We start from the raw sequence: 576,716 nt of genomic DNA, 5'->3' as shown, positions 1-576,716 counted from the left end.
TCAGTGCCTGCACCAGAAATAAGAGCGGGCTGGACAGGGGGATGCGTTCCACTGCAGTGAGAGAGAGTTTTATCAGGATCTATAAAATAAGACTGTGTGCTTGAGTCTTGATATCTGTAAATAACTTTTCATCCTACTTGTGAGAGTTACATTTCTCCAGGGAATACTGTGATGGGTGAGGATCTTAAAAATTGTATTGAATGACCTTTCTACTTGTAAAGAAAACTAGGGGAAGAAGGGAAAAGAAAACCTCCAATTGTCAGTAAAGACCACAATGCTTAGTAACAGCTAACTCACTATATCTCTCAAGTTGAAATACATAGTTTATAGAGCTTCCAAAGACTTCTAGAGAATTAGAAAGCTAAATCCTAAAGTTTTAGTTTTAAGAGGGACAAACAATATCTAAATTTTGTTTTATTTTACAGAATGCACTGTTTTTGCTAACAGTCTCAGCAAGGACATAGAGTTAGATGCACTTTACAGGGTTTGGTTTATTTAGACATACAAACTGGATTCAGCCAAGTTAATATTTTGTTGTTATATCATAATTTTGTTGTTACATCACAATGCTTACTGGGAGAGATACAGATTTGTTAAGTGCTCAAACACTTATTGAGACACAAGTGTGTAGTAGGTACTATTAGAAGCCTGAATATAAAGCACTTTACCTTCTAGAGGAGGCAGCACAAACTGTGCCCCCATAGCACTGTGCACAAGCTTATTTTAGGGTGCACTGATCATAAATATTGTCAGAAACTATCTGTGTGTCTGTTGCACACAATAAACTCTACTTCTTAAGGCAAAGTGCTAAGCTTTTCTCATTGTTGTTTCCCAGAAATTGACATAAAAGAGCTAATTAGTAAATTTTTGGTGAGTATTGAGCCGTTGACTGATAGGAACAAAGAGGGTTAAAAAGTCTGCATACAGACTTTGGCTTCTATCTAAAATGAAGTAACAAGGATCAGACTTACCCTCCCATATGGAGCAACTAAAAGGAGAGACAAAATACATGAAGCAATAGTGCTCAAGACGTTGGGCATCAGACATTGAAGGATAGTGATCCCTGAGAGATAAGAAGCACAGTTTCTTATCTAATTAGATGAGTCTTAGGATGGCCCTGCGCTGCACAGGGAGATAGGACCTCGGTAGACTCTGTAGTCTGAGTTGAAGAGGGATCCCGGACAATAGGAGACCAAACCATCTCCTTGTAGCTGTGGACTTCCAGAGTCCAGGCCACAATGCAGAAGAGAGAGCTGCATGGGAAGCAGGCCCAGGCCGTCTGCAGAAGACCCACCTTGAGAATTTGGCAGAATTCTGATTAGTGTTCTGGATAAGGAAGTAACCTGGGAATACAGCAAGAATGACCCAGAAGGATTAGAGGAAAAAGTATCTTCTTTGCACACAGGTTCTGGAATAGTACCTCTTTCTACCACTCAGAGTGGAACACATAACTGATGGTGCGTCAGGTGGAGAACTCATAAAAGTCTTAACTCAGAGGATCCTAAATTAAATGATGCTCTGTTTCCTCCATACAAGGCTTGAATGCAAGACCCAAAAGAATCAAACTATTTCCAGCAATTAACCTCATCTCAGTTATAGCTTACGACAAAATTCACACTGTCTGGTGAGGTGGACAGACCCTATGGGACCTCCTCCTCCATGAATATCTGCCTTGTAGTGTTCACTCCTTTGTGAAATCCCCTCCCATCAATCATACAACTAACTATAAGGAAGGGAGTTCTTTCTACATTCTGGGAATTCTGGGAATCCTTTCTGGGAATCCTTTCTGGCCCAGCCCCCAAAAGGAATGCAGTTCAGGTGAACCTTTAATATAGTGTTGGGAAATTCTGAGCAGAGTACCCAGCTGTGCCTAGGTTCCTAACCTACAGAAACAAAGAATAAATTTGTGCTGCCTTATGTGGCTAAGTCTGTGGTTAATTTCTTTTTTTTTTTTTAATTTTTTTTTTTTTATTTATGATAGGCACACAGTGAGAGAGAGAGAGGCAGAGACACAGGAAGAGGGAGAAGCAGGCTCCATGCACCGGGAGCCCGATGTGGGATTCGATCCCGGGTCTCCAGGATCGCGCTCTGGGCCAAAGGCAGGCGCCAAACCGCTGCGCCACCCAGGGATCCCCTGTGGTTAATTTCTTATGCAGCAAAGCAAACTCATCTTTTTGACATTCAAATATCATGACCAGAGGAGGAAAACATATATAATTCCCCTAATGAGAAGAAAAATCACCCATCACTGACCAAGGAATGACAGAGATGACAGAATTAATAGACAAGGGTTAAAACAGAAATATGGACATAGTCTCTGTATTTAAGGAACTATAGGAAAGATTGAACATGGTAAATATAGATATAGGAGATATAAAAATGACCAATATTTAATTTCTAGAGATAGAAACCACAGTGTATTAGGTCAAGTACATGGGGTTCACAGATTAGATATTGTAGAAGACAAGATTAGTGGGTTTGAAGATACTCATAAGGATCAGAACAGAAACTTCATAATGAAACACACAAAGGAAAGGAAGGTGGAGAAATAAAATGACCATAGCATTAGGAGGCTGTGGGATGACTTCAAGTTGTCTAGCATATGTATAATCTGAGTCCCTGATGGATATTTCTTTTCACCAGTGGTGGCAAGAGTAGCTAATTTGTAGGCTGCTCTCTGTACAGGTGTCAGAGAATCTTATATGAATTTGTACAGATCACTACTTCTGCATCCGGATCTCAGTCAGTTGGTTTTATTTAAAATAAAGCTGTAGCAGTTCTGAATGATTTACAACATCATGTTGATAGACTATGAGTATCCTTGACATAATTTCTGTCTCATTGTGATCAAAATTCTGTTACTTAGTTTCCATCATGCTCAGAACTGCTTCAATATTTGTTGTTGTTGTTGTCCTCTACACCCATTCCTCCTGTCTGGCAGAGTGCCTTTGGGAAATTGCCTCTTTCCTACTTTCAGTCTATGTGGACTTGGTGGAGTGAATCCCACCCTTACTTCACAGGAAGTGTGTGAATTATTCTACTCCCTGGCTAGAGTGGTGGATTTGAAACAGGCATTTTCATCTTTAGGCTCATAAGGATCTTAGGCTAAGACTTTGACTTCACTATTTGGGAGAGAATGGCTTTCTCACTAGATATGGATCTGGGTTAGAGGTGAGCAGCTGCCACTGCTGTTCTGTGACCAGAACTTGGTGACATGACACCTCACATGAGGATGATCCTCTGGAGTCAAGAGAGTGGAATAAGTTGGAGGAGAGGAAGGAGGAGGACCACCATCACCAATAAAATCCTTTTAATTTTAGCCAGTTGATGTCAGGTTTTCTTTATCTCATAACTGAAGGAATGCTGAGAGGCATAGCTTTATTCACTATGCCATGGTTTTGTAATTTATAAGTCTTTTCAGAGAAAAGGATGACACTGGGTCCCACAATCTAGAGAAGCACTCACTGACTTATAGATATTTTTGCTAGTTTTCTTTAGATGTATGCACAGACATAAAAAATATTTAGAAAATTTTTGTATTTATTTAAAATCAGGCATTGATAGGATGATACATATTAGGGCATTTGGAAAGTGAGGGGGTGTCTTTACTAATTTTATGGATACAAACAATTCCTTTTGGGTGTTGATTCCAAGGAAGAGAATATCCTGTTAAACTGGTTTAGTATGCATGTGAGCAGTACGTCTGGGTCTCCCATCCCAACTTTATCTAAGAAGACCTTATTTTAGTTGATGGGACATATGACTCTTGATCTTAGGATCATGAATTCAAGCCCTACATTGGATGTGGATGTTAATTTTAAAAATCTTAAAAAATATTTTAAAAATTGAGATCATTCGTTTCAAAGACTATATAAATACAAAATGTTATATGTAGATTTTTCCTTTTATATTGCTAAATAACTTAACTTTTAAAACCTTTTTTTAACACCCTGAAGCATCAGTGGATACTGGATCTCAGACTCTTTTCCTAGAAAATGAAAAGGTAATCCTGTGGCTTAGAATACATAATGAGTAGTGAGTGGAAGAACCCACAGCTGAGTTGAGGTGCATTTTCTGTAAATATTGGCAGTTCATCATTGCTCCCATATTAGTGTCTTATAAACTGCTTAACTCCATCCATTTACAGACCTCCATAGACCAATAGTTATTGGTTTAGAGTGCACTTTATAATCTTGGATATCCAGATTGTTGAATTGCATCTATATATTATCTCTTTTTTCTCTTGTCTCTCACCTATTTGTATCTGTGTACCAACAAGTATAGCACTACAATGTGCTAACAAGTTTATATCAATTGCTATTGTGCTTCTTTTTCTATTTAAACTCCACATTTTAAGTGTTTGTAATTATCATGGGAAAATACCTTCCCAATATAAACTATGAAATTCAGAGAAGAAAAAAAAATTGATGCCACAGGATGAGTGTTACTTAAGATTTACAAACTTTGGCTATTACTTTTAGGCTTATTTTTAGATACATTTATGGCTGGCAGTGCTTTTGTAAGTATATGGCTATATTTTTAAATCTACCAGTAGAGGCGCTGTCTTTTGCTGGTGTATGCATTGCTGATATTTTCAAACAGTGGAAAAAGCAAGTGAAACAAATAAGAGCAAGCAGTTGCAAACACTAGTTCTTTATTACGTGACACCAAATATACAGATTTTAATAAAACATGAAGCTCTCTAAGGTGTAGATTGTATTGAGTAAAAACATTTCCAGGTAAGGAGTTCTTCTATACATGAATGGACTGGACTGTGAAGTATTTAACACAGTGATTTGAATATAGCAGCCATGTTTCTTACTCTTAGCTTTAGAAGCAAAACCAATATTAGTTATTACTAACAATATTTTACATACTAACAAAAATGAATTATAGATTTGCAATTAAAAATTAATTTCTTAAAAAAGCAATTTCAAAACTGTTTTTATTTCCTGGGGTGCTTGGGTGGCTCAGTCTGTTGAGTGCCTGCCTTCAGTTCTGGTCATGATCTCAGGGTCCTGGAATCAAGCCCCGTATCAGGCCCCCTACTCACCAGAGAGCCTACTTTTCCCTCTCTCTGCTGCTCCCCCTCCTCATGCTCTCTCTCTCTCTCTCAAGGAAATAAATAAATATTTTTAAAAACCCATTTTTATTTTCGACCAGAACAGTATCTCTTTCACTAAGTAAACAAAACATAAATAAGTAAATAAATGAAAGTAGATACCTGATTATGAATAAAATTTAACCATTTTTTCCAAAACATTTATCTCATTATTTTTCTTTTTTTCCAATTATTTTTCTTGAATAGATACTATCTAAGTTGTAGTATTTACACTGAATTTGGAATATTTAGAAAATTACCTTCATGATTCCCTTCTTCGCATAATCTGAGTTGACTTAATATGAAATTTGCATGTTTCCCATACATTGAACAATCCAATATCAATAGTAGCTGTGAAGAGGAATGAGTTGTAATCATATCCAAAGCTAACATCAATACTTTTAGAAACTTCTTATAGAGAAAAAAATGTATTTGGTTATTAAATTACCTACCTTAGTTCTGCTCTTCCAAATGTTTGCATTACACCTATGGGAATGAATGATCTGGTTAAGAAAATTTGTACATAGGAAATCTGCAGTCAGGAGTAAATGCAAAGGCAAACTTGGGATCAGACGGTCATTGGTTGTGGTCAGATGCAACGTGGTGGCAGCTGATCTGTGGTGAGAGTCATAGACTTATTCTCTGGAAGAGTCCTGAAACCTATCAGTCCCTGCTGTGAAGAAAATTGAGTGCCTCATGAAATGCAAATATGGGAGAAAAGGTGAATGGAAGGATTTTTAAATTTTGATTTTACTTTTGTTTCTAAGGATCTCATATTTTAATGATTAAGCCTCAACCATTGACTTTAGTTTTTAGAGTGGAAAGTCATTTCTTTTTTTTTTCTTTTTTTTAAAATTATTTATTTATTTATTCATAGAGACACACACAGAGAGAGGCAGAGACACAGGCAGAGGGAGAAGCAGGCTCCATGCAGAGAGCCCGACGCGGGACTCGATTTAGGGTCTCCAGGATCAGGCCCTGGGCTGCAGGCAGCGCTAAACCGCTGAGCCACCGGGGCTACCCTGGAAAGTCATTTCTAAGTCTTTTTCCGACCTGAATAAGTTCAGTGCAAATTTACTGAACACCTCCACTATGTTAGATACATTTTACACTGGTTACAGGAGGGATGCATTCAGTGGATCTAAGAAGATAACTGAGAAGTGTTTCTTGGGCACATTCGATAGAATTTAAAAATTATGCTAAGGTAATGGGGCTACAGTTTTATGCTAGGAAAATGCATATTCCCTCAAAACAGGATTCTGGTTGCACCTTAACACTCATTTTCATTTAGAGTTCTCAATAACTGCTATGTGTATGTGCAGGAGAGCTTTGGAACTGGATGATGTAAAATACCTAGGTTTACATATTTGTAGACAGGAAGTCCTTCTATATAGGCATCTGCAGCAGAGATAGTGACACCCCATAGTGTTCTTTCAGAAATTGAAGAATCCTGTGTGCAAATCCCTGAGCTTTTCATTGGTGTGCAAAATGTTTCCGTGGTTAAATGCACATGTCAGATAATAACTCATGATGGAGTTTCTGAAGGTACTTAGAACATATATGATACTAAAAGTAATACATTTCAAACATGTGAAAAAATAAATGCCGTATTTTATGGGAAATATATTGTACTAATGGCCCTATTAGAAAACATAAAAACTGGAAATGAATGAACTAATGACTTATTTTTGATTGGAGTGAAATTCGTATTACATGGACATAATCATTTTGAAGTGAGAAGTGCAGTAGTGCTAAGCACCTCCACGGTGTTGCCAGACCCCCTACTCTCAAGTTGCTCCTCGTTCTCATGTCTCCTGAGAAAACCCTGTTCCTGTGATTTAGTCACTGGTCATTGTCCCCTCCACCCAGGCCCTGGCAGCCACTCACGGACTTTCCCTCTATCCATGGAGTCACCCATTCTAGGTGTTTCATATAAATGTCATTATAAAATATAACCTCTTTTCTGCCTGTCAAATAAGTCATTTTAATAAGAATAACATAGTATAATAAACTCAGAGAAATTAGGACAGGATAATAAAGTTAAAGATTGAAATCTGTGAAATTGAAATCAATGTTACATTAAAAAAAAAGTCAAAGTTTTTTAAATGAATCAAAGTATGTGGGGAGAGAGAAAAAGAGACAAGAAAAGAATATTAGCAATAATTACTGTTGTAATAGAAATTAAAGAGTTAAGACTATAAAGTTTTTATGGTAAGCCCATGAGACATAAATGACAAGACGCTGAACTTGATTGCTACACACAGAAATAAGATGAAGACCCCTGCAAGGAGCCACTCAGTTAGCAAAAATAAAGCACCTGACTTTGTTAGTCACTGTGGAAACTTGCTTGCCTAATTCACAAAACACTTGGGCATTATTTTTGTGAAATTGAACACACATGTGACTCTCTGGTCATTCCTTTACAGAAATGCACTTTAAGTTTACTATCACATTTATGTCCTGGAAAATGTGCCAAAATGTTCATGGCATTACTGAATGTAAATGAATATAGAAAAATAAAGGAAATATCCCTTAGTACATACACACATTATAGCACACAGCAAGTAAATGAGACATATATGTGAGCTACTTGTGGGAACTTCATCTTAAGTGAAAGGCAGGTCACAGAAGATGGCACCCGGCATGCTAGCATACAAAATTAAATCCAGCGTTTAAGGATACACACGTGTGTTTCAAAGATTACATTGTGATGATCAACCCTGAATTTCATGGTAATGATCATCTGGGATTCAAGGTCAAGGGAGGAGCACAACAGTGGATTAAATGTTATTTGAAGGATTCTTTTTCTAAGGTTTTGAGTTCTAAGTAACAAATGTTACTTTCATTATTATAATTCATAACTTACTTAAAAGGTATATGTGTAATTATTATATATATATATTTTTAAGTGATGATATTTATAGAAATTCCTGAGGACTAACATAATGGGGGAAATTATTTTATACTGTCATATAGTTTGTCCAGTAAATGTTAGCTGTTATTGTCACTATTCTCTCAGAGGTCTCAAAGTTTTTAACCATATCCGTAAAAGCCTCTTTTACACAGTCCTAACATATATAATCTTTAAATTATGTTAGTACCACTACTCTAAAAATTATATTGTACTAATAAATTACATGTATATTACATATTATATAAATATATGATATTTATATGTATTTACACAACATAATTATAAATTTATAAGAGTGTTTAGATATTTATAGTTTTCATTTCATAGTGTGGGTTGACAAAAAAAAACTCATTTTAGGACAAAAAGAAGCATCAGCTCTTACCTGCTTTCATATGCATTATCAGGAATTATTTTTAATGTACAATTTCTTTACAAAGTTATTGTAAATCTAATTGTCCATTTTTAGAGGGTTAATTTAATGAAATCTGACAAAAGAATCCATAAATCTGTATAATGGTTAACAATGTGTAGCAGTGTGCTGAAAACATGTGAAAGTGTGAGGTCACCCACACCTTTAGAAATGACCACTCCTCCTGAAATTGATGGCATGTGCTCACTTAGAATACAAAAAGAGAATTCATGTTTCAATCAGAATATTAAATGTCAGAAAACTTTTGTTCTTAAATTTCAGATGAAAAAATTTAAGTTCTAGTACTTTCTTCCTGCACCAAGTGATTGCTTTGTTTGTCTTCACTTTGAGTTCTTTAATTTAATAAGTGAAGAAGCCTGGCTGACCCAGTATCTGGGTCTCAGTAGTGGTAGCTTTTACTTTAGAGAATCACTTCATACTTCAAAATTTCAATAACCTGGTATATTATATAGAATCCATTTGGTTAAAGTATTTATTCACTCAAATATTTATCAAACCAACTGTGTTTCAGGCAATCTGTTGGGATGTAAAGCATCAGACATAATCCCTGGCCTCAAAATGCTTTCAGCCTGGTGGGAAGAGCAGGTAAGTAACGCAATATAATGTCATTTGCTAAGCACTATTTTGAAGATACTTCTATGATGCTCTGAAGTCCATTTATCTTCACAACATTGGGAGGTCAGTAGGGTGCCTACTTTTACTTCTTTATTTAGGTAAAAACACTGAGAAGGTATGGGATTTACATAGGCCCCAGTACTGTCAAAGAACTACCCTAACCCTAAAGTCCCCATCTCCTGGTCTCCAGCATGGTGTTCCTTCCACAGCTTGGCATTTGCTATATTGATTTCCTAAACCTGAGCCCATCTGAGAGAAATGCTATGCCTTTTTTTTTTCAAAGTCCTGTTGATTCTTTTCTTTATGATGATTTAAATGTGGAATTTCATATTTTAAAAAATCTAAAAAACTTAAAAAATTAAAAATTATTGTTTTAAATCCTTAATATTTCTTTAAAAGGATTTTTCACCACAACCAAGTGGAATTTCCTCCTGGATGCAAGGGTAGCTCAATATTCACAAATCAGTCAGTGTGATAGATCACATTAATAAAAGAAAAGAAATGAACCATATGATCTCAATTGATGCAGAAAAGAGCATTTGATAAAATAACATCATCCTTTCTTGATTAGTACTCTTTACAGTGTAGAGATAGAGGGATCATACCTCAATATCATAAAAGCCATCTATGAAAAGCCCACAGCGAATATCATTCTCTCTCTCTCTCTTTTTAGGATTTTATTTATTCATTCATGAGACACAGAGAGAGAGGCAGAGAGAGAAGCAGGCTACTCACAGGGAGCCCAGTGCAGGACTTGATCCGGGGACTGGAATCACTCCACAAGCCGAAGGCATGCGCTCAACCGCTGAGCCACCCAAAATATCATTCTCAATGGGGAAAAACTAAAAGCTTTTCCCCTAAGGTCAGGAACACGACAGGGATGTCCACTCTCACCACTGTTATTGAACATAATACTAGAAGTCCTAGCCTCAGCAATCAGACAACAAAAAGAAATAAAAGGCATTTAAAATGGCAAAGAAGAAGTCAAACTCTCCCTCTTTGCAGATGACATGATACTGTACTTAGAAAACCCAAAAGACTCCATCCCAAGATTGCTAGAACTCATACAGCAATTCAGCAATGTGGCAGGATACAAAATCAATGTCCAGAAATCAGTGGCATTTCTATACACTAACAATGAGACTGCAGAAAGAGAAATTAAGGAGTCAATCCCATTTACAATTGTACCAAAAAGCATAAGATACCTAGGAATAAACCTAACCAAAGAGATAAAGTACCTATACCCTAAAAACTACAGAACACTTCTGAAAGAAATTGAGCAAGACACAAAGAGATGGAAAAATATTCCATGCTCATGGATTGGAAGAATTAATATTGTGAACATGTCTATGCTACCCAGGGCAATTTACACATTCAATGCAATCCCTATCAAAGTATCATTGACATTTTCGCAGAGCTGGAACAAATAATCTTAAGATTTGTATGGAACCAGAAAAGACCCTGAATAGTTGAGGAATATTGAAAGAGAAAACCAAAGCTGGGGGACATCACATCCCTTGGCTTCAAGCTGTATTACAAATTTGTGATCATCAAGACAGTGTGGTACTGGCACAAAAACAGACACATAGATCAATAGAACAGAATAGAGAACCCAAAAATGGGGCCTCAGCCATATGGTCCACACTGGACCATTTTCTTACAGCATACATAAACTCAAAATGGGTGCAAGGCCTAAATGTGAGATAGGAATCCATCAAAATCCTAGAGGAGAACACAGGCAGCAACCTCTTTGACCTTGGCCATAGCAACTTCTTGCTAGACACATCTCTGAAGGGAAGGGAAACAAAAGTAAAAATGAATTATTGGGACTCCATCAAGATAAGAAGCTTCTGGTGATCCCTGGGTGACTCAGCAGTTTAGCAACTGCCTTCAGCCTGCGGGGTGATCCTGTAAGTCCTGGGATCGAGTCCCACATTGGGCTCCCTGCATGGAGCCTGCTTCTCCCTCTGCCTGTGTCTCTGCCTCTCTCTCTCTCTCTGTCTTTCATGAATAAATAAATAAAATCTTAAAAAAAAAAAAGATAAGAAGCTTCTGCACAGCAAAGGAAACAGTCAACAAACTAAAAGGCAACCTACAGAATGGGAGAGGGTATTTGCGAATTACCTATCAGATAAAGGGCTAGCATCCAAGATCTATAAAGAACTTATCAAACTCAACACCCAAAAAACAAATGATCTGATTAAGAAGACATGAACAGACATTTCTCCAAAGAAGACATACAAATGGCCAATGGACATGTGAAAAAATCCTCCATGTCAACTGTCATCTGGGAAATACAAGTCAGAACCACAATGAGATACCACTTTATAACAGTGAGAATGGCTAAAATTAACAAGATAGGAAACAACAAATGTTGATGAGGATGAGGACAAGGGGGAACTCTCTTACAGTGTTGGTGGAAATGCAAACTGGTGCAGCCACTCTGGAAAACAATATGGAAGTACCTCAAGAAGCAAAAAAATAAAAAATAAATAAAAATAAAGAAACTAAAAAATAGAGCTACCCTACGACCCAGCAATTGCACTACTGGATATTTACCCCAAAGATACAGATGTAGTGAAACGCCGGGACACCTGCACCTCAGTGTTCACAGCAGCAATGTCCACAATAGCCAAAGTGAGGAAGGAGCCAAGATGTCCTTTGGCAGATAAATGGATAAAGAAGATGTGGTCTAAATATATAATGGAATATTACTCAGCCATCAGAAAGGATGAATGCCTACCATTTACATTGACGTGGATGGAACTGGAGGATACTATGCTGAGTTAAATAAGTCAGTCAGAGAAAGGCAGTTATCATATGATGTCACTCATATGAGAAATAAAAGAAATAGTGCAGAGGAGCATAGAGGAAGGGAGGGAAAACTGAATGGGAAGAAATCAGAGAAGACAAACCATGAGAGACTCCTAACTCTGGGAAACAAACTTGAGGGTTGCTGGAGGGAGGGAGTGGGATGATGGGGAAACTGGGGGATGCTCATGAAAGAGGGCACATGATGTGATGAGAACTGGGTATTATAAGCAATTGATGAATTATTGAATTCCACATCTGAAACTAATAATGTACTGTATGTTGGCTAATTGAATTTAAATTTTAAAAAAAATCCTGATATTGTAAGGAAAGAACACATTAATAATCTACAAGATGGATATATGAGGGCTCATGAGGAAATCATTACTTGTTATATACAAGACATTTCTATAACAAAATGTTTTAGATTATCATCTTGAGCTAAGTAAGCTTCAGGACCTCTTTTCAAAATGTAGGCAGGTCATCATAAAGAACTAAGTTCAAATATTAAGATACCATTAGAAATTTGTCTTGCACCAGCCGGGAAAAAAAAGAAAAAAAAACAACAACGAGTTGTTTGGTCATTTTATTTTTTATTTTTTAAAAGATTTTATTTATTTATTCAGGAGAGACACAGAGAAGGAGGCGAGACACAGAAAGAGGAAGAAGCAGGCTCCTCACTGAGAGCCCAATGTGGGACTTGATCCCAGGACTCTGGGATCACGACCTGAGCCAAAGACAGACGCTCAACAACTGAGCAACCCAGGTGTCCCTTGTTAGGTCATTTTAACCGTGACTTTTGTGATGGTGCTATGGGTATTGTCCATATTTTCCACTATTGCACTGCATAGTAGTCAGGACAATATAACCATATTTTCAGAAGCACTCAAGGTAGCCAGAATTTTGAAAAAGAACTGTTAATCACCTGAAAGAAATTGCAATCATTAATTAGCAAAGAAAGATCATAGTAATGAAATTACCATAAAGTTTGAAGAGCATGAAAAGCATTTCAAAACATATTTTATATATTAATTTGAAGTGCAGTAATGATTTCCTATTAAAACCTAAAGCTCTCTCAATTTGAATATAATCCCTTTTCACGAGCTATAGCTTTTCAGTCTGTATAAGAGAGATTTTCAGGAGAGAATATTTCATCGAAAGTGTTTTAGCATCGAAATTTCCAAACCATCAATCTCTTCTTCATTTTCTCACATCATTTGGTTACATTCATAAATCATCTGAAATGTTAAGCTTAGGTTATTATGATCTAATGTGAAATAAATCACCAATGAAATATTTTTTTCCAAAATTTCATGAGTTTTTACTGAAATAAAGGTTGTGTAATAAGGAAAAATCCAAATACCATCTTGCATTGGGTTGATTAGGATTTAAATAAAACATTAGGCCTCTGTTTCTTCCCCTACACTGACTAGAAAGGAAGTTAGGAACTAAAAGGTCATTGAAGTCAATGAGGTGAACATAAAAATGTAGCCAGATCTGTGATGCACATTGGTACTTAGCCTGTTGCAGCTAAATTTTTCTTATGTGGTTGTTACTTATCCTTTTCAGCCAGAGGATAAAACGTGTGTTTCATCAAAATTTCCTGCCTGCCAACTCTGATCCTCGGACCAAACACACAAAGAAGTATCTAGGTGCTCATAGTGTCACGAAGTCAGAGTAGAGAACCCTTAGAAACAACCTCTTTCAGATGCATTCTATATCAGATTAAAGAAGTTACCCCAACAAGTGACTTGCTGCAAAGTCCCACTGATACTTGAAGGAAGAATTGGAATTAGAATCCAGGACCCTCTTAACTCAGAGCAGTTTCTCTTCTGTTTTATTCCTTTCACTGGTCTTCCTTTTTCACTGTGGAGGAAATGTTAAGAGTGTGTGTTTGTGAAAAGGACCAACTCTACAAATATTTAATTTTGATTCTTTCAAGTCTTCTGCATCTTTGCTTTGATGTCATAAGTAGATGTGCTTTGACATGTTACTCTTGGCAAGCACTTTGAGAAATGGATGTTCATCCAGCTTAATGGTTAGTTTAACCGTTAAACTAACACAGTTAACACACTCCACAGTGAAGTTTTCTTCCACATCACATCCTATTCCTAAACACACACACACACACACAAACACACACACACACACACACACACACACACACACGTGTTTCAGTTATGATTCCACCATAACTGAAACTCTACATTGTCAATAAACAATCTATTGCTTGAAGGAATGAGACTATGAAGTAGAGGCAGACACAAGAGAGGACCATGATCACATTAGAGAACTATGAACAGCTATGTTTATGTTAGATGCTCAGCGATCCAGTGTATGAATGAACAGGCCTGCCAAGAGCAGCAGAGCAGAAGTGTCTTCTGCTCGACCACTTACTGAACTCATACATCTTTAATCTCCCACTGAAGATCCACACCTCTTGGCAGCTTCATGTTCTTGTGAGGTCTTATCACTGATTTTCTGTGTCATTCTCATTAAACCTGTACTGAGTGGCTACTACCATCTGTGACTTACACTCTGCCCTTGACAGGTGCGTGGAACCCTGCCTAATGGGGGAGACACTGAACTGTGAACAACTGTGCATCAAAACCCATCTCACACTTCAACAGCTGTGACATACTTACAAAGTCATAATAAAACCATTATAAATGTAATTTTTACAGGACGTTTTGTTTTTTATTTAACTCTATTCATCTCTCAACTTTATATTCCATTATTGGCTTACTTTTCAAGAAAACTAAGTAGCACCCTTTGGTCCAGCAGTCATTTTTTAAAATAATAATTTAATTCTGATTCTTTCCATTACAAAGCTAATAACACACATTTCATGATGTGAAGTCCTTTTAAAATATCAGCATGCAGAAAATGTTCTTTACCACTTTAATTAATGCACCTGTCATATTCTGAATATCCTGAAATACATCCAGCGGTTTAGCGCTGGATGTAAAGTATTAGATACATAAATAAATAAAATTATTCATTGTTGCATTTCATTAGCACTTAGGCAATGAATAAAAAAGGAAATTTCCATAAATTGATGTATTGAATTTTCAGGTCATTCATTTTACTGAAGCCTGCAATTTTCCATCTTGAGTATTCCTTTGATCAAATAATTTACCTATTTCTTAGTAAGGCCCTTGTAGAAACATTGAGAACTACAGGAACTGGTAAGGGACAAGTAGGTGTGTGTGTGTGTGTGTGTGTGTGTGTGTGTGTGTGTGTGTGTGTGGATTTGGAAATAACCTTCATCCAGGATGAGATGCTCTCTTTATGGATTTATGGTAGAGATGATGGCATGGCTGGTGCTCAGCCCATGATCAGTGGGATGAACATGCTGGTATGATGACAACAGAGGTGCCCTGTAGAGCAGCTGCTTCTACCAACAGATGGGAAGATGGAGAGATGCAGGATTCACCTCCAAGCGGGAAGCATGTTCCCTCTGCTCTCCTCTTCCCTCTACCTTTCACATTTTTGCCACTTCCTTGTGTTGGCAGAAATTAAGGAGAAAGCCAGCTGGCATGGGCCTGGGAGTCCCAGTTCCAGAACTGCAAAGTGGAGTGAAGAAGTGTTATGTCAGGTCTGTGAAGGATTAGGAAGGTGGCTCGCTCAGAGATGCTGACCCAAGTACAGGAGGGGAAAATATACTTATTCACATCATTGTTGTTTCCAGTAATGAAACACTGGAAGCAACTTAAATGTTCAACAAAATGATGAAGAAATACAGAAAAACATGAGTAGGTTAGTGCTTCATGTGTCCAGTGGATAAACATAAAAATATAAAGTTGAAAAATCCAAATTGCTAAAGAATGCTGTAAGTGAGGTTCAGTTTTGTAATGTCATGGAACACAACAGATATTCATGAAACAGGCAAGAACAGATAGAGAAGGGGACCTGCTTTTAGGTAAGATGGTAATGAATATAATACAGGTAAAATTCAGAGAGGTTTTTACCTGTGTATATTATGTGTTTGTTTCTTAAAAAAATATAATTGAGTCAAACATAGCAAAACTTTGGGGTTTGTTATTGATGATTGACCAGTGCGTTAGTGATTATATTATTGTCTGTTATTTTTAGATGTTTGAGTTATGTCATAGTTTAAAAAAATACACAAAAAAGTCAGGCATCGCTTAATCTCATTGCTTTCCAACAGTTACAGTTTGGGTACTCACCCGTTATCGCCGCCACGACTTCTCTTACCATTAAGCCCTCAGAGTCCTTATAAAAACTATAGATAATGGATATAAGTGCCTGTCACTGGAAGGCCATAGACAATGGTGATGCTCTGTTATTATTATTAATAATATTTTGCCCACATACACATTTGTTAAAGGAAAATCAGTATTATCATGCAGTTGGAAATATATTTTTCTGATTTTTCATATGAAGTTTGTATTTCACAAATGCTTCAAAACTTATTTCACTTTTTATGGATAAGAAAACTGAGGCTCAGATCAATGAGACTTGTTTGGGGCCACCCATTCTTGTCAGTACAAGACATAACTGACTAGGTCCTTCTGCCTCTAATACTGTGCCTCCCATGAATGGGGAAGCTCAGTGAACATGACAGCAACAGATATACAGAATGCAGATTAATAGTGGAAGAGCACACATCTCTGTTTGAAAAGGACATACTAATTTTATTCCTGTCATCCCAGCATAATTATAAACCCATCTCTCAATCTTAAAAGTGTCACAGTTTGATATATAAATGATATGTTTGCCTTAGACTCAGGAGAGCAATAGGCTAGCTCTTAGTTTATGCTACTCAACATGCTAAGTATTGTCCTAATTTAGTGGCAATATTTTAAGAGGTATCTTAGGGCAGCCCCTGTGGCCCAGCGGTTTAGCGCCGCCTGCAGCCCAGGGTGTGGTCCTGGAGACCTGGGATCAAGTCCCGCCTCGGGCTCCTTGCATGGAGCCTGCTTCTCCCTCTGCCTGTGTCTCAGCCTCTCTCTCTCTCTCTGTGTTTCTCATAAATAAATAAATAAATAAATAAATAAATAAATAAATAAATAAGAGGTATCTTAACCAAATACTCCGTCAAAAAGAAAAAAAATTAAAGAGAAGAAGACATAACCATTTAAGGACAATTTAAAAGATTCAGGCATCCTTAAAAGAGAACTGAGGAATGGTGAGTGTGTGTGTGTGTGTTTACTCTAGTTTTTAAAAAACCTGTTATGTAAAAGAAGACTCAGACTTATTCTGTGTGGCTTCACAGAGCAATGTGAATACTTCTGTTGGTTGTTAAGGAGACACATTTTTTTCTCGATTTAAAGAGTTTGCTAACAATTAGAATGGACATTCATTTCTCTGTCTGACAAATCTATTGGGTTTTCCAGGTATAGGATCTGTAACACCTGCAAGTAGACCTAGTTTTACAACTTCACTTCCTCTCTAGTGAAAGTGCTTTGTGTTCTCTTGACTGATGGGTTTGGCTAAAATCTTTAATAAAATATCTAAAAAATGGTAGTGTTACCAGACATTTTTCTCTTATTTCTCATTTTAGCAGAAGTTCTGTCTGTGTAAGCATTAAGTAAGGAGATCTGTTTATTTTTATTCAGGAATGGATGTTGAATTTGTTCAATGACCTTTGACTATGGTAATCATATTGTTTTTAACTTTAGAAGAGTATCTGACTTTGTTGATATTCCCCCATCCTTGTAATCCTAGTAATCCTTGTAAGCCCCATCAAATCAAGTTGTATTATTTTGTAATGTAATATTACACACTGGATTCTGTTTGCTCATATTTTATTTAAAACTTTACATGTTTTTATCATGACACAGGCTTTTACAGTTTGGACTGGCCTTTCAATTTTCTGGTATTTGTATTTAACAATATTTATCAGGTTTAAGTGTTGTTCCAATTAGTTACCAACAAGTCTTTTGCAAAATTTCTTTTTCTTTGGTTGGAAGAGTTTAAAGAACATTGGAATTATCTGGTCATTGATTTCATAGAATTCTGCTGTAGAATTCTGTGGACTAGTGTAGATTTTTAGAAAATTCTCTTTTTTTTCCCCTATATAAATTAGTCTCTTCATACTTTCCTTCTATACTTAGGTCAGATCTGGGAAACTATACTTTTCTATAATGTTATCTATTTCATCTAGGTTTTCAAGTACATTTGAATAGATTGAGTGCAATATAGACTTTTAAATCTTCTCTTTCAATGGTTATTTTCCTTGTCATTTTTGTTTATGACAGTTGAATCTTTTCCATTTATCTTTAATGAGGTGTTACCTGTTTTTCTCGTTCAGTGACTTCTTCAGTGAAACAGCTTTGTGGTTTAATTATTTTATTGATTTTTTTTTGTTTCTAACTCATTTGTTTTTTATTTTATCTTTTTATTTTTCCTCTTATACTTTCTTCCTTTGTTCTTATTCAAAAAGATAGAACTTATTTTTATTTCTTCCTAATTTCTCTTGATTTGAGTATTTTAAATTATGAATTTAAAATTATGAATCTTGTATATCACTGCTTTAATTTTATTCCATAGATTATGATTTATGCATTACTTTATTATTATTTTCTAGAAAGGCTGCATGTAAGTTTTTATACTTCTATTAACTCAAGCTAATATACACACATGCATAACACATAGACACATATAAATTTCTAAGAAAGATGGTTTCTTGTTTTTTGTTTCTTATTATTTTGAATGAGATTTCTATAATTTTTAATTTATGGTAATTATTGAGGCTTTTAAATAACCCTAATAAATGTTAAAATTTTAAAATAATTAGTATGGATTTGAAAGTTACAATTTATCATAGGGATGCAAAGTGTGATATATGTTCATAATATCTGTTTTGCTTGTTATATGCTTCAAGACTTCTATATGTTTTTACTGTTTTTATCCTTGTGATGTGTCTTGGACTGAGTGGCAGGTTAGTATAGTTATTGGTGCAGCATAGTAGCTGGGTGTCTGTTTACACAGTTCTTGGTCAGGGTACCATTATGAGAAGGGATAAGTTAGCCATTGCGTTTCCATGAACTGTTTTCTGCCATACAAAATTTCAATTTTGAGAATCATGGAAAAACGACAAATGCAAAATAGTCCCATTTTGGTCTTGTTTATTTAAATTATTTGTCTAAACCAGTCATGCGAAGTAGCTGATTATGTTTTGTACTGAGCAGATGTAACTTCAGAGAAAATAATAATTTTATCTTCCAAAATTTTAGTCAGAACGAGACTGCAACATAGGAAGAGCTGAAATCAGATTAGCCCTTGCCAGAATCAAATGTACATTAGAAATATAGGGACTGTTTTGCTGATAAGGGTTTAGAAGAGGAGTAAAAAATAAGTTTTAGCTTAGGCTAATACAAAATAGATCAAATGATCAGAGAGCACACTGTTTTCCCCTCACCTGGTTCCCTGTGGATTTTCTTTGTGAGCAAGCCAGGTGGGTAGGAAGTAGGTGCACAGAAGTGAAATGAGCTCTGGCAGCCCTGTCAGGCTGTGTTCTACAGCTTCCTTTCTGGTCTGCCATCTCAGTTGGCCTAGCCAAATATAGTTTTCTTAGGCTTTATCTGCAGAGAATTAAAGAAAGGTGACCTCTTTTGAAGAAAAATGCTGCCTAGAAAGTGAATTTTCCCTTTATACCAACCTATTTGCAAACTACATAAACCCTAGATAGAGCTTTACAAGGGCAACTCAGTATGAACACAGCATTCTAGTGTTTGAACACTTGGAAACTTTTGACCACAAAAGTTTGGAAAGTAAAAAAAAAAAAAAAGGATGCAATATTTTTTCTTAAGGATGGTTCATATAATGCTAAAATTGCCATTTTTATAAAGAAGTAGTCTTAGCAGAAAGTTTTATTTTTAATTCTTAAAAGTTCTCTTCATTTGTTTTAAGCACAAAAGCTGAGATACACTCATGTGGTATCTTTATTTACAAAATGTTTAAACCTACAATAGTATTAGAAATACTATACTTTGAAAACACCATAATAGAGTGTTTTTTAACCCTGAATTCAGTTTTGTAAACTAGAACAGAGCTCCCTGTGTAAACCAGGAATAATAGTACCTACATCACAGATGGTTATGAGCAGTAAGGGAGCTGGCTCATGTAGAATACTTACAGGACTGCCTTGTATGCAATAAGACAGTATTGACAATTATTAATTATATTTTAAGGGATGCCTGGGTGGCTCAGTGGTTGGACAGCTGCCTTCAGCTCAGGTTGTGATCCCGGATCCGGGATCAAGTCCTACATCAGGCTCCTGTGAAGAGCCTGCCTCTCCCTCTGCCTATGTCTCTGCCTCTGTGTGTGTGTGTGTCTCCATGAGTAAATAAATCTTTAAATAAATTGTATTTTAAAGAGTCATTTGAGAGCATAACCTGAACAGGTGAGAACAGGATAGAGAAAGGAATGTCTTAATTTTGGAATATGGGACGCGACTCTGAGAGGAATAATCTTTAGTATGGTAGTAATTGTCCCTAAACCACTAGCAATGCGGGAGCCACAAATAGAGCACTAGACCCACACTAGGATCATTATATTCCATTTCTCAATTTGCCTGGGCCCACTTTTGTCTTTTGCTGTCTGCAAGTTTGCTCAGCAAGGATGAAAGAAAATTATTAAAGTCAAATTAATATTCTATTGATTACATTTCAAATGAAGATGTCCTTTGTGTTGAAATAAGCATTTTTATAATTAGATAGCAAAATAAAAATGGATTTGAAGATAAGTGAAAAACAATTTTAAATGATGGGATCAAATAGGCAGTCATCTTCCTTTCAGAGAAGGCTGAAGGCAGGTACTCATTCAAGAATGATATTAAAAAACTATGATTGAAGACCCTGTGAATTCTACTAAGGAGAGGATGATAGCAGCACTATTGAATACTTGAGTAGAATGTGTGCCTATGCACTTTTAAATAAAATATATCTTTATGTGAAAAATATATTATTTCAGATCCTTAAATTGAATAACAAAATATGATAAAAATTTGCATTCTTCTGGTTTGCAGAGGGTTTCTGGAGATATAGTTTGACATAACAAGTACAGAAATTTTTAGACCCTTTCAATTTTTTATGTGTAAGGGGAAATATGGTGGATGATAAAATTTAGGGCATCCATGTTGTCCTGGACGATAAAAGGCATGTGGCCTATGAATTACTGATACTTCCACATAATGGGAACAGTATTTTTGTTTAACTGTAGATCAATCCAGTTTTACGAAAATGTTATGATTCTTATTTATGTTTCAACTGTGGGTTTGAATCAGATATAGCTTCCCTACTTTTCTCAGTTTTAAACTACAAATGATTCAGTTTTCAGGAGTTCTCTGTGGAATATTATCTTATACAGTAATAGCTAATACTTCCACCAAGGGTGCCCTTTGTTATATGATCTCTGGGAGGGGTTTATATGATACAGCTCATCAGAGGGAAGTATGTTTCTTTCTTGACCTAGATACAATATTGTCTGGTAGACTTTCATTAAAATTTCATCCCATGCCTGACAATGACAGTTAAATTCATAAATGTGCCACCTGATGCTGTAATACCCATAGCTTTAGAGGCACTTATACACAGACTATGTTAGAAAATTATCTAAGCTGGAAAAAAATCCAGTTAATTGGATTAAGAAAAATTTGTTAAAAACCCACATAACTATGGTTTATTAATGTATGACAAAATTCCTCTTAGGGCCTAGATATTTGCCATGATTCTTTAGTAATTCCTACTAATGACTGCCAGTTTACATATGGTTAGTAGTTGCAAATAACAGAAACCAATTCTGGTTTACACAAAAAATAAAACAAGTATTGGGATGCTACAGAACCAGATTGGGGGAGTTCCTAAGAGAGGAAAGGCATACATGAAATCCTATCACAGAAATAGTCTGCTTAGGATGCCACCATTAAACTCTTACTTATGAGATTATTGAAGTCTGTAATATAAATCTACTAATTTGCTAAATCTACTATACTTATATACACAACTATAAACTTTTTCTTATTATTTTAATGGATGGGTTATCTGTTCTTTCAAATGAGCATTGGATCCCAGAGTCTTGCTTACTCAAGAACTTTGATCCTTAAGTTATTTTCTATCTTTTCTGCATTATTATTATTTATCTTGAATTGAACAATGCACATCACTGTATAGATATATTCTAATATCAAGGAGAGAAATTAAACAAAAACATGTTGGCCAAATATCCAATTGAACTACTTTGCCTTTTTTTAAAAATCTCCTTGCAAATCTGCCAGTACACTTATTGTATCCACTTTATCTTGTCATTTATCTTTTAAATCCAGTCCAATGAGCCTTTCCTCTACATCACTCTATAAAACTACCTTTTTTTGGGGGGGGGTGGTAATCCCTAATGACCTATGTAGTATCTAATCAATCACCAATATTCCATCTTTGTCTCACTAAAGTCATCCATAGCATTTGACATAGTTGATCAATTGTTGATTCATTTTCTTCTTTTAGCTTTGATTTTTTTCCCCTCCTCATTGGCCATTCTTTGTCTTCCCCATTCTTCTTATCTTTCTAGCCTCTAAATATTTTTTAAGGATTTTATTTATTTATTTGAGAGAGAGAGAGAGAGAGAGAGAGAGAGAGAATGAAAGAGCAGGAGGTGGAGGGCTGCAGAGGGAGGACAAGCAGACTCCCTGTTGAGCTGGGACCCTGATGCTGGGCTCCATCCCAGGACCTTGGGATCATGACCTGAGCCAAAGGCAGACGCTTCACTTACTGAGCTATCATGGTGCCCCACCAGTGTGTAAACATTGTAATAGTCCAACACCAGTCCTTGGATATCCTGTCTTCTCTATCTTCTCTCACCTCTTGAGAGATCTTATCTAGCCTCAAAGATTTCCCTATCAGAGCTGCGCTGATGACTTTCATCTACTCCTAATTCTAGTCCTATACTCTTCTTCTTATAACTCTTATTTTAGTAACATCTGCCCCATTCTCAAAACCGTTTTAGTTGTTATTGACTTCCATTTTTCATTCACAGTCTAAACTCAAACCATCAAGGAAAAGAATATTTGACTGTATTCAGCATCTTACCATTTCTAACCACCTCCATCATTGCCACCTCTGACCAAGCCATCTTCATCTCTCAACCTAGAGGTTCCAATAGTCTTCTAAAATGATCCCCATGCTTCTATCCTTGCCCCAATACAGAATATACTCCACACAGAAGTATGAGAGATCTTTGAAGCTCTAACCTAGCTCATGCTACTCCTTAGTTCAGAATCTTCCAGTGGCTGCTTATATCACTCAGAATGAATTAAAGATCCTCACCAGATCTGTACTACCCAAAGCAGTCTGGGTCCTATTAGCATTCTGGTCTTTTTATTTCTCCATTTTCCTCCCCATCTCCCATTGCATTCTAGCGACAGTGGCCTCCATTCTGTGTCACATTTATATCAATCCCACTTCCACAACAAAGTCATTGCATGGCTCTTATCTCTTACCTCTGGTTTCTCCTACCCTTGTTCTAACCTTATTCATAGTATCTACATGTTTTTCTCCCTCCTTCCCTCCCTCCTTCCTTCCTTCTTTCTTCCTTCCTTTATTCCAGTGCCATCTTACCATATGACCTTTCCCCTATGAATCTGTCCAAAGTGCACCCCCTCATGCCTCAACTCTGGCACTTTTTGTCCTCTGTTCTTGTAAGAGGCCCTTTCCCGACACATAAAAAAGGGCCTCCATGAGCTCACTAGCTTTGTATCTTTTTTTTCTTTGCTGCTGCATTTTCTTTAGCAGCCAGCACCTAGAATAGTAGATAGAGAAATGTTTCTTAAATGAATGATACTGGCAGTCCAATCAATACATGTCATCTATATCTAATGTAGTGTGAAAAAAATTCTTTCCTTATGAATTGTTTTCAACTAAACAAATACTGTAAGTAGCTGGGAACTCAGAACTGTACTCATGTAATAAAGGAAGATTTTGAATTTCAATGTCACATTCAAGCTATGGAGCATTTTTAGGCCCCACACTCTCAGGAATAAAGATTTTTTGCATATTACATTTAAATACTGGTTATCTGTTTTAATCTTATGCTGTGAGCTTTATTGAACCAGGACCACACCTGTATTCATGGTACAGAAGCAGATGTTTCATTGTAATGTCATATGATTCAATAACCAGTCCCCAAAATTAATACGCTCTTTGGGCTTTCTACTTGTTTGTTTTTAGCAACACTGAAGCAAATTTAAAAAACTTGAAGTTATAGATTCTAAAATGAGACAACTTAGGCAGTAGGAAGAAAGCGAATCTTGAATGGCGTTGTTAATCACAAGCATGGGGGCCACACAGTACACCAGCTATTGGAGGATCACCTGCTTAAATAAACATTGTTGCACACCTAGTAGTTTATCCTACTGAATACTGAAAAAGGACTTTAAGTGACTAATTTGCTGAGAATTCCTGGGAAGTTAGAAGGATGTGGGAACATGCTAAATGCTAAGATGATTAAACATGAAACAAAACACATTTCTCAACTTTTTGAAACCTATATAGACTAAGATTAAGATAATCTTTGTTTTTAAATGAGTTTACATATGAGTGAAAGACAGATACATACATATATATATACTTACATGTATATATGGTTCTATATGGTTATATACTTACATATATATACTTGCATCTAATATAGATTGTGATGAGAAGAATAACAGTTAAAGACCAAGGGATTCACAGGAGGGTGAGGTCAGCTCTGAGCGCGTGTTAAGAGAAGCCTTCATAGGGAAGTGTCACTTATGTCTACTTTCGAAAAGAACATGTTGGAATTTCATAGGTTAAGATAGAGATACTGGAATCAAGTAGGGAAAAAAATTCTAAGTATGCTTTTCAGGAACATTAAAGATTAGAGAGCTTGTGACAAAGACCATTCTACGGTGGAGGAAGCCATTATCAGTAATACCCAGTTTATTTAATTTTCATTAAAAGTATATATGTCTGTATGTGTTTGTAATAGAGTGTACATACTCATATTATTACGTACCATTCTCAGTTTTTCAGGAAATACAATAGGGATTTGTATTAATCTTGTCAATGTGCTAGCATTGACTTGGTATTAATTACCAATTAATCAATAATTAACCACTATCTAATCAGTAATATAATTAACATTAGTAATTAGCTACTTACTAATACTGCCTTAATAGTCAGTGAGACACAATGCAATTCACCTAAGAATATTGTGTTGTTGTTAAATAAGAAAGTACACCGATCTTATTTATTTAAGTATGCTCCACATCCAGCATGGAGCCCAATGCAGGACTTGAACTCATGACACTGAGATCAAGATCTAAGCTGATATCAAGAGTCAGATGCTTAATTGACTGAGGCACCCAGGTACTCCACCCAGCTTAATTTGTAATACCATATGCTAACTGAAATTTTTATTTGGTTTTGTTTTGTTTTAAAGATTTTATTTATTTATTCATGAGAGAGAGAGAGAAAGAGAGAGAGAGAGAGGCACAGGCACAGGCAGAAGGAGAAGCAGGCCCCATGCAGGGAGCCCGATGTGGAACTGGATTCCCCGGGTCTCCAGGATCATGCCCCAGACCTAAGGCGGCGCTAAACCGCTGAGCCACCCGGGCTGCCTGAAATTTTTGTTTTAATTGTTGTTATTTTAACATGTAGAAAGTTGGATTTCTGTTCTCAGGGTTATCAAATATACATGAACTCCTTAGTTTTACAAGGGAAAACATATGTCTTGTATATCCTATTATTTTATTTATTTATTCAGTAATAACTTACTAAATGTCTGTCAAGATAGAACAAAATGTCCTTTAAAATGACTGTAATGCTTGAAAATTGATTCCCCAAAATGCTTCTTGAATAAATGAAGAAATTAACTGATAAGCATGACTCTTGAGAAGTTAAGAAAGACATATCAAGTAACAGTGATGTGGCATATTTTACCCGTTATACTGGAGAAAAAAGTCATATCTAAATCTGGCAAAAGTATATGGAAATTAGCCTTATCACAAATAATATATGGGAGTATAAAGTCCCACTGAAATTTTGGAAAAGAATTTGTATATAATCAAACCTAAGATGTATGTAACCTTTGAAACATTTTATGAAATCTTGAGATAATGGATTTTTGGTATAAAGTATTAGTATTATGGGATATTATGTAGTTATAATAAAGAAGGTATTTAATTCTAGATTAAGAATTTACATTTTAAAATTTTTTTTTCAACAAAATAATTCAAAATAAATTATTAGCACCATAAGTTGACTTCACATAGCACTATGAAAAAGCTCCTGTCCCTGGGATGCCTGGGTGGCTCAGCAATTAAGCCTCTGCCTTCCACTCAGAGTGTGAATTCCGAGTCCTGGGATCAAGTGCCTCATAGGGCTCCCCGCAGGGAGCCTGCTTCCTCCCTCTGCCTGTATCTCTGCCTCTCTCTCTCTCTCTCTCTCTCTCTCTCTCTCTCTCTGTCTCTCGTGTTTAAATAAATTAAATCTTAAAAAATAATAATAATTTTTAAAAAGTTCCTATCTCCCAAAACTTGATTCATTCTTTTCCCAACTAATTTTCTGCTCAATCTAGTGTTTTTCCTTGCCAACTGAATTCTTGATTCAGTGCCATCTCTTTGTAATGGACCGGTTTTGTTAGTAAGATTTATCAAGGAAACCTCATGACTCACCCAGGCTGAGTACTGATAGATAATAGGCTTTAACTTTGCAAAGCTAATTGACAGGAGTACTAATTATGATTGCAAAGTCTTTGTTAGAACAAATGACAAGACAATACGCTATTCTTGTTTAATTACTTCTTACTGAACAACCTCAGAGGTAAATATTTTAGGATTTAAGAGGGTGGAAGACCAAGCCATCTGTTGCTATTTGCTCTCTTGACCGTGAATTTTGGATGCTGCCAAGATAATAGGGAGCCAAAGAGCTTCAAAGTATGTCTGTGTTTTCCCTTATTGGTGTGATCTCTCTTGCTAGGAATCAAACACTTGATTTGCTTTTCAATGAAATTTTGAATTTCTAAGCTTTTTGCTAGTCATTTCCTCTTCAAAATTATTTTTCCTATCAAAATGCCATTCCTATCAATGATAGTAACATTACTGTATTTGTCTTTGTGTAATGCATGATAATATTTTAAAATCCTGTAACATTGGAAATATTTGTGGTACAGGATAAAACAATGAGGTTTACAGTGTAAACCAAAAAGTATAACTAAGTTAATTTTTTGAACACTTAAGTGGCTTATCTAAAGTAGGGAAGTAGACCAAGCTGCCTTTCCGAAACTTCTCCAGGGCTATAAAGTATTCCTCCTAGTGGGACTAGGATTCCTAGCATCTTCAAGCTTTTTCCCACTTTAGTATTGTTAAATTTCTTTATTGTCCCAGGTGCCACACAATTAATGATGCCCATAAGAAAGAACCATGACAAGTGAGGAAATAGTGATGGAGACTTTATTCATTTGGCTCGCATGGTATTTGTGAAAATGGTATTTGTGAAAATGAGAACATGTATACATTTCTGACTTACCTAGCTGATTGCTCATCTTATTGGAGAAATAGGAGCAATAGAAAATTTGGAGAAAAGAAACTCGCAAATGGAGAGACAAAAAAAAAAAAAAAGATAAAGGAAAAGAAAAAAAAGCAAATGAATTTAATCTGATATTTATGTACTTCATTAAATTGAAGTTTCTTGTGCATTAGTGGGAAGTGACAGGAAAGCCTAGTTTACTTTAGGGCTGGACTGATGTGTTGAGAAACTGCTCAGGGGTTGTGGTACACGGTAAGATCTGGAAGGCCTGTGGGAGGGGCTAGGTGGCAAAGGGCAACATTTATTGAATGGAAGGTGTTTCTTCTATGTCTCTGAATCATCCCAATAGTGAGAGAGGAAGATGCTGATGTGTCTGTCGGGAATGGAGAAGCTAAGACTCAGAGAAGCTCTATGAATGTTCAGGTCACCCCAGTAGGAGCTGTTGATGCCACATCCTAAACATTAAGGCCTGACACTGGATCCTTCACTTCCAACTACAAATATCTGCCTGTATGTTTCACAGACTTTACTGCAACCATACATGTAAGTTAGAAGTGCCCAGGCAGCACCTTTCAACAGGTGGCTTGCATGACATGCTCCGACTTCCTCCTTTCTGTGGATGGTAATCTGAGGCATGCACGTGTTTTGCACCGTTACCCAGAGCTTTCTTTCTGGATTGGTGTATACCAACCACCCACTATGCAAGCTGATTTAGTAATTCACTCTTCTATCTGGTGTCCCCTATTCCTCTTACACTTCTTCCTCTTCATTGCATTACCAGGGTTCCCAGTACCTCACAGAGAAACTGCATCCATGTTCCTATTTTAGAGTCTGCTTCTGAAGGAGCTGTCACGCGTAGATATGGCCAGCATTAGAACTCATGCCTGTCTCTGAAACCAGTGGCTTCTTCACAATACCATGTCATTTTTGTCTAGATAAATGGCTCCTAATGCTCCTTTATTCTGTAATAAAATTGTATGATTCTGTGCCTGACATGATCATATTTATGATTTTCAGCTTCTCTAACCAATAAAGTAAGAGGCGCACTGTGATGTTTTGTTCTCACTCTTCTGAGAATAGTCTGATGTATATTATTATTAACATCACCAGTGTGCTTAACTAGCAGTCCTATGTGAGCTGGTTTTAAAACAAAGAACTTCTGAAAGGTTGGCAGAGCTATTTCTTGTCTTATTCAGTCTACCATATTTAATATTCAGGGGAAATTGTTTACTTGTAAATTGCCTTTATTACCCATCACTGCTGGAATATCATTTAGACACCATTAACATGTTTGTGCAATTATTTTCATTTTTGTCTCAAAGGCATTTATGATTTCATATGCTTGAAAACCCAATAATTCTCTCTCTCTCTCTCTCTCTCTCTCTCAATCTTGTCTGTATTTATCTAATATGCCTAAGCTTTCTAAACTGGGTTTCAAGTGGATCACTTAAGCTCTTTTTTAAGTAAATGCAGTAAAATTTGTCTTGATTGAATAAAACAGAAAACTGTGGGCATGATTTATTGTATCCTAGGTTATGTCAAGTAAAGCACAGCCAGAACTAAATGACATTTGTCAGTAGAGGATTTAACAAGACGTTTTCTATTGGAAAATTCTGAGACCATAGAAACAAAACTTCAGAGTGCTTCCCAGTTTGGCAAATTTCCAAAGAGTGGGAAAAAGGTGCTACTGTCATTTTCATCATAGTTTATTCTATGATCCTATTGCCTCTGAGAATTGTAAATCCCTCCATGGGAACAGACCCCATGTCTCTTCTATAAATCTTAAAAAACTGGCCAACTGTCAAGGAGGGAACGCACCATCTTAAGACAGTGACCTGTTCTTTTGGGGACATTTGTATTTCCTGGAATTTCTTTCTTATGATCATATGACTTACTTGTCACCAGTTGTGTCCTCTTTTTACCCCAGGAATCATACAGGAAAAAAAAAAAAGCATAATCCTGAGAATTGATGTCTTTGGTCTGTCATGAAGGATGGCTTTTATATGTAAGTCTGCCTGTCCTCCCGGTTAAATACTGTAATCATGACAGGCAAGGCAAGTACGCCAGGAACAGTGTGTTGAGGATTATGTCTTGCCATCCCTTCTCATCCGGGACTACAGGGTTACTGTGTTGGGGAAGGAGCAACGGAAAATAAGAATGGACTATGAAATAGAATGGAAATGAATGATTTACCTATTTCAAGGAATAGAAACAGAGACTATTGAACAGAGACTATTGGGTTATGCCACGTAAGAAAATATTTATAGGTAATAATACATACTGATGTTCTGTGGCCTGGCATTCAGTAACATGGAAGTCCTTTTTAATTTACACTATAAATCATACTGTAGTAATTTCTACTGCTTCAGTTGCATTTTCCAGGGGAATATGTTAGAATGACCCTGGGGAACTGCTTTCTCAGAATAATACAAATCAGAATGGCTTTCTAAGTCCGCGTTTTTAATAGACATCATATACCATTTTACTGTGACAAAAACTATGTACCTATGAATGGAATGTTCTGGTCAAAGGACTGGGAGTTTACTTGCATGCATGGTTTGAGGTCCCTACATAGAAAAGTAGATCATTGGGCTAATTCAAGCTTTACTCCAAAATACATTGGTTTTACTCCCTCTTGCTTCTCAGTCATAGGTGAGGTCCAGGCTTTCCACACATAATACCTTTAAGGAAATCAAAAGAGAAACATATGAGGAGAGGATGTGACAGATTCAGTGTTTTCATACAGTGTTTTCAGTTGTGATCATACATTCTATTACCTCCTAGTGTAGAGATCCTTCCCACCTATAGAACTGTTTTTAGGATCCCCTATTCTTCATATCTTCCTAGTTGAATACACTGAGTAGTTGGTAGAATGAGGGTTTTGATTCCATGTTCATCTCATCAGAATGATCTATTATCACCTTTTCCACATCCTTACTTTCTCTTCTCCATCTGCAATTATCAGGGTTTTGTCCTCACACTTACATTCACATTTTTGTTTTGTTTTGTTTTGTTTTTGTTTGTTTGTTTGTTTGTTTTGTTTTTTAATGCCATGTTTGGCTTCCAAATTGATAAAGTTGGTTGTATTTGGCTCCCTTCTTGCTCATTCCTTCTCTATAATGAAGTGAGTGCTTAAATGTCACCTTCTGGGGGGGTGGCTTTTATCTAAAAGGGATCCTAGTCCCATCACTCTGCCTTAGTATATAATATTTCATATATTTGAGATTATATTATTTCCATCCTTCCTTGCATTACTTGTCTGTTTATATATGATAGACACATATGTATATATGCATGCACATAATTTCATCTCTCTTCCTTTGGCAAGTAAATTTTAGAGAGGGGGAAAGATCTGTTTACTTTTTCATGGCTATGTGTTCATTGCTTGCATCACGATGTGAACATAGTAGGTCCTTAGGTCCTTAGTAGATATATGTGGATGAGTAAACATCGAATTGGATGTCATGGACACATTCATGCTATGAATTTCATGTCAGGTACTCCTTCCCTGATTCAGTTTTTAAAAGGTTTCTTAATTTGTTTATTCATGAGAGACACAGAGACAGAGAGGCAGAGACATAGGCAGGGGGAGAAGCAGGCTCCCTGCGAGGAGCCGGATGTGGCACTCAATCCCTTGACTCCAGGATCACGGCCTGAGCCGAAGGCAGGCGTTCAACCACTGAGCCACTCAGGCATCCTCCTGATTCATTTTACATAAAAGTGCAGGTTTAAAAGAAGAGTTCTTAATTGACATGATTAGAAATTTATATACAATAAGGAATTATAATAATGTCATATATATAATATCATATTAATATATAAACAATCAGTGAGAAGGTTTTGTTAGGTAATCCTATAGATTTTCTTTGAAGATGACTATATTTTGATATCACTTTCTTGGAATAAATCATACCCAGACTGTAACATCAATAATCCTCAGTTTAAATTTATATAAAAGAGAACAAACACAAAAAAAACCTGAAAATCAGTATTTATGCAGATATATCTAGATTTATGTTCTTTTTCTACACCAATTCATTACTATTATTTGTTACTGGGTTGCATGGTCTTTCCCCTGGATTCAACATAATTCTCAAGGAAACAACAGCTTTTGTATTGTATATCACCTTTTAGGTACATTTAAAGTATATACTTAAACTGACAAATACATCAGGACTTGCAAGCAAACATCACATTCTTGGTGAGACTCAGCCATGGAACCAAAGTGTTGATTGTGCATAGGCAACAGAGTCTATGTTTCTGGGGGTACAGAGAAGCTTTGTGAGGAGCGGTTTAGTTCAGTAGAGATCTGGTAAGAAAGCATCTTATGTACTACTTTTAAAGATATTTTTTATTAATTTATATTTACTCAGATACAAAGAATATACTAGTTTGGACATATAAATCAATCTTTTAACAAATTAGGCTTAGGTAATTATATAAAATGTAAATGGAAAATATTTGCAGGTAGGAATGCTTTTGTAAACTTATTTTAACCAGTTGTCCACTGGTTCATATGATTTAATGTATTTATTCAGCAAATACTATATACCATTCTGGTCAGGAGGAATACAATGACAAACAAAACACAGATGTCTCATTCCTTGTAAAGGTGTGCTGAGTATCTCCTTTGCCTGTCTGTGTCTGCTCTCTACCCCTTTCCACTTGACTGTCCCTTGTAGGAGCTGACCCCTGTAGCCTTTATCCATGGGCTCCTGTGCTTTCTGGCTGCTAGTTCGCTTCTCTGAGGATCTGAAGCTGACTGCCTCTTAACACACAGGCTTCTCCAGGAGGCCTATTCCATGTGACTTTCTTTTTCCTAGTCCCTATAACTTTCCCTTCCCTCATCCTTTGAAACCTGGAGGTGGGAAATGATCCTTTGCTGCTAGTCCTGGAGATCCTTAACTATCCTATGAGGTTCCTCTACCCCCTACTCTGAACCCTCTAGGAAGTCCTTTATAAGTAAATGTTTTATAAATTATCCTAATTTAAGTGTGCCATCTGTTTTCCATTGGGAATCTTAAGGTAATAAAATTCTTGGAGAATTATCGTAAGTGTCTTTTGAGTCATCAAGAAAGGTTGAAATATTTTGGTAAGTTTTAATACTCATTTTATCCTAAGATAGTTTTGATTATGCTTTGAAAGCTTGACAACCAAATGGACTGTTAACTTGGTTAACTTAATTACCAAGAATGTCTGCAATAATTCTTAGAGTTAAAATCAAACTTGCAGAAATTTAAAGGGCTCATTGGAGCATTTAGAGTGTGTGGAGCCTAGAAATATTATTTAATGGCTTAGCCAAGGACAAAGAACTATAGACCAGACTCACACATGAGTATAGATCCATAGTATTAAGTAAAATATTAGCAAATTGTATGTAGATTGTATAGTGCTTTAAATATTAACAAATTATGGCTAATTATGTTTCATCAGATGAATGCAAAGATGATTCAACATTAAGGAATCTATTAATATGATTTATTGCATTAAATTACAAAGAAAATCCATATGAACACACACATGCTCAAAAAACAATTGAAAACTCAAACCCCAAACTATTTTTTTAAAGATTTTGTTTATTTATTTATTCATGAGAGACACAGAAAGAAAGAGAGGCAGAGACACAGGCAGAGAGAGAAGCAGGCTCCATGCAGGGCCCAACGTGAGACTCTATCCCGGGTCTCCAGAATCAGGCCCTGGGCTGAAGGCGGCGCTAAACCGCTGAGCCACCCGGGCTGCCCTCAAACCCCAAACTATTTTTAAGCTCTAAAGAGTAGAAATAGCCTATCTTTTGTAAATATATAAATCTGCCATTAGTTTTATATTTGGTAATTACATGTTAGAAGCATGCTTGATAATATTATCAACAAAACAACAGTGTCCAAACCAGCACTGCTGTTGTCTAACTCTATAATGGAGGTATAGCTATTGTAATAGATCAAGAAAAATAAACAAGAATTATAAATATTTGAAAAGGAAAGATAAATTTATTTCCAAATATTATAATCTCAGAAACCTATAAAACATAGAAAATACTTTTTTAGAATTAATTTAAAAATTGATTAACTTTGATTGAAATGATATCGCATAAAAATCAAGTTTTTTTTCATTCTATCGCTAGGAATAACTAGTTGAGATCTATATGACAAAACTACCATTTATAATAACAACTAAGAATATCATATAACAAAGAATAAACATAAACTATGCAGAAATAATAGAAGAAATTAAAAAATTTACTAAAGGTTATACATACAAATTAGTGAAGATATCTAATATTATGATCCATTTCTCCTAAATTATTCTATATATTGAATGCAAACCCAGCCACACTAAATCTCTAGATCATGTAGGAGAAAATGGGAGAGACTAGCCAAATAACAAACAAAAAACAACAAATAGCAAGAAAGCATATTGTAATATGCCAATACTTAGGTATATTACAAAATTAAAATAATGGAATATCATGGCAATAACAAAAGGGACTAAACAATGAGAACAGATTCAGGTCTCTTAAATCATGTCCAAGGCATGGAGTTCCTGACATGTCTTCAGAGACAATGCAATTTCAAACTAATGGAAAAAGAATGGATTGTGAGGGGGCAAGTCCTGATCTAATAGAATGAGACAAATTTCTTATTCATACAATATTTAAAAATGAATACCAATTTAAAAACTAACTGCAATAAAATAACTAGAAGGGTATTTTCCACAATATTGGGTATTAGAGGACTTTTGCAGTAAGTTACAAAACTGAGAGCCATAAGGATATACATTTACAAAATCATGGTTGTAAATATAATTTTAAACACTTTTTTAGGAAGAGAGATACCCTGAAGTAAAACAACCAACCAACCAACCAACCAACCAACCAAGCCCTATCTTGTAGAAAAAGATGGTGATTTAAGATAACTCTTTAGAGAGTTTCCTTAAACCAAAAGGGAAATATAAACCACCCAACAACAGAAAAGACAGGCAATGACTGTAACTATTCATAGAAAAATAAAAGTTGAGAAAACTGACATATAGTTAAAGATACAATAATTGTAATAGCATCAAGATTTTATTTAATCAACATGTTTTCAAAAGCTAGAAAATACCTGGTAAGTTTCAACTGAGACAAAAAGAAAAGTTAATAGTAACTACGAATATTGATTGGATCTAATATTTAGAAAGGAATTAAGAAATTTTTTTATTAAAATAAAAAATGAGAATTTTCTTTCTCCCTATCTATAAAATAATTACATTATTTTGGTCCCCAAATGTCTAATCACAGCAGTTCTTCTAATAGGAAAAATTGGAAATTACCTGAGTACCCATCTATAAAGAATGTTTAAATAGTGATTTTTTTAAAGACTTTAATAATATAATCAGAAGCCAGTGGGGGGAAAATGGGAAGGTAAATGTCTTTACCCATTTACTTATGACAACAAAATCCCCTCAATTCATGTACTTGTGTATGAATTGTAGGTAAATCAATAAACATGCTGAAAACATATGCAAAATAATTTTGGATATTTGGATCTTTTTCTATATATTTCCTTGCCTGTGGAGAACCTCTTCTTCTCATGCTTTTTAAATTCATGCCAAAAGTTTATGTCAATATTTTTTTAAATGAAGGAAAAGATCTTCTTTACTAATTCTAGCTACCAGTGTGTGGTAAGTAGAGTTGTTATAATCATACCACTTAGCGAACATATAGAATATGCCAACTGCTGTATTTTTCCCATTTTTCGTTTTGTATATGAGAAAACTGTAAGAGATATGAAAATTTTCTAAGGTAACAGAGCTGGTAATATGTGAGAAATACTAAGGTAGGCACTATTAATAGTTTATTTTCTTCAAAAATATTTAAAATTTATCTTATTTAAAGCACTTTAAATGTATTGCAAATAGAAAATATGATACCGTGATAGACAAACCAAAAAATATTGGAGAGATAAATAAGCTCTGTTCCTTCCCATGAAAATTTTAAAGCTTTTATCAACCCGAGTACTCAGAATCATCCACTATGAAAATGGGGACAGTTGCCTTAGTGAACATGGCATGACATCAACTGTACTGGCCTAGATGACACTTTATTCTAGGCTGCTCGAGTTCAGGGATGGTTTTATATATCCATAAAATATCTCAGGTTCCACCGTAATATGCTGACTACAACTGTATGCATTCAGGAAACACAGCCTAAAGATGGATTTTGAAGTACAAGAGATTCACTGGGGATAAGGTTTGTGAACGATGCAAGGCAGGGTCGGGGAGCAGGAGTAGGCTGGGAAAACACCGCGGACCACGATGCTGGTCTGGCGCCTGTGACTGGCGGAGGCCCGGGGGTGAAAAGCTGCAGACCATGGAGCAGTCTGGACAGTCAGCCCAGCACCGACTCAGGGCTGCGTTGGCCTGTAGATGAGAGGACTCCCAGGAACAAGGCCAGGGCCGCGGCGGTCCTCACAGGGGACCCAGACCCGCAGGGAGCTGCGGGGGAGTGTGGGCTGCGGTGGAAGTCTGGAGCGGTACTAGAGCAGGTGCTGGAGCAGGCGCCGGAGCAGGTGCCGGAGCAGGTGCCGGAGCAGGGGCTGGAGCAGGTGCCGGAGCAGGTGCCGGAGCAGGGGCTGGACCAGGGGCTGGAGCAGGGGCTGGACCAGGGGCTGGACCAGGGGCTGGACCAGGTGCCGGAGCAGGTGCCGGAGCAGGGGCTGGAGCAGGGGCTGGAGCAGGTGCCGGAGCAGGTGCCGGAGCAGGTGCCGGAGCAGGGGCTGGACCAGGGGCTGGAGCAGGGGCTGGACCAGGTGCCGGAGCAGGTGCCGGAGCAGGGGCTGGAGCAGGGGCTGGAGCAGGGGCTGGAGCAGGGGCTGGACCAGGTGCCGGAGCAGGTGCCGGAGCAGGGGCTGGAGCAGGTGCCGGAGCAGGTGCCGGAGCAGGTGCCGGAGCAGGGGCTGGACCAGGGGCTGGAGCAGGGGCTGGACCAGGGGCTGGACCAGGTGCCGGAGCAGGTGCCGGAGCAGGGGCTGGAGCAGGTGCCGGAGCAGGTGCCGGAGCAGGTGCCGGAGCAGGGGCTGGACCAGGGGCTGGAGGGGCTTTCCTGTGGCAGGTTCACACAGGTGAGGAGCACAGTTGTCCGGCTGCAGCACCACGTCACAGCCCTGGGGAAGACCTTAGTCACTATGCCCCTGTGACTGTTCCGTCCTCTTGGGTCACTGGCTCCACAGTGTGCTGGGACTGGGACTGGCCTGTATTGTATCATAGCTGTTACCTAAGATACTGGTGGAAAATCATGAATTGGAGTGTGAACAATTAACGAGAGAGATTCATCTCAGCGAGCCCCCTTGTCTTCAGACCCTGAGAGGAGGAAGCCATGTCACTTGTCACTAACATGCTCACAGCGTCTGGATCAATAAGCCATGGAGCATGTGAGCGGGTTGAGAGAAATTTGCTATATGAATTTAATTGTTTTCCTAATTAAAAAAAATACGTGTTGGAGAAAAATGTGTTAGATTGCTGTTGTGCTATTCCATAGCGAATGGACCTATTTCTTCATATGTGTGAGAATGTTTTTTAATCGTCAAATTCTATGACTGATTGGTTTAGAGATGGTTAATATTTTAGCGCCACCAAATCTCTTTTTTAACAAATAATTTCGGTGCCTATATAAATAAAGCTGAAAACTGTAAATCACTTATTTTTAGCCAAAAATCATTCCAAAATCACAGTAAGTAATCTAAACATAAAAGCTGAGTTAATAATTTTTTTACTTAATTTTGCTGGTAGATTTCAGAATTACTTTATATTTATTCTTTAAATATCTATTTGTAGGTACTATTGCTACTATAGCCTACATCCCCAAATTCATATGTTGAAATTCCATCCCCCAAGGTGATGTTTTTAGGTATTTTGGAAGTGAGGCAGTCATGAAGGGCAGAGCCCTTATGGATGTGATTAGTGTATTTAAAAAAGAGGCCCCAGACTGTGCCCCTGCCCATTGTGCCATGTGAGGGAATACAGAAAAACAGCTGTATTTCCACTAGAATGCAGCCCTTCACTAGACACTGGACCTCTTGAATTTCCTGGACTCCAGAATTGTGGGAAATAAATTTCTGGCTCTTTTAAGCCACTCAGTCTAGGTATTTTGTTATAGCAGCCCAAAGGGACTAAGACAACTATTTAAATATATTTCAAAATATATTTGTCCCTGTTTCTACCTCAGTGTCTAGGACATTGCCTTGTACAGAGAATGATCAAAAAATATTTCTTAAATGAGTAGTTACCTACTTCAAATACATAATGTCCTCATAACAACTTTTCAATGCCTCAGATAGCAAAGGGATGTTAGAGGTGAATTTGCTTCCAAGGTTTCTTTGCCAGAATCCAATAACATAACTATATTATTAATTTCATGATAAAAATAAAAATATTTAGATATGTGATTTATATCTATTTCTTATATTTGTCATTGGGAATAATAGAACATTGGTGTTTCACATGCCTGTGTTTTGAAAATTGAATATCTTTTGGTGAGGAAACAATCAGCACTTAGCAATGGTCTTGAAGGTAAAATTATCTATAAGGATTTGTAAGGAATCCTGCAAATGACATTTCTTTCATCTTTTCTATAAATGTTGCTATTAGGGCCACTAGTTAAGATTTTGCACAGAGGTATTAGCACCTTTCTGAAAGTGAATTCTCATGTGCGGTTTGGCATTTAGATAATTGAATGGAATGAAATGGTGTGGTAAGAGGACCCCATATGTCAGTGTTGTCCTTGTTTTATATCTGCTTACCAAAAGATAATTACCTTTTTGTCTTATTCTTTCCATACCCTGTGTTGCTAATGTAAGAATCGCACACAATTTACCAAATGTTTAATTGGAATTTATCAGCTAACAATTGCATATCCATATTGATAAATTTTGACATAATGAAACATAGTTACTATGACATATGTTAAATCTTTATTCTATAATAATATATAAAATATAAATAAAATATATATTAGAAATATAATCAATGAAATGTATATATTTCCTCCTTCTCAACCACAGAACTTTCACCCAACAACAGAAAAAGAAAGTTATAGAAGCTGCTAGATATCTCCTTGGGTTCTTCTCCTATTTCCTTCATTCTGCATTCCCTCTGCAGTCAGTATGTGGCTGTAAACTTTCGCTTGCCCTGGAACCTAGCTCTCATTCTTTTTGGCTCTCTGGAGTTTGGCTCATGGCCACAGACTTGGATTTGTCTTCTGGTTTGCTTTTAGTTCTAACCCTTGGAAGCCAGTTCAAATGCTGGTCTGTGGACAAAGTCTCCTAACAGGTCTTTTTAGCTCCATTCTCAGAGGAATACATATAGACAAACAAATTAGGTGGTTATTACCACCATTTTGTGAAAAGAGAAGTCTTCATGAGAATGAGACTAAGGTAGGTCTCCTTCACATGGATTATACTGAATTGGCATAAAGATCTCTCCCTGGACTCAATATCCTTAGCCCTTTCCAGTAAAATATGCTTTTTCAAGACGTGTCAGTTTCATATTATTCTTGGACTCTAGATTTCTTGTCTTTTAGCTTCACTGTGATTTTACTTCTTGTCATTTTGTTTTTGAATATTGGGTCCCTGGTTATAAACTCTGGTTATCTGCAGGAAGGTAAATATTTTTCACTTAAGAAGGTCAGTGACTGATTCAAATACTTGAAATCTATCAAGAGATGATTCAGGCCCCTCTGTTTGATACTGGTTAGAACTAAGTTCCACAGAGATGTTCTGCCAAAGATTTCTTCTGGCCCCTTTCCTGGAAGCCTGCGGAGAAAGGTCAGCTGGCTTGTGAGCTCTGGACTGGGACAGTAGATACTGAGTTCTGCTCTGCGTACTCTAAGAGTCTTACCTTAAGCGAGTCACAATGCTTTTCTGTGTCTAGGTTTCCTTATCTGTAATATTGGTAGATGGCGAGAGGATTTTAATGCTCTTGATCCTGGGATCTAGGCTTGGGAAGGTTGGGTTTGTTCTGGAATTTGGGAGTTGACTTGTACCTCTGAACTCAGGATCTTACCTTCACCCTTAAATGCATCCCTTCTCTATTTCTGGTGCCTGGGTCCATCTGTTAAGATCCTCCAGGCCACATGGAGACAGTGAAATCAAAGCAAATCTTATGTCCTAGAATATGTCTTGTGACCCCAGAGAACAACATGGTTCCAGGCTAAAGGAGAAAGGAATGTGGCTGTAAATGTAGTATAGGCACATAAGTGCCTTTGTAGTTTGGAATCCTGTTTAGTGGCCTTGGTCACTGCCACTAAAGCTATTGCAGATCAGCTCTACCCATCTGAACTGTCTTCCCCCTGAGAAAATGGGAACGTTCATTTATGACCTGTGACTGTGGGTGTGCAGTTGGAGCATTAATGTTTCTCTTCTTGCTCTGTATTTGTTTTGATCCTTCCTCTCCTCCAGTCTCAGTCGAGGCATTCAGTGCTACTACAGGGCACTTTTCTCGTTGACCTTCCTATCATATTCCAGTAGTCTTCCCCCAATTTTCTTCTTTCCCTTCTTCCTCGACTACTTTCCCTCTCAGCTCCTTATTAGAGGGGAAGCTCACTTTAAGCTCATTTCTATTCTAAGTAAAGGGCTCAGACTTTCTTACAATAACTCAATTTTTGGAGTATCTGCATTAAAAAGGAACTGACACATCACAAGGAGAAATGAGGAATTTCTGACTTTGTAACACTCCAGATATTCAAAGTAGAAAAACATATTTTTAATAGAACAGTTTTTCCAGAGTATCATAAATCATACCATGGGAAGCCTAGTACATTTGCTTACCTTTATACTTATACACAGTATAGTAATAACATTTAAATTTTTTTTAAATCTCTCAATTTTACTATTTTTTTCTACTAAGGCCAATTGCCAATCCTTTTGTATACTTTCATATTTAATTCATTTTATTTAACCCATTACTTTTGTCTCCACAGTGCAAGCTTTGTCTTTAAATCCAGGAATTTTAATGATATTCTGCTGTTTTTGGAATGACTACATTTTCAAGGCTTTAGTATTTTGCAAAACTTGAAAACTATATTAAATCAAAATTTGAAATATCTACTAAGCACCTCTTTATGAAATTCCATTTTAAAAAATTCTTAATATCAGCTATTGGGATGATTTTCCACTGAGGCCAAGACAGTCTTTAAAAGCCTTCAGCGCAAGTGTTTTTTCTTATTACCAAGAATGCTAACGATGATGATACCTTGACTATCTAGAACTGTGTGGAGTTATGTTTTTAAAAACAGTTCCAAGTTAACTTATCCTGTCTTCTTCATTTTTTTCTACTTATCCTGGCAGAAGAAATTGCTGTTCCTACCAAAGGAACCATTTCAGTTGGAAATGAAAATTTCATTAGAGATGGGTCACTGTGGCCGTGACAAAATGTGTCTCTGAACTCCATGTAGAAAACACAGTGAGAACTCTGCTCTTTGTTGACAGCACAACCTTTCTCTCTGCCCGCAGAACTGCCACTGACTGCAGAAGCCAAGGAGATCAGCTGTGTCGGGGTGGGTTTAATAAGACCCTGTCGCTTTTCAACAAGACTCATCACTGTCCTTCCACACTCCAATCAGTTCATGCAATCCACCGTTCCATTCTGTAATATTTATTTTTAATTTTCTCTCTTCATCCTTTATCATTTTCCCATTTCCTTATGCCAAGCCTCTCTGAGCCAAGAGGTATGATCAACGCTTAAGTGGTCTGTTTATTTTGATCTTAAGTTTCTGGTTTATAGTATTCTTGAGCCCTTGGGGGTTTTTTAATATTTAATTTTTTTAAAAAAATAGTATTTATTTGATGCACAAACGGCAGGGCAGGGCAGCAGGAGAAGTAGATTCTCTGCTGAGCAGGGAGCCTGACAGGGGTGCTTGATCCCAGGACCCTGAGATCATGACCTAAGCAGAAATCAAGAGTGGGATGCTTAACTCACTGAGCCACCCAAGTGCCCCTGGAATCCGTTTGAGAATGAGTAAATAAATGAGAAATGATATGAATGAAGAAGTAGAATAAATAAAGTAGTGGATTTAAGTATTTTATTTTATTTTATTACTTTATTTTATTTTATTTTATTTTACTTTATTTTATATTATTTTAGAAAGAGAGTGCACGAGCAGGGACACATCACAGAGGGAGAAGCAGACTCCCTGCTGAGCAGGGAAACCAAGTGGGGCTTGACCCCAGGACCCTGAGACCATGACCTGAGCCCGAGGCAGAGGCTTAAAGGACAGAGCCACCCCAATGCCCCCCTTAGGTATCTTTTAAAATTTTTCTCAGATCCCTATGAAATAGGTGCTATTAAGAGAGAGAAGACTCAAATTAATAAAATCATGAATGAGAAAGGAGAGATCACTACCAACACCAAGGAAATACAAACGATTTTAAAAACATATTATGAACAGCTATACGCCAATAAATTAGGCAATCTAGAAGAAATGGACGTATTTCTGGAAAGCCACAAAACACCAAAACTGGAACAGGAAGAAATAGAAAGCCTGAACAGGCCAATAACCAGGGAGGAAATTGAAGCAGTCATCAAAAACCTCCCAAGACACAAAAGTCCAGGGCCAGATAGCTTCCCAGGGGAATTCTATCAAACGTTTAAAGAAGAAACCATACCTATTCTCCTAGAGCTGTTTGGAAAGATAGAAAGAGATGGAGTACTTCCAAATTCGTTCTATGAGGCCAGCATCACCTTAATTCCAAAACCAGACAAAGACCCCACCAAAAAGGAGAATTACAGACCAATAACCCTGATGAACATGGATGGAAAAATTCTCAACAAGATACTAGCCAATAGGATCCAACAATACATTAAGAAAATTATTCACCATGACCAAGTAGGATTTATCCTCAGGACACGAGGCTGGTTCAACACTCACAAAACAATCAATGTGATTCATCATATCAGCAAGAGAAAAACCAAGAACCATATGATCCTCTCATTAGATGCAGAGAAAGCATTTGACAAAATACAGCGTCCATTCCTGATCAAAACTCTTCAGAGTGTAGGGATAGAGGGAACATTCCTCAACATCTTAAAAGCCATCTACGAAAAGCCCACAGCAAATATCATTCTCAATGGGGAAGCACTGGGAGCCTTTCCCCTAAGATCAGGAACAAGACAGGGATGTCCACTCTCACCACTGCTATTCAACATAGTACTGGAAGTCCTAGCCTCAGCAATAGACAACAAAAAGACATTAAAGACATTCAAATTGGAAAAGAAGAAGTCAAACTCTCCCTCTTCGCCGATGACAGATACTCTACATAGAAAACCCAAAGGCCTCCACCCCAAGATTGCTAGAGCTCATACAGCAATTTGGCAGCGTGGCAAGATACAAAATCAATGCCCAGAAGTCAGTGGCATTTCTATACACTAACAATGAGACTGAAGAAAGAGAAATTAAGGAGTCAATCCCATTTACAATTGCACTCAAAAGCATAAGATACCTAGGAATAAACCTAACCAAAGACGTAAAGGATCTATACCCTAAAAACTACAGAACCTTTCTGAAAGAAATTGAGGATGACACAAAGAGATGGGAAAATATTCCATGCTCATGGATTGGCAGAATTAATATTGTGAAAATGTCAATGTTACCCAGGGCAATATACACGTTTAATGCAATCCCTATCAAAATACCATGGACTTTCTTCAGAGAGTTAGAACAAATTATTTTAAGATTTGTGTGGAATCAGAAAAGACCCCGAATAGCCAGGGGAATTTTAAAAAAGAAATCCATAGGTGGGGGCATCACAATGCCAGATTTCAGGTTGTACTACAAAGCTGTGGTCATCAAGACAGTGTGGTACTGGCACAAAAACAGACACATAGATCAATGGAACAGAATAGAGAACCTAGAAGTGGACCCTCAACTTTATGGTCAACTAATATTCGATAAAGGAGGAAAGAGGGATCCCTGGGTGGTGCAGCGATCCCATGTCAGGCTTCCTGTGCATGGAGCCTGCTTCTCCCTCTGCCTATGTCTCTGCCTCTCTCTCTCTCTCTGTGTGACTACCATAAATAAATAAATTAAAAAAAATAAAGGAGGAAAGACTATCCACTGGAAGAAAGACAGTCTCTTCAATAAATGGTGCTGGGAAAATTGGACATCCACATGCAGAAGAATGAAAGTAGACCACTCTCTTGCACCAGACACAAAGATAAACTCAAAATGGATGAAAGATCTAAATGTGAGACAAGATTCCATCAAAATCCTAGAGGAAAACACAGGCAACACCCTTTTTGAACTCGGCCACAGTAGCTTCTTGCAAGATACATCAACGAAGGCAAAAAAAAACAAAAGCAAAAATGAACTATTGGGACTTCATCAAGATAAGAAGCTTTTGCACAGCAAAGGATACAGTCAACAAAACTAAAAGACAACCTACAGAATGGGAGAAGATATTTGCAAATGACCTATCAGATAAAGGGCTAGTTTCCAAGATCTATAAAGAACTTACTAAACTCAACAGCCAAGAAACAAACAATCCAATCATGAAATGGGCAAAAGACATGAACAGAAATCTCACAGAGGAAGACATTGACATGGTCAACATGCACATGAGAAAATGCGCTGCATCACTTGCCATCAGGGAAATACAAATCAAAACCACAATGAGATACCACCTCACACCAGTGAGAATGGGGAAAATTAACAAGACAGGAAACAACAAATGTTGGAGAGGATATGGAGAAAAGGGAACCCTCCTGCACTGTTGGTGGGAATGTGAACTGGTGCAGCCACTCTGGAAAACTGTGTGGAGGTTCCTCAAAGAGTTAAAAATAGACCTGCCCTACGACCCAGCAATTGCACTGTTGGGGATTTGCCCCAAAGATACAGATGCAATGAAACGCCAGGACACCTGCACCCCAATGTTTCTAGCAGCAATGCCCACAATAGCCAAACTGTGAAAGGAGCCTCGGTGTCCATCGAAAGATGGATGGATAAAGAAGATGTGGTTTATGTATACAATGGAATATTACTCAGCCATTAGAAACGACAAATACCCACCATTTGCTTCAACGTGGATGGAACTGGAGGGTATTATGCTGAGTGAAGTAAGTCAATCGGAGAAGGACAAACAGTGTATGTTCTCATTCATTTGGGGAATATAAATAATAGCGAAAGGGAATAGAAGGGAAGGGAGAAGAATTGGGTAGGAAATATCAGAAAGGGAAACAGAACATAAAGACTCCTAACTCTGGGAAACGAACGAGGGGTGGTGGAAGGGGAGGACGGTGGGAGGTGGGGGTGAATGGGTGACGGGCACTGAGGGGGGCACTTGACGGGATGAGCACTGGGTGTTATTCTGTATGTTGGCAAATTGAACACCAATAAAAAATAAATTCAGTATTTAATAAAATAAAAAAATCATACATCAATTATAAAAAAATAGGTGCTATTATTGTTCCAGTTCCATAATAAAGATTGAGACTCAGAATGTTAAGTGTGTTTAAGCTCACAAGATTAAAGAGTTTCTGATCTGACATCTGTGGTCTTAACAATTAGAGTGTTCTTTGCGTGTGGTGACGTGACAGGTACCAGCAAGGGAGAGGGGTGACTTAATCTTCTTTATCTAGATAGAGATAATAGAATCTTTGAGGTTGGAATCTAAGCTTCAACCCTCCACATTTATAAAGCTGCTTTTATCTTTCAAAAAGACCATTCCCTTTCTGTCCTGTGAAGGATGGTGTCCTATCTTTAAGGTACTAAGAACAAGGATTTGAGGAGAGGGTGTTATGTTTGGGAGCCAGTTTTCAGTTGACAGTAAATGATAGCTCCAAAGGGTGGGCATGAGATCTCCTTGTCCTGTGCTGAGCCATGAGCACAGGGCACATTGTAGAATGGGAGAGGGGGCACAAGTTACGGGAAACAACAGTAAAAAGAAGGTCGGGCACCTGTGTGTTCTCAGCATCAGGATTCAGACAGCAACATGGCCAGACTTAGGAGTGCATTACTAAATTCTGAATATTTTTCTGAGCTTTACTTGGATGGAAATAAATACACATATACACCTTATAAAAACATAATCATTAAAAGAAAATACTAATTACTTGAGTGGTTGTTAGAATAGCCAGAAAATGGAAGTGATGGTCATGTGGACAGTGATGAGCCACTGTACGAATATCTAAGTTATACCCTAAGGTAAAGATAGTATGGCTCAGCCTTTAATAGTATTAAAAACTAATTAAGAATGATTATATCTTTAATATTCAGGTTTTACCAAATATAAAAGCAATCTAGGAAAATAGAAAAGGTTAATGTTAAATTTGTTTTTGTTTCTCCTCCTCCAGCTTTTACCACCTCTGCCATTCACTGATTTTTGGCCTCTTTGCTCTTCTAAAACCTTGCTTGACATTGTCCCTTGACTATAATTTTTTTCCCTAAGCAATTAGCCATTTGAGAATTACAGTTAGCAAATAATTATCCCCAGAACTCATGGAAATAAAGTCCCCAGTGTTTCTTTAGTTGTCAAACCATTAGTGGTGCCAAATTATTTTAGACTTGTGATCAGATAATAATTTATTTTTCAAATTAATCAGACAAATTCCAATTCTGGCTAAAAAAAAGTAAAAAAATGTACTTTCATTTTTAACATAGTTTTTTTAAAGCAGTTTTAGATTCACAGCAACATTGAGGGGCAGGTACAGAGACTTATAACATACCCACTCTCCCACACATGCACGGACTGCTCTATTATCAACACCCCCCACTAGAACATTAATTTTATTACAGATGAATCTACACTAACATGTCATAGTCACCCAAAGTCCATAGTCTACTGTAAGGCTTCTTCTTGGTGTTGTATGTTCTGTGGGTTTGGACAAGTGTATAAATGACAAGTGTGCTTCATTATGGTATCATACGGAGTAATTCTACTAACCTCAGACTCCTCTGCTCCTCCTGTTCATCCCCTCAATCCCCCTGGCAACCACTCACCTTCTTACTGTCTCCATGGTTTTCCCTTTTGCATAAGGTCACACAGTTGGAAGCAGGCAGCGTGTAGCCTTTTCAGATGGGCTCCTTTCTCTTGGTAACATGCATTTAATCTTCTTCCATGTCTTTATGGCTTTGAGCTCCTCTCTTTTTAGTGCAGAATAATATTCCATCATCTGGATGCATCACACACTTACTGAAGGACATCTTGCCAGGGTTTGGCATTCGTGAATAAAGCTGCTCTAAACATCCATGTGTAGGTTTTTGTAGGAACATCAGTTTTCAGTTCCTCTGGGCGAATACCAAGAAGCAGGGTTGTTGAGCCAGTTTGTGAGGACATCTTTAGTTTTGTAAGAAACTGCTAACCTGTCTTCCAAAGTTTCTGCACCATGTTGCCTGTTGCTCCACACCCTCCCCAGCCTTGGTACTTTCAGTGTTCTAGATTTGGGTTGTTCTATTATGTATGTGGTGGGCTCTTATTGTTGTTTCAATTTTCATTTCCTTGGTGACAGATTATGTGGAACATCTTTTCTTATGCTTATTTCTCATCTGTATGTCCTTTTGGCCAGATGTCTGTTGCAATAGGTTTTTGGCCTATTATTTAACTGGATTATTTGCTTTCTTATTGTTGAACTTCAAGAGATCTTTGATTATTTCAGATGAGTCCTTTTTCCAATGTGTGTTATGATTTTTTCTCCCAGTCTCTGGCTCATCTTCTCATTCTCTTGACATTGCCTTTCTCAAAGCAGAAGTTTCTAATTTTAATGAAGTCTATCTTATCAGTAATTTATTCCATGGATCATACCTTTGCTGTTGTATCTAATAAAAGTCATTGCTATACCAAGGTCATCTAGGTTTTCTCTCCATTTTTATTTAAAGATAATTAAATATTAAGAGAAATTATCTTTTATAAAATCTTCAAGGTCACATTTGAATCCTTTTTCTTAAAGCAAAAGATAAAAAGAAGACAACATATCTTTAATATTTCATACCATGATACAGTGATATAAGGAATATATGCAACACAATTTGTCACCTATGAAAGTGAGATGGTCTGTTTCATTCTCCAAGTGTTAGAAGAGAGAATAAAAAGGAATTAATATTACTTATTTTTTATCATATTAAAATTTTGATAAGCAAAATGCATAGTAGAGGTATTATTCATGTACTGATAATGATCACCGTGCTAAAATTAAAGAGACTTAAAGTTCCCCTTTATGCTTTTTAAACATTTGTTCACTTTATTTAGCTTGATCAACAGTGATGTGATGTAGGTATTTTTATGTCCATTTTAAAGATGAGAGTATTGGGTTTCACAGAGATTAACTGACACTCCAAGGAGAAAGGACTACAAAGTAGTGATTAGTGGTTATTGAAGTCAGTGGTGTGACTGTCAGCAGTAGAAGATATATTTTTGCTTAAATGGCCATAAGGGGTTCAGTTTTCTCAGAGAAGATACAGTATAGATGTGGATCATTGCTGGCATTGTGACGGCGGTTTGAGAATAACAGGGCCGACCGACTTCCCTGCGACTCTGTTCCTTTCCCTCTTGGAGACAAAGCGGCAGTGCAGCTCCAGCCATTATGCTTGTCTTCCTGGCAGCATAAAAATGAAATGAAGGAGTAGAGGAAAAAGTAGTGCCAGTATCAGGAAAGTCAAGTCTTTCTCTGAACTCTCCAGCACACTTCTGTGGAGACCTAGCTGACCATGATTGACTTAGCCACATTGCAGTCTCTAGGCTCAGATGATCCTGAGAAAGTTAGTGCTTACCTGTCAGGGTCCACTAAAAAGGACAGCAATGAAAAGGTCATTGTTAATGGGGACACAAAAGCCAAACTAATATCGTCCATAGTGGTAAATTCAGGTCCTGAATTCTGGTGTGAAGGGTCTAGCTGTCTTTCTTTTAACATTTAATGGCCTTTCAAAAATACACATTGTGTCCTCAAATGCTAAAATTAAAATAATAAAGCAAAACATAATTTCATTATCCAAAAGAATTCTTGTTTTCCCCTTATACAAGTACTTATCTTCTGTACATTAGATATAAACATGATTTAATTACTGCATTTGAATGTCTTAAGATACTAGGCATAATTTTTTTTAATGAGGTATAATTGACATACAATATCCTATTAGTTTCGAGTATAGATCACAATGATTTGATATTTTTAGACATTATGAAATGATCCTTTGGTAAGTCTGGTTACGACTGTCACCATATAAAAGTTGTTAGTATATTGTTGACTATATTTTTCATCCCCATGACTTATTTTATAACTGTAACTTGTACCTCAAAATGCCCTGGTTCCATCTTGGGATGGGACCTGGTTCACCCATCCCTGCCCACCTTCTCTGTCTCATAACCAACAGTCCTGTTGGTTTCCTGTATCTATGAGTCTGTGTCTGTTTTGTTTTGTGTATTTTGTTTCTTTTTCAGATCCCACATATATGTGAAATCACACAGTGTTTGTCTTTCTCTGTCTCATTTAGTGCACTTAGCATAATACCCTCTTGGTCTTGTTGCAAATGGCACAATCCAATTCTTTTTGATGGCTGAGTGACGATAAATTATTATCAGAGGGTTATTTTTAGAGAAGGGTGTGTGGTATGTTGTGTGGCTGAATCTGCTAATTGATCACAGCTACTAGTCCCGTAACCAGATTCCTTTATTCAGCTTCCCCCCACCCTTAGTTGCGGCCGTATGAACATGTTCCAGCTGGTGAAGTTGCCCAGTCGTGATGAGTGCCACGTTTCATGTTGAACCCTATGAGCATTTCATAGGCTGACCTAATGAATAATGAATAATACCTCTACCATGCATTTTGCTTATCAAAATTTTAATATGATAAAAAATAAGTAATATTAATTCCTTTTTATTCTCTCTTCTAAAACTTGGAGAATGAAACAGACCATCTCACCTTCATAGGTGACTATTAAATTGTGTTGCATATATTCCTGTATCATGGTATGAAATATTAAAGATATGTTGTCTTCTTTTTATCTTTTGCTTTAAGAAAAAGGATTCAAATGTGACCTTGAACATATTGCCGACCCCTCCACCCCAACATTTGGGGTGGACTCCGTGCTTCCAGGAAGTGATAGAGCCACAAGATAGGAGAACCTTTTGCAGATGAGAAACACTGACGCTGGTGTCTCAAGTGAGCAAGGCATTAGCATTGTTGTGTTAGACTGAAATGTGGAGGTTTTCCAGTGAGAACATTTTTTTAGCACCACAGAAATGGATGTTTTGGATAAGTACAGAAGGTAAGAAGAACTTGCTTACTGTTTGCATTTTAGCCATGAACCAGCCTTCTGGAGAATCACAGAGAGTAGCCATCTAAGTTGGGGCTGGTGGTGTCCACTCAAGACGGAATGGATCTTTGAATATCCCTGCTTAGCTGAGAACAGCAGCTCAGCTCAGGACAGAGCTTTCAAGTCTGTCCCACAGAAGCTTGCTTTAAACATCAGCTCATGCTCACAGCTATTTAAGTAAATTACCATGCAGTGGTAGTTCAGTTGGATTTCCCAGGCCAAGGAGCTAGACAATTAAAATCTGTGAATAGATAAAAGTATATACTTTTTTATCACTTTTATCAGATGATTTTATTGATCTCTTTTATCATATAGATGTTTGCAAGAATCTGTTGGAAAAATTATTTTGTATAGAGTATATGTTTCGTGAGCTTTCATGCCCCAGGTGTTATGAATCTGCATTTCCTCTAAGAATTACGTAAGGTCTGGACATTTAGGAACCACTAGATATCAAATTAAGTGCCATCATGACAACAATACTTGTGTCAATGTCCTTCTTAAGAAGGCTGCCTCAAATCTGTCTGGTGGATATGTTGTTCCTGCCTTTGGTACCTGTATCTCCCCAGTGGACCGCTAGCTTCCTGAGGACAGGAGCCTTGAGTTATTCATCCTTTTATTCTAAAGGATAAAAGGCAGCAGCAGTACCCACAGAAGATGTTCAGCAAATATCAGGTGATTCGATGAGTAAATGACACAGGAATGGATATAAACTATTGCAATCCGGTTTGTGATCTCTTGGTTCGTTTTTAAAACATTCAGTTTCTTAAAAGAGACCGACTGAATTCATTAGTGAGATATTTGGTGATGACATCATGAATAATAGCACTGAACATTTAACTTAATGTGACCATAAAGAGAACGTGGTCTGAAAGGAAAAAAAAAAAAATGATGAGTTGGATAAGGATGCTCACCAGGACAGGCAGTGAAGGTACCGAGAATAATAGCATCACACCTGTCAGGTGTGATGGCCTGTGATGCCCGTGTGTGCTCCAGGATTCCACGTGGGTCTGCTTGCCTCCCTTGCTTCTGACTTGGCTTTCTTGATCTGGTCTTGCATGAGGAACATGAAGATGAACGTGGGAAAAGAGCGCCCAGGAGATCCAGAAGTCACCTGTCCTGACTCTGCCCTACTCTGCAGCCTGTGTCTTTCCAGGTTGTCTGCCATTGCCCACTCCTCCCAGAACAACAGTCCAGTTTTTCAGAGCTCTGTGTAGTTTCTTAGACTGGTCCAATACTCAGCATCTATGGGAACTTCCCTGCTTGAATGCCCATCAGAGGACTGAGCTGATGAACCCCTCCCGACTATGGAGAGGATGGTACCACATCCCGGCGCCCTTCCAGACTTGCCCCACTTCAGTGAGTCGCTGCTTACTGAGCCCCATGATCTTGATGACATCTCTTCCTCTCTGTTTACAATTATGTGCTTATAGATGAGTGTCTTGTATCTAACATTTGGTCCCTGACTGCTGGGGTGGTCTTGTGCTCAGTATGGCCCCATAGATAGAAAGGTAGCTCCATAAATGGCCAAGTGAGGGGATTCTAACACCGTTCTGGGGTAAGACAGACTAGAATGTGTCTACGATGTCCTCGAGGGCACCCCCTACGTAGAGACGGCAGTAACCAGGGACTAAATCAAGAAGTATATATTGTGAACTCCAGAAAGAGATTTACTATTAATAGTTCATGGAAATTCACAAATATTTTTAGGTTTTCTAAAAATCCATCGAACAAAACCGCTCGGCATCTCCCCAGAAGTCTGCTCATTTTGTGAATAAGAGCAATTCAGAAATAATACTATGCATCATAGGATTATTGTGATAAGCATTAGTTTTATTTTTTTAAAGTTCCCTCTTGCTTGTTCTTCCCTTGGAGTTCCTGAAAGCAGGCGTTGGCGGCGGGGGAGGGACGGGGCTGACCAGAGGGGTTGCTGCCCTTGCCCAGTGGCTGCTCTTCCCTCCAGCCTAGTTGTGCCGTGAACCAGACAGGAGCCGACTGCAGCCGTGGGAGCCGCCGCAGGTGCAGCTGCGATGTTGGCCACGGTTTGAGTGGAGCGTACCTTCAGGGAAGCAGCGACTCCCGACGATCAGGTGGTTGTCTGTACCTTTAGAGAAGGTGCTTTGAAATGTGGCTCTTCTGATATTTGACAGGGAAATGGGATGTACAGAGTGTTGAGGATTTATTTTTCAGTAAGTTGGTCTTATGAGCAGAATGGAACTAAAAGGACAAGACGCTTGTGTACAGACAAAGCGCTCTTTGAATTCAGTGTCTTTGTAGACATCTTCTTTTAAAGAGGTTTATTGCATATGTTTCATGTTCTTTAAAGTGCCCGTATGTGTGTGCAAACACACGATTTTATAAAGAACTGACTGTATCGTTCTTTATAAAAGAGAATGCAGATAGATAAAAATCATGAAGGCAAGGCAAATGGGAAGTGGAAAACAGATTTCTGGGTCAAAGTTAATTTTCCAGTGTTATACTGGGCATGCCTGTGCTCTTGTTTTCCTTCATAGTCAGCCCATGGCCACGACTGGTCTGCGTGGGGGAGGAGAAGCTTCTGCAGGAGCCTTTGGAGGAGAGGCAAATGAAGTGGCTGTAATGACTCATCTGGCCCAGCTGCTTTTCTTACTTGATATGGGAGCCTTGCCCCAGGATGGAAATAGGAGCATGGTTTCCCTGCCCATTTCGTCTTCATTCTCCTCTAGGGTGTATCTGTGTGGTGTGTGTGCAGGTCTGAGTGTCTGTCCTTGGTGCTCAGGGCCTCTGCAGTCAGGACACAGACGTTTTCTCAGTTGGGAGCCATAGAAGTGATTTACTCAGCATCTGATAAAGCCTCTGCTGAAAAAGAAAGTAATCCACCATGCCTCTCACATGTTTCCCAGGCTTCACGAAGGGGAGATTGCCACCCCCACCCTGTTCTTCTTTGCCATGAAGAACCTCGTTTATTTTTGTGCCTCACTTATTTTTGTAAAATAGTGCAAATTCCAGGTACCTCATGGGTGGGCATTTCTCCATTGCTTTGCTGTACAGAAAGCTTTAATACCCAGGGTTATGTGTACTAGCTGTCTCGTCTCTCCGTCTGATGGTTTCATTCTTTGTCTGATTTCATGTTTGAATTCTCACCATATCATAGACTCATGATCACATTTATAAAATAGAAAATCACAAGTCATCTCGATGTTAATTATTTTCTTTTGGTTTGTATGCATGTGTTTCGCTATGTACGCATATTACATGAATCCACATAAGTTTTATGCTTTTATTTTTGATATTTTCAGATGGTTGCGTTGATTTGGCATTAATAAACATTTACGGTTATCCTAGGTTAGCAAGCAAATTTTCTTTTTATAATAGGAAAACCCATCCATGATTTCACATCACCCACAGAGTCAAGTATGGGTTCTTTTTAGGACGGCACAGTTAATACCTCCCAGCTTTTCCTCAGATGGTGACGTCATCCCCACTGTGCTATAGCACTACTTCCTAACCTGTTTCATTGCCCTGTATGTATTTATATGCTGGTCCTCTCCTAAGCTCTACCTTCCGAGGGTGGCCTGTGTCTTGATGTTTCCATTCCCACTAGCATGATGGCTGGCACATGGAAAGCGCTCAAACAAGGCTCCTAAAACTCTTCTATACATTCCTCCTGTTGATTAAAACACAGATGAAAAAAAAAAACAATGATATGAGAACTTTTCAAGTTTTCTTTTAGGTGCTAGTAATTAGAAAGGAAGCTTTCTGACAACTGGCAGGCAGCAAGATCACTGTGGAGCAGGACTTTCAGGATGGACGCCCTGGTCCCTGGGAAGAGAGGCGACGCAGAGCTGCCTGGCCCTGTGTGTGAAATGTCAGTTCTTGTTCTGGAGCAAGGATGTTGCTCTGACCATTTCAGGGCAATGTCTCAAGCAGAAAAAGCTGAATGGCCTCCTTCTGGAGCCAAATCAACAAATGTGGGTAGAAGGGAAGTGAGAGGATAGAGAAGCAGAAGGAAAAAAAAAAAAAAAAAACATTGCAACTGTATTTTTTTGTGTGAAATATGAAGTTGTTCATTTCATTTTGAATTAAAATGTGGAATGGTCTTGAACAGCCTATGATACCAGGCAGGATGGTTCCAGACAGTGGTGCCATCCTGGTTTTGCCCCCACAGGAAGATGCCAGAGATGAGGCTCCTCTCACAGGCCTCTTACCCTCCCGGACCCAGGCCACAGCCCAGACTCCCTGCACTTTGACCTCCATTTCCTTTCATAGCCAATAGACAAAAAAGCACTGAAAGTACAGATTGTCTCCAGCAATGGCTTTTTTCATGTGCTCATTTGTTTTTATTATTCTCTCAATCCAGATGTCTCATTTTCGGCTACAACTGCTTCCAGCTGTATTTCTGCAAATGGAAGTAGGATGCTGGCAATAAACACTGTAAAATATGTAGGTTCCTACCTAATGTCCAGAGCCCTGCAGTTCTGCACACATCCTCTGAGGAAGGCAGTCCCTCCAAGATGTAATAATTATGGGCAATACCTGAGCACATTCTTTGTTCTGGGCAGAGCTTTGAATACTATGCACCAAGTACCCAGTTTCATCATCAGGAGGTTGCTGAGATGAGGGCGCCACAGCTGCCTCCATGCCACCCATAGGGAACGAGGGCACAGAACAGTCAGGGGAGATGTCTGATGTGAAAGAGGACGAAGGATCATGGATTCAAAACCAGACAAAGCTAATACCAGGAGGCAAACTCCTAACACTCTGCTGTGCTGTTTCCTGGGGAAGAATGCACAGTATGCAAGGATGGGACCTTTAGACAGTGCTCCCTCTCTCTCTTTCTCCTCCCTCATCCCCTCCTAACCCCTCCCTCACTCGCCCCTCCTGCCCCTCCCCTCTTCCTTCTGGCTCCCCTTCTTCTCCCTCCCTTTTTCTCTTCCCCCCTCTCTCTCTCCCTCCCTTGTCCTCCTTCCCCCCCACCTTCCCTCCTTTCCTTCTCCATTTTTTCTCCCTCCCCCTCTCCATCCTTCCATTTCTCTTCATCCCTCTCTTCCTGGCCCCCTTTCTTTATATCTTCCTTTTAAAAAATCTCTTACATTTTCTTCTTTTATATAAAGGAATACATTTAAAAACTGTGAATCATATAAAAGGAGAACAACATATTTTTGAGTGCCTCAAAGTACGTCAGACACTTTGGCTCTTTTCCTGGTGGGTCCTCATCCACATTTTTACAGACTGCTTGGGTCTGGTTTATAGGCCACAACCTGAAACACAATGGGCCCTCTGTCCTGTGTTGGGTGATGCGTCCTATGGTGCGTTGTTACATAGTCACTTTAGGCAAGGGAGTGCCATCAGGCCATGCATGTGGCAAAAATACTGTGAACTTTAGATTCTATTCTTCTACAGAACAGTTGAGGCCGTAAGAATGGAGCACTGGAGACAGATCAGCAGAAGTATGAAGGAGAAGACAGAAATGATTCATAGTTTCTCCAACTTAAAACATTTTCTAGACATGCCTTTTGACATTTATCTTGTAGTTCTTAGAGGTCCTTAGGCACAAACAATGAACATTTCTTGACCCATTAAAATAGCTCTGTGGTTAGCTCATTATATGCTAAGAAAAAGCACATTCACTGGATCCATCTCTTTAATTTACAATTGATGCAAATTCTAGTCCTTATTTCACTGTGTTCATATCAAAAAATAAATTCTAGCCTGAAGGGAAGAGGGAATGATTATCAGTGGGATACTTGACCCCCGTCTACAGATGATGCATTAAAATAAGACATAACACAGAAGTCAGGAACAAGCAGAAGTCTAACAGTGAAAAGCTTTTATTGCAAGAATATATTGAGAGCCCACTTGCATGCTGCCAACAGATCAATAAAACCCTGTTGGGTACACTATTAAGTTGTATAGTCAAGTTTGTTTTAGAATTAATTAGAATTAATCCAGATATGAATCTAATACCACGATTTCCATTTCTTTATCATTCAGTAATTATGATCCTGTTCTGTCATTGTAAAGCTGGATGGTTCAGTTTGGTAGCTAATAGCCACTGGTGACTATTGAGCAATTGACAGGTGGCTTTTTGAATTGAGAAACTCTGTAAATGTGAAATATACCCTGGATTTTGAGGATTTGTTATGAAATAGAAATTTAAAACTTCTCATTAGTAATGTTTTGTATTTATAATACAAAATAATAATTTTATCATGAAAATTATACTATGAAATTATAATATTTTGGATATGTCAGATTCAATAAAATATATTATTAAAATAATTTTTCTTTCTTTCACTTTTTAGATGGCTACCAGAAAATTTAAAATCACATGTGTGATGCACATATGTGACTCATATTTCTGTTGGACAACACTGCTCTAGGTTTTCTTCTTGTTTCCATCCACCTAAATACAAATATTTTGAGTAATAGGTAGAGGAGTATGAGATGGTATGGATCAGAGGGCCACTACAACTTTATTTGGCTCATGGAAAAAAATAGCTCAAAAAATTGATCTATTAATAGATGGAGTGTTTGCTCTTTGTAAAAAACAAAATGCAGACATTTCAACAAATGTCTTTATATTTTGTTTTTAAATTTTTTAAATTGGAGTTTAGTTGACATACATACATATTAGTTTCAGGTGTACAACATGGTGAAATCAACATTTACATACATTATGAAACACAACAATAAGTGTATTTACCATCTGTCACCATACAAATTTATTGGTTATACATTCTATGCTGTACTTTTAACTCCATGATTTATTTTATTATTTTTATTTTTAAATATTTTATTTATTTATTCATGAGAGACACACACAGAGAGAGAGAGGCAGAGACACAGGCAGAGGGAGAAGCAGGCTCCATGCAGGGAGCCCGACGTGCGACTCGATCCGGGTCTCCAGGACCACACCCTGGGCTGCAGGCAGCGCTACACCACTGCGCCACCGGGGCTGCCCGATTTATTTATTTTAAAGCTAGAAGTTTGTACTGGTTAATCCCTTTCACCGATTTAACCCATACCCCTCCCATCCCCTCTGGTAACTACCAGTTTGTACCTTATATAATACTTTTCTATATTTATGAGTCTGTTTCTACTTTGTTTGTTCATTTGTTTCATTTTTTAGATTCCACATATAAGTGGAATTATATGGTATTTGTCATTCTCTGACTTATTTCACTTAGTATAATATCCTCTAGCTCCACCCACCATGTTATTACAAATGGCAATATTTTGTTTTTTTTATAGCCATTGTGTATAAATACCGTATCATCTATATCCATTCATTAGTCCATGGACATTTGAGCTCTTTCCATGATTTGTCTATTGTTGATAATGCTGCTGTACACATCAGGGTGCACGTATACCTTCCGATCTGCATTTTTGTATCCTTTGGGTAAATACCTAGTAGTGAAATTGCTGGGTCATAGGGTAGCTCTATTTTTAACTTTTTGAGGACTCTACAAACTGTTTTCTAGAGTGGCTCTAGAGTGTAAGATGTTTCCCCTTTTTCTGCATCCTCATCAACACCACTTGTTGCCTGACTTGTTAATTTTAGCCATTCTAAGGGATGTGAGGTAGTATCTCATAGTGGTTTTGATTTGTATTTCCCTGATGATGAGTGATATATCTGATATATCTGTTCTCTTCATATATCTGTTCGTCATTTGGATGTATTCTTTGACAAAATGTCTATTCATGTCTTCTGCCCATTTCTTAACTGGATTATTTGTTTTTTGGGCGTTGAGTTTAGTAAGTTCTTTATAGATTTTAGTTGTTAACCCTTTATCAGATATGCCATTTGCAAATACCTTCTCCCATTCCAAAGGCTGCCTTTTAGTTTTGTTGATTGTTTCCTTTGCTGTACAGAAGCTTTTTATATTGATGAAGTCCCAATAGTTCATTTTTGCTTTGTTTCCCTTACTAGACAGAGACATGTCTAGTAAGAGGTTGCTACTAGCCCAGGTCAAAGAGATCAAAGAGGTGCTGCCTGTGTTTTCCTCCAAGATTTTGATGTTACCCTGTCTCACATTTAGATCTTTCATCCATTTTAAATTTATTTTTGTGTATAGTGTAAGAAAATTGTCAAATTTCATTCTTCTACAAGTTGTCCAGTTTTCTCAATACCATTTGTTGAAGAGGCTGTCTTTTTTTCCATTGGATATTCTCCCCTGCTTTGCCAAAGATTAGTTGATTATAAGTTTTTTGGATACTAGTCCTTTATCAGATATGTCATTTGCAAATATCTTTTACCATTGATAGTTTGCCTTTCAGTTTTGTTGATTGTTACTTCACTGTGCAGAAGCTTTTAATTTTTATGTAGTCTCAATAATTCCTTTTTGCTTTTATTTCCCTTGCCTCAGGAGACATAACAAGAAAGATGTTGCTATGACCAATGCCAGAGAACTCACTACTTGTGTTATCTCCTAGGATTTTTTGGTTTCCCATCTCACATTTAGGTCCTTAATCCATTTGAGTTTATTTTTGTGTATGGTGTGAAAAAGTGGTCCAGTTTCATTCTTTTGCATGTAGCTGTCCAGTTTTCCTAACACCTTTTGTTGAAGAGATTTTTCCAATTGCATATTCTCCTGCTTTATCAAGATCAATTATCCATATAGTTGTGGATTTATTCCTGGGTTTTATATTCTGTTCCATTGACTTATATGTCTATTTTTATGCTAGTACCATACTGTTTTGATTACTATAGCTTTATAATATAACTTGAAATCTGGAATTCTGATAAATTCAGTTTTGTTTTTCTTTTTCTAGCTTGCTTTGACCCCATACAATTTTTAGAACTGCTTCTTCTAGTTCTATGAAAAATGCAGTTGGTATTTTGATAGAGATTCATTAAATTTGTAGATTACTTTTGGTAGTATGGACACTTTAACAATATTTTTTCTCCCAATCCATGAACATGGAATGTCTTTCTATTTCTTTGCGTTGTCTTGAATTTCTTTCAGCAATGCTTTATAGTTTCAGAGCACATCTTTCACCTTTTTGGTCAGGTTTGCTTCCAGGTATTTGTTTATTTTTGCAATTGTAAATGAGATGCTTTTCTTAATTTCTCTTTATGTTGGTTCATTATTATTAGTGTTAGAAATTCAATGGATTTCTGTTCCTTGATTTTGTACTCTGTGAGTTTTATTAATTTTGTTGGTTTCTTCAAAGAACCAGCTCCTATTTCATTGTCTATTCAATTGGGTTTTTTGTTTGTTTGTTTTTTGGTTTTTTTTTTTTTTTTTTTTTAGTGTCTGTATAATTTATTTCTGCTCTAATCTTTCTTATTTTCTTCATTCTGTTGATTTTAGGTTTTGTTTGTTCTTTTTATAGCTCCCTTAGATGTAAGGCTAGGCTGCTTATTGAGATTGTTTTTGCTTTTTGAGGTAAGCCTATATTGCTATAAACCCCTCTTAGAACCACTTTTGCTGCATCCAAAAAGATTTTGAATTACTGTGTTTCATTTTCATTTCTCTTCATATAAGTTTCGATTTCTCCTTTGATTTCTCTGTTGATCAATTGACTGTTTAATAGCATGTTATTTAACTTTTATGTGTTTGTGCTTTTCTCAGATTTTTTTCTTGTGGTTGATACCTAGTTTCTTAGTGTTGTGGTTAGAAAGGATAGTTGGTATGACTTTCATCTTTTTGAATATGTTGAGACTTGTTTTGTGGCCTAATATGTGATCTATTTTGAAGAATGTTCCATGCACACTTGAAAAGAATGTGTATTCTGCTGTTTTAGGATGAAATGTTCTGAACATATCTGTTCAATATATACGGCCCAGTATGTCATTCAAAGCTATTGTTCCTTGTTCATTTTCTGCTTAGATTATCTGTCCATTGATATAAATAGGGTGTTAAGGTCCCCTGCTATTAATGTATTAGTATCAATTAATTCCTTTAAGTTTGTCCTTAACTGTTTTATGTATTTAGGTGCTCTTCTATTGGGACCATAAATATTACAATTGTTATATTTTTTTATTAGATTGTCCTCCTTATTATTTTATAGCATTCTTCTTTATCTCTTGTAACATTCCTCTAAAAAATACTTATTTATTACTTTTTTTTAGAGAGAGAGAGAGCATGGGGGGAGGGGCAGAAGGAGAGGGAGAGAGAGAACTACAACAAACTCCCTGCTGAGTGCAGAGCCTGGTGAGGGGCTCCGTCACATGACCCCAAGGCCATGACTTGAAATCAAGAGTTGAATGCTTAACCCAGGTGTCCCTAAATCCTTGTTTTAAAGTCTATTTTGTCCAATATGAATGTTGCTACTCCAGCTTTCTTTTGACATCCATTGGTGTGATAGAAGTTTTTCTATACTCTCACTTTTCAACCTGAAGGTGTCTTTAAGTCTGAAATGAGTCTTTGTAGCCAACATACAGATGGGTCTTGCTCTTTTATCAATTCTATCTCCCTATGTCTTTTGACTGGAGAATTTAGTCCACTCATATTAAAAACAATTATTGGAGGATCTTTCTTTTAATTTTTGCTATTTTGTTACTTGTTTGTGATTGTTTTTGTAGTTTTTCTCTGATCCTTTCCTTGGTCCCTTTCATGGTTCGCTGGATTTCTTAGTTAATATACTTGGATTCCTTTTCTCCTTTTCATATCTATTACTGTGTTTTGATTTATGGTTACCATTAGGTTTGGATATAACATCTTGTGTATAGCAGTCTGTTTTAGGTTGGTGGTCACATAAGCTTGAACGCATTCTTATTCCTCTCTATACCACATTTTAGGTATATGGTGTCATATTTTACATCCTCTTATTTTGTGAATCCCTTCACTGATTTTTACAGATATATTCATTTTTAGGGCTTTTATGTTTCCTCTTTATGGTCTTTTCTTTCTATTTAGAGAGTCCCCTTTAACATTTCTTGTAGGGCTGGTACAGGCATCGTGAGCTCCTTTAGTTTTTGTCGGTCTGGGAAACTATTTCTCCTTCTGTTCTGAATGATAGCCTTACTGGATAGAGCATTCTTGGCTGCAGATTTTTACAAGCCAGCACTTTTTAAAAAGATTTTATTTATTTATTTGAGAGAGAGTGGGTGCACAGGTGGGGGGAGTGGCATAGGAAGAACAAAGAGCAGACTTCCCACTGAGCAGGGAGCCCAACTTGGGGCTCAGTCCCAAGACCTTGAGATCATGACCTGAGCCAAAGGCAGAGCTTCACCAGCTGAGCCATCCAGGCATCGTAAGTTAGCACTTTGAATATATTCTGCCTCTCCATTCTGGGGGCAAACTTTCTCTTGAAAAATCTGCCTTATGGGGTTTCTTTTGCATGTAACTGTCTCTGTTTCTCTTGCTATTGTTAAAATTATTTCTTTAAAAGTACTTTGTCATTATAATTACTGTGTGTGTTGGTGTGAACCTCCTTGGATTGATTTTATTGAGGGATCTTTCTTCCTCCTGGATTTCAATTTCTTTTTCCTTCCCCAGATTTGGGAAGTTTTCAGCTATTATTTTTTTCAAAAAATAATTTTTCCCCCCTCTTCTCTCTCTTCTTCTTCTGGGATCCATATTATATGCATGTTATTACACTTGATGGAGTTGCTGAGTTCCCTGTATTTATTTTCATCTTGCATGATTTTTTTGTCACTCCTGCTCAGCTTGAATAGTTTCCATTATTCCATCTTCCAGGTCATTAATTCATTCCTCTGCTTCTTCCAGCCTGTGACTTATTCCATTTACTGTATTTTTAAATTTTATTTATTGTGCTCTTCATCTCTGACTGGTTAGTATATTTATCTTTTTGTTAAGCATCTCACTTATGCCCTGCAGTCTCTTCTTAAGTCCAGTGTGTGTGGGGGGATCCCTGGATAGCTCAGTGGTTTAGTGCCTGCCTTCGGCCCAGGGCATGGTCCTGGAGTCCTGGGATTGAGTCCCACATAGGGCTCCTTGCATGGAGCCTGCTTCTCTCTCTGCCTATGTCTCTGCCTCATTCTCTCTCTATCTCTCTCATGAATAAATAGAATCTTAAAAAACGTCCAGTGGGTTTCTTTATGATCATTTTAGATTCTCTATAAGACATATTATTTATCTCCATTTTGCTTCATTCTTTTGTTGTGGTTTCGTCCTGTTCTTTCATTAGGGGCATATTCCTCTGTCTCATTTTGTCTAACTCCCTGAGCCTGTTTGTGTATGTTAGGAGAGTCAGGTACTTCTTTTGTTCTTGAAAGCAATGGCCTTATAAAGAAGAGGTCCTGTAGTGCTTTGTTGTGCAGTGTCCACTCTTTCTAGACCCTGACATTTTAGGGAGTGTCTCTCTGTGTGTTTTGTTTGTCTTGCTGCTGTGTCCTGACTGCTTTCTCCTTTAGTCCAGTTGTCTATGGAGGCCATGTTTATCTGCTGGGGGCAGTGTTAGGTCCCCAGCCATGGTAAGGGTGTCCAATTTTAAAAAGTTGTGCACTGATCTGCTTGCAAACTGATAGCCATAGCTGCCTGTCAGCGACTGGGGCTTTGTGGTCAAGGTGCACAGTTTTAACAAGGTGTACATACCTCAGGCTTCTGCAGGGTCCCCCACAGCTGCCTCTAGGACTGAGGCCCACAAAGTGCACTGGTCAGGATATGCAGGTTGGCAACCTTTGCACTGGTCTTCTGGGGGAGGGGACCCGTGGCTCTAGACTGAAGCAAGGCTGACTGAGAAGGGTAGATTGGCTGAAGTACCAGGGCTGTGTGGGCAGAGGGTTTGGTGTCAGCAAGTGAGGTTGTGAATGTCAGGGCTACCCTGGTTTCCACAGGTGGCCATGTGTGTTTATGCTGGAGGCAGGGGAGGGAGATGGTTCCTATCAGCTCTTTTTTTTTTTCCTGGAGGAGTCTTCCCATGATCTGCCTTTCCATATGTCTGTTAGTTATCTAGTTGTCTTTTTTGGAGAAATGTCTATTCAAGCCCTCTGCCTATTTTTTAGGGGGATTGTTTGCTGTTGAGTTGTATGTGTTCTTTAAATATTTTGGATATTAACCTTTTATTGGATGTATCATTTGCAAAGAAGTGGTTGGTTCTTTTGCATATTTTCTGTCTTTTTGTTGAAGTTTATCTACTCTTTTCAAATCAGGTAAGCATCTATCTTTATGACTATTACTTTGCATTCTCTGCAGGTAGATTGCTTTTCTGTATTTCATCTATTCCTTTTCCTAAGATTTTTCCTTTTGTTTGGAACATACTCCTCTGTCTCCTCATGTGTCTGACTCTCATTGTTTGTTTCTATGTGTTACATAGGTCAGCTATGTGTCCATCTTGAAAGTAGTGGCCTTGTGTAGGAGCCATCCTGTGGGCCCCAGTAATGTTGTCACCAGAGAACCAGGTGCTTTATCTCCTTCCTGTTGTGACTGGGAATGACTGCTGTTGGCACACTGGGTATGGGCATGCTGGGTAAAGGTATACTGGGTGTGGGCTCTCTGGGCGGGACACATTAGCCCCCGACATGCCTGAGCAGTGAAGCTACAGCTGCTGCAGTCATGCTGATGTCTGGCGTTAGTCTTCAACACAACATCTGTTGGCTCGGACACCTGGCTGTACACCTGTTGTGGGTATGCTGTGGGTGGGGCTACATGCTAAGTGTGGTAGGACCATATCTTTGAGGAGATGCTGATCCCCACTGAGGCTGCCTGCTGGGTGGGGCAGAATGGGAGCCACTTGGGAGGGGTGCCTGCAAGGACAGGTCTGCAGGGAAATGCCAGGGCAGGGACATCTTCACTAGCTAAGTAGATAAAGAATCTCAGAGTTGGCCCTTGCCACCACTGGGCCACGTTGGGTGAAGAAGGGCAAACAAAATGGTGCCCATCAGCCCTTCCATTCTATAGATCTTTGTGCCTCTGAAACATGCTCTAGAACTAATTTATCTTCTTCACATATAATAACATGGTAGCTTTTCAAACTGCTGCCTCTCTCTTGGGTATCTGAGTGAATGATAGAGTTTCCTATCCCTTTGACAACAGTCTCTGTTTATAGCTGTCTGGATCTCTTAGAGTTCAACTCCTCTGATTTTCAAATCCCTTGGAGTTAATTTCTGCTGATTTTAAAAGCTGGGTATCATGAGACTCATCTTCCTGTTCTAGATCCCCAGGGCAGAGAATACTGCATCTTTCTCTCCTACCCTTTTCAGCATGGCTTTTTCTTTATATCTTTAGCCATGGGATAATTACTCTCATAGTCTTCAGGTTTTTTTTTTTTTTTAACAATGATTTGCATTATATGTAGTTCCAGCCTTAATGTGTCTGTCTGTGGCAGGAGGTGAACTGATGATTGTCCTATGCATTTCCCAAGGTTTTAGACAAGGGTTTTTAATTTGACCTTTAATGTGACTGAATCTGTATTTAAACAGTGACTTTTAATAGCCATATTTAAGCATACTGCCATGTTTAAATAAGACATGACACAGTTGTTTTAAAAAAATTCTATAATATTTCAGATTGATAATGGACATTGAAATTATGCACAAAATGTTTACTGAAATGTATTATCAAGGGACTTCCCAAGGAGCCAGGCTTTTTGCACGTTTCACTCTGCCATCCCTGAAGTGTCAGCTTAATCCTTAATTTCCTGGCATTGTAGGGTGCCTGCAGTATTCAAGGAAATGTTTTTACCTAGGAAAGGAGAGAGGACATTGAAGGAAAAGGAGCTAGATCCTTGTATTATTATTATTATTATTATTACTATTACTATTACTATTATTACTATTATTTTGTTGTTGTTTTTAATAGCAATTAAATATTTAGCAAAAACCATGTGATAGACTTTCCTATTTAATTACTTGGAAGTATATCAAATGCTCACAAGTAAAGCAGTCACTCTTAAGTGGGTTGGGATAATTACGGAGGTTTAAAAATGTTGGGACCCACCATCAGAGGATCAGTCCACTTGGAAGCACATCCCCTTGTGGAGGAGGGAAGATAACTGGACAGCTCAGAGTTTTGAAAGGAAGGAGGAAGGAGAAAGAAGCAGGAGAAGGAATGTTGGGTAGATAACCACTAGTGACTGGGAAACAGCCACTGGAGCTTTTTTTTTTCCTGGTAAATATTTTGAGTTTTAAATTCTGAATGCCATCCTTCATAGCAAATTAATTTCTGCCTAAAACATTCTTATTTTTTTAACTAATGAAACATAATTTTTAAGGAACTTGAAATCCTTGGTTTTTATCAAAATGAGATAGTTACATACTGACATATTTTAGTAATTTTAAAGTCAACCGTTAAATATTATTGACAAATTTTACAGGGTCATATCCTTAAATTTTAAACTGATGCAATTCAAACAAACAAGCAAAAAACTCTGAGCCCTTGATTCCCTGCTTTTATTTCTTATGGTTTGTGTAGTAGTGTACTTCTCAGGGATCATGCACCCCACCAAACAGTTCCAGTCTTGTTTTCTTGAAGATTTTCACTTTGCTTTACATCTCTGTTTTGCTCAGTGTTTTGCAAACTATATCATATAACTAAATAAATAGGTTCAGAAATTCAAGTAATTTAAGAACTCTAGAATAGTTCATACATGATCAAGTCCAGATCCATCCACTGTACAGGGGACAAAACAGAGGTTCAGTGATCATGCACACATTCAATAGTATCCACTCATATTATTCAATCAGCTGATATCCAGGGGTCCCTACATTGTTTGCACTGGAGTGTCAGCATGAAGAAGATGACAAATATTGTGATTTGTGTTGGCAGGTGGGTGGTGAGGATAGACAGACAATATGCAGGAAGCAAACGTTAGATAATTTCCAAGTAAACAAGATAAAGAAAACAGAAATAAAGTAGATAGGGAGTGAGTCTCTTAAAACTCAAGGAAGAAAAATGCCAGACCGTGGGAAGGGAATGAAAGAGAACATTCTTGGCAGAGGGACCAAGATCAAAGTCCCAGAGGCCAGAAAAAGCTTGGTTGTATAAGGAGATCATGGAATTCAGTACAACTGAAGAAGTAGAGTGGTCAAGGTGAAGAATCATCTAAATATGTAGGATATACATTTCAGAGCATGAGACGCCTTTTTAAAATTTTTATTTTAAGGATAACCTAGAGTAGAGAGTTCAGGCAGACACCTGACTGACATTTTGCAAAGATTACTCCAGCCTGGCTGTTATGCTGAAAAAAGTTTCAAAAGTAGCATCAGTGGAAATGCGATCATTTCGGAACCTCTCACAGTCATGTAACTTGTAAAAAGAAAATGAATTTGCATTCAGGATATTCTTAAAAGGGAGAACCTACAGGATTTACTGATGGAAATAAGAAGTAAAGGATAGATTCTAGTGTTCTGTAATTATGGAGATGGGCAAGATGATGTAGTATTGAGGTACATGGAAGCCTTCTGGATATGGAGAAGCCCATAGCAGAGCCAAGTGGAGATGGCAGGTGGGCAGTGGATGTTTGAGTCTTTGTACTGACAGAAGGGAGGGGCCTCAGGTCAAAACCCTGGGGCATGTGACATTAAAGATCCAGTGCAGAGGAGGCCAGGAAAGGAGACTAAGAAGAAGCCAAGGATGTAGAAGATTTTAGGAAAGTATGATACCCATGGAGCCTAGACAGAGTTATTTCAATAGGTGGGGATATTGATGGGATAATATCCAGATTCATTCTGACATCTCACAAATCGAATTCAGTAGATTAGGAAGACAGAAACTGGGTTACAGTGGGTAGGAGGGTGAGGCTACAGAGACATTATATGAAGACAGTATTTTTCAAGAAGTGGGGCATGGAAGGGGTGCCTGGACACCTCTATCAGTGGAGCATGCAACTCTTGATCTTGGAGTTGTGAGTTCAAGTCCCATGTTGGGTGTAGAGCTTACTTAGAAATAAAATCTTAAAAAAAAGAAAGGAAAAGAAAGAATGTGACATTGAACTGCAGTCCTAATTGGAATAATTCTGAATGAAGAATGAGAGAAACATACTTTATATATCCAGTTCAGTCCTGATTCTGTTACACCCCAAGGCTTCAGGAATAATCTTCACTTTATAGTTCTTGAATAATGCAAATAGTTTCTTATTCTCAGCTTCCCAATATATAAATGGAAGAATCATATATCTCCAGTATCTGAGAACCTGTTATATGCTGGATCACAGATCTGTACACAAGTACAACAATGAAGAGGATAGTGACCATCCTCAAAAAGCTAGAATAGTGAGAAAAAGAAGTAAGAGAAGAGATGGTATGAATATTGTGTTTACATGGTCAAGTACAGAAGAGTACTGTGATCTCTGAGAGGTGGCCACAATACTTGGTTGCTGAGAGTACCTTCCTAATCCTACCAAAGAAAAGCAGTCAAAAACAAGAAGAATTAGGAGACATTAACCAGGGAAAGATGACTGTAGGAGAGGACAAGTGAAAGGGAAGGTAACCATTCAGAGAACAGCAACAGCTTGGAACGTGGTTTGAAGGGAGCGGTGGGGTTGGATGAGTCCTGGCTTACCAGCAGGGCTGGAGCACAAACTGGAAGCAGAGAGATGGTGAGAACTGTGATGGCCTAGAGAAGCTGTGCTCCTGAGCATGGTTGTGTCTGTGCTGAGAATGCTGAGGGGGCTGTGACTGCGGCCATGCAGAGGATGGGAAGGAGACAAGGGCCAGTGGGGAACAGGACATACATGCTGCCATTATTAAAGGGTTTGGGCGTTACACAAAAATCCTTTAAAATACTGTTAAAATAACACCAGGCCTACCTTTCTTTGTAAGATGTTTTGAAGTAACTTTGTAAGGGTAAACCCCACTACATTAATGCTGATGATGACAAAAGACAAAGTGGGAAAAACGTGTGTCAGATGTTGACATCAGAGACTCCCTTAAACATTCTTTTCTATCTGGCTCAACATTTAAAAGTGGAGAAATATTGTTAAGAGATACTTATAAAAATGTAAGTTTTCATCATTGTTAATCATTTTACTATTCTGTTTAGAAATGTATATCACCAAAAATATATCCTACCGTACACCTATCAAATATCAGCTTAGAACATTATAGTTTTCTCTGTTTTCCTCTGGTGAAAGCAAAACTACAAAAAGCATTTATCTTATGGACATGATATGCTAATAAGATTTGAGCTAATATGTGACATGTTCTTTCTTGTGTAACTATTTCCTAAAAGTACAGCATTCCACTTAACCCAGGCCAAAGTCAATTAAACAAATTAGATAATAATGAATTAAAATATTTCCAACTAATAGGTATCCTTATTTCTAGCATATGGTTTTTACATTTATGTATTTCCATTAATGCCAGATCTTCAAAACAAAGCATAAAAAGAGTTTTAGTGGCAGATTTCTCTGCCTGGAAAAATCAGAGAAATAAAAATGAAACCATTAATCTATTCCTAATTTCAGTCCATGTAATATAAAAATTATCACCTGAGCTAACAAGTCAGTAATGGGTTTTCATCTCTTACAGTAAATGCATTCAAAGAACATAAACTCTGAAACCTGAAAATCTTGAGTTGTTTTTTTCCTATGAAAAATAGAACTTACCTTGTATTAGTTAGGCTATAGTAAGCTGATTTTAAAAGTCATTAGAATTCAAAAATATTCCAGAAGAGTTTAGTAAAAGCTTTGGTTGGTTTGCATAATGAATACCAAGCTTTTGAAATAAACGTGGGAAAGTTTTTATATGTAGCAGTTATGAAGTCTCTGTTCTTATTTCTCTTGTTGAAAGAAACATTTATATGCTAATGAATCCTACTTCAATAGAATTCCATATTTTCCAGACATCTCTTTGTATTACTAACGTGTAAGTTGTTCAGGCATCAAACAATATTCTTTTCCAAACAATAAATTAGAGGCCTTGTCATGAATTGAAATGAAAACCAGTTACATTTTATAGATAATTAAAGATAATATCTTAGGTTGATATTTACTATTTAGAAGACAGTTCAGGGATGCTTGGGTGGCTCAGTGGTTGAGCACCTGCTTTAGGCCTAGGGCGTGATCCTGGAGTCCTAGGATCGAGTTCCGCATTGGGCTCTCTGGCAGGGAGCCTGTTTCTCCCTCCTATGTCTCTGCCCCTCTCTCTCTCTCTCTCTCTGTGCCTTTCATGAATAAATAAATAAAATCTTTAAAAAAATAGAAGACAATTCTATGTTTTGTGCATACACACACATAGGCACATACACCTATAAGCATCATGTATACACACTTTGTCTTTATTCTTCAGGGTCACTCTATGCTGTAGAGACTGTTATTACTTACTTGTTACAGATGAAGAAACTGACCCAGAGAGCTTCAGTTACTTGTCAATCCTGCACAGCGGTGACTGCTGTAGTAACAGTTGCTTGATGAAGTATGCAACAATCAGGTAAATTTGAATTTCAGATAAGTAACAATTTTTATATAAATGTGTTCTAAATATTCCGTTGGATATAATTATATTTCAAAATATTAATTGGTTGTCTGAAACTCAACTTGAGCTGAGTACCCTGTATTTTTATTTGCTAAATCTAGAAACTCTAAGTGGAACGGAGATTTCTGTTTGGTCTGGCTTCAGATGTTGTGCTCCTGTCCATGACCCTGAGTCATGACCCTGGGTGTCAGATAAGAAACTTGAATCACAGAATTAGGGGCAAGGGTATGTGAAATCACATACTGGGCATGGATGGATAGCCTGGAAACCAGAAGTCCAGCACAAATTTCCTCTTCATTCACATGTTCATTATCATAATCCTTGTCATGAGTGCAACCCTCACTCTATTTAGTAGCTTCCTATATGCCAGGCACTATGCTTCTCACTCTGTCTATATGAACTCACTAATTACAAATATTATTACGTGCAAGCTCTTACATTACATACATGTGTTCATCTCCAGTACATAACCCATCTGTGGGAGGGTGGTGGTCCTGCCTGCCTGTTCAGCTGGTCTCATGCAGTGCCTGCCACTTAGGAAGCACTGAGTATTTACTAAATGAATTAATGAGGAGGGCGGGGGGTGGGAGTGAATGGGTGACGGGCACTGGGGGTTATTCTGTATGTTAGTAAATTGAACACCAATAAAAAATAAATTAAAAAAAATGAATTAATGAATAAATCCCTTTCTAGATTTCTGTTTTACAAGTTTATATCTCTGTATTCTGTGTAGTTTTAGAGCTTTGCAGTGAAAAATGCCATGTATTGTCTGTGTTAGGTGACTCTGTGTAATTTCTGTTTCCTAGGAGCTGCATTATTAAGTTTTGGTTTTTCTTTGAATGACTCAATTATTTCTCAGCTTTAAAAAAAAATATTGCTTAATTAGTGGATAGGTTGAACTGGAGCTTTTATTTGCCAGTGAAATTTTCATCAACTTCACTAATCAAAGAGAATACAAAAAAAATTATCTTCCAGGCATAAATCTTTTGAAAAATTCAAATGGAAAGAGGAAATGAGCAATACGTTATATGCATTTTTGCCTTAGGCATATGAATAGTTGCAGAGACTAGGATTTTTTTAAAAATTTTTTTCAGAGACTAGGTTTTATTTCACCATATTTTTTATGTTAATTAATTGAAAAATTAAAAATAAACCCCGAATAGAGAAACAGATATGTTCTGGAAATAAACAAAAAACAGTGTTCATGTAAAAATACTTGAGAATAAATGAACTCAAGGTCTTTTTCAGTGAGACAATCAGATGCCCCCAGTAACAGTTACAAGCCTATTCAGTAAGTTTTGATATCTGGATATGTTGCTCTACACATATATTTACAATGACATGTTCTTCCCTTTGACATTCAGCTTCCTCTTTGTTGATATTACCCACGAAACTTTGAGGCTTATGTATCCTCTGTCGTGTTCATTCTGATGCCCTTGCTCATGGTAAATCCTTTTAAGTATTTTTATTTTATTTTTTATTTTTTTTCTTTTAAGTATTTTTAACACTAGCTTGAAGAATGGAAGAAAAATTTAGGGGATTGAGATTTATTTCTATGTTTGCAGTATCGAAATGCGAGCCTGTGATATGCGATTGTATTTTACTTAATTAGTTGTGTTGGTAAGGTTCAATCAGAGAGACAGAACTAGTAGGAGATATATATTGAAAGACTGGTTACAAGGAATTAGCTTAGCTGATCACTAGGGTCAGGTAGGGATGTCTGAATCCATAGGGCAGGCTATCAGGAAGAGCAGGCTGGAATTGGGCCACAAGCTTGAGCTGCCATTCCATGGGCTACATTTCTTCTTCTTCAGGGAAGCCTGAGATAACTCATTGAATCTGGCCCACTCCCATTATCCAGGATAATATTCTTTACTTAAAGTGAACTTTAATAACATCTACAAAATATCTCACAGGAACACCTTTTTTTTTTTGTATTTTTTAAAATTTTTATTGGTGTTCAATTTACTAACATACAGAATAACCCCCAGTGCCCGTCACCCATTCACTCCCACCCCCCACCCTCCTCCCCTTCTACCACCCCTAGTTCGTTTCCCAGAGTTAGCAGTCTTTACGTTCTGTCTCCCTTTCTGATATTTCACCTTGATTGAATTATTGGAGAGAACAGCACAGCCAAATTGAGAAATTAAACTGTCACACTAGTATTCTTGTCAGAATTAAGATAATTATACTGTCCATAAAATTAAATAGAAAAAAAATTTTCAACTATAGAAGTGAAGTACTTGGAAAAAATATTCTTCAAATTCCCTTTCAGTTCCACATGATGAAAAAAGAGAATTTCTCCAACAGAAATACCAAGATTTCTCTCCCAAAGTACAGGGTTGCTGGATAAAAGAAAGATGGTGATTCAGAATTGAGATGATAAGAGTTTCAAGGACTATGGGAACAAAACATTATTTTAGACATGTTCATAAATCTCCATAGTGAAATATCAAAACCTTGCTGAACAGAAAAACACAAAGAATATGTGTGAAGTGGATGTTTTTAACCATATCCTTATAAAAATGTTCGGTTTTGGTCTAAATATTTCAACACCAAACATTCAGTAGCCTGTGAATTTGTAAGTATTTTCATGAGTGTAAATCTAAACAATTGGGAAACCTGCAGAAGAAGAGGCAGGGAGGGAGAAAAGGATAGGGTGAGAAGAGGTAAAAAGCTTCTTGGAGAAAGATGGCAAGTTGCTTTATTCTTTCTGTGTAGACAGATTTATTCTTTTTGTGTGTGTTTTTTCTTTTTTTTTTTTCTTTTTGTGTGTTTTTGTTAAGATTTGGGAGGTATTCAGTGTGTTTAAAGTAGAATTCACTATATCACATTACACACAGGTGCTATTTACACAAAGGAGGAGTTAAAAGATGTTCCTGGATAATTCTGCAAAATAGATGGTTGATCTACTTGAGAGTTTCTGATTTTCTTCTTCATCCCCTGTTCTGACCTAACTTGATACCTTGCCCAATAGGAAGTGGATACATACATTAATGTATTGACTATTACCTTGTGACTTCTTTATTCTGCCTTTTTGTCAGTATTTTATGGATATGTTTGATGTTTTGATAGTTCAATTTTCTTGAGTCCAAATAATGAAAATATTTTTAAAAGACTATTTTATGTAGTTGAAAATGTGATGATGTGAATACTCAGGTATGGTATTTTGTTATGTGCTTCTAGTCATAGAAAATTAGAGAAAAAAAAGGGTAGATTTCTATCAGCTTCAACGTTTATGACTTCATCTTCCCCTCAAATTTTTTATCATATACCACTGTCAGAAAAAATTGTATGTATGAAAGAAATAAGGGGATATGTTGGATGATGTAGATTTTTCCAGTGCCATACAGAGGTGAAGACTATCTAAGAATTTTCTAGGTGAATAGCTTTAGGTCCTCACTGTTCATTATAATTAAAGATGTCAGACATAGAGAAGTTACATGCTAATTTACAGATTTTTTTGGTAGTGATGCAAATAAAGCCTTTTTCAGTAAAGCAGATACCCCAGTGATTCTGATTCATGGCCCTGGATATTTTCTTTTTCTAACCCAGCAATTTTATCTTAGCATTTATCTCTTTCTGCTTAATTCACTCCTTTCTCAATTAATTTTGGAAATGGAAAATAGTATGTGAAACCATATTTAGTAGGTGAGTACAATAGTGAATAACTGCTGGTGTCATTTTATATTTTGTGTGGATGTTTTTCAGTTACGAAAACCTTTACAATTAAATATCAGAATAAACTAAGCTTAAAGCTAGACCTTCAAAGTAATGTGTACAAAGTTTTATAAAATAATACTTTCAAAACCAGTGGAGTATTTTCATGTTTTTCCCATAGCAACAGTATTGCTTATAAATGAAATTAAAAGTACTTAAAGTGTAATTTAGTTCATCTGTTTCTAATCAGTTATCTTCCAGGAGACATTTAGGTAATCTCTACAGGACAGTAGCATCACTTAGAGCCTCTATATGCCTTTATACACTAAACACTATATCCAGGACTTTCAATTCCTGATTAAAACAGGATAAAATGAGCAAACATTAAAAGGGGGAAAAAGACAATAAAATAAGAACCATAAATGAGCCAGATATTGTAGCTACCAGAGAGAGATTTTAAAATAACTGTGATAAACATGTTTTTAAAGAGATGAAAATTTTTACCACTAAGATCCATAAAAATGGAACCAGATGGAAATTCTAGAACTGAAAATAACTGAAATTTAAGATTAAAATTTAGGCTAAATAGCAAGTAAGACATCACAGAATAGAAAATTACTGAAATGGGAGATAAATCAATAGAAAATATCGGATAGAAAAATGAAGAGAGAAAAGGATAGAAAAAAACACAAAAGATCATAAGACATATAATACACACTTAGATAATCTAAAAAAATATTCAGTGAGAGTTCCAGATGGAGAAGAAAAAGAAGATGCATCAGAGTAATATTTGAAGAGTTGTGAAAGACTGACAATTTTTCACAATTAGGAAATACATTAAATCACAGATTCAAGAAATTATAAACACCAAGCAGGATGAATATAAAGAACCATACTATACACATTATAACCAAATGCTTAAAGGCAAGACAGAAAGAAAATAAATTTAAATAAGAAAATGAGAGATGGTGCATTACCTTTAAAAAGCATTAACAGGGCAGCCCGGGTGGCTCAGCGGTTTAGCGCCACCTTCAGCCCAGGGCGTGACCCTGGAGCCCAGGGATGGAGTCCCATGTCCTCTCTCTCTCTCTCTTTCTCTCTTTTTAAGATTTTATTTTTTTACTCATGATAGACATAGAGAGAGAGGCAGAGACACAGGCAGAGGGAGAAGCAGGCTCCATGCCAGAGCCCAACGCGGGACTTGATCCGAGGACCCCAGGATCCCACTCTGGGCCAAAGGCAGGTGCCAAACTGCTGAGCCACCCAGGGATCACCCCTCTCACTCTTTCTCTCTGTCTTTCATGAATAAATAAATAAATAAAATCTTTTTAAAAAATTAAAAAGCAATAACATTCTCATACGTATGTCTATAGAAATTATGGAAACTATATTGGAATGATAGGTTTAGATCCCTGAAATAAGATAACCGCCAGCCTGAAGTCTATATCTTTTGAAAATAAATTAAAATATAAAAATGAAACAAGGACATTTAAGGAAAAACTGGGGTAACTCCTTGACAGCAAACAAGTATGAATATGAAAGGCAGTGTATGAAACAGCAGGAAATAAATTCCTGATGGAAATCAGAAAAGCAGAGAGACTAAAGAATTTACTAAAAATAAATACATGTATAAATTTAAAGGCTGGTTGGCCATAAAAACAAAAATATTTGCTGGTTTAAAATGTATGTATGTATGGGATCCCTGGGTGGCGCAGTGGTTTAGTGCCTGCCTTTGGCCCAGGGCACGATCCTGGAGATCCAGGATCGAATCCCACAGCGGGCTTCCGGTGCATGGAGCCTGCTTCTCCCTCTGCCTGTGTCTCTGCCTCTCTCTCTCACTGTGTGCCTATCATAAAAAAAAAAAAAAATGTATGTATGTAGAATTAAATCATATGCAAATAATGGCACAAAAGTCAGGAGGTTAAAAAGTTGAGTTATTAAAGGTAAACAAGGAAATAAAGCAATGATCTTGATCGTCTGGGATGTGATGAGTTCTAATTTCGAATATCTCTGATAAGTTGTTAGAAAGTGAAAGTCTCTACAGTGAAAATCTGTAGAGAAACTACTTAAAAGTGGAAGATATTTATAGTAAACACGTTTAACTAAAAATCTAATAGAGGTGAAGAGTGGAAAATAAGAATAGTAATAATAATAATAGCAATTATTGTATTGTAATAGTAATCTTGATAATCCAAAAGAAATTAAGAAAGAATAAGAAAGGATTAGAGTAGCCAGAACAAATAGGAAATTAATAACAAAATGGAAGATTTAAATCTAAATGTGAATGAACTAAATATTCTTACTAAATCATGAATATTATCAGCCAAATTTTAAAAATTAAAATCCAACCCTATGTTGCTTATAAGAGGCACATCTTAGGTGTAATGACATAGAAAGTCGAAAGTAAAATAATCAAAATACATTTTTTATTTACAACCTGCTCCTTGCTTCCTCTCTACCCCTGAAGATAAGAAGAAAATAGAAATGGAAAATATTGTGTGTGTCAAGGATATTACACATTCTATGGATTTTAAATACATAATAAAAGTTATTTGAATACATTTCGTCAATAAATTTGAAAATATAGATCAAATAACCATCAGAAGAAATAGAAAATCTAAAATATTCTATAACCTGTTAACTTCTTCTACTGAATTCTACAGAGTACACTCCACACTGAGGTTCTTTCACTGGTGAATTTCAGAGTCTAATACAAAAACTCTTTCAGATAAAATATATATCTACTCATTTTATAAAGCAAGACTAACCAAAATTTTACACAAGCATGCCATTCTATCTCATGAAAACTGGCACAGAAATTCTAAGTGGGGGATTAGCAGAACAAATACCATTGTTCCAATTATCTGTTGCTTGAAAAACAGAACAACAACAAACAACCCCCCCAGTTGGTAGTTTAAAATAACAATCTATTATTATCTTCCAGAGGTCTGTGTGTTGAATAACTTCAGTTAGCAAGTGTTTTCTTGAGGTCTTTCATACAAGTATAGTCAGACGTGAGTTCTGACAGGAGCCCTTTGAAGGCTTCTCCCTTCTCATGGCTACTGTCTCTGCTGGAGGGCTGACACAACTGGGTGTTGGTTGGACATGTCTACTCTCTATATGGCCTTTCCACGTTTTTAATCCAAACTTCCTCAGTGTATGGCCATACCAGTGCTACTTACATGTCAGCGGGCTTTCCCTAGAGAGAGTTATTCCTGGAGGGGTCTGAAAAGGTTCTTATGGTCTTGTCTCAGAATTCATGTACTGTCTCTACCGTCATATACTAGCAGTCAAAAGCAGGTCAAGTCTCAAAGCTAGCCTCAAATTAAGGAAATGGAACTACATAAGAGAATAAATAATAAGAGGTGTGGTTCATTTGTTGGGGCCATATCAGTAGTTTTTAAAAGGGACATTATACAACAAGCCATGATGTTTGTTCCAGGTATGCAATGTTTTGTTTTATTTTTTTAACATTTAAAATTCAATCAATGTAATTCATCATAATAACAGAAAAATAGAAGAGGAATATATGATCTTAATAGGAAAGTAAAAAAGTATTCATAAAAATCTATACTCATTTATAATTTTAAAAACTCAGAAAACGCATGCCTAGGTGGTTCATTTGGTTGAGGGTCTGACTTGTGGTTTCGGCTCAGGTCATGATCTCAAGGCCATGGAATTGAACCCTGAATCAGACTCTACACTGAGCATGGAGCATACCTACTTGGGATTTTCTTCCTCCTTCTCCCCCTTCCCCTCTTCCCATAACTCTCTCTTAAAAAACAACAACCTCCTCCCAAAAAACAAAACAAAAAAACTCCCAAAAAAACCAAAACCCCCAAAACTTCCAATGTGTTGAATTGGTAAGTACTGAAAACTTTCTTCCTGAGATTTGAGATTTGGATAGGATAAGGAAGCAAACCATCACCAGGGATACTTAAGACTATATCAGAGATCATAACCAGTTTAATAAACTAAGAAAAATAGAGATTAAAATAAAGTAAAAATAAAATAAATTATTATATATAAATAGAATGTTTGTGTATGGAAGAATTTCAAAAGCATCACAAATAAGCTATTAAATAATTTATGTTGAGCCAAGTATATGTCCATACAAAAAAAATTACTTTTGTTCCAACCTTACAATAAAAGCAAAAATCAATTCAGGTGAGATTATCGACCTAAATAATTAGATTAAATAATAAGTATTTTGGAAGATTATGCAAAAAAAAATCATCATAGGGTTATGATGGGTGAGGTCATGACTTCTTAACCAGGTCACCGAACAAGTAACAATAAAGAAAATGGTTTACAAACTGGAATCCATTAAAATTAAGACATTCTCTATTTTTAATGATGCCATTAAGAGAGGAAGAAATGCAATTCCTAGGAGGGAAGAATATGTTAGTTACCAACATATATACTTGGTAAAGTACTTGTTTCTCAGATATGTTTGTGCATATTTTTTAAAGATTTTTTTTATCTCTTCATCTGACAGTGAGAGAGAGAGAGAGAACATTAGCAGCAGGGAGAAGCAGAGGGAGAAGCAGACTCCCCACTAAGCAGAGAGCAGGGCTGGATCCCGGGACTCTGGGATCATGACCTGAGTGGAAGGCAGACATTTCACCATTTGAGCCACCCAGGCACTCTGTTTGTGCATATATACTGTCATATTTCAATATGAAGAAAGACAGTAAAATAATAGAAAATCTGGAAGCCAACAAATGTGAAAATACTGTATTATTATTACTGGGGAAATGCAAATTAAAATAATGATGTGATAACATTCACTCACCGTAATAAGAAGATATTTAAAAGGACAAAAGTCTACATTGGAGAGCTTGTGGAACAACTAATACTCTCATGCCTTGATTGTAAAATTATAAATTATTGCAGCTACATCAGAAAACTCTTTGGCAGTCTCATAAGTTCAATTTATATATATGCTGAACTAGCAATCCCATACTGAAGTCCTGACTCAACAGGAATACATGCACCAAAATGCGTGTGTCTGAGTGTTCATACCATCCAAATTGGCAGTAGCCAAAAATACAAGAGGAACTAGTTGTCTATCTAAAGTATAAATAAGATGAGTAATAAATTGAGTTATACTTACAGAATAGAAAAATACACAACAAAGGCATAATAGATTCATGGGACAGGAAGAATAAAACCTACCCATATACACATGCAATACACTATTTCACTTATGTGAAATGTGAGACAGAAGTCTGTTGACCCAGACTGTATAAGTCAGGCTAGTGGGTTCCTTGGGTGGGGGTTTATGACCATGAGAAGGCATGATGATTCCATGTCATTGAGTGTTTACTGTGGGATAGAAAGTTCACAAAGATTATTTGACTTTATTATTCTTTGAATAATGTTATGAGAGAGAGACGGATAGGAAGGAGGAGGAGGAAGAGGACGATTATTCTCATATTTCAAATAAGACAGAAAATAAAAAGAATATTAATGTGAAAAAAAAAAAAAGAAAAAAAAAAAAAAGAATATTAATGTGGGTCTTTCTAACTACTGAACACCCTCATTTCTCTACACCAGGTACTGAATTTCATTGTGTTTTTAGAGCATATGCCATTTTTATTCATTTCAGTCTCATAAAATCCTTAGGTTTCTTTTTTATTATTATAATTGATTGACATGTGTTCATACAGTCTAGATAAATTGTAGACGTGAAGCTAATCATCCATGTTTATGTTTTAAGCTCTATAGAAACTATATTTTATGTAATGCTTATAATTCAAAATGACAAGAGAATTCAATATACATGTTGAATGTTATTCCAGACGGAATAATGCCAATTCTCCCCCATCCCTGATCCCAAACCAAAAGATGCTCCTGTCTTAAACCCTGAAACCTGGAAGTATATAACTTTACATTGTAAAAGGTTCTTTGTAGATGTGATTATGTACAGGATGCTGAGATGGGGAATTCTCTCGGATTATCTGTGTGGGCCCAGTACAATCATAGGGTCCTTATAAGAATGAGGCAAGAGCATCAGCTTCAGAGAAGGAAATATGGCAACAGAAGCAGAGACCAGGGTGACATGGGAAAGGGCCCAAGGGCCAGGCAATATGGTGGGCTCTAGCCGCTAGCAAAGGCCAGGGAGTGAGGAACACAACTCCACCATCCCATTTTAGGCTTCTCACATCCAGAAATGTAAGATAATAAATATCCATGTTGTTTTAAGCCACTTAGTTTGTGGGAATTTGTTATAACAGCAATGGGACACTAATGCATATCATACTATACTTCTTTGGATCTTTGGCCTTCCAGAAATTGCAAGATTTGTACTCCTGATGGTATAACAGTTTCAAAGTTAGGACTTGTCATTATTTATTTATTTGATTATTTACTTTTAATATTGTAATGATAGACTCCAAAACCAGTTTATACTATGGTACTACAACTGAGAGATCTGCTTCCCTTTGAAAATCATAAGACAATGTAAGCATCTCAGTAGGCATGGTGATGGCAGGCACACACACACACACACACACACACACACAATGGAATGTTACTCAGCCATCAGAAAGGATGAAATCTTACCATTTACATCCATGTGGATGGAACTGGAGAGTATTATGCTGAGTGAAATAGGTCAATTAGATAAGATAATTAAATGGTGTCACTCATATGTGTAATATAAAATAACAGAGGATCATTGGGGGAGGGAGATAAATATAAAGAAAATCAGAAAGAGAGACAAACTATAAGAGACCCTTAACTCTGGGAAACAAACTGAGGGTCGCTGGAGGGGAGGTAGGTGGAGGGATGGGGTGATGGGCCTTAAGGAGGGCACATGATGTGATGAGTGCTGGGTGTTATATGAAACTGATGAATAACTGACTCTACATCTGAAACTAATGATACCCTGTATGTTAACTAATTGAATTTAAATAAAATAAGTTTTAAAAAATAACAAAATTATAAACATAGCCTCATGACTTCGCATGATCTGGTTGATACCTTTCTCACTGGCCCCATTTCAGACCCTTTATCGCTAACCTGTGTGGTTTTCTCTCCCTGGGGCTTTGTACATACTATCCATCTGCCTGCATTGAGGTGTTCTGCAACCTGCACATTGACCCCCACCTCCAATCACCTAGTTAATTTTTACTCATCTGTCTAACTCAACTCAAAAGGCATTTCTTTGGGGAAGCATTTTTTTTTTTTATTTTAACCCATATTAGGCTAGTCTTTCTTTTTATAATCTTCGAGAACACCTTGAACTTTATTTCACAGGATTTAACAAATCATAATTATGTAACTAATTATAGAGTCTGTTGCTTTAATTTTGTCTTCCCTGCTAGAACATAAGCTCCATTAGTTCAGACTCTATCTTCTATACTGCTCTGTTTTCTTAGAACACAATATTCCACACATGTGCATATTCCATTCATACTTGTTTCAATTCAAATATATGAATGAAAAGGTTTTAAGCCAGATAACCTTAAATTCAGGCCCCAGTTCTAGCCACTTGTATGTTTTTACCCTTTTCACATTGTGTATTTTCTTTGTGGACTTTATTTTGTATTATCTGTAGAGTAGGGGAAATGGCATCTTCCTCAGGCAGTCTTTATGAGTGTTGAACATAATATGAGTAAAGTTCCTTGCACATAGCAGGTGCTCAGTAATAAGCATTAGTACTCAGAAAAACAAAATTCCATCATTGATTATCTTAGCCAACAGCTGTCTTAAGCCCCCAGACTCAGGGTAGTCTCACTGAACCAGAATCTGAGTTTGAACAGGATCCCCTAGATGATTGTCCCATGTGGTGATGAGCACTGAGTGTTATATGGAACTATTGAATCATAGTATTGTATACCTGCAACTAACATTACACTGTATGTTAACTAAGAGTTTAAGAACTTAAAAAATAAATTTGAGAACCCCTGTGTCTAGATTTCACTTGTTTCAGTTTTCTTGATTTTGAGAGATATCTCAGAATTGTTTTATTTATTTTGTCATCTGATCTAATTTGATTAAATGGAAAAAAAAAAAGCTGATGATCCTTTCATTATTAATGAGTCTTTTGTCTTTAACCTGCCATTCTTTATTAGAAATTGCCTGTGTTTGGAATCGATTTGTGTGTGACAGAGTAACTTGTGGTCCTGTTGTTAGCTCCCTGGTTGAGGAACATTAACTTTCTAAGAAATATTTGTATTTAGCCTTTCTTTGAAAGAAGTAAAAGACCTTCACCTTAGTGTCTATAAAGTTAATGCCAGGAAACGCAGCTCAAGCAAACTTCACTCGCCAAGCCCTTTGTGGGATGAATGCCCAAATCAATAGTGTAGGTAACACAATTACCGCTTAACAAATTGTATCCAAGTTTCCCTGAGATGAAATAACCCACATTTCATTGTTGTGATAGAAATAATATTGTAAAAGAATGAGACCCAAGTGTCGGAAGATTAAGGGAGATTGTCAGAGAAATTTGTAGAGTGTAGGGATGGAACACATTTTTCTTATTATTCAACTAAATGGCGTGTCGTAATTTGTTTCCAGTTTTCATCTCAGAGGCATTGGCCTGCATCTTGTCTTGTTTAATATCCCTGCAGAGCTGAATCAAGAACTAAAGGGTACCTTGGAAGCTAACAGGAGCCCTGTGCTCAGATTAGCCCTGCAGGATTTGTGCAGTAAAGCAAGAAGCAGGACTTTATTTATCTTGGTGTTTGTGTGATCCCAGGGGAAACAGCTGCTGCTCAGAATGGATGGTACAGCAGCAAAGATATCTGGAGTTTTAGGTCGGCTTCAGTTTTCTCTTTCTTAGCCATTTACTCTGTGCCAGCAACATATTCTTAGAGTTTGAGTGCCTGCCTGAATTGAAAGAGCATTGGACAAATGTCCAGGAGACTTGCAGGGCCGTCCCAGCCCTGGTGAGTCACTGGCAGAGTGTCACCTGTGCAGGGAAAATCACCGCCTATCTCCAGGCTCTAAGGAAACCAGACTGGATAACCTCTAAAGTCTTCTCCAGAGGAAATTTCTGGGGTTCAACATAGTAATTGAAAAGGAACTCCCGGGCAGCCTGGGTGGCTCAGCGGTTTGGTGCCGCCTTCCGCCCGGGGTGTGACCCTGGAGTCCTGGGATCGAGCCCCGCGTCGAGCTCCCTGCATGGGGCCTGCTTCTCCCTCTGCCTGTGTCTCTGCCTCTCTCTCTCTCTCTCTCTCTGTGTGTGTTTCTCATGAATAAATAAAAAATAATAATAATAAAAAGAAAAAAAGAAAAGAAAAGGAACTCCCTTAAAAGGAAAGGTGTCAAGAGAAATCTTCTTACTATGGTCCACAGATGGCACACACAGCGGCCATGAAATAATCTGTAGTTGCATATGAATAGTTTGTGTGTGTTTATATGCACTCACAGAGAGGGGCCAAGGCCACACTGGGTGCTTGGAAGGGTTTGCAACCCTACGGTGCAGGGAGATTGCGTCTAAGCTTGCAGAGGACTTGAGACCACCTGTTTGCAAGAAAGTTTAACATGATTGCCAAAGATGCAATATTTCTAAATAAAAATGTTGAACATATTTCTAAAATTTTAATAATGACTTCTTTAACTTCTGATGACAACACTAATGTACATGCTGCATCCACCTCCATACACACACAGACACACATTAACTGCATATACATACTCACTACATACACACACACTACACACACACTCACTACACACAGACTCATTACATACACACTCACTACATATGCACACACACCTGGGATAATTTATCCTGTGCTTGGCTAATCCAATGAATTGCTTTTTATTTATACCAACTATAGACTAAATTGAATAGTGTTAAAATACTACTTCAGGGGCAACTGAAAAGTCATGGAAAATAAGAAAAATATTTAAAATAGTTTAACCAGCTTCTACAAGAGAAACCTGTGTAAGTTTTAAAGAATAGTGCTGCTCTACCAGAAAACAATTTTTAAAGCTGTAATTTTGTATAACTGAAGGATCTTGGCAACTGTTTGAGATTTATTTCTTTCATATTCTTCCAAAATTAAATTCTATCAAACGCCATACATATTCTTGAAGAAATATGATTTGCTACAGTGAAGTCTTCTTTTGTTTATCCTGTCATTTGAGAGGGAATATTTGAGTACAAACACGCCTATGCAAGTTAATTTGATTTTCATGTCCTCCTAGATACTACTATCTGAGATAAGATTGGGCTCTATGAACATATTTTAGGCCATTAATTATTTTGAAGGTGTTAGGCACATTTAAAATAAAATTTTTGCAAATAAAGTGACACTGGCATTGTGTAAAATCCTATCTTTCTAAGCTTGTTGTTTTAATCTGTATTTTATATACTCAGGTGATAAGCAGAGTGATTTTGTGCTTTCAATAAAAATTGCCCGATGGTTTTATTTTAAAAATTACATCTTTAAATCAAGATGGAACAGATGGAAACTTCATTGTTTACACAAACAACTACAGTTTACTTCAGGGTAGGGACTCAGAATCAGAGTCCTGATAAAGAACTGGAAAATAATCCAGAAAATCTTAATTTTTTTAAAGATTTATTTATTTTTTCATGAGAATCACAGAACGACAGGCAGAGACACAGGCAGAGGGAAAAGCAGGCTCCATGCAGGAAGCCCGATGAGGGACTCAATCCTGGGGCTTGGGATCACGACCTGAGCCAAAAGCAGACGTTCAACCATTGAGCCACCCAGGTGTCCTTGTAACATACTTTTTACATATGAAAGTATATCCTCTTTCAAAGATATTCCTCCTCTTAAGTACTTATTTGATTAGCTGGTTAAAGATTTTGATACCTATTTGATGAATTGATGGATTTGAAATAGTTTTCAGGAGACTTGACTCCTGTTTTCTGGCTGTGTGCTTATTGTCAGGAATGGAAGGAGGTAGGAAAGGCCCTAAAACCATTGGGTTAAAAAAAAAACACATTGAATTTGTTGTTCTTGGGCTTTTAGTTTGTTTTTGAATGAGCTGGGCAGGGTAAGAGCAGAAAAGAGGCGCCACACACCTGACGACAGGCACTGTCAGGTGTGCTCCTCCTGGGCTGCTTCTCCCTCGTGTCCCGTTTTCCTGCTCTGAAAGCCGGTTGCTCCCCCAGCTTCTGCTCCACGTTCCAGCCTCAGCAGCGTCTTTGCCTGCCCTCAATACCACTGTCCTATGCTTCATGCGGTCCACATTGTCTTTCTCAGCATTAACATAGGAGTATTTTCATCGTTATTTGTGTGGGCTTTCGTATCTATATTATTCCACATTATAAATTCTGTAAGTGTAGGAACTTAGCCCCTCTGTCCTTCCTCGCCCTGTACTGTGTCTGGAAAATAGTAATACGGGCATGTCTTGTTCTATTGTGCTTCACAGATGCTTCACTCCTATAAAGTGAAGGTTTGTGGCAATTCTCTGTTGAGAAAGTCAGTTGGTGCCATTTTTTTCCCAATGGCATTTGCTCACTTTATGTCTCTGTGTCACATTTTGGTGATTCTCTCGATATTTTGGACTTCTTCATTATTATTATATTTGTTACAGTGATCTGTGATCAGTGATTATAGCTTATTCAAAGCTCAGATGATGGTTAGAACTTATGCAAAGAATACAAAAATACTGATTTGAAGGGGCACCTCCCCAATGTTCATAGAAGCAATGTCCACAGTTGCCAAACTGTGGAAAGAGCCCAGATGTCTATTGACAGATGAGTGGATAAAGAAGATGTGGTCTCCATATATACAATGGAATAATAGCCATCAGAAAAGATGAAGTTTTGCCATTACAATGATATGGGTGGAGTAGAGAGCATTATGCTAAGTGAACTAAGTCAGAGAAAGACAAATACCATATGATAGCAATAAAGTATTTTAAAATTAAGGTACGGAAATTGGTTTTTAGGCATAATACTACTGCACATTTAAATGACTATAGTACTGTGCAAACACACATTTATGTGCACTGAGAAACCAGAAGAGGCCCCTGGACTCATCTTATCATGATATTCTCTTACTGCAGTGGTCTGGAGCCACACCTGCAGTCTCTCCAAGGTACGCCTATATTATTAAAAAGCTTACAATTCACATACCATGTGTAGGGCAGTATTTTATACTCAAACTCAATTTTTAACCCCTAAGCCCTCTTTGAAGTAAGTACCAGAGTATTTTTCACTTTATAGATGAAGACCCTGAGGTAGAGAGACCCTACCTCGCTTGTCCAAGCTTCTGCAGCTGCCATGGGCTAAGCCTGGGTGTGAACCCAGGCCTTCCAGCTTCAGAGTCTGTGCTTCTGATGGTATGTTAAGGTGTTGTTATAACAAGTCTTTATCAAGTGGGGAAAAAAAGGAACTAGCACCAGAATGCCTCCAGCACCCTAACAGTCATGTATGGCCTTTTGAAGAAGTGAGAGATGAACTGACCTGGCGGTGTGAGTAGAAGTGAAATGCACCCCAGGAGACACAGGGTAGGGTGTTGGGGTGCGGAGGGAGGTGTGGGATGGCATGCTCCAGGTAAGACAGGCCTGCTGGCTGTGAGAGATCGCTTACTTGGAAGTGAGGGTGTCCATCGAGGCAGGGCTGAAGTCACTGAAGACTTTGTAAGTATTTTAAAGGAGACTTTATGGGAGTCAACGGAAAGGAGAAAGAGCAGTGATTTGCAGTTTGAGAAAACGGTCTATAGGAGAATCTGTCAGGGGAACTGTCACAGTGATGTAGTTGATGGACTTGCTGGCCTGGGCTGGAGGATGGTTTGCATGTAACTTACCTTGAGGACTTAGAGACAGCAGGGTTAGGTGACTGGATACAGGAACAGAAGGAAGGGAGAGAGATGAGTTACATGTTTCCGCTTATTCAGATGGGAGGCAGGAAAGGGATCAGTGCAGACTTCAAAGTGCCAAGGTGGTGTGCCAGTGGCCATGAGCACAACAGTTGTGGATGCTTCTCTTGAGCTTAACAGATGTGTGTGGGCCAGGGATATGAACGTGAGGTAATGGACATAGTACCTGAAGCCCCACAGCCCAAGGCAGGAGCACAGAACAGCTAAGCATGTGGCCCCCACTGGCCCAGGTGGACAGCACGGGCGGGAGTGTTTCTGAGTCCTGGCTCCCCTGCTGTGACAGGCCATGCACCGGGTGTACCCCACCTGTTATGGAGTGCCTGTGGAGGCCTCTGGCACAAGGGAAACATCCATTACAGTTAGGTTCTTCCCTTTGCTTCTCTATATTTAATATATTTTCTTAAAGATAACTCAAAAATTAAAGCTAACAATAGGAGACTTTAAAGTCTGAAATATGAATACCAGATTAGCTATGTCTAACCAACAGTTTATTACACCTACTGCATTTTTAATTTAGTTGTCTATATGTACTTTATTTCTAAAATTCTGCTGAGTGAAGTAAGTCAGTCGGAGAAGGACAAACATTATATGTTCTCATTCATTTGGGGAATATAAATAATAGTGAAAGGGAATATAAGGGAAGGGAGAAGAAATGTGTGGGAAATATCAGAAAGGGAGACAGAACGTAAAGACTGGGGAAACGAACTAGGGGTGGTAGAAGGGGAGGAGGGCGGGGGGTGGGAGTGAATGGGTGATGGGCACTGGGGGTTATTCTGTATGTTAGTAAATTGAACACCAATAAAAAATAAATTTAAAAAAATAAAATAAAATAAAATTCTGTGTATTCAGTTTTCAAGTTGGCTCTTATTATTTGTTTTCTTTGGTTCTTTTATTTTCCTTTAATCAGTATAAACAATTTATAATTGAGTCTCCATCACAGAGTGGATGCTCAACTTCCAAGAATTATCATAGGAGTTGGTAGGAAAAAGACAGGATTCTATTTCCTAATTAAATATAGATTCTTATTTAAACTAAGAAAAAGAGAGAGAGAATAAAATTTAAAAACAAAAACCAAAAAAATACTAAAAACTCATTTAAGGCTGACTCTCAGATTTCCTTTTGACGGGTTTTGTTTAGACAGACCTACACTGTTTGCATTCTTCTTGTTTGGCAGTGATGTAGAGATAGAATCCATACATTATATGATTAAAGATCAAAAGTTAGTGCAGTAATAGAAAGGAAAGCATCTTTTCTGAATATAAAGATTAAGATTCAGAGTTGATAAACTGGATGCTAGATTTTTTTAAAAAGGGGGTGGGGTGGGGATATTTTTTACTAAGTTCTTTAAGATAATATCTTCAAATAAGCTATTGAATATGGGGCTTAGAATGAGCTGTAGATAATTACAAAGATGCATTTATCCCAAATCCAGGGCTTGGGTATTTAATGTTGCCTATCCCTTTATAAGGATTCAGTGAGCTTTCTGATTAGATAAACACACTAAATTATCTCCCCGCAAGGTTCAAGGGAAAAAGATAACACAGGGAGTGCATTAATGTTTTCTACACACATACACAGAGACCCCAGATTGTTCCTTCCTAATTTATCTGGGGACTTGCTTCATGCTAGCTCAAGCCCAAGAGTTGGATCAGTAGTTAAAATGAAATTATCACAGACACTGTGGTTGTAATTCATATGCTTCTGGTTTGGTAAAAGTTTTCATCATTCTAAAGTGCCTGACCATAATGGAAAATGACTGCATAACTTTTTTTTTTTTTTAATCTCTCCTCAGTTCATTGCACACATCGAGCTTTATCCTTCCAATGCCCATTTTGGAGTAGTTCTGAAAAAGTCACAGAAATTTCATATCAAATTGGAAAATGTCAAGTACATTTAATTTTACGTTTGACAGTTGATGGGTAGTTTCCTTCATTCGATTTCTCCATTTTACTTCTTAAGATGGGAAGACTTCTCAGATTAATATGCAGACGCCCATTAAACAGACCAGCTTTGAGACTTCTTTGAAATAAAGGTACATTTTGGGCTCTAAATTCTCTCTTCCCTTTGAGTCCCCTGACAATTATTTCCTGTCCTGTATTTGTCACAGCCCATAACAGCTTTCCTCTAGCAGCTTCTGCTTTAGAGGTCAGGATCCTAAAGGCACATCTCAAAGGATTCTGATTCTGTCCATTCCCCCACCTTCTACCTCTGTTTCTCTTGTCTACTAGATTGTTCTAGAAAGCACTTTACTGTCCTCAATAAGCTCACGGTCTGGCCAAGTAAGATATAAATAAATATATCTACACGGAGTATAGCTATCACACATTTATATTATGTATTTGTATGTAGATACAACTAACTGTCATAGAGATAGCTACGTTAGTGGCATAAAACCGCGCTTTCATATCAAGTAGCATGAATTGTTTGATTTTAACCAGGATTTCGGGATGTCTTTATGGATATCTGAGCTGGGCCTCAATGTTACATGTCAATTATACCTAAAAACAAAAGGGACAAACAAGTAAAAACCTCCAAAAATAATTAGAATTCAAAATGGATCACTAGTGTCCAAATCCCTGCATACTAAGGTCCTGGGAACAGATGAGAGAGGTTTATATAGACGTGCCCTCGGTTTTCTTTGTGATAATAAGACGAGAATGACTTATTCCTACAGGTGTTCCTGCTTTGTCCTCTCCCGTTATGCCAAATCCCTCAATTTTAGCAGGTGTCTTCTCATATTTCACTGAAAAGATCAAGTCGTACCTGAATTTTTTGTGCACTTCCTCAGCTTTTGCATTCTATTACAATATCTCTGGATTTTATGGATTCCCTCCACCCTTGTTTTTATCATGATAGGACTTATCTCTCTTCTCAACTAAGGCCAGTCCTTGGCCGTGGCCTTCATGCCCTCCCTGTGCATCTGCGCTGAGACCTCTTGCTCCATCTGTTTCTCCTACTTTCTTATCCCATTATCTGTTTCGCCTCCTCTCACATGTGCTTATCTATGGACACATTTTTTTTAATTTTTTTTAAATTTTTATTTATTTATGATAGTCACAGAGAGAGAGAGAGAGAGGCAGAGTTACAGGCAGAGGGAGAAGCAGGCTCCATGCACCGGGAGCCCGACGTGGGATTCGATCCCGGGTCTCCAGGATCACGCCCTGGGCCAAAGGCAGGCGCCAAAAGGCTGCACCACCCAGGGATCCCCTATGGACACATTTTTAACTCAAAAACAATATCTTTTTCTCAGCAACCACCACAAGTTTCTATATTCTTCTTTCGTTGACCACAAGTACCTTGACAGTAACTACTGTACAAGGTATACAGTAATTACTGATGGTAATCAATGATTTCTCAGTCATTTAATCCACATACTGGTGTCGAATCTTCTCCCTTCCTGATCTTTCCACATAATTTGATGTTCTTGGCCCACTGGTCTTGTTGGATCCCTCTCATCCTTTGACTTCTGTGTTCTTGTATCTATTGCTTTGCTTTGGTTTCTTTCTTGTCATAGTTTATTTAGGATGGAACATAACCATTTCCTAAAGTGTTTCCTGTTGCTATCTTACTACTTTTCTGTAATCTCACTTGTGTGTGTGTGCGCACGTGTCTGTGTGTGTGTGTGTGTGTATGACTATAAGTATTGTCTTCACTTGGGTGACTTTTAAATCTCAAATTTTTGTTGGGTATCATCATTGGTATGTTATGCAGGCATCTCAGACTCACTCCATATAAATCCTAGCATCATCCCAAACTTCATTTTCCACTCCCTAATCCTGACTGAGCTCTTTCTGACTTCTGTTTCTATGAGGAGTTTTGCTAATAACTTGTTCTCCAAGTTACTTGGGTTTAAAATCTGGGTATGACTTAGCCTCTTCTCACTACTTCAGTAACTATTTCTAAATGTTTCCATGCCTCTAGATCTACTCTCAGTAGAATCTTTCACATCTTTTCTCTCCTTTAAATATCATGGCTACCACTCTATTTCACACCCCATGCGCTGTCTCATATAATTGAGAAAGGTGTTTATTGACCAATGTTAACGGTGCCACCACATAGAGTATAACAGGAAGAGTCTCCCTAGGGCTCTGGACTAGACAGTCTGTAGATATGCATCACCTTCCCAGCATCCCCAGACCATGAACCACACTGTCAACAGACTCTAGGCCAGTCTTCTAACCCCTTCTCTTTAAACTCAAGCACTCCACAAATCATCTTCCATAAAGTTTGGTGCCAATCATAACATCATCCTATTAGAGAGCTTCAGTGGCTCTGTTATATCTTACTGAAGGAAGTGTTATCCCCTTAATATTGTAACAAAGGTCTTTGTCAAAATGCGCCTAGTTTCCAAATGTGTTCTGTGCTCTTATGAAACATAACAATTTTTTAAAAAATATTGCCATGAATGAAGACCTGTTTTCTATTTCAGATACAAACTGGTTGCTATTTCAAATATAAATTGGAACTAATTTAGCACAAACAGATTCTCTCGGGTATCTGAGTAAGTGTAACAATAACACAATACCAAAAAAAAAAAATCTTATCAAGTTTGGGAAGCAGTTCAGTTTTCAGACTCTCACTATCAGGAATTCACAATGCTTGTTTATATATATATTCAAGAAAAAATATATATACTCACATACATATGTATTCATGTTAAAAAAAATTATCCAAAAAAAAAAAAAAGAATTATCCACGGCCCTTGCTAAAGATGTGAAGGCAGATTCTACTCTAGGGGACTCCTATGATGGGGTTTTGCAGTACTGGAGATGGACCAGGCTCAACTCTGAACACAACAGAAATTAGTGGAGGTTTGTAGCCAAGGTGGTCAAGGGGTCAGTGGATGGAAGTTACCTATAGGAAACACGAAGGCCAGGGCATTTTGGCTAGACCATCGGGTTCTTGCTGAGGCCAGAGTGGTAATATACTCACGTTGTGGATGAGGGACTCAAGCCAATATCAAGGTTGGGGGATTTTCGCTAGTGATCCAACAGAGTTCTTGTTAAAACTGAACTGATCTGGCCCAGGGCAGAGTCTTAGGTCATGGCCATTATGGTGGAGAGGACTCTGAGGGAGTCAGGCCAAGGAGAGAGTCTTTGTAGCCCTCTGGACTGCTGACTCTGAACTCAGCTCCCAGCAGCTCCCAGTGTCTCTGTGTCCCAGGTAAAAACACAACAGTCTGAGAGGACAGGGTCTCTCTGCTCCACGTAACAATGGCTCTTATGCTCTCCAGTATTTAGGCCACTTCACAGTCATTTCCTTCACTAAAATTTTCCTTGATTCCTTAAGAGACTGTGTGCTCTTTCCTCTGAATCCCCTGGAATATGAACATATTTTGTCAGAACCAGTATTTATTTTTACATAGCATACTGGATCAACAGAACGCATCCCCATAGACTCATTCACTCTTTCAGGGAACCTTCTGTTGCCTTACTTGACTTTGTCTTATTCCTGTCACACAGCAGGCACAGTAATACCTGCTTTAGAATCAGTCCTCTGTAAATAACTGTTAGAGCAAAATGCATTGAGATCGTTAGATCTTGAGTTACTGTATCCCCAGTCCCTTCAAATTACAGAAGAAGAAAGCCATCCTGGTCTTCAAGATCATTCTCTGCTACTCCACGTGGCCATTCTTCCTCCTATCCCTGGCTGCCTCCCACTTGGAACACTTGATGCAGTCCCATGATGCTGCATTGGGAGCTGCTCTGCAGACACAGGGTCATTTAATCAGGCACCCTTTAATTTGTCAGTCTGGATTTCCTCCTTAAGTATGTGCTTCCACATTTTCAATCCAGTGTGATTCTGAGAGTACACTCTGTACATTATTGATGTCTAGAGTCTGGAGTGTAGCATTTTGAGTTAAAACCAGCTACTTAATTACACTGCTTGATGACTGATTATCCTAGATAGTGATTTGTATTTCTATGGGATTGATCATTTTTGGAAGCCTAAGGTGCAATATTCCCACCTGCTGTCTCTGTCTCATGGGCAGATTTACATATTTGACTAAATGCCGTTCACACTTTGATGAAATTTAAATTAATTATACCTACTTAAGGTTTATGTAAAAATGCCCAATTGCTGGGGACTCTGGAAGAATCTCCACTAAATCTCTAAGTTCAATCCAGATGACAAAAAAAGAATGAACCTTAAGTATCCTTCCAAAACAGATTTAGTGATGTAACCCAACCAAATTTGCCAGAGTTATCCAGACAGTCAATGACATGCATCACTGAGATTGGGCTACATGATAATTTGGTAAAAAGAGTAAGCATTTAAGGTTGGTTATGATAAATAATATGGTTTGGGGGCACCTGAGTGGCTCAGTGTGTTAAGCATCTGCCTTGGGCTCAAGGCATGATCCTGGGGTCCTGGGATGGAGTCCCACATCAGGCTCCCTGCTCGTGGGGAGTCTGCTTCTCCCTCTGCCTCTGTGCTTGCTCTTTCTCTCTCTCTCTCTCTCCCTCCCTCTCTCTAGCTCCCCCTCTGCCCCTCCCAGCCCCCATGCTCGCTCGCTCTCTCTCAAATAAATAAATAAAATCTTTACAATAAATACATGACATGGTTTTCCTACCCCAAATTAAATTATCTGAGACTAGCTTAGGGAAAATTAAGAAAAAAGCCACCCTAAGACTGGTTGTGCTTACCACTGCATTGCTGGCCTCCCAACTGAAACCTAAGGAGAAAATCCAAAGGAAAAGAGGGGCTGATATGTCATAGGGATCCAGATCGTAGTGTGGCAGGAGTCTGTCCTCGTGTTAAAGAGCTTTGGAAAGTGATCTGCAGCAGCCCTGAGCTGCGGAGGGGGACTTCCACCCGCATCACTCTGTGGGAGAACGCCCGCCAACGATCGCTCTGCGGTCCTGCTCTCGTGCTGTTGGAACGCACAAATAAATGCTGAATTAGGATAAAATACCCTGGGAAGTAGTTCACTCTCTGTGTATAAAGTAAATTTTTTTATTAAGCGTTTTGACATTAGCTTAATATCATCTGTAAAGTTCATGGAGACCTGGAGTTGCTATGGAAACGGATGCTGGGGGAGCCATGGGGGTGGGGGGAGAGCCCCATAATACACACCCTGAGATTCCCTTCTTCACCTTCTTGCTTTCTTGGGTTTAGTCTGTCAGTGTTTTTGTGAGTGAAATTTCGAAAGTGCTTTGCAGGGCTTATTTTTCTATCACTACTCCGGCAATTGAAAATTGAGTAAACACCATCAGGCCCCATTCACTTATGCGGGGCCTCGTGATGCTAATTGCCGCTCCCTAAGTAGTACATATTGTTGGCACAGAATTGCGTTGCTGTGCCTTCAGAGCATCAGTTCGGTGACAGCTGCAGTCAGTCCTCCTCTCGCTATTGAGGCTCAGGTGCGTTCTCCCTGCTTTCCTGTCTCCCTTTGTGAGGCTGATTGATGATCTCCGTTTTCTGTGCCTCCCATTGATGCTGCAGTGCTGGCCTTCCAAGAAGCTGGGGTGCCGGGGGTCACCTGGATTCCCGCTGCCGAGCTCGTACCCTGAGTTCTCTCCTGTATTATCGCCTTTCCTCTCCACTGTCACCACTTCATGCCCCCAAATAAGAGGAAGCCAGGCTCTGTTGACTAAGTGAAAGTTGCATGAATACATTTAGTTGAATAACAGAATATTTTAGTAAATTCATCTCTTGGTTCACTTAGAGCAGCTTTTATTGTGGTTAGTTAATGATTCCAAAATACTTCAAGGTGTCTTGCACCTCCAGATCACACTAGAGTTGAGAGGCTAAATAAAGCATGCACCCTACAACAATGTCCAGGGATGGCAAACGGAAGACTCCAGAGAATAGGGCAGTGATGGGAACGCCATGGACAGCGCCGTCTTATGGAGACCAGGTCACAGAGATAACATCCGTCCTGGGTCTTCTGGTCACAAGTGTAGGATCCTGGATTAGCTAGCACAAGGCAGAGTGAAATATATTAAAATGCTAGAAGGATTCTTGCTCTGGACCCTCTTTATTCTTACTCTCTGCACCTGAGCTAGCTTTCCTTTTGATTATACGTGCTACCAAATAGTTGTGCCAGGTGTGAAACTAAAATCATGACCTTGCTGCAGGATATCCAAGTTAATGAGTAAGATTGCAATCTTTCCATGGATTGACCAACATTAGCTGAATAAGCATCTTGGTCCAGTCAGCTGTGGTCAGGAGGTCAGAATGAGTTATTCATTCATTCAATACAATTGCATTAACATTAGTTACTATTAATTTATTTTATTCCATACTATGAGCTGGGCACTATAGCATAAACATGATGGTTGTAGGAACACCTGTGCATATCCTATATCTCAACCAAAGGAGAGCATTGGTTGAGCAAACACCCCAAAGGATCAGAGGATAAAACTCACAGGTGCATTTTACAGAATGTTTTGTGTATGTATATGTGTGCATGTGTTTAATTTAGCTGTATGACGTTGAGGAATCTGCAGAAGTAGCTTCCATATTTAAAAAAAATCATTTTAGAAGAATGAGAATTTAGATCTAAAATGGACAAGCAGAAACAGATTCAAAAGCTTGTTAAACAAATTTGGCAAAAATAATGTCATGTTTCTTTTAAGTTAATTGCTTTGGGTATTTCTTTTATGACTTTGTATTATTAAAATGGGGCTTGACTATATGCTATCAAGCTTGTCCCAAAGACTCTGAATTATGAAGTGGGAAAAATACGTGTGTGTGTGTGTGTGTGTGTGTGTGTGTGATTATGGGATCATGAGAAAAGAGTTACTGCATTTTCAGAAATGTTTTCAAACTGGTCTTACAAAGAATTTCTCGAAACACAGATTTCATTTAAAACAATAACAAAAACAGTTTTTTTCAAGAGCTACAACAGGTTATTTTTAACTAAGATTAAATAGCTTTCTCAGAGTCAGAAACTGTTTAGACATTTTAAGTATCTTCATCATCTAACTCTGACCTCAAAGCAGAATAGAAATCAGAAAGGGAGACAGAACGTAAAGACTGCTAACTCTGGGAAACGAACTAGGGGTGGTAGAAGGGGAGGAGGGCAGGGGGTGGGAGTGAATGGGTGACGGGCACTGGGGGTTATTCTGTATGTTAGTAAATTGAACACCAATAAAAAATTTAAAAAAAAAAAGAAATGAGAATAGCCTTTAGCATTAACAAAATTAGTATTTCTGGATGAAGCATGTATCACTTTATCAAGCATATGGATTTACAGATTTTACAATAAATAACCATAAAAGGTGGAACAGGATACACCTTTCTGAGTTAGCAGAGGAAAGGAAGAGACAAGAGGGACCAGTCAGGCAAGGACACACACAAACAAGCTGGAAGTGCCTGAGAACAGCAGCAAACACACTTCTTGGGGATTTGCAATAAATAAACCACTCAGCCTGAGATCACATCCCAACAATTACCCTACTTCTTTCTTTTCAAAGCATTTCCTGCATTTCCTTTATACTTTTTTTCCCAGGGCTAGACTGAACCATTAACTACAGCAAACAGAGCAGTGAAAACACCAGGATAAAGTAATCTTAACCATGGTGGGGGTGCTCACTATGGCCATGGAGTCACTGCTAAGGATCCAGGATTTCATTTTTTTTAATTTTTATTTATTTATGATAGTCACAGAGAGAGAGAGAGACAGGCAGAGGGAGAAGCAGGCTCCATGCACCGGGAGCCCGACGTGGGATTTGGTCCTGGGTCTCCAGGATCACACCCTGGGCCAAAGGCAGGCGCTAAACCGCTGCGCCACCCAGGGATCCCGGATCCAGGATTTCAGAAAACAGTCCTAACACTTAGGAAACAAGAGCAACAGCGAGAGTGTCGTTATGAGTGTCCACCACGTGTCACGCAGTGTAATGACCATTTAAAATCTTTATCTTAATTCCTGTTAGTACTAAAAGAAAAAAAGCATTTTCATCTCATTTTTGCATTTGGTAAAATTAAATATCAGAGAATTTTTAAAATGTCTAAACTCCATTATGTAAATCTGAACTTGCTAATGGAGTTGCCATTAGCCATGAGTGACTATTTAAATTTAAAAACAAATTAGATAAAGTTATAAATTTAGATCCTTAATCATATTCACATTTCATGAATTCAGTAATTGCATGTGCTTGGTGGCTAAGGTATCAGATAGTCCAGACTGAACATCTCCAGCATTTCAGGAAATCTACTCTGTGGTAGAAAAGCCTAGATTCTAAACGTGCATTGCCACAGAGTCTGTGCTCTGTCCTCTTCCGTAATGCATGGATCATCCTTATACTGATTCAGTTAAAGTTCATACCCCAAGGTATTGCTCTATTTAATTATCCTATTTCTATTCTTTTAGAAACTAATGAACATAAAAATAAATCCATTTTGAATATTTCTCTGACTACTGGTTATATATGATTACAAAAGTATTAGTTTTTCTTTTTTGCATTAAAGAGCTTAGAATGAATTTTTAAAACCCACTTAAGGGAAAAATATTCACAAATAGGGTCCTCATCAAAATCATTGCTGCCTTCTGCACGTGTTTATGTGCAGACAAGCTCCTGTCCCCTGAAGGTATGGCGGTTACCAGAACACACGGTGATTCCCTGTCCTGAATAGGTTTCATTTTGGGAGACAAGTTTACAATTATTTGTAGTAGGTTAGAAAGTAATTGATTCAGAAATATAAGAAGGAGGTATAGTGGAGATTGCAATTTGAAATTGGGTTTCAGATACTACAGAGCAGTACAGATGACGTCTGAGTACAGACGTGAGGTCACTGATACCCAGCCAGTTCAGTAAATGGTACCCATCATGGCAGGGAGAAGAACAAGGACGGAGGCTCCAAGGCAATCCAGAGGCATGTCTGATGAGTCCAGAGCATCAGGAGAGGCCAGAGCATGGTGCTTGATGGGCAAGGGGGAAGAGAAGGGACCCCTGCCAGTTACTTTGGGCCGTAGTGTTAGTTTACTTTGTCAACAGGGCTGGGCCAGAGTGTATCCGGATAGATGGATGTGTGCATGCAGGTGTTTCCAGATGATGTTGGCATGTGAATGCAGACTGGGTGAAGCAGATCACCCTTGCTAGTACTGGTGTGCCCCACTTGTTCCGTCCAGGGCCTGTGTGTGACAGATGGCAGAGGAAGCATAGACTCGCTCTCTGCTTGAGCTGGAGCTTTCATTCTCTCCACCCTTGGAACTGGGTGCTCCTGGGTCTGGGGCTGTCAGGCTCATGTCAGGACTTGCATCATCATCCCCCAGCTCTCAGGCCTCAGTGCTTGAACTGGAACCAGAGCACCGGCTCCCCTGGGCCTTTAGCTTGCAAACAGCAGGTCAGGACTTCTCAGCCCCTGTGATCACACAGGCCAGCCCCTGATAATGCATCTCTGTCTGTTTATCTGTGTCCTGCTAGTTCTGTTTTTCGGGAAACCTGTGGCTGATACAGCCACGTAGGTCACTTAAAAAATACTTGGTGTTTGCTGAGAGAGATGAGGAGGCCCCAGAAGTAAACCCTTTCACATACAGAATGTGCTAAGAAGAGTTCTATCAGAACCACGTATTTTGACAAGTACGTGAAGTCCTCATTAGTGAGTCTGACAATCTCTGTGTAAGCATATATCTGCATTTAGATTAAGTTACTATTCTTTAGTTATCCATTATATTTAAAACAAACTGTACGACCATACTTCAATCAGTAAGTGCCTGCTAAGAACACTAAGGATCCTCATTTGGCAGATGGTGTTCTAAGTACTTTAAATCAGATTTTATCGAATGCTTCCCAAGAGCTTGAGTGACTTGCAAGATGATTTGGCCCCTTTGCCCTGGACGGGGAGTGGAATCAGTTGTGCTCTGTGATCCCAAAAGTTTATAGTCTGGTGGGAAGAAGCATGCATGCAGACAAGTAGTACTTCCCGCTCCTCACAAACCTAGTGGAGACATCTATGATATGCCATGCATTAATATGTATCTTAATAGTTCCATACATTATCTAAGGAAATTCAGCTAGAGACAAGGACTTTATACACATTCTCTCTCTTTCAGAAACAGAAGCAGATATGGTAATTATGAGTTCTCAGTGTTTTTTCCCTTGATTTCCCACTTGGAAGGCACAGTAGTTGTTCAGTGCAGCTAAAAGACATACAAACGCGCCTACCACTAATACCACTAATGTATGGGAGTACTTAGAAGCCCTTTCTCTAAAATCAGATTTATGCCATCACCAGGGCTTGCAGGTGTGCTCTTGAAGGAATGGTACTGAAGATCACTGCATATCAGTGCAGTGTGCCCGGTCCTGCAAATTAACTTCCTGTGACCTGAGGATACATATGAGCATTGTGGCTTTTGAAACCTTTACAGTTTATAGGATACTCATCCAACCTCCAGATATTGGATTGCATCCTTGAGAGCTTTGTCTTATCCTGTCATGCATTTCATTCAACACATATAGTCTCTTACCGCTCCTTCTGATTCTCTGTAAGAAGGAATCATGTAGTAAAGGAAAGCTTAAATCCATAGGCATTTTGTTTAAATCAGTGGCAGCTCAATATTCTAGAGATGAATATATGTTTAACTACTTATTACATGGACTTTGTATTGCTTGGAATAATCAGTACATTTTATAATGAATCGGGATTACCAGCTCCAAACCATTTCCAAATAGATACAACACTGGATTTATTCACCAGATTTCCATAGATGAATTACTGAGGCTAAGTGATGTAGCTATTTATAAAGTGGGATATTTGTTTCTTACACAGAGTATGAGGATAGTAACAAGAAATGGGAATAGTAAATCCTTTCATCCAAGTTCAGCTGACTTAAAAACAAACTTACTTACCTTCAATTAGTTACCTGAAAACATTTTGCCAAAATGTCCACATGATAATTAATGTTCCTCATGATTAAGTCACTTAAAATTTAACCAAAATTGAGAGGGTGTTAATATTTTGTAACAATTTTTATGTATTAGTGATTATATAAATTTGATAATTTTTTCTCAAACACTTGCTAACGTATGTATGTCAAACTATTTCATGTAATCACAGTGCTGTATGACTGCTAGGGCTTATAGGAATGTTTTTCAGCATCCTCTTGGAAATGGACTTTATATCCTAACATCTTGAGAACTTCTGATAAGAATATGACTTTGATAAAGAGTTTGTATCAATCAGGGTAGCCTAGGTTATACTGTGGTGATGATTCAATATCTTATTGTCTTCAGATAGCAAAGGTATATTTTTAATCATGCTGCAGGCATGCCACAGGTCTCTGGGGATTCTGTCCCATGTTGTCCTCATCTGGGGACCCTAAGTGCAGGGAGCCCCCCCACCTGGGTTTGCTAGTGGTCACTGCTGCACAAGAAGATGGGGGATTGTGCACCAGCTCTTAAAGGCGTCTGCCTGAAAGAGGTGCTCACTTTTTGCACACATTTCATTGGACAACACAAATCACATGATAATGTTGAACTTCCAGGAAGAGGGAATTAATTGTATGCACTTGTATTGTGTGTCCAGAATGAAGAGAACCAGAAATGTTAGCTGTATGTAACAATGTCTGTTTCAAGGTTCATATAGAAGGGACCAAAAGGAGAAAGGGAAGGAGAGAGGAAGTCAGAGGAAAGAAAGAAAGGGAGAAGGGAAGGAGAGAGAGAAAAGAAAAACAGAAAAGGAAAGAAAAGCTACTTAAGATACTAAACTCATACATCTGTGTGTGTGTGTGTGTGTGTGTGTGTGTGTGTCTTTTCACAGCAAACCATAGAAACATTAGTTTATACCTACAGTTTGTAAGGTGGGTCAGGAAAGGCTTCTGAGATGAGGTGATATGAGCATGAGAGCAGAAGAGAAATAGGAATTTACCCAGCAGAAAGAGAGGTGAAAGGGACTCTAAGTCTGAGATGAGCATATTTGAAAATATAGAATCAACAAATACCATGATTCAGCAACTAGAGCCACTTTTTGTTTATTTAGTTTTTAAATGTCTGGGCGTGATGGCTTGGATTCTTGGTCATCAGCTATTTATTCCCCTTCCTATCATGTGTAGGACGAACATATATTTCTGCCCCACTGATTTATTTTAGGCATGACCATGTGACTTCTCTGGCCATCAGAATGTAGGTTTAATTGAAAGGGTGCAAATTCTGAGCTTTGACATTAAAAGGTGCCATGTATTTCTGTTTGCCTCCTGGCAGCATGAACATGCCCAGGTAGTTTTCTATCCAGTCTGGGCTGGTGAGTGAGGCGTGGGAAGTATCATTCAAATAGCAAACCTCCCAGTCTATACACGGGGTAATAGATGCTTTTTATTATATTACTGAATCTTGTGGTGGTCATTTTGTTACACAGCATTATTGTATTTGTAGCTGACATAACCATAGAAAACTTACCAGTATTTTAAGTTTTTTAAGACAAAGATGAGTGCTATTGGTTTTTAAGTTTGAATATTCCAAAGAATTTTAAAGTCAAATATTTTGAAGAAGAAAACTAGTATGTAGTATCTGTTTTACTTATATGGGAAGGGCAGGGGCGCATGTCTTTGACTTCTTGAAGAAAAAAGTTCTAGACAGAGTAGATTTCTGTTTGGAGTTGGAGTTCTGTCCAGCTTCCACCGGATGGAGTAACCAAGACAAGGAAGACTTTGACTGTGCTAGCACTCTGCTTCCCATGGCCATCAGCCTGTATAGCCTATGCAGAGGTTATTAACAGGTTAGTGAAAGTTGGCAGTTCTTTATGCTTTAAATCAAACCTGACCTGAATTACTTCTAGAAGAAATTTCTCATATGTAGATACCACATTCCTTGTTTTCAGTACAGACTTGGACCTGGAATGTGATGGTTAAAAACGTGGATCCTAGGGCACCTGAGTGGCTCAGTCAGTGAAGCGTCTGCCTTTGGTTCAGGTCATGATCTCAGGATCCTGGGATCAAGCCCCATGTCTGACTCCTTGCTCAGTGGGAAGTCTGCTTCCCCCCCTTCCTCTGCATCCGTTCTCCTTCTCTCTCTCTCTCTCTCTCAAATAAATAAATAAAATCTTTAAAAAAAAAAAAAAAGAAACTTGGATCTGGAGGAAAACAGAGCTGGGAACTTGACCCTGATACTTATTAGCTGTGTTGCCTGAGATAAATTATTGAAATATATAAACCGGAGGTTAGTCGTATAAATAATGAGGGGAATAGTATCACCTATTGCGCCTATTACCTATTGTGCCATATAAATAATGAGGATAATAATATTACCTATTGCACTTGGTTATTCTAAGCTAATATATGTAAGTATATTTGGCATAGTGCTTGGCACAAAGGAAGAGCTCACCCAGTATGTGCCAATGACCGAAACACTGAGGATGATGATGATGATGACTTTCTGCTGGTCACCTTCTGTGATTATTTGAAGACAGAAGAGCAAATAACTGTTCATGTTGTCACCTAACAGATTCTATTGACTTTTTAGTGTTTGGTATTTGGTTAGCCTAAAGGAAAAACTGTTATATGGAAAGTTTGTTCAGGTGCTTGTTATTCTAATACAGCACACACAAAAAAAGAGCATTTAACCTGTTTTAATCTATAATATTTCCAGTGTATAATCACCTTTTTGGCAAAAGTACAGAATTAAAAGTATTTTTAATGAAAATGTGAGGTTAGAATAACTGAAAATTTCCTTGTACAGTGATGTTTTATTTATTTTTTTAAGTTTTTTTTTTAAAGATTTATTTATTCATTCATTCATTCATTCATTCATTCATTCATTCAGAGAGAGCGAGAGAGAGGCAGAGACACAGGCAGAGGGAGAAGCAGGCTCCATGCAGGAGGCCGACGTGGGACTCGATCCCGGGTCTCCAGGATCACACCCCAGGCTGCAAGCGGCGCTAAACCGCTGCGCCACCAGGGCTACCCCATATTTTTTTAAGTTTTTAATTATGCTTTATTTTAAAAATTAATTCCACTGTAGTTAACATACAGTGTTATATCCGTTTCAGGTGCCATGTTTAAAAATATGAATACAGAGACACCTGGGTGGCTCAGCAGTTAAGAGTCTACCTTCAGCCCAGGGTATGGTCCTGGAGTCCTGGGATCGAGTTCCACATCTGGCTCCTGCATGGAGCCAGCTTCTCTCTCTGCCTACATCTCTCTCTCTCTCTCTCTCTCTTTCTCTCTCTCTTTTTCTCTGCTCTGTCTCTCATGAATAAATAAATAAAATAAAATAAAAATAAACATATGAATACATTGTATTATCTAGTATGCCCCAGTTTAAATCAAATGGATAGAAATTTTCATTCTTTCAGAACTTAATCCTCAGTTGTTCTCTGCTCTTCACCCACATGAAGACCTCATCACCTATGTTACTAGACAGATAAACAGACTGTTAAAACTATTTTCATATTTTTGTGTGAGCTCATATAACAGTAAACTTTCATGATGCAAGATACATCATCATTTGAAACATTACCTTAGTGATAACATCAGAGAATATCTAAAATCATGTAATTAGTTTTAGAAATGAAGACTGAGTGTCAGTGACCACATTTTGACAGGTTAAAAACAATGATGGAAAAAAGGCTTGTTCAGGACCCAGGCTCCATTCATCATGTACATGGATGATATGGTCATAGTCCTTCTCTGTTCCCATTTTCCTTTGTGTCCTTTGACACAAGACACAAGGTGCTGTGTGCAGGGTGCTATTCTGGGTGGCAGAAGGTGTATGAAGGCTACACTTAAGAATAAGACATGGATTTCTCAAAGTGCTTTAAACAAAAGCAAGAGAAAAAATAACTTTTATTGGACAGGGTTCTCTTGGTTGCCAGTACAACCTGCCTCTCACTACCTTCATCAAAAAAGGAAATGTGTAGACCATGGGAATGAAGGCTCTCATAAATAGTGAATGCTAGATTCAGACACAGCTGGTTACAACCATGGGACGTTTCAAGATTGATCTCTCTCTGTCATTCAGGTCTGCTCTTCTTCATGAGGGCTTCATTTTCCTGAATACTCGGTGGGCACTGCAGCTCCTGGCAGCTCCAAGCCATCATTTGCCTTTTCATTAGCAAGCTTTAATATATTTACATCTGAATAGACTATTCATATTTTTCACATTCCTTTATGTGCTATTCTTTTTTTTTTAATGTTTTATGTTTTTTTATTCATGAGAGACAGAGAGAAAGAGGCAGAGACATAGGCAGAGGGAAAAACAGGCTCCCTGCAGGGAGTCTGATGCAGGACTGGATCCCCGGCCCTCTGGATCATGCCCTGAGCTGAAGGCAGATGCTAAACCATTGAGCCACCCAGGTGCCCCTTAATGTGCTATCCCTGATCCCTAACATGCCCTCTCCTCTTTGTTTAACTGGTCAATTATTAATATTTATTCAAATATTAGTTTAGATTTTGCCTCCTTCAGGGAGCCTTCCCTGGTTATGTGAGATTTTATCTCTTAATTGTGTGCTAATTATACCATCTGTTCAGCCCTTCCTGGCATTTATTACATGATTGAAAATGCCTGGTTTTATTTCTCTATCTTCAATCTGAAACATGATGCCTGTCAGAAAGTAGATGCTCAGTAGCAATATGCTTTCCAAAACATCTCAATTCCTGTTTTCATGGAAAAATATCTTCCTGTTAAAAGTAACTATCTAAAAAAAGAAAAACAAAACAAAACAGTAATCTGTCTTTGATCTTTGTAGGCATTTCTCTTCTGATGAAAAATGGGATGAAAGTATTTATCTTTTAATAATTTGCAAGATGCCTCTCCTACCCTCTTCCTCTTTCTGAACTCCCTACCCCATACCTCTTGATATTAGCATGCAGACAGTTTGCTCCCATCAAAAGAGTCAGTCTGATGTGGGGACAATGATTCATTTTAGCAGATTGCATCTGTCTGGAAAGAGATAGTGGCTTTCCTCTAAAATTGTATATCAGGTGAGATTTCTCAGAGAAAACCAATTGAATAAAAAAGAAGCAAAGACTATTCTGTAATAGGTACTACATATTTATATTATTATTTTTTTTTTTTATTGGTGTTCAATTTACTAACATACAGAATAATACCCAGTGCCCGTCACCCATTCACTCCCACCCCCCGCCCTCCTCCCCTTCTACCACCCCTAGTTCGTTTCCCAGAGTTAGCAGTCTTTACGTTCTGTCTCCCTTTCTGATATTTCCCACACATTTCTTCTCCCTTCCCTTATTTTCCCTTTCACTATTATTTATATTCCCCAAATGAATGAGAACATATAATGTTTGTCCTTCTCCGACTGACTTACTTCACTCAGCATAATACCCTCCAGTTCCATCCACGTTGAAGCAAATGGTGGGTATTTGTCATTTCTAATAGCTGAGTAATATTCCATTGTATACATAAACCACATCTTCTTTATCCATTCATCTTTCGTTGGACACCGAGGCTCCTTCCACAGTTTGGCTATAGTGGCCATTGCTGCTAGAAACATCGGGGTGCAGGTGTCCCGGCGTTTCATTGCATTTGTATCTTTGGGGTAAATCCCCAACAGTGCAATTGCTGGGTCGTAGGGCAGGTCTATTTTTAACTGTTTGAGGAACCTCCACACAGTTTTCCAGAGTGGCTGCACCAGTTCACATTCCCACCAACAGTGTAAGAGGGTTCCCTTTTCTCCGCATCCTCTCCAACATTTGTTGTTTCCTGCCTTGTTAATTTTCCCCATTCTCACTGGTGTGAGGTGGTATATCATTGTAGTTTTGATTTGTATTTCCCTGATGGCAAGTGATGCAGAGCATTTTCTCATATGCATGTTGGCCATGTCTATGTCTTCCTCTGTGAGATTTCTGTTCATGTCTTTTGCCCATTTCATGATTGGATTGTTTCTTTCTTTGGTGTTGAGTTTAATAAGTTCTTTATAGATCTTGGAAACTAGCCCTTTATCTGATATGTCATTTGCAAATATCTTCTCCCATTCTGTAGGTTGTCTTTGAGTTTTGTTGACTGTATCCTTTGCTGTGCAAAAGCTTCTTATCTTGATGAAGTCCCAATAGTTCATTTTTGCTTTTGTTTCTTTTGCCTTTGTGGATGTATCTTGCAAGAAGTTACTATGGCCGAGTTCAAAAAGGGTGTTGCCTGTGTTCTTCTCTAGGATTTTGATGGAATCTTGTCTCACATTTAGATCTTTCATCCATTTTGAGTTTATCTTTGTGTATGGTGAAAGAGAGTGGTCTAGTTTCATTCTTCTGCATGTGGATGTCCAATTTTCCCAGCACCATTTATTGAAGAGACTGTCTTTCTTCCAATGGATAGTCTTTCCTCCTTTATCGAATATTAGTTGCCCATAAAGTTCAGGGTCCACTTCTGGATTCTCTATTCTGTTCCACTGATCTATGTGTCTGTTTTTGTGCCAGTACCACACTGTCTTGATGACCACAGCTTTGTAGTACAACCTGAAATCTGGCATTGTGATGCCCCCAGATATGGTTTTCTTTTTTAAAATTCCCCTGGCTATTCGGGGTCTTTTCTGATTCCACACAAATCTTAAAATAATTTGTTCTAACTCTCTGAAGAAAGTCCATGGTATTTTGATAGGGATTGCATTAAACGTGTATATTGCCCTGGGTAACATTGACATTTTCACAATATTAATTCTGCCAATCCATGAGCATGGAATATTTTTCCATCTCTTTGTGTCTTCCTCAATTTCTTTCAGAAGTGTTCTATAGTTTTGAGGGTATAGATCCTTTACATCTTTGGTGAGGTTTATTCCTAGGTATCTTATGCTTTTGGGTGCAATTGTAAATGGGATTGACTCCTTAATTTCTCTTTCTTCAGTCTCATTGTTAGTGTATAGAAATGCCACTGACTTCTGGGCATTGATTTTGTATCCTGCCACGCTACCGAATTGCTGTATGAGTTCTAGCAATCTTGGGGTGGAGACTTTTGGGTTTTCTATGTAGAGTATCATGTCATCGGCGAAGAGAGAGAGTTTGACTTCTTCTTTGCCAATTTGAATGCCTTTAATGTCTTTTTGTTGTCTGATTGCTGAGGCTAGGACTTCCAGTACTATGTTGAATAGCAGTGGTGAGAGTGGACATCCCTGTCTTGTTCCTGATCTTAGGGGAAAGGCTCCCAGTGCTTCCCCATTGAGAATGATATTTGCTGTGGGCTTTTCATAGATGGCTTTTAAGATGTCGAGGAATGTTCCCTCTATCCCTACACTCTGAAGAGTTTTAATCAGGAATGGATGCTGTATTTTGTCAAATGCTTTCTCTGCATCCAATGAGAGGATCATATGGTTCTTGGTTTTTCTCTTGCTGATATGATGAATCACATTGATTGTTTTACGGGTGTTGAACCAGCCTTGTGTCCCAGGGATAAATCCTACTTGGTCATGGTGAATAATTTTCTTAATGTACTGTTGGATCCTATTGGCCAGTATCTTGTTGAGAATTTTTGCATCCATGTTCATCAGGGATATTGGTCTGTAATTCTCCTTTTTGGCGGGGTCTTTGTCTGGCTTTGGAATTAAGGTGATGCTGGCTTCATAGAACGAATTTGGAAGTACTCCATCTCTTTCTATCTTTCCAAACAGCTTTAGGAGAATAGGTATGATTTCTTCTTTAAACGTTTGATAAAATTCTCCTGGGAAGCCATCTGGCCCTGGACTCTTGTGTCTTGGGAGGTTTTTGATGACTGCTTCCATTTCCTCCCTGGTTATTGGCCTGTTCAGGTTTTCTATTTCTTCCTGTTCCAGTTTTGGTAGTTTGTGGCTTTCCAGGAATGCGTCCATTTCTTCTAGATTGCCTAATTTATTGGCATATAGCTGTTCATAATATGTTTTTAAAATCGTTTGTATTTCCTTGGTGTTGGTAGTGATCTCTCCTTTCTCATTCATGATTTTATTAATTTGAGTCTTCTCTCTCTTCTTTTTAATAAGGCTGGCTAATGGTTTATCTATCTTATTAATTCTTTCAAAGAACCAACTCCTGGTTCTGTTGATCTGTTCCACAGTTCTTCTGGTCTCGATTTCGTTGAGTTCTGCTCGAATCTTTATTAACTCCCTTCTTCTCTTGGGTGTAGGATCTATTTGCTGTTTTTTCTCTAGCTCCTTTATGTGTAAGGTTAGCTTTTGTATTTGAGTTCTTTCCAGTTTTTGAATGGATGCTTGTATTGTGATGTATTTCCCCCTTAGGACTGCTTTTGCTGCATCCCAAAGATTTTGAACGGTTGTATCTTCATTCTCATTAGTTTCCATGAATCTTTTTAATTCTTCCTTAATTTCCTGGTTGACCCTTTTATCTTTTAGCAGGATGGTCCTTAACCTCCACGTGTTTGAGGTCCTTCCAAACTTCTTGTTGTGATTTAGTTCTAATTTCAAGGCATTATGGTCCGAGAATATGCAGGGGACAATCCCAATCTTTTGGTATCGGTTCAGACCCGATTTGTGACCCAATATGTGGTCTATTCTGGAGAAAGTTCCATGTGCGCTTGAGAAGAATGTGTATTCAGTTGAGTTTGGATGTAAAGTTCTGTAGATATCTGTGAAATCCATCTGGTCCAGTGTATCATTTAAAGCTCTCGTTTCTTTGGAGATGTTTTGCTTAGAAGACCTATCGAGTATAGAAAGAGCTAGATTGAAGTCACCAAGTATAAGTGTATTATTATCTAAGTATTTCTTCACTTTGGTTAATAATTGATTTATATATTTGGCAGCTCCCACATTCGGAGCATATATATTGAGGATTGTTAAGTCCTCTTGTTGAATAGATCCTTTAAGTATGATATAGTGTCCCTCTTCATCTCTCACTACAGTCTTTGGGGTAAATTTTAGTTTATCTGATATAAGGATGGCTACCCCTGCTTTCTTTTGAGGACCATTCGAATGGTAAATGGTTCTCCAACCTTTTATTTTCAGGCTGTAGGTGTCCTTCTGTCTAAAATGAGTCTCTTGTAGACAGCAAATAGATGGGTCCTGCTTTTTTATCCAGTCTGAAACCCTGCGCCTTTTGATGGGGTCATTAAGCCCGTTCACATTCAGAGTTACTATTGAGAGATATGAGTTTAGTGTCATCATGATATCTATTCAGTCTTTGTTTTTGTGGACTGTTCCACTGAACTTCTTCTTAAAGGGGAATTTTAAGAGGCCCCCTTAAAATTTCTTGCAGAGCTGGTTTGGAGGTCACATATTCTTTTAGTTGCTGCCTGTCTTGGAAGCTCTTTATCTCTCCTTCCATTTTGAATGAGAGCCTTGCTGGATAAAGTATTCTTGGTTGCATGTTCTTCTCATTTAGGACCCTGAATATATCCTGCCAGCCCTTTCTGGCCTGCCAGGTCTCTGTGGAGAGGTCTGCTGTTACCCTAATACTCCTCCCCATAAAAGTCAGGGATTTCTTGTCTCTTGCTGCTTTAAGGATCTTCTCCTTATCTTTGGAATTTGCAAGCTTCACAATTAAATGTCGAGGTGTTGAACGTTTTTTATTGATTTTAGGGGGGGATCTCTCTATTTCCTGGATCTGAATGCCTGTTTCCCTTCCCAGATTAGGAAAGTTTTCAGCTAGAATTTGTTCAAATACATATTCTGGCCCTCTGTCCCTTTCGGCGCCCTCGGGAACCCCAATTAAACGTAGGTTTTTCTTCCTCAGGCTGTCGTTTATTTCCCTTAATCTATCTTCATGGTCTTTTAATTGTTTGTCTCTTTTTTCCTCAGTTTCCCTCTTTGCTATCAACTTGTCTTCTAGGTCACTCACTCGTTCTTCCACCTCGTTAACCCTCGTCGTTAGGACTTCTAGTTTGGATTGCATCTCATTCAATTGATTTTTAATTTCTGCCTGATTAGCTCTAAATTCTGCAGTCATGAAGTCTCTTGAGTCCTTTATACTTTTTTCTAGAGCCACCAGTAGCTGTATAATAGTGCTTCTGAATTGGCTTTCTGACATTGAATTGTAATCCAGATTTTGTAACTCTGTGGGAGAGAGGACTGTTTCTGATTCTTTCTTTTGAGGTGAGGTTTTCCTTCTAGTCATTTTGCTCAGTGCAGAGTGGCCAAAAGCAAGTTGTATTGGGAAAAAGAGAAAAAGAGAGGAGAGAAAGAAGGAAAGAAAAGAGAAAGAGAAAAAAAAAAGGGAAGAAAAAGAAAAAAAAAAACGAAAAAAAAAAAAAAAGAAGAAAAAGAGAAAGAAAAAGAAAGGAGAAAAAAAAGGGGGTGGGGGAAGGAAACCAATCAAAAAGCAAAACAAAACAAAAACAAAAACAAAAACAAAAACAAACAAACAAAAAAAGAACCACCGGGGAGTATCTTCTGATTCTGTGTACTTTAAGTCCCTTGGCTTCTCCTGGAACTTGTCCGTCCAGCTGGTGTTCTGGGGGAGGGGCCTGTTGTGCTGATTTTCAGGTGTTAGCAGTTGGGGGAGCTGCTGTGCCCCTGCCTGGTGCAGGGCCCAGTGGGGGTTGTTTACCCCGTGAGGCCGCAGGAGGAACAGCCCCAGTGGCGGGGCAGCTCTGGAAACCTGGATTCAGCTCCGGCAGGAACTCCGTCTGCAGGGCCTGGAGGCTCCGGGGCGGGGCCGCTGATCTGCTCAGCTGGGGCAGGAGCGTCCTCGCTGTCCTGGGCCCTCCCGGCCTCTGCCTGTCCCGGGGGAGGCGGGATCCTGGGCTGTGTCCCGGCGCCCTGTGCTCCGGAGCCTGCGCTGGTGGATTCGCGCTCCCGGGCCGCGCAACCCCCTCCGCGGAGCCGCCGCCCGAGCCCCTCCGAGCTGCTCCTGGAACCGCGCAGCCCCCTCCGCACGGAGCCTCTTCCTCTGCCCGAGCCCCTCCGAGCTGCTCCCGGGGCCGCGCAGCCCCCTCCGCGGAGCCGCCGCCCGAGCCCCTTCAGCTGCTCCGGGTCCCGCCGGGTCCCGCCGTGCGCGCTGCAGCCCTTAGGGAGCTCGGCGCACTCTCCCGGGGCGCAGGTGTCTGTTAGTGTCCCCGGGAGCCCAAGGGCATCCCCGCCCTCCTGGGTCCTGCTCCACCTCCCTGCGAGCCCCTTTCCGCCCGGGAAGGTCGGTGCAGCTCCTGCTCCTCCGGGACGGGGCTCTCCTGTCCTGGGGACACTCGCCCCGGCCTCAGCCCGGCTCCTCGCGGGGCCCCTCCCCCTCGGAGGCCTTTGTGTCTTTACTTCTTTTTCCCCGTCTTCCTACCTTAATAGAAGCGCGAACTCTTCTCACTGTTGCATTCCAGCTGGTCTCTCTTTAAATCTCAGGCCGAATTCATAGATTTTCAGGATAATTTGAAGGTTTTCTAGGTAGTTTGGTGGAGACAGGTGATTTGGAGACCCTGCTCTTCCGCCATCTTGCTCCTCCCCCACATATTTATATTATTATAAGCAATAACTTATTTTCTTCCCTTCCCTTCCCTTCTCCCTCCTCTTTTTATATTCTTCCTTTGTCTCCTTCCTCACTTCCATTTCTTCTTCCTTCACGTACCATTGGTTGTCTTCTACCACTATCACTAACACCACCATCACCATCACCATCACCATCACCACCACCTCATGATCAGGATCATCATCACTATCAACTACAGTTGGATAACTGGGGTTTCAAATTCAAGCACTTGAACAGGACCGGCTGGGAATGTATGTGCATAATATCAGTTTATACGTGATGTAAGGTTATAGGTGCCACACTTCTTGGTGAGATTCTAAACATTAACACCTGTTTTCTCAAACCCCTGAGCAGATTAAAACAAACAAATGCTTAAAAATAGAAAAAAAGAATAGTCGATCAGATGAATATGTCAAGATGTGTTCTGCCCCGATTGTCAGTTTGCTATCTCTACTTTATGGTGTATATGCCAGGTATAGGTTAAATGAACTACATGGCAGAAAGTTCAAGACCTAACCACTAACTTCCCATGGACTGCTGTGTCACAGGATATGATCTAATACAATGGTTGAAAGCACAGGCATTGGGACTAGAGAGCATCAATATTGTCCCATGCCCCTGACTATGTGACTGTGGTCAGATCACGTGACTTCTCTTCGTCTGTTTTGTCATAAGACATAGTAAGAATTACATAGTAATAAATATAAAATACTAGGATTGTGTCAGGTGTGAAGTAATATATGTCTCTATATTATGTTTTACTTCTTTAGCTAAAATAAATGGACCTATGGGCAAGTGATGCGGAGCATTTTCTCATGTGCTTGTTGGCCATATCTATGTCTTCCTCTGTGAGATTTCTCTTCATTTCTTTTGCCCATTTCGTGATTGGATTGTTTGTTTCTTTGGTGTTGAGTTTAATAAGTTCTTTATAGATCTTGGATACTAGTCCTTTATCTGATACGTCATTTGCAAATATCTTCTCCCATTCTGTAGGTTGTCTTTTAGTTTTGTTGACTGTATCCTTTACTGTGCAAAAGCTTCTTATCTTGATGAAGTCCCAATAGTTCATTTTTGCTTTTGTTTCTTTTGCCTTCATGGATGAATCTTGCAAGAAGTTACTGTGGCCAAGTTCAAAAAGGGTGTTGCCTGTGTTTTCCTCTAGGATTTTGATGGAATCTTGTCTCACATTTAGATCTTTCATCCATTTTGAGTTTATCTTTGTGTCTGGTGCAAGAGAGTGGTCTAGTTTCATTCTTCTGCATGTGGATGTCCAATTTTCCCAGCACCATTTATTGAAGAGACTGTCTTTTTTTCCAGTCGATAGTCTTTCCTCCTTTGTCGAATATTAGTTGACCATAAAGTTAAGGGTCCACTTCTGGGTTCTCTATTCTGTTCCACTGATCTATGTGTCTGTTTGGGTGCCAGTACCACACTGTCTTGATGACCACAGCTTTGTAGTACAACCTGAAATCTGGCATTGTGATGCCCTCAGCTATGGTTTTCTTTTTTAAAATTCCCCTGGCTATTCGGGGGTCTTTTCTGATTCCACACAAATCTTAAGATAATTCTTAATATCTTAAGAAGTAAGATAATTCTTAATAATTCTTAATTAAGATAATCTTAATCCAATTCTCTGAAGAAAGTCCATGGTATTTTTATAGGGATTGCATTAAATGTGTAAATTGCCCTGGGTAGCACTGACATTTTCAAAATATTAATTCTTCCAATCCATGAGCATGGAATATTTGTCCATCTCTTTGTGTCTTCCTCAATTTCTTTCAGAAGTGTTCTATAGTTTTAGGGTATAGATCCTTTACCTCTTTGGTTAGGTTTATTCCTAGGTATCTTATGCTTTGGCACTCAAAAGTGCCACTGTAAATGGGATTGACTCCTTAATTTCTCTTTCTTCAGTCTCATTGTTAGTGTATAGAAATGCCACTGACTTCAGGGCATTGATTTTGTATCCTGCCACGCTGCCAAATTGCTGTATGAGTTCTAGCAATCTTGGGGTGGAGTCTTTTGGTTCTATGACCTAGCAATTGCACTGCTAGGGATTTACTCCAAAGATACAGATGCAGTGAAATGCCCGGACACCTGCACCCTGATGTTTATAGCAACAATGTCCACAATAGCCAAACTGGGGAAGGAGCCTAGGTTCCATCGAAAGATGAATGGATAAAGAAGATGTGGTCTATGTATACAATGGAATATTACTCAGTCATTAGAAACGACAAATACCCACCATTTGCTTCGACATGGATGGAACTGGAGGGTATTATGCTGAGTGAAATAAGTCAATCGGAGAAGGACAAACATCATATGGTCTCATTCATTTGGGGAACTTAAAAAATAGTGAAAAGGAATAAAGGGGAAAGGAGGAAAAATGAGTGGGAAATATCAGAAAGGGAGACAGAACATGAGAGGCTCCTAACTCTGGGAAACGAACAAGGGGTGGTGGAAAGGGAGGTGGGTGGGGTGTGGGGTGACTGGGTGATGGGCACTGATGGGGGCACTTAATTGGATGAGCACTGGGTGTTATGCCATATGTTGGCAAATTGAATTCCAATAAAAAATAACAATAAAAAATAAAATAAAATAAAATAATAAAATAAAATAAAATAAAATAAAATAAAATAAAATAAATGGACTTAGATAGTTTCTAAGATATATTTTGGCTCTGATTCTTTATGCCCCATCAAGTTTTCATTCATATTGGCTTTAAAAAATTATTTTGAGAAAGCTTGAAATGCTAATAGTTAATAATAGTTAATAGTTTCAGTTACAAAGAAGGTGATTGAGTCTTATCAATGTTAAAATTATTGACCTGTATACACTTGGCCAATATGTATGAAGTTGAATTCTCATCTTTTTATAGTGGGTGCTGTGTTTTGTAAGCATGATGCCTCATTAGCTTCAAGCTTAGGCATTCATTCTCCCAGTTTCTGGAAATACTCGCAGAGAATAGGCCTCAGCTAAGTCTTTCTCCAGGATTGCCATCCCTGAAAGAGTCCCCGCACCCAGAATCCTGCCCTGTTCTGTAGTAGCCTACACCCAATATCTTGGACCATGTGGAGGTGGAAGGCCCAGCTCTCCTTCCTGGCTCTAGAGATTTCCATGGACTCAAAGAAGGCCACTGTTGTGAGTACATATCCATTCAACTCCTGTTTCTGTACTGCTCCAAAGCTTCAATCAACCTCCTGCACGGAAATCTCCATCTCAAAGATTTTTTTCTTCAGAAATCTGACCTATAACATTTTGGAATCCTTGTAAATTTCTTTTTGTAAAGAATAAACATGAGAAACCAGATACACAAATAGAGCAAAGCAGGGATAACTTTACATTTAATATTGTTGTATTCTCATCAAAGTAAAGTCTCATTTTAGGACCATACTTTTAAATTTATATTTATAATAATAAAATTCACTAAATTTTCAATCTTAAAAAATAGTAACTCATTTTTATAGAGATAAGATGAATTGAAGTCCACTGGATTTTAAAATTTTATATATTTTTTAAAGATTTTATTTATTTATTCATGATAGAGAGAGAGAGAGAGGCAGAGACACAGGCAGAGGGAGAAGCAGGCTCTATGCAGGGAGCACGACATGGGACTTGATCCCGGGACTCCAGGATCAGGCCCTAGGCTGAAGGAAGCGCTAAACCGCTGAGCCACTCGGGCTGCCCAAGACTTTATATTTTCAGTTACTACTAATTCAGGTGTTGCTTATACCAAGAATGGACCAATCTGGGTGTCAACCCCAATAGTGGTTATATTTTGCTTCTGCTTAAATTAGAGCTGACATTTTGAGTATTTATACAAATCCTCAGAGCATCAGTTGGAGCCTTGAGAAGAGAAAAAAAAAATCTCTGTACATTCCTAATCTATACAATGACTAGAAAAATCACTCTTTATTTCAGGAAGAAAGTGGACCATCAGTCAGACAATTTCTGCTCTGTCTAGTCTAGGTTTTGAATAATCCCAAGAAAGAAGTATCAGATTCTTGCTAAGCATTTGTGGCAGTTTAGGGACATTTATATTCAAAGAAGTGTAAAGGACTGAAGTGATTTCATTATTGCTTTTAACAGAAAAGGAATTAAATATAATACCAAGCAAAATTTCATGATGTGGAATCAAAGTGGTAAATACATTTCTATTTAACTTTAGATGCTGAGTTTCAGGGTCATGTTTGGATGTAAGTTTTAGTTGTTTATATTATTTAGTTATTCTTTGAAAAGCATGATGTATGCCCACCAAATTAAAGGTTACTTTTCTTCAGTGTTGACAACCGTATGTTGTCATATTGATATTTATATATAGGTATGTGAACATTTGAGTAAAAGAAACTGGGAAAGTTTTTTTATAGGACCTCTGAAAAAATATTTGAAGGAGAGAAAGTTCAGTGAAGTCTGACTTGACTAGGAAGCCTGCTGCAGGGAAGGGATCTCATTGAGGACGAGGTAAGTGCAGAAAGATGAGAGCTGGAAGGGACAGTTCAGGAGCAGAGATGGTGTCACCAACGACGCGGACTTGCGCGTGATGAAGAGAGAGGAGCGCATCCATCCAGCGTGAGAAGGTCACTGACAGTTTCCTGCGCTAGGACAGTATAATCAGATGATGCAAGTGGCAGCAGAGTGCCAAGGAGTTTGCAGAGGGTGAGACCAGAGGTCCACCGGGAATGTTAATGAACTAAGTCAGACACTGTGCTGTTGAAGTCAGCCGCTGGGGCTGCAGCCGAGCCAACAGTACTGATGCTGAGGTTACCAGAAGGACGTGCTGAACCAGCACTTGCTTTTCAGTGTGAAGGACTCGTAGGATAGTCTAAGATGACTGTAGAAGAGCTCAAACATTTACATAGGGATTTTTTTTTAATAAAGCTTGTTTTGGAGGGTGGTTGAGTTAACTTTTAAATATCTAAAAGGGCCACAGCTTACCCCGGTGAAAATACCTGGTACATGGTTAGCAAATGGAGATCCGACACAGCAGGGCACGGACACCGGAGATGCACAGGGGAAGTGAGGAGAGGTGAGGAGGTCAGAGGTCCCAGGGCAGCTGGGTGTGGAGGGCACTGTGTGATAGGAAACATGCCAAACTGGAGTCCTCAGAAGGAGCATGATGCAACTGGATGATGAGGCCCTAGAAGCAGTCCTATTGGTGCAGGGAATAAGGCACATGGATGGTTAGTGGATGAAGGACGTCAACATTGGCAAAGGGTCATTGATATAAATATTGAAATTATCAACAGGTAATTTGATAAAAGTAAAGGTTAGAGCCAAACCCTGAATTCTGTGTAGAAAGGGCAGGTGGATCTTGCTCACAACAGGGGTAACAGCAGCAATGTTTGAAAACAGAAATCCCAAATAACATAGATTTCTCCTGGCAAGACAACAGATGTCATGGACCACTGGCCACGTTCATTTTGTGGGTGCACACAGCTCCAATAGTAGTAACACTAGCATGCTTGCAACAACATATGTACATTGTGCCTGTGAATTATGAAAGCACGTATGTTTCCTCTTCTATCAAGATTATGATTCTTTGGGAAAGCTCCTCATTGCATTTCTTCCAAGAAATTAGTAAAGTTTCTTGCACATAGTAGTTGTAAGCATGAGCTTTCTTAAATATTAAGTGTTTGAAAACTGTAACTAAACCAGTATTTAATTAGATCTGCTGTGAAAGCATGAATACACACACATATAAGCATGTATGTGCATAAGTGAATACAAATGTATTTAGAATAGAATATTAGATCTAGGAGGTGATAAAGAGGTTATCTGAGCAGCTCTCTTATTTTGCTATGATTCAACAAATTCATAGTTTAAATATCATGTATAATGTAGTATTTAAATAGATTAATATAGTAAAGCCATTAGAATAGTTCATGGTGGGATGCCTGGGTGGCTCAGTGGTTTAGCGACTGCCTTCAGCCTGGGGCATGATCCTAGAGCCCTGGGAACGAGTCCCATGTCAGACTCCCTACACGGAGCCTGCTTCTCCCTCTGCCTGTGTCTTTGCCTCTCTCTCTGTGTCTCTCATGAATAAATAAATACAATCTTAAAAAAAAAAGAATAGTTCATGGCACAAAGGAAGTGCTCAATCAATATTGGCTAGCATTAATATTTTAATTACTATCACATCCATATTCCTTTATATTCAAAGATCTGTAGGGAAATGAGTAGGAAAGCCCAAAATAACCAAGTACCCATACAAATATTTCTATATAATTGTGTATCTCCAGGAATATTTTGAATAGTAATAAGAAATTGAAACACTTTCAAAAACTCAGATTTATGAAAATAAGTCTTTTCAAAGGTAGCATTTGCTTTATTTCATACTTAAAGAATGTGTATATTATACACTATAAAGTTGAGTAAATACCAAGAAATATCACCATTATTATGTATTTTACCATTATAGTTTTTGTGAGTACTATTATTTACGTGGAAGTTTGAGATTAATGCACCTATGAACAACTCTAATTTTATTTATGATAACACATTATTAATATTTTGCCCACCCTCAAAATCAATGACTTCCTTAATATCCTACAATGTATAAGAACCCACATGTGGTTCCCAGAAAAAATCTGGATGTATGAGGAAGTTTGCATGCACCTGAGAGATTCTCCTTTTTTTAAAGATCTTATTTATTTTTTCGAGAGCAAGAAAGAGCAGGAGGTGGAGGAAAGGCAGAAGGAGAAGCAGACTTCCTGCTGAGCAGGAAGCCAGATCTGGGGCTCCATCCCAGGACCCTGGGATCCCGACCTGAGCTTAACCAACTGAGCCACTCAGGCACCCTAAGATTCTTCTTAAATAGCTAATTGATAATATATTAGGGGCTGAGGCCTGGAATATTCTCTTCGGCCCAGACAAGCCACCTGAACCCATTGAGGCTGCTATTACTCATCTTTCTTCAGGTGCTCAGAATCTTCCAATTTTTATGGGAAGGTATTAGAATGAGTTTTATACACACTAGAGGAATTATATATGTAATGTGCTGAAGAACTATATGTGTGATGCACTAGAACTGAGGCAGCTATTTTATCCCACAACTGGGCACACCACTCCATACAGCACCGTAGATTTTACCGTCTCTGATCAGCAAGTTACATCAGGAACATATGGCAAGTTGCTAAGTGTGTGAATGAGCCAAGTATTCAATTTTATCATTAATGTTCATATTATTAAAACATTCAAAGATTTCAATAGGTCAAGTGTTTGGGATTTTTTTTTTTTTTTGCTATATTTAGGTAATTTCCTAAAGAAAGCTAGTTTAGGAGTTGGTATCACTAGATAATATCACACAAATCTGGCTATCAGTGAACAAGTCAGGCTGCTTGGGGACTTGCCAGGTGTCCTTCTGACTTGTTGCCAACCTCCAACAGAATGAGGCAGGTTATATAAGAGATTAGTTCTGTTCAACCTATTTTATGCCACAGTGCTTACAGAAAGAACATACAATGAAGAAAAGTTTGGCTGTTCTTTCCAAAATCAGTCAATAAACATTAGCACATTTTAGAAGTCACTTATTCCATGCAGCTGACCTTGACCCAGTGCATATATATAAGATGACACATTTGGCAGAGCACCAGGTTGGACCAGCTGGCATCAGGGAGGCCTTGCACTGTCATACACAACTGCGTTTGGCTGTGGCATTTGGCTTTCCTGTTTAATGAATCATCAAACAGAAACAGGAAATAAAGGACACGAACAGTTTATTTACAGCACCTCACTACACATTGTGAACGTCTACTTGGAAGTGATGTATGTGTGGAAATGGAACAGATGCCACTAGTATCCTGCAGCTTGGCATGCACTGGTGGACCCTTCACCCAAAAGAAGAAATCTGTCTATGAACATTAGCAAGGTACTTCTTTGGCTCACAGGGAAATGTACTGCGTGTGTGTGTGTAGATATAACTGTTCCTGAACAGGAAGGTACTTTGGTTCCTTTTAGGAAAGAGCTTCTGGAAGGGGAAAAAAAAGAAAATTGGCAGCTTTAGCTCCTGTTTGTTCAGGGTAAGAAGTAAGCAATAGTGATTCCTCAACCATCCTTAACACGAGATGCACCCCTGCATTGTATGAGGTTGTGTTAATTGATTTTCAATATTAAGATAAGATCGCCCCAAAATGAAGTCTCAGACATGCCATTTACCTGGAATTGACATGGAAGGCCTCAGAGTACCTCACCGTTCTCTTCCATGGAATTTTCACAAGCCACTTTCCAGAGCACGGTGTCGTCCAGCTCTCACAGCCCCTCTGTGAACGCCCAGCTGCACAAAAAGCAGCACAGACCCTCCCGTAGTCAGATGCAGGCAGCAGTGGGGCCAGCCACAGCCAGGAATCTGCATCCGGCAGGTGGTTGGGGCTCCCTCTCTCCTCCCACATGTCTCTTCTGAACAGGATGCAAACAAGGAAAGTACGATCGATCGCTAAAACTAAAATGAGTTATTGAATGCTCTAATGGGACGTGAAGTAGGGAAGAGAATGAGTTGTATCTGAACTACAGGAAGAATGAAAATCACTAATACTAAGAGAACTGAAGACCTGGACCTATTTGAATGGAAGCACCAGGGTAACACTTACGGTAGGGTCTGCGTTAATGAGGAAATAGCAATCATTTTAAGGATGTTAATTTCTAGACTGAATACATGTATTTATTAATATTTAAAAGATTGAACTTTGGAGGAATCCATCAGGTCAGATCCAAATTGGTGAACTATTTCCGTCACCACGGGTCTGGTGTGATCACTGTATGTTCTAGATGGAAAATGTTTTCAGAAGCAAATAAATACCTCTGTGAGTGAATCATCTAGTGCTAAAATCACTTGCTCTGAATCTTGGAGTTCTTCAGTGTTTGTAAATGCATCCTAAATGAAAGAGGCGAATTGCTTACTGGCATTTCCAGTAAGCAATACTGTGTGCTTTCTCGTCACATCTTCTAGAAAATGCCCCCTGGTGGAATCATACTTTGCCGCCACGACTCTGCCAGGACATTCCAGCTTCCATCTGTCTTGGGGCAGCCAATCTTGAAGCCTGTGGTAGAGGAAACACACAGTTAAGCCACGTTATCAGCCTCAGAGTGATTCTGTTTAACACAGATTCATTTTTAGTTAACAAACTGCTACGCTTGTCATTTGTGCTGAGAACATGGGTTCCTTAGTCATACAGTCCACTTAAAAATATTATCCTCCTCTATTTTATAATTAGAACTACAGCCCTTCTTTCTGTGACCTTGAGGGGACCACTGGGACCTATGTGTATTTGACACCTGTTATGGGCTGAACTGTGCCCCCACACCCTCCAGATTCCTACGTTGAAGCCCTGACCTTAGTACCTCAGAAGGTTAACTGTACAGGAGAAGGCGGTGATGAAGGCAAAACCAGCTAGCAGCGTGAGCTCTAATGCAGTCTGACTGGTGTCTCTATAAGAAAAGAAATTTGGACGAGAGAGACTGCAAGGGTGTCACACAGAGGGCCAGTTGTGAAGCGGCAGCAAGAGGGGGGCAATCTGTGAGCAACAGAGAGAGTTGGGAACTGGTCTTTGCATTATGGCCCCTGAGAGAAGCAGCCCTGTCAGCATCTTCATCTTGGACATCTGGGATCCAGAACTGTGAGAAGGTAAATCTCTGTTGCTTAGGCCTCTCAGCTGGTGATGCTTTGTTGTAGCAGCTCTAGTGCATCACATATATGATTCCTCAGAACATCGCATATATGATACTTCTAGTGCGTTATTATAATTCCTCAGCGCCCAGCACCGTGCCTGACACATGGTTGATGATCGTGGCTTAAGATAGATGAAAATCTTCCAGAGGAAACAGCCTCCTCTTTGTCCTCTCCAAAGCAAGTGAACACATTCCTGCACAGCCTCCCTGTCTCCTTCCCACAGAAAAACCTGGTGGAGTTTAAGGAACAGTCGGAGTAGCACATGGACTGCTAGATACTGGAATTAATGTACAGAATTCCTATTCCCTTCTTTGCCATTTACATTAAAGAACTTTCAGGAAAGTTCTGTCTTCAGATATTATTTTTTCCTCAAAATGTTTTTAGTATGATGTCCACACCAGGAAAAGAACTGCAGAGATTGTTCAAAGTAATGGGAATGTGACAAGCATAATAATTTTTTCCCCTTTGGTTTTATTTTTCTATTTTGTGTCTCAGAATTTGGAAAGGATTTGGGAAAAAAAGAGAGTTTTGGCTCTCAAACATGTTCCTCAGGAAAAAATAGTTTCAGCCTTCACTGTTAAGCTTGTGGTACATTCCCAAGAGAGAACATTCTTGTGTCCTACAGAGTGAGCTCTTGAGGTGGTTTCTGGAGAGTAAACACCTCTATCTGGCATCTAATATCACAAATCATTCAACTCACTTGAGAAAACCGGCAGCTTGACATTTAAAATGGTGGCTTGAAATTTATATTTTACAGACCACATTGATCTTTAAGACAAACTGGTGAGGGTTTTTATAAATCTGAAAAAACATAATTATCTTAGTATGTTTCTTTATGATTGTGTTTCTAGCAATTGTAACAGGAAGAGCAAAGGCCACACATGAAAAAACAATTGTCCTACTTTTTTAGAAATTTGGCTACCAATGCTACTTAGAGTTGACTAAGATCTTAAAATATTTCTGCAGTGTTTACCCTCAGAGGCAAAAGGTTACCCTATTTTTTGTTCAAAAAAGTCAGAGCACAAGTTCAGATGAAAATAAACTTAGTGCTAAATCTTCCTCAGGAAAGACAGGTAGATAATACTATTTATAATTCACATATCCTACCCATGATAGCATAGGTCCTCAACACATCCAACATAGTTAAAATGCATGCAATTGGGGGCACCTGGGTGGCTCAGTGGTTGAGTGTCTGCCTTTGGCTCAGGTCATGATCCCGGGGTCGTGGGATCAACTCCTACATCAGGCTCCCCACAGGGAGTCTGCTTCTCCCTCTGCCTATGTCTATGCCTCTCTCTATCTGTATCTCAGGAATAAATAAATTAAATTTTTTACAAAAAAAAATGCATGCAATTGTTGTTTTCTATTACAGTGGAGGAAAATACCATGTCTGATATGGTCTAGCATAATATAGGATTATTGCAAAGGTATAAAACAATATGGAGTTTGGGAGGTACATAATTCCAACATACCTATATTATTCTAATATATATTGCTCCTTGTATAGGATCCAGGAGTTAGCCTGTTAATCTAGAAAGTTGTTAAAGAAAATATCATAAAATATCATACATAGAGTTAAAAGCTATTTATCTTAAACTATTTATATGTATGAAAAGTTGCTAATCTTTTAGTGTGGAGATATGGCTTATGCATAAAGTACATACTCTTTGGTAAAATCAGCATTATTGGCTTTGGATTAATTCCAAATAAAATGTGTGTTCTACAGTTTCCCTACCTGTGTAATCTTAGGAATACCACAGAATTTTTAGTTATCTCCTCTCCAATTTTAACACTTGTTTCACCCAGATACAATTTAGCAGCAATTTTTTTTAGCATCATGTTTTTATTGAACCATTCGATGGCAGGCTCCTTGATATTCATAGAAATAATAACTGTCTTCCATTTTGCCTTTGTGTTTTATTGTTTACTCACAAGTACAAATCACCTGATGTTAGCCAGTAAAAAAAAAAGAGCTAATCAGAAGAGACACAAGTAGGTAGAAGTCTGCTAGAGGTTCAGCTAATAGCTGTGAGCTCTCAGGACATTTGGGCCTCTGTGTTTGTATTTTATGAAAGAAATGGAGAGCTTTGGGTAATTCAGATGTGAGTAAATGGAGGTCAGTTAAAGGTTATCTGTGAAGAGTTCGAACTGCCGAAGACATCCTGATGCAGCCCACGTTCACGGTACTCGGGATGCAGATGGGGTCAGAGTCAGCTGTTGCCAAAATTACAACCATATATCTATTGAAGTTGCTCAAACACAAATGAAAATAAGTCTTAGAAATAGCTAACTGTTAATGGTACTCTAGATTAAAAACTTCCTTGCTTTTGTATGTGCTATTTAAAAATTAATAGCCTGTATTAAACTGAATATGCTCAATTTGAAATATTTTTCTACACTTAAAATCCCTACTTACGAAAGTCAAGCAAAACGCTCTTCCCCTCATTTTCTCAATCTCAGAAGTCATAAATATGTGCAGTTCAGTTTGGTTGCTGTAGGCTCCTTGCTGCTTTAAACATTCTTTTCTTTCCATCTTGGGCTTAGGGCAAAGGAAACACAAAGGAGTCACCGGGTGCAGACTACCTGCTGGCTTCTGGCTAACAGTTATGTCATACCTTTCTCTGATCTCTAATTACTTCTCAACTCCATCTTTATTAATTATTAAACATAAGCTACAAAATAAGAAATGAGCATAAGTGAGAATTCAATAGCACATTCATTCACATTAAGCTGTTCTGTTGGTGGATAAAGAAAATCTCCTTTTGTCAATCAAACTGTAATGAAAACAGTTTTTTTAAAAAACTGGTGTAGAAATGGGAGGTAATTGAAGATAACATAATTCACAAGATTCTTTATAAGTGTTCTGGTAGTGATTGTGGTTGTCAGAATAATGGCCCCCAAAGATGTTCACGTCCTCATTCCTGAAACCTGTGAATCTGTTCCAGTCCCTGGCAAAGGGGAGTGAGATTGCATTAAGAATTGAGGTTGCTAAAAAGCTGACCTTAGCATAAGCAAGCCTCCTTGATTGCCTCAGTGGGCCCCACATATTTACAACAGTTCTGTGTGAACCATGATGTTTCCTGGTAGTTTTTTTTTTTTTTTTTTCATTCAAGAGAACATCTTCCTTTTTTATTTTTGGTATTTTCCTCAACAACTTCATATAATATACTTCTCTAAGTTATTCAGCAGCTCTTTATGGGACTCATACTAAGGGTTAGTACTATGTTCTTATATAGAGGCACAAACTGTGAATTCATTTCTGTGTTAGGTGCTAAAATAGCAACAAGCACAAGGCATCGAATGATAGAGGCATGTGGGACATATGTATGTTTGGGATGTGTGCCTGTGTGTCCAAAATGTAGTCCTTGAGGAGTCATTAGAGGATGAGACATGAGTCCTGAAAGACCAAAAGGTAAAATGAGACAGAATGACAAATGAGAGTGATTACTCTTGGGGGGAAATGAACATATATTCACAGGGAAAGAAGGGAAATGCCATGTATAAAGAATCTGGAAGAAGCATTCTGATCATTGCAAATAGTTCAGTTTGACTGGAATGATAGGGGTAATAGGAAGAAGCAGTGGAAGTCAAGTGTGAAGAGACTTCTAGACCAACTGAGAGACCTTTGGTCTATATCGTAAGCCCACACCTGCTCAGAGGTCCAGAAAGTTGGGATTCTCACCAGTCTGAGGAAGAGTGTCAACCTATTAGGAGTCCCTCATTTGAGATGTTGCTAAGCAAAAGTCCTTAGACCCAGGAAACTCCTACTTTAATTTTAATTTGGATAAATACTCTGATTTCCAAATGTAATATGGTTAATGTTTTTATTTATTCTTAAATTTTCTAGTTATTGTTTAAAAATATATTAAATTTGCTCTGGTTAATCTAAAAAGCACCTTTGATTCACATGTGGATGGGATAATGGAGTGTGGTGGTGGAAACAGGTACATAGCTAGCAAACTGGGGAAAGGCAAGTAGATACAGGCTAGTTGGTAGTAACTTAGGGGAGCTTCTGAATGCAGTTTGGTGGTCACTGGGAGTGTCTCCCTCTTACCACTGAGTTACAGTAAAAGCAATTAGTTCCTTTTACTTAAACATTTTTATAGTTTGTAGCCATGAAAAGTAATTATGACAGTAATTTCCATGAAAAAGATTAGTGAGTGGACCATGAGGAAGAAGATAAGATGGCATTTTGCCATGTAGTTTAGTTGTTAAACTTTGACCACTGAGGAATGCATTCTTATGTTGTAATGATGGTCATAGTTTTGTAAATTCCACCTGGCAGCTCTAGGAAGGGCATATCACTCTGAAAGACCAGTGTTAGAAGGTGAAGTTTTTTGTAACCATATGGGAAGAAGATAGATATGTGAACCGTATGGGAAGAAATTGATAGGGTTGTAGTCAACCTTTTCCTGTAGTCAACAGGAAAGATGAGCAGATGTAGAAAAGCCTGCAAAAAACAGCATTCATGATAGTGATTTAGGCTAATAGTTCACGGTCACAGCTGAATCTGCAAATTGCAATGCACAGTTATTGAAAGCGATCTTCAAGGACTTCAACAATAGTTTCTACTAAAGTAGAAGAGTTTTTAAGACCAAAATGTTTCCTAGCGTTGGCTCCTGAGTTCCTTTTTCTGTTCTGCCAAAATCTATATTGGGTGAATTTATAAAAACGTAATCTCTTAGCTATGTTTGACTTTTTCTATTAATAAAAATGTAAATAATTTTAATTAATTAATTTAATCACCATATATTAGAATTACATAGCTCCTTAGAACTCTAGACTATTTCATACATTGCCAATAATCTTATCTTGTGCTAGACTATACCAGATATGACCTTTTTTTCCCCATATAGTACAGAAGTTTGCATCTTATCACTGTGCAATATGTGTTGAGGACTTGTGTTTCTAAGAAAAAGCTTTATGCTCCTTAGTGCATATCCTGAAGATTGTTCTTGTTCTTTAGTTTGGGTTTGTGCGAGTCATTGAAACTTCTTTGCAAGTGAATCAAGCAGTAGATTGTTTATTGTTTACAGTCAGTATTCTAAAACTGGGTACATTCTAGAGCTGAAATAGACCTTCTGGATCTTCATTAGGAGTTAAAATGCTAAGTGCAATGAGGGTGCATATTGTAGTGAGTAAGGGCATGAATTTAAGGCCTGACTTCCTCCCGTTGAGTTCTGACATAGCCTGGCTATATGAACATGAGCAAGTTCTTAACTTACATTGACCTCAGTTTCCATATTGAGATAAAGAAAAAAAAACTAGGACCTATCTTGATTGTTGTGAGGTTGGAACAAACCAGTGCGTACAGGCTGACGGTGTGTGGTGTGCACTTTGACTTACAGTGAAATGACTTTCCTGAGGTCCTTCATATTGTTAGTGGTTGAGTAAAAATAGAGCATAGCTCTCAGTTATGAAAATTAATAAACTAAGCTACTATTTGTAGTATCAGCTCATAACCGATCTTGAGTAAATATAACTATTACCATGAGCTGTCTTACATTTCTAACTTTGTTATAGAATATTATGTTATTTTAAGAAACACAGGTTAGGAAGTAGAGCTAGAAATGGGGAGTGGTGAGAAACATATGAAATTGTTCACCTTTCCCTGGAAAGAGAGAACCAAAACTATAGGTTTTCTAGTTTTGAGCAATAGTTCAGGAAGCCCTTCTCTTCAAATGCATGGGGCCAGGCTCAGAACCCTTAAAATTAAAGACCATTCCTGTCTTCAAGGAGCTTGCAGGTAGTAAAAATAAAAGTAAACAAAAATATACATGCACTGCACATATATTCACACACATACACAAATGGGAGGTATAGATGAATTCCAAAGGGAAGATTATCTCTTTTTAGACCTAAAAGAGATCTAAAAGATCTATTTCTAAAAGGTCATTCCATTTATGGTGTGTGTGTATGTGTTTGCTGAATAAGTAGCTTTGAAACTTGGACACAAAATCCAGAAGTTAACATGCTCTGTAACCAGTCAAGTGCAGTAGTGATTCTTGCTGTATATAAAGGGACACAGAAATATTTTCTCACTCAGTGATCCATATTTGACAGAAAATAGGTTATGACCATGTCATCAAGTAATTGATGTGTCAAGGATTGTTATGTAACTCATTTATAATTAAAAACTCATAGGGGATCCCTGGGTGGCTCAGCGGTTTAGCGCCTGCCTTTGACCCAGGGCATGATCCTGGAGTTCTGGGATCGAGTCCCACATCAGGCTCCCTGCATGGAGCCTGCTTCACTCTCTGCCTGTGTCTCTGCCTCTCTCTCTCTCTCTCTCATGAATAAATAAATAAAATCTTTAAAAAAAACTCATAGTATTTTATTTTTCCCCAACTAGTTCAAACATATTTTATTCTTCTATAGCTGTAAAGTAGTTGCAACAGGAGGTTCCTCCCTCTTTAATGAACAATCTGTGGCCATTTCAATATAAATGTCATAGAATGTCTTTCAGAGAGTCAGGAAAATGTGACCTGCCAGGGAGCTGTAGTGAGTGCCTAAGCATCTGCTAACTAAGTGAAAGGTAGAATTTTGTTCAGTTAGAGTTTGTCAGAAAATTCTGCTGTGAAGAGTACTTAGTGTTGTTTTCAGGGTCTTGGGTCACTATGAGCCAGGCATTCTTACTCTGCTTACCGCAAGTGGTCGGGACATCTAGCAAAACTTTCCATTTAGTGATGAAAACAAGTGATGGCAAACACAGGCGCCTTAGTGTGAATTCCTGGATGTTCTGGGCCACATTTCTTGGAGCTTGTGCAATAACTCTTCCTTAGTTGGCTTTGAGGGGACTGTAGAATGTGGCTTTCCTGGATTGCCTCCCACTGACTTAGGCCTTTGTGAGAACGCTGTTCTATAAGCCAAGAGTAACCAAATGAACCATTGGGAATGTTCACACTAGGTTCCCTTAAATATCAGCCTACATTTTGCAATTACCTTTCATAACTCTCCCATCAGGGAATGCATTATTTTTCAATAAATAAAATGAATTAATCAGTGAATACATAAACTTCTTCTCTAAAGGCTTCATTCTGAGGGACAGATGTTGGGGCAAATTTTTTTAGTGTCTAATTGTCAAAAATGTGCATTTTCATTGGATTTGTTCCTCAATGCACAACAGTGCTGTCTGCCCACCACAAAGACTGTTATGCTGCCTCTGTGTGAGTTTTCATAACAAAGTTCTGTCAGATAACATGTGATTATTATAGATAAATAAGGGAGTGATAATAAAACATTACTATAGTCTGTGAGCCTCAGTTCCTAGTCCAGGCAATTACTACTCATCATATTTAATCTTCACAACAATCCTCAATATTGATACTTTTAGGTTTTTTTTTTCCAAAAATGACACACTGAATTTTAGAAAAAAAAAAAAAACTCTTAAATTACATGCTACTAGATAGCTGTGGTATATTTTATGACTGTGCAGATTCAATGTTTCTCCTAGAAGTGCTGCTCAGTGGTGGAGAGCCTTGCATGGCCCTGTAGAGCTCAGGCATGACTGTGTGACATGCTTTGGCCAGTGAAATATGAGCAGAATTAATGTATGTCATTTCTAAGCAGAAGCTTTAAAAGCCAGCATGCAGTTCACCATTTTGCTCTGTCATGAGAATTAGCAATGTTCAAAATAGAACCTGCTCCATCAGCCAGGGCTCAGTGGTGAAGTGATATGGAACAGAGTTGCAGGCAACTCAATATAGACATGTGATGTATACTAGAAATAAACCTTCATTGTCAGCCACTGACATATCCGGGTCATTTGTTACTGTAGCATAACCTTTCCTGACTGACACAGAACCAAAGACAAGATATTCACTCTACTTAATGTCAAGGTTCCAGTTTGTACTGTTGCCTTTTTCTTAAAAGGAATAACCCTCCTAGCATAGAGGAGTTCATCATCAACATTTTCTTTGTGACCATATATTCTATACTTGTGCATTTAGATTTCTCTTAACTTACACACTTAGATTTCTGTTGTTTCTTATGTTTTGCTTTATTTATTACCATAAACAAATGAACAACAAATAGAGAATCCTGTTCATTTCTCTTTCTTTTTTATCCAAAAATTTTTTACAGTGCTTAACGCTTGGCTTGGCTTATACTTTCCTTGTTCTACAGCATACTTCTTGACTAACTGCATAGCTTGCAGTGAGTGAATACAGGGAGAACGGTTACACCTATTCTTGTATTCAGACTTAGTTACCATGGTCTCACAATTCATGGGGCTCTTATGTCACTAATGTGCTTTAAATGCATTTTGACTCTTTATCCATGAATGCAAAAAGCTCATATTCAGTGGGACCAGAGTGTTTTTCTTACCACATGCAGGATATAATATAAGCCCTTACAGATCTCCCAAAGGAAGTCATGTTCCATGAAATATTGTTCAACAACACCTACTGTTTTCTAAAAAGTCCAGAATTGCCAACTTCATCATGTGATGATGGTCTTGTAATTTTGATGTTTGGCAATGGCTGGGTGAAATCTTTGTCAAAAAGCAGCGGAGGGACTTTGAATACAAACTGGTCTTCATCAGTGGTCTAAGTGTGCAGGCATTTCCCTTGTAGGAAATATTTTCACTCAAAAATAAATAATTAGAACATCCTTCGGGATGAAAACAGCAGCAGAAAAAATGCTGGCTCAGTTCTTGGTCAAGATTGTTATATAGTCCCAAAAGTCAAATAAAAGTCATAATAGTTTTAAAAATTCTTTTTAGTTTAATATCCAGTTTCAGTGATGTTTTTATTTTGTTTTCTGTATTACCTGTGTGGGGGAAATTTTTTAAAGATTTTATTTTTATTTATTTGGGCAAGAGTAGGAGAGATCACAGAGAGAGAGAGAGATAAAGAGAGAGAGACAGATTCCCCATTGAGCAGAGAGCCCAATGTGGGGCTGGACTCCAGGATCCTGAGATCATGATCTGAGCTGAAGGCAGACGTTTCTCTGACTGAGCCACCCAGGGGCCCTGTATGTGTGATTTTTTATTTTATTTTATTTTTTAAAAGATTTTATTTATTCATTCATGAGAGACACACACACACAGAGAGGTAGAGACACAGGCAGAGGGAGAAGCAGGCTCCACTCAGGTAGCCCGACATGGGACTCGATTCCGGGTTTCCAGGATCATGCCCTGGGCCAAAGGCAGTGCTAAACCACTGAGCCACCCAGGCTGCCCTGTGATTTTTTTTTAAGTAATATTATGTTAAGGAATATATTAACAGTGGCATTTATTTATAGAGTAAGCATATCTGCTTCTCTTCCAATTCTTGAAAGATTCTAGCTTTCTTTAATTTTTTTTTAATTTTTATTTTATTTATGATAGTCACACAGAGAGAGAGAGAGGCAGAGACATAGGCAGAGGGAGAAGCAGGCTCCATGCACCGGGAGCCCGACGTGGGATTCAATCCCGGGTCTTCAGGATCGCTCCCTGGGCCAAAGGGAGGCGCCAAAAGGCTGCGCCACCCAGGGATCCCAGATTCTAGCTTTTTTTTTTTTTTTTTTTTTTAATTTTTATTTATTTATGATAGTCACACACAGAGAGAGTGAGGCAGAGACATAGGCAGAAGGAGAAGCAGGCTCCATGCACCGGGAGCCCGATGTGGGATTCGATCCCGGGTCTCCAGGATCGCGCCCTGGGCCAAAGGCAGGCGCTAAACCGCTGCGCCACCCAGGGATCCCTCTAGCTTTCTTTTTGAAGAGTGATGTTTTAAGATTTATATAACACTAAGTTAAAAGATAATTTACTCTTAGGAATTTACATCAAAGGTTCAAATATGGTGATCCAATATAACTATAAACTGCACCCCAATGTTTATAACAGCAATACCCATAGTAGCCAAACTATGGAAAGAGCCCAGATATCCATCAACTGATGAATGGATAAAGAATATGTGGTATTTATATACAATGGAATACTACTAGCCATCAAAAAATGAAATTTCTTGGGACACCTGGGTGGCTCAGCAGTTGAGCATCTGCCTTTGGCTCAGGTTGTGATCCCAAGGTCCAGGATCAAGTCCTGTATCGGGCTCCCCAAGGGGAGCCTTCTTCTCCCTCTGCCTTCTCCCTCTCCCTCTGTGTGTCTCTCATGAATAAATAAATAAAATCTTTAAAAAAAGAAATCTCACCATTTGCAATGATGTGGATAGAACTAGAGGGTATTATGCTAAGCAAAATAAGTCAATCAGAGAAAGATAATTATATGATTTTACTCATATGCAGAATTTAAGAAAACAGGATCATAAGCGAAGGGAGGGAAAAATAAAACAGGACAAAATCAGAGAGGAAGAAGATCTTGAGAGACTCTGAACTCTAAGAAAACATATTGAGGGTTGCTGGAGGGGAGGTGATGGGGGAGGGGTTCACTGGGTGATGGACATTAAGGAGGGTATGATATAATGAGCACTTGGTGTTATATAAGACTGATGAATCATTTTTTTTAGACTGATGAATCATTGAACTCTACGTCTGAAGCCCCAATAATATATTATATGTTAATTAGTTGAATTTAAATAAAAAAGATAATTTATCATAGTATCATAATTATAGGGCAAATAAAGATGGAAATGTTCATTTCAAATTCAAATGACTCAAAATCAATATAATCACTGCTTATATAATGATGATTTTGTTCTTATAATTGTCTGATGGTGCTGTTTTCTTTCTAGGATTTAAGCAAACCTGGTATACATGCCTGTGGAGGCAAAAGGAGGAATACATCTTATTATTAGTGTCAGTCTTAGCCAATAATTTTATCATTAGTTTTACTCTATAACAATGTCCCAAATCCATTGTTTGTTTATATTCATGATATTAATCCCAGATAAATTTAAAACTCCCAAGTTCTTGCTGAGAAACTTATGAAAAGATCTCAACTGAGATACATGACTGTTAAAATGTGATTCACTTCATTTCTTTCCAATTCATTTCTTTATATGCTTGGACTCTATTCTTACTATCTGATTAATTAGCACAACATCCTTAATATAAATTTCCAGATATGGTGAAGTAGCTCCAGTTGAACCAAACTCCTTACAGAAAACAATCCCAAAATCTGGGGGAAATACTGTATGTTTAAAAGGTCCTAAGGGCAGCCCAGATGGCTCAGCAGTTTAGTGCCACCTTCAGCCCAGGGAGTGATCCTGGAGACCCGGGATAGAGTCCCAGGTCGGGCTCCCTGCATGGAGCCTGCTTCTCCCTCTGCCTGTGTCTCTGCCTCTCTGTGTGTGTGTGTGTGTGTGTGTGTGTGTGTGTGTGTGTCTCATGAATAAATAAATAAAATTTTAAAAAATTAAAAAAAATATAAGTTCCTAAGAAAGCAAGTTTTCATCAGGAGGCAAAAATATTGTAACTATGTATGGTGATTCATGTTAACTTATTGTAGTACTCACTTTGCAGTGTGACCATGTATCAATTCATTACCTTTTACACTTAAATTTAATACAGTGTTATATATCAATTATATCTCAGGTGTTAAAAATCTGGGGGAAAATATACATGTAAAAAGACAACTATCCAAAGCCACAGGTGAGTATACAAATGTAGATAGAAACTGAAGTTAGCGTTTGAAAGAATAGAAGAGAATAAGGGAGCTTACTCCTTATACAGCTTTTAGTCTGAAGGGTACATTCCAATTAGCACCAACAAGACAACATGGAAATCTTTAGTATTCTTTGCTTGGAGAACCAGAGGGTAAGTTCTGAGACAACCACAGTGACTGAAATTTTAGAGTTAACCCTAGAAAGGATACCACTGGAGGGGAATACTCCAAATTCTATGTGGGAACTTTTCCCTGAACCATGAATTCTGCATATGCTGTGCAGATTGTAAGTAGATAAACTAAGGCAAAAAGAATTAATACGGTATGTAAGCTGCCACCCACCATGGATGCCAGCTTTTGCAGTCTCAAACTGGCCCCATTAGCTGCCTGCTTAAAACAATAATGGCACTCTTTGGGGAAACAAAAAAATTCAGAGTTTTCAACAACAAGTAATTCACTACGTCCATGGTATAATTCAAAATTATCTGCCATATGAACAAATAAGAAAATATATTTTCTCTAAAGGAAATACAAATAATAGAAATTTTGAGATAGTCTAGCAATTAGAATTGGCAAATATTTTAAAGCAGTTATTTTACTTATATTCAAGGATTTTTTAAATCAAAGATAAAATTGGATTTTTCTTAATAAAAATAGGGTCAGTATGCTTGGAAAACACATCACTACTCATAATCTTAATGTCCACACACATCAGGTCCACAAATGACCTCTGGCTCAGGCTGTGCGCAAATATTCCAGTAGTTTATTTCCCAATGGATAAGAAATATGTGGCAATGCAAATTCCTGTAGTTATGTTGATAGGAAACATTCTAGAGTAGTCATCCTCTTGTTTTCTGCCAGAGAACATTCTCACAGCAGGTCAAATGTTCTGTGCCTTCTTCAAATATTATGAAGTGGTGGGGAGGTGTCCCTCCAATGAATAGAGCCTTCCATCAACTGCTCAGCCCAGACATACTGTCATAGAATTTTATAGCAAATTCTTGTAACAAAGGTTATTTGAATGAAGAACTTTTGCAACAATTATAGAAGGAAACCTTAAGAAATGAAGATGCACTTCATTAAATTGGTGTAATCTCCTGCATAGATACATTTATTTTTTAAGATTTATTTATTTATTCATGATAGAGAGAGAGAGAGAGAGAGATAAAGGCAGAGACACGGGCAGAGGGAGAAGCAGGCCCCATGCAGGGAGCCCGACGCGGAACTCGATTCCAGGTCTCCAGGATCACGCCCTGGGCCAAAGGCAGACGCTAAACCACTGAGCCACCCAGGGATCCCGCATAGATACATTTAAATGCTGAGATCATACATCAGAGAAAAGCAGGGTATTTCGCATCTAATGTTGTCACTTAGTATTGCAAATTTTCCATTCTGTATTTAGATTTAGATATTGAAGAGAATAATGAGAAAATCTGTTTGCTCTCTTTCAAGGAAGACTATCCAGAAACTTAAATAAATACATAATTATCATAATGGAAGATCACAATTATCTGAAATTCCACAGGCTTTCTCTAGGTACTTATTTTCTGAACAAAGAGCAAGAGGAAGGAGAAAAACAATGAAGGTTGAGGACATTCAGGTGCACTGCTTTTTCTGTAAGGTCTAGATCTTTTTTCATGCAGTGTAGTGCTCAAGAAAGCTCCAAGCTAAAGCCCTTTCCTAGAGGGAGCTTTTACAATTTACTGCTACTTCTCCCAGGCAACCTATGTCAGAATTACTGGGTGAGGGGTATTGAACACTGATAGTTTCCAGGAGTATGCCACGTGATCCCACCTTGGTGTCATTTTGAACCACTGCTCTAGAAATCCTGTGAGCATATACTCAGTTTTATTTTGGCTGTAGGTATATGAGTTTAGGTAACATTGGATTTCAGTCTTGTTCTCTTTCTGTAAAATTTACATCACTATTTTGTTTGTTTTTAATAGCCACCACAAGTAGCAGGCACTCCCACATGTTGAGTGGGAGTTCAGATACCATTAAAAGAGCACTGTACTTCAAGTAGGTGAATGTGGCATGATAATTCACAGCTGTTCTCCTGTCTTCAAAAGAAAAGCCGTAGGCTGAGTTGAGAAGCCTTCAATACTGCTGCCCCCAGAATCTTGCCCTGTATTGTAGTTTCAGATTAATCATAGATTAATTTAGATTAATCAGGTTAATTTTTCTGCCATCTACTCACTCTCACCAAATTCTTTTTTCATATTTGGGTTGGTCATTTTTCCACATGCCACAAAGAGGAAATTCTTGATTAACATTCATTTTATCATTCCCAAAATAAGTAAATGCAAATGCCACAAACCTCTAAATGAATGATAGCTAAATATTTGCCATCTTAATCAAAGTGCTATCAGAGAATGTTTAAGTCTCCAGTCTCCCTCTTCCTCATCGCCAGGCAACTTGGCTATAACAGATTCTTGTAATCTGTAGAATCTGTTGGCAAAACTTCTGAAATGAAGTTCCTAATGCTGTAGAATGAACTCTGAAATAGTGTGACATATTTCAGCCTGTGTGAGAAGAGCTGTTAAATCTAAACCCTACCTAAACTCGACCTTTATAATTCAGACCCCCAAACGTGAGACTCTAGCTGTAGCATTTCTCTGTTGTGCAATTTTAGAGTTTAAAGGTGTTAACAGTTGAGTTCTTTCTTGATTTATTGTGATTTGTAGAGCATAGAACAGAAAATGCTGACTAAAATTTTGCTGTGTGCCACTTGCCCATTAGACGCTTTGACTTTTTAATAACTTATGCAGATGCACACTTGGGCTGAATGAGCTCTCATAAACACCATTTTGATGAAAATTTATTCGTTTTATGCTTCTCTGAGTAAAGCTTCCCACAGTGATCCATTAGACCGCTTAAAGGTTTAGCCTTTTGTAGAACATAAGAAAATGTTTTGCCTTCAAAATGAGGTGCATTTCTTTTGTGTGTACTATGGGAGCCAAACAGATTTCTGGATTAATTATTTACAAGCCATTTATGAGTTGGGATATTCAAACTTCAAAGCAAAGACTTAGAAAATGTAATTGTATCAATTACTTTATGTTATTTGATGTTTTCACAAGAGGAACGTTATCACTCAAAGCATGTTGTTTTCCTATTTATGATATTCTCCAATACCATGAAAGATGATGTCAGCTCACTGTAAAGAAGTAATTGCAACTTTATTTCCTTTCAATGGGAGCACCAGGGTTCTTTTAATATCAGCTTATTATTTTGTACAACTAACAAAAGTTTGACTGGGTATAGTATTCTGTTGAGAAAGAAATATGGTTTTTGGAATGCTATTGCTCAATATTTTTGAGCTAAAAAATATGTTTTTAATTTGGTAAAAGCCAAATGATTCAACTTTAGTGATTATTTTCATTCCATATATTGTAAAGTCTTCAGCATGATTATTTTTTTCCAATTTATAAGTGAAACTTGAGACAATTTATTTTCATGCCTTGTGTGATTTGAACAAAGCTTTTAAGCCATTTAGAAATCACTGATAAATCTATAAATAGATCGTTGCTGTCACCTGCATTTATTAAAAGCAACGGCTTTGAATTCTTGGGAGTTCTGATATCTTTTTATTAATAGAGAGAAAGCCTGTTTATAGACATAATCACCTCTATTTAATGAAAATAATAAGTCACTTCATATGGGATTTAATACTCTCCATGGGAAGGAAGGTGCCAGTGAAGCACTCTCATCAGTGTTTATGGGTGTTGAGTAGATTGCTCTTCTGTTAAGTCTACAGTAGAATGAGGGCACAGAGCAGCAGGTGAAAACACCATACAGCTTACACTTTCAAGGGAAAGGTGTGAAGGAAAAGGAAAAATGCTTTTCTTGGTTGAATTGTATCTTCCTCTGACTTTGGAAGATATTTCTTCCTTAACCATATGGAATTATTTCCATATGGAAATATTTCTTCCTTAACCATATGCCTGTAAAGTGCCTGGCCCAGTGATAAGTTATTATAATGAAGACATGATAGAAGTATGGTCCTAGGAATCAACTCGAAAAGAAGCTTGGTCCTGAATGGTGACCAGTTTTCAGTTGGCATAGCACCATTTCAATTTATCAGCACCAGAGGATAGATTTGGGAATAAGAATGCTGCTGGTATCTTTTTGTTCACTAGAAAGTGACTGTTCTGTTCCATATTGCCAATGGAAAGAATAGGCTGTAGAGTTCTTGCCAAGGGATAATTTTACGCATTATTTCATGCATATAAAATTATGCAAGTTTTAGTTGTTAAGTTAACCAAGGTGAATACACCAGTGGGAAGTGAACATATATGCATATATATATACATACATATGAAAAGTACACATGAATATTAATAAAATGAACACTTTGCTTTCAAATATCAAGCTCAAGTACTAGGAACTAGAGTTTAAATACTGCCGCTGTAATGTAACTATTACAATGTAGAACGCTACAGAGTGAATAGGTGGTGTTCATTCATTAGGGAATCCTTCCCTGCTCAGCAGGGAGTCTGCTTCATCCTGTCCCTCTGCCTCTCCGCCTGCTTGTGCACGCTTTTGCTGTCAAATAAATAAATATACATATATTTTAAAAAGTACATATGAAAATGAATTGAAACTTATAAAAAGAAAACATTAATCAACATTGGATTTAAATCAGAATATAATTCAAGGGTAATGTTAAATTTTGGTAGTAGGGTTTAGGTAGGAAGAAATAATGCAAGAAACCTCTCTCTCTCTCTATCTCCCTCTCCCACCTTCTCTCTCTCTTTGTTCAAGAGTAAAGTGTGAAACCTTAGGCTCACGTTACAAACAGACTCCACTGTAACCACCTACCCAATTTCCTGGAACCAGTTTCCTCTATAAATAAGAGCTCACCCATTGACCCTATTTTAGGGAACGGAAAAGAGAATAGCCAAGTCTATTTATTCCAGGCAGCTATAGACTTCCAGAAAACATGCCTAACAAATGTCTTTCCCCAGAGGATTCAGTCCTCCAGCCTAGTGTCCAGGCTCTCTAGATTTCATTCTCTCCCTCCCCCCACCCTTACTCTCTCGTCCTCTCTGCACAAACCACTGTAAGTGTATGTGTGTCCACACATAAATATGTCCTGTATTGCATTTATTTGATGATGATTCTTTATCCATCATTGCTGTGATGAAACTCTCAGGATAACATTCTCAACTGTCATTCACATACATATTTCCAAGTTTCTATATGTGATTTCACAAACTGACAAACTGAAGAACAAAAAAGCGAAAGAGAGAGGGAGGTGGAGGGAGGGTAAAAAAAAGTGGTTAAGAGAGTAAGATGAGAGAATTAACCCAAATCGTGATCAGCACGTTGGTGATGGATGTATTGTTATATGTTCCGTGCACATCTGTATGTCCTTTTAAAACTCACTATCAAACTAAATTCCTGGCTTGGAGATTATATTACATGCTGGTGAAACCCTAAATAGCAAATGCCATTTCAATGGAAATTCTTGTTTAATAAAACTAGTTTTAAGTCCCAGTAGGAGGCCAACTTATTTCAATGATATTTGCTGCAACACAGGCCTAGTGCAATGAGAGAATTTAACCATGTTCTTGAATATATTATGCCCATTTCTTTGCTTAGAAAACTCAGGTTCTTTTCAGCACACAATATAAGTTTAAAAATGGGATAAAAATATGTAACTTTTAATTAATATGTTAGTAGAATATAATGTTCCTCTTGTGGTGGTGGAAGATGTTTTCTTCTGATTCAAAAATTATTTTCCCAATGCCTGGGTATTGGCAAGGTTAAGACTGTGAGCCGTGGTGTCAGGATGATCTGAGATTATAGTTTGCTCTGTGATCTTCAGCAGATTTCCTAATCATACTACACTTCACACTCATTTGTAAAATGGGGATCATAATTGTACATAGCACATTGGCTTGTAATAAGAATTACTATTATGTAAGTTAGCATCATTTAGCTGAGCAATTACAATAGATTTGCAAGGTTTTATCCTTGCAAAAGTTCTATTAGGTCATATTTTTTCACTCCTGTGTTACAATTTAAGTTGAAACTTAAAAAGATTCTGTGACTTTTCTGAGGGCACAAAGCTAATAAATATGGACTTGTGATTTAGACTCACAGAATCTCACCGTGGGGTTGATTTTCTCTCACCTGCTGTGATGAACTCCATCACAAATGGAGATCATGCATGTGTGGACAGGGCTTGGTATTTGGTAAGTGCTCAATAAATGCTAGCTGTAAGTCTTTGAAGCTGTTTGTTCACCATTTTCAGGTGTCTATTATTACTAACAAGAAGTGAACTTTCATTTTTTTTGTTAATTCATTCAGTAAGTCTATTTTGAATGCCAACTATATGCCAAGTAGTTGTCTTGATTCAGCCAACACAGAAGCACACAAAGCAGAGAGAACCCCACATGAAGGAGCTTGCATGACACTCTAGTGTACAGGGGAATATACACAAAAAGACGGTACATTGCATGTATAGTATAGTGGATGGTGAAATATAATAAAGGAGATGTAAGTGATATAAATAATAAGAAAAGTAATACAGGATAATGGAATAGTGTCAGGTTGTCTAATTTCACATGACCTATGAAATGCTTTTCATTGTTGGCATGAGTTCTTATGTAACTTTATTTATCTGTTCAGGATAGGAATAGTAATATTTACCCTGACAATTTTAACAAATTATGTAAGAATCTATTTTTAGATAAGAATATACTTCAGAGGGATGCCTGGGTGGCTCAGTAATTGAGTGCCTGCCTTTGGCCCAGGGCGTAACCTGGAGTCCCAGCATCAAGTCCCGCATCGGGCTCCCTGCATGGAGCCTACTTCTCTCTCGTGTCTCTGCCTCTCTCTCTCTGTGTCTCTCATGAATAAATAAATAAAATCTTCAAAAAGAAATAATATACTTCAGAAATTGTATGATGCTTCTAAAACTCTTCAGTGCCTCAGCACTTCAAAACACCTGCATATTAATCATGCATGCTTTTGAAAAATACCTATGACATATCAAATGTTGAATAAGTGTTGCACTGAGTATTTAATTTGGAATTAAATTTGGGAAAAGCAACCCTAGGGAAACCAGAAGCTTTAGGAAAAGCTAAATACAATGGACATAGAAAGAAGTACATAAGAGCAATGCTTGAGTAGAAGCTGATACCCTGCCTTGCATATATGTTCAGCAAAATTGTGTAATTTAACGAGTAAGATAGTATAATATATACCCATGGATGACTCTGATGATATTACTGGGCCAAATCAAACTTCTGAGTTTCATGACTTTCTACAGTTTATAGTAGCACTTTTATTAATGTAACTTGGAATGTATTCCCCTAGGGGCGTCAGACTTCTCTCTCAACTCATACCATGACTTCCACAGATAATTTCTCTTAGAGGTAGTAGATTTCCCTTTATCTAAAATTGTCTGTTAGGAAAGAAGAAGTAGAGCTGAATACTTCCATGGGGAATGTGAAAAGTGAGGTTGAAAGTGAGTCACCCAGAAGAAATCATAGCTCCAACAACCAATGTTATTGTGTCCATATTCCTATTCTTTCCTACTCTCTAGTTTCAGCCTCTGCAAACAACAGGTGTCATAGTAGAAATGAGGGGTGGGGTGCAAATAAGTTTAGTGGGTGCCTATCTGTTCAGATGGTCTCTGTGTGGGTAAGCATGTGGACAGATGTTCATTAGTTCAGATCAGGGAAGGAGGCACAAACATAGAGTTCACAGATGCAGAGAAAGCAGAAAACAAAATATCAGGAAATTCACAGAAGCGAAAAGATTGGGGCGTAGCACGAGGGTCAGGAATCCATATTTGCAGCAGGAGGATGCTAGTTGGCTGTTTAGGGCACAGCCACCAGGGATTGACATGGAAAATGGATGTTTTAATCAAGACAGTTGTCTTCCCAAGCCTACAAGTTGTTTATGTTTTCTCTTTGATAGGGAGAACCAAATCTTCTGTAGCTCCAGCTTACATGACTGGAGCATGCCTGCTGATAGTCTATCTAGGGCTGTCACAGCACCATGTATTCTTATGCTTAGTAAATTTCTACAACCCTGCTCCTCAGAGCTTCAGCAGTCACTGGTAGATGAAATAGAAGAAATGGGTGAATAGAGGATAGTGATGACCTTCTTTCTCCAACTTTGAAGGGAAAAAAGTACTTTGAAAATAACTTTCCAACATGCTCATGACTTGCTCCTCTAGCTATTCAGCAGCACTGGGACCGAGGCCAGGGGCCAGTTGCTTACTTCTACTGACATACAATACACTGAGCACATGTGACGTAGAGAAGAGAATGAAATAGATTCCTTCTGTAGGAGTTCAGAGTTCCATGTTTAATCCAGATTTTGCAAGCTACTCAGCAGGTTCATATACAGATGTCATTCTCACATGAGCTCAGTGTTTCTTATACAAAAACGCAAACTCACTGTTAGCTTTCTTATGTCTCTTCTGCCTCCCCCCTGCACTTTGCTCATGCTCCCTTTCTTTTTTTTTTTTAAGATTTTATTTATTTATTCATGATAGACAGAGAGAGAGACACAGAGAGAGAGAGAGAGAGAGAGAGAGAGAGAGAGGCAGAGACACAGGCAGAGGCAGAAACAGGCTCCATGCCGGGAGCCCAACGCGGCACTCAATCCCTGGACTCTGGGATTGCGCCCTGGGCCAAAGGCAGGCGCTAAACAGCTGAGCCACCCAGAGATCCCCCATGCTCCCTTTCTTTATTGGAACATCTAACCATTCTGTTTGAGATAAGCTTAGGCATTATCTTAGACCATTTCTAGCTTTATACAACTGATAAAGTACTAATTCCTATCATTTCCACCCTTGTAGAGTTCTACCACCAGGGCTCTGGTTCAGGCTTTTTTGCATCTTTTCATTGGAATATGACTCTTGATGGCTGTGGGGTTTCCTTTCTAGGGTCTTTCACTTCCTAATCCACTTCCTTCAGTGGATTTCCTGAATAGCAAATCAAGTATGCAATTTCCTATGGAAACTATTAAATATTTCAATACCCCATAATACCTACAGAATAAAATCCAAACTCATTGATAAGGTTCCAGCCAGCTACCTAGGGTTTCCCAAACACACTGCTTTAATTTGTACAAGTGATGTCTTCTGGATCTCATATGTTTTTTGCCTAATGGCCAATTACTTACCATTCAAGACCTTAAGTATAATCTCTCTGTTTCTCCCATCTTGAAGTTGGTTACTTCGTCATTGACTTGCCACCCTATTTTGTACTGAGCTTCTAGTTTGGAATCACTATGCTCTATTACAATTCCTATTTATGTCTCCCCTTTTAGATGATATGTGGATGACTTGAGAGCAGAGACCATGACTAAATGGTAAACATTCTCTAGAATCCTGTATGTAAAGCTTGGCTTACAGTAGGTTTGTAGTGATTATGTAAGGAATGTTGAAAGGCATAACTCTAGATTTCTTATTAAAGACAACTTATATCACCCAAAACATATCTTTCTTACTCTAATATGTGTTTTACCAACCATACTATGAATAATTTTCTGTTTCAAATGAGTAAAGACATTCCTCATATTCAAATATTGAAAATAATTTTGAAGGTTCAGAGTACTTACTTCATAACATATATATGTTTATGTGATGTGTGTATACTGAAATAAAAGTGTTTCATTTCCTATAGAAAAGAAAAAAAGAGCAGGGAGGTGTTTAGTCAGTTGAGGGTCCAACTCTGGATTTCAGCTCAGGTCATGATCTCAGGGTCATGAGATTGATCTCCACACAGAGCTCTGGACTCAGTGTGGGTCTGCTTGAGATTCTCTCTCTCCTTCTCCCTCTGCTCCTTCTCCAACTCTAAAAACAACAACAAGAAAAAGAAAGACAAAACAAGACAAAACAAAACAAAAATACAACTAGTGCTTCTAAAAACTTTCAAGGTCACCAAAAACAAGAAAAATCTGGAAAAAAAAAAAAAAAGTCACAGCCAAGAAGAACCTATGGAAACATAACAAAATGCAGTGTGGTGTCCTGGAATGAATCTTGAGAACAGAAAAGAACATCAGGTTAAAAGCTAAGGAAAAATGAGCAAACTATGGACTTTCTCTAATAATATTTTATCAACATTGGTTCATTAATTATAACAGATATACTACACTAATATAAGACATTAATAAGGAGAAACTAGAATATATGAGAACTCTTTGTAATATTTTTGCAATTTTTCTATAAATATGAAAGTGTTCTAAAACTAAAGTCTATTATTTAGAAATAGGGGTAAAATAAATAATTTTTGAAGCAAATGGATACAATTATCAGCAGACTTGCATAAAGGACATGTTAAAGATGGTCTTCAGGCAGAAGGAATATGATACCAGACAGATATTTAGATCCATACAAAGAATAAAGTTTTCCAAAAATGTTTAAATATATGTATGACATCTTCTCTATTCCTAACTACTCTAAATTACATTTAATTGTTGGTTGAGGGTTTAAAGTGTTTAAAGTGTAAATAGTAACAAAATAATCTGTATTTTAATGTGTAAAAAAATAAATGATGTGGCAGCAAATGAAGATGGGAAGACAGAAACAGGTAATGTTTCCTAAATTGTTAATAAGGCAGTAACATTTTTAAAAAATTGAATAGTAATGAACCAAAACCAAAGATGTGTGTTGTAAGCCTTAATGCAACAACCAAAAAAAAAAAAAAAAAAGACTGTGGTATAACTAATAAGCCACTATTGGAGATAAAATGGAGCCATGAAGTAAAAATCAATTAATTAAAAGTGAAGCAGAAAAAAAAAAAAAATAGTACAGGGCAGCCCCAGTGGCCCAGCGGTTTAGCACCACCTTCAGCCCGGAGTGTGATCCTGGAAACACGGGATCAAGTCCCACGTCAGGCTCCTGGCAGGAAGCCTGCTTCTCCCTCTGCCTGTCTCTGCCTCTCTCTCTCTCTCTCTCTCTGTGTCTGTCATGAATAAATAAATAAAATTAAAAAAAATAGTACAAAGAACACCAAGCGGAAGTAGAAAATGACTAGAAAAAATGGTGAATATACTTTCAAACATATCAACAAGGTTTAAAACATTTCAGTTAAGAAGTAAGGATTGTCAGATTGGAGGAAAAAACTATGAAATTACTATATACCGTCTCTAAGAAACTGAATTTTAAATATATAGATGTTAAGAAGTGAGAAACCTAAGGATGGAAACACAAACCGTGCAGATACTGAATGAAGAGGAGGCTAAAGAGGCCATAATCATGTTGGTTGGGAGAAATTTAAGAACAGGGAATAAATAGATCAACTTATTGACAAGATGAACTAATGGGAGCTGTATTCACCCTCTCCTCAACCATACACAAACACACAAACACACAGCAACGGTTTCCAGACAGGACACCTGACAATCCAGGGCCTTGACCTGGTGGCTGGGCAAGAATGAAGTGAGTCTGGTGAGTCCTGCATCCTTGAGAGAGTTTTCAGGTATGGTTGCATGGTGTGGAGCATTCACAGCCTCGGGAGTGGGCAAGAATCATCCCTGCAAAGGGCAGCATTCAGTGGCAAGATTCTCACCTTGACTCACACAAAGGTCACCAGGCTCCACTGAGCCCCCTCCCTGACCAGGCTTCATTCAACCTTAGCCCCTAAAGGCATGAAGGAAATACTCACATGGCTTCCAACAACCTCAAGGCCCCATCTCCATCTTGAAGGGCCTATGTAGGAACGCTCAAGACTACTCAGTTTACTGCCTGTTCCAACCAGCCTTGGTGGGAGGGTAGGAGCCAGTTAGCAGACCCAGTTGGGTTTCACATGGGCCCACCTGTTCTTCATGCTCCTTGTAATATTTCACTTTCCTGACTCCTCTGAAGCCTGCTCACCTCCTTTTCCCTCAGCCTCCCTTTAAAATCCCCAGTCACCTCTGTACAAATGGAAATTGAGTTCAGCTCACACAGGATGCCTTCCCTGGGGCCAGAGTCTATAGATTGAAACCTGTCCTTTGGCTTTAAGTAGTGTCAAGCTTCCTTGATCTTTGACCATGGTTCAGCCTGATGTGGAGCAGAGATGTGAAGGAGCAAAGGTTGGAGCATGCTGCTCTCTGGGGAAACCATTCCAGGCAAGAGGGAGAGAGCCTGGCCACAGGACAAGTCAGGTTGGAGAAGCCTGGAGCCACCAGGGAGCAGGAGAGGCCAAACTCGTGTTTGTGCATTGGCTTTAACGGAATGGACTCTGGAGCCATCTGAGGCCTTTAAGTAAATCAGCAACAACATTTGACTAAATTTTAAAGGAACTTAACTTTTATGACTGACTTGAAAGTAGAACATAGCAGGTAGGGGATGGGTATGGAAGTAGAGTGAGGCAAATCTTGAAAGTCCTGGAGGATGATGATGCCATTTCAGAGTTGGTGTGTAGACATAGAGGAGGTAAGAATAGTTTGGATCTTAGATGTATTTTTATTTTTTTCAAAGATTTATTTATTTGTTTTAGAGAGAGAGAGAGAAGGTAAGAATGAGACTGCTGGGGGCAGGGAGGAGGGCAGAGGGAGAGGGAGAATCCCAAGCAGGCTCCCTGTTGAGCATAGAACCCGATGTAGGGCTCCGTCTCACAATCCTGAGATCATGACCTGAGCCAAAATCGAGAGTCAGATGCTCAACTGACTGGGCCACCCAGGCACTCATAGATAAAATTTTAAAGGCAGATATTCCTCATATATTTGATGTGGTGTTCAAGAGAACTTTTGGGGTCAAGGATGTTTCCAGGGTACTCATCTGAGCAAAGAGGTCATCATTTCCTGAGAGTGGGGAGACAGTTGGAGTGCTTCACGAGGGGATTAATGGGATAGATGGCAGACGCTGACTACAGACAGAAGTTTGAGGCTTCTACTAGATGTGAAAGTAGAGATGTTAAATACAACGGTGGCATTCAGGGGTGGATTTCTGAATTTGAGAGTCCTCAGCACATACACATGTGTGTGCGTAGTGTGTAAAACTTTAAGAGTAAGTAAAATCAAGACAGTACATATAGAAAATGAGCAAATAGGAGGCCTGAGAATGAGATATGATTCATCTTAAATTTAGTTAGAAAAATAAGGAAGATTCAGCCAGAGGATTGAAGAAAAGTCAGGAGGCTGTGAAGGCCTAGAATCTACATGATGAAAGTGTTTCATAAAAGAGGGTGTGAGCAGCCGTGTCCTGTGCTGCTGCTTGTACAGGAATATGACACTTGACAACTCGACAGTGCATTTGGTAAAGTGGAGGTTATTGTTGTACAGACAACAGCATTTTTAGTGGAGTGGCAAGGCAGGTAGCCTGATGCAAGGGGGTTAACGAGAAGATGGGAAGACAGAAAGTGTGCAGCAAATGTGTTGTTTGTCCTATCTATAAAAGGAAATAAAACCCTTAGCATGGGGGCTTGCCTATCATAAATGATCTCACTTCACTCTCAGGACGTATAATTGTCAATCAAAATGAAATATATTTTACTATATTATGAGCTGATCCAACCCCTGGACTGCTGACATGTTCTAATACTTGGCGCCTTGCATAAGACCTTGCATTTAATGGATGATCAATTAGGCATTATCAAATGAATAATTTAAAAAAATATTTGACAGCTTAAGATAAATCGTTGTGTGAGCTCTGGGACAGATGCAGCTAAACTTATAAGTGAATGCAAGAAATGTCCCCACACATGTGGAGAATGAGCCTCTATTTGTGTCCACATATGTAACATGACTTGGAGGGAATTAAAGGGCCCAATGAGATCATTTAGGTATACTCTGCTGGCATATATAGTTTGAGTCATTTTGGATGTCCAATACAGTCATATCTTAATCTAAAGAAATGTTAAGTTTTAGACAAAATTATGCTAGAACTAAGATAATGGAGTTGACCAGTTGTGTTTTTATGATGGAAGCTATCGTTTATAGTAGTTAAAATCAGCTGCACTAGGCATTTTCTGGGTGTTAATAATACAAGTTTAAATGAAAGTAATTTTAAAATGTCTTTGACATCAAACCCAAATTCCCCTGCGTTAATTCTCATGTTTTTCAAATAAATGACTTTCGCAAGTTTTGCAAACTCATTGAGAATAATTGAATCCTATTTGCATGGATACCAAGGCAGGGTGTCCTTGATCCTTTTTTTGACAAATTACTAACACTGATCCGACAGGAGGAAGTAGATAATTAACCAGAAAATAAAATGCCTATTTCCTTAGGAGACACAATGCATGCTCTGCAAAATAAAGCACTTAATTTAGGGAATAATAATTAACTTTTAAAATGTTGGTTGTTAGTGTTAAACTCAGCTAAAATTTAAACCCTTTAGAGTATATTAGTACCAAACACTGTGAATCTGACTGAAAACATTTTACTTGTTATTTATATTCATTGGTGTTGGGGAAAGTGAAAGCCCTTTGCAAATAGACCTTCGCCACCTTTATAATATTGTTGAAAAGCCTTATTGTTTATAGCAGCAATGTCCACAATAACCAAACTGTGGAAGGAGCCTCAGTGTCCATCAAAAGATGAATGGATAAAGAAGATGTGGTTTATGTATACAATGGAATATTACTCAGCCATTAGAAATGACAAATACCCACCATTTGCTTCAACGTGGATGGAACTGGAGGGTATTATGCTGAGTGAAGTAAGTCAGTCGGAGAAGGACAAACATTATATGGTCTCATTCATTTGCGGAATATAAAAATTAGTGAAAGGGAATAAAGAGAAAGCAGAAAAAATAAGTGAAAATATCAGTGAGGGTGACAAAACATGAGAGACACCTAACTCTGGGAAATGAACAAGGGGTAGTGGAAGGGGAGGTGAGTGGGGTTTCGGGTGACTGGGTGATGGGCACTGAGGGGGGCACTTGGTGGGATGAGCACTGGGTGTTATGCTATATGTTGGCAAATTGAACTCCAATAAAAAAATTTTTTTTAAGTCTTATTGACAGAGAATCCCTGTTTTTACTGTTTACTAAATCCATTTCTTTGTAGACAGAGTGAAACAAAGACTTCTCTTTAGAGAATATATTTTCTTGAATTAATCCTAATGTGTTAGAAACTGTATTTTGTTCAACAAACACACCACTTCACACCCCTAAAAGACCAATGTTTTCGAGGCATACTTTTGTTCTTCCATCTCGAGCTAAATCAAAAGACATACTTCAAACTCGAACTGCCCATCTCTGATCCTCTACACTTTAGTAGTTGCTCAATTAATCTTGAATGTGGAACCCTCCCACTATAAAAGTGACAAGAATAGGGACTTTGTTTAATTGTATCCTCAGCTCCTAGTATCATCCTGTACTTAATAGATGCTAAAATAATATTTAGTACATGGATAACCTGATTAAAATTTAAAATAGCCATAATGTGAAATGCATAATATCAGCATAGCTCAAGCCCAAGCTTGTTATACTATGCCTACATCTCAGAGTCGTCTGGTCCATCTCTGGTTCCTTCCCTCCTCTCTTGCATTCCTTTTTCCTTCTTCCTACATCCACCTGCATAGTCTGCCAGATTCCTACAGTGAAGGTGTTTAAAACTGAATTTCTAACTACCTGTTTTAAATTTCTTTCCTGACAAAGAGATCTCAATTCCCTTGATCATCTGTGATTTACTGAGTCCTTTGACCTCCTCTTCCTCACCACAGCACTTCCCATGCTCCTCCTAGCGAGGCCAGTGAAGATGTGCCCACACTCCCACTTCTGACTTTTCCCTTTCCTCCCAGAAATGCATGTTTGAGTTTGCATAATCTCTTATCCTGGACCTCTGTGTGCATTTCTGTCTAGTGACATTTTCCTGGACCTGCTGTGGGAACCTTGTACCTGGTCTCTCTGCTCCAAGTTCCTCAACTGTCGTCTCCCGGTTGCATCTGTTCTACACATACATCCATGCCCTGGATTTCCCATCTCTCTCTTGCTGAAGAGCAATGCTACAGAAGTGACCATGAAGAAGTCCATCTCCTCAGGGCATGCAGAGTTTTCAGTGTCAAGACCCAACCTATTTTTACATTCTTTCTCCTCCCTTTGCTTTGTTATTATTATAATTATATTCCAGCCAAACTAAACAGAACCCCTCTGCTCACACATTTTGCAAATATTTGCTTTGTTCCTGCTGTGCCTGAAATAACTCTTTTCATCCCTTTCTATTGAAACCCTGCTTATTTCACTAAGATTCTTCTCAAATGCTACTCCCTGGGTGCATGCACACAGGGACTCAGGGACAGGATTTCCTGCTTCTCCTACTGCTTCTCCTACAGGATTTGCCTGCTGTCATCACTGGTCCAGAGGAGGCCCCTCTGTCATCACATCCTGCTCTTTATCCTGCTGACACTTCCTCCTTCTTACAGCTTACAGTTCCCCTGCAGGTGGTCAAGAGCAACCATTGTAAAAAAAAAAAAAAAAAAAAAAAAAAAGGAGCAACCATTGTAGGGGTTCACTACACATCCTTCTGTTTGTGTGTGCTCTGGTCAGGTCATTCTTATAAGGCTGGCATCGCACTATGGGACAAACTGCCTCCTCTGTTTTGTGTGGTTCTGTGGTGTTTGGAGCCATATCTTTCAGTATCTGTTTCCAGGCCATTGCTTCTAACTGCTGCATCTTTTCCTGCCAGTCTGCTAGATCCACGTCAGCCCCAGTAACCTTTGAAAATACAAATCTGACCATGTCATTCAGTTGCTTAACAGCCTTCAGAGATCTTTCATTTCATTTAGAATAAAGAATTCTTAAAATGTCTGCACAACTTGCATGACTTTGCAGGAGGCAGGCTGTATGCAGCTCTGCGCTCTACCCACTGCCCTTATCCCTTCCATCTGCACCTCCAGCACACTGACCTTGCGGTCCTCAAACTTGGAACAGTCCCCGTTTGGCTCTTTGAAAACGATGCTCTCTCTTCTGTGGGGTACCAGCTGGAATTTCACTTTCTCAGATAAGCCTTCTAGGACTAGCAGAATAAATCAGGGGCCAGAGTGTTGAATATTCATTCACATCAGGTTTTTTAAATTATACTTTGCACAATCTTGCACAGTATTTATCCCTGGCTTCACTTCCTTACTGTGTGTCTGACCTACTGTGACATCAGCTCTGTGAAGGCTGTCCTTCCTCATGGGAGGACATGGGCAGCCCACAGTAAAAAAAAAAAGTGCTAAGTGAATGGATGACAGGAAAGGTGACTTACTCAAGGTTGGCAAACTAATTAAAGTCAAGGTCAGGACAAGAAAGTAGTGCCTTTCTCCTTCCTGAATTTGATGGTCTTTGAATGTAGTGCAATGGTGTCTTCTTATGACTACTTCTAGGTCAATGCCTTGTACAAAATCGATGTTCAATGACTGCAGGAATAGGTATAAATAGCAAGAGATGGGACTGTTGAATATGTGGCTTTATATTTACAAATTTCTATGAAATCTGCAATTCTTAGAAACGAGTGGCAAAAAATAATTGTCACTGCCATTCTCTTAAGCTCATAAGGAGACACTACATTTTAAGCTTTTATCAGGTTGAAACTGCTTTCTTTCTTTCTTCCTTTTTTTCTTTCTTTCTCTTTCTTTTTCTTCTTTTTTTACAGTCATAAGGTCAGAGCAACATTCTGAAAGTGTTGACAGGAGATTCTGACTCAGAAAATGTCTGTTAAAATGAGTGGAAGCTGTTTCAGACTCCTGGTGAATAGAGAGAATCAATTTATGAATGTTCAAATTGTGCTCATTTTAATAAAGGAAAAAGACTAATGACCTCTGTTTAAAAGAGGATGGATGGATTCAACTTTCTAAGGATATTTCCTTTACTTCTAGAGAACTAGAATAATAAACTGTCATTCTCTGCAACTTGGTTTCTGCCTGAGCAGGTTTATCAATGGGCCTGTCACAATGCTGAAATTGGGAGCTCTTGCTATGTTGTTTTATAAATCTAATTATCTTGAATCCTTGCATTATCAGCAAAAAAAAAAAAAAAAAAGAAAGAAAGAAAGAAAGAAAGAAAGAAAGAAAGAAGAAGAAGAAAAAGAAACTCTTAAAAAGGATCCAAAATAGGCTTTTTCCTTATTTAAGTCTTAGCACTATCAGAGAAATTTCTATTTCTTCACCAATTGTTGTATTTATATTACTTACTGAATCCAGACCTTGAAAACCAAGAATGTTATTTTTTCCTGCTATCCTCAAAAAGTTAAATTACTTGGAAAGTAGTACTGTTTTAACTTTCGGTAGTGCTGATAGGTAAATAAATAGAAAATATGGCTCTTACGTAGTGTGACCAGGCAGGGGTGGGGTGAGTGGGTAAAAGAGTCCCTGGTCCCACTAGCCTGTCTCAGCATTTCATGTTCTATTATCTAGACCTATTCCTTTGGATTAAGGTGCTATGTTTATAGGATTCTGTTTTAAAAAATTATGTGTAAAAAATAAAAAAAATAAAAAAATTATGTGTAAGAGAGATAGGGAGAGAGGGAGCACAAGCCCCTGTGCATGCAATTGGGGGAGGGGCAGAAGAAGAGACTCAAACAGACTCCTCACTGAGCTTGGGAGTTCCAGGCAGGGCTCTATGTGAGGCTACATCTCAGCACCCTGAGACCACAACCAGAGCTGAAACCAAAAGTTGGACACTCAACTTACTGAACCACCCGGGTACCTCTGTAGGATTTTTATTTACTAAGTTCTGTCTAATTTTCAGAGTTTATCTATTCATTAATTATTTCATATTCACAGCTATGATATAACCAGATGAGTTATTAATACCCAATAATAGAAAAGGAAACTGAAATTCAACACGGCTAATTTATTTGTCCGTAGACTTGGAGCAGACATTCAGGCCTTCTGATGGAAGTACTTCATGAATGTCACAAAGTGCTAATGATTATTTACTCTAAGTGCTTTGACTGAGGCTTTTATGAGTCCTTTTTCATAGCCTCAGCTCTTCTTCCTTTCTGATAGTCTCTCATTTGACAACCATTTGCTTACCTTGCTTTAGGAAAGTCTATCCTACCAGGAGTTGGCTTTTTCCAACAAGTTTTACTTCTTTCTGGTGCCATCATGGCCTCTCAGGGCTCTCAGAGGTTCCCATTGTTGGATTCTAAAGCTCTTAACAGCTTACCTGGTGGGATTCAGAAATACACACAAGAATGAAATTAAGGAAGGAAAAAGAGTATGCTAAGTTGATGACTCTGGCCTCAGGAGACGGTTAAAAGAGGAGTCCAGGGATAAAGTTGCATTTATGGACATGAAGCAGGTTTTCAAAAAGGTGACAGAGGGACTAAACCCTGGCTGAGAAATGGCTGTTGCATTAGTCAGAATTCTTGAATCGTAAGTGATGGTACTCCCGTATATTAGTCTAAGTTAAAACAAGAAATTAATTAGGTCACATCACCAGGTGGAAGAACAGAGTATGGTAATGTGGATGGAAGCTAGCATCGGGGACGGCTGTAATCAGGGATCCGAGCTATCAAGCTGGCAGCCACTACTCTCCTCTATGCAGTTTCTCCTTTTTGAGGGATGTGGAGGATGGGGTACTGGAATATAGATAGACCTCCATTTTCTACTCAAGTTCTTTAACTCTATAATCAGAGATAAAAGATGTTCTTTTCCTAGCTGGAGTTAGAAATATTTAGGTGAGTGGGGACCTTGGTGGCTCAGCCAATTGAGCATCAAACTCATGATTTCAGCTCAGGTCATGATGTCCAGGTCCTGGGATTGAGCCCCACATTGGGCTCTACATTCAGCATGGAGTCTGATTTTCCCTCTCCCTCTCCTCCTCATTCTCTCTCTCTCTCTCTCTCAAATAAACAAAGAAAGAAATGAAATATATTTCTTAAAAGGAAATATTTAGGAGATAAATCTGATAAACCCACTTTGGGTCATATGCCAATTTCTTTGCCAATCAATATGGATGGGCACAAGTTTTATGACAGCCCAGGTTGGGTCATGTGCCCACAGCTATAGCCGAGAAGGTGGTTGCCAAAAGAAAGTGCAATTGTGCATTTATTGCCTTCCAGACCCAGGGATAGATCATGGAAAGCCTAAAAATATGGAGTTTGTCTGCTATGCATAGCTTATCCTTACAGGACTTAAAGTAAGAAAAAACATAAGTTTTACACTTCAGGAAAATAATTCTGGTAGTAACGTAAAGGGTAAAATAGAGTCCCCACCCCCAGCTTGATTGAGGTATAATATTTTCCAGCTTTATTGATATATAATTGACATATTACATTGTGTAAATTTAAGACATAAAGCATGGTGATTTAGTATGTGTATACATTGTGAAATTATTATCAAAACAAGGTTAGTTACCACATCCATCACCTCACATAGTCACTTGTGTGTGTGTGTAGTGAGAACATTTAAGATCTACTTTCTTAACAAATGTCCAATATCAATACAGTCTTGTTATCTGTAGTCCATGCCATGCATTAGATTCCCAGAACTTAAAAAAACAACAACAACAAAAAAAAAACAAAAAAAAAAAAAAAACCAAAAACAAAAACAAACAAAACAAAACAAAAAAAGATTCCCAGAACTTACTCATTTTACAATCAGTACCCTTTGTCCAACATCTCCCCACAGTTCCTGGTACCCATTCTACATACAAAAGAGATCATACAGGTTTTGTCTTTCTCTAATTTCATTTGGCCCAATGCCCTCATGGTTCATCATGTTGTTGTAAATGGTGCTCGTTCTCTCTTTTTAATGGCAGAGTAATACTCCATTGCAAATATTTTATATATATATATATACATATATATATATATCGTATTTGTCTTTACATACATTTATACATTTTCCTTATACATTTGTCTGTCAGGGACATGTAGGTTGTTAGCCTGTCTTAGCTTTTGTGAACAATGCTGCAATAAACATGAGGGTAAAGATACCTCTTGAGATAGTGATTTCATCTTTTTCAGTAAATACCGAGAGGTGGAATTTCTAGATCCTGTGGGAGTTCTTTTTTAATTTCTTGGGGGAGTCTCCATGCTATTTTCCATAGTGGCTTAACCAGTTTACACTTCCACTATCATGCACAAGTGTTTCCTTTTCTTTATATCCTGCCATGACTTACTATCTCTTGTCTTTTTGATAATAGCTATTCTAACAGGTGTATGGTAATATCTCATTGTAGTTTTGATTTCCATGAAATAGGGGCAGCCTGGATAGCTCAGCCATTTAGCGCCGCCTTCAGCCCAGGGCCTGATCCTAGGGACCCGGGATCAAGTCCCATGTCGGGCTCCCTGCATAGAGCCTGCTTCTGTCTTTACCTTTCTCTCTCTCTCTCTCTCTCTCTGTGTGTGTCTCATGAATGAATAAATAAAATCTAAGAAAAAAAGAAAGATTTCCATGAAATAGAATATATGGAAGGTAAGTGTCCTAGAAGGCTGTTCTACACGTCTAAGATGCAATTTATGGCCATGAGGAAGGCACTAGCAGTGAGTATAAAGAAGTGGGGTTATGCTTTAGAATTGGTATGAAGATAGAATCTATAGGATTGTCGAGGCTTAGTAGTGGAGAATGGAAGAAGATGAGATGTGTCTAGCTAATGTGATTGCATAAATGATGGTATAATTCACAATGTATAGAAAACATAAGGAAAAGCAGATTTTCCAATAATCTTTTTTATAAAATCTGCCCAATTTTCATCTCTGGGTTACTAGGCAGTGACTGTGAGCTTTAGTATGTCCAGAAAAATAATGACTATTATTCTTAATTTCCTTTGTCTTTGATGTAAACTCTTTACTCAAAGAGTAACTAAAAACCTGCTAGAAGTATCTTGATCAGAGCCAAAAAGGAGAAGACCTTGGCAAGTGGCTTTTTCTCTCCTCACTCACTGAATCTCAAATCTGCATCTTCTCTGGTACTTTTGTGCACAGAGATGTTAATTCCTCAAATGGTACATTTTTTTTCTTTTTACCTATATGTATGTGTATGGATAGGGTGTATGCATTAGACATGACTGCACACTACTTCCTAAGTCTTCCATAAATGTTGGAGCAAGGAATAGCAACAGTGGACATGATACATGTGTCTGTAAGGACCTCAATAACAAGCTCAGAGATTATCCATGATCACACATTTAAGTGTCTGAAACTATCTCTAATTCAATTAATATCTTCCTATGTAGATGATTTTTCAAGAAGTCCTGCTCATGCTGCCATAGAACTCAAGCTTACCGACTGTATTGTCTTGACTTCATTAAAAGCTCTCATTCTTGATTGGACATTACTACCTCAAGCTATAGAATGAATTGTTTGTTTTCTTGTGTTTAGATCCATAAATAACAAGAAGAATGTTAGCATATACTTTCTCAGTAATCACTTTGACAAGCTATCTAGTATTATCTTTAAGGTTCCAGTATTAAACAGTTTCAGTTAATTTTATCATAAGTATTCATATTTCTGAATCTCTGTATTCTAGACCAGGATTTCACACTACAGGCTGATTGCCAGTTTGGGGGGTTTTATTGGAACCCAGATATTCCCATTTGTTAAATATTTTTGTGGCTGCTTTTGTGATAAAATGCCAGAATGGAATAGTTGTAATAGAAACCAACTACCCTTCATAGCCTAAAGTATTTATTATCTCACTCTTTATAGAAGAGTTTTGCCAACCTCCATTGTAAACTATAATTTCTTGATAAGAGGAGACCCTAATTACAACTAACATTCTCATTAAAGGCATTCAAGAACAGGGTGGGGAAATACTCTTAAAAATATTTCCCTCTTTTCCTCTGTCAGCTGCTTTCTCTTTATGTGGTTTGTTCTTCCATGTATTTAAACTTGAGTGGATTTGCTGCAATGTCCCCACATACGATAGTACAAGCTGACCTACACCACCAGTATATGTGCATTTTAGAGGTTGATTTCTTGGGTCAAACTGGAAAAAAATAAATAAGTCATAAACATTTTCTGCTACCGTTGTGCTGTTCTCCCTACAGTGGAGAATCATTTTTCATTCAGATTATTTTTGAGAGAAGCTAACAAAATTAAAACATTTATGTTCAAGAGGTAACTCTTCATTGCCATTCTCTGCACCTTTTAATATCAGTTTATTTCCAGAGAAACAGAGATGTCACAGTTATGTCACCCTAACAAACTGAATCTTTATGGTTTCTCTGTGTCTGGCTATATATGATTCATAAGATCTATGGACTGGACACACATTTAGTGAAATGACTTCTGCAGTCTCTCATACGATGCTAACCTTTTTTGTCATTTGGGTCTTCCCTTAGGCAAAATGACGACTCTTTCTAAAGGAAACAAAAGTTAAAAGATAAATGTAAAGATGAAACAAACAAAAAACCATATCCCTTTGCTGAAATAGAAAAGAGAGAATGCAGTGGTTAGAGTCCCACCACAGGGGAGGCAGTTTCACATAGTGTTCTGGGATTAGTCTGAATCTCTACGCTATGGTTTAGCAGCAATGTGACCTATCTGAGATCCATTTCTTATCTGTAATGTGAGATAATAATAGATCCTATTTCATGGACTTGTAAAGGGGATTAAAAGAGTAATTGCACATAAAGCACTTAGCATGGAGCCTGATATTTAACAAATGTTCAACAAATGTTAGCTCTATTAATAGGGGCCATAATGCCTCCTTATAAGACTTACTGTCTTAGCTAGGTCTGCTGTAACAAAATACCATAAACTGGGTAACTTATCAACAACAGACATTTATTTTTCAGAATTCTGGGGTGTGGAAATCTGAGGTCATGATGTCAGCATAGTTAAGTTATAGTTAGGAAAACATCACCCAGGTTGCAAATGGCTGCTTTTCCCTGTGTCCTCACATGGCTAAAAGAGAGCCAGTTCAGTGTGTGACTTCTTGTAAGTACACTAAATCCATTCATGAGAGCTTATCCTCATGATCTAATACAATCACACTGGAGGTTGAATTTCCAACATAGGAATTTGGGTAGGACACAAACATTCAAATCATAGCATCCACTCTTATGTTCCAAGAGACTCTGGAGCAACATCTACATGAAGACATCTGCTCAGTGGGAGGTCACAATGTAATAGTCCAAGAGAAATGAGCGGTTACACAGAAGGCTGACAGACACTGCGCCTGGCCTGAAGAGGGGGTTTAGGCAAGACCAGGTATAGGAAGAAGGGAAGGGAGTCTCACGAGTCTTTACATCCACTTAATTAATCACATGCACTCTCTTCAGTAAGAAATAATGTTATTGTGCAATTAGATTTAATTACTTAGAAGAGATTTTCAAAATGGCAATCACCTTATTTTAAAAATAAGGTGATTATTCATATTTTTATAAATATGAGATTAAGAACATTTTTTGTTGACATTAATTTTTAATAATGAATATATAGAGTATTGCTATTTAATTGCCACCTCTAATTCATCAACAATGACCAAAAAACCCACATGTATCTTCTAAATATTAAAAAAACTAGGACTGTGTTTTTTCCTACTTATGGAAGAAAAGGAAAGATTTCTCACTGAGGCCTGGAGAGGGCCTTCCTCTCTGTAAAATTAATGATTTTGCTAAACGATATCATGTTGACAATTATTCTCATTCCTTTAGCTGTAGTGAGCTAGTGGGAAAATGTGCAAGCTGGTCATCCTTCTTGTTTAGGTCTTGGCCTGAGAATACATATGGGATCTGATGATGCCTTAACTTACAAAAACAAAAACAGTAGTTTTATTATTACCAGATTTCAGTAAAAACATTCACCTGATATACAGCCTCAGGGATCTTAACAAGTTCCCCTGGGCTTCTTCTCTGATAAACTAGCTATAAAATTGATTATTTTTATTAGTAGGTAGTTAGGCTTTCTTTTGCTGCTCTTTTTTTTTTTAATCAGTTTTCTTTTAGCAATAAAAATATCAAGATCCATTAATATTTCAATTACCAGTGTTCTTCCTACTATAACTGATTGATAAGTATAATATTTTAAAAAGTTTTTCAAAAAGTTATTTTAAAAATCTGATTATAGAGAGTAGAGAAAGATAATCCAGATTTTATTAGAATAGTTACAGGAGAAAGTGCAAATTAGCTAAACTTATCTTCAAGAATAGAAAACATAGACACGCTTGCAAGACAGTAGTCATCTGGGTGATTCTTTTTTTTTTTTTTTTAAAGATTTTTTTATTTATTTATTCATGATAGTCACAGAGAGAGAGGCAGAGACACAGGCAGAGGGAGAAGCAGGCTCCATGCACCGGGAGCCCGATGTGGGATTCGATCCCGGGTCTCCAGGATCGCGCCCTGGGCCAAAGGCAGGCGCCAAACCGCTGCGCCACCCAGGGATCCCATCATCTGGGTGATTCTTTAGGACAATCGATACGCTAAGGTGTTCTTTGAATTGGGTTATAATATTTTCTGTAAGCTGTGGAAGTTTCCTTTTGAGAAAAAATGTGAAGCCAAATGTAAATGGAGTAAACTGTATAGTAAGTGGAAGTGGATTCCTTTTAAGAAATTATTTGCATGTTCATCTGTGAAATTTATGACCATTTTTAGTATTACTGTTTTAGGATATCACACCATTGGTTGGCACCTGGGTGGCTCATTGGTTTCAGGATGTGAAATTAAGCCCTGTGTCAGGCTCTGTTCTCAGTGGAAAGTTTGCTTCTCCCTTTCCCTCTGCCCCTCCCCCTGCTTGTCTTCTCTCTCTCTCTCTCTCTCTCTCTCTCTCTCTCTCAAATAAATAAAGAAATCCTTTTAAAAAATAGAGTATCATACCATAACTAATTAAATCTGCTTTATAAACAAGCCACAGCTAACAAAGAAAAACTACAGGAAAACATTTATCTGTTTAAGTCAAGAATTTGTCTTCCTGGAGAGCCTGAGTGTCTCAGTCAGTTGAGTGCCTGACTCTTGGTTTCAGCTAAGGTCATGATCTCAAGATCATGAGATTGAGCCCAGCTTCAGCCTCCCAACCATGCAAAGTCTGCTGCAGATTCTCTCTTTTTCTCCCCTTCCCTCCCCCTGCTCATGTACTCTCTCTCTGTGAAATAAATAAATGAAATCTTAAAAAAAAGAAAGAAGAATTTGCCTTCAGTTTGGATGTCAAGCTTTCTAAAAGTAACTTAAGTCCCTGAAATCACAAGTTAGTTGCTCTCTGACATATATATAAAGTTCAAAACTCTGCCTACTTTCCTGTGGAGGTCATCATCTAATCTAAATCCTCTGATTCACCAGCCTGTCTACTTGGCAGGAATCTGGAAAGCCAGATGCTGTCACATTTAGTTTTTGTATAATGAGTCCTGGTGAACCCCATCAACTTCATCTTACTCTCCCCTCACCTGTCATTACAAACATACGTGCAGACTAACATACAATCCACAAATGAGATTTTCTGAGTCCTTTTCCTAAATTCAGCCAATGTCTTGTGTGAATTTGAAAAGTTGGGAAAGATAAGATATTAAAGATATAAAAATATAGTCCAGTATTCTCACAGATTACAAATACTTGGGCTCTGAAAGCTAAACTTACTATTGACCAAAAGTTAGTGGCAAAACCAAGAATGGAGATCAGATTTATTCCTGTTTCAAGAATACAACTTTTATTTTCACTTAAAACATGTAAACACATTTTTTACAATATGTACTGAGATGGAAGGATTGTGTTTAAACTCATGTGCCTTCAGATTATTTTGGATAAATTCCTTCAATTTTTCCATTCAATTTCTTCCTTAGCCAGTAATAATTTGGAAAATTACATTAAATTATTTTTCCCATTTATTATTTTTCCATTAAATTTCCAACCATTGCCACAATTGTAAAATAATGATCTATTTTCTGATTATATGGCTGATAGTTACTTTATAAAACACTAGTAAAATAAGTTTATAGAAACTTAAATGTGAATACAAAAAAAATGTATAATCTCAACTCTTAAATAATCCACTATTTTGGAGCATTATCTTTTGTTTTTTATTTTGGATATCAAGCATTCATTAAATCTATCAATTAAATCTATCAACTTATTTTGGTGCATTTACAATTCTTAGAAGTTGGACATACATTTTAGACAAATACAACCCATTTAGTATTTCTACTTTCTATTTCTTCCAAAAGTTACAGTTAAATAATTTCAAAGTAATAAATTACAACCATAGTTACAAAGGAGAAAAACAGAGTGTCCTGAGTATATATAACAGAGGAAATTCAGTTGTAGAGATAGAGAGGCCAGACAAAGCTCCCCTAGGAAAGTGGCCTTCACATTGATCCTGAGTGATGAGTAAAATTTAGCTAGATAAGGAAAAAATAGAAGAGGTTAAGGCAAATGTATCACATGTCATACACCTCACTTTTAAATTCCACTTTTTATTTTGAACATTAAAAAAAAAGCAACTTAGCTGTCATTCTTTATGCCCTGACAAATAAAAATTATCCTTTCTAGTCTTCACCTTTTTTTAAAGAAATCTCTACACCCAATGTGGAGCTTGAACTAATAACTTCAAGATCAAGAGTTGCATGTTCTACCCACTGAACCAGCCAGGTAGTCCCCTAGTCCTCACACTTTTTTAAAAAATGAATATAAATATAACTTAATAAATGATGAAATTACAGGATGTTTTCAATACCCTTCATTATATATTTTGAATATCCATTATTTCAGTTTTATAAGTAAACTGTAATAAAAATTGTTTTTTTAAGATTTGTTTCTCTATTTGAGAGAGAGACAGACTAAGTATGAGTAGGAGGGGTGGAGGGAGAGGGAGAGAGAATCCCAAGCAAACTCTGCTGAATGTGGAGCTTGATGTGGGGATGGATTCAGCTCGATCATGACCTGAACTGAACCCAAGAGCCAGATGACTGATCTGCTGTGCCATCCAGGCACCCTGTAATGACTTTTTTTTACTTCTTTTGTTAAGTCAGTCAGAGAAAGACAAATACCATATGATCTCACTTGTATGTAGAATTTAAGAAACAAAACAGAAGGACATAGAGGGAAAGAAAAATAAAATAAGATAAAGAGAGAGAGGCAAATTATAGAAGACTCTTAACTCTAGAGAACAAATGGAGGGTTTCTGGAGGAAAGTAGGTAGAGGATGGGCTGGAGGAATGTCAAGTGTGAAGAAGGCACTTGTGATGAGCACTGGACATCATATGGAAGTGATGAATCACTGAATTCTACTCCTGAAACTAATAGTATATATTATATGTAAACTAGCTTGAATTTAAATAAAATCTTGAAAGAAAAAAAAAGATGCTTTCTAAAAAAAACAAAAGCAAAAAACTTTCTGAATCTATAGCTGTTTCCTGAACGCATATTCCAAAATGTGCAATAACTTGGCTAAATAAAAATAGTGATAATATTAATGACTCTCAATACATATTAATAAAATTATTTCAGGAAGTACATCAATTACTTATTCTAAGGACACTACAGGTGAGTTTTGATCTAATGTGCCTATAGTATATATATTTTTATATCCAACAGTAATAATTTTTGAATTTGAAATTTTTGAATATTTGAAATTCTTATTTTTATATTCTTTTTCTGCTTGTGATAATTTGCTATGATAAATTAGTATTTTGTGTGCTCTTGCTCTGTATTAATACAATTTATTATTGGTGTCTATTAATTTTATTATTTGTCTGAAATTTTTATATATTAGAAGTATTAATACATTAGACATTTTATTTGGCAAATACTTTATTTTTTATTATTTAGTTTTACTATTTAAAAATTTTATATAAAACATATTGACATTATCTTATGATAGATTTTTAAACTAGTCTATATCATAGATTGTATAGTGTATATAGGTAGATAATATAAGAAAAAGAACTCCAACCCCAGCATGATCCTCCATAGCCAACTTTGGTCAGCTATTTTATGTGAAGTCCTGAAGCTTTTGTTCTATATATTTCATACCTATACATTCATATAAGCTTTTCTACAAAATTGTTCTTCTATAAACATTGTTCTTCATGGTATTACTATGTCCTAGAAATTATTTCTTGTTGGTTAAATTTATTTCATGTTGATAAAAATAGCTCTGCCCCATTCCTGTAAATGCTTACATAGCGTTTCATAATGAGAAGTTAGAAATGAAAGCAGTGATATGCTAGGAAGAGTTTAACAACCATCTCAGTGGGAAAAATAAATAATTAAAGCCTCGATTTTTACCTTCACTGACTTATGAGGTGGAAATTATCTTATTCCTGCTGGTTTTCAACTGCCAGTAGTTTATCTACCAGATCACAAAATTTCTGAAATTAACCATTGGCTTTTTTGCCAGTTGCACAAAGCTGACCTTATAGGTTAGCTTCTCACACAGAGTGACTTCTTGCAGGAGCAATGATCTGGAGCACAGCGCTTGAAGGAAGGAAAGCCCCGAAGGCTGAGGCGGGGGCAGGCTGGAGGCCTCGGGTCGGCCGTGTCCTGCAGCTGTGATCACCGGCTTAGACCCTGGCGCCTGAGCGTGTCAGGGGAGTGCACACCCCTCCAAGCAGGAATGCAGAAACGGCAGAGCAGAGTAGAAACCAAGTGTCTGCCATGGCAGGTGGCTATAGTCCCTGATTCAGCCAAGGAGAAGCAAAATACTTCTATTCCTGTAGGTTGTAAGATGATGACCGGAGGCCTGCGTTTCTCCCTTTAGGCATCTGACATCGGGCCTTGAACCTGCCTTGAAATTCTGGATGCATTTTCTCCCGATGAGTTCTGTTTCAACATGGGAGCATTCTTTTTAACGAATCCTTTAGAGTGGCTCCCTAGCGCAGTGGACAGCGTGTTGGACTTCTAACTAATCCTTTGTGAGTAAATATTAGATTATTTCCAGTTTCTCATTTTTAAAAACAATGTTTCATAAGTGCCATTATATGTGCAAATATATGACATTCTGAATAATAGAAAACTGGAATTGGAATTCCTGGATTAAAATAAGTATCGGGCAGCCCGGGTGGCTCAGCGGTTTAGCACCACTTTCAGCCCAGGGCGTGATCCTGGAGAACCTGAATGAGTCCCACTTAGGGCTCCCGCCTGCTTCTCCCTCTGCCTGTGTCTCCGCCTACCACCCCCCCCTCACCCGTCTCTCATGAATAAATAAATAAAATCTTTAAAAAAATAAATAAAAAATAAATACCTTAAACATTCCATTAAAAATGCCAACATATCCTCCTAGATTTGACAATTTGGATCTTCACTTCCTGTCTTTTGTGGGTATTAGTTTCCCTTCAATGTCTTCAGTATTGTTTATTATTCATTGTTTATTGTTTATTATTTCTGGGTATATGTTTTTTCCCTAACAGTATATAGAAGATTGCTATATATTGTGGATATTAATTTTGATCTATTATAAATGGTTTCAAATTATCATTTACCCTTTAATTTTGGCCATGATGCTTTTCCTCCTACGGAAGTCTATGCCAATATTTCTTCCTTATAGCTTTTGATTTTAATATCTAACTTAGTAAGTCCTTCCTTTTTAATATATAAGAATATTTTCTGGGGCACCTGGGTGGCTCAGTGGTTGAGCATCTGCCTTTGGCTCAGGTAGTGTTCCCGGGGTCCTGGGATCAAGTCCCACATCAGGCTCCCTACAGGGAGCCTGCTTCTCCCTCTGCCTGTGTCTCTGTCTCTCTCTCTCTGTGTCTCGAATAAATAAAGAAAATCTTTTTAAAAATATATTTTCCTATATCGGTTATGCGTATCTCTAAAGATTGCTTTTCTTTCTAGTATAAAAGAGTAATATAAGTTCAGAAATATTGCTTATCTATTTCTTCCAATAATTTGTTGTTTCCCCACTGAGCTGAAAGGTTTCCTTTGTTTAAAAGCTTATGATTATAGACTCCTTATTTAATTTCATTGACTTATTTGTGTTCGCCTATAACAGTACTATAATTTTTATAGCTTTATCACTGTCCTTCATTTTGAAAAGTATCTTGTGCATTCTGGAGTGTTTTATTTTTCACATGAACTTGGGAATTTAGAAATTTCCATTGGGATTGTACTGAATTTATAGATGTATGTTTGGATGTTCCACTTCTCTTGTAATTTATTATTATTATTGAGCCTTCTTTACCTTCTTCAGTAAAGCTTTGACATTTTATTATATACATCATAACCATTTCTTGTTATATTTATCCCCAGGTGCTCCTATCAGTTAGGTTTCTAGGTTGCAAGTAACACAACTCTATGGACAGAAATAGGCAATACAGAGTTTTCCCAAAGATATTGGAGGCTCACATACATCATAAACATGAGAAGCTTTTCAGTAGGCAACATCCAGAGTTCTTCTGGAGTGCTAAGAAAATGGAAATACAATAACACTGAAGCAGCCAAGCACAGTCCAGTGTGGACTCTGCAGCTGCGTTAATCCAGTCCAATCATTCTTCCTGAAAACTTGAGTCATGAGCTAAACCTTGAAAGTTCTCGAAAATCCAGTGGCTCAGTTGAAATGGGATACCTGTCTACTCTTTGTTCCAGGGACCTGGGACAGAAAGATTTAGGTCCTTTCCACTTCCACAGATGGAGTTGGACTCTTGGGATTATTTCCCACAAAAAACACATTTCGTGGTGCAGTGCTTCCCTCAGAGGAAACAAGGGTGCAACAGGAAAAGGAGGTGGGTCAGGTCAGAAGAGCAGCTCCTAGAGCACTGTAGTATTCCATGGAATGTCAGGAAGCTACTCAGTCTCATCTGTTTCTCTTGTATTTGCTTACTTTAATGCTTCTGTTATTTCAAAGAATTATTCACTTGATTGGCATCGATTTTCTAGATAAGTATCCACATTATAAATACATATTATTATACATATTTATAAATGTAAATGCAAATCTTGTCTCTTCAGGTCCAGGGTTGCATTTTCATTTTTCTTATTTTATTGAAATTGGTTTGATCTCTAGAGGCTATTGTTTCTTTTTTCTTTTATAGTTATTATTTCCTAAGCAAAAATGCCGTATTGTTTATAATTATCAAATACTTCTCTAAGCCTCATAGTCAAAAAAAGATTTTCTGGGATCCCTGGGTGGCGCAGCGGTTTGGTGCCTGCCTTTGGCCCAGGGCGTGATCCTGGAGACCCGGGATCGAATCCCACGTTGGGCTCCTGGTGCATGGAGCCTGCTTCTCCCTCTGCCTGTGTCTCTGTCTCTGTCTCTGTCTCTCTCTCTCTCTGTGACTATCATAAATAAATTTTAAAAATTAAAAAAAAAGATTTTCTAAATTCCACCCTTACTTGTCTCCCAGCTTCTTTCACTTTGTAACAATACTCACTTTTGAATCTTTTATATGTTTTTTTTATATTTACATTCATATTTCTGGACAATATATATGTCTTCAGAACTTACTATTTTGTTTAAATTTTAATTGAAATTCCAGTGTAGTTAGCATACAGTGTTAATATTGTTTCAGGTGTACAATGCAGTGACTCAGCACTTCCCTACATCACCTGGTGCTCATCACAACAGGTGTGCTCCTTCATCCCCATCGCCTGTTTCACCCATCCCCCCACCACCTCCCCTCTGGTGACCAGCAGTCTGCTCTCTTTTTCTTGGTTTTCCTTTCTCTCACTCATTTCCTTTCCCATTTGCTCATTTTTGTTTTTTAAATTCCACATATGAGTGAAATCATATGGTATTTGTCTTTCTGTGACTTATTTTCTTTAGCACTATACTCTCTCGCTCCATCCACATCATTACGAAGGGCAAGATTGTATTATATTTTTTAAGATTTTATTTATTTGTTTGTTTGTTTGTTTGTTTATTTGTAGCTCTTGCCAGTGAGGAGAAAGGGCAAAGGAAGAGGAAGAGAGAGACTCTCCAGTAGACTCTGTGCTGATCACAGAGCCTGATGCAGGTCTCAAATCTCATGACCCAGAACCAAAATCAAGAGTCTGATGCTAAACAGTCTGAGTCACCCGGGCACTCCAAGTTTTCATTCTTTTTATGGCTGAATAATATTCCACTCATCAATCGTTGGACACTTGGGCTGTTTCCATAATATGACTAATGTAGGTAATGCTTCTATAAACATAGGGGTGTGTATATATATATATATATATATATATATATATATATATATATATATATCTTTGAGTTAGTGTTTTTGTATTCTTTGGGTAAATACCCAGTAGTAGGATAGCTGGATCATAGAGTAGTCCTATTTTTAACTTTCAGGGAACCTCCATACTGTTCTCCACAGGGGCTACACCAGTTTGCATTCCCACCCCACCAACAATGTAGTTTCCCTTTCTCCACATCCTTGCCAACACCACTTGTTTCTTGTGTTGTTGATTTTGTCGCATTCTGACAACTGTGAGGATATATCTCATTATAGTTTTGATTTATATTTCCCTGATGGTAAGTGATGATAAATGTCTTTTCATGTGTCTATTGACTGTCTGGATGTCTTCTTTGGAGAAATGTCTTTTCATATCATCTGCTCTTTTTAAAAATTGGATTATTTAGGGTTTGAGGGTTGACTTGTGTAAATTTGTTATATATTTTGGATACTTACCCTTTATCAGAAATGTCAAGATATATCTTCTCCCATTCTGTAGGTTGCCTTTTAGTTTTGTTGGTTGTTTCCTTTGCTGTATAGAAGCTTTGTATTTGTTTCATTAGCTTCAGAAGACATAGCTAGTAAGAAGTTGCTATGGCCAATGTCAAAGAAGTTACTGCCTGTGCTCTCTTCTAAGATTTTTATGGTTTCAGGTCTCACATTTAGGTCTTTAATTCATTTTTAATTTATTTTTGTGTATGATGTAAGAAAGCAGTCCAGTTTCATTCTTCCGCATGTGGCTGTCCAGTTTTCCTGACACCATTTGTTGAAGAGACTGTCCTTTACCTTTAGAACTTCTTCTGATTTTTTTACTTTAGGCAGACATTACTGGTTCCCCATTATAGTACCTGAGCCTTTAACTCCCTTATATAATTTCTTCCCTAATTCCCTACTTTTATTTTCCCAACATACTTACTGTATAACTAGTTAAATCAGTAGCAGGCTCTTACACTGTTCTATGTAGGTAAGTACATACATATATTTTTTCACTGACGAGGCCAAAAATATGAATTATGTATTCTTTACTCATATTATTTTCACTCAGACTTAACCATTGCCTCATTGCTTTTATTTACATAATTATCTATTTATCTTCCATTACTTCTCCCAAAAGTAATGTTTCACACAAGCCATAACATGCCAAGTCATATATCTGGCTTGCTTCTGTTGTTAAGTTCCTGATTCTCTTTCTCCTTCTTCTCTTTTCCTCTCTGCTGCAGTCTATACTGCTTACTCCTCACCTGCTACAGGACTGCCATCTTGGGACTTTCTTTATCCACTTTTCCACAGTGAGGCTTCCTTTCTGGATCCCATCCCTTCCTCTTGCTTCACTGCCCACAAGCACCTTTTCTACAACTTCTTAAGAAAGAATACTTGGAGGATCAACTGTTAAACCCTTGGTTGATTATTTGTTTATTTATTTATTTATTTATTTATTTATTTATTTATTTAATAGATTTTATGCATTAATTTATTAGAGGTGGTGGGGGAGGAGCAGAGAGAGAAAGATAAGCAGGCTTCACATCCAGCACAGAGTCCAATGTGGGGTTTGATCCCACGATCCCGAGATCATGACCTGAGCCAAAATCAAAAGCCAGACACCTAGCCAACAGAGCTATCCAGGGATCCCAATCCTTGATGAGTTTTAAATGTCCTTAATCTGCTTTACAATTTTATGTGTGAGCATGTCAGGTTAAAAAAAAATAATTTTCCTTGGAATTTAGAAGATGATGCTCCGTTTTACTATAAGGTCCAGAATTGCTACTGAGTAATCCAGTGTCATTTTGATTCCACTCCTGTAACATGCCGATTTCCTGATCCCACCCCCTGATGCTTTGAGGATTATCTTCTTACCCACAAGGTTTTTAATGTACAAATTGATGTACACCAATGAAGTTCTTTATTAGTTTTACTGGATATCCAGTAAACCTTTTCAGTATTGGCTTTTAATGTGTGCCTCTTCACTTCTAGGACATTTTCGTGCTTTAAAAAAGTATATCATATATATTATTTATATACACTAGTATATGGTTTTATCTATGCTTTTATCCTTGTTTTCCTTTGTTTGGGCTTCTTAGCTATGCTGGTATGTAATACCCAGCTATCCTCCCTCCCCGCTTTGCCCCACAACCACCTGTCACTAGATTGCCTTCTATTTTTGCTCCTAAGGTCCGAGCTTATCAGTTTTTATCAAAATTCTTTCTCTTTTTCAAAATAAAGAAAGCTGTCTTATGTGATAATGTGTACTCAGCAAATAGAAGCATACATCACTGCAAGCCTCTTATTAAACTTTGGATCTTACAGGCCAACGTGGATACAGGACAAAGAAGCTGTGATGGATCGTCATTTACAACATGTTTATCTCTTTCATGACGTGAGAAGTAATGTTATTGATTCTGAGATGACTCTTATAGTCTAGGAAATAATGAAAACCCATTGTCACATAGCCATTCACTCATTTATTAATTTTTTTTCAAGAAAATGGATATGTACTGTGGATTAGACATTAGGAGACACTGACTTTGATTAAATAAAAACTGAAACCCATTCACTGCATTGGAGGAGCTCTCAGTACATTAAAGGAGATAAGAATGTAAATGCAGTACAACACAATAGGTTAATAAATATAACAGCACAATGTTTTACTGTAGTCTAAAGGAGAGGACTATGTTTTTAAATTTTACAATGAACTCTAAGTCTGGAGGTTTCTGGAGGTCATTTTGTCCTAAAGAGAAACAACAACAAATGAGCACTTACTATGTAAGAATATCTTCAGGTAATTTCACTCAATCTTCAAATGAGTAGGATACCATATCAGATTTGCCAGTGAGAAAATACATGGAGGGTTGCACTCACTCATCTGTTATTTTTTTTATTTTTTAAAGATTTTATTTATTCATTAGAGACACAGAAAGAGAGAGAGAGAGAGAGAGGCAGAGAAACAGGCAGAGGGAGAAGCAGGCTCCATGCAAGGAGCCCAACGTGGGACTCGATCTAGAGGCAATCAGAAATAAGTCTCACTGACCTTGATTTCACGGTGCTTAGTCTGGTAGGTGTGAAATATATGTCAAGTGATCCCACACACAGAAAATAGGTAAATGTTTAAGATGCGTGTTACATGCTGTTGTCAGCGTGCACACTGGTGGAATCTTGTCATTCATGTAAGAGTGAGTTTAGGGCTTTGGCTCATTGCCAGGCATGGTCCTACTGCTAGAAATACCACACAGATAAGTCCAACACGCTTCTTACCCTCAAGAGAATTACAAACTGGTAGATGCCCAGAAAGGACAGAAAATATGTTAGAGGTTATATATTTAGGAAACAGGGATCCAAAATTTCAAAATTCACGCTTATTCTGATGCCAGGCCTGTCATCCCCTATAGCATGCAAGTTTCCCATTTAGTGAGCTTTTGTCTCTTTGCTTAGCTGCCCAACAAATGAATGACCTCCCCGTGTCGGAACATTCCCCACACAATAGGAGTCTGTGGATGTGGACACGGAGAAAACAGTCTTCTTTTCTAGGTCACTCACACAGAAACAGGTTGGGCGTGTGGTGTACCAGTAATGTATGCTCCCCTTCCATTTTAAGTGAAGGAGTGGACATTGGTGAGTGTATGGGCAGAGAGAACGTGGCCTTCAGGGGCTCGCCGAATGGAAGCGCAGTCTGTGGCTCTGATGCTCAGTGGTGGTAACAGGCATGGTCACAGGGTGCTGTGATTTTGACTCCAGTTGTCTCTTTTTCTTACTATTACTGAGTCTGGTTCTCCCTTCTTCTGGCAACTGATCAAATCATCTGGACTTAGTTTCTATTACTTGCATCTAAGAACCCAGGCTAATTCAGTTTGGGAATTTTCACAGCAAGCCCTGAACTTGCCTGCCCAATAGTGAATTGGATGATGGTGAAATGGAATTGTCAGGTGCTCATGCAGAATTCTGTGTAACTTCCAACTCCATCTCCTTCACTGTGAATGATCAACAATTAAAATACTGGCCATGCTTTCAGGACCATTGACTGGTGTCATGGCAAAGAGAATCCCCTTAAAATAATTTGGCTTATTGAAACCTCTACATTGATTCAGCCAAAATGAGTATCTACAGATATCCAGACTCTCATTGATAGTGCCTTCTACACAACTGAAATTGATAATAAACCTGAGATATTTTTCTTTTCTTGTAGGCTACTCCTACTAGTTGTTAACCTTTATACTCACTTTATAGCTTATTCTTTAGATTTTGCGTGAACATCCCCATCATTCTAAAATTTGAACTGAAATATCTGTCAAAATCTTTAACCTCGTGATCACCAAATAACTGAGTACTTGCGATTTTCTACTTTTCAACGAGTTGCTCTGATACCAGATACGCATGGTCTAAAGGGGCCATCAGGGAATTTGCTGATCCTCAAAGCTGTGGTGTCAGCCAGAGAAGTCTCCTTACCACCTCTGCATTTGTCAGTGGTCACTGGTTTACTCATTGGTGCCTATTCTTGTAATTCATGAGCAACCTCCATTTTTCTGAGTTTTCACTAACATTAATTTACATACATCTTCCTTTCTTTGTTGTTGAAGTTTCAAAGAGCTTTATTTTGCCACCAGCAAAGTTTATTAAATAAATATATATCTTGCTAAATAGAATTTTTTTCTGTGATATTTATTCATGATGGAAATGATTAAAGAATCTGTTGATTGAGCATGTTTAATTACAGGACTACATTAACAGTTCTGAAAAGAAAAATGATCTAGCTATCCACATTTTTCATTCTGTCAGCCTTTCACATCTTTCAAGAATATTAGATAGCTTGGCCACTGGGCATGTGGCTCTATCAATTCATATTAATACACGGTAACCAATACGTCTTCATCACCCACTTCATCTATATTCAGTAATTTGGATATTTCTAAATATCTGGATGTTTGGTAGGTGGACATCCAGGCAATGTAAAAAAAAAAAAATCCAGATGTTTATCTTTGAAGCCTACAATACTATAAACTGATGCCTTTAATGGCTTATCCAAAGTTCATTGAGAATAAGGAAAAGCACTATTATGTCAATATCAAATGAAAATAAAAATACAGCATAAAGGGACAAAAGTATACCTCAATATACCTAAATCTAAGCTATAATGAAATATCTCGGTGTAAAAGCAGATGCCAATAGATGCCTTGTATCAGTTCGCTTTTGCCTTATTTATTCTATTACTACCATCACTGTATTTCCAAGCACCTCAGTGTTAGCTTTTGTGTTTATTTGTTTTTGGTTAGTTTCCTTGGTAATAATATCTTTCAGATTGACTTAGTCTAATTTTAGCTATATTATTTATTTACATTTTCATTCTAGCTTAGTCTACCAAAATACGTTATATTGATCCCTAATCCTGAGTGACACTCTGTGCTACAGTTTATTTTAGAAGATAAAAGTTATTTATAGTTTTAATATTACCCAGGAGACGGTGAACTCTTTCTAATCCAGATTTAGGAGTGGGAACAAAAGTATTCTAGAATAGGAGGCCAATATGAATGACTAGTGTTTTCACTGACAACCTTCATCCAATCACTTCCCTCATTTTTCTTCTGGATCTATGAGTGACTGAAGGGCCTTTTGTTCTTATTTGTCATCAGGGGAGGTTTAGATTCATTGTCCTCCAGAATGGGAGGAACTCATGATGCTCTGCAATCTACCAAGTGTCAACTTCCCTTCATGTTTTACTGCAAGCATTACTACTGCTGTCATTATGTATCTGCTTGTGTCATTATATATTGCAATTACTTACACAGACTTTATCACTTTGTATGTCTAACACTTTCCAACAGAGTATCGGTTTTTGTCTTCATTCTGTGGATGACACTAAAAGGCCAAAAGTTGAGTAGCACATGCTGGCTTGTTACATGGATTCACTGCTGAGGAAAGCTACTTCCATAACCTATGAGTCCGAGTGGCCTTTCTAGGATGCTGCAGCATCTCCTGCTCAATTATTGTGCTTCTTTTAACCAACCCCTATTCTCTGGGTCCATGATAAAGCCCATGGCCACTTTTATTACAGGATGCCATAAAGCATCAAAAATATTGCTTTCTAGATATTAGAATGTAAGTAAGTGTAAGACAGAAGCATTTCTGTTGTATTATAATCCAAGAATCAAATTCACTTCTGTACCAGAGAATGAAATCTCTGAGATCTCTCAGCCTCAATACATGGCAAACAGACTCTGTAGTGTTATTTACTTACAGCCTTTCTCGGAGTTAGCTTCTTATGCATGGGGGCCGATTTTGGCTTTTCTCAATCATCTTAAGAATAAATATGGAACTACAGAATAACAGTGCTGTTGGGTGGAATTGCATTTTACCAGTTTTTAAAACTTGATCTGATAAGAATCCTGTGAAAGTGATGGAATAGATTTTATTTTTTAAAAATATCTTTTAAAAGTATTTATTTATTTATTTACTTATTTATTTAATTGAGAGAGAGAGAGAGAGAATACGACTAGGGGCAAAGGCCAGAGGGAGAGGGAGAAGCAGGTTCCCCACTAAGCAGGGAGCCTGCCTGACATGGGTCTCAATCCCAAGACCCCAAGATCATGACTTGAGCCTAAGGCAGATGTTTCACGGACACCCAGGTTTCTCTGGAGCAGATTTTATAAGTCTCATTTTAGAGGTAAAAAACTAGGATGAAAAGACTAGTTCAAGGACACAAAGATCCTGAACAGCAGATTTGGGGCTGGAACTCCCGTTTTCTTGGCAGGTCTGCATTTCTTCTACCCTTCTGCCCCCTGTGCCTGGGCTGCTGACTGCTGGCATTCTGCACTAGTGACAAGGGAGCAGCAGAGTGTTTTCAGTTCTGCTCAAGAGCTGATATACTGCCTGGACCCTTTCAGAGGCTTCCTTCATTTTGTCATCAGCTTGATGTAATCAAGCAATCAAAATTCTTCATAGTGAAAACTCAATCCCTAATTCCACAGTAATGCATGAAAGATGCGCTTCCTGGGAGATGCATGTTCATAAACGCAAGAGAACATTCATACTTGTCAGCCTAGGGAGCTGCTCTGTGCCCTGACTGGGTCACACCCTCATCCTGGGTTACATCCGCGCACCCGGTGTCAGCTTTGGGCTGTTCCAGTTAGTGTACTTGCCCTGAAACAAAAATATGGAAGCAGGAAAACATTGCTGACTGTCGCTCCATCCCAAAATAGTTTGTTCACGAGTGAATTGCCTACATGAGTTGACAGGCAGTGATTCCAGAGTCTCTTTTCCATGAAGCGGATGTGAGGTAGACAGAGCTGGCCTGTCTCCATAAAGGAAGAAGGATGTAGGAGAGGAGACTGGGATGCTGAGCTGGACCAGGAGCTGACAGTGCTGCACGGGGCCTAATGAGGATGAAGCAGGCTGCTGAGGACTCTTGAGAGACAAATGATGCCTCCACAGTGAATTTGGTGCCTGTTAAACTGCCTGTTAGCTAAACACCATGTGCTGGAGTGCGTGCAACATACTGCTCAAAGCAGGATGTGGTGTGGGTGTGTGTCGTCTGCAAGCTCTGGCATCTGAAGGCATGTGGCCATATTGTCGGATCAGCCTGGCCCCTCCTATCCATGCGTGGAGCTTCACTTAGCTCTCTTGTATCTGAAATGTTGACATGCCTATGCACATTTCCGCATATTTCCTTTTTTTAAAAAAAAAAAAAAGATTTTATTTACTTATTCATGAGAGACTCAGAGAGAGAGAGAGAGAGGCAGAGACACAGGCAGAGAGAGAAGCAGGCTCCATGCAGGGAGCCCAATGCTGTACTCAATCCCAAGACTCCAGGATCATGCCCTGGGCCGAAGGCAGGCACTTAACTGCTAAGCCACCCAGGGATCCCTTTCCCCGTATTTCTTAAGTGAAGAGTGAGCCGATGCTCTAAGAAGCTCTTGAAGGCATCTGAATCTTTAAGAATAATTCTAATCTAAAAAAGGTAACACACTATTCAGAAAATCAGTATACTCAGCACTAGAAAAACTCATCATTGGGTTCTGTTGTAGTGATCACAAGTTTCTTTTCAGCCATTTCAAATGTCATGTTGCCGTGTCACCTCGTTATCCAGTTACAGCTGTGTACCTCTTCTTGGCTGGACCCTGGTGGGCTCCATAATTTTACTCTGACCTGCTTTTCTTATCTAACTTCCCATTAATTTTTAATCCTTATTCCATGTCTTCTGTTCAAACATCTTTCTCTTCCCAGGCTTTCTGCTCTTCCCACTGCTTAAATGCCTTGTTCCCACTTTGGATTCCTACCTTCTATTCTTCCTTTAAGTTCCAACTCAAATGCATCCTCTCCCTTAAAATATTTTCTGCCTCCAAATAAGCATGGGGGTCACACATTTAACCCTGATTACAGACATCTGCAGGAGGTTAGAGCTAACAAGGGTCTTACTTCTTTATTTCTCACACCTTCCTGTGAAGCAGAATAGGCAATGACTCTAGGTACTGGTGACTACAGGGGCAGACATTTCATTGATCAGTGGTCATTTTATCTCGCTGAAAACAGCTAAGCTGAGAGTGCTTTCTTTGTACTTACTGAGTAATTTTTGAGAGCTCAAGTAGCAGTGAGTAAAGATTTAAAGAGGCAAGTTCTGTTTGTACTTACAGCACTCTGTCTCAGAAAGATGCAGAGTGACAGTCTATTTGCATTAGCAATATTTGTATTACTTTAATGATAACTGACTCACTAGGTTCCTTCTGTAAAATATTCAGGATTTCAGGATTCTTGTATTTGACCTTTGCTAGATGACAGTGTCCCCAATATGTAGTGATCCTCAGCACATGTTGCTCAGCTATCATGAGACATCCATTCTAATTGTTTTTCTTGGTTTGAATTCCAGACATTAGGAGTACACTTTAAAAGTTATTAAAAATCAGGACACCTGGGTGGCTCAGTCAGCTATGCAGCTGCCTTTGCCTCAGGTCATCATCTCAGGGTCCTGGGATTGAGTGCAGCATCGGGTTCCCTGCTCAGTGGGAGTCTGCTTCTCCCTCTCCCTCTGCCTCTCCCCCTACTTGTGCTCTGTCTCTGTCAAATAAATCAATAAAATCTTGAAAATAAAATAAATAAATGAATAAAGTTGTTAAAAAACATTAAAAATTACTGGAGCTATTTGGGTGTGTTTTTCTTTTTCTTTTTTTCTTTTTTTTTTTTTTGATTTGAGTATACTAGGACATATACACTTGTTTGGCAAATAAATATTAAGTATTCACTCTTTTCCTTAATACAGTATTCCCATAATACAGTATTGTGGACATATTGGTGGAGGTCTACTTAAAATTATATATTTTAGCCTTTCCACTGAGAAAGTCATATATTTTTAAGTAAAAATTATGATACCTTAATATAAAGTGATTTTTAATCTTATTAACACATTAAAAATTTCCAAGCCTTCTCCTAATATTTGGCCCAAAAGAGTTTGTCTTCTACCTACTGGAACTTTGCTTGCCTGCAAAATAAGAGGGAGTGGAAAGAAATATTGCAGCTATTATTGCTTTCTTTTCCAATAGACTTTTAGTGATCACTTACTCCTGTGTTTTAAGATTTAGATACAAAAAAGGGTAATGTCAGGTACTTCCCTCAAGAAGCACACAGTCTAGTGGGGCGAAGTATATTTTACATCGAATAATATCTTATCCGTGTATTTTACTTATTTGTTGCTAGTGTTATTTCATATATGAGCAATCAGATTTCACAAGTGAGGTTGTTTTCAACACTCATGCAATGGCCAAATGTACATTTAAACCAAGGTCTTGGAATGCCTGGGTGGCTCACTGGCTGAGCATGTTCCTTCATCTCAGGGTGTGATCCTGGGGTCCTGGGATCAAGTCCTGCATCGGGTTCCCTGCAGGAAGTCTGCTTCTCCCTCTGCCTGTGTCTCTGCCTCTCTCCCTGTGTCTCTCGTGAATAAATAAATAAAATCTAAAAAAAAAAAAAAAAAAGAAAAGTCTTGTGCCTGCAAATGGAGGCACCACCCACTATAGATTTGACCTTCTCTTAACAGACATTAAACCCCTGAGGAAATTTAAATCTGTCTTTTCTCAGATTCTTAAAATGGAGATACGTTTACTGCAACAATGGCAACTTCATTCTCAATAAAAATTTACTATCTTCAAATTTTTTCTTTATTCACCTTTCGATTTAATCTGTTGAGTGTTTCATGGCTTTTCAGGTGGAAGAGACACAGAATCAATGTTATGCTGCCCTGAAAACTGTAAAAACAGCAAGGAATTATGGAGAAGCACAAAGTTGATTATAGGGGTTCCAAAATTAGGTAACTAGGATTCATTAACTAAGACATAATCCTCTGTTTCCTGGAATGACTGTGGTTGAGTGGTAACCAACCTTTCTATCTGATACAAAAGAACTGCATGTTTTTTAGTGGGTTTGAGTCCCCTCAGTTTGCAGCATCAGGAACGCCATTGACCTCTCAGTGCAATGACCAACATTTAGAGACTGGCAGATTCCAGCTCACTGGAAGAAATGTTTCTAACAATCATAACTGACCACAACAGAATGAGCTAACTCTGCAGTGGTTCTTACAATTGTATGTTTCCACGAGAGCTATAGACATTTTCTTAGGTGGTAGCAGAGGCGCTCCTTTGAAATGGTAAGGGGCTGAACCATGATCTTGTTTTCCTTTGATCCCACTTTTCTGACTCTCCTAGGTTAATGCTTTTTGCTCTTTCCCCTTCCTTTCAAGTCTGATGATTTTGAAAAGTGTACATATGAGAGGCAGAAGGAGGATAAAAATATGATAGAAAGATAGAAAGGCACCTGGGTGGCTCTGTGGTTGAGCATCAGCCTTTGGCTCAGGTCATGATCCAGGGATCCTGGGATCGAGTCCTGTATTGGGCTCCCTGCAGGGAGCCTGCTTCCCCCTCTGCCTATGCCTCTGCTTCTCCTTCTGTGTCTCTCATGAATAAATAGATAAAATCTTAAAAAAAAAAAAAGGAAAAAAAAGAAAGATAGAAGGCAGATGTAGGGAAAGCAAGTAGGCAGTATGAGGAAGGGGATGCATTGTGGCACATCTAAGAGTCTTGTTTTTCTTTAGGTGAATGAAACAAGCCCATACAATGTTACCAACATCTAGGATATGTATCCCAGATGTGCTTATGTGGCATATGAACAGCCCATTCAGACCTCCGTGATGTTAGGGTACTTGGTAGGGCAATGATGCCAGGCTGACCCCGACACTTGGTCTGACCCTTTCCACATATAGTTTTGCTCCATAGCCTGCCCAGATAGTGGAGCAGCAGTGCTCCAGTATATATGGCTCATTCAGGAATGACGCTGTGGCATATTCTTGCCTACCTAGTTTCAAAGCTCCTGTGCTTTAGGCATCATCACTCATCCTCCTATTTTCTCCTGCTTTTTCCCATTTAATGCAATAATTTCCTTCTGATTTTAACCTGGCTTCTCTTCAGGAAAACTGTATCTTGTTTTGGCATTGTCTATAGAGGAAATTATCTAACACCCCCTTCATACTTGTGTGGCCCTTTCAACCCTTTCTGTGGTAAGATGTGGTCTCATGACCCATTCTTACTATTCTCCAAATCCACCCTCTTTGTCTTGCTTGTGGGGCTGGAGAAGTTTGCTGGTCCCTGCTTAAGGTCACTGGGCTCTGGTAGGGATGCACACCAGACTCTCCCAAAGCTTTCTTCAGGACCACAAAGGTGAACAACTCTTATCATTAAACACTGAAGAAACATCTTCTGTTTCTCTTGCAGTAAGAAAGACTATTTAGACTTAGAAGGCAGTGAGTGTGAGGGAGCTTAGGAAGGAATAGAAGAGCATCCACAGCTGCTGACTCTCCTGTGACATCCGTTTACTCATTTCTCATTCCAAACCATTGAACTTTGCATACTTGTACACACACGCTGACGCCATGCTCTGGGAATGGGCTCTGTAGTGTATCCTAAAGCTCACACAGGGTGCAGGAAGGCTTTTGTATCACAGCTAACACAGGGATTTTTTCCAAAAGTTTTCCTGAACTTGCTATATTTCTGCTTGTGATTTTCCTTTTAACCTTTCCTCATTGAGCAATAGCAGCTGAAGCTCTGCCTCCAGAGGGGTCATCAAATGGGAAACATTGCTCTGGGATGTTGCTGAAACCACAGACAAAACATATGGGCAGAGATAACATTGCTCACGATATCTCTGAATTTTGGAATTTTGATAACAAAACACAGAATTAGCAAATCTGTCTAGACTTCTAAGATATCAAATTGGAAGCAAACACTATTACAATTCATATCTTTAAAACCAGGGTTGGGGATTTTGCTTCTGTCTGTGAGGGAGAAATCCCTCCCGAAGGAAGTAAATGTAAAATCTGGATAGGAAACGAAAACAAAACAAAGCAAAGCAGCTGTGTGAATTTGTTAGTGAGCAATCACAACAGCCAAGATCTGTGGAGACCAGACCTAGGGAAGAGGAAATTGCATCTTGGTGAGCTCCACATTCATCTTTGTGGTCCCTGAACCCATTCATCTGCTGATTCTCAGTGATGGGGATGGAACCAAAAGAGGCCATCACAGCCTCATGTTGGGCTGATCTTGCGATGGGGAGAACACATTCAGAGTTCAAGGAAACCAAGGCAGCCACAACTGGAGAGGAAGTGATGCTGGAGGAGGTGCTGTGAACTGCACTGATAATAGCCTCACCTCCTGCATGCAGATTTGCCAGGAGCATCTGCAACCTCCTCAGCTGTATAGGTTTGGTGTGAGACACTGAGAAATAAGGCAGAGAATTCATCCGTTTCCTAGTACTACAGGAGCAATGTTAGAGGTCCCATCTCACAAAAAACAAGGAGATCAGGAAAATGCCCCAATGGAGAACCTCAAAGGGCTACCCTTAGCAATAAAAGCCACACCATAAAAATATTAGGAGCATGTTCAAACCACAGAGGCAAAGTATAAAACTTGAACTCCAGACTACACTACATGAAGAAGATCTGGTCATACTCTAGTGACTTGTAAGAATTACACTAAATTCTTTTTTTCAGGAAGATCATATTCTTCACTATCATTATAGTGTTTTTTATCACCAAAGTCAAGTTCAAAAAAAAAAAAATCTGTCACAGAAGGAAGTAGAACAAAATCTTTGAAAAAGAAAAAAAAAAGACAAAGACAATAGTAAAACACTTATAAAAGATTTGAATATCATAATTATCAGGTTCAACACTTCAATATAACCACAATTAATGTGTTTAAAAGCTAGAGAAAAAAAATGAAGAATTTAACCAGAGAACTGGAACCAATTGAAATAATACAAATTCTAGGAAAATATATAGTAACTGAAATTAAGAAAGTAACAAAAATTACAATAGTAATTTAGGCACCATAAACCAAGGATTAGTGAACTAGAAGGTGGTTCAGCAAGAAATTCTCAGATTGAAGCCCAAAGAATATAAAAAATGGAAAAAAAAAAGAAAAGAAAAGATTTTTAAGGGCTAGATACAACATAGTGAAAAGTCTGGAAGTTTGTGTAGTTAGAGTTTGGAAAAAGGGCAACAGAGAATTAAAAGAAACAATATTCAATGAAAATAAAAAGCCATGATTTTTACAAAGCTTAAAAAAAAGAATTATCAAGGCCCTGTTTCACATAGCTTTCAAAATATTTCAAATGAATTAAAGAACACATGCAGGCTCATTGTTGGTTTGGCTGGAAAGCTGAAAACAGGAAGATATGAAAAGCAGCTATATAAATAGTCATGTTTCCTTCAAGGGTGAAATAATAAGATAGCAAACTTTTCATCGGGAACATAGAAATTACAAGACAAAGAGATGTTATCCTAAAACACTTGAGAAAAAAGTAGTTCCACTTTAGAATTCTATTCCTTCCAAAGATAAAGAAAATAAATTCCTTTGTAAACAAAAATCAGATGTATCTTGTGGTGACCACACTAAAAGAATTATGAAAAAAATGTTATCAAGGAGGTCAAAAGAAAAGAATATTCAAATTTTAAAAACATAATAATGATGCGTTGTGGAGTTTAAAAAATATAGAGAAATCAAATACATGAAAATAAGGAAATTGAGTTCAGGTTGTGAATTCTTTGCATTGTCTAGGTAGTAGTAAAAGTATTAATTTGAAATAAATTCTAATAACTCAAGGATACATATAGGAATATTTAGATTAGCCACTGAAAAAAATAATTAAAAGCTCATAGAAGAAAATAAATTGAATGGTTTAAAAATATTCAAAATAAGAAAGGATTAAAAAGGAAAAAAGAACAGATAGTTTAAATAGGAAACTTTAAAACTTTAAGATGGTAGATTTAAAACTGAATATATCTATAATTACATAGATATATATGTATAGAAATCTCTAGTTAAAGACAAAAGTTTTTGAGTTGGAAAAATCTCAACTACTCTCATAGATGAGATAACATAATAAGTTATGTCCTGTTAAAGTCTGATGTAGCTGCATTAATATGAACATACAATTTGGATTAAGACAAGGGCTATTGAAAAGATTGTTTCATCAAAATAAAGTTTTCCATTAATTAGAAAGTTATAATAATTCTAAATTTGTATGCTGCTCATGTAATAACATAGACTAAAATAGTCTAATAGCACAGAATTAAAATACCATAAAACAGGGGCACCTGGTGTTTCAGTTGATTAAACTTCTGACTTTTGGTTTTGGCTCAGGTCGTGATATCAGGATCTTGATACCAAGCTTCTCTTCAGGCTCCAAATTGGGTATAGAGTCTGCTTAATATTCTTTTTCTCTCCTCTCTCCCTCTGCCTCTCCCTCTCAAAAAATACACTCTATCTCTCCCTCCCAAAAAAAAAAAGGTAAGTAAATCCTTAAAAACTACAAAAACTAATGAAACTGAGAAACAATGTGGAAAAGATAGAGTCATAGAACCTATGTAAATATTAGGAAAGGCAGAAAATAAATCATCAGGGTTAAAGAAGATCAACACTCATAATCATTGATGTTAGTGAAGTAAGTGTAAGACTGCATCAAACAAAAAAGTCACAATACATTTCATAGGATTGAAATCCTTCACAGTATGTTCTTTTCTTATAATGAAATTATGCAAGAAGATAATATAAAAAGATTACTAAAAAATTCAAGTATGTATACAATAAGCAAGAAACTTTTAAAATAACCCATGAGTCAAAGACAATATTAAGTTTTAAACCTGTGGGATGTGGTTAAATCTGTGATTAGTAGAAAGTTTATAAGTGTAAATATTTCTAAAAGACAAAAATAAAAACTTTAATATTAGTGACTTATGTGTTCCTCCAAGTAGATAAAAAGGGAACAGCAAATTAAATATAAGTAAATCGATAGAGAAGAATTAAAATAAGAGCAAAAGCCAGTGAAATAAACAATAGAGAAAATTAACAAAGCCAAAAGTTGGCTTTTGAAAAGACTGATGTAATGTGGTAGACCTGGAAACATGTAGAAAGAATTATCTTCAAAGGACTTTTCTGTCCAGGGGCACCTGGGTAGCTCAGTTGATAAAGCTCTTGATCTCTGAGTCATGAGTTTGAGTTCCATATTGGGTGTAGAAATTACTTAAAAATAAATTTAAAAAAAAAGAGGACTTTCTGTCCAGCTGTAGAGAGTGTGGTTAGTAAATCTATTCAGTTGTCATCTTCTTCGTGGTCTGCTTCATCTGTAGAGAGCTGTCTGTTCTAAATCATGACTTTCCTGGAGCAGTGCATATCTGAACAAGGCAGATGTATAAAATCTCTACAGTATCAACTTGACATGGGTTAATCCTGGGGAAATTCTTACTTAGTGCCCCCTGCCATTTTCATCAAGATTTTAGCAGGCTAGCATCATAGTGTTCATTCCTAATAAATTGTGATTATTGGCTGGGAGTAGTTGAAGAAGGCAGGTGAGAAGATAACTCATGTTTAAAGTTGGATCATCCACTATCTACCTAACAGTAAGAGTCTCGATGCTGGAAGTTGGTAGAGCACAGGTACACTTGCCATAAGGTCCAATTCCCACCCCGTTACTACTAGTGAACTAGGAGAGTGTGGTGGAGGAAGGGAATGCACTAGGTTTGAAATGTATACAGAAAACAGTGGCTGTGAACATACTTGGCTGGTTGTGGCCAAATACCATTGATGTTCCACAGAAAGGTAATGTAGCAGGGAGTACTAGGAATTGAAAGCCAAATGAGAAAGCCTCTCCTGCAGTGCATTGAAGAGAAATCTGAGGACGAAGTAAAAAACTTAACAGAGAGGCCAACTTCAAAGATGGTTAAATGCCCACCTAGGCTGCTCCGTTATGTCAAGGTCATTTTCCATGTTTAAAAAAACATACACCCTGGTACCTTGACACATGGATGAAGACCGCAGGGTGGATGCCATGTAACTTCTTGTCTTCTCACAAACCTTCTGAGTCTTTAAAAATAGCACTCCCATCAGGAGCCAGAATGCTCCATTCTCCAACTCTTATGTTGGAAGACAACTCAGAATCAGGGATGCCATTCAAGATCTGCTCCACCTTCTGTCATGGCCACTACTCCTATAATTAGGATTAAGTTGGTACATAACCTAGTTCTAGAGCCCACAAGAGCTACAAGATATAGATATCATACACCAATAGGTCCTGGGGGAGTATGGTTGGGACCATATTCTGAGAATACTAAATCAAGGGGCAAGAATATAAAATAGGTTATAGGATAGAGTTTATTGACTTGGAAATGCTCTCCGGGACTGTTAGATTTAACACGAAGGCAAAGATCCTAGAAGATGGGGCAGACTTGTTACTTGTTTCACATTAATGTCACTTGAGTGACATTAAAGGCTAGAACTGTCATAGCAAAAAGGGAAAAAAATGAAATCAAAATGCTCATGAAATGGGCGGGCATCTAGGATTGGACATAGTAAGTATTCCAGGTCTACCAGATAACTATGTTCCATGGGCAGGTGCACACTTACTATTTATAAGGGCTATGATGAGAGTGGTGTTTTACTCTATAAGCCAGGCTGTCAGTGAGAGAGACTATTATAAAATGCAGCTTGCTGAGAGTAATAGGCAGGATAGGACTCCCCCCAACATAGAAGACAGGTGGTGGAGTTAAACGCTAAATCTAATAGGCTACAATTATTCTATTACCTAGCAAGTTGGAGAGGAAGCCAAGGGATTTGACCTACAAAGGTTTTGAACATGGCACCCCTGAGGGCAAAACAGGCCGTTCACAAGGGTACGACTCAGCTCTTCCCAATAGAAGAAATCAAAGATTAATGACCAGAAGGCTGAGGGAAGTTACTTCAATAAAAAATTGTGATCCTTTTTTTTTTCAGCTCCCTAACTGGAGCCTGTTTTCATATCTCTAATACATTGGTCGGAGAGAAAACCAGGTCCCCAAGACAAACGACTCTGCAACATCACTGAAATTATATTCAGTAATCTTCTCAGGCTTTCCTCCAGGGAATTTACAGCCAGTTATACAGATGAAGCAACAGACTGAGATAATTGTATTATTCAAACATTTCAAGGACTGTTGGACACCTATCTGAATTGGCATTGATCCCTGGAGATTCTTTCAAAGTATCATCATGGTCCCCCAATAAATGTGTGGTCATTTGGGGCCAGATAATATAGAGAGTCTTGACAAAGTTCTAGCTTATAGTGTGTCTCTCGGATCAGTGGATTCACCCAGTGGTCATTTTTTTGTTTCCCAAATGAGTAATTAAAATACTTAGCAGTTGGTAAAACCTATACTGTGATTTCTTAGCCTTTGAGGTAAAAGCTATGAAATGGAGAAGACAAAGTCAAAGACTCTGAATCTACCTCCATCTCTTCAACCAGAATAGTTAGTAGGAAACAATGTCCTGCTCTGGAGATGTCAGAAATGAGGTGCCTGGAGAAAAATTTGCCCGCACCCTTTTCCTAATTTACCCTGCTTCCCCGGCTTCCTGTCTCTTTCAGCTTGCTCCCTGTAGGGGTTTTTGCATCAGTCGTTTTTTTTTGTTTGTTTGTTTTGTTTTGTTTTGTTTTGTTTTTTGCATCAGTCTTAACCCTCTTCACGATACAACTAGAGTGATCATTCTAACACAAATCTTATCCAGTCATTAGTCTTCTTCAAAACCCAAGCATGGTTTACTTCTGGATTAGGTCAGAACTATGTGACCTGGCACATTCCCACAGCATGCACTTCTGAGACCTCTCCACTCACACGTAGTTTGTACTGCATGGTGTACTCTTTCATATCTCTATAAAACTCGTCGTCATTGTGTACGGTAGCTTATCCATTCCCTCCGGCCTTCCTGCCCACACTACATGATACCCAGAGGCAAGGAGCTATGTCTTATTGACCTTTTTTCCGGTACCTTACCTAGTGACTGATACAAATCGAGGTGTTCAATACATGTATGAGCGAATCAATGTGAAAATACCCAGCACGCATTAGAAATAAGAGTCAACAATGACTAGTTAAATCTGTTAGTTGAGTGCTGCCAGGAGGCAGAGTTGAGGGAGCTACCAGAGTAATATTTGCTTCAGGGATGCGGGATTGGCTTGTTGTCTTTTTGCAGAATGTATTTGCTTTCATAATTAATTTTTAGCCTAGGCTAACATTAAAATTAGTTGTTATCCCTAAGGGCACAAAGAATGCCAGTAAATGATGTCAGAGTTTTCTCAGAGCAAAATCTACAATAATACTGCAGTTGATAATTCATATGCAGATACTGTAGAGCTGGCTGCCATAGCAATGCTGATCGATTATAAAAAGCATGTTAAGTTCTTTTGCTCTTCTGTGCAGATGATAGCTGCCCACAAATTCTTGCCAAGTCAGGATGCAGAGAACATGTTATAGCCCTACTCTAATTTCGAAGTCCAAAGGTTGGGAAATGACTACCCACCCCTCTGTTATGCAGTGGGATTTTCAGGACAGATAGATTGTTCTCAATCTATATCTGCAATCATAATTGAATTAATTCATATTTCTAGAGTCAAATGTTAGAAATGGAAGGTTTTTTAATATTATTCTCATTTTACCCTGTCATTGCATAGTCCAGTAAAGTTGGTCAACAGGTATTCTGTAACTCTACCCAGAAGCCTGCAACCAGGTAGTGTTCAGAGCCCTCAGGCATATTTTCCTTCACTGAATGATGCCACCGTGAGTGGTGTTGCCTTATAGGGTCTTCATGGGGTCTGATTTAGTAAAGCACAGATAGCCACAATGTTGTCAGAGTGGGTCACAGAGGTAAACTCCAACAAGTGGCCCAGTTCAAGTATGTTCGTTTGTGTGCCTCAATTCAGCCAGACATCATGTAAAACTAGACATTATAAATTGTTCTTTGGAACATTTTCCCCTTTAATTCTATAGTGTTTTTCTTTTCTTCCTGAGAGTAGAATCTGATGCTCCTTTACAGGGCTTGGTTATAAATTTTTAATCTGTTGAGATTTCAGGGAAAGATTATTCATTCTTCTAATATGCTTCTGTGGGTAAATGAAAGCAATTCCATTCCCAAAGTATACTAAAAATATCATTCAACGGCATGTTTTAATCTAGGGAAAGCAAAATAAGTTCAATTAGAATTATAAAATAATGATAAAATTTCAGTACTAAAAACCGGCTTCTTAGGGCACCAGGGTGGCTCAGTCTGTTAAGTATCTGCCTTCAGCTTGGGTCATGATCCCAGGGTCCTGGAATCAAGACCCCTGTTGGCCTTCCTGCTCAGTGGGGAATCTGCTTCTCCCTTGCCCTCCCCCCACTCCTGCTTATGGTCTCTCTCTCTCTCAAATAAATAAACAAAATCTTTAAAAATAATTTTTAAAATATGTAAAAACTGGTTTATTGTCAATGAGTATTTAAAGGTCCACTATATTTTTAATCTATAAATTAATATAAAGGATGTTTTAATTCCAGTAATATTCAGTTTACATAAAATTAATGAAATATCAAAGAAAATTTTATTAAAGAATTTGTAAAATAATCCTCTTATCTATGAATAAACAATTTGACAATTATAGTGTGAAATGGAGGACCTTAGAATTCATCTCCTCCAGCTTACATTCCCTCCTCTGTTACTTCTCTAGACATACTGATCTGAAATACAGCAACTACCAGGAACTACTCTCTCCATACAATTGCAAACAAGCAAAATTCTAAGAATGCTCTGATTCATTAAAATTTAATTTTCTCTCTCCATCTTCTATCTGAAACTGGCCAGAGCAGTGTGTTAGGTTTCTAGGTTTATTTCTAGGGAGACTCTAAAATTCTGGGAACTAGACAATATTTTGGAGGCCCAACACTTGTATTTTTCAAAGTTTGTCTTTCAAACATAGAGAATAATATCTTTATATATATATTGAAAAACTACTCTTCTTGCCCTCCAAACATTGTAGGACCCACATAGTCAACTATAGTCCATGGCATTTCATGTGAAAAAAAGATTCATAAATAAGAATATAAAATATCTATACCCTCAGGATTCTGGCTCCCTGCCCCTTCCCATTGTCATGGAAGACGGCAGCTTTACTGCCCAGAGAGCTTGAGGACACCAAGTGCAGCTGAGTGCAAGACAGATGTGCCTTACCAAGACAGGGCACCACCTCCAAGTTCATAGGTAAGACTGGAAAAGAGGGAAAATAGAATTTAAGGTCAGTTGTGCTGTTAATGAGCTACTGCACCAGCTACTTTCTGATTTCCCATACATCCAAAATCATTACATGTCTCCAATGCTCAGTCTCCTCTTTTCTTTCATTTCTGAACTTCCAGAAACACAGTCTAGCAGGTGTTTGTTACCCTAATCAGGACAATAAAGAACTGTTCTTTGGGAAATCCATTCAATAGAAAATTCATTGGTGCTCTGCCTCTCTACCTGCCCTCCCTCTCTGCACCCCCACCCAGTCCTGGCAACCACTGGTCTTTTTCCTTCTGTATAGTTTTACCTTTTCCAGAATGCCATGTAGCTGGAATCACAAAGTCTTGAGCCATTTCACATGGACTTATTTTACTTAATAATGTGCATTTAAGGCTCCTTCATGTTTTCCCATGGCTTGATAGCACATTTCTTTTTAGTGCAGAATAATATTCTGTTGTCTAGAGGCTTTACCTCTGGTGGAAGGGACTATAAAGTGGCAATGTTAAATGCATGGATGCAAGAAAGGGAATCACTGGACTATTTTCTTTCTAAAATTTCGAGCCAACCCAGTTAATATATCTTTGTCACTCATTGCTTTTCTTTTTTAAAGGTATGATTGACATACAATAAACTATTTAGAAAGTGTACAATTTTATAAGTTTAGACATATTTATATACTCACGAAACCATCATCACAATCAGGATATTGAATATGCCATCAGCTCCATAAGGTTCCTTTTGCCCCTTACAATCCTTCCTTCTTATATACCCCACACCCGTACCTTTTCCCAGGTAACATCTGACCCACTTTCTATCACTGTGGATTAGTTTGAATATTTTAGGATTTTATGTAATCATAAAACATGCATTCATTTGTCTCTTGCATATTTCACCAAGCATGGTTATTTTGAGACTCCTCCATGTTATTTTGTTTATCATCAGTTTATGGTTTTTGTTGTTGACCAGTAATTCATCCTACTACAGGTTGTTCATTCACTGGCCTGTTGATGGAAATCTGGGTTGTTTCCTGGTTTTGTCTGATATATATATAACATCACTATGAACAGCCTTTTCTGTGGGCATACTCTTTCGTTTACATTGTGTGAATACTTACAGGTGAAATGGATGACTCCATATCCTTCATAACATTTGGTTGAGTTTGGTGGGGTTTTTTTTTTTTCAATTTTAAATATTCTGACTGCCATGTGGACATATGTCATTGCAGTTTGCATTTCCCTAATGACTAGTAATCTGAGTACCTTTTCCTGTACTTTGTGTCCAAATACTTTTTTTTCCCTTATATAATAGAAATATCTTACCATTCTAGAGGCTGAGAAGTCCAAGATGAAGGTGATGGCAGGATAGGGCTCATTCTGAAAACTCTTCTCTGGACCTGTAGGTGCTTACCATCTCCCCATGTGCTTCACACAAGCTCTCTGTGTGTAAGGGGCAGAGGGAGTGAGCTCATTCATACATGTTTTGTAAAGAATCTATTCAAAATTTTTGCCCAAGATTCAGTGTGATTTTTGTTCTTTTTTAAAAAGATTTTATTTATTTATTCATGAGAGACACAGAGAGAGAGAGAGAGGCAGAGACAGAGACAGAAGGAGAAGCAGATTTCCAGCAAGGAACCCAATGTGGGACTCAATCCTGAACCCCAGGATCACACCCTGAGCGGAAGGCAGATGCTCAACCACTGAGCCACCCAGGCATACAGGGTTTTTGTTTCTTACTTTCTTTTTTTTATATAAATTTATTTTTTATTGGTGTTCAATTTGCCAACATATAGAATAACACCCAGGGCTCATCCCGTCAAGTGCCCACCTCAGTGCCCGTCACCCAGTCACTCCCACCCCCTGCCCACTTCCCCTTCCACTACCCCTACTTCGTTTCCCAGAGTTAGGAGTCTTTCATGTTCTGTCTCCCTTTCTGATATTTTCCACTCATTTTTTCTCCTTTCCCCTTTATTCCCTTTCACTATTTTTTATATTCCCCAAATGAATGAGAACATATAATGTTTGTCCTTCTCCGATTGACTTATTTCACTCAGCATAATACCCTCCAGGTCCATCCACGGTGAAGCAAATGGTGGGTATTTGTCGTTTCTAATGGCTGAGGAATATTCCATTGTATACATAAACCACATCTTCTTTATCCACTCATCTTTCGATGGACACCGAGGCTCCTTCCACAGTTTGGCTATTGTGGACATTGCTGCTAGAAACATCGGGGGGCAGGTGTCCCGGCGTTTCATTGCATCTGAATCTTTGGGGTAAATCCCCAATAGTGCAATTGCTGGGTTTCAATGTTCCTTATGTATTCTAAATACAAGTTTTTTTGGCAACTACGCATTGGAAATGTTTTCAACTGGTCTGTGATTTTCCTTTTCATTCTCTCCACAGAAAATTTTAAGAGCAAATGTACTTAATTTTGATGATATGGGATTCATCACTTTTTTCTTGTATACATTTGTGCTTTTAAATTTTACATAAGAAATCCTTCCTAACTCAAGATAACAAAGACTATCTCCATTTTCCGCTAGGAATTTAAGTGTGTTTTAAGTTTATACTTCCATCTATGATCCATTTTGAGTTAACTTCTGTACATGATATGAGGTATGGATTATAGTTCACCAATTTTTGCATATGTACATCCAATTGTTTCAGCATTTTATTTTGAAAAGACTATTCGTTTTTCACTGAATTGTCTTTGCATTTTTGCTAAAAATCAAGCCTTTTATTCTTTAATCTGTTCCATGAATTTGCCTAATTTGTTGCATTGATCTGCTTTGATGCCAACATTACAATCTTCACTACTGTAGCTTCTATAATCTGTATTGAAGTCAGGTTTTGTAATAATCACCCAACTATTTTTTTTTCAGGTTGTTTTAACTTTTCTAGATCCCTTGAATTTCCATATGAAAAATTAGAATTTTACTGCCAATTTTTGTATAACAGTCTGCTGTTTTGACAAAAATTGTTTTGACTAAAATTGAACTGTGGATCAATCTGTGAACAATTAACATCTTAACTCTATTGAGTCTTCTGATCTATGAACGTGGACTGACTTTATTTCCATTTATTTATCTTTTCTTTAATTTCTCTTATCAGTGCTTTGTAATTTTCAGTATTAAGGTCTTCATATCTTCCATCACATTTATTCATAAGCACTTTGTATTTTTTATATTATTACAAATGCTACTTTTTATTTCTGATTGTTCACTGCTAGTATGTAGAAATACAACATATTTATTCTGTATTGATCTTGCATCTTGCAAATTTCCTAAATTCACTTATTATTTCTAGTAGCTTTTTTGTTGTTCTTTAGATGCCAGTGAATTTTCTACATAAATGATCAATGTCATTTGCAATCAGAGTTCAACTTCTATCTTTCAATCTGAGTATAGGTTATTATTTTTCTTGCCTTAGTATATAGGCTAGAACCTCTGGGACAATGTTGAACAGATGTATTGAGATTTCCTTGTTCTTTAACTTAAGAGAAAAGCAATCAATATGTTACAACTGAAAGCATGATATTTTATAGTTCAGGTGGGTTTTTTTATATATATTTTTTTTAACAGGAATGGACGTTGGATTTCATCAAGTGTTTGTGGGGTTTTTTTTGTATTTATTGAGATTATCATATGGTTGTTCTTTTTTCATCTGTTACTATGGTAAATTATACTGGTGAATGTTCAGATGTTAAACCAGCCTTGCATTTGCTGGGATAATCTCTGTATAATAATGATGCACGGTTTCTTTTATACATATATTGGATTCCATTTATTTATTATACCTGTGTTCATGAAAATTATTGATCTCTAGTTTATTTTTTTAATAAAGTATTTTTTCTAGTTTTGTTGTTAGGGTAATGCTATCATATTGAGTATTTGGGAAGGGTTTCCTCCTCTTTAGTTTTTAGAAGTCTGTATAGAATTGACATTACTTCTTCCATCAATTATTTAGAGTAGGATGTTGAAATCTCCAAATATATTTGTAACTTTATCTATTTCCCTGGCAGTTATATCTTTTTTTATCTTTGTGTATTTTGAAGGTCTGGTACTGTATACAAAAATATTTAGGATTGCTGTATCTTCTTGATGAAGTGACCCTTCTGAATGGTGGGAATGGGCAGTATTCCAGGCTCTGTATGAACTATAAATATCTCCTTCATCCTTCCCAGTGGCCCTTTCTTCAGCTTCAGGAAAATTTCTCACACACATGTACAGGTCAGTCCTCTCCTGCAGAACCTGAGACAGACCTTCTACATATTGTCAGGGGTTCACCTTCTGGTACTGGCTAAGTGGACTTTGGCTGCTTTGGCCTCAGACCTCTCAACTGTCCTCAGCTCTACTGGAATGCCACACACTATACTTATTCTCACTCACCTAGGTTGGAAGCTAGAGCTGATTGCATAATGTTCTACTTAAATTATGCTATTTTGTACTAAGGTCTGAAATTTCATTTTGAATCATCCTTATAGTCTTTATTTAAGGAACAAGATGTCATAATTCTTTTTCAACAAATTATGTAAAATAGAAGGATAGAAAAACTAAAAAAAATGATAGAGAACATAGGAAATATGAGTAACACCATTGAACAAATTCACTTTTCTGGTGTCAGGGAGAAAAACTTTTCACAAGCACTTTTGCCATCTAACTGCTCTTCTTACAGTGTGATGTATTGTCACCATGTTATAAAGAGAAGCAAGTATGAATAATCATTTTGTGGAAGATTATTACAGATGCATGTGCCTTAAATAGAACAAGGCTAAAGAACATTTTGTTCTTGTTACTGCTTCTCCAAAAGTCTGGTGGTTTCATTTTAGTTCAGACAAACCCTTTTGATAGCTGGCTCCTCAACCAAGCTCATACCAAGGATGTTCAGATGCCTTGAAAACCTCCTGTTCCTACCCTCTTCTTGTCACCTCCTGTGTTCCCTTCCCTGACCTCCCTCCACATCTGATAGGCTTTCAGTAAGGACTGAACATGAGAGGGCCAGACTTCTGGGCTACAGTTTTCTCTCTCCAGACATTTCAATTAACATTCCACAGTGTTCTGATTTCACCAAGTCAGTAAAACTCCCTAATGTTCCATTCTTTAATATGTCCCTGCTGCTAGTCCCTACATCTTTTTGGGACTTTTGACACCCTCTTGATGTTTAAAACAAAATGTGGAAACAACACCATTTCTTATTTTGTCCCAAGATGACCTCAAAATAAGATATTGCTGTAAAGATTTGGATGGACAAATATAGGCATTTATTCCAAATTAAATGAATGGTCTTTGAATTGAGTGTCAAACTGTGAACCTCAAAGGATAGTTAATTATAAAGATCAGCAAAATTCCTTTATGAGAACAGTTACATTGTCATGAATACGAGCTTTTATATCCTGAGAAATCAGAAATAAGTTCTATGTTTAACCTTTCTTAACCAAGATATCTGTGAACCACCATTACAGGCAAGAAATTTTTCTTAAGATCTTAAAGCAGAATGTGCTCAGAAAACAAGGGTGGCATAAATGCCTCAACTCCTGTGTATGCTGTGCCTATGGATATTGATTCTGTAGTGATAGATTAATATTATTTAATCTTTCTCATCAAAAAAAATGTATTCCAAATATTTAAACTCAACCTTTATCTTAGAGATAGTGAACTAAGTAAAACGGTGAGCACCAGAGAGAGACAAACATCATAACTCTAACTCAGCTATGATAGTGAGATGGAAAAATAATGTTCACCATTACTTTATTGGGTCTGGGAAATGTTACTTTTGTCCTAAGGAGCACACAGGGAGGCTGTAAATGGTAGATATGGTGAAAGAAGATACTGACAGCATTTCTGGGGAAAAAAAAAAAATAGCTTGGGTCCAAACAAAAGGGGTCCTGTTGAAGATGCATTTAAGACCCTGTTCTCTTATTGTTAGAGCTCCATTAGGACTTTTTTTTTTTTTTTTTTTTCCTACCATCCCAGGACTGTGGCTGTTTAGCTTGGTTTCTATTATAACTTTTTTGGCGCCTTTTAGGACCACTAGTACATCTCATAGGACACTGGCGAAAGACAAAGACAACACAAAAATGGTATGGCATTCCTCAGACTGCGACTGTTTAGAAAGACTGTTTAGACTACCCAAGTCTTTGGAAGAATATGCCAGAATAAGGGCACAGAGGGAAACAGATGATTGCAAGGATGTCCCACGTACAAAGAGCAAAGCACTTCATTGCATTGTTATATAAATATTAAGAGGGTCAATATATCAGTCCTTTGAGGGGGAAGAAGTGTTCTTAATTCATTTGCCTCTTATACCTCTCTCCTACTTAGGCCAGTAGACACAACCCGTTGGCACTACAGAGATGGCCTATGGAAAAGAAAGCAGTACATTCCTTGGTGGGTCAGTAGATGGCAGTGTGTCTGAGTCTAGTATTGTAGTGGGGGAAAGCTTTGCAGCATTTTCCAAGAAAATGAACATTTTTTTTTTTTTTTTTTTTTTTTTTTTTTTTTTAATTTTTTTTTTTTATTGGTGTTCAATTTACTAACATACAGAATAACACCCAGTGCCCGTCACCCATTCACTCCCACCCCCCGCCCTCCTCCCCTTCCACCACCCCTAGTTCGTTTCCCAGAGTTAGCAGTCTTTACGTTCTGTCTCCCTTTCTGATACCTCCCACCCATTTCTTCTCCCTTCCCTTATTTTCCTTTCACTATTATTTATATTCCCCAAATGAATGAGAACATATAATGTTTGTCCTTCTCCGACTGACTTACTTCACTCAGCATAATACCCTCCAGTTCCATCCACGTTGAAGCAAATGGTGGGTATTTGTCATTTCTAATAGCTGAGTAATATTCCATTGTATACATAAACCACATCTTCTTTATCCATTCATCTTTCGTTGGACACCGAGGCTCCTTCCACAGTTTGGCTATCGTGGCCATTGCTGCTAGAAACATCGGGGTGCAGGTGTCCCGGCGTTTCATTGCATTTGTATCTTTGGGGTAAATCCCCAACAGTGCAATTCCTGGGTCGTAGGGCAGGTATATTTTTAACTGTTTGAGGAACCTCCACACAGTTTTCCAGAGTGGCTGCACCAGTTCACATTCCCACCAACAGTGTAAGAGGGTTCCCTTTTCTCCGCATCCTCTCCAACATTTGTTGTTTCCTGCCTTGTTAATTTTCCCCATTCTCACTGGTGTGAGGTGGTATCTCATTGTAGTTTTGATTTGTATTTCCCTGATGGCAAGTGATGCAGAGCATTTTCTCATATGCATGTTGGCCATGTCTATGTCTTCCTCTGTGAGATTTCTGTTCATGTCTTTTGCCCATTTCATGATTGGATTGTTTGTTTCTTTGGTGTTGAGTTTAATAAGTTCTTTATAGATCTTGGAAACTAGCCCTTTATCTGATATGTCATTTGCAAATATCTTCTCCCATTCTGTAGGTTGTCTTTGAGTTTTGTTGACTGTATCCTTTGCTGTGCAAAAGCTTCTTATCTTGATGAAGTCCCAATAGTTCATTTTTGCTTTTGTTTCTTTTGCCTTCGTGGATGTATCTTGCAAGAAGTTACTATGGCCGAGTTCAAAAAGGGTGTTGCCTGTGTTCTTCTCTAGGATTTTGATGGAATCTTGTCTCACATTTAGATCTTTCATCCATTTTGAGTTTATCTTTGTGTATGGTGAAAGAGAGGGGTCTAGTTTCATTCTTCTGCATGTGGATGTCCAATTTTCCCAGCACCATTTATTGAAGAGACTGTCTTTCTTCCAATGGATAGTCTTTCCTCCTTTATCGAATATTAGTTGCCCATAAAGTTCAGGGTCCACTTCTGGATTCTCTATTCTGTTCCACTGATCTATGTGTCTGTTTTTGTGCCAGTACCACACTGTCTTGATGACCACAGCTTTGTAGTACAACCTGAAATCTGGCATTGTGATGCCCCCAGATATGGTTTTCTTTTTTAAAATTCCCCTGGCTATTCGGGGTCTTTTCTGATTCCACACAAATCTTAAAATAATTTGTTCTAACTCTCTGAAAAAAGTCCATGGTATTTTGATAGGGATTGCATTAAACGTGTATATTGCCCTGGGTAACATTGACATTTTCACAATATTAATTCTGCCAATCCATGAGCATGGAATATTTTTCCATCTCTTTGTGTCTTCCTCAATTTCTTTCAGAAGTGTTCTATAGTTTTGAGGGTATAGATCCTTTACATCTTTGGTGAGGTTTATTCCTAGGTATCTTATGCTTTTGGGTGCAATTGTAAATGGGATTGACTCCTTAATTTCTCTTTCTTCAGTCTCATTGTTAGTGTATAGAAATGCCACTGACTTCTGGGCATTGATTTTGTATCCTGCCACGCTACCGAATTGCTGTATGAGTTCTAGCAATCTTGGGGTGGAGACTTTTGGGTTTTCTATGTAGAGTATCATGTCATCGGCGAAGAGGGAGAGTTTGACTTCTTCTTTGCCAACTTGAATGCCTTTAATGTCTTTTTGTTGTCTGATTGCTGAGGCTAGGACTTCCAGTACTATGTTGAATAGCAGTGGTGAGAGTGGACATCCCTGTCTTGTTCCTGATCTTAGGGGAAAGGCTCCCAGTGCTTCCCCATTGAGAATGATATTTGCTGTGGGCTTTTCATAGATGGCTTTTAAGATGTCGAGGAATGTTCCCTCTATCCCTACACTCTGAAGAGTTTTGATCAGGAATGGGAAAATGAACATTTTGAAAGCTGTGAGGCAGCATGGGGCTAGTGCATGGGCCAGAAGACTTGATCTTTATTTCTGGCTCCACTCCTGAATAAATTTATTTGAATAAAAGGGGACCAGCCACTTAACTTTTGTATTCCTTACTTTCCTGAACTTGAAATTGGAAAACCTATTCTGCTCCTCCCCATCTCCCTTACTAGGACACTGTGAGTTCAATCAGACTTCAGGATCATTTCCGTCCTTTGAAGAAAGACTCTTTATGAATTTGCTGTGCTATTTATAACGTGGGTGGCAAAACTGATCTGTGTTGTTTATTGGGAGTTGAAGTAAATAAACACAGAGACAATTGGCAAGAAGGGTCTTCTGTATTTCCGTGCCATAAATGTGGGCATATTTTGGTTTTACGTAGCAGCATTGAATCTCAGGATGCAAAATGACTCCTGTTACTTGGAATTAAAACAACTTCCTCAATGCCATGAAACTTGACAATTATGGAATGAAGCCAAAGGCCCTTGGCAACTTCCCAATTTAAATGTCAGCTGTTCACTGCAAGTACAGATTCAGTCAGATATAATAATTTTCGCTTGTGCCTCCTATTGAACATGAGAATTTTCACTTTGGCATTTTAATCCAAAGCTGGCAGTATGATATATGTGAGATGAAATTATAAATTTGAAACAGCACTGAATGATTAAATGATGATCATTTCCCCCACTGTGACTTGGCTGTGCATGGGGGTGCCACTTGCACCTGAGGTTAGAACCCGCAACCAAAACACACATGCAGTCACATGGCACCTAAATGGGTCATAATGAGATCATGTTAGGGCAGAACAGACTATGACATCTGTTCTACCAAACTGGCTCTGGCTGTGTTCACAGATAAACTTCTCTGCGGGAGCCCTGCCATTTTGAAGCCGACAACATGGGTGAAAAGGGGATAAAGTCTGTAATACTTTTCAGGACAGGTGGATTCTGATAGGGAGGGGTAGGATGTACCTAGCACAGACTCCTATTCCATCCAGTCTTCCAGGAAGCAAGAAATTATATTGTGTGATTTAGCCAGAAACTTATTTGCCATACAAAAAGTAAAATCATACAACTAAATGGATATCATGACTTGAATATGCACCATACCATCATTTCTAGCTGGCAGCCATTTCATATATAGACAAATATTGGAAATTAATTATTTCTGTATAAGAAGCTGTCAGAAAAGCTGTGCTAATATCAGAATCCACTATCAAAATGTGAGCAGACAACTAGGCTTTTTAGAAATCTCTCGTGCCATACGTATGGATTCAAGACAGGTGATTTTTGCTCTGCGTCATCTTATTTGTCAGACATGTCTCTCTAGTTGCATGCTGGGTGGCTTGGTTTGAATGTCAGGAGTTAAAATTTTAATTTAAATATGCATAAGCATTAAAATGTATTCAAGAGAATGTCACATCAACCTCAACCTCAAAGTACCAATTATGTTGTTTGGGTTCCACATTTGACACTGTTCTGACTAAACTGGTATCCCCAGCTCGGAATTTCTAAAAATGCTTAGATCTCACTTTCATAATACATTCTATTTAAAGTAGAAACATTAAGAAGAACGGATTTATAGGAGCATTATTTCATCGTTTCAAGGACACGAAAGTCAAAGCCAGCAGCTTGCAGCTAATGAGCAATTCTAGAGACATACAAGCCTGACACTGTCTATTAGCGTGAAGATAGTGGAAATACACCTGAACAATCTGTACCCACTCAGCAGGATAGATCCCACACAAAGACAGTTTTAAGGTGGGAGTTTCATTAGAAACACTGATTTGTAAGTTGGATGAGAACATGTAACTGTTTTTAATCTTTAGCCAGTAAGTTTCATTTTCCCCTTGAAGCCACTTATTGAAGGAACACCTAATGCAGAAGAAAGAAGAGAAATCACTGTTAACTGACATTCTGTGTATATTTATAGAGAGAGCTTAAGTGGGAAGAACTGGATGGTAGCTCCATCATTGAAATAAGATAAAACTTAATCCACTAGGCAGTCAACCAGAATTCTCCATTAGGAATCTCGTTATAAAATTAACAGTAAAAGTCTGATACATGTTTGCTGATGCTCTGAAACACTTATCAATTCAAAATAAATAAATAAATCAGAAATTGAAGTGCATACAAAATGCTTTTAATATTATGTATGCTTTATTATATTTTATACTTTTGAATATTGATTATTCATACCCAACTTGTGGTAATCGTATGAATGTTATTTTTGGTAAGTTGTAATACTCCTTTTCAGATCATTATTTGTTTCATTATATTCTGTATTAAAATAGTTTTAGACTTTGGTACAATGTTTATAGATAGTTGCTCTGACGAACCCCGAATCAGTTTAGTAGTTACGTAGAGTCAGGGAATATACGGATGTGTTTCTGCATGCTAGCTGCACACATCCATAAAATAAATGTAAAACAAAGTGACACTAATAAGGTGGCCTAGGAACCTGAGGGGCTGAAAGCCCATGGAGATGGACTTCCCAAACCCCAGAAGGAAAGTAATAAAATAAAGGGAAAAAAACAAAGCAGTGACAGGTAAGTGTCAGAAATCCTTGAACTTAAGTTCTCTCAGGTGTATGGTTCCTAGATTGTGCCGATAAACTGGGTAGACAGTTGATAAAACTACTGATTTCAGGTACCTGGGTGGCTCAGTCCGTGCAGCATCTGCCTTGGACTCAGGTCATTATCCCAGGGTCCTGGGATGGAGCCCCGCTTCGCTGCTCCCTTTCCCTCTGCCACCTGCTTGTGTGCTTCTTCTCTCTCAAATGAATAAATAAAATCTTTAAAAAAAAATAGACTGATCTCTGCAAACAAGGGATCTGAAAATTTGGGAAGTGAAATTTCACAACCTCGTGCTAATAAAGAATTGCAAGTAGTTGACAAAAAAGGTGATAGTATCAGTCAGGGTCCTTCCTGCTCAAAATGATCAATGATTATACTTAAATGAAATTAATACATCTGGGGTATTGCTGGCTAATGTCAATGAACAGTGTAGTTTACTTAGGAGCTAGGATTGTAATAAGCAGCATTTCCCTTCTGCGCTCCTCTTGCCCCTGGGTTGGCTCAGCTCTCATGGGAGGGCTTCTGCACCCCGAAGCTGGCAGCAGCCATCACATCCTCCTGTCGCCTATTGCGGAGACGGCGTTGTTGTCCAGCAGGCCTGGCACATGGGACACATGGGACATATGTCTACAGAACATGCATATGGGACTGCATGAAATTACTGGGCAGGGCCTGAAACAGCCTGATGGCCAGGGAAATAGAATGTGGCTGCTGGCTGAAGTCTGTATTCATCTGCTAATCTGTGAACTCATCCAATCAATTAATCAATATGTTAAAACCCTTCCTTGACCTCGGTCACTATGGTCCAAGGGAATGAGCCATGCCAGTAACACCCTAGGCCATACCACCAGAATTGCATAATTGGTAATGGGGAAGTGGTAGTTCCCCAAACTACTCAGAGCAGATGGGATATTGTTATCGGAAGGGAGGACAGTGGACTTGAGAAACATGTGCCTCCAGGGGACCTAAAGCCTGCTTCCAGGACCCAGAGCCCAGGGGGAGCGGGGGAGCTTCTGTATTCCCAGGGCTGGCTCAGGAAAACAGGATATATAAGAGTGATGGCCAGTCAGGTGCACTGGTTTTACGAGTCCAGGTCAGAGCTACATTTGTGAGTTCGTTTACCCTCACTGTGTCCATTTACCTACTCTGCATCACTGACGTGTCATTAAGCTTCCTTGTGTAACGGAGTCAGTCCTGCCTTTCAGACAACATGTGTAAACGGTCACTTGTCTCTGGAGAACCTTCCTCATCCTATAAGAGCCAGGCAAATATCCCTGTTCCTGTGAAGGCTGAACTGAAACACCTTTGGGGCAGCCACAAGTGTGCCCGGAGCCCACACCATCTGCTGGACGTCCTTGTCTTGCTTCCTGTCTCCTCTACTCAGCTCTGAGCTGTTGGATGATACATCACCCGCTTTGTCTCCGGGGTGAGGCACGACAGGACAGAGTACTTAGCAAAGGCTTGGTTAAAACATACATGCATAATTTAATGTCCTCATTCATCATCTCAAATCTCAGCAATTTTAGGTAGGAGATATCTCAAGATATGGTGCCTAATACATAGAAGCTGTGGAAATAATAAATAACTTGGATTTATTGCATCCCGGTTAGATAGTTTTATATGTTTTCCATGCACAACATCATCCCATCCTCCCTACCCATGTGCTGGGTGGGCACTGCTGCCTCTGCGTAGAGGTTCAGCAACCTGCAGCAGGCTGCCAGTTAGTCATTGGTGGGAGTCAGATTCTGCTCACACCCTCTCTGACTCAAATGCCCGCACATTGTCTCTAGCTCCTCAAACTTCCACTGGCAAGGATGGGGGAATTCCCTAGCAAAGAAGAGAAACATTTTAATCCAATACCAAGAAGGAAAGTGAAAAACTCATGTAAATGAAAAATCAGCTGTGAATCTGGAAACTAATCATATATAAAAGGAGCTTTAAAAACCCAAGTAACCCTGAAAGCGTGTTTGTCACACGTTATGACGGGTTTATTATTTTTCTTTGAGGTCCTGTGTGTGTGAGCTGTTGACTTCTCATGTTCACATGGGTCATGCTTTGCTCAGGAGAGCTGGTCTGTTGCTTCAAGGTATGAAAACTTGAACATGTCCAGAGGATAAGCCCTAAAGAAAATCATGAAGGGATTGTTTGTGAGCTGCTTCACATGGGTATTCACAATGCTTTAGTGTCTATGGACCTGGATTGATACAAATGTGGGGTCACCTAAGGTATGTGTCCAAAACCCAGGCAGCCAGACTCCTCAAAGGTCAGCGTGAGAAGCAAAGCTGCTTCATGTCGCTTTTCTCTAGAAATCATGTTGATGTCTTAGGATTTGTTTCAAAAGTGACTTTATGAGAAAAAAGTGGGGGGAGGAGGATTTTATGTGTTTAGACCATGGGCGGGAAGGCTGCCTGTGCCCAGTGGTAAAGGGCAGCTCTGTAGGTTGCTGGACCGCCTGGGGTCCCGCAGAGCCCGGCCAGGGTGCCTTCTCAGGACAAGCCCCCACTGACTGCGGCCTGAACCCCCTCTGTGCTTGCACTTCCTCCAGACAAGCTTGTGGGCACCTGCGTCTCCCAGCGGGCATGGCCCAGCCCTTAGTCAGCCTGGGGCCTCTCAAGGCACGTGTCCCCCGACTCCCAGTTAACTTCATACGTTCCGATCTTCCTAACTGCTTTTCCCCCCTGAAAAAAAAATGGCAAAACCATTTAAACTTCTTACTGACTTGTTGACTTTATTTTCAATACTCTGACAAAGCAACTTTATTTCTTGTGTTCTGTAAAGCCAACCTAGCACGAGGGAATCAAGAGAGCCACCACGTCCTAGGAACTGTTAGGAAGGTTCTTCCTGGCATAGTTTTGGGACCTTGGACCTGGTCACACTCTGGGAGTGTTGGTGGGAAAGAAAGGAGACCTGACGGGCCAACGAGCAGCCTGGGAGCGCCTCATGGACGGAGCTTCTAGCTGTGCGGACGCAGCTTCCTGACCCCTGCGGAGGCCCGCCCGGCCTGGTCACCGGCTTCGGCTCTCAGTGCTCACTGCTCCTCGACTGGCGGGTTAGCTGCGGCCCGAGACCCCGGTGAGACTCTGGGGTGCACTGGGTGGTGGGGGGAGCCCGGGGAGGGAAGACAGAAGTCCAGTTGTGAGGATGGAGGCACATGCAGGGGTAAAGACAGCAAGGGCTAACTTGCGGGGAAGAAGGGACACTGTGACCCACAGAAAGACGCCCCAGCTCAGCGGCAGGTGGGCGGCCTCGCGCCAGCTCACCCCCTCACCTCTTCACGGCGGTGAGACCTTATGACACTGAAAACTGGCTAAAGGATGAAGAACCGGAGAAGGCACAGCCAACAAGGAACAGGAACTTGTACATGCTGGAGATACAGAGTCAGGACTCGGTCCTTTGGGGCAGGAAAGAGCAGGCTCCAGTGGGAGGTACCGCCAGAGAAAGGGTCGGTCTCAACAGAGAGCAAGGCCAGCAGCCCTGTCTCCTAAGCCTTAGGGGTGAAGTTGGCCGAGAGTAGAAGGTGAAGGCCCCTAGAACGTCTTTATTTCCCACAGAGATGAGAGGCTCCGTGTGGGCTCGGACACAGAGCATCTGACACTAAGGAAATTGGGTGGGAGAGGGTCCGTGCAAATACATCACTGCTGCAGCCACTTACAAGTCGGGAGGAAAGTGTGGCTAGAATTACATCTGTAAGCGTGTTCTCAGAGACTTGTACTGGCATGTGAGAGTGGCCTGCAAAACTTTTGTAGAACGTCCAGCACACACGAGGTGTGAGGGGAGGCGCGAGGGCTCATTCTTTTCCATGGTGGGTCTGCAGGAGGACAGCTGGCCGGGAAACTGCTGCACCACGGGGTGTTTACACCTCGTCGTAGAGCAGATTCTTCCCTGAATGGGGAAAGGGGTCACTTGGCTGGTGCTCGGTCTCACTCAGGGGAGAGGTGGCTTGCCTGCCAGGGCATCAGCCCTCGGAAACACTTCGTGCAAATGCTCACCTGTCCCGGGATGTCCCCTGTGCTGAGTAGGGAGAAGAGGCTGAGGGCACAACACCCGCCGCACACCTGCAGACTCGCCCAGGTGCCAGAGCAAGAAACCAGCAGGAGCAGGATGGGAGGATGAGGACAAGTGTTTGCAGAAAGAGGGGAGGAAGAACTGTCCTGCATCTGGTGTGCGGGAAGGCTCTGTCACAGCGTCGGGGGCAGCCTTTGTCCAGAATGGTTCAAATACAGAAAATAGACTAAATGCTGGCTCTCAAAGCAAGCTCCCCAGTCCGTACCGGATGTCTGTGAATATCTCAAAAGACACTATTCATTTCCTCTTGGCAGCAGCCTATGAAAAGAGGGGGTAAACAAGTTTCCACAGGCCTTTTTTTTTTTCTATTGCAATCTAAAAAGTTATTTTCATAAATTGTAAAGAAGAATGTTTGTTCCATATCCTTCCTGTTATTTTCAGGGCCTACCATTTAAGGGGAAATAGTGCAATTTTGTAGTTGTAAGAGACGTATTAAATATATTTTTTTATTTTTTTAAAGATTTTATTTATTTATTCATGAGAGACACAGAGAGAAAGAGAGAGGCAGAGACACAGGCAGAGGGAGAAGCAGGCTCCATGCAGGGAGCCTGACGTGGGACTCCATCCCAGGTCTCCAGGATCACGCCCTGGGCCGAAGGTAGGTGCTAAACTGCTGAGTCACCCAGGGATCCCCTACATTTTTTTGATCCCCTATATTTTAAAACCATAAAAGACTTCATGTTGTCAGTCCTAAAATCTACCAGGTGGCTCTACTGTCATTGCATTAGTTTCCATAACTAAATGTTGTGTTAGTGTTCTTCATAGACATCTGGTGAGATACATCTCATTTCACTATGGATTTGGGGCCCTGCTGCCTTCTGAGGACAATGTGTTTTTACCAAGGAGTGTCTTCAATCTCTGTGGCCTTTCATTAGTCTTTGTAATATTTTATTCTCTATCAGGGGATGCAAATGCATGGATCAAGAGGCCCGTCAGAGTCTAGGGCTAGATTAAGTCTATGAAAATGTTATCCCAAGATGATTTTATGCTTACAGACAAGTGGTGCTAAAAGTATGAAACGCTAAAAATTCAGCATGGCATTATTCGGTGAGTTTTCTGAGTGAATAAGCTAGCCTAGTCGCCAGAGCTAACCAACCACATTTTTCTCATACAACCAAATATTTGTCTGAGCTACCAAGGCAGATTATAAGATGTTCCTCTAAGCAGTGTTAGCTCAGAGAGAAGGGAATTGGGTACCACTGTCTACTGTGCATCAATCAGCACAGTCTCTCTGAAGCTCATACTGACCTATTGCAGTGCATCTTGCAGACGATGGCCAGATCTATGTCTCAGAAACTTTGCTCGGAAGCTGCCACTCATCCAACCAACAGCTTTTAATGGAAGATTCTCAGCCAAGATGAAGCCTCTTAGGGACATTGTTGGAGCCTTGCAGTAAAGAATCTCCAGTGGCTCTGCAGAACCAAATAGTCACATTTTGAGGGTCAAGACTAACGGTCAAATGATTCTCATATTTTGAAAGGAATGTCTGCCTGCTTCCAGGACAGTGCAGTTAGATGGAGACACACCCGGGGCCTGGCCTGTGTTCACTGTAAGGGATGAGCAGCAGACACCATCTCCAGGTCTGCCCCTGACCCGGAGGGTCTGTAGCTCTGCGGGCTTGCCTCACAGCAGAGCTGCCAGTGTGTGAGGCTGGGTGGCAAGCACACGGACGTGGGGACAGAGCTGTGACCGAGGACCTCCGCCCTGCCCTTAAGCCCTTGTGGACAGCTGCTGAACAGGAGGCAGGCTCGCATGCGGGGAGAGACCCAGGCCTGTGCCCTGACCCCTCTACCCTCCAGCTCCAGGACCTAGGGCTTCTGTGGGTCAGTCACTGCCTCAAAAATGTGAATCCTAGGAGTGACAGTAGTATTTCCTGGGGCTTTTGAGAATGAAATGAGTTAATTTTATCATAAAAGCAGTTTTAATGTTTTGGGGTTTTTTTTATGGGGGGGTGTTTTTTTTTTGTTTGTTTGTTTTTTGTTTTGTTTTGTTTTTTTTGTAGTGCTTTAAAGATTTTCTAAAGCCAGCTTAATCTTGAAGTACTTCCCTTCACCCTACCCTCTTCCAAAGGTTAGAGCAATTTAAATAACCCCAGTTGTGCTGTGTCAGGGGGAAGGACTGAGCGGCTCTCGCAGCTGTGGCCGGGGTTTGGGCAGCAGACAGGCTGGAGGGGAGTTCACAGCCGTGAGTCCTGCTCTCTAGACACGGATGTGGGCAAAAGCGAGTCCACACACATAGCTGGAAAGATGGAAACACGGCTCTTGCAGAGAGTACTTCAAAGTCTGCACTCGAGCCACTGCAGATGGAGAGGCCAAACATGCTTCTCTTTCATATTCACTCTGAAACAGCATGTGGCCAGGTCCTGGAGAGATGTGGGCCACGAGGGCCGTGTGCAGCCAGAAGCAGAAAGCAGCACGCCGACATCAGGAAGGCGAGGAGCAGAGTATTTTTGGGTACTAGAAAGTCATACTGTTGGGGTAACATACACGCTTGAGAAGACTATATTTTGTATGTGTTATAAGGGGATTACCAAAAAGAAATCTTCCCTTTCAGATTATTTACCTTGTTTAAAGGCAGACATTCACTGAGGAAAAGGAAATAGATGACACAATAATAATCTTGTAACCTAGTTTAAAACACGAATGATCTCTCCTATATATACTTATTTACTCTTTAGCTCTTCCATTTTATAGTAACAGTGATAAATGAATATTTGAGATACTTTGAGGATCACTAGCCATAAGTCTAATATAGTCCATACTTGATTTTAAAAATTTTGAAGATTATTTTAGAGAGAGAGAGTGAGAAAGCAAGAGAGAGTGCCTGCAAGTCAGGGGGGCAGAGGGAGAGAACCACAAGCTGACTCCCCTCTGAGCACAGAGCCTGGCACGGGGCTCTATCCTACCACCTGGAGATCACGACTAAGCGTAAACCAAGAGTCAGATGCTTAACCAACTGAGCCAGCCTATCAACCCTTAATTAAAAATTTTCTAAGCAGTGTGTTATTAATTATGATTTATAAGATTTATACAGCAAGAGGAAAAAGAAAGTAGTTTGCAAAAGCCAAAAATATGGTTGAAACATCAAGCTGCCTATTTTAATTAGCAACCTGAATTTAATAAGCTAATAAAATTCTTAAAAGCACCAGCATCATTGTAGACATGCTCACACATCTGAACATTCTTTCTCTTGGTTCTCCCCTTACTCTTTGTCCTTTTCCTCCTACATTTCCATCAGATTTTCCATTCATCCTGGGTCCCTCCAACCTCTTAGGAACAAGGGTTACATCCTTCACCTGCTGACTTTCTTAACCTCATGCTGTCCTTGGGAAATCTCATCTACTATGAAATAATGAATTATTGTCTACAATTCTACTTTTCCAAACCCAACTTTGGCCTTTCTCTACACTTAGGACTCCTGTGTCGTCTGGGACATTTCCGGGTAGCTTAGACTTATGGTGGTTTAGCAGCGCACAGTGGTGTTTCCATCCAGCTTTCTCATCCTTCCCTGTTTCCCAGTCCATGGAGCCACTATATGGTTTCTGAACTTAAACTAAGTATCTTGCATTTACTCCCTAGTATTTGCTGGCCTGTTTATCTTTTTTGCTTCTCTTTAAATGATTATGAGTGTATTCTTACCTCGCACCCATTCCTCCTTCCAGTTTGAATGACATTGGATTAACACACAGCTCTCTTCTTGACACTAAGATCTATTCAGTTTTTCAAGGCAACTGGGTCCCAAAATTTGGTTTTTCTCAGGCCTTTTTTCAAGAAGACTAATTAGGAAATGAATAATCTGAAACATACTCTTCAGATGTCTTCAGTTCCCTTAATCCACATGGCCCCAGCCTCACCTGTTCTTTGGATCTTCAATTTAGAATCATGCCTGGACATAAACCTACCCGATAATAACATAAATATGGTTATTGGATTCATTGAAGAGTAAAATTTCTCAACACAGATGGATCTTTAAAGTGCCCAGTATTCATTTTATGTGTCATTCTTCTCTCTTTCCTAGTGCTTACTATAAACTTTTACTTCCTAACTGAAGCTGGCCATTTCCAACCCCAGGATAATCTTGACTTTTATTTACCACAGAAACAAAATATAATGCCTACCAACTTTTTGATGTCTTCTTTTCTGCCTCAAAAACCTCTGACTTGACTCGTCCTTATGGAAAGGATACTATGTTCTGTGTGGAATTTTTCTCTTGTCCAAAAATTGATGCTAAGGTCCAAAGTCAAGACCAGAAGTTCCTAAACATTCCACATTCTAAACTCAAGATCCAAAGTCAAGACCAGAAGTTACTAAACATTCCACATTCTAAACTCAGAAATCTATCATCTGTTGGTCAGACAATCTTCCACAGGACTTACTGCAAGGGGCATCAGAGAACCCATCCCACAACCATTGCCTCATATAACCCAGCTCATCATGTAAGAAAATTGAGGAGAGAGTTTTTGGGCCTTTGGGCCTTTTTGTAGAGTGTGATGTTCTGTAAAAGAAACTATGCTTCCTTCATTCTCTTCCCTACGGAGAGGCTTTTCATCTCCAAATTGAGAAAGGATACAAGAAAAATCACTCATAAAATGCAGAGTTCTGCAAAAATATGACACTAGCATTTTGTTCCCCATTGAAAATTCATTTAACCTTTGGACAAGTTAATATACCCTTTGATGCTAGAGCAGGAGCAAAAGCCCTGGAGAGAGAGGGCATGAGGAAGAATGAGGAGAACAGGAATGCTTCCTATATATCCTGGCTTTCCAGAGATCTAAGGTTGTGTGCCAAACTTGTCTTTAGGTCCTGAGGTTGGAAGTCTTGGAAGGAAGGTGAAGTTGTGGATGTGATAATAACGTGGATTAAGGTGAGTTCTGGACAGATTAGAAGAGAATTGAACCTTGTCCATGGTGGTACAAGCCAATGGATAAGGAATCTTTGTGTCTTCAACCCCTCCTCCCCAGGGAAAGCTCAGGAAGAGAAAAGAGAGGTAGTCAGAGTAAACCACACCCCAGTTCCAAGCTTATAGAGCTGCCTACTTTCTGTAGGGGATCTTTCTGTTGCAGAGGGAATAAAAACCAAATAAGAAACAACAAAAAAACTTAAAGAAATTAGATCAATGATTTTGAATGATCAAGATTAAAAACTTAATAACACTTAAGAGAGTGCTAGAATTGAGCTAAAATTTTTAAGAGGACTACCACCAAGCAGGAAGATATCACTGAAAGCAGGAATCAAAAAAATTTAAAACTATCTGAAGTTTGTGTGATTATTAATTTAAAAATAAATCATAAATAGCACAAGGGTCGGCAGGTATGTATTTTAACTTTCTCCTTAAACCTTAGTTATTTAATTTCTTTGAACAAAGATCTGAATTGGAGATTTAAAAAATACGTAGAAAAAATAGTCTATTAATCAGTACTTGGTGTTTTTATGTCAAATAATAGACTTGATTTTCCGTTTTAATCAATGCAAATTATTATTACCCACAATGTCTCCATCTTTTCTTCTTCTTTACAGAGTTATACATGTGGCAGGATTTAAGTCAAATCTCTTAAACCCTCTTTACTCTGTAAATTCCTATTTGTTGTATTCATTATTTATTTTTTTAAATATTTTTTTTAATTTTTATTTATTTATGATAGTCACACAGAGAGAGAGAGAGAGGCAGAGACACAGGCAGAGGGAGAGGCAGAGACACAGGCAGAGGGAGAAGCAGGCTCCATGCACCGGGAGCCTGACGTGGGATTCGATCCCGGGTCTCCAGGATCGCGCCCTGGGCCAAAGGCAGGCGCTAAACCGCTGCGCCACCCAGGGATCCCGTATTCATTATTTAAACATTAAATTCAATGCTTAGTGGTTGTTCTCCACTATTTTATGAGGGTCTGCTGTAGCATTCAAGTCTTGGATGTGATAAATGTAATTTACATATGCCTCCAGACAAATCTGAATGAACGCAGTAGGTACTCTGAAAGCATATGGCTATATGCTGCAAATAAGATCTCCCTTACTTTTCCAGCATCATTTAGTGTTATTTCACGGACCCTTTCTGGAAGGTTGGGAAACTACCCTTGAAGAGTTACTAGCTATACCAACAAAGCCATAAGATTTGTTCAAAACTGTAGTGGTCACCACATAATGAATGATCCTGTCAGGGTGTATCTGACTGACCCACTGACCCATTCTGCATTCATAGTCTGCTGCAACATTTCTGAAGTGCCAGAGAGCCCCGACGGGTTGTCGTGGGGCCCACAGGCAGAAATCACCCAGCTCATTCTGGAGTAGGCGTGTTGATAGAGAACTTCCTCCTTCACTTGTACAATTATCTGCATGATTGAAAACTAAATTTAAATATTTTCCGGCAGGGGGCAGGGATGCCAGTTTGATGTTCTGTTACCAAAAAAAAAAAAAAAAATATATATATATATATATATATATATATATATATATATATATATATTTACATGTGATATGAGAAAATTGTATTGCTGGGTACAGTAATTTAGCATGTGTTAAAATTAAGTATCTCAAATATCTACAGAGCCTGAAAAGGTGGATGGAAACGAGCTGCTTTCCAAGCTAATGGCACAGGAAATGACAGCTACACTGCTCTCTTTTCCTCACACTTATAATGATCTGTTTCTCTCAGGGTTTGAAAGAACGTAAGATCTCGCTGCTTTCCACTCTGGGGTATAGAAGATTCAGAGAAATGAGTCTCGGGCTCTGGTGTGAGCTCAGAAGTGCCTAGTAGCTTCACTTGTGGTGCTCAGTCTCCACATGTGGTGCGTAAGCAACCAGGCAGACCTAGCTGCCCCTCCGGCCTCTCCACTTTCTGCCCTGCTTTGATAAGGCAAAAATTTTTACAATTTTTATATCTTTTCCTTCTCTAGAAAGATCCTCTGTGAACCTGTATGATGTCTAATCTATACAGGCCAAATTGTTCTACATGTTCCTTTTTCCTATACAGACTTTCTTGAGGATCCCTTCAATCTGCATTTCAGAAGATGGGAAGGGAAGTCCACTAAAGTGCTCCCCACAGAATGGGGTTCCCAGAGCAACGCTGTAGGACGTCATCCCCCCAAATCCTGACCCAACTGCGGCCATGACCAAATGGGTTTTGCTGCTTTAAAACACTGTTAGTGTTTTGTTACACAGCCTTGAATTGCTAGAACAAGGGACAATCATGTCGCTGTCAGGATGTTGGTGTGCAGTGAACATCGTGGGAAGAAAATACATGGGGATGTTGTGTGCTTGAAGATTAAAAAAAAACGTGTTTTCAGAGGTGATGAGAAAGATGTGATTTTATATCTGAAGTTAACTGTAGACATATTCTAAACCATGTTTTATCTCTGAGAAAATTGATTATGAGGGAGGTGAAGAAGCTGGCTCTATGTCAGCAGGTTACATTGTGCCACAATTGCTGCTTTCTGAATTCCTGAAAATGTTCAATATGGAGGAAGATGAGAATTAAAGTCTCTTAGTGACAACATAAAGGTTAATAAAATTTAAAAGGACAGGAGGCTTCAAATATGACTTTCTATTAAGTCTGTCATAAACACATAGGAATAGACCCTGGCTTTTAAAAGGAAAAAGGCTAAAAAAAATAAATAAATAAATAATAAATAAATAAATAAATAAATAAAAGGAAAAAGGCTGATAAAAACGTCTTTCCGCAGTATGTCTGTATATTGACACTTGTGATATATTTTAAGTGTATTCTCCTTGTGTGAGCTGAATATACTCGTGGTAATCACAGAGGGGAAAAAGGAGAGTCCGGGATTCATAGCCTCTTGTATTATGTGTACATGTTTATACACATGAAAATATATGGACATGCATTCCTATTTTACATCTATATTGAGCATCACAAAATCAAGAACTTTTAACATCATAGCCAGCAAAAACAGCTTACATGTAGGTGTAATTAGCAATGTGAAGCTGCTGTGGAAGCCCCATCACGTTCCTCATGTTGGATTAAATGTTGAACTGTAGGAACAGATTCTCCATTCTCAACATCATCTCAGTTATAATCTATAAAACATCATTTACTACACATAATGTCAAAAGCCGTGGCTTCATTGATAAAGGTACATTATGAAGAGGCATATGTAAGCATTAATCCTATAAAGGAAAAAAACACAACAAAAAAGTTTTAGCTATAGGAAGCCTTAATGTAAGGATGGAGAAAGGACCCCATGCATAGGTGGTGTCATTTTGAGGACAATTCTACATCCTATGGAGCCAAAGCTGACCTGTACAAAATCCTAACTTCTCTCATTAATCACTCTGAACTGTTTCTATCTCCCACACATGATAATAACATAAATATGGTTATTGGATTCATTGAAGAGTAAAATTTCTCAACACAGATGGATCTTTAAAGTGCCCAGTATTCATTTTATGTGTCATTCTTCTCTCTTTCCTAGTGCTTCTCTCTTTCCTAGTGATGTTACTTCTCCATTGCCCGTTTCAAACCTCAGACACAACCCAGGTGGCAGGAAGAGGTGAAGGTATGGTTACTCTGAAGGCCGTGCCGATAAAACATGTAGGGTTTTTGGCGTTGGGCTCATGTCTAGGTGACTCAATGCATGGAACTCACATCCAGAAAAGAAGGTTACTGAGACCAGAAACTCACCAGAGATGACTCTTGCATGAACAGCGTTGTAGAGAGGTCATATAGCACAGGTGATGTGGGTACCCATGGTACCATATTAATCCCAGCTCAGTCGTCCAATAGTTTTGTCTTTAACAATTTCAACAATATTTACACCAATTTAATGGAATTCACAAAATAATTAAATGAGTAAATTAATATAAGTACTTAGAGTTTCAGAATATAAATTCTTAATTGATGGTAAATACTGCTAGCTATTTTTCATGATAACTTGTTCTCATGCACAAGTAAATCTTTAATAAGATTAATAAAGTTAATGTCAAGTTAATTCGTGATGGGTACAATTTCAATTTACTGTTATATTTTAGTATAAAATATATTAATCATGTGGAAAATACAGAGAGTCATGTAAAAACAGCAGCATACCCATCACTCAGCTTTTAAAAAATCTTGATACTCTTTCATTTTAACTTTAGAGTTTGTTTTGTTCAAAAAATAAAACTATGTACATACTGGTAGCCCTTGGTACACAAGAACCAATCCCATTTTCTTTCCTTGCAATCCAAAGAGAATCTTGTTAGTACATGTAGAATGTCATCCTTATGTTTTCCTACCTTTAAAAGTATATTACTGTAAGCTTTTCAAAAATTGTTTTTTTAGATTTGTGCATCTCTCTCTCTGTCTCTAAGTATCTCTGTCTCTCTACACATATGTATACATACAATGTATGCTCATTTTGTATATATATATATACATATAACTATAACTGTACAACTGTATAACTGTTGTTAACTGTATAACTGTATAACTGCCGTATAACTGTATAACTGTTATAAGCTTCCCATGTATGAATATATTAGGCTTAAAATCTATTGTCTTGTTAATGAGCATTTAGGCAGCTTATTTTTTTAAGATTTTATTTATTTACTTTAGAGAGAGAGAAAGAGAGCACAAACAGAGGGAGCAGAGCAGAGGGAGAAGCAGACTCCCCTCTGAGCAGGAAGCTTGATGTGGAACTTGATCCCAGGACCCTGAGGTCATGCCCAAGGCAGATGCTTTACCTACTGAGCCACCCGGGTGCCCCAGCATTTACATAGTTTAAATATTTGCCACGTTATACACATCTCCTTGTGCCTCATCTTCATTTTTAAATTGGAAATATTAATAGTAACCCCCCCATAGGATTGTTGTGAAGAACAAAATACATAATAAATATAAGAATTTTACTTGGTGCTACATAAATACTATGCATCTCCTAGTGTTGTAAATACTGTTTCAAAGATCCTCCTGCACTCAGCAATCTGACTCCAAGTGTCAGGTGGAGAGATAACACCCAGAAGTGGAAATATATGGTCTTCCAGTGTGTGCTTCGTCAACTTGACTATAATTTTCCAGTCGGCTCTCAAAAGTAATTGTACTATTTTATGTTCTCAGGATTATATGGAATCTAGAGTCAGAATCCCTAAGAACCAGCTGTGTGACCTTGACAAGATAATTCTCTGTGACTAGGTTTTCTCATCTGTCAAGTGACTGTAACAATAATGTCTATCTTACTGGGTTGCAGTAGGGATGAAATAAGTTACATGTACAAAACATTTGGAACAACGTGTCCCACACCTCGACTGGACTGTAAATACTAGCTCTCAAAACTGTCACCAGCAGCTTAAGAAAGTTCCCATTTTTCCATGGGTAGCTGTAATTGCCTAATTTATTTTGTTGTTCCCTCCCTCCCTCGCTCCCTTCCTTCTCTGTCTCTTTCTTTCTTTCTTTGCCAAATTGATGTGTGTGAAATAATGCTCCATGTTTGCTTTGATTTTCTCTGATAAATAGACAGGTTACGTCTTGGAGGAGTCCCACCTTGCTGACAGTGGTGATGTTAGTCTTTGAGCTGTTTCTGAAACCAATCCCTGGCTCTCCCTCCTGCTTTCTTTGGGTCAGGGGCTTCAACCTGATTCTCCTCCCTCTTCTACCCCATGCAGATATTTATTTATTTATTTATTGAATCACTGGATATTCTTTTAATTTTTTTCTTTTTGTATATCCTATTTTCATATGACCCATTTCCATAGTCATCTCACTGCTTTGTGTTGGGAGCAGAGGGCTTGTCTCCTTTATAAATTTACAGACCAACTTGACTTAAAAATATTTTTTTCCTGAAAATAATTTATGTTCACTGTGGACAACATAGAAATAGATGAGAAGCATTAATACAATAAATAAAAACCACCTATACTTCTAGTTAGGAAACATTTTTTCTGCCTTACAGATATGGTGGCTTTGGTGATTATTCCAGTAGCCAAAACGATCCCTCAGCAAAGCTCATAGGGTGAGCACCTACCTGAGCATGAAAACACAGTCTGAGGGAAGGGATGTCTTCCTTTCAAATGATCTGCTAATTCTTTGCAGCCCATAGTTCTTTGATTTCTATGAATCCACAGAAGCAGGCCCACCAAACAGGGTTTTGTCTGCTAACCTGGAAAAGTCTTAATATGAACGAGTCACTGGCAATGGGATCATTTTTAAGTCTGCTCCATTAAGAAACATTTTTTATTAAAGATTTTATTTATTTATTCATGAGAGACACAGCACAAGAGGGAGAGGCAGAGACACGGGCAGAGGGAGAAGCAGGTTCCATGCAGGGAGCCAGATGCCGGACTCGATCCTGATCCCAGATCTCCAGGAACACAAGCTGGGCCAAAGGCAGCGCTAAACCGCTGAGCCACCCGGGCTGCCCAGGAAACATTTTTAACACTGTTTTATATTTCCATAAAATGAAATCTAAATGAGATTATATATTAATGCCACTGCATAGGAAACTATACAAATTGTGAAAAATCATATCAAAATGTTCTCCATCACAGTTTGATTACATAATGATATAGTATTAAAATAAATTGAATCAAAAGTCAAATCTAAAATTTGAAAGATAATGTAAGAAAAAGCAGTTACATGGACTTAAAAAAGTAAAGTGTATAATAATTTAAGCAGGAAACAGGGTAAAGGTTTGTATTGTTAAATAAAGTCATGGGATGGTTCCTTTTAAAGAATAAAATACATAAACCAGTTGGTAATGTAAAGATGAAAAGATATAGGGGATTGTACAAAATTTGGCATGAACAAAGAGATATAATGACACTTTGTATTTTATAATTAAAATAATAAAATATGTTTGAAATTATTTTCTAGGAAATACAGATTGCCAAAATGACCACAAAATCAAGTCAGTAAGCTAATAGACAAAAAGCCTTGGAAATTTTTTATGATACTTATCAAAAAACTACTAACAAAAAAGATGCTCCCAGAAGGTTTTATAGTTAAATTTATTGTAAATTCAAACACATATTTCTGGGGCTATTTAACCCATTAGGAACAGAAAAAAAAAAAGGATAATTTCCCAGTAATAGTAATTTCCCAGTAATTGAAAACATGTACCATAACCCTGATACAAAAAATAGTACATATAAAGCGCATAAAACTTGAAATAGATCTCACTTATAAGATGCAAAAATCTCGAATAAAGTTTTAGCAAGTCAAGTGCAAGAGAATATCAGTTGAATGGTGAGCTATAACTCATAAGTTGAAAAGGAAATAATGCTTAAATATTTTAAAAATCAAAATCTTCATGTTAATAAGTCAAAAAAACTCTGCTCATCTTAGCGACAAAAGTACATGTAGTAAATTTCCACATTTTTTACATAATTTGTTAAAATCAAAGAATCTGCAAGTTGTTTGTTACTCTTATAAAAAGTAATTCTCAATTTCATCTGGTGTACTTGTATACATGTATATCTATATCTATGCTGAATTTGAAATAAAACTTTTCTTCTTTACTTTAAAACTTCTTTAGATTTTGAGTAACATTAAATCATTAAAAATTAAAATTTTTTTTTGAATTTTTATTTAAATAACTGGAGTTTTTTAAGATTTTATTTATTTATTCATGAGAGATACACAGAGAGAGAGAGGCAGAGACACAGGCAGAGGGAGAAGCAGGCTCCATGCAGGGAGCCTGAAGTGGGACCCGATCCCGGGTCTCCAGGATCACACCCTGAAGACAGGCGCCAAACCGCTGAGCCACCCGGGCTGTCCCATAACTGGAGTTATTTAAACTCCGGTGAGTTAACATAGTGTGATATTAGTTTCAAGTATGCAATATAGTGACTCAGCACTTCCATACATCACCTGGTGCTCATCAGGACAGGTGTGCTCCTTCATCCCCATCACCTGCTCCCCCCATCCCATCCCCTCCCCTCTGGTGACCAGCAGTGTATTCTCTGTAGTTCAGAGTCTGTTTCTTTTCTCTTCTTTTTCTTTCTTCCCTTTGCTCGTTTATTTTGTTTTTTACATTCCACATATGAGCGACATGATATGGTGTTCCTCTCTCTCTGATTGACATTAAATCTATAAGTTATTTTAGAGAAGAGTTGTAATTATGCTATATCATTACATTTCCTAAAACTATATTTTTCAGAATGCTTGCTCTACCGATATGAATAAACGTCCCTTGAAGGAAAGATTCCATCAAGAAATAAGTTTGAGGTACACAGGTCAACATAATCTTTTGTTTTAAGACTATTTGAGAGAGAGAGAAATTGAGTATGGTTTCTAAAATGTATTTGGCCATTAACCACCCCACTTTCCTTTCCTATTTCTTCAATGTCCATTGGTAAAATGTACAAGTAAAGGTTTCTTACTAAGAGGAACCAGATCCTGACTCTTGATCTCTTAGTTTTAAGACTGTTTGCCAGTGAAATCGAATATGATTGTATATGAAAAGTTGTACCACCAACTTTCTTTATTATTTTCCTAAACTGGATATTATAATTGTATCTATTTAATAGTCTTTTGCCTTAAAGAATCTCATTAAATTTCCATTCAAAAGAAAACATCAACAATATTGGTTTCATGAATTATAACTTTCCTTCATTGAATGAACTTTCATGAGATGCTTCATAAGAGCCAGATGTCTTCTAAAACAAGAGTATTCAAATTAAATAAAACAGGCAGAAAAAGGCCTAACCCACAATCACTGTCAAGCAGTAATTGCTTAATTTGTCAGAATACATTCCCCCTTCAGCACACTTTTTGAGTATGTAACTTCAAAATACACACATTGCCTTATTCATAAAGTTATATGCATTTACTGTTGTGCTTATATATTGAGTAGATTATAAAACTTACTTTTTTAAAAAGTTGAAACTGTACAATATTTAGAACCATTTTTGACACATGGTCCAATACCTACAGTGTCTTTTTAGGGGTAAAATTCTGGAAGTCATAATTTCATGCTCAGAATAAGAGCAAAATTAGATTTTATAGCAGCTCTGAAGTCACTCTGACCCACCACATTGGCCATTATCACTGACGTTTGCTGAGTCCTGGGAAGAAAAGAGCCTGTACTGGACAAGAAGGTACAATATAAAGATATCAGATGGAATCCTTGGTGGTTTTCTAACCACCTGCACAGGATACAAGTAATTTACCTTCACTCCTTAGTGAAGAAATAATACTTTTTCCACTTGTATCTTTTTTTTTTTAAGGTTTTATTTTTAAGTGATCTCTATACTAAATGTGGGCTCAAACGTGTGTTCAGTCCTGAGATGGAGAGTTCCATGCTCAATCCCCCAAGCCAGCCAGGTGCCCCTCTTCTTGTATCTTTTATATGGAAAATCTTAGAAACAGAGAGTATACTCTATAAGAATAATAGATCTCTGCTTGTCACCCATTTTATTCACGGATAACAAAGTTACCCAATATGGTTTTTCTCCAGGGTTAACTAAATTAAATGACATACTAAGCTTATATTAAATTATTTTACCATTTCTCGTCCTGGAATGGAAAAATAAAATGTATTAACAGAGGGAAGTATTTTAGTCATTTTTGTAACTGTGCCACATGGGCCACTGCATATACAGATGGGAGTCTGAGGACTCCTAAACCAAAAGCAATTAGTGGGGAAAACCTTTCAGTGATGACCTCCCATTTGGAAATATACAATGGGCAAGGCTGCAATTTTATACTAAATATAATAAAAAATCATGGAAGCAGACCTGGATCTTTCCCATTCACAGGAGGATGTGGAGGCCTTTCTTTTAGCCATTGATCCCCTGAGGAAAAACCAGCCCTAGACTTTGATTCCCTGGTCCCTGCAAGTGAGGCACAACTGCAGAGGCTTCAAGAGGCAACACAGTGCACTCTGGCTCCAGTTACTGCTGCAATGTCTACTTTATTCCTATCCATTTGGAATAATATATTAAAAATAAAATAATGTCTTTTAATATATTAAAAATAATAGACTAAAATGTTTTCACTTCCTTAAGTGAATGCAGAGTCTTGTTTTGCAAAGCCAAAAATAAACCGTACTGAGGGATTTTTCATCCCACTTCTCACCTTTTGCCCAGAAAAACAGTGACCAATGATGGCCATGTATTTTTTTCAGAGGCAGCATGATCTCAAAGAATTCTTATTTTGGGACCAGATTTCAGTCTTGATGCATATTTAAAACCATACTTAGAGATGAGGTCGTCAAGAGTGCTTTCTTTGGAATGAATTCCTGATGTTGAAATTTTTTTATGAAGCCATTTTCTGATTTGACATTACATCTTAGATGCAGAGTTGAGCATGGTTGAACAGTTTGGTTTCTTGGAAATCCTCAAAGTAAATTAGGATTCAGCAGCAGCAAGTCAGTTTTCAGCTGCTCTAAACATTTCGTTATTACATATTATTACATATTATTATAATATTTGACCACGAATGATGCAAGTGGATGGCAAACATAGCAATACTATAAAGAAATACACAGGACAAGTGCCTTAAAGTAGTAAAATGTAGTTTCTAGGCGCTAAATTTGCAAATTGGAAATTTTGAAGTTGTTCAATTTGACATGGAAAAAACTAGACCTAATAAATTAGCACAATAATATTAGTATCTAGCTGCATAAAGAAAAAGGTGAAGTCAGGAAAAAAGCAATGTGTTTGTATTTCAAAATGAATGCATAGCTCTCTGCAATTTCTCTTTGCTTGAAATCGGTGACAATACATCCTGCAACTGTTGTAAATTGAATGTATTTCCTTTATTGAGATACATTGCTTTCTTTTATATAAATATTTAATTAGCTACAAGGGGAAAGCTACTAGAATATTTCCTTCATTGCAGTGAGGTTAGTAAGTGATTCAGGGTTTACTGCAACTAGCTAAAAAGCTCATACCTTTTTAGCCCTCCCTCAGAAAATGGAACTAAAAATTTGTCCTCTGTAAGCCAACGGAAGAGAAAAAAAATGGAGCAAAGAATTGACAGATCAGGTTCTAAATATGAAGCAATTATTTATATTTTTTCTACTACTGTCATTTAGATTTTCTTCTACCATTATCTTATTAAAAGATCTCAGTGGTGGTTCTATTTCTCTGGAGAACCTTGACTAATAAAGTCATTTAAAGCAACATAAATGCCCATCAATGTAATGAGCACTAGGTGTTATATGCAACTGATGTTTCACTAAATTCTACCCCTGAAACTAATAATATGCTCTGTGTTAACTAAGTTGAATTTAAATAAAAAATTAAAAAATAAAGCTTAAAGAAACAAAATTAATCCCAGAATATCCTGTTCTTTAACTCTTCAGTGATCCTCTTGTGTGCCTGTATCAAAATGACATGTGATTACAAAATACTTCTTTAGGAAAAGACAAAAGGTGATGTGAAGGCCACATGTTTGTGTTCTTTCCTTCTTCCCTAACTAATGTCATTTTAATAGTCACCCCTCACAGTCAGGGAATAATGAAATTTAGCTTACCTTCTTCTGACTATCCAATTCAATTCCATGACCCACACAGGTCTATCATGACGGTCATCTTTTCAGCACACTGATTCTGAGTCGGTTTCCCTTTATTATGGCTCCCTGAGGAAATCCAATCAGCCCAACTCTTTTTGCATTCATTTCTATGAATTGGTTAGATTGTTTCAAATTTTTTCATCTTCGAGGTAAAGGAGGTCTGGAACAATACAATCTGTATTCTCCCCTGCTGGAACTTTTATGAACTTAACTTTCCTTTCATTTGGACAGATGCATGTATGTATCTATATGCACCTGGATCCATAGTTCTACTGCTCCTTTTTTTTTATTTATTTTTTTATTTTTTTTAGTTCTACTGCTCCTTTGCACAAGTCACCGTTTGTGGTCAGCTGTCTACCACCTTTCCCAACAATTCCAATGCCTTGCTGTTCTGGCTTATAGCTGAACAATCTATCCCACTGTTTAACCAGCGGCCTCTGTTATCCTGTCATCCTCGGTTCTTCTGCACATCTGGGGCATCCAGCCTGCTGACAGAGCAGCCAAGAATGGTGGTAACACCACAAGGGCCTATGCTACAGAGTTCTGTCCAGCCGACACTACATGTGTGTTTTCTGAATCATTAGCTTCTACTTGTGTCTCAATCTCTACAAAGCTGGCTTCTCAAAAATCCAAATGTTCTTATTTCTCAATAACATTCTTTCTTTGAAGAAGTTGGTTTAAAATATTTTAGCAGAAAATATTGTTCCAATTTATACTAACACTCAGTTCCTAGATATTTTGTAAGCTCATCATAAAATGATATAAATGTATCTTAAATCAGTGACTTGACTAATAGGAGTATTCTGGTTTGTCCCAGTATATTTGCTGTGTCATCCCTGGTGTACCATAAGCTTTTTGAGATAAAATACTGCATTTTCTATTTCTTTGTCAACCTCAGACACACTGCAAGCATTAAAACCACAAAATAAGGGGAAGAGCTACAGGCAAGGTTGTATCTTTGTCTAATTAAGTTTTGTGTGTGTATGTGTCAGTGTATGTGTATGAAGAGAAATCTTCATACACGCTGTAAATCTTGGTTAAAATAGCTGTGTGAAAAATATTTAATACCAATTAGAAGGATTTTAAATTTTCTGATTAATAACTATAATTGATTTATTTTTTTAAGATTTTGTTTATTCATTCATGAGAGACAGAGAGAGAGAGAGTGGGAGAGAGAGAGACAGAAACACAGGCAGAGGGAGAAGCAAGTTTCATGCAGGGAGCCTGACATGGGACTCGATCCCGGGTCTCCAGGATCACACCCTGGGCTGAAGGCAGGCGCCAAACCGCTGAGCCATGCAGGGATCCCCTATAATTGATTTCACATATGGGAAAAATTAATTCTGTGATTCACATTTACTTAAAGACTACTTATTAACCAGTTATATCAGGCACGTCATTAGCCACAGTCCTTCATGGATGGCTGGGATATAATAAACATCTACTCATTTAAAAGTTTACTAATTTTTCTTATCTATTAGTCATACATTAGTCTAAGTCGGGTCTTTGATACAAGACCTAGGTTATGCAGAATATCAAAGGCCAGAAGATTAGGACCTGCATTCTCTTGCCTCTTTGTACCAGCAAACTGCAATGCCAGTGCCTTCATTGGTGCTTTCATCCCAAAGGCAGAACCTGACATGGAATCCTAACTTCTACTTAGTATGCTTTTCCTAATGAAGGATAATGAGATTCTCTAATGCAGCAAGTATTATTTATGAATTGGCATCAAATAAAGCTTTGAAAGCAAACCTAAGACAAATATCAGCAAGTTAGCTATTCATAGCCTGCCTGAGGAATTAAATCAAAAGCAACGAATAGACTAACATCTAAAGATTATGGGCCAACTGTCTTTTACAGCTGACAAGATGCTTGGCACTACCATCCAAATCAAAAATTATTTCATTATTTATCATTTGCATTGGTCTCGCAAGATTGTGGATCACAGTTTAAGAGGAACATCCATAGGACCCTACAGGGGAGTATTTTAAGAGAACGATAACTCCTTGTATTGTCAGATGTTTATGTTGCTTTTTAAAATGTGTAATTCAAATAAATAAATAATTAAAATAGACTTTAAGTCATTGATATAAATGATAGTCTTGAATTTTTCATGAAACTCCATGGAAGTTAGTAATGCACTAATCCTAACATTTACTGTATATTTTTTCCTATATGTGACAAACCGAATCCATGATCTTCCTACACCCCCAAACCTGCTCATTATTCAGAATTTGGTGTTCCTAGTTTCCTCTTTCACACCTGTCAGCTCAGAGTACCCCATAATTAAGAGACCACTAAGCAAAGATAATTCTACTTCCTAAATATACCACTAAACTCTCCTCTTTCCTTGATTCACTATATCATTACTTCATTTATTCCTCTCTCGTCTCCTACCTGTACCAAGGGAAGAGTCCATGCATAGGAAGGAAGGTACAGGACAATGTCAGGACAGCTGCAATAAAAAGATACCAGTGGAGGACCCAGGACCCAGGCAAGTTAAGGATGGACATGGACATTTACTGAGCTGGGTATCGCTTGGCAAGGTCTTGGATTTTGTCCTAAAATTGATGGGGAAGCACTGTGGGATATTAAGAAGTGAATGCTTCAAAATTATTTTGGTGTAAAGGATTGTTTAGAAGGAAGGCATGGTAGACAGAACTATGGTCACTCCAAGATGTCAGTATCCCAATCTCTGAACCCTCTGAGTATATTACGTTAGAGATTAAGGACTTTGTGATGGAGACATTATCCTGGGTTATCCAGGAGGGTCAGTGTAATCACAGGGCCCTCATCAGGGAAACAGTCAGGCAGGAATCCGAGAGAGGTATGTGTGCACACACACAAAGACTGGGAGAAAGAGAGGTTTGTAGATGTCACCCTGCTGGCTTTGAAGATGGGGAGAGGCCATGAGCCAGGGAATCTGAGTGGCTTCCAGAAATTGTTAAGGAAATAGATTTTCCTCTCCAGCCTCCAGAAGGAGTCTTGTCCTACTGACACCTTGATTTTAAAGCAGTGAGACCCATTTTGGACTTCTGATTTCCACAACTATAAGAATATATTTGTATTATTTTAAACCACTAAGTTTATGGTAATTGGTTTGCATAAGAAAGGAACACAGAAGGAAAAAAAATGAAGGAAAGCGAAGAAGGCAGTTTCTCTGGCTTAGCATGACAGCGCATCTCTAGTAATCATAGTGGTTCCAAAAAGCCAGGTTTAGAAGGTAAAGAACGGGTTAAGCCTCATGCTTCAATAAAAGGACAGTACGTTACAGAGCTGAAACAACTGTGCAGTTAGGCTAAGACCCAGATTATTTGCAGGAGCCCCTGTTCTTTACCAGACTGCGTTCCTGGTTAGTGGGAGGACTGGACACATGGTGGAAAGACAATTCAATGCTATTACTAAATGACTGGGTGCATTGGGAATTTTCATCCTTATTTTCTGAATCTCTTCTTGTTAAATCCAGTACACTAATTTGCATAATCCACAATGATAATACAGTTGAAATGACTTTTTGCTTTCATTCTAGCTCCCACATGTATGGCAAAACATAAGGAAATGCAGCGAGTTCGAGGACAGCCTCGTGGCTTCATAACTTAGTAGCTCCATACTGCAAACTAGCGACAAAGGAGAGGAGATGCGTGTGTTTGGGTGTTGAGGGTATGAGTGGTTGCTTCTTCATCTAACATTGAAATAAAAATCTTCCATAACATAGTAGGCACTGAAAGGCATTTTATTGGGCAAACCATTTTGCACTTGGAGAAGCTTAGTCCCAGAAATACTGAACAGCTCTTCTAGATGAAGTAGCCCCAAGTAATGCTGCCAGCAAGGCCAATTCTCATTCTTAACCTCTAGGCTGCATCATCTACGTTCTGGGATATATATCACTGGTGCATCTCTTCTTTTGCATTTGTGAATAGCTACCCAAGTGAATAAACATAAATCTACTCAGTATCTTCATGGCTGCAGAGTATGCCATGCACTGTTATTATTGAATATTTGGCTTCTTGCAATTTTCTTTTCTAATGAGCAATTCTGTAATAACCATCTCTCTAAGCAAGTCTTTATACTCAGCTTTATTTATTGACCTTCAGTTCCTAGAAATGGAATTGATAAATCAAGTGTTTGCATGGTTAAGACTTTTCATTAAGCAGTCCTTAATTGACCTAGTGATAGGATTTATTTATTATGCCTATATTTAAATTTTTCTCCCAGTAATGATTCTCTAATAAGGGATAGCTTTGTAATTCCTTGTACTAATGGTTTGCAATGACACAGACCCATGTCCATCCTATCTCTGATCATGTGGAGGCTTTTCTGACATGCTTAATATATCAGTGGATACTCTCTGGGAACATTGAGCTTGAAATGGATGAGTAACATCTGATATTTCACTAAACTCAGAGAAACCCTTAAGTTACAAAGAGGGGAACTTTCTGATATTCCCAAGGTAATTATTAAAATGCCTAACATGTTAAGGTCAGAGCCCACTCAAATTAATGAGGTGTTAACATGCTCTAAGAATAGTCTAATTACAAGTCCCATTGGGTTAAGGTTTTCCTGCCTTCTGGGATCTGGGTCCACACTGATTCAAGTCATTTCCCCTCTTCTCATCAGAAAGTCACTCAGAACAGTCTCTCATCTGTTACTCCCTTCCCTTCCTGTTTCCATCCAGTTTTGCCTGAGACTCAGATGCTGGACATGAGTGCATCTGAGTAAGGACGCCCGTGCATGACTCTAGCGATAGTCACGGTTCCCATTGTCCTTTCAGGTCTGTGTTTTTAAAAGATGTGGAATAATTCATTGCTTTTAGTTATTAAACATGATTTAACTCTGTTAGTTATTCTGCAATTACTTTATTTATATGATAGACTTAACTGGAATCCTCAATACATTAGGTATTAAAAAAAAAGACTCAGGAAATGTAAGAGTGTCCGTGATTAAGTTATAGCCATCACCATGGTGTACATGCACACATGCACGCACACTGACCAGTCAGCCATTATTCATTCATTAATTCATTTTTCTCACACAACAAATATAGTGATCTGCTACAATGTGTGAGATATTATGCGAGACAAAAATTAATAGCATATATAGTCCTCCCTTTCAATTAATCCAATAGAGAAGTAAGAAATCACCCTAAAAGTAGAATGCACAGTGAAATAAAATGAGATATTACTGGATGGCCTTTGTTCTTTCCTAAGTGCAAATTCCATATTTTTAAATATATTTTTAAAGATGTTAATTATTCATGAGAGACACAGAGAGAGAGAGAGAGAGAGAGAGAGAGAGGCAGAGACACAGGCAGAGGGAGAAGCAGGTTCCAGGCAGGGAGCCTGATGTGGGACTTGATTCCGGGTCTCCAGGTTTGCACCCTGGGCTGAAGGCGGCGCTAAACTGCTGAGCCACCCGGGCTGCCCCAAATTCCATACTTTTAAATAAGGAACAATACTAACTACATAAGGGATGCATGCTCAAAGATGTGAAGACAGATGGGCAGGGATGTGTGGAAAAGAGGGAGTGGTGGTTTCTCCCTGATTGAGGTACACAATATCTAAAAAAGGAGCTTTTCAAATAAGGTAGGAAATGAACTCCTGGAAGAGACATCTGTAGGTCACTCATTTGACAACAAGGAGTATTGGAAAATTTCCGAAATGGAAGTAAAATGATGAGTTATTTTCTCGAGATTGTTATGAAGTCAGAGAGAAGGGAGAGAATGAAAAGGAAGAGCTGTCTTGAAAACAGTTGTCATTATTATAAACTGTTAACTCATTTTACAAACATTTAGTGAGTTTCTTACTATATTCCAGTCAGTACTAAACACAAAGCTTTATAGAATATTAAGGCACAAGGAGCATAATCATGTAGAAAGACCACCAACAATCAAAGTGCAGCGAGTAGAAGTGAAGATAATGGTGAGCTTGGATGCTAACAACACAAGGGAAAATGTGCTTCCTTGGAATCATTCAGGGAGGGGAGGTGATGGTAAGCTGCAAAACCAGGGCCCAGACAGAACAGGTTCTAAGAACTCATAGAAGGTAACATGTTTGAAATGTTGAATATGCACAAATGGAAGAAAATTCTGTACAGTAGTGTAAAGGATGGCAGTTTCAAAGAGCAGGTTGTAGTCACAGCCAGGAACAGGTGTGGAGGCGTCAGAGCTAGGGAAAGGAAAGGGAGGAAAGGATTGCTGGGGGGTGATGCCATCAGACATCTAGCAAACCCAGCTAAGAGATGCAGATATTCTCCTGGAGGCAGTGAGGAGGAGGGAATGTCACGATCATGTAATTGCTTAGATGGGTCGTTCTCACAGAGTGTAGAATGGACAGGGCGAGGTCACGTCTGGAATAATGGAGAAAAATTATTTATTGCTGCAGCAGTCTACAGGAGACACCATACGGGCCCACCTCAGTGCAGGGGTATAGGGAAGGAGTATTAGGATGGAATCAATAGTTCAGTAGCTCTTGGAAACCAGGTGGATTTAAAGGTAGTTTTGAGAAAATGGCAACATGCAAAAGTAAAAAAATATATATATATATCTTGCATAACAGAAATAAGTTATTGCCAATGGGTTCCTAGTTGGTGCTTCAGGTAAGGCGTTAGTGTGAAGAATGGGTCTCCCTTTGGCAGTGGACTACAGGGACCCTGATTCCAGTATTCAGATTTCTACATCAAAGTTTAACAGAGGAAACTGTGTAACTGTGAGATCATCAATAACCTGCTTGTGTTGTTGGTAGCCATGTTTTCTGTGTGAATTGCATCTCACCCAGGATATTGAGAACACAGGTTCACCCTCAGCAGACCCCACAAAATGCTCGTCGCTAACCTTGATGATGATGAGAATTTCCTAATGGGCTGGGGATGCAAGGCACAAACCAATGTCAGATTTCTTACCTACTTTCTTTCCTTCGCCAGCAACAAAGTTTATTTACTTTTCAACACAGAGCATCTTTAATTAAAAAAAAAATATTAACCAAGTTGCAAAAAGTTGAGTAGTTTTATTCCACAATAAACACAAATAGTCTGACCTTATGAGATTCTGATTCCAACGTGTGACATTCTTCCTCCTATGGAGCAGCATAGGCTCCATGCAGGTGGCTCTGGTTGACAGAAATTTTGAAAACAAATTGTTGATGATGCTGCCAGTTTACTGATTACTTTGGGTTTATTCATTTGTTCTCTGTTATGTTAGGGGAATATTGTATAATTGCTGCAAATTCATCATGATTATCATTGTTCTGATATTCTTTAGAATCTGATAATAAACTTTTTCAGTGTCTATTTCCCTTTTAAGTTCTTAGTTGGAGCTTGGAAAAGAGTTCGAAATCCAGGATTTTAGATCTAGCATACAGTTGTTGTTGAGTAAATAAACAGTGAATACCTGAGTGAAAGGGCTTTATTTTCTCATGACAGGTCGGCCACTAAAATTACACTTATAATTTTAATGTCATAGGCAAATATGAAATATTAAGGAAAACTTTGAGCAGGTGCATATGGAAGAGGCAGGGTGCTAGGAAATATCACGTATCCATCACAGAACTTGATTAATTATCTACCCATGGCCAGTCCTACTTCCTCTGTATCCCTGCCTACTTCTGTCCCTTTCCCCTGCAGGTGTTCCAGACAGAAAGAGCAGGGTTTTTTTCTGAATATTCTGAATATTGTTTAGCAACCATGAAACCTTACCACCTTGCCAATATATAATAATAATTAAGTCACTGGAGTGAATTTAGTGCACTGAACTTTGCATTTCATGGCTCCTGTTTCTTCCTTATTCTGAGTTCAAACCTCTCTAATTTAGCTCTTCTTTCACTGTCTCTGTCTTTCCCTCTAAGTATGTCATTTCCCTTTCTATATCCTGCAGCTGCCAAGCCATTCATGGAAGTTCCAGTTCCAGTGGCTCTTGTTCTGCTATTTTTTTTTCTTTGAAACATTTCTACAGTTATTGAGATAACACTCACCTTTGGAATAAATTGCTCATATTAACCTTGTCAGATATTATTTTTCCAACTTGTCAACAAGACTTTTGTCACTGAAAGAGATATAGCCAAGGCCTTTGGTTTCTCTTTGTTTTGTATTTGGAGAAAACTTTTATTTACAGGGGAAAAAAATTATTTTCCTTAGGAATTTAGAAATTCAGATTTTTTTTTCTTCAAGAAAATGAAAGAATCTGTTTAATTGATGTGGGTTTAGGTATGAATACTACAATTTTATAAAAATAACTGGTTTTTAAAATTATGATTGTTTAACTACAAAATCAGCTGTCACCTATTTCTGCAGATGTCACCTAACATATCCTAGAAATGTTTTCCAATTAAAAGAAATGATCATACATTGCCACTCAGAATGTTATAACTATTTAATAGTCATATCTTTATTACTAATTCAATAAAGATGTTATTTATTTATTTATTTTAAGATTTTATTTATTTATTTATGAGAGACACACAGAGAGAGAAGCAGAGACATAGGCAGAGAGAGAAGCAGGCTCCATGCAGGGACCCTGATGTAGGACTTGATCCTGGGACTCCAGAATAATCATGCTCTGGGCCAAAGGCAGACAGACAGATGCTCAGCTGCTGAGCCACCCAGGAGTCCCTCGATAAAGGTTTTAAATCAAAACAATCCAATCATGTGCTAGATCACAATCTTCAGACTTGGTTTTTTCTTGGCCTTTTAGCTGACCTTGTGGTTTTCCATTGAAAGCCATGTGTAATGTGTCAGAGAACAGGAACTAAGCAGGTCTTCCGTGGAAGCCCTGTGACAATTCTGCTAGGAGCTGGCTTGCATGTCATAGTTGCTGGAGTGAGTGTCTCAGACTCAGCTCCTTCTCGTGTCTTTGTGTTTGTGTTTGTTTCTCCTTCTTAAGTACAGTCTTTGTTTTGAAGCTCTTTGAGCTGTAATCCACCGTCATTGTACTGAAGCCCTTGTGATGTGCTGGTGAAGTGTGGAGGACAAGAAGTATTCTACAATTTTACAATTGCATCTCAGTTTTTTTAGTTCTGGGGCCTCAGGACTGCCACCCTCACAAGTTTTTGGTAGCCTTTTTTTCTCACCTTAGGTGAGTCAAGGGCGCTAGATCGGGATGATCACTCTTCCTCAGGGTGAATAATAAAAATGCTTCATTTTTTTTTCTCTTCCTGCCAGAGACTCAGGGGATTTTGGTTTTGGAGGAGCTGGTGGCTTTCCTGGAGGTAAAACCCATGACTATGTGGTTGTCCCCTCAGACTTGGCCCCCATAGCATCTCATTGGAAGGTAGTCCACACTCCGCTTCTAGCAAGTCATCAGAATCACCATTCCAGGGTTCTACTAGTTTATGGTTCTAGTAGCTTCTGTCCCAGATAAGCAATCTGTGGCTCGATTCTGTGTGTTTGTCTCTCCAGATTTAGTGGCTCCAATTTTCCCCTGTAACCTTAATTCTCTGATAAATCCAAAAAAAGTTGTCGACTTTTAGTTTATTCAGCTTTTTTCTTGTTAAGAGGACAAGAGTGATGACTTTCAAGCTCTTTCCATGACAGAGCTAAAACCATAGCTATCATTTTAAGCATTGATTATGAAAATTTTCAAACAGAGGAATTATAAAGACTAGCATGCAGAATTTTTATATGCCTGTCACTCGGTTGATTAGAAATAATAGCAGTGGCTGACCTTGTTTCATCTGTGCCTGCCATGTGTTTATATCTCTGAGTATTTTAAAGCAAATATTAAATATCATAAATTCATTTCACTTATATTTTAGGATATCTCCAATAAATGAGGCTATTTCAAAGACAAAACTGCAATAAAACCCAACAAAACTAATGACAATTCCTTAATATTATTTAACACTCTGTCCATGTTCGATTTTCCTTCATTGTTTCAAAATATCTTTTTACAGATCGTTAAAATTAGTATCCAAACAAAGTTTAGACACCATGCTTAATATATCTTTTATACCTTTTGACCTAAGATTCTCCCCTCTTTTCCCCCATTTTCTTCAGGATATTAGTTCATTGAAGGAAGTAGGTCATGTGTCCTGTAGGATTCCCCATGGTCTTTTTTTTTTTTTTTTTCCTTTTTTTTTCTTTCCCCATGGTCTTGATTTGCACTTTGTATCCTCATGGTTTAAAGAACAAACAACCAGGATGCCTGGGTGGCTGAGTCATTCAAGCATCTGCCTTTGGCTCAGGTCATGATTCCTGGGTCCTGGGATCAAGTCCTGCATCAGGCTCCCTGCTCAGCAGGAGAGTCTGCTCCTCCCTCTGCCTCTGCCCCTCCCCACCTCCTGCTTGCGCTCTCTCTCTAAATAAATAAATAAATAAATAAATAAATAAATAAATAAATAGAATCTTTTTTAAAAATTAAAAAACAAAAATTTATTCTTCCAGTTTCTCTATTTTTTCTATAAAGGGTGTAGTTGGAGCTAGAGGCCTGGCTAGATTCAGATTCAGCTTTGTTAGTCTGTGTTTGGTGAGAGTACCACATAGGTAGTGGTGTATGCTCCCTGTTGTTACACCAAGTGTTTTTGTTTTTTTTTTCTTTTTACTGCCCACCTTTTCTTACTCTTGTGATAAAATGGATCAGTTTGGGTAGTGGCAGTTTGATCCATCCATTACAAATAACAGACAAACCAATCTGAACTCTGGTAAGGACACACTGTTGGGAAAGGCCATTGCAACCGCCGGTGCTGCTCTGTTGTAGAAAGTGATAGGGACTGTTGCGGCAGAGAAAACCCTGCCTGTGAGCTCCACAGACATCGCAGCGACCAGACAGCAAGGCTGTTCTTTTATCAAGAGAATAAAGGAAGCTAGAAATGACTATGTGTGTGGTAGAATTCAACAGCTGGGCAGGAGACATTTCTCCTTCTGGTCTTCGTTTCCTTCCTTCCTTCCTTCCTTCCTTCCTTCCTTCCTTCCTTCCTTCCTTCCTTCCTTCCTTCCTTCCTTCCTTCCTTCCTTCTCCCCCCACTCCCTACCTCACTCTCTTTTTTGCAGTGGTTTAGGTTTTCTCTCTGTCTCTCTCTCTGTCTCTCTGTCTCTTTCCTTTAGCTTGGAAAGGGCCACTGAGAGGATTGTTCTGGGTCCTGGTGATGACCCCAATTGGCAGGGAATCAGAGTCCAAATGGCAGCATGACAATGAAGCCTGACTCAAGGCTGGTCAAGTGCAGAGGTCAACTGCATCTTCCAGACTGGTAGGTGGGGATAGACTATTCTGTTCATCGTTTGTGAGGCAAAGAAGGGGGATGTGGAGGGTCTATGTATGGCCTTGTCATAGGTTGGATCATGTGTGAGTCTTTTTTAGGTCATACTGTCATTGTTTTCCCTGCTGAGTGCAGGACTCAGCTGGAGGTCAGTGTTGTCATGAAGTTCTCAAAAAATTTCACGTGGGATTTTAGCAGTACTGATGGGCATTTCCTGGATGCATTATTTCATTAAGAAGTGTAACTATTAACACTGTCTACATTACTTTTAGGTGAATGTTCTATTCTTCACTACTTAATTTTTCGATCTTTGAGTTTGTGTCTACAGAGACTATTTGAATGTTAGATGGCTCCAAAAAATGAGTTTGTTTTCTAATCAATAAACATTGAAGATCTTCAGAATCTTTTCTTCACAGAAAATTCTGATTTTGCATTAGACACAAAGAAGATGGTTTAGAATGTTAATAATGAAACAGGATGAATCATGGTTTGAGAGTTTCTGTGTGTTTTGAGTTTTTGTTATTGCTTAATACTTATATTTTAAAAGGCATGATTAGAAGATTTAAAAAATATTCAATTTCTGATCTTCCCACATACCTGAAATTTTTCTTACCACTGAAACAAAAGGCACAATATGTGCATTTTCCTCCACTACTGTTTACCTAACTGCTTAATAAAAATAACCTCTACTCTTTCCTATTCTAATGAAAATTGTGCTTTATTTTTCCCCCAAGATAGTTTTTCTTCTGCAATTATGTCAGAAAGCACTCAAATAATGTTGAATAGAATGCTAATTTCATGTGAGACACCAGAGTGAGGGAGGGGTTGTCACTCTAAGAGGATGCTAGTAGACCACCTAGATATTTGGAAATCAAGGAAGAATTTATGTTGGCAGTCTTGTACAAGAGCACCTCAAGTTGACTAAGGAATTTACACTTTATGCTAATATTCATAATAATCAATGAGGAAAGAATAATATAATTAAGATAGTACCATATTGGTAATATGGTATTATCCTAATTAAATATCCATATACCATAATTAGGATATTACAATATCTTTCAGGCATTTAGGGATTTAGACAACAGTCATCAATGACTGAGGACAGCACAAAACCAGATAGGTGAACATTAGGAAAGATGCTCAATGTTGGTTTGTGGCTTGAGATGTACAGATAGGTATAGATGCGGAGGTTAGGTATGGATAAGGATTCAGACCTAGGTAACATAGTTTGCTGTATGTACTATAAATCAGCGGTGAGATTTAAAAGCTTGGTCAGGGGAATCCCTGGGTGGCTCAGCAGTTTGGTGCCTGCCTTAGGCCCATGGGTATGATCCTGGAGTCTCAGGATCAAGTCCCACATAGGGCTCCATGCATGGAGCCTGCTTCTGCCTCTGCCTGTGTCTCTGCCTCTCTCTCTCTCTCTCTCTCTTGCTGTGTCCCTCATGAATAAATAAATAAAATCTTAAAAAAAAAAGCTTGGTCAGGTATACCCTGTCCTCCATCTCTCTCTCTCTCACACACACACATACACACACACACACACACTCACACACACACACATACATTCTAGTATTTCTGACATAACCTAAGGAATAATATCAGTTTATTGTTTTTGTTTATGGTAATTGACTTTATTGATTATGTATTCTTATTCTCTTCTTATACTGAAAAATACAACTTTAAAGTATATTTTAAGGCGTATTATAATTAATTTTACCTGAACTGGACCAATCATATATGAATATAAACTTGAAAATACTTTTTATAACTAATCCCATTCACAATCACACTGTTATAATTTCCACCAGCCACTAGAATAGGCACACACACAGACACACACACACACAGTGTTTTTAAGGAGCATCTTTGTAGGAATTGTCAAATATTTGTAATCATAATATCTAACATGAATAGTGAGCCTGATTCTACTATTCCATTTATACACATATTCTCACATTGGTGTTCGCATCATGTAGATGTGGATCAGGAAACTAGAGGTAAAGAAACTAGGTGGCCTTCCCAACATTACATAATTAGTAAAGTACCAAAATGTAGTTCTGTTTGACCCCCATGCACATAGTTTTAGTCCCCAAAATCAATTTATCCTGATAGTGCCCAGGTTAATTTTAGTGACAGTCACATATGACAACAGTCTTGGATATTGACAGTAATGTTTTCCTCTCTTTGGCACACATTATGTTTTAAGGTGATCTGGTTGATTGAAATAATACTGTATATGTTCTATGTGACTCAGCCATTCTTCTCTGACATATGTATCCACAAAAATGAAAATATCTCTCCACGCCCAAACATGGACAGACCAGAATCTGTACTAGTACTGTTGCTACTATAACAAATCATCGCAAACTGGTGACTTAAGACAGCACAGTTTGGTTTTCACAGTCCTAAGGCACAGAGTTGATAGGGCTGCATCCCAGTAGGGGCTCCCAAGAAGAATTGACTTCCTTGCCATTTCTAGCTTCCAAAGGCTACCTGCCTTCCTTGGCTCACGATCCTTCTTTATATCATTCTTATCATTCTTTCCTTCATACCTTCCCCTATTAGACCATGACAGTATTATTCACAGTAGCCAAGTCCTTTTAAAAAGTCAAACATCTATCATTTAGTGAGTGGATAAAGAAGTAATGGGACCTCCATACTGTGGAATATGACTCAGCAGTAGATGCATCCACAGTGGTGATCCATCTTGAATATATAATATAAATTAGATAAATCAAATACAAAAGCTTCAGCTGTGTGGTTTCACTTATATAACATTATGGAAAACTCAAACTATCATGACAAAAAGTCTATCATTGTTTGCCTAGGACGGGGACTTTAATGAAGAGACCAATGCAAATCAACAAGAGAAATATGCAGGATGAGGGAAATGTTCTCTATCCAAATTATGGTACTATTTACCCAACATTATAAAGTATTCACAGCTCAACAGCTGTATACTTAAAATGGATGGATCTGAGTCAATGTAAATTACACCTCAGTAAAATTGGAAAATTTCTGATAGACTATCTGGTTATTTTAAAATTTCTTGTGTGTATGTCACATAATTAATTTCCCAGTGATTGGATTTGCCAATGATACAAACCTTGTCAACATAGTCACTAGAACAGTGAGTTTCACCTTTTTCATGATATAATACCAATAGGATTAGTTTGTGGTCGTCGGAAATAAATACAGAGGCGCCTGGGTGGCTCAGGGGCTGAGCATCTGCCTTCAGCTCAGGGCGTGATCCTGGGGTTCTGGGATCGAGTTCTGCATTGAACTCCCCGCAGGGAGCCTCCTTCTCCCTCTGCCAATGTCTCTGACTCTCTCTGTGTGTCTCTCATGAATAAATAAAATCTTAAAATGGAAATAATAATGATAAATACAATAGTAGATGAGACATCTTTCTTTTAAAAAATCTGAGATTGAGCATGCAGAGGTAGAAAAAATGGTATTGATAAAATTCCCCAAACTTCTTGAATCATTTTCTTCCTAGCATTTAAGTTCCCCAGCCAAGAACTAGCCTGGGAAAGTTATGCAAAAGAGTTAAAGCAGGAGCCAGGACCTTGTTTTCTATAAAGCTCCTCTGATGGGATAAGCAGTGAGAGGCGAACTGTAAAATAAACTTTGATGCCAATGTCTCACTGAAAGACATATCAGCAAAGATGAGCCTCATTCTTTATCATTTCTTTACTTGTAAAATCATCTAAGGAGATTGTTTCGATGTGAGAGAGTTAATTTTGTGGGGTGCTGTTTGCCAAAACATCCAAGGGACCTTTTCCTAATTATTATTACGATAACCATAAATGTACATATATGTCCTGTTTTGCGTAAGTTAATAGGAAGCCCAATTTCCCTCAGTTCTGCCAAACAAAACATAGGGCAACTTTAATTCGATTCATCCTTCTGCAGAATTATCTGAACAACAGAAGCAATTAATTTGTAAGTTATTTACAAATGCTCAGTGAAGCACACAGACTACTGATTTATATGGCAGCTAAAGGCCTATGAAGAAGGCGATGTTCACTAATCACGGGCACCTGGCACATGATCACCATAAAGTAAGTGAGACATTCTGAGCATCTTAAAATGTAGACAGAGAAGAGTCTACATTCATCAGGGGCACCTCACAGTCCTTCTGAGACTCCTGAGCTGAGCGCAGTGGCTAAAACCATCCCTTCTAGCCAGGGTTAAAGCATTCCAGGAATATCAATATCAATTAAATCACCGTGTGACCCTTGGCGAGCGTTTATCTTCAGCTCATGCATTAACTCCATGTCCCAAAAACTCACCTTGGAATTCTACCTCCTGTGTGTGTAGCAGTTGTGCACTTCCATTGTGTGAGTCCGAACCCTCATGGTCACTTTCTGTGTAACTGCCCTGTACTTACCCTGGCCCTACTCCACACATTCCACTACTTGATCCCTCTAAGACTACATCCCACTTAATTCTCTGCCCCACCTCTCAATGCTTCCAGTAGGAGGCTGGATGTGTTGGCACAATATGTGAGAACTCAGATGGCCCCGCCCCACTCACCTCTCCATCTGTCAGCCTTCCCTATGAGCTGTGGGTGCACACAGGTGTGTTATGATTCGGAAGGACTAAAGCACTTTGCCTAAACACAGCATTCCACTTTATGCTTCAGATAGATTTCACATAGATCAAAAAACTTCAGTATTATGATGACAGATACTCATGTGTCTTCCTGGCAAACTCTTGCAATACTTAGACACACCTACCTTGTCCTGATGCATCTCCAAGCAACATGTCACAATTATTCACTCCCTCCTCTGTGTTCTTGCTGTACTGATGAAACAAATTATTTTGTATAATTTGTATAGGGCATACTGTTGTGTATTACCTACAAACTATTTCCCAGCTATTTTTTTTTATTTCTCTACTATAATTTCCTGAAGATAGGAAACACGTCTTCTTCACCTTTGCAAACCCGGTGCCTGGCACATAGTTAGTGCTTGTTTTATACTTTGCTATAGACCATGTGGAGGAAAGTCTGTATTAATGCTAGATTAGATGATTTTCAATGTACTTTCCACAAAAAGAATTATTTATATCTCTTGCTTTCTCATTTTTTCCCCTAGAACCTGAACTTGACAAAACTAGTCCCTTTATAGTTTCATTCTCTTTGTTAGATGTTTGTCCATAATATCCCTGAGGTAGAGCAAATAAAACTTTCTTTTCTATTTCGTTAAAGCATACAAATAATGTATAATGTCCTTCTTTTCCAATATTTCCAGCTCTCTTAGGACATTCAGGATACAAAGACAAATATTAATTTAATTTCACTCTCTTTCCTTGTATTTATTTTTCATCTTATTTATTAAAAAATTCAGAAAGTGTAACAAAACACAGAGAAATGACTCTGGTGTAAACTTACATACTTTCTATGCTGCAGTTTTGCAGTATTACTGAATCAATTACCTTTTGAGAAAAGTACATTTCTGATGGTTTTTAAGTGAAGTATTAAAAAAGTCTTTCCCTCAAGTTCTTTGTAAAGGTTAAATATACACATTCATTGTGTGGTGTGAATCTTAGTAATATATTTTGGGAACACTGATTCATCCAATTTTCTCTGTGGATAGCAGACTGAGGATCCTTGCCCCCATAAAAACCATCAAAAAGGCATTATGCTAAAAAAAGGTTTCAACACCTCTTCTATTCAGTGAGATGAAAGTTTAGGGTTCTGTTTAAACCAGCTGATTTTTCATGACACTACCACTCATCAGATCAACACGTCACATTCTTCCCATTGATATTTATGACTCTTTTCCTAACTAACTCTGTGGTTCAAAAATGAACTTTATGGATACTGTCAAATGTTGTAGATAAAATCCTTAAAACAGATTCTTACCCTTAAAGATAGAACTATCAGTTGTTATCAAGATATTCTGAAATCAACTAGAAATAATAACTTAAAAAAAAAACAACTCTTCTATTTTAAAATATCTAGCTTTTCACTATTCTAGTAATTAAATGGTGGATTCTAACAAATAGTCTGTTCTATGTCACATCACCTTCTGGAGGTGGTCCTTGTTCCTCTTGTCTGAGAATTTATGCTAGCAATGCTTTGTTTTCTCTTATGTCTCCCCTCTCCATCTCTCTCTCTCCCTTCCTTTGTCCCTCCCTCCCTCTCTCTCATCCTTTAATCTTTCCTTCATGACTAGCTTTTCCCTTCCCTACACATCCTTTTTTCTTTTCTTTTCTTTTCTTTTCTTTTCTTCTTTTCTTTTCTTTTTTTTTTTTTTTTTTTTTACCTCTCTCTTTAAAAAGTTCTTTCTTTGACCTGGGTGACGGATCATTCCCTTTCCTTTATTTGTCAAAATTAATGAAAAAAACATTTATTCTCACTGTCTTCCTCTTCCTTTCGCTCCCACCTTAACCACTGACAAAGTGGCTTCACATTTCATTTCTACAAGGACTTTTCTTAGTCCCCGCTGTCCTTGAATTCTGTTGGCTTTCCTACATTGAAATCATAAATCCCTTTCTCTTTTCTTCTTGGAAATACTTCCTCCCCTTAATTGCATGCAGCTGTACTCTTTTGGTTTTCTTCTTACATGATTAAAATCTTGGACAGCCAGGATTCTGCCTGCTTAGGTCAAATTCTTACCCCATCACTACCTGCTGTGTGACCTAGCAAAGTTATTGCCCCTCCTCATGCTTAAATCCTCTCATCCAAGACAAAGTCTTATCTTTAGACCAGGTGATCTGTCACCATCATTATTGAAATAAACAATTTGCATTAAACTAATGGGTCTTCTCAAATCAAGACAAAAATTCTCAAAAAGAAAATTCTCAAGGAATAAAGTTGAATATACAGCAACTTTTGAAAATCAATATTGTACCATAGATAATGTGCTGCATTAAGCCTCACAAAGTTTTTGATGACCAAAATAGATAATATGAAACTAAAATTTAATAACTAGGCTTGTTTTTAGTCATTACTTAACAAACATTTGTTCATCCATTAAGCACCAGAGACTGTACTGGGTGCCTGGATTTACAGTAGTGAGGAAAAGTCACATATAGATACTGACATTACACTAATTTATTCTGTAATTTAACTAATACCACCATTATTTAAATGTTTGAAACTTCCACTTGAAAACTGTGAATAAGCATTTTATTAAGGCACAGAGATGCCTGTTGCAATACAGAAATCCTTGCAGATCCCTGGTTTATTAGTCCCAGAGTCAGACATCCACGTTGACAATTATTTTATATCATTTAACCCATTTGCCCCAGGGTCTCTGAAATGACTTCTGCAGTATGTGAAAACTTCTATAATATAAGCTCAAACCAAATATATATATATATATATATATATATATATATATATATATATATATATAAGCTCAAACCTAAACTTCGTACTTCCATTTTCAAGAATTATTTAGTGACTTAGAGCCATATCATAGACAGAAAATCTCGTGTCATGCACTTTCCTGAGAGCACCCTTTGAGGGAGAGAGGGTCCGAAGTATCATCAGCATCTAGTGCAGGGAATGCTGACGTGTTTGCTGTTAATCTCATTAGTGAAAATATGTACACATGTGGAACTGGGAAATTCTGGTTGAAGAGCGGGGAGCTGTGGTTGCTAACAACAAGAAGATGACAGGAAAGGGGAATGAAGTCTCTTATCAAGTGAGCTAATCCATAATGCATTTATGCATTTATGTGTAGTCATTTTGATGACAATGTAAATCTATATTTTAATATACAGAATACGCTCTGGGAAACACATTGCAGTAAATGCTATTGCTTTTATAAGATTACCCTATTCTTTATATGGAAAGTCATATTCTCTTGTCTAATATCAGTTCAAAATATTTATTAGTCTGCTTAAAATGGTCTGCTGGCTGGCATATTGGGATGTTCTACATGGTTTATGATATAATTTTCCTTTTCCTCTGTATTTTCTACATTTAGTCACTACCCACAAAACTCATTACATTTTTGCCAGAATTTTATCATGATTCCTGAGAACTGGGGGGAGCATCAGACAAACTTTGTATTGTGTTGATATGGACATTTTTTAATGTTATATTTTATTTATTAAATATTATTTTATTAATATACTTTTCTTCTGCTCTTTTCTTATGCTATTTAATTCAGTATCTCTACTTTTAGATGAGGCAAACCTGTCAGAAACAAAGTTTCTGAGAAAACCTTGACAAATCTAAAATTTTCCAAAAAACATTAATAAGGTTTATTCTGTATATGGCAACTTTAGTGGAGGTTCACTCCTGACAGTTTAAGGCACATAGTTAACATGCATACATAAGGAAAAGACAATACTGTTTCTATTTTAGTTACAATTATAGTGTATACCAACAAAAACTTTTTTCATTACTGGCAACTATATCTGACTAGCACTGTTGTTGTTTCTGAAAATACAAGATGATGAAATGTAGTTAATAGTGAAAAGCCTATAGTCCATCCAAACCAAGGGTCCCACCTTGTTTCTCCTTTCCAAGTTAAAGAAAGAGAGACCTAACAGGTGCACTCTGTTTGTAGGCCTGGCTCTCTATCAGTAAAGTTTCATCAACAGCTATATAACTTAGGCAATATTTTCTCTTCTAATTTTAAAATAAAATTAAAGTGTCTCGATTAAAGACACCAAGTTTCGAAGTAGTAAACCACAAAGAAACATCTGTGTATATGGTTCATGAATTTTCTTTAACACCAAAACTAATGATGATTAAGTAACCAGAACAATAAAAGGTCAAAAAGGAATTAGGGTTTAATACATGAGAAATTATAGGAGAATTCATAGATGGTCTGAATGAACCCAGCATTCCAAGTCCAAAAGTGTGAATTTCTGTTCTTAGAAAATTCAGAGACAGCGTTAGAAACAAATGTTCCAAAGTTAGGAATATGAAAAATTACAACATGAAAACTAAGGAACTGTTTCCCCAACTTTTAAGAGTTAAATAAAGTTGATTGTATGTATTAGAGAATACAGACCTGAAATACAGTGGCTTGCTTCCCTAGAAAGACCTTCATTGATCAGCACTATTTGCCGTAGAGAACATCTATGCTTGCTTCTTTATTGAAAGGATTCTCGTGTTCAGGAATTGGGAAATGCTGCTCAGGTGCTATGTCTGAATTTTCACAAGCCATTAATCTCTGAAAATTATTTGTCAGGCAGAGTCACAATTGATTAAAAACAAAAATAAAAAAACTTGTATCTTACAGGCATTAAATATCAGTGTTTCCCTGGAGGCAAGTTACTTCTGGTGAACTGGGGATAGTCCATGCTTTCTTCCATTCAGGGATCTAGGCCGGGCATCAGGAGGGGAGGGCTTGGGGAAGCATGCGTCCCTGAGAGGAACCCCAGTAGATATGAACTGGAGACCAACAGGGAAGATTGTTTATGTGATGGCCAGGCAGAAGGAGGACGCTGAGATTAATAAACCAAGTAACAGAGGTGGGGTCAGAGGTCCAAAATGAACAGATTAGACATTCCGTCTGGAAAAACTAAGTATATACAGGTTTTTCACAGCCCAAGACACAGAGGGAATAGAGGGAGGCACACGCGTCTCCATGTGGTAGTGCTGTGTGGCACTGGCTGTCGGGTTGGCTGCTTCTCTAGGGGTTTCTAACATGAGGATGAGCATGTTGGGCTGGTGATATACACCAGCAGGGCTCAGATCTGATGATATCCTCTTCCCCTATTGCAGAATCTCCCTGGAACTTCGTTTGGGTCCTGGGCCAGACAGTGTCAGGTGTGCATGGAAATCATTCAAGGACTCCTCAAGGTCACAATGATTGTTATAATAACACGAAGACACTAGGTCTTTTTTACTGTGCTGACATTTTCACTGACTGTGTAAGAACAGTGTGGGTAAATCTGCTGGCAACTTCTCACAAATCAAGGTAGGGGTCACACACTACTTATAGTCATTGTACTTCTCATTGCCGTGTAATACACACACACACACACACACACACACGCCAATTTTATTTATGAGTGACCCTGATAAAGCAATAAAAATTACTAGTTTTATTAAATGTTGACCCTTGAGTATATGATCTGTCATTTTAATATTCTGTGTGACAAAGTGAGAACGTGCATAAAGCTCTTCTGTAGCCTGCCAGAGCATGGTGCTTGTCTCTGAGTAAAACCCTAGTGTGATTATTTCAGTTGCTCTCTGAATGAGCCCCTTTATTTATGAAGCATCATTTACTTAAAACTCCAACAGACTGACAAACTATGATTATTCACACTTGAATATTTTGCAGATATTTTCTTTAAAAAATAGAAAAGAAAACCTAACAAAATGAAAGATGAAGTAAACTTGTCCCTTTAAGAAGACAACTGCCAAGGATAAAATCCCAGCTTTTTAAGCAAAAATTAGGTTTTTGGAAAAATGATATCTGCCACCAAGGTCTTGAGAGCCTCTCACTACTTAAAGATGTTTCTCTTGAGATTCATGGCAATATTAACAAATGTATGCTTCAAAATATTGTATAATGAAATGTATCAGCATACGGAAGATCTTTTTAACTCAGTAAGGCATTATTTTTCGAATGGCTTATGCGTGTGGCTACAAAATCAACGGAGGTAAAAGATCCATTCAAAGTGTACAATAGAAAGTAGTTTGCATAATAAGCATCTGATAGATATGAGTTCCTCTTTCCTTTTGTCCTACAAAAATAAACACCCACCCACACGCAGACACATACAATATGCAAATCACAATAACCAGCAATATCATATCCTCCTAGTTATTCTAAAGCTTGCCATGCTCCCATAATACTCACAGCCCCTGTTGTGTGGATAATCTCACAGAAACTATGCCTGTGAGTTTGTTTGCCATATATTACTGATGTGCTCACTCTGCCCCTTTCTGATGTCAGGGGCGGTTGTCAAGGGGGTGGGACCACCAGTTCACCAGTGATCTGGACCTGAGCAGTCAGAGGCTCCTCACCCCCTCCCCTGTCCTTGGAATATCTATTCTTCTTACCTCCCCAGCTTCCTGAAGCTTGTCCCAAGCATTGGGACCATCTGAATGATGTACATGACTGACCCAGTTAAGGCCTCCAAATAAACTTTTAAGATCTGGCAGACAGGTGCAGAGATCTTGTAGATCTACTTGTGGCCGTCCGACACAAGCCTCCTCATCAGAAAGACTCGCTGCCACCTGCCATCCTAGAACGGTCTGCCTGATTTCTTCATCTCTTCCTGTGCTCCACGTAAGGGGCCCATTTTAGATAATACCTGGGAAGCTCCCAAAAAGGCTGCAGACTGGCATGTGGGACCTTCTATCACCGTCCTTCTCTGGCAGTCCAAATAACCAGAGTTCAGAATAATTTGTAAAGGGGGAGATTTACTTTCCTTGACCTTTCCCTCGTACCTTCCAGCAGACACCAGACGCTAGCTACTTCTTGACTTTCAACAGGGCGCTCTCTTTGGATTTAAATCTAAAGTATTCTGTGCCCACAGAGAGAAAATACATAGGTCACTGTTAGAGTAAACCACTTGTTTGCTTTCATGATGCCATAATGTAGACAACTTCGAAATCCCTAACTCCTGCTTAGAAGTGCCATGAGGAAGTGAACTACAATCTGAGAGTGTTGGCTGTTGTATCTCTAGGTTTTTATCATCATTGTTTATACTAATTCATTTATCAAATTATTAATGGCTCAATCTTTCATTTCACTTTGGCTTTGGGAATCTGGTATCTGATCCAAATCCTCTTCTTTAAAAAAAAAAAAAAAAATCTCCTAAAACATGAAAGCCATTGGAGTGCATTGCAAAGCGTCTTTCCCTAGGTGAATAAACATCTAATCTATCCATTAAAGCAATTTTGAAAAGTATCAGGCAAAATGTGTCTAAACATATATATTTTGTGTATTTAACAAGTAAAAATTATAGTAATTAAACATATTCAAAAAAATTAAACATATTCAACTTTTATCTAAGAAAATTCTTAGAGGAATTTATTTTTCGTTTTCATTTTGTGATATTCAAATAAAGCTCAGTTGCTCAGTGTTCTCATTTAATAAACAACCTTTAATATACTTTTAGACAGTTAATGTCACCCTGGGTCTTTTTGTTGTTGTTTTTCTAATAAGTACCTCTTACTCTATTAACCCTTTTTCACATGGGCTTAATTCTATTCATTTAATCATTTTTGTTGCTAGATCTATTTCAAATTTGTTCTGTTTTCAGATATCATTTTAAAACATAAGAGAAAGTCTGCACTGTGCAGATTAAGTCAGGTCCTTCACAGAGGCCAGATACCAGCCAGCCCATCCAAGCCATGCAGCACCATTGTTCTGCCATGGGGCAGTTGGCTCCCATTTGTACTATATTCAAAAATTCCTTCTTCCAGGATACTTTAAGAATAAAGTAAATCAAGTCCCCATGCAGTGCTAAAAATAATGTTAAGGAAAAAAATGAGAATTAGGTCATGACAAAGTGGTCATTCTAGTATTTATTCATTTTAATTTATCATTTTTGGAAGCACGTTCTAAAAGATTACTAAAGACAAGTGTTCTTTATCCTGAGAGGTGCTTGATTGGGTGTTGGTCTTTTGAAACAACACTTCTATCTAATACCACTTCTCATCCCATCTTTTAGACTAGTTCATCTGATTCTGATTGCATGCTACCAAAGGCCCATTTGTGAGACACCTGCTGTGGCTAACAGACTCAGGTCTGCACATGACCTGGAAAGCTCACCATTTATTGTCAGGCATTAGAGACAATTGCTCCAATGTGGGTCAGACCTATAGAAGAAGAAACAGTACCATGGCAGCACTGATATGGGAACGATTATATCTAGGAAGTCACAGAAGAAGCTGGGCATTGAAGAATAAGATGAATCAAGGCATAAAAAGCTATGGGGTCAGAGCTAATAGGGAGTTGAAAACATGAGATATATCTGGGAAAGGAAGAAAAACTCAGGGAATAGAATTCAGTTTGCATAGAAGTAGCAGAGGAATGATAAAATATAGAGACAGAAAAATATGTCAAATATGTCCTTTTTGTATCTATTGCTTGTGAAAAGATGTGAAAATGCAGCTGTACTAGAAACAAAAGAAGAATGGGAAAAAAAAAAAAAGTGGAAAAAAATCCTGGAGAGTTTTTGAGCCACATTGCAAAACTTTGAATGAAATAATAAAGAGATAATAAAGAATTGATGGTAAATTAAAACTCTCTGAGAACACAAGTAACATAGTTAGTGAAGGAGGGAAGAAGACAATGGAGTCGGGGAACAGGATTATCAATTGGGGGAGGCCAGAGGAGGTCTGAGTCTGGAGCAGGTGAAGTTCAAGCAGCCAACAGCCCGGATGGAACAGAACCGACATGATGAGTATACTGTAGTGAAGCAAATAAGAATGAATGGTCACAGCAGATGCTACAAGTGACCTTCCTCCTCTCTCCTCAGCATGCACCCTGGGCCAACTTCCAAATGCCGGCACCTCTGATTTTACCTCGGAGTTGTCCCTGAGCACCAAAGCCTGTTCTGCTTACTTGGTGGGTGGACTAGAAACATCGATGTGTGGTAGCCCTCAGGATCAACCATCCCTCAGCCCATGGCTGATGGGAATGTTTGGATCATTAGTTTGTCTCCCCACCTCTTGGGTGGAATAATTCTCAAGTGCTTGTTTCTCCTCTGTCTTCAATAGGATAAAGGTCCAAGAGTCCACAGTGGTCGTGCATGTTCCATTGGGTCCCTTCCATTCCTTGTATTACTTACCTTTCTCCATTGGTGTCTCCTGGGATCACTTCCCAAATATTCTAGTCATGTTCCAATTATTGGTTTTTAGGATCTGTTTTAAGGAGAACCCAAATTAAAAAAGTTAGGCTGGAAGTAGTCCTACAGATCCACAGATTGATGTGCTAACAATGACCCTGTTTCTAGGAGTAGGTCACTAATAATTCCATTGGAATTGCTGGAGATAATTCCTGGCATTCTTCTACATCATAATTACTAATGCTTTCTCCTGAGCAGAATTAAGATGAAGGGGCCTGAAATGGGGATATACGCTGTATTAGTTTTTTTACTGCATCCATAACAAATCACTACAAACTTCATGACTTAACACACATTTGTTATTTTTTATTTCTACAGGTTAGAAGTATAATATGGATATCACTAGGCTATCAGGTGTCAAGAGCTCTGTGTCCCCTCTGGAGGCTGTCAGCGAGCATCCATTTCCATGCCTTTTTTAGATTTTAAGAGGCCACTTTCATTCCTTGGCTTCCTTCTACCTTCAGAACCTGTAATATGGCCTGTTTCTGACCCTTCTTCCAATAACCATATTACCTCTGACGCCAGCTAGTTAAAGTTCTCTGCTTTTAGGGACACAGGTAATTAGATTGATTCCAACCTGATAATCTAAAATAATCTCTCTACCTTAAGGTCCTTAACTTAATCACATATGTAGATCCCCCTTCTGCCATGTTAACAATTTCTGGAATTCTGGGGACTAAGATGGGCACATCTTGAAGGGGCATTATTTTCACCTAGCTCACTGGCTCATGGGAAAAAGAAAGTATGTAAGAGATGTGAAGACAATAGTACTTAAAAAGCTTGTGTGGTTTGTTTGTTTAACTGCCATCAAAGCATAGGAGGGAAAAATTACAGACTCAGGTCAGGTAATTAACAACTAAGGGTAAGCTGTGAAGAAAGAAGACATCTATGATAATATTTAGATATACCCTGTTTCCTGCAGGTGGAATATGCGGCTGGAATCTGATCATGATAGAAGCAGGGTTGAATTCATAGCCCCAACAAGTATTATAGGAATAAGAGTGTGATAGAGGAGCATAAGTGTGTATGCACCTTAAAACCTTGAACATCCAAATTCCCTTAAAATTTCTGGGTCTACAGGAATGAGTGGACCATGTGGCTGTTGGAAGGCATCAGGTACCTGCTGGCTCTGGGCGGGGACATCCGTTCCTTGCCACATGGGCCTCTCAATAGGAGAAGTTACAACATGGCAGCTTATTTACCCACATAAACTCTAAGACGGTAAACGTTTTTTTAAGCTGCTAAGTTTTGGGATAATTTGTGATTCAGCACTATATAACTAATAGAATGCTCAAAAGAAAGCAAATTTTATAGATAAAGCACTGAACAACAAATAAGTATAATAAGACCTCCACCGACAGGCAGGCAGTCTTTGTCCTTGGCACTTCATGGCTCTTGAACCAGTCCAGTGAACTAGTCTGTGGGATGGTTACAGTGCCAGCGATGAAGACTACACACTGGGATGACAGCACAGCCTCCTCTCATCTAGACTGACAAGGCTGTTGTCAATGATGACTGTAGGAGCAGGCAAGATCAGAGACAGCCTTCAGTGCACCACAGCTGCTTGTGGCCACTAACCAGCTACTTAGTGGCATATTGTTCACATCGGATCACGTGTGCTTTATCTTTACTGAGACTGATGTGTTTTCTTGGAATGAGTTTGTCTTCACCTATTCAGGCGTCACTATCTCAGGCTCACATAATATCTGTTTTATGATCATGGATTTTCCTAATGTGGTCTTGGGCTAATGGACCTATTTGACAGTAGAAGAGATATGAAAAATAGGACAATGAGATTTGTTGGTCCTATGTCATACTGTATCACTTAGAAACGGTTTTCTAATAGAACATTAGAATGACTTCATAAAAGCTCATTTGAATTGAGCTCTTTGGGTGAATCTTTGTAGGACTGGAGTTGAAGCCAGTAGCTATTATATGGTGCTGTATCCTCAGTAGTAGAATAGATACCTCTGAGATTAGAAGTACGAGTACAGGCTTTGTGCTCAGCGGGGAGTCGGCTTGAGGATTCTCCCTCTCGGTCAGTCCCTCCCCCTACTCATGTGCGTGTACACATTCTCTCAAATAAATAAATAAATAAATAAATAAATAAATAAATCTTTAAAAAAAAAAGAAGTAGGAGTACATCTATCTCTTTTGCCATCACTGTCAGTCATTGACTCACTTGGGTGATTTTTACCTCCTTTTCTCTGAATAACTCTCTAGAATTCTGGTTTTGGAGGGAGGATGCTCATACTAGGGACCCACTACAGTTCCATCAAACCTAGAGATCTAGAGGTTCTATCAGAAGTGATTGACTTATTAAATTGAATTATATTGAATATTATTATATTGAAGTGAAAGATTGCTGCTCTGCTACTGGATTGGAGAGGAGTGTGTCTAGATCATGTAACTTTGTGAGATGGCTGAAATCAGGGATGCTGAGTTTCTCTCATGCCTGGTGATAAATATAAATGGGCAGTTGCAGCAAGCCTGGTCTGAAAAGGCATGGTAACCAGGATGAAGATGTGAGTTTCCTGTCAAGGATGAAGATCTGGCCTCCTCAAACAGCAGAATTGTTGGCCAAGGATTAGTAGTATCTACAACAGTCAGTAGAAGAAGGAGATAATGAATGTCAGTTATACCCTTGGGACCCATTGGTGCAACAGAGACAGTAATAGTGAATATAAGAAAATAAAAAGAACTTTATCTTTTTAAATTTAATTTTATTTTTTTATTCTTGAGAGACACAGAGACAGAGAGAGAGGCAGAGGCACAGGCAGAGGCAGAAGCAGGCTCCATGCAGGGGCCTGATGTGGGACTCGATCCCAAGACTCCAGGGCTACGCCCCAGGCCGAAGGCAGTCACCAAACCACTGAGCCATCCAGAGATCCCCTGAAAAGAACTTTAGATAGAATCTGAGTAATGTCTAAGCAAGATTCCCAAAGCTATCACCGGCAGACATCTTGGACATTAAATTTTGGCAGTGATAATAGTGTTCTCTATCAAATACTGTTTTATTTTCCTTTTTCTGAACCCACTCTTGGTACCCCTGGCAGAGTGACTGGGTTATGACAGTGGGATGGCAGTGAGAGTTATATAGGCTGGTTATGAATAATCTTCCATGGACTCATTCAGTCTCTTCTCCCCTGCCATTATGAGCAGGAAGGTACCCGTGTCTGATTTTATGCCCCACAATGGAGGCCCTTCCCTGACTGGCATAATTTCATTGAGTCAACAACAAATTATTAATATGTTAAGCCATTAAAATTTCAGGAATGATTTGTTATCACAACATAGCATACCCTAACCTGACTATTATTACTGAAAGAAGAAAACAGCAGGAGGAGGAAGAGGGAAAAGAGAAGAGGAGAAGGGAGAGGAGGAGAAGCAGCTCCTCAGTAGATGGACATACCAGGATGGACACAGAAGAAAATTTAATGAGGCATCAAACATTGACCTCAATTCTCTCACAGGGAAAGGCAAAGGGATAAAGACATGATGTAAGAGGACATTTACAGAGAACTCCGGAGTTTCCAACAACACTTAATGTGTGTTCAGGAGAAAGAGTGGAGATAAAAAATCTACAACAAGAGAAAATCTACAACAAAAGAAAATCTCTTTTCTATAGAAGAGAGAAAGAAACGTCTGTGCGGAGGCCTGCCTCCGGGCTCACATGGACAAGGACCGCCGAATGGCCAACAGACCACAGTTGACAGGAAACAAAGAAGGAGGTGAGGAGAAAGAGCCACCAGCTGGTTGGAGCTGAGATAAAGTTCATCTTGATTTCAGAATTGAGTTACTCATTTTAAGAACATGTGAAAACATTGGTGGCGATGCAAAGGGAGAGTGTCTATCAAGAAAAAGAAAGAGAATAATGAGATAAATAGGGAAAGAAGCAGAGGGAGGGGCCCTCGGTCACCTGGATCCTTGGGAGGTTTCTGGTACGTGCATGTCCTGGTTGTGCTGGGTTTTCTTTTTTTTTTTTTTTTTTTTTTTTTTTGCTTTTCAGATATTTTATTTGCTCCTTGCACATATATATATATTTTTTTTCCTTTTTTTTTTTTTATTGGTGTTCAATTTACTAACATACAGAATAACACCCAGTGCCCGTCACCCATTCACTCCCACCCCCCGCCCTCCTCCCCTTCTACCACCCCTAGTTCGTTTCCCAGAGTTAGCAGTCTTTACGTTCTGTCTCCCTTTCTGATATTTCCCACACATTTCTTCTCCCTTCCCTTGTTTTCCCTTTCACTATTATTTATATTCCCCAAATGAATGAGACCATATAATGTTTGTCCTTCTCCGACTGGCTTACTTCACTCAGCATAATACCCTCCAGTTCCATCCACGTTGAAGCAAATGGTGGGTATTTGTCATTTCTAATAGCTGAGTAATATTCCATTGTATACATAAACCACATCTTCTTTATCCATTCATCTTTCGTTGGACACCGAGGCTCCTTCCACAGTTTGGCTATCGTGGCCATTGCTGCTAGAAACATCGGGGTGCAGGTGTCCCGGCGTTTCATTGCATTTGTATCTTTGGGGTAAATCCCCAACAGTGCAATTGCTGGGTCGTAGGGCAGGTATATTTTTAACTGTTTGAGGAACCTCCACACAGTTTTCCAGAGTGGCTGCACCAGTTCACATTCCCACCAACAGTGTAAGAGGGTTCCCTTTTCTCCGCATCCTCTCCAACATTTGTTGTTTCCTGCCTTGTTAATTTTCCCCATTCTCACTGGTGTGAGGTGGTATCTCATTGTAGTTTTGATTTGTATTTCCCTGATGGCAAGTGATGCGGAGCATTTTCTCATATGCATGTTGGCCATGTCTATGTCTTCCTCTGTGAGATTTCTGTTCATGTCTTTTGCCCATTTCATGATTGGATTGTTTGTTTCTTTGGTGTTGAGTTTAATAAGTTCTTTATAGATCTTGGAAACTAGCCCTTTATCTGATATGTCATTTGCAAATATCTTCTCCCATTCTGTAGGTTGTCTTTGAGTTTTGTTGACTGTATCCTTTGCTGTGCTGGGTTTTCTGTGCCTGCAGACCTTCCACACTGTGTCTTTCCAGGCCGTGTGTGCCCTGCAATCAAAAAGCAGCGTCTAGAATTCCCCTGCACGTTTCTCAATTGCACCCCTACCTGCCTCCTCAGCTGTGTGTCCTGTCGCTTTCGTCAGCACAATCCTCTTCACTCATTCCTAATACTTCGCCCCTTCCTCACAGAGGAAGCCCACACTTGCCCAATGCCGTTCTGTCTCTGCTTCTGCTTCTGCCTGAAATGCCTCTTTCCCTTCATCCACCCAGCAAATTCACACTTACTCTTTAAGGATCAGATGAACTGTATTCAACCTGCCTGAGAACTTTTCCTGTGCTTTGAAGGAGACTTCCTTGCCCTTACCATGTGAGGTCTGGTGTTGACACATGATGAAAGTGCACTGGGCAGGGAGGCCTCCCCTTGGCTGCCCGTGTGCGGTGCTCCCTGGGCTGGCCGTACCTGATGCAGGCTCAGCCCGCTCCTTGTTCTCTGCTCCTCTCTCACTGCCTGTCTCACAGTGCGCAGCCCGACTGGCCCACAAACCCCGACTGAGGCCATGAAGCAGCAAGATGGGTTGTTTGCCCTCAGTCACACGCCATCAAGTCTGGGCATGGTCACCGTGTAATTTCATGAGATGACTGAAATCATAAAACGATTTTAACTTTATTTCATTTTCTTTCATTTATTCATTTAGCTTGATCATCTACACAATCTAAAAGTATTTGGGGTCAGGAGAGCTGAGAGGACGATTAATTCAACAACCATCAAGGCATATGACAGCCCTCAAGGCAGCTCGGAGCCGCTCCACTCACCAGCTGCTTCTGGACGCGTTTGCCAAGTTGCCAGACATTGTGGAAAGAGCAGTTGCTTCCCATATGACATCTGTGATATCAGGTGGGTCTCACCACGTCCTTGTGCTAGGCCAGGCACTCCTAGGCTCTCCTACCATTTTCTTCAGTTTGTGAACTAAAAGCACATTATATTTTTTTCTCTCTCCCGTAACAGTCCTGGTTGCTTGGCCTTCTTGCAAATAAGATTCAAGAGAAAATTATACATGGCATATGTCTATTTTGAGGAGGCCAAGGGCACTGCCTATTTTGGCATTTTACAGCAAATTTAATCTGTAGTAAAGGTATTGTCCCAGTTAGGAGTTTATAAAAATGTAAGCTAATCTCACACTCACATGCTCACACACACATACTCATAAACACAGGCACACACGCTTACACACACACATACACAACCTTTTTGGCCTGAATTTTACATTATTTTACTGGAGTGAAAATACATTTCTAAAATCGTATGATAGTAGGTAACACTTGTTCAAGGCCTTTATTTTGCCTTAGAAATAGCAGGCCGATTAAAACCAGTAAAGGAATATTTCTTTTGTTATAAATATGCAGCATTTTGTTCAGAGTATTTTGTATTTTGTTCAGAGCATTGCTCCAAATTTAAACATATAGGCCTAAATTGCATTCCCAACCAATTCAGCTTGTTTTGAATTGAGCTTTCCAAATAGACTGTTCAACCATCAGCAGCTCAGTTTTAAGAAAAGAGCAGAATTGCAAGGCACGCTAGCACATGGGTATTTGGTTGACCGCTGAAGCTGAAATTGCTTTCATGCTTCTCTTCTCACTCATCAAGGCAGCAACAAGCACTCGGTTTGTGAAAGCGGAGGAGACTTTATTACGTTATTCTACTTTTTTAATGGCATCATTTACATACAGCGAAATTCATCCTCTTTAACCGATAGTTCTACATTGTGACGAATGCATGAGCAAAGTCACATTCCCATCAGGGCATCCGAAGTGCAGAAAAGTTTCCTGCATCCCGTGGAAAGCACTGGTGTGTTTTCTGATCCTCTGCCTGTCTCTTCAGAATGTAACGTAAATGACATTGTGTTAGGATGTAGCTTTTCCACTCTGCCTTCTGGGACTTAGTATAGTGGATCTGAGTCTGTGCATGTTACAGAGTCTCTCCATAGTGTATTTTCTTTCTGTTGCTGACCAGTATTTCATTATGTGGATGTGTTACACTTTGTTTATTCCCTATTTGACAGATATCCCAGGTTGGATAGTCATGAATAAAGCCTCTCCAAAAATCCACCTCCAGGATATTGTATGAATAAAAGAGATTCTCTCTCTTGGGTAGATAGGAGTGGGCCTGTTCTCTTGCATTGTAAGTTTATGTTTATAAGAAACTGCCAAACGGCCTCTTGCCTGATTCCAGTCTTGCTGGTGAGCACCCAGTGGAGGTTCATGAAGAGGAGCTTTAGAGCCATGATGAAGAACCTGTGTATCTGTGGCTGCGGGGGGCTCGTCCTGTGGAGCTTACACTCACCCGCACTCTGCCTTTAGAAATGTGTAAACCAATGTAGCTGAATTCTTCATGCTTTTAATGGCACCTGCTGTCTTTTCCTCCCATGTTCTACCACAGATAATCCTGGGCTCATGTCCCATCCCATCCAGGGAACTTCTGTCTCTCTTTAGATTTCAGTCTACTTTTTTGCCATGTAACCCCAGCTTTCTGGTAGATTCAAGAAAACATGTGATTCTGTAGTCTGTTCTTTTCTTGTTGTTAATGGGGAAGCAATGTTCCTTCCAGTTTTCTCCATCCCAAATGGAAGCTTAGCTAAGCGGAGGTTTTTTAATGAGGCCAAATTATCATTTCTGATGCTCTTAAGCATATTTAAATGAACAATCTTTAGGTAAGTGAGCTGCCCAGTGAAGGCGAGCCTTGGCAGAAATGCCTTGAATATTTTAAATGCAAATTAATCTCTCCAGTTTAGTTGTCTTGGAAACCTAAGGAGATATTCTCCAGAGTTGACTTGGAGTTTTGCAAAATATACTGATATAATAAATAAAGAACCACTGTGTTGATCATTGTATATTCACATCATGAAGACAGAGCTGCATATAAAAATGGAGACATTTTGACATAAATTAGCCACTAAGACTTGCTTCAAAAGCTTGTGAGGAAAAGCCATCCTCTTACTGGACTTGTCACCTTCTTGTCATGTTGTCAGTTGTGTGTGATTCCTTGTTTTCTCTTTTCTTTGTGTAGTTCCCCTAATTCAACATCCATGCCCTGATGGTGAACTTCTGCAAATTTTTTAAGGCCCAAACTATCTTGTAAAAATTCCTGCCCCTCCTCTCACCAGAGGCAATGGTGGTTTTGCTTTGGACTGCAATCCACTTTGCACAGATATGTTCCAGTGAAGTGGCAGATATTCTTTATTATTCTCTCTGCCCTTCTTTCTTCATCACAGAACTCTGGTTTTATGTAGGTTTTAATTTTCTCCAGATGTATGACATCTTTGACAAATTCCACTCTCTTTAATTGGGAATAAAAGGGACTCCACAGTCGAATTCCAGCTAAACCCTGCATCTTCAAGGTTTGTCGTTCCTTGCCTCAAACACCAAAAGTCTTCAGGTGCACTTCACAGACCATTGGATTTCCCTCCTCCTTGCCTTGCCTCAGAGCACTGCCTTCTTCTGCAGTCACTTCCTCCCCCACTAACACACTTGAAATCAGCTCTGGAAGCCCTTCCTTCAACAAGCCTTGACTGATTCTCTCTCTGGTTTGTGACGTTGGCCCCAAATATGTCCCCTTTATCATCCCCACCATAACGTGCATGATGGAATTATCATCTGCTCATCTGTTTTCTCTCTCTCCTTGCGTTCGGGGCCCATGAATGCAAAGACTGTCTTCCTCAGCATTATTTCCTCTGCACAATGCCTGCCACATTCAATGAATATTTCTGTTTGATGGTTCATTTAGAGGACAGTACTTTTCCTGAATTAAAATTCATTGTATCAGGAGATTAAAAATATAAGCTGCAGACAGGAAGAAAATATTTGCAAAGATGCAGCTGATGAAAGACTGTTATCCAAAATATACAAAGAACTCTTAAAACTCATTGATGAGACAAGCAGCCTAGGTAAAAACTGGTCAAAATATCCTAACAGACACCCCAACAAAGAAGATGTCCAAATGGCAAACGGGTCTATGAACAGACACTCAACATCATGTGTCATTAGGAGATTGAAAACTAAACTACAGTGACAAACCACTACACACCTATTAGAATGGTTTAAATCTAAATCACTGACAACACCAAATGCCAGCAAGGATGTAGAGCACAGAGAACTATAATTACTCATTAATCAAGGGAATAGTACAGCCACTTGGGAAGATAGTTTGGCAGTTTCTTACAGAGCTAAGCATAGCTTTACTACAAGAGCCCATCGTCATATTTCTTGATATTTATCCAGTATTTTATAAATATATGCCTACAGGGCATATCTCTCATAAATAAACAAAAAAAATCACACAAATAAATAAGTAAATAAAATCTTTTTTAAAAAAGATAAAAATATATATGTCTACAAAAACCTGCACATGAAGATTTATAGCAGCTTGATTTATTCATAATTGCCCCAAATAAGAAGCAACCAAGATTTCTTCAATAGGTGAATGGATAAACAAACTGTTATAGACATAGATTAGAATTTTATTCATTGTTAAAAAGAAATCATGTAGTAAGGCATGGGAAGACATAGAGGAGGGGGGATCCCTGGGTGGCTCAGCAGTTTGGCACCTGCCTTCAGCCCAGGGTATGATCCTGGAGTCCCGGGATTGAGTTCCACGTCGGGCTCCCTGCATGGAGCCTGCTTCTGCCTCTGCCTGTGTCTCTGCCTCTCTCTCTCTCTCTCTCTCTCATGAATAAATAAATAAAATCTTAAAAAAAATGGAGGAAACTTAGATGCATTACTGCTAAGTGGAAAAAACAATCTGAGGAAGTTGCATACAGTTTAATCCCAACTATGTGACTTTCTGGAAAAGGCAAAAATATGGAAACAATTAAAAAAAAAAGTGGTTGTAGAAGAAGAAGGAGGAAGAGGGAGAGAGGAGTGCAGAGGTGAAGCACAGAGGGTTAATGAGGCATGAAGGTATTTTGTGTGATCCTGTAATGCTGGTTACATGTTGTTGTACAGTTTCCAAACTCCATAGGGTATACATCACAATGAGTGAACACTTATGTAAATTTGAACCTAACTACCTAATAATATGTCAAAGTTGGTTCACAAATTACAACAAACATATTACACTAATACAAGGTATTCATAATAGGGGAAGCTGTTGGGGATATGGGAGAACTCTAATTTTTGCTTAATTTTTCTATAAGCCTATAACTCTAAAAATAAAATGTATTAATTTTCTTAAATCAGTGCACAGCAATTTACAAAATATAAGCTCTTTTCTCCCTGAGGACCATGAAAATGGTTTGGAAATGAATAGTGGGTACAGTTTGCAGACCACTGTGTCGTGTACGGGAGAGAGGTAGCTGGTTTAGAACAGCTGCAGCATAGACACATGAGTTATGAGAACAAGATCATGGTTAAAGTCAGGTATGTTGCCCAGACACAGTCTTGCTTTTCATAAAACTTGATTCTCCATGCCTGTCAACATGAGATGGATCATGAGAGACAGAAAACCAAACATCTGGCTCACTGGGCCCCCCCCTCATGACTTTGCAGTCACAAGGGCTTTCCTTACTCAATTTCTCTCTCCCTTTAAACATTACCTCAGGGTGATTGGATGACACATATCATTAATACCACTTTACACACGAAAAGACGCAGGCTTGGGGTACCCGGGTGGCTCAGTCAGTTAAGTGTCTGCCTTCAGCTCAGGTCATGATCTTAGGGTCCTGGGATTGAGCCCCACATCAGACTACTTGCTCAGTGGGGTGGCTGCTTCTCCCTTTCACTTTGCTGCTTCCCCTGCTCGTGCTCTCTCTTTCTCTTAAATAAATTAAATGTTAAAAAATAAAATAGAGGAAAAGACACAGACTCAGAAAAGTTGAAGTTGCAGCAGGACTTGAAACAAGTGTCCGGTCTCTACAGCCTCTAGCTGACCCACGTCCACCCTGTTATCATCATGATAGGTGTAAATCTATGTCTCTTTCTCTCTCACCAGCTACAACATTTTTGGCAAACAATAGACTGTTATATTTTTGCACTGGTCTGGTGTCATGATTTATCTTCCCATGTACGATCTTGTTCAGTATAAACAAGTTCCCTGTCATCTTCTTGCTGCTTCTTTTCTTCTCCTTCCTTCCTCTTCTCCTCTGCCTCCTCCTCCTTCTTCCTACTTTGATAATTTATCTGAACCATTGCATTATGGATTTAAGTATGGCTTGCATATACTGGGGGATATTTAATTATGTAAGTGTTTTCTCCATATCAGGTTCCTTCACATATATAGGAGTTTCATTTAATTTCATTTTATATGAAATTTGGTAATAGGTGGAAACAAGTAATTAAGATTCATATTGGCTCATTTTAGAACTGATATAGGACATTGCCATATAAAGAACAACAAGGCATTTGACTAGGGCATATTCTCGTGCTGTCAACATAGGGGTACAGGGAAGTACTAGGAGACAATCTGAAACGAAACAGGTTAACTGTCCTTGGTAAGTGCCTTACATGTATAGCAGTAGTGTTGAAAAATGTTTTTTTAAGAACAATTTATTTATTTGAGAAAGAGAGAAGGAGTGCATTGGGGAAGGGCAGAGGGAGAAAGAGTCTTAAGCAGACTCCCCGCTGAGTATGGAGCTCAACTCAGGGCTCAATCCCACAACTTATGATATTATGACATGAGCTGAAACCAAGAGTCGGCACTAAACTGACTATGCCACCCAGGCACCCTGAAAATTTTGTAAACAAATGGAGAATTCCCATAGCTCAAACATTTTTTCCCCAAATATATCTTCCAGAGAAATTGGAAATCAAGTAGTTGATAAATGCATCCGTACAATGTATTTGTAAGGGTTGCTGTTTTAAACTCAAACTACTTATGTATACAAACCATTTATATTTGTAATGTAAGCTTTAATTATAGGTTGAGCTAAACTGTACGGTCTATACAGAATATAAAATTACACTAATGTGATCATTATTTTTATGTTGATTGTTAAAATTATTTCACACCAGAGATTTGTTACATTTAACAGGACTGAAATTAGAGTATATCAATTAAGTATATTACCCAGTAATTAAATTGAACTGATAATTGAGTTACTATGTTTATTGCTTTAGGGAAATGCTAAAACCAAGATAATATTCTACCTCGAAAATATAACAATGCACAGTGTGTACCTTTGTTGTGCATGGCCTTGAATTTACATCTCTTATCGCTTATAGTTTAGTATGTCTCCATATTTGTCCATAATGGCTCTCTTGTGTATTCAGTTATGAGTTAAATTAACTAGTACATATTTTTACAACATCATGGAAACAGTGAAACTCTAAGGTTCCACTCGACCAACTCTCAAATCCCTTTTCCTCCTTAAAATGATTCTTCTTACTGCAACCAGTGGCTTTGATAAAGAGAAAAACAAGAGTCTTGGATAATCCAAAATTAGCTCCACCACCAAACCTAGACTGATGGGCAAATCCTAGTCCCCAGAAATGAAAGTTCCCCATTATCCACTATTTCTCTTATGCCTCTGTTCAGTAAATATTTACTGAGCTGCTATTATGGGTAAGGCATCGTTAGGAGCACGTGCATGAACCATAATCAAAACTGAGTCTCTGCCCTCATGGAACTTACCTATCAGTTGGAAGAAGATGGAAAGAAAAGGCAAATAAATGAAAACCATGGCATGGAGTGAGAAGCACGACTGGAAGAAATGTTGAGGCATAAGAGAGTTAGGTTGCTCAAGAATGGTGTCTCTGATGGAGCAGGGGATGGATAGAAGAGAGTGGGAGAGCATTGCATGCTGCACAGGAAGAGTGCAGGAGTCAGAACAATGAACCGTGATCCTAAAGGCAACAAGTATTCTTGGTAAGAAAGAGGAAGAGCAAGAAAGGCCATGACCCTAGAAAAGAGTAGATGACGGGGAGAGTAGTGAAAATGATGTCAGAGCATCAGTGAGGTGACAGATCATCAGCCCTCATTGACAACTGTCAAGATGTGAAGAACTAAATAAAAATTTTAGGATTCACTGAAAATCCTCCTTATAGATGGGGGAAATGACTTTGTCACTAAAGACATATTCTGGAAGTATCCTTGTTTATTTGAGTGAAAAGGCTTTATAACTACAGAAGTGAAAGTTTGGGGGTGCTTAGTGGCTAAGGGTTCAGCCACACAGAATGGTGTCAATCAGGTGCGCTGAGCCAGAGAAACAGTATTCATTGGGACAATACATAAAATTAGAAGGTGCATGTCTGCAGACCACAGGGATAAAATATCTAGGACTGAAACATCCAGTAAGAGCTAGATAATTTGATGGATTGGAGCAGCAAGTGTTACTCAGTTAAGTACAATCATAGATCAGGACCACTGCAGAAAATGGGCCAGAGAAAAGTAATCTCATTGATTTCTCATTCTGCTGGCCCCCTTAGAAGATGACTGCGATAAAAATACAGTTCTGTTCTGTCTTTTCATCTTTAAAACAGAAATTCAGTTCTGTTCAAGTATCCCAGAATTAGAGAGTTTTATGGGACCCTGGAGACCATTTGATCCACTCATTCTTGGCCATGGTAGTATGTCAGATTCATCCGGGAGGGCTTTTTAAAAATACTGATGCCACCGACAGATCCTTCATCTATTAAATCAGAGTCTCTGTAGTATAGGGTCCTGACATTTGCACATTTGGTTAGTGTCCCGAATGCTGCTGGGGTGCGGGCAGATTTTAGAACCTCCAGTCCGTTTCCTACCTGTGTCTTTCAGCTCCACCAGCCAGGGATTCTCATGGAAGAAACCATCAGTTGACTACTTTTAGTTTTTACTTGTATCCAATCAACACTTGCCTCCTTGTAATATCTGTCCTTTGGTCATTTTCCCCTCCTCTGGGATTCCACAGAGCCCTCTCCTTCATCTTCCATGGAACTATCCTCAGATATTTGGGACTCTCCCAATCCTCGTCTCCATGTACAACATTCTGAGTTACCATGATGCTTCTTTAAGTCGTTGTTTTTAGACCTCTTGTCTGCCTGACCTTTAACTCTTTCTCATCTGTGCATATCTGCTGCTGAATATATTCTTCTGTCCTGGTAAATTAAAATAACTAAAGTATGTACCAGTTTCTTTTCTCGGTCCTATCAAGCTATCTCTATTCAGTTTGTACCGATGGTACCATATGTTGAAGCTTAAGGGTGGCACACAGAAGTGTTAGGCACGATGCTGACCATTCTGTCCTGCAGAATCATGTTGATTGGAAACCATATGAGATAGAGTCTGCTTGTACTCTCATTTAACACAGATAAAGTGCCTGATTTACAGTGATCAATGTTGGAATCACACAACTTAAGAAGTAGGAGAGCTGGGATTCAAACTCATTTCTTTCCTGATCTAGTAGTACAACTCTTAAACTAGTGGTATACTCTTCCTAAATGACACCAAGCCCTGGAGACACTGAGGAAAGCCCTGGTCAACTTCAGAGTCTGTTGGGTTCTCCATTACAAACAAGGGGAGGGAATCATGCAGCAGGCAATGGAAGAATTTAGGGTTGTAGAAAATAGACCAATGAACTTTAGAGTCAGAATTCCAGGTTCAAACCCACTCCTCTGCTGAGCAGCCCCATGACACTGAGTAAGTTAGTGAATTTCTTTGATTTTTCTATTTTCTATTTTAAAGTAGTATTGAACTCTGAGGTGTATGGTGACTCTTGAAGCAGTGACCTTTTCTTAGAACTTTTTGCCCATGTTAACATCCTGATACATAGTAAACAGTCACTCAAAAATCATTTCTTCGTGGTGAGAGATAGAATATGCAGAGCACTGAGGATTATTAGGATGGTGCAAATATTCATTTTATTATAATGATGGATATGTCACTATGCTTTTGTCCAGAGTCACAAAATGCGTAACACCAAGAGTGAACCCTAAGATACACTGCTGACTTGGGGTGAGTGTGATGTGTCAATGTAGGTTCACCCTTGCAGGAGTCTATGCATGTGGAGGGGCATCAGGTACATGGAAAGTCTCCGTACCTCCCTCTGAGTTTTGTTATAAACCTAAAACTGCTCTAAAAATAAAGTCTTTAAAAAACTCCAAACGTGTTAGAGGTAGCAAGGTTACAGTGTGTAAAGGAGGAGATACAAAAGAAGATCATTCAGAGAGAAAACACGTTCAAGGGAATTTTTGGTTTGTGCACTGGTTATTTTTTATGGTAAGGAAATAGCATATATAGTTGCATGTATGTGTTTGTATATATAGCACACAAGTATATACTTTATATGTATATAAGGCAAAGAGAGGACTATATATACTCATACACACATACATATATGTGAACATATCGAAAATATATTAATACAGATTAAAGGTGCATTACAGGGATCCCTGGGTGGCACAGCGGTTTGGCGCCTGCCTTTGGCCCAGGGCATGATCCTGGAGACACGAGATCGAATCCCACGTCGGGCTCCCAGTGCATGGAGCCTGCTTCTCCCTCTGCCTGTGTCTCTGCCTCTCTCTCTCTCTCTGTGTGACTATCATAAATGATTAAAAAAAAGAAAAAGGTGCATTACAGATGCAAACGGAAAGAGGAGGATTGGGAGCTTCTTGACAATGTGATAGAGTGAGGTCCTTATGTAGGAGGCCAGACAGGATGAGATCAACAGTTAAGGAAAAAGTTGTTTTGGAAAGAAAGAAGCTGAATTTGGAAAAAGGAAGTGCTTTGCTTCTAAAGCAGGGAGTAGGCCAGCCTAGTTGATGGGTCAGCTGTGTCTTGAGCAGGACACAGAGATGGGAAAACCTGGGAAAATGACAGGGTTAAGGCTTGCAAATGATGCTATTTTAGGAACATAGGATGTGGTGTAGTCAGCAGGGTGTTTGTTAAGAGTTTCCTTGAAGCAGCCTTTTGAATAAAAAGACTTACCAGTGGCAGTGAAAGCCAGTATACAACCAGCAGGAACATAATTTCCACATAGCTTTGGGATGAGTCCCCCCAAATTGTGAGTTGTTCTGGTTGTATCACACACAAGTTACTGCTCTTGAAAAAGATAGCCCTCCCTACAAATTCTCTCTCCTGACTGAGTGGCCCCATCTGTCAACCAGTTGTAGCTTTCAATTTACCAACGTACCTACATCGAGTTCGTCTAAATTTTCTTTCTTTTGTTGTTTCTTTTCACTTTGATATTTCAAAATTGCAGAGATGTTGCACAAATAAAACAAGGAGCCCCAGTACACCTGCCAGATTTACCACCTGTTCACGTTTGGTTGCTAATTCCTCATTCATATGTTTATGTATAGGATTTTTTTAAACCATTACAGAGTATCTTGGAGATATCATGGTCCTTACTACCCTTATGTACTTTCATGTCTCTTTCTAAAGATTAAAAAAAAAAATAGCCTCATAAAACCTAAGGTCAGTTATCAAAATTAGGAAATGCAACATTTACACATTATTATGGACATGACATTCCATATATCCATTTTATTGATGATCACAATAATGCTTATAGATTGATGTTTTCCCCTGGTCCAAGATCTAGTTAACAGCTATCTTTAAAAAAAAAAAAAGATTTTATTTATTTATTCATAGAGACACACAGAGAAAGAGGCTGGAGGTGGGGGGCAGAGACCCAGGCAGAGGGAGAAGCAGGCTCCAGGCAGGGAACTGGACGCCAGGGTCTCCAGGATCATGCCCTGGGCTGCAGGCGGCGCTAAACCGCTGTGCCACCAGGGCTGCCCTAGTTAACAGTTATCTTAAAGAATTAATTTTATAATTTAATGTCCCCTAAGCCTTTCTTCATCTGGAACAGTTCTTTAGCTTTGTTTTTATTCCTTGATTTTAATTTTTTTGAAGAGTGTAGGATTTTTGTTTTTTGGGTTTATTTTTTGGGGAAGAATAATTCCAGATTTGGGGTTGTCTACGATTTAGCCATTGTTAGAGTTATAGCAGGGGCACCATTGAGTAGATGCTCTCGTCTTCCTAGTGCATCACACAAGGAAGCACAGGATGCTGGCACATCCCGATATTGGCCATGCTAATTTCATCACTGAGTTATGGCCACGTCTCAATACTAACAATATGTGGACAGATGGGTTGAGGAGGGACCTGCCTTGTGGTCCTTCTAACTGGACTCAGAGACAGATTAACAGGAGAAAATCCTGTTTACTAGGCATCCCTATGGGGAATCCACACAGACATGGAATTCCAAAGACAGTGAGGCAACTTGAAGCTATCTGAGCTCAGGGCAGGGGTAGAATCTGAGGACAAAAGGAAAGACAACCATTGGCAGGAAGGTGAAAGGAGATATCTGAAAAACAAAGGTGGCCCTACTGTGTTCATAAGGAAAAAGGTCTCTGTTAATAGCTCTTTTCCTGGTACAGACCCTCCTTTCCAACATAAACTTAGGCAGTTGAGAACCAGAAAGACCTTCCCTGAAATTGCTGGGTTTTGATTACTTTGAACTCAAAATAATGTTCATGCCAAAGTGGTCCATTTTGGGGCAACCTGCCCTTGGCCTCTACATAATCTATGTAAATAGATTATGTAAATAGATTTGTAATTTAAGTAATCTATGTAAGTAGATTACATAGATTACATAATCTATGTAAATAATTCTCATTATTTATGTTGTTGCTAAAATTATCCCAGATTTGGCCAGTGGAAGAAGAAGAAGCTGCATAAACCCAGACACCAGGAAGGGGAGATTTTTGACACAGAGAAGGAGAAATACAAGATTACAGAGCAATGCAAGATTGATCAGAAAGCTGTAGACTCGCAAATTCTGCCAAAAATCAAAGCTGTTCCTCAGAGTGGCTACCTCCACTCTGTTTTCTCTCACAAATGGAGTTTACCCTCACAAATTGGTGTTCTAAATTTCTTACAAAGAACCTAATTAAACAACTGATCCATTAAAAAAAAAAAAAAAAAAAAGGCTTCAGTACCATCTTGCCTTGTCTCTGATTCTAGAACATTTTCAGCTTCATCTTTAACTTTTCCTTCCCCTGGAATCAAACATTTCTACAAAAAGCCTTGGTGCCTTTTTGTGTTGAATGGAATGTGTGAAGAAGACCTAAATCCTAAGCATACTCATTACCTATGGTACGCCATTGCTGCCAGGCCTTTTCATAGGAAAGAGTGAACATGTGTACACATATACACACACGTAAGCATGTATCTATACTTCCAGGTCTTCATATGCATCTGTAATCTTACTACCTCCAGCTCAATAAGAGTTCCAGTTGTCATCTCTGTACGTGTACCTCCTCAATGGTGAGAAAACTGGCTTCCATTATTCTCAACGTATTTATTCATTCGCTTAAGTGTGGAAGACACAGATGTTAGTTTCAGCTTTTCCTCCCTTTTATCATTATGAAAATCGAACTTATTAATTAAAATCACTATTTACAGTTCCTTTTTGAGATAAAACTGATACAGAGTGAAATGTATAAATCCTACATTTGTATTTCAGTATGTTTTTAGAGTTTCAGAGGTGAGTTAACACCTCTGTAGCCCACATGCCTGTCAAGACACAGAATGTTTCATAAGGGATGAAGATACCTTGTGTCCTTTATGGGTCAATCCTCCCTAAGAGCAACCACTCTTCTGATTTTTTCTTCATGGATTAGTTTCTCCTAGATTAGAACATTATGTAAATAGGATCAAATGTGTGCTCTTTGGTGTCCAACTTATTTCCTTCTGCGTAATAACAGACTCATTGATTTAGTTTTCCATACCGGTACTTTATTCTCTTTGTTCCTAAATAGTATGTCATCGGACGAATACTCCGTTGCTTACTCATCCCCCTCTCAACAAACATTTGTGTTTCCTAGCTATTGTGAAATAAGATATCATGAATATTATATGAATTTAATGAACAAGGTTTTATTTTCCTATGCAAATATTTAGGAAATGTAATTGTTGGGACATAAGCAGATAAATATTTACCTTTAAAAGAAACTTTATTTTCCCAAAGGCGTTGTGTTATTTTACACTACCACCAGCAATTTTGAGAATCCTGATTTTAGTCATTCTATTATATGTATACTGGTATCTCACTATAATTAATTTAATTTTGGTTTCCCTGAAAACCAAAAGTATTGAGCCACTTTCTTATGTCTCACTGGCCATAATATATATATATATATATATGTGTGTGTGTGTGTGTGTGTGTGTGTGTGTGTGTGTGTGTGTGTGCAATGACTGTTTAAGTCCTATGTCCACTTATTTACCAAAATTTTTGTTTGGTATATTTTGTTCCCAAGTTGTAGGAATACTTTATATTCCTAGATTAAGTCTTTTATGAGGTGTGACTCTTCTGTATTCTCTCCAGTCTTCTTTGGCCTGTTATTAATGTCTTTTAATGAGAAGAAGCTTTTCATTTTGACAAAGTCTGTTTTTTCAATTTTCTTTCATCACTAACTTCTTTGTCCTTTCTGATAAACATTTGTCAACCCAAGGTGGCAAAAATGTTCTTCTATATTTTCATTTAAAAGTATTTTAGATTTGGCAGCACCTGTGTGGTTCAGTCAGTTAAGCACATGACTCTTGGTTTTGGCTCAGGTCACAGTCTCAGGTCATGAGACCAAGCCCTGAATCAGGCTCTGTGCCCAGTGGAATCTGCTTGAGATTCTCTCTCTCCCTCTGCTCTTCTTCCCCACTTTCTCTCTCTAAAATAAATAAATAAATCATAACAAAGTAAGTATTTTAGTTCTGACATATTTATTTAAATCTATAGTCCATCTCAAATTAATTTTTAAAGATTTTATTTATTTATTCATGGGAGACACAGATAGAGAGGCAGAGATAGAGGCAGAGGGAGAAGCAGGCTTCACGCAGGGAGCCCTATGTGGGACTCAATCCTGGGACTCCAGGATCATGACCTGAGCTGAAGGTAGATGCTCAACTGCTGAGCCACCCAGGCATCCCTTAAATTAATTTTTTTATAGTGCATGATGGGGGGTGATGGTTTTCTTTTCTTTTGACATAGGGATATCCAATTGTTTCAGCATCATTTATAGAGAATAATTTCTTTTCATAAATCAGATTTAATGTCTTTGCTAAGAATCGAATTTCCACCTTTGTGGGTCTTTAAGAATCATTACTTTAATTCATTGATTTAAGTCACCTTATGCCAATATCACATTGTCTTAATTACTGTTGCTCAAAATTAAGTCTAAGTCTAAGTTTTTTGGATTTCCATATAAATTTTTCAGTTTATTAGTTTCTATTATAAAATCTCCTATGATTATGACTGAAATTTTGAATTTATAGATCAATTAGGGGATAGTGGACATTTAAACAATATTGAGTATTTCTATCCAAAACATGGTATATCTTTCTATTAAGTATTTTTTTAAATCTTATTTTAATGATTTATAGTTCATGGTATAGTGAACTTGTTAATTTTACATTATAGTTTTGAAATAATTTTAAATGAAGTTTTAAATTTTATTTTTCAATTATTTGTTGCTGGCAATTACAAATATATTTTTTCCTCTGATGAACTAAATTTATTTGTTGATTCAAATAGTTGTTTTGTATAGTCCTAAGGTCTTTCTGCATAGCCAGTTGTTTCATTTGTGAATGGTGAAATTTTACTTCTTCCTACCCAAACTTTAAACAATTTCTTTTTCTTACTCATCTATACCAGATAGACTTTTTTTTTAAAAAAGGAATTTATTTAAATTCAATTCGCCAACATATAGTATAACAACCCAGTGCTCATCTCATCATGCTAGTACAATGTTGGGCAAAATTGCTGAATACTTACATCTTACCTTACTTCAGATATTGGTGCAGGCACTTTCAGTATTTCACCAGCAAGTATTTCTGTAATTCTCTGTTTCCTCTGTTGGGCCTAAAATGTCCCTTTTCTTCCTAGTTTCCTAAGATACTTTGCTTTCATTATCTTCTTTTTAAAAAAATGCTGCTAAAAAAAAAATAAAAAAAAAAAATAAAAAAATGCTGCTAGGTATTGCATTGTGTCAGATATTTTCTTCTGCATTTGTCAAATTGATTTGAGATGTGTTCTTCACCTTTATTATGTTAATGTGATGACTAACCTTGAATGATTTTCAGTTTTAAAGAAATCTTCTGTTTTTTGCATTCTTGCAAACTCTGTAGTTATGAGTTACTCTTTTAAATAGTATGACATGTTAGCAGCTGATATTTTCTTAAGAATGTTTAAATCTATGTTTTTAGAGATTTTGGTTCAAATTTTTTATTTCTTCTCATGTCTTCTCAAGTTTTGGTATTAACATTATACCAAGCACATAAGGCCAGCTGGAAAGTGTTCCTTTTGCTGTATATTCTGAAAGTTTATATACAACTGGTAATATGTTTTCCTTGATTACTAGAATTCACCAGTGAAACCATCTGAACTTCTTTTTTGTTTTTAGAGAGTGTGCAAGCAGGAGGAGGGGCTGAGAGAGAGAGAGAGAGAAACTCAGACTCCTCACTGAACCCTGAGCCCCACACAGGGACCCTGAGATCATGACCTGAGCCGAAAGCAAGAGTCAGACATCCAACCTACTGAGCCCTGAACTTGTTTTCTTTATGAGGAAGTTTTTCATAACTCAACCTTCTTCTTTCATAACTCAACAACAATAAAAAAACTACCCCTATTTTCTATTTCACCATTTTGTTAAATTAATTTTAAAAGGGATTTGACTATTTCATCTTAGTGGTCAAATTATTCCATGTAGATTATTCATCATATTCCTTATTCTAAGATCAAAGGAGTTTGAATGATACTTTTCATACTTTTTCATTCCTGAGATTGGTAATTTGTTTTGCCTCTCTTTTTAATTTAGCCTTTCTGCAGTTTTATCAATTTTAATACTGTTTTTTTCTTTAATAAATCACTTTTGTCTTTGATTCTTCTCTAGAGATCACCTTCTGTTTCACTGATCTCTGCTTTTAAAATGGTAATATTTGGGGACACCTGAGTGGCTCAGTCAGTTAAGCCTCTGCCTTGGCTCAGGTCATGATGGATCTCAGGGTCCTTGGATCAAGCCCCATACCCGACTCCTGCTCTGTGGGAAGTTTGTTTCTCCCTCTCTCTCTCTCTCTGTGTTCTCCCTGTTTGTGCGCTCTCTCTTTCTCTCTCTCTCTCTCTCAAATAAAATGGTAATATTTTGCCTCCTACTTACTTTGAGTTTTGGTAAAAATGTAAATCATTTTCTTAACCTTTCTTTTTCCAGTATAACTCTTTAAAACTATAAATTTCCTTTTTAACTACATCTTTAGTGGCATCCCATCAACTTTGATGTGTTAAAACTTCATCATTGTTCAGTCTTAAGTATTTTCTAATTTTCTTTCTGATTTTTTGGTTCAACCATCACTGTTCATGAAGAAATAAATTGTTTAAATTTTCAGATACTGGGAGTTTCAAGGTGTGTAATTTTACAGCTTTCTAATTTAATTTTGTTCTCACTGGAGAATATGGCCCTGTGGACCATACATCCTTGGCAAGAATGTGTGTTCTGCAGTTACTGGGTATAGTGTTCTGTAAATGTCAGTCATATCTGGGAATCTATCATTTATCAGGTAGTGTTGTTCAGATCTTCTGCATACTTACTGACTTTTGTCCAGTTGTTTTATCAGTTTCTAACAACAGTCAATTTCAACCATAATTTTTATGCCTCTGTTGGCTTTTCAAATATACCTCCCTGTATTATTTTTGGATTTCTATTGTTCTTTCTCCCTTTAGTTCTGTCTGCTTAACTTCATGTGTTTTGAAGCTACTTTTCAGCTCAAATGCTTTCAGGGTTTTTGTGTCTTCTGTCTAGATTGATCATTTTACTTCTATGAAATGCCACTCTTTAGTCATATTCCTTTTTTAAAAAAAGATTTTATTTATTTAGTCATGAGAGACAGAGAGAGGCAGAGACACAGGCAGAGGGAGAAGCAGGCTCCCTCCGGGGAGCCCGATGTGGGACTCAATCCCAGAGTCGAAGGCAGACGCTCAACCGCTGAGCCACCCAGGTGTCCCTCTTCAGTCATATTCCGTATATTAAAGTTTATTTTGTCCAATGTTCACATAAGCATGTCAGCTTTCTTCTGCTCAATACTCACTTCCATAATATCTCTTTTATACTTACTGCTTTTAACTGAAATTGTATTTATATTTAAAGTTCATCTCTTATAGAAAATAAAATGTTGAATTTGGGTTTTTTAGTCATTTGGAGAAGGTCTCCTTTTTAATTTGGGTGTTTAATACATATGCATGTAATATAATGTAAATAAAAGTGATTTGATGTATCTATCACAATGGTTCTTAATTTATTTTTGTCTGTCCTATATGATCTTTTGTTTGCTTATTTTGTCTCTTTTTTTGCACTAACAATATTTTTGTATTATTTCATTTTTATGCCTCTGTTGGCTTTTCAAATATCTATCCCTGTATTATTTTTTAAAAATAGTTACTCTGGGGGTTAAAATATGCTTCTTTAATTTATCCTAATCTATGTAGATTTAATATTGTATCACTTCATGTAAAATATAAGAAACAGCAGAATGATTTCATTTAACCATTATTCGTTGTGTTTGTTCTCTTATTTGTATTACTTAATTCCTTCAGTAACTTTCTTTATCCTATTTGTACCTTATATTTTTGGATGTGAAATTGCTACAAAAAGGCCACATGAAGATCTCAACATCTATTCTCTGTGCTTAGTATACTGCTGGCTACCTGAAAGAAGGTGAGCTGTTGGCTACCTGAAAGAAGGTGAGGATCTCTTTCTCAGCACATGAGAATATGAAGATTGATAGAGCTTGAAAAAAAAAGATGCAGAAACCATACCAAAGAAAATAAGTGTGTTGGAATGTTTACCTAATTCTGAGTCTTGGGACCTTATATTTTAGGGTATCATTGAGTCAGCCAGCCTTCCTGCGTGTTCCCTTCCTCCCTCCCTCTCCCCATTCCTTCCTTCCTCTCTTACTTTTGTTACCTTTTCTTTTTTTTTTTGCTTCCTTTATTCCTTATTTCCTTCCTTCCTTCCGTTCACAAACCTTCCTTCAACTCGTACCATATGTTAGGCACTCAGACACGAAGTCTGGAACCTTGGTTTTCTCATCCATAAGATGCATTGAGTAACTCTTTTCTCGTGTTCTTGAGGAGCTTGAACTAGAGGGGGAAAATTAAAAATCTGTGTTTTTGGTAATTAGTCTCTGTATTTACTGACATATCAATCAGTGATATTGGTCATAATTATTCAACAAATAACAACTTCCTCCTCATCCCCCATATGCGGTCAGTTGTGTCGAGTTTACCTTGCTAAGTAACGTTCTCTAGGCAATTATTTTTTGCACTCTGCCCCTCAAAAGGTCCATGAGATTTCACATAGCTACAAGGATCAAAGCTCTGAAACAAGCAGGCCCATTCCAGTTTAAACCTTAACATTTAAGTTTTTTAAAAGCCACAAGTGTCATTATCATCTACAAATAACAGAACTCCAAATGCTTCAACAAGCAACTCTTGTTTTATTCCTGTTCGTTCTTATGCATTCTCTATTTATTGCTGGTATCATTCATGTTAGGTTTTACAGTGATTCTCAGAAGGCTTTCAATATCTTAAATTTGCAGAATATTGATATTAAAGGCATCTAGCTAACATGTTAAAACTTAGGCAAGCAAGCCTGACTAACATGGCATATTCATTAAGCTTACTGCCAGCAATTCTTTCCCCAACCAAAAACTTACTATTCCTACATAATGAATTTTTAGCTCCCTATGAGATCAGAAATATTTTACAGTAATGTTTTGCAGAAGGATGACAAAACCAATCTGAAAGAAATGCCTAAATATATTTGCATGTGAGACTCAGGTTTTATTCGAGGTTTTAGGAAGGTAGTGCATGAAAAACCGCATTTAAAAGACGACTGATCAAATTGGTTAATATGCTTTATTAAACAAAATAAAACAAAATCAGGTTGGTTATTTGCACTTTGAATTCCCATATACCTCCTCCAATATACTGTTTATATTGTATTAGAAAAATAGGAGATTAAAGAAATCACTCTCAAGATTTACTTAATTTACAAGTTGTTTCCCTCAAATATGCCACCCTATTTTCTTTGTATTCAGGTGGCTATTATTAACCAAAATTTTTATGTGGAGGATAGGTCCAACAATCCGAATTTCTTTAACTTAATTTTCATATCTGTATAACTTCCTGGGTCTGCTGTAACCAAGTACTAAAAACCGGATGGCTTAGAATAAGAGAAATTTAGTTTCTTACATTTGGGAGTCTAGAAGTCAGGAATCAAGGTGTTGGCAGGGCCATGCTCCATCTGAGACTCTGGGTGGAATCCTTCCTTTGACTTCTGAGCTTTTGCTGGTGGCTGGTAACTCTTGCTCTTTCTGAGCCTATAGCTGCCAAGCCACTCACTGCCCCAGCTTCCTGAAGCATTCCTGTGTGACTGTGTCTGTGTCTCTGTCCTCTCTGCCTCTGGGACACTAGCGATACTGGATTAGCCCTCCCCTCAGTCTGACCTCACAGTAACAAGATTACAGGTCCAAAGACCCCTGTTTCTAAAGGAGGTCATATTCTCAGGTACCAGGGGTTAGGACTTCAACAGGTCTTTTTGGTGGGCACAATTCAATCCACAGCAGTATTGTCAACCCACTTTTCTTTGAAATGATACCTGATGTTAACAATCAGGGACATTTGGTAAGGACAGGTTGCAAAAACAAAATTTGGTCAAAGTATTGTCTTAGTCCACACTTGCACATGAATGCATATGGCAGTTTCATTCATGATTGACAAAAACTTGGAAGCAACCCAGCTGCCCTTCATTAGGTAAACGGAATTAAATAAACTGGTGTCCTTTCAATGGAATACTCTTCAACATTGAAAAGAAAGGGGCTATCAGGCCATGAGAAAACACAGGGGAGACCTAACTGCATATTACTAAGTGAAAAAAGTCAGTCTGAAAAGACTATATATTGCCTGATTCTAATCGCATGACATTCTGCAAAAAGCAGAACTCCAGAGATAGAGAAAAGATAACGGGTTGTCAGGGATTGGGGTTGGCATTGGGGTTGTCAGGGATTGGGGTTGGCATTGGGGGAGTGATGAACAGGTGGAGTACAGAGGGTTTTTAGGGCAGTGAAAACACTCTGTGTGATGCTGAAATATTGGACACATGTTATTATACATGGATCCACACCCATACTGCACGCGCTGAGAGAGTCCACAGGCACCCCACGGATTTTGGGTGTTGAAGTGTCACTGTAGATTCATCATCTGTAGCATTCGTACACTCTTCAGAGGAATATGGGTAATGGAGGAGGGTATTCGTGGGGGTTTATGGGGTATATGGGAAATCTCTGTACCTTCCTCTCAACTTTACCATGAACCTAAATCTGTTTTTTAAAGCCTTAAAAATATTATTTCATGACATAATTCAAGCTGTTTTCTGGTGTATTTTAAGAAATACATGGCTAATCATACCCATCCATCAAAACCCTCATGGCCCTGGCAAGCATGTTTAGCTTCTGACTTTTTCTTCTTGGGGTATTTTAATCAGGGAGCCATTTCCTTAGGTCGCTGTTCAAAGGAGCACTTCTGGAAATAGTTTCCTGAGTCAGCTGACTCACTCATTTCTCTTCAGTTAGGAAGTATTCCTTTTTCCCCTCCTCCTCAGAGTTATGAATGTAAAGGTTTTTGACTTGCTAAAAATTCCCTTTGTGATGTGATGAAACTAGAAATACTTCTAGGGCTACATGCAACCTAAACCTGCTGTCAGAGCTCCTCTACTTTCATTCCCTGTGACTGTAAGAGACAGTAGTATTATCTTGAAGAAGTACTAAATACCTTAACTTCCTTTCCAGAAGATGGTGATCAATTGTCTTTTAATGTCTCAGCCCCTTGGAAAGTGTTATTCTTCCTTATTTTCCACGTTTTATTTCCAAATTTTTTGAGAGTAGTCCGTTATTAAAGACCCCTGATCAAAATCTATACAAGTACCTCAATTACTGATAATTCACAGTCCTGGGAATTTTGGGTGAGCCTCATTTTTTAATGTTCCTGTCCAATATGTAAGCATTTAAATGTTACTTAGGCTTGTTACTCTATGTGGCACAGATATGCAAAGATCTTCGGTATACCTATCATGTGTGGCATACCTGAATTATTGGGGGAAGCATAAGAAGATACAATTTTGTTTTAGTGGGGCAAAAACAAAAGTACAACGTCAGATTTATTCAAGCCTTAGAGTGATCAATCCTAGGGAAGGTCTGCTCAAAAATCTTCAGACTGGGAAAAATCTTATCAATCATTATTGGAGTAGACTACATAGTGAGGATTTTCTTTGTACATTAAGCTTACACGATTATTAGTATTTTCTATGTAACAAAATTATTGGCAAATTGTATAGCTGGGGCTTTAAAATTAGAGAGCTGCAAGGACTTCATGAAATCACCTAATTCAGCCCACAAGTTTGTGTTTGTTTGTACTTGTTTTTTATGATGAAGCTAATACTTTATGAGGAGAAAACATCTTAGAGAAAATTAGCACAGAGGCAAGATTGGAAGTCAGGTCCTCTGAGGCTCAGTCCAGGTGTTTTTAGATTGCCTATACTCTCCTATCTCTGCTTTGTATAATACCATATGTAATATTATGTGGCTGTCCTTTTTGAATCTGCTTAAATATCCTTCTGGTAATATTTTGTCAAACAGAAGTATTTCAACACATTTTGGGTTTTCTTTTCACTTTGAATGTACTCTTCCATTGCTGGTTTAGTTTTTCCTTTTTTTTGGAATGTGGTTTTATTATATGGGTAGCTAATCATCAAAGAATGTGTCTTTGATGGCAGAACAGTAAATTCCATTATGCTAGAAATGATGATTCTTGTGGTTTGAATTATAAGCATGAAAACTCTTCATCATAGCCATGCCTTGAATTGAAAATAGCACTCCTAATGATATACAAATTAAAAACATAATGAAAATAGTAAAGCCACTGAGTTCATGGTGGAGAATTGCTTACTTGTGCCACTAGGTTACCTTTTTGGATTTACTTATTTCGTGGGTTCAGAAATAGGAAAAGATCTTTGTAAATGAATTAGATGAATGAGATATAGCCTTAGACTTGGTTTGAATGTCCATGCTTAATAAGACCAGCATTACTTAGCATAAATAAGATATGCAGACATAACAGATGCTTCTGTTTGTTTAACAAGGACACAGTGATGCTATTTGATGGAATCCAGATGTGTCTATATAGCTTGTGGTTTCATTCCCAAGTCCCCAACTAAACAAGAAATTTTGGACCAAAGGACTGAAGAAACTGTCCAGATGGTCTTTTCCAAAAATCTGCTAGGTATCTAGACAGTTCTAAATATTTTTATTCACCAAAATGAAGTAAAAAGTGAAAAAAAAAGTTGACTCTGGGTTATTGGGGGATAAAGACAATCAGAGATTCTATAACTTATATAATTATTTGAGGAGCCAATTGAATACACACACACACACACACGTACACACACACACACACACACACTTCTTGGATAGGGCATAGTACAATGAGATATTTTCCAGAGGTGGTACTATGTAGAAAGGTGTCGACAGGGCCAACAGAACAAAGTGATTAGGATAACGTTTATGTAAAGATTTGCTGCAGGATTGGCACATTTTTTTCTGTAAATGTCTAGACAATATGTTTCAGACTTTTTAGTCCCTTTGGAAAAAACTCAATTCTGCCATTGTAATGTGGAAGCAGCCACAGATGGTACATGAAAAATATATTGACTGTGTTTCAGTAAACTTTATTTCCAAAAACACACAGTGGGCTGAATTTAGCCCATGGACAATAGTTATCTGACCCATCCCTGATAGAAAGAATAGCAAAAAGACCAAGAGACTTGAAATCAGAAAATGCAGTTTCAAGTTGATCCTCTTTAGTAATTTTTTTTTCCACCTTGGCAAAGCATATTACCTTTTTAAATCTTCCATCTTAGCTCATCACAGTATAATTAGTAGGAGACAGTATAATCTTATTTTCAAGTTAAAAAGAAAGAACATAGGCATCTGGCAAACAGGCACCATAGGACACACAATTACAAAAATTTATCCCACTACATCCCACCCACCACAAACGAAACAACAGAGGACAGAAGACATAAACTCACAAGGACAAAAAAAGGTATGAGAGGATACCAGAGACGAGATACAGCAATAAAGTTTTTGAATTTATAAAGCTGAGATGTGAATAGCATCCCTTTGTTAGAGTTAAGAATGTTGAAACATGAAGTGTCCACAGGAGCCAAAGTAAGAAGGAGGCTCACTAGTGCTCCCGAAACTTCCAAAACCTGTTTGGAAGTGGACACGTTGTATCTCCCAAAGGTGTCAATGATAGTAAACACATGGAAAGCAGACCTCACATTCTAGCAAGCAGTGTCCCCATCTACCGCACCCCTGGAAAAACACAGGGGAGCTAATCTCGGTATATGTTCATGCAATGGGCTCTGAGCTCAGAGACCACAGGCAGACTGATCATGGGCACTTGGTCTTACTGAATACAAAGAGGCTTGAGTAGAATCCATGGAGTCACCTGGTGGCTCTGCGGGTGAAGTGTCTGCCTTCAGCTCAGGTCATGATCTCAGGGTCCTGAGATCAAGCCCCATGTCCAGCTCCCTACCCGGCACGGAGTCTGCTTCTTCCTCCAGCTCACCTGCTCATGCTCACTTGCTTGCTCCCTCTCCTGCTCATGCTTACTTGCTCTTTCTCTCTCTCAAGTAAATAAATAAAATCTTAAAAAAAATCTGTATTCTGAACTGGTGGCTGATCCTCAGCTCTCTGTTCCCAAAATTCACCAGAATGCTAACAACATTCAGGCTTATAAGCCTGGTGGAAATAAACTAATCTAACAGAAAAAGGAAAAACAAAAACCTCCACAAAGCTTCACAATGTATAATTATATCATCAGAGAGATAAAATAGACATTTTTTTCATAAAACAAAGAATACTATTATAAAAAGGAATATCCAGAAAACAAAAAGGAAAACGGAAATTAAAAAAATAAATACAACAGCATAAATGTAGAACTTCACCATAATGAGTGAAGCACAACTTCACAGTGATTCTCAGGTATTTCTTAAATTTAATGCACATAAAAATCACTTGGAGAATCTGACAGAATGCAAGCTTTGATTTAGTGTTTCTGGGGTTGGGCTTGAGACTACGTTTCTAAGAAGCTTGCAGGTGATGCTCATGGTGTTAGTTTCAGATACTCTCTGAGCAACAAGGTTCTCTAGGCTATAAGTAAACAAAGAGAGAAAAAAGCAGAGAGAAAATAAGAAATCAGAGTGCCAACCTAGGGGATTTCCTATCTGGCTATGAGGAGACCCTCAAAGAAAAGGAAGGAGGCATAGGAGGGGGAAAAATTTTTAAAAGATGAAATAAAAGAAAATCATCCAGAACATGAGTTTCCAAATTGAAAATGCTACCAAGTGTCTAGCACAGTAATTAAAGAATAATCTACAGCAAAGTGGGTAATAAAATTTCAGAGTATCATGTAGGGATAAAAAGATTATAAAAATTTCCAGGATATAATCACTCACACACACACACACACACACACACACACACACACACACACACACAATCACCTCATAGCAAACTTTTCAAAAATCAAATAGCCAGAAGCAGGATTAGGGCCAGGTTTGAATGTAGAACCTTATACCTAGGCTGATTCATACTTCAGTACAAGCAAAAAGAAATGAATGTTTCATACGTACAAAGTGTATAAATACTTTGAAGTAAACAACTTAAAGGAGGTTGTTGTATTCTTTCTCAGATTGATAATGTGCCCCTCAAAACAAGACGTAAACTTCCTGGAATCTGGGAAGCAAGGGATTCAACAAAAGAGAAAAGCAAATGGGATTTCTAGATGGCAATGAGGGCCAATTCAGCATGACAGCACATCTAGGTAGTCACCAGTACAAACTGAAGCAGAACTACACATAGTTCCAGGAAGGATGTTTCCAAGAATAGACGGGGTTGTTGAGTTGAAGGGACCACAGACAGAATCTCAGGCTGGGCTGCCAGGAGCCCAGCAAATGAATGAAAAGCCCTAAATGACACATGGAAGGAAAGCTTTGAGTATTTTAAGGAAAGATGAGAGATCCCCAGTGATAAGGTATCCAAAAACCTCATGGCTACCCCATAAGACTAGATATTTCAGTAGCTAAAATGAGACTTTTATTACAACAAAATGTGACTGGAGGACTTTTAATGTAAAATTATTTTTAATTTTTTTTTTAATTTTTAAGGGGATCCCAGAAGAACCAGATCTACCTTAGCCCTAGATGTGAATGATGTGTGGGAGAAAAGTCAAGGTAATTTCTGATTTCATCCCGCAACTCCCACATGTTCAATGGAAAGGCATGATGCTCCTCATGCAAATGGCCTTAGGGATCACTGGAAGAAGCATGGCTGAGTTTGTGGGAGGGAATGAGGTAACATTCCATTGATCCTAAGGTTTGGAGGAACTGCTGCCCACTTTCTTTCTTTTTTTTTTTTTTTTTAAGATTTTATTTATTTATTCATGAGACACACAGAGAGAGAGAGAGAGGCAGAGACACAGGCAGAGGGAGAAGCAGGCTCCATGCAGGGAGCCCAACGCGGGACTCAATCCCAAGTCTCCAGGATCAGGCCCTGGGCTGAAGATGGCGCTAAACTGTTGAGCCACCTGGGCTGCCCATGCTGCCCACTTTCTTAAAGGAGTTAGATTCTTTTTAGTGTCTGTATTTTGTAAAGCATTGAAGTTAGGTGAACAGAACTGGAACAAGGTCACACAATGATAGACTCAGAGGAAGTCTCCATTATAACTCTTTGCTGCTCAAACAACTGATTTAACTTTCAAGCAAATTAAAACAGAAACACTGTTTTAAAAAACATTTTGATAACCTTGGTAACCTTGGACTTATTACTCCAAGAGGAGTTCTGATTTTAAAGTAGAAGTTAGAGGAGTTTTTTGTTTTTGTCTCTGTGTGCTTTAACTCAGAAGATGATAGAGGTTAGGAGAATGATCTGGGGTCCCACCTGACCTTGAAGGTTATTGTCAAGATATAGTCACCCTCACAAATTTCCATTGATGACATTTTCTCTATAATTATATTTACATGATAAATATATAATAAATATACATAAATATGTGTATTATATTTATAGATGAGGGCTCCAAAAAAGGTTGTGTGATTGACATTCATATTATAGACAGAGTGAACCAGAATTTGCTAGGAGCTACAGAGATTTTAATTATTTCAATAGTCATTCATTCACTAGTTCATCCACTGAAAATACATGAGTATTCAATATAGGCAGAGCACCTTGCCAGCTACTGGCAAGACAAAAGAGTTATCTGTCAATCTATATATTACAGACATTACAATTATATATATACTTATAGAATATATATAACATAGTACTGTATGACATTTAGCATCAATAACATGTTGTATAGCATATAATTTATATATTATATGTCAAATTATTTTTATAACATAATTATATATACTATTAAATAGGTATTTTAATATATAATATTAACTGTATTATAAAATTCTCATTATATTGTTACATAACATATATTAGTATGTTATAGTTTATATTATATATAAACATTTGTAAATCTGATAGAAGCCTGGGGTTTTACTGCTTTATGTTAAGATCAGCAAAGTTGCCATCAGTTGAAATATAGATTATAAAGGATGCATAAATCACCTAAAAAATAAAATGAAAACTGACACTTAATTACATAAGTATGTAATTAAATATTTAAGTAATTAAATATTGATGTTATGCATAACAGTGTTTGGATTCAGATTTTACTCAATAGAGATGCATTCTATACCCTACCTCCATATTTTTATATGTAAATATATATTCTATAACATTTAAAATTTTTAAATACTAATATAAATATTAAATGTATTTTATATTTCGATTATTTATATAATATATGATTTTTTTAATTTTATGTATTTATATTTCTTAAAATTTTATTTATTTATTCATGAGAGACACAAAGAGAGAGGCAGAGGCATAGGTAGAGGGAGAAGCAGGCTCCCCGCAGGAAGGCTGGTGTGGGACTCAATCCCCCCTGGCCCCAGGATCATGCTCTTTGGCAAAGGCAGATGCTCAACCACTAAGCCATGCAGGCTTCCCGGTATATATAATTATTAAGTATTAATACAAATGGTAAATATATTTATGATTGTATTTTCCCTATATGTCATCTTTTTTGAAATTAAAAAAGCAAGTATATATAATATACTTATATAAGTTATGTAATAAAGCAGTGTTATATTAGCTTCAGGTGTACAATATAATGATTCAACAATTCTCTACAGTGCTCATCATGATAAGTGTAATCTTCTTATTTACCTTTAACTATTTCACCCATTCCCTTATGCATTTTCCCTCTGACTGCCACCTGTTTGTTCTCTATATTTCAGAGTCTGTTTTTTTGGTGTCTTTTTTGTTTGTTTCAAAAATCCATATACAAGTGACATCATAGGGTGTTTGTCTTTCCCTCAATAACTCATTAACTGATTTCACTTTACCCTCTAGGTCCATCCATGTTGTTGCAAATGGTAAGATTTCAATTTTTTTTATGACTGAGTTATAATCATATATATATGTATATATATTCATCTTCCTTATTCACACATTTATTAATGTGCACTTAGGTTGCTTTACTGTCTTGGTTATTACAAATAATGCTGCTATAAAAGTAGGAATGATGTAGCCTTCCAAATTAGTGTTTTTATTTTCTTTGAGTAAAAGCCCATTCATGGAATTACTGGATCATAGAGTAATTCTATTTCAAGTTTTTGAAAAATCTCCATGCTGTCTTCCACAGTGGCTGCACCAGTTTGCATTCCCATCAACAGTGTACAAGGGTTTCCACATCCTCACCAACACTTGTTATTTATCTTTTTTATTCTACTCATTCTGACTGGTGTAAGGTAATATCTCATTGTGGTTTTGATTCACACTTCCCTGATAATTAATGATGAGCATCTTTTCAGGTGTCTGTTGGCCATCTGCATGTCTTATTTGGAACAAGGTCGATTCAGATCCTCTCCTATTTCTATTCAGATTATATGTTTTTGGCTTTGATTTTGGGTTTTTTTTTTTTTCCGGCATTTACTTGTATAAGTTCTTTTCATATTTTGGGTGTTAACCTCTTATCAGATAGAGCATTTGCAAATATCTTCTCCCATTCAATGGGTTGCCTTTTGTTTTGTTGATGGTTTCTTATGCAAAGCATTTTATTTTGTTATAGTCCCAATAGTTTTATTTTTGTTTTTATTTCCGTTGCATTAGGAGATATATCTGGAAAAAAGTTGCTATGGCTGATGTCAAAGAAATTACTTCCTATGTTTTCTTCTAGCAGTTTTATAGTTTCAGAGGTCTCACATTTAGGTATTTAATCCACTTTGAGTTTGTTTTTGTGTGTAGTGTAAGAAAGTGGTTAAGTTTCATTCTTTACATAGCTGTCCAGTTTTCCCAGCACTATTTGTTGAAGATATTGTCTTTTCCCCCATTGTGTATTCTTGTATCCTTTGTTGAAGATTAATTGACCCCATAAACATGGGTTTATCTCTAGGCCCTCTATTCTTTTTTTTTAAGATTTTATTTATTTATTCATGAGAGACACACACACACAGAGGCAGAGGCACAGGCAGAGGGGGAAGCAGGCTCCATGCAGGGAGCCCGATGTGGGACTCAATCCCGGGACTCCAGGATCACGCCCTGGGTCGAAGGCAGGTGCCAAACTTCTGAGCCACCCAGGTGTCCCAAGGCCCTCTATTCTTTTCCATTGATCTATTGTCTATTTTTGTGCCAATACCATACTGCTTTAATTACTACAGTTTTGTAGTATATCTTAAAATCCAGGATTGTGATGCCTTCAGCTTTGTTCTTTTTCAAGATTGCTTTTGCTATTCAGGCTCTTTTGTGGTTTCATAGAAATTTTAGAATTGTTTGTTCTAGTTCTGTGAAAAATGCTGTTAGTGTTTTGATAGGGATCACTTTAAATCTGTATATTGCTTTAAGTATTATGGACATTTTAAAAATATTGGTTCTTTTAATTCCTGAGCTTGGAATATATTTTCATTTGTTTCTGTAATCTTCAACTTGTATCATCAAAGTCTTATAGTTTTTAGAGTACAGGCTTTTTCACTTCCTTGGTTAAGTTTATTCTGATGTATTTTATACTTTTTGGTGAAATTATAAACGGGATTGTTTTCTTAACTGCTATTTCAGATATTCATTACACATGTGTAGAAATGCAACCTGTTTCTGTATATTCATTTTATATCCTACAACTTACTGAATTCATTTATCAGTTCTAGTAGTTTTTTTGGTGGAGTTTTTAGGGTTTTCTCTATATAGTATCTTGTTATCTGCAAATTGTGAACATTTTACCTTTTTCTTAACAGTGTAGGTAACTTGTATTTCTTTTTCTTATCTGAGTGTTGTAGCTAGGACCTTCCAGTACTATGTTAAATAAAAGTGTAAGAGTGGACATCCTTGTGTAGTTCTTGTTCTTAGAAGAAAATTTCTTTTTTTACTTTTGAAGATGTATAATGTACAATTTTCTCTATGTCTGAATCATTCTTTCAGTCTTTCCAGTTCTTCTTTCCTATTTCTGTTGTTTAAATTCTAATTCCAACTACTCTTTTGTGTGGATTACCATAATAGCCTCCAAGCTAGTTTCCCACTTCAGTCTCTCCATAACTGTTCTCATTGACTCAGGTCAATAACCTATCAACTGGAAAAATATTTTATATCAAGTAAGCTACAAGTCTGACTATATTACTTCACAACTAAAAATACCTAGCCTATTGAATTAAATAGTCTGGGGCCTCCTTCAAATCTCTGGTCTTGTGGTGTGAGCTCTATCTACTCCCTCAGTCTCAAACACACTGAACCTTCCTCGCCATCCTAGCAGTCTCCTATCTGCTTAGAATTCCCTTAACTCTTCTGTGGTCAACTGTCTTTTCTCAAGATGACCTCAGTATGGTACATGCTCTCCCTCAGTGTGACCTTGCAACTCCTCCATCAAGCAGTAGATCCTATGTCACCACCCAGTCTATTTGTCCACTTGAACACCGCCAAACTGTGTATAGCATTGACAAACACAATATGGCAGAAATTACTTTGTCCCAATTCCAGGTATAGCCCTTAACCGGCCTTTGATCTTCTGCTTTTCTGTCTTTGGGTAGCAAGCCTCCCGCTAAGAAGCATAGTTGCCTTGAGATCACTGTGCTGTGAGAAGGTGCCAGAAAATGCAAAACTATGTTCAATGAGCATTGAGAGTGGTGAGGGAGAGGGGGTAGAGATGAAAAAGCACTACAGTGTCAGACATGTGAGTGAGAGTGACAAAGCCATCTTAGGAGCTGATGCCTTATGAATGTATCAGAGCCAACTCTCCCCCTGAATCTTTTCTGAATTCCTGACCCACAAGATCATGAAAAAAATAAAGTGGTTGATTTAAGCTACTAAGCTTTAAGGTAGTTTGTTTCACAATAATAGATAACAGAAAAATCTATCTGACTCTGCCTTTCAATAAACAAGGCTTTCACCAAAAGCATCAATAATCACCTAAACTCCAAATAAAACATCTTCCTATTCCCTACCCACTAAACTTCTATGTGGTGTTTTTCACTGTTCACTGCCCTTTCTGTAAATACTGTCCTCGGGTAGTTTATATCTCTGGCTGTATTGGTTTTCATTTTGATTGTTGGGTCCTCTACCTCTGCTAATATTCCCAAGATTGGTTTTCCCTCAAAATTCTCTTTTGATGGTCCATCAATCATGTCTCCATACAACCAAGGTTAAAAACCACCTAAGATAACTCCTTGCACAATGCAGACAAAACACACTCCTAGGTTCAAAACTAGAAAGTTACTTCTCTCTTTCTCTCTTTTTTCCTTGTTTTATACTTTTATTTGTAGAAATATTTCACAAAATTTACTTCATGCCACAATATTTTCAAAAGTTATTTAAATGCATTAGTTGAGGGTGAGAGGATACATAAATAATAAATATTTATTTCCTGAATATAATATGGTTACTAGTTATTTGAGATCCTCAGAGGACATAGAGGAGTGTTAATTGATAAATTTTCAAGGGTGGATGAGAAGTATGTTTTACGTTTTTTATTCTTTGAAAATCTTAATTGAAGTATAGTTCACATATAATATTACAATAGTTTCCAATGTACAATATAGTGATTTCACATTATATACATTACAAAATAGCGTGGTAAGTCTCTCTCCATACAAAGTTATATGATATTTATGGTCAGTATTATTAACCATATTCCCTGTGCCCTATTTTTAATCTTTTTATAATTAGAATACCTATTTTAAAAATATTCCCCAATATCAACTTTTGTCTTTTACCAGTTTTTTTTTTTTTTTCATTGACATTCTTGTTTAAAAAAAAGAAAAAGAGGGATGCCTGGATGGCTCAGTGGTTGAGTGTCTACCTTCAGCCCAGGGCATGATTCTGGAATCCCGAATCGAGTCTCACATTGGGCTCCCTGCATGGAGCCTGCTTCTCTCTCTGCCTGTCTCTGCCTCTCTCCCTCTGTCTCTCATGAATAAATAAATTAAAATCTTAAAAAAAAAAGAATTATAATTATTTCTTCCAATTCCACTCAACCAACTATGGAAAAATATAATCCATATTTTTTCTTCTGATTTGACCCTGATGACAAAAATTTTAAAGTTGCATAAAGTCTTTGTATATCCTGATAATGTCCACTTCTAAATTCTAGGGATTAATTTTTCTATATATTGTTCTTGTCATATTTTTTTATTTCTGATTTCTCATTTACTCTTTTAATTCCACATGATATTTAAAAGGTTTTAGGCACTTTTGTTTTTGTTTTTTTAATTTTGTTTCTTCATTATTTTATATTATCTTTACTCATCAAAATGTATAAACTACTTGAAATAAGTGCTGTTTTTCTTGTATAAGTGCCTACATGTAATATGAAATTATATCATCTCTCCCTAAATTAGTTATAACAAAATGAATAAAACTGTATTAACTCAAGAAATCAATTCAGATTAATTATACTTTTGTAATGCTGAATTCATATATACTAAGTAAATAACATGTATAATGACACATCTTTTCTTTAATATATCTTTAATTGTTAAGTACAATATTTCATATTTTCATCTTAGTTTTGTTTTTAGCTGCAAACCTTTATACAGCCTGAGTCCACCTCTGTGTTTTCATTCTTTGTTTAGAGGCAGTTCTAGCTCTGTTCTCTGCAGCTGTGGCTCATTAAGTAAAGTCTGCAGTGAAACTTTGTTTCCTTTTCTCAAAATCGTGGTGTTTTGATTATGGCACTGCCAACATCATGAACTGAATGCTTATTTATGCACCATACGAAGGATGTCCTTTTTGGTAATAATAATAAATAGTTTAAAGATTGTTTTCATTTTCATGTACAGAATCAAAATGATCTTTGGACGGCACTTGGTGGCTCAGTGGTTGAGCATCTGCCTTTGGCTCAGAGTGTGATCCGGGGGTCCTGGGATTGAGTCCCGCATTGGGCTCCCTGTGGGGAGCCTGCTTCTCCCTCTGCCTATGTCTCTGTCTCTCATAAATAAATATATAAGATATTTAAAAAAAAAAGATCTTTGGAAAAAATATTTTATGCATATCAACTTATTAACATGCTCAGATTGTGTCAGTATACCAAAATAAATGTTAAGTGCATATTGAGCTAAAGCAGGGTACATAAGGATGCATCAGATATAGGTAAAATTTTTTAATATTTATAAGATACATCTCTTACACATTTATCAGAAGTTCAAAGGGTAGTTGGTCTATTTATCCATCTATGTTATCAAACTACACAAAAGTATGCAATTAGGAAGAACACAGACTCTTATGCTATGCCCTGTTTACGATGTCAGCCTGTATCCCGGGATCTTGACCCCTGGCAGAGATAGTCCTGTCATAGACAGGAGTTAGCTGCCCAGTACAAGTTATGTCCTGACCTTAGCATCTTGAACAGGTTGTCTATTAGCCTGATCTGTCCTTTCCTGACACTTTCTTATCTTTCAAGAAAGGCCTTTGTCAGAATTCCAGGCACAAATCCTTTCAACATTCTCCCTATAGATGCCCTCATGCAATTTCAAAAAAATAACTAATGTAATGGATCTGTTTCCTTTAGTGCTCACATATGACTATAGCCATGGTGAAGACCCTGTATCAGGCCTGTTCACGTAGTTCCTGGGTAATGATGTTCTGCATACCTGGAAGTGGTGGGTAGGGGTGAAAGAGTTTGTCAACATGTTGAAAGTGAGTACTAAGGTTTGTGATGCGCACCTGGTGCCATATCTGGGGTTCACACCGTGGCTAATAATTTGTAGGTTGATGACCAGCCACCTTTAAAGAATTTCCCCAGCAAGAGCATCATGGGACCTTATAGTTCACAGTTGAAGATAAAAGATATCTTTGCACAGACCATGCAAAAGGACAAGAAATTCGTTAAGTGTCCTTTCTAGCCTTCACCTGTGTATATTTTTTTTCCCTGTTGTTCTTGTCCTTTATGTTTTCCTGTAATAAATCTTAACCATGATAATAATAATAATGTTGAGCTATGTAAGTTCTTCCAACAAGTCATCAAAGCAGTAGGTGGGACTGCCAAGACAGCAGTATAGTTTTTTATGCACGCATTTGTTAATGTTTCATTTTAATTCCATGTGACTTGAGTACTTTTAATATTTCAAGACGTTTAAAAAACTAAGCATATTGAAGTATATTTCTTTGTGCCCTTTATTGGGACACCAATTTTTATTTCTATTAGCACCATTTTCTTGTTTTAAAATTTATTTTGCTTTTTCCCTACATGAATCTATCTTATCCTATAGCATTTGTTTATAATGAATAAAAATACTTTAAAATACACACAATTTGGGGCACCTGGCTGGCTCAGTAGGTGGAGTGTGTGACTCTTGATCTGAGGGTTGTGAATTCGAGCCCCACATTGAGGGTACAAATTACTTAAAAAAAAAGAATCTTAAAAAAATTAAAAAATAAAATTTTCCAAGACCATTTTTGGTCTATCAATATCTACGGAAAAATGTTCCCATTAGAATATTAATGGACTAATAACATACTTTATGACTTTCCCTAAGGTACATATAGTAGACACAAGATGATTAGATCCCTCGGTACATGTTTTTATTCTTTCTCTGTCTCTTTATTACTGTGTCATTTGGACAAATGATATAGAAAAAAAAATCTACCTCAAAAGCTGTTTGAAGATCAAATTAGACTGTGTATAAAACTCTGCCCAAGGTCCAACATGCATGTAGACATCAAGACAGAATGTTTATAATCTTTGGTGAATAAAAATGTCCTAAATAATTTATGTCTCTTGTTACTATTGTAAATGGATTTTTATTTTATTTTTTTAAGATTTTATTTATTTATTCATAGACACACACACACAGAGAAAGAGAGAGAGAGGGAGAGAGAGAGAGAGAGAGACAGGCAGAGGGAGAGGCAGGCTTCACGCAGGGAGCCTGACTTGGGACTCGATTCCGGGTCTCCAGGATCACACCCCCGGCTGCAGGCGGCGCCAAACCACTGCGCCACTGGGGCTGCCCTGTAAATGGATTTTTAAACTGTATTTTCAAAATAAATAAATAAATAAATAAATAAATAAATAAACTGTATTTTCATTTTTGAAATCTGTGCTCCTACTATATATTTAAAAGTAGGTTTTTATCTGCTAACTTTGTAGTCTGCCTGTGATTTTGCTGAATCCAATGATGAGGTCTAGTAGGTGTTTTTAAATGCCTTAGAAGTTTTCATGTAAGCAAACCTGCAATACAGTGTTGAATAGAAATAGTGAGAATGAGGATCCTCGACTCTCTTCTCATCTTATTGGGAAAAAGTTCAATATTTCACTGTTAAGTGTGGTGTTAACTGTAGATTTTTCTTATGATGCTTTTTATCAGATTGAAAAAGCTCCATCTATTCCCATCTGTGCAAAGTTGTTTTCGGGAATAGGTATTGAATTTTGTCAAATGCTTTTTTGCACCTATTAAGAAGATCATATGGTTTTTCTCCTTTATTCTCTTAATAGAGCGAATTACATTGATTGATTTCTTTGCTGCTAATACAGCTTTTCATTCTTTAGCTAAAACCTACTGGGCATTACATATCATCCTTTTTATATGTTGCTGCTGAAATTTATATGAAACTGCTTTACTTTTGAATAGAACTACTCCACAAATATATTTACTTTCTGTAAATTATACATTCATTTCAAAGCTGTATCTGTCATTATTCCTCATGCAATGTCTCTATAGCTTATTTATTCTCTCATGTTTTTCTGCTTAAAGCCCACTGTATTTTTTGGCTAGTTCACATATTGGTTTCTATCAAGTAGCTGAAGATCTTCCTTACATGGATGTGGAAAACTTCATTCTGAAATTGTTTATGTTGTTATAAGCAATGAAATCCATTTCAAGTGCCAAATTATGGACTTGGAGTTTATAAAGATACCTGTTCTGAGAAATGTCACCTGGTAGTATGGAACTTTGAGAGTGGTGTTTACCTTTTTTTGTTGGGATTATGATATATGTGTATACTCCACATTTTTCATTAAAAAATGCATGTTATTTCTTGTCATTTAATATATATAAGTCAATATATACACCTTATTTCCACATTTTGATCAGCTTATTTAGTAAGCCAAAAACCCTTAACTACTCCATTAAAAAAGAACTACTGAAATATTATTTTTATTAAAGATTATAAGATTATATTCCTGCGATTAAAAAGGAGTGAAGGAAATGTATCTACGGGTTCACTATTAGCCATTCTTATTAATGGAGAGGCTGTTCATCAGACATGTATTGGACACACACTACATGCAAGGCGCTGTGTGAAGACTTGTATGGGAATAAACATGGAAAAGCTTCACATATTGGTGTTTTTAACACATCTATGTTAAAATTAAACGTTTCAAAACATTAAAAGCATGACTCATAAACATACACAATGTACATATGTCAGCAACTTCGTTTTACTCATTAATTAATGAAGGAACCAGTAGGTTGTCTTAACTGGTTTAAAGAGCATTTGTGAATTCATTAAGTATAGACAATATATTTGAGATCACTGCGTTAGAAACAAAACCAGTTAATGTTCACAGAGGAAATAAAATTTTGAGGCCATCTGTCCCGCCAGAGAGAGATTATTTCATCTTCAAAAAAAATTTTTTTTCTACAAGTTAAACTGTAAATTTCTTAAATCTAGGACCTTCTAGTCAAGGAAGTCAAACAGTAATTCCTGAAAACAATTAGTTCAAAGTCGCAAGGGCTTGCTTAATAACTGGCAGCTTCTCTAATTTTTGCCTCTGCTTCTAACTTTGGACCAACTGCAGAAAGCCAAATCCACATTCCTCCCCATTCATACAGGGTGCCGGCTCTGGCTGGCCCCTCTCTACTTCCCCACCCCAGTGGCCAAGCAGTGTGCCTCTGAAGCCCTGTCTCTTCCCCCTTCTCGAGCTCTTTTAGTCCTATGCCTGCCTTTGAGTATCTGCCCAAATGCAGGTGATGGTGAGGGACTCCTTTAAAATCTGCTACAGTCCGAAAACAAAGCTGCTGCTTGTTCTCATTTGGGCAGTCTTTATTTTCCTATGTGCATTACAATGGAAATAAAAGACTTTCTAAAACAGCAGCTTTATGGAGAAGGCAAGTGTTTGCCAGGCCCTGTGCTAGGCGGGGAGGTTGCTATTATACAGACTCCTACTGCTGCTCTCAGAAGGCCTCCTTATGTGAGAAGGAAGTGAGTAAATGTACATTGTTCAACTGTCACAGATAAAACAGCCCGAGGCAGAATTAACAAGTGACACACCTGCTGTCACTTTGATCTCACTGGAGGTTAAGGGTGCTCATCTCAGAGATCTAGGGATAGTGACTTGCAAGGATGCCCACTTTTTGCAGCTTCGGCCAGCTTTCCCAGGGTCCCATATGCAGGCTCTGTAGCAAAGGGGTGCCCCTGTGGGTCTCAGCCTGTTCACTTGAAGCTCCCCTTTATCCTGAGTGCCTGGCTGAGGCCCCTTTTTCTCAAGGGTGCCTCATAAATGGTTGAGCCTATCTGGGGTTAAAAGTTCTCCCTAGAGGCCACTGCAGTTCACGATCATTTAATAAGGCTAATCTACTTGTGAGCCGGAAAGCAAAATTATGTGCACCACAGGCCTCACATTGGACCATTTCAGCTTCGGTCCAACCCAATCAGACCCCAGCCTGGGTGTGAGGCTTAGTGTAAGCAACTCCACCTGGGGCCACTTGCCATGTTCCTAACACTACATGTGTGTCTTTGTTTCTTTGTTTTCCAGGAGCACAGCTAATACATAAAGCAGAGCTGCGACCTGGTAACCCATGACCTTGTCTTATTTCTACTGCTAGTGCCAAAGAAATTGAATTGTCCTGCCTTTAACAGCGATATGCTCAGTAGGTTAGCTGTCGTCACCACCAGGGCGGCTCACGTGTCCTTGTCAGCAGTTCACTTGGGTGACTGTTGGGGAGCTGTAATTAAAAACAAAATCCCGGTGTTCTCTCCATAAACAGTAGAGGAAGACTGCCTTTGCTACTGAATAAACGTTTGGGCTGAATGGGACACACATCTGGGGCAGTCTGGGGGAGACTGGGAAGAGAGAAAGTAATACCATCCCCTCCTAGAACCAAAGAGGTACAACCCAGGTCTCCAAGATGAACGTGACTAGTCCTCAACTATTCTAACGTCTGCATTTCTCAGGTCCTTGAGAAAGACATTCCCAGATCATAAAGTTGACAAAAGACCCATCTAGTGTTCATAAGGACTTATATACATTTCAAAGAGAGGAAGGAGTACTTATAAGGATAATTTTTCTAAAGTAAATGCTCTGAGAAATAGGAGCATAGAGCAGTGTCTTCCCCTCTATTTTCCAGAGAGAGAATTGTCTCTTTATTTTTACTTGTCCTTATACAAGACACACCTGAATGTGCCCCCCTAAATAAAGTAGCTTGGAAAACATTTTTTTAAAAAGATTTATTTATTTATTCAGAGAGAGAGAGGGAGAGAGAGAGAGGCAGAGACACAGGCAGAGGGAGAAGCAGGCTCCATGCAGGGAGTCCGACGTGGGACTCGATCCTGGGTCTCCAGGATCACACCCCGGGCTGCAGGCGGCGCTAACCCGCTGCACTACCCGGACTGCTCGGAAAACATTTTTAAAATAGTGTTTTGTTTTGTTTTAAAAACATTTTTTAAATGGTGTTTTGTTTTGTTTTTTAACAATGGCAATCACTGACATTTGTGAAGGAATTCTAAAATCTTAGTTCTAGAAAATTAGAGAGCTTTTTAAAATGCAGATTCTAGGGTGCCTGGGTGGCTCATTCATTGGAGTATCTGCCTTCGGCTCAGGTCATGATCCCGGCGTCCTGGGACCGAGGCCCTATTCGGGATCCCTGCTCAGCGGTGAACCTGCTTCACCCTCTACCCCTCCCCCTGCTTGTGCATGCTCTCTGTCTCAAATAAATAAGATATTTAAAAATATAAATAAATAATAAAATACAGATTCTAGGAACCTTGCTCATGGATACTGATTGTAATGTTCTGAGATTCAGTACAAATATCTTATTCCTACCCAACTCTCCCCTGACTGTTCTGAGCCAGGTTATCCCACATCTCCCTTTAAGAAGCACCACCTAGGTTTTCCCTGCACAGTGGCTTTCTGGTTTGCTTAGGGTTCTTCGGATCTCCCTCAGGCTACTTGTTTCTCAAAACTAATTATCAATTTGTAATTATGCCTAGAGACATCTTTTTTCTTTTTCGGAAATGAGATATTCCCTGTTCCATGAGGGAATGATTATCATGACCTCAGTAATTCAGAGCATCTTCTGAGAGTATCAGACCCACACAAAATGCACTGCTGTGACTGTTTAATTTGAAATATATCCTGGCGTACTACTGTGTTCGCTACAGAATGAGCAAGTCTCTGCCTCTTTTTAGGAATCAGCTCTCAGTTTTTTGTTTGTTTGTTTGTTTTTTTCTTTATAGCAGCAAACTAGACCCCTAAGGCACGGCTGTCTTCAACTCCAGTGCTTCAGGCAGTAAGTATGAAAATTACTAACACAATTACAATGATTAAAGTGTTCGTCTAAAAATAGTGACACCTACTTTTAATCAACATGACAATGGCTTTTCTAGTTATTTGAGTTGTGCAGCAGAGGCTTTAAAATGAGCATAACCTGTGTTGAATAATTTGTTAAAATATTTAATAAGAGAGCTAAAATAAAATACAAATATTTAAGGGAAGGAGGCAACACTTTAACTCATTCGTTCAGAAAAAAAAGTAAGGATATGGTCCTTGTTAAAAATATGTGTTTTTGCTTGTTAGAATATCATTAAAATCTTGAGGGAAAAAGGCCTTCAATCATTCACTTAAAAAAAAAAAAACTGTGGTGGTGATTTATCACAGAATTTACTGGGATAGAGAAATACTTCTGCAAGGCATGGTTAGGGAAATAAGAATTTTGATTGATTTTGTTAGGACAGAAGCCCACAGTTTCATGAAAACCTGATTCAGTTCCTACAGGCTATGGTTGTTTTTGGTCGGCCAAGATCATCCTCTGTTTTGGATTCCCAAGGCCAGGTGCCTGCCTGCCCTTACCGCCCCACAGGCACAAAACCAGAAATAGACTGCGGCACCCCTTTACTTCCTACCTGTCTTTAAGCTCTTCAGCTCTGCAGCCAGAAGCTCATTTCCACTTCCCACCCTGCCCCTAAAAAGCCATTGGTTTATTTTATGTAGCTCTTTCTCCACTTTTTTCTCTTTAGCCAGATTTAGAGAATTTAGTTTTCTTTGTACAAAATATTCTCTTCATTTCCTGCCACCTTGTCTTTGGTTTTGTTTTCAATGGCACTTCCTCCTGGAAGCCCCTCACGCTTTCTTCATGTAGTTCCTTCTCCAGCTGTGTGTAAATTCCAGCTGTCTTTCAAGACCAGGAAAATGCCGCCTATTCCTGGAAGCTGTTTACCTCCACAGCAGAAACCATGATCTCTGAATGATGCAGCCATAATGACTGAGTTCATGTCATCTCTGCCCTTGGCCATCCAGCATGTATGTGTTTGCCGGATGCCTCTGTGCCCAGAAGCACTTCACCTACCAGGAGCCAGGGTCAAACAGGTTTAGATCCCTGACCTCATGGAAGACAGTTCCCGCTGGTCATCCATAGACCTGAGGATGGTCGTCTCTTCTCCAGCTTCACTCTTCAGAGGCGGGGATAGTGTCCTATTCATCTTTGTATCCTGACAGCCCTTTGCACAAGATCTGGCCTCTAGTAGGTAAGTGACCCATAAAACGATCTTACTGTGGAGAAGAGATGCTGCATTCCAGGAAGGCAACCTCTGGAAGTGCAGGTGGCCCCTGATTGACCGGCTGGTACTTTATCTCTCTGATAAGGTCTCTTCTTGCTCTTTAGCCTGAACTCAGCCTCTGCTATCAGAGGTTTATGAGTTACTGTAAAATCACTGGGGAATCTTGGAGAGCTGTTGGTGAGGGCTGTGTGCTTCAAGAAGGTCTAGGGGACGCTGGTGATCCAGTACTTACCGGGAATAGATGTCTCACTGCAGCCAACATACGTTTTCTGAGCTACTAATCTGAACAATCCATGCTCATATTTACAACTGTTTACAGACAATATTTCTTAGGATAAAACATAAACCAATTAATATCCTGACCAGGACATGCATTAAATAAACTGCTGATTTTTTCCATTTCCTTCCTCCGTCTGTTTGCTTGGTTAGCTTTGATGGTGCTTCTGGTCTCTCCCCCAACCACATCGCTGTCTCCTCAGTGAACCCTCCTTTGCCTACTCTTAGCCATGCAGAGAGAAATTGCACATGACTGTCAAGTCAGTGTGCATCTCCGTGTCCCCTACCCACAGTGATCATGTTAGGGCTAGTGGGCAAGTTACAGAGGCCTCACTGAATCCACATAGTCTCTGGTCTTCTTGCTGTCATGATTGGTTCAGAAGGAAAGGTGATCCTAGGACCTGAACTGGTTCCATCAGCAGAAACCTCATGAGTTCTCCTGGAAATACTGAGACACTGAAGCTCTTTTGCCTTTTCAGCATGAGATTTCTGTAGCTACAAGGTAAAGCCTGGAGCCCCGGGCTGGTGAGGGTTGGGCAGGGAGAGACCATGTGTGGATCCTGGATGGTGAGCAGACCAGAGCTGGTCCAGATGACTTAGGACCAAGGATGCTGTTCCCGAGGATGCAGCCTTGGCTGGGGATTGTCTAGCCCACCGACATTTAAGTCAGCACTTTAGACTTTGACATTTTCACAGGCAACATACAATCGGTAGACAGATGCTAAAGAATGCCAACGGCTTTTTAATGTAATAGCTTTATTAGAATATAATTCACGTAATATACAACGTATTTAAAGTGTACAGTTGAGTTACTTAACAGTTACAGGATTTTACAGCAATAATTACTATCAGTTTCAGGGCATTTTCATTGCCCCACAAAGAAAGCCTATTCCCGTGAACAGACTTCGCTCATTTACTTCCCAACCCTCCTGCTGTAGGTGACCACCAATCTCTATTTTATCTTTGTAATTCATCTATTCTTGCTACTGTACATAAATTTTTACATATATTATACATAATAAGTGGTATTTTGTAACTGCCTTATTTTGTGTAACATGTTTTCAAGAATCACTGCTGTAGTGGGTATCAGTATTTTATTCCTTTCTTTAGATAAATACAATAGCACTGTATGGGTAGACAACATTTCATGTATCCATTGACATTTGGGTTGTTTCCATTCTTTGGCTAGTGTGAATAATTCTGCAATGGACAGTCATGTGTAAGTTTTTTTTTGTGCAGACCTCTGGTTTTGGTTGTATTGATTATGTACCTAGAAATAGAATCAGTGGGTTATATGGCAACTCTGTTTCACTTTTTATGAGACTACCAAAGTGTTTCCAAAGTGGCTGCACCATTTTATATTCCTACCAACAATGTAGGAGGGTTCTCATTTTCTCCACATTTCTCTGATTTCTTGCTAACAGTTGCTAATGTCTTTTTTTTTTTTTCTTTTCTAAATTATAGCCATTCTGTTGGGATGAACTGATATTCATTATGGTTTTGAATGGCATTTCCTTCATGGCTAATGATGTTGAATGTCATTTCATGTAGTTTTTAAACATTTGTGTAACTTCTTTGGAGACATGTCTTTTCATATCATTTGTCTATTTTCATTTCTGTCTTTTTATCATTAAATAGTAAATGTTCTTTTTATATTCTGAATACAAGTCCCTCATCATAAATATGTTTTGCAAATGTTTCATACCATTCTGTGGGCTGTGTTTTCATTTTCTTGATGGTATTCTTTGAAGTGCAAAAGCTTTTAATTTGAATGAAGTCCAATTTATATATATTTAGTTGTTGTTCTTGTGTATTTGGTGGCACATCTAAAAAGATTTGACCAACCCAAGGTAACAAAGATTTATTCTAATATTTTATTCTGAGAGTTTATAATTTTGACTCTTATAATCAGGTCTGTGATCCATTTTTTTTAAAGATTTTATTTTATTTATTCATGAGAGACACAGAGAGAAAGAGAGAGAGGCAGAGACACAGGCAGAGGGAGAAGCAGGCTCCACACAGGGAGCCCGATGTGGGACTCGATCCCGGGACTCCAGGATCACGCCCTGAGCCGAAGGCAAGCGCCAGACCGCTAAGCCACCCAGGGATCTCCTCTGTGATCCATTTTAAGTGAACTTTTATGTGGTGTAAAGAAGGGGAACTGCTGCATACTGTGCATGTGGATATCCAGTTGCTCTACCACTATTGGTTGGAAGTGCCGTTCTTCCTCCACTAGATTGTTCTGTCATTTTTGTAAAAAAAAAAATGATCATAAATACAAGGATTTGTTTTCAGAAACACAATTCTAGATATGTCTAACCTATGTCAGTATCACATCATATTGATTATTGTAGTTTTGTAGTAGGTTTTGAAATTGAAAATTATGAGACAACCAACTTTGTTCTTTTTAATATTTTTAATATCCAGATTTTGGATATTCTGGATCTCTTACATTTTCATATGAATTTTAGGAATACATTGTCTATTTCTGCAATAATGCCATTGAGATGTTGAAAGAGATTGGGAAGAATCTGTAGATAATTTTGGGAATATTGCCATTTTAATGGTGTTAATTCCTCTCATTTATGAGTACAGGTTGTTTTTCCATTTATTGGTCTTCTATAACTTTTTTCCAAAATAGCTTATAAGTTTCACACCACCTTTATATAAAACTTAACACTAGGCATATTAACTTTTTAAAGATTTATTTATTCATGAGAGGCAGAGACATAGGCAGAGGGAGAAGCAGGCTTCTTACTGGGAGCTCAATATAGGACTGGATCCCAGATCCTGGGATCATGCCCTGAGCAGATGCTCAACCGCTGAGCCACTCAGGCATCCCAAGCACTAAGCATATTAATTTTGATGCCATTGTAAATGGAATTGTTATGCTTTGAGTGAGATTATAAAGGATTCGTATTTTTTCCTATATTGCTTGGTAGAATGTACCAGTTAAGTCAGCTGAGCCTGGGCTTTTCTTAGTGGGAAGTTGTGAAATTATAAAGTCCATCTCTTTAGTTTTTGTAGCTCTATTAGGCTTTTCTTTTTATATTGAATCAGTTTCAGTAGTTTGTATCTTTGCCAAAGCCTGTCCATTTCACCTAAATAATCTTTTGTTGGCATATGGTTACTCAGTGTTTCCTTATCATCCTTCTTAATTTTGTAAGGTCTATAATGTTCCTTTATTCAGTCATGATTTTAGTAATTTGAATCTCCTCTTTGTCAACCTAGCTAGGAGAATGTCAGTTTTGTTGATCTTTTCAAAGAACCAATTTTTTACTTCTTGACTTTATCTATTGTTTTCCTTTTGTCTATTTCATTAATTTTGACTCTCATATATTTCTTTGCTTCTGGTCACTTTGGATTCTGTTTGCTCATTTTTACAATACCTTAATATGGAAGGTAGGTTTTTTATTTGATATCTTTTTTTAAAAATTCCTTGAACCCTAGAAGCTTTGATATATTGTAGCTTGCATTTTCATCCACCTCAAAATATTTTCTAATTTCCCTTGTGATTTCTTCTGTAATCAATTGATTATTTAAGAGTATGTTTTTAATTTCCAAATATTTGTGAAATTTCTTTTTGCTCTTGATTTTCAATTTCATTCTACTGTGATCAGAGAAAATATTTTGTTTGATGTCAGTCTTTTTAAAGTTATGGAGATTTGTCTTATGGTGTGACTTCTATTCATTTGTTTCATGTGCTCTTGAGAAAAATTATATTCTGCTGTTGTTGGGTGAAGTGTTTTATAGATATCTATTGGGTCTGGTTGACTTACAAGGTCATTCAAGTGTTCTGTTTCTTTGCTAACTTTCTCTTTAGTTTTATCCATTCCTGAAATTACCATTGAAGTCTCCAACTATTATTGTTAAATTGAGTGTCTTTTTTCAAAATCTGTCGGATTTTGCTTCTTTTATTTAGGGCTCTGTTGTTAAGGGCATATATGTTTAATTGTCATGTATTTTTGATGGACTGATCATTTTATCATCAGAAAACATCCCTTTTGTCTATAGTAAACTTTTTGTCTTAAAGTCTATCTTGTCTAATGTTAGCAAGATAGCAATGTTAGACACCCCATCTTTCTTATGCTTGTTGGCATAGCATGTCCTTTTCTCTCCTTTTAGTTTCAAAATATTTATATGTTTGAATTTAAAGTATATCCTTCACAGACATCATATATTTGGATCTTGTTTTTTTTTTTTTATCCAGTCTGACAATCTCTGCCTTTTGAATGGATTATTTAATCCATTGATATTTGACATTATTATCGATATATGTGAGTTTATGTATGCCATTTTGCCTTTTGTTTTCTATATGTTTCTACTTTAAAATACATAGAATTCTCTTTATTCATTTTTTACTTTCTTTTATTAAATGAATAGTTTCTAGTTTTAATTTCTGTAATGATTTTTCACACTTTTAGTTATTTTCTTAATGGTGGCCCTATGGCTTACCTTATATACCTTAACTTATCAGAATCTTCATTAGATTTATACTCAACTCCAGTTAGATAGAAATATGAATTCTGTAGAGCTCTATTTACTCTTCCCCCTTTTGTGCCATTATTGTTATACATTTTATATTTCTATTGTTATAATTCCAATAGTATGATTACAAACACATTGTGATTTATAGTTGCTTTATAACACGGTTAATAGAAGAAAGAAGGTGTATATTTTAAAATCTTCTTTTATAATGAAATAATTACCTTTATCAAATCTCTTTTCCTGTGGGTTTAAAACAATTTCTGGTGTTTCTTGTTTTTAGTGTGAAAGAATGCTTTGTTTTTCTCATAAAGTGACTGCTACTAACAAATTTGCCTACCTATTGTTCATGGTTCATTTGTTTTTATCAGTTTTATTAATTGTGTTTGTTTCATGAGACAGGATACACAGAGCTCCTTACACCACCATTCCCCAATGGTGCATTTTTAGCATCTATATTTATTTATATTTTCCTGAATGCAAATATGAGATGTCCGAGTCAAAGGATATTATTATTACTCACACTAATAACCATGTAATTTCTGCACATCTCACTTCTGTACACCTCAGGGAAATGCAATGAGAGCCAAATGGTCAGGCCTGCACATATAGGGATTGTTCTACTGGAGAAGACCACCACAATTATGATTTTGTGAATTTATGTAAGATGGCTTGCGTGGTAGTCCTCCTTTCCTGAGAGAATAGAAAACTAGTCTTCCTAAAGAAAAACGTCTCCATAGAAAGTAAACAGTAAAGTCCCTTGGTTCTGGCCCTTTGGAATGAAAATAAATCTCTTTATTAGGGTTGATTAGACACCTCTCTGGTTTACAACTTTTGAAATGTTCCTACTGTCCTGGGTGTCATCCCCTTTTGAAATGTAAGTGAACATTTCACAGGTAGATTTCTCTGGAGTTCTCTCTCTCTCTCTCTCTCTCTGTCTCTCTCTATTCAGTCATCTTTTAATATTTGATGCTTGTCTTTCAAGGCAAGTTTCAGCTTTCATTTCTCAAAAATCATCACCATGTGGAAATCTGAAGGTTTCTAATAGCCAGTAATGATGGGAGAACAGGGGACTAACTGAGGACAAAGCACATTGACAAGTCCTTGAAACAGGGAGTGTGAAATTCCTCTACAGACTCAACTGCCTCGATGTTCATACTTTGCTAAGGGCAGAAGGTAATCTTAGCCTGACCCCAGGATCCTATAAGTATACTTTAACATATAAAAATTCCTTTAGAAATTTCCTTTATCTCTATCCCCCAAGATACATGTTGGAAATCATCCTCCAAGCACATAGCCCACAGATGTATAGATATCGTATAGAAGGGTCTCATGACTCAAATTTTATTAGACAGTAATAAATGATCTTTTCCCCAACAATAACTAGCACACTCAAGGTCCTGGGAACTGGCTTCCAAAATTCCTTAGAGAGTAAGTACAGTATCCTCAAACCCCTCCCAACTCCCAGATATATAATCAGCCACCCCTCACAGGCCCAGGGCAGCAGCTCTTCCTGCCCATGGGTCTTGTCCCTGTGCTTTAATAAAACCACCATTTTGCACCAAAGACATCTCAAGAATTATTTCTTGGTTGTCGGGTCCAGACCTCACCCACCAAAACTCACCTATATTCCAAAACTTCATCAGTAACATGTTAATTTACTGGTTGTTGATGTTCCTTGTGGCCAGAAATACACTAGGACAAGATCAGGACACATTTGTCTTTAAAAAAAATTTTTTTGGTTGTATTTTCTGGTTCTTGGCTGCTAGGAACTGTAACTCAGGATAGCGTTACCATTGCCACTTCACACTCTATAACAAACATTGTCTTGGGAAATTCACAACCTCTCTGGAGCTCAGTGTCTTGCCTTGGGATTAGATGGCTGTCTGGATGATCAAGATCCCCTCTAGCTAAAATTCTCAGAATTATTAAATATAAGAGCAGGCTCATTTAAAACAAAATAAAACAAAACAAAAAGCTTATCTGCCACTGCTAGTATCACTGTGCAGAACAAAAATACACTTTAAGTTTCAAGTATGCTCATTTCAATCTTTTGTAACACATTTCACAGTTTATTTATAGTATCTCATTTAATAATTGAGCTATATGACATGATAATGTGAATAAAAATAAAATCTCTGGACGATTTTAGAATATCTTCTTTTTTTTTTTAAGACTTATTTATTTATTTATTTATTCTTGAGAGAGAGAGACAGAGAGAGAGAGGCAGAGACACAGGCAGAGGGAGAGAAGCAGGCTCCATGCAGGGTGCCTGACGCGGGACTCGATCCCAGGACTCCAGGATGGCACCCTGGGCCAAAGGCAGGCGCTAAACTGCTGAGCCACCCAGGGATCCCCTAGAATATCTTCTGTCTCAAGATTTGTTAAGCAAATGATGTCATAAAAATTTGGAGAGGGATTGATACACAATATTCAGCCTCTTCAGCTTGCCTATTCTGAGGCTGATGGACAGCTATCTTTCTAATGTGCTAGTGAAGAAGAGGAAACTCCTTAAAATAATTAGAAACAAATAAAGAGCATAAGGAACAGATTTACAGAAGGAAGAGAAAAGAGATCATTTAGCTCTGGGAGATGAGAATAGTAGCTCTCCTGGTTTCTCAATTTTTTTTAGAATCCAATTAGAATTCCTCAGGAGTCCTGATTATACTTCATGTTTGGGATATATGAAAAGCTGATATAGTTTTTGGAATGTAGGTGAGGTTTGATGGGGTGAGGTTCAAGAACTGATGATCAAGAAAGAATTCTTGAGACATCTTTGGTGCCAAATGGTGATTTTATTAAAGCCTGGGGACAGGACCCCTGGGCAGAAAGAGCAGCTTTCTCATGTGGGGCGTGAGAAAGGTTGTGAGGAGTGGCTGTTTCTATACTTGGGAGTTGGGGGAGGTAAAGAAAAGAGGTTTTCAAAAGAACTTTCATATGTTAAAGAAGAGCTACAAGGATGCTGAAGGCCTTGCCATTGTCAAATTAAGGTTGTTTTTCCCTAGAGCAAGGCATTAACATGAAGACAGTTGGGAACTTTCTGGAGGAATGTCACAGATATCCCCCTCAGGAGTGTGCATGTTGAGGATGAGTTTGCAGGGTATCAGCTCCTGCTTTGACCTCAGCTAGCCTTCTTCTCCCTCATCAGAACCACTTAATTGATTTCTTTCTTTTATAATCTCACTTCGATGGCTTTCTGTTACAGCAATTTTTGTTGTCATGCAACAAATCCATTCCTAAAAATCATGGCACTATGTACAATCATGCCGTAAAAAACAGATGATGTGATAAACGTGAAGTTAGGAACAAAACATTCAAAAACTTCATTAATGACCCATATTTAAAAAAAGATAGGAAGCTAAAACTGGTATCCTAGTTGTGTGCATATGTCAGGGAGGAAAATCTTCTGGCCTATGATCCTTCTAGCTGGACTCAGAGACAGATTAACAGAAGAAAATTTTACTTAACTAGACATCCCTATGGGGAATCCACACAGACATGAAATTCCAAAGACAGTGAGGAAACATGAAGCTATCTGAGCTCAGGGCAGGGGTAGAATCTGAGGACTAAAGGGAGGGCAGTCATTGGCAGGAAGGTGAAAGGAGATATTTTGAAAAACAAAGGTGGCCTTATTGTGTAGATGAGTTCATAAGGAAAAAAAATTTTAAGGAAAAAATCTCTATTAATAGCTCTCTTTCTGGTACAGACCATCCTTTCCAAGATAAATTTACACAGTTGTCAGGTGGCAGAGATCTCTTTCTGCATGCACTGGGTTTTATTTTATTATTTCTAAAAGATTTTGTTTATTTATTCATGAGAGGACACACAGAGAGAGAGAGGCAGAGACATTGGCAGAGGGAGACGCAGGCTCCATGCTGGGAGCCTAAAAGGGACTTGATTCAAGGACTCCAGGATCATGCCCCTGGCTGAAAGCAGGTGCTAAACCACTGAGCCACCCAGTGATCCCATCATGCACTTTTAATTACTTTTAACTTGAAATAATCTCTGTGCCATAGTGTCACATTTTGCATTGCCTCATCCTGACCCCTCCACATAAATGGTTAAGAAAAGCATGAATACTATAATAAATATTGAATTTTTCTTGGGGAAAAAGCTGACCTTTGTGTAAATGGACGTGAGATGAAGTCTCTGAGTTATTTTGGAAGGCAGAAGAAACATGACACAGTTTGTAATCTTCTGCAACGTAAAACTGGAGAAATGCTTTTTCTTTGCCTGTGAGATGTAGGTCCTGCAAGGCATATGTTTATGATAGATACCTGTTTCATGAAAATGTAAATTTAGTATGATGTATGACCACCTACAGTTAATGTCTGTATCACTTCTGGAACTTGCTTTGCTTTTTTTAATCTTAACTTGGGGCTTTGCTCCACAGTTGAACACTTTGGAAATTTTATTGATTTTGAAATCACCATTTCTAGTACTAATAGCAGCTGCTTCTGCAGGATTTGACAATTTCTGCTTAAAAATCCTAGTGTATTAAAAAAATTTTCCTAGTTTATGGATAGAGCTTTATGTCTGATTGTGAAAAAAGGATGTTCCTGACTTTTTAAATGCTTGGTCTTCAATACATTCCTTCCATGATTTATATTTCTTTAGTCCTTGTTCTTATTGACTTTACAGTGCTTTCACATTGTTCCAACCATAGATATTTCTTTGCTTTCAGGGCATTGTCTATGATGGTCTCCAATGTGGATTCCTTTACGCTTGTTTCTTGAGAATTGGCATTAAAACATATTATCGTTTCAAGTTTCTGCTCAAATACTTAAAGCTTTCTTTCTTCATGTTCTGCTTCGTTTTCCGTCCAGAACACTTGGCTATGTTTTGGATGTTGAATGAGTATACATGGATGCAAAATAATAGCAAAACACAATCTTTTAGGATACCAGGTACAATAAACAGTAAACTGATAGAAGAAATATTTGAGGTATGTGCATATGTATATATTTTGTGTATGCTTGTGTGGCTCAGTTCAGTTTTCTGTATTCACCTAGTATTTCTTACAGATGAAACCACATGTGAGCAAACAAAATAATCATTGTTTCCAATTGTTTTCTAGTAAATGAATTGCATTGGAACAATCTTGTATTTTCAAAAGAAGTGTGATAGCAGAACTGACTATTTGTAACCCAAAGTACTTTCATTAAGATACCTACATCAGTCGATTTTTATGGGCAAAATATATCATATGGCTTTAAAATTTTGATTATATTTATAAAAGTTAGGGGATCCCTGGGTGACTCAGCAGTTTAGCACCTGTCTTCAGCTTGGGGCGTGATCCTGGAGCCCCGGGATCGAGTCCCATGTCGGGCTCCCTGTGTGGAGACTGCTTCTCCCTCTGCCTGTGTCTCTGCCTCTCTCTCTCTCTCTCTCTCTCTCTGTGTATGTGTCTCCCATGAATAAATAAATAAATAAAATCTTTAAAAATAAAAGTTAAATAGACAACTGTAAGAATACAAATTGTCTGAATTTTGTTTTGAGGATTTTAGAATATACAGTGTTAAAATAGGTAATTATCCTATAGACAGAAACATGTTTGGTTTTGAGGATAAGAGTCCAGACTCTAGAGATAGCCTTCTGTAGTTGTATTGGCATATTAACATGTAACCTTAGGTGAGTTACAATAAATGATTGCTGTTACTATCTTTAGAGTAATCACTAACTCTTTCAACTAACTTAATGGATAAAATCAGTGTCTAGAAGTATTCATTTTCTTTTAAGTAATTGAAAATTGATCAGGAGAGATCATCTTTACAAAACAAAATATAATACACAATAAATGCAACATGAATGCAAAGAAAATCTTGCTTACTTTTAAGTTTACCCCTGCTTTGTTTTGTCTCCTCCCAAGTTCATCATGTTGAAATACACCAGGAAAAGAAAGTAGAAGAAAACTGATGATAAATACCAAGACTAAATCCAATGAAAAGGAAGTCTTTTGGTATTGGAACAGACGTGGGCTTGGCAAACTTTCCCCTTAATGGGACAGATATCAAATATTTAAGACTTTGCCGGCCAGGGAGTGTCTCTCTTGTTAATACTTAACTCTGCTCTTGTAGCTGAAAAGCAGCATAGGCACTACAGATACAAATGGCCATGGCTATGAATTTGTCACTCCAAAATTTGCTTTGGCAGAAGGATTATTTTAGGCTGTTGGTTTTTTAAAGAACAATAGACATGAGAGAAGCTCTGAAGAGAGAGTAGAATTTAGTCTTTTGTAAGAGACATTGCCTTTATAAGGAAAATCTCCATTTTTTGGGGTGTCTTAAGAGTGGGTGACTCTAAATATGTAAAACTTAAATCTGGATAACAATCTTACCCTTGTTTACCATGCTTTTTTCTGGCCATATCCCATAACTGACTTCTTGCCCTCAGCATCTTTCATCTTTAGCTGAAGATGATATTGCAGGTAATGACTTCAGTCTTTTTGGGAAGTAATTCAGTATTCCTGGGCCTTTCCCATGTATACAAGAGTGATTCATGTTATTAAACTTTTAAAATTTTTCCTCTTTTAATCTGTCTCATATCAGTTTGATTCTTAGACCACCCAGAGGAACCTGAATGAGTGAATAAAAATGTTTCCCCCAAAGGGAAAACTCTTTTTTTCCCCAAAAAACAGCTGTATTCCAATAAAATTCTGTTTTAAAAAAAAAGATAGGGATCCAGATTTAGCCCCATGGTCATAGTGTGATTCCCTTGGAATAAATCACTTAAATTTAAAAATTGATTTTTAGAATACCTATACTTCTATTATGAAGCTAATCTGTATCGAGTATAGTGTATCTCTGTACCAGAGATGAAAAAAATAGCTATATCTTAACAGTCCAGTATCCATAATTAGCAAATTACCTAGATCAATTCAATACATCCAGCAGAAATTCTGCTCTTGTGGCACTCAGAATCACTGAATTTGATTGTTTCAGCCAAACCAGATTGGAGCCTTATCTCCACAGTAGCTAATTTAATTGGTTTGAGGATGCAGTTCAAGTATATATATTTTTTTTCCCTAAGGTTTTATTTATTTATTCATGAGAGACATGCAGAGAGAGAGGCAGAGACATCAGAAGAGGGTGAAGCAAGCTTCCTGTGGGGAGCCCCATATGGGACTCGATTCCAGGACCCAAGATCATGCCCTGAGCCGAAGGCAGACGCTCAAACACTGAGCCACCCAGATGTCCCCAATTATCTATATTAAAAAAAAAAATGTGGGGTGCTTGGGTGGCTCAGTTGGTTAAGTATCTACTTTTGGCTCAGAGCATGATCCTAGGGTCCTGGGATCCCGCTCCCTGCTATGTGAGGAGATTGCTTCTTCCTCTCTCTTTTCTGCTTCCTGCCACTACCCCTGCTTGCTCTCTCTGTCTTTGTGTCAAATAAAGAAATAAAAACTTAAAAATAAATCTACTGGTAACTCAAGTATGCACATAGCAATCGAACCTTGACTATAATTATGTAGTCAGCTTTTGTTGTAGAATCATTTGTAGGTGTTTTAAACTGTATTCGTTAACATACTCTATCACTTATTTTTTAATTTTGAGCACATTACTTAAGATGTCTGTGAGACAAAAACTGGTAAGCAAAAAAAAAAAAAAAAAAAAAAAAAACCAAAATACTGGTAAGCAGTTTTCAAAATATAGATGTAATTTGGCTTCTGCACAGATGCATCTATAATGATCATTCCATTTAATGCTTGTTTCCGGTTAACTAAATCAGGTGAGTGATTAGATATATTATCTAATCTTAAGCCTATTTTACCTAAAGAGCAGCCCAGACTGTTATAGATTTAGCAATAACTTATCTAGCTAATCTTAATATTTACTAATATTTACCAGAGTTTCTTAAACTTAGTAGTATTGCTATGTTGAACTGGGAAATTCTTTATGGTCAGAAAATTATTGCATTGTTCTTGCACAATGTTGGGTGTAAGGCAGCATTCCAGGCTTATACCAATTAGATGCAAATATGATTCCTCCCCTGCAGTTATAATAATCAAAAATGGGTCCAGATACTGCCTGATATCTGAACCAAAACATTACTTGGGAACCACTGCTGTATATTAAAATAATATATATGGTATTTTGTGATGTTGTTATATAGGTAGGCAGCTTCTAAATGGCCACCAATGATTTTCACGTTCTTGTCTTCATGCTCTTGTGTAATGTCCCTGTGAGTGTCAGACAAACGAACATAATGATTTGTTTTTAACCAATTGTCTATGGCAAAAGTGATGGAATATACTTCTGAGATAAAGTTACAAAAACATTCTGTCTTCCATCTTGCTTGCCATCTCTTGCTTTTTCAATTGCTCTCTGTGGTCATGGGCAGCTGCCGTCTTCTCAGCTGCCTAATAGAGACCCAGGTGAAAAGGAACGGAGGAAGGCTTCCAACCAACAAACACCCAACTGAGCTTGGCAGTGGATCCTCCCTCACTGGTACCTTGAAGTGACTGTAGTGACACCTTGTTTATGCCTTGTGAGGAACCCCGGGTGAGGGGGCCCAGCTGCACTCACCTGTTTGTGCTTTAAGGGGCTAACTCTTGAGATAGTCTACTATGCAGCTATAGTAACTAATAAAGCAATATTTTATTTATTTAAATGAATTTATTAAGAAATTTTAGACTTCCTTTTTAAAATCACTTTTTCAGGTAATTTCCAGGGATGTAAGTCATCCAGCATTAGGCTATCATGATTTTATCTATTTGTTTGGTTTTGGTGGAGTGTTATCAGTGGTGGGAAGGCCTTGATATCCTTTTCATAATTTATCTTCATTCTCGGGGATCCCTGGGTGGCGCAGTGGTTTGGCACCTGCCTTTGGCCCAGGGCGCGATCCTGGAGACCCGGGATCAAATCCCACGTCGGGCTTCCGGTGCATGGAGCCTGCTTCTCCCTCTGCCTGTGTCTCAGCTTCTCTCTCTCTCTGTGTGTGACTATCATAAAAAAAAAAAAAAATTAAAAAAAATAAAAAATAAAATAAAAAAAATTTATCTTCATTCTCAAATTTATCCTTACAAGACACGTGACCACTAACAGAGGCAGAGAATATACAGGAAAAAAGAAAGTATTGCACAAAACAGTAAAAAGAGTGATATGCATTATAGCGAATGTCAAGAGACAGTTTTAGTACATAGTGAATATGTTGTTTCAATATGACAGCAAAATCTGAATTTTAAATGAAAAGGAACTCTTCGATATATTTCAAAAAGGAATAGTGCAAATGTAAAGAATCAGGGAGAGAAAATGCACAACTGCCAGTTTTGCTTCCATATTATTGAAAAAGGGAATGACTTTCAGGTTGTTGAAAGGTGGAGAAATATATGACTAAGTCAAATTAAAGACCTAGAAATAACTGGGCAGGAAAAGTTCAACTCAGCAGGCAAGTCAAGGTTTGTCTGTAGGACTGGCCTTTCACTGTCTCCTGGGAGATAACCTCTGCTCTCTTGGACTAGTCTGCCTGATAAGAATGTTTCTTTATGCCTGAGGCTTTGGGCCATGCTGTACCAGGTTGACCAAGCAAGTCTATCCCAACAATGAGATTTATGACAAATACCTGCTAAATGCCAAGTGACAGCCAACAAAAACTCTAGACTCCACGGCTCAGGTGAGCTTCCTTGTTGGCAGTACTTTTCATGTGTTACCACACGTCATTGCTGAAAGAAATAGGTGTGTTTCTGCATGGTTGCACTGGGCAGGGACTCCTAGAAGCTTATGACTGCTTTCTCGTGGGTTTCATCTCATGTGCCTTTTCTCTTTTCTGATTTTAATCTGTGTCCTTTGACTAATAAACTGTAAATGTGAGTATAATGAAATTTCTGAATCCCATGAGCCCTTTTAGCAAATCTTCAAGTTTAAGGGTGGTTTTAGGGAGCCCTGATACAAAGAAGATTTTAAGAATCATAATAAATGCACTTAGGGCTTTAGTTTCAGATGAACTACATGCCAAGGTGCTAAAGTAACTAGTAATTATATCATCAATATCACAAAATACTTTTTGAGGAGTCATAGAAAATAAGCACCAGAATACATGTTATCATCAAATGTGATCCCAATTTTCTAAAGAATGAGTTTCAGAAACTATAGATACATGAGCTTGATATCAGATTCTGGAAATACTTTATAACAAATTATGGAGCAGACAATGAGTACTGTGAGAGCAGGAGTTAATCTAACATAGCACATGACATACACACAGCAGGTGCTCAGTAATTACAAAACTGAATGAGTTCCAGGAACCTAAAAAGGGAAGGGATCATACTAGGAATCAACATAGATATGGAATCAGTATGGAAACATATCCCATTAACTTTTAAGATAAGATGGTATCTAATAAGAGTGGAGAAGCAGAGGAAGGTCACAAGATTATCTAGATTTCAGAAAAAAAGTGTTAAAAATCTTTCATGATTTATTTACCACTCAGAAAAATGTAGATTAGATGAGAAAAAAATCAAGTTTTGTCAGAGCTGGGCAGCCCCAGTGGTGCAGCAGTTTAGCGCTGCCTGCCGCCCAGGGCTTGATCCTGGAGAACCTGGATCGAGTCCCACGGCAGGCTCTCTGCATGGAGCCTGCTTCTCCCTCTGCCTGTGTCTCAACCTCTCTCTCTCTGTGTCTTTATGAATAAATAAATAAAAATCTTTAAAAAAAAAATTTTGTCAGAGCTGGATGATAGTACATCCAGATGATTGAACAGTGGCTCTCCAAGAGTGATCACATAGGACTCTGTCCTAAGCCTTGTCCCATCTAACATTTTCATCAGTGACTTAGATTAAAAAAAAAAAAAAAAAAGTGTATTTATAAAATTTTCAGAAGACAAAAATCTGAGAGAAATAGCTAATGTGCTGCATAACAATCAATATTTGAAAAGTTCTTGACAGCAATTTGTGTGAAAAAAACTTCAGAATTTAGTTGACTGAATTCAAAATTTGTTGGCTGACAAAATAAATCAGCCGTGGCTGCCAAGAAAGTTAAATAAATGTGGGTTGTATGTAAATGTAGTATCGTGTGTGTGTGTGTGTGTGTGTGTGTGTGTGTGTGTGTTTCACTTGTGGTTATTAGAAATTACCTCTTACAAAAATCAGTGCAGCTGATAGAATCCATCCACAGAGGTTGTCCTAACCCAAGATTCTTGGGTTTTGCCTTGCATGTCAGCTATTACATTTATGATCAACCACGCAGTATATAATCATAATCTTTAGGATTCAGTAATTTCTAAAGAGTCCTAGTGTGCCTAAGAAAGCTGTTGTCCTAAATGAGTTTATTAATTCAGGAAAGTGAATTCTCAAAGGTATTACGGCTCACTTCAATTAATGTACATTATATTATTTTAAGTGACCCTTTTTAACAAGAATTGTATGTTAGGGGTTGCTTTAAGATCAGAGGGCTGGAGGGATGAATGACCTGCCATAGGATCACCTGCCATAGGATCACCTGCCAAAGGAGGTTAGAAGGTAGGAGGATCATCTACAATGTCTGAGAAAAAAAGCCTGTGTCAGAGGGGGAAGGGAACAGCCCACCCATCACTTTAAAGGACAAGAACTAATAAACAAATAGGTTTGAGGGGAATTGGATCAACAGAGGAAATTCTAGTGTGTGGAACGTCTCTCTGTGACGCCCATCACCCTCTGGGAGGATCTCCAAGATCCTCAGGCAGTGGTGGGTCCTTCTTCTGCCACCTCCTTCTCTGCTGAAGCTGTGCCGCATGCCCTTCATTGAATCAAGGAGCTAACATGCCCGCCCCATAGCTGGACTCCGGCTGGAAAGGAACCTGCAGGGCAAGCCTGGAAGAATATAGGGACCATTGCTGCTAAGAGCCTGCGAAGAAGATGGCAAGTGAGTAAAGCCTCTGAAGAGGCTGAGAGCAGCACAGACTAAATACTCCTACAAATGTCAAGGATGAGTACTTCTTACTTAGCTAAGTGTTAGCAGACTGTTTCCTGTGACTGTGCTTGTCTTAAAGGAAATAAACATGTAAGGAAAATTAGCATGCAGTGATGAGAGGCAAGATCATGAGAAAGGATAACAAACATCTTTGACCTGGAGTCATCAAGTGTCAGTGACTGTCCTGGAATGTGACAGCCAAATCGGCCCCCAAATTCTGCTTGGAAGGTTGAGTCAGATTCATATTCCCTTTAAAATAATAATAATAATAATAATAATAATAATATTCTATAAATTACATAATATTTATAAATTGTTGCATAGATATAATAAATTATAAGTAAAATATAATTATCAGAAGTATAGGAAGGCTACACTTGCTATTTCCAGCTGCCTGAAGGTTAAAAGTTTTAAATCATTCATTCATGTATACCAAATTGTTTGAATGTCTCATATGTACTTGAGACAAGGATATTATATGGGTTAATTAATCTCTTATACTTAAGAGTCTAATGAAAGGAGAGAAGAATATCCTCAAATAAGAGAGATCCATTGCCAGTAAATTGTAACTAATAACATCCCTGTTTTCCTAAGGTGACCTGGCTCATGAAAGGAAAGAAAAAAATGTGTATGTGTCACAGAGAGAAAGGGAGATGAGAGAGAGAGAGAGAGATTGGCTTGATAATTTATTTTAAAAATTGAATTAGTCTGTAATAGCATCAAATCACCACTAAATAAGGTAACTCCCATAGACAGAATTCTTCATTCTTCCTTGTAGATGATATTCCCTTCAGAAGGTAGAAGGAATGGATTTGGAAAAGAAAGGCAATTGTATGAATAGCTTAGATTAAAAAAAAAAATACTGGTGAGGTTTTATAGACTTAAGTGTAGGCTGCAAGGATGCACTTCAGCCTTGTCCTAGTCTGATTCCCTGGAGACAGACCCTGAGCGGGCAGCTTGCAGGCAGGAGGTTGGTTAGTGAGCACACTCAGGCTTGGTGCTTGAAGGATGTGACCTGCAGCTCAGTTATCCTAGAACCCTGTAGAGCTGTACCACATTGAAGAAAAGGCACCTAAGCTTTGCCCCTGCCCTGTCAGCTGTTGGGGATGGGCTGCTCCTGGCAGGATGGTGTAACTTTGGTTGGGGTGCTTCTGTCAACTGGAAGCAGTTTCAGAGGAGGTGCTCTCCTGTGAGGAGTGGTCAGTAAGCAGCTGGGGACAGCACAGAGTGGGTGGGGAGGATAAGTAGCAGGGAAGGGAGTGAGAAGGCGGCATCCGATAAACACCTCTACCTAGATACCATTCACTAGGTTATCATTCAGCTCCCCAAAATTTGCCTGGTTAGACAGAGTCCTTATCACCTTTGAAGAGATGTATCCCATCAACTCAGCCTCTCAAAATTCAGCAGGGAACGCAAGTAGAGAGTTGGTAATCAAAAAGCATTTGAAGGTAGTTTACAAGATGGATTGCGAGGAAAAAAATGATAGAGATTCTGAAAAGAATATTGGGCACATTAAACAGAATAGTGGAGCCAACATCTGTAAAGTTAGTGTGCCACCGGGAGAAACCTGCTTGCATTTTTTCTTCTTTTCCTAGAGTAACTTCGAGAGGTGCAGCAGACACATTACAGAAGATAGAATTAAAATTGATTCTGCCCATGGGGTCTGCCTCCATTCCACCTAAAAAATACTGAAGGGCCAGGAGCAGGCATAATGAGAATTCATAATTTCACAGCTTAAATGAAAACTACGGAAGTCATCAGAATGATAAACCTACCAGAAGAGAGAAGAAAAATGTGTCTGTATTTTTTTTAAAAACTCTTTGGTGCACTCCCCCACCCCCACCCCCAAAAAAAGAAAAATTTCTTAGAGACCAAGGAATTACAAGAACAAAAAGGCTGTGGGGAAGATAGATTTTCCTAGAAAAAGAGCAGATACTTCTCAACAACCAGATACTGCCTAAAATATTTCATAGGAAAAGATTTAGCTCATGCAACCCTAATCAAAGGCTGCAGATCTAGATAAGAAATGGATATTTTTAATTTGTAAATGCATATGAAGGATGGTGAAATATATTTATTAGGCTGTGTTTCAATTGTGGAATGGTTGCAGACCGCTCTGTGTTTTAAGGTTGCATAATTAGGCACATCCAAACTTAAACAGCCCCAGAATTTAAGTCTTCTTGCAAATGTTGTATGGAGGTAAATACATCTTATAGGAGCAGAGAAAGTTCTAGTGGATGCTTGGTGAAGGGAAAAATGTAGTGTGGATTCCATATGGTAAAGTGTTTAGTTTTATTGGGTCTAGAATCTGAATCCCTGAGCTCAAATCCCAGTCTACCACTTACTAGATGAGTTCAAACAAGTTACTTGAACTCTGGACTCTGTTTCCAAATCTGAAAAATGGGGATATTCTTTGTAATTACCTCACAGGACTGATAGGAAGGTTTAACACCCTGATGAATGCTTGAGCTTGTTAGAGTGTCAAGCACATTATAATAAATGACAATGATTATTTTTATTACTATTAATTTTTGTGGGAAAAGAAATAATAACAAACTTCTTTAGAAATGTCTTAGAACCATAATGTGGATATGGTGAGGTCTGTGAGAGTTTAGTGAGTAGGATCAATGAGATTTAGTAAACAGTTACCTCAAGCATGAAAAAGTTAGAAACTTGGCACATTTCTTCCTAAGAAAATAGTTTCTTAATAAAAAAAGTTCCTTTCATTATTTTGAGAAAACCCATTAGTATATAAACACATTTTCAGTATTCGGTGGGGTAATGGTTTGGTGGTTCTAATGGTTCTTCACTTTTGGCTATAATAATAGTAAACATTTATTAATTGCCCACTGTGCTCCTGGTTCTAAGCAGTTTGCACATATGGACACAACTAACCTTCCTCTAATCTGTTAAAGTGAGGTACATAATAATCCCATTTTAAGTGAAGAAAATATAAGAGAGTTTCTAGTAACTTACATAATATTAAATTGTGAAGTCAAGGTATAGAACCTGTGGCCCCCAGAACCTGTGACCTTTAACAGAATATTGAACAATAGTGTGTCTGCTTGTATGTGTGTGCTAGACTCAGGAGAAAATATTGATGAGTAAGCCTTTGATTCATTATGTAAATTCAAGAGAATATGATTTTCTGATTTTGGAAGTTCCCCACTATGATTTTAGCTCATCAATGTTCATACTGTTTATACTCTTGGGCTATTTATAGCTCCTCCTCTTGGTAAAGCTCGTGAACTGTGACCATGAAGGAAGGTTTTGTACTTTCCACACTCATTGCAAGCCCTCAATGGCTCACCTGGCCCCCAGGAAGTATGGCAGCCCCACAGGACTCCAGGCACAGTGGCCCTGAGTAGTTGAAGGCTCACTACATGAGTGTTGGAATCCATCATGACAAGTGAGGGTGCCCTAAGCAAAGCAGCCTAATGGACCTGCCATTAAAACCTTAAATTGGGTTACCCAGATGGGTAACAGTCGAATCCAATCAGAAGGATTGACTTGATTCTTCCCTTGTATTATAGTCACATATGTTTGAGGTCATTGAAATCTAATTTTTAGATACACGTTGATTTTTTTCCCCTCTAACATGAAAAAACAATTGTTTTCCTAACATCATGTCTTAGTTAGCAAGGGCTGCAATACTAAAATGCCACTAATGGGAGTGCTTTAAAGATAGAAATGTATTGTCTCATTATTCTGGAGGCTACAAGTCTGACATCAAGGCATTGGCAGGGTTGGAAATGTTTTCTTCTCCCTGTATCTTCATATGATCTTCTTTCTGGGCATGTGTGTGTCCATATTTCTTTCTCTTGTGAGGGCACCAGTCATAATTGGCATAGAGCCCACCCTAATAGCTTCACGTTAAGTAAATTACCACTTTAAAGACCCTATCTCCAAACGGAGTCACATTTTGAGATACTGGAGGTTAGAACTTCAACAAACAGATTTTAGGGAGAACACAAGTCGGCTCATAACACATTAGTAGTGAATAAAAATATACTCTGCCACCCAAGAGCAATTACTTTCTACTGTCACCCAAACCCACGTATTAATGTAGTTCAGCAGAAGGTTCAGATTAAAAGAGGTAATTTTAAACTTTGCTCAACATTGTCTGCTAATGAGCCAGCTGCACCAAATTGAGGTGGATTTTCTTCCTCGTGAAGCATTTTGTTCCTTTGAAGGGGAATGGCAAAGAGGAAAGCTTCACAAAGTCAGATTTCGTTCTGTATACCTATTGGAATCAAAGAAGAATGTTCCCAGTGTACACAAATGAATAGGATGTCTGACCTGGCTGTCATCTTTATTAGAATGTACGGAGGCTTTTGTTTTTCATCTAGCAGTAGCTATGGTTACATTTCTCCTGTTTTCTGGAAGGCATTTGTCAGAGCAGTTATGTGTTCAAATAGTCTCAATCTTACTGATCTGGAATACAAATGACTAGATACTAAAATTTTAATGCATCGGGGTCTTCAAAATATTACAAAACAATTGGAATTAAAGATTATACCCAAAGCAAAGGTAAAAGTTGATGACAAGAAACTCAAAATGTAGTTTCATTTAGCGGTTTTTGTTAAACTATATAATAATGGAAGAAACATGGTTCTCCATGTACTGAAATGTTGATCTTCATTATTTTAGTCCTGTATTTCTTTATTTCTGCCCTTAAGTATTACTGTGAAGGAAAGAACAAATGAAATCATTTCCATATTCTTCCTCATGACGGTGATGAGAATATTATTATTTAGATAAAGATACAAGGAATAAGCCTGAGCCTAAGTCAGAATTCCAATGAATATGATGGGAAACCTTGATAGACTTAAGACTTCTAATATCTCAGGTTTCAAGAAAAACTTTCACAAAAGTAGAAAGGACAGTATAATAACCACCCCTTCCCCCAGAACCCATCATAGCCTCAGTACTCATTCCATCTTGACAATTTCTGTTTCAGCAACCCCACTCATACCCCTTTTCCTCTGCTTCTTTAGAAGTGAGTCCCAGGCATTAAATATTTTAAAACTAAATGCTTGAATGTGTATCTTTAAAATGGAATGGCTCTTAATAGCATAACCACAATAGTATTAACATGCTCCCATAAATTAAAAATAATTTATTTTTCTATAGACTTTATTTCTCAACTTTTGAGTTGAGAACAACATATGGAGCTATCTCATGCACCCCCTTTGGTCACTCAGGCACAACTTCCTCCATTTGCAGCATCCCCCAGAGGAGTGGTGCATTTGGTTGCAACTGGTGGACCTACACTCATGCATGGTTATCACTCAAATACCATAGTTTATATGAGGATTCACTCTTGGTGTTGTACATTCAGTGGGTGTGGACAGTTGTGTAATGACACACATGCACCATCACAGCATCACACAGAATACGTTTGCTTCTTAAACACGCCTTGTGCGCCACCTCCAAATGTCTCCCTCCTGAATGTAGCCTTTTTGGGTTGACTTCTTTGACTTAATAATATGCATTTAAGGTTCCTCTGTACTTGCTCATGGCTTGACAGTTCATTGTCTTTAATGCTGAAAAATAGTAATTTATTAATATTGATAATTCTACTCATTTTTATTATGTATAATCATTTCTTTAAAAATTTGCATTATCCAAATTATATATGTAATATTTAAAAATTCAAAGGAAACTCATATATTGCAGTTGGTTGAAATACTGCTTGAATCTTTTTTTTTTTTTAATTTCTAGTTACATTTCTTTCTTGATTTTTTTTCTTTTTTGTTGTAGTTGAAGAGACTAAATTGTTGTAAAAATTCTCATACAGACTGTCAGGAAAACATCTGCCTAGGTTTCCTGTCCCCATGAGTGTCTTTCCCAGAATGATAACAGCAGAAAGAGGACTGTGGAGCAGGTGAAGTGTTGTGGAGAACACTGAAGCCAAGAGCTGATCCCTGAGGCCAGTACCTGCATCTCAGAAACAGGGATTAGAATTTTCACTCAGTGTCCTTGACCTTGGACGGCTTTCTGGATGTTTGTGACTCTCAATTTCCAAATATTTAAGACCATACATAAACACATCATAGTTAAATGACTCAAAGCAGAAGGCTGTCCTTACACCCTTCCTCTCTCTCCCTTCTCCGCAATCCTCCTCTCTCCCTCACCTTCTATCCCTCCTCTCCCTCCTCCTTTCTAGATGTAACACAGCCAGAGAAAAAATACAGTTCCTGGAGGGTGGTAACAAGAAAAATGATACCTGATATCACAACACATCCATAAAATAACTGATCTTCAAAGAAGAATGCAGAGAAAATGTTTGGTGATATTAATGATAGATCATTACAAGGCACCGCCTATGAATGAAAAATAAACAGCAATTTAGATTAGAGCTTTGGTTTGGGCTGGCAAACCCAAGGTCAAACCTCATCTTTGCCATATTCTTTCTACATAGCTTTTGGAAGTTATACTGACCGATCTTTAATTTCCCTCATCTTTCGAATGAATATAGTAACGGCTTCCTCATAGAGATGCAGTCAAGATTAAAAGAGACAAATCAGTAAGCAATGTCCTTAGTAAATATCATATCCATCAACACTTGTCAGGTGCAGCTAAGGGAAGAGGCTCTGCTAAAGCAACATAAATAAGTCTTCATGTATTTATCTCCGTGCTCCTTCATGTCTGCCCATGTATGCATGTGCCTGGCTACAGGGACGATAGCTGCAGAGGACCTGTTATTTCAAATAATTCATTTGAATGATCCCTGTTATATTTTCTTCACAAATATTTCATAGCTATAAAGAGTTATACATTTGTTTTTAATGAAGAATAAGAAAGACAAAGTCAGAAAGAAATATACATGGGCTTGCCCTTTGTTGGCTATGGCTTATTCACTTGGCTGGGAGGATCCATGTATCCCTCCTGTCTGTTCCTGTGTCTATAATCTTTCATAATCATTTTTAAAATTATAATTCAGTTATAATTAGCTAGCATTCAGAAATGACAAGTCTTTAACTGAATTATGGGATAATTTAGTTTCAAGTTTCAGTTAATGATGTTTGGGGGTGTGCAGAATGTGTTAATGATAAATGATATTATGGTTATTGATTACAAACATCTTCACTTCCTGTTTCCCTGCTCTGTGTTTTTAATATCCTCTCTTTCTCCTACATCTGAGAACTTCTCTTCCTTTGAGGATATTAAATCTCCTTTTGTCTTATTCATGTTACATTGACTGAAATAATTTAAGGAGTAAGGTTGATAACATATTGACTAGGTCCTATGGCTCCTGTACTATAGTAATATTTGTCTGGTGTTAGCTAGGGAGGATTTCTTGGATCATTGGAAGCTGAGACTTTTTCTTCACTGAATTCCAAATATATTCTCCTTAGTCAAACCTGTACTGAAAATAAAAATTGCACACAGTATTGATTAATAGTTTTGTAGTGTCCAACATATTATTTCAATATATATAATATAATAATAATATATAATATAATAATAATAACAGATTTAAAAAATATATGCTTATCTTACCTCACTTAACTTTTTTGTAATTACGAAGACAAACTCTGGTATGAATTACTGAAGGTATATTGATTTCAGTAGATAGAAGTGCTCTGAGATTTTCACTAATCTTTATAATCATTATTTTTTAGGGATCATACTTAGGCTTATTCAACTGTCCTTCCATCTAGATATGTGTTTATTCATTTGGAGAAACCGTTCTATTGAATTAATATTTAGAGATAATTTTTTATGAGAAAAATAAAATTTACATGAGTTAAGATAATTTGGCATTTTCTGAGGATATTTATTCATTTATTTTCACCAGTTAGAATACATCCAGGTTCTTCTGGTAATAGAACTTCTTTTTTGCTTTGGGTCTCAATTGTTCAGCCCATGTGATAAATGATGGCAAATTTAAGTAATTCCTAGAGGTAGATATAAACTGAGGACCAAGCCAACCATCGATCCCTTTCATATGACCACAGTGATTGGTTCAAAGATTGGTAGATGACTTGGTCAAGCCAACCGAAACCAGAAAGCTGCATGCGGAGTTCTGGATCAGCAGCAGTCCTTATGTGTCAAATAGAAGAGAATCTCTGATAATAAAATGAAAATTAGAAAAAAGATGGTAGGAGACAGAGAGAAAAACTGAATTTTTTTGACATTGTTTGAGTCAGTGATCCAACTAAGTCTGAAACTAGCATAATTCCTTTTGTCCTGCAATCAGTTTTGGCTTGAATTTTCTGGATTCACCAGTAAATGAATTTTAATTAACACAGTTGCACTGGTAGTGTTTAAACTGAAAGTGTTGTTAGGAAGAATTAACCAAAATATTTAAAACTCGGGATCCCTGGGTGGCGCAGCGGTTTGGCGCCTGCCTTTGGCCCAGGGCACGATCCTGGAGACCCAGGATCGAATCCCATGTCGGGCTCCCGGTGCATGGAGCCTGCTTCTCCCTCTGCCTGTGTCTCTGCCTCTCTCTCTCTGTGTGACTATCATAAATAAATAAAAATTTAAAAAAAAAAAAAATTTAAAACTTGAGGAAATATTTGTTTTTCTGCCTGTGTGAAGCCTGCCTTTGGAAACCATGTATCTTTTAAACTCAGCTTTTTAGTTTTTAACTGATGTTTGGTGTAGCCCCCAAACCAGTTTCTACATTCTTGTCACATATTTGCAAGCACACAGAAAAACTTTTAAGAATTTATCTGTTAATCCTTTACTAGCTACCCTGTTTGAGCCACTTCATTTCTCACCCAATAAAAATATTTAATCTTATAGATTACTAATTTGTACAGCTAATTAGATATTCCAATAATCTACTTAACATTTTGTGAGTCACCACGTTTTAGAAATGCTGTAGTCTAAGTTTTAGGCATATTCTAAAGAGTCTCTCATCTTATACACAGTTTCCTTCTCCATCTACCAGGGCATCAGGGTCAGAATCAACAACACTCTTTTCTCAGGTTGTTGGCAGAAGAACTAATTCCGTGACAACACTGCTCTCTGTGTCTCTGACCTCTAAAACTGTGCATTTCTGATGAATGGCATCCTAGGAAATAAGGCTTGACATGTTTGCTTGTTTGTCTGAAATCAGTTGAGAAGAAAAAGTAAAAGGCACTTTAGGGATGCAGGTGGTTTTCACTTTGATTTAGTTGTTAAGAAATAAGAAAAGAAAAAAAGAAAGAAGGAGAGAAAGGAAGGAAGGAAGGAAGGAAGGAAGGAAGGAAGGAAGGAAGGAAGGAAGGAAGGAAGGAAGAGATAATAGGCCCAACCTTGAGTCATTTGTGCTGATCCTGGGGTCAGCAAACCAGGACTTAATCCTTAACCTAATTTTACTTTCAACTTCTCCCCAGAGCGGAATTTTAAACCAATCAGAATGGAATTTCCTGATCAACACTAGTGAAGTCATCTGCATGATAGGCCTCTTCCCTTCAACCAAAGGAAGGTGACCTTGCCTGAAATAATTACTTCCTTTACTTATGACTTCCTCATCCCTGCCCCCTTGTGCCTATGAAAGCCTTTTATTTGTATAGCTCCTGGGAGTTCCTCTCTACTTGTTCAAGGGAATGCTGCCCAATTCATGAATTGTTGAAAAAAGGCAATTAGATCCTCAAATACACTCAGTTGAATTTTGTTTTTTAACATACTGCAGAAAAATATATTTGTTTTCTAGTAATTCACTTCCTGAATTGGTTTTTAGACATAAAGATCCATTTGTATTTCAAGAGGTATAAGCAAGAGTGATGATTGAGAGCTTAATATAGACATAATCTCTAGCTCACACTGATTAGTTCTCCATGGATCTCTGCCATGGATTAATGCACAGCTGCAAAAATTTGCACAGTAATCCTCAGCTATGCAATTTGATGGCAGGCTTTATTTTAGAGTCATTGTCCCTACAAATAATAAGGACATGATATGTATTGGTTCCTGGTTTACACCTTCATGTGGATAGACAAAGGGAAACTAATAGTCTATACTTACAAGGAAGCCAACACAGAGATAGAATCTGTTGGTAAAGATGCATGAGCAAATGAACTGGGTCATTACATAGTTAGATCAGGGTGGCTCCAGGGCAGTAATATGGTATGAGTTATATCTCAAATACTGGGTTGGATTTAATGAGAGTATGCATTCCCATGGGGAGTAGAGGTGGCATGAACAAACATGTACACAAGGTATGTCTAGGAGCAGCAGATAAAGCTGGTGGAACCAAGTGGTCCTGCTTGGAAGAAGTATGACATGAGGATAGAAGTGAAACCCGAGCATGACAATGTGCAGGTTGTGTAGTGACAGTCAGTCAAAGAATTTTGTGATCTATCCAGCAAATAGTAAGGAGTTTTTACTGGTTTTAAGCCTTTGCAAGTAGCTAATGAGGAAAAAAAAAATCAGGTTGGCATGCATTGCTTTTGCTTCTGGAAAACCAAATTAATGAACATTGAGAAAGCTCTTTTCATCACAATAGCTGATTTTAAACTGCCAAACTGGAATAGAAAGTGGGCAATGTTCCAGCCTCTTTGACTATGTGGAAACGATACAATTAAATTCAATTACAGTTTTCAAAGGAGGGACTGGAAGAAAGCACTACTGATATCTCATCTCCTTAATTGACCTTAGGATGGAAGGCACAGTTTTGCTAATTTAGCTTTGCAAAGAAGACCTGAGACAGGTAAGAGAGTATTTCAGTATTGTTGGGGTGCCTTCAGGTTATGGCAAATCACAGCTTCAGATACTAAAACATAACATAGAGATGCTTAGGAAGCAGCAACAGTGAGCAAATGAATATGCCATGTAGTAGACATTATGGAGGGAAATGAGCAAAGGCCTCCTGAAGGCACAGATCAAGAGTTAAGATTGCAAATATTTCAGGCTTAGCATAGATTATCATACAGACCAGAGAGCACTGGAGGTTTGAGAAATGAAGAGATATTTGTCAGGCAAAGGGGAGCTGAGGAGGTTCCAGATTCGAGCATGGCATGAGGGAAGATGTACAATGATGGAGACCATGGTGAATTACAGAAGCTGGAAGACATGGCTCATGTCTGTAGTGGAGCTACAAGACACAGGTCCAGAAATGAGTAGCCAAGGGCCAGGTCTTCATGGCTTCACAACCATATTAGGGGTTTTCCTGGGTGGCAGAAAGGTACTTACAATGCTGATCACAAGAATGAATTAAATATCTGTTCCCGGACAAAGAGGAGATTGTTACAAATTATTTTTGTTGTGCCCAAGATTGCGAATCCGAGAAACCACCGAGGAGCCGACACCGACGCAAACACATGAGGGTTTACTTACAAGCTCAAGCTTGGGTCCAAGTACACCCGACACAGCGGAGCAGGGACTTGGACCCCGAGGTGGGTTTCAGCTTAGTTTTAAGGGCTGGTCTCGGGGACCTCCAGAAGGGCTGGAGCAATTCCTCAAGTTCTGTCTACATTTTGATATGGGGCCTTCAAGGGCATTGAGCTCTGTTCTTATTCTAATAGGGGCTTCCTGCCCTTGGCTTGGGCTCTGTTCTCATTCTAATAGGGGCTTTCTAGGACGTTAAGCTGCAAGCTGTTTTCTTCCTGTAACTGAAGTAAGGTAAAGTTCAGCTCTTCTTCACAGGGGCCTGGGATGGCTGCACTTGTGATAACGCTGAACTCAAAGTGGAATGGCCTTAATTTTCTCGGCCTCCACATTTCCCCCTCTCAGAGGAACCTAAGGAAGGACCCAATCATGGGTCCAGGTTGCTCTCAGAGTGAGCCAGGGGGGATAATTAAACCAGGATTCTAGGGATCCCTGGGTGGCGCAGCGGTTTGGCGCCTGCCTTTGGCCCAGGGCGCGATCCTGGAGACCCCGGATCGAATCCCACATCAGGCTCCCGGTGCATGGAGCCTGCTTCTCCCTCTGCCTGTGTCTCTGCCTCTCTCTCTCTCTCTCTGTGACTATCATAAATAAATAAAAATTAAAAAAAAAAATTTAAAAAATAAACCAGGATTCTAACCAACCGTGTTGCTGTTCTCGCTCCCATTTACATTCCAGCGAAGAAGCAACATCCTACGTTTAAGGCAGCACATAACCCCCCCCCCCACCCTTTGTTGTAAGAAGACTAAGTCTAATAATCCCCTTCTATTTTGAAGGACAACCTCGGACTAAGGAGTCTTGGAGGTGGGAGATAAGTGAGAACGGCGCAGTCTTAGCTTTAGGGGATTGTCCTTGTCTGGTTGGCTTTTCCATTCTGGAACCAAGTCCGTGAGAGCAGCGTGTGGGTCAGCCGGCCGGAGGGACGTGGGTGTAGTGGGCCCAGGAGTAATCCCGTCGACCTGGAGAGCGGAGGGAGTGGTCAGGATCGCGGTGTAGGGTCCCTTCCAGCGAGGCTGAAGTGTCCGGTGTTGGTATCTCCGCACGTACACCCAGTCACCTGGCCGATATCGATGGGGGTCCGGGGGTGGCCCAGTCTCGTAGAGGGCCTCAGCTTAGGCCACACCTCGGTGCGATGTCTTCCAGCAGTTTCTCGGTCACAGTCTGTGCTGTTTCATGTTTGGTGGGAAATGCCTCTGTCCATCCTGGCGGACAGTTTGCAGTTGTGGGATCCTCTGCTCTGCAGATCTGGGCTTTTTTTAGCTGAGGCCCGGTATCCTAGAACTGCTATGGTTTGGAGCAAGTCCCTGGTGCTTTGCAGGCTTGTGTCCTGGTCCTCCGCCGCCACCAGGATATCAAACGAGCGTGCCCAGAACGGAACTCACCCAAGTCTTCGTGTAAGGCCTCATGGAAGATGGTCGGTGAATTTTTGAATCCTTGTGGTAGTCGGGTCGAGGTGAGCTGGCCATTGGTGCCTTTCTCAGGGTCCGTCCATTCAAAGGCAAAGAGGTCTTGGCTCTTGGGTGCTAAAGGCAGGCTGAAAAAGGCATCTTTTAAATAGAGGAGGGTGTATGGGTTTGGACCATAGGGTGCATATCCTCTACTCGCCGGTTGACTTCCCTCAAGTCCTGGACTGGCCTGTAATCGTAGAGTGCGGTTTCTGAACCAGCAGCAAGGGAGTGTTCCATGCCGATTGGCAAGGCCTCAATATGCCCGAGTCCAGTAGTCGCCGTATGTGGGGTGTGATTCCCTACGTGCTACCAGAGGCATGGGGTATTGGCGGGCCCTGACAGGGTCTGCCCCCGGCTTTAGTTCTATGTATATGGCTGGTCGATGTTGGGCCAGCCCGATTCCCCCAGTTTCTGCCCACGCTTGGGGAAATTCCCGCAGCCAACGGTCAATGTCAGTCATTGGCGCTGAGGGCATTTGGTGGAGAAGATGTTCGTCTTCTAAACTCAGGACAGGGATCCCTGGGTGGCGCAGCGGTTTGGCGCCTGCCTTTGGCCCAGGGCGTGATCCTCGAGACCCGGGATCGAATCCCACATCGGGCTTCCAGTGCATGGAGCCTGCTTCTTCCTCTGCCTGTGTCTCTGCCTCTCTCTCTCTGTGACTATCATTTAAAAAATAAATAAATAAATAAATAAATAAATAAATAAATAAATAAAATAAAAAATAAATAAACTCAGGACAAGCACCTGACTCGGGTGCCCCTCCTTTAGGACTTTTGCCCCTTCAGGGTGGAAGCAAATTTGTTCCCCCATCTTGGTGAGCAAATCCCGACCTGACAACGGGTAGGGACACTCAGGGATGAACATTAAGGAGTGGGATACCCGGCCCATGCCGAGATCCACAGTTCTTCGGGTAGTCCATGAGTATTGTTTGGTGCTCATGGCCCCTTGCACCCATGAAGTCTTGTTTGCCAATTTCCCTTGGGGTTGTAATAAAACTGAATGTCGTGCCCCAGTGTCCACTAGGAATTCAACAGGTTGCCCCTCCACTTTAAGAGTTACCCTGGGCTTGGGGAGGGGTGCCGAACCCTGACTCCCCTAGTCGTCCAGGTCCTCCATCTCCAGGATCTTGGCAGGGGCCTTAGATCTTTTGTTAGGGCAGCTTTTCACCCAGTGGCCCTCTTCTTTGCAATAAGCATATTGGGTTTTGTTCAGCTTAGGGTGCTCCCAACGGGGACCAGGGCCATCCTCCTTACCTGTCCCTGAAGCCAGCTTCTTGAGGTGCCTCTGTCTTTCCTGTGGGTCGTCCATGGTTGTGGCTGGCAGGATCTTGGCCAGGTTTCGGGTCTGCCGGTCACTTAGTTTGGTTTGTTGTTCTTCCGGACTTTCTCTATTATTATAGACTCATTCTGCTACTATCACTAAGTCCTGCAAGCCCTTCTCTCCCAGTCTCTCTACTCGTTGCAATTTCTTTTTAATGTCCGGAGCGGCCTGGTTAACAAAAGCCATGATAATTGTGGCCTTTGTTTCCGGGGCTTCTGGGTTCATAGGGGTGTACTGCCTAAAAGCCTCTATGACTCTCTCTAAGAAGGCCGCTGGACTCTCATCCTTGCCCTGTCTTACACCATATACCTTGGCCAGATTGGTCGGCTTGTGCGCGGCAGCGTGGAGACCTGCCCCTAGAGTCTGGCAGTGGACCCAGAGTCTCTCCTTACCTTCAGCCGAGTTGTGCACTTTGGGGAGTAAAAATGGTTTTAGCCAAGGAGAGGAATTCTCGATCATGTCCTGCCAGACCAGGATGTAGGGCACCAGGTCAGGGTGGCCGTCCGGTTTGTCCCTTAAGACCACGGCCTTAACCACGCGTGGGACCCTCCGGATAGGGTACTGGAGGTCTCTCAGATCCCGGACGAGCCCCCAAATGTTGTGCCCAAGATTGCGAATCTGGGAAACCACCGAGGAGCCAACACCGATGCAAACACACGAGGGTTTATTTACAAGCTCCAGCTTGGGTCCAAGTGCACCCGACACAGCGGAGCAGGGACTTGGGCCAGGTACTCAGTTTTGAATGCTGGTTTGTGGGCCACCTGGGTGGCGCAGTTGGTTAAGTGTCTGGATCATGGTCTGGACTCAGGTCAGGATCTGAGGATCATGAGATGGGCCCCCACACTAGGCTCTGCGCTTGCTGCCGAGTCCTATTGAGATACTCTTTCCCTCTCCTTCTGCCCTCCTCTTGCTCATGTGCTTGCTTGCTCTCTCTCAAATAAATAAATGCATCTTTAATAAAAATAAATTAATTCTGGTTTGTGAGGAAAGATCATTCATTTTCAACTTAGTACAATACTTGAGGGAAAGTCCTATATAACCATTGAGAATAAGCTTGCAAGCTAGAACAAGTTTAAAAGTACAAAGAAAAGGGGTACCTGGCTGGTTTAGTTGGTAGAGCATGCAACTCTTCATCTTTGGGTTGTGAGTTCAAGACCCACATTGGGTAAGGAGCCTACTTAAAAAGTATTTTTTTACAAAGTACAAAGAAAAATTACAGAGCAAGATATAATAGAACAGGCACAGATAGTGAACAGGCACAATCAGTCAGAATTGAGTTGAAGTAGTCCTGTGCCAGGCATTCGTCCCTTTAACAGTGAAAAACACATATTCCTTGGCCTTTATGGATCTTACCTTCTAATAGGAGAATGACACAATAAACAAATAATTATATTATCAGACAATGATGAAATTTATGAAGGAGAAAAAAAAGTAAGGTTAGGGCATAGAGAGTATTGGGATGTTTCAGCTGGCTCCTCAGAGAACAGTTTTCTGTGGCATCTGAACACAGACCCCAGAAGGCAGAGGAACCCTGCAGGTGTCTGATGGAAGTGCTGCCTGAGCAGAGGGAAGAGGCCAGGCTCCACATTAGGTGCTTGATTAAGTCAAGGTAAAATGACCCCCAACATTCCTATTAGTATATGTGTCTCCAGGTTTAAAAAAAAAAACGTTTCCGGGAATCCTTGGGTAGCTCAGCGATTTAAAGCCTGCCTTCAGCACAGGGCGTGATCCTGGAGTTGCGGGATCAAGTCCCACATTGGGCTCCCTGAATGGGGCCTGCTTCTCCCTCTGCCTGTGTGTGTCTCTCTCTCTGTCTCTTGTGACTAAATACATAAAATCTTTAAAAAATATATAAAAATTAAATGCTATTATTTTGTTAAAAAAAAAAAAAGTTTCCATCTTAGAGCAAAAGTCTTGAGAATAAGATGTTAGACATTAAAGCCAAAGAAGATTGTAGAGGGAGCTCAGCCCAACTACTTCCATTCGCAGATTAGAAAACTGCGCAGAGAAGCAAAAATTACTGGCAGAGTGGGACTGGCACTAGACATCAGATCCCTTTAACCAAGAAGTTTATCCTTTCCCATTGTCTGTACTGACACAGAGAGAAAAGGTCCCAGGAGTTGTCTTGACACAGCATCTATCTAGCTTAGACCTGGATACAGTAAGCTGTGTGATTCATGCACCTTGTTCAAAATGACATGACAGTTCTGAAACTTCCTGTCATTTTCTTCATCAAATAATCATAGATATTTTATTAAGGGCAGAAAAGCCAATTTTTAAGTCATGAGACTGTTTTGTATGTAGGTCTCCATATGAGTAACATAAAAACATTTTTTTTTTTAATCTGGGGAAAAATTGGATCTCTTTTTTGGAAGAAAATCTGTCTACTTAAAAAAAAATTACACATTGCTCAATAGGCTCTATTTAACTCTCCAGGAACATTTAAGATGACTAAAGCTGACCTTTTGCTTATTTTTGAGTTTTTTTGAAACATGAATCAATTTGCCATTTTCTATCCCTTTTGGTCTTTATTTGGATTTTGTGAATTTGCTACAAGGCATCTGTCCTCAGCAGGACTCTGAGTCATTTGCCTCACCCAAAGGTCCATTATTGTTGCCTCGCTGCTCAGCAACTACACTACATGTTGCTGCTGACATGCGTTGTGACTCATGAAAACTTCTTGGCTTGCCATTCTCCTAGCTCTGCTGTTCCAGAAAATGTCAGTGTGTGTCTATCAATGTAACACTAAAAATAAGTGATCTTGGCATAGGCAATAATTATTAATCTGGAGTTAATCAGGTTTTTTTATTGATGACAGTCAATTTGCATACTCACAAATGTGTCTTGTTAAAAAAATTTAAAAATTTTAAAGAAAAAAAGTAATAAATGGTAGTAGCTTTTTTTTGTCTATCCAGCACAAAGCTGATTTAACTCATTATATAACTCCAGGATAAGACATTACCAATCCCGAGATTTCAGTCCCAGAGGAGAGACATTGTGTCTTTTTCTTTATTTTTTTTAAGATTTTATTTATTTATTTATTTATTTATTTATTTATTTATTTGAGGGAAAGCATGTGTGTGGGAGCAAAGGGAGGGGCTGCGGAAGAGGGAGAGAGAGGATCCCAAGCAGACTTCTCATCCAGCTGAGTGCGAACCCTGATGAAGAGCTGAATCTCATGACCCTGAGATCATGACCTGAACTGAAATCAAGAGTCAGTTGCTCAACCAACTGAGCCACGCAGGTGCATGCATTTTATGTCTTTCAGAATGCAAGAAAGCTCATCAGCAAAAGGGAGAGTCATTGTAAAGAGTGAGTTTTTCTTCCCTAGTCCTAGTTTTAGAAATCGCAGTATAGTTCCCAAAACAGTGAAATTCATTGTTTTTACCTTATATTTGCTTTCATTCTTCCCTAGAGCTCTTCCTCCAGGAGTCAGGGGTTTCAGGACTAAAACTGATTAAAGATTAAATTATTTACCATGCCTCCCAGTAATAGGTGCCCTTGCACCTGGGCATTTATGTGACCTGCTAGCCCAGTGGGATACCATGGAAGTGTTGGCACACTGGTTTCCATGCTCAATGCCTCTCCCTTGAACACTCATTCTTGGAATTGAGTTTCCATGCTCCGAAGAAGCTCAACAAGCCCCTTCAGATGCCCTTGTAGGAAGAATCTGAGGTGTGTGACACTCCCTGTTGAGTTCCCAGATAAGAGCCAGCGCCAAGATCCAGCCATGTGAGGGAGCTCATCCTGGAAAAATTATTTCCAGGTCCAGTCAAGCTGAAGCAAAGGGACCAGGAGTCAGGTTCCCCCACCAACCCCAATAGATGGCAGGTTACTGAAAAAGTAAGTTATTTTGTGATTTTAAGTCAAGAAGATTTGGGTGTCTTTTTAAGCACCAGAACGGTGTCTGGCTGTCTGTGAGAGAGTTCTGCATTTCCCTGTCCTGAGGGCATGTCTCCTCCACAAAGCCCCTCCTTACCCTTTCCCAGGTCACCATTAAGCTTCTGCTAGAGCAGGTGGGCTAAGTATTACAAGGAGACACTTTGATTGAAATAATTTGTGCTGAGTCTTGAATGACTAATGTGTGAAGTGCTCGGAAGGCCTTACCCAGCAAAATTTCAACAAAACTCATAAAATAAATTGAAAAAATAGCAGGCTACTGGTATGAGGAGGATATTCTCAGATGGGGTCATAGTTCAGAGTACGCAAAATATATGGACTGTGCTGCTGTTGTACTTTAGATCTCCAAATTGAGTAGGTTCCATCAAGGATTTACATTTTTGGGTTCATTGCTAGGAAGGAGGCAAGATACATGGTGCATTGCGTTGTTTTAAAACAATTCATTGTTCACCCCACGACTACATTGTGCATTCCCTTAAGACAGGAGTTAAAGTCTACCTCATCCCTGTATTTTCCATCACAGATAGGACAGTATATTTTGCACATTTCAAGTTTCAATAAAGAATTTTGTGTCAGATAAGTAGTATTACTGAACACATATTCACCATTTGTTTGGAAGTCAAAAGTGCCCCAATGTTATGAGATAGCAACATAGAATAGTCAAGTTGAATATTTATATGAGGTAGAGGAGGGGCAAGACGGCTGAAGAGTAGGGTCCCCAAGTCACCGGTCCCCACCAAATTACCTAGATAACCTTCAAATCATCCTGAAAATAGACGAACTGGCCTGAGATTTAAAGAGAGAACGGCTAGAACGCTACAGTGAGAAGAGTTCGCGCTTCTATCAAGGTAGGAAGACGGGGAAAAAGAAATAAAGAAACAAAAGGCCTCCAAGGGGGAGGGGCCCCGCGAGGAGCCGGGCTGAGGCCGGGGCGAGGGTCCCCAGGACAGGAGAGCCCCGTCCCGGAGACGCAGGAGCTGCACCGACCTTCCCGGGCGGAAAGGGGCTCGCAGGGAGTTGGAGCAGGACCCAGGAGGGCGGGGATGCCCTCGGGCTCCCTGGGACACTAACAGACACCTGCGCCCCGGGAGAGTGCGCCGAGCTCCCTAAGGGCTGCAGCGCGCACGGCGGGACCTGGCGGGACCCGGAGCAGCTCGGGGGGGCTCGGGGGCGGCTCCGCGGAGGGGGCTGCGCGGCCCGGGAGCACGAATCCAACAGCACAGACCGGGAGCACAGAGCGCCGGGACACAGCCCAGGATCCGGCCTCCCCCTGGGACAAGCAGAGGCCGGGAGGGCCCAGGACAGCGAGGACGCTCCTGCCCGGAGCTGAGCAGATCAGTGGCCCCGCCCCAGAGCCTCCAGGCCCTGCAGACGGAGAGCACCGGAGTTACTGCGGGGGCTGAATCCAGGGCTCCAGACCTGCAGCAACCACAGGGGTTGTTCCTCCTGGGGCCTCACGGGGTAAACAACCACCACTGAGCCCTGCATCAGGCAGGGGCAGAGCAGCTCCCCCAAGTGCTCACACCTGAAAATCAGCACAACAGGCCCCTCCCCCAGAAGACCAGCTCAAGGACAAGTTCCAGAGAAAGTCAAGGGACTTAAAGTATACAGAATCAGAAGATACTCCCCCGTGTTTGTTTGTTTGTTTTTGCTTTTTGATTTCTGTTTGCTTCCCCCATCCTTTTTTTCCCTTTCTTTCCTTTTTTTCTTCCTTTTTTCTTTTTTCTATCTCTCTTTTCTTTCCTTCTTTCTCTCCTCTATTTTTCTCCTTTTCCCAATACAACTTGTTTTTGGCCACTCTGCACTGAGCAAAATGACTAGAAAGAAAACCTCACCTCAAAAGAATCAGAAACAATCCTCTCTCCCACAGAGCTACAAAATCTGGATTACAATTCAGTGTCAGAAAGCCAATTCAGAAGCACTATTATAAAGTTACTGGTGGCTCTAGAAAAAAGCATAAAGGACTCAAGAGACCTCATGACTGCAGACTTTAGATCTAATCCGGCAGAAATTAAAAATCAATCGAATGAGATGCAATCCAAACTAGAAGTCCTAATGACGAGGGTTAACGAGGTGGAAGAACGAGTGAGTGACACAGAAGACAGGTTGATGGCAAAGAGGGAAACTGAGGAAAAAAAAGAGACAGACAATTAAAAGACCATGAGGTTAGATTAAGGGAAATAAACGACAGACTGAGGAAGAAAAACCTACGTTTAATTGGGGTTCCCGAGGGCGCCTAAAGGGTCAGAGGGCCAGAATATGTATTTGAACAAATCATAGCTGAAAACTTTCCTAATCTGGGAAGGGAAACAGGCATTCAGATCTAGGAAATACAGAGATCCCCCCCTAAAATCAATAAAAACCGTTCAACACCTCAACATCTAATAGTTAAGCTTGCAAATTCCAAAGATAAAGAGAAGATCCTTAAAGCAGCAAGAGACAAGAAATCCCTGACTTTTATGGGGAGGAGTATTAGGGTAACAGCAGACCTCTCCACAGAGACCTGGCAGGCCAGAAAGGGCTGGCAGGATATATTCAGGGTCCTAAATGAGAAGAACATGCAACCAAGAATACTTTATCCAGCAAGGCTCTCATTCAAAATGGAAGGAGGGATAAAGAGCTTCCAAGACAGGCAGGAACTGAAAGAATATGTGACCTCCAAACCAGCTCTGCAAGAAATTTTAAGGGGGACTCTTAAAATTCCCCATTAAGAAGAAGTTCAGTGGAACAATCCACAAAACCAAGGACTGAATAGATATCATGGTGACACTAAACTCATATCTCTCAATAGTAACTCTGAACGTGAACGGGCTTAATGACCCCATCAAAAGGCGCAGGGTTTCAGACTGGATAAAAAAGCAGGACCCATCTATTTGCTGTCTACAAGAGACTCATTTTAGACAGAAGGACACCTACAGCCTGAAAATAAAAGGTTGGAGAACTATTTACCATTCAAATGGTCCTCAAAAGAAAGCAGGGGTAGCCATCCTTATATCAGATAAACTAAAATTTACCCCGAGGACTGTAGTGAGAGATGAAGACGGACACTATATCATACTTCAAGGATCTATCCAACAAGAGGACTTAACAATCCTCAATATATATGCCCTGAATGTGGGAGCTGCCAAATAGTTAAACCAAATAATAACCAAAGTGAAGAAATACTTAGATAATAATACACTTATACTTGGTGACTTCAATCTAGCTCTTTCTATACTCGATAGGTCTTCTAAGCACAACATTCCAAAGAAACGAGAGCTTTAAATGATACACTGGACCAGATGGATTTCACAGATATCTACAGAGCTTTACATCCAAACTCAACTGAATACACATTCTTCTCAAGTGCACATGGAACTTTCTCCAGAATAGACCACATACTGGGTCACAAATCGGGTCTGAACTGATACCAAAAGATTGGGATTGTCCCCTGCATATTCTCAGACCGTAATGCCTTGAAATTAGAACTAAATCACAACAAGAAGTTGGGAAGGACCTCAAACACGTGGAGGTTAAGGACCATCCTGCTAAAAGATGAAAGGGTCAACCAGGAAATTAAGGAAGAATGAAAAAGCTTCATGGAATCTAATGAGAATGAAGATACAACTGTTCAAAATCTTTGGGATGCAGCAAAAGCAGTCCTAAGGGGGAAATACATCACTATACAAGCATCCATTCAAAAACTGGAAAGAATTCAAATACAAAAGGTAACCTTACACATAAGGAGCTAGAGAAAAAACAGCGGATGGACCCCACGCCCAGCAGAAGAAAAGAATTAATTAAAATTCAAGCAGAACTCAATGAAATCGAGACCAGAAGAACTGTGGAACAGATCAACAGAACCAGGAGTTGGTTCTTTGAAAGAATTATTAAGATAGATAAACCATTAGCCAACCTTATTAAAAAGAAGAGAGAGGAGACTCAAATTAATAAAATCATGAATGAGAAAGGAGAGATCACTACCAACACCAAGGAAATACAAACGATTTTAAAAACATTATGAACAGCTATATGCCAATAAATTAGGCAATCTAGAAGAAATGGACGCATTCCTGGAAAGCCACGAACTACCAAAACTGGAACAGGAAGAAATAGAAAACCTGAACAGGCCAATAACCAGGGAGGAAATGGAAGCAGTCATCAAAAACCTCCCAAGACACAAGAGTCCAGGGCCAGATGGCTTCCCAGGGGAATTCTATCAAATGTTTAAAGAAGAAATCATACCTATTCTACTAAAGCTGTTTGGAAAGATAGAAAGAGATGGAGTACTTCCAAATTCGTTTTATGAGGCCAACATCACCTTAATTCCAAAACCAGTCAAAGACCCCACCAAAATGGAGAATTACAGACCAATATCCCTGATGAACATGGATGCAAAAATTCTCAACAAGATACTAGCCAATAGGATCCAACAGTACAATAAGAACATTATTCACCATGACCAAGTAGGATTTATTCCCAGGACACAAGGCTGGTTCAACACTCATAAAACAATCAATGTGATTCATCATATCAACAAGAGAAAAACCAAGAACCATATAATCCTCTCATTAGATGCAGAGAAAGCATTTGACAAAATACAGCATCCATTCCTGATCAAAACTCTTCAGAGTGTAGGGATAGAGGGAACATTCCTCAGCATCTTAAAAGCCATCTACGAAAAGCCCACAGCAAATATCATTCTCATTGGGGAAGCACTGGGAGCCTTTCCCCTAAGATCAGGAACAAGACAGGGATGTCCACTCTCACCACTGCTGTTCAACATAGTACTAGAAGTCCTAGCCTCAGCAATCAGACAACAAAAAGACATTAAAGGTATTCAAATTGGCAGAGAAGAAGTCAAACTCTCCTTCTTCACCGATGACATGATACTCTACATAGAAAACCCAAAAGACTCCACCCCAAGATTGCTAGAACTCATACAGCAATTTGGTATCATGGCAGGATACAATATCAATGCCCAGAGATCAGTGGCATTTCTATACACTAACAATGAGACTGAAGAAAGAGAAATTAAGGAGTCAATCCCATTTACAATTGAACTCAAAAGCATAAGATACCTAGGAATAAACCTAACCAAGAGGTAAAGGATCTATATCCTAAAAACTATTGAACACTTCTGAAAGAAATAGAGGAAGACACAAAGAGATGGAAAAATATTCCATGCTCATGGATTGGCAGAATTAATGTTGTGAAAATGTCAATGTTACCCAGGGCAATTTACACGTTTAATGCAATCCCTATCAAAATACCATGGACTTTCTTCAGAGAGTTGGAACAAATTATTTTTAGATTTCTGTGGAATCAGAAAAGACCCCGAATAGCCAGGGGAATTTTAAAAAAGAAAACCATATCACAATGCCAGATTTTAGGTTGTACTACAAGGCTGTGATCATCAAGACAATGTGGTACTGGCACAAAAACAGACACATAGATCAATGGAACAGAATAGAGAATCCAGAAGTGGACCCTGAACTTTATGGTCAACTAATATTCGATAAAGGAGGAAAGACTATCCACTGGAAGAAAGACAGTCTCTTCAATAAATGGTGCTGGGAAAATTGGACATCCACATGCGGAAGAATGAAACTAGACCACTCTCTTGCACCATACAATGATACACTCAAAATGGATGAAAGATCTAAATGTGAGACAAGATTCCATCAAAATCCTGGAGGAGAACACAGGCAACACCCTTTTTGAACTCAGCCACAGTAACTTCTTGCAAGATACATCCATGAAGGCAAAAGAAACAAAGGCAAAAATGAACTATTGGGACTTCATCAAGATAAGAAGCTTTTGCACAGCAAAGGATACAGTCAACAAAACTCAAAGACAACCTACAGAATGGGAGAAGATATTTGCAAATGACATATCAGATAAAGGGCTAGTTTCCAAGATCTATAAAGAACTTATTAAACTCAACAGCAAAGAAACAAACAATCCAATCATGAAATGGGCAAAAGACATGAAGAGAAATCTCACAGAGGAAGACATAGACATGGCCAACAAGCACATGAGAAAATGCTCTGCATCACTTGCCATCAGGGAAATACAAATCAAAACCACAATGAGATACCACCTCACACCAGTGAGAATGGGGAAAATTAACAAGGCAGGAAACCACAAATGTTGGAGAGGATGCGGAGAAAAGGGAACCCTCTTACACTGTTGGTGGGAATGTGAACTGGTGCAGCCACTCTGGAAAACTGTGTGGAGGTTCCTCAAAGAGTTAAAGATAGACCTGCCCTACGACCCAGCAATTGCACTGCTGGGGATTTACTCCAAACATACAGATGCAGTGAAATGCCGGGACACCTGCACCCTGATGTTTCTAGCAGCAATGGCCACGATAGCCAAACTGTGGAAGGAGCCTCGGTGTTCATCGAAAGATGAATGGATAAAGAAGATGTGGTCTATGTATACAATGGAATATTACTCAGCCACTAGAAACGACAAATACCCACCATTTGCTTCGACGTGGAAGGACCTGGAGGGTATTATGCTGAGTGAAGTAAGTCAGTCGGAGAAGGACAAACATTATATGTTCTCATTCATTTGGGGAATATAAATAATAGTGAAAGGGAATATAAGGGAAGGGAGAAGAAATGTGTGGGAATTATCAGAAAGAGAGACATAACATGAAGATTCCTAACTCTGGGAAACGAACTAGGGGTGGTGGAAGGGGAGGAGGGTGGGGGGGTGTGGGGGTGAATGGGTGATGGGCACTGAGGGGGGCACTTGATGGGATGAGCACTGGGTGTTATTCTGTATGTTGGCAAATTGAACACCAATAAAAAATAAATTTATTATAAAAAAAGAATATATGATAATATTCATATCTTTTTCTTAGCTCAGTTGTACTGGCTAAAATGTCTAATACAATAATTGAATATATCAATTAATTTAAAAATGCAATAATTCCTTCCTATTCCTTCAATAACCCTAACCTAGTAGTATTAAATGATTCTTTTTCTGTATTTCTTGGTTTATTTTGCTCATATTTTATTCAAAACTTTTGCATCTAGGTTCATGAGCTTGGCCTTTTTTTTTTCTTTATTGTAATTTCGTAGACAGGTTTTGTTATTAGAGTTAGGCTTTTCTCCTAGAACAAACTGAGACGAGTTTATCTTTTCCTAATTTCGGAGGTAATTGTATACAGTAGTGTCACCATTAAAGCCAGCTTGGGGCTAGGGTTTCTTTTGTATGAAGCATTTAAATAATGTATTTCATTTCTTAAGTAGTCATAAGACCTCTCATAATTGTAACTAGAAAGAGCAACATTTCCAAAAATGATGTCATTATATTTGTAGAAATATATTTGTGGAAACATAGATCTGAATTATCTACAGGTCGGTAATAGAAATAATAATTTGCTTTGGAAACCTGCTGCATACAGTTTCAATACATACAAATTATAACATGTAATAAAAAGGAGAAGAAATGAAATTCAATGATAAAATGTCTCACTTCTAATAGAATAAACAATATAAAATACAAAATAATACATTTAATACGTATTTTAAGATCTCTATAGAGAAAAAGATAAAATATTTTTAAGAACTTTTAAAGAGGACCTTAATAATTATTTATATCATGTAAAATATTTGAAATAATCCATATTATAAAGATGCAAATTCTCCTAAAGTTGACCTGTACTTTTAATGCAATTCCAATCAAATTCTATCAGCTTTGTTCAATTAATTTATTATTATTTTCTTAATTTAAATTCAATTTTCCAACATACAGTATAACACCCAGAGCTCATCATATCACATGCCTTACTTAATGCCCATCATCCAGTTATCAGCTTTAATCCTGTGTTTGGTCACAAGCTGATTTTTAGTTTATAAAGACATGTAGACAGCAACAGCTGCCAGATGCCAGATAAAGAACGAAGGAGCACGTATACTGCAGCAACAGACCCAGTCTTAAAGGTCTACTTATGTCAAAAGTGAAATCAAGGAACAGGGGTGGGGGACATCTTTGTATTAAGTTGTTAGATTAGTTCGATATCCATATTTTTAAAAATATGAGAGTTACACATAATACTGTTCACAAAAGTTAATTCCAGAGAGTTTATAGATATTCATGTGGAAGGACAAAGAGTGAAGCTTTTAGAAAATGGCAGACAAAAACACATTTAAAGTTTTATAAATTCAGAATAAGAGTGGAAAGACAATCCACAGACTGGACAAGCTAATTCTAACACACATAACTGACAAAGAGTTGCATCCTAAGTCTAGAAAAATCTAAGGAAATTACAGAAAACCCAATAAAAATGAGCATGTCACTAGAACAGACACACTACAAAACAAGATATCTATGTGGACAATAAATGGATGAAAAGATGCTCAATTTTATTGGTAATCAGAAGAATATTAATTAAAACTATAATATGATACCACTTGAAAACCCCAGTATCAGAACTAAAAGACTGTGAAAAGTAGCAGACTGTGGAGCAACCAGAATCTTCATGCTCTGCTACTCCAAGATCAAACTGGCATACTGACTTTTGGATACTGTTTGACCATTGTCTGAGAATGTGCAGGAGCTTTATCGTGGTGCAGTAAGTCCACTTCTGAGTATAGACCCAGCAAAAATGATTGATTAGAAGGACAGTTGGATAGCTAGCCAGCTAGATAGCTAGGTAGCTAGATAGCTGGGAAGCTGGATAGCTGGGTAGCTGGATAGCTAGCTAGCCAGATACAAAGTTATATACTAAGAGACAGGGGCAATCATAGTGATAGTATTTGTAATAGCCCACATTGGAAACAACCGTCTAATATAATAGCCCACACTGGAAATGCCCATCAGTAGTGATATGGCATATTCATTTAATGGGAAATAATATGGTAATGTAAAAGAATAAAGTGATGAATGCACAAACATGATAAGATGTCCCAGATATAATACCAGGTAAAAGAAACCAGGTAAAAGAGAGAAAACACTATTTGTCCATCCACAGTTCAAAAATACAAAAACTAATACATGGCACTGGTTACCTTTTAAGGCTGTGATGAAAGCAAAGAATTTTTCTACACCTCTGAATAGCAGGTAATTCAAACCATTCCAGTGCATGGAAAATGTAGGGTAACTTTTAAATTATTCTCTTAGAGTAACATTACACTCATAGTAAACCCATAGAAAGATTTCACAGAAAGAAGAGGCCATTCCACTTAAGAATGTTGAAGCCAAGTCCTAAAATATTTACTATCAAATCACAGAGTACATTAAAATAATAAAATACTTAGCAAGTGGAGCTTCTTCCAAGGAGGCAAAGATGGTTCAAAATTAGAACTTAAAAAAAAAAAAATTAGAACTTTTTCAGTATCAAGGTAGGAGTTACTGAGTGTAAATAGATGAAATATAAAGGCTTATTTCTTAGGAAGATACAACAGGACATGTCTTCTGCCCTCAGCGAATTACATTTACACAACAAAAAAATAAATAAAATAAAAAAGAATTACGTTTACATCAGCCCCAACAGCAAATTGCAAACCAGTTTTATTTAACTAGGCAAGGTAAATGTTAAATTAAAGCTAAAATGATAACCAGGAAATGAAAGTCTGGAAATTTCTGAAAAAGGCCAGTGCTGGAGGGGCAAATGTATAGGGAACAGTCTCTAGAAAGTGTTAAAATATACTTACTACACAGCCTGAAAAATAAAGGGGCATTGCCACGGATATGGGAAGCTGATGGATCAGAATTGAAAATTTAGAAGTAAAAGCAAATTTCTGCAAAAAGCAAACAAATTTTCTTGTAAGGTGCAGATGACATCTTTCATCAGGGTGAAAAGACAGACCTTTCAATAAATGGCATAGGGAAACAATTTGCTATCTGGAAAAAATAATAAAGTTCAGTGAATTCCTCTTACTATATACCAGGAAATATTCAAAACTGATAAAATCTTTCACATGAAAATATCAAATAATGAAAGCTATAGAAAAACATGGAAGTATATTTAATCTCTGAATTATACAGTCTTTTCTAGCCATGACAAAGAAAGCATAAAGAGAAAAATAAACCTGGTAAATTTAACAACATAAAAATCAGAAGCTTTTGTAGGATCAGAACTCATATACCAAAATGACTAAGTCAACTGAGACAATTGGCATGTGTATTTATAATGACAAATGGTCATCTGCTAAGTATATGTGATTGTAGTTAGTTAGCTCTGACTCACATTTTGCTGAAAAACGCGCAAAGGACATGAACATTGTGATCACAACCTAGGAATTACGAGGGCAAAAATGATCAGCTGCAATCATAATAAGAAAAATGCAAATTAAACCAGTAAGATACCATTTATCACTTATCAGAGTGGCACACGCTGTACATTTTAATATTGAATTGTCATTGAGATATGTAAAAATAGGCACTTGATTATATTGTTTATTAGAGTTAGAAAGTAAATAGGTTTAATTGCTGTGTAGGGAAGCTGGACATTATCTTTTAAAATCACAAATGCATATTCTCTTTGAAACAGAAATTCCACTTCTATGAATTCCCAAAAGTGTATTACCACATTTGTGACAAGATTAGTCAGTCTGTATGACTGGGATAGGTGCCCAAATCCCTTATCAAAAACCTTTGAAATAGATGTGTTATGGAATACAGCTTTTGTGATTGATTTGGGGAAGATAACCCATGAACATCTCATCTATTATATAATGTACTCAGTAGGATTTGTGGCGGCATCCACTATCTAAATTATTACCATGTCTGCAGTGAAATATGTGATACTAACATTTTTTTTAAAGATTTTATTTATTCATGAGAGACACACAGAGAGGGAGAGGCAGAGACACAGGCAGAGGGAGAAGCAGGGTCCATGCAGGGAGCCTGACGTGGGACTCGATCCCGGGTCTCCAGGATCACACCCTGGGCTGAATGCGGCACTAAACCGCTGAGCCACCTGGGCTGCCCTCTGATACTAACATTAAATGGCATAAACAAAAAACCATAAATATTGTTATAGTTTGTAGATAGTTCTTTTTTATGGTAGTCTTTTAAAAAATAGTCTCTTTTTAATAGTTTTTGAAATAATGGAATATTCTCAAATGAGGGTGTAAGTAAGGATCAAACAAAGCCTTATGGAAAGATGAATTGCTGGGTCCCTACCTCAGAGTGTGTAATTCAGTAGGTCTGGGGGGGGTGGAACCCTATGATTTGCATTTTTATCAAGGTATCAGGGGATACTGGTGCCACTGGTTCTACGGATCACATTTTGAAAGCATGGATATTCGCTGTAATCATGCTGTGCTGCTTCTTTCCATGAATAATATTCAACAAAACTTCATTCTGCCCGCACATGTACATATACTGAATATTTTCTACATCAGTTTGTCTTGGAAAAGGAATACATGGACATTGCCTTTTTAACCAGATTGGAGTTGGATGTGTGTGGTTGGGCCAAGAACAAATTTCTCAAGTGACAAAACCATGCCAGAGCCTTATTAAACCTCATTATGGGTCACCTGAATAAAAACTTCTGGTGTCTTCTTTCTCATTACCATGGGTTTCTGTCTAGGAAGTTTTGTTTAATTATGTAAACTACAGTAATCTCTTGCTCACTGATAAATGCATGTTGTTCAAATACAGCAATTAAGTGATCAACCATTGTCTTCCCATCTAATGAAAAATTCTAGCATTTACACAATTTCCCCATCATTCAGTTAATACGCAGCAAATGTTTTTTATCTAACTTTTCTACACTCCTGCCTGATTCACTTCAGTGTCAGTGATGAGGTGTGCTATCATCTATCATTACGTGAAGGATCATTTAAACTCTACACCAGCAGAGCTTTCCAAACATCATTGCTAACCTGCTGGCTGGGCCAAGCACTTGTTAATGTTGGCTTATCAACATAATTCCATATGTTAGTGACAGCATAACTGGTGTCCTACAAACAGCATGCTTTTAGGAAATCTTGGATTCTTCAACTTGTATTGATTAACAGCCTTATACTCTTTATCTTTTCTATTTTTATTTTTTAAGATTTTACTTATTTATTCACAAAAGACACAGACAGAGGCAGAGACACAGACAGAGGGAGAAGCAGGCTCCCCGTGGGGAACCCAATGCAAGACTGAATCTCAGGACCCCAGGATCATGCCCTGAGCCAATGGCAGGTGCTCAACCGCTGAGTCATCTAGGTGCCCCACAGCCTTATACTTTTTAGTGCATTTATACTTGTCCTTCATGAACTACAAGGTATATATTACAGATGTCATATGCGGCAAAAATATAGTCATCCATGAATAACAACATATTAGGATTTTTTTGTTTTGTTTTGTTTGTTTTTGTTTGTTTTTTCCCTTCTGGTCCTATTGACCTGAAATGAGTTCACATGGCCGGTAGAAAATTACTTTCAAGCCAGTATGAAAAATATGTTTCTGATTATGCTTGTTTTCATTTTGCACTATAATATACAAGCTAATCAAATATAACTTTGAAATGTTTTGGATGTTCAATTTTGCAAACTATACCTATTCTCTTTTTGTGTTTTTACAACTTCAACATACACAAGAAGAGTTAACATAACTTTCCTTTGTATCACATCTTGGTGTTCTCTCCAGAGTTACCGTTAATTAAGGTGTTTCTAGGAATTTAGCACCATTGCCATGCTTTTTATGTGCATCATAAATATGTTGAAGCCTGTATTTTTCATTAACTATTATCTTTGGAAATTTTTCAAAGTGGCTTTTTTACCATAGATTTTCAGATATATTTCACCTGGGTGCTTCTTTATCAGAGTCAACATCTTAAAGGTCCACACTCACTGTCACTATTCAGTTCTTCTCTTCTAGCTGGTGTCATGACCAACAAACCAGTTGCTCGTAGACATCCACTGTTACTGTTACATCCATATGATCAGCACAGGGTCCTGACCTTAATTCTTTCCCCCATGCAGTGTGTTTTTCTGTTTCCCTAGTTCTTGCTCATCACTGTCACAGAGGAAAACACAAACCACTCTAACATATCACTCATTATTTTCTGATTCTGTCACCACAGTAGTCGATTTAACTCTAAAAGTATTTTCAATTTTAATTAAAACTAAGGTAACACATTAGAAAATGTTTAAAAATAACAAATACCAAGTAATACTTTATCAGAATGTATTTCATATTATGTAATACCTAATGATACATGTATCAAAAATGTCAGCAAACAGATGCACAAGTGACTATTGTCAGCACAGATGCACAAATGGTGCTTCTTATCAGTAAGGATTGGATTTTGTGACCAAATGAGTTTTGGCACAAAAATTATTTTAAAAAGTGGTTTTCAGAAATTACTAGATTTAAACATATTGAGTATGAGACTATGAACCTACATAAACAAAATATTAGAAAAAAACTTAACTGTCCATCAGTAGAGGTTTGAGTCAATAAATTGTGGCATATGCTCTACAGTGTAGTACATTATAGCTCTCAAAGCTATGGGAATTAAAAGCTAATTAAAGCTCAGATCTAACGGAATGAGATGTTGCTTATATTTTTAGGTAGAAAGAACTCTATGATTTATTATTAGCATGCAATATGCTGAACAGTATTTATTGACCGTTTCTATTGCTGTAGAAAAAGAGAAGATACATATATAAGCGGATGTCCTGCATAGGAAAACAGAAACTGGTGTATGAGAGAGAGAGGCTTTTCACTCTATGCATTTTCCCCCTTTGGTAATTTTTACTACTTAAATATAGTTAATATGGTATATATTTATGTGAATTTTATTCAAAAAATTAAATACTTGAGGGGCACCTGGAAGGCTCAGTCAGTTGAACATCTGACTTTTGATTTTGGCTCAGAGGGTGATTTTGGGGTGGTGGGATTGAGCCTCACATTGGGCTCCATGATGGGCAGGGAGTCTGCTGGAGATTCTCTTTCTCCTTTTCCTTCTACTCCTCTTCCAGCATGCACACATGCCCTTTCTCTCTCTCTCTCTCAAATAAATAAATCTTTTTAAAACATTAAATACTTGAGAAACTAAAGTAACTTTGTTATAAAACCATGGAGAACAGGAATATGGGGTCCTGGTATGCTGCTATGTGACACAAAGCCAAAATGTTGCCATGCAGGCTCCAGTGTCCAAAAACTGTACCCTTCTTTCTGACTTAGGTTAATGGCAATGCTTTACTGACATCAACATTCCAATTGACAATGGAAGGCTCACAGGATATCTGTATGTTATCAATGGGAGAACGGTGGAAAGGAGAATCTTGGAAGGAACAAGGCTTTAGGGTAACTGAGATTTTGTATGGATGAGCCCTTTCCCAGTCCAGGTGCAGAGATTTCAGGCTCTGACTCCCAAGGGGACATGTCAGCCGATGGGGACAAGGGGACATAAAGTTCCGATGTATTAGCATAGTCAGCAGCTGACTTGCAATAGACACAAATTCTTTGAGCTCGTCTCATGTTAGTTATTAGACTGGTAGGTCAAGGGAATTTCATTGGCAGAGAAGAGCAGGCATTTTCCAGAGGAGCTGATCATGTCTTTGGTTGTGTTCTGATGGATACAATCACAATATATGAGGTTTGTAACAGTATATTTGGGAAGATATATACCACTTAAATATTATTTTCAGAAAAGAACTGATTAATGGGTTCTTGTTTGAAAGAAAAAAGACTCCTGGTGGCATAAGGAGAGTTATGTGGGCTCTTTTCTGTTTAACTTTTAAAATTTTGATTTCCCTCATATATTTATTCTGTGAAGGCTTATTGAGAACTCATCAAATGTGAGACTCTACTAATCACCTAGGGATATACATGGATGGGCACTGTTTCAACGCATAAAATCACAGTCTGAAAGGGTAATTACTTCCAAAGCTAGAAGCCTCTTACTTCTCTGGACTTGGGGTATCCTCCATATGTGTGAGGGTGTTTTCCCTATTTTTCCTTTGGTGTATACAAGCAAAGAGCATTGATTTCCCTTACCATTGAGGATTGTGGGTTCTCTTTTTCATTAACGCCCATCTCTGGGATGATGATGTACAAAACGTATTACGGCACTTTCTTAGCATCCAAAGTTAAAAAAAATATATATATATATATCTCCTGGTAAATTATTTATAATCGTTGCAGCATAGAGTTTTGACAAAGCAATTTGTGAAGTAGTTGATGGAATATATAGTATCCATCCATCCTTTCTTCTGTTTCATATGCTGATAATGCAACTAATGGAGTCTTGTTTGATTTTGGAATTACACTAAGTACACAGTGCTTTGATATTTCTAATATGGTCTTTATGTCTGAGGTCATGAAAGGGAATTATCTGCATAAATCAAGACGATATTGTGAAGAAGATGTTCAAGAGACACATACCAAAGATTTATTAGGTAAATTTAGATAGGTTTTCATCATATTTTATAGCTTTTCCCATTAATAAAATATACAGATTTTCCAATAGAACACCTTAAATCAGGTATAACTATCTTCAGAATTATTATAGGTAAAAGTTAAATTATTTTATTTGCAATATTAAACATTTACAGATAGAGTATTATTTAAAAGGAATCATCCTGGGATCCCTGGGTGGCGCAGCAGTTTAGCGCCTGCCTTTGGCCCAGGGCGCGATCCTGGAGACCCGGGATCGAATCCCACGTCAGGCTCTCGGTGCATGGAGCCTGCTTCTCCCTCTGCCTGTGTCTCTGCCTCTCTCTCTCTCTCTCTCTCTCTCTGTGTGACTATCATAAATAAATAAAAATTCAAAAAAAAAAGGAATCATCCTGTGCAGAATATTAACCACTATAGCTCTAAGAGACTGCATACCTACAATCTTCTCAGGAAGAATTCTGAAAAATAGACCAGAAATCCCACAGGATGGCTATAACAGGTTTTCTATAAATCAAGCTAAGCCTTTGAGGCAGGAAAGAGAGCATTCAATCTCACTCCAGGGAACTTGAGAAGAGTTATCATGTTTAATTCGTGTTCCTTTCATTGCTTACCTACACGGCTCTGAGGAAGCCGAACGGGTTACCAAGAAATGTATACCCAGAACTAAGTTTCTGACGTTGACAATATGAAGTCTCGAAATGATGTCCTATGTAGGAGCGGGATGTATTTCCACTACCCACCTCTGATTGATACCAAGAGGCACTCCTTTCCATTCTCACTAGTTCACAAGAAACACAGGGGCACATGTAGACACACACGGCCTCTATGAATACTTCTACTCCAGCTTAAGACAAAATGTTGGGGAAAGGTAGTAAGGAGGTTTGATATTCAACGTTCGATACACAACTGTGTAGAATAGGTGCCCTGACCTGCAGGCGGACGTCCTGGTGGCATATTGGACTGGCGGGCTGAATCCAGGTGGTGTGGGGCCTGAATTCACACAGCTCAAAATCACAAACACAAAGTTAGGGATGGGAGTGAATGTTTACTAGGATGAAAAATAAATCACAAGTTATATATTTTAAAAAGCTTAATGAGTTTCTAAATGTAAACAAATCCAGGAAACAGTAATAATGTTTTTCTTATTTAACCGCCTAGTATACCTTCACAGTACTTCTAATCCTACATTTTTGGCTGTTTACTCTTTGATTACTTTTCCTCAGTTTAACAATTTTGCAGTATCACTTTCTTTAGAGGAAAATGGAAAGCTAATTCCACTTCAATTTAGCATGGTTGATTGAAACTTGCTTTTATTATAAACAATAGAGATAAGAGTTACAAAAACCCTTTTATAAACCTGGAGAGGGGTCATAGCAACGTGTTAACATGTTTTTCTTTTATAATTCTGCAAAATTAAGATATTTTAACCTTAATCCATTCGACCACTATCTCTTTCTACTCCACCTTCTCCTGTATCATCTGTATCAGTTTCCTGACCCGACCTCAGTTTCATGACTCACTCACTCCTGAGCTTGAAGAGCTTGAAGGAAGGGTTCATTTATTCATGTACTGATTGTCCTTGTTGTCATGGGCAGGAAAGCAGCGAGTGCTGGGATAGCTGGACCTGTGCCATGTGCCCAATGAAGGTCCCCTGGCCAGACGTGAGCCAAGCAGGATGCATTGTTGAGTGACATCAGGGAGAAGGAACCTCCTGCATGGTAAGGAGGTTCATATTTATCTGCACTTTAGGATTTTAAACTGGGGAGTGGCAGGCTCTGATGCTTTTCATGTATGTGGTGATTAGGATGAAAACTCTTGTTTCATGGTACATCTCCCGCAGGCCAGGCAATGTGGTGATGACCCACAACATACATGCTTCCACGCAGTCCTCCCAAAAGCCTATTGCGGTGGTACCGTTGTCTCCAATTTGCAGTTATGGAAACTGAGACCTGTAAAAACTAATTCACTGAAGGCCAAGCAGTTCAGTTTTGACAAACTGAGGTTTAGACCTGGGTATGTGACTCAAAACCCTCTTTGAGGGCACTGATTGCCCCATCTTCAAATGGTGGGACTCAGACTGCTTCCCTGTTGCTGGCATTAAAGGAGCTTCCACACCATTTGGAGGAGTATTATTGGAAACTTCTTGTCTGCGCTCCAGATTCTTCTGTGGGGACAAATAGACTCGCCTTTTAAATTGAGAACATTTTCAAATGTTTTGGCAGTTGGCTCGGTAAAGAAAAGGTGTTCTTTTGCAGTTAAATTGAGTGTGGCTTTTTGCAAATGTGATGATATTTTAAAATGGTTTATTCAAAGGGAGTATTTTCAGAAAATATCAAAATAGAGCTCCTTGTGTCAAAGCTGAAACACAATTTTGATACGCTTCTAAAATGTTATCCAGCATAACAGATGCTTATGTCTCACTGCGCACTCATGACGCGTGAGAGAAGTGAGCGCCAGCAGAGACGCAACACCACAAACTCCTAAGCCATTACTGTGTGCCTATTGCTGTTTGGCTTCTCATACAAATGGTCTCTTTCACATTTCCCTAATTCCTTCTTTTCTCTCTCCAACATTCAACTTCTATCAGAAGTTCCTGGCACAAATAGAAGTGTTAATCAGATAAAGTGAATCAGACTATCTGCTATGAGAATTTGATTCATCTCCTACAAGTATTTTTTTTTCTTTTAGAAAATAGAGATGCTTATGCTTTATTGAAGACCTTATTTTAAACCCCTTTTTTGTTGTTTTTTTTGACCAACTTCATCTACCTTTATCTAAATTGAGTGGGAATCTTCCTCAAGATATGAAATCTGTGCCTAATCTGCTGTAGAGGCTTTAGAGTTTCCATTTAGAAAGCATTATGGAAGAATGAGTGGTAGCCCTTGGCAGATCCCCTAAATAACTTGGATTTGATACAGCCAAATGCATGACTCCTAAACTCATATGGGAGCAACATCATAATTTTAAGAGGCAGAGAATAGAGTTGGGCCATGTAAAAATGCTTCTTCCTCTGAAAGAGAGCAGACTGGAAGCAGGGCTCTTGGAGGTGTCCTGTGGCAGGTGGCAGGCATGGACCTATGCCAGAGTGAGTCAGCAGCATCAAAGCCACAGTGAACATGTAAGGACACATGGAGTCTCCTTTGTGGTTATTTCTACCATTTGGGTTCTGCTTCCCTTTCTACTTTTTTCTTCTGCCAGGGAGACCTGGAGATTATTCCCACTTTTGTGTTATTAAAAAGAAGAAAAGAATTGTTTTCTGATTGATTTCATCTTCACTTCTCATCAATAGGACTTCATTTTCTGAAGACAGAAACCACCTATTCCTTCACTTAGTGATTCCTTTCTTTATCCTTTATGATTTGCCCCCAAATGTTTGCATTTGGCTAGCCAAGCATTCAAAGCTAAGGCCAGTGCCACGTTTGGTGGCTATAACCTCAGGTACTATTGTGAATTTTCATTTTGGGTACCAGTCATCCCAGGCTAGTGGTACCCAGGCTGGTTTTTAATTCATACTTTTATTCAGTCAGTCAACCTGTAAAATGGAACACTTAAATAGAAGTCAGCAATATTGATGTGCAGGAAGGGATCTGTAATCACTTTGAGGGATTTGAATATCTGGAAGCACTTAGGATGTCAGGCCCGGTTGAGAACAACTGAGAATCACTTTAAATTACTCAGCATTTCAAACAGAAAACCATCCAATTATTTTAACAGCTTCAGAAATGGAAATACATTTTGAATGCAAGTAAGTTACAGAAAATGCAGTAGGTTGCTATGGGACTCTTAAAGATAATCTGCTTGTTTTCTGCCATACTTTAACATAAGTTAATTAAAGAATATTTTAAGTGTTTTTTTTTGACTAAAACCTCTTGCATCTGATTAAAGCATGTGACAAATGCTTCTGTGAGTTGGCAGTTACAAAAGCAAACCTATTTTTGAAGATGGGCAAAGGTGTTCATCAAGAAGCTGACAATTTTAATGATCAGTAGTCACTGATGAGACATGATTGACATCTCATGCCAAAGTCATAGCTACTAAATGGACAATGTCTATGATTTCTGTGACTGAAGACTAGTTATACTAAGAAATTATTTTTGAAGGCTATGTAGCCCAATATGGTGGTTGCTATACATGCGCAGCTATTGTGTACCTAAAATGTGAATGGTCTGAAGGCAATGTGGAATACACACTGGTTTTCAAGACAAAAATGTAAACGTTTTAAGAATTTTTGTATTGGATATGGGTTGAAATACTAATTTGGGTATACTGAGTTACATAAAATATATTAGTAAATATATATCACTTATTTTTACGTTTTCAACATAAGTAGCAGAATATTTATTTATTTATTTATTAAGATTTTTAAAAATTTATTCATTAGAGAGAGAGAGAGGCAGAGACAGAGGCAGAAAGAGAAGCAGGCTCCATTCAGGGAGCCCGATGTAGGACTCGATCCCGGGACTCCAGGACCACACCCTGGGCCAAAGGCAGGCACTAAACTGCTGAGCCACCCAGGGATCCCCTAGTAGAATATTTAAAATTCCATGTGTGGCTTCTATTTGTGGTGCTCACTGGGCAGCGTTGCTCCGAGGACACTAATAGATACAAATTCATTGTTAAAAGAGTGAATTAAAATTCCTTTGAAGAAGTTTGGCAGTTGTATTAAGCTTCAGAACAATTCTTAGAAACTCTTCCATACTTTCCTTAGTAACCCTCTCTTTTCAATAAGTGATCCCTAGTAACATACATGCGGTAGACGTGTGCGTGCACACACACACACACACACACACACACACACTTCCCCCACCACCCCTAGGCTATCCTCATAGGAAGGAAGAAGAAAACAGTGGGCTGATTGATAGGCCAGAGAGAACTGGAATGAGATTCAGAAGACCTCAGCTGTGTCTAAAATGTCTATTGACAGCTCTCTGTAGGAACAATAGGGCACCTGGCTGACCTGATTCTCAGTTTTCCAGTCTGTAATGAAATGTTGTAGAGAATTGCAAGGGCCCTTTCCTGCCCTGACATTGCACAGTGCCCTAAAATCAACACGAAAGGTGCAGGAGTGACGTGAGAGATGATTAGGAAGCTGAACTGGGTGGAAACATTGAAGAGAAGCCATTCTGCAGGAGCATAGCTGTACTGTTAGTTTTTGCCCAACACACGGGAAGAAATACAGCCCTCTCCTTACTTTTTTTTTAAAAGATTTTATTTGTTTATTCATAGAGACACATAGAGAGAGAGAGAGAAAGAGAGGCAGAGACCCAGGCAGAGGGAGAAGCAGGCTCCATGCAGAGAGCCCAATGCGGGACTCGATCCAGGGTCTCCAGGATCAGGCCCTGGGCTGCAAGCGGCGCTAAACCGCTGCACCACGGGGGCTGCCCAGCTCTCTCCTTCCAAAGCTATGTCCTTGGTAGAAGAATTCCTTTTCCTCAGACTACCACAGATCACATTTGTGGCCTTCCTATCATGCCATTTGTCTTATTTGCAGTCATGGGCAGGTAGGAAGTTCTTGGGTGAGTGACCTTGTGTCTGTCCAACTCGACTTGGCTTCCGAATGTGCATCCTTGCCTTCAAGTCAGGATTCAAAGCCACATGTCTGTACCATCCAACTTCTCATTTCCAAGGCTAATTGGGCCACCGTGCCCTAGCCGTGAGTGCTCCACGCAGGTGCTGAGTGCCCTCACCATGTGGAGAACGTGCAGGTCCACAGTGGGATGGGGAGCTTGCAGGAGGAGATGCTGCCCATGGTGGTCAGGCCAGGGACCAGTGGGGGAATCGGGAAGGATGTGGAAGAGGGAAGCATGTCCCTGGTACACAGCATGAGTGTCTCCTTTCTTTCCTCTTGTACCCAGTTGATGTATTTAATTACCTTCACCGAATGCTATACGTGTGCAGACAAAACTTATTCTCTGCCCTTGGGAATCTTTGTTTTGTAAAATCATCTGAACTTTGTTTTTGGACCAAAATAGGGGTTCCTATTTTGGTTATTGATCCATATAATGATTAATACTTTACAACTTTGCTATATTCTAGAACTCTGCTCTAACCTAGAACATACCCCTATATTTTACTACCCCAAATCAATTGCATTTTAATTTATCAAAAAAAAAGAAAAAGAAAAAGAAAAACATCTAGAGTCTGAGAATGTACTGACTGAGCAGGGCCTCTTTTGTGCTTAAACATTAGATAATCTCTGACTTCAGAGAGCATTAGATATAATAAGGAAAAATTTTGTTTTGTTGTTGTTTTAAGTATGCTTTTTATCTAGACATTTATAGTTTCCTCAAACACACACACATATCCAAAGTTGGTCACTGTTGATGTTCATTACTGTTGATATTTTTTGTTTACTCCATAGTAAGTTCTACTCTCTTGCTGTATCACTAAAAGTTCTTTCTGGGATCCTGGTGTGAGCCCAGACAGGGTTAGTTTAAATTGTATTTGATTTGCCCCCAAGACTCCCAGAAAATCTTCACCTGTCACTGCTTTGGAGACCCTCATGGTAACTGTATCCTGGCACCACCTTTGTCAAGGCCGTGGCAATGAATTCATCCTCCCAGGTTTTTCACCGAGGCCACCTTAACGCTGTCCCCATCTGACAGGTGTTTGTAATCATAGTGTTCAGAGGAAAATGAAAGGCTCCAAATCCTGGCGTGTTCTCTGCCTGAGTCAAAAAATCAGAGGTTTTCATCTATTTTAATAAAGAATTGTAAATGATCTGCAAGACAATTCCATTTATAATTTGAGAAGACAATGTCAGTAGACTCTACGCAAATGTACAAGTAAAAGAAACAACCCACTCTGCCCCCAATTTTCAAAGGGATCTTCACATTCTTGAGGATCTTTGAGCTCCCCAGGAAAGCTTTCCCACGCTGTTGTACCTACTGGGTATGAAAACTAGTAATGAGAATTTCCATAGTGTACAACCAGGGGCAAGTGGCAGCCAGGCTCTGTATCACAACACCTGCAAGCTTGGTCCTCTGGTGGGGGTTGTATGCTGAGAAGAATGAGTATCACCTTTCAGTAGTGTGGGGGTTACAGAAGAGGTCGGTGTGGGGGGGTGGGGCAGGGGAGAAGCCATCCAACATGCAGAGGAGCCCTGGGGACAAAGAATCCCAGGTGCAGGAGCCTCTGTGGTGTCTGCAAGTAGGCAGCAAGGCAAGAAATGATTAAAGGAAAAGAGCCCAGTGATTGTAGGAACTGAAGGATTTTCTCAGAAGGAGACAACAGAGGTGAGCTTGACACATAAAGCACATGGCTGTGCTGTCCCAGGCTGGGAAGGCCAGGTGAATAAAGGGCAAGGGAGCACCGGAGAGGCCTGACCTGGGGTCCTCTGGGACACCATCCTCCACCAGGAAATGAAAAGACAAACCCAACTGCAGGATTTGGGCAACAAAAATGATGTCTGCTTGTTAGTGGCTACATCCCTCCCTCCCCTGAGCAGTGTTCTGAGTGAGCAGGATACAGATGTGTAAATCTCCTGTCTCCACGGTGCCATCCCTGGAGGGGAAACCACTGCAGGCAGAGTTGGAATGGGCCGCTTGAATAGAGATGACTAAATATCAAACGTAATCATTTCCATTTTTTCCTATAATAGAAACTTTGAAGTCAGGGAAATTATCCTAGGTAACAATGTGACTAGTGACATAAATGTTATAATACTGTGTAACAATTAATCACCATGTGCTTGGATATTATTGTTGTGGCATTTATAACAAAAAACTCCTCTGCTTGCTTTTTTATGTTAAGGAAGAGCCCGATTACACTAGCATCTTTAGTTATGTCTGCTTCTCTTAGGCTAAGCTGGATCTTGGATAAATGTCTTTTAGCAAGAATATGGCAGATTCCACTTTCACTCTGCAGAAGCAGTGAGCCTACTGCTGAGTGATTTATTTAAGTCTAAGATAAAATAATCATTGCTTTCTCACAAGCAACAAAATTACTTTGCTTACATGGGGAGATAGAGAAAACAAAACTAACAAAGAATGTTTAGTGGAGATTAAAAGACTGTTTAAACCAAGGAGCATGTGCATCTCAATTTTTACAGTGAGAGAGTCGAGAAGAATTATCACTGGGGGGGGGGGGGGGAGCGCACCTGAGTCTGGAGCACACTTGTAGAGAAAATGAGCAGCATCCTGTGCATGAGCAAGGCTTGAAGCGGCAGGTTAGGATGGAGCTGCTCAAAGGCAGCCTGCAAACTTTGCAAGGAGCAATTGTTCAATCTTCACCAATTCTCAGCCTTTCACATAGCTGCAGGAACTTGTATGTATACAAAGTCATATGATTTTAATTTTAAAAAGCCTTGTGATTCTCAGAGATTTATAGAGATGACAGATTAATAGACTCTTCATGCAGCCTAATATTCCAACAAATCCTTAAAGCAGTCTTCTGTTAAATTAATCTGAAAAAGAAGTATGGATCCCCATAGTCCTGCCAGCTTAAGTTATCTGTCTGATTGGCTTATGACTTGTAGCTGGATTATGATTAAAGCAGGGGGAACAGATGTGTGAGATGGGTTGTTTCTCCTCAAAATCCCGAGAGCATATCCTGAGTCCATCAAACCTAAACAGTAGTATTTCCCCGTCTAAATTTTCTTCTTTTTGTATGCACCTTTGAAACGAAATTTGAAACCATAATAAGATATTACCTCACACCGGTTGGTATGGTTGTCCTAAAAAAGATAAGAGATAACAAGTGCTGATGAGGAAAAAAGAAAGGAACCCTCCTGCACTCTTGGTGGAGTTGTAACTTGGTACAGACAGTGTGGGAAACACTACGGAAGATCCCAAGAAATTAAAGATAGAACTGCCACATGATCCAGCAATTCCAGGTCTGGGAATATATCCAGAGGAAACAAAATCAGTAACTGCACTGATATGTACCCCATGTTCACAGCAGCATTCTTGACAACAGCTAAGATGTCAAAACAACCTAAGTGTCCATGAGTAGATGAATGGATAAAGACACTGTGTGTGTTTTATATGTGATATAACTCAACAATTAAAACAACAAAAACAAGGAAATCCTGCCATTTGTAAGAACATGGATGGGCTTTGAATGGATTCTATTAAAGGAAATAGGAGGGAAAAACAAACACTGTACAATCTCACTTATATAAAATAATAAGATTAAAAAAATAAAAAGATCCAACTATATGTGTTCTACAAGAAACTCACTTTGGGGGGATCCCTGGGTGGCTCAGTGGTTTGGCACCTGCCTTTGGCCCGGGGCACGATCCTGGAGCCCCGGGATCAAGTCCCACGTCGGGCTCCCGGCATGGGGCCTGCTTCTCCCTCCTCCTGTGTCTCTGCCTCTCTCTGTGTGTGTGTGTGTCTATCATGAATAAATAAATAAATAAATAAATCTTAAAAGAAAAAAAAAAAAAAAAGAAACTCACTTTGGATCCCAAACCACAAATAGGTTGATATTGAAAGGAGAGAGGAAGATCTTCCATTAATATAGTAACCAGAAGAAAGGACAAGTAAGTATGCTAAGAGGAGGCTAAAGAGTGTGTAAATTGAAAAAATATATATATAAATGACAAAGAAGATAACCTATTAACAAGAGTTCCAATATAGGAAGAAGCTGTAACAATTAAAGCATTTACATACCTCGTAACAGATCATCAAAATGTATGAAGCAAACATCTACAGAACTGAAGACAGAAATAGTTGTACAAAAATATTTGGAAAGGGGCACCTGGGTGGTTCAGTGGTTGAGCATTTGCCTTTGGCTCAGGTCGTGATTTCAGGGTCCTGGGATAGAGTCCTGCATCAGGTTCCCTGCAGGGAGCCTGCTTCTCCCTCTGCATGTGTCTCTGCCTCTCTCTATGCGTCTCTCATGAATAATAATTTTTAAAAAATTAAAAAAAGAATATTTGGAGACTTCAAGTCCCATTCCCAATAATGGAGAGAACAGCCAGACAGAAGATAAGTAAGCAGAGGACTTGAAGAGCACAACACACCAACTAGCTCTAGCAGACACATCCAAAACACTTGACCCAATATCTACAGATATACACATTCTTCTCAAATGCATAGTAATATGCTTTCCAGGATAGAGCATGTGTGCGGCCACAAAGCAATTCTGGGTAAATTTTAAAGGGTACTATAACGTAGAGCATCTTCTCTGATAGTTATGTGATAAAGTTAAAAATCAACAAAAGAACAAGAATGAACATTATAAAAGTATATAAATATGTAGAAATAGAAAAAAAAAAACCCAACATACACTCTCAACCCTTAAATCAAAGAATAAACCACAAGGTTTACTAGAAACACAAGGGGTTGACAGCTGAATAGAAATAAAAACACAGTGTACCAAGACCTATTGGGTGTCTCAAAAGCAGGGCTAATGGGAAATTTTATAGCTGTAAATGCTTACATGGAAAAACAAGAAATCTCAAATCAAAAGCCTAATTTTAAATTAAAACTCCAAATGAGAGGCTTTCCTCTGAACTGAGCATAGACACTATTTTATAATTGAATTCTGAATTGATTTCTAAGAGGTCCCACTGACCTATTTAGATAAAAAGTTGTTTTTTTTTTTTCCTTTGAAAAAACAATATGAAGGGGCGCTTGGGTGACTCAGTTGGTTAAGTATCTGACTCTTGATTTCGGCTCAGGTCATGATGTCAGGGTCTTGGGATTGAGCCCCAGGTCCTGCTCCCTGCTCAGCGGGCCATCTACTTCTCCCTCTGCCGCCCCACCTGCTCGCATGGACGCACCGCATGTACTCATGTGCCTGCTCCTGCCTGGATGGATCCACTGTGCAGCATGGCACAGGGCATATGCACCGCACTCACCCCCAGGGATGTGTTCTTCAGTGATATCCGGCCACAGAGGAGGCCAACTCCAGATTTCAATCCTGGAGGATTAGAATCCACCTCCTTGATGGACCAATTTAGGTTACTGAATGTCATTTGTCTTGCATGGAGTTCCTCAAAAATACACCCTGAAATGAAGATTCCTGTGCACGCTATTAAGAAAGTGCTCTTGGGGAGAAACAGTACAGAGGTGAGGATAGCAGGGAAGCAAGGGGAAAGATGCCAAGCAAGAGGACAACTGCAGGCCCAGTTCTGAGGAAGGTAGCTTGAACTTCATCCTACAGGGAAACTCTGTAGCATAAATTCCTCTTCAGCTCAGGTGCCCACTCAAGGCTGGAGAGCTGCTTCTCCTTATGCTGTACCTGCTGGTCACTAGCTGCTCAGGGGACACATGACTCGCAGGCACTGGTCGTGTTCTGTGGGTGTGGGTGTGGGTGTGGGTGTGGGGAAGACAAGAAGGACCCCAGGCACTGGAGAACAGTTTTCCTTCCAGAGGCAAGTTCCCAGAGCCAGTACCCCAAGCCTGTGAGGGTCACAGCACTGTCAGGGGCACCGAAGCCAGAGAAAGTGATTCAAAGCGGGCCACCACCACCACTGCCTCCCCTGCCAAATCCATGTGTTGTGGTCTTGTACTCCCTTCTCCCTTCATCACTATTCCCCATGCTCACTCCTCATTGCTCTACAGCATCCTGTCCTCAGCTGTGTTCCCCTTTGCTCTTCCCTCTATTTAAAAGGCTCATCCCTTAGACTTAAGAATCTCCCTCTCTGCCCAAAATCACCTTCTCAAAAACAGCTTCCTATCACCATCATTTTCAGAATTATCGACCACGCCCCACCATGAGCATCTTTGATTTTAGATTCCCTTCTCTTGCCATATTTCCTTCATGACTCATTACAACATCTGGAGTTTATGCAGCTTGGCTTCAGATTCTCAGAATTATTACTTACTGGCTGTGTAAATTACCTTCTTTTTCTCTTCAGTATCTTTACGTTTCCCATTTCAGGGATTTTGTGAATATTAGGTGGGGTAATGTGGGTAATTCTTAGAAAAATGCCCAGTCACACGTTTAATGTTCAGGAAGTGCAAGTTAATGTTTGTTTACTGCCTTTTTCACTCAGGATGGGAGCTCTATTAGGGGCAAGGCTTTCAGGTATTTCAACTGCTTGCTCTCAGCAAATAGAACAGTCCCTGGCAGCAGTAGATGTTCAGAAGTAATGCAGAATTAATTCATTTAATTAATGATGCCGATGTTTACCTTTTTAACAAATGCTCTGTTCATTCTATAGTTCCCTTCAGCTTTTTTCAAAATCAACAGTGATGTCATGGCTGAATGGATCACTAAAACAACTGAAGACAACATATCAGCCATGTCTCAAAAACTCAATTTTCTGAAAGAATGCACTGCCCCTGCCCTTTGCTACCTGTGTGGAAGACAGTGAAGAAATTAATTCAAATGCAACAGATGGCATTTGAGTGTCTGCACATGGCAATTACCCATTCCTTTTTGACAACTGGACACTGATTATTTTGGCAACAATTTTTATACTTCACACTGGTTTTTGTTTGTTTTTGATATTTTTTTTAACTGACAACTTGTTTCATTTGTCCGTATTTCACAAATTTACATCAGTAACACTGGAGTGAATGAACAAGTGATTCTAACACATCCTTCCCTGTACCACCATCTCATACCCATTAGTACTTTGATTTAGAGGAAGTTAATTCTTTTACTTTTATCAAAAAATTACAGTGATGCCAGAAGGTGCACTCGCAAGCATCGCTTATCATCTGTGAAAAACAAGTCATTTGGAGGATATTTTCCAGTCCTCAATATTTCTAAATCATCCTTAGAAATCTTTGTCACAATTAAATTTGATCCCCAGTAATATATTGGCCCCAGTATAAGCCAAATTCTTTTCTATTTCCTTCTTAACTAGTTATAAATCTTTCTTTTCTATTTTCGTCACAGAGATCCAGAGCTCCATGCAGACATGCATGTCTATTAAAAGCAAAATAATCGGGCAGCCCCGGTGGCCCAGCAGTTTGGTGCTGCCTTCGGCCGGGGCGTGATTCTGGAACCCAGGATCGAGTCCCACATCTGGCTCCCTGCATGTAGCCTGCTTCTCTCTCTGCCTGTGTCTCTGCCTCCCTCTCTCTCTCTCTCTCTCTCCCTGTGTCAGTCATGAATAAATATAAATAAAAAACATAAAAGCAAAACAATCAACCCAAAAACAATAAAAAAAAAAAAACCAGAATGAGAGGATAATTAAACAAGAAACATTCCCAGAGGTCATCAGCCTGAAGGCTTAATTTTCAACCTTAATCCTTTTGGGTGCTCTAAGTGTTTGGATGTGCACTGAGAGCGTGGATAGAGCACAGACATGGAATGGTCTTCTCTGGCTGTTAAGATTATAGTTCCTGTTTGTGGTGCTTTGCAATGTATTCTTTGTGGTTGCTGTTGTTTGGCGAGGCCAAGGGGAAAATGATCTAATTTAAAGCAAAAATAATTGAAAACATATTAAAAAGACACTGTAGAAAGATTTGCTTCTACTTTCAGAGGAGACATTAAAAACTCCAGAATTAGAATTTTGCTCATTCTTCCTACAAACTCACTCTAAAAACCGAACATCTATTAAAAAGTTTCTTTTTTTTAAGATTTATTTATTTATTTACTTACTTACTTACTTACTTATTATAGACATAGAGAGAGAGAGAGAGGCAGAGACACAGGAGGAGGGAGAAGCAGGCTCCATGCCGGGAGCCCGACGTGGGACTCGATCCTGTGACTCTAAGATCGTGCCCTGGGCCAAAGGCAGGCGCTAAACCGCTGAGCCACCCAGAGATCCTCTATTAAAAAGTTTCTGAGGGAATAATCATTATTTTGTAAAATTCCTTCTAGTTTACTGTAAGTGTATGTCATTAGTTGAAAAAAATTGGAAGCTACATTACACAAAATAACAAGTTTATATGCCTGAGGACTCATCTTGTCAACTTAGCCTTTTATTTTCTGATGAAAGTAATGAGAAAGTAATGAGTACATTAAACTTTTATATATCCTCATCATATATCCTCATCAATCTTAGGTGTAATCTCCTGCAATCCTTCTGTGAAAATATTCTGTCTTCATGACTTTGATATACCCATATTGTCCAGCCCAAATTGTCATTCTTTAGCATTATTATTTTTCAGATTTTCTTAAAGAATCTTGATTTTTATGCACTAGAAAAGAGTTTTGCAGCCTCCTGTCCATTTTGTGACATGCATGAAGCTTGATGCTTGCATGTGTGACTAACTCTCATGGACAGGCCCTTGGTTATACAAAATTACTGAATCACCTCATGTAAATTCACCCCATCTCTCTGCTAAGAAACAAACAAGCAAAGAAAAAAGGAGGTAGGACAGTGCAACACTGTAAATGTACTAGTTTAATCCATTTAATAAATATAATGTGTATTTGATACAAAAGCCAATTTTTTTAAACACAGTGTAACTAAAGTTTTATGAAAAATTAACATGGAAGAATGGCTTAGAATTCCTGAAAAAGAACTATGTGAGCATACTGTACCAACCAGGCATTTAAACGTGCTTAAATCCTCTAATTAAGCAGGAGTTTCCTGGCATATAACTGGGCAGAAAGACCAATCCAATAGGGTCAAAAATCTAGAAATAGACTCAAGGACAAATGAAATTTTAGTACATGATAAAAATGACATCACTAACTGGGGCAAAGGCAGACTTTTTCAGTAAATGATGGCAGAATGATTTGAGAGCCACTTAGAAAAAGAGAAGAGTCGATCCCTCTCACAGTGTATATAAGAATAAATCATGTGAATCATAAATCTAATGTAAGAAAAAGATGAAATAGTACAAAAGTAGAAAATTGAATGAATTCCTTCACGTGAGGAAAGGCTTTGAATTATGACCAAAATTCAGATATAATAAAAGAAAATATTAATAAATTCGGTTACAAAATGTTTAGAAACCTACTGTTGCCTGGAAAAGAAAAATCTTTATCAAACTTAAAATACACATGACACATGTAAATGGAAAAGAAGTCTAAGAGAGGGTGCAGAGTGGTTGCTAATGAGGTATGACTTTCTCTCTAGGATGAAAATGAGCATGCTTTAGTACATTAGGATGTTCTAAAATTGATTGTGGTCGTGCTTGTACAAATCTGTGAATATACTAAAAACTAAGAATTGTATATACTGAATTGAATGGTTGAATTATATGTGAAATTTTTCTCAATGAAGCTATTATTTATTTACTTATTTATTTGAGAGAGAGAGCATGAGTTGGGGGACCAGCAGAGGGAGAAGCCGACTCCTCACTGAGCAGGGAGCCCAGTGCTAGATTGGATCCCAGGACCCCGGAATCATGCTTAATAGGCTGAGCCACTGAGACACCCACTATTATTTTTAAAGTCCCTACTTTAATAAGTAATCAAAATTAATATCACTGACAATGAGTCAAATGACATTTTTGAGGGGCACTTGGGTGGTTCAGTTGGTTGAGGGGTCTGACTTTTAGTTTTAGTTCAGTTCATGGTCTCAAGGTCATGAAATAGACCCCCGTGTCAGCTCTGTACTCAGTATGCAGTGTTTTTGGGTTTTTCTCTCCCTTCGTCCCTCCCTCTCTGTTCTCTCTCCACCCTGCTCAAATAAATAAATAAATAAACAAACAAATAAATAAATCTTTTTAAAAAGTGACACCTGTGGTGAGAGAGAGAGAGAAGGGGAAACTGATGGAAATAGAGAAGGAAGAAAAGAGAGAGAAAGCCAATACAATAATATGTAAGTAAATCGGGAATCCAGGTAGAGCTCATAACTATACTCTGTATAAATTTTTGTAAGTTTATGGGATCCCTGGGTGGTGCAGCGGTTTGGCGCCTGCCTTTGGCCCAGGGCGCGATCCTGGGGATCCAGGATCGAATCCCATGTCGGGCTCCCGGTGCATGGAACCTGCTTCTCCTTCTGCCTGTGTCTCTGCCTCTCTCTCTCTCTGTGTGACTATCATAAATAAATAAATAAAAATTAAAAAAAAATTTGTAAGTTTAAATTTAGTTTATTTTTTGAATTACAAGTGTAAAAATGTAGATTGCTATTTAAATAAGAGTGCAATTATTAAGGAAATATTAAAATTTAGACTTTTAGTCATAGACAAAAAAATTACTTGGCAACTTTCATTTTCCAGCGCTGTTCTTGCCTCCTGGATCAGAATGCATGAGATGATCGGAACACTGCGTCAGAGAACCTCTGGTCTAGGAAAAGGAAATGGGCAATCAACATTTCCTCTTGGGGGGCTATTTACAATATAGGTAAAATAGCTGCAAAAATTGCTTCTGAAAACAAATGTTTTGAATATTGGAATATCCTAGAAATTAGGTTTTTAAAAATTTTAAGTTCAACTTGCCAATATATACTGAACACCCAGTCCTCATCTCATTAAGTGCCCTCCTTAATGCCTGTCATGCAGTGACCCTGTCCCCCCACTCCCCTCCCCTCCAGCAGAACTGTTTGTTTCCCAGAGGAAAGAATCTCTCATGGTTTATCTCCCTTTCTGATTTTTCCTGACTCAGTTTCCCTTCCTTCTCTTATAGTCCCTTGCACGATTTCTTATATTTCACATATGAGGGAAACCATAACAATAACAATTGATAATTGTCTTTCTCCAGCTGACTTATATCACTCCACATCATACCCTCCAGTTCCATTCATGTCGTGTAAAGAAATTAGGTTTTAAAGTATTGATTAATGAGCACAAGTATGTTGGATGAGAGGAATACATGGTAGGAGCGTTTTAATGAATATAGTAGAATGTTACCCATTCTGAAGAAAAGAAAAATGTTATATTTCTTTTTTTCTTTTTGAGGCAGCATTAAATGTGTTTGTTAAGTTCTAGTCAGCAATTTCCTATGATTCAAACTTAACTTGGCTGACTAAAATGGTTCTGTAACATTATTTCTTGGAATAAATCCATTTCTCTATTCAATGAGGTGACATCCAGCCAGAGCGTCAATTAGTCACTGATCAAAACTCCTAAGTGGTTTGTCCATCTGAGTTCACACTTACACCTGCACAGTCAGTAGGGGTCTGGCCCTGTGTGTGTGTGTGTGTGTGTGTGTGTGTGATATGAGTAAAGGCTAGACAGAAATATTTTCAATACAACATATAGCTCTTCAGAAAAGCCAGTGTGATAAGATTACTTTTCTAGTAATTGCAGGTGAGATCAGCTCCAGCAGAGAAAAAATAATAGTTAAATCTGGAGACAGATGAGGTTTTCCTCATTTTCTCCTAGATCCAGTCAATATTATATAACCAGGAGTAGGCTGAAGACTGTGTATGTGATTTTGGATGAAGGAATCAATGATCAATGGCTGGAAATCTTTACAGCTATTTCCATGTGACAAGGTTAACACTCATACCAAAAGCAACCATGTATGTTATAAAATAAGGAAAATGTCCTCCAATCTCTGTTGATCAATACCTAGAGAACCCCAGGGGAGATCCATGCCTGAGTGTGCATCTATTTATTATATGATCAAAGACGACATTCTGAATCCATGGCGTGTGTGTGTGGGGGGGGGGGGGGGGAGGAGGGGATAAAAAACATGACTTGGAATTAAATGGCTGTGCATTGGGAAAAAAACAAAACAGAAAACAGATGCATACCTTACATCATATAAAAATATATTCCAGAATCAGTTAGCAGTTAATACATAAATTATAATATGATAGAGAGGAATGCATAAATATGTAAATTATAATATGATAGAGGGGAATATTTTTATAATTTTTGTGGCACAGTCTTTCTAAGCATGACACATATATCAAAATCATAAGGAAATTACTGAGTAATTTGTATTCATAAAATTGAAAAAATATAGAAAAGATTATATATAGTTAAAAACTCAACTGGGTGGAAATATTGACAAATTACATAATAAATGATTGGTGCTTTTCATGTAAGGAGTTCTTATGGATAAATATTAAATGATTATTAAAAACAAAGAAGTTCTAAAATTAATAACATATATCAAGCATTTAAATGGTATGTCAGGCACCTTACATACACTGTGTGTATGCACATGTGTGTGTTATTTAACATTTATTATTTATTCTGTGCTAATCTCTATGGTAAGAGCTTGTCACTTATATCACTTAATACTTAAAACAATTCTGTGATGTAGGTAACCATTAGCTCTTTTCTGCAGAGTAAGAAAATGCACCTCAGATATTTAAGTACTTTTATGAGGGATTTTTAGTAGTTAAATAGTAATCAGACCACCCAGAGCCCAAGATTTTAACCACTGTACTATTTGAAACCATAAACCCTTGTAGCATTATTTATAACAGTGAATATTTTGGAAATGAGAATCAACTACATTACAGGATACCCCATAATTTGAAAGAATGTGTAGTGGATAAACAGTGCAAGGCAGTTCTATGTTTATGAACATGGAAAACAATTTCAGAACATACCATCAAGTGGGGGAAACTGTTACAGATCACAGATGACCTTTTGTGTTTTAAAAACCCAATATGAGGATAAGTTTGTATCTACCTCTAAATCGTGGAGGAGGCATTGAGATGGTACATGTCAGTTGTGAGACGGTTTTTCCTGAGGTCTGGAGAGGGATAAAAGAGAAGGTAAAGGAGGACTTTCCATTAGTTTTTCTGTGAGTTTACTAGTATTTGAATATTGTACAAAGAAAAGGACACTTATGTTAGAATTTACAAAATTAAAAGCCACATCCACAGTGGGAATTATTAGAAGATTGTTCTGACTGGGTTTTTTTTTTAAGGAATTGTAGGTCTGTAGGCAGTACCCAGGCATGATGTTTGATACAGATAACATGTTACTGTTGCAAATGCAGCTGGACAAGTCACAAGACTGAAGTAGAACCTCCTGTGACAGTGTTAGTTTTGATTGGTATTTACATGATACTTGCATTTCATCACAAATTAATTTATGAAATTATTTGGACATATAACAGATTAACCTAACAAAAATATTCTACATATTCAAACCATTATGTTAATTATCCTTTAAAACACAAGTATATTATTTTATGTATTGGCATCTTACTATTGATATGTTTTACATTTCATCAAAATATATTTTTAGACTCTGCATATGTTTAACCTTGATGCTCTAAAATGGGTGAAAATGTGTCACACAGAGCAAACCCTGATTCCTTTCCCATGTACGCATTATACTCTTGATTCTCTCTCAAAGTAGAAATCCACCTGAGATTTTTCCCTTCAAGTCCACGCTCTGACCCTCAGGTCAGAAAACGAGGCTTATATTTCTGTCCCTGTAATTGCCCCATGCAGCAGGTTTATGGCTTCCACCTTGAGATGCCATTACCAGCAAAGCTGAGTTATTATATACCAAATTGAAATGAACCAGGAAATGTGTTTCCCACAGTATTTCACAATTCCTAACGCAGGTACAGGCTCTGATAGAATCCCCAAAATTGCCATCAGGGTTCAGATTGAATGTGAAACACGGAAGGCTTCAATTCACATTAGGAAGATGTATCATTGCCCTGGACTTGCCATGGGGTCAATTTAAAGCTGAGGTCTTAATCAGTTGAGTTGCCATTTGGATGCCCATAAATAATGCAGATGGGAATGTATCTGTTGTCAGCCCCTGCTGTCTTTCAGTATCACAGGGCCGGCTGATTTTCCTTGCTTAATTGAAACAAGTGTGGGAAAGAGAGAGACATCATTCAGCACTCCCTCCATATTCTTGTTTTTTGTTTCAACATCTAACTGAAGTACAGTAGCTTATACACAGAAAGTGCACTGGAGACCACAGCCCAGTGATGCCCACCACGAGCCCTCAAGTAACCAACACTCAGATGGAAATATTTGACCATTACCATTACTCGATATGGGGCTCAATCCCAGGACCCTGAGAGCATGACCTGAGCTGAAGGCAGATACCTCACCGGCTGAGCCTCCCAGGTGCCCCTATTTAGTAACTGTTAAAAAATTTTTAAAAAGTGGGATTTGTTAAAATCTACATTGCAATTAGTTGTTGCTTAAGTTTCTCTTAATCTATAGGTTTTCTCTCTCTCTGTTGCCTTCATTCTTCCCCTTTTTCTATCTCTAGCAATTCATTTATTGAAGACTGAAGTGGTTTTCCTCAGGACAGTTTTAATTGTATCTGTGGGGCTTTATGTAACAACGTAAAGGCTTGATCAAATTCTGGAATGTGCTACTTTGTACTTTCATCAGAACACACACATAGTCTAGGTTTCTCTCCTTTGGCGGTTTCAGCTGTGGCTGATAATCATTTCCTATTATTTATCTTGGATTCACAGAATGTGATGTTTTGTCTCTACTGTTTTAGCTTAATAATCTCGAGTTTGTCCCTAAAGAGAGGGAGCCTGAGTGGCTCAGTCAGTTAAGTCTCTGCCTTCAGCTCAGGTCATGATCCTGGGATCCAGCCAGCATTGGATCCTCCTCTTCCTCTGTGCTCTCTCTCAAGGACATGAATAAAATCTTAAAAAAAAAAAAAAAAAAAGGGTACATAAGAGAAATCCCAATACTCACTTTTCTGTTATCCTTAAGTTTATATTGGAAAAGCAGGATAGAGACTTCTGCCCTTTTATATCAGTTTTCAAATAGTTTCCTTGGAACTTCAAATGTGGTCCGCGTGTGCCCAATCCCAGACCGGTTCCTTGGAAGTTATGTAACATTAGGGAAAATTACTTTTCCTCTCTGCAGATAATTAACTGGTAAAGATTAGACAGTTTCAGACAGTTAGATTCAATGCGCATAAAATGCCTACCAGACTTTCTTGCACATAGTAAAAAACTCAGTCCACAATCATCATTGTCACTGTTTGCTTGAATCTCCCAGATCCAGTCTGCACAAATGAATAATCTAGTTATGTGCTTTGTTAGAGGCCATATGGCCGGAGGTTGGAGGATAAAATAGAGAATCCTGTTTTGTTTGTTTGTTTGTTTTGTTTTGTTTTTAAAGCAAATACAGTTTTAGAACTGCAGTCTTATTGAGTTAATGCTCACCTAGCTGCCAAGTGGCAACCGTTCTAGATTTATGAATGTCACATATAGGAAAGAAAAAGAGCCTGCATTGCTGACTCATCCCTTAAACAGAAATGATGACATTTGTTCTTCCTGTTGTTGGTTACTTTACATCTATGGGAAGATATGTGAAAAATGCTGGGAGTCAGAATATTGAACAAATTGATCTAAGAACTGGATGAAAAAATATATTTACACAAACACATGCGTATGTATGTATATTTTTTAGTTTGTTTGTTAGTTTGTTTTTTTACCATGGAGAGTATGTCCTATGCATTGAATTATTTTCATGGTACTTGGAAAGAATGTGCATACTTCAAGCATCTCTGCCATACTTATATGCCCCCTCCTAAGTAAGTGGATCCCAAAATGCTGATTTTTCTATGGAGTACCATGCGATCAGGGAAGGATGATAAGGGTTTGAGATAGCAGCAAAGCATTTAAAAATGGGTGGAAGACATGAATAGACATTTTTCTAAAGAATACATGCAGATGACTAATAGGTGCATAAAAAGATGCTCAACATCTCTCAGCATCAGGGACATACAAATCAAAATTACAATGAGATACCACCTCACATGAGTCAGAATGGTTAAAATCAACAACATAAGAAACAACAGATATTGGTTAGGATGCAGAGAAGCGGAACCCTTGTGCACTGTTGATGGAATGCAAACTGGTGCAGCCACTCTGGAAAACTGTGTGGAGGAGGTTCCTCCAAAAGCTAAAAATAGAGCTACCCTATGATCTAGCACTACTATTTACCCAGAGGGTACAAAAATACAGATTTGAAAGAGTACATGCACCCCTATGTTTATAGCACATTATCTACAATATCTAAATTATGCAATAGCCCAGATGTCCATCAACAAATAAGTGGATAAAGAAGAGGTAGTATATATATATAATGGAATATTACTCAGCCATGAAAAAATAAAATCTTGCCATTTGCAAAATTGGACAGAGTTAATAGTGTTTGCTAAGTGAAATAAGTCAGTCAGAGAAAGACAAATACCATATTATTCCACTCATATATGGAATATAAGAAACAAAACAGATGAACATAGGGGTGAAAAAAGAGAGAGACAAATCAGAAAACAAGATTCTTAACTATAGAAAACAAACAGGGTGGATGGAGGGAGGTGAATGGGGGATGGGCATGAAGGAGGTACTTGTGATAACACTGGTGTTGTATGTAAGTGATGAATCATTAAATTCTACTCCTGAAACTAATATTTCACTGTATGTTAACTAACTGGAATTTAAATAAAAACTTGAGACGAAAAAAAAAGGAATATAATCTTTAGATCTTTTGATAAAATTTAGCTTCAGCCTGAAAATAAATCATTGTTTTTTCCATGGAATTTTATATGAGCTTGCAAGAAAAGGAGAGTAAAAGTGCTTATATAGATGCTAAATCAGCAGGTAAGACCATGATCATTCTGAGGTCAAGACCTCAGGTCTCGTATGGACTCATTATTTTCACATGTTTTCACGTCCAGGGAGTACATATTTAACCCAGGTCAGGCATTTCATAAATGCTTGTCCTGTTATAAGGAGGGTATTTTTCACTTTCTACCTGTACAACTGAAAGGAGAATTTAAAGTACACCCATAAAATGCCAGATTAGTAGTTCCAACCTCAAATTGAAACCAATGTTATTATGACCATTATTATCCATCATTTCTTTATGGATGAGTCCCATTGATCCTTTACTTTCTATCTGAGGCTGTTGATTATCTTCCTCATGGTGGGGCCAGTCCCTTTAACTGTTTAAAACAATGGAAAGTTCACAAGTCATGAAGTCCACATGAGCTGATCTGTAGCTGTCCAGAATCTGATTACCCTTTCCAGAATACTCCTGCTACCCTCCAGAGTATCCATGGAGAAAACCCCATTTTCCCTGAAATGAGCATGAGAGATTCAGCCTCTCTTGCAGCTAGATTGGTAGCATGTGACCTCACCGCCACCTCCCCATCAGTTTGTTGTACCTTGGGCTTGTAATAAAGAATTAGTTAAGTTTATGGGAGACATCATGGGACATTATTACAGCTCCAGGGACAGGGGCTGGAACAGCAGGAGCAGCACAGTGCACTCACAGAGTATGGCGTTTGGTATAGGCTGGCATGCAGGGTATTCAGCAGGCTACAAGGCAGCAATGCCATCCTCACAGTGCTTGTGTTGGAGGGGACCTAGATTTGTTGCTAGCTGCTATGTGAAATGGTTCCCCTCTTCCTGCACATTTGTTTTTAACCCAATTCTCTCGGCTTCTTGACCTATTCTGTGTACTCACCCATTATTCTATCCATAAATTCTCCATTTAAATTAGCCAGTTTGGCCTTTAGCCCAGGGTGTGATCCTGGAGTCCCGGGATCGAGTTCCACATCGGGCTCCCTGCATGGGGCCTGCTTCTCCCTCTGCCTGTGTCTCTGCCTCTCTCTCTCTCTGTCTCATGAATAAATACATTTTAAAAAATCTAAAAAATAAAAAATAAATTAGCCAGTTTGGTTCTTCTGTATGAAACAAAGAACCTTTGCAGGTATATGGGGAGTTACCACAGAGCCTTAGGGAAATGCACATAAGCTGAGACTGATTTTCTAGATGAAGCTGAAATGAAAAGCTCAACTAGTCTTTGGAGAACGAATTCTGTTATCTTTAGCATGAAAAGTAAAATGATAGTATCTCTTGCTATCTGAACTCTAATCCCCAGCATAGATGTTATAATACCTTTCAAATAAATCTAAACAGTATTCACTGTCTACATTTAGAATTTGGCCTAAAAAACCTCCGTTCAAGCATGAGTGAAAATATTGGGTGCATGAGCTTGAACAAGAAAGTGTATCATACAGTCTTACCTCAGCGGTTTTCTCAATAGGTGTTCATCTTGTGCTTACATTTAAAAAACAAGCTGTGTATTTTTGCTATAATTTTCCCGTTAATTTAGTTTAAAGGGCATTTTAAGAAAGGAGAAATGTTTGTCAGTAAGTAGGTGAGGCTAAAGGTGCCGAGAAGTCATACATTGGAAGACAATGTTGAAGTAGTAAAGTGTATTGGGAACGGTGACTACATGAAAGATGTAATTGTGACCATGCACATATCCCCATCTACTGAGCATAAGAGTTGTTTCTCTGCATGAGAAAATAATGATAAAGTATGAAAGTCTTGTTGGTTCTGAAAAATTTCAGCATGTTATTTGTACATGGTGTAATAATTATGAAAAAACACAGAATTTAATTAACTTGCTCAGTGCATGGATAATCGCAGTCAGCATTGGATAAGACTAAGCGCCATGTTGACACTACAGAACACGCTGAATATATTTGGAGATCTGAGTAAGGCCACAGTGGAAGAATAAGGTGATCCAGTGAAGGAATTGAAAATCAGTGAATTTAAGCTAGATCATGGGTTGAGGAGTTTCTGTTGATACTCAGCCTGCAAGAGTTCTTTGCTGTGAACTGCAAAATTTTGTTGTTGGTTACTTCAAGCCTATGAGGAAAATGATTGACACAATGCAAAATAGTCTTCATAAGTAGCCCAAATTTAGTGATCAAGCATGGGTGGGATGATAAACTATCATCAACACATAGCAAATCACTATGGAAAAGGATTTTTTTACTTTCTGTTCATTGTTGGCATGAGGAAAAAAGAAAAGGGACCTTGTGAATCCTACATGCCACATTTTTGAAAAATCCTTACATTATGCAGACCAGTTAATTGCTGTTGACAGTGAGTTGGGTGATAATATGAGCACTTGAAGAAATCCAATTTCTGAAAAGCAATTATCAGTTGAGGTGCCTGTGTAATCAATCTCGAGTAGAGATGATGCAAACTGATGACCAGTTTTAGTTTGTCCGGCATTCAGGCACCCCACCTTTTCTTGTAGTTTCAAGTGCCAGACAGGAAGAGTGTTTACCAATGGCATGGACTGGCAGGCTATTTCAGCCTCTGCTCCCCCAGTATTCACTCAGGAAACTGCAGAGAGCAGCATGGACTCTGCCTCTATCAGAGAGTTTGTCAAAAGTTACAGACTGGTATGATCATTTAAGCCTGGAGCCTTTGTGACTTTTCCCCTTTGGTTAGTTAATTGAAACTAGATCCAGAGACACCTGACATAAGGGTATTGAAAGGACAGAATCGTCTCCATTTAAGGTAGAGAGAGAAGTCCACAGACTTGGGGATTGGATGAAGGGAGCACATGTTTTATGTTTGAAGAAAGATGTCAGTCATTCCAGCCACTTTAGTAGATGAAGAATCCCAAAGAAATGACAAGCACAGTCTTGTATTTTATTTTTTCATTTTCTTTCAGTTTCATTCCTCCTAGAACTTTCTATAGAGCATTTTTGTGGTGATAATTCTGTGGTTGAAAAATAGCAAGGCATGTAGAAGTCAGAAGAAGAGGCGTAGTATCTGTTTCCCCAGGCATCCTTCTGGATGTGGGACTGGTGAAACTTTCAGTTGCCCCTTCTTTAGGGAGGGTGAGAACATATTTTAGATTCATGAAAGACAGTCTATTATGTTAGGCAGGAGTTGCTTTATTTTGTTTTTGTCTTTGAAGTTTAACTATGTGAAGAATGTTCTCTGTGCTGGACAGCCAACAATAAAGAATGCTTCTCAGACAAATAGGTACATAGTAGTGGACATTTACCATGTTTCTCTGACAAGCATGCAGTCCCCTTTTTATGAATGTGCATCTCCTTACCTGATGAGTATTAACAGAGACAGAGTCTGCCTTGCACCATGGAAGCTGAAAATCCCAGATAATAGTTTTCTTGGAGCATGAAATACTGTTTCTCTCCATGCAGTTCCCTAGCTTTGGACTTGCAGTTGGGAGACAAGGGCAAAGAACCGTCAGGGCGGTGTGCAGCTGTCCTAGAGGGGCAGATCCTAGAGGTGTAGGGGCAGCGTGAGCCATGGCCACTTTTCAGCATCACCAGGAGGATGTGCTGTAAACGGGGGATGGGGAGTAGTCTGTGTTCTGTGGGGAATGCAGCAGCGTCCTCATTGGAAACCTATCTTACACTACCCACAAAAAGTAACTCAAAATGTGTGAAGCTTAAACATAGGAACTGAAAACAAAACTCCTGGAAGAAAATGTAAGAAAAAAAAAAAAAAAAAGAAAGAAAATGTAAGAAAAAAAATCTCCCTGACACTGGTCTTGGCAATGATGTTTTTGGATATGACACTAAAAGCACAAACAAACAAAAGCAAAAATAAGCACTTGGGAATACGTTGAATTATAAAGCTTCTGAACTGCAATAGAAATGATTAAAAAAAATGAACATAACCTATGGAATGGGAGAAAATCTTTGCAAATAACATATCTGGTAAGGAGTTAATATCTAAAATATAAAAAGAACTACAACGTAAGAGCAAAAAGACAAATAAACTAATTTTAAAATGGGCAGGGTAACTGAATAGAGAGTTTTCTTTTTTTTTTCCAAGATTTTATTAATATACTTGAGAAAGAGAAAGAGAGTGAGAGCATAAGCAGGGAGAGAGGCAAAGGCAGAGGGAGAAGCAGACTTCCTGCTGAGCAAGGAGCCTGAGGTGGGACTTGATTCCAAGTCCCTGGGATCATGACCTGAGCCCAAGGTAGATGCTGCACTGACTGAGCCACCCAGGTATCACAAGAGGACACAGTTTTCTAAAAGAGACATAGAGATGGCCAAATGGTACATGAAAAAGTGCCCAAGGTCATCAGAGAAGTGTAAATCAAAAGCACAATGGAATATCCCCTCACAGCTGTTCAAAAAGTCAATACTCAGTGAGTGCTGGTGAGCACATAGAGAAAAGGGAACTGTCGTGTGCTGCATCTACTTAGAAATGCAAACTGGTGCAGCCACTGTGGAAACAATATGGAGGTTACTTGAAAAATTAAAAATAGAACTACCATATAATCCACCAATCTCATTTCTGTGTGTATATCTAAGGGATATGAAAACAATCTTGAAGATATATCTGCACTTTATGTTCATTGCAGCATTATCTATCCATAGCCAGGACATGGAAGCCACCTAAATGTCTATCAGTGGATGAGTACATAAAGATTTGATATGCTTATGTGATCTATAGTAAAATATTATTCAGCCAAAAGAAAGAAGGAAAAGGAAATCCTGCCACTTGAGAAAGCATGGATGAGCCTTGAAAGCATTACACTACATAAAATAAGGCAGAAAAAGACAAATATTTTAGGAATCATTTGTATGTAGAACCTGAAGAAACCAAATTTATAGCAAGAGAGGGTAGATGGTGATTACCAGGGGCTGAGGATGGAGGAAATGAGTATAAACTTCTACTTACCTACATTATGGTGGTAATCATCGCACAACATATAAGTATCAAATCTATACACTGTATACATTAAACTTACACTATGTTATGTGTCACTTATGTACAAACAAAGTGGACAGAAGGCAGATCAGTTAGCAATGCATTAGAGAGATCAGAAAAGGAAACTAAGTGAATCCTGCTGAAATTACTGTAATCCCTGATAGGGAATAAAGGAAGTGTATCTGGACACATGATCAAGGCTGTAGCCTCTGAGCCTCAGCATCAGAGACTGGACACTGTTGGGTAAATGCAGTTCAGTAAAATAGTCTGACCAAGGAACCTAGCAAGTAAATAAGAAGACAAGCAAACTACAAACCACAGTAACTGCTGCGGGTTAGATGCAGTGGTGGTAGAGGGTTGTCTACCTCCAGAGTTGTTACAAAATAGTATCTAAAAACTCTGGTTATCAACAACAAAATTATGATGCATACAAAGAAACACAAAAGTGTGACTTAATACAAGAATAAAAGCTGGTAACAGACACACTGCCTTTGACAGGCACCTGCTGTTCAGATTTAGTGGGAAAAAAATTCAAGGTAACTATTATAAATATTTGCAAAGAATGAAAAGCAAGTGTGATTAAAGAAGTAAGGAGAGGTATGATGGCCATATCACATTAGATTTTAAAATATCATTAAAGAGATTTGATAAAGAAATTATTTTTAAAAATGGAATAACTGAAGTTGTAAGATACAATAAACAGAAAGTTCAAGATGGTGGCTCAACAGTAAATTTTTGTCCTCAGAGAGAGCATTAGCAAATTTGTAGATGAATATCTGAATCTAAATATGAAGTACAAAGAGAAAAAAATAATAAAGAAAAATGAACAGAGCCTCAAAGAAATGTGAGACACCATCAAGTACACCAAAATTCACTTAATGGAAACCATTAGGATATAAGTAAGAAAAATACTTGAAGAAATAATAACTAAAAACTTCCCACATTTGATGAAAAAATATTAAACTAAATATCAAGAAAATCAAATAACTCCAAATAGAATAAATTCAAAGGGATCCACAAACAGGCATCTCAGTAAAAAAAGATTGAAAGACAAAAATACAACCTTAAAAGTTTTAAGGTGGAGGAGACACTTGTCACATACAAAAAAGTCCAATAATATGTCCCTGTCCTAATTCCCCAGAATGTGCAAATATGTTACTTTAAATGATAAACTTTGCAGTTGTGATTAAGTTAGAGGCCTAGAGATGGAAAGATTATCTTGGATTATCTGGGTGTGCCCAAAGTAATATGAAGTCCTTATACAAGGAAGGCAGGACAGTCAGGGTTAAGACAGGACATATATCTCTGGAAGCAAAAGTGGGGATGATGTGTTTTGTATTGTAAGGGACCATGAGCCATGGAATACAAACAGCATGTACAACCCGGGGAAAAGGAAATTGATTCTTCCTTGAACCTTGAGAAGGAACAGACTGTGGTATCCAACTCAGACATTTGACTTCTAGAACTATAACATAAGAGGTTGAAGCAATAATTTAAAAATTGCCTACAGAGAAAAGTTCAGGCAAGATGGTTCTACTGGTGAATTCTTCCAAATATTAAAAGAAGAATTAATACTAATTCTTTACAAAGTCTTCCAAGAATTAAAATAAAACACAAGAATTTTCATTTATCTATTTTTTTAAATTCTTTTTTAAGATGTATTTATTTATTTGAGAGAGAGAGACAGCCCATAAATTTGAGAGAGAGAGAGAGAGAGAGAGAGAGAGAGGGTACAGAGCGACAGGGAAAGAGTCTGTGCTGAGTGTGGAGCTTGACTTGAGGCTCAAGCCCAGGACCCTGAAATCATGACCTGAGCTAAAACCAAGAGTCAGATGCTTATCTAACTGTGCCACCTAGGCATCTCAATATCAAAACCATGTAAAAATATCACAATAAAAATATAAACCAATATCTTAAAAAATAAAGCCCCCAAAATGCTTACTAAAATATTAGCAATGCATATATAGCAACATATACATTATATGTATGTATGTATGTATGTATATTAATAACCAACATAATTTTCATAGGAATGTAAAATTGTTTTAACGTACGAAATTTGATTAATGTAACATATGATAGTATTAGGTTAAAGTACAAAAACAATTATGTTGTTAGATTCGGAAAATGTGTTTGTCATAATATAACCCTCTTTCATTATAAAAATACTCAATAACCTAGAAATAGAAGGGACCTTCCTCAAACTGATAAAGGTATCTATTAAAACCCTACAGCTAACGTCTTTCTTTAATTTTAATAATAAATTTTTTATTGGTGTTCAATTTGCCAAATACAGAATAACACCCAGTGCTCATCTCTTCAAGTGCCCCTCTCAGTGCCCGTCACCCATTCACCCCCACCCCCAGCCCACCTCCCCTTCCACCACCCCTAGTTCGTTTCCCAGAGATAGGAGTCTTCATGTTCTGTCTCCCTTTCTGATATTTCCTACCCATTTCTTCTCCCTTCCCTTCTATTCCCTTTCACTATTATTTATATTCCCCAAATGAATCAGAACATATAATGTTTGTCCTTCTCCGACTGACTTACTTCACTCAGCATAATACCCTCCAGTTCCATCCACGTCGAAGCAAATGGTGGGTATTTGTCGTTTCTAGTGGCTGAGTAATATTCCATTGTATACATAGACCACATCTTCTTTATCCATTCATCTTTCGATGGACACCGAGGCTCCTTCCACAGTTTGGCTATCGTGGACATTGCTGCTATAAACATCGGGGTGCAGGTGTCCCGGCGTTTCATTGCATCTGTATCTTTGGGGTAAATCCCCAAGTGCAACTGCTGGGTCGTAGGGCAGGTCTATTTTTAACTCTTTGAGGAACCTCCACACAGTTTTCCAGAGTGGCTGCACCAGTTCACATTCCCACCAACAGTGCAGGAGGGTTCCCTTTTCTCCACATCCTCTCCAACATTTGTGGTTTCCTGCCTTGTTAATTTTCCCCATTCTCACTGGTGTGAGGTGGTATCTCATTGTGGTTTTGATTTGTATTTCCCTGATGGCCAGTGATGCAGAGCATTTTCTCATATGCATGTTGGCCATGTCTATGTCTTCCTCTGTGAGATTTCTGTTCATGTCTTTTGCCCATTTCATGATTGGATTGTTTGTTTCTTTGGTGTTGAGTTTAAGAAGTTCTTTATAGATCTTGGAAACTAGCCCTTTATCTGACACATCATTTTCAAATATCTCCTCCCATTCTGTAGGTTGTCTTTTAGTTTTGTTGACTGTATCCTTTGCAGTGCAAAAGCTTCTTATCTTGATGAAGTCCCAATAGTTCATTTTTGGTTTTCTTTTGCCTTCGTGGATGTATCTTGCAAGAAGTTACTGTGGCCAAGTTCAAAAAGGGTGTTGCCTGTGTTCTTCTCTAGGATTTTGATGGACTCTTGTCTCACATTTAGGTCTTTCATCTATTTTGAGTTTATCTTTGTGTATGGTGAAAGAGAGTGGTCTAGTTTCATTCTTCTGCATGTGGATGTCCAATTTTCCCAGCACCATTTATTGAAGAGACTGTCTTTCTTCCAGTGGATAGTCTTTCCTCCTTTATCGAATATTTGTTGACCATAAAGTTGAGGGTCCACTTCTGGATTCTCTATTCTGTTCCACTGATCTATGTGTCTGGTTTTGTGCCAGTACCACACTGTCTTGATGACCACAGCTTTGTAGTACAACCTGAAATCTGGCATTGTGATGCCCCCAGCTATGGTTTTCTTTTTTAAAATTCCCCTGGCTATTCGGGGTCTTTTCTGATTCCATAAAGTCTTAAAATGATTTGTTCCAACTCTCTGAAGAAAGTCCATGGTATTTTAATAGGGATTGCATTAAACGTGTAAATTGCCCTGGGTAACATTGACATTTTCACAACATTAATTCTGCCAATCCATGAGCATGGAATATTTTTCCATCTCTTTGTGTCTTCCTCAATTTCTTTCAGAAGTGCTCTGTAGTTTTTAGGGTATAGATCCTTTACCTCTTTGGTTAGGTTTATTCCTAGGTATCTTATGCTTTTGAGTGCAATTGTAAATGGGATTGACTCCTTAATTTCTCTTTCTTCAGTCTCATTGTTAGGGTATAGAAATGCCACTGATTTTTTCTCGGCATTGATTTTGTATCCTGCCACGCTACCAAATTGCTGTATGAATTCTAGCAATCTTGGGGTGCAGTCTTTTGGGTTTTCTATGTAGAGTATTATGTCATCGGCAAAGAGGGAGAGTTTGACCTCTTCTCTGCCAATTTGAATGCCTTTAATGTCTTTTTGTTGTCTGATTGCTGAGGCTAGGACTTCCAGTACTATGCTGAATAGCAGTGGTGAGAGTGGACATCCCTGTCTTGTTCCTGATCTTAGGGGAAAGGCTCCCAGTGCTTCCCCATTGAGAATGATATTTGCTGTGGGCTTTTTGCAGATGGCTTTGAAGATGTCGAGGAAAGTTCCCTCTATCCCTACACTCTGAAGACTTTTGATCAGGAATAGATGGTGTATTTTGTCAAATGCTTTCTCTGCATCTAATGGGAGGATCATATGGTTCTTGGTTTTTCTCTTGTTGATATGATGAATCACATTGATTGTTTTATGAGTGTTGAACCAGCCTTGTGTCCCAGGGATAAATCCTACTTGGTCATGGTGAATAATTTTCTTAATGTACTGTTGGATCCTATTGGCTAGTATCTTGTTGAGAATTTTTGCATCCATGTTCATCAGGGATATTGGTCTGTAATTCTCCTTTTTGGTGGGGTCTTTGTCTGGTTTTGGAATTAAGGTGATGCTGGCCTCATAGAATGAATTTGGAAGTACTCCATCTCTTTCTATCTTTCCAAACAGCTTTAGGAGAATAGGTATGATTTCTTCTTTAAACGTTTGATAGAATTCCCTGGGAAGCCATCTGGCCCTGGACTCTTGTGTCTTGGGAGGTTTTTGATGACTGCTTCCATTTCCTCCCTGGTTATTGGCCTGTTCAGGTTTTCTATTTCTTCCTGTTCCAGTTTTGGTAGTTCGTGGCTTTCCAGGAATGCGTCCATTTCTTCTAGATTGCCTAATTTATTGGCGTATAGCTGTTCATAATATATTTTAAAAATCATTTGTATTTCCTTGGTGTTGGTAGTGATCTCTCCTTTCTCATTCACGATTTTATTAATTTGAGTCTCCTCTCTCTTCTTTTTAATAAGGTTGGCTAATGGTTTATCTATCTTAATAATTCTTTCAAAGAACCAACTCCTGGTTCTGTTGATCTGTTCCACAGTTCTTCTGGTCTCGATTTCATTGAGTTCTGCTTGAATTTTAATTAATTCTTTTCTTCTGCTGGGCGTGGGGTCCATCTGCTGTTTTTTCTCTAGCTCCTTTATATGTAAGGTTACCTTTTGTATTTGAGTTCTTTCCAGTTTTTGAATGGATGCTTGTATTGCGATGTATTTCCCCCACAGGACTGCTTTTGCTGCATCCCAAAGATTTTGAACGGTTGTATCTTCATTCTCATTACTTTCCATGAATCTTTTTAATTCTTCCTTAATTTCCTGGTTGACCCTTTCATCTTTTAGAAGGATGGTCCTTAACCTCCACGTGTTTGAGGTCCTTCCCAACTTCTTGTTGTGATTTAGTTCTAATTTCAAGGCATTATGGTCTGAGAATATGCAGGGGACGATCTCAATCTTTTGGTATCGGTTCAGACTGGATTTGTGACCCAGTATGTGGTCTATTCTGGAGAAAGTTCCATGTGAACTTGAGAAGAATGTGTATTCAGTTGAGTTTGGATGTAAAGTTCTGTAGATATCTGTGAAATCCATCTGGTCCAGTGTATCATTTAAAGCTCTCGTTTCTTTGGAGATGTTGTGCTTAGAAGACCTATCGAGTATAGAAAGCGCTAGATTTAAGTCACCAAGCATAAGTGTATTATCATCTAAGTATTTCTTCACTTTGGTTATTACTTGGTTGATATATTTGGCAGCTCCCACATTCGGGGCATATAGATTGAGGATTGTTAAGTCATCTTGTTGGATAGATCCTTGAAGTATGATATAGTGTCCCTCTTCATCTCTCACTACAGTCCTTGGGGTAAATTTTAGTTTATCTGATATAAGGATGGCTACCCCTGCTTTCTTTTGAGGACCATTTGAATGGTAAATGGTTCTCCAACCTTTTATTTTCAGGCTGTAGGTGTCCTTCTGTCTAAAATGAGTCTCTTGTAGATAGCAAATAGATGGGTCCTGCTTTTTATCCAGTCTGAAACCCTGCGCCTTTTGATGGGGTCATTAAGCTCATTCACGTTCAGAGTTACTATTGAGAGATATGAGTTTAGTGTCATCATGATATCTATTCAGTCCTTGTTTTTGTGGAATGTTCCACTGAACTTCTTCTTAAAGGGGAATTTTAAGAGTCCCCCTTAAAATTTCTTGCAGACCTGGTTTGGAGGTCACATATTCTTTCAGTTCCTGCCTATCTTGGAAGCTCTTTATCTCTCCTTCCATTTTGAATGAGAGCCTTGCTGGATAAAGTATTCTTGGTTGCATGTTCTTCTCCTTTAGGACCCTGAATATATCCTGCCAGCCCTTTCTGGCCTGCCAGGTCTCTGTGGAGAGGTCTGCTGTTACCCTAATACTCCTCCCCATAAAAGTCAGGGATTTCTTGTCTCTTGCTGCTTTAAGGATCTTCTCTTTATCTTTGGAATTTGCAAGCTTAACTATTAGATGTCGAGGTGTTGAACGGTTTTTATTGATTTTAGGGGGGGATCTCTCTATTTCCTGGATCTGAATGCCTGTTTCCCTTCCCATATTAGGAAAGTTTTCAGCTATGATTTGTTCAAATACATATTCTGGCCCTCTGTCCCTTTAGGCGCCCTCGGGAGCCCCAATTAAACGTAGGTTTTTCTTCCTCAGGCTGTCATTTATTTCCCTTAATCTAACCTCATGGTCTTTTAATTGTCTGTCTCTTTTTTCCTCAGTTTCCCTCTTTGCCATCAACTTGTCTTCTATGTCACTCACTCGTTCTTCCACCTCATTAACCCTCGTCGTTAGGAGTTCTAGTTTGGATTGCATCTCATTCAATTGATTTTTAATTTCTGCCTGATTAGTTCTAAATTCTGCAGTCCTGAGTCTCTTGAGTCCTTTATGCTTTTTTCTAGAGCCACCAGTAGCTGTATAATAGTGCTTCTGAATTGGCTTTCTGACATTGAATTGTAATCCAGATTTTGTAACTCTGTGGGAGAGAGGACTGTTTCTGATTCTTTCTTTTGAGGTGAGGTTTTCCTTCTAGTCATTTTGCTCAATGCAGAGTGGCCAAAAACAAGTTGTATTGGGAAAAGGAGAAAAATAGAAGAGAGAAAGAAGGAAAGAAAAGAGAGAAAGAAAAAAGAAAAAAAGAAAAGAAAGAGAAGAAAAAGAAAGAAAGGGAAAAAAGGATGGGGGAAGCAAACAGAAATAAAAAAGCAAAAACAAACAAACAAACAAACACGGGGAGTATCTTCTGATTCTGTGTACCTTAAGTCCCTTGACTTCCCCTGGAACTTGTCCGTCCAGCTGGTCTTCTAGGGGAGGGGCCTGTTGTGCTGATTTTCAGGCGTTAGCACTCGGGGTTCTCCTCTGCCCCTGCCTGGTGCAGGGCTCAGTGGGGGTTGTTTACCCCGTGAGGCCCCAGGAGGAACAGCCCCAGTGGCGGGCCCAGCTCTGGAAACCTGGATTCAGCCCCCGCAGGGACTCCCGAGCTCTCCGTCTGCAGGGCCTGGAGGCTCCGGGGCGGGGCCGCTGATGTGCTCAGCTCGGGGCAGGAGCGTCCTCGCTGTCCTGGGCCCTCCCGGCCTCTGCCTGTCCCGGGGGGAGGCGGATCCTGGGCTGTGTCCCGGCGCCCTGTGCTCCGGGACCTGCGCTGTTGGATTCGCGCTCCCGCCGCCCGAGCCCCTCCGAGCTGCTCCCGCCCCGCAGCCCCCTCCGCGGGGCCGCCCCCGAGCCCCCCGAGCTGCTCCCGCCCGCAGCCCCCTCCGCGGAGCCACCCCGGAGCCCCCCCGAGCTGCTCCCGCCCCGCAGCCCCCTCCTCAGAGCCGCCCCCGAGCCCCCCGAGCTGCTCCGGGTCCCGCCGTGCGCGCTGCAGCCCTTAGGGAGCTCGGCGCACTCTCCCGGGGCGCAGGTGTCTGTTACTGTCCCGGGGAGCCCGAGGGCATCCCCGCCCTCCTGGGTCCTGCTCCAACTCCCCACGAGCCCCTTTCCGCCCGGGAAGGTCGGTGCAGCTCCTGCGTCTCCGGGACGGGGCTCTCCTGTCCTGGGGACACTCGCCCCGGCCTCAGCCCAGCTCCTCGCGGGGCCCCTCCCCCTTGGAGGCCTTTTGTTTCTTTATTTCTTTTTCCCCGTCTTCCTACCTTGATAGAAGCGCGAACTCTTCTCACTGTAGCCTTCCAGCTGGTCTCTCTTTAAATCTCAGGCCGAATTCATAGATTTTCAGGATGATTTGAAGGTTATCTAGGCAATCTGGTGGGGACAGGTGACTTGGGGACTCTACTCCCGCCGTCTTGCCCCTCCTCCCTCTTTCTTGTGTTAAAATTACTTTCTACTATCATATTTTCCAGAGATTATTTTTCAAATTCTTTTATTTTTATTTATTTATTTACTTATTTATTTATTCAAATTCTTTGAGCGGTCCATATTTTAAGATCTTTTTCTTGCTTCACAAATACAATGTTTTAAATTTTTTTAGTAAATTGATTATAGTTCTGAGGCTTTTTCCTCAAAAGTTTGAGTTTCCTCATAAACTCTGATTTATAATAAATCAGGTGTTTATATAAACACCATAATTTATACTCTCTGCTTCCTATTATTTTAAATCTTGTTTCTTTCATGTTTGACGTCTTTTCTGCCAAATATCTCTTTATTATCTTATTTAAAAGTGGGACATCAACAAATTTATTGGAAGCCTTTCAGATGTGGTAGAGGGAGCGGAATAAAAATATTGACAGCTGAGATTCAACCTAGCGCAATTAGGTGAGATCAAGCTACTTTGTCAGAGGACCTCGACTTATTGGGATTGGTAGGTTTTATAGAGGCCAATCCCTTTTCTTTGGAGAGAAGTCATAGCGTCTCCTGTTCTAGGGGATACACTGCTTGTTTTATGTGAATCACACAGGACAAGGACAAATCACACTCATTGTGAAAACATGTTTAAAGTCTTTGCTCTCCATTAGGTATATGACCGCTACTCTCCCTTGTGGCTGGTATCTCTGAATCTGGAACCTCTGTAGCTCAACCTCTCCAGAGATTAGCTTCCATTCTTCTGCTGGACTTGAGGAAAGCCTGAGGACTAAAGCGTCTCTATACAACAAATAAACAAGAATAAACAAAGAACCTTTCAGCCAGTGCTCTGTGTATGTTGACTAACTCCATACCTTTTTTTCTAAGTCCTTTTCTAGGACTGGGAAGCATGGCTCAGTTAGCTTCTCCTTGGTTCTTACTCAGGCAGGTGCAAGTTTCATTTTCCTTTGACTATTTGGATATCACTTCCTGTCTACTTTTTATTTCCAAAAGTGTGCTATTTTATTTTTCATTCTCTTTATTCCTTTGATTTTGAATTCTTCTAAAGTTTTTATTAACATGTTCCTGTGATTTCTAGAATGGACTTGAGGTACTGCATGTCTCCATCTGACACCTGCCATATATATTTTTTAAGATTTTATTTATTTATTCATAAGAGACACAGAGAGAGAGGCAGAGACACAGGCAGAGGGAGAAGCAGGCTCCCTGCGGGGAGCCTGATGTGGGACTCAGTCCACCAACTCCGGGATCACGACCTGAGCCGAAGGCACCGCTAAACTGCTGAGCCACCCAGGCTGCCCTGCCACCTGCCATATTAATAGGATTAGCTGAACCCTTCTAATTTTCTCCTGCACAAAGTGGCAGTAAGGCAAGGCTTACCATTTTTCCCTCTTTGGAAAGAAGTGCCATCATTGTCTTAGTAAGGACATTGAATGTCCTTTCTTAGTAGGAAAAGCTGAGATGAGAATGAGGCTTCCAGGAAACAAGGCTATTTAGGCTTACCTAGCTTAAGCAAAAGTTGTCCTTTCTGGTGCACACACTTCTAGCTTAGCAGAGTTTCACATTAATATCTGAGGCCAATGGTCCAACTGGGAATTAAATAATTGTCCTCTGGGTACATAATGTTTCTGGAATATTAAGAAATAAGCAAATTAATAGATAAAATAATTATTGGCAGCATTGGGCATTATATATAGATATATATATCTCAACATAAATCTGCATACATATATTGTATATAGTTTTATATAATTATAGTTGCATGTATTTGTGTATATGTTTGTATGTTTAACATATATATACATATATATAATTTAAAATTATAGCTTTCAAGAAGCCTGTACTGCCAAAGAATTGTAGAAATTTGCTTGTATTCTTTGCATTTTCCAAGTTACCTGCTATAGAATATGCACTGTATGCTTAATAAAGAAAAAAGTTACAAAGAAATTATAACCCAGAATCTCTAACTTTAGTGGATGTAACTATTTGTTATTTCCTGAGAAATTAAGGAAAGTTAGGAGAAAATGCTCATGAGAGAAGCTTAGTTTGAGGGTAGAGTTCCTACCATGTTTTAAGTACAGTTATTAAATTTGAATCTGTTGCCTGGGAAAACTCGGTTAGAAACACCTTTCTAATAAGCTTGGAGTTACCCCAATTTCTCTTTTCTTCCTGGAAACTTGAAGGAGCCTTAGGGATAGAAAACACTGTGGTGGGATCCCTGGGTGGCGCAGCAGTTTAGCGCCTGCCTTTGGCCCAGGGCGCGATCCTGGAGATCCGGGATCGAATCCCATATCGGGCTCTCGGTGCATGGAGCCTGCTTCTCCCTCTGCCTATGTCTCTGCCTCTCTCTCTCTCTGTGACTATCATAAATAAATAAAAATTTTAAAAAATGTTTAAAAAAATAAAAAGAAAACACTGTGGTAATGTTGATTCCTGAATGGATAGCCTCATTGCTCTGATCTCATGCCACCACTAGACCTTAACTTGCTTTCATGTTTTAACACAGAAGACACATCTTCTTGTGAGGTCCTGTAGAGATTATCCCAATGTGTCTTATCAACCTGCACAAGGAAGTGAAGACTAGAGAGGGTTGTCATGCACATTGTTCAGTACTTTGTCAAATTATTTTTTAATATTCCACTCAGCCCAGAAATGAGTTTAACAATTTACTGCAGTGAAGTAATTTCCAGAATGCATGTGTGAGGTCGCTGAGCCATTGTGTTCCTCATCAGAGTTAAAGGAATTGTATTAATCTTTTCATTGTCTCTCCTCACATAGAGCAAAATGACTGATTGTTTGGCATATGCTTGAGTACCACATGGTGCCAAACAGATGGAAGTCATTCAGGCAGAAGCTGAGTCGGGCAGAGATACTCCACAATTTTGTGTTTGTAAGGAGAAATAATTGAATGGGATTCTTTTTCTTCCTTTTTTTTGATATTTGGATGCTGAACTGCAGGGGGAAAAAATCATCCTGAATTAATTGCTGTCTCTTCTATTGATTTGGTGTCTACTGAATGAGAACACATTTTCAATTATTCCCACCCTCCGAATGAAATAGAAATTTTAGAAATAGAAAATTATTAATGTCATTGAAACCCTACTAGCAGGATTTGGTGATATATTAATTGTGATAGAAACAAAGCTGAAAAGAATACTCCTTAAAATTATAGTAGAAGCTGGCACTTCTGGAATGATAGTGTGAGCATGCAGATCTCTGAAAATTTGTCTCTTCCATATAGGCAAGTGAGAGTACTGGCAAAAATTGTTTGAAGAAAATGTTTCAGAACTTGGAAATTAACCAAAGCATCACAGCATCCAGGGAGCAGGGTTTTTGTTTTGTTTTGTTTTTGTTTTATTTTGTTTTTGGCTGAATCTTGGTAATAGCTGTAAGCTTTGTGGTGTTTTAATTTCTTTTCATCCCATTTTCCCTTTCCAATTCCATAGAAAACTTGAAAACCAGTAACAGCCTGCTACCACAATGAGAACCAGCATGCTGGGAGCCATCTTAGGATACAAGAACAGGAATCAAAGCCATTCTCAGAGAATTTTCATGAATTAAATTTTGTGGTGATTTCTTGGAAGACCTCAATTGCAAGGCAGTATACATATGACCTGACTCATGACTTGCACAAGGGAGTGGAGAAGGCTTTTCCCTAGGGACATTTGTATGCAGCAACAAGAGACAATTGACTGACAGTAAGGGCTAGCCAAATAACTTAAAAGAAAAAGTTAGGAAATGAGATGACCATAGGATTATTGAATAGTTTTGACAATTTCCTGGAAAAAAGTCAGAAGACAAGCACTTAAGCAGAGATGTGAATATGCTTAGGAAAGACATTAGAAAGCTTTAAGCTCTTACCTTTGGTTGACTTTGAGGTTCTATGCAAGCAGAAGGTGAGGTTAAGGAAGAGTCGTTGGCTGTCTGGCTGATGTTGAATGAGTGTCTTACCATAAACACTGTTTAAGTGTCCTTAAACAGGGACTTGGAGAAGTAGTGGTTCTAGCTATTTAATAAATTCACTAGTAAGCTGGCCACTAGACTATATGTAGAACAAACTTTAGTGGAGACAAATGACAAAGACTAGATTTTGTAGAATTATTCAAATAAATCACTAAGACAAAGGAATGACAACAACCTGAGAGGGAAAAGAAAGCCCTCAACTTTTGGAAGACAGAAGACTGATTTCTAGAGTTTTCACATTATATTATATAAAATGTTCAATTTTTAAACACAAGTGTATAAAATTTTTAAACAAAAAATTAGAAAAAAATAAAAATAAATAAAATAAAATAAAATAAGGCTTATAGAGAAGGAGAAAAAAATAAAATCTGTCTATAGAAACTGTCTTTGAAGAAGTCCAGGCATTAGATATACTGGACAAAGTCTTAACATCAGCTATTATAAATACATTCAAAGAATTTAAAGAAACTATATCTAAAAAAAAAAGAGTATGAAAATTATACTCCAACAAAAAAGAATATCAATAAAGTGATAGAAATTATGAAGAAGGACCAAACTGAAATTCTAGAGTAGACATCTACAATGACTTAAATAATACATTCAGTAGAGAGACTCAGCAAAATCAACATAAAAACAAAATCAACAAACATCAAAATAGGTCAGTTGAGATTTAGTCTGAGGCATGTAAAGGAAAAAGCATGAAGGAAAATAAGCCAAGCCTCAGGGAAATGAGGGACATTATCAATATTTTTAAGATAGGATCACAAAAGTAGAAAACAGAAAGAAGCAGAAAGAGGGAATCCCTGGGTGGCGCAGCGGTTTGGCGCCTGCCTTTGGCCCAGGGTGCGATCCTGGAGACCCGGGATCGAATCCCACATCGGGCTCCTGGTGCATGGAGCCTGCTTCTCCCTCTGCTTGTGTCTCTGCCTTTCTCTCTCTCTGTGACTATCATGAATAAATAAATAAAATCTTAAAAAAAAAAAAAGAAGCAGAAAGAATATTTGTTTGTTTGTTTTTTTAAAGATTATTTAATTCATAGAGACACACACACACAGAGAGGGGGGCAGAGACACAGACAGAGGGAGAATCAGGCTCCTTGCAGGGAGCTCGTTGTGGGACTTGGTCGTGGGACCAGGATCACACCCTGAGTCAAAGGCAGAGGCTCAACCACTGAGCCACCCAGGCTTCCCTGAAATGAAATTTTAAAATAAATCCATTTAAATGATCAGAAATATAAAATACTCATGATTAAATTTAACAAAAGAAGGGCAAAACTTCCATATTGAAAACCTTAAAAATGTCATTAAAAATAATGAATGAAGAGACTTAAACAAATGGGATGATATATCATTTTCATTCAAAGATTCAATATTGAGAAGATAGCAGTACTCCCAAATTGTACATATTTGGTACAATTTCTATCAAAGTACCAGCTGATGTTTTTGTAGAAATTAACAAACCGACCCTAAATTTTATATGGAAATCTACTGGATTCAGGAGCAAATATGATTTTAAAAAAGAAGAAGAAAGTTGGATGGCTCACAGTATATTATTTCAGAAGGTAAAAGATTTAGTAATCAAGACCATGGTACTGGTTTAAGGATAGACACACACAGTTTAGTGGAATAGAATTAAGATTCCAGAAATAAACTTCATATATTTCATCAATGGATTTTTAACAAAGTTTCCATGATAATTCAATGGAGAAAGAATAGTTTTTTCAACACATGGTGGTGGGACAACTGTATATCCACATACTAGGAATGAGGTTGGACCCTTTCCTCACACCATATACAACCATTTCCTAAAAATGGATCAAAGACCTAAATGTCGGTCTAAGTCTAGAAAACTTTTAAAAGAAACCAAATGTAAACTTTATAACTTTGGTTTAGATAATGAAATCTTAGATACCATCAGAAGCAACAGGAGAAAAAGAAAGACTAGGTAAATTGGGCTTCAATAAAATTAAAATGATCTATCTGTTACTTTCTGACAGATGCTAGGTGGGATTTGAGCAGCAGTGGTTAGCCTGCCCTGGGGAGACAGGTGTATTAGGATGTGGCCTTTGCAGACTGGGGACAGCACTGGATACTGGGCCGGATTTATGATGGTGAAGACAATAGGAAAATTTGATTTGTTGGTCACCAGAGACACATGATAGCTCCACGGTAGATCTGACTGTTGGACAATCCATAGTGAACTGGAGAATCCAATGATAGCATGTGATGATCATCGAGGGATGGCTCTTGGCTCCTTGAAACTATAATAAACTTGGACAAAGAAACAAAAACAGGATGTACAGTTATTATGGACTCCAGTTAGGACAATACTATCACTAGAGAAATTTGGCAGTCTTGTCTTTGGAGGTTGTACATGTGAACATTTCAGTGTTTTCAATATATGAAGATCCTAGTGTTGTACATAGGGTGTTACTAGTGCTGATAAAGGGTACGGTTATCAGGGAAACAAAAACTCTGAGAGATCACTTTATTCCCAGTTGGATGGCTTTTTTTTTTTAAAAATGCAAGAGGAGTAAGAAGTTAACAAAGATGTTGAGAAATTAGAGCATTCTTACATGGCTGGTAGGGATGTATAATGGTTCAAATGCTTTGAAAAATAGGTTAGTAGTTCCTCAAAGAGTTAAATATGATGTTATATTACCCAGCAATTATACTTACAAGTACCTATCCAAGAAAAATGAAAATGTATGTCCAGAAAAAAGCTTGTACGGAAATGTTTATAGAAGCATTATTTATAATAGTTAAAAGATAGATACAACCTACATGAACACAAACTAATGAATGGATAATCCAAATGTAGTATCTCCATACAATTGAATACTTATGACAAGATTAATGAACCTTGAAAAAAAGTGTTAAGAGAAGGAAGCCAGTTGCAAAATACCATATTGTACATGATTCCATTTATATGAAATATTCTTCCTCAGATCCTTTAAAGGATTAGCTCTAGGCAGTCCAATTTGGTACAGTGTGGCCACTGAACTCCTAGCCCTATCCAGCTGGACCAGAGTAGGGGCCTAGCTAAGGACTGTTAATTGGAGGCTGCCCAGGAATTCATGATGTGACTGTTGAATCCAATTGTAGGTAGTCACATTTACAGATGACTTAAACTAGGAATATTGAGATAATAAGGCATTTAGCAGTTTAATCAGGGTCTCAGCAGCAGGAAATAAGTGGCACCCTTGAATTAGGATAATTCAAGGAAGACCTAATAGAGTCCCAGAGATGTGGGAAAGGTAAATTAGGGTAGGGTGGGGCAAAGGGAGGACAATTCTGGAGGAGGGGGTGACAGCTGGCTGGTTCTGAAAGGGTTAGAGCAGTGGGGATAGTACAGAATGATGAGCATAAGGCACTGGTGAGAAAATGTAAGGAGAGGAAACCTAAAAGGTTGAGAAAAAACAAACAACAACAACAACAAACAAAAGCTCTCATTTACATGTAGTAATGTGAGATGTACATGGATTGAAAACTCCCTTAAGGGATGCTAAAAGTTTGAGGAATCTAGAGTTGTGTGTAATCTCCACTAAGGTTATACCTCCATTTTTCAATAGGACCAAATGCATGTCATTGGGCCCTTGAGTTTAGTGAATACTTGCATATTCCTCTAAAATAAGCAAAACCTTCCTTTCCTTCTGAAATAAGTACCAGAAAATGCTAGTGAAGTCTGCTCTCCTCTTGTGAACAACTGCTCTTGTTCTTTGCACCTATTCTTATGAATATCTTCTGGGCTAAATGCTCTTACTGAATATATCTGAGGATCCTATCATGCCCCCCAAGACACAGCACTGATTCTGAGCAGGAGAGTCAAGTTTATCCACACTCACTTACAAAATGACTGAGCAGTAGCAATTCCCATTAGAATGGACTCCCAATAAAAATTCTTAGTATCTTAGTGTTGTTGATAGAACTGACATTTAGTGGAAATAAATTTTTCTTTCAAAAAACAACTTTTATGAATACAAACCATACAGAAGTGGAAAATGGAGCAAATGTGCATTTCCCTATTCTTCCAGCTAAGTACAGGAACAGGGGCAGCCTAGCAAGACAAACTTCTAGACAATAGCTACTGTACTCCAGCCAAACACCACAGAAAGAACTGTCCATTACAGCAACCACTGAGTGGGAAGCATAGACTTCCACCCTCATCAGGTTGTAATGAGTGGCCCCAGCAGGTGTGTGAAAGTTGACCAGGGAGCTGGAATGTACAGCCTGGAAGGTGGGTCATGACCTCAGCCCATGGTCCCAGGGAGATAACCTAAGAAGACTGGATTTGCACCCTTATGGAGCACTAATAGGATGCTGTTGCTATACCTTCTGCTGGGGCAGCTATAAGGGACATCTAGGCCTATGTAACCCTCACCCCTTTCAGTAACCTGTAAATGACCACAAGGAAGCAAACAAACCTTTGTGGAAGACAGCCATTGTCAGTGACCGTACTCCCTGGTGTGTAGGCATTGAGAATGGTAGAATCAGAAATGGCTTTAGTTGATTTTTAGAAGTCCTTTCCACTTTGTGTCAACTCCAGCAACCTGAGGATATTAAGGGGTCTGAAGTGTTCACTGAATGCCATGATATTGATCTATTGTGAAGTGGTCTTTGGGACAAAATGCATACCATTCGCAGAATGTAGATGATATGAAAAGCTGAAAACATAATATAGTTTTGTTTCAAGGGTAAATATGATACGAGAGTCAAATGGTCAAAATGGAACAGCAGTAAAGCACCAACTGTTGTCCTGAGACAGGGTCAAATATTTTACACGAACATTTGCTAGAAGCAGGCAAGGGCATCACCTCATACAGTGTGGACTCTGTCACCATGAGACGAATGGGATCATTGTTGGCAGAAGTCACAGTTTTGGCATGCAGTGGTTGCTTTTGCATTAGGATCATACAGTCTTTGCCTGTGGGTCTGGTTTATGATGGTAGATGTGTTAACAGGTATGGTTTGATGATGGATTTGGCTAGAGGTGGCAGTGACTGGGTGGTGCTGTCTGGCTTGGCAACTTGACTGTAATTAGTTTCTTCAGAGAATGAGTCCCTAATGGTGGGAATCTACCTGAGCCTCAATGGCAGTGTTGATTTATCTCTACATTTCATGGCCTGAAAGATGAGAATCTTGATATGCCAGGTGGCAGTCTTCCAAGTGGCAGCCCAGATGGCTAGGTCATTGCCAGTAATCCGAGAGTTTGTAAAATGTGCCCCACCTGGTTCTTAGGAGTATGGGCTAAGGCAAAGGTGATGATGTTGAGTTTATCCTGTGTGCTGACTGGCCTTTGCTGCAATCATTCTTCCAAAGACACCATTGCTCTGCATCAACTGCTTGAATTCCTCTACCTGGTTGGGTTTTCATTTGTTTTTTTGGTATCTTGTCTTGTTTTGTTTTGTTTTGTTTTGTTTTTTTCTGGTGGTTCTTTTTGTAGCTTTGGTTGCTTCCTCACATGTCTATTCAGCTGAAAGCTCAAGGTAACCATTTGCATTTCTCCAGGGTTCTATCTTCCCTAGACTTCAAATTCTTTTCCTTCAGCCAGCAAGGCTGCTGAACTCCACTCAGATTCCCAACCATTTTGCCATTGCCCCAGACAATCAGTTGAGAAATTTCAGGCACATGGGCACACTGAGTTCCCAATGGTCATTGCCTCCTGCTGCTGGTTACTCAGTGTGCGAAACCGTCAATTCTGCCTTTTGTCATACTTCACAGTTTTTCTAGATGGAAGGATATATCTGATCCCTTTTATCCTGTTATGGCCCAAAGTGGAAGTTCCCTATTCTCTTTCAAAGTTGGACCAATAAGAAGAGGCTTTTTCTTAGAATATCCTTCTGATAGGAGAAAAATAAGGGTCAGAGTGATTGGAGGTTGAAAAAGAAAAATGAAAAAAAAAAAAACCCAAAACATAAAATATATCCAGAAATAAAAATTGTCCAAGTGCTTGGTGTGGGTTTTTTGGTCCTATTTTTAGGGAGATTCTAATCATCCTGCAAGAATTTAGGCTGCAGATTATCAGTGTTAATTCCTAAAATGATAAATCAAAGAGAAGCACCCAAGCTTCTTTAAGGAGTACAGAGCCTCACCAGTGACATTATAGGATGCTCCCATGATTATGACCTTCTTGACCTCCTTTTCCTCCTGCTTTGTACATACTTTTCTTGGCAAGCACCCTTGATTTCTGTGAGGCTGATGAATTTCATTCTGAGCAGGGAGCAGTCTCAGCATCACAGCACTGGTTTGATAGACCACAGGCTGAAGATAAATGACTAGAGAATATTTTGAATACGGATATTCCCATATAACTTCTGGTCAAAATCCTTTACAAGGCAAAGACAAAGCCACAATAGACGCCAATAACTCACTAACCATTTCTTCTCAACCTTTGGCTCTTCTCTTTTGACATAGATACATTTTTAAGTAGCCACACATCTAAATGCAGATCTCATCTCTGTCTGTGTTTTAAAATTCACGTGTTTTCTTTCTCCTTTTTGGAGTTGTTCCCAACAATTAATCCTAAAGCAAATGTTTCGCTATACTTTTAAATAGTGAGAACTTAGGCCAGTTGTTGTTGTCATTTTTTGTGTGCATTCCCTACATTTCACTCATCTTTTCTTTTGAGTAATGTTCAGTTCTCTAAACTACTGCGGAAGTCTGTGAGGGACTGTTCTCTTCTTTACGTTCAAAGTGTGTGAACTGGTGAGAGAGAAGAGAAAGCCAGCCAGTGGCCCCTGAGGACTTTTGTTTTCCTTTGTAGCAGGCTCTCCATCTGGGATTGCTTATAGACTGTCTCATTCAACAATCTTGCGGTGTACCTGTTATTGTTCTGGATCAACAGAAGAAGAAACACAGACTCATGAAGACCAAGACCCATGCCCACGCTTTTTCCATTTCTCCAAATTCACAAGTCTTCCTCTTTTATTGTTCTCTTTATACATTTATTTTGTAAAATCAAGAAGAGATAGTACAATTTTCTTTTTATATACTTTTATTTAAAAAGTTAATATGCTTTTATTCCCAATATTTATAAACAATTAGAAATATAAAAAGTGGTTATTTATAAGTGTAAATACTATCCTCCTTAGTTGAATGCCATCTTCCTCCTCTCAGTAACCAATATTAATAATTTTGAGTTTTGTGTTATTTACTACAAATATATCCAAATATACACATTTCCAATATGGTAACTTCTATGTGACATATTATGCGTTTTGTTCTTCAATTTGCTTTTTTAAAAATTTCACTCCAAATTTTTGATTTTTTTCTCCATGAAGCATAATATGCTGACTATATAAATTGCCGCATAACATCCTATTGTGCTATCACTTAACTTTTTATCACTCCCTGGGCTCTTGTTAGAGATATAGAATATCTGTAAGTTTTGGTGTTACAAATAGCACCTCAGCCCACGTCTATCTAGTTACATCCTTTTTTATACATGTAGAAATATATTATTCATTTTTCTCCTCTGTTTGGCTCCTTCACCCTTTCCATTTAAGAGAATGCAGTTTAATTAGCAAATGTACCATCCAGTCGCTCTGCCAGGTTTCCCTCAGTTTTGTGAGGGAGTTTAAATGATTCCTTCTCATTCCAGCAGTTTTATGCTGACTTATATTGCCAGCAAACATCAAATTCCTGATTCACAGTCGTTCAGCTCTTGATAGTATTGGGCGTTCCCGTATTCGCATTGTCAGAGCTGGGTCGCAGAATCTTGACAGAACAAGATTATTCCGTACTATATACATTATTAATGGGATGAAATGGGTTATATATTTCAAAATCAATCCTTCCACTCCAAAAAAAGAAAGTGGTCTTCAACGAGAAAAGAGATTCATTGAAATTAATGATTTCAGAGTCACGTAAAGGATCGAGATATAGTCTTATTACAATATTAACAGAATTATGTCAAGCAATGTCACTTTGCCTAAGTTAAAATGTTCTAAATCAGTAGAATTTCTACAATCCTTATACGATACTATTTCATTATTTGAGACTGATTGCCAACAGAAAAAAATTCCATCTCCAAAGTAAATTTAGTAATATTCTTCAGTCTTGACTAGAGAAGATTTGATAACTGAGGGGATGGGCCATATTCTGATTTCAAAACTAATGATGTAAATTAGGAAGAATTCTGTGAAGATCAAGATGTTATCCTCTCCATATAAAATATACAATTTGGTAATACAAAGATTTTGTGAAAATTAGATGAGGCAAAAAAAAATCAGTTTTTAGCATGGTGCCTATTACACACTCAACAAATATTGCTTTTTTTTCTCCTCATCTCATTTATTCACCCTCCTTACCACATAAATACAAGTCCAAGTCCTTCCTTTTCTTGTTCTTTCAGTCCCATTCATTAATTCATCAAAAATGTGCTGAATTCCAATCTATTCCAATCATTATTGTAGATAAAACCAGAACAGTGAATGGAACAGTGATGACTCTGTCCTTTTGGAGATCATAACCTGGTTGGGAAATCAATTATTAATCAAGGAATCATACAAATGAATGAAAAGAAATTCCAACTATGATAGGTGAAGGAAACGTGTAAACTTGAGGGTTCAGGGGGATTAGATCTAATCTGTGTTATCAGAGAAAAACTCCTGAATGATGAGTAAGTCTCAGATTTTGCAAGATAGGGAGAAGAGGGCAGAATATTCCATGCAGGCAGAGGGAGAATAATGAGCAAACATTCTGCTGTGCTAGGAAGCAAGGCATGACTGAAAGATATCTTGGCCAGTGAGGAGAAACTGGGAGGATTATGGATGAGACAAGGCTGGAGAGAGGCAAGAACAAGCCATGGGAAGATAACAGGTTGGATAGAATGGGTATAAAGGAGGAGGCTGGCTTACTAGTATGGTGTTCTAGGCAACATAGCATGATTGCTTGAAGTAAAGGAGGGAAGTGATAAAGTATTTCTATGGAAATCTAGACTCTGTCACTTTCCAGTCCAGGAAGCAGAATGTTCAAAAATATAGTAGATCTTTTTACCTTTACTTTATTCACCCTAAACCTATAAGCCAAACTTGAAGATTATATCAGGGGGAAAAAGACAAACAGAAAACAGTACAAATCTAATTTTAGAAAGACTCAGGTTACAATAAAGTATTATTTATTGGTTTATTAAAAGAGAATATAACAGGAAAAGTGACATTATATTATCTCTTTCCCCACTTTCATTGAAATCTTTTGCCTGTATTGGTTAATCTCTTAGCTAGTGTCAGCAATAGAAGTTGATGATTGAAGATGGAAATCACATTGCTAATATAGCAAATCTCTCATCCTTAAGACATGGGATGACACTATTCAGTGTTCTTTCCACTACCCTCCTTCTAACAACCCTCCTCCTTCTATTCATTAAATAATACTTGTGAATTAAAGTATTTTGGTAGATAGTGTTAAAATTTTGACTCTTGGTAAATATATGTTTCCTATAGTTCTTCAGCCTCTTTGAGGGCAAGGTCTTTATCTTACATTTGTAATTTTAAGATTTAATACAATTGCTGGTAAATCAGAAATAACAAATAAATATTTGATGAATACATGAAATAATGAACCACAATTTCTTGCTTCTGTAAGTTGAATCATTACTCTAGTATCACTGTCACTAACCTGTGGCATTTTATACGTCTAGAAGAAGCTCAATAGATCAATAGAAATAACATATCTCATCTTAAAGATAAGGGAATAGAGAGCTGAGAATATAATTTATAAACCAGATCTTATTCTTAGTCAAACAATGTCTATATTGCTAAGTGTGAGGATGAAATGTGGAAAGTAAAAATAAAAATATTATGATGATGTACCCATTTAATAATTCATTGATTGCAACAGACCATGCACCATGCACGGTCTTTATCATGTTATTGAGATGCATTATAATGCTACCATATTAATCAGATGTTAGCATTTTATATACCTGGAAATGGATGGTCAATTCCATGGAACTCCTTTTTCTTTCTCTTTCATGTTCTGATAATAATAATGATAATAATAATAATAATAAGATAATAATGTTCCATTATTTTAATCCTTAGTTATATTCTTTGGATTCATCACAAGATGGTGCCAGTGTGTCTCTGTCACCACGGAATTTAAAAAAAATTAACAATCTGCAAGTACTTGCATTGGAGGTTGGATATAGATCTGGTGAATTCCAACCATATTCACATTTTCTTCTTTTAAAATTCAGTATGCCCACTCAAGCAATTGGTGAATATTTCCTTAGGGATTGTTCTTCAAAGTTCATATTTCTATGTCTAAGAGAAATTATGTCTGTAAATTATTCATATATGCCTTCTTCTGATTCCAACGAGTTTCACCTGTCTTCAGGAATACACACACAATATGCAAACAAATTCAAGGTTATGGTCATTATTCTTATTCTGGCCCATGTATAGAAATGTTCTACTGAGGACTTCTATGTGTTGTATATAAATCTCAATTCATAAACTAATCTCTTAATTTCCTCAGGTTAGTGAAAAATTACACTTCAATCATGCTTATGGTTGTCACTCAAACATCTGAAATCTTAAACCATATTAAGCATCTCAGGGGACTAATTGGTCACTGATCATCTGTGCCCTTTGAAAATTCTGTATTTCCATTGACCAGAATACTTACCCTCTGCTTCTGCACCTTCCTTGGATGTGGGGTTTGGTGTAGTGGTTGGAAGTGCTGGGCTTTTGAGGTCTTCTCAACATGGCATGTGGCCATTCATTCTGAGGTTCTGCCATATATTCAGGGACAATGCCAAACCCCTTCTTTCATGAGGCTCATCCTTTCCACATGCACAGTTCTAGACGTCTCTCAACCTGAAGGCATCTCTTTTAGGTATGGAGATAAACCATGTCTTCTCAGATTCCTATTCATTTTGATGGATTTAGACACTTGGAAATGAAAGCCAGGAAGCTCAAACACAAATTTTATCTGAACAACAACAACAACAACAACAACAACAAAATACAGTGCAGTAACCTGCTGAAAGAGGGGAAGAAAAAGGCATAAAATGAAAGAATAAAGTGGAAGATTCAAGGAAGAAATAAATATCTGTCTCAGAAAATTATCTTGGCAAATATGCACAGAAATTCATTCCATACCCACAGATACTATATTTTCCCATTGTATTATTAAATGCAGGGGCCTCTGACAGGTTCTGCTGAAACCAAGAATACTTGACCAATGTCTGGAAATGGGAAAGCTCACTAACTAGTAAATGTGCCTGAATCAAAGAATCTGATAATTCCTTTATGATAAATAAATTATCTAATGCCCTGGTCACCAAAGGATTTAATGTAGCCCTGAATTATTAAACTGCAGCGGCATATGCTCAATTTTCTACCATTAATCTGACTTTTTTTGGTCAGTCCATATTAAGGCTGCATCTCACATCAAGATAGTGATGGAATCGTTTGGATGTGTGGAGAAGCTACAGTATTCCTTGATATTTCATATTCCCAGTTTTTAATGTTCTTGTCTGTGTATATGTTGTTTTAAACTTTTATATGCTTTCTGGATCATTTTTAGTATAATAGACAATTTTTTAATGAAGCATCCCTAGGATATTCCCTACAGAAGTCCTGCTTACTATTAATATTGATTAATTTGAGAAGCAGTAGTTAATGAATATTTTTAGGAAACATTTAAAAAAATTTTTTGACAAATTCTGCCAAGTCTTCCCCCAAGCCAAGTATGTATGTGTGTGTATGTGTATTATGCATGTGTTTTAATGAATTTGATCTAAATGAAAACCAATCTCCCCTTTGCCAAGAGACTATAGGGTCCATTGACTTAAGCAAACATTTAATCATTGAAATATTTTTGGATGTCAAACCACAGCAATGAAATCATTTTATGTCTCAGAACATATGAGAGTAGAAAAGTAGCAGTGGTCATGTGTCACACCTGAAGGTGAGCTGTGAAATGCTTAATTCATTCACAGCCCCTATCACTTAGCTACTTCTTGGGGCAAAGAGACATACGTACACACATATGTCTATTTTTTCGTAGCCTGTATTTTCTGGATGATGATCACATCAACTTTAGTAACAGAGCTTCTTCTTACCGCTTAGTCCTCAGCCTCTCAAAATTGGTATATTGCTTTCTTTTTTCTATGGTTGAAACCCTCATATAATGCATAATTTTTCATCATGTTCTACTTTCTCAAACTTATTATCTTATTTTAAATTGTTTCTCCCTAATCTCCATTCTCTGCCCAAAGTACTATAATTGAGTTTGTTTTACCCATATTTTTTTCTCTCTTGTAACTGTGTTCTATTTTATCTTTAATACTTATTTAATCAACTTTTATCCCCATTTTAAAATAATTTTTAGTATTGTACAGAAAGCTGAGAGGGGGCAAATGAGATGTCCTGTCTTTTATTCAATCATTCATTTGTTCTTTTATTTGTGAAACATTTTTTGGCAATGATGACAAAGGTCTTGCATATAAAGTTCACTTCCTGCAGTCTAAGAACTGATAGAAACTGAATAAATTTAATGTCAGAGTTGGAAGGATATTAAAGATCATTTAGGTCAGCAGCTCCATAGACAGGATATATAAGAATCACTTCCAGTGTTTTAAAAAATTCAGAGTCATGAATTCTACACCTCAAGCTACACAATGAGTATCAAATGGATTTGGAAATTTATGTATTTATTATGCATCTTAGATGGCGTTGGAATGTCAGAATGACAATAATTAACAATTTGGAGCTGTGAATTTTTACAACCTCCAATTCATGTCTTGAGTTCTTTCTTTTTTTATAATATGTATATAATAAAATTAATAGTTATATATTACATTATATACGTAATATCTATATGTTATAAAATACAGACATTTACTACATATGGATATAGGATATGAAAATGTCAGTATTATGAAATGCACGTTCTAGCTGTGGACAGCTCTGACCAGTACAAATGTTCTTGAATTGAAAGAAAGGCTCTTTATAACTTCCACAAGCTGATCCTTTTTCTTTCTCTTGGTTTCTGAACAGGTTTACAACTCCTGAGAACACTCCTCTGTCTTTTCATCAGTCCTTTGTAGTTGAAATACAAAAAAATGATACCCAGTGGATCCTAATGGATTTTGTTGTCTCCTTGAACCCTCACAGACAGTGGGCCCATTGGAGTTCTGTGCTCATGTTCCAAAACCATATGTCTCTGATGGATTAGTGGAGAACTCATAATTGTAACTGTATATATTGAAACTGGATCTTGCTTTGGAAGCAAAGTGCAGAAAGGGTAATAATGATCTAACAAACTGAAAGGCCTAAGGAATACTGTCACAAATGTCCTTTCTAAACCCTTTCCTGTATCAGCCACACACTAACACTGAAAATGATAGCACACACTAATCCATAGCAGCTGTGCCATTTTGCATTCTTAGCAGTATTCCCATTTGTCTGCACCCTTGCTTACTCTTGTCATTTTCTTTTGGTGATATTTATTTATTTAGTTAGTTACTTGTACTAACCATTCTTGACATATATGATATGATATCTCATTATGGTTTTGATTTGAACATCCTTGATGATTAGTGAGGCTGAACATTTTTTCATATATTGTATGGAGGTTCCTCAAAAATTAAAAATAAAACTGCCATATGATCTAGCAATCCCACGTTTGGGTATTTATCCAAAGAATCGAAATTAGGATCTCAAAGAGATATCTGCCCTCTTGTTGTGGCAATATTTACAATAGGCAATATGTGGAAACTTTCTGAGTATCCATCAATAGATGAATGGGTAAAGAAAACATAGTATATGTGCACAATGGAATGCTATTCAGTGTTTAAAAATAAGATGATTCTTCAATGTGTGGCAACATAGATGAACTTTGAGGGCATTTTATTTATTTATTTATTTATTTATTTATTTATTTATTTATTTATTTTTATTGGAGTTCAATTTGCCAACATATAGCATAACACCCAGTGCTCATCCCACCAAGTGCCCCTGAGGGCATTTTAATAAGTGAAATAAGCCAATCACAGAAAGGCAAATACTGCATGATCCCACTTAAATGATGTGTCTAAAATAAACCCATAGAACCACAGTGGAACGGTGGTTGTTGGGGTTAGGAAAGGAGGAGTTAGAGAGGAACAAATCAAGGAGCATAGTGTCGGTGAAACTATATGGATGAGCCCTAGAGACCTCTTGTGCAACGTTGTATCTATAGTTAACATACAATTACAATTTTTTTCAGAGGGTAACTCATAGGTGTTACTACTACATTAAATTAAATAACATACAAAGAAAAGTGAAAATAGAGCAATTCATAATTTCATTTTCTTTTGATCCTTTCTTACTCCCCGGTAGCTGAAGGATAGAGTATTTAGAATGTGTATTTATGAGAAGCTCAATAAAAAACAATTGTGTACAGTGTTTATAGTGTTCCACTAAAATTAAATACATATTCATGTGTAAGCTAAAGAATCCTGGTGATTCTGCATGTAAGGAAAATGCTTTTGTATTTGTATTTAAAACTGGTATTATATAATATGAGGATAAATAGTAAAATACATGCTATTCACTTAAAATTTTAATTCTTCCTTCGTTTGAATGAGAATTAATGTGTTACTTGATTTGTATCTATTTCTAAGAAATAACACAGAAATTCTAGGTACCCTTTACTATTTCTCAAATGTTAACATCTTGCAAAATTGTAATATGGTATCATATGCTGGATGTTGACATTGGTACAACAGGATACAGTCAGGATACAGAACATTTCTTTTCCAGAAGTACTTAAATTATGAATTTCGGGTGCCTAGGTGGCACAGCCAGCCAACCCTCTGACTCTTGGTTTCTTCTCAGGTCGTGATCTCAGGGTCATGGGTTGGTGCCCTGGGTGGGACTCCGTATCAAATAAATTCTGTATCAAATGAATTGTGGTAGTTTGTGTTTTTCTAGAAAGCAGTACTGTTCGTCTGAGTTGTCAAATTATATGTGTAAAGTTACTTGTAGTATTCCCTTATTATCGCTTTGATGTGGGAAAGCTAAATGTAGCCCGTTTCATTCCTGATACTAACCATTTGGATCATGAGACTCTAGATCCTATTTCATCTTTCTGTTTTAGCTGGCTTCTGTTGACATCTGCATGCAGGGGGCTCCCCGCCTCCCCCCCCCCCCCCCCCCCCCCCCCCGCCGTTCTGATTCCCTGCACGGTTTACACTAAGATCATGGGAGGTGTTATTTATAATCTGACAGGAATGAACATCCAAGCTCCCCATGTGGTCTTCTCTAACATTACTTCTTGGGGAGTTTGGGATGTCTTATTGTATCCTTTTGAGTACAGAAGTCTGGGCTAACCGCTGGACCTTGACTGGCATCGGTGCTGTTGAAGCCATAGTCATGTCCATGAGGCTTAGCTCACGTTGAGCAATTATTGTCTGAAAGTTTTCTGTCTTTTCTTGTCCCCCTCCTTTTTTTCTGGCTTAAGAGGACACTGTAAGGACAAAGTCTCAATTCTTTAAGAAAGCCTATGAGGTTTAATAGAGTTGGGACCCTGGCCGTGTCTCACCTCACTTTCTCTCTCTTGCTCATTATTTTGTCCTGGTCCCTCATCCTCTCAGTTCTTCACAGACTCTCTTCTCTCCCACATCCAACCCCTAAGCATCTCTCTCCTCCATGGGAAAAGCCAGTTCTTCTGGCTAATACCTATTCACTCCTTATTTGCCAGTCTAAAGGATCTTTCCTCAGGGATGCCTTCCCTAGCTATCAAAATTAGATTAGGGCCATATTATAATAATTTGTGTTGGCCTGTACTCTCTTCCATAGTAGAGTTGGGGGTGTTCCATCAACCATCTGTTACCTTCTGCAGTATAAGCTTTGGGATGGCAGGGTCCTCATTCTCTCTCTCTCTCTCTCAACTGCTATTATTTCCAACGTCTTGCACTGTCTCTGGCATGTCATGGTCAATCATTAAATATTTATTAATCACATTATTAACCACATTATTTTGTGTGTGTGCATAAACATAAAAATTACTCTTGGAAAGTTAAAAATACTATCCTAGGATTTGTAAAAATTCATTATTTATTCAGCAAGTGTTTATTTGGTACCTTATGTGTCAGGCACAATCCACCTACATGGTGCCCCTCCCCCGATAATGACAAGATTATAAAATTGAAGATTACATGGTAAGAGTTATAAAAGTGATCAAGAAAAAAAGCTATCTCTGTCCTTTTAAGTCTTGAATCTTAAAGACTTAAATATATTATATATATTATATAATGTATCTGATATATATATATGGATTTATATATATTTTAATGTATATGAGTTTATATATGACTTAGGAAATGTGATAGGAAAAGTATGAATACAGTAATAAGAACATCACTGTGAAAGGCTGTCTGTCTGGTCAGGGAATCAAGGAGAAAACTATCTTAGCCAAAATATTCAACAAATACAAAAGTTCTAGTTTTATTTTGCTGTATATGTGTTTTTATTTGTTATAGCTTTCAAAGAAGTCTATAACCATAAAAGCATTAGTTTCCCTACTCGGGGCATCGTTTAAGGCACGCACATTATCCGTGGAGATGTTTACTAAGCTTGAGACCATTATGTAAACCTAAAATATCAACTTCCTCATGGGAAATATAACTTTTATAAGAAACAGAATGCTTGTGCAAGACCATTTTGTTTATTTGGCCCAAACTCAAACCAAACAATTGCTCAGTCAAAACATAATTAAATAAGGGAAAATAGATAAATACAAGTATAATGGCATCAAGCTAACAATTTCACTTCACAAAAGAAATATTCTCATTAATGGGTTACTGTATTCAAAGACTACTGATTGCAACCCTTTGCTCCCTTGCATCTTCACTAAATACTTTGTTATCATTTAGCTAAGGCTTCCTTTTATAGGACATAGAGAAATGGGTACTGCCACCTGCCCTATGGCACTTCTTCCTTATTATCACATTTCATACCTTTGTACGTTTACATTTTATGAAGTATTTTAAATTTAACTTTCAGTAGAAAGTAGTTTCCCATTATATCTGAATATTTCAGATATTTTTGACTCTGGATTTCAGTTCAGGTCATGATCTCAGGGTCCTGGGGTCGAGCTCTGTGTTGGGCTCCCTGCTCAGTGGGGAGTCTGCTTCTTACTCCCCTCTGCTCTTCTTTCCTGCTCATGCTCACTCTCTCTCTCCCTCTCAAATAAATAAAATCCCTAAAAAGCAATCAATTATTCAATCAATCTTTAAAAAAATAAAAGTAATTTGTCATATGGGTCAGAAAAGAAAGAAGTATTGTTTGATTATGAGGAGGGACACGGTTTTTAATCTTTTCAAGTATTTCCCTATTTTCTACTTGTATCCTGCCTATGATATTCAAAATATCTGCCCTGTTGTTGCACATATCTGCCCCTCCCCTGATAATGACAAGATTATAAAATTGAAGATTATAGGAATTATGTCTTCAAGTGCTTGTGAAACATTTGTAAGGACTTGTTGATGTGACTGTGTATTAAGACTATTGATATATCCTTAACTGGATGGTTAGGGAAACAGGGAACAGGATGGATCTTCCTTCTGAGAAAAGGAACATATTTTACCTAAATTATGTTCTTTATTCCTGGAAATGCAGGCTTTTCGTGGGCAGCTAAGAAAGTGTTTTTCTCCCTTGAGTCTAATTCTTCCTTTCTTTCTGGGTTGCATTACTGACTGTCCTCCCCTCCATTGGAAGATGGTCACACAAAAATTAGTGTCCTGATAGAGGGAAGAGACTTTGATGGGAAGGGAAAGGGCAAGACAAAGGAAAGAACTGATGTCACTTGAAGCTCATTTGCATTTGATTCCTAACTGAATTCCACCTGCTTCCCCTCTCAGATTTAGAAATTTTGACAAACACTTGGTGATGTGGGCAATTCTGATTTCATACATGCTGTTCAATCTTCTATCCATTTAGTACGCCTTCTTTCTTAATCATAGCTGACAACATAACTCCCCTGGTTAGTATTCTTACATGGTTTTCCATTATCCTTGGGGTAAATAACCCTGATGCATTTCACCAGGACATCTAATCTTTTCAACTAATGCCTCATCCTTTCCTTTCCAACCATGCAAACATGTTTTTAAAGTTTTCTTATTTACTCTCACTCTCAATTTTTGTACATGATTTTCCTCCTGTCTGATAAAAATGTCCTCTTATCTCTTCTCTTGGATTACTCACATTCTGTCCTTTCTGGTCTTAATCTAAAAATTACTGCAGGGGCTATAAGTCTCTAGGAAATCTACCTGTGTATTGCCACAGAACTCCATTCACGGCTTCACAGATTGAGTAGTAGCTGCTGACTAATAAGTCCATCTCACTAGATTTTAAACTTCATGAAGATAGGAATTGTGTCTTAATCAACATTCTATACCTAGGGCCTAGAAAAGTGTGCATAGATGGTTCAATAATTACTGTATATCTCAGTGGCACTTTCTATTTAGGGAAAATTACAATTTTGAGTTTTTATAATTTATTCATACAATTAGTTGTATCCCAAACAGCTTTACAAACAAAAGCAAAAACATAGAAAATACACTCAAAAACACTACTGTCTGAGGTATTTAGTCTGAGATAGCAGAGCTGTCCTGATGGTGTATATGACTATTGCAACATCTTTTTCTACTCCTAAAAGTATTTTATGTGAGCAAAATCAGGTAATAAAATTCATGATAGACAGACTGTAAATGCCAAAATTTCAAAAGTTCAGAAGGGAGAGATGAGTCTTATGTGTGAGGAACAAGATTGAGAGGGACCAGGAGGAAGATTGCTGCTGTAACCTGAAACCAGCGCCATTCAAGGAGCAAGCATAGAGAGAGAGACCAGAGGCAGAGGCAGGCCTCTCCAGATTCGCAGGTGGCAGGTTTGATAAACAAGGGAACTTACTAAGGAGGCTTGCTTGGGGCAGCTGCAAGATGAGTGGGTTTCTGCACCTGCTTGTCAAGTTAAGAGTTTACAGAGGCCTTAACTAGGTTCAGTAATGTACCTGGTCCAGAGAGCCTCAATGCTACACTTTTATCTCCAGGATGTATCTTTGGAGCAGCATCTGGGTGTGGGGAAGGCCTGCGGAACACATACATACTACAAGACAAGTGGAGGAAGGGCTTCCATTTGCTCAGGTTCAGCTTATGAGTAAACTGGTGCTCACACCTTCTTGATGACCTCCTCTATCAGGTACAGTTAGAAATGATATACATTTGACCCCACCTGGAGACTTTTGAATATATGGACTAAAGACTTGTCTACCCAGCTCTTTGCAGAGCCAAGTAATAGAGACAAAGCCATAGAGGAAAGACTTTCCTTATTAGCGTGGTCACTAATACCAGCATTTGTTTAAGGGAACACTGCCTGAAACTACAGCAGTAGACCTCATGCACCATGTACCCTTCATCCTGATACTCATAGGCATGGCCTTTACTTAGATGGTGCTCGCTGTGGTACACTTCCTTTGTTTATAATGGAAGCCCTTTTGACAAAGGCGTGCACGCGCGTGTGTGTGTGTGTGTGTGTGTGTACCTCATGAAACCTTTTTATTTTTTTTGGTTTATAAAATGTAGTTTTATGTTACTCTGCTGTTACATAGGGAACATTTTCACAAGGCTTTTTTGGGACTACAGTCAATGATTAGCAACACACGATAGTGGTCCAACTCTACATGACAATCACTAGACAAACTGGACACCCTCTCACATGTGTACACATCTGCATGGAAAAGTACTAACGTTTGGATTTGAAGCTTGAAGCTCATTTGCAAATGAGCAAATTTGCAATTTGCAATTCAACCTTGGATTTGTGTACTTTATTTCCCCTTTCTAGTGTAGTAAGAAATGACATGCACTTTAATTTGCCAAAAGCAATGCTTGTATTCTGGCAGCAACATGCTACTTCTATTACATAGTAAAGTGAATACCAGGAGGTATTCACAAAGGCAGGAGGTGTAAGTGAATTTTTATTGGGAAGGGAAGTTGTCAACTCAAACAGCAGCAAATGAAGAATGAGTAAGGAAACTTCCTATTGTCACAGATACACAAGACCTCCATCATGTATGATACGGGAGGCATTTCAATTTGTGACCCCCAGCGCAGAAATGCCAAACGCTTTTCCACTCAATCTAATACTTCTGGATTCCTACCATAAAGGAATACATTAAGAGCATGAAAAGTTGCTTACTGAAAGGAAACCCCCGAAGAAGAGTAGGGGAGGGAATGTAGAAATTAAGAAGTTATATGGAACACTTTTAAATTGTAATAACTACATTTTCATATCTTCACAGTAATACAAAACACAGTCACTTGCAGAACTGGTTCAGATTACTTAAATACCAGATACATTTTTAGTCCTCTACATAAGTGGAAGTTACTTATGTTTATATGAAATGAAGCTATTAATACTTTTCTACAGCAGTAACTGCACACCAGGAAGGCCAAGACAAACACAAATCAAGGAATGGAGTTTTCCCAAAGCTGTGGTGTGAAAAGACTATAAACAGTTGATTCCATACACACGAATGGGTTTCTTTGCTATAGGAAATCCAAATGGAATAAAGAATGGAGATGAGTAAAAAGGTTTCTCGAGAGGAAGAAGGATGGCCACCCTGTATGCATTTAGTTTTCTGCCCCTTCTGCTGCATCACATTCTTCTCCTGCACTGTCTGATGTCCGTGTTAGGTTGTCTCTAAGCAACTGCATGATGAGGGTGCTGTCTTTGTATGAATCTTCATTCAGTGTACCAAGTTCTGCAATGGCCTCATCAAAAGCTGTTTTGGCCAGAGTGCAGACAAGCTCTGGGTTATTAAGGATCTCGTAGAAAATACAGAAAAGTTAAGAGCCAGCCCCAGGCGGATGGGGTGTGTGGGTTGCATCTCTTTTTTGCTTATATCAAAAGCCTCTTGGTAAGCTCCTTGGGAATTATCTATCGTTTGTTTTCGATCATCACCCCTCGCAACTTCAGCAAGGTACCGAAAATAATCTCCCTTCATTTTCAGATAGAAGACCTTACTCTCGGGATCCCTGGGTGGCGCAGCGGTTTGGCGTCTGCCTTTGGCCCAGGGCGCGGTCCTGGAGACCCGGGATCGAATCCCACATCGGGCTCCCGGTGCATGGAGCCTGCTTCTCCCTCTGCCTGTGTCTCTGCATGTCTCTCTCTCTCTCTCTGTGACTATCATAAACAAATAAAAATTAAAAAAATAAAATCTTAAAAAAAAGAAGACCTTACTCTCTGGATTAGTTGCGTTGGCTATCAAATACTTATCCAACAATTCCAGCGTCGTGGTGCAGATGGACCTCAGCTCGGACTCCACTTTCTCCCGACAGTCCTTAATCAGCTGCAACTTCTTGTCCGAGGTGTCGGTTTTCTGCTCGATGCTCGAGCTGACCCGCCAGGCGGACCTGCGGCCCCCGACCACGTTCTTGTAGGCCACGGAGAGCAGGCTGCGCTCCTCGTTGGACAGCTCGGCGCCCTGCTCCGGCCCGGCCATCACGCAGGTGGCCCTGTCGTCGTAGCGCTCGGCCTGCTCGGCCTGCTCGGCCAGCTTCGCCTTCTGGATCAGCTCCGTCTTCTCCATGGGGGCGCGGGGAGGAGAGCGAGGGCGAGCACCGACGGCCTGCGGGTCTCATGAAACCATTCTGATTGCCAAATCGCAAGCAAGAATGCTGGTACAGATCAAAGGAAAGCCTCCCAAGGCTCAATACTGGATTCAACGTTTTTTTCCTCTAATTTTTGACATTCATGATCTATGTACAGGCATTTATTTAACTGCTAGGGCAGTAGACAGATGGCCTAGCTCATTGACCTTGACCTTGTCACTGAAATAGAAATAAATTGTGCTCTTTGGTAATTAGAAAAAAAAAAAGTTATGAAATAGTAAAACACAAATTCTACTTATACATTACAGTTGGATTGATTATTAATGGTTACAGAGTTGAGGTGCAACAGTCAGTATATGCAGTATATGTATTTTGTCGTTGGTTTCAAATCAGGATATCCAGAGAAGATTTGCAACAGGACAAGAGCTACAGTGTGGTGTCTTCCTCAAGTCTCTTATTCAAGACGCCTGGGTAGCTCAGCAGTTGAATGTCTGCCTTTGGCTCAGTCCCACATTGGGCTTCCTACATGGAGCCTGCTTCTCCCTCTGCCTATGTCTCTGCCTTTCTCTCTCTGTCTCTCATGAATAAATAAATCTTTAATAGAAAAAAGTCTCTTATTCAACCTCTTCTTTCCGTTGTGCACTTCCAGAGCTTTGCCTGTCCCCACATGCCAGCCACAACTGAGCTTCTAAATCTCTTCCCCTGACCAATCTTTAGTTTCTCAAAAGGGCTATGGTAACTTTTTATATAAAAATATTTGTATTAGGGGCAGCCCGGGTGGCTCAGTGGCTTAATGCTGCCTTCAGCCCAGGGCCTGATCCTGGAGACCTGGGATCGAGTCCTGTGTCGGGCTCCCTGCATGGAGGCTGCTTCTCCCTCTGCCTGTGTCTCTGCCTCTCTCTCTCTCTCTCTGTCTCTCATGAATAAATAAATAAAATCTTTAAAAAATATATTTATATTATTTTTAAAAATTTTATTTGCGATAAACCCATTGTAGAATACCTGCAAAATAGACTAAAGAAGAGAGAAAATATAATATTAGTAATGTCTGTCAGTCTTTCCTTCTGTATAACCATATTTTGTCATGATACCATTCTTTGCCATATTTTTTAAAACAAATGTTATGAAATTTATCATGATTTTTAATGGTTACATAATGTTCCAACTTAGGGATTTATCATAATTTGTGTAAGAATTTCCCTATTATTAGACTTTTATATTGATTACAATTCTTTAATAAAGAAGAGGTATTACATTCATAAATCCTTGTGACTTGGAGATTTTCAAAGTAATCCAATAATTCAATTGCTGTCCAATAAATGCAATTACTGTTTCAGACTGTATATTTTAAGCCACTTTATACATTTTGTAAATGCCTTATCTTAAATTTATTCATAGTAGTTACTGCTATCATTTATATACAAGATTGCCCAAGTCACAACATCCTTCCTTTAAGAAAAAATATTTTGTTTATTTATTAGCAGAAGAGTGAGAGAGAGCATATGAATGGCAGAGGGGCAGAGGGCAGAGGGAGAGGGAGAAGCTGACTCTCCACTGAGCAGGGAGCTGATGTGAGGCTCGATCCCAGGATCCTGGGATCGGGACTTGAGCTGAAAGCAGACACTTAATTGATTGAACTCCCCAGACTCCCCCATATCCTTCCTTATAAAAGCTGCACACATGTGTTGTGATGAGCACTGTGTCATCTATGGAATTGTTGAATCACTATATTGTACTCCTGAAACTAATGTTACACTGTATGTTAACTAATTGGAATTTACATAAAACTTTGAAAAAAATTAAAAAAAAAGAAAGGGGAAAAATAAGTAAAATGAACAAATTAAGTAATTTAGGGCCGGGGGAAGGACAACTCCCTTTTCTAATTTTTGTTCAAGAATTTCTCCTACATGGTGTGCAATGATAACACTTAATCATTTATTTAATGTATGCTTATTCTTTCATTTTCTGTATTCTCCAATTTGCTGAGAACCTACTTAGAAAAACATTTTACATGAATTATGCATGTTGAAAAAGCCATTTCAAATAATGTGCATGAAATATGCATGATGTAGGAAAAAATTAAATAGTAAGATTTCTAAAAATCCCACATTGTTTTTGGGAGAAACAATAAACTCTGCACATATTTTGAAAATAAAGGAAAAATATGAAACAAATAAAAAAGCTGTACATAAATTTAATTGCTTAATGAATGTGAAGAGCACTCCCTAGGTATTTGTGATTTTTATTAATTTATATTTTTCCTCTGGCTTTTCTGTTTATATCTTACAACCAGATTTCAACTGGAGGTTTATTTATTTCAATTAATTAATAATTAATTAAATTAGGTATTTTAAAAATTGGCTAATTAATTAAATGAGATATTTTTATAGTAATGCTATTGTGTGTTCTGTTATTTACTGCTAGTGAGGTGTCATCTTCTCCCTTCTACGGACTCTGAGTATCAGGGGTTGAAAGCCTGGGAACTGTATTTCCCAGAATCCCTCACAACATGTTATTGGGTTTGAAATAGCAATGTGAAACATTCACAAAAAATTTGTGAGATGGAGCAGAAAGAAAAACTACTGTTGCTTCTGCTGCAGTATCGTAATAGGCACATCCACCAGGCTACAGGTAGGCAGGATGACCAAAGGCATATGAACATCCTTGTACCAATTGCCCACTTGAGTTCTATAGACAACTGATATTATAGAGTGTGGTATCTGGTGCTCTCTAAACTTCCTGATTTCTGAAACCTTGTCAGCCCTGACTCTGACACCCCCAGTGCCTCAAATGCCTCATACTATACTGCCTTGCTTATATTAAATCTTATGTTTATATTACCCTATATAAATCCTACTGACATACTAATATTTTCCTCAAATGATCCCTATTTTATTTTTTACCTTTTTAGTTTTCAGAATCTCAAGAAAGTTTTGTTTTTACATATGTAAAAACTTAGCACATCTTTTTTTATTAAACCTTCATTGTTTAAAAAATTCTCAAAAATACAAGATTGTTGCACACAAAGTGCAAACATAATTTTTTGAGCTGAAGCATTTGAGATAAACAGCTAAACTGATGTCTCCTTTGAACTGAACACAAGAGTACTTCCTGTAAGCAAGGGTATTATTCTAATGTCCTTATGCACAATACAACCAGCGATACGTGTCCTTGTGTCAACCAAAGTCAGCAAAAGAACATTGATACTTCATACATGCAATTCTTAGACTTCATATAACTTTCACCAGTTGTCCCACTGAAGCCCTTTATCGCATACAATTCCACTCCCGAATCACACGCTGCATTTGGTTAGCTTCTCTCTATTCAACTAAAATCTGAACACTACCTGAATCTTTCTTCGACTCTTAGGTTTTTAATACTTTTGAGGATTGGAAGACATTTATTCTGTAGACTGCTCCTCAATTTGGGTTTCCCTAATAGTTCCTATGATCAGGTTGTCATCTTTGGCAGGGATATCACAAAACTATTGATGTGTTCTGTATATATTCATCTTTATATTGCACAGAAGATGGCATATGATTTCAATTTGTTTTACTACTTGTGGTAATAACTTTGATCACTTGATAAAGGTATTGACCAGCCTTCTGCAAAGTGTCTCTATGGTCTTTTGTACACCACCTTGATGTCTAGAATAAGAAATTGTGTAGGTTTCATCATTTGTGCTTTCTCTTTCCAAGGGCCAGGATCAGCCATTTCTCCAAAGAGTTCTGGCTCACTTAGTAATGACATTCAGAAGGAAAAAATCTGGAAACTATATTTGCTTATTACCATGAAGGTGTAGTTTTTCCCAGACCTCTTATATGACAGAGCTGGGCTACATCTATATCTATATCCATCTATCAATATCATTTATCCATTAAAAACCACATGTTCACCTAATCTTCAATTCAGTCACCATAGGATCCATGCTACTTTTTTCCCTTTCTATAATTTTCTCTTTCTTCTCCAACAATGTGAAATCTGCCCTTCATTAGCCTGAATACATTTATTTAATTGACCAGTTCAGATGTTATTAACTAATCCTGTTGCTATATCAACACAATCCTTAGCCTACTCCAGTGCAGATGCCCTATGTGGTGCCACAGCTCTCCATTTGGTTGCCTTCCTCATTTTGGCTGCATGTCAACACCACATATCAAGGCACCCACCGTGCCCCCTTAACCATGCTTAGCCTGTGACACCCCATGCTGTCCCACCACTGTCACGCTCATATATGGAAACTTTACTGACCCCACTTGGACTCTAACATCCTACATTCAACTCCCCTTCGGCACTCCCCTCCTCACTTTGGGGCTTCACAACCCATCAACACTCTACTTATGCTCTGACATGCCTTACTAGAGTGCCAAAGCATGGCACCTCCCACCAGAGAGACACACTTTGTTAACAACCACTGATTTTTGTTTTTAGACTAAGTTAAAAATGCCTTACTCAGTGAAGCATTTACAATCCCTGCCTGCCTTTTAATTGGAGCATTTAAGTAATTTATATTTAGAAATATTAATGATAGAATTTAAATATACTATCTTACTGTCTCTTTCCTGTATGTTCTATTTTTTAAGTTTATTTTTTCCTTCTGCCTTCTTTTGGATTATTGGATTATTCTATATGTTTTCTTTTATCACCTTTGTTGGTTTATTAGCTATAACTTCTTGTGTTATTGTACTTGTCAATTTAATGTTTATACCATATATCTTTACTTGATCATATTTTATCTTCAACTGATATTAGACATTTCCTCTATGGTAGGGCACTTGATGGGATGAGCACTTGGGTGTTATACTATATGTTGGCAAAACAAACTTCAATAAAAAAAATAATAAGCTGGTCAACTCAATCCTGGAAGCCAGTTTATTTACAAAGACTCCATCATCATGAGAAAACATTTATGAAAATCTTAGTATGAAGCTCAGAAGCTCCAGGTATGACAAACATAACTATGATGCTAAAGCAACTCTAGTCTCTTCCATAAAGTGAGTAAGATGTACATTTGGCAGAGCATATTGAAACAGCGATCTTCAGATTTCAGTATGGCCCTACATGTTTTGAAATAAGCAGGGGCAGAATGAGCTATAGAGTTTTTTTTAAATTTATTTTTTATTGGTGTTCAATTTACCAACATACAGAATAACCCCCAGTGCCCGTCACCCATTCACTCCCACCCCCCGCCCTCCTCCCCTTCTACCACCCCTAGTTCGTTTCCCAGAGTTAGCAGTCTTTACGTTCTATCTCCCTTTCTGATATTTCCCACACATTTCTTCTCCCTTCCTTCTATTCCCTTTCACTATTATTTATATTCCCCAAATGAATGAGAACATATGTTTGTCCTTCTCCGATTGACTTACTTCACTCAGCATAATACCCTCCAGTTCCATCCATGTTGAAGCAAATGGTGGGTATTTGTCATTTCTAATAGCTGAGTAATATTCCATTGTATACATAGACCACATCTTCTTTATCCATTCATCTTTCGATGGACACCGAGGCTCCTTCCACAGTTTGGCTATTGTGGCCATTGCTGCTATAAACATCCGGGTGCAGGTGTCTCGGCGTTTCACTGCATCTGTATCTTTGGGGTAAATCCCCAACAGTGCAATTGCTGGGTCATAGGGCAGGTCTATTTTTAACTCTTTGAGGAACCTCCACACAGTTTTCCAGAGTGGCTGCACCAGTTCACATTCCCACCAACAGTGCAAGAGGGTTCCCTTTTCTCCACATCCTCTCCAACATTTGTGTGAGCTATAGAGTTTTTAAGAGTACATTGAGTGACAGATGGCAATCATATCAAGTGATCTGAACAAAGCCCTTCACATAGGTGGACTATTGATGCTATTACCAACCCATATGGCTCCCTGTTTCATTAGGACTGTGTGAGTCTCTAGAGGAGGGCAAGGCGGCTTTTCCCACCTTGCCCTATTCATAGCTTGTTATTGGCCTGTGTTCTACTACAGCTTGTGGGAGAACCACCTACCATCAGTAAATGTTTTTGTCTGTAAGAAGATTGCCGTTCTGTTCATGTTAGCATCAGCAGAGGGAACTTCATATTAAAAAAATCTACATCAAAAATCTGTAGGATGAGTCTCATTAGAAAACTGAATTGTACAGAGACTTAGGTCAAAATCATTTTCATAAATCATTTATGAGCTTTAAGGTTAATAATGTGTTTTCAGAGATACAGTATGTAAAGAACCCACCAACATGACATAGATCATGAACAAAGAGCAGAAAAAGGTCTTAAGACTAAACTGGAGAAGACAGTAGGAAAATATTTACCCTAAAGGAAAGGGTTCAAAATAAAGTAAATTTACAGGATGTTGGGCTGACTGAGAGACAGGGGGACCCAAAATAGCTGATCTTCCCCCCAAAGCAGCCATGGCCACCACATCTTCTCCAGTAAATCAAAGCCTAGACGGGAAACGAAAACTTTCCATCCAGCAGGACTTTCCAGCCAGGGACCACCCCCCATCGTCTGTACTATCCCCACCCCCAGCCTCACCTAGGGACACGGGGTTCCCTTGCCTAATTTGGCAAGGGACCCACCTGGATCCAGACCTGGAACCAATAAGGCCTAAAACCCCCCACACCCCCCAACCCCGGCGCGACTTCCCTGACTCGGGCCACCTCTCCGGGTCATGGAACCTCACCTGGGAGCACCCCCCATTAAAGTACTCTCGAACCTACTGCCTGGCTCTGCTGGTTTTTTTTTGTTTGTTTGTTTGTTTTTAATTTTTATTTCTCCGCTGTTCATTTTGGAAAAAACCTAACACAGGATGTTAAAAACATTACTCTTCAGCCACAGTGAGGCCTCTTGAAACTCCCAAACCTTTGCTTTCTTCTCTGTTAGTTTTTGCTCCCCCCTGGTCTGGAGAAGAAGTGGTTTGTAAGTCCTCCTGTGGAAGCTGACTCTGTTTACTTGCTCCTTCAGAGGATTCTTCTCATCATTTATTTATTTTAAAGATTTTATTTATTTATTCATGAGAGACACACAGAGAGAGGCAGAGACACAGGCGGAGGGAGAAGCAGGCTCCATGCAGAGAGCCTGACGCGGGACTCGATCCGGGGTCTCCAGGATCGTGCCCTGGGCTGAAGGCGGCGCTAAACCGCTGAACCACCCCCTCTTTAATTTTTTTTTTTTTTTTTTTTTTTTTTTTTTTTGATAGTCAGAGAGAGAGAGAGAGAGGCAGAGACATAGGCAGAGGGAGGAGCAGGCTCCATGCAGGGAGCCCGATGTGGGATTCGATCCCGGGTCTCCAGGATCGCGCCGGCCGGGCCAAAGGCAGGCGCTAAACCGCTGGGCCACCCAGGGATCCCCCGATTCTGCTCTTTAGATTGACCCCATTGTTCTGGCTTTCCCGGCATAGCTGGTGGGGGCGGGGTGGGGGTGGGGCGCACAGGTCAGACCCTGGTGTCCTGCTGGAGGCTGGAGTCCTGCTACCTCGGCCACCCATCTGACTGGGGTGACAGCAGGAGTGGCACCCCCCTTGCTGGTCTCTAGGTTAGATGTCCCCAGCACCGCCTGGCCTTTTGGGGCATTCCCAGAGGCAGCAGCATGTGGACACTTTCTGGCTGGAGTCGCTCCGTGAACTTACGCTCAGTATCTCTGGCAGCAGCTGAAAACTTGGTGTTGGTGGCAGTTGCTGACAGGGCAGAGGCCTGCAGGCTGGTGGCAGGATCGCGCAGGGTCTTCCCCTCAGAGGACCTGCTGTCACCACCGCTCCCTGGGGGACCGGCTACCTCAGTTCATTGCATGACTTGTGTTCTTCAAAACGTTTCTTTTTCTCTCTCCATACATTGATCTATTGATCGGTGGACTTCGTTTTCTGGAAACAAGCCTGGCAAAGCCTCTTAAAGGTAGAAGCAGTGCCTACAGGTCTTGCACTTGTTCCAGGTTTGGAAAACCTGTGTGTGCAGAGAGGCTTCCCTCAGAAGGCACCCTTGAACCCTCAGCACCATGTATTCCGCCTCTCCTCCCGCCCCCACCCCCACCCCCACCCCCACCCCAAGGAATCGGTGCTCAGGGCCTCCTCCCTAGGGTCTCCCCTCCACGCTACTGCGTGGGGTGAGTGCTGGACCCTGGTGGAACTGAGCCCCATCACCTGTGCGGATCCCTGAGGGCCCTGCTGGGAACTGGGGTTCCCGGAAGTCCTGCAGCACTCCCGGTGCTGCTTCCAAGTCCCAGCCACCCAGCCCCAGGTCACCCTCATCCCACGAGGACCCAGGATGTGCAGGTGTAACCTCCATCCTGACTCTCCTGCACTATTTCTGCCCAGTAGTTAGCTGGGTTTGCAAGGCTTTTAGCAGCGTGTGTGCCCTCAGGTTAGGAGGCCCAGACTCTGGCCAAGCCCTGCAGACGTGTAGGGAGGGAGCAGTGAGGCGGGCTGCATGCAGGGGCAGGGAGGGGGGAGGGGAGGGAGAGCATCCCAATACCTGAGAGCAAGACCTCAACTGAAACCAGTCCCACGCTTAATGAGGGAGCTCCAAGGCGCCCCTAAAGTTTTTAGTAATAAAGACGGTCTTTTCCACTTGCCAGTGCTTACCCTCCTTGCCCTGTGGCCATGCTCCCCAGGTCTCCCCCTGCAGGTGTGCTCATGAACCTTTGCTTGAGCTTCTGTGTGCGCAGGGAGGATTACACCTGCCTGTGCCAGAGATCTTTTCTAGCTTGGTTGAATTGTTCGTTTCACTACATTGAAGAGATTCCTCCTCTGTCTCTGGCTCACAGTTTTCTAACAAGAAGTCCTGTATCATTTTAGTCTTTTTTCTTCTAAATGTACTTATGCCTTTCTCTCTGTTTTTAAGAATTTCTCATCCTTGGTAAGCCGGTTGTTATAATATGACTTGATATCGTTTTTAAAATTTTTCCTTCTGCTTGAGGTTCACTGAGACTCTTAAATCTTTGTGCTTCTAGTTTTTATCATATTTGGGAAAAAGTTGACATCATTCTTTGAAAATTTACCTTTTGTCTCTCTGTTTCCTCCTCTTACGGCCCTCAGATTACACATACATCAGACTTTTAGAAATTGTCCCGTGGCTCACGGAATCTTTGTTAATGTTCTGTGTCTTGTTTTGGATGTCTCTATTACTCTATCCCTGATCTTTACTTCTGTAATGTTTAAGGTACTGTTAATACCATCCAGTTTATTTTTTACCTGAGGCATTGCTTTCAGCTCTGCAAATATGAATTTCAGCTCTTTCCACTTCTCTGCTTATTGTGTGCAATTTAGCTTCACATACGGAATAAACTTTAATAATTATGGTGATGTCTTTATCTATTAATTCTATTATCTGTATTTTTCTCAAGGCTAGTTCCAATTGACTGTCATCATGTATTTTTTATTTCTTTTCATGCCTGGTAATTCTGTACTGGATGCCAGCAACTACTTTTTTTTTATCTCCTTGGGTGCTGGGTATTTTGGTACTTCTCCATATATTCATGAACAGTTAATTCATATGAAAATTATTTGATCCTTTTGGACTGCTTTTTAAAGATTTTTTAAGCAGGAGCTCTGCTTTTACTCTTCAGTTAATTTTATTGCATTTACAGAGTAATCCCCATATTTCACTCTGTACCTGTATACCCAGGTACATTCTTGAATTACAAGAGTCTCCATTCTTGCTGTTGGAACAGGCACTACATTCCTGGGCCAGTGTGAGTTCTCCTCACTGCTCCCTCTAATTCTTTTGGAGGCTTTTCCCTTGGTCTCTGGTAGTCACCTTGCATGCATGAACTAATCAGTACTAAGCTGCACATCTCCAGATTTCTCTCCCTTTCTCTCTATCTCACCTGCCCTTTGCTCCTCTCTATCTGTAGCTGCCTCCTCTCTGGTCCTCTCCCCTCAAAGTCCAGATCCTTTTTCCTCCCTGTTTCACAGGGCTTTTTCTCCTTGGCTCAGGGTGAACACTAAACTCACCACTCAGATTTTTCAACATTGCACTCTATCCTGAGCTCACTCCCCAAAGAAAGAAGATTGGGGCTTTCTAGGATTCACCTAGTCCGTTTCTCCTCTCTCAGAAACATCTGTTCTTTATTACCTGCTATGTAATATCATGAAAACCGTTGTTTTGTATTTTTTCATGGTTCTTATTTTTGGTTGTTTTGGACAGAAGGGCAAATCCAATCCCTGTTGTTCCACATTGGCTAGATGTGGAAGTCATTTATGCTTAGTTTTATAACATGCCGAAAATCTTTTTATACCATGTCAATGTATATAGAATATACCTTAGCTGTATCAAGAACCAATGAAAACCCTTTTACAATATACTCAGATGTATTTTTAAATATTTTTATGTATTTTAAAAGTCATTTGGCATTTTCTAATCTAGATTTGAGAGAGATGACATTTGTTATGCAAATTACATATTTATCATAAATTCATAATTCAAATAACTACATAGTATTGTAAATTCTAAGTTTACAATACTTTTGAAGCAGTTCAATGGAAGCGGGAATGGAAAAGGTAGGAATGATAAAAATTGAAGCTTATTTTAAGAAGTTACACAGAACTGTGTTGGTGTAGTGACTGTCCTCATTTGGGTTTCCCTGATGTACAGGTTTAATCAAGAACTTTTGAGGAAAGAAATTTTTGAAAGTTGCTTACTCATCTTACTCCCTCATTTACTTTGTTTCTCTTAATAATTTGCCTTAATTCTCTTTCATTTTGAAATACATTTTGAGAACCCTACAAGAATATACCAGGTTGCCTATTTAAGTCTCATGTTCAAAGTTGGAATTGTCTCTGCATCCTAAGACAGGTGGTGCTGAGCCACACACCATAGTGATGTTTCTATTACTTTCATTTGAAGATGTGGTTTAAGTGAAGAACACGAAGAGATTTATTTTTTTACAGGTGGCATAGTGAGTGGCTAAGAGTGGAATCTTGGAGTCATGCTGCCTAAATTCAAATCTGGACTTTTTCATGCTAGCTTTGGAAACTCAGACCTGCTAATAATTCCTGTGTGCTTCAATTCTTCATCCACAAATTGTAGGTACCATTACGACTTATCTCATGGTGTTGTGCCCAAGATTGCATGCGAATCCGAGAAACCACCAACGAGCCTACACCGATGCAAACGAGGGTTTATTTCCAAGCCCGGGCGTGGGTCCAAGTGTACCCCACACAGCAGAGCAGGAACTCGGAGGGAGCCCGGGCTGAGACGCTTGGCAGCTTTCTAGGGGCCAGTGGCCAATGGGATTGCAACATACGCAGAAAGTTGCACAGTCATGTCGGTCCACACGCAGGTGGCCGATTGAATTACACCTTACCCTATAGTATCCACTTGAGCTGGCCTATTACTTTGGTCAGAATTGGCCCGCAGTTTTGGTGGGCACAAGGCAGGGTTACATTGTTATGAGCCGATTTCCCATTCGGATGTGCCCAGCGGTTGACTAGGGTGGGGCAGGGCCTTAAGCAAGAAGCAGGTCACGTGGGGGTGATACAGGAGGTGGCAGGTGTAGCACAAAATGGAGTTAGTCCTGCTCTGCTTGTCCAGGGGTAGGGGATTTTTGTTAAATTTCCTGGGTCCCACAATGGAATCATTGTGAATATTCATTGATTTGATACATGTACAGCTCTTAGAAAAGTACTTAAATAGCACGCAAAAATGTCTGGCTATTATCATTTTGTTAGCTACAAAATAGTTCATTTGTTTTAGAGAAACTTGGTAGTGCTTTAATGCTACCATGGTTATTTTAGTGCAGTCTGCCTACTATCTAATTATCATAGATCTTTATAGAGAAAGGTTATTACTATATTAACTACCCAACAGTGATCCCAAGGAGAGTTTGTGATTCAAGAGATGGAGCTAAGTTCTTTCCAAATAATTTGTGCTCTCATATGACCCTTTATGAGTTTGGGCAGTAATATCTATGGAATAGTATTAGCATAAGATGTCACCTAATAATCACAAAAAAATATTTTATTGAGACATTTTAAAAGAAGGAAATGCTTTATTTTGTTCTTAAATTTTATAGTGTTTCTTATTAAAAACAAGAAAGAAAAGATTGTATTTAAATCTTGCTTAAAACTATATAAAAAATGGTTTCTATGTAGTGTCTTGAGGTCAGACTAAAATGTTTAAAGGTCTACCATGCAGAAATGATGATGGTCAATGATCCTGCATCCTTTTAAGCTATTACAGTATTTCTGAAATGTCTCTCCAGAGTTCTTGAGTCCATAGCCAGGACCTGGAAAGAAACCTATTTCCTGTATATCCAACACTCACAAAAGAAAAACAAATAAATAAAATGTACAGTGAATAATTCTTTACTTTAGAGACCAGTTTCTCAAAATAAAAATTAATCAAAAAGAAAGAAACCATGAGTTAACACTTTCAAATACATGTTCTTAGGGAAACTAGAACACTAACTTATAAAACACATGATTTCAAAGGCTTACAGCTATCTAATACTATACAGGCACACTGGATAGCAATCATTTTTAAATTATAGGCTGAAGGTGGTCATATTTTTTTTAAAGATTTTATTTATTTATTCATGATAGAGAGAAGAGAGAAAGAGAGAGAGAGAGACAGGCAGAGGGAGAAACAGGCTCCATGCAGGGAGCCGGATGTGGGACTCGATCCTGGGACTCCAGGATCACGCCCTGAGCTGAAGGCAGATGCTCAACCGCTGAGCCACCCAAGTGTCCCAGTGATCATATTTTGGACAGCATAACATAGGAGCATGAAACTCAAATATAGCTGTATTTTAATGTGTTTTTCCTCACTCTTTATGAATGATTCATCAGTCTTTGACATTCTACCTAATCCCTAGTAGAATTTTCTGTTACAATGTTCCTGAATTTTACCATTCAGTAGATGTAGGTCTATTTTGATTAGTACTTTGTTTTCATGCATGAGCAGTATTATAGAACTGAATATATTTGGGGATTCCTTTCAGAAATTCTGATGGGAACTATATAGATTTTCACTTATGACACCTTGCAAGCCTCTAGATTTGTTAGCACGTTAAATCATAAAATAGATATCTTGGTTTGATGTTAATATCTATTAATTATCTTAGTGTGGCAAAAAACCTTTGTAAGGGTACAAGCAAAGGCATAATCAACAAAGGAAGACCCACTTAACTTTGCTTAAGAACATCAGAAAAGACTTCATCTCACAGATCACTGAAGGAAAGGGAGGCTTGCTTATGCATGTGTGCCTGTCTCCCACTTAGCGTGTGGGAGTCAACTTCCAGAGATGAGGCCTCAGGATTTCTCAGCTTTGTTTGCCATGCTATCAGCAGATACAAGTAATTTTCACTAAGTAAGTAGTTTCCTCAGACTCTTGGCTGTTTGGTCCTTAAACATTCCTGTTCTTTCCTTCTTTGAAGTATTCCAGTGGTGATATTCATAAACAGGTTATTGTCAGTTTATATAGGATGATAAATTTTTCTTTCATTTGTTTTGAAGACAGAAAGCTCATGTTTAAAATCATATGGGTATGTCTGAAGGTATTTGTAAGTTGGAAAATGTTGAATCATTTCCGTAGGACTGACTAGATGGAGTCAAGAGGGGAAGTTCAAATTACTGAATCTTAAATTCTGCCTTCTTAATTTCTGTTTCAATTTCTCAGAATTGGGGTGGCTTTTGAACACCACGTGCAGAGTAGACTCCCTATGTCTCCACGGGGATCACAGATTTGGTGACAGCTCCCTATCCCGCTGTACTTGGAGCAAACTTTCCAACAATGAACCTCCGGAAATGAGTGTTTCTGTCAGCCAGGAGAGCCCCTGCTGCCTGGCTGGAGAGAAGGGCAGGCTGAGCTCACAGATGGAGAACAGTGCTGTTTTGAGGTGTTTCATAGAGAGTTTATGTATCTGAGCCTGTGCATTGAAACTTGTCCTGCTTAGTAGCCCTGTTTCATTCTCAGAAGCATACACTCCTCCCATCTCCTCTTCACCTGGTTCTGAAAGTTTTACATGAGATGCTATATTTCCTGTGTTTGCAGAGGTTTTTAGTTTATCTGCTGTCTTGCAGAAAACATGTAAACGTGTTATTTGTTATCAGGATACGTTTGGGTGGCACTATTCTTTAAAGAATCTCCATATGATTAAGTGATTTGTTTCTAACAACAATGTGAAGAAAATAGTGTAACTACTCCAGTAGCTATTTAGTTACAGAATGTTTTAAAAATTGGGGTACCTAGGTGGCTCAGCGGTTGAGCATCTGCCTTCGGCCCAACGTGTGATCCTGGGGTCCTGGGATCGAGTCCCACATTGGGCTCCCTGCGAGAAGCCTGCTTCTCCCTCTGCCTGTGAAAGTTTTAAAAATCTGAATGAAGGTGTATGGTTTAGCAAATATGCAGTGGAAAGCTTCATCTGTGAGCAGCTCAGGGAGATCTGTTGGGGATGCCGTTTGAAGGGCATTATCTTGAGTTTTTGCTCCAAGATCTTTCTCCCACCAAATGGTCTTCTAGCTCTCCCTATAAAATTATGTTGTACACTCACCAGAGGTGAATTTTATATATGCAAATTATTTGCATTAAAGCTGTTAAAGCAAAACAAAACAAACAACTCTGGTCATTATGGCCTTGGGTGTTTTTTGTTTTTGCTCTCTCTCTCTCTCTCTCTTTTTAGTGATTGTGTTTGAGAAAGAGTAATTATTTTAGGGAACATAAATTGACAACTCACTCATTTTAAACTCTGATGGGCCTTGATGCTAAAGATGGGAGGAAAATGCTTATGGCAAGAGCTATTGTATAGATCCATTTGTGTTGTTTCCACTTTTTACCTGGGGCAGATCTTTCTCCACAAGGACACACTGCCTTCCAGTGTAAATTAGGTTCTCACACTGCAACATGCCACCTAGAGTGAAATTCTTGATTTATACCCATTTTGAGCAGCTGTGGCAGCTATTTTATTCAATATTAAGCTCCGCAGTCAATCATACATAATAAAAGTGAAGCCTACATAACTCATTGAGATACAGTGTGAGCCAGCTCCTTGTACACTGACAGAGCTTACAAACAACTAAATGGCTGTCATTTCTGAATGGCCCTACATCATAAAATTTATATTTTACTTTAATGTAAAGACAACCCAGATACTTTTAAATTTTTACAAAATTATAAGAACTGAGAATGGAGGGCCTTTTTTCAAAGTATCCAGTGTAAATGTGGAGGCATACAGATTTTGGGGAAAAAGAGCACATTTAAGAAAACTTTGGTATGACTTACATATTAGAAGGAAAATGATGAGGAGGATGGACAAACACGTATCTTGAGATTCTAATTCAATAAGCAGCATCCATATTTTTGCCTGTTTTTGTTAAAATTATGTAAAATCTTTAAAAAGACTGCGAATTAAAAAGAAAACGATGGCCTCTCAGAGGCTCAAATTCTATCAACCGATTTTTATTGAGCTATTAGGGTAAACTTTTATTAGATACTGTAGTAAATGCTGTAAACACAGTAGAAATTAATTTAGCTTCCTACTATTTGGTAAGTCATGGTGGGCACAATGCAAATGACTTTTTTTTTTTTCAACATTTAAGGATAAAATTCACAAAAGAATATAGATTTAGAGTAGAAAATCACTACAGCTTTGGGCAGGCAGTAAATAAAATCTTCACAAACATGGACTTTAAGACAGTTCTTAAAAGATAAATAGGTTTTATTTGTGAAGGACAACAGTAGCTGGAAGGATTGTTTGATAATTGGAGCAGGAGTGAACCACACAGCACAATGAAAATGTGTCTGCAAGCCCAAGTGGAATGAATACCCTCTCTAACTCTCTGGACACTTAGAAGCATAAGAGGAGCCAAGGATGGAGATATTTCAATATTACTATTGAAAAGATGATGTAATATGCATTAAAAACTAAATAATAGCAAAACCCATAATCTTATATTATATCTTTTTAAATTGACTTCTAGTGTTTCCATATATACTTCTTTACCTGTATGTTTGAGGAAATTTGTATTTTATTTTTCTGGATCTTGGAGATCAAGAAAAAATTAGTTGAGAAGTCAGGAAAGTGATTATTTTGCATGAATTACAGCTTAAATCAATGTAGAGGCATCACTGGTTTGAAGGAAGACAAGCTGACACACAGAGTCCACAGTTAAGGATGCTGATTCTCAAGTAGGAGAGATGTGATCATGACCTCATTGGCCAGGCTTACTTGTGTCCAGTGTTATAGGTATGTGTTTATGGTCCCTTTCTGGGTTAACAGTGAATTTCTATTGCAAATAATCTATCTGAGAAATAACAAGTTTAGGCAACAAAGTAAGTCCTTAAAAATGGCAATTTGGAAACACTATTCCTTTGAATTCTAGTTCACAGGAAAACTATAGATAATACAATTTAAAAAGTTTAATCTTGGCAGTTTCTAATAATGTTTTCCTGTGTATCATGGTGTTAGAATATAATATTCTCTGACCTCAACTTGAGGTCATTTCTGTGATTTAGCAAATTTACAGTCTGTTTATAGAGACATGCAAATACAGGATGTCTTAACTGTTCATCTCACTGCTTTTCATTGTGTTGTTCCAATGCTTATCTGTCACCATAATCAAGTTCTGTATGTGACCTTTCACCAAAAACAATGTGAAGATCTAAGGAATAGTTTAACATACCATGGGGTACTAATGTCTTAATTTAATGCTTTAGACTATTTTATTTTATTTTATATTTTATATTTTATTTATTTATTCATGAAAGACAGAGAGAGAGAGAGAGAGGCAGAGACACAGGCAGAGGGAGAAACAGGCTCCACACAGGAAGCCTGACGTGGGACTCCATCCCAGGACTCCAGGATCACACCCTGGACTGTAGGCAGAGCTAAACCGCTGAGCCACCTGGGATGCCCCAACTTATTTATTATAAATGTATGTTTTTGATGGTCTGGTTGGAGATTTCAACATTTCAGATCATACATTTTAAGAAGTAGGCTTAGGAAATGGCTTAGAGAAAAGTCTAAGAATTATAATAAGCAAGATGCATTTTGATAAGAGTACAAGAATGATTTATCAGTCAAATCAGGCTACATTTAATATCCTTGCTTGTCTTGTGGAAATTGACACATCATTTTTTCTTTCACATTTTCTTCTGCAAAGCCCTGAAGCAATGTGTTTTGAGAAGAAGGTCAAGGAGGAAGAATGCTGTCTTCAGCATCATTCTCATTTCAAACCTAAAATTACATCTGCCCTGGATTCTAGAAAACATTTTTAACTAATAAAATGCTTCATCTAGTAAATCTACTAAAATTCCACAGTCGCATTTCCAGTGAATACTGGGAAATTTGAGAAATTGTGAGCCACAGTTGATAGAAAATAATAGCTAACTGTGTATACGTATTTTAAAAATTAGTTTTTTAAGGTGATGTTTGGTTTTTCACTGTATTACAGTGACATAATGGGAACACCAAAAAAAAAAAAAAAAAAAAAGATTCAGTAAAGTGACATGATTCCCTCATTTCCTAATGAACCACATGACTGCTTCCATATGATAGTCATGTTGCTTTCTGAATTCCATCTTCTCAAAACTTGATTAATTAATTTGCTTGAAGAATGAACAACTATTTTCCATGTATGTTATATGAAGAAGAGCACATGGAACCTTGATAAAATTAGGCCTCATTAGGAGCCTGAAGAGCAAGGAGTGGGATGAAGACATTAGGTAGCTGCCGAGGCGCCACTGAAGGCAAGTCAAGGCCACGATGCCATTTATCTCAAATTTCCAAGAGTGATTCCCATCCTCGTAGGTAAGTACAGACTCACCTGATTCCTGCATAAGAAGATAAACACAGCCCAAACTACGCCACTGCTTAGCAGAGCTGAACATTTTTTTTCCCTGCATATATGCTGATCCAGGCTGCATGGTGAGACCATGGGCTCAACAACCATCCCACTCAAAACCCCAGCAAACTCAAGGATGCTAAAGAAAGAAGCAACAGGCAGAGGTCATAGGGCAGTTCACTGCAAATTTGCTTTATGACCTAAATTTTAAAAATAATCACAAAAAGTCTTCTAGTACAAAAACATAACTGAAGGCATTCCAAAGGAGCTAACATGTTAGCTACCCCAGAAAGAATATCTCCATCCTTGGCTCCTCTCATGCTTCTAAGTATCCAGAGAGTTAGAGAGGGTATTCATTCCACTTGGGCTTGCAGACACATTTTCATTGTGCTGTGTGGTTCACTCCTGCTCCAATTGTCAAGGCTCAAGAACCCCTACTCCTCTACACCAACCCTTTGTAATTCCCAGAGCAAGAACTAGTTTAAGAACACAGTTGTGATTTCCAGGTTATTATAAGATTAAAGAAAGATCTCCCCTTCCCCGTCCTTGTCTTCATTGTCCTTAGTGGCTAGGAGTTTGGGCTGTGTGATCTTGGCAAAATTACCAAGTTTTGTGTTTCCAAGTTTCTTCATTAATAAAATAAGATTAATGCAGCTTTTTTTTTATTAGGCAATTACAAAGATTCATTAAGATCAAGTTGGCAAAGTGTTTATCATAATGTCAGGTGTACAGAGAACACTTAATAGTTAGCAGGTGCTATGATATGGTTGTAGTTGCTGGTGTCATGGCCTCTGAGTAGTAGGGCACAGCTCCCGTGGCAGGCTGCAGGTAAGACCCCATGCTATATGTTTATCAAGGACCTGTTTTTACTTGTTCACATCTGTATCTCTCTCAGTTAGTGCCTGATAAGTATACTTTTCAACAGAGTAGAACTTCATTGTGGATCCTCGGGTAGAATTCAAATGGTGGGCACTTGAGATGAGTTAAGAAGAGGAAGTCAAAAAAAAAAAAAAAAAAAAAGAGGAGGAAGTCAGCTGCTGCCAGGACCCGTGAAGCGGTGACCCTGCTGCGTGTCTGGGAGTGCACTCTAAATGAGTCAGCACTTCCAGGAAGTCCATGGGCGGGTCTGGGGCCTGCTGTCCTGGCTGCTCTTACAGTTTGATTTTTCCCTCCAGAGAACACAGACAGTTGAGCTCCCATGGAAGAGGAGGAAAGTAGTAGAAAGTGTGAAGGACAATTAGACAAACAGCTTGACACGTTCCAGAATGAAGATAAAGGTTGGTTACTGCTGATGCTCAAGGTCATTTTTCTCACAACTTTGGCTCTTGGATTATCCTTTATGGTTCGTGGCAGAAGCTAAAATTCATGTTTTCTCATCCTCACAGCCAGTAGTTTACAAGTGACTCTTTACGGGTGAGAAACTTCTACTGTCTCTGGAAGAAAGCCTCCAGGCAAGTTTCTTTCTGTTCTATACTACAGGCAGCAGCGAGGAATAAAACTGCATTCACTGAAGTGATCTGCACTTTCCACCAGATGCTGGGCCCTAGAAAGGACATCAGGCTGCCTTTGAGATGCTAGGGTTCCACTCAAGGTATGAACCTGTAGGTAATGCCCGGCTCCCTCATTATGAAATTTTGGGGAATTTACCTTTCTGGGCCACACTTCTAACATATGAAAAATGAGACCAATAATAGCATCCATCTTACTAGATTGTTTTGGAGATCAATGAGTTAATCCCAATAGAACATTTAGAACAGGGGCCTGTCTGTATCCACATTCATTCAATAGTAGCGTTTACCTCCCCAGGAAAAATCACCTTCTAGTCATTTGGTTATTAAATGTCAATAAGTCCAGCATTTAGGTAGGTCTCTTACTTTATTAAAATCTCAGGAATAGGGCAGCCTGGGTGGCTCAGCGGTTTAGCGCCACCTTCAGCCCTGATCCTGGAGATCAGGGATCGAGTCCCACGTCGGCCTCCCTGCATGGAGCCTGCTTCTCCATCTGTCTCTGCCTCTCTCTTTCTCTCTCTCTGTGTCTCTCATGAATAAATAAATAAAATATTTTAAAAAATAAAATAAAATAAAATCTCAGAAATAGTAGTTAGCCCATGTCCTACCAAAGACCTTAATTAGCCCCACGTGAAATCTCATCCTGTATCTCGGTTTATAAGTCAGGTTTGAGAAACTATACCTGGTGGGGAGACGGAGGAGTTTTCAAATTCTTCCACTCTTCCTTCTCCTGGAAAACAAATGCCTTTGCACGAGTCACTCAGCCCTGTTAAAGAGGACGATTAAGAGTTGTAGATGGCTATTGATTAATTATAATCCACCACAATTTACTTTTAATCATTCTGGAGATAATCATAAAAACAGACTCTAAAGGTGAGCAAGTTCTTTGAATTTGAATTCACATTTTACACTTGAAGAAATGGTCTTCATTTGGACTCAATTAAACCCTTTCCTTTTGAAGAAGAGAGTCTGGAATGGGAATTCTGGTCTTAGCCATGGCCTGGCTGCTGTGTGTCATCCCCAGTACTTACCCTGAGCGTGTCTGCTAAAGGAAGTTGAGGGTGAGGGCCTGGAAGGCTCCACTTTGCCAAGTGCATGCTGCCTCGTCCAACTTTCTCCAGCCACCGTGTGATCAGCAAGCCTATAGGTACAGTTTTAGCAGCAAAAATAAATGTGAAGCTGCTTTAGTTCCAAAGGACAATGCAGTTAATGTAGATATGAATCTCTTATTGACCTTGAATTCCTTTGAATTTATTAATTTGTGACCTGGCATTAAATTTCTCATATCAATATTTGTATCTAATTGCAAAGTGAACTCCACACATGCCAGTGCTGAGTTATTTCAGTTCAGATTAGAATGGGCAACAAAGACAAAAGTAAGGAGATGTAGTGCATCTAATCCCCTAATAGATGGCAAAAATCCAATTCAGTGTAGAGTAAATATGAACACTAGTGCTCAGAGAAGCCCCTAGTACATGTATGATAGACTACTAGCCGGAGGAAATGTGGAGGCCCAGTTTGGTGCAAATGACAATTTTGGCCTGAGGTAAACAGGCAGCATCCTGTTATATAGTTTGGATGCTAGAACGAGAGGCTTTCTGTGGCATGGTATTTTTCTAAACTGTGTTCACGCTATTTTTGGCTCCCATGTCTTCTCAGAGAAAAGATGTCACATTTTGATACCACTGTTGTAGAAAAAAAAGAGAGTATGGCTTTACATGCCTACAAAGTGGAAAAGGGGAGACTTATGATTGTTTTAATATTGAATATAGTGTATTTTTATACTGCCAAAAAATAAAACAAAATGTGTATGTAGCACGCTAATAGCAGCTGGACAAAGGTCATGTCTCTTACTCATGTATATTCAAGTAGTATTTGAAAGATCCCTTTAATCTGTAATAAAGGATGGTAATGGAATTTTCAAGATTAATATGTAATATGTTAAACAGTTGAAATGATGAAGGAAAGCATACGTATCTTGTAGAGAGATATCAGGAGAGATGGGACACCAAATGGAAGATTACTGGGTTTTGTTTTCTTGTTTTTTTGTTTTTTTTTCATTACACATGTAGAAAGGTTTCTTTTTCTGGTATTGATTTTTCTTGTTTAAATACTGTTTATATAAATCATATGTAGGGCTAATGACTACCATCTGTACACAAATGCATTAACAGAAGTGATTAAGAATATAGATGATTCATAAGCAGTATCGTTTTCATATGCATATAGCTTTGTGCTGCCTTGAAGAATACAGATAGGAAAGGCAGACCCACACACATACTTCTTAAAAAAAAACACCAATAAAACTACATTGCATTGTTATAAATCGCAGATGCAAAATAAGGTTGTTTCTTTTCTCTTCCTCAAGTGCAAGGGCATAGACTCTTGAAAACAGGAAATACTGATGTCCTTGTAGAGATTTAAATGAGATGATAGAGCAGGCATTGGCTATGACATAAAGTGAATGTTTCCCAGTGAGACAACCACAGAGTTTTCTTTCTTGTGAGTGACAGTGTGTCTTTCTAGGTCTCTGTGCAATGCTGAAAAGACTAGTATGAATTTCAGATTGTTAGGAAATAGCTCACTCCACAGGAGCTCTCAATTCTCAAGACTTTATGAAAAGTAGCTCTCAGTCAGAGCTGCCAACCACATTAGAATAATCTGGAAAGCCCAATTCCACTTAACTTTCTCTTCCTGAAATATTAGAAAACAAAATACACAAAGAGAAATAAGATCAGACTTTTAGACCTCAATATTCCAGTCACTAATACATTAGGTGAGTCAATCTCCTGAGCACACATAGTCACCTGTAAAACAGGTTCCCTTAATGCAAAATAATGCATTCTTATGGGGTTGCGGGTTTACACAAACATTAATTGAGATAAGGGATGTCATAGGGTTTCAAAATGCAGAAAATGCCATACAAGTGTAAAGTCTTATGGTAACTTAAAATTTTTAAATGCTTTACTCCATAGATCTATTTTTTTTACCATCTTAATAACTTCATTTATTTTTTTAGAGATTTTATTTATTTATTTGGGCTCACGCACATGCCACACGAGAGAGAGAGAAAAAGAAAGAGAAAAAACAAATGAGACGGAGCGGCAGAGGGAGAAGCAGGCTCTCCATTGGGCAAGGAGCCTGATATGGGGCTCCATCCCAAGTCCTCAGGATCATGACCTGAACAGACGGCAGCCACTTAACCAACCATCTGAACCCCCTGGTGCACCTACCTTAATCATTTTAAAGGATATAGTTCAGTAGTGCTAATTTCTATTAGGTGTTTAAATTTCTTTACTGAGGTATAATTGATAAAATTGTAAGATATTTAAAGTGTAGAATGTGGGATCCCTGGGTGTGGCTCAGCGGTTTAGTGCCTGCCTTTGGCCCAGGACGTGATCCTGGAGACCCAGGATGGAGTCCCACATCAGGCTTGCATGGAGCCTGCTTCTCCTTCTTCCTGTGTCTCTGCCCCTCTCTCTCTTTCTCTGTGTCTCTCATGAATAAATAAATAAAATCTTAAAAAAATAAAGTGCACAATGTATACACATACACACTATGAAAAGATAGAATTAATCACCCATCACTTGGTATTTTTATCTTTTTTTCTTTATGTTGAGAACATTTAACTTCTACTTTGTTAGCAAATTTCAAGTATACAATACAGTGCTAATAACTCTAGTGACTATGTTTTACATTAGATTATCAGACCTTATAAATCTTACAAATGAAAGTTTGTGCCCTGCACCAATCTTTCCCTATTTCCCCCATACCTTAGGCATTCATAACCATATTTCTATTCTCTGTGTCTATGAATTCAATTTATCTAATTCCTCTCCTCCTCCTCCTCCTCCTCCTCCTCCTCCTCCTCCTCCTCCTCCTCCTTCTTCTTCTTCTTCTTCTTCTTCTTCTTCTTCTTCTTCTTCTTCTTCTTCTTCTCCTCCTCCTCCTCCTCCTAACCTATTCTTTCTCCTTCTCTTTCTCCTCCTCTTCCTCCTCCTCCTCCTCCTGCTCCGTCTTCTTCTTTTTCTTCTTCTTTTGTTCCACACTTAAGTGATATACTATAGTATTTGTCTTTTTTTCCCTGTCTGGCTTTTTCACATAGCATTATGTTCTCCGGGTTATTCCATTCATATGATAGTATGTTCTTCTCTTTTTAAGGCTAAATAATATTCTATATAATATATGCCACATTTTCTTTATCCTTTTTTTATCCTTTTATCTGTAGGTAGATATTTAGGTTATTTCCATACCTTGGTTATTTTAAATAATGCTGCAATGAATATGGGAATACATATATCTCTTTGAAATAATGGTTTTATTTGCTTGGGATATATACCCAAACCTGATACTGCTAGATCATGAGGAAGTCCCATTTTTAATTATTTGAGGACACTCCAGACTGTTTTCCATTATGGCTATATCATTTAACATTCTCACCAACAGTGCAGGTTCTCTTTTTTCTATATTCTTACCAGCATCATTCATCTCTTGTATTTTGCTAACAGACATCTTAACGGGTGTAAGGTGATAACTCATTGTGGCTTTGATTTGCATTTTCCTGATGATTAGTGATGTCAAGTCCTTTTTCATGTACTGGTGAGCCATTTGTGTGTCTTTATTTTGGAAAAATGTCTATTCAGATCATTTGCCCATTTTTAATCAGATTATTCATAGGTTTTTTTGTTTTGTTTTGTTTTGTTTTTTGCTGTGAGGGGTGTGATATCATTATATATTTAGGACATTGATGTCTTATAGATTTATGATTTGCAAGTGTTTTCTCCCATTCTATAGGTTGCCTTTTCACTTTGTTAATGGTTTCCTTTGCTGTGCAGAAACTTTTATAGTTTGAAATAGTCCCACTTTAATTTGGCTTTAGTTGCATTTGATTTTGGGGTCAAATCTAAAAAAAAAAATATTTACTAGACTAGTGTCAAAAAGTTTACCCCTTCTGTTTTCTTCTAGAAGTTTTAGTTTCAGGTCTTACAGTCAATTCTTTGATCCATTTTGGTTGATTTTTGTGTATGGAAAAGATAGGAGTCCGCTTTCATGATTCTTAATGTGGGTATTTAATTTTCCAAAAGCGTTTATCAGAGACTATCCTTTCTCCCATTGTATATTCTTGGATCCTTTGTGGTAAATTAATTGAGCATATATTCATGCATTTATTTCTGGGTTCTCTCTTCTGATCTATTGATCTATGTGTCTATTCTCATGCCAATATCACACTGTTTTGTTATTATTGCTTTACAGTGTAGTTTGAAATCAGGAAGTATGATGCCTTAAGCTTTGTTCTTCTTTCTAAAGAAGATGGCTTTGGCTATTCAGGGAGTTTTGTGGTTCCATGTAAATTTTATGATTGTTATTTTCTACATCTGTAAAAACTGCCATTGGAACCTTAATAGAGATTGAATTGAATCTATAGATTGCTTTGAGTAGAATGGACATTTTGATAATATTAATTCTTGCAATCCATGAACACAAGATACTATTTCATTTATTTGTGTATTCTTCACTTTCTTTTATCATTGTCTTCTAGTTTCTAGCATACAGGTCTTTTATCCCATAGGTTAAATTTATTCCTTTATATTTTATTCCTTTTGATGTGATTTTAAAGGGATTATTTTCTTTATTTCTCTTTCTGATAGTTTGTCATTGGTGTATAGAAAGACAACTGACTTTTGTAGAGACTTGTATCCTGTAACTTTACCAAATTTGTTTACTAGTTCTAATAAGCCTTTGGTGGCATCTTCAGGTTCTTTTTAAAAATATCTAATATCATTTTTCTGCAAAAAGAGGCAAGTTTACTTCTTCCTTTCCAATTCAAATGCCTTTCTTTTTCTTTTTTTTTTTTTTAAATTTCTTGCCTAGTTAATTAGGACTTTCAGTATTATTTGGTATCAAAATGGCAATAGTAGGTATCCTTATCTTATCCCTGATCTTAAAAGCAAAGTTTTAGAAGAAGACATAGACATGGCCAACATGCACATGAGAAAATGCTTTGCATCACTTGCCATCAGGGAAATACAAATCAAAACCACAATGTGATACCACCTCACACCAGTGAGAATGGGGAAAATTAACAAGGCAGGAAGCCAAAGCCACAAATGTTGGAAAGGATGTGGAGAAAGGGGAACCCTCTTGCACTGTTGGTGGGAATGTGAACTGGTGCAGCCACTCTGGAAAACTGTGTGGAGGTTCCTTAAAGAGTTAAAAATAGACCTGCCCTATGACCCAGCAATTGCACTATTGGGGATTTACCCCAAAGATTCAGATGCAATGAAACGCTGAGACACCTGCATCCGGATGTTTCTAGCAGCAATGTCCACAATAGCCAAACTGTGGAAGGAGCCTCAGTGTCCATCGAAAGATGAATGGATAAAGAAGATGTGGTTTATGTATACAATGGAATATTCCTCAGCCATTAGAAACGACAAATACCCACCATTTGCTTCGACATGGATGGAACTGGAGGGTATTATGCTGAGTGAAATAAGTCAATCGGAGAAGGACAAACATTATATGGTCTCATTCATTTGGGGAATATAAATAATAGTGAAAGGGAATAAAGGGGAAAGGAGGAAAAATAAGTGGGAAATATCAGAAAGGGAGACAGAACATAAAGACTCCTAACTCTAGGAAATGAACTAGGGGTGGTGGAAGGGGAGGAGGGCGGGGGGTGGGAGTGAATGGGTGACGGGCACTGAGGGAGGCACTTGACAGGATGAGCACTGGGTGTTATTCTGTATGTTGGCAAATTGAACACCAATAAAAAATAAATTTATTATAAAAAAAAGCAAAGTTTTCAGCTTTTTATTATTGAGTATGATGTTAGCTGTGGGTTTGTCATCTCTGGCTTTTACTATGTAGAGATACATTCCTTTTATACCCAGTTTGTTGAGACTTTTTATAATAAGAGTATGTTAAATATTTTTAAAGTTTTTTTCTGCATTTGTTGAAGTGATCTTATGATTTTTATCCTTCATTCTGTTAATATAGTATATCATACTGATTGATGTGGGGCTGTTAAACCATTCTTGCATCTCTGCAATAAATATCCTTTGACAAAATGGACTTTATACCAAAGATTGTAACAAGAGGTGAAAAAATCCATCATCTAGTGATAAAAAAGTCAATTTATCAAGAGAATATAATATTTGTAAATACTTTTGGCCCAACATAAGAGCACTTAAATACATAAAGGAAATATTAACACACATGAAAGGAAAACATAGATAGCAATAGAGTAATAATAGGGAATTTTGATATCCCACTTTCAACAATGCATAGATTATCGAGGCAGAAAATGAATACAGAAACACTGGAATTAGGCTCTGTTAGACCAGATGACCTAAGAGACATATACAGAACATCCCAATAAATAGCAGTAGTATGCACATTCTTCTTGAGCACATAGGACATTCTCCAGGATAGATCACATATTAGGCCATTAAATAAGTCTTATTAAATTTAAGGAGATTGAAATCATATCATATATCTTTCCTGACCCCAATCATATGAAACTGGAAATTAATTACAAGAAGAAAACCGGAAAATTCACAAATATTGTGGAGATTAAACAATGTGCTTCTGAACAACCAGTGAGTCAAAGAGGAACTCAAAAAATCAATTAAAAAATATCTTGAGACAAATGAAAATGGAAATACAGCAGATCAAAAACTATGAGATACGTCAAAAGCATATCTAAGATGGAAATTCATAGTCATAAGTACATTAAAAAGAAACAAAGATCTCAGGTAAGCAATCTAACTTTATGCCTCAAGGAACAAGAAAGAGAAGACTAAATTAAGCTCACAGTTACTAGAAGGAAGGAAATAACAAAGATCAGAATGAGATTAAATGAACTGGAGACTAAAAAAACAGTATCAATGATCAATGAAACTAAGAGTTGGCTTTTGGAGAAGATAAGCAAAATGCACCAATCTTTAACTGGAATCATCAAGAAGGAGATAGGCCTCCAACAAATAACAGTATAAATGGAAGAGATGCTAAAACTGACACTGCAGAAATACGAAGGATAATTAGAGGTTACTATGAATAATTTTATGCCAATAAGTTGAACAACCTATAAGTGGATAAATTCTTAGAAACATACTGAAGTTTGAAATCAGGAAGAAATAAAAAATCTGAACAGGACAGAGGAGAGAGATTGAGTCAGTAGTCAAAATCCTCGTAATGAAAATAAGTCGAGAACCAGAAGGTTTCACTGGTGAATTTTACCAAACACTTAAAGAAGAATTCTAATCTTTCTTAGACTGTACCAAAAAGTAGAGGAGGGAGTAGTTTCAAACTTACTTCACAAGGCCAATGTTACCAAAGCCAGGCAAGGAAACGACAAGAAACGAGAACTTCAGGCTAGTATCCCTCCTGAGTATAGATGCGAGAATTCTTAATGTATTATCAGCCAATCAAGTTCAACAATACATTAAAAAGATCATGCACCATGATCAACTGGGATTTATTATGATTAAAATTAACATAAGTCGTTAAGTGATCACTAAACAAGTACCTACATGCTTATGGAGGAAAAAAAAAAACCACCCGTGCTCTTTGTCCATATACCTAAATTTAGTATGGAAGCAGAAGGAATGTGTAGAATGGGAAAAGAAAGAATCAGGGTATAGAAAAACAATGATATTAATAGGATATTAATAGGAGGAGGTATAAAAAAAGTAAGTTTCAATAACTTTCAATAGAATAAGTTTCACAAAATGCTGTGAACTGTCTACATATAGCACAGACTTCTAGGAATTATTAATTTCTAACCTTTCATTGACTTTGGTCTATTTTACAACTCTTTGTAAATTGTGGGTCACTGATATACATGCAAATTATGTCTTGTCTGGTAGAGGTTTAATTATCTTCACTTCTACCCTGTGGAAAAACCAGTCCTGCCACCATTTACATATCTATTTCCATACTCTTGATCTATAAATGTGCCCGTTTTTAAATTATTTTTTGAACCAGTTATAACATTTGTTTGAATCCCTCACTAAATTAGTAGATCTTTAAAATATGTTCATTTTTATATGGGCTTTAAAGTCATAATCTTATCCTTTACTGAAAATTATATTTTTTAAAAGACCAGAAGAAAAGTCAGCTGAAAAGAGGGCAATTGAATGATTATTCAGAGAAGCAAAAGGACATGCAGAATAAGATGTTCCTGAGATCAAGGGAGGAAAAGGTTTGGGGAATGAGGGAGTATCCACACAGCTCCAGGGCTGTCTTGTAAGTTGAAGGAGTTGAAGAGTATTGCACTTGGCAACTGAGTGATCACTGGTATCTCTCCAAGTGTATTTTCATTAAGTACAGGGCAGAGTTCTGAGGAATGAATATGAAAAAGGAAAGCCGTAAAGGGAGACAATCTTTTCCTGACATTTTGTCTTTTGACCCTTATTCTGTAACCATAAAAATTATAAACAGGCCCTATCAAAAATACATAATCCATAAAATGTTTAAAAATTAATGCAAAACCCACCTGAAAACACACTGACACTTTTTGAACATCTTTCTATATGTTCCTCTAAGTGGACAAGATTTAATATAAGTAGGATCAAAATCCATCTCCCTACTTTTAAGTCTCTAACCTAATTTTTTAAAAGATTTTATTTATCTATTCATGAGAGACACACAAAGAGAGGCAGAGACACAGGCAGAGGAAAAGCACGGTCCCTGTGGGGAGCCTGGTGTGAGATTCCATCCTAGGACCCTGGGATCATGATTTGAGCCAAAGGCAGATGCTCAACCACTGAGTCACCCAGGTGCCCTCTAACCAAAATTTTTAAGCCATGTTTTAGTAGATCTCAAAGTTTTTGTTTTTAATTTTAGTGCTTTAGTGGAAAAAATATACTCTGGCAAAGAAAAATAAATAGCAAGATAGGTAATTTGGATCTGTTTGCATGACGATTAATTTCTTATATTACTCACATTTGTATAGTATTTTACAATTTACAAGGCATCTCCCCTTGTTTCATTTCAGTTAACCCTCAAATTCTTTGAGGTATGCTAAGGAGGAATTATTGTCTTCATTTACAATGAGGAAGCTGAGCTTTAATATAAATACGTAGTCCAAAGCTACAGAACTAAGTGGCCATTGTATATGCTAGCATAAAATAAGTATTATTTAAACCACTGATTCAACAAAAATATGATGGAGACCATGAAAACAAAAATAAATAGAAAATGATTTCTTTTCTTCTTTCTGCAATTCCAAGTTTAGTGAGAAAAGCATATAAACAAAGACAAGAAATCACTCTGAGAAGTCTGTATGGAAGATTTGAGCATGTAGGGGAGGGAAGTCACTTCTTGTTTGATGATGGGATTTGGGGGTCAGATCACAATAGAATAAGTATGAACTAGACCAAAAAAAAAAAAAAATGGACAAACTACCTCAAAGGAAATCTGGTTAGATATGAGGTAATGCCTTCATTAGGGATCACTGCTTTAGATATGGATTTGTCTTTAAAGAAAAGAAAAACCAACTTTATTCCAAGATTTTATTAAATTTTAGTGGACAAGCAGAGCAAAGTGTAAGTCTGTGAACTTCTTTTCAAGGTAAGCCTGTCACGTAGACACAATGAAAATGAGTTAGAGTGTTTTACCAAAACACTATTAAAGTATGCATGTCATCTCTTCAATTTCAAAGATTCATGCTTTCTGTCCTTATCCAGAAAAATTGGCTATTGTTAAAGAAAAACTCTATGGAGCTGAAATATTCAGCAAGTTCAGGCAATTTCGGATCTCTCTTAAAATGGCAGAGAGAACAGGATGCCTCAAAATCTGACCTGGCTGAAAGCTAGCAAGCATTAGTGTATAAGCAGACACCACCTTGGTCAGTGGTCTCTGTTCAGGAAATGAGGAGTCAGTGACTCGTAACAGAAAGACAGAATGTTTGCTTATGAAAGTCTACAAGTGAAAGAGAACTCCAGACAAATGAACGGGTTACTCTGAACTGAACGCAGACACTACCCTGCTTTAGAATTGAATTCTGAGTTGATTTCAAAGAGGTCCAACTGACCTATTTAGATACAAAAAGCTTATCTTTCTTCTTTCTTTCTTCGGGCGGTCTGCGTTGCGTGGCGGAGGGGGAGTAGGGCGCGGGGGGGTGCGTGCGTGCTGCGGGCGGGTCTGTCTTGGAGGGGAGGGAGGGATTAGGAGGGCTTGTCGGGTTTCTTCGTGCGTATGGGCTGGAGTGTATGCTTCGGTCTTGCTCTTTCTTTTCTTCTTCGTTCTTTCTTTCCGTACTTAATTTCCTTCCTTCCTTCCTTCCTTCCTTCCTTCCTTCCTTCTTTTTTTCCTTTCAAAAAACGATATGAAGGGGCACCTGCTGGCTCAGTTGGTTAAGTGTCCGACTCTTGATTTCAGCTCAGGTCATGATCTCAGGACCTGAGATCAAACCCCACCTTGGCTTCTGAGCCCAGCAGGAAGTCTGCTTGAAATTCTCTTTTCCTCTGCCCCTCCCTCCACCCTGCTCAAATAAAATAAAATAAAATAAAATAAGATAAAAACAATATGAAGCTAACTCTTCAAAAGGACCATCAGAATTACTTAGGAATATCGGCCTAACCTAGCGATACTAGACTATGTTATAATCAGTTGACAGTGTTAGAACTTCACTATCATATGAATGATGTAACACATAAACATTTTTTCTTTGAGGATTGGTGGTTTTATTATTTCAAGAAATAAAAAAAATTAAAGAAATTGAAAACTCAGCATTTAAGATCCAAGGCTTCACTAAGCATCATATCGGCATGTTACATCTAAGTAATAATCCTAAATAAAGCATTATATCAACCTAAGCAGGAAAGAAGATTTTTTTTTTCATTTGCAGTTATTCTACTTTTAATTTAAACAGATAAAGTCATCTCTACATTTTTAGTTCAAGATCAAGAATGACATTTTATGCATTAAGATCTTATCTGGGAAAATAATTTATATGTAAGAGAGCAGATTTTATGAATAGGGACTGGGGCTTCATATTTAATTAACTTAAAGCTCAGCTGCAGAAAATAAGTGCCATCACAGAGTGGGAATATATGCATTGAATAGTACTTGTAATTGATGTAACTAGAGGAATTTCTTTCATTTTGAGAAGAGTTTCCATTGTGTGAATCCTATAAAAATGCTATAAAATGCAGTTTGAAATATAAAACATGAAATTTAAAAGTGACTTTAATATTTAATCTCTTTGGTTTAGAAATGGGAATGCATCACTCATTACTCAGTTATTTTCATGTGCCTGCAGCAGATGTGAGTCTTGTTCTATGAACCCAGGTGAACATGTATTTCCACTTTTTTCTTTTTCTGTGAACTTCCTTAATTTCTACTCTGAGCACAGCCCCCAGAATTGGATGGGAATTCAACTGTAGTTCATACTCTTTGGATTGTACTCCCTGTCCCAGCTTTTGAGGTCTGCTTAACTTGGAGGTCTTACTTGGAGCCAAGTTGTTTAGCTTGTTTTGCGATTAGTCTCTGTTGACACTGATTGTTGCTAGGAATCCCATTGTCCTGGTCCATTTAGAAACATCCAAGCTGGCACTGTTCTACTTCTAGTATGTGGAGACACAAGGCTCTCTGATGAGGCTGGGAGTCCCAGGCCTGCAACCAGGAGTCCTGACACACCACACTGCTGATTCCTTGGTGATTGTCTTAGAGCCTGCAACTCAAACCCTCTGCAGCTCACGGGTCCCCAGACCTTCATCTCTTTTCTCCTACTTCCAGTAATAGTATTTGAATATTACATATCCCTCTTCCTTCATACATTTTCTCCAGATTTTGGAAAATAAATCCAAGAAACCCTGCTACTAACTTCTTAAGCATATATGGAACAAGATGTCTGCCTCCTTGCTAGAATGGAAGGAATGGAAGAAGGTAAGGAAAATAATAAACTCAAAAATCATTTTTCCATATTCATAAAGCAATTTACTAGCTTTTATGGATCTGCTGTTAGAAACCAGCACTTCTCCCCTCCAAAAATCCTATTGGCCAATTCCTTTGACTTAGATGATGGATACTAAATATTAATGATTTAAGGTGTCTTTAAATTTGGAATTATTAAAATATTTATGTTAACTGAGTGTCTAGTCCCATCTGATTTGAAATATCTTGGATCTTGGATTTTTAATCTTCACTGCAGTAAGTTTACAATATAGTTTAAAGACTTTAAAGTCTTTTAAAGTGTGACATATGCAGATACTATGTTCCAAAGAGTAATTTGTGAAATGGCTGAAATTAAAGAAAAAAAAAAAAAGATAATGCTGCCTACTTAAATTTATGAGTCAATCTTCTCATATTCATCTCTACTATTCCCATAGAATCTGCCTTTAAAGTGGTCATTCTTGGCCCTGTGGGTTTTAGTCAATCTATGTTGGTTCATCTGGGATTTGTTTTGTTCTTGTCTTTGCTTTTCACTCTCACTATGAAAAGTACTGGACGAGGATGCCTGGGTGGCTCAGTGGTTGAGCATCTGCCTTTGGCTCAAGGCATGATCCCCGAGTCCTGGGATTGAGTCCTGCATCCAACTCTCCACAGGGAGCCTGCTTCTCCCTGTGCCTGTGTCTCTGCTTCTCCATCTATATCTCTCATGAATAAATAAATAAAATTAAAAAAAAGGTACTGGATGATCTTTCCTAAAGTTACATTATGTTTTATCTCCCTTATGTACAGCAAAATACTTAAAATCCAAGCATTCTCCATGTTACTACAAAAAATATTTTGTGGCTCATTTTTTTCATTAATGATATGCTTGCTACCTTATAGTATATATATACTTTTAGCCTCACATATGCTGAAGCATCTGGAAGACATATTCTCATATGAAGATTGACATGGAGGAAGTTTGCCAGTGAATATTCTCCTGAAACAAGATTTGTAAAAATGAAGAAAACAGGACTGGACTTAGGGAGGTGAAGTGCAATGCATTTTCACTTGAGGCCTCTCAGCCAGTCTCATGGGACACATACCTGAGCTGGAATAAAACTTTAGGGATATGTAGTATAATGGGCTTGTACCTTTGTACTTGACTCCAATTAGCAAATAAATGTGGCCTCCACCAGGGAAAAGACATGCACTTGGTTTGATGAAGACAACATAGGTTAATTCTTGGGGATAGGCTTAGAGGGGAGTCCTCGGCAACCAGCATTCTTTGCATTTGGGGGAGAGTGCTTTAGTCATGGAGGGGGATCCGAGGTGCATAAAAGAGCATCCCATTAAGCCTTTCAGATACACTTGCTTTATAAAAATACATTTATCCCTTCTAGGAACAGCTCCTTCAGGATTTCAAATGATGTGGGGTTTTTTGTAAGGAAACTTAGATAGACTGGGAGGAAAGATAGCTCCAGCTGCAGCAGCTGCTCCCAGGGCTACACTTGAAATTTATCATCTCTGCCTTCTCTCCTTTCTATTTTTCCTTCACACTCAGCTAGCTTCAGCTAGTTTTGGAGTATTATCTGCTGACATAGCCCAGACCCACATCACTAAGTGAGCCAAGATCCAGTTCAACCAATATCTTTCTAAGTTTCTGGTTACTATATTTCTCTGTATCATCTCAGTTAAGGAGGGGAGTACCATGACATGCCCCCAGTGAGCACCTGGATGCCAAGTGTGCTTGCTGTGTCCCCCACTCTCAATGTATAGATTCAACCCTATCTTGGGAAGATCAGGGTCATTTGCTCATACCTGGAAGTTGACTCGATTCCTTGTCTGTTCATCTCTTGGCACAAGAAGCCCAAAATGATGAGGCAGTAGTCATAGCTAAACTATAAATGGGTGCTCTGAGAGAAATATATGCCCTTTGGAGGCTTCTAGAAGCAGGTCTCTGTGTTGTAAGACAAAGGAGCACAAACTCTACTTACTGAGCTATTAAGAGCATCAGGGAATGGAGCCACTTTTTACTTCCACCTGTAGTTCCAGGACTCCTGTATTTTATCTACTGGGCACATTGCACCATAAATAGTATTGATTTGGTGGTATATCTTGCATCCCGGAGATTGGTGTGACATTTTTTAGAGAGCATGATATCCAAAGTGGCACCTCTGCTAAACCTTCAAAAGGACCTATCATCATTCTTCAGACTGGCCTTTGTGTATTGCAGTATATGCAATATATACCATTTATATTGGTATATATAATGGCAATATATACCATTTATATATATTGGTATATATGGTATATATACCAATATATATACCATTTCTAAATGGTAGCTTCCATGATCAATACCATGCTCATCCTCACACTTGCTTTTCTGTAGTGATTCCTTGATTGATATAATATTGTGTGTGAATCATAATTGGATGGGAATATGCATTCCCTTGAATAGTGTACTTGTTTAGGTCTTGTGGATAGGAAATACATGTAAAAATATCATAGAAGCAAGGAGTCCAGTAAGGAGTTATGAAAAAATTATCCATATGAGAGATAATATTGGTCTTAATGAAAACTTTGGCAAGGGAAATGGAAATAATGGGTGGCTTTGAGAGACATAGGATTTAGATTGAATTGATGTGGATGGAGAGACAGGAAGAAGACAAGGAGGGTGCCTTCTTTCTGGTTTTGTAACTGGTACCATTAACCTCAACAGAGAAATTAAGATGTAGAGCATGTTAGTTATGCAGGGATAGGATGACATCATATTGGAATTTCATGTTTTTGTTTAATTTTTTAAAGTTTTATTTATTTAAGTAATCTCTACCCCATACATGAGGCTCAAACTCATGACTCAGATCAAAGGTCACATGCTTTTCTGACCAAGCCAGCCAGGTGCCCCTGAACAGTTGTTTTTGAAACATATCCACTGGAGAGATTGAATGAAGGGTTGAATTTATGGATCTAGAGCTCAGGAAATATAGATTTTAGGGCCATGTCTATATATATGACCATTGAATCCTTAGAAGTAAATATGATTTTCTAGGTAAAACATGTAAAACAAGAACTAGAAATGAAAAGAAATGAGAATATCAAAAATAATATCAGCTATAAAAGAAGAGCCTGCTTTCAAGAAAAGCAAGAGAGAAATGCCATAGAATCCAAAGAGTATAGGAGGTTAGAAATCAGCCATGACATTTGCTAGAGCGAAATCAAGTAATTAAAAATTTTTACTTTGAGTTTAGAAATAATTGATGACCCTGGCAAGAGTATTTTCTGAGAAATAGTTGTTAAAGGAGTCAGACTGCAGAAGCTTTAGAAATGCAAAATCTTGAAAAAAGTAAGAAATGTCAATAGCAAAAAGCTATTGAATGGTACTGTTGTTCAGGGATTTTAGATTTTTAAGTTGAAATAAATGCAACCACAGTCAGAAGATATCCACAGAAGAGGAAAGCTGCCTTTAATACAGGATGCATATGTTAAGAATTATAGTAGGACCATGTGAGTCTAAGTAGAAGACACGGAAAAATGCAGGATACCACTTTATGTTCAGAAACTCTTATGGCTTTCCATTGTGTCCAAAACAAGTCACATTGCATTCATCCTCTCTGATTCTTTTTGTTCTTATTTATGAATATAGGAGTATGTTTCCCCTTATTACTGACCAGCCTTCTCTTTTTTTTTTTTTTTTTGGCCAGGGGGTGGGGTGGAGGGGCTGAAATCTCATCATATAAAACGAAAGAGAAATTAGACCTTTATCTGATAGTCTTTTAGAAATCAAAATGCACACAATTAGCTCTTCCCTCCCTCGTACCTCATTCATTAAACAAACAGATATTGAGTGCCTATTAGATATGAAACACTGGAGATATAGAAAGAAATAAAATATGAAAAACAACAGCGACAACAACAACAAGAGGTTCTAGTTTAAAATGGCTACATGGGAGGATCATGAACTCACCTCATTCAGAGGATCCAGACCTACTGAATCTACACTAGGCACAGAGGAATTTCTTCTGGAAGAAACCAGAAATGAAACAAGCAACTCCTACACATCAAGCAGACAACAATAGAAAATACTCACACCATCCACACTGAACTGGTTAGGAAAGATGCTCTCTTGCCATAAACTTCACCCCTGGCACAGTGACATACCATCCAGAGGGACCTCACAATTCCCAGCTGCAACCTAAGGAGCAGAAGATTTAGACCTAATATCTAGCACCTACCTTTTAACACTTCCCCCTGAAGGATAGCCCTCAAAAAAGGATAGCTTAAAAAGCAATGGAACTTGCATCCATGAGAATGACAAGACTATAGTAAGCCAAGTTAACAGTTCTTCCCAGGGCTCAGCATGAACAGAACTGACAGAAACTAATCTCCCAATCTCGGTTTGGAAGAGGCCTATTTCCATAATTTAAAAGCTGCTGCCTAAAGGTCAAGATGAACATGATCCTCTCCAGACACCTGAGAGGCTTATGAGTGCAGTCCCCTTGTTCTTCCTCTGGTTTCCTCCATGTGGCTAGAATATCCCTTGAAAGAGTTTGTGCACATGTCTGGTGCTCCAGCTTTTGTGGTCGCCACCCAGGGGAAGCACCTCTGGATTGACAGCAAAGCTTCCATTCTCTGATCCCACAGGACTATAGCAGACCAAGAGAGTTCTTAACCAGCTATCTCCACTATCTCCCAGAGCTCAGCACAGAGGGAACTGACAAAAAAAGTGTCTGTCTTCCAGTTTTTCCTTGGAAGAAGCCTGTTTGCATACTTTAAAAGCCACCGCCTGAGTATATGGCTTCTAATTAACTTGAATCAAGTTACTAACTAGGATTTTCCCTGCTGGAATGGAACACTGATAGGCCTTGGCATTCCCTCAACTACTAGGAGCCACTAAGAACAAAGAAGGTAGTTTGGGCAATCACAAAGGTTTGAAAATGAATCAAGAGCTTGGGCCAGGGTGAATGAAACTGGTCTGTCAAGAGTGGGAGAGATGGCTGTTAACACCTAAGGCATAGAAACCAACACAGAGAATCAAGGAAAATGAAGAAAAAGAAGATGTTCCCCTCAAAAAGAAGATAAGAAAACTCCAGAAACATTTTTTTTTATAAGATTTTATTTATTTATTCATGGGAGACACAGAGAGAGAGGCAGAGACACAGGCAGAGGGAGAAGCAGGCTCCCTGCGGGGAGCCTGATGTTGGACTCCATCCTGGGACTCTGGGATCATGCTCTGAGCCAAAGGCAGACACTCAACCACTGAGCCACCCAGGCGTTCCACTCCAGAAACAGATCTTAATGAAATAACAATAAGTGACTTACCTGATAAAGAGTTCAGAAAGCAAAGTATTAAAAATAACAGTAACTATAATAGTTTGTTAATCCATAAGGGAAAGAGATGTAAATTGTGACATCAAAACCTAAAACAGGGATCCCTGGGTGGCGCAGCGGTTTGGCGCCTGCCTTTGGCCCAGGACGCGATCCTGGAGACCCGGGATCGAATCCCACCTCGGGCTCTGGGTGCATGGAGCCTGCTTCTCCCTCTGCCTGTGTCTCTGCCTCTCTCTCTCTCTCTCTGTGTGACTATCATAAATAAATAAAAAATTAAAAAAAAAAGAAAAAAAAACCTAAAACATTGAAGGGGAGAGTAAAAATGTAGAGCTTTAATATTCATTTGAACTTACATTGTTACTGGTTCAGAACAGACTGCTATAAAAATAAGGTGTTTTGTGTAGGTCTCATCGTAATGACCAAGTGAAAAGTTAGAGTAGATACACAAAAGGTAAGAGGAAAGAAATCTAAGTACACCACTACAGAAAATCATCAAATCATAAAGGAAGATAGTAAGAGAAGAAAGGAACAAAGGAATGACAAAACAGCCAGTAAACAATAAAATAGCAATAGTAAGGCCATATTTATTGATAATTACTTTAAATGTAAATGAAATAAATTCTCCAGTCAGAAGCTGTAGAGTAGTAGTCGAATGGATTAAAAAACAAGAGTTATGAGTAGACACCTGGGTGGATCAGTTGGTTAAACATCCAACTCTTGATCATGATCTCAGGCTCATGATTTGGAGCTCCAAGTCAAGCTCCACACTCAGTGGGGAGTATGCTTGGGATTCTTCTCCTTCTCTTCTCTCTCCCCATCTGTCCCCTCAATTGCTCACTCTCTCTCCCCCGCCTCTCTCATAAATAAATAAATAAATAAATAAATAAATAAATATTTTTATAAAAGAGTAAACTATATATTGACTACAAAAGGTTCACTTCACCTTAAGGACTCATACTTAAGTGAGCCTTAAGACTAGAAGTGACAGGATGTATAAAAAAAAATATTCCATGCAAATGGAAACCAAAAGAAAACAAGGAAGATATTTGTATGTATATGTATACATATGAGACTTTAAGTAAAGACTGTAATAAGAGACAAAAGAGATCAGTATACAATGATAAAGGTGTCAATTTAGCAAGAAGATGTAACATTTGTAAACATGCATGCACCCACCATAGAAGCATGCAAACATACAAAACAAATATTAACAGACTTGAAGAGAGGAATACATAGCAATATAATAACAGTAGAGACTTCACTAAACCATTTTCAGCAATGACTAGATCATCCATACAAAAGATAAATAAGGGGACATTGGACTTAAACTACACATTATACCGGGTGGATTTCATAGACATTTATAACATATGCCATCCAACAAACAACAGAATACATATTCTTCTCAGAAAATGTGAAGCCTCCAGCATTGTTCTTCTTTCTCAAGATTTCTTGAGACTCTATTCAGAGTCTTTTGTGGTTCCATATGAATTAAAGGGGTTAGTATCCAAAATATATAAAGAGCTCATTCAACTCAATAGCCAAAGAAAAAACAAAAACAAAAACAAAAAACAAAAAATAGAGAGAAAAAAAAAGAAGTCAATTAAAAATGGGCAGAGGAACTGAATCAACAGTTTCCCAAAGATATTCACATGAAAGACAGCTATATGAAAAGGTACTTAATAATACTAATCATCAGGGAAATTCAAATCACAATCACAATGACATATCACCTCACATTTGTTAGAATGGCTAGTATCAAAATGACAAGAGATAGTAAGGACTGGTGAGCCTGTGGAATGCAAGGCTTGTACACTGTTGGTGGGAATGCAAACTGGTACAGCCATAATTGAAAACAGTATAGAACTTCTCGAAAATTTTAAAAATAAAACTACCACATGATTTAGTAATTGGTCTTCTTGGTATATACCCAAAGGAAATGAAGTCAATATCTGTAAGAGATATATGCATTCCCATGTTCATTGGGAACTGTGTTCACAAGAGCCAAGATATGAAAATAACCTAATTTCTGTCAATGAATGAATTGATATAGAAACTTTAAGTGTGTGTGTGTGTATATATATATATATATATATATATATATATATATATATATTTCAGCCTTAAAAAGGAAGATCATCCTTATAGGGTACATGGGTGGCTCAGCTGATTAAGTGTCCAACTCTTGCCTTGGCTTGGGTCATGATCTTCCCATTGTGGGATTGAGCCCAGAGTGGGGCTCTGTCCTCAGTTTGGAGTCTGCTCCGGATTCTTTTCTCCTCTTCCTGTGCCCCTCCCCACTTGTGTGCATGCTCTCTCTCTGCTCTCTCTCTCTCTCATTCTCAGATGAATAAATAAAATAAATAAAATAAAATAAAATAAAATAAAATAAAATAAAATAAAATGATTCTGCATTAATGACAACATGGATGAAACTGGAAGACATTATGCTAAGTGAAATAAGCCAGACACAGAAAGAAAATATTGAATGGTCTCAGTTATATGTGAAATCTGAGAAAGTTGTATATGTGGAAGTGTAGATTAGAATGGTAATTCAAGGGGTACCTGGGTGGCTCAGTGGTTGAGCATCTGCCTTCGGCTCAGGTTGTGATCCCGGAGTCCTGGGATTGAGTCCCACATCGGGCTCCCCACAGGGAGTCTGCTTCTCCTCTGCCTATGTCTCTGCCTCTCTGTCTGTCTCTCATGAATAAATAAATAAAATCTTTTTTTTAAATAAATAAAATCTTAAAAAAAAAAGAATGGTAGTTGCAAGGGTAGGGAGATGTTGGTTAACAGGTAAAAAGTTGCAACTATGTAGGATGGATAACTCTAGAGATCTAATGTAGATTATGATGACTATAGTTAAATATACTATATTTATACCAAAAATTTGCTAAGAAAGTAGATTTCAGGTGCTCTCCCCACACATTCAAAACTGATAGTTATGTGATGAGACAAATATGTTAATTTGCTTGAATGTAGTAATCATTTCACTATATGTATAACAGAACATGTTGTACACCTTAAATATATACATATTTATTAAAAGTAAAAATAAATAAAAATTGTATTGTGGTTTCATTTTCAAACATATGTTGTAGATTCATACTGAAAATTAAACAATATTTTTTTATTATTTGAATAGAGTAAAATTTTGTATCACAAATTACCTTTACATGATTCTGACTCACTGGCACAGAGGAGTCATTGGTATGCAGGACTTGTCACTTTCGAGCTTGTGCCATCTGTAAGGCATAGAAAGTAGTTTAGTTATAGTATGATGTATTTGAAAGTGTAATTTTAGTTTGGTATATTTTTCATTCCACAAATTTGAAGTATAAAGGAGAAAGGGATATGGCAAAATCATGAGGCTCTCAACACAGCAAGCGAGTTGGAAATTCTCCAATTAGCAATAATTGCAGAATCAGCACTTACCATACACTTGAAATAAATGCCTCTTTAGAGAAACTACAATTTAAATATTTCTTATACAAATATAGAAAACAACACTGCTTCAAAAGGAAATAAAATAAAAACATGCTGATTGGCAGCTGAGGTAATTGCTGCATTCAAGTTATCTTGTCTGTTTTCACATTAAAAAGCATATGCCCTACTTTTCTATTCTTATCTCCAGAGATGGAAAAATACGTATATTTTGCTTTCTGGATTGAGGCCATGGTTCAATAGCAATGCTTCATCGAAGATAGTAACAGATACTTAATGTCTCATAATATTGGGGAAAGAGTAGAAATCCACATTAAATTAGCAATAATTTAACATAATTAATGTATTTGTTCTCATAAATTCTCTACCAATTTTTTTAACAAATTGGACTATATATATATATTTTAACATTTTGACTGTTTTTTATATTTTTAAAGTTTTTATTTATTTATTTTTAATATTTTATTTATTCATTCATGAGAGACACAGGGAGAGAAGCAGAGACATAGGCAGAGGGAGAAGTAGGCTCCATGTAGGGAGCCTGATATGGGACTCGATCCCAGGACTCTGGGACCATGCCCACGAGCCAAAGGCTCAACTGCTGAGCCACCCAGGCATCCCTAAAGTTTTTATTTAAATTCCAGTTAGTTAACATACAGTGTAATATTGTTTCAGGTGTACACTACAGTGAATCAACACTTCCATACATCCTGTTGCTAACCACAATAGGTGCCCTCCTTCATTCTCATCATGTATTTCCCCTATCCCCTCATGACCTCCCCTCTGGTGACCATCAGTATCTTCTCTGTAGTTCAGAGTCTGTTTTCTTGGTTTGTCTCTTTGTTTCTTTTTTTCACCCCTTTACTCGTTTGTTGTTTTTTAAATTTCACATATGAGTGAAATCATGTGATAATTATCTTTCTATGACTGACATTTCCCTTAGCATCATACTCTCTAGCTCCTTCCATGTCTTTGCAAATGGCAAGATTTCATTCCTTTGAGGGCTGGATAATATTCCATTGTCTATAAATACCACATCTTCTTTATCCTTTTATTGGTTGATGGACATCTAGGCTCTTTCCATAATTTGGCTAATGTAGATAATGTGCTATAAACTTGGAGAAGCATGTACCTTTTTGAATTAATATTTTTGTATTCTTTAGATAAATACACAGTAGTGTGATTGCTAGATTGTTGGATAGTTCTATTTTTAACTTTTTGAGAAACCTCTATATTGGATAGTTTTTTTTTTAAGTTTTTGAGAAAATTCCATACTGTTTTGTAGAGTGGCAGTTTCCATTCCCACCAACAGTGCACAAGGGTTCCCCTTTCTCTCTGGTCTCACCAACACCTGTTGTTTCTTTTGTTGTTGATTTTAGCCATTCTCACAGCTGTGAGGTAATATATGTGTGTATATATATATATGTGTGTGTGTGTGTGTGTATATATATATCCCTGATATATTGTGTATATATATATATATCTTTGATATATATGATATCCTTGTGTGTATATATATATCCTTGATATATATGATATCCTGTATATATATATATATACATATATATATATATATATATGTATATATATATATATCCCTGATAATGATTGATGTTGAGCATCTTTTCAACTGTGTTAGTCATTTTCTTTGGAGAAATGTCTATTCTTGTTTCCTGCCCATTTATAATTGGATTATTTATTTTTTGGGTGTTGTGTTTTATAAATTATTTTTATATTTTGGATATTAACCCTTTATCAGACACTTCTTTACAAATATCTTCTCCCATGCAGTAGGCTGCCTTTTAGTTTTGTTGATTGTTTCTTTTACTGTGCAGAAGCCTTTTATTTTGATGTAGTTCCAGTAGTTTATTTTTGCTTTTGTTTCCTTTGCCTCAGAAGACATATCTAGAAAAAAAGGTTCTATAGCTAATGTCAAAGAGGTTACTTCCTGTGTTTTCTAGGATTTTATGCTTGCAGGTCTCACATTTAGGTTTTTAATCCATTTTGAATGTGTTAAATAAATACACTTCAAATAAGACTTGATTTCTCAGCTATTAGTATTTTATTTCTTATTACCCTTTGTTCATTTTTTAATTCATCAAATATATGTGGAAAATATAGGGTTTTATTTTTACTTTTATTTTGAAATACTTATCGATTCATAGGGAGTTGCAAAAATGTGTACACAGAGTAGACATTAATGAAAATGGCATAGTAGGAAACTCCAAAAGTCTGTCTCACTAACAGTAGCAGTGAATCAACTGGCAAAAAGTATCAGAATTAAATTTCTTGAAATTCTGGATATTGCTCAAAAGCTTACAGCAACAAGAGGAATGCTTAATTAAAAAAGAACAAAGCAGCTGAATATCAATAAGAGAACTTCATAGCATTTTCACTTAGTCCTCTGATCCTTGATTTGTTAGTGGTCTTGAAAACACTAGTCTGCATTCTGACTACAAGTGTGTGATATCAGAGGGAGTAGAATGGACCTTACCTTCAAAGAATTATGGTTGCTTACTCTGCCCCTTGTGGTGGCTCCCCAAGGCTTGGCCCACAGGGCTTGTCTATTTTGCCTAACTCAGAACCCTCCTAGGGCTAAGGAGCCTATCTGACCCAGTAATATTTGTTGAAATCATTTAAAGGAATATGTATTCCTTGCTACTGCTTGGAGCAGTGGATAATAGTTGGAGTAAGCAATAGTCTAATCAAAAAGTTGAACGTAGAATTACCCAGCTTTTCCACTCCTGAGTATTCTGAAAAGATCTGAAAACATATGTTAAACAAAACACCTGTTCATGAATATTTATAACAGCATTATTAATAATATGCAAACAGTGGAAGCAACCCAGATGCCCATGATCTGACTGATGGACAGACAAAAGTGGTATATCCACACAATGAAATATTATTTTGTCATTTAAAAAAAAAAAAAAGAAGAAGAAGGGGTCTGGTTGGCTCAGTCGGTTGAGCATCCGCTTTTGTCTCAGGTTGTGATCTTGGTGTCCTGGAATTGAGCCCCATGTGGGGCTCCCTGCTCAGTGGGGAGTTGGCTTCTCTCTCTGCCTCTGCAGCTCCCCCTGCTTGTGCTCTGTCTCTTGCTCAATAAATTAAAAAAAAAAAAAAGAAGGACTGATACATACTATAACATGGATAAACCTTGAAGATGTGTAGAATAAAGAACTCCATAGAAATGGAGAAATTATATGGCTGGGGGGGGTGACTCTTTCATGGACATAGAGTTTCCTTTTAGGGTGAGGAAAATATTCTGATATTAGGTACGGATGAAAGGTGCCAAACACTATGGATATACTGAAATCTTTCAAGTTGTACACTTAAAAATGGTTAAAAGAATGAATTTCATTTTATGTGAATTTTATGACTTATGCATGCTTGCACACATACACACCAAAGTGGCTCTGGGCCATGGGTAGAAGTGCAAGCTGTTCAGACCATGACTCTTCAACTGTATTCTGGGGTGATAGGAGCACTGAGGTCCCCAAGATCTTTCCCTGAGTCTGTAGCAGCAGACAAAGCCCCTTCACCCGACCTTTGCTTGTTTGGCATTGATGAATGTGGTTATTTCATTTCTGTCCTTACCTACCACACGGAAGTCTCATCCAAGCTATTGGACACTAGGTTCCCACATCAGATTCTAAACAAGGGCTCACCGAATAAAGGGATATAAAACAGGAGGGGGAAAATGTACAGAGATCCTACGTGCCTTTCACCCAGTTGCCCCCTGCCAAGAGTAATCATGATGTAAGGATTTGAAATTGCATTGGTATAAATCTGTTTGAAGATAGATGCATGGTAAGACTTTAAGATTCAATGGTAATTAATCAGTTTGTTGGGAAGCTCTGTTAGAGGCTTCTCTTATTTTCTAAAATATAGAGGCAATAGCCAATATGATCTTGAGCCTACCATGAATATTTTGAGCAAACATGGCCTTTAAAGAAATCAGTTCAGTGCTTAGAATTAAGGACTTGGGACTGCACGTAATGAACTTGGTATCTGACCAAGACAGACTTGACATTCCCCATGGCTTGACTGAATTTTAAGCAGACTTCTTTCTGACTCCAGGCCCCAGTCTCTCTTTCCTTTGAGCATTTAATTTAGAAGACTTGAAATTGTAAATTCCCTCCCTGATCCTTGAGATGTAAATTTTCTAATCTTTTGTCAGTTTTACCATGGAGGGGAGGTGTCTTTGTTCAAAAAGAGCTGTATCTTTTTTTTTTTTTATTTAAAAATTTTTTTAAAATGTTTATTTATTTATGATAGTCACAGAGAGAGAAAGAGAGAGAGGCAGAAACACAGGCAGAGGGGAAAGCAGGCTCCATGCACCAGGAGCCCGACGTGGGATTCGATCCCGGGTCTTCAGGATCGCGCCCTGGGCCAAAGGCAGGCACCAAACCCCTGCGCCACCCAGGGATCCCGAGAGCTATATCTTTAAAATAAAGTGATCAAGAAAGATAGAGCCCCTGTTCTCTGGTCTCTGTGAGGAGGCAGGAATCTGACTTCTATAGGCTCCAATCAGCAAACACAGAGGGCCTCAAGCACTGTGCAGCCTCTCCACCGGTATCTTCCAGGATCTAGCTTCCCTCAGTGCCTAAAAGTGCTTCCTCCCAGTGCCCCAGTGAAGAGATGAGTCTCTGTCCCCTACTGTAAGAGTCTGGAGTAAATTCCATTTTGCCTATTTGGTCCGGTGCTTTTTCTTCTACATTTTTTCAAACCATTTCTGACCTGAGGTTATACACTTTAGTTACAATCTGATGTTTTTTTTCTGCAGTTACAGATCACTTGCATCCTTGGCAGTCAAAAGTGGAGCCCAAAGGAAGAGTTTGGACCAGGAGTTCAACTCCGTAGAGATTCATAAAGGCAGAATTGTCATAGAGGAGCAATGTGACAGCCCAGGAAGGGATTCATGTACCCATGAGACTAGGTAAATAAAGGTAGCAGGAGAGTGGGAACTTCACTGTGGTAAAGAAAGGGACAGGATGGAGAAGTTCATGGGCACAACCACCAGTCAACAGGTAGAGTTGGGGGCTGGAGGAGGGGAATGCAGAGGGTGAGAGATTCAAGCATATTGTATATTGAAAAAAAAATAAAGGAGCAGGGTGCCTGGGTAGCTCGGTCCATTAAGCCTCTGATTCTTGGTTTCGGCTCAGGTCCTGATCTCATGGCTTGTGAGATAGACCCCTGCATGGGGCCACATGCTTAGGAGGAGTCAGCTGGAGAGTCTTTCCCTCTGTGCTTTTCCCCACTTGTGCTCGCTCTGTCAATAAGTAAACAAATCTTTAAAAAAATAAAATGAAGGAACAAACCTAGGCAATAATCTGTGTACAGTACCTAAGATCCCAGCTATGAAAACTATCCTTCCTTTTCACCAAAGATACTGACTGAGTCCCAGGCAAACAGAAATGATTAGAGCATACATTTTAGGAACCAACAACTCAAAAGAAATATGATCCCCCATTAACACCACTTGTCACCTTTTGTCTGTGTTTATACTTATGTTGAGACTTTTTTTTTTAACCTGAAATTATCCTCTCCATCCTTTCTGGTCCAGCACTTATACATTATGCAATACTCCTCTTCCAGAGCCATTCTTGCTAGCCCACATCCTGGTTAGCTGTTCTGCCTGTGTATGCTCTGTGTACCCATTGGTTCCAGGGGCACACCTTGAAGGTTAAATGCCTGTCCACGAGATGCCTCCCCACTAGACAGTCTGTGCTTGAGGTCAGGGACCACATTTTACCCTTCTTTGTAGCTCCAGCACCTGGCACAGTACCACACATCTAGTTTCTGCTAGCAAATGTCCATTAAATGTGACTAAAGTGGGAGAGAAAATAGAACAGAAAATTTTGAATTTAATTTCTGCATTATATCTTCATCAGTGAGAATGAGTCTTCTTTGGTTGTTTTATAACAGAATTTGACTAATAAAAGACAATCACTTGAGTCTTGCGGGGGCCATGTACCTGGGGAGGAAATTAGCACCTGCAGAAGTCAAGAAGTGTAGGGTCCTATGGCCACCAGGCCCTGACTCCTCCCTCACTTCTTTCTCAGTCAAGATGTGGCTATTTCAGGTTTTACCATAACCATACTTACATCTATCAGTCTTCATGTGAATTTGTGAATCAGTCATTGCTCTTATCTGTTTTCTATCACAGCTTAATCCTTTGACTGGACACCTGCCTGCCTAAGACGCAAATGCAGATACAAATCCAAAGAAGGAATTTGGCACTGGTTCAGACCCACAGATAGCTACTTTCAAACCATTAATAACTGGGAAAACAAGAATTATTTTAACTATGGGCTATATAGTTGGAAAAGGAATAGAATACTAATTTGCTTCTCAGTATCCACTGTAGGCAGGTAAACTTGGGCTATTTTTTTTTTTTTAACTTTCTTCTTTGTAACAAACATTGCTTGCATTGCTTTTTACCGAGTCCCACGTCAGGCTCCCGGCATGGAGCCTGCTTCTCCCTCCTCCTGTGTCTCTGCCTCTCTCTCTCTGTCTATCATAAATAAATAAATAAATCAAGAAAGAAAGAAAGAAAGAAAGAAAGAAAGAAAGAAAGAAAGAAAGAAAGAAAGAAAGAAAGAGGTGTTTAAATTAAGCTAGAGAACTAGGAAAGTTGTTACCTAGAACCATGGTCTCTTTCTTCCTCGATTTCTCTCTTGACCTACAAGGGGTGTGTTCTGCAAACCTGGAAGGAAGAACACTGAGAAGGAACTTTGCTCTTTCTGTTCTCCTCTTACTGTGGGAAGCAAAGCGATCTATCTAATCTGTGGGATTGGAAGGTGAAGTGGCATGTACCGTCTGATCTCTTCCCTGCCGATTTTTGAGGGGTGCATTCTTAGAAAATACTCATTCTTTTTTCTCACATGAAGTGAATTTACCACAGCAGGGTCTATGCAAGCCTCAGGAAGGAGGCTGCTGGGATGGGACACTCACTACTTAGCTTTCAGGGTAGAGGTGTTCAAAATCCAATGAAGACACCAGTTTTATGAGTAACAAAGCAGCTATTTTTATTTCTATCTCTCTGAATAGAGTGTGTGCTTCTTAGTTGGTCCAGAATTCAGTGGAAGGCAGAAGAATATAATTAGCTATCATTCTCAAATCCCAACAGTAGTCAGTATGCTTTACCTAAGTTTATCCCTTACATAGATCACAGCAGACCAACAACTAAAAACCTTAAGTACACATAACATAATATCACTTTATATTAGTTTTGGATTTAAAAACAATAGCAACAACAACTGAAAAATTAATAAAGGATACAAATAATCCCTACTTTGTGCATAAGATGTGTTTATGTCTTGAGCATAATGGATCATGATCTGGGGTCATGGGCTGATTTGCATTTCAGAAGCCAAGAGCAACATAATAAAGTTGAGACCATCACAACTAGCTATATTATACTCTTAGAAATAATAACTGGACAATATTTCTGAATTTTTCATGAGGTAACATTATACCTGCCATGGCCAAGATGATGCCCTCATTGGTAAGCATAACCTAGAACCCATCACTGTGTAAGTCACACATCGGGAAAGTTTCTCTGTGTTATCAGCATCTCCTCTTCCAACGAGGGTTGATCTGAATGGAAATGAATATTTCAAGCATTATGTTTGGAAATCCATTCTGAAAGGGACAAATCTCTTTGTTCAGAAGATTTTCTTTTGTTCAAATAGAATTGAATAGAAGTGGAATGAATGAATCTTTCAAATCACAGCTCTTTTATTGTTATGGGAGTCCTTATCAGTATCTAACACTCTTAAAAGAATCATGAAGGACATGTATCTAATGATGGGCTTCTCATATCTTGGTGTAAAGAAAACATTTTGAACTTGAGTCAAAAAGTATATTCAGATTCTTATCTACACATAATTTTATTTCCTTCCCATCTAGAATAATCTCCAGTCTATTTGGCATTGGTGAATCCACATAATTTGGGGGAACATATATATTAGTTGAGGATTTTTCTCATCTTGTAAATATTTCTGAGCACCAGCTCTGTTTCACATACTCATGTAGGAGCTGTGCCCATGGGAATAAGGTAGGCATGGTACTGATTCTAAAGGAGCTTATTCCAAACATTGGAAAATGTGTCATTACAGATTGTGATAAGTGCACTGGAGACGAAAGAAATCACCAATTTTAATGCAAGTCGATAACAAGGCATCTAGTTTATATTAGGGGTCAGAGAAGCCTCTGTGCAGAAGTACTCATTAAGATGGCGGTTGAAGAAGGGCACATGAGCTTGCCCCATGGACAGTGATAGGAATATAATATTAAGCAGAGGGAACTACATGTTAGTGTGTGGAGCCCTGAGATGAGAAATTGCTTGGCTGAGTGTGGTTCAGAGAGCACAAGTGGTATAAAATGAAGTTAAAGAGGTCAGGAGGGCCTGTTGCAGATTTTGTATTTGATCCTAGATCCCTCCAGCTGTTGTTTGAAGAACTAATTAGAGGCAGGGGCATGATCAGGGATCAAATGCAAGCAAGAGAAGGAACATCTAGTAGGAGTTCAGTGGGGTAGCCTCTCCTTCCTGTCACTGGGTGGCTGATGAGAATATCACCTGTCACCTTATGAAAAATGAGTTTCCAGTTTCCTTATGCTCAGGGGATATCTTCTCTTTGATATTTTTCTTCAGATAGGGAAGAAGTCAAACCCTCTTTTTCCAGTTCTAAAGTTATTAGAAAACAAGGGTGTGTTTTTCCTGAAAATCGTCATATCAGACCAAAATTACACTGAGTTCCAGGAAAGCATTAAATATTTGTGGAACCAGCAGTCCATGTAAGCATGTCAGAGTGGAAGTGAGAGAGGCTTGCCTTCCTGCTCTTTCACCTCAGGGCGTGTGTGTGTGTGTGTGTGTGTGTGTGCAAATGCGTGTGTGCACACTTGGGTGCACTAGCTTAGGAATTCCCACCTGTACTCTATGTTAAGTGTTGGGTACTGATATGATTTCTTTTTTTTTTTTTTTTGATTTCTTCTTATCTTCAAAATCCATATCTCCTTTCCAAAGCCCACTTGTAATAGGTATTTTTTTCCACTTGCCTTTCTTCAGAAACTTAAAGTCCCCTGTGAGTTCCAGGCTTCTTTTTCCTCCTTGGATCTTCCAAAGTCAGGTGTCTCACACATTGGGCTGAGGCCAGTGGAGGCTTTCTTCTGTCTGGGCTTTGCTAACTCCGATAAGAACTGGGGGCTCCACTCTCTTAAGGTGGGGGAATCTTCCTCCTACCATCCAATGGTAAATGTTAAAGATAGGTTTCCTTTCCAGTTACATGAGGGCAAATATACTAGTTCCAAATGTATTAAATTTTCTCTAAAGAATACACAGTTTACTTTCATTATGAATTATAAATGTATTTTATTAATTTGACTTTGACCTGACTTTAAAGATAACAGCCTTGTCATTATTGTGCAGAAAAGCATTTGCCTCCTTCCCATGTCTCCTTCCAAGACAAAAGGCCACTGAATTAGCTGAGGCTTAGTTTTGTGGAGTTATCTTAATGCAGTGGTAGCTGTCAAGTACACTAACCACCAAGCTGTCCCAGAGGTCATAGAACAAAAAGGCTTTTAGACCAAATTAAAATGGCCAAATAACATAGCTTATTAGATTAATTAAAATACTGAGCAAGAAGCAAGAATGAAAAGAGGTAAGTTAATACACTTAGTGCAAGAAGGGTAAAAGGGCTGCACTCCTTGAGTCTTCATGTTGACATTATTCATGAATCCTGCTTCCCTCTTGCTGTGTCACCCTTCATGACAGATGGCTTGACTATGAGGACCAGACTTGTAGTCAGAACAAGGGACAGCGACTGAAGAAAAAGCCTTCATCTACTGACACATACCTACCTGCCTGAGAGTTGCAGGGGAAGTGTACTTGATTCAAGAGTAGCTGCCAGTTGGCTTGTTGAACAGCCTCTCATCTTATTTTTGTTTCTTGAGTAGAACATATGTAGGATCAAAATGGAAGCATATGGGTGTCAACAAACGGTGGCCAATTTCGAGTGAAAAAGTTCTTGTCTGAAGGTGGCATGATCATGGTGTGGGTCTTTCCATCCCTTTGTATCTTGAAGCAGCCTATGTTTGCTCTAATGCATCTTCTATTGTTTTCTCCCTTTGGCATGTCTCACATATTACTAACTTAATATCTGTAATTACTATATCAGATGACTTCTATGTCTCACAAGTTACTTCTTACTCATTATATATACTAAATCCCTCCTATGAGTTTTACCTACAACCCATATGTTTACTTTCTAGCATATTACATATGTGCTTAATACTTCTTATGAATTCCATCCATCCTATTTGTTTTTCTATCTTCTATAGCAGAATTGAATTATCAACAGTACAGAAAATGCCCATTACTGAATGCCATTAGCTGAACCATCTAATTTGATTAGTGTCACAATCACAAAATCTATTCTTTCTTTTCCCCACTATTTCCTCTAACAAAAAAAGTGAATTTGCTAATTTTAAGAACATTAAGAGATGCTGTGGTAGTTCAGGTGAGACATGATGGTGTCTCAGCTTGGGCTGAAAGTACAGGATGTTGAGAGACGGATGAAATTAAGAGGGAGTCAACAGATCTAAGTAACAAGAATTAAGTGGAGTTTGCAAGGAGACAAAGATATCAAAGTCAACTCTCCACTTTCTGTACCTATATATGTATCATTTACTAGAAGCATGTATGAAAACTAGGAGTAAATTGAGGGAGGCTTGTGGCCATTCTGCATTGAGAAAATATTTCAGCACCATTTTTACAAGAGCATTTGCTCACTTCTGTCTCTGTGTCACATTTTGGTAATTCTTGCAATATTTCAAACTTTTCCAATATAATTTTTGCTACTGTGATCTGTGATCAGTGATTATGACTCACTGAAGGCTCAGAAGGTATTTTGTCACAATAAAGCATTTTTAAACTGAAGTATGCACATTTTTTAGACATAATGCTTCTGCACACTTGATAGACTGCAATATAGTGTTAAACATAACTTTTGTCTGCATTAGGAGACCAAAAAATTCATTTGATTCACTTTATTGCGATACTTGCTTTATTGCAATGGTCTGGAACTGAACCCACAATGTCTCCTAAGTCTGTCTGTAATATATGCAAATTCAATTTTGGAATTATGCTCCAAGGGAGATGCTGAGTTGGTAATTAGTTAAATATTACTGTGAAACTCAGAAGACAAATCTGTCGAGTATATGCAGTGAGAATATTTCTACATATAGATGATACTAAATACCATGAAATTGAATGGGATATCATCTAGGAAAAGAATGTAGAAGGGAAGAGAAATTCAAGGAATTGATATTATAAGCATATATGCATACATATTTGTAGTGCACGATATGCAGGTCATATTTTTAGTTTTATACTGATGCAATATAAAACTAACTATAGCTAAGTTAGAACTGGGTTTCTTAAAATTTCCTTTCATGAAAATGAAAGTTTAGTTTAATGCACATAATGTATGCACATAATGTATTTTTTTCCAGATTTTTCATGAAATCTGGAAGATTTGGAAGCAGCAACCATGTGCTTTTTAAATGTAGAATGTCAGTGAAGGACACAAGCCTCCTTAGAGCTCAGGTGCAGTACCACTCACATGTGTGGCTTGGAAAAATAGCCAGGCACTAACTGCTCTGGGTCCAGCCAGAGTTTCTTCTTTAGGTTTTGCAACTCTTGGTTCAGATGAATATTTAACTCCAGGTATGAGTTTAGTGTGGGTCTCTCCTGCAAGAGACACATCCATTTCTAAGTTGGAGGCTTGGAAACAATGAGAGGCTGATGACTGTTACCTTGGTTTCTATCTGATCCTTAGAGGTTTTAGCTCATCCTGCTCCCTTCACTTTAAATCCATCTTCAGTCACCTCTTACTTCTCAGTGGAGCTCTGGCTCCAGCCATAAATTAAGAAGCATCAACCTCACATAGACCATTTTACCAACTTCCAAATGCTTCTGTCTTTTGATTGAATCCTGAGTGATACAGGTATGGACAACTTTTCTCTTTATTATTTTGTTGTTGTGGTGGTGGTGGGGCCGCAATGCTACTGTAGCATCAAGAAAAGAGCAGAATGAACTTGACAAGCTATAGAGGACAATGCCAGGCATGGTTCTCTTCTCTATGTACTGGGACTGGAATTCTAGAAACTCCACTTTACTATGGTCAGCCTACCTCTCATTATGTTCTGCCATTAAGGAGCAAAGAAGGGTATAAGAAAACTTAGGGGCAAGAGGAGAAATTACTCATTTCTCCATTCCTGTCAGCAGTGGCCCTTCCCCCCAGAAGCAGTGGTTAGTTTCAGATCCAGCTGATCCCATCACTCCTAGAGCCTACCTCGCCCCACCCCCTGAGGAACTGGCACTTCCATGTCCAGGCTATAGAACACCAACAGCTCCTCCGCCAAGCCCCTGCCTCAGAGGTCCGCATCCCAATTTTGCAACATTTTGGCTTTGATGACTTCAGCTCCTTCTTTTACTACTCTACCACCTTAGAATCGGCTGTTAGATGCTTCCTTGGGCTTCAGATACAGCTTAGCGTTTCCTCTGTATTCTCTTTTCTTGTTGTCAGTGTTTGAACCCCAGACTGCAAAATCTCAATATTAAGTTTACTCTCTTTATCTATACGGATTGACGTCTCTTGTCTTGCATGGACCCTGTCTGGTAAATACTGTCTCTTAAACCACATGAAAAAACGTTGGAGGAATTCTGAATATATGGAAGAAAACTATCAAAGAAAATTTCTTTGAGAAGCCAGTATCTGACCTGAATTCAGTGAGGAAATGTTTATAGGATGTTTTACCAAGTTCCTAGCACAAATAAAAACATTCAAGATGAATTTTTTCCCATTTGTACATATTATCATTGTTACTGAAATTTTTGGTTATTATTAACCCTACTATTATGAGGAATAATCAGGGATTAGACAGCTGAAAGGGTTTTGGAAATGGGGAATGTGATCATTCCAGAACATGAAATGAGTACATAAAGGGGCCCATAGAACATGGAGATGCAGGTAAGCATAGCACAGGGCAAGTCCTTCAGTGTAGATGGGCTTCCAGATGGAAGAGGAAGAGCTGAAGGAACTAAGGACGCAACAGAGTTTGTGAATTGTGAGAATAGGTTTGCATTCGTTCTGAGAAGGACAGGGAACGAGTAAACTGATGGCTGACATTCCTTACTGAGCAGTCTCTCTAATGGAAGTCCAGTCACATTTCCAAAGCAGACACAGGTGGGTTGCAGTTGACCAGGGAAGAGTCTATGCACTGTTTCTGATGAAGGTAAAGGCTGTTTGACATGAAACGGCGAAAGTGGGTATGGGGAGGACGGAATTGATTTGGAAATCAGGAAGTAGAATTAGCAGTGTTGGTGATAGATTTGATGTAAAAGGAGAAAAATAAGAAATTCATTTGTAAAGCAAGGTTTCCAGCAAGGACAAGAGTGCACATGGAAGTGCCAGCCATCAACGCAATGGTTCTAGAAAGACAGATCTGGACTAAGATTTTTAGTTCACTCTAAAATCTGACATGTGTCTGAGTCCGTCTGGGCTGCAAAATGCTATAGATGGGGTGGCTTGTAAACAGGAGAAGTGTACTGCTCACAGTTCTGGAGGCCGGAACTCTGAGATCAAGGTGGCGGCACAGTCAGGTGAAGGCCCTTATAGACATCTCCTTGAATATCACATGGGGGGAGGGGTCAGAGATCTTTCTGGAGCCTCTTTTAAAAGATACTAATCCCAATCATGAGGGCCCCATCCCATGACTTCCAGGAAACCCCAGAGACCTTTTTTTTTTTTAAGATTTTATTTATTTATTCATGAGAGACACACAGAAAGAGACAGAGACATAGGCAGAGGGAGAAGCAGGCTCCCTGCAGGGAGCCCGATGTGGAACTCGATCCCAGGACCCCAGGATCATGCCCTGAACTGAAGGAAGACACTCAACCACTCAGCCACTCAGGTGCCCCCGCCCCTGCAGAGACCTTCTAATACCATCCCACTGGGCATTAAGATTTCAACATACGAATATTGTGGGGACACAAGCATTCAGACATTAGCAGCATGTTTTAGATATAGATATTAAGCAAGCTCTGTAGATGTAGCAAACATACCTGTCTTGTTCACTGTTTCCTGCCTGACAGGTATTACATCAGGCAGAGAACAATCATAGGAACAGTGTTTATGCAAAAGATTATGTGAAGAAAAAAATGTATTATAAAATTTTAGCACAGAAATAATAGATGTTCCAAAAGGAGAATCTTTTTTTTTTTTTAAGGTATTTTTATTTATTTATGATAGTCACAGAGGGAGAGAGAGAGAGAGGCAGAGACACAGGCAGAGGGAGAAACAGGCTCCATGCTCCGGGAGCCCGACGTGGGATTCGATCCCGAGTCTCCAGGATCGCGCCCTGGGCCAAAGGCAGGCGCTAAACCACTGCGCCACCCAGGGATCCCCCCAAAAGGAGAATCTATAAAGAAATAAGAAGATTTGATAAAATAGGAGGGAAAAAAAATCCCTAACTAAAAAACAAACAAAAGAGAAACATAAAACAAAATCACAAAAAAGCCCTAAATTTTTTACTGCCAATAAAATAGTTTGTTTTGCAAAGGCACTTGCAAAAATATAAATTTTATTTCTGTACCTCCACAACATAATATTTTGTAGATGGATTCATTCATCTAGTCAAAGTTTGAGTGTCTGCTCTCTGCCAGGCACTGCTCTAAATTCTGTGAATCCCATAAGAAAAGGAACAAATTCACTGCCCTTGTGGTGCTTATATTCTCATGGGATGAGATAAACATATAAAGAGTAAAGAAATTGTGTGGTGTGTCATAAGTTATCAGTACTGTGGAAAAATAATCAAGGATGTACAGAGTATCAGAAGCAGGAGAAGGCCTGCTACTTCATGTAGAGCAGTAAGGTTGCTCATAAGGTGTGTTAATCCAGAGAATACTCCAAGTAGGGTAGCAGCAAGTCATGTAGTTACAGGGATGAGGGGGGTGATTGGTTCAGGCAAAGGGGTTAGCAAATTCTCAAGTAAGAACATGTCATTCAGGTAAGAGGAAAGGTCCTCTTCCTGATAAATTAACAGAATAGATGATGCATCATGCTAGTGAAGATATAGAAAAATGGGCCATATTACATTCAGTTCAAGGGGAGTGGATAATTTGGATAATTTTTGGATAATTTTTGGATAATTTTTCAAGTACTACCTACTTAGAAAATTTTAATTTTAATGTTTTTGCCCTTGTCATTTTAGTTTTGAGAGTATATTCCAGTAATATTAACAGAGAGAGATTTAAAGATATGTCTATGAGGACATTTTTATTATAAAACTGTGTAAGTAATAACAAATTTGGAAACCTCATAACTTTGTAAAATGCATTCTGATACAGCCATTAAACAGAATACCAGGCAGCCATCAAATGTGGAGGTCGTCTCTTGCAGAGACCATGGAAGAGACTTGAGAATCTGTTTTTTCTCCCTTTCCTAATAGGAACACCAGTGTTTTTAGCTAGACATTTGGCCACATGGAACAAAGGCTTCACTTAGCTCCTGGGCTGCCTTGAGTTACTTTGTGACTCATGATGGAAGAGAAGGCTCCCTGAAAGGGAGGGGCCTGTGTCTTGTCTCTTCCTCTTTCTTGGTGGCTGGAGGGCTGTGTTCCTGGTGCCAGTAAGAGCTGTGGCTCCCACAGCCAATCTCTAACCAAGACCTGACCTCCAGGATCTAAAGTGCTCAGTGAAGAGGACAGAAGGGACAGTCTGAGGACACCTCAGAGACTCCCCACCCCCAACTCAGCCCTAGATGGTTTACTCCACAGGCTGGCTGTTTGTGTTACTCACCATGATCCTCAGCAGTTATTTTGAAAAAAGGAAAGTGCAGGTCATAGAGTATTTTATACAGTTATGTTTCTAAATGCATCTGTGAGTTTGCATATACGGAGAGAAAGACAACAGGATGGAGGAGAGAGAACACAAATCATTTCGCTAAACAAAGGATTTTTACTTCCCTCTTTATAACTTTCAATTCTAAAGGGATATTTTTACATAATCTTTTGTTCTCAAGATTAAAACAAAGTAAAGCTTTTTTGTGTGTGCTTTACAAATTGGCCTTCATTTGCAGTTTGAATGTTAAAATAATGAACATACAGATGCAGATATATATTGGTAATTTTTTTTAAAAAATCAACATTTTGATAGTTTTTAAAAATTACTACTAAGGAATAAATTCACACTGATCTTTATATGTGTTTTTAGGTTATAAGTGAACTCGGGGATAAAAGATTTTTGACTTTCTAGGGTTCACAAAAAATACTACTTTTAGTTCATTAAAAATACCTGATGGCCAAGTTAGAAATAAATCAAAATAAATGATAACTCAATCTATAAATATAAATTGGGAGTTCTAAGTCAGATATTAGGAATATTATTTCAAATGGAGAAGAAATGAATGATCCTCTATGACAAAGATTTCATCCCAAGAATATAATCATTGCTTAATATCAGGACACCTATTAATGTAATAATATTATTTATTCATTAAGCAGTTTTTTGTTTTTCTATACTTAAACTTTGTTTTGTAGTGAAAATGATTTACTTTTAAGATAAAATGAGAAAACAAATGTAATTAAAAAATTTATTCAGCACTAACTCAGCAGCAATATGACACAGATTTTAGCTTGGTGTTGGTTGAGGGTGGGCAACTGGGAAGTTTAGTATAAAAATATTCATGACCAAACATTCACCTTTTAAAATAGTAGGTTCACAGAGAACAAAATGGCTCAATTTTCCTGGAAAAATTAGAGAGAAAAAACGAGTTAAGGTGTTATTGAAGGTAAGATACAAATAGAATTAATCTCTGCTATGAGGTGGGCCTTCACGTAAGGCCTATGGGCCTATCATCCCTAAATGGGAGGATCTGCACGGGGCCTCTTTGCCTCAGCATGGACCCAGCAGCCATCAGATGACTGTGGTCCAGGCACAAACATCACAAACAGAGAAGGAATGAAACTCAGCTAAAGTGACTTCTTGAGGAGGAAGCCACATGCAGCTGTCTATGCATGGCCAATTATTTTGTTTTGTGCATGCATCAGAACTAAATATTTTCCATCCCCTTAGGTCCTTGAGAGAAATGAAGACTGAAGGATTTTCTAGCTGGCTACCATTAGACTTATAATTCTTTACAATTTCAAATGAAACCAGGGCCATTAAGAAAATGCAGAGGAGGCTCTGACTAGTGGACATCTGTTCTCCATCCCTGCTTTCCACTCTATGTAAGACTATGAGCCGGGAGCACCCAAGTCTGTTTCTTGGAGACATTTACCTGAGATGTTTCATACGAGTTTTAATTCCCAGGGAAGAGGTAGAAATAGCGTGTCATGGATACTCTTTCAATTGTGGGCATCTGGATCATTGTATTCGGCGTCTCAAATGAATTTTGAACCTAAGGTAGTAAAGAAAATCTTTAGAGATTTCCTAAGAGGGAAATCTGGACTTCTCTCTTAGAAGTGAGAAAATTTATGGAGTCTATTAAGGCTGTGGCCAGGTAGTAAACACAAGAAATTTTTCGTTTTTCCTTTGGCTATAGTGAATACATGAATAAAATAGCATCCTCGAAAGCATTTTCTGAATAAGCAAGGCTATCAGAATCAGAAAAACTCACACTGGTTTCTGCAGCACTTCAAAAAACCCTCCTCTTTAAGTAAACCTGCAGTGTGGGGAAGAGTGTCACCAGATTTCAGGGTTCTCAAATAAAGGTTTGAAAATGGTTGCATGGTTTTCCAGGACAGAACAGTGAAAAGACAAGAAGACCCCTACCTTTCGGAAAATCTCCTCCAAATGATGACAACAAGAAAACTCTCTGAAATAGTGGATAAGGTGGGAAATGAAGAGAGAGCCATCTGTGTTCAACCTCCAAGAAACATTATCTGCAAATAAAAGGGAGATATTAAAATATTGGGAGATGTGGCCTTTGTGTAAGTGTGGAAGACTCTTAGAGCCATATCTCTTGGACGTGGTTTGATTTTGATGCTTTGGAGGAGAGGGAAAGGCAAATTTGGATAAAGCTGGGACCTCGGGTTTCCATAGCAAGCCTGGAGAAAACTGTCCTGGGCTGTCAATCATAAGCGCCCCTGCATGTTCGTAGGCAGACCCACAGTTGTTCCCCATGGCTCTGGGGGAATTATGTTCTTTTTCCACTAACATAATTCCTTTAGCTACTTACTACATAATCCCCCCCCCAAAAAAAAAAATCTAGATCTTGACAATCCTTGAGTCTGGACCTCCTCTTCATCTGTACTGTTTCCTACTGTAATATCTTACCCTTACTTTTTTATTGCAAACATCTTTTGAGCGACTGCCTCTCATTACCGTTGCAATGAGATCAGATCTGTCCCATCATCACAAAGTCAACAGTCTCCTACCTGTCCCTTTACTTGCAGCTACTTCCTCTTTCGTCTTCCTTTTTGTAGTTATGTCTCTCAGGCTTGTCTTCCTCACCATGTTCCCATTCTCCTAGCTTGCCCATCTGGTGTGGTGTGTCCCTACCACACCAACTTCACCAATGGGCTCTCCCGCTGTCATCCCTGACATGAGATCTCACACTTACTTTACTGGGCCTTACCTTTACCTGATCACCCATTTATTTATTTATTTTTTATTTTTTTATTTTTTATTTTTTTTTACTTTTTTTTTTTTTATTTATGATAGTCACAGAGAGAGAGAGAGAGAGAGAGAGAGGCAGAGACACGGGCAGAGGGAGAAGCAGGCTCCATGCACCCGGAGCCCGATGTGGGATTTGATCCCGGGTCTCCAGGATCGTGCCCTGGGCCAAAGGCAGGCGCCAAACCGCTGCGCCACCCAGGGATCCCCTGATCACCCATTTAAATCAGACACTGGTCTGATGCTTTCCTGGTAACTCTGACAACACATACTCCTACTTGTCTTTCTTATCCTCCAACCATACTTTCTGTGTCCACTTTGCTGACTAAAGCTTCTGTCTCTACAGTTCTCCAAGCCTCCACTTTGGGATGCCTTCTCAGCCTGTTCTCTGTTCCCAGATAATTTCATCCATTTTTAGAACATTAAAGATAATTCTTAGGCAAGCATCTCCTCAAATCCTAATGCCAATGTCTTCTGAAAAATGCAGCTTTGTAACTCTCTTCCTTTCCTCTTGAAATATGCTGAAGGCACCTCACGCTAACTTGCAGGATTCGCATCTTAATGAAGGCATCATAATCATCCCTTGCAACGTCGAGTCACCTGTGTCATTCCTCCTTATTCACTTGCCATATCCACTAAATATCAGGTCACACAAATATTATAGGGTACTTATTTCTAGATTCAACAGCTATGTCTTCCTGAGACTGTCATTATCACCTGTGGCCTATAATACTGCAGTAACATTTCAACCTGCCTTCCTGTATGTCTTGCTGTATCATAATCCATTCCCCACAAAATCCCCAGAGCGGTTATCTAAAAAGGTCAATCTTACCATTTCATGGCGTGTGTTTCACCAAAATCTCCTATTACTATTAGTATAAAGTAATATTAGTAATAAAGTATGTTAGCATAAAAGGCCAAATCCTTCCTCAAATGAGCCCTCAAATTATATGGCCCCTACCTACCCCTCCCACTTCCCCCTTGGTACGCCAGCTCCATCTCAGCACTGTTGCAGGTATGGAATGGGTGTTCCCTGCACAGCCTGTTCCCTGTTTCCCCACACTAGATTCAGAGTATCCTTCAGTCCCTTGCTCCTTGCATGTGGCCACGAGCCAGCAGAATCTCAGGCCCACCCCCCAGACCTAGGAATCAGAACTCTACATGTGACATTCTGTGCACATCAATGTTTGTCATCACTACACCAGAGCACTTAGAACAGTGATTTGTGTCAACTAGATTCTGGAAATTGCCCTAGTTCTGTAAATTACTAATAAAACAACATCATGGACGACTGCTAAATAGATTTCCTGTGGGTTTGACTGTGAGTGACTCAGCATATCTTCTCTTCTCTTTCTATTTTCTGCTATGTCTTTCCTGCCAAAGAAGGATAATCAGTCATTGGCTACATTATACTGAAGTCAGGCATTTTAATGTTAACTAATTTTTTAAAGACTAAATTCAAATAACCAACCAAGAGGTTCTAAAATGTGTGACACAAGTGTTATAGTGTTATTGATTGTCTAGTTCAATTGCTAGTAGATCATTGGATGGACCAAACCATAAGACTAAAATACACTTCTATGCCATTGCTACATTAAACAAAATTAACTAACAAAAACAATTCTTCACTTATTTATATTGGGATCTTCATGAAAATCTGCTTTATTTTGAGGGTTTCCTCCAAAATCAAGAATTATATATTTCTAGATATAAAAAACTCAATATTTTAAACCTCTTCTCTACATAAAATATATCAGTAGAGAAGAAATGTTTTTATATTAGTGATGATGTAGACTCATAGCCAAGCCTGTAATCTGGAAACTGATAGGAGATTGAGAGAATTCTCTCTGAAGTCACTTACGTGGAGTCGAAGATTTGAAAGCAATGAAATCTTTCTCCACATGGGTCTTTTCTATAGCATCGTTGAAGATGTAGCACTGCAAGGGCTGGTCACATGTCCATGCAGACGCTTCTCCCACATCAGTCACCCAGACGGCCCCGTCACCTCCTGGGAGAGACACCCTTGTCTTATGAAAGATGTTTCACACACAGACACACATACAAAATCTCTTTACCATTATACCCTTACTTCAGTACATTTCAATATGGAATTTATTAAAAATGCAAGTACCTTACAACTAGAGAAACTACCTCCCTACTAGAGCAACTGCCTCACTGACTAGGAATCATACAAAGCCCACTTATATTTAGAATGACCTAGTCTCAAAGGATTGGGACATTTGTGATTATCCTAGTTCTTCACACTTCTTAAAAGATGATACAGACTTAATTTCTTTCTGGATTGGACCTGAATGCAGTTCTAAAATGTCTCTCTTACTCATCCCCGGAAAAATGAAGGGTAGATGCCAGAAGAATAGAAAAAGGTGTATGGCCCCTCCCTGGGTCCCCCAACCCTGACTCACTGCCTCTGCAGGCCTGCATGATGATGACCTTGGGTTTGTCTTTAAGACTCCGGCAGTTACGGTTGTTGAAAATCTGGAAGATGGTGTCATCATGAAGAATATCTGGCTCTTCATTTCTGTGCTTTGTGCCACAGATTCCATCCAGGGTGCCATGTGACATGAACACCAGAAACGTGCTGTCTGAGAATTTATGCTCTTGGCGGGCTGCAAAGTTCTTCAACTCTGTTTTCATTTCCTGAAAGAGTCTCCAGAGTTACTACCTACGATCTCTTCATATATAGTTTGTACTCAAGTAATAGATGGGGTAGGCATTAAGAAATCAGATGATTTGGACAGAAGAGAATTGTAAGAGAAATTTCATTTTGACATAAAACCAGAAAATTAGACATATAAAATGTAAAGGTTAGCAGAGGTTTTTTTTTTTAAAGATATATTTCTTTATTTGAGAGACAGAGAGAAAGAGAGAGAGTGTGTGTGTGAGGGGGAGGGACAGAAGGGGAGGAAGAGGGAATCTCAAGCAGATTCCCCACTTAGCACAGAGCCCAACACTGGGCTCGTTTTCAGGATGCTAAGATCATGACCTGAACTGAAAGCAAGAGTTGTATGGTCAACTCACTGCACCTAGTGGATTTTTCATATACTGTGTAGCCAGGTGGTTTTCAGTAGAACCTTAGGTTGCAGGAGGTGTTGGGAGGTGGAGGATAAGGAGGGACATGTGAGGTGACAGGTCTCCCACCTGAAGGCTCTGCTTTCATATGTGCTACATGTTGAAGTTCCCCTAAGTTTTCATTAAAAAACAGTGAGACATTGGGGGCAGCCCAGGTGGCTCAGCGGTTTAGTGCCACCTTCAGCCCAGGGCGTGATCCTGGGGACCCGGGATCAAGTCCCACATGGGGCTCCTTGTGAAGATCCTGCTTCTCCCTTTACCTGTGTCTGTCTGTCTCTCTCTCTTTCTGAGTCTCTCATGAATAATAAATAAAATCTTAAAAAAAAAGTGAGACAGAGACTGACGGACAGTTTTCTAGTGACATGAAGTAAGACATTTAAGAAATTCCTTTATAAGTTTAAGATGGTTTATCCAAAGTCATCTGCAGTATTTTTTGGCAGAGCCAGGATCACAACATTTTCTATGTGTGTGTGTGCACAACTTTTTTTTTTAAGTACATTCTTGGCTTTACATTTAGACACATAATATTGAAATTATAAAGTCCTTGCAGTTGTGTCACGCTTAGACATTCAAATCATCAGTGCCTCCCAAATTGAAAGCAGTAGAAATATCCAACATTTTTAGTGAAACACTAATCTATAAATCTTTGCTATAAAAATGTGCATTGTTGGAAGAGGCTGAAATCCAGGAATGCATATTCTGGAGAAACCTACATTATGTTCTTCCCACTGTGAAAGAAGAAATCCAGGAAGGAAAGAGAAGAAAAGAAGCTTGTCTCACTATCCTGGGCTATTACCAGAGCTGAGAGATTTTCCTTTACAACCACTGAATATCCCAGGTTTTCCAGCAGGTCTTGCATCCCCAAAATGTCAATTTCAGAGCCTTGTCGCTTAGAAAGATAATCAAATTCACTGTTGCAAATGATGAGGGCCAGGCGTGTTCGGCCCTCCTTCTCCATCACTGGATATATCTGCAAATAACAGACACAGAGCGAGTTGCACCCGGTTCCCCATGTTTGCCTGGCAGGGGTGGGGAGGAGTTGCATGTGTGTGGGAGGGATGGGCTGAAACAGATAGAAAACCTGATGTGGGGGCCACTTAATTAGATGACATGGCTAAATATCATCCCACATCTTTTGAGCTGATCCAAGGCTTCCCCAACAAGAACAAAAGTTCCCAGTGAGCTCCCAGTGTGTCATCTGAGTGGCCAGTCTCCTGTGCTCCTATTCCAAGGCATGTTAGTTACCTCGTGCACGTTTGTTATCTTTGGTTCATGAGAATGGTCACAGGGACAAAGCTTCCGCACTTTGACTTGGGAGGCCTGGATTTCCTGAAGAACTATGAGAGAAAAAATAACCCTTAGGGAGTAGCACCCCCTGCCTTGTGGCCATGGAGATCTTTTCAGTGGAATCTCACTTTTCGGGGACACTTACTGCCATTCCTTCAAAAAGCTTACTGTAATAAGAAAACCATTTTATATAAAAAAATGACAAAAACTAAAATCTTGGGTACCTCCTCTTTCTTTCTGCTTCTTGCTGACCTCACTGTCTTTCTGTTTTTATCAGTGGTCAAGACACTGACTAATCTTTCAGACCCAACCAGTTAGACTCACATAAACACAGTACCTAAGATTTGGAAGGAGGCCTCATGCTCCTCTGGCTGGGGCAAATCATTATTCCGATACCTGAACTCCACTCCCAACATCCCTACTGTGTTATTATCACTAGTGAAACGTCTCCACTAACGGAGAACTTTCAGCGTTCTACAGTGTTCTGAACAGTTCTGAGGATCACAAAGTCCAAACCTCGTAAGCATTGGTATGTATTTCCTCTATTGGGACCATCCAGAAAAATATCTAATTCCTTTCCTGTGAAAGTTCATGAATACTTCTATGGCTTCAATATGTAATTACCTGGTGTTTCAATTATTTTATGTAAATGCCTTATAAAAACAATGATTATATTTTATCCTAATTGTATTTACTGTATGGTAAACTTAATTGGGACAGGGAAGGTATGTTTAATTTTTGTATTTCCAGCATCTGGAATGATCATCTGGCACAGATGAAAAGTCTATCACTGCTTGTTGGTGAATCATTACCTCAAATACTTGAAAACAGCTATCAAGTATCCTCCCTCCGCCACCTTTTGTATTCCCATAGGGAATCATGCCTTCTGCTCCATCCAAAACTTTTGCGTAAGAATGATTACATCTTTTTAACCCACCAATCTGTTAATTTGCATGTCTCTTTCCCCATCTTACTGTCCTTCCTCTCCTAATCAAAAGAAGAAATACTCTTCCTCCTGTCGAAGGGCACTGACTGTCCCTGTGCCCTGAGCTCCACTTCCTCTGGCCAAAAAGAACCTGGCTCAGACCTTGATTTGGCCCTGTCTCATATGTGTCTCCCTCTTCCTTGAACAGTGTTCTCTATGCTTCTTCCCCAGGCTGGTTGCCCTTTGCTGGATCTTGCTTTCCTGCCACACCTGTAAAAGTTTCATCTTTCTATATCAGACCCTCTGCTATCCTCTGTGAGCCTCTCTCCCCAGGCTGCCTCTCTAAGCACATCATCTTACACACCATCGATGTGTTCCTGCATCCTGAGACTGCTTCCTCATGCCTAGTTCTTCCAAAAACAACTCAGATCCACCTGTGTATTCAACATTCTTAGGATACGATACATATACCAAAGTAAACAGGCACAGAGAAGGACTTAATATTTGTCCACTCCCATACATCTGTTTCTTCTAAGTTTTCCCTCAACTAGAAGTTTTCTTCTACCTTAGTTAGTGGAATCTTACCTAGTTGCCAACGAAAACCTAGATTAAACCTGATTCCTCTTCCTCCTACATTAACCCACAGCCATCTATCCATTCATAGGTTTGTTGACTCTACCTCCAAAAGAGGTCCAGATATAATCACTTATCACCCTCTCCATTACTACACCTCAAACTCATGAGTTGTACTGGTTATTTCCTTCATGTTGATCATATACGTATCTTCACTACTCTATTAACTCTATGAAAGCAGGATCTTTATAATAGGTTTTCTATATATACATATATATATATATAAAACTTCATGTATATTCATAAATATATATGAATGGATGTAACAGTGAGTAAAGATTACAAAGTGTTTATGCCTTTGTAAGCTTGTCCAGAACTTTTGAAAATATGGCATTCAGAACACAGCACTACCACTAATCCTTTCTAGACACTGTGATTCTTTAATGTGGTTCAATAAGTCATCCGTTTCTTTAGTGATCAACAGTATGTGTGACTCATCCTGTTGTGTTTTATTTTTTGAGGTACTCTCCTTAACCACATCCTTGTTCTGTTTCTACAGTTGCTTAACTCTGATGTTTTATGAATCTTTTAAAGATGTTGTTAATCTCATTGAGAGCTGAGTCTCAGAAAGGTTGGGTTATTTATACCAGAGAGCATGATCACACAGTGGCAGTGATGAGCTCAGTATAGAGATTGCTTGGGTTTTATGCCAGTTTTCTTTCCACTATACCATAAGCCTCTGTCTACCTTAGCTCACAGAATGTCACCAGGGGTCCATGACACTGCCTCTCATAGAGAGAAGCCATGCCTGTGGCCTCCAGCCTTCTCCCCAATTTAGTGATCTTCACTTTCACTTCCAGATTCTTAGAAGATGGGAAAGTAGGAGCATAAATATTGACCTTACTTTGACTTGGTTAGGTGTAGAAAGGAAGAAATAACCCAGGGTTTCTGAACCCATGTCAGTGGTCTTTCTACTGTAACTTAGGGCCCCTGCTATTAGGGCCTTACCCTGAGTGAGGTACGAGGGTCTACATGAGCCACTGGGTTTGGTGGCACTTGCTAGAGGAAGAGCCAGTGCCTGGGATGACTCAACATTTTTCATCTTCTTCAATTTCTTCACTTTCATCTTCAGATTCTGAGGTGGAATGAACAAAGGTTTAGGATCAATATTCTACTCTGAAGATTATTTCCAGAGATGGGAAATGGACTAAAAACACACTTTCTAGGTCTTTACTACAGTGCATTCTGACAACACTAGAAGTCTGAGAGTTTTCATTTGTGATGTGGGATTTGAAGGCACTCACCTGCAGAAGATGACTCACTACACTCATCCTCATTTTCAGCATGGGATTCTGAAAGAATAGGAAAAGGAGATTTGCTGTTAAGTTTCCAGAACCTCCACATCTAAAACTCCCTTACACTCACAAGGAAGTGACTATGTTTGGCATGGGGTTACCCTATAAAGGCTGGAAGTTTGGCCCATTTTCTAAGCTCCAGGTTTGTCTTAAAGGACAATGACTTTCTGCCAAGTGAAGGAGGAGGCAGAGTTTCCATGGAACAAAGAACTTGTTATGTTCTTGTTTATATGATTCAAGGAGTAATCAAAATATTTAATCAAGGCTTCTCTGCGATAGCATTTTTCATTCTGAGGAAAGAAAGTACACATCTCTATAAGGTTAGGTAGTCTTTCAGCAACAACAAAATAATCCCAGAAGGATGTTCCAGGAAGTGGTATTATACTCATGTATATATGGTACTTGACAGTAGGAGTCAGCAAATTTGGCCTACAGGTCAAGGTCAGTTCAATACCACTATTTGTCAATAAAGTTTTATTGGGAACACATCCACAATCATTTTGTACTTATTACTAATTTTATGCCACAACATCAGATTTGAGTCACTGGGACAGAGAACGTTTAGTCAAAAAAAAACTTAAAAAATTTTAAGAAATTAAAAATTAAAAAAAAAAAAACAACTTAAACCATTGACTATCTTGACCCTTCAAAGAGAGTGTGCCAGCCCATGCTTCAGAGAGAAAGGCATACTTAGTTCCGGTAACCCTCAAATTCCCTAGGTACTCCCTTAACAAAGACAATCAGGTTCTCAGGGATTTATCTCTTGGGCCAAGCCACAGCAAAGCAGAAGATAGTGGATTTTTTTTTTCTATAGTGCTTTGTACACGTGGGAATGACTCTTTTGTCTGTAGCATGTGGCCAGAATAGCACGGATTAGCTAAGACTGTCCCTGAGTTTACTAGAGCTCCAGCACCATTTATGCATTTCACAAGTATTTACTCAGCACCTATTATATATCAGGTGTTATTTCCATGATTTGGGGCTATATTAATGAACACAGTAGACACAGCTCCGTGCCTCATGGAATTTCCATTTTAGCAAGGGGGAGATATAACACAGTGAATAAAGAGTGTTATGGGATGATGGAAGATGACAGTTGCTGATGAATAAAGAAGATGTGCAGTAGTATAAAGTGATTACAGATGCTGACCCAGGGCCTTGGAGGTCCGGGGCCTTCAGGCAAGGAGGTACTGGAGATGTGGATGGTTTATTCTCCACTTGCAAATAGAAATAAGAAGACAGAGATTGCATAAGCAGAACAGATAAAGAATAAATCACTAGTCCTTTGGCCAGAGATACTCACTTAAACTCAGCAGGCTCCCGGAATTGAGGAAATGGTCCTTAAATATTTTGCCTACTACCTGAGTTTTCTCAGTGAGATCACCAACCAGGTTTTCAGTCTTCTTTGTGATGACATTCACTGTTTGCCCCATTGTTTGTAACTCTTGCTTATTTAACACATTCTTTTCCTTCAAGTCTTCCAAAAAGCTATTAAGCATGGTGCTGGCAACCACCTTTATTGCGTTGACAGGATCTTGTGATTGTCTCTTGCCTGTGAGAACGATAGGATTTGAGGGATGGACAGGACTTGAGATCTCTGATTCTAGGCCCATGGTTCTCATATTTAACATAGAAAAGTATCAGAGAATTTGGCAAGCAGAACTTCCCGCACCCATTCGAGAAATCTGATTTGATAGGTTTGGATGTAGTGTATTATTTTTATTTTTAATAACTTTTGTTGACTCTACCTCCAAAAGAGGTCCAGATATAATCAATTGTCTCCATTACTACACCTCAAACCTAAAAGCAATAATCTCTTAAATGAAATATTTGAACACCCTTGGACTTTCTGGTGCCATGCACTTTTATCATTGTTCCACTTAAAACTTCCAGGCTTTTTTTTTTTTTTTTTAATTTAAAGATTTTTTATCTTGATGAAGTCCCAATAGTTCATTTTTGCTTTTGTTTCTCTTGCCTTCATGGATGTATCTTGCGAGAAGGACAAACATTATATGGCCTCATTCATTTGGGAAATATGAAAAATAGTGAAAGGGAATAAATATGAAAGGAGAAAAAATGAGTGGGAATTATCAGAAAGGGAGACAGAACATGAGAGACTCCTAACTCCAGGAAACGAACTAGGGGTGGTAGAAAGGGAGGTGGGTGCGGGGTGGGGGTGACTGGGTGACGAGCACTGAGGGGGGCACTTGATGGGATGAGCACTGGGTGTTATTCCATATGTTGGCTAATTGAACACCAATAAAAAATAAATTTATAAAAAAAGACTTTTTAAATTTATTCATGAGAGAGAGAAGGGGAGAGAGAGAGAGAGAGAGAGAGAGAGAGAGAGAACAGGCATAGGGAGAAGCAGGCTCCATGCAGGGAGTCCGATGTGGGACTTGAACCGGGGCCTCCAGGATCACACCCTGGGCTGAAGGCGGCGCTAAACCTCTGGGCCACCAGGGCTGCCCAAAATCCCAGACTTTAGATTGCAAATAAAATTCAAAGTCTTTCTCAATTTCTAAAAGGCTGCAAACAGTATGGTAGCTCCAGCCTGAGTCCATAACATCTCGTCTCACTATGTCCCTCCTAATTTCCTAGTTTCCCATCAGATTGGCCTTGTGTTGTGGCAAGTCCATTTCTTACTCAGTGCCCTTGGGCTTGGTTCTCCTCCATGGGTTGCTTTCACTTCAGAGTGTGGCACAACCCCCTCTCTGTTGGTCAGATATGTACTGAAATATGACCCCAACTCACTTCTCATAATTGTTCACCCTGGCCCATGTGACTCACCTCTTTCCTTTTATCTGTTGCCTGAGTTGTACTGGTTATTTCCTTCATGTTTATCATATATGTATCTTCACTACTCTGTTAACTCTATGAAAGCAGGATCTTTATAATAGGTTTTCAATTTATATATATGTATATATATATACATATATATATCACTTCATGTATATTCATAAATATATATGAATGGATGTAACAGTGAGTAAAGATTACAAAGTGTTTATGCCTTTGTAAGCTTGTCCAGAACTTTTGAAAATATGGCATTCAGAACACAGCACTACCACTAATCCTTTCTAGACACTGTGATTCTTTAATGTGGTTCAATAAGTCATCCGTTTCTTTAGTGATCAACAGTATGTGTGACTCATCCTGTTGTGTTTTATTTTTTGAGGTACTCTCCTTAACCACATCCTTGTTCTGTTTCTACAGTTGCTTAACTCTGATGTTTTATGAATCTTTTAAAGATGTTGTTAATCTCATTGAGAGCTATGAGTCTCAGAAAGGTTGGGTTATTTATACCAGAGAGCATGATCACACAGTGGCAGTGATGAGCTCAGTATAGAGATTGCTTGGGTTTTATGCCAGTTTTCTTTCCACTATACCATAAGCCTCTGTCTACCTTAGCTCACAGAATGTCACCAGGGGTCCATGACACTGCCTCTCATAGAGAGAAGCCATGCCTGTGGCCTCCAGCCTTCTCCCCAATTTAGTGATCTTCACTTTCACTTCCAGATTCTTAGAAGATGGGAAAGTAGGAGCATAAATATTGACCTTACTTTGACTTGGTTAGGTGTAGAAAGGAAGAAATAACCCAGGGTTTCTGAACCCATGTCAGTGGTCTTTCTACTGTAACTTAGGGCCCCTGCTATTAGGGCCTTACCCTGAGTGAGGTACGAGGGCCTACATGAGCCACTGGGTTTGGTGGCACTTGCTAGAGGAAGAGCCAGTGCCTGGGATGACTCAACATTTTTCATCTTCTTCAATTTCTTCACTTTCATCTTCAGATTCTGAGGTGGAATGAACAAAGGTTTAGGATCAATATTCTACTCTGAAGATTATTTCCAGAGATGGGAAATGGACTAAAAACACACTTTTAGTCTTTACTAGGTCTTTACTACAGTGCATTCTGACAACACTAGAAGTCTGAGAGTTTTCATTTGTGATGTGGGATTTGAAGGCACTCACCTGCAGAAGATGACTCACTACACTCATCCTCATTTTCAGCATGGGATTCTGAAAGAATAGGAAAAGGAGATTTGCTGTTAAGTTTCCAGAACCTCCACATCTAAAACTCCCTTACACTCACAAGGAAGTGACTATGTTTGGCATGGGGTTACCCTATAAAGGCTGGAAGTTTGGCCCATTTTCTAAGCTCCAGGTTTGTCTTAAAGGACAATGACTTTCTGCCAAGTGAAGGAGGAGGCAGAGTTTCCATGGAACAAAGAACTTGTTATGTTCTTGTTTATATGATTCAAGGAGTAATCAAAATATTTAATCAAGGCTTCTCTGCGATAGCATTTTTCATTCTGAGGAAAGAAAGTACACATCTCTATAAGGTTAGGTAGTCTTTCAGCAACAACAAAATAATCCCAGAAGGATGTTCCAGGAAGTGGTATTATACTCATGTATATATGGTACTTGACAGTAGGAGTCAGCAAATTTGGCCTACAGGTCAAGGTCAGTTCAATACCACTATTTGTCAGTAAAGTTTTATTGGGAACACATCCACAATCATTTTGTACTTATTACTAATTTTATGCCACAACATCAGATTTGAGTCACTGGGACAGAGAACGTTTAGTCAAAAAAAAACTTAAAAAATTTTAAGAAATTAAAAATTAAAAAAAAAAAAAACAACTTAAACCATTGACTATCTTGACCCTTCAAAGAGAGTGTGCCAGCCCATGCTTCAGAGAGAAAGGCATACTTAGTTCCGGTAACCCTCAAATTCCCTAGGTACTCCTTTAACAAAGACAATCAGGTTCTCAGGGATTTATCTCTTGGGCCAAGCCACAGCAAAGCAGAAGATAGTGGATTTTTTTTCCATAGTGCTTTGTACACGTGGGAATGACTCTTTTGTCTGTAGCATGTGGCCAGAATAGCACGGATTAGCTAAGACTGTCCCTGAGTTTAGTAGAGCTCCAGCACCATTTATGCATTTCACAAGTATTTACTCAGCACCTATTATATATCTGGTGTTATTTCCATGATTTGGGGCTATATTAATGAACACAGTAGACACAGCTCCATGCCTCATGGAATTTCCATTTTAGCAAGGGGGAGATATAACACAGTGAATAAAGAGTGTTATGGGATGATGGAAGATGACAGTTGCTGATGAATAAAGAAGATGTGCAGTAGTATAAAGTGATTACAGATGCTGACCCAGGGCCTTGGAGGTCCGGGGCCTTCAGGCAAGGAGGTACTGGAGATGTGGATGGTTTATTCTCCACTTGCAAATAGAAATAAGAAGACAGAGATTGCATAAGCAGAACAGATAAAGAATAAATCACTAGTCCTTTGGCCAGAGATACTCACTTAAACTCAGCAGGCTCCCGGAATTGAGGAAATGGTCCTTAAATATTTTGCCTACTACCTGAGTTTTCTCAGTGAGATCACCAACCAGGTTTTCAGTCTTCTTTGTGATGACATTCACTGTTTGCCCCATTGTTTGTAACTCTTGCTTATTTAACACATTCTTTTCCTTCAAGTCTTCCAAAAAGCTATTAAGCATGGTGCTGGCAACCACCTTTATTGCGTTGACAGGATCTTGTGATTGTCTCTTGCCTGTGAGAACGATAGGATTTGAGGGATGGACAGGACTTGAGATCTCTGATTCTAGGCCCATGGTTCTCATATTTAACATAGAAAAGTATCAGAGAATTTGGCAAGCAGAACTTCCTGTACCCATTCCCCAAAAATTTTTTTTAAGATTTTATTTATTTATTCATGACGGACAGAAAGAGGCAGAGATAAAGGTGGAAGGGCAAGCAGGCTCCATGTGGGGAGCTTCATGCGGGATTTGTTCCCGGGACCTCAGGATCCCAGGATCATGACCTAAACCAAAGGCAAACGCTCAATCCCTGAAGCACCCAGGTATAACCCATTCCCAGAAATCTGAGAAGTAGGTTAGGGTGGAGTGAATGAATCTTTAGTTCTACCAATATCTCACGTTATGTCAAAGCTAGTATTCTGAGGACCACACTAGAGTAGCACCAGTCTTCCCCAATCCTATGCTATTTTTACAGGTAGAGAAATTGACACTCAGGGAAGGATAGCAGCTTCTTAAGTACCTTAGTGATGACCACATTCAGCTTGGTATCACCTGTTATCTCTTCACTTCCTGTCATTTTCATCATACCTTATTTAAAAATATACTATAGTTAAGATGTGTAGCAGTAAAGCATAAGTAAGTATTGCCACTTAGGAAAGAATGCATGTTTGTTCCCTGGGCAGAGGTGCCATGGTGGCTCTGTATTCAGAGATTGAGAGCACACATTGTAGCTGGCTTGCTCACTGCTGTAAACGAAGGTCATATAGAGAGCTGAAATATGGAGGAAATGAAATATACTCAACTGATGGCCCCTCACCCTGATAAGAATGCTTAAAAATGGTTAGAATTCTCAGTCAGTATGAATTCAAAGAAAAGATCAAAATCACCAGAAGGTTCTAAGAATGTAGGTCCAGATTTTTACATTTCCCTTTTTCCCCCCAAGAAGCTGTAACTTCTCAACTGAAATACTTTGTCTGTTAGCACACTTGCTACTTGCCCTGAGCTCCCAGCCCTCCCATTCTCACAGTAAAACAGTTCTGTCTTGTTAGAGCCCCCTTTGTGGCTCCTCAAGTCCCCGACTCCTTCCTCCTGAGCTGTAACTCCCTCAAAACACAGGCATGAAGGACAGAAAACCGGAGGCACTCACCAGCCATCACTGCTTGGGCTCTCTGGGCAGGAATAGTAGTGAAAATGAAAGCAACCTTCTTCCTTTGCTCTCAGAGGATTGGCATGCTAGTATTGCCTAAATGGGAAACCATAGCCTTTCAAATTCTCTTGTCTTTGCAGAGACAGAATTTGACTCTTCTTCTGATATGTACCTTAGTTCCTTTGGTAACAAGAAGTAAAATCTGTCTTTTCTCTTTACTGCCACACAGTTTCTGTGTTCTGTTTTGCAGTCTATTTTGACACCGTTAATAAGTCAAATTGACCCTCATTTGTTTCTGTGCCACCCCTAAGCCGCAAAATAGAAGGGACACCTCACTACAGGGATGCCTACTCCACCCATGAAGCGAGGCATGATCTTGCAAGGCTTAAGGGGAGCAGGAAGTCAACTGGAACCAGACAAACTGATACTTCTGTCACTGTTTTTAAAAACCCAAATAAGTGATCTCTTTTCTTCTCTCTTTCCTCATCTGTGTACTTGTCAGTTCTGGGAAAATGTATATATTTCTGTTTGTTGACTCTCTTACTTAAAATTATTTTTTTTAAACAACAGATGTTTTCTATCAAATTAAATAATCAATACATAATAAAATGTTATGAGATGAAGTAAGATCATTTACTTCTTTAATCTCATATTACAAACTAACCAGAGTTATATGCTCACCATTGAGAATTTCTGTCTTATGTTTTTAAAAAGAACTGAGAACAATACTGTTACTGCAGGCCACCATCAAGAGTCTCTTTGTATCCTTTGCTCTGACTATAAACTCACTTCACTTCTGACTTGGTTTTGCCATCATGATGCAGGAAATGGATCCTATGCAGTACTGTGCCAGCTATGCAGATGCATGGTCTACTTCTCCCTCTTGGACCCCTGACCTTCCATGTGAACAAGCCTGAGCTAGATTGCTGGAGGATAAGAGATATGTGGAGATGGCTACCCTGTGTGCAGGTGAACTCAGACACATGGAGATAAGAAGAACCACACAGTTGACTGATCAATTTGTGATCATTAGTGAAGGCTTATTGTTTTAAACCATTGTGTTTTGGGGATAGTTTGTTACTCACCAAGAAACACCTACAATTTGCTTTGCATAACTTTGCAATGTATGGCAGACATTTATAAGAGTAAAAACATTAGGAACTATCTCATTTTTTGATGACCATTTAGTATTAGCAATGTTGATAAATTATAATTTTTAAATGTTGTACCAATTAATGCAGAAGGTATCTGATCCAGTTGTACAGAAAAGAGGTTAATAAAAACCATATTCTCCAATACAGCTCTCCTATATTCAGTCCAACATTCTACATACAATTTCCCTAAATTATTATTTTTTTATTTTCTTGTGCTAATTTTCAGAACTCTCAATAATATCCCTATTTTATCCTTTGATTTTTTGATAAACCAAATACAAACAATACTATTGGCTACTTCATATGAAAAATAAGATCTAGTTCACTAACACTGCTCTGCTCCCTGTGCTACCTAATATTTAAAGACATCATGATTTTCAATTCTTTTCTTGATTAATTTTAAAGTATTAAGTAATATATTTAAAAATTTGCAAAATGCACAAATAAAGAAATAATCCTGAAAGCAGCAAAGGGGGAAAAAAAATCCTTACCTACAAAGGAAGACAAATAAGGCTGACAGTAGATCTCTCTGCAGAAATTTGGCAGGGCAGAAGAAAGTGCCATGATATATTCAATGTGCTGAATGGGAAAATCTGCAGCCAAGAATACTTTATTCTTCAAGGATGTCATTCAGAATAGGAGATATAGAGTTTCCTAGACAAACAAAAACTAAAGGCAACTTAAATAGCCCTGAGAGAAATATTACAGGCATTTCTTTGAGTGGGAAAGAAAACCAAAAGCAGTGAAGACTAGAAGGGATCAGAGAAATTCTCCAGAAACACCAACTTTACAAGTAATACAATGATATTGAAATCATATCTCTCAGTAATCACTCTGAATGGGGGTACCTGGGTAGTTCAGTACTTAAGCATCTGACTCTTGGTTTTGGCTCAGGTCATGATCTTGAGGTCGTGAGATTGAGCCCTGTGTGGGACTCCATGCTTAGCATGGGGTCTACTTGAGGCTCTCCCTCTCTCTCTGTTTCTCCTCTCTCTCTCTCTCTCTCTCTCTCTCAAATATATATTTTTTTTAAAAAAGCACTCTGAATGTAAATGGACTAAATACTCCAATTAAAAGCCATGGGGTATCAGAATGGATAAAAAAGACAAGACCCATCTATATGCTGCCTATAAGAGACTCATTTTAGATCTAAAGACCTGCAGATTGAAAGTGAGAGAATGGAGAACCATCTATCATGCTAATGGATGTCAAAAGAAAGCTGGAGTACCCATACTTTTATCAGACAAACTAGATTTTAAATGAAAAACTGTAATAAGAGATGAAGAAGGGCACTATATAATCAATAAGGGGTCTATCTAACAAGGAAATCTAACAATTGTAAATATTTATGCTACTGTTTGGGAGGAGCCAAATATTGAAGTCAATTAATAGCAAACATAAAGTAACTCATTGATAATAATACAATAGTAGTAGGGGACTTCAACACTACACTTACAGCAATAGACAGAACAACTAAGCAGAAAAGCCACAAAGAAACAATGACTTTGAATGACACACTGGACCATGTGGACCTAACTGACATATACAGAACATCTCATCCTAAAGCAGCAGAATGTATATTCTTTTCAAGTACACATGGAACATTGTCCAGAAAAGATTCAATACTCTCACAAATCAGGTTTCAACAAGTACAAAAAGAGAGATCGTACCATGCATACTTTCAAAGAACAATGCTATGAAACTTATTATCAAGCACAAGAAAAAAAATAAAGGAAAGGACACAAATGCATGGAAGTTAAAGAACATATTACTAAAGAATGAATGGGTTAATCAGTAAATTAAAGAAGAAATAAAATATATACATGTAAGTTGATGAAAATGAAAACATGATGGTCCAAAATTTTTGGGATGCAGCAAAGGCAGCCATAAGATGGAAGTGTATAGCAATATAGCCTTCCTCAAGAAACCAGAAAAGTCTCACATATACAACCTGACCTTACACCTAAAAGAGCTGGAAAAAGAACATCAAATAAAGCCTAAGACCAGCAGCAGAAGAAGAATAATTAAGAACAGAGAAATATATGATATAAAAACAAATGAAAAAGAACAGATCAACAAAACTAAGAGCTAAGTCTTTGAAAGAATAACAAAATCGATAAACCTATAGCCAGGATTATTAAAAAAAAAAGACAGAGAGAGAGAAATACAAATAAATAAAATCAGAAATGAAAGAGGAGAGAGCATAGCCAACACCAGAAATGTGAACGATTATAAGAGAATATTATGAAAATTAATATGCCAACAATTTGGGCAATCTAGAAGAAATAGATATATTCCTAGAAACATAAACTACCAAAACTGAATCAGGAAGAAATAGAAAATTTGAACATACCCATAAGTAGCAAAGAAACTGAATTACTAATCTAAAATCTCCCAGCAAATAAAAGTCCAGGGCCAAATAAATGCCTTCCCAAATGAACTCTCAGGGGAATTCTACCAGACTTTTAAGTAGGAGAGAATGCCTATTCTTCTGAAACTGTTACAAAATATAGAAATGGAAGGAAAACTTCCAAATTCATTCTACAAGGCCAGAATTACCTTGATGACAAAGCAGACAAAGACCTCACTAAAATGGAGAATTACAGACCGATGTTCCTGATGAACATGGATGCAAAAGTTCTCAAGAAGATACTTGAAAATCAAATCCAACATAGCATTAAAATAATTATTTCACCATGATCATGTGGGATTTATTCCTGGTCTGCAGGGGTGGATTGGTAGTCACAAATCAATCAATATAATACACTATATTAATATAAGAAAGGATAAGAATCATATGATTCTATCAATAGATGCAGAAAAAGCGTTATACGAAGTACAGAATCCATTCTTAATAAATACCCTCAACAAAGTAGGGTTAGTAAGAACATAGCTCAACATGATAAAGTCCATTTACGAAAAACCTATAGGTAATATCATCTTCAGTGGGGAAAAACTGAGAGCTTTTCTTCCATGGTCAGGAGCAAGACAGGGAAGTCCAGTCTCATAACTCTTATTTAACATGGTGCTGGAAGAAGTCCTAGTCTCAGAAATTAGTTAAAAAAAGAAATGAAAGTCTTCCAAATTGGCAAGGAGTCAAACTTTCACTCTTCACAGACAAGATACTCTGTAGAAAATATAAATATTGCATTGAAAAATTAATAAAACTGATACAAGAATTCAACAAAGTCACAGGCTATAACATCAACATGCATAAATCTGTTGCATTTCTATATACCAATAATGGAGCAGCAGAAAGAGAAATCAAGGAATTTATCCCACTTAAAATTGCACCAAAAATCATTAGATACCTGGAAATAAATCTAATCAAAGAAGTAAAGGATCTGTACTTTGAAAACTATAGAACACGTATGAAAGATATTAAAGAGGACACAGAGAAATGGAAAAGTATTTAATGTTAATGGATTGGAAGAACAAACATTGTTAAACTTTCTATACCATCCAAAGCAATTGACACATTTAATGCAATCCCTATCATAAATGTTGCTCAGTACTTAATTCTCCCTATGTAATTCTCTGTATAGAAGTTGATAATAGTCATGCCTGTACAATCTCCTCCATCCACAATTAAACTATTATTTTAATGTTTATTTTTATTTTTTAAATATTTTATTTATTTGAGAGAGAGAAAGTGAGCAAGAAAGAGGGAGAAGCAGACTCTCCACTGACCAGCCCCGCCCCCCCCCCACACACACACACACAACCTGGGGCTTGATCCCAGGATTCCAGGATCATGACCTGAGTTGAAGGCAGATGCTTAGCCACTGAGCAACTCAGGTGCCCCTAAACTATTATTTTTAACCTGTATTTTTATTTTCATTGTGTAAATATCCAAAGATTTTCATTGACTTCTGCATCCATAACCAAATGTTCCATGCTTTGTTAATACAATAACTGTAAATGTTAAAAAACAATGAAAATCATTCATACTGGTTATAAATATACTGGTTATGTATATACTCTCTGGCCAAGTGCTGTGTTGGAACTACATTTCCTTCTCTTTGGAGCTGATGCCTCCTGTAATTGTACATTCAAAGAATATTTCCAGCCTCAAGATCTATCACTTTGTTATTACCTGGTTGTACTTGCTAAGAGATGCCTTAGACTTGTCTCTTGCTCAAGTCTAAGGCATGCCTTCACACTTGACTCCTTCACTCTCACCTTTTGAGGACAGTGTTTGATAATAGTCCCATTGCTCTCCTGTATCATTTTCCCACTGAATGATATCATTGCTATAACCATAAAACACATTATAATGAACCTATTAAACACACACACGTAGACCTCTCTCTTCCCCACAACTCCTCAAAAGCTCTCCAAGCTCCTTTTATTCTCTCAAACCAGTTCCAATCACTCTTTTGTCTGTATCCTTGTATCAAAACAATTCTTATTAATGTAATTAGTGTCATTCACATTGACAAATTAAATTATTAATCCTCAATCACTGTTTTGACCAGTTAGAAGCATTTCATAGTGATATTTGCACCTCTTCTGGAAACACTTCATTCATCTGCCTTCCATATCACAACCTTGTCTTATGTCTCCTGTTACTTCACTGGCTGCTTCTCTTGGTGAGCTTTGCTGGTTAATTCATATCACAAGGCCACTGTTCCATGTGTCCTCACTTAGTTGGCAGTGTGATCCAGTCAGTATCTTGGTTTCAAAAACTGTTGATATATAGGAAGGCAGCACAAAATTTTATCCTCCAGCCTATGCCCGTCCCCTGAATGTCACACTCATATAGCCCGTATCAAATGGACATCTATTTGAATGCCTGGTAGACATTTCAGTCCCCCCAAATCTACCACGTGTTAGGGTGTTTTCCATGTTATTCTCTGGTTTTTCAGAGTAGAACACTTAATTATTATGTCCTTTATATAATTTTCTCCACTTCTGTTGGCTTTACCCTCCAAACGTGAAGATTGCTCCCTGTCTTTACATATTTCATACAGATCCAGACTACCAACAACTCTGAATTTCTGCAGTAGTCTTCTGAACCCTCTTTCTGGGTCTTCCTTGGCCCCATCCTTCTCATTGTCATCTCCACCCAGTAGCTAGAGTGATCTTGATAAAATGTAATTCGGGTAACTCGATTCATTTATCTGCTCCAAATTCTCTAATAGTTTACTATCTCACAGTAAACTATAAGGTCTTTTATAGCCATGACACCTATACTATCTGGACCTTGGGCAATTCCATGATCTCATGTCCTAGTCTCTTTGTCTGTGGATTCCAGCCACACAAACCTCCTTGCTCCTTCTCAAACACACCAACTACATTCCTGTCTCGGCCATTTCTCTTTGCTTTTCCCTCTGTCTGGAATGCTCTTCCTTCTTTCTCACATCTGGCTTCCTCTCTTTTATCAGGTCTTATTCTGCTGATAAATTATGTATTTATTTAGCTTCTATTTCTCTCTTTTCCTCACTAAATTGCAAGATCCGGGCATCCCGGGTGGCTCAGAGGTTTAGCGCTGCCTTCAGCCTGGGTTGTGATCCTGGAGACCCAGGATTGAGTCCTGCATCTGGCTCCCTGCATGGAGCCTGCTTCTACCTCTGCCTCTCTCTCTCTCTCTCTCTCTCTCTCTCCACTCTGTGTATTCTCATGAAGAAATAAATAAAATATTAAAAAAAATAAATTGCAAGATCCATGAGGATTTTCTATTTAATGCCTAATGCTTGACATAGTCATTATTCATTATTTATAGGTTTACTGAGTGAATGGATATTTTATGGATTTTGTGCATTTTAAAAAGTATTTCTTATGGTTTCTACACCTTTTTATCATCTGTAATTCACTTTTATTTTCATTTTTTTTTCAGCTCTGTTGAAATATAATTTATATCCAAAACACTGCATTTGTTTAACGTAGACATTTTGATGAGTTTAGACACACATATCCACCAGGATACCACCACTACAATGAAGGTGTAGCATTGTATATAGTGTTCTTAAATTTTATTGTATTAATTTATTACTCTTTTCCTTTATGTGACATACTTTCTGAATCTTGGAAATTTCCTAATATTTAAATTTCATGAAGATATTATCCTCTATTTTTCTCCTCCTAATAACTTAAAAGTTTTGGTTTTCATATTGAGATCTTTACTTCCTGAGGTATGTACTCTTTTGTGTAGGCTTGAGGTAGAATAATTATGTATGTGAGATTATGTACTTTTCTGCAAACTGATTTCTTGTCTTATTTTTATTTTACCTCTGCAACATGACATAGCCTATATTGCTCATTTTTATCCTTTATATTCTCTTCTATGTCTCTGTTTTGTTACATATGCCAACTGATAGAGCTTTTTTCCCTAATTTTTATTAAATTCTACTTATTAAATTCTACTTAGAATTTTTATTAAATTCTACTTAAATTCTACTTAAATTCTATTCTAAAATTTATTAAATTCTACTTAACATATGGTGTAATATTGCTTTCGGGAGTAGAATTTAGCGATTTATCACTTACAAATAACACCCAGTGTTCATCATAACAAGTACCCTTCTTAATATGCATCACACAATTAGCTCATCCCCATCCACCTCCCTTCATCAACTCTCAGATTGTTCTCCATAGTTAAGAGTCTCTTGTGGTTTGCCTCTCTTTTTTCCCCTTTTTTTTGTATGTTAGTCTGTTTTTGTCCTTAAATTCCACATATGAGTAAAATCATATGGTATATCTTTCTCTGACTGACTTATTTCACTTGGCAAAATACACTTTAGCTCCCTCCACATCAATGCAAATGGCAAGATTTCATTCTTTTTTATGGCTGAATGATGTTCCATTGTCACATCTTCTTTATCCATTCATCAGTCCATGGACATTTGTGCTCTTTCCATAATTTAGCTATTGTTGATAATGCTGCTATAAACATTGGGGTTCATATGCCCCTTCAAATAAGTGTTTTTGTATCTTTTAGGTAAATACCTCATAGTGTAAATGCTGAACCATAGGATAAGTCTATTTCAATTTTTTGAGGAACCTCCATACTGTTTTCCAGAATGGCAGTGTCAGCTTGCATTCCCACCTACAGTGTAAGAGAGCTCCCTCTCTTCTCTGCTTCTTTGCCAACATCTGTTGTTTACTGACTTGTTAATTTTAGCCATTCTGACAGGTGTGAGGTGCTATCTCATTGTGTTTTTTTAAATTTATTTATTCATGAGAGACACAGAGAGATAGAGAGACAGAGACATAGGCAGAGGGAGAAGCAGGCTCCATGCAGGGAGCCCGATGTGGGACTCAACCCTGGGACCCCAGGATCACTCCCTGAGCAGAAGGCAGACTCTCAAATGCTGAGCCACCCAGGCATCTCTCATTGTGGTTATGATTTGTATTTTCCTGATAATAAGTGATAGCATATTTTTATGCATCTGTTGGCCATCTGTATGTCTTCTTTGGAAAAGTATCTATTCATGTCTTCTGCCCATTTCTTAACTAGATTATTTGTTTTTTTGGTGTTGAGTTTGAAAAGTTCTTTATAGATTTTGGATACTAACCCTTTATCAAATATGTCATTTGAAAATATCTTCTCCCATTCCATAGGCTGTTTTCTTAGCTATTCTTAGTACTTTTCCTTCTAAACAAAGTGTATAAACAAGCTATTAAGGTCAAGAAAATACCATGTTAGGTTTTCTTTGTTTTCTTTGTTATTCTGTTAGGTATATATTAATTTGGGTGGGAAACTGAAACGTTTACATTTGACTTTTGGTCAATGATGGTGATATCCTTCACAGTAGTTAAATCTTTCCTTTATGTTACTCAATGATTTTTTTAAAAATATTTTTCCATATATAACTTGCAAAATTGGTTTGCAATTACCTTCAAATATCTTATGATGTTCTTTGCTATTGCAAGAAGAGGCTTTAAAAAGCAAACACTTCCTATCATCTTTTAAATATAAGAATGCTGTTAAATTTTGTATATTGATCTGAATTCTTGCAAATCCAGGAAACTTATTAATTTGAAGAGATTTTTAGTGAGTAAAATCCCATTTTTCAAGAACAGTGATGATTTTATTTCTTGTGTTCCATACTTTTTACTTTTGGCTTTATTGGAAATCCATTGCAAAATTAAATAGAAATATTTTTACTTATATATTATTTAAAGGCAATATGCAAATATTTCTGCATAAGAAGGCTATAGATTTTCTCATGTTAAGTGTTTCCCCGCTATTTCTATTTTGTTGATATGCTCTTTATTAAATACATGCATTAGGGATGCCTGGGTGGTGCAGCGGTTTAGCGCCTCCCTTTGGCCCAGGGTGTGATCGTGGAGACCCAGAATCGAGTCCCACGTCGGGCTCCCGGTGCATGGAGCCTGCTTCTCCCTCTGCCTATGTCTCTGCCTCTCTCTCTCTCTGTGACTATCATAAATAAATTTTAAAAAAAATTAAATACATGCATTAGATTAAGGAATTGCTTTTCACCTTGATTTTCTAGGGTTTTAATTATTTTTAACTGTAAATGAACCCTCAATACTATTGAATGCCTTTATAAACCTCTTAAATTTTTACATCTACTTTTTAATCTTTTCTGTTTAAAGATTTTATTTATTTATTTGAGAAAGAGGGAGACAGAGATAGTGACAGTGAGCATCAGCTAGGAGGAGTAGGAGAGGCACACTTCCCTTGAGCAGGGAGCTGGATATGGGACTCCATCCCACTACCCTGGCATCATGAACTGAGCCCAAAGCAGATGCTTAACAGACTGATAAACTTTAGATTGTGTTCAATGCACTCCTATTGAATTGTGTTCAAGCACTCCTACTTTTTAATCTTTTATTTTGAAGAAAGCTGTCATAAACATGTCAGTTAATCAACCGTAACCACATTTTTAAACACTAGTATCTTTACATACTAATTAATAAATATATTATTTCAGATATGGCTAGATTTGCTTTGCTAACATGTTTTTTAGAATCTTTACATGAGTGTTTGTGAGAAATCAGCCAGTATTTTTCTAACTCTTCCTTCTCTAATTTTGTTTCAGTTTTGTATAAGCCCTGTTAAAGAATTTAAAAAGCCTGCTTCTCTTTTTTATGGGGAAGTGTTTATTGAAAGTAGAGCTCATCAGTTTCTTAGAAGTTTTGAAATACATGCCTTTCCAACCATTTGGGTCTACGAATTTTTTTGCAGATAAATATGAAAAGAAAAATTAATTTGTTTAATGTCTATGGATCCATTCAGCTTTTTATTTTATCGTGTTTAAATTTTATTAATTTGCCTTTTCTAGAAAATTTTCTGTATATTTCCTCTGTATTATGTATGATATTCTCTAACTTTTCTCCCCTGTATTTATTCTTAACTATATTCACTGTACCTTTTAATCTCAGATATTGTTTTTGTGCTAATTCTGTTTTCTCACATTCTGTCTTGCTGAATGCCTGCGATTTCATTAGTTCTTTTAAAGGGCCAGCATTTGCTTCAGTAACCTGCTCAGTCCTTTGTTTCATTACCATTTCATTCATGCATTCTTATTCATTTGTATTATCTACTTACTTCTCTTTATGTATTGGTTTAGTATATTTCTGACTCCTTAAGTTGAATGCTTAGTTCATTTGTTTTTTTCTTTCTTGTTTTTGTATGTGTGTATATGTACATGTGTATATAGAATATGTATGTGCTTGTATGTGTGTATCTCCATTTTGTAAAAAATATTTTATTTATTTATGAAAGAGAAAGAGAAAGAGAGAGAGAAGGAGAGAGAGAGAGAGAGAGGCAGAGACACAGGCAGAGGGAGAAGCAGTCTCCATTCAGGGAGCCCGATGTGGGATTCGATGCCGGCTCTCCAGGATCCTGCCCTAGACTGAAGGCAGTGCCAAACCGCCGAGCCACCCAGGCTGCCCCTGTATCCCCATTTTGAACTACATGCAGTTGCAAGGTAGTCTTTCTGTTATTGGCTTTCTAATATTACCACTCAGTAGTCAGAGAATAAGGCATCTGTGCTATGTATTTTTGGATCTTTGTGATGTGACTTATATGTCTACATGGGAAGGCAAAGTCCAGAAATAAAACTGTCATGAATCTTTGTAGTGTGAGTTAACCCTAGCAGTTAAAAATTCTGTTAATTCCTACAATTCAGAATCCCTACAATTTTAGTCCTTTCTTGCTTTGAAGAGGTAACACAGCACAGTGGTTAATAGCTCATAATCCAGAGCAAGTCCAGAGCAATCACCTGCTAACTGTGTTTGGACAGGTATATTAATTTGCTGAAATCATAGTTTACTGAAGGAAAAAAATGAGGTCAACCTATAATGTTGGTTAAATAATCAATTAGAAGACTTCTCTAGATCATCCTATAGGTCCAGGGTTTGATAAGTATATAAATGAGGATCTAACCAGTTTACAGTTCTTGTCTCCAGATAGGGACATTCTCCTGTCACCCTTTGCTGAGGGCAAGTCATGGCCTGTTATGTTCAGCCAGAAGTGCTGACGCTGTATGAGTCACAAAGCTGGAAAGTCCGGCTAGCTTCTTCCATGCCATTTCCATTCTGTCACATTTTAGCTGAAATAATATTCTCTGTTAAAGGACGTAAAGGACACAGTTCATTTGCTTTTGTTTTTATTGAAATACGAAAGGTTACATGAGTGTGCTATGGTAGCAAAGGTATTTTTTGAAGTTGGTCAAGAAGAGCTGGACTGCCCATGATTGCCTGACGGAGAGAAAGAGAGCAGAATGTCAAGATAGTAATCCCTGGAAGCCTTCAGTCCATCCCTTGTCATGATTCCTTTGCCATCCTTCTCCAGGTGCATTTTGCCATTTCCTTTGGTTTATATTTGTGACCTTTATAGTCTGTTTGCCGAAAAATACTCCAGGGGATCTTTGCAAAACTTCAGTTACTAGATTATATCATTTCTCTGTGCAAAAGCACTTAAAAGATTCTGTCTCACTGGGGATAAAAAATTTAAAGTCTTTACCATGTGACCACTAAGGTCCATGTGATCAGGTTTCCTACCACTTTTCTGATTTTGTCTGCCATTTTTCCCAATTTCATTCTCCTCCAGGCTACACCCTTTTTGCACTTCTGTAAACACATGAGACATGTCTCTGCCTCAGGGTGATTGTATTTACTATTCCCTGAGCTGGGACACCTTTCCCCTCACAGGTACCACAAGATTCACTCCCGCCCCCCACCAGTATGTCCACTCTTTGTTTTGACTTCACCATTTTATCACTTGGAGGAAATTTTGCCTGAATAATCTATCTGTGGCACAACAATATCCACTTTGTGTGTCTCTTTAGCCTCTTATTTTTTATTCTTTTTCTCCTTTATTTTTTGCAGCTCTTGTCCCTTTCTGACCCAGGATAGATTTCCTTGTGTGGTTAGTGTCTATCTCCCCTCACTCGTGTGTGGGCTTTCTCAGAGCAAGGACTCCACTTATTTTGTTCCCTGGTACCGGTACCTAGAAAAGAACCTAGAACATAGTATGTGCTTGATGTGCTTGTCCCATAAGTGATTCAATCCCCAAGTGTTGTTCTATTGGACTAATTTGGCCTTAAAAGCTGTTATACTGAAATATCTGAGCAATTATGCAATCTATGTGTTAGAAACCCAGGGTAGGAGATGGCATGGGCACATATTTAAAATACTGAGATAAACCTCACTATTAAATAGAATTTAAATTATGTTTCTAAGAGGGAGATTCATAATTGCTTATGAGTGATTTAGAATGATATAAAGCTGCTCTGAGTGAGTAAAATAGTTGTGGGATCTAACCTTGATATACTCATTCTAAAATATTTTGACCAAAAATAATAATAACAATAATAAGTGTTAAGATGGATACTAAAGGAGTTTCTGAGCAGTATGTGCAAATGTGAACACACACTCTGAGTGTTCTGAGATCCACACTGTGAGAACAGTGCAGAACCAGAGTCTGCCCCTGTACAAGGTAGGTTTTATGCTGTCTGGTGATGGTAGCTCACAGACATGATGTAGTGCATGTACTTAGAGGACCAATGTCCTTCCTTCTCCATGATCAACCCCTCTGTTTTCTGTGTTTTGGGGATCAGAGGTAATATGTGGTAACTTGGCATGTGGGAGAGCAGGCCGGGAGAGAATGCGAGAGGTGAATATAAGTAATAATGGAGGGATGAGGACATTTCTGTTTTAATAATTGTTACCCTGTGTCCTTCACACTTTATTACTTCTCTCTTGGTTTCATTTACCTCACTGAAGGGTTGATTGTGGAGGCGAATATAGGATCCGGATGCACATAAGCAGAGTGAAAATAGCAGCTAATTGCTAAACTATATCAACAAGAAACACTAATGTGACCACCTAAGCTGTCAGCTGCCATTTGGTCATTGGGCCTCACCACCAATGTTACTTTCCCGTTTACTTCACCTGCTAACAGCTCTTGATACTTATTCTTTTCAATTGCCAGGGAAGAGATAGAAATATCTTGTCATGGATACTCGTTCAATGGTCGGCATCTGGGCTTTCACATCTGGTTTTTCAAATGATTGTTGTACCTAAAAACAAAAAGATGGGCTAGATGAGACATGCCTCTTATGAATTCTCAGAAAATATTTTCCACTATGAGCCAGAAAATTCTGGGAATGCAGAGTGCTTCTAAGGTTGATGGAGCCAGCCCAATGGACACTCAAACTCTCTGCCACTGCTGTCCTATTTCTTAAAAGTGATGCCCCATGGGCAGCCCTGGTGGCTCAGCGGTTTAGTGCTGACTTTGGCCTAGGGTGTAATCCTGGAAATCTGGGATCGAGTCCCACGTTGGGCTCCCTGCATGGAGCCTGCTTCTCTCTCTGCCTGTGTCTCTGCCTCTCTCTCTCTCTCTCTCTGTGTGTCTCTCATGAATAAATAAAAAAAAATCTTTAAAAAAAGTGATGCCCATGTCAGAATATGCTCTTTATCTCAAACCCTTTATGTCTAATCCAAACCCTTTCAAACTCCATTTCCTGTTTTGTTTCTGATCTATAGATTTGATGATCAATTTTCCCTTGTTCCATGTTCCCCTGTTCCATGAACAGGTCTGTTCATGAGAACTGGATCTTGAGAATTCTCAACTTTCTATGTCCACCAGTGCTAAGTCTCCAATTCAAAGAGACTCAAATTCTGGGATTTTGTTCTTAAATACATAACACTGACCAACTTTCACGTCCCCACCACCAGCTTACCTGAAGTCTTTTGCCACAGACTGATCAATGAGATCCTACTTAACCTAGATCAATTATTTCTAGCCTTTCCTGGAAATCCTTTCCAAGTGCAATGTCAAAATCCTATTCATTCAACAGGACTTATCTTCCTGAGTTCCTATTCACAGAGACCCCAACACATGTCACTCTGCTGTCTTCTCTAATTTACTAGTGGTATAGCCTTCTTTTTCCAGAAAAGTGCAACTGTTCTCTGTGTGTTTTTTTTTTTTAAGATTTTATTTATTTATTCATGAGAGACACACACACACAGAGGCAGAGACACAGGCAGAAGGAGAAGCAGGCTCCATGCAGGGAGCCCAATGTGGGACTCGATCCTGGGGCTCCAGGATCAGGCCCTGGGCTGAAGGCGGTGCTAAACCTCTGAGCCACCCGGGCTGCCTCTCTCTGTGTTTTTGAATAAAAACACAACCATATTTTTCCACATTCTTTTTTTTTTTTTCACATTCTTAATACCAATCCCTTGCTCCATGAAAAAAGGGGGCATATCTATGTATTTATTCAATGAATAATAATTCCTATGTGCTTGAACGTTGAGATATTTAGCAAATTCCTGCCTTCGTAAATTCATATTTGAGTGAGTAAATACAGATGAAAAATGAACATATAAATACATATACTTAGTGCATGGAGGAGAGATCCGCAGAGGAAAGAAAACTAGGAAGGAGGAGGGACTAAGGAGTGTTCAGAGCTGGACACAGAATGTCTTCTCCTGTCTTCACTTCCACATGTGGTCAGTCTCTTTCTTTACAGACCCTATCATAATCTGTAATCACACATTGTTTGTTGGCCTACTTGTTCAGTGACCATCTGTCTCATAAACATGTATGTGCTATGTAGTCTTATGTATCTCATTCACCCCTTTGTCACTGGGATAGAGCCCACAACTTACCACCTCGTCTATATTTACTTAATAAAGCAAACAACGAAAACTAATGCAAAAACCTCCCACTCTTTGAAATTTAAGAACTTACACCCCATGACACACAGCTTATATTTTATATATTTTTTGATAATATTTTTATCTCCTGCTACAGTGCATTGACATTTTTTTTCTACATCAGGTTTTAAATACCTAGATGACAGAAACCAGGTCCCACTCTACTTGTGTTTGCCTTACACAGTCTGCCATTGTCACCTGGCAAAGCCTTCCTGAACAAACAAATGATTAGAAAAGGAAAGACAAGCTTACCTTCCGGAATACTCCTTCTAGGTGACAGCACCAGGAATATTTTTGGAAGCATGTGATGAGTTGTGCAATGAAAAGAGATCCCTTCGTGATATGTCTCCAGGACACATTATCTGTGAAGACAGGAAGTGGTAAGCTTGGGGCTGTGGCCTTATTTTATTTACATTTTTTTCTAAAGCATAGCTTAGTAATTATCTGAATGTGTTTAGGAAACGCACTTATAACCTTACATTAACTCATTTTCCACAGAGAGGAAACAAAGAAAGTAATAGAGGTCCAAGTAACGGGGCAGCTCATCAAAGCTTCAGAAGATGGCATAGCAATTGCACTGTCTACTTAGCACTGACTGACTTTTTACTCTGTGCCCTATGTTCATCTTCTTGGCTTTCAAAGAGGCTGAGAGATAACTGGAATTATCCCGTTTTACAGAGGAAAAACTAGAAGTTCAGAAGGATTCAAGAATGTCCCCATGTTTACACAGGTGGCCATTTACAAATTGTGTGCGGTGCTGTCTTTCATGATATAATAAACAAAATAGATGAACAGGCCCAAAGAAAACTTTTGGGGGAGATGGATATGTTTATGGCATGGATTGTGGTGATAGTTCCACAGATATATACTCATCTCCAAACTCATCAATTCATACACGGTAAATATGCATAGCATTTTGTAAGTCAATCCTAATTGCATAGAGTGGTTTAAAAAGACTAAAGATAAAAATTCGCAAATTATAAATACCTAAATGTAAGACTTCTTCAGATGATTATATGGAAATCAAGAACTAAACACTGCTATACTGTTAGTAGTTTTAATAAGCCCCTTAGGATCCTTTTCTACTTCTGTTAAAGGGGCGTCTACTTCCTGCTGAGGCATCCAATGGCAACACTCCAGACAACATCAGGTGGGTAGTATGGAGCAAAAAGCTTGCACTTGATCATTTGAGAGAGGGCAGCCAGTCCCAGGATCCGTAAGAACTCTTCTCAAAATGTTGAATGATTTAATAGAAAAGAATCAATCACCTGTTTTAAAATGGTATATTGTAAAGGGGGTTCCTTGCATTAGATTGTTTTAATGTTTGGTGTACCTTTTACTGTAAAGCACAACACTTATAATAAAAGCACAGTTTTAGAAATTAAGGGAAAAAAAGAATATTTGTCTCCACAGAACAGACTAGATAAGATTTAAAATAGATTGACAACACTTAAAATTCACTTAGGATCCTGGCTGCACAGAGGCTATCTTGATTTTCTAGAATCATTCAGCGGTGTCCCCAGGCCCACAAATCCCTGTATGCAATGGAGAGACACATACGTGGGGTTGAGGAGCAGAAAGCAATGAAGTCCTTCTCCACGTGGACCTTGTGAATGGCATCACTCTGGAGCATCAGAGGTTGATGTGTCCAGCTGTCTGTCGAGGCTTTTGGAGAGTCGCTGACCCACAGTTCCCCAGGATTTTCTATGGAGACATCAATTTTCTATACACTGTATCTCTCAGTATGACTAGTAGAATTGCCCCCTTCTTTGTTTTTAAGAATTTATTCTCACCAGTTTCACACACACACACACACACACACACACACACACAGCACTCTGCCTTTCTCTGGGGTCCCTACAGCCATGTGTTGATTAACAATGATAACATCATAAAACAAGAAGAAGCCATTTGCTAGGAAGAGCATAGAAGTTAAAGGCTTATTAGCTTCATCTCAGGGAGCACACTTAAATTTTTTAGCTAAATTGTTTTTGTTTCCTTCTCCCCCAAACATTGCTCCAACAAAGCTCAAGGACAATTGAAAGTCAGGATAAAAGAATTGTTTTTGACTGCCATCCCAAGTTCCCTCACTTTCCTACTCATTTCCCATTCAACATGCCTGAGAGAAAAGCATGGTGCTCTTACATAATATGCTCACTTTCAAAGAAAATTATTCTCAAGCCAGAGATTGTCAAAATGACTGTAAAGCATGAATAAGGAAAACCATCATTAAAGTCATTTTGCTCTAAGATCTGAATATTTGTGTTTCACTTTGATTTAGGGATTCTGGTAGTCTTCTTCACCACTTACCCTGGATTAAGTTGAACAGAAATGTGTTAGCTGACAGGACAAATGCTTGTGATACCAGCCCGCTAGGCACTAGTGTTTCCTGAATTCAGTCCAGTTTATTTGCACTGAATGGACTCTAAGATCATCTCTAGAAACAAAGCACTCAGCGCAATTCTCTGCAGACACCTTCATGGCCTTTGGGGTTTCTATCTCAGAACTCACCACCTCTGCAGGCCTGGATGATGATGACCTTCGGTTTGTCCTTGAGGTTGAGGCAGTGACGGTTGTTGAAAATCTGGAAGATGGTGTCATAAGCTAGTACATCTGGATTTTCCACGCTGTGTGCGGTCCCACAGATTCCATTCAGGATGCCGTGAGACATTAACACCAAGAATGTGCTGTCTGAGGACTTATGCTCTGGGCGGGCAGCAAATTCCCGTAGCACTGATTCCATACCCTGCAAAAGACCACCAGGTCTTAGTTTGATATGACAAGCATTTCAGTTGGTCTCACCTCCTGCTTATCACCAGCAGTTTAAGATTGCACTTGCTATGCCTTCATGCAGTGTTTGCTCCCTAATGTCTTTTGATTTTTCTTTCTATAATGGAGCAGTGGGTTGAACTTTCTGCTCTAGGTGACAGTATATAAACTGTCCATTTTTCCTCTTCATTTCTGTCTTTCCTTTCATTACTTGACAAAAGCCTTGGGTCATAAATACTTCCCGCCACTAGCCTTGTAAAATTCTTCCCAGTGTGCTTAGAATAAAGTTAAACTTCTGATGTACGAATATTTCTCTCTCACCCTGTCTCATCCTCCCCTGGGCTCTGGTCACCCTGCTCAGGTTTCCCATTCCATTCAGATTTCCCCCTTCTGGTCCTCCTGCCTGGAATGTAGTTCATCCACAACTTTCCAGAGCTGTCTTGCTCCCTATAGTCATGTGCCTGCTCCTGTGTTAACTCCCAAAACAAGTCTCTTTTGACCATCCCATCTAACATCATTGCTCCCCACTCACTAGTTCACTCTCATAGTTCATTTTTCCTTTCTCTTTTCACTTACTTTAAATGTTCTTTCTACTCTTACAGAGACACACCGAGTCTGTGAAATTTTCTGCTTGGCGTATGGTACAATTATCCTGCACCAAACAAGCCTATGGCACTGCAACTGGGTGCTTCCCATTGTGTGTACAGACCTATGCCCAACACTAGGAAGAGGCCTGGGACAAAGCGGGGACTCAGTCCTTACGTGATGAGTACACTCCTACTAAATAAACATTACTCTAGAGTTTTCTGGAGAATGTTGGGGCTGAGTTCTTATCATCCCACTTTGGAACTAAGGATTATCTAAATACACATGCCAATCACTTTGTCTAGTTATGGAACTGAGGATATTAAGGCTCAAAAGAGACACAGATTTTCCCTGTCTCTTACTTTCATTTCTTAAACACACATACACACACACACACACACACACACACACACGGCCAAATATCAAAGTATTTGCCTAATATGCTAAAGCTAACATGTTAGTAGTAGGATGCGTGTTGCATATATACATGTTTGGGGCACATGAGGGTCTCCTACCTTAGCAGTGAGTTTCCGTTTCACAACTACACTGTAGCCCAGGCCCTCCAGCAGACTCTCCATTCCTGCAATGTCAAGTTCAGCTCCATCCCTGGTAGAAAGATGATCAAACTCTATATTGCATATGATGAGAGCCAGACGAGTACGATCCTTTCTCTCCTTTATTGGGTAGATCTACAGGAAATGGATATAGACAGTGAGTTGGATTTACCTAAATCTCCTTTTAAACCCTCATCTACCAGTCATTGTTACTGTGCTAAGGACTCGTTTAGCTGCCCTGTCCTGTACCAGAAGACATTGCCCCCTCTAACTCTTGATGATGGATTGAGTTGGCAGTAGCAAGAAGTACAAATTGGAAGTAAGTTATCTCTTAAGAGCCTAGAACAGGACCCAGTATGTCACTGGAATGGTTACTTAAGAATCTTAAGGAGACTAGAATGTTTCCTACTGTCTCCTCCTCTCTCTTCTCTACCTGGTCAAATCTTTCTTAGCATTCAAGATTCAAATCCAATTTCGTAAAAGCCAGAAGACACTTGCCACTGGCTCCAGCCAAAAATAAATACATCAATGATCCTTTTTCTTTGGTGACATTATTATTTTGGCACTGTTTTTTTTTTTTTTTTTGAAAACATATCAACATACAATGCTATGCAGGCTTTAATTGTATTTTAAAAATACACTTTACATCTAGGCTTTTCAACTAGAATGCAAACAATTATTACTCAGTCATAGTCTCTTATAAATATTTTTCTTCTAGGACTACAACTAAAATTGCCATAAATCACAAATAGATTCAACAACAAATAAATCAAAATGAGAGATCTGTATTTATCATGGGGTTGAAAGAGAATCAAAGTCTGTGTGAGGCCACATGATTTCTTCCTTGCTCAGGGCATCAATGGGTAAGGTTACCACTGTCTTTGCTCCCCAACTCTGCAATTAGTGCTTTAGGAAATCATGTAGATAGTGAAAGCAGTTGTTTCTCTCTTATTCTCAATTTCATGGATGGAGCACAGCACCTCTTCAGCCTTCTCTTTATACATTTTCACAAATGTTTCAGGAGGACAAAGCTTGAGAGTATCTGTAGATTCTTCTGAGTCAGGAATGGTTGGCCCAGGCATGTTTTCCACGAAGGCTGTGGGATATATTGTGGTATAGAAATTAGGATATCTGCCTTTGTGACCCAATTATCTCTTAAGAATATTGACAGAAAAGGGAAGTCATGGGAAGAAGATTTTTCAACATGTAGGGGTTATAATTGTATTTAACCTGTAATGTGAGGAAATGTATTTTGAGTAGGAAAGAAGGGGGAGACCGTTAGTAGACAAAGCAGATATACCCGAAAATGCAAGAGTAGATTTCTGATAATTTTTAGGAAAACACCTTGATGATTTGGGGTCAAATTTAGCTTTTACATTTTCAGCAAAAAGTTAGATTTTTCCAATGGTTTTACTCTTGAGTCCTCACTCATCCATGTGGACTTTCCATTGTCTCTAAGCACGAACATCCTAGGTTAATATTATTGAATTGCTATCCCTTAGAAATATAATTGATCCACATATGCAATTCAAAATGTCCTTGTTAAAAAACTAAAAGGAAGCAGGTGAAATTAGTTAATATTACTAATATATTTTTGCATGATATATCTGAAATCGCATCCTCTCAACATGTATTCTAATCACAACTCAAGCTCTGAGTAGCCCGGTGTGGCCAACAGCTACCCTGTAGGACATTGTACAATCCTGAGTCCACTCCTATTTCATATAGTGCATATAGACACACACGCACATACCAGACACATCACAAAAATTTGAATTGTGTACCATCCAGGTATTTCTCAGCTGGTACACTTGACCTTTGCAGAGGAGATAGGCCGCAGTGGCTCCTAACAGAGTTGCAACTTAAAGGAGAAATGATATCCTGCGTCCAAGGTCAAAGGGACAGTTGTCTGTCAGGGATTTTCACATGCCCCGGGTCTCCTTTCCCCAAAGTGTGAAACAATTGGTACTAAGTTTTCAACCCACGTTTTCAAATATGAAGAAATACCTCTCCCAACTTGGAGAAGTTTGTCTAACTCACCCTGACCTAATCCCTAGAGAAATGGAGAACTCTCCGACCCTTCATGCTCTCACTTAACTGAGATTGCGTAAGAAGCTTGGAAAGCTCTGAGCCTGCCCTTGGAGAAATGAGGAAGAGGAATTCATAAACAGAATTTAGCAGTTTGCCAAGAGCTAATATAACAAGGATTTTGTTCATGAAAGGAATTAACCTTTGTGTTCAGTGACACAAACCAACCAAGACTGCTCTGGTTTCTTTTATCTAAGTGAGAAAAGCAATGTTATCCTGTATAAACTTTTCAGTTTTTGTATTTTATATTTTTTCCCTATTTTACTCATTTGTTACCATTCATTTTTAAATAACATTTTTTTAAAATGTCTTTCTAAACTGAATGCTAAAAACCTGACTTCTGGAGATGAAGGAAACCAAGTTTTCCAGACATTTCTTAAAAAGAGACCCATGCTCTTTCTTTTTATTCCAGAACATTTTACCAATGTGAGGACATCCAGGGTCCTGGGCTAGTCTCTGATCAGAAGATATGTTTTCGCTTCAAAAGTCTCTGTTTCCAGGTTGTGTCCAGGTTTGGTGAACCCTCCAACTTAATAAACATCAGCTCCTAATGACCATTTTCTATCTGTGTACAGATACCATGTTTGCAGATAAAATTGGGGGTTAGATAGGATTTCTATCTCACATTTAATAGTAAGCATGAAAATGAATCCTTTCATTACAACATAATAAATATTACAGGGCAGCTTGCTGCCCAAAGAGGGTTCTGTTCATCTGGCAGCACACAGAAATAAATGAGAGAATTAGGAGTTTAGATAGAAATGTTAACGTTTGTCTTATCTGTTACTTAATGAAATACGCAGGAAGCCCCTTAAACTGACACGAAAAGGAAGAGACTTGTACATGGTAAGACCAAGCCGTCTTCCTTGGCAGGTAGGAATCTGAGTAGTTACTCCTCAGACTAAGTGACTGTCACATAGCATGCACATATAGGAGTTTGTTAAATGAAATAAATCAGAATCATATCCATGTCCAGAAGGCCAGGTCTTTACGTTCACCAGTAGCCCAGCTCACCCAGCTTCCCTGCCTGCGGGTGCCCTGGGATTCCCCCAGAGGTCTTGTGTGCAGAGAGAGCCCAGGGAGCCACTGGACACATGATGAGAGGACCTCCACCTGCCTTCTGACTGCGAGACTCTGTCAATGGCCCGCTGTTATCTCAGTTTGATGCTCATCGTGATTCCTGGGGTTGCTGAAATTATTTTGAAGCTCCCATGACTTCAGTTTTGATTCCCATTTGCTGAATTATCTCTGAAAATTTTTTAATCCAAATTGTTTCCATTCTACCTCAGATTTAAGAGAAAGTAATAAAACTGCGTAAGGACAAACTTAAATATTAAGGAGAACACAGCTTAGGCCACGGTACTGAACACCCATCAGATTAGTATGTATGCCCGGCTGGGCAGAGTGTCCCTTCTCCATGCAGAACTTTTTGAAAAAGCATATATGCTATAGTGAGGTCCCTACAGTTGCCTTTTGTTTATTATTGCCATTGTTCTTATTAATAAACCCTGAGATCTCAGGGCTGGGTTTTGAGGTTAACTTCTACGATGAATTAAGTCTGTCACTGATGAACTTGGGCAAGAGTGTATATATTTATGCCTTAGTAATACTTAGAATTTAATCTAGGTCAGAAGTTTTAAAATGTTTCAATAGATTGGACACTTTACAGGTGTGCCCCTGACCATATTTCGTAACTTACAGAAATACATAAGCCCTAGAAAGGTTTATCATAATAATTATGATAACTAATATTTACTGCATGCCTGTCCTTCCACTGTCGTATTTATCCTATATTTATTACATGCCTGTGGTGGCGGGCACTGTGCTGAGAGCTACTATTCACTCATGAAGAGAACACTTGTGCTCTGGATGAAGAAGCTTGGTGGCATGTAGTCCTGCCTAATATGATAGAAAGAGATTAGAAGCGGAACAAATCTGATGGGAGGAATTAAGCGTTTAACTCTGTAGATGTAGTTTTGTGATGTCAGTGGAGTATTGGGGCAAAAATGTTGAATGTGCCTCTGGTGCTAAGTGTATCTGGAGCCCAGAGGAGAATTCTGGGTAAGAGCTCCTACTGTCTTAGAGGTTGTTAGCCTGTGCCTGCCACGATGTACCTACCCTGTGAAGAAGTTACCAAAATTGTGACCATTTCACAGATGCTGAAACTGATGCTCAGGGAGGTTAGGAAGCTAGAATGAAATCATAGAGCATCCACAGTGATAGAACCTGGACTCACATGTGCGTATGCCTTACTGCACAGTTCGCACAGTCAGCTCTTTCTGTGAGCAATCTAAGCACGAGGACTCAGCTTCTTAGCTAATTGGAAATTGGATCTCCTTCTATAAAAGACAAGGTGGACTCTCAAACGATGATGACAGAGTTAGTGAAAATTACACTTTAGTACTGGAAGGATGGTGGGATTATGGAGGATCCTAGAGGGACCTTGGAGTTAAGTAATTTCTGGAAAATTTGAGACACCCATTGTAAGTCCTTTCAGTTTACCTTCTACACTGGTGGAATATTTGTCCGTATTAATGAAAGTATGGACAAGGGCTTGACCTGCCTCCTGGCGTTTCTGTCGCACAGAGTTCAGAATGACCCAGGGCTTGTCTTCAGGTTTGGCATCATAAAATGTTTTCTTTTCTGCATCCTCCAATTTCAGGATATCTTTTTCCAACAAGCCATGCAAAACACCAGTAATGAGTTCTTTGCCCACAGTTTCCAAAATCTTAAATGGATTTTTGTCGTGTTTGTCTTCTGTCAGAAATACAAAGACTCCTTCAACTATGGGTACTACGTAAGTTTTGCCGTCTCTAGCAATTTCCCCATTATGGGAAATACCCCTAAAAACACCTTCTCTTTCATCATCTGCCCTGTAAAATATGTCCTCTCTCGTACTCATGGAGTTCTCTTGGCCCATCCTGTTCATACTGGGCTGTGTTTTTTTTTTTTTGTTTGTTTGTTTTTTTGTTTTTTTTTTTGTTTTGTTTTTTTGGCTGTGTTTAATGATTCATCCCCACTTACAATTTTTGGGAGGAGCTTCTCATCTTTCTTTCTGTGACACTAGGCCTAATGCTAACTTCCTGGCCACCTACTGCTTCCCTATTTCTCTTTCTCATAGTGATGATGATGGTCCTATTTTTAATATATGTTCCAAAGAAAGTCCATGCTGTTGCCTAGAACTGTACATTTTTCCCACTAGACTGTGAGGATCTTTTCTTTTGCCTGTATTTAATTTTCTTGGTAAAAGCATGATGTCTTTGAATTCATATCTTTGTACCCACATCTCATTCCCATATCTTTGTGCTTAAAATACTTACAAACACTTACATATTTGTTGAATGCATAAACTAATGAATACATGAATTAGTACATCTAGAGTTCTTTCAGTAAGGTAGATTAACTTGACACTTGGTTAATTTACTACTATCTGGGATAGCATTCCATATCATCTTAGCAGATATGGTTATATAAGTGTCATTTCTACCCCCAAATTTTTGGCTAGCTTTAATTTGATGGTGGAAATTCTTAAATACCTAATCTTTCATATTTGTGTATCTTTATAAGATGAATAAAGGCAGGAACCTTGTTTGTCCATTAATCTCTGAACAGTCCATAGAGCAAGATCTATAACACAGTTGGTATGTGTCAAATATTTTTCACATGGCCTAGATATTAGCAATTTTAATGAAATTATTCAGTTAAATAGTATTTTAACAAACATTTATTGCATGCATACTGAGTCAACAACCACTGTGATGGGAACTTACCTATGAATAATTCAGACATGTCTCATTTCCCCATAAAGATTAAAGTCCAGTGGGGGAAAAGGATAGATTTATTTATTTTTTTAATGACAAGAAAAGTATAGTAAGAGTTATGGCTGGAAGAATCATAGGCCACTGTAAGAGTAGGGATTCTGAAATATGGTAGCAAAAAATAGAAGTGGAAAGAAGGATCTGGATCTGAAAGAGGAATCAATCAGTAAACTTGGCCACTGCTTGAATGTTGGAAGTAAGGAAAAGAAACCCCAAGATAATCCAGATTTCTGGTTTGAATAACTGGGTAATAGTGGACATTAACGAGGACGGGGAAAAATGGAGAAGAAGCAAGGTAGGGGAAGGATGACAAGCTCAGCTCTCTGGTACATAGAGATAAAACTCTCTAAAGGAGACATGAGTGCATATGTTTAGAAGGCACTAGAATAGTGAAGTGTGGTGTTAAAGTGGGTAGTCAGGTTTGGGGCACATTTAGATTTGTGAGTATGAACATGGTAGTAAAGCTGCAGGGATGGCCTCTGCTATAACACATAGATTAACAGAAAAAGACAGGATCAATCCATGAGAATAACCCATTGCCCTCTCACCCTGGGGTCATCCCATGAACCTAGAATTAATGTCAAAAAAGATGAAGTTCAAAAAAATGTTCTTATTTGGAAAATACCATTACCTGGTAAAGAAGGAACTTCTACTTGAGAGTCTAGTTTGGTATGATCATTTCCAGATGGTGAACCTGAGGAAAGATTCAGGACATTAAAATAGTCACTTATCATCTCTGAAGACTCTCACCTGCTGTATTGGACAACCCTCCTGAACACACCTGCAGGCCTGTTCAAGGCTTAGCATTACAGCCATCACAGGGAAGCCAAAGTGACTATGCCTGAGTAATTGAACTTTCACACTGGAGGCAAAGCAAAGGAGTATCTGGAAGTCTCCTTATTTCTGCTTTCTATGATGAAGGGGAATTGAGACAGCATCAGACATGGAACCAAAAAGCCTCTGAATTCTCATGTTTCAAGGTGGCTCCTGGGATGAACACTACTGCCTAACAGGTGTGTGCCACATGTGCACTTAAGCTCTGCTAAGACTTATGACAGCAGAGAATGAGGGTGAGGTGGCCCACCTGGTCCACCCTCAGCAGTGATAAGTCAGTCTCCCAAGTGTCATGGGACAGGAAGGTGGTCAAGCCAAGATACAAATGCAAACTGTCCCCACAATCATCCATGGGCTCCTAATCAGTATGTTACGCCTCCATCCTACAAACGGCCTGGTCTCATTACACATGTGCCAAGACCCCTGACCATCACTCTTGCCCTACTAGGTGGAAGAAGCCTCACACAGAAGAGAAAAACAATGGGAAGCCACAGTTACAGTGTTTAGTTGCATAGAGTTACTCAAACCTTTTAATAGATCCTCCTGGCTCACTTTTATGATTGTCAGTTTTAAAGACAAAAATGGAATCAATTTGTTTCTTGTTTTATGAGGATCTCAGTATGACAAAACCCAAGAAGCTTATTCTGGAAGCCTCTGGAATTGGCATAAGCTAACAAATGAGAAATACTCCCGAATCTTCATTTCACAGTACTTATTGAAGACAGGATATCCATAGACAAAATATGGTCCATTTCCCTTTTCTACATGGAGGGGAGTCAAAGCTTCAAGCCAAAGGCAGCATACCACTGTTTGGCCCATCATTTCCATCAAGACTGCTGCAATAAATTAACCAGCAGTGAATTCAAGAACATTTTCTGGAGGAGACCTATCTATGGCATCTGCAATAGGTCTTCTTCTGACCAAGAACTTTCTTTTAGGAAGGTCTCTCCCCTTCAAGTGCATCCAGATACTACATCTCATTGTCATAATCTATGGACATATAAAAATTGGCAGATGGAAGAGGGAGAGACAAAGCCATGACAGCCCTGACAAAGAGCATCATGTGACAGCTTGAGGGTTTCTCGGTGGGTTGTACAAGTGCCTCCAGAGCTCCAGGATTGTGCTTGGAGAGGAATGGGGCAAAGATGTGGTCTTTGGCTATTGATTGTCTTTAATTTGGGGGGGGATATGATAAATGAAAAAAGAGAGACACTGAGTGAGGGCTTTGCTAGGATGAGTGGAGAGCATAGTATGAAGATTTTCAGACTGTCCTCATGAACTTCTACAAAGGAGCCACCACATATTCAGGATGGAGAATGAACTTTAATCAAAGGAGGCTCCTGAGGCCAAAGGACCAGAAAGTAGAAGAAAGAAACAGGAACCATTCAGTAGAGCTGGGGTACAGAAATGGGGCCCTGGAGCCAGGAACAAGGTAGGTGTCTGCAAACTAAACCAACCAAGGAGGAAATCCAGCATTGGGCACAAGGACATGGTTCTCCCTGGACTGCAGTTAGACCCCCTGATCCTTACCTGAGGAGAGCCCCAGCGTCTGTGCCAGGTGAATGTCCTCATTGCAAATATTAGAAATAAAAATCTGGCATGCATTTGGCCCTTTCCGAAGGACGGAGTCAATCAGAACTCGGGCCTGATCCATAACTGTAGAGTGTGCACACCGCACTCGCTCCATCTCCTCGTGGTTCAGCACTCTTTTCTCAAAGAGTTCATCCAGCAAACCATTGATGGTCCCCATGTCTACTGACCGGACAAACAGCCTTCTCTTGTCCTTCAGGACCTTGTCTGGTGAAGATAAGGATTCCTCAAGTCATGAAAACAGCCTCTTTCCCTCTCAGGTCAGCAACAAGGAGTCACCTGCTCTACATGCAGTCAGGAGGCCAACCCTCTGCAGGTGGCACAGGAGTCCTGAGACCCTACTGTCACTCTGTTCCTGCAGCTCTGGCCCCGCAGCCTGAGGACCATGTGCACTCCTGCCATTTGCATGTGGAAACCAGGGGTCACGCCGACCAGCCCTACAGCCCCACGGGTGTTCAATTCTGCATCAGAGAGTTGTGCAGTTATGTCCAATTTCCTTTGGGGACATGAACTGTTGGTACCTGTCCTGTGCCAGTTAGGCATCCCCTGTCAGACCAGGGCCTTTCAAATTGAATTAGGATTGCAAAACATTGACAAGCAAAGCCCATTCCCTCCTGGTCCAGCCTCATCTTTCTGCAGGCTGTGGAAATCTCCCAAGCCCTCTCCTTTCCCCTGCCCCCCTGCCTGTTCCTCAGCCCTAGCCCTCATGTCTGCTCCCCTGAACAGTCACATAACTCAAGGCCAACCAGAACCAGCTTTTCCCCAAGACATTCCCTTATAGTCAGCAAGAACTCACCGGCCATGATTTGTCTCTGTCAGCCTTGATGTGTGCTATGAAACCGAAAGCATATTCCACCTTCCTTTTCAGCAGGGCGTGTACACTGATTGAGAAATACCCACAGTTGGTGCCTACACATCCTGTTCCCCAACACCAACCAAGAAATACTCAGTTCTCTGAAGCCTAGTCTGCGCTGGGAATGTATTTTCCAAAGTTGCCTTTATTGGCACTTGAGTGACATCAGAGTAGGAAGTGAGGAAGGATTGGAGAATATGTGAGAAGTGGGAATGTCCACATAGGGTCCAACTTACACCATGTTGACTCTCCCGTTCATGAGCAATTAGGAAGTGTCATCTGGAAAAGTCACTCCTGCTTTGGCATCTTTGTTCTGGCCATTAAAACAAAATACCCCAGACCGATGCTTGTGAAGGAGAGGGGCCTACTCATCACAGCTCTGGTGGGGCTGTGGTGTGGGCCCCTCCCTGGATTGCAGGCTGCTGACAGATCATTGTGTCCATTGTGTCCTCACATCGTGGAGAAGGCAAAGAGTCTGCCTGGAGCCTCTTTTCTAAGGGTGAGACTCTCATTCGGTTCTGCCCTTGGATCTAATCAGCTTCCAAAGACCTCACCCCCTACTGCTTTCCCCTTGGGCAACAGGTTTCTGGCACCCAGATTCTGGGGGGAAACAGATGTAGGTCTACAGCATTTCAGAAGCTGAAGGCCTGCGTCCTGTATCCCATGCCACAGCTCTGAGCTCTTGTGAAGCTGTGTTGCTTTTAGGAATGGGAACATTTTGCACCTGCATCAAAAGTTTTCTTTTCTATTGCTCTCCCATGTCAGGTGGCTCTGTTTTTAGGGACCCCATAAAGACTAAAAGGCAGGCTCAGATTCAGAATATCTGATATGGCATTTTAACCATTGATTCTCAGGCAAGACATTGAACTTTCTCAAGCTTTGGTCCTTCTACCTGTAAAATAATTCCATAAGAGTTCTGAGCATTAAGTCAGTGAAAATGTAGACACTGTGGAGAACACTGCCTGGCATGTTGTAAGCATACAATAAGCAGTATTATTGTTTTAAATAGAGATGTTTGACACTAGAAAAATAGAGAAGGTTAATTATTGTCAGCTTAGCCAGTTGAGCTTATCTTTTTAACTTTTTTTATCTGCATATAGATGACACCATTGTTAGTTTCAGGTGCACAATACAGTGACTCCATGTCTCTACACATCACGCTGTGCTGTCGACAAGTGTCCTGCTGTCTATCCCCACACAGCGCTACCTCAGCACCACTGACCATATTCCCCATGCAGTGCCTATTCCTCCTGTTGAGTTACATGTACTTTTGGTGGGACTCCTCTTGCATCTCCTCCACTCATTTACAAAATATACATGGATGACCTACTCCATCTGACACTGTTTCTAGATGCCAGGGCTTCAGGTGAACCAGAGGATGGTCCCTCGCTCCCATGGTCTCAGATCCTAGAGAAGGAAACAAATGTGAAAAACAACCTGTAACCAGGATATTCAGAATGTCAGAGTGTGGGGAGTGCCAGCAAAAGTTTATTGGAGAAGTGGATTGTAAAATAATGGAGGACTCTTCAAAATAAGGAGCCTGGGAAGAAGACCCAGAGATGCCACTGCTTTTTATAAGCACATATTCAATTGCTTGTCCCAGAAACAAACTCAATCTAGCCAATTTATCTTATAGCTATAGTTGGTGGAAGGTGGGCTAATAATGAGACTAACAAAAAATGCAGATATTAATCCTTCATACTTCTTTATATCCTAAAAACACTCCTGGGATTATTGCCTTATTCTCTTAAGAGAATAAGGACCCAGAGCTATTAAAGTATCCTGTGCATGTGTGGGTGTGTGGCTATGTGCACATATGTTAACTATTCATAGCTGTACTACTGTTGTTCTAAAACCCCGTACAATAAAAAACAAACTTGCCTTTTGACATGTGAGTCAGGCAGTTTAGCTTCTTGTTTTCTAGGATAAGTGTTAAATTTCTATTAATTAGAATAAAATGCACTCTGTAGATTCCAACCTGAGATTTTTCTCAGGGTGATTTGATTTTACACAGCTACTTACCCCACACATTTTGCAGCATCATCTTTTGCTCCTTGCCACACAGAGAAACATTGCAGGGAAGAAAGCAGAAATGTGCCTTGCTTCCCTTCTACTTTTATATTTATTTAATTTTGAAACACCTTGAGGATTTTGTGTAAGAGTCTCTCCACCAGCCAGTGCTACATACCACTGAGTGTAAGCCTGCTAGGGTGGTATCCAGACCACAGGAAGGAGGCTCAGCGATACACCTAGGGATGTAGAACTGGAATCATCCATCCCCAGAACCTGAGTAGAGAGCCATTCCACAGCAAGGGCCCATTGTTTCCTCAGAAATGAAGAGATCAAACACTGGAAACATCCCAAATATCCATTATAGATGCATGCATGAGTAAACAAAGCATGCTACATGCATACACTGGAATACTATTCAGCAGTAAACAAGGAGCAAATTACTGACACACCCAGTAACACAGATGAAAACATTATGTTTCCATTGCATTTCAAAGAAGCCATGTGTGGTAGAATGATTACCTTACAATTTCACTTATATAAAGTCATAGAATAGGAAAACCTAATCTAGTGAGTTGGAAATCAGATTATTAATGGCCCGAAGAGGACGTCAAGGGCACAAGGGTACCTTCTGGCATGACAGAAGTGTTCTGCATCCCGAGTGGGATGATTTTATACTACAACACACCTTTATCATTAATGACTAAATTGTACCTTTAAAAGGGATACATTCTATTTCCTGTAAATTATACCATGACAGCATTGATTTTTAAAAACTAAAATCAGTGGCTATGACAATAGCTTGGTTTGGAAAGGATTTTCTTCCCTTTTATCTGGATGCACTCAAGCCTTCACAAAGTCATCAAAAGTGGTAAGAAAAGAGGTTCCATTAGTGACCAAAGCAGAGTCACCCACAGTTGAATGTGGGTTTGTAGACAGAATGGAGATAATTTATAGAGATGATTAGTTTGAAGACCAAGATATGTACCTACCATTAGATATGTACAGATATGTACAGATATGTACCTACCATTAGATATGTACAGACCATAACACTACCATTTCTAAGAATAGTACATGTGGAAAGCTCCTACACAGAAGGCAGAGGATCCCTGTGCTTATATACCGTCCATGCCATTTTCAACACTAGCCACTTCTCCCTCAGTTTATCCATCATGTGTTCTTTATATTTTTAGAGCTGTTGGGACATCAGGATTAATACATCTCAGTAAGAGTGCGGAACAAATATAAAATGTTATTTTCTCTTTATCTAAAACCTTTCCTTTTCTGCATCCTATCATCATGGACTTTGAGGTCCAAAGCCCTGGGATTAACTTCCAGCTGTAGACCTTGGAAAACTTATTTAACATCTCTAAGCTTCCGTTTTCTTACCTGCATGGGGAGAGAAGGCTTTTTTTCTTACTTTCCAGGAGGGAATGGCATGAGTACAGATCAGACCCCAGTGCCTCCCATCTAACAGTAATCATGAACTATATCCCAGAAGGTAGGTCATGTCAAAATAACTGTTTTGGAAAATGCTTCTATTATTTTTTTAATCTCATGGCCTGTCACAGCAATTGTGTACAGTAGACAAGTTCCATAAGCATGGATTCCATTTTATGAATGATAAGACCAAAGTAAACAGTTGGTTCAGAGACTCAGCAAGCACCATGGAGCTTGAATGGGAAGACAGATCTCCTCCCATTTTACCTGCTCAGGTGGCATGTTACTCCCAGCCTCTCTGCTCTGGGGAGTAGAAGGATTGGTCTCTGTAGATCATTTGAAGAGATAAATCGTAAGCATTGAGAAGAACTAAAATAGCAATAATTGAACGCATAGATAGAAGTGCTGCAAGCCAGCAGGAGAGAGGCAATTAAATATGACCTGGAATAATTAAAGAAGTCTGCAGAGGCTGACAGGACATACCCTATAGCTACAGGAGGGATGGTTTGGGGATTGGCAATGGAGGAAGGAGAAGACACAGTTCTGTGTTCTAGGTACTGAACTAGGTTCTTTCACCCACTCAGAATGCTAAATTATTACTAGTAGCTTAATTTTAAAGATCAAAACAGTGAGGCTCAGAGTGGACAAGTCTTCTCAATCGCAGAGCCCATGAGTCCATGGTGTCAGTGGATTGCTTTACTCTAAAGTCTACTGTCTGTCATCTATCATCTATCTATCTATCTATCTATCTATCTATCTATCTATCTATCATCTATCTACCTATCTATCTATCATCTACAAAAAGTAAAAATGTGCAACCATAACCACCCAATGAGGAGAATAATATAAACAAAATGCTGAGGCCAGAATCATAAGAAGGAGGGAAAAACACAATTGCCTGAATTAAAGGGTGTTTGGGATCAGGAGGAGGTGAGTTTTGAGGCACCGATTAGGTCTAGATTGTGGGGATGTACAACAGTGAGCCTCAGTGAAGAATTTAAAATATAAATTGATGTGACAGGTAATGGGGAACCAATGTGGTTTCCTGAGTAGAAGAGTCATATGAACATGGCTCCAAAATAGCTATTTTTTTGTTGAGTGCTTAACAAGAACTAGGCCCTGGGATGAGTAGAGGCATATCTTGTCTGGTTACCTTTACAGATACTATGTTTTCTGCAGACTGAGGGTCTGTGGCAACCCTGCATCAAGCAAGTCCATGGGCACCATTTTCCCCATTTTCACTTTGTGTCTCTGTCACATTTTGTTAATTCTCACAATATTTCAGATTTTTTTATTATTATTCATTATATTTGTCATGGTGATCTGTAATGAGTGATTTTTAATGTTACTATTATAATAGTTTTGGGCACCACAAACTATGCTCATAACAGACCACAATGTGAATCAGTAAATGCTGTGTGTGTTTTCACTGCTCCAACAGCCAGCTATGCCCCTGTCTCTCTGGCCCCCAGCCTCTTCTCTGAGAGATAGCAATATTGAAATCAGCCCAACCTCATAACCAATCAGCATAACCCTCAGTGACCTCTGACAGTTCAAGTGACAGTTCTCTCACTTTCAACTAGAAGCTAGAGATGATTAAGCTCAGAGAAGAAGCCTGTCAAAAGCCAAGACAGGTTGAGAGCTAAGCCTCTTGACCACATAGTTAGCCAAATTGTGAACTGCTAAAAAGAAAATCACAGGCCCAACATAGTGTCATGTAGGACATGCCAATAAACTAAGGTTTCACCCCTAACCTAATTGCAGTTTAAACCAAGTTCAGAAATATTGTCTTAACTGGTCAGCAAAGAACTTGCTGCTTCAATGATGTGATCTGTCACATGGACCCTCTCCATCCCCGCAAAGGGAGCTGAGGTAGTCCACCTGAGAAGATCCCTGGCCTTCCCCTTTAGGGAAGGTGACCTTGCCTTGAGCAATTCTTTCTTTTCTTTTGCTGATGACTGTCTTGAGCTTCCTCCCATAAACACCTTCCATTTTGTGCACCTCCTCAGAGCTCCCCTCCACTGGCCAGATGGGATACTATCTGCTTCATGAATTGCTTAATAAAGGTAGTTAGATCCTCAGATTCACTCAATTGAACTTTTTTCTTTAACAGATTTGGTGGCGGTGTTAGGATCCAAAGCCAACCCCTGTCAGCTTTTGGGTACAGTGAGAAACAGACACGGTGGCCTACAAACAAGTTTCAAGTTCACGGTCTTTTTTGCCATTTCCAAGGGCCATTGCTGAGTTCCTGTCAGTTTGAGCTCTAGTCTTTTTGTACCTGAGCTCCAGCTTGAATTGGCTTTGTAGCCCAGGGTTACCAGGGCAGGGTAGAGTAGCAGGAGGCTCTAGCGGAGCGCCAGCCCTCAGCCCTTAGTTCGGTCCATGGTGCCGCCTTGGAACCTTCTGCACTTGTATTCTGTCTCCTTGAACAAGGGTTTCCTGGCTTGGTCCTGTCCTCAGTCTTAGTCTGTGGTCTGCATTTCCTGAAGTCTGCTGGTTTAGTCCACACTGAGAATTGCTCATAGTTACCAGAAGACTGGATGGGGTCAGAAGTAAGAACTGGTCTGGGTCTTACCTCAGAACTCTCTGTGGCCTGGGATCAGACTGGGTTTGATTTTAGCCAGACTGGGGCCGGTGCGAGGCCTCTGGTATTATTTTATATAAAGGCCACTTGCTGCTAAAGGGAATCCTGGAAGCCAAAAATAAAGCCACAAACACTGATTGGACCAGGTCAGCATTTAAAGGCGGTTAGAGCACTCGCCATCTCAAGAGTATTGTGATAGGACGAGTTGGTCATGGAACGGGTTAGACCAGCACTAAGTTACCTGCCAATCAAGAAAACCTCGGTTTTCTTGAGACCAAAGAGGTACCCTGTAAAATACCCTGTCCCCAGCCCTAATGACATGGCCCTCTTAGGTCTTAGTTTGGCTCTGAGAAACCCAAAGCCCCAATGAGAAGATAATGCAGTGATTTATATCCTTGTCGCACACCTGCTTATTTATGCATAAGAACTATCGTCTAGAAAGTTGCCAACATCCAGCAAGATGGAAAAATTTTACCAAAGGTAACCTAGAATTACAAAGGCCAGTTGCGGAGAACACTCAAATTAAATAAGGTCCTTTAAGAAGTGCCCTTGAAAACAAGGGTTCCCAAGCAGGTAGAATGGGATACTTATTTAAATTGGCACGTAGATGGCTCCAAAGGCTTCATAATTCCAAAATACTTTCATTGAAATATTTATTGCAAAAGTCTAATGAAAAACTTAAGAGAGAAAAAATACAAATACCGTAAGACTGCTATTTTACAATTCCCATCTTTGCAGCACCAGGGGTGTGGCCCCAGAAACAATTCAAAGTCCACCAATAATTTTTTACCAATCCCAAGCTTCCCTATGCAATCTCACAAGGCTTGCAAGCCTTGTAAAAACTCTGGCCTTACTGGAACACAGGTCCTTCTAGGAAGGGCTCCTATTTTTCTCCTGTGCCTTTGAAATGTAAATGATCTATCTGGTTTTAGCAGATCTTGTGTCTTCTCCACAAATATTAGTAGAAAAAAGTTTAGCCATCTAGGCAGGTAATTATAACTTTTTCTATCTACTGGAAAAACACATTTAGATCCAAATTTTATAATGAGTGAGTTTTGTTCATGGCAGTGACTTTAAAACAGAAGCTATGAGATCTCGATTTCTATTTATCTGTATGTTCATATGTTCCTATAAATATGTGTTATAGATGTGTGGTGTTTTCTACCTCCAGACAGTATTGCCAACATCTTGTAAAAGGGCTCTCTTTAATGGTCTTAAACACAAAGGCACTTATATAAATCAGTATTTATAAATTTTCTCAAAGATATCACAGAAACTAACCCAAATGTTTTCCAAGTTCACACGTCCTGGGATAATCTTAGGTAAATTAAAGTCAATTTCATTTGTTGGTTTAATTAAAATAGTCATGTCTTTAGAGTTATCAACATTGAATATATTGCAGTTAAACAAGTTTTATTCTACCTGAATTTACTAGTTACATTCATGTTTCCTGTTATAATTTACCAGCAAAAATACTAGAACAATGGCTGATTTTGTCTGATGTCTCGTGAAGTTTTCCTGGGTAATCTAAACATATTTCTGAGAGCAAATGATTTGGCTATGAGTGGAGTAAAAGTATAAAGATAAACTTTTTAGCAACAATTTAATTTTTTCATACATGTGCTTATATACGGCTTTCCAAAACTTTTGGTAAAGAACTTTAGAGCCTTGTGAATTAAAGATGGAAATTTATTGAATATTTAGATCACTTCCAAATAAGATAAAATAATGAAATAGTAGTTACTGTATTAAAGGGGAAAATCTGAGTGCAAAGTGAAAGCTGTAGAAGGTTGGTGGGAAAGGATTTTTTGAAAAGGAATTTTAATGTGTAGTCAAGCAAGCTAAGATTAAAATAAATTTAAATATCAAATGTAGGTTGCTACAAAATTAATACTTGGTTTCCTTTCCAGGAGGACAAAGTTTTCTTGGACTCTTGGCCTGCTTTTGATAAGAGATTGCAAACATTTTTTGTTTGTTGTTTTCTTTTTAATAATATGCCTTGAAAACAAAATTTCTGGATTTTGTCAAGTTGATTTTTCATGTTTTTACCAGGTCTTTGGCTCTTTAAGAAAGTTGAAATCTGTTAAGAAAAGTGCAGGTTTTATGTTTTTTGTTTGCTTTTTCACCTATTTAACTTCCTGTATTTGCCTGAAAAATCTTTAACTGTCACTATGGTTAAGTAGATAACTTATTGTTTCAGTGACCTATGATCGTTTTTGACCAAGTGTTCGTTCTTTCTTTCTTTTTTTTTTTTTTAATTTTTTGGTATTTTTGATGCACTTATCAAACCGAAATCTAAATTACATCATTTGACCTGATTTTTTTCCAGAGTGTCCTTGGGACATTTCAAAGGATTTGTTAAACTAACTAGGCTTCTTGGATATGTTAAATTACATGGGAGGTTTTGAAAAATAAGAACTGATAGTAGATCCTCTTTATGTTGTATTTGCACAGGTCTATAAGTGTTCTAGAAATTCTGTGAAATTCCTGGAAATTTGTTTTTTTTTAAACATTTTTTTTAATTTTTTTTTTATTTATTTATGATAGGCACACAGTGAGAGAGAGAGAGAGAGAGCAGAGACACAGGCAGAGGGAGAAGCAGGCTCCATGCACCGGGAGCCTGACGTGGGATTCGATCCCGGGTCTCCAGGATCGCGCCCTGGGCCAAAGGCAGGCGCTAAACCGCTGCGCCACCCAGGGATCCCAAATTCCTGGAAATTTGATATGTCCTGGTATAATGTAATGATTTGTAATTATGCCCTTACCTTCTCAAACTGCTGTCATCAAAATTGAGGCTCACAGTGAAAGGACTGAACCTGAGTCTTAAGGAATGCTCCTGCTGACTTTTGTGCAGAGTTTATAAAGATTGTGGCATATGTGGATGAAATCCATTCTGCTTCTGCAAAAAGCGGTCCCTAAGTACCAGGCTTTTGCTATTCTGATATTCTTGCAACATGGTAACAGTCTGCTTCTGCACCAGAGAAATTAAAGTGGACAGAAAGGCCTATAAATTAAACAGACAGGGCTGTGGGAAAACTGGGATGGCCACTTGATTCTTCCTGGCTTTTTGGCAGACCTCCTTTTTTTTTTTTGTAATCCTTCGCATTAAATGTGTAGTACATTTAAGATGACTCATATTGTGTACAAATATGGGTGAGGAGACTTCTGTAAAGTTGTGAAAACTGATAACCAGCAATATCTGATCTGTTTTGTCTGTCATTCACATCTCCTACCTCTCTGGACCCTTTGAACACCTGCCACTAGACTTCATCTGGCTGTCACTCAGGATGAGTTTTCAGTATGTTCTCATTGTGTATGTGTTTTCTGGACAGACTGAAGCTTTCCCCTTCTGTGAGGCTGCTGTGCTTATGTGGCAGAGAAACTGTTAGAAAATCTGTTTCCCACTTTGGGCTTGTTTTCCATCATCTCCAATGATCGAAGTACCCACTTCACTGGGCAAATGATATGAATATGATGAAAACCCCACCAGCTTCTTAGAATTACCACGATACCAATCACTTCCATCATCAGACAAGGTTGAGAGAACTTATGGGATCTTCCAACTTAAAATTTTTAAACTTGCCAAAACTACTGGGCTTCCCTGGTCTAGGGCATTGCCTTTGATCTTGCTGACTGTTCACAGTCCCCTATTGGGAAACACAAACTCATTCCACAATGAGATAGGCACCTGTAGACCAGTATCTAATGGTATACAACTTTCTGCTGATCCCTGTTGTCTTTTGCGATAATGACCACCTCCTGTAAATCTCTAATGCCTTACACTCAAGTGTTTCATCAACAGGCTAAAGAAGTTTTCCCAGATCTCAATTCAAAGGACCTTGTTGGTCCCAGTCTAGAGCCGGGTGAACTGAGTATTCTGGAAATGTCAGGAATGAGATGATGAGAGAGGAAGACAGCTCTCAAGTCCCATTAGAAAGGACCTTACCAAGTGCTCCTGGCCACTGATGCTGCTAAAAACTACAAGATGCTGCAGACATCAGAATCAAATTGTGGAGGAAGGGAAGTAGCTGATAACCAGGTAAACTGCCTCTGCTCAAGACTTCATACTTTAACTGATCATTAAACCCTTCTCCTTTTTATCTCCTTTACTCTGGCATTGTCCTGGAAAGATAACACCTTCATCTATATCTCAAACTACTGCTAAGGAAGTGGCACTTGGAATTTAGATTTCAGGCTAGGGAACAATCTGTGTCCCCCCATCTTTCAAAAGCAAAATAAGACATCTTATTGGCCAACTCCTCTGACCTTGCCTTGTCCAGTTAGAGAAGACCTACCAAAGAGGCTCTCATGATCCAGGATTCACTCTTTTGGTAGGTCCCTACTTCCCTGATTAGGGATGGATGTAAATGAGTCAATCAATGATCAGGATCTTCTAAATTCCTGTGATTTCAGAATCCACTGCTAAAGCAATAGTTGCCCATTAAAAATCCTTCATATCTCTGGCCAAGTTCTTGAAAATAGGATATCCTTTAGATAAGCAAAGAGGTATCTGTGCTTGACCAACACTACCTTCTATACTAAGATCAATACTTCTGGGGAAATTGAAATTCTCTTATATAAGATCACTGAGCAAATCACTTGGCTTAAAAGAGTGACTCTTTCAATGGGCTCTTTCTTTAACTGGTTTGGCTCCTAGGGACCATGTCTCTGAAGTGTACAATAAACATTGGGAAATATCCGCTTATAGTTATCATAAAGCTCTCCTTGTTGCATTGTGTCCTCTTAAAAGCTTCTAGTACATGTTTATGGCCACTAACTACCAAACCAATGATCTCCTTAAGACTGGAATATTGGGGCAGCCCCAGTGGCGCAGCGGTTTAGTGCCGCCTGAAGCCCAGGGTGTGATCCTGGAGACCCCGGGATCGAGTCCCACATCGGGCTCCCTGCATGGAGCCTGCTTCTCCCTCTGCCTGTGTCTCTGTCTCTCTCTCTAGCTGTGTCTCTATGAATAAATTAAAAAAAAAATCTTAAAAAAAAAAAGACTGGAATATTGGAGGAGAAGCAAAGAGAATGACTGACTACTGTGACCTGTATATATCACAGGTTTTTTTTTTTAAGATTTTATTTATTTATTCATCAGAGACACACACACAGAGAGGCAGAGACACAGGCAGAGCGAGAAGTAGGCTCCATACAGGGAGCCCAATGTGGGACTCGATCCTGGATCCCAAGATCATGCCTTGAGCCAAAGGCAGACGCCCAACCGATGAGCCACCTAGACATCCCTATATTACAGGGGTTAAGCAAAAATGGAATGACCTATAGATGCCACCCTGAAGGAACAGCAAACATTTCAAGAATTTCAGAGCAGTAGCTGAAAGTGGTGCTAATGCCTTAAATTGTTAATCACCCTCCTCAGTTAAACAGAGAATCTGACCAAAAGTGGGAGATTTGGGGTGCTGTGGGTGGCTCAGTCAGTGAAGCATCTGCCTTTGGCTCATGATCCCAGGTCCTGGGATTGAGCCCCACATCAGGCTCCCTGCTCAGTGGGGAATCCGCTTCTGCCACTGCTATGTTCTCTCTCTCTCAAATAAATGAAATGTTCAAAAAAGGGGGGAAATTGTTACGAAGAAAAACTACCAGCCCACAATGGCATTACTTAGGACAAGTCACCAAACTGGAGTTTAATACTTAACTGGATTGCAGTTCTAGCCTTCCCCAGAAATGTTCTCTTAACAGGTCAGTCAGGAATATTCTGATCAGCATCAATGAGGCAATCTGTCACAAACTCCCTCTCCTTCCTCCAAAGGAAGTTGAGGTAATCTACCTAGACTCCCTTCTCTTCTCCCTGAGGGAAGATGACCTAACCTAGAACAATCCTTTCTTTTCTTCTGCTAATAATTTCTTCACCCTGCCCTCCCTTCTTTTACATTCACTAGGAAATCAGAAAATTCATTCAACTCACTTTACTGTGATGTTCACTTAACTGTGGTGGTCTGGAGCTGAACCTACAATATCTCTGAGATATGACTGCACTTGATCTACATTGGTTCTGCTAGTGGAAACTTTTGAAAATATTGATATTTATGCTTACTCCAGATTATTGAATGAGAATCTCCAAAGGCGAGGCTTAGGTTTATACATACATAAAGATAATCCCAAGTGTTTGTGATGTATATTCTCTATTAAAGATCCTACTGACTGTCCGAAAAAGTGTCAGGAGGAAGCAGAAGCTGTCTGAGACTCCCACATACCATAACAATGGGGATTCAGTAGGGCATGTCCTTAGAGGCATTGCTGGTCCCATAAGAACCAGGAGCAAGCCCCTGAGTGGCCAAGGCTTTGACATCCAGAGATGAAATGGAAGTACATGGGAGTTGGGATTGGTTGAGAAAAGAAGCTGCAGAGGTTGTGAGTCAGAGTGGAGCAGCAATGAGCTTGTCTGGGCTGGCAGACAGTCAGGAGAGGTGTGTCCTCCATGTTTCAGATCTGTATACCAACAGCATTATTAAAATATTGACATGGGACCTCCATAAGGTAGAAAGGCTGACCTTAAAATAACTTTGTGGCCAAGTCCTTGAGGAGGGATGAATAAGGTCTTCCATCTGGTGTGTTCAAGCAGAAGCAGAAGGAATTCTTTTCCAGGTTCAGCCTCCAGATCTTCTACCTAAAGAAGAACTGTACTGACAGATGAAGTTTATGCAAACAGCCTCAGAGCAATGCGCTCCTTGGGAGAGTGGATGAGAAGCAGGCACAGCCCCCAGGGTCTGTACTTTAATAGCAGAGCTGAGACTGCAAGTTAGAACAGAAGGTAAATGTCGGTGACCCCCAGACTCCCATCGTGAGTATGAATGTGTTTTCTGTGATCCTCACAGATTTGGTTTCTTTTGGTGTTGATTATTTATCAGAAGTTAAAAATTACGAGATTTTAAATAAAATCTTGGATTACAGGCTTCCCTTGCCTGAATTTCCACAGCACAGTAAGTACCTGGAACTGAGTCCATATGCTACATTCTCATATTCAGATGTTCTCTCAGTTTGTCTGTCCCCACATAACTTGATGAATGTAGTTTATATCTCTTGCCAAGCCTGTGGGGTGTTTGCATTTATGGCCTCTGCTGAGGAGATTAAAGGCCATACTTTGGACTGAGCCATTCTTAACTGGTGCCACAATTGACAGGATAATTATCCAACTCAAGTGTCAATTTCCCTTCATGAAAACTACCTGCCTTGGAGAAGTTGTTGTATTAAATTTAATTTGTGAAAATCAATATCACCTATTGAACAGCAAGTGTCCAGTAATGTTAATTATTACTTTCATATAACTCTTCAAGTATCTAGAAGGCTAGTAGAATATCAAGTGTCTTAAGAGAAAAGTTCTCATAAGAGAGAAACAGTGTATTTCCGCAAGGAGTTCCAAAGATTGAGCAATTATAGCCACTTCAAGGGTGGAGGGAAGGTGGCATGGAGGTTATGTTGATTAAGAAAGAAAAGAAATTTAAGATATCCATAATACAATACAGGCCTCATAAGCAGTGTGGTATGCGGAGCAGATTTGGGCAATGAATCTGAGAAAATCACTATCACACACTCAGAACTGGAGCCCATGTGGCCAGAGCACCTCTGAAATGCAGAGCCTGGCACCTAGTCAGTGTCCCACCGCAAGTTTCCATGCCTCTGGTTCTTTCTGCTCTGCTTCCTAGAGACTGTTAGCAGAAAGGTAAGGGCTGCTCAGCTGTGAGTACATGTACCCAGATATTTGGGTGCTATTGATAAGTGTCTCCCAATTTCCCACCTTCTGCTAAGGTAGATTCTATGCAATTCAAGAGGATTGAAATCTGGTTACTCAGAATAAGAATAAATTCATTAATGAGACTTTTCTTGGGTAATTTTCTCCCTTGCATTTTCCTTCTCCCCTACTGCTTCCTGGGAACCTCTTCTAAATAAGCCAGGTGTGCATGCAAGTCCCAGACTCCACCTCTGCTTTCAGGAGCATCTTAGTTGAGACCGTTGGGGTCCCCATCCCAGTTGTCAATCTCCTCATCCTCATCTTTGTGGAGCATTTACTGTGTGGAAGGGCTGTGCTTCATTTCCTAGTAAATCATCTCATGGAACCCGACTGCACTGTGGGATTAGCAGTGAAAATTTATAGCCAAGATTAATGGACTATGCAGTCACACATTTGAAAACAAAGGTGGGTTTGAATACATATCCAGATTAGGTTAGTACAAACTTCTTGCTTTGGCTTTTAAAGCTTGAAACTGTGTTACTAATACATCCTATCACACTTACTCCCGACAGCTGTCTGCAATATTCATTCACTAACTTTAGGCAAACCATGCTGCTGAATAATCCCTGAAGTCTTTGTCTTGTTCTCCTAGGCAGACTACAAGCTTTTTGTTGCTTGAGTTTCCTTTTGTGTTTGTCTAGGGAATCTCTACATTTTTCTCTCTGATTTTTCCACTGCTCTTTGCAGAGATCAATCAATGGTAGGTAAACTGCACGTGGCAGGGATACACGGGTTTGGTTGCTATGGATAAGTTCTGTGGTAGCTGAGATGGTAGAAAGAGGAATACATAAAACACATGCAAAAATCACTGGAAAAACCAATACACTCATTTCAGCTACCTAAATGTCTTCACTAAGGTCTGTGTATTGTTAAGCCTCCTCCTACTCCTTTCATTTTTGGACTTATTAAGGTATGGGTTCTGATTACATATGAAAATAGGACTTACGAACCCTAACCCCACTCTCTGGTGTCTCACAAATACACACTTTCCATCAGTGGCATATACTCCTCAGGGGAAGGAGACAATTTAAATCTTCACCTGCTGTATGTGGCATCCACCCAGAGTATATTTTTTCCCCAGCAATTATGACCAACAAATTCTAGAAGTAAAAGAACCACATGAAGTTTTAGTTTAGCTTTATAAGAAACTCATCAAAAGTTCAAAAGTGTACAAACCTGGAAAATTCAATAAATGTTTTTGTCCTAATTCCTGGTCTTTCATCCTTTGCTACAATCTTTGCCAGAAATTTTAGTTAATGGCATGAGATAACAAAATAGAAACCCTCCCAAGGTTTCTGGAAGACCATACTTCATTATTTATTACTATATGCACAAGGAAAATGCTGCGTGCTTGGAATTAGTGACCATTTCCCTGCTCTGAAGCGTGCAGAGCCATGACGTGCCATCACACTGGGGTGATTCTACGAATCTTCATTCCTCAGGCAGCAAGCCACATCTTGTTCCACCCTGCACATTTGGTCCTGAGAGACATATTTATTATCAGTACTTTGATGAACATGTTTGAGGAAGCTTTCTTTCTGGCAATGGAGTACCTGTCCATGGGTTTTCTCTGGTCCTCTCCTAGCAAGGAAGTGATATTTATTACCTTGGGTAATTGTCATAAACTTGGCTCTGAAAAACTAGCAAAACAGGTGAGTGTATTACCAAGAGATGATGCTGTTGAAGGCCGACTGAAGACTTTGTTTCCCATTAAAACAGGAGCTAAAAGCAACAAAGTAGGCTGTTTGCATGTCTGCTGGATTAAAAGAGAACAGAACAATGAGCAAAGAGAAGGGGGAGCAGTTTTCTCAATGAGAATGCAGTCATCCAGAGCCATCGCTGTTGTTGTTGGAGTTAGATGGGGGACAGGAGGATGAGAAGCAAGCATCTTACCAGAGTGAGAGATTTATTCAAAGCAGATAACCACTGGAAACATTTGTCAGCTTCACAGAAGCAGATTGTTTTTCTCCTACATTAATGCCTTCTTTCTTTGAAGTGGTTTGGAAAACTGCAGAAAGTCCACCAATGTGGGCCAGCTCAAACACCAGAACCTAGACTGGGGCTCTTAGGAGGATCAGAGGGAAAGGTGGTAGGCCTCAGAGAACTACCCACAGACTGGCTCTATGCTGGTGGGCAATGTTTCACAAAATAAAAAGCTAGAGTTGATTAGAAAACAGAAACCATGTGTGATTTAATGCACATGTAATTAGTTTATTCATATTTAGTTTTATGTACATACTTGGCTTGTTCTTTGACAATTCCACTGTCACTATATATTCTGAAAAGCACATGAATAGGGAGACCGGCTATAGGCAAGGAGGTGGGCAGAAGAAGAGTACAAAATCTTCCCTTCTAGGAAATGCATGAGTTCCTAGAGCTCAGGGAGGACAGTTGTCATACACTGCATCAATGCTTCTGGATGAAGACATCTAGACTGTGTGAATGAACTATAGGAGACAAGCTGCTATCTTGGTGAATTGTGATCAGCCCTGGGAGCCCTGAAAAGGCATAAGGGCACAGAAGTGTAGAGATAAGAGAACACACTAGGGCCACACATAGAAGAATGGGGTGAAGGGTGCCTGGGTGGCACAGTTAGTTAAGCATCCAGTTCTTGGTTGCAGCTCAGGTTGTGACCTCAGGGTCATGGGTTCAAGCCCCAGGTTGGGCTCTGCACTCAGCACAGAGTCTGCTTGAGATTCTCTCTCCTTCTCCCTCTGTTGTGGCACCTTCTGCTTATTCTCTCTCTCTCTCTCTCTCTCTCTCTCTCACCACACACACACATACACACATATAAATACATAAATCTTTAAAAAGTAATAATAAAATAATGGAGTCTGAAGGTGAGATGACCAGAACCCTGATCTAAGCCTTTGGACCTTCCCTGAGGGCAGCCACATGGCCTGTGCATGATCAGGGGCTTCACAGACATGTGTGGTGAGTTTCCGGCAGAGATGGCATGCTTTTCCTCTCACAGCACCACTGGAGTCTCAAGCCTTATCCATGACATGACTCTGGCATTTTCCTCTCTCCCTTGATCCACCTCTTCCTGGCAAATCCATCCATCCACTACTAGGTCATCAGGGCAGCAGGGCATTTCCTGGGCTCTCACCTCCCCCTCTTACTCAGGACCTTGTCTGTTGGAAGCACGAAGACACTTCAAGTACTAAACACAGCTCAGCTTCCCTCTCATTTCGCCAACAGGGGAGCAGTCATTCTAACCATTTTTAGCCAAACTTTCATGTCCGTGGGGTCAGCAGTCTTGAGGAATGGTCTACTACTTTGGACTCTGGCAGGCAAGGTGTGGAGGCATCATCTGCCCATAATTCTTCCTGGTCTTTGCATCACCTGCGTATGCTCACTGGGTGAACCGGGAGGCTGCACGTCCTGATTTTTCCGATAGCCTCCTGAAGGTCACAGGCCACTCTTCTCTTCTTTGACACACCCCAGTCTCCTGGATCCTGGAGGGTTGGACAGGCTGCTTCCTTTGGGAACAAAGCTGCTGGTACCCTCCTGTGCCTATTCTCATCTGCAGGTGATTTATAGCTTCAAGTTCAAGTAGGACTAGAAAAATAATAGCAGGACACCACTGGAGCTTCAGAATCTTCTTGATCTATACTGTGTATCTCAAAAACACTGTAAAAGGCCCTCTAAGCTCTTTTCCTTCCTCCTTCTATTCCCCCTCCACTCCAAGGTCACCTATATAAGTCTTCACCAAGCTTGATGAGGACAGCAGCCCATTCCCAAGCTGAACAAGACTCGCCAGCCATGACATCTCACCCTCATCTTGGGCATGGGGTTGAAATGGCATCAAGGTGGCACTATGTTTTCAGGTGGGGCATGAGCACAGACTGAGAAATAACTATGACACCTACATATCTGTGTTAATGATTATTATGTACTAAGAAGTTTTAAATTATTCTCACTTCCCAAGATGTTTTCAGGTCACTGAACCTTTTATATTGTAGCAGGAATTGTTCCCATAGACATTTGCTTCACCATTGCAAGGAAATGAGAACAAAAATAAGAAGGCACACACACACTTAAATATATGCACTAAAGGATCTTCATGTCACTGAGGTTTAACTAGACAGTTAACCAAAGTGTCTGGAATTTTTGTCACTTAAATCCAGTACTAGGACTTCTCTCTGCCTCTCTTTAATTGTGGTAAAATACACTAAATCATAAAATTTTCCATCTTAACCGTCTCCGGATGCTCAGTTAATTTCAGTGGCATTGAGTGTGTGCATCCACGTGTTGTGTAACCATCCCCACCACACCTCTTGAATTCTTTCTATCCTAGAAAATTGAAGTTAGCTGCCACTAAACACCAACTCCCCATGTCTGCCTTCTGCCAGCTGCTGGCAACTCGCAGCTGCTTCCCTTCTGTCTCTGAATTCCACCTCTCTAGCTAGCTCGGCTAAGTGGAATAATACAGTATTTGTCCTTTAGTGAGTGACATTTCGCCCAGGATAATGCCGTTCAGGCTCACCCATGTTGTAGAAGCTCCTTCCCTTTTAAGTTTGAGTAATACTGTGTGTACGCAAATGCATTTTGCTCATCCGTGTATCCATCAGTGGGCACTTGGGCTGTTTCTACCTTTCGCTATTGTGAATAAGCTGCCATGAACACAGGTGTGCAAATTTCTCTTGAAAATTCTGCTTTGAAAAAAAAAAAAAAAAGAAAAAAAGAAAATTCTGCTTTGGTGTCATGTGGCTGCATAGATCATAGGGTAATTGTATTTTTAGTTTTTTGAGGAACTGTACTGCCATTTTCCATAGTGGCTGTACCATTTAGATTTCTGCCAATGATGCAGAGCACCTGCCTATTTCTCACATTGTCACTAGGGCCCGCTGTTTTCTGGGGTTTTGTTTGTTTTGATTGCACCCATATTAACCTGTGTGAAGTGGAAGAGACATCATGACTCCTTTGTACTGTGCTTCACTCAAGCTCAGGGCCACCTCCGGCTGTGTGTCCCTCAGAAGCTGTTTGGCTTCTAGGAATGAAAATGGGTTTTTCTTTTTATCTAAGGCTCTTGCTCTTCAGATGGGCTCCATTTTAAGGGACACTGTATAGCAGAGACTGAGAACATGGGTTCTGAAGCCAGAATGGTTGAAATAACATTTTCACTGCTCATCATAGGCAAGGAACTTAACTGTGGTTTGCTTTCCCCATCTGACAGATGGGTTTCATGATAATTCCTATATTGTAGTGTTTCTGTATTTAATGAGTATTTTAAAAGTCACTAACATAGTACCTAGCTTAGAGGAAGCATTGGATAAATATTGTGTGTGTCCATGTAACAGCCCTTATTCATCTCACTAATTAATCCGACATATATACTGAGGACAAATTTATGTGCCAGACACTATCATAAATGCTAAGGATAGAGTAGTGACCAAAACAGACAAAAAATCCTGCTGCAACAGAATGTACATTTTAACGAGAGAGACAAATATACTCATTGAGCACACACAAAATACTCTGTGTTAAGAGTGCTACATGTAAGGAGGAGAAAATAAACGGAGGTAGGGAATGTTGGGGAGATTGGGTGATGTATTGAGAGACCAGAGAAAGTGGCAAGGAGAAAGTCAGTGATCTTTATTACACGTTTATTTATTTATTTTTAAGATTTTATTTATTTATTCATGAGAGACAGAGAGAGAGACAGAGAGAGGCAGAGACACAGGCAGAGGGAGAAGCAGGCTCCATGCAGGGAGCCCGATGTGGGACTCGATCCCCGGTCTCCAGGATCACGCCCTGGGCTGAAGGCAGGCGCTAAACTGCTGAGCCATCCAGGGATCCCTTTATTACACTTTTAATTAAGAATCTCAAAAATAAACACAGGGTGGTCATATGTTTCATCAATATATTTGTTGAAAGCTGGAGTGCAATCTAGATGCTAATACAGATAGTTCCCAACACTTAATAGATGTTTTAACAGTTAAAGGGAAAAGAATCTCAGAAGATTTAAGGAATTACATTTTTCACTAATAGCTTATATGTATGACATAATTTGATGTGTACTTATAATCTGTACCAGGGGCCACAGATCACAGCCTGTGAGCTGAGGAGTGTACTCACCTGACGTGGGAAAGATTGGTGAGGGGAGGTCTGTGTCCACCTAAGGAGGCTTGTCCTCTCTGAAGAGCCCAGACTCCTTAGACCCAACTGATTTTTCCCAGGAGAATTAAAATCCAGTTTACTATATCTTACATTTGTGTGTATTCTATATGTTATTTAAAAAATCCAGCTGGTTTGCTGTTGTTTTAAAACACTATGCAGATGAAAAAAAGCTTGTGTGTGGTTCACATTTGTCTTTTGTGCTCTTGGCAAAGAATGGCATTTGCTTTCTTTGGGAATAGGATCTTCTGTCTCAGCAATGTGTAGTAGAAAATTGGGGACCTTTAATGGATGGTTTTCTTAAAGTATTTTTTTCTTCCCTTCCCACTTCCTCAACTAAACTTGTAGGAGTCTCTGTGTCTTCTTGTCATAGGGAATACTGTGGCAAAGCAGAATTTAGTAATGTCCAGGAAGACACTGGCATCCAGAGAAAGATAAGGTGCAGGAGCATGTGCATACTCGGAATGGCACTGTGGAAAACATAAAAGAATAATATTGTCATAATAATAGAGTTTCTCATAGACTGGGAGAAGAGTCAGAGGTGTATGAGTTTGTCCCATCCAGCTGGGAAAACACACCACACTGGAAGCACAGGTGATGTCCTTACATCGCAGTGGTCAGATCGTACTTAAACAGGAAGCAAAACCATAGGCACCAGGATTGCCAAAGTCAGGCATGGTTCTCAGTTTTTTGAAAGCTTAGTAGGGTGCTACTAGATATGAAAGTCCATTCCTGGCTTTACAAGTAAAAATGTCCATGATGATAATGTTTGAATCTTTTTTCCTCATTTTTCTGGAGACCACTCAAGAATGTATAAATAAGTCCAGTGAGACTATACAAGAAGAGGACAGGGCTCCTGTAAATGGCTGATACTGGAATTACCCACCGCTGTTTAGATACAGACTTGGATTCAGAGTATAATTTGGATTCAGATGTAATGATCATACAATAAGTGAATGATGGAGTAAACAATAAGCAGTGTTTTAAATGACAGGTAATGAATGACCTGAAAATTTAAATCTAGGCCCACATCCTATTTCTGGGGTTTGATTTGCTGCTGACAGTTCAGATTTGTGATCAGATTTGTATGGGAGCAGGGAACGGCTGTTCTAGGGCAGACAGAAGGTCCCTAGACCTATCTGAATCATCCATAACTCTTGGAGAGACCCAGTCTTTCATCCGTCATTCCTCTGTCTATTCTTAGGTATTGACCTTCTAGGCTAGATCTAGTGAACACATCTTAGTCAGAGCATCAATCAAATATAAGACTTTTTCTTTTCTAGAATTTGTCCCCTTTCCCCAGATTTGGAGTCAAATCATCCTTGTTTCAAGTACACTTTACAGTTGTATGATACTGAATGAGTTAGGTAAGTCATCAAAGACTCGGTTGCCTTATCTATATAGTTACCTCATCTGTATCATTTCCTTTATCTGTGTTTGGGAGTTCAGTAGAATATCTATAAAATCATTGGCTGGCTACAAATGAAAGAGATTGCTATCAGACCGGTGATAGTCTTGCAAGAAGGTATTTATTCATATAAAGTACTTAACAAGTCCTCATATCCCTTATTATGCTTTCTTTCTTTTTAATCTTTTTTATTTTATTTTATTTTATTTTATTTTATTTTATTTTATTTTATTTTATTTATTTTATTTATTCATGAGAGACACAGAGAGAGAGGCAGAGACACAGGCAGAGGGAGAAGCAGGCTTCCCGCAAGGAGCCCAATATGGGACTCAATCCCGGATCCCAGTATCACAGCCTGAACCGACGGCAGACACTCAACTGCTGAGCCACCCAGGCTTCCCATGTTTTCTTTTTAACATGCCTCTCTATGTTAAATAAATCTATCTCTGTTTTATGAGGAAGAATTCTAAGTTTCAGTGGTTCAGAGACTTGCTCAGCAGAAGGGGCCCCCTATGTGATGTGTGACTTGCTCCCCAGGCTAGCACTTGGTAGGAAACATGGAAAACATCTGCAGGTAGCATAGAACTCAGACTACACTCTTAAGGAGCTCAAAATAATTTGAGGGTGATAGGCATAAGCACAGGGAACTGTTGTATGGCAATACAGAAGAACGCAGGCTGAGAGTGCAATAAGATCTCAGAGAAGGTGGCATTGAATGTAGTCTGGAGCAGACAGGAAGCTTTCACATAGGTGGTAGGACATGCTGCCAGAACCTGTAGGCAGGTAGGTATCTAAATATTACTGAGGGAGGGTGGAGAAGTAGGTCTAAGGATTTGTTCTGTTCTTACCTGCCCAGCACTACCAGGAACATGACATGTGCAGGCAGCTTTGTCAATGGGGAAATGAAAGCTTCTTGCCTAAGAACATAGAGTCAGAGAACCAGGGGAGTAGGGTGGGAAACAACTCTAGAAAAGAAGTCCTATGAATGGAAGTCAGCTGAAACAAGAAATCAGGAATTTAGAGTCAGAAGGAGTCCAGATGTTGGGATATTCAGATAAAAACTACAGATGACTAATGTAGAGAATGGTGAAAGAGTGAGATCCATAAACACACACACAGTTGATGATGGATTGTTGAACAGTGAGATAAATGCATATAAGCTCTGCAGAATCCAGCAATAGAAATGAGGAGGTGGAAACTCCTGGAGAGAGTAAGAGATAGGTAGGTTAGAATAACAAAGTCTAGTATATTAGCAATGTCAGTAGCCTGTTGCTGCCATGACAAATCACTACAGACATAGTGGCTTAAAACAACACACATTTAGGGCACTTGAGTGGCTCAGTGGTTGAGTATCTACTTTTGGCTCAGGTCATGATCCCGAGGTCCTGAGGTTGAGTCCCATATTTGGCTCCCCACAGGGAGCCTGCTTCTCCCTCTGCCTATGTCTCTGCCTCTCTGTGTCTCTCATGAATAAATAAATCTTTAACACACACATACACATACACACACACATTTATTTCACAGTTCTATAGGTTTAAATTTCTAACACAAGTTTTACTAGCCTAAAACGAGGCTGTCAGCAGGGCTGGGTTTCTTACTGCAATATATGGAAATAATCTACCACCAAGCTCATTCAGGTTGTTGGTAAATGCAGTTCCTTGTGTTGTAGGACTGAGATTGTGTGTCCTTTCTGGCTGTTGGTTAGGAGATACTCCTAGCTCCCTGTGATCTCTCGCTGGCCCACATGCATGGTCCTCTGCCTAAAAACAGCAATAGTGTTTCAAAACCTTATGAAACTTGGAATCTTTCTGGCTTCTTCTGCTATATCTCTTATGCTTCCAGCCAGAGAGAATTCTCTGCTGTCAAGGACTCATATGATTACATTGGGCCCAGTCAGATAATCCAGGATGGTCTTCCTATAGTCAATTCATCAGTCACTATTAAGTCACTGTTACTATAGCCACTGAGACTCATAGCTATGTAACATTACTTATGCACAATTGTTATGCAAAGGTGTGAAAAATCGTAGAGGCCAAAATTCATCACCTCTCATCCAGAAGAGATGATTTTTTTTAAGGATTTAATTTATTTATTCATTAGAGACAGAAAGAGAGAGAGAGAGAGAGAGAGAGGCAAAGACACAGGCAGAGGGAGAAGCAGGCTCCATTCCATACAGGAGCCTGATGTGGGACTTGATCCCAGGTCTCCAGGACCACACCCTGGGCTGAAGGCAGCACTAAACCACTGAGCCACCTGGGCTGCCCGGAAGAGATGATTTCTAAAGAGAAGTTTCCTGCATCATGTCAGAGTGCAGAATATTGGAGTTCTGAAATATACAGACCCACAGCTAGAGAAGGCAACTTTCTTCAAGTGTGATGAACACAAAGAAGGCCAATGCTTTACAATACCCCTGTGAGATGCACATTATTGTTCCCACTTTGAAGATGATTAAAAAAAGAAAAAAGAAAAGAAAAGGACAGAGATCTATTTTTCAAAAATCTTCCAGGCTGGTCTAATCCAGATCATGAATAGGATGGTAAGAAGTCCATTTGTGCCTCTCTTCTCATGAAATTGTGAATGAAGAATTCTGGAACTGGCTTCTATGGTGTCACGGAGTGTGCAGAATATAACCTCAGGATGCTTGTGAGTGCTCTCGTTATGGCTCATTTGCATACAACAGAAACCACTTTAGCTGGTTTATTTTATTTATTTATTTATTTATTTATTTTTTACTTTAGCTGGTTTAACTAGGAAATGATTTATTGCTGTATGTAGCTGGCCGCCACTAATATGGCACACTTCCCAGCGTTGTGCCCTTGTGTAATACCTTCTCCTTGAGGGTAGGCGGAACCTAGTATTTTGAGTCTAATAAACAGAGCAAAGTAAATGTGATGAGGTGTGTTTTGCAAAATTAGGCGACCAAAAGACTGGTTTCCATCGTGCCCGTTTCTCTTCATTCTCACTTAAATCACTGTGATGGAAGCTGGCTGCCGTATTGTGAGCTGCCCTGTGGAGAAACTCACATGCTATGGAACTGAGCAGAGCTTCTGGCCAACAACCAGTGCTGAACTGAACCCTGCCAGTTGGTGAGCAAGATTCAGCTCACCATGCACATGAGTCTGGAAGCAGGTCTGACCCTCTTATTGAACTTCAGATGAGATAAAAGCCTTGGGTGACATCTTATTTGCTACATATTGCCCGGATTCCTATCACATGTAAATAGTGAGATAACAATTCCTCGTTATGTCTAGCCACTGCATTTTGGGGGCAATTTGTTACACAATGGTGCATAATTACTACATAATATAGTGAGTGGCAGACAAAAATTAGTGTTAGAGCTTATGAGCAGGATCTAGACTGATTAGGAAGGCTACAGCCAGAGACTGCTGAGTTAGGAAGTTAGTGACTGTGAGTTCTTCATACATATATGTTTTCTCACAGATGATTATAACCATAGGAAATAAGCCTTTATGTCCTTTCTTATTAATTTTGTCATTCCTCTTTTCTTTACCCCCTTATTTCCTTAATTTTATCTTGTTTTTGTATTTTTGCTCTTTCTCTCTCTTATACACACACACACACACACACACACACACCATTAGCAACACCTTTTCTTCTTTTTTTCCTACAAATATCTAAAGATGTTTTCTCCAATTCTAAACAGAATGCTGATTTAGCATAATAGGTTTTGAGAAAAGGAACTACATATATATATATATAGAGAGAGAGAGAGAGAAAGAGAGAGCAATAAAATATTTTATTGCTATAGATATATTTTATTGCTATATGTATAGCAATATGGGAGCAATAAAATATGGGAACAAATTCTCCATGTTGAATGTTCCCTGGAACAAAAGAGAGTATAACACAAAGGGCGAGTCCCAAGAGATATCCTCCAGGGCAAAGGGACCAGGTCATTACAAATCACTACACAAAGATTAACTTGCAAATTATTTTACACTTTCTATACTAAGATAACACAAACTATTCATTCCATTCTCTGGGCTGCATAATGATAATTGTAAGCTTATTCTTAAAAATGGGGGTAGTTTCTCAAAAACTGTTCAATGTTGGGCATGTGGTAAGGCTACTAGATCAGGACTATCCTATAGATGAGTCATGCCATGACTGCTACTTGAGATTAAAGCCACAAGAAAGCAACTAATGGGAATCTAGAGTTTAGAGGAGGAAATGAATGACACCTATGGTAGCATGTCTTAGAAGAACTCCAGGCTACTGACTTTGGAGCAGATGAACCTCTATAGTGGCATAAGTGCACTGCAGTTTATTCAACTAGATTCATCAGCTCCTCTTTTTCCCCTGTGCTCTCCAGACCACCCTAATCCTAGTCCTATGGGAAACTGGTTTTCACAATAAATAACGCAGTAGATACTCAGTTAATTTAATAACAAGAATTATTGGAATACAAAATGATTTTAAGAATCACGCTAGACAGGTACATTCCCTCCAGGATATAGATACATGAGGACTACTCTGCTGTGATTTTCTGCGGAGTGGAGAGGTGGCTAGGTGTGGCCCTAGCTGCTCAGGCATAATTCCCATAATGAAGAATAGCTTTGGCATTGTCATGTCCCAAATATGTCTCTGTTAGTTCCAGATGTGTCTGTATTAGTCCAGGAAAGGTAAGGAGTACAAGGTGTTTATACTGGTTTCTGGTCCCCAAGCTTGTGCTTATATAAATATATCTTTGTAAGCTACTTAAACTGTATGTACATAAGAGTAATATTTGAAAGTAAAATGTAATAAACTAAAGGTGCATATTGTGAAGTCTATAGCAATTTCTAAAAAATACTGGCATAGCTGGTAAGAAGCAAAATAGATACTAAACAGAAACAATCAAAAGGAAGCAAGAATAAGAACAGAGGGGATCCCTGGGTGGCTCAGCAGTTTAGCACCTGCTTCGGCCCAGGGTGTGGTCCTGGAGACCCGGGATCGAGTCCCACGTTGGGCTCCCTGCATGGAGCCTGCTTCTCCCTCTGCCTGTGTCTCTGCTTCTCTCTCTCTCTGTCTCTCATGAATAAATAAATAAAATCTTAAAAAAAAGAATAAGAACAGAGAAGACGTGTAGAAAACAACCAGCAAGATGTCAGTTTTGAACTGAACCATATTAAATATAATTTAAATTTGTAACTTAAATGATTAATTATAATTTACCTGTACTTTCTGAATAAAAGACACAGACTGTTAGACTGGTTTTATAAAAAATAAAGCACAATTCTTTGGTGCTTAAAGTAAACACAGTAAACACACTGTAGATGTAAGATTATAGTATGATACAGTCTAAGAGCAGAAAGTGAGACACAGCTCAACCTCATGGCACAGGACACCAAAATCACAGCCCACATAAGAATGTAAAAAAAAAAAAAAAAAGATTTACTCATCATAACTTTATAAACCTTTGCTCCTCAAGATACCATTCAGAAAATTAAAAAGCAAGCAATAGCTTGAAAGAAAGTATTTATAGTACATCTATCTGGCTATGATTTTGTAGCAAGAATATTTAAGGAATATTTACAACTCAGTAAGGAAAACTACTCAGTAAAAAAAGTGGGGGGATGATGTGGACACTAGCAAAGATACACAGACGGCCATGTACATGATGTTCCACAATTTAAATTATTGGGAATATATAAGTTGAAGCCACGATACGATATTACAGTAGTTAAAATCTGCAAGTTGCCAAATATCCACCACCATGTGAATGGATAAACTGATCCATGTTGATACAGCATAATGTTGAATAATGTTCATATCCTAAAAACATGAACTACCTACTTCTATATGCATCGAAGTAGAAAACTCTTAAAAATATTTTGTTGATCAACACGCTTACAGTAATGCCATCTGATTCCATTTACATGAAAAGAAGGAACTAGCAAAGCTGATGTATGGTTACAGAAATGAGATCAGGAGTTTCCTGGAACTCAGGTTGATGCAATTGACTGCAATTGGACTTGTTAAGATAAAGGAAATTATGCAACTACACTTTGATAGTGTGTACTTTCAGCAAAGTACCCTGAGCTTTACAACTAAAATAGGATGCATTTTATTATGTGAAATTATACCACAGTAAAGTTAATTCAAAATAAACTGAGGCAAGGATATAAATAGTATACCAAATTTCAAATAGGAATTAACTCACAGGTACCAACCCAGGCAAACACATGCATAGGACATCGGTTCCTAGAGATGACCTTCATTCAGAAGAGAGGATTAACAGTGGTGGAACCATTTGTTTGGTTGACTGAGTGCCAAGTGTCCATATCTTTTCCATTCTAAAAGGTGTTCATTATTAATCATTTCAGTTTTTGTTAAAGATTTATTTATTTATTCATGAGAGACACAGAGAGAGAAAGAGGCAAAGACATAGGCAGAGGGAGAAGCAGGCTCTTCACAGGAGCCTGATGTGGGACACGATCCAGATCCCAGGATTTCGACCTGAGCTGAAGGCAGCCGCCCAACTGCTGAGCCACCCTGCTGTCCCTCATTTCAGTTTTAATTTGCTTTTTCCTTATGACTTTTGTAAACCTTTACACATACTGATTTGCCACAAGCTTTTTTGGTTTGCACTCTGTGTCAATGAACTGTCTGTTCAAAGTTTTGTGGTTGTTTTTGTTTAGTTTAGGGTTTTGTTTTTTTTTTTAAATATTGAGTGTTCTTTGATTTTCATATATTGCGAATAAAAGTTTTACATGTTATAAATAGAAGTTCTTTTTATATTATGAAAAAATTAAAACTTTTCTCCCAATCTAGAGTTGTCTCTTCTCCTACATATGTCTTTAGATGAGGAAATAACCTTATGTTTGATAAAGTTAAATATATCATTTTTAAGAGATTGTGCTTTTGATGTCATGGCTAATAATTGCATAAACAAAGGTCACAAAGAATTCTCTCCTCACTTTTCCTTCAGAATGTTTATAATTATAGGTTTTATATTTAGGTCTCAGTTACATTTGGGATTAATTTTTATGTATGGTCCCACAGAGAACAGGAGTTTATTATTTACATATGGACATCCAATTTTCCTTGCACTGCTCGTGGAAAGCACTCTCTTCTATACTGGTTTACATTCCTAATGTTGCCAAAAACCAGTTGCCCTTATATGTTTAAGTCTGGATTCCAATATTTTCCCCCAAAACATTTATTATGAGGTTTACTTCAATCATACAGAAAATTTGAAAGACAAAGAAAAAAATTAAAATAAACATTATGTTCACCTCCAGTTGTTAACACTTTTCTGTATTTGCTTTATTTATGTTTCTTTCTCCAAGGACTGTGAGCGTGTATACATGTGTGTGTAACTTATTCTCCTCACCATTGTGCCAGCTGACAACAGCCTTCATTCCATGAACACTTGCTTTATGCCAGGACCTGTGCAGGGGGATTTGTATGGAACTTCTCATCAAATTCATGCCTCAAGCCCACCAGATGGGTGCTGTTGTTATTTCCATTTTTACAGAAGAGACTCAAGTGTCCAGATGTCTCATTTCTGATCTCAGAGATAAGTACTCCGTCTTTTGCCATTAGATATATTAGTTGCAGAGTTTTCATAGGCCTTCTCCATCACTGTAAGAAAGTTCTCTTCCTAGGTTGCTGAGGGTCTTTTATAAGAAAGGGTTGTTGGATTTTGTCAAATGGTTGCTCTGTGTCTTGAAATGGCCACATAGGTTTCCATCCTTCCTTGCATTCTGGGGATAAACCCTCCAGGGTCATGAGATATTTACTTTTTTAAAATACTGTTGGAGCTGCTTGCTAAATTTTGGTTGGGAATTTCACATCTACATTCATGAGGAATATTTGTCTGTATTTTGCCATTCTTATAATATCATTATCCAGTATTGTTAGCATGAAATGCTGGTCCCATAAAATGCATTCTGATGTATTTCTTAGTTTTTAATGATCTGGACAAGTGTAGACAAAATTTCTATTACATCTTTCTGAAATGTTTGGTATAATTCAAAACTGAAGCCATTTGGGCCTGGAGTTTTCTTTGTGGAAATCTTTTTAAGCACAAAGTTAATTTGTGCAATTTATATCGGGCTCTTTTGGTTATTTATTTCCTCTTCATTGAGTTTTAATGGCCTGAGTATTTCGAGGAATTTATCCATTTCATAGAAGTTGTAGTAATCATTTGCATAGTCTTGTTAATTATAGTCCCTTGTTATCCTTTTACCATCTGTAGAATCATAGCCATGTCAGCTTTTCCTTCCTGATAATATTTTTTGTGTCTCTCTGTTTTCCTATTCAGTCTGCTTGGAGTTTTATCTGGTTTGTTAATCTTCCAAGGGAACCATCTTTTGATTCCATGTGCTTTCTCTGTTCCTTTTCTGTTTTCCAGTTGATGAATCTCCAACCCAATCTCTGGTATCTCCTCTTGTTCTAAATTTTCTTTTCATTTACTCTTCTTCAGTTCTTTTTTTTATGTAATTGCTTTTATTTTTATTTTTTTAACAATGAATTTATTTTTTATTGGTGTTCAATTTGCCCACATACAGAATAACACCCAGTGCTCATCCCGTCAAGTGCCCCCCTCAGTGCCCGTCACTCTTTCACCCTCACCCCCTGCCCTCCTCCCCTTCCACCACCCTTAGTTCATTTCCCAGAGTTAGGAGTCTTTATGTTCTGTCTCCCTTTCTGATATTTCCTACCCATTTCTTCTCCCTTCCCTTCTATTCCCTTTCACTATTATTTATATTCCCCAAATGAATGAGAAGATATAATGTTTGTCCTTCCCCGATTGACTAATTTCACTCAGCATAATACCCTCCAGTTCCATCCACTTTGAAGCAAATGGTGGGTATTTGTCATTTCTAATGGCTAAGTAATATTCCATTGTATACACAAACCACATCTTCTTTATCCATTCATCTTTTGATGGACACCGAGGCTCCTTCCACAGTTTGGCTATTGTGGACATTGCTGCTAGAAACATTGGGGTGCAGGTGTCCCGGTGTTTCATTGCATCTGTATCTTTGGGTAAATCCCCAAGAGTGCAATTGCTGGGTGGTAGGGCAGGTATATTTTTAACTCTTGGTACTGGCACAAAAACAGACACATAGATCAATGGAACAGAATAGAGAATCCAGAAGTGGACCCTCAACTTTATGGTCAACTAATATTCGATAAAGGAGGAAGGACTATCCACTGGAAGAAAGACAGTCTCTTCAATAAATGGTGCTGGGAAAATTGGACATCCACATGCAGAAGAATGAAACTAGACCACTCTCTTGCACCAGACACAAAGATAAACTCAAAATGGATGAAAGATCTAAATGTGAGACAAGATTCCATCAAAATCCTAGAGGAGAACACAGGCAACACCCTTTTTGAACTCGGCCATAGTAACTTCTCGCAAGATACATCCATGAAGGCAAAAGAAACAAAAGCAAAAATGAACTATTGGGACTTCATCAAGGTAAGAAGCTTTTGCACAGCAAAGCATACAGTCAACAAAACTAAAAGACAACCTACAGAATGGGAGAAGATATTTGCAAATGACGTATCAGATAAAGGGCTAGTTTCCAAGATCTATAAAGAACTTATTAAACTCAACACCCAAGAAACAAACAATCCAATCATGAAATGGGCAAAAGACATGAAGAGAAATCTCACAGAGGAAGACATAGACATGGCCAACACGCACATGAGAAAATGCTCTGCATTACTTGCCATCAGGGAAATACAAATCAAAACCACAATGAGATACCACCTCACACCAGTGAGAATGGGGAAAATTAACAAGGCAGGAAACCACAAATGTTGGAGAGGATGCGGAGAAAAGGGAACCCTCTTACACTGTTGGTGGGAAAGTGAACTGGTGCAGCCACTCTGGAAAACTGTGTGGAGGTTCCTCAAAGAGTTAACTAGTTCTTAAGGTGGAAGATGAAGTCATTGTTTGGAGAGATTGCTTGTTTACTCATTTGATCGTACAGGGCTTAACATTCTTCATAAATGCATCTTCACTAGCATCCCACAGCTAGTGTTTTAGTATCTTGTGTTTTAATTTTTACATTCAATTAAAATTGATTTATAATTTCCATTTTATTTTCTCTTTTGATCCATGTGCTCTTTAGAGTATACTATTTAATATCAAATATTTGGATATTTTCTACAGACCTTCCTATTATTGACTTCTAATTTTATTCCATTTTGGCTAGAGAACATATTCTGTATGATTGGAATTACTTTAAAACTATATAGACATGTTTTGACCAGGCTGCTTTATATGCCAATTGGATCAAGTTGTTTAATTATGTTGTTTATATTTTGTCTGTCTCCTTTGATTTGTTTGTGCCCTTTTTTGATCGATTATTGAAGGAAGGTCAATGAAATTGCTGACTTTAGCTGTGTATATTTGTCTATTTCTTTTTGCAGTTCTATCCATTTTGAGTTCTTATATATTAAAACTGCTGTTAACTGTCTGAATGTTTAGAATTTTTATGTTTTCCCTTTGGATTTATCCTATCATCCTTCTGGCATACACATTTTTATTCCTGGTAATATTCTCTGATAAAAAATTTACTTTATCTAAATCTAATCTATTTTGTTTACTAGTGTTACCATGATATACTTTTTCTATCATTTTATTTTTAACCTATTTGTTTCATTATATATATATATATTTTAATGCAATCTCATAACATCTAACATTTAATTGGTGTGTTTATACTACTTACAATAAATGGAATTATTTATAATGTTAAGGTTTAAATCTATCTTGCTACTTTTTATTTTTATCTATTTGTTTATTTTTTAAGGAGACTCTACACCCAACATGGGCCTCAAACTTATGACCCCGAGATCAAGGGTCACATGCTCTACCAACTGAGCCAGCCAGGGGCCCCTATTTTACTACTTCGTAAAACTTGTATTATGTATTCTTTTTTTCTTCTTTATAGTTTTTCTACTTTCTCTTGGATTGAGTGTTTTTATGATTTATTTTCTGTCTTTTGTTGCCTATTATGTATAATTTTTTTATTTTGTTCTTTTAGGGGTTAACTCTGTGGTTATAAAGTACAAATTTAACTTATAGTTTCACAAATGTTATTTTAGTTTAGCCATCAATTTTACTTTAAAGAATGTTTTAAAATAACATAGTATTAAATGTCATATTTATTCTATTAATAATGTAATTAAATATATGACATATATTTAATAAATATTTAGTATATTTATATATATCTTTTTATAATTTGAATCTTATATATGCATATTTTTCCCATGTAGTCATCATTTCTGGTACTTTCATTCATTTTTACAAACCTATCTTTCCATGTTGCATCATTCCTTTTTGTCTGAATGACTGACATTAACATTTCTAATAATTCGAGTCTTCCCATGATGGAATATTTCAGCTTTGGTATAGATGAAAGTTTTTATTTCAGCTTTGATTTTGAAGAATATTTTTACACTTTTCTGAATTTAAAATTTTTGGATGACTTTTTTTTTTTTTTTTTGGTCTTTCACTACTGTTTTCTAGTGTGGATTCTTTCGATAATTAATCTGCTTCTGTTCCTTAACTCTGTTTCTCTGTACATAGCATGATTCCTTTTCTATTTATGTTTTTTCCCCCCCTTCTCTTTTAGGACTATCTTTTTACTGGTGGTTTATTGAAATTTGATGTTTGGCCTTGCTGTATTTTTTTCTTTTCTTTTTTTTTTTTAATATTTCAGGCTTATCACCCTTTTTAAACTTATGTTTATAGTTTTATTACATTTGAAAATATTTTGGCCAATATTTCCTCAAATATTATTTTGCTCCTTCCTCTTCATGACACCATTTCCACATATCTGGGGCCTTTCAAGTGTGCCCTGGAGCTCAGTGACACTGCATTTCTATTCTTTCTTTCTTTCTTTCTTTCTTTCTTTCTTTCTTTCTTTCTTTCTTTCTTTCTTTCTTTCTTTTTTTGTTGTTGTTTCTTGGTGTTTTACCTTGGGTAGTTTCCCTAAGTTCACTCATTTTTCTTCTAAAACATCAGATCAGCTCTTCATGCCATGAAGGGTATTTTCCACCTCACATATTCTAGCTTTCATATCTCAAACTATAATTTAGGTCTTTTAATATCTTCTGTGACTCTGCTTAACTGTTTTAACATATGGCATACTGCTACAGTAACTGGTTTTTGCCCTTTTCTAGAAATATTAACATATTGATGGATTATTTCACCCAACTTCTACTTTACAGATGGCCATATTTAATATGAAACTTTTCTTGTATTCCCCCTCAGAGAAGCCTCTTATTGTTTTCCATAGAAATCAGAAATGGCATATTTTTAATAAAGTCTTTTTAAGCTATTTATATCTCCTACTAGAATAGTAGCTGAGCAAGAAAAGGCTGTGTCTGATCTCTTTTGTTATTCTGTCTGTATCAGGTAGCCCTCATTCTTGTTTGTAAAGGAAATAAATATTTATCAAAAAATGCAGTTTTATACCAAAATTTTTTTGACAATCTGAATAGTTAAGGAAATATTATTCTATACCACATGTGACCTTCATAGGTTTAATTTTCTTGATAATACTCTGTATTCTATATTTCTTTCTTTCTTATGTCCCAAGTTTTAAAATATTTTGAATACAAAAGTTTAGCATGTGTTAACTGTCTTTGCCTACCAGAACTTAGTACTTTGCACATAATTAAAAAGCAAGATGTGACAGTGTGAATAATTCCCTATCATTTGTGTAAAATATACAAGTGGGTTATCATATAAATTGACTTTGACTTATAGGAATAAACAGTGTAATAGGTAAAAATTTACCATCACAAATATTTCTGTCAGATGACACACCAAGAATACTTTTGAACATAATTTATGGGTTGTGTGATGATGATGATGATGGAGCCACTTGCACTTCTTCAAGAAAAGTTTTCTGTGTGTAAAGGAAATGATACATTTTGAGTTACAGCCTTCTTTCTTTAAAAAAAAATCATATATTGTATTTCTCTCTAGACAGACTTATACAGATAGGAAAAATAAAGACTTAGATTTCTATGCCTGGCTTTATATGCAAAGTAACATGATGAACTTGGATTGAACCATAAAATGTATCGCATAAGGGTTTATAGCATCACAAATGAAGGGATATGCTTCTAGAATCATAATTCAGAGGTTCAAAGTATAAAACTGATATGTATTTTTTTTTTTTGGAGGGGGAGAGGAGAGAGAGGGGTGGAGGAGGCACAGAGGGAGAGAGAGAGAATCCCACACAGTGCTCTATCTCATTACCCTGAGATCACAACCTAAACCAAAATCAATAATCAGCTGCTCAACTGACTGAGCCATCCAGGTGCTTCTAAAACTGATATATTTCTATTGATACTATAGATAATATTTTCTAGCAAATATTTTCTCAGTCTTGAAAATTTTCTAGGGGTGGAATAGCTACAGACTGATGGATTGGTTATGGAAGCCACATCTGTCTGTCTCAGAGGACGCTGTAATATCACACCACTAACGCCCTCTGCAGACACCAGGCCAGCCATCCTGCAACCTTCAAAGCACTCTTTCTGCGTTGTCATGGTTTGGTCCATTTCCTACATCAGTCAAGGACAGACATTGCTTTTGCTAAGGCTGCTATGTCCTGGGTGTTTAGTAGCCCATTCCTGGGAACAAAGCCTGCATGTTTCTGACTTTGGAAAGTCCAATGTTCTAAGTATATAGCCTGTCTACTGCTTGTGTTGGGTTAGGTAAAATAGCCTAAACTTCGGAGTCAAACGGACTTGAATTAATATCTAGCCAAATATCACCAGTGTATATTCCAGCAATTTATGACTTCTATGAGCTTTCATTCCTTTTTCTGCATGAGTGAGATAACAGTGTTTATCTAATAGAGATGTGGTAGAGATTCACGTATATATATTTATGTATATAATGTTTACTTACGTGTGTAACATTTATTTATATCCATATATACAAATGCATGCATACATATATATGTATGGGCATAAAATAAAATGACATGTATTAGGTAAGAATAAACATTTTAGAAATTCTGCCTGCCTTTTTCCAGGCTTGGGAGTTCTCTCTATTATACTATCTTTTTTTTTTTTTTTTTTTTTTTGAGGGCTCAACTAATAGTTGTTTTTATTTATTTTTTAGTTTTATTTTAATTCCAATATAGTTAGCGTACAGTATTATATTAGTTTCAGGTGTACAATACAGTGATTCAGCACTTCCATACACCACTCACTGCTCATCACAAGTGTGCTCCTTAACTCCCATCACTTACTCCACCTATCCCCCATTAACTTCCCCTCTGGTAACATCATTGTATCCTCTGTAATTAAGAGCCTATTTCTTGTTTTGTCTCTTTTTTCTTTGCTTATTTGTTTCTTAAATTCCACAGATGAGTGAAATCATATGGTGTTTGTCTTTCCTTCAGTTATTTCACATGGCATTATGCTCTAGCTCCATCCAAGTCATTACAAATGTCAAGATTACACTCTTTTTTTTTGTGGTTAGTGGGAATGCAAACTGGCGCAGTCACTGTAGAAAACAGTATAAAGTTTCCTTAACAAATTAAAAATAGAGCTACCGTATGATTCAGTAATCATGCTACTGTGTATTCACCCGAAGAATATTATACTATCTTTGAAAAAAATTAGGTCTCTTTATGATAGTTTTTTTTTTTTAGAATTAGTCCCCTAAAACTCTTTCCTCCTTCTAGTTTGTAATCTCAATTTGCCGGATGCTACTAATTATTTGATAACATTTTTTTACCAATATTTCATAGCTAGATTTATTTTCCAAACCAGAAAATGCACTTTCTGAAAATGAAGTCATTTCCTCTTAAAAAAAAAAGATCTCTCTGGAGCAGCAGAAGCAATGTCGTTGTGCAGAGTACCCCACTAAGCCCATACTCCTCTGTTCAGTGATCCTGTACTCAGAGGATGTGGCAGGCTGGTGTGTGGGTGTGGGGGACAGAGCAGCAGGGCCCAGTGGGCATCCAGAGAGGAGCTAGAAAAGAAGGCTACAGGAATCTGGAAGGGCCCTCCCTTCCTTTAAAAGTGCCCTTCCATGACACTCAGCCTATGTGCTTTCCTGGGATAATGAGCCAAATCACATAGGCAAGCAGGGCTCAGTCCCACAAATCCTTGCCTACAGATGAAAGAGGAGCAGAAAGCAGCGAAATCTTTTTCCACGTAAATCTGTGGACTCCGTCATCCCTCAGGTCCTCTGGAGACTGTGCAGAGTGGTGTGCTTTGGCTGCTGGGTGTTCACTGACCCACAGCTCTCCATTGTGTGCTGAGGGATCCTGCTACTCACTGCTAAAGCCACCTTAGTAATCTCCGACAATTGAAGAAATCCGATGCCCCTTCATGAAAGTGTTCTCATTCATTGGATACACACACACACACACACACACACACACACACACACACACACAGTAAAACCCTAATGCAGCTTTCCTTACATCTAACAGGCTATCACTGAACAGCAGCCACTGTACCTGGAAGGCACCCATCTGTCAGGGGCAGTAATGATGCCAAAAACTACCATGGGCTATTCCTACGTAAAGGGAACAATTTCCAGTTTAATGATAGTAAACTAACAACAGTGCAAAGCCAGGGAAGGGAGTATGTGCTTCATTCAACAGGAGGCACGAGATTCTGAAACCATACAATTACAGTTTGAAGTAAAATATTTGTGGGAGAAAGCAAGGTCATAACGATTTGGTTTACTGAAGTGTAAGGTACATGCAGTAAAATTCACCCTCTGTACATGCAGTTTACTTTTTGAAAAATATCTACATAGAGTCATATAACCACCACTGCAATCAAGGTGTACAATGACCCTTCCATCCTCCATCCTTGGACCATCATGGACCTGGTTTTGTCCCTTTACTCTTGCCATTTTTCTAATGCCATATAAATGGAGTCCTATGATATGTAGACTTTTGGGTCTGGATTTTTTTCACTTACTTAACTTTGAATTAGATGTTTATCTCTGATTATCATGTGAAATACTTCTCAGGTCAGGGATCATCACATTTTAATTAGGAATTGTTGAAATTAGGAGCACCTGGGTGGCTCGGGGGTTGAATGTCTGCCTTTGGCTCAGGTTGTGATCCCGGGGTCCAGGGAGAGAATCTTAAATTGGGCTCCCTGCTCACTGGGGAGCATGCCTCTCCTTCTGCCAATGTCTCTGCCCCTCTCTGTGTCTCTCATGAATAAATAAATAAAATATTTTTTTAAAAAAAGAAATGGTTGAAATTAAAGGCATTTCATGCCACAATTTTAATTTTTCTACATAAAAATAATTAACAGTTAACGCTATCATCATCATGGTTTATTGAAAGTGGATGACGTCTATGTTTAAGATGGATACAAGTTTCTGTTTTTTCACCCTCTGAATACCCTTTCCAAAGACATCTATTTGGTACAATTGCACTAAAGTGAGCTGTAGGGTCATTTTCACTAGATGTAAACCATAATACTGCCCTCAGCCTGCATAACACATATCTCCCTGAGCTCTAGACTCCATCTGAACTGGCCACCTCTGCAGACCTGGGTGATGGTGACCTTGAGTTTATCCTTCAGTGGGAACAGTTGTGATTGTTGAAAATATGGAAGATGGTGTCATAAAGTAGCACATCCGGTTTTTTATTACTCTGCCTAGTCCTCTAGACTCTAACTAGGACTCAATGAAGTATGACCACCAAGAATGTGCTATGTGAGGACTTGTGCTCTTGTCCTTAGCACCAAACCAATCACCTGAAAGTAAATCTTTAAACATCAGATCATAGTACCTACCCTTTCTACCAGCTGTGCTTTGAGCAATAGAAAGAATAAATGTAAAGCGCCTGGCACAGTATTTGTCACATTAACTGCTTATAAGTGTACAATTCGGCAGCATTAAATACATTCTCAGAGTTGTATAGCCATCATAACTATCTATATCCCGAACTTTCATTATTCCCAACAAAAACTCTGTACCCGCTAAACAGTAACTGCTTATCCTGTTCTCCTGGCCCCTGGTGACCTCTGTTTTACTTTCTTGCTCTAGGAACCTGCTTATTCTAGGTACATGCTGTGATTAGAATCACATAGTACTCATCCTTTTGTGCCTGGCCTATTTCATTAAGTGTGTTTTCAAGATCCATTCATCCTATAGCATATATCAAAATTTCATTCCTTTTTGTGGCTGAAGAATATTCCATTTTATATATATACTAGAGTTTCCTTATACAATTCACTCAGTTTGGGATATTTAGATTATTTCTACTTTTAGCTACTGGGAATAATGCTGCTATGAATATTGGTGTACAGATATCACTGCTTTTAGTTCTTTTGGGTATACACTTATGGGTGGAAGTCAGGAATCACATGGTAGTATAACATCTGAGAAAGCACAAAACTATTCTACACAGTGGCTGCATAATTTTACATTCCCATCAGGAGTGCTCAGATTTCCAGTTTCTCCATGTTTTCACCAATATCTTATTTTGAGTGTGTGTTTGTGTGTCTTTATGTGTGTTTTAAAAGCCCCCTAAATGGTATGATATGGCATCTCATTCTTCTAATCTGCACTTCCTTATGGACTAATGATGCTGAGCATCTTTTCATGGGCTTATTCACCATTTGTATATCTTCTTTGGAGAAATGACTATCCAAATTCTTTACCCACTTTTAAATTGGATTGTTTATTTTGCTGTTGTTATTGAGTTTTAGAAGTTCCTTATGTATTCTGGATATTATTCCCTCATGAGGTATAAGGTTTGTAAATATCTTCTCTCATTCTGTAGATTACCTTTCATTTCTTGATTGTGGTCTGTGTGAGGCACAAACATTTGTAAGTTTAACAAAGTCCAGTTTGTTTTTCTTTCTTTTATTGCCTGTTGTCTTGGTGACATATCCAGACATATGGTTTGTTTTCAAACCCAATGTCATGGAGATTTCTCTAATGTTTTCTTTTCCAAGAGTTTTATAGTTTCAGCTCTCAAATTTATATCTTTGATTCATTTGGAGTTAGTTTTGTATATGGTATAAGGTAAGGATGCAACTTTATTCATTTGCCTGTGGATATCCAGTTTTCTTAGTACCACTTACCAAAAAATTGTCCTTCATTTAAATAATCTCAGTACTTATATTGAAAATCCATTAATAATACATACAGAGGTTTATTTCTGGGTGCTTTATTCTAGTCCATTGATCTATACGTCTGTCCTTGTGCCAAACAAGCATATTGTTTTAATTTCTGTAGCTTGGCAGTACACTTCAAAGTTGGGAAGTATGAGTCCTCTAACTTATTCTTTTTATTTTTTTCCCCTCAAGATTGCTTTGTTTATGCAGGGACTCCTGTAATTTCATATCATTTTGAGAATCAGCTTTTCCATTTCTGCAAAATAAATAAATACAAAAGACTCTTGGAATTCTGATAGCAGTTGCGTTACAGCTGTGGATGACTCTGTGTAGTATCAGCAACTTAACAATATTGTCTTCCTATTCATGGAAATGAACTATAGTTCTGTTTATCTAGATCTTCCTTAATTTCATTAGCAATGTTTTATAGTTTTCAGCATATAAGTCTTTCATATCCTTGGATAGATTTATTCCTAAATTTCTAATTTTTTTGGATACTATTATAAATGAACTTGCTTTCTTAATTTTCTTTTCAGATGTTCATTGCTGATGTGCAAAAACAAAACTGGTTTGTATGTATGTGTGTGCGCATTAGTCTCATACTGTGCAATGTTGCTGAATACATGTATTAGATTTCTTGTGAATTTTTGGGATTTCATCTGTGAATGGAAATAATTTTACTCTTTATTTACAATTTCGATGTCTTCTATTTAATTTTCTTATCTAACAGCTCTGGCTACAATTTCTGGTATAAAGTTGGATAGCATTAATGAAAGGATACTTTTATTGTCCCTTATCTCGGAGCAAAGATTTTCTGTCTTTTGCCATTGAAATGTTAGCTGTGGGTTTGTTATGAATACCCTTTATTGCATTGAGAAATTTTTCCTCTGTTCTTACTTTTCTGAGAGTTTTTATTATGAAAGGGTGTTGGGTTTTTATCATATGTTCTTTTCTGTATCAAATGAGATTATCATGTTTTTTTCTCTATTCTTTTAAAGTGATATATTACATTGATTGATTTTTTTATGTTGAAACAGCCTTATATTCTTGTGATAAATCCCACTGATTGAAGTGAATAATCATTTTAATATGCTGTTAGACATGATTTAGTAGTATTTTGTTAGAGATATTTGCACCTATGTTCACAAGTGATATTGGTTTAAAATTTCTTTTGTTACAATATCTCTATCTAGCTTTTTAATTCTAGCCCCCTACTCTTCTACGTTTTTTAAAGAGTTTGAAAAGGATTGGTGTTACTACTTCTCTAAATGTTTGGTGGAATTCACCTGTGATGACCTCTGGCCCAGGATTTTTCTTTGTTGTGCAGCTTTTTTATTGCTAATTCATTCTCCTTACTAATGTAGGTTTATTCTGAATCTCTCTATCTTCATGATTCAGTCTTACCAGATGTGTGTTTCTGAGAATTTGTCTATTTTATGTATTATTCCGTTTGTTGGTGTACAACTGATCATGGTACCCTCTTATAATCCTTTTTATCTCTGTAAGGGTAGAAGAAATGCCCCCACTGTGACTTATGATTTTAGTTATTTGAAACTCCTTTTTTCCCTTCTTTGTCCATTTGATGAAGTGTCAATTTTGTTGATCTTTTCAAAGAACCCAATTTTGGTTTCATTTATATTCTCTCTTATTTTCTTATCTTATTCAGTTATCATATGTTTCAGCTTCAGAATTTCCTTTTGGCTCCATTTCATAATTTCTCTTATTTATATTCTCATTTTGCTGATATATCTTTTTCCTGTCTTTGCCTATGTCCTACTTTGGCTTTTTGAGAATCTTTAAGTTGTTTAAAGTCATTGTCTAATAAGTCATTGTCTACCTTGGATTTCTCAGGGATGATTTCTTTACATTCATTTTTCCTTTGGATGGCTCATGCTTCCGTGTTCTTTCTCATACCTTGTGATTTTTTGTTAAAAACTGTATATTTAAATTTTATAATGATAGAACTCTGGAAATCAGTATTTTCCCCCAACCCCAGAGCTTGTGGCAGTTTTTCTTGTTGGCACTGTCATTATTCCTTAGGCATATCTTTGTGCCAGAGATCTGCCGAAGGTGAAAGCTACACGTTTTCTCAGCTATTTTTTGAGCCTAGGCACACGTAGTGCCTTACTAAATATTTTCAGTTTTTTGAATGTTCAACAAAACAACAGACCAACAGGTGCAGCTCCTTTAAATTTTCTGGAAGTCATTTCATGGGAATTAAAGCAATGGCATCCTGCTCTTCTGCATACTGGTCAGTGATCCAACATAGCAATGCACAGTGAGACCACAAAGCCCTGATATTTTGAGGACAGAAGTCTTATTGCCCACTCTGGATTCATCAAGTGGTACCATAAAGGCAGGCTGCTGTCCCTACAGCTGCTGGCCATAGGACTGGAGGAGGGATGGGGAATCAGTAGCTAGCAAGGTACTCACAGCTGAAACTGATAAAAATTAATTGCAGTTCACCAGCCAGGCTTTTCCTTAGAAGCTGAAAGTGTTCAAACCAACTCCAGAGTTCCAGAATCATCACTTCAGATTCTTAGCACTCCCTACTTCTCTGTCCCCACTGCTGTCTCTCCCATGCTGCTGGTTACTTTTTACTTGTAATTCCTAGATCCATCCCTGGCTCTTATCATCCCTGTTTTGTTGCTCTATGGATCATAGTCATTGGGCTTTCTTACCAACAAAAAAAACTTTGAATTGTGTTTGGTCAATAGAAGGTCCTAGCAGGAGATTGGGGGAGATTTGTGAACAGTAGAAGAGAGGAGTGAGGGTGTTCTACTCTCTGCATACCCACATACCCCAGTGTCACCACAGTTCTGCCAGTGGTTGTGTTGTGTCCTCTCTGACTACAGTGCCTCCTGGGAGCACTCCCTGTCCAGCTCCCAACATATTATCACATCCTGCACACACATGTATGCATATATCAGTGTGTATGTGTGTGTGTATGCATATGTGTACATACACTACTCAGGAGTTATGGATTATAGATACCAGCCCTAACTTTCTTCATTTTAAAGTTTAAGAAAGTCATTCAAGAGGAGTTAAATGAACAGCCTCATATTACAAAAATGGTTAGTCATTAGGCACATACAGATGTGTAGGGTATGAGTACTACACAGGGCAGGGGCTCTCCCCTGGCTGAGACTATCTTTCATGTGCACAGTGTAGCAGAGTTCTTCAGGTACTCCTTTCATCCCAGTGATATCATTCATGGCTGGGCCCCTTAGTCCTGAGACGTGGTCAGACTCTGTGTTACAGGTGAGGAGAGCCAGACAAGTGTGGCTCCTCCTTTTATATTGAATAAATCTGCAGAGCAAAGGCAGGTGAGATGTATCATGCTGCTTCTCACACATCCACAGCATAGTCAGACTAATACTATCAAAGATAATACAGCTATTTTTTAATAGCTAATTTTTGCCAGAACTATTTCTTTACTCTCTCCTACTAACAGATAGTCGGGGAAATTTCTGTAAAGAAGCAGAGGGGATGGGGAATGGATCTAACCAAAGGTATGATTAAAAGAACAAAGCCCCAGACTAGTGAGCAAAAGTATATAAAAACTTTTTATCCAGTGATTTTTTTGTATAGTGGAACAGAATATTTTCCCTCCTTCCTTTTCCCTTCTCTTTTCCATTTAGCTAAATTGTGTCTAATAATCAAGATCCATCTCAAATTTTTTGAACATTAAAGATATTCTCTACCTACTTCAGTCTACACTGATCATAATTTAACTTTTTTTTTATAATTTAACTTTTTTATGCCTTCTGGGGCACTATTCTTATGGCTTCTCTATATAAAAATAAATATTTTTAGCATCTGTATATAATGCAAGCATTACTACTTATTACATTATTGCATATCTATTTTTCCTAATAGAATGAAAAAATCTACCTGGAATTATTTCTTAACACTTATAATCCCTCAAGACATCACTGAAAAAGATATTTTCACTCTTTGGCTCTCTGCACATTTTTATCTAGGGAATTTATCAACTTCATTTTAACCTCCAAAACCCCATTCCACTCATTGATCCTCTTGCCCTGCCAGCCTCTGTTTTGCATAGTTCCAGCAGTCTTTCATGAGAACAACATTTGCGCTTTCCTATGGATTCTGTGGATGATGATTCTGTTCTTCTAGCAAGAGTTTCTGCAAGATTGTTAAAAGTCATGGCATTAAGCTGTGATAGCTAGTTTACTATCTTGTTGTGTCCTATACTCTATGTCTCCATAGAAAACATCACAGAGAAGGGCACTCATTCTCTTGAAAGAAAGAAGAAAACTTTGTAAGAAGATCTCTTAGCTTGAAATAATTATAAATTTGTCCAATATCTTGTTCACAGTGATGAATTGCACTCAGGCAGCTTGAACTCCTTTTTGGGGTAAGTTACCTGATTATAAGATCTACTCAGGAAGCAGAGATACATTGCTGTGAGTCTTTGGTGAAGACTAGAAGGAAAGGAGGCTAATGAGGTTCTATTGATCAGTCGCAATTCTTGGCATTTTAAGAATGGCCCTTAATAGTAGTCTGTGGTTCATAGGGAATATCTGGCTACTCCCTGGGTTCAATAGAAGTGCCTTGTGTTTTGCAGAGATACCTCCCTCCCTTCTCTCCATAACACACATAGATATATACATTATCTTGACTTTTTTTTCTATATAATGTCATTTTTAAAAATCTGGGTTCTTGCCTCAGGTCAGTGAAAGAGAGGCTTTGTTTGTTGTCATTGGTATTATTGTTGCTTTCCTTCCCTACCAGGTGTGGAGCAGCTGGGGGACAGGGCAGCATGAGGTGAGGTCTGTTGTGGTGGTGATGGGAATGGGAGGAGACCCAGGGCTCAGGACAGAGGGCAGTCTTCCAGGATGTTGGGGATTATCAGAAGGGCAGGTTCAAGATGGAAGATTTCAATAACCACTTCTTTTCTGACTTAGTCTTTATTTGTTTGGGAAATGATCCCCCAAAAGCCCTACATGAGCCTGAGAGAAAGGAAAAGATCTAGACAGAAGGGCTCTTTTGGCTTTACTTACTGTGAATCTAGAGTGGAGTAAGGACATAGAATAAACAGTATGTGTGATGCAGAGTCACAAATAACAGGATTTTCATGGACCTCTACATTTTCAGTGTAGCATCATTGGATAGACAGGACTGCTCCCCACGGGGAACCTGTTTCTCTCTCTGCCTATGTCTCTGCCTCTCTCTGTGTTTCTCATGAATAAATACATAAAATATTTTTAAAAAAGAATCACTATATCTAAATAACCCCAAGAAGGAACATTGAGAGCAGGCTTGAGTTTTCCTTCTACCACCTAGTAGCCAAGTGAACTTTGACGTTATAATGTCTCTGTTCTTCAGTCTCCTCCTAACACAGTCCTTATTAAATTTTTGTGAGGATCCACTGACTTAATATACAAGAAGTGCTTCCAGCAGTATCTGCATATATTAAGCTTTATTTTTTCTTTTTTTAAATAATTTTATTTTTTATTGGTGCTCAATTTGCCAACATATAGAATAATACCCAGTGCTCATCCCGTCAAGTGCCCCCGTCAGTGCCTGTCACCCAGTCACCCCCACCCCCGCCCACCTCCCCTTCCACCACCCCTAGTTCGTTTCCCAGAGTTAGGAGTCTCTCATGTTCAGTCTCCCTTTCTGATATTTCCCACTTATTTTTTCTCCTTTCCCCTTTATTCCCTTTCACTATTTTTTATATTCCCCAAATGAATGAGACCATATAATGTTTGTCCTTCTCTGATTGACTTATTTCACTCAGCGTAATACCCTCCAGTTCCATCCACGTTGAAGCAAATGGTGGGTATTTGTCATTTCTAATGGCTGAGTAATATTCCATTGTATACATAAACCACATCTTCTTTATCCATTCATCTTTCGATGAACACCGAGGCTCCTTCCACAGTTTGATAATTGTGGACATTGCTGCTAGAAACATCGGGGTGCAGGTGTCCCGGTGTTTCATTGCATCTTTATTTAAGCATGATCATCATCATTATTATTTAGCTTCTACAAATATAATGTGGACTCAGGAAACAATGGGATCCGAGTTAGGTTTTATATACACATGTGTTTCAGGTGGAACCACAAAGTAACAATGACAGTTGCCTCCCTGCCATTGCATCTTAGGATTGAGGTGAGTTATTTTAGTCTAGAGTTCAGTGCTGTCTCCAATTCTCAGGATACAGAAGTCTTCCTGGTGCTTTGTTCAGGCCTACTTTATTTTTCCTATCTCATTGTGATCTCATCCAGCCCCATTATATTAAACCAATAGCTCCAAATTTTATGCCTCTGGTTCTTCTGATATCCAGATTTATGTAATCAACCCTCTTCTTAGCATTGATTCTTGGATATATGATAGACATATTGTATTTAATGCATCCAAACCTTTGATATACCCAGCCATCCTAACTGATTTTCTCTTGTGTTTCTGCTTCCTTAATAAATGACACGATTAGCCACTCATTTGTCAAGTTGAAAACCTAGAGGTCCTCCAGATCCCACTATTTCCCTCACCCTCTACCCACTTCATGTTGAGATCCATTCCATGAGCATATCCTGTTGACTCTACCACCAAAATATATCCTATGTATCACTTCTCTGCTGTTCCCTGCTACTGTCCTCTTCCCAGTGGATCACTGAAACAACCTGAAATCATATCTCTCTATGTCTGCTCTTATCCCACTAAGTTCCATTGTCCAAATAGTGATGGCATTTTTAAAAGATACATAAGACATTTTCTTTCTTCATTTCTGAAGCTTATTCATTATCCTTTCTGCCCTTAGTGCAATGTCTTTGAGAGCAAAGATTCTATAAAAATACATGTAACTATCCTGGAGAAACAAACTTCTATTATAATCATAGACACTCATCAGACAATTTTACAATCCCTTCTCTGAGGCGACACTTTGGATTAACTTTTCCTTCTGGGCAATTGACCCTGAATGAAACACTACACTGAATTCTTATCATACTTAGAATAATATCCATGTGGCTCTAACATGTTGTTTAAGGACCTACATGACCAAATCCCTGCCTAAACTTTGACTTCTTTCATTCTTGCTCAAGAGCATAACGGTTTTCCTGTATGGTTCTCAAACACCCTATGCCTGTTGCTGCCTTGCAACGTTGCACTATGTCTTCTCTATTTGTGGTTTTCTTTCCCTACTTCCATTTATGTCACTAGCATGACTGTAACTCATCACTTAATCCAGGTAGCCTTCCTGTCGTCTGTTGCCTATGTTATCCCAAATCATCTTTTCTTTTTCTTTATAGCTCTTACCAATCTCTGCAAACGTTTCATTTACTTGTTTACTTCTAATTGCCACCCTTTTCCACCAGAGTCTCAAATCCATGTGAGTCTTATTTTAGTTATATATGCTCAAAGGGAGGAAGAGTGATTGACAGTAATTACTCACAGTGTCTGTTGAAAAAAGATATGAATGAATAACGGAAGAGAGGAAGGAGGAAAGGAAGGAATTATAAATTTTAAGAATATCGGATTAAATTTTGACCTACATGGTTTCACACATTGCCTCCCACAGACAAAGTAGTAGCAGGACGTCTGGGCTTCATTATCAATTGAGTGCATGTCCCTTGAAATGAGAGTAAGTGTGTTCTGTTAGAAGAAGCCCAGTGTGACAGGAGCATGGAGAGCTGTGCAAAGTGGGATCCAGAGCTGCGACTGGAGAGGTGGAGTGTGTGCCAGCTTAGGAACTGTAGGCTGTGGCCAATGGAAGATGAGAGCGCAGATTGTTTCAAGTCACAGAAAGATATATTCTTTAGTGTTCCATTTTGTTCCATGTTACCCTGTTACCATGAATATTTAGTATGCTTCCTGAAGTGAAAGTGTTGGATCTGGCACAGTGAAGACTATGAGAAACATTCAAAGGTTTCTAACTGTAAAATTGAAACAAACAAAGCAACCCAACAATAATAGTAAACCAGAAATAGGGAAAGGAATGGCACTTTGTGCAGAAAAAATGTCATGTTGGTTGTATCACTTTCGAAAAATGTGGATTATTTATTTTAGGGTGTACAGGGCATATTGCCAGAAAAATGGCTTAAATGTTTTTATGTAGATTTACATATATACATCAGATGAGGAGAGAGGAAGAGATGGGGGAGGTCTCCTATTTTTCTCCAGGAGACTTCATGAACCATAAAGGCGTGCTGTCAATGACCAAAGTAAAGGTCTTGGTCTTTACGTACCTGGGGAGTTCAGAATGAATTCCTTCCAATTATTTCTGTAGGACTGAATTGCTTCCCTCTAATAGATACTTCAAACAAAGAGTAAGATATTGCCTAAACCTGAAGCAGAAGACTGGAAGAGTTTTGTAGGGACAAAACCAAAGGGAATGAAGCAAGCCGGTGAGCATGATCTGTGGCCTGTGATTGGGGGCCCGTGGGTGAGTGGGGATGTGGTTAAAAGCTGTTGAGTCATAGTGAATAAGAAAGCAGATGCAGTGCCAGATACAAGGGCAAGTTGAGACATCCCTTAAGCAGAATTGAGGAATCTTAACCTGAAGAGACTCCACCTTGCAAGCAACGGTGGGATCTGTCTTGCAGATACAGCAAAGAAACATGTGGCTGGCATGGCAACTTTGCAAACCATGGTGTAGGACAAGTCACAGGCCCTGGCTGCAGTTGTGGCATTTCCCTTTATCTCTATTTCCCTCTCCTTGGTTCAGTACCTTTCCACTTAGCACATCCAGCAAGTTATTAAGTGTGTCCTCAGATAGGAGTTAACAAATATTTTCCTTTTTCCCATTCCTTTCTTATCTCTTAGAAGCACAGAAATGTTGAGACTTGTAAACACCTTAGGAAATGCCGCTCTACCACCTCAGTACTGGATGCTCCTTTTTCTGTATGCCCCTTTATTGGTTAGGTATTTCAAGGAATGGCTGACTCACTGTACCCAAGATACCGCCCCTTCTTTCTAAGCCCATCGATGCCCACACACAGAACTCAAACCCAGCTAAGTCAAGGCAAGGCTATTCCTACCCAAGATGTCTTCCTTGTTTTGCTTTGTTGAGTTACCAGGCAGGGCCCAGGGAGTTCGACCTCAGCTATTGCCTTTGATGAATATATCCATGGAAATCAGGATCATTGATGGTCTTTTTCATGTAATTTTAATTTGTTTTACTTAAGCAGCCCATTCTGGTCAAGCAGACTCTGAACTTCAGTCATGTTTGGATATGGGTTGATAAGCTGACCACCACGGAAAGAAGGCAGGCTGTGTGAACCACCTGTATAGAGACTTTGTGTTCCCAACCTCAGCAAAAGTAACTCTGATCTACCAGAGGCTTGAGTTCACCTTAGAAGAAAACAGAGTTATCTGACTTTTTTTAAATCTTAAAACACTAGTAACATTTTGGGCCAGTTAATTCTTTGTCATTGGGGCTATCCCTTGCCTTATAGTATGTTTGGCAGCATTGCTCACTTTTACCCACTGGATGCCAGTAGCACTCTCCAACTGTGACAACCAAAGCTGTGTCCACACATTGCCAAATATTTCACCCCATCCTCATTCCACATCGAGCCTTGCTAGACTGTGAGTTAGACCCCAGATGGGTAACACAACCACTTATATAATGCTATGTGCATGCATATTTCAATTATCTATTAATTTAATAGACGTGATATTCCTATGCACTAGGTGATATCATTAAGTACATTTTACAGATGAGAAAACCAAAACATAGAAAGGTTAAATGACTCACCCAAGGTCATACAGCAAATAAATGGCAGAGCCAGGATTCTAACCCACATAGTCTGGCAATTGAACCCTGTTCTTCATTATGCCAGGCTGCCTCTCAGAAACTGGATATAGTTCACTTGGCAGGTGTCTGGCACATGGTAAGAGCTTAACACATCATGTTGATGGTTAGATTTAGATTAGTGTTATTACTTTATACAGCCCTGGAAACAAGTGTGATGCCAGATGTTTCCTTTTGTACTTTCTTTACACCATGTCCTTACAGCCACCTTGTGAGCTGAATGGCTGGCAAGCAATAGCATCTTCGTCTGATGAATGAGCCTGCATACTTGCCAGAGACATGAGATGAGGCTGAATGAAAACCTTGTTTTTCTCATCCCCAGGCCAGCTCTCTGTAGTGGCACAAGCCGCTTCCTTATGGAGTACTGTGCCAAGTTTTCTGAGAACACAAGGTGGGTCATATTATAGAAGGATCCACTTTCAAAAGGCTTGAGATAAACTGAGAGTACAACAGCATAAGCACAAGAAAAAAATGTATGTTGATAGAAGAGAGTGGAGAATCCACTAATGATTGACAGGGACAAGTAATGCTATGATAGGATCTCAGAAGAGGAGGCAGACTGGTAGGAGATTGAATGAATTGAAGAGAGAAAAAGGGCTGAATTTAAGGAGCACCTACTGAGTACCCAGGATTGTGGCAGATGCTCTCCATACAGTAGGGTACCATTCACTCAGTGTCCCTGTGAAGTAGTATTAGTGCAGTGTTTCTGTCTTAGGAGGGGCTCAAGCTCTTGCAGGAAGTCACATTTTTCCTACCTGGTAGAAACCAAATGTAAAGTCCCTCTCCCATTTCCACAACCAAAACTGTTTCATGTGGAAATACAAAAAGGGAAGGGTATTATATGCTTACAGGGCAATTTAAGATTAAAGAATGTAAACTACAATAACAGGGGTGGGAAAAAAGGCATGGTGGTGGACCCATTTCCTTTTAAACAGAGAATGCGTGTTATGGAGCAACATGGAAACAAACTTACCTAGGCAAACTGGTTTCTTTACAAAGACTTACCACTAACTGGTATTTTCTGTTGTGTTTACTTATTGGCTGTTTCTCTCTACTACCAAATGAGCCCCCAGGAAAGGGTGGCCTTCAGTCCCTAAAGCAATGGTTGCTGTCTAAAGGGCAATAAGTATGTATTGTAAAATTGAGTGTTTTATTGCATTTTTAAAATATTTAATTTATTCATGAGAGGCACAGAGACATAAACAGAGAAAGAAGCAGGCTCCCTGCAAGGAACATGGTGCAGGACTTGATCCCAGGACCCCGGGATCACAACTTGAGCCAAAGGCAGATGCTCAACCACTGAGACACCCAGGTGTCCCAAATATGAGTGTTTTAGAGTAAAAGGAAGAATAAGTGACAAACACAGCAAGTTTATGAATGAAAAATAATTTAGAAAAATATATGAGAATGTAGGGCAATTAATTTAAAATTCAGAATTAAGCCATGAAGATAAATGTAGGAAATATGTACTCTGATTTAATTCATTAAATGTATATTTATAGACTGTCTAATAAATGTCCAGCAGTGAATTAGTATCTGGGGATCCAAAACAGGAATAAAGTATTGTCCTTGTTCTTAAAGATTTTTACTAACTACTAGGAAATTCGGACATGTGAGTTATTTTTCAGTGTTACAGAATTATAATCTGCACAAGCTGGGCAGACTCTGAATGTAATCAGTTATTTCAGTGCTGGATGAACAAGTTTGGAAATAACTTTTGTGTAAAATAAAAGTCCTGAGCTATTTTTTTCTCATAAATTTAACAGGAGGTAGGACAGCTCAATGCGATCTAAGGCCATATTAATTTTAATTCACAATCCAAATCTCATCCAAAATATTTCCTTCAGCTATGAATATCAATTTTAAATAATTTTTGGCAAAATAAAGAATATGTAGTCTTTTATTTTTTTAAAGATTTTATTTATTTATTCATGAGAGACACAGAGAGAGGCAGAGACACAGACAGAGGGAGAAGCAGGCTCCACGCAGGGAGCCCAATGTGGGACTTGATCCTGGGACTCCAGGATCACGCCCAGGCCCAAAGGGAGGCACTCAACCACTGAGCCACCCAGGCGTCCCAGAAATGTGTAGTCTTTTAAATCTGGGAGAAGAAGGCATAGGAAACTGCAAACAAATGATACAATTTGGTTATTTTGAGCCCATTTTACAGTATATTGTAAGATGAAGAATATATGATTATGTCATGGTTGTTGCTGCCGATACTCTCAGGATAAAAGAAAAGGGTTGCAAGTATAAAATCAAATATATTAAATAAAAACTTTGGAATCTTAAATATGATTTGTAAATATTGCTGTGAGTTCATCCTATCTTCACTTTTTAATACAATGTATGTTTCCTAGCTGTGCAAAAGGCTCAGAAGCCATGCCAGTCTAGCAGCAATGATCACCTCTAATTTCCAGACAGAATTTTTAAATACCATTTGCCACTAACAGGAATAAGGGCTCTTTCTAGAAATAGCTGATCCCAGGTCAGGGACAGGGAATGTAAGTGAATGTAGAATGTCTTCTTGAGCCTGAAAGCAAGAGAGCTGTCATAGAGTCAAGCTACAGAGACACAGGGAGCCAACTTGAGACACTCCCCCACTGGTCAAAGATGGGGAAAATTTGCTTAAAAAAATGATATATTCAAAGGATTTAAAAACATGGGATATATTTTAAACAACAAGAGTGTATTTTTTTAAGGATTGGCAGAAACAAAACAAAATTCTTGGTCACCAGTTGAAGTTACTGGTTAAGTACTCCTTAATTATTCTGATATTTGATAATTAAAGGGAAATGAATTAACCCTTTGTCTTTATTTTCCTGTGTGAATTATATTTCAGGGTAACCCAATTATGTCTAGTATATGAGCGGAGATGCTTGTAGTAGGAAGAATTTAGCTGATTAATAGAAAACCACCATTTCATGATTGGTAATGAAAGATGCTATGGCAATGACAGTAAATGGCAAAAAACAATAGTTGAAGTTTGACAGGGATTGTTAAAAAGAGCAGAGTGCCATCACCTGAACCTACCAATCATTGCTTGCATTGTTACAGCTGAGGCATACAAGACATGATGTAGCTTCCTATATGAGGCAGCATGACATATACAGTGCAACCCAAGAAACATCTTGCAAAATAAATTAATTTGAATCTAATCTAATCTAATTAATTTGAATTCTAATTAATTAGAATTAATTTCCAGTGTACAGGAAATTTGAGGCACAGACATAATTGTCAAACACAAGCAAGCAGTCAGTCAGATCTAGAATATGAGATATTCTATAGATCGGTTTACCCAATTTCTTCAAAGAGTTCATTGCACTTTATAAGAGGAGTTTTTCTATATATATTTGTAAGAGATTTAAGACATAACCAAATGCAAAGAATGTTTTATCTGGATTCCAATTTAGACAAATCAAGTATAAAAATGCATTTTTTTTCAAAATGAATAATGAGCTAGATTATAACCCAAAGAATTAAATAAGCACCCATGAGCCCATAATGATGTAAATGAATGAATACATAAATAAATAAGAGGAAAAAGACAAAATTCCCTACAGAAAAACTCAAATAATATATGTAGATAGTCTTTCCTCAAGGAGATGGACAGTACGGAAAATAGGAAAGTTACAGTGGACAAATCCAGCATACACCAGTACACATTCATAGTGATGTATGTATGCACGTGTATATACACATACTTGAACACATACACATGTGCCTGTGACACATACACACAATATGTCAGTATGTGTGACCAAGGTTAACAGTACCCATGGTAAGTCATATTGATAGCAATGGGCCCCTGGTATGAAACTCTGAGAAAGGCATTTAATTTTTGTGGTCTTTCTCCCCAATATCTGTCAGTCCAGTCTATTCAGGCAAACCTCAAAGAGAGACATTCTACAAAATAGTGCTTTTAAAGTATCAGGGCTATAAAGATCAATTTAGTTTTCTGCAAATATAAGACTTTCCACTAGATTTACACCAAAATGTGTAACAGGGTTTAGGGTTATTCCTACTCACATAAAGGACTTTGGTTCTTAAATCATAAACTACATTGGTGGCTGGATATCTTCTTTTCCCCAAAACTGAATAGAATGAGGAGGGTATACTATAATAATCTCTATTTACAATTTTAGATTCATGGCTATCAGTAGAAATTTAGGATGGATTGATCCTAGCTTTGGAGATGATGAAAAAGCTACAAAAATTGTGTATGTGCATGTGTGTGCTTGCATATGTGTGCATGGGTGTGCACGTGTATATGTGCATATGCGTATGCATGTGTGCACATGTGCGTGCATGTGTGTGTTTGGGAATGAGGAGGTTCTTTTTACTGTCCAGCACTGACAAATCTGCCCTAGATCCCTTTCTCTCTGTCTCTGTCTTTGTCTATCTCTGCCACTGTCTTTGTCTCTCTCTTTCTCACATACACATGTTTTTTTCCCCCTCTTTCTTCATTTTTCTACCTCTTACAAGGGAGTGGAATTGTAATTACATTTTTTGTGGGGGCATGAGAGAGAGGTGGGGAGGAGGTTAGGGAAGTAGCACATCAAGCTCGGTGCAGGGTGCATTGTGCCCTGGGTGTGCCACATGGCTGCAACAGTAACTACTATGGGGCAGAAAATGGCCTGCTCTGTTCCAAAAGGCTCCTTGCATGGTGGTTTTGACCCTTCACCCCATAAGGACATATGGGGCCTCCTGACCTGTAGGAGGAGAGCTTTAGGGTACTGGAAGCAAGTCCAGTCAGGGCTAATCTAGCAATGTCCCAAGACTGATGTGTAAAACAGGAAGACAACCCTCACCTGCCCCCACCCACATCTTGGCTTTCCTCAACCTGTCCAGCTCCCATCCCGAGTGCACTTTCACTTTCAGCAAAGCTGGACTGTGTACCTCACTGCACGGTTCTGTCCTTGAATTCTCTTGCTAGAGAACAAGAACCTTTCAGGGTTCAAGAACTTTTCAGGGTACAGACTCCCCCCGAGTGTTTGGAAGAGTGGAAGGAATTGGCATCGCCGTGGGCAAGTGGCTTGCTTCACCTGCCCCCTCTCCAAGCTTTGATCTTATACCCTTTAACCTAAGGAATTCTCATACTGAGTTTGGGCTGAGAACCACAGTTCAAGTCTATTTCCCCTCATTCCCCAACAGCTAATGGCTTGTGCAATTAGAGACAGCAATCACCTTACTTATGTTAGCTGGCAGAAATGTTTTTCTGCACATTTTATCTGCTTTGAAAACCTCTATGAACTTCCAGACGCTTATACACTTTGAGGATTTATATTTGAATAACTGTAATAGTTGAGTATTTGTATGTCTGTGTTTGTGCTAATGATCACATAGCCTGGCAAGTAATAACTTACTATCTTCATTTTTTTTAATGGCTCCCTAAATGCCTCTGAAAAATCTTTCTCTTTTTGGAAAAAAAACATTTAATAAGGATGTCCCTGAGGTACACTGATTTCCCTTGCCACAAACATGGAAGTAGCCATCTTCAAGGATCCCTGATTTCTTTTTGTGGGGAAAAATATTAAAGACAAAAATCTTGGAGCTACAGATTTGTTGTGGGGATGCCTGTACAGACATTCTAGGTAAAGGGAAGTGGGGTGTATTATTAGCCTTTTCCAAGATGAAATTCCCTTTTACTCCAAGATCCCCTTCACATTTGTTTCCAAATTAATTCTATTTTTTTGACTCTGTTGTAATGTGAAAGCTCATTTCCTCTTTTTTCCCCTCTGGAATGTATCAACCTACACACTACGATATCAAGCTATATGTATACACTAATGCACGATACCCTCAGACTTACAAGTTTATTCATTTCCCTATTTCCCTTCTTTATTGTTTTCTATCTGATTCGGGTATCTCAGAACAGGTCCCAAATTGCACAGGTCCAGATGATGGATTTTTTTTCCCCTGATGATTGCTTAAATACTAATTGCTTAAAAATAAAAATAGGTCTCAAGGTCTCTCCAAGCTTAAAACAACAACAACAAATCATTCACAAACAGAAACCCTTTAAAAAACCACACCAAATACCACAAGTTTAGGCCAAAGCAATGTATGTGATAAGACAATCAAATACAAGCCTCAGATTTTGTTGAAAACAGTCCTTTATTATCAGGTGCATGAATGTGTCAGTCTTTGATAACTCTCTAGATGGTTAGCTTGAATATTTAATTCTACCATAGTCAACTGGGTAAATGTAGATATTTATTGCTGTATTGTAAAAAGCCAGCATTTTATACTTTAATTAATGGCATAAGGTAAAACCAATAAGAATCTATAAGGAGGAGAATTATCCAAGTCTTTTCAAACTGTACTGAAAATTTTAAGTAGAGCAATTTCTGTGGTCTCAGCATTCCACAAGGTCCAACTCATGACAGATAGCATTACACATGGGCTGCGACCCATTTTGCTAGACACAATGGCCTTGCTCCCTGCCTGAGCCCATGCTGGGGGCAGTGATCAGCATTGGTGTGTGGACGCAGTTCTCACAGGGTCCTGCATCCTGCCACCTGTCTGGGAATCCAGGTCTCCCTTTCTCTCCAGAGCTCAACAGCACAGTTTTTATTTTTATGGGCTGTGATTGATGTGTTGTCCAACTTCTGCATGCCTTCTTTTAGTGAGGTTGGATCTCTGTGCCGAGTTTGGCCTGACTGAATCTCCAACACCCTGACACTAACACCTGTTCTCTTTACTTTCCCAGTGCCAAAAGCTTTCATACCAGATTAAATAATCTTGATACTTCAGTTTTAAAAAATATTCTATTTATTTAGTCACGAGAGACACACAGAGAGAGGAAAAGACATACGCAGAAGGAGACACAGGCTCTCTGCAGGGATTCTGATGCAGGATTCAATCTCAGGACCCTGGGATCATGATCTAAGCTGAAGGCAGATGCTCAACCACTGAGCCACCCAGGCGTCGTTCTTGATACTTTAGAAAAAATTGTTACATACCATGAACATCCATTGTGTCCTTTGAGAACTTTAGGCCTTGGCCAAACATTGGGCTTTGTCTCTCCAACTCCCTTCAGAGATTATCAGGTTCCCCACTCACTGAGCTAATAATAAAAATCAGTAGCCAGGACATTGTTCTTGGGCTCCCTTGTCTCCACTTCGCTTTTTTTCACTTGTCGGGTGGGATCAGGTGGGTAGGTGGATGAGCAAATTTTGCCGAGAGACTGATGAAATTCCCGCAGAAACAGCACTCAGATTTCCAGGCGTCCCTCTGAGCAGCTTGCTCTTCCTTTCGCTGGTTCCAACACCCCCTTCTAAAACTAAGCTGTACCCGTGGGAGTGTCTTCCTTCTTGTCTGTGCCTCATGGACCAAGGAGACAGACTGATGCACAGACACAAAGGCAGACCCTGGATGTGAGGCCCAGGAACCAAGTCAGGACTCATGGGACAGAAGGGGACACACAGAGCAGGTGTGGTGCAGCACAGTGGCATGAAACCATCCTGGTCCACTGTGTCCAGTGAAGCTCCCCATGGTAGCTTCTCCCAGGTGCTCTGTCAGGAGGTGAGAGAGAGCTGAACTCTTGCTATGCCACTGCCTTTTTGTCTTATGTCACCAGGTGGGTAGACTTGACACTGATATGTGGGACTCTTGTGTTGAGGGGATAATGTAGGCCTCTGCAGGGAGACAGGCTTTCCTGGGGAACTAGAGGCTGAGCTATTGTTCAGGCCACCTGGCCTTGGCTTTGCTCTCTCCTCCAGATCCAAGTTGAACTTGGGAACTAGCAGGTGCTGTTCTGGCACTGGCCATTGTCTCCTCTGACAGCCTCAACAGGAAGGAGGCGTGGCAGTACCCTACGCTACACTCAGGCATTCTTCTTTCTTGTCTACTAGTGCAGTGTTGTCTTAAAACTGCAAGGACCATCACGATGCACACTCAAAGCTAGGTATTCACAGGAAGTTCATTTAAATAAATTAGCCAAATATATTTATTATTAATCTTTCTTTTTTTTTTGATAAATACCTTCTGAGAGGAATACCAGGGTGATCCTGATGTGGTCCTCTGTTTTGGACACTCCCTATGTCAGGAATTTTAAAACTTCAGAAGTAGAATAACTAATTGCTAAACCAGGGCTAATTGTTATAAAGATGCTTTGTTGGCCACAGATGACCTCTTATTGGGTTAAAAATGTAGAGTACAACTCAGAAAATGATCAGAATGTAGCAGTCTGTAACGAAGTATGCTTCGTGTTGGATAATGAGCTGGAATTGGCCAACTGTCTCTTCGTTGGCCAATTAGTGTGGAAGGGAGGGAGATAGGTCAGGATTCTGCCTCCAGTGAGGAGACCAAAGTGAAGACTGGAAGAAGACTCTCCCTTCCCTTCCTTTGCTCAGATGCTGAGGGTTGGAAAAGCAAAAGCAGATGTGTGGCCCAAGACTGCTTCAAAAAAAGATGAAAACAGCTTAGTTCCTCCTGCTCCTGTGGACAGTGATAACTCAGACCGTGTTCCTGTGCCCAGTTTCCAAAATTCCTTCAGCCAAGCTATTGAAACTGGACACACCAGCTACTTCAGATTCCCTCTCTGAAGAGAAAGGAGGAAAGAAAAGGAAAAAACAGAAACAAAAAGCTCCTGTTCAGCACTTCAGCCGTCCATACCAAGTGACACTGCTGGCTACCTTCTCCATCTGGTTTTCTTTTTTCTGTGCTTTTGTTTTGCTGCTGTAATTTTTAAGTATTTGAGTGAAAACACCAAAGTGTTTTCAAAGTGAAGACATCCAGGATACACATTCAGGATATACATTCAGCTGCTGGACAAAGTCTGCTCATCAGTGGCTTCAACAACATAGAATCCTATTTCTCTTTCAATGTTCTGAGCAGCCTGAAAATGAATGCTCCAGGGCTCCGATGTTTGGGGTCTTAGGGACCCAGGCTCACATCACCTCATAGTGGCTTAAGAGAAACAGTTCAGCTTATGCCAACTTGCCTTCCTTCTACTCTGAAAGAACAGTGCAAGGCAAAAGGGAGAGTACATTCCATCCCTTTTGGGTATACCAACCAGGCTTAGCACACGTGATTTCACTAACTTTCCTCCAGGTAAAGGGTAGTCTTTTGACCAAAGTTAGCTGCAAGAAAGCTGGTAGGAAAAATAAATGAACAAAAATTACCAATGTTAGCTGATATGGGTCTAGTTGGAAGTTGCTGTACAGGAATGAGACATGGATACTGTCTTTTTCCCAGCCTCCAAAAGCGCTGGACAGATTTATCCCTGGCAGGCTGAAGTGGTAGTAGGCTGAGGTAGCCTTGGCTCTTAAGTGAACATTCCTGCTTATTCTCATTATATCAGTTCTGATGTCGTTCCCATTTTCTGTAACTGAGAGCATATCCCAATATACTGATTGTCCTGGTGTCCTCCTGATTAGTATGCATTTTCACTCTCAGAAGTATCTCAGTTTGGCACATAAGTAAGATAGTCACCTTACCAGTGGCCTTCATCTGACACCTTGCCCTGCACCCCTGCACCCTCACCCTGGCTCCCAAGCTGTGAGGGAAGACTGGTCAGCCATTTGTAAAAAGGGATCCTGGGACACAATTGCAGGTGCTACCAGAGAAGCATGACCGACCTACCAGCAGGAACCCCCCTTTACAGGGGCAGGAGTTAGCTGAAGTCCTTGCACTTAGTAGTGGGCATCATAAGACCCCAAAAGTAATATTTTTCTTGAGTTGTAGCAATTGGCAAGTTTTAAGAAGGCAAGGCTTACTTGTTATTGATTATGTCTCTTCTTTCTTTTTTTTTTTTTTTTTTTTTTTTTTTTTTAACACCAGGAAGATTTTATTTCAGTGTTTCAGAAAATGTGACTATGTCTCTTCTTTCAAGTCACATAGCTACTGTGGTTCATTTCTCTCTGACACCTACACGCAGTTGTTGAGCCTATGAATCGTCTCTCATTTGATGGGATTTTCTTTAAATTTTGCCTGAACCAGAAGATTAAAAATAACATTTCCATTTGGCTGTGTATTTGTGTCATGATAATCATGCCATTTCTGCAGCCCCACCAAAGGTAGTCTTTGACACCAAAGGCAGTCTGCCAACTTCATCATCACAAAAGTCTTTCCTCACACAGTGTTGGGATCAACACTGAAAAAGAAGGAAAGCAAGACATATAAGTGGAGATAAGAAAAGCCTGATTATCATCCTCCTCTCTCAGCTCTGTCTAAAAAGTCACCAGTGAAAAAGTTGTCATGTTTCTTTCCCCACACACACCCACACTCAGTGTTATTGAGGATTCCAAGATGAGGCCTTCAAGGTATAACCAAGATTTGAAAAAGGGAGATAAACTGGACAGGGTAGATGCTGACCTGTAAGTAGAAAATAAGGACCTAAAAAGCCTCTCACAAGAGCAGGAAGATGTGGGATATCTGAGCCCAGGGTGTTGGCTGTAGAAAGTAGACTCTGAGAGTGAGTGATACCAGGATTACTTGAAGTACTGAATAGTTAGTGAGTTGACAAATAGAATATGGAAACTAGGTATTGGGCTCCATGATACATTAGATATGCCACCACACTTTTAGAAGAATTTATGGAAATTCACTTAGAATTCTAGGTTTCTGGTAAGACATGAGTTTGCCATTTTGATTGGCCTGGTGCTTTTTCCCAAATAATGGTGTCCATCAGGGACGAAGCCAAGTCCACTGCTGTATTGCATCATTTTCACCTTCCTTTCCCTCCATGTCCTCCTGATTTGGCACTCTGTCCTATAGTAAGCCACTGATTGTGTCCTTGCTCATGGACACAATAAAAAAGACCTGATCTGCAGAAAGCGATAAATTGCCAAAAGCTATGAACATGGTGGGAGACGTCACCTGTTCCCTTCCCATCGGGGTTCAAGAATACCATGAAAATGACCTGTTAGTAGTTGACCATTCTCCCTTTCCATTTGTTTTCTCCTGGAGGACTCCTCTTCCTTGTCCTTCAGTGCACACAGAGCTATGCAGCTGTGTTTATACACATGTGTGCAATCTTTTTGTTGGTCTCCCTTGGTGAGTCATTTGATTCATCCCTGAAAATGCAGCACTCAGTTTCCAATTCAGAGAGCCCAAGCTTGGTTCATAAAACCAGTCCTGCCCTCCTATGGGAGCTGAGTAAATTCCCCAAGGGAGTCCTAATGAGGCCAACAGTCCACGGCACTCTTCCCATGCAAATACAGTGACTTCAGTCAAATTTGGCCCATTCAAGAAATCAAAGAAGAAACACAAAAGAAGCACAGTGTATCAGCCAAGACCCAGATCCTTCTAGATTTTGTCATTCTCCTCTAGATGCCCAAGGGGATACTTCGCTCATCCTTCTATCCCCATTCACTCACCAAAGGAAATGAAACTCCAGCTCCAGAAGCAAAGCTGGTCAGGCATTTTTTTTACTAGTGAGAGGGCTCTTCTCTCATTCCTCTGTTCCTTTCTATTTCTCCATCTCTTTCTGTTCAATGAAACATGACAAGAATAATGAAGATTTTTTTTTTAATAATGAAGATTTTTGAAAGCATTATCTTTCTTAGGGATATCCTTAAATAGCAACTCTTTTTGGATGATAAAGTCTCATCCTTCATGGCTCTGTCTAGAAGCCTTTGGAAAAGTAAAGGAGAAGTTAAAGAAAAGCATGTTATTTCTTTCTTTTTTTTTGCCAGATTGTTTATACATCCTTCCTCTTACTCTGGGCCTCCTGTGGGATGGACAATTAAACAAATTCCTACTGACATCCTAATTATATTTGCCATGCTCCTCTCTTTCCTCGGGCTCAATCTTATGGAGGACAGGACTGTCCTTTGGAAAGGACAGAACAGCTCTGCACATTTGCATATCAGAAACTTCTTTATATATACAGTTTTTCAGCCATTTCCCCCAATACTTGTATAAGGTGGGAAAGAAGATCACTTCCTGAATTCCAATGAGAGGGAAGAGGGATGTGAGGAATACATAGGCTCCCGGAGACTGTCCTCATAAGCTAATTAACTAACCTGAGATGTGGGGGAAAATGGAGTTGGCAAGTTGCAGAGGTGGAAAATAATAATGTCTTGGTTTTTCATACATACAAAAAAGTGAGGTTTAAGGAAAGGCAATTGATCCATACATCTTGGCAGACTTGTGGGCTGAATTTAGCACAGGAGGACTGGAACTAGAAGAAGGATTTAAGTGACAAATCTGAAAAATCATTTTAGTTATCGTGTGAATAACATGTAGGATTAAGGAGAGGAGAAGTCTGGAAAATTAGACTTTGGAATTTCCTCTTTGCTTTGGTGCAAGAGATGTGTTAAAATGTAAGATTAATGAGAAAAATGAAGACTTGCATATTGCCCGTGATTTTCAGTGGCTCCAGCTATCTTGCAGACCCCTAAATGCATCTCTCACCAATTGAGGACATAAGGATTCATGTTGTAGATGTGAGAGCAGATTTAAGTCTGAGGGCTATTAATACTTTCTTGAGGAAAAATTAGTTAACCGGTTTGATCACCAAGTGTGCACTGCTGCGGCTCATTTGTATTACAAATGTGATTCTTTATTCATCTCAGCTTAACATAAATTGAGATGTTGATAGATTTTTTCCAAGGAAATAAATGAGTCATGATAAACCTTTTCCTGTTTGAGTATGAACGTGAAGTACATAATCATTATTTGAACAGGATGTTCCTTTAGAAAGCAATTGAGATGACACATCTCCAGGCTGCTTGGATGGCAACTTAGTGATTTTGTTCCTTTCTCCTTCTCAGAAATACTTTCACAAGTCAGGAAATTAAATCCTTTGAGTGACAAATACCTGTCCTTGCTTTCTCTACTTAGATGTAGTGAATGAACTGTCTCAGTTGCCTGATATTGTGTGATTTGTTAAATTCAAAAAGTGACATTCTAAGAATAATACAATGAGATTCAGGGTAGAAAAATTTATACTAAAGTTTCAGAAATAGTTATAAAGTGATTTTACGTATTATTGTGTGTGTGCGTGTATATTCGTTACCAGCTATGATGATTATAATAAATCACGTGTAGTGAGAACTCTAAAAAAGGGAAACGTAATATGGTGAAGTGATTTTTAGTATCTTAAAACAAGACAATTTCATGATAGAACATTTGGAAACTATGGAAAACTTTCAATCAGGAGAGAAACACCATCCACATTGCCTCTATATGCTTATGTTATATTTTCTGGATTTGTATTTGTTTGGCAAAAAGCAAATCATGATGAAATTGTATTTATTTATTTTGTTATATGAAGACTCTTATAGTACCTGCACATAACTGTGAAGTACATTTAGCCAGCAGTTCCAAAATTAGAAACTTTACCGAAATATTAGGGACTTACCAAAACATGCTTGCAGCTTCGTTTCACATGTATTGTTCTCCTCAGTGGTGGGGTAAGTATAAGTATCTGGGGACAGAGCCATCAGGAAGCAATGATTACGCCTGCTATAAACATAACTTCATAGGATTTTTCTTAAAGAAAAAAATACAAAGAGAATGGAGTCACATTTGTTATTATTTTTTCAGTGGTTCTTTAAGTGGGTCAGGTTAGTTTAATTTCCCTGCAGTTTCCTTTCCTTGTAAGTTAAATTAGCCATCTGTCTGCCACACATTTTGTGTAAGAATCACCTGAAAATTGTAAAGCTTTTTGAGTTGCTAAAGACAGAGGTATTAAAAAGCATTATGATTCCTATAAGCCATGTTAATTTAATATGAACTGAAATTAGTGACCTAGATTTTCCCTCTCATTTATGTAGTTTGTAATCTGTTTAGACCATTGTATTTTATTATTTTGTGAAAATGCTATGATGCTTCTAAATTTTTCTAGTTGCAGAAGAAAAATGGCAAATGAAACAAACAGAAGGAACTCTGTTAACTCCGTAACAAACAGAAGGAACTTTGCCAAGTCTAATATACTTGGCAAAACTAACAAGAAGGGAAAGAATTGATGGTGCTATAATCAGGACCCAGTGGGGTGTGGCTGTCTATCTATCAATTTGTCATTTCAATTGTATCTCCATGGCACATAAGAAAAACAAATTGGTTCACATCCCATAACTGTAATATAATAATAGCACTTGCATGTGTATGGCTTCTAAATTTGCAATGTGACCTTGAGCGAGATCTACAAGATGCGCTATAGATCAAAGGGGAAGTCATAACTCTACAGAAAAGGAAAAGATTTCAAATTAATATGATAGAAATATATGCCACTAGTCATAAATTGATAGTCATATTGTAAAACTAATTCTTAAGAGTGAGGAAAAGATGTTAGAAGCTCGGTACTGGGCAGATCAGGAAAAATATCAAGTATTAACAGAAAAGACATGAGTTAGATGTAGTTATTTTTTAAGCAGATAGGGAGGAAAAAATTAAAATAACATTCAAACAGCTCTTCTTTTCTATTCTTATTGTAGTTACATTACGTTGGTAAGTGATGGCATCTTAGAGCACTAAAAACGATGATTTAGATTTTCCCATCCTTTTCCTGTTGTTTGTCCAACTAAAATTCTACAAACATATCATGATATAATTTTCATGTAATTTGGAAACTATGTACTCAAAATTAATTAGTAAAGGGAAATGCTAAGATGTCCTCCAAACCACAATGGGTGCCCACGTCGGAAGGTTAAGAAACATGTAGAAAAGACAGATAAGCTTTAGAATTGACACCTCTCCATTCCTTCTGAGGACCAGGGTGTCAGCATTGAAACATTAACAAAAATAAGAAAAATACTAGGTAGGACCAAAGCCTTGGCTCAGTAGTTAGATGTAACCTCTCTTTCAGAAATTAATTCTTCATGGAAATAAAAATCATGGAATCTCAAAAACCACCTTCACTAGCTGGATTGGTTAAGAGACTTTTAATCATAGGAAAAAAACTGAGTGTTGCTGAAGGTGAGAGGTAACTGGCTGATGTACATTAAGGAGGACATGGGATATAATGAGCACTGGGTATTATATAATAAGATTGATGAATCACTGAACTCTACTTCTGAAACTAAAAATACACTATATGTTAATTGAATTTAAATAAAGTTAAAAAATAACAATAAAAATAAACCTTTTAAAACAGCCCTAAAACTTACAAAAGCGCCCCTATTTGAGCAATAAATTTCATGTCATCCCCGTAACAGAGGCTGCAATGCTTCTGTTCTAGAAGCATATCCCTGGCTTTTTCAGTCACTCTAATTAAATACAAAGATAAAAATAAAGATCAGATGCCAATGTGTAGCCCGATTTTGATCGGCTTTTCTCTGGAAAGGCACTACATCAAAACCATGACACACAGCTTGGTAAGAAAAGCTGAGGCTTTGGTGTGGCTACTACTTATCCCCTTGGCTGGGCAGTCTTTGGTGTCAACAACCTGTACACGTGTCCTAATACACATGTCCTAATACAAATCTCTGTGTCATTCAGAGATTAACTAATTAAGGGTGGCTGGGTGGCTCAGTGGGTTAAGCATCTGACTCTTGATTTAGGCTCAGGTCATGATCTCAGGGTCGTGAGATTGAGCCCAGCATCAGGCTCTGTAGTCATCAGGAAGTCTGCTTAAGTATCCTTAAGACTTCCAAGAAGTCTTCTCCCTCTGCCCTTCCCCCTGGTCATCCTTACTGTGTCTCTCTCAAATAAATAAATACATCTTCATTTTTTTTAAAAAAAGAGTATGTTTGTTTAAATATTTAAAAACCTACTTATAGGCTATATGAGGAAAACATATCAATCTTTGAATTAAAAAAAGTAACTTTTAATAAGCTTTTACTAGAAGATGATTTATTATACTGATTTAAAACATCTATTTTAAACTAGTATCCATTTATATGGTTAGTTGGGAAAAAAACAGATATTGAAAAAGACAGTCTTTCTAACCCATAATTCTGAAACATCTAGTTAGTACAATGAGTCATGTAACAGTAATAGGGAGTACAGCTTTTGGAAAGAGGTTACATTCTGCTATTTTAGAAAACTCAAGAGGATCAAAGAGAAACACTTAGGGCTTTTGTAAAATAAATTAATAAAAGTAATATTAAAAATAACATTTTATAGATCACTGATAACCAACTAAATGCAGAGAAGGAGAGATGATCATGCTCATAAAAGCAACAGTCTGTATATAATACCTAGAAAGAATATCTATAGGAATGCATCTACAGCAGAATATTATAAAACACTGCCAAAGAACAATAAAAACCTTAATGAAAGTGATGGGAACTTGTCACATTACTTATGGGAAGTGATCAATACTGTGTATCTACAAAAGCACTGTCTGTAATAAAAAAGAAAAGGAAGAAAGAAAAGGCAATAATGTATAAGTTGAACAGTAGTTGCAAGGATAAAGCAAATTATAGTTTCATTGGAGAACTGTTAAAATGAATGAATTCTAGACTAATATTTTTATATAGTTTCAAAACATACAAGAACATGATAAATACCAAATTATGGCTGGTGGTTATGTCTGTAGAGGAGCAAGGTAATATGACTATGGAGAGGTACATTGAGTTCCTGTGTTTTTTATTTTTTTTAAACAGCTTTATTGGGATATAATTTACTCATCATGTCATGTAACCATTTGAAGTGTATGATTCACCTGTTTTCAGTATATTCACTAAGTTAAGCAACCTTCACCATATCAATTGTAGAACATTTTCATCATACTAGATAAAGAAACACTGAAGCACTTAGTAGTCACTTTCAATTTCCTCTGCAACACTCCTGGACCTTAGCAATTGAGAATTTACTTTCTGTCTCAAAAAATTGTCTTTTTCTGGATGTTTCATATAAATAGGATCATGTAGTATTGGTCTTTGTGACATGCTTCTTTGATGTCCTATAATGTTTTCAAGTTTCATGTATGCTGTATTAGGATGTATTAGTACCGCATTCCTGTTTTTTGGTCTTTTGTTTGTTTTTACTAAATAAAATTTCATACCACATTTTACTTATCCACTCATCACTTGATAAATTAGGCATTTGGATTCTTTTGGCTATATTGCACAATATTGCTATGAACATACATATAGAAGTTTTTGCAACTTACATATAGAGATGTATATTTTCCTTTGTTTTGCATTCCTGTGGATTTTTAAGGTGCTATGTACATATAAGTATTCATTTCTATATAAAGGATAGGCTTATCTAGAATGTTTAAAGAAAAGTAGATGCATTAAAGATATATCCGCAAATTAATGTGTAGAATTGCTACAATTATAGTAATATCCAATTTAGAATTGAATTTTAGAGTAATTAAGGTGAATCTGGAACTCATCTAGAAGAAAAAAAATGGAAAAAAAGGTGATGAAGAATTTAAATGCATCTATGAAGAAGTATTAGAAAATATAGTAATCAAAGATTGCCATACTCCTATAAAAATCAACAGAACACAGGGGTGCCTGGGTGGCTCGGTTAAGTATCTGACTCTTGATTTCGCCTCAGGTAGTGTTCTAAAAATATAGTTTATTTTTTTTAAAGGATTAAGAATACAATAATGTATATTTTCCAGAGTATTGCATCTAATGGCTATATATTTTCTTTCAGTGATGAATTGATTTTGTCTTCATACCAATTCTTTAGAATGTTTTAAAAGCATGTCCAAATGTTTAAGATATGAAGTATTTTAATTTCAAACAATAACTATCCCCAAACTTTTAATTTTATCCAAATTTCAGGAATATTTTGACTCCAAATTTCTAAAGTAAATTTTGCAAGATGATATGTAATTATGCAGCTGGAAAACTCCTTTATATGTAAGAAAATGTAAAATTTCAAACAGAGGCTTTTTGTGTAAATGAAAGCCACTATAAGCAAAATGACTTTGAAAACCATGGAAGAAAAATCATCTAAGCTTTTTATATAGGGACTCGTAACTGAAATTATTTCATCACAAAAATGGCAAGGTAGGAAACGATTTGTTTAGGAAGCACTGTGTATTATCAAAAATACTTCTCACACTTCCTGAAAACATGATAACATAACTGACTGTTCCATGGATAGTTACAGCATGTTTATTTATCTTTTCATGTCCTTCCAAAGACTGCCATTTTCTTTTTAAGTCTAGTTCAAAAACCCTCTTGTCTTTTTTTTCTTACCCAGTGTCTGTTCTAAATTTAAGGAAAAGAGTTTAAAAACTTTCTCATTTTATCCTTCTCCATTCAATTCTGTCAAATAAAGGAGCAGATAGCATCATTTCTTATGTTTGTACAATTTCCCTTGATTCTAGAACTATGTTCTAGAATCAAATAAAGAAAGTTTTGGCTAGCCAAATTTTGTTCCTCTTCATATTTTTAGATGCTAGCCACCATTTTCTCCTAACAGAAGAAATGCCCAAATTATGTTCTTTGATTTAAAATTTGAGAATGGCAAAGTTAATCAAATATGTTTTCTTCACTAACCGCATTGGGAACTTTCATGTGTTAATATATTTCATGACTCTTGAAGCTGAACTGCTATATGCAATACTTCCTTGTCACTTTTATTTTATATAACAAGTTTTAAAAATTAAAAAAAAAACTTTTCATTTTGAAATAGTTGTAGATTCACATGAAGTTGCAAAGATAGTATGGAGAGTTCCCCCATTTTCTTTACCTAGTTTCTCTCACTGCTTACATCTTACATAATTACAGTATGATATGAAAGCTGGGAAATTGACATCATTTTAGTGGATATACATAGTTATGTGTCAGTTCATTTATTCATTTTTTTAAAGATTTTTATTTATTTATTCATGAGAGACACAGAGAGGAGAGAGAGAGAGAGAGAGAGAGAGAGAGAGGCAGAGGGAGAAGCAGTCTCCATGCAGGGAGCCTGATGTGGGACTTGATCCCCGGTCTCCAGGATCATGCCCTGGGCTGAAGGCAGCGCTAAACCGCTGAGCCACCCAGACTGCCCTCAGTTCATTTATTATGTAGGTTCTAACCATCCCAGCATTCAAGGTACAAGTGAGTCTAACACCCTAAAGAGCTCCCTCAAGATACCTTCACCACCTTACGTAACCCCACTACTTCTAAAACCCGACAAACACTAATCTGTTCAATATCATAATTTAATTTTATCATTTCAAGAATGTTATATAAATGGAAACACACAGTATTTAATATTTTGAGGTTGGTTCTTCACTCCTCTGAATACTTTTGGGATTCATCCAAGTTGGTGCACATATCAGTGATCTCTGCCTTTTAATCATTACTACCGGTTACTTTAGAGTTATTCCATGGTATGGATATACAACTGTGTTTAACACTTTACCTTTTGAGGAATTATTGTGTGTATTTATTTATTTATTTGCTTATTTATTTATTTATTTATTTATTTATTTATTTATTTATTTGACTCTTCCAAATAAAGCTCTTGTGAACATCCATGTACAGGCTTTTGTGTAGATCTAAGTTTTGATTCCAACGGTGCAGCTGCTGTGTTCTATGGTAGGTATATGCTTACTTTTTAAAGAAAATGTCAAATATTTTCCAGGATGATTTTTTCATGATATATTCACACCAGCTATGTATGACAGATTCAGCTTTTCCACATCCGTGGTAGTATTTGTGTTGTCCATAATTTTAATTTTAGCAACCCTTATAGGTATGTAGTAATACCTCATGGTGATCCTTAATTGAATTTCCCTAATGGCCAGTGATCTTGAATATCTATTTTATGTGCTATTTTCCATCTGAATATGCTCTTCATAGAAATGTCTCTATTATTTTTTCCATTTTTTAAACTGGATTCGATTTTTTTTTTTACTGTAAGATTTGTAGGGTATTTATTCTAGATAGGAGTCCTTTGACAGATGTAAGGTTCACAAATATTTTCTCAGAATCTCTAACTTATATTTTTATCCTCTTGAACAATCTTTTGCAGAGAAAATTCTAATTTTGACATAGTTCGGCTTATCATTTTTTCCCCAGTAGGTCATGTTTTTAGGATTTTGTCTAAGAAATCTTTACCAGATCTACATCTCAAAGATTTTCTCCTTTGTTGTCATCTAAAAGTGATACTGTTCTATACATTACAGTTGAGCCTACAATTAATTTTGAGTGATTTTTTTTTGTGTAAGGTGTGAAATTTGGTAAAAGTTTATTATTTGTTTGTATATTTATTTATATGTTATTATTGCTATTATTATTTTCCTATCCAATGCTCCAGCACCATTTAGTTCAAAGGTTATCCTTTCTGCATCAAATTGCTTTTCCATCTTTGTAAAGAAAACAATCACCTGGTTGTACTTATATGAGGGCTTTCTGAGTTCTCTCCTCTATTTTATCGATCTGCGTGTCTGTTCCTTTGCTGGTACATCACAGACAGGTTACTATAGCTACATACTCTGCCTTAAAATGTCTCAGAGTTATTCTTTACATTTTGTTCTTTTTTTCAAAATCACTTTAGCTATTCTAGTTTTTTATCTTTCCAAATACACTTTAGAATGATCTTGTCTATATGAATTATTCCTGGGCAGCCCGGGTGGCTCAGCGGTTTAGTGCTGCCTTCAGACCAGGGACTGATCCTGGAGACGTGGGATCGAGTCCGACATCGGGCTCCATGCAGGGAGCCTGCTTTTCCCTCTGCCTGTGTCTCTGCATCTCTCTCTCTCTCTTTCTCTCTTTCTGTGTCTCTCATGAATAAATAAATAAAATCTTAAAAAAAAGAATTCTCTTCCTGTAATTTTCTTAAGAATGACGTGCATATATATAATATAAAATATATTTTATATTTTAATTAATACACTTATATTTACATATATGTAAAATATATTTATATACATATGTACACACAAATACATTTGGGTAGAATTAAAATCTTTAGTGTTTGAATCTTCCAATCCATGAACATGTTATTTTTCTTCATTTATTTAGATCTTTTATTTCTTTCATAGTTTGCAAGTTAGCATACAAGTCCTTTACATTGTTTTGGTAGATTTACACCTCAGTATTTAATTTTAATTGAGGAATTATAAATTGTAGATGGTATTTTATTTAAGATTAATTTTGGTTTCCACATTTTCCATATTTCCATATTTCATATTTATTTTTTTTTACTTCTTTCAATAATGTTCCTAATTGCTTGTTGAAAATTTCTATGATGGGTGCTTTAAACTCCTCTTTCTGGGGGAGATACTTTAGATTTCTTGTCAGCTAATTCTCACATCTGTGTCATCTTCGTGTTGGCATGTGTTGATTGTCTTTTATCATTTAAATGGATATGTTTCTGGTTCAAGGCATGATGGGAGATTTTGATGGAAACATGGACGTTTTGAGGGCCACTTCAGTCAGTTAAGCATCTGCTTTCAGCTCAAGTCATAATCTCAGAGTCCTGGGATTGAGCCCTGTGTGAGGCTCCCTACTCAGCAGGGAGTCTCCTTCTCCCTTTCCCTTTACTGCTCTCTCCCTCTGTTTGTACTCCCTCTTCCTCTCAAATAAATAAATAAAATCTTAAAAGAAAGGAAACATGGACTTTTTGAGTATTATATTATGAAACTATGGATCTTATTTAAATCTGTGTTTTTGCAGACTTCCTCTTGCACTTATAGTGGGAGAAGTGTCTTGTTTCATTTTTGCCTGGTGGGGGTTGAAGTCCAAGTTTCCAAATCAGTCTCTATTGACACTGGGATAAGGGGTCTTCTCCTTACTGCTAGGTGGGAGTGTGGGCATCCTGCTGATGCCCACTGGCAGGGAGAGGAAGGGACACCTTGTTACTGCACCCATGGTAGCAATATGGCAGCCTTAACAGTTTATTGGTGGTAAAAGGCCTGATTTTACACTAGGTTTCCTAAGACACCACCAAGCAGGCTTGATTTTACACTAGGTTTCCTAAGACATCACCAAGCAGGAAGTGATGGCCTCCTTAGAATCAGGTAGTGATGGCCTCCTTAGAATCAGGTAGATGTTCAAGTCCAGACTTCCCACATGTTCTCCATTAACACCATTTTGGGATGAGGCTTAGCAGGTATGAACGTCCTGCCTCTTCCCTTCTGCCTTCCTTAGCATTCTGGGGAGGGAAATGCCTGTCATAACCCTGCCAGAGTAAAAATCTAGGTTTTCCACTTGGCCGTTGCTTGAGGACTATGGGGACTTGAGGGAGGGCAGGGTTCTACAGTGTTTGTCTAAAGTAGAGTGACTATTGGGGATCCCTGGATGACTCTGGTTTAGTGCCTGCCTTCAGCCCAGGGCATGGTCCTGGAGTCCTGGGATTGAGTCCCACATCAGACTCCCTGCATGGAGCCTGCTTCTCTCTCTGCCTATGTCTCTGCCTTTCTCTCTGTGTATGTCTCTTATGAATAAATAAATAAAATCTTAAAAAAATAAAGTAGAGTGATTATTGTCAAAATGTATTGTTTTGTCATGCCATCCCTTTTCTTGATCCCCTGGCTAGAGAGAGCATGCTTTTCTTGGGACTTTTTTGGTCTGTGCCTACTGATGTTTCTGGATTGCCAGCTTCTCTCATTCTCAGTCTGGAGTAAATATGGTTTTAATATATGTATATGTGTGTGTGTATATATATATATATATATATATATATATATATATATATATCTCCCATTATTCTCTTCATGGAAAAAGAAGAAACTTTGTGACTATTTCAAAAAAAAAAAAAAACCTTGAATGTTAAAAGGAAAATTCTTGTCAAGAGTTACTATGTGAAGCACAGAGGATTTGGGAGGCAGTGAAAGTGCTCTGTATGATACCACATTAGTGGACATGTGCCATTATGTGTGTGTCAAAACCCCATAGAATGTAGGCCACCAATAATGAACCCTAGTATAAACTGTGAACTCTGGGTGACAATGCCGTGTCAGTGGGGCTTCCCCAGTTGTAACAAAGGTATGGATCCAGAATCCAGTGAGCAATGTTGACAGTTGGGGAGCCTTTGCCCATGACAGGGAAGGGCTAAAAGGGAAAGCTCTGTACATTCCACCTCCTTTTGTTTTTCAATGAAACAAAAACTGCTCTAAAAAAATAGAGTCCATTAAAAGTAAGGGGGCAGGTGGGGCAAACCTTATTGCATAAGCTGACATTCCATCAAAAGGTAACTACAGAACCTATTTATTTTCTTTCCTGCAAGTCTGTAGAGTGGTCCTGGATATGAGATAATGAGTTAAACATTCAGTTGGTTTAATTTGGTTTTGAATAGGATTCCATTTTAAGAAAACTAAGTCCCCCAGTTGCTGTAGTAATGAATCATCATCTCACGTTTATAGTTATTGGAAGAGTTACCATATCAGCCAAACAGAGCCATCTGGAACAGTCTTTACTATTATATTAAGTAGCTTTTGAGGAAATATTTATAGAAATCAAGTGTATAACTTTTTTTCTCCCCTTGCTCTCTTTTGAGGAATATTTTCCTGGCAGAGAGGAACATCTATGTTGTCTTTTAAATGACTCTGAATTGCAGTTAGCATTTGAGCAAAAATTATTTTGCTAAACTAAATTTTAAAAGTGGAAACCTAAATAGAGGTGTACCTTTTACTTTTTTTTCTTTCTTAAGACTTGGCAACTTCTATTTTTTTTTACAGGTATCTCATAAGGCTCTTATTAATTTTTCTCAATGACATGAATAGATTGGACTGAATGTAGCAAGTGGAAACCACTATGGAAATGGTATAATAAGTATCCATGTCATACTATAATTAGAAGAGTCACAATTCTGGGATTTAATCTTAAATTTTCCTTGAAAAAGCAAAAAAAAAAAAAAAAAAAGCACACAAGTAGTCATAATTATCTTTGAATCTCCTGTAAATTTTAAAGTTAAGCATGCATGGCATTGTATGCACTTCGCTGATGATTCCTATGCATTGGAAGACTGACAAATAATTGAGTGAGACTTAACTAACAAAAGAAAAGTCTTTGTGCTGAGGTCTGGACACCACAGCCATTCTGTCCTTAGGAGAACTCTCCAGGCGGATAGTAGAACTGAGATGAATGGGGAATTTGCTTCATTCTATCTTACTATTAAATAATATATAACCTAATAAGCTGTAATAATTACTTTCAGATTCAAATATTAAAGGAGATAATGAATCAACTTTTTAGGGACTAGTTAAGTTTTGAAGTCAGTCTGATGATTCCATAGATATATTTTGGATTCAAGGCACCACCAAAACATTAATATAGGTGCATAGGTTTATAAGAATTTATAAAAACTTACTTTTAAACTTTGCCTCCAGCACAGTTCTATCATTTCAACCATGTGTTGATCCAGGTACATGTGAGGAGGATCTTTCTGCTCAGATCAAGCCAAAAAACCTATAAGTAAATTGTGTAAATATCATATAGTACATTGAACGGCATGACATGTTTCAAGGTGGGAATATGATACTTTGTGAGATTTCTTTGTGACTTTCAAAATTATTCTAATGATCTAGGTAATGAATCTCCTATTCCGTTTTATAAATATTAAGCATTTAATCTACTTAATGACATTCACATAAGTAACCGCAGGCCAGTGGGCCACATGCCTTCCTTTTATTCTTTGAGAAACCAAAGCTTACCTGTGTGCCTCTAGAATGATGTATTGCCAGGAGCCTAATAAGATTGATGATAATACATGCACTGGCAAATTTCATAAAGTGTGACAGGCACAACCACATGAACAAAATGAAACCATTGCTGAAAGCCGTTTATACACTCCCAGAATTGTATTGCTTCTGTATTTATGTAGGAGTAAAAATAAAGTGTAGCTCTTTGAACTATTAATTAATATTTCAAGTTTAGAGCCATGAAACACCCCAGAAGCAGCTGATTCCTTTTCTTTTTAAAATCCTTTGTCTTTGTTCAGTTAGTCTTACAAATAGTAAATTACTCACAGTACGCATTTGTCATATGCTGTCTGCCCAGAATAGCCTAGTTCAAAGAAAGTGGGCAGAAAAGGTAGGTCAAGAACACATTCAGAGAAATACTAGCAAAATGATACACATTTCCTTGTCGGTTTAAAAACAATTAGTTATTTTTTTTTAAACAATTAGTTATTAAAGTCACTTTTGCCTCACCCAGATCTGCTCATTGTGTTGTCTTTTAATGTATTGAGAATGCACTTGTTTTAAAAGTCAAATAAACAATATTTATAATCAAAATAAAAGAAAAAATAATCAAAATATGAGATAAGAGCTAAGTTCTAAGTGTTCTTTTGAAGAAGTTGCTGGCAGGATCCTTCTAACCCAACAGAAGCTCTGTGTTTGTCCTTGTCTGACAATTGTAGTTTCATTTCTTAGTCTGTTTTTATTGGTTGCCTGTATGTACAGAGAGTCGGCATTTTGTGAAAGATTAACTAGCTGTTTTCTCAAAATATTATTCTTGTATGATTTCTTCTTGTATGTAGATTTTAACAATATTATTTATGTTGATACTGTATGAGGCATTTTACTTAATGGCTCCATAGATGTTATCTTGTTTAATTAGTGAGATAATCCTGTGAGATTTTGAGCATTCAGATCTTAATGTTAGAGATGAAAAAAATAAGCTGCGGGCAAAGATTTATTAAAGTCACACACCTACCAATGGACAAAACTAGAATTCAAACTCAGGACTGAATTAGTTCAGATCCTGTCATCTTAACTACTGGCAAAGATTTTTTTTTTCATTTGCATTTTCCTTCAGGTGAGTTATTGAAGTAAAATCTATCATCTTACCTAACTATTGCTTAACAGATATTCTATTAAGATAATTCATGGCCTTTTATAAAGATAAGACTAAAATAAGATTCATGGAAATTCTTCTGAATTCCTTGGCCTTGAGCCAGCTCGAGTCTCAGAAAGAATGTGAATGATTCAGCCTGTGCATTATAACTGAGATCCAGAAATAGCTCGGAAACTTAAAAAGAGCTAAAGGAGTTCATTCTCCAGCAGACAATGGAAAATATTGAGATTCCAGTGAGCCATATGGAAATAGAAAATAATGCAATATTTTTAGCTTATTTTAAGATATAAACATGTTTCCAAAAATACAGATTATGTTTGTGCTTTTTTCACTTATCATTATTCGTTGATCTGTCTCAAGCTCTTCATAGAGTCAAAATATTCAGACTTATTCCTCAAGTAAAAAATAAGAAGGACTTTCCATCAGCAAAGCCATGCAGTCTCCATCATGTAGGGAAATGATATAAAGGCTACCTGACAAAGTCATTAGAGAAGTATGCATTATAGAAACATACTTCTGCAGCTCTTGAGCAAGAGAAATAGGCCAACAAGCAAGAAACTCTTGTCAGGATCCTGGCATTATGGGAACTCATTCATTATGCTTCCTGGAGATCACTTGACTTAATCATAAGTAACACATGATACTCGTTGTGGTTTTCTGACTCCTTTGAGCAGAAAGGAAGGGGAAACCAAATTGTATTGTTATGATGCTGGTTAACTTTGAAATTACTTCTGAAATAAAACCAGCTTTTGATGAAGACCAATCTGATGTCTGTGCACAGGATATGAAGAAATAGCAAGTACATTTACAAAGAACTACGATTTAAAGTCAGAACGCTTACAGTTATAGCTGTAGAGATTAGGAGAGTTAATTGCCTTACAAACTTGATTAAATGCACAGAAGGGAAGAGCCTAGTGTTGAAAGAATTTAGGAGACAGCTAAAACATTTACTAGAAAATTCCTGTGTGTTTTTGTTTGACACGTCAGCAAGGTGGGAGATTGCCAGGACTTTAGGACTAAAGGACAAGAGACAGAGAAAGGCAACAATGAAAAAATGTATAAACCAACCCTCATTATAAAAATTTCCTCCTACCTAGAAAATGTCCACTTTTATGTATGTATCATTTGTGCTAAAATATATTTTTA

General features: G+C 38.4%; 4 protein-coding genes and 4 long non-coding RNA genes across 54 annotated transcripts; 3 read left to right on the top strand and 5 right to left on the bottom strand.

Moving 5' to 3' along the window:
* Window positions 1-64,121: 64,121 nt before the first annotated feature.
* LOC111096104 lies at window positions 64,122-92,256 on the bottom strand. The gene is made up of 3 exons (XR_005358853.1): window positions 92,079-92,256; window positions 90,364-90,748; window positions 64,122-64,226 (listed from the first exon to the last, which is right to left on the bottom strand). It is a non-coding gene; the product is annotated as an uncharacterized LOC111096104 (long non-coding RNA).
* A 50,923-nt stretch (window positions 92,257-143,179) lies between these two features.
* On the top strand, window positions 143,180-390,810 carry LOC119871826. Of its 32 annotated transcripts, none has more exons than XR_005359361.1 (13): window positions 143,180-143,287; window positions 160,416-160,569; window positions 184,234-184,370; window positions 197,698-197,777; window positions 198,470-198,763; window positions 204,556-204,619; window positions 246,899-247,098; window positions 264,810-264,898; window positions 272,445-272,510; window positions 274,747-274,769; window positions 286,270-286,322; window positions 287,330-287,556; window positions 390,268-390,810. XR_005359361.1 is itself a non-coding variant. In XM_038536335.1 (8 exons), exons 4-8 carry the CDS (start codon window positions 246,978-246,980, stop codon window positions 287,445-287,447), a joined length of 381 nt encoding a protein of 126 aa, XP_038392263.1. In that variant the 5' UTR covers window positions 143,180-143,287; window positions 160,416-160,569; window positions 184,234-184,370; window positions 246,899-246,977; the 3' UTR covers window positions 287,448-289,450. The 32 variants fall into 32 exon arrangements, 3 of the variants coding, with proteins under 3 accessions (XP_038392263.1, XP_038392264.1, XP_038392265.1); XR_005359362.1 differs by lacking the exon at window positions 390,268-390,810 and adding an exon at window positions 339,160-339,275; XR_005359360.1 differs by lacking the exon at window positions 390,268-390,810 and having other exon boundaries at window positions 287,330-289,450.
* LOC111095861 lies at window positions 182,796-241,262 on the bottom strand. Of its 13 annotated transcripts, none has more exons than XR_005359394.1 (10): window positions 241,111-241,262; window positions 236,367-236,528; window positions 232,125-232,191; window positions 210,705-210,849; window positions 208,388-208,495; window positions 207,665-207,873; window positions 201,005-201,168; window positions 185,708-185,824; window positions 184,228-184,376; window positions 182,796-183,309 (listed from the first exon to the last, which is right to left on the bottom strand). It is a non-coding gene; the product is annotated as an uncharacterized LOC111095861 (long non-coding RNA). The 13 variants fall into 13 exon arrangements; XR_005359397.1 differs by lacking the exon at window positions 241,111-241,262 and adding an exon at window positions 238,760-238,837; XR_005359396.1 differs by lacking the exon at window positions 241,111-241,262 and adding an exon at window positions 238,370-238,750.
* A 7,070-nt stretch (window positions 390,811-397,880) lies between the features above and the next one.
* On the bottom strand, window positions 397,881-398,839 carry LOC479459 (14-3-3 protein theta-like). The gene is given in 3 exon segments (XM_038535519.1): window positions 397,881-398,083; window positions 398,086-398,269; window positions 398,486-398,839. Coding segments are annotated over 3 exon segments (741 nt in total).
* An 18,888-nt stretch (window positions 398,840-417,727) lies between these two features.
* Window positions 417,728-473,625, top strand: LOC106558805. Of its 4 annotated transcripts, none has more exons than XR_005359358.1 (4): window positions 417,728-417,894; window positions 418,097-418,208; window positions 430,921-431,019; window positions 473,226-473,625. It is a non-coding gene; the product is annotated as an uncharacterized LOC106558805 (long non-coding RNA). The 4 variants fall into 4 exon arrangements; XR_005359355.1 differs by lacking the exon at window positions 473,226-473,625 and adding an exon at window positions 457,589-457,759 and having other exon boundaries at window positions 417,730-417,894; XR_005359357.1 differs by lacking the exon at window positions 473,226-473,625 and adding an exon at window positions 444,569-444,924 and having other exon boundaries at window positions 417,730-417,894.
* On the bottom strand, window positions 457,149-471,268 carry CASP12 (caspase 12; the record flags this gene model as incomplete). Its single annotated transcript, NM_001077236.1, is given in 10 exon segments — window positions 457,149-457,247; window positions 457,622-457,731; window positions 460,326-460,472; window positions 460,888-461,122; window positions 462,351-462,524; window positions 462,800-462,891; window positions 465,644-465,691; window positions 466,998-467,246; window positions 469,667-469,714; window positions 471,020-471,268. Coding segments are annotated over 10 exon segments (1,451 nt in total), but the record flags the coding sequence as incomplete, so codon positions are not given.
* Window positions 473,626-485,952: 12,327 nt separating the features above from the next.
* On the bottom strand, window positions 485,953-500,133 carry CASP4 (caspase 4, apoptosis-related cysteine peptidase; the record flags this gene model as incomplete). Its single annotated transcript, NM_001003125.1, is given in 8 exon segments — window positions 485,953-486,049; window positions 487,941-488,050; window positions 489,249-489,392; window positions 490,200-490,434; window positions 491,558-491,731; window positions 492,577-492,692; window positions 498,134-498,196; window positions 499,867-500,133. Coding segments are annotated over 8 exon segments (1,206 nt in total), but the record flags the coding sequence as incomplete, so codon positions are not given.
* Window positions 487,952-489,939, top strand: LOC119871825. The gene is made up of 3 exons (XR_005359354.1): window positions 487,952-488,068; window positions 488,786-488,838; window positions 489,190-489,939. It is a non-coding gene; the product is annotated as an uncharacterized LOC119871825 (long non-coding RNA).
* Window positions 500,134-576,716: the final 76,583 nt, after the last annotated feature.

Source organism: Canis lupus, chromosome 5 (assembly GCF_011100685.1).
Source record: "Canis lupus familiaris isolate Mischka breed German Shepherd chromosome 5, alternate assembly UU_Cfam_GSD_1.0, whole genome shotgun sequence".
Lineage (NCBI taxonomy): Eukaryota > Metazoa > Chordata > Mammalia > Carnivora > Canidae > Canis > Canis lupus.
The sequence above is the reverse complement of the archived record's forward strand: the minus strand, read 5'-3'. Positions and strand labels throughout refer to the sequence as shown.

Excerpts from the sequence above, each read along its gene's own strand:
- LOC119871826 (XM_038536336.1), top strand. The coding sequence starts at position 246,978 with ATGACAGCCCTCAAGGCAGCTCGGAGCCGCTCCACTCACCAGCTGCTT. Across the intron at positions 272,511-274,746 it reads TGTGTGGGAGAAAAGTCAAG|GTCCATCCATGTTGTTGCAA; the intron begins GTAATTTCTGAT and ends TTTACCCTCTAG. Across the intron at positions 274,770-286,269 it reads CATCCATGTTGTTGCAAATG|CAGCAAACTAGACCCCTAAG; the intron begins GTAAGATTTCAA and ends TTTTCTTTATAG.